Source organism: Chiloscyllium punctatum, chromosome 13, assembly GCF_047496795.1.
Source record: "Chiloscyllium punctatum isolate Juve2018m chromosome 13, sChiPun1.3, whole genome shotgun sequence".
NCBI lineage: Eukaryota > Metazoa > Chordata > Chondrichthyes > Orectolobiformes > Hemiscylliidae > Chiloscyllium > Chiloscyllium punctatum.
In genome coordinates, this window is record NC_092751.1 from 77,855,196 (window position 1) to 78,431,911 (window position 576,716).

General features: G+C 42.8%; 1 protein-coding gene and 1 pseudogene across 1 annotated transcript; one reads left to right on the forward strand and one right to left on the reverse strand.

The window, feature by feature from the left end:
• Nucleotides 1–384,097: 384,097 nt before the first annotated feature.
• LOC140484472 (uncharacterized) lies at nt 384,098–385,692 on the forward strand (the record flags this gene model as incomplete). Its single annotated transcript, XM_072582881.1, has 1 exon — nt 384,098–385,692. A coding segment is annotated over one exon (876 nt), but the record flags the coding sequence as incomplete, so codon positions are not given.
• A 37,435-nt stretch (nt 385,693–423,127) lies between these two features.
• Nucleotides 423,128–427,893, reverse strand: LOC140484551 (uncharacterized; annotated as a pseudogene).
• Nucleotides 427,894–576,716: the final 148,823 nt, after the last annotated feature.

The window sequence follows — 576,716 nt, forward strand, 5'->3', positions numbered from 1 at the left end:
AACAGATTGACCCCACGCTGTCAATGAAACCCACCCAGGAAAGAGCAGACTGACCTCAGTCTGCAAGACTAACTCAGTCAAGAGCAGATTGACCCCACTCTGTCAATCTAACCCACCCAGGGGAGAGCAGATTGACCCCACTCTGTCACTCTAACCTACCCAGGGGAGAGCAGACTGACCCCACTCTGTCAATGTAACTCACACAGTCTAGATCAGGTTGACCCCACGCTGTCAATGAAAGCAACCCAGAGAAGAGCAGACTTACCTCACTCTGTCAAACTAACTCACACAGGGAGCGCAGATTGACCCCACTCTGTCAATGTAACCCACCCAGGGAAAAAACAGACGGACACCATTCTGTCAATGTGACACACCGAGGGAATAGCAGACTGACCCAACACTGTCAATCTAACCCACCCAGGGGAGAGCAGACTGACCTCAATCTGTCAATGTTTACCTACACAGAGAAGAGCAGACTGACCCCACTCTGTCAAATTAACTCACACAGTGAAGAGCAGACTGACCCCACTCTGTCAAACTAACTCACACGGGAAATAGCAGACTGTCAATGTAACCCAACCAGAAAAGAGCAGAATGACACCACTCAGTCAATGTAACTCACCAAGGGAAGAGCAGACTGACCTCACTTTTTCCATGTAACCCACCCAGGGAAGAGCTCAATCTGACCCCACTCTGTCATTGTATCACATCCAGTGAAGAGTAGACTGACCCCACTCTGTCAAACTAACTCACACAGGGAAGAGCAGACTGACCCCAGTCTGTCAATGTAACACACCCAGGGAAGAGCAGACTGACTCCACTCTGTCAATGTAACACTCCCAGGGAAGAGCAGACTGACACCACTCGGTCAATGTAACACACCCAGGGAAGAGCAGACTGACCCCACTCTGTCAATGTAACACACCCAGGGAAGAGCAGATTGACCCCACTCTGTCAACGTAACCCACCCAGGGAAGAGCAGACTGACCTTAATCTGTCAATGTTTACCCACACAGGGAAGAGCAGAGTGAACCCACTCTCTTGAACTAACAAACACAGTCAAGCGCAGATTGACTCCACTCTGTCAAACCCACTCATACAGATAAGAGCACACCGACCCCACTCTGTCAATGTAAACCACCCAGGGAAGAGCAGACTGACCTAACTGTGTCAAACTAACTCACACAGACAAGAGCAGACTGACACCACTCTGTCAATGAAACACACCCAGGGAAGAGTCGACTGACCCCATTCTGTCAATGAAACACACCCATGGAAGTGCAGACTCACCCGACCCTGTCAAACAAACTCACACAGTGAAGAGCAGACTGACATCACTCTGTCAATGTAACACACCCAGGGAAGAGCAGACTGACCCCACTCTGTCAATGTAACACACCCAGGGCAGAGCAGACTGCCCCATTCTGTCAATGTAACCCACGCACGGACGAGCAGACTGACCCTACTCTGACAAACACACTCTTACGGGAAATATTAGACTGACCCCACTCTGTCAATGTAACACTCCCAGGGAAAAGTAGACTGACCCCACTCTTTCAATGTAACACACCCAGGGAAGAGCAGACTGACACCACTCTGTCAAACTAACTGTCACAGGCAAGAGCAGACTGATCCCAGTCTGTCAATGTAACCCACGTCGGGAAGAGCAGATTGACCCCACTCTGTCAACGTAACCCACCCAGGGAAGGGCAGCCAGACCTCAATCTGTCAATGTTTACCCACACAGGGAAGAGCAGACTGAACCCACTCTCTCGACCTAACAAACACAGTCAAGCGCAGATTGACTCCACTCTGTTAAACCCACTCATACAGACAATAGCACACCGACCCCACTCTGTCAATGTAAACCACCCAGGGAAGAGCAGACTGACCTAACTGTGCCAAACTAACTCACACAGACAAGAGCAGACTGACCCCACTCTGTCAATGAAACACACCCAGGGAAGAGTAGACTGACCCCATTCTGTCAATGAAACAAACCCATGGAAGAGCAGACTTACTCGACCCTGTCAAACAAACTCGCGCAGTGAAGAGCAGACTGACATCACTCTGTCACACTCACTCAAACAGACAAGAGCAGAATGAAACCACTCTGTCAAACTAACTAACACAGGGGATAGCCGACTAAATCCACTCTGTCAAACTAACTCACACAGGCAAGAGCCGGCTAAACCCACTCTGTCAAACTAACTCACACAGGCAAGAGCCGGCTAACCCCACTCTGTCAATGTAACCCACCCAGGGAAGAGTAGACAGACCCCACTCTGTCAAACTAACTCACACGGGGAAGAGCTGACTGACCCCAATCTGTCAATGTAACCCACGTAGGGAAGAGCAGACTGACCTCAATCTGTCAATGTTTACCTACACAGGGAAGAGCAGACTGACCCCACTCTGTCAAACTAACTCACACAGTGAAGAGCAGACTGACCCCACTCTGTCAAACTAACTCACACGGGAAATAGCAGACTGTCAATGTAACCCAACCAGAAAAGAGCAGAATGACACCACTCAGTCAATGTAACTCACCAAGGGAAGAGCAGACTGACCTCACTTTTTCCATGTAACCCACCCAGGGAAGAGCTCAATCTGACCCCACTCTGTCATTGTATCACATCCAGTGAAGAGTAGACTGATCCCACTCTGTCAAACTAACTCACACAGGGAAGAGCAGACTGACCCCAGTCTGTCAATGTAACACACCCAGGGAAGAGCAGACTGACTCCACTCTGTCAATGTAACACACCCAGGGAAGAGCAGACTGACCCCACTCTGTCAATGTAACACACCCAGGGCAGAGCAGACTGCCCCATTCTGTCAATGTAACCCACGCACGGACGAGCAGACTGACCCTACTCTTACAAACACACTCTTACGGGAAATATTAGACTGACCCCACTCTGTCAATGTAACACTCCCAGGGAAAAGTAGACTGACCCCACTCTGACAATGTAACCCACCCAGGGAAGAGTAGACAGACCCCACTCTGTCAAACTAACTCACACAGGGAAGAGCTGACTGACCTCAATCTGTCAATGTAACCCACGTAGGGAAGAGCAGACTGACCTCAATCTGTCAATGTTTACCTACACAGGGAAGAGCAGACTGACCCCACTCTGTCAAACTAATTCACACAGTGAAGAGCAGACTGACCCCACTCTGTCAAACTAACTCACATGGGAAATAGCAGACTGTCAATGTAACCCAACCAGAAAAGAGCAGAATGACACCACTCAGTCAATGTAACTCACCAAGGGAAGAGCAAACTGACCTCACTTTTTCCATGTAACCCACCCAGGGAAGAGCTCAATCTGACCCCACTCTGTCATTGTATCACATCCAGTGAAGAGTAGACTGACCCCACTCTGTCAAACTAACTCACACAGGGAAGAGCAGACTGACCCCAGTCTGTCAATGTAACACACCCAGGGAAGAGCAGACTGACTCCACTCTGTCAATGTAACACACCCAGGGAAGAGCAGACTGACCCCACTCTGTCAATGTAACACACCCAGGGCAGAGCAGACTGCCCCATTCTGTCAATGTAACCCACGCACGGACGAGCAGACTGACCCTACTCTGACAAACACACTCTTACGGGAAATATTAGACTGACCCCACTCTGTCAATGTAACACTCCCAGGGAAAAGTAGACTGACCCCACTCTGTCAATGTAACACTCCCAGGGAAGAGCAGACTGACACCACTCTGTCAATGTAACACACCCAGGGAAGAGCAGACTGACCCCACTCTGTCAATGTAACACACCCAGGGAAGAGCAGATTGACCCCACTCTGTCAACGTAACCCACCCAGGGAAGAGCAGACTGACCTTAATCTGTCAATGTTTACCCACACAGGGAAGAGCAGAGTGAACCCACTCTCTTGAACTAACAAACACAGTCAAGCGCAGATTGACTCCACTCTGTCAAACCCACTCATACAGATAAGAGCACACCGACCCCACTCTGTCAATGTAAACCACCCAGGGAAGAGCAGACTGACCTAACTGTGTCAAACTAACTCACACAGACAAGAGCAGACTGACCCCACTCTGTCAATGTAACCCACCCAGGGAAAAAACAGACGGACACCATTCTGTCAATGTGACACACCGAGGGAATAGCAGACTGACCCAACACTGTCAATCTAACCCACCCAGGGGAGAGCAGACTGACCCCACTCTGTCAATGTAACTCACACAATGAAGAGCAGATTGACCCCACACTGTCAATAAAACCCACCCAGGAAAGTGCAGACTGACCCCACTCTGTCAAACTAAGTCACACAGTCAAGAGCAGACTGAACGCACTCTGTCAATGTAACCCACACAGGGAATAGCAGACTGACCCCACTCTGTCAAAGTAACCCACACAGGGAAGAGTACGCTGACCGCACTCTGTTATACTAACTCACACAGGGAAGAGCAGATTGACCATAGCGTGTCAAACTAACTCACACAGGAAGAGTAGACTGACCTCACTCTGTCAATGAAAGACACCCAGGGAAGAGCAGACTGACCCCACTCTGTCAAACTAACTGTCACAGGCAAGAGCAGACTGACCTCACTCTGTCAATGATACACACCCAGGGAAGAGCAGACTGACCCCACACTGTCAAAGTAACTCTCACACGCAAGAGCAGACTGACCCCAGTCTGTCAATGTAACATACCCAAGGAAGAGCAGACTGACCCCACTCTGTCAATATAACACACCCAGGGAAGAGCAGACTGACCCCACTCTTTCAATGTAACACACCCAGGGAAGAGCAGACTGACCCCACTCTGTCAAACTAACTGTCACAGGCAAGAGCAGACTGATCCCAGTCTGTCAATGTAACCCACGTAGGGAAGAGCAGATTGACCCCACTCTCTCGAACTAACAAACACAGTCAAGCGCAGATTGACTCCACTCTGTTAAACCCACTCATACAGACAAGAGCACACCGACCCCACTCTGTCAATGTAAACCACCCAGGGAAGAGCAGACTGACCTCAATCTGTCAATGTTTACCCACACAGGGAAGAGCAGACTGAACCCACTCTCTCGAACTAACAAACACAGTCAAGCGCAGATTGACTCCACTCTGTTAAACCCACTCATACAGACAAGAGCACACCGACCCCACTCTGTCAATGTAAACCACCCAGGGAAGAGCAGACTGACCTAACTGTGCCAAACTAACTCACACAGACAAGAGCAGACTGACCCCACTCTGTCAATGAAACACACCCAGGGAAGAGTAGACTGACCCCATTCTGTCAATGAAACAAACCCATGGAAGAGCAGACTTACTCGACCCTGTCAAACAAACTCGCGCAGTGAAGAGCAGACTGACATCACTCTGTCACACTCACTCAAACAGACAAGAGCAGAATGAAACCACTCTGTCAAACTAACAAACACAGGGGATAGCCGACTAAATCCACTCTGTCAAACTAACTCACACAGGCAAGAGCCGGCTAAACCCACTCTGTCAAACTAACTCACACAGGCAAGAGCCGGCTAACCCCACTCTGTCAATGTAACCCACCCAGGGAAGAGTAGACAGACCCCACTCTGTCAAACTAACTCACACAGGGAAGAGCTGACTGACCTCAATCTGTCAATGTAACCCACGTAGGGAAGAGCAGACTGACCTCAATCTGTCAATGTTTACCTACACAGGGAAGAGCAGACTGACCCCACTCTGTCAAACTAACTCACACAGTGAAGAGCAGACTGACCCCACTCTGTCAAACTAACTCACACGGGAAATAGCAGACTGTCAATGTAACCCAACCAGAAAAGAGCAGAATGACACCACTCAGTCAATGTAACTCACCAAGGGAAGAGCAGACTGACCTCACTTTTTCCATGTAACCCACCCAGGGAAGAGCTCAATCTGACGCCACTCTGTCATTGTATCACATCCAGTGAAGAGTAGACTGACCCCACTCTGTCAAACTAACTCACACAGGGAAGAGCAGACTGACCCCAGTCTGTCAATGTAACACACCCAGGGAAGAGCAGACTGACTCCACTCTGTCAATGTAACACACCCAGGGAAGAGCAGACTGACCCCACTCTGTCAATGTAACACACCCAGGGCAGAGCAGACTGCCCCATTCTGTCAATGTAACCCACGCACGGACGAGCAGACTGACCCTACTCTGACAAACACACTCTTACGGGAAATATTAGACTGACCCCACTCTGTCAATGTAACACTCCCAGGGAAAAGTAGACTGACCCCACTCTGACAATGTAACCCACCCAGGGAAGAGTAGACAGACCCCACTCTGTCAAACTAACTCACACAGGGAAGAGCTGACTGACCTCAATCTGTCAATGTAACCCACGTAGGGAAGAGCAGACTGACCTCAATCTGTCAATGTTTACCTACACAGGGAAGAGCAGACTGACCCCACTCTGTCAAACTAACTCACACAGTGAAGAGCAGACTGACCCCACTCTGTCAAACTAACTCACACGGGAAATAGCAGACTGTCAATGTAACCCAACCAGAAAAGAGCAGAATGACACCACTCAGTCAATGTAACTCACCAAGGGAAGAGCAAACTGACCTCACTTTTTCCATGTAACCCACCCAGGGAAGAGCTCAATCTGACCCCACTCTGTCATTGTATCACATCCAGTGAAGAGTAGACTGACCCCACTCTGTCAAACTAACTCACACAGGGAAGAGCAGACTGACCCCAGTCTGTCAATGTAACACACCCAGGGAAGAGCAGACTGACTCCACTCTGTCAATGTAACACACCCAGGGAAGAGCAGACTGACCCCACTCTGTCAATGTAACACACCCAGGGCAGAGCAGACTGCCCCATTCTGTCAATGTAACCCACGCACGGACGAGCAGACTGACCCTACTCTGACAAACACACTCTTACGGGAAATATTAGACTGACCCCACTCTGTCAATGTAACACTCCCAGGGAAAAGTAGACTGACCCCACTCTGTCAATGTAACACTCCCAGGGAAGAGCAGACTGACACCACTCTGTCAATGTAACACACCCAGGGAAGAGCAGACTGACCCCACTCTGTCAATGTAACACACCCAGGGAAGAGCAGATTGACCCCACTCTGTCAACGTAACCCACCCAGGGAAGAGCAGACTGACCTTAATCTGTCAATGTTTACCCACACAGGGAAGAGCAGAGTGAACCCACTCTCTTGAACTAACAAACACAGTCAAGCGCAGATTGACTCCACTCTGTCAAACCCACTCATACAGATAAGAGCACACCGACCCCACTCTGTCAATGTAAACCACCCAGGGAAGAGCAGACTGACCTAACTGTGTCAAACTAACTCACACAGACAAGAGCAGACTGACCCCACTCTGTCAATGTAACCCACCCAGGGAAAAAACAGACGGACACCATTCTGTCAATGTGACACACCGAGGGAATAGCAGACTGACCCAACACTGTCAATCTAACCCACCCAGGGGAGAGCAGACTGACCCCACTCTGTCAATGTAACTCACACAATGAAGAGCAGATTGACCCCACGCTGTCAATAAAACCCACCCAGGAAAGTGCAGACTGACCCCACTCTGTCAAACTAAGTCACACAGTCAAGAGCAGACTGAACGCACTCTGTCAATGTAACCCACACAGGGAATAGCAGACTGACCCCACTCTGTCAAAGTAACCCACACAGGGAAGAGTACGCTGACCGCACTCTGTTATACTAACTCACACAGGGAAGAGCAGATTGACCATAGCGTGTCAAACTAACTCACACAGGAAGAGTAGACTGACCTCACTCTGTCAATGAAAGACACCCAGGGAAGAGCAGACTGACCCCACTCTGTCAAACTAACTGTCACAGGCAAGAGCAGACTGACCTCACTCTGTCAATGATACACACCCAGGGAAGAGCAGACTGACCCCACACTGTCAAAGTAACTCTCACACGCAAGAGCAGACTGACCCCAGTCTGTCAATGTAACATACCCAAGGAAGAGCAGACTGACCCCACTCTGTCAATATAACACACCCAGGGAAGAGCAGACTGACCCCACTCTTTCAATGTAACACACCCAGGGAAGAGCAGACTGACCCCACTCTGTCAAACTAACTGTCACAGGCAAGAGCAGACTGATCCCAGTCTGTCAATGTAACCCACGTAGGGAAGAGCAGATTGACCCCACTCTCTCGAACTAACAAACACAGTCAAGCGCAGATTGACTCCACTCTGTTAAACCCACTCATACAGACAAGAGCACACCGACCCCACTCTGTCAATGTAAACCACCCAGGGAAGAGCAGACTGACCTCAATCTGTCAATGTTTACCCACACAGGGAAGAGCAGACTGAACCCACTCTCTCGAACTAACAAACACAGTCAAGCGCAGATTGACTCCACTCTGTTAAACCCACTCATACAGACAAGAGCATACCGACCCCACTCTGTCAATGTAAACCACCCAGGGAAGAGCAGACTGACCTAACTGTGCCAAACTAACTCACACAGACAAGAGCAGACTGACCCCACTCTGTCAATGAAACACACCCAGGGAAGAGTAGACTGACCCCATTCTGTCAATGAAACAAACCCATGGAAGAGCAGACTTACTCGACCCTGTCAAACAAACTCGCGCAGTGAAGAGCAGACTGACATCACTCTGTCACACTCACTCAAACAGACAAGAGCAGAATGAAACCACTCTGTCAAACTAACAAACACAGGGGATAGCCGACTAAATCCACTCTGTCAAACTAACTCACACAGGCAAGAGCCGGCTAAACCCACTCTGTCAAACTAACTCACACAGGCAAGAGCCGGCTAACCCCACTCTGTCAATGTAACCCACCCAGGGAAGAGTAGACAGACCCCACTCTGTCAAACTAACTCACACAGGGAAGAGCTGACTGACCTCAATCTGTCAATGTAACCCACGTAGGGAAGAGCAGACTGACCTCAATCTGTCAATGTTTACCTACACAGGGAAGAGCAGACTGACCCCACTCTGTCAAACTAACTCACACAGTGAAGAGCAGACTGACCCCACTCTGTCAAACTAACTCACAAGGGAAATAGCAGACTGTCAATGTAACCCAACCAGAAAAGAGCAGAATGACACCACTCAGTCAATGTAACTCACCAAGGGAAGAGCAGACTGACCTCACTTTTTCCATGTAACCCACCCAGGGAAGAGCTCAATCTGACCCCACTCTGTCATTGTATCACATCCAGTGAAGAGTAGACTGACCCCACTCTGTCAAACTAACTCACACAGGGAAGAGCAGACTGACCCCAGTCTGTCAATGTAACACACCCAGGGAAGAGCAGACTGACTCCACTCTGTCAATGTAACACACCCAGGGAAGAGCAGACTGACCCCACTCTGTCAATGTAACACACCCAGGGCAGAGCAGACTGCCCCATTCTGTCAATGTAACCCACGCACGGACGAGCAGACTGACCCTACTCTGACAAACACACTCTTACGGGAAATATTAGACTGACCCCACTCTGTCAATGTAACACTCCCAGGGAAAAGTAGACTGACCCCACTCTGTCAATGTAACACTCCCAGGGAAGAGCAGACTGACACCACTCTGTCAATGTAACACACCCAGGGAAGAGCAGATTGACCCCACTCTGTCAACGTAACCCACCCAGGGAAGAGCAGACTGACCTTAATCTGTCAATGTTTACCCACACAGGGAAGAGCAGAGTGAACCCACTCTCTTGAACTAACAAGCACAGTCAAGCGCAGATTGACTCCACTCTGTCAAACCCACTCATACAGATAAGAGCACACCGACCCCACTCTGTCAATGTAAACCACCCAGGGAAGAGCAGACTGACCTAACTGTGTCAAACTAACTCACACAGACAAGAGCAGACTGACACCACTCTGTCAATGAAACACACCCAGGGAAGAGTCGACTGACCCCATTCTGTCAATGAAACACACCCATGGAAGTGCAGACTCACCCGACCCTGTCAAACAAACTCACACAGTGAAGAGCAGACTGACATCACTCTGTCACACTCACTCAAACAGACAAGAGCAGAATGAAACCACTCTGTCAAACTAACTCACACAGGTATAGCCGACTAACTCCACTCTATCAAACTAACTCACACAGGCAAGAGCTGGCTAACCCCACTCTGTCAATGTAACCCACCCAGGGAAGAGTAGACAGACCCCACTCTGTCAAACTAACTCACACAGGCAAGTGCAGACTGACACCAGTCTGTCAATGAAACACACCCAGGGAAGAGCAGACTGAAACCACTCTGTCAATGTAACCCACCCAGGGAAGAGTAGACTGACACCACTCTGTCAATGTAACCCACGCAGGGAAGAGCAGACTGACCCCACTCTGTCAACGCAACCCACGCAGGGAAGAGCAGACTGACCTCAGTCTGCAAGACTAACTCAGTCAAGAGCAGATTGACCCCACTCTGTCAATCTAACCCACCCAGTGGAGAGCAGATTCACCCCACTCTGTCACTCTAACCTACCCAGGGGAGAGCAGACTGACCCCACTCTGTCAATGTAACTCACACAGTCTAGATCAGGTTGACCCCACGCTGTCAATGAAAGCAACCCAGAGAAGAGCAGACTTTCCTCACTCTGTCAAACTAACTCACACAGGGAGCGCAGATTGACCCCACTCTGTCAATGTAACCCACCCAGGGAAAAAACAGACGGACACCATTCTGTCAATGTGACACACCGAGGGAATAGCAGACTGACCCAACACTGTCAATCTAACCCACCCAGGGGAGAGCAGACTGACCCCACTCTGTCAATGTAACTCACACAATGAAGAGCAGATTGACCCCACGCTGTCAATAAAACCCACCCAGGAAAGTGCAGACTGACCCCACTCTGTCAAACTAAGTCACACAGTCAAGAGCAGACTGAACGCACTCTGTCAATGTAACCCACACAGGGAATAGCAGACTGACCCCACTCTGTCAAAGTAACCCACACAGGGAAGAGTACGCTGACCGCACTCTGTTATACTAACTCACACAGGGAAGAGCAGATTGACCATAGCGTGTCAAACTAACTCACACAGGAAGAGTAGACTGACCTCACTCTGTCAATGAAAGACACCCAGGGAAGAGCAGACTGACTCCACTCTGTCAAACTAACTCACACATAGAATAGCAGACTGACTGCACTCTGACAATGTAACCCACCCAGGGAAGAGCTGACTGAACCCACTCTGTCAATGTAACCCACCCAGGGAACAGCTGACTGACCCCGCTCTGTCAAACTACCTCAAACAGGAAATAGCTGAACATATGGTGCTGGAAAAGCGCAGCAGGTCAGGCAGCATCCAAGGAACAGGATAATCGACGTTTCGGGCATAAGCCCTTCTTCAGGTTTATGCCCGAAACATCGATTCTCCTGTTCCTTGGATGCTGCCTGACCTGCTGCGCTTTTCCAGCACCACATTTTCAGCTCTGATCTCCAGCATCTGCAGTCCTCACTTTCCCCTCAAACAGGAAATAGCAGACTGACCTCACTCTGTCAATGATACACACCCAGGCAAGAGCAGACTGATCCCAGTCTGTCAATGTAACACACCCAGGGAAGAGCAGACTGACTCCACTCTGTCAATGTAACACACCCAGGGAAGAGCAGACTGACCCCACTCTGTCAATGTAACACACCCAGGGCAGAGCAGACTGCCCCATTCTGTCAATGTAACCCACGCACGGACGGGCAGACTGACCCTACTCTGTCAAATTCACTCTTACGGGAAATATTAGACTGACCCCACTCTGTCAATGTAACACTCCCAGGGAAAAGTAGACTGACCTCAATCTGTCAATGTTTACCCACACAGGGAAGAGCAGACTGAACCCACTCTCTCGAACTAACAAACACAGTCAAGCGCAGATTGACTCCACTCTGTCAAACCCACTCATACAGATAAGAGCACACCGATCCCACTCTGTCAATGTAAACCACCCAGGGAAGAGCAGACTGGCCTAACTGTGCCAAACTAACTCACACAGACAAGAGCAGACTGACCCCACTCTGTCAATGAAACACACCCAGGGAAGAGTAGACTGACCCCATTCTGTCAATGAAACACACCCATGGAAGAGCAGACTCACCCGACCCTGTCAAACAAACTCACACAGTGAAGAGCAGACTGACATCACACTGTCACACTCACTCAAACAGACAAGAGCAGAATGAAACCACTCTGTCAAACTAACTCACATAGGGGATAGCTGACTAACTCCACTCTGTCAAACTAAATCACACAGGCAAGAGCCGGCTAACCCCACTCTGTCAATGTAACCCACCCAGGGAAGAGTAGATAGACCCCACTCTGTCAAACTAACTGACACAGGGAAGAACAGACTAACCCCACTCTGTCAATGTAACCCACCCAGGGAAGAGCAGACTGACTCGAGTCTGTCAATGTAACCCATCCAGGGAAGAGTAGACTGATCCCACTCTGTCAATGTAACGCACCCAGGGAAGAGCAGACTGACCTAACTGTGTCAAACCAACTCACACAGGCAAGTGCAGACTGACACCAGTCTGTCAATGAAGCACACCCAGGGAAGAGCAGACTGAAACCACTCTGTCAATGTAACCCACCCATGGAAGAGTAGACTGACACCACTCTGTCAATGTAACTCACACGGGGAAGAGCAGACTGACCCCAGTCTATCAATGAAACCCACTCAGGGAAGAACAGATTGACCCCACGCTGTCAATGAAACCCACCCAGGAAAGAGCAGACTGACCCCAGTCTGCAAAAACTAACTCAGTCAAGAGCAGATTGACCCCACTCTGTCAATCTAACCCACCCAGGGGAGAGCGGGCTGACTCAACTCTGTCAATGTAACCCACCCAGGGGAGAGCAGACTGACCCCACCTGTCAATGTAACTCACACAGTCTAGATCAGGTTAACCCCACTCTGTCAATGTAACCCACCCAGGGAAAAAAACAGACGGACACCATTCTGTCAATGTGACACACCGAGGGAATAGCAGACTGACCCAACACTGTCAATCTAACCCACCCAGGGGAGAGCAGACTGACCCCACTCTGTCAATGTAACTCACACAATGAAGAGCAGATTGACCCCACGCTATCAATAAAACACACCCAGTGAAGAGCAGACTGACCCCACTTTGTCAAACTAACGCACACTGGAAATTGCAGACTGACCCCACTCTGTCAAACTAACTCACAAGGGGAAGAGCAGACTGTCCCACTCTGCCAATGTAGCCAACCCAGGGAAGTGCAGACTGACCCCACTCTGTCATTGTAACAGACCCAGGCAAGTGCAGACTGACACCTACTCTGTCACTATAACCCACCCACAAAAAGAGCAGACTAAAACCTCTCTGACAATGTAAGGCACCCAGGGAAGAGTAGACTGACACCAATCTGTCAAACTAACTCACACAGGCAAGAGCAGACTGACACCAGACTATCAATGTAACCCACGCAGGGAAGAGCAGACTGACCCCACTCTGTCAACGTAACCCACGCAGGGAAGAGCAGACTGACCCCACTCTGTCAATGTAACCCACGCAGGGAAGAGCAGACTGACCCCACTCTGTCAACGCAACCCACGCAGGGAAGAGCAGACTGACACCAGTCTATCAATGTAACCCACGCAGGGAAGAGCAGACTGACCCCCACCCTGTCAATGTAACCCACCCAGGGAAGAGTAGACAGACCCCACTCTTTCAAACTAACTCCCACAGGGAAGAGCAGACTGACCCCACTCTGTCAATGTAACTCACTCCGTGAGGAGCAGTCTGGTCCATTTCCAACAATAAATGTAACCCGACAACAGAAGAGCAGACTGACGCCACTCAGTCAATATAACCCACCCAGGGGAGATCAGACTGACCCCACTCTGTCAAACAACCTCACCCAGGAAAGAGTAGACTAAACCCCCCCCCCGCGTTAATGAACTCACTCTGGGAAGAGCTGTCTGATCCATTTCCATCAATGAATCAACCAAAGGAAGAGCAGACAGAGCCCACTCTGTCAATGTAACACACGCAGGGAAGAGCACACGGACCACACTATTGAATTTAACTCACACAGGGAAGAGCAGTCTGATCCGATTCTGTCAAACAGTCAAGACCAGATTGACCCCACTCTGTCAATGTGACCCACCCAGGGAAGAGCAGACTGACGCGACTCTGTCAAACTAACTCACACTGGAAATATAGACTGACCCCACTCTGTCAATGCAACAACATTGAATGAATGGATTAGTGGTTCTGGAAGAGCACAGCAGTTCAGGCAGCATCCAAGTAGCTTCGAAATCGACGTTTCGGGCAAAAGCCGAAATGGGATAAGCTGCATTCCATGAATAAAGGACTAATACTTGTTTCACTGAATGATTGCGTGCAGTTTGATTCATTGAATGAGACAAGGTCTACTCTTGGATATGAAACGTATACTTTGTTTCTTTGAAGGAATGAAGGCTGTTTCTTTCATTGAATGAATGAGTGAATGTCGAAAGATTGAATGAATGGGATAAGCTGGATTCAACGAATAAATGAATACCGCTTGTTCAATTCAATGATTGAGTGGAGTTTGATTCATTCAAATGAATGAACCGACTTTGATTCTTTCAATGAATCGGTTAAGCTCGATATATTGAATGAATGACAAAAGCTCTACTCTTTGAATTGAAACGTCTACTTTGATGTTTTGAATGAATGCAGTGTTTTCCATTGAATGAAGGCATTAAGGTCGAGATATTCAATGAATGGTCTAAGCTGGATTCAATGAATGAATGAATACCGTTTGTTTCATTGAAAGATTGAGTGCAGTTTGATGCATTCAAATGAATGAACCGACTTTGATTCTTTCAATGGATCAGTTCAGCTCGATACATTGAATGAATGAGACAAGGTTTACACTTTGAATTGAAACATCTACTTTGGTAGATGGGCACATGCTGTATTCAATGAACATTGAATACCGCTTGTTCAATTGAATGAGTGCAGTTTGCTTAATGGAATGAACGAAGTCAGTTTGAGTCTTTGAATGAATCAGTTCAGCCCGAGACATTGAATGAATGAGACAAGGTCTACTCTTTGAATTGAAACGTATACTTTGTTTCTTTGAATGAATGAACGCAGTGTGTTAATTTGAATAAAGTCGTTAATGCCGAGACATTGAATGAATGGGATAAGCTGGATTCATTGAATGAATTCACTAGTTTCACTGCATTATTGAGTGTAGTTTGATTCATTGAAGGAATGAATGCAGTTTAATTCTCCTAATGAATCAGTCCAACTGGATACATTGACTGAATGAGACAAGGTCTACTCTTTGAATTGAAACCTATACTTTGTTTTATTGAATGAATGAATGCTGTTTGTTTCATTGAATGAAGGCGTTAAGGTCGAGACAGTGAATGAATGCGATAAGCTGCATTCTATGAATAAACAACTAACACTTGTTTTACTGAATGATTGAGTGTAGTTTGATTCATTGATGAGACAAGGTCTACTCTTGGATATGAAATGCATACTTTGTTTCTTTGAAGGAATGAATGCTGTTTGTTTCATTGAATGAAGGCGTGAATGTCGAAACATTGAATGAATGGGATAAGCTGGATTCACTGAATGAATGAATACCGCTTGTTTAATGGAAAGATTGAGTGTAGTTTGATTCATTGAAAGAATGAACGCAGTTTGATTCTTTGAATGAATCAGTTAAGCTCGAGACATTGAATGAATGAGACTAGGTCTACTCTTTGAATTGAAATGTCTACTTTGGTTCATTGAATGAATGAATGCAGTTTGTTTCATTGAATGCAGGCGTTAAATTCAAGACATTGAATGAAGGGGACACGCTGTATTCAAAGAATTAATGAATACCGCTTGTTCAATTGAATGATTGAGTACAGTTTGCTTCATTGAATGAATGAAGTCAGTTTGAGTCGTTGAATGAATCAGTTAAGCTCGAGACATTGAATGAATGAGACGAGCTCTACTCTTTGAATTGAACCGTCTACTTTGTGTCTTTAAATGAATGAATGCAGTTTGTATCACTGAATGAAAGCGTTAAGTTCGAGACATTGAATGAATAGGATCAGCTGGACTCAATGAATGAATGAATACCACTTGTTTCATTGAATGATTGAGTGCGGTTTGGTTCATTCAATGAATGAATGCAGTTTATTAAAGGAATTATTAAATGAATTCCTTAAATGAATCAGTTGAGTTCGAGACATTGAATAAATGAGACAAGGTCCACTCTTTGTCTTGAAACGTATACTTTGTTACTTTGAATGAATGAATGCGGTTTGTTTCATTGAATGAATGTGTTAAGGTCAAGACATTGAATGAATGGGATGACCTGGTTTCTATGAGTAAACGACGAACGCTTGTTTCACTGAATGATTGAGTGCAGTTTGATTTATGGAACGAATGAACGCAATTTGATTCTTTGAATGTATCAGTTAAGCTCAAGACATTAAATAAATGAGACAAGGTCGTCTCTGAATAAAAATGTATACTTTGTTTCTTTTAATGAATGAATGCATTTTGTTTCATTCAATGAATGAATGCAGTTTGATTCATTGAATGAAGGCTTTAAGACCGAGATATTGAATCAAAGAATTAAGCTGGATTCAATGAATGAATGAATACCACTTGTTTCAATGAACGATTGAGTGCCATTTGATTCATGGAATGAATGGACGCAGTTTGATACTTTGAATGATTGAGTTAAGCTGTTCAGGTTGTTTCGTTGAATCACTGAGTGCAGTTTGATTCATTGTTAAATCAATACAGTTTGTTTCATCGAAAAATCGAGACGTGAACAGAACGAGAAGTGCTCTTCTCATTGAATTTAGACGTGCAGTTTGTTTCATTGTACCATTGAGTGCAGTTTATTTCAGTCATCGAATGAGTGTAGTTTCATTAATTAAATGTATGAGTTAAGACACGTTCATTGAATGAATGATTTAATTGGATTCAAAGATTGAATGCCTGCAGTTGATTTGTTTAATAAATGTGTCAAGCATGAAACATTGAATGAATGAGACAAGATCTATTCTTTGAATTAAAACAAATTAATACATTGTTTCTTTGACTGAATGAATGCAGTTCGATTCGTTGAATGATTGAGTGCAGATTGGTTCATTAAATGACCGAACGCAGTCTGAGTCTTTGAATGAATCAGTTAAGCTCTATATTTTGAATTGTGCAATACATACTTAGTTTCTTTGAATGAATGAATGCAATTTGTTTCAATGAATGAAGGCGTTAAGGTTGAGAAATTGAATGAATGGGGTTAGCTGGATTCAATGAATGAATGAATTCAGCTCGGTTAATTGAATGATTGAGTTAAACTGTTCAGGTTGAATGAATTGAACACAGTTTGATTCTTTGAATGATTCAGTTAAGCTCGAGACATTAAATGAATGAGACAAGGTCTACTCTTTGAATTGAAACCTATACTTTGTTTCTTTGAATGAATGAACGCAGTTTGTTTCATTAAATAAAGTCGTTAATGTCGAGACATTGAATAAATGGGATAAGCTGGATTCATTGAATGAATAAATACCACTTGTTCAATTGAATGATTGAGAGTAGTTGGATTCATTGAATGAATGAACGCAGTTTGATTCTTTGATTGAATCAGTTAATCTCGATACATTGAATGAATGAGACGAGATCTACTCTTTGAAATGATTCGTATACTTTGTTTCTTTGAATGAATGCAGTTTGCCTCATTGAGTGAAAACGTTAAGGTCGAGACACTGAAGAAATGGGATAAGTTGGATTCAATGAATAAGCGATTAAAGCTTATTTAACTGAATGATTTAGTGCAGTTTGATTCATTGAATGAATGAACGCAGTTTGCTTCTCTGAATGAATCAATTAAGCTTGAGATATTGAATGAATGAGACAAGGTCTACTCTTTCAATGGAAACGTCTACTTTGGTTCATTGAAATGAATGAATGCAGTTCATTTCATTGAATGCAGGTGTCACATTCGAGACATTGAATGAAGGAGACATGCTGTATTCAATGAATACGGCTTGTTCAATTGAATGATTGAGTGCAGTTTGCTTCATTCAATGTTCCTTTGAATGAATGAACACAGTTTGTTTCTTTGAATGAAGGCGTTAAGGTCGAGACATTGAATGTTTGGGATAAGCATGATTGATTGAATGAACAAATACCGCTAGTTTCACTGAATGATTGAGTGTAGTTTGATTCATTGAATGAATGAACGCGGTTTGATTCTTTGAATGAATAAGTTAATCTCGATACATTGAATGAATGAAACAAGATCTACTCTTTGAATTGATACGTATACTGTGTTTCTTTGAATGAATGAATGCAGTTTGTTTCATTGAGTGAAGGCGTTAAAGTGAACACATTGAATGAATGGCATAAGCTGGACTCAATGAATGAATGAATACCGCTTGTTTCATTGAAAGATTGAGTGCAGTTTGATTCATTGAATGAATGAACACAGTTTGATTGTTTGAAGGTATCAGTTAAGCTCGATACATTGAATGAATGAGGAAAGCTCTACTCTTTAAATTAAAACGTCTACCTTGGTCCTTTAAATGAACGCAAAGTGTTTCATTGAATGAAGGCGTTAAGGTCGAGACATTGAATGAATGGATTAGTGGTGCTGGAAGAGCACAGCAGTTCAGGCAGCATCCAAGTAACTTCGAAATCGACGTTTCGGGCAAAAGCCGAAATGGGATAAGCTGCATTCTATGAATAAAGGACTAACACTTGTTTCACTGAATGATTGCGTGCAGTTTGATTCATTGAATGAGACAAGGCCTACTCTTGGATATGAAACGTATACTTTGTTTCTTTGAAGGAATGAATGCCGTTTCTTTCATTGAATGAATGAGTGAATGTCGAAAGATTGAATGAATGGGATAAGCTGGATTCAACGAATAAATGAATACCGCTTGTTCAATTCAATGATTGAGTGGAGTTTGATTCATTCAAATGAATGAACCGACTTTGATTCTTTCAATGAATCGGTTAAGCTCGATATATTGAATGAATGACAAAAGCTCTACTCTTTGAATTGAAACGTCTACTTTGATGTTTTGAATGAATGCAGTGTTTTCCATTGAATGAAGGCATTAAGGTCGAGATATTGAATGAATGGTATAAGCTGGATTCAATGAATGAATGAGTACCGTTTGTTTCATTGAAAGATTAAGTGCAGTTTGATTCATTGAATGAATGAACGAGGTTTGATTCTTTCAATCTATCAGTTAAGCTCGAGACATTGAATGAATGAGACAAGGTTTACACTTTGAATTGAAACATCTACTTTGGTTCTTTGAATGAATTAATGCAGTTTGTTTCATTGAATGAAGGCGTTAAAGTGGAGACATTGAATGAAGGGGACATGCTGTATTCAATGAACATTGAATATTGCTTGTTCAATTGAATGAGTGCAGTTTGCTTAATTGAATGAACAAAGTCAGTTTGAGTTTTTGAATGAATCAGTTCAGCTTGAGACATTGAATGAATGAGACAAGGTCAACTCTTTGAATTGAAACGTATATTCTGTTTCTTTAAATGAATGAAAGCAGTTTGCCTCATTGAGTGAAAACGTTAAGGTCGAGACATTGAAGAAATGGGATAAGCTGGATTCTATACAGAAACGACTAACGCTTGTTTCACGGAATGATGGAGTGTAGTTGGATTCATTGAATGAATGAAACACAGTTGGATTCTTTGAATGAATCAGTTAAGCTCGAGACATTGAATGAATGAGACCAGGTCTACTCTTTGAATTGAAACGTCTACTTTGTTTCTTTGAAGGAATGAATGCTGCTGGTTTCATTGAATGAAAGCGTTAAGGTCGAGACAGTGAATGAATGGGATAAGCTGGATTCATTGAATGAATAAATACCGCTTGTTTCACTGAATGATTGAGTGTAGTTTGATGCATTGAATGAATGAACGCAGTTTGATTCTTTGAATGAATCAATTAAGCTCGCGACATTGAATGAATGAAACAAGATCTACTCTTTGAATTAATTCGTATACTGTGTTTCTTTGAATGAATGAATGAAACTTGTTTCATTGAGTGAAGGCGTTAAGGTCGACACATTGAATGAATGGGATAAGCTGGATTCAATGAATGAATACCATTTGTTTCATTGACGATTGAGGGCAGTTTGATTCATTGAATGAATGAACGCAGTTTGATTCTTTCAATGTATCAGTTCAGCTCGATAGATTAAATGAATGAGACAAGGTTTACACTTTGAATTGAAACGTATACTTCATTGCTTTGAATGAAAGAACGCAGTTTGTTTCATTGAATGAAGGCGTTAAGGTCGAGACATTGAATGAATGAGACAAGGTCTATACTTTCAATGGAAACGTCTACTTTGGTTCTTTGAATGATTGCACTTTGTTTCATTGAATGAAGGTGTTCATGTCGAGACGTTAAATAAATGAGATAAGATGGATTCAATGACCGAATGAATTACCGCTTGTTAAATTTGATTGATTGAGGGCAGTTTGATTCATTGAATGAATGAACGCAGTTTGATGCTTTGAATCAATCAGCTAAGCTCGAGACATTGAATGAATGAGACATGGTCTACTGTTTGAATTGAAACGTATTCTTTGTTTCTTTGAATGAATGAACGCAGTGTGTTAATTTGAATAAAGTCGTTAATGTCGAGACATTGAATAAATGGAATAAGCTGGATTCACTGCATGAATTCACTAGTTTCACTGCATTATTGAGTGTAGTTTGATTCATTGAAGGAATGAATGCAGTTTAATTCTCCTAATGAATCAGTTCAACTGGATACATTGACTGAATGAGACAAGGTCTACTCTTTGAATTGAAACCTATACTTTGTTTTATTGAATGAATGAATGCTGTTTGTTTCATTGAATGAAGGCGTTAAGGTCGAGACAGTGAATGAATGCGATAAGCTGCATTCTATGAATAAACGACTAACACTTGTTTCACTGAATGATTGAGTGCAGTTTGATTCATTGATGAGACAAGATCTACTCTTGGATATGAAACATATACTTTGTTTCTTTGAAGGAATGAATGCTGTTTATTTAATTGAATGAAGGCGTGAATGTCGAAACATTGAATGAATGGGATAAGCTGGATTCACTGAATGAATGAATACCACTTGTTCAATGGATGATTGAGTGTAGTTTGATTCATTGAAAGAATGAACGCAGATTGATTCTTTGAATGAATCAGTTAAGCTCGAGACATTGAATGAATGAGACAAGGTCTACTCTTTGAATTGAAATGTCTACTTGGTTCATTGAATGAATGAATGCAGTTTGTTTCATTGAATGCAGGAGTTAAATTCAAGACATTGAATGAAGGACACATGCTGTATTCAAAGAATGAATGAATACCGCTTGTTCAATTGAATGAGTGAGTACAGTTTGCTTCATTTAATGAATGAAGTCAGTTTGAGTCTTTGAATGAATCAGTTAAGCTCGAGACATTGAATGAATGAGACGAGCTCTACTCTTTGAATTGAACCGTCTACTTTGTTTCTTTAAATGAATGAATGCAGTTTGTTTCACTGAATGAAGGCGTTAAGTTCGAGATATTGAAAGAATAGGATCAGCTGGATTCAATGAATGAATGAATACCACTTGTTTCATTGAATGATTGAGTGCGGTTTGATTCATTAAATGAATGAATGCAGTTTGATTCCTTGAATGAATCAGTTAAGGTCGAGACATTGAATAAATGAGACAAGGTCCACTCTTTGTATTGAAACGTATACTTTGTTACTTTGAATGAATGAATGTTATTTGTTTCATTGAATGAATGCGTTAAGGTCGGGATATTGAATGAATGGGATGACCTGGTTTCTATGAGAAAACGACTAACGCTTATTTTACTGAATGATTGAGTGCAGTTTGATTTATGGAACGAATGAACGTAGTTTGACTCTTTGAATGTATGAGTTAAGCTCAAGACATTAAATAAATGAGACAAGGTCGTCTCTGAATAAAAATGTATACTTTGTTTCTTTTAATGAATGAATGCATTTTGTTTCATTCAATGAATGAATGCAGTTTGATTCATTGAATGAAGGCTTTAAGACCGAGATATTGAATCAAAGAATTAAGCTGGATTCAATGAATGAATGAATACCACTTGTTTCAATGAACGATTGAGTGCCATTTGATTCATGGAATGAATGGACGCAGTTTGATACTTTGAATGATTGAGTTAAGCTGTTCAGGTTGTTTCGTTGAATCACTGAGTGCAGTTTGATTCATTGTTAAATCAATACAGTTTGTTTCATCGAAAAATCGAGACGTGAACAGAACGAGAAGTGCTCTTCTCATTGAATTTAGACGTGCAGTTTGTTTCATTGTACCATTGAGTGCAGTTTATTTCAGTCATCGAATGAGTGTAGTTTCATTAATTAAATGTATGAGTTAAGACACGTTCATTGAATGAATGATTTAATTGGATTCAAAGATTGAATGCCTGCAGTTGATTTGTTTAATAAATGTGTCAAGCATGAAACATTGAATGAATGAGACAAGATCTATTCTTTGAATTAAAACAAATTAATACATTGTTTCTTTGACTGAATGAATGCAGTTCGATTCGTTGAATGATTGAGTGCAGATTGGTTCATTAAATGACTGAACGCAGTCTGAGTCTTTGAATGAATCAGTTAAGCTCGATATTTTGAATTGTGCAATACATATTAGTTTCTTTGAATGAATGAATGCAATTTGTTTCAATGAATGAAGGCGTTAAGGTTGAGAAATTGAATGAATGGGGTTAGCTGGATTCAATGAATGAATGAATACAGCTTGTTTCATTGAATGATTGAGTTAAGCTGTTCAGGTTGAATGAATTGAATTTAAGAATTCTTTGAATGAACCATTTAAGATCGATACATTGAATGAATGAGACAAGGTCTACCCTTTGAATTCAAACGTATACTTTGTTTCTTTGAATGAATGAAGGTTTGCCTCATTGAGTGAAAACGTTAAGGTCGAGACATTGAAGCAATGGGATAAGCTGGATTCGATGAATCAATGACAAACGTTTGTTTCACTGAATGATAGAGTGGAGTTGGTTTCATTGAATGAATGAACGCAGTTTGATTCTTTGAATGAATCAGTTAAGCTCGAGTCATTAAATGAATGAGACAAGGTCTACTCTTTGAATTGAAATGTATACTTTGTTTCTTTGAATGAATGAACGCAGTTTGTTTCATTAAATAAAGTCGTTAATGTCGAGACATTGAATAAATGGGATAAGCTGGATTCATTGAATGAATAAATGCCACTTGTTCAATTGAATGATTGAGAGTAGTTGGATTCTTTGAATGAATGAACGCAGTTTGATTCTTCGAATGAATCAGTTAATCTCGATACATTGAACGAATGAGACGAGATCTACTCTTTGATATGATTCGTATACTTTGTTTCTTTGAATGAATGCAGTTTGCCTCATTGAGTGAAAACGTTAAGGTCGAGACACTGAAGAAATGGGATAAGTTGGATTCAATGAATAAACGATTAAAGCTTATTTAACTGAATGATTTAGTGCAGTTTGATTCATTGAATGAATGAACGCAGTTTGCTTCTCTGAATGAATCAATTAAGCTTGAGATATTGAATGAATGAGACAAGGTCTACTCTTTCAATGGAAACGTCTACTTTGGTTCATTGAAATGAATGAATGCAGTTCGTTTCATTGATTGCAGGTGTTAAACTCGAGACATTGAATGAAGGAGACATGCTGTATTCAATGAATACGGCTTGTTCAATTGAATGATTGAGTGCAGTTTGCTTCATTCAATGTTTCTTTGAATGAATGAACACAGTTTGTTTCTTTGAATGAAGGCGTTAAGGTCGAGACATTGAATGTTTGGGATAAGCATGATTGATTGAATGAACAAATACCACTAGTTTCACTGAATGATTGAGTGTAGTTTGATTCATTGAATGAATGAACGCGGTTTGATTCTTTGAATGAATAAGTTAATCTCGATACATTGAATGAATGAAACAAGATCAACTCTTTGAATTGATACGTATACTGTGTTTCTTTGAATGAATGAATGCAGTTTGTTTCATTGAGTGAAGGCGTTAAAGTCGACACATTGAATGAATGGAATAAGCTGGACTCAATGAATGAATGAATACCGCTTGTTTCATTGAAAGATTGAGTGCAGTTTGATTCATTGAATGAATGAACACAGTTTGATTGTTTGAAGGTATCAGTTAAGCTCGATACATTGAATGAATGAGGAAAGCTCTACTCTTTAAATTAAAACGTCTACCTTGGTACTTTAAATGAACACAGAGTGTTTCATTGAATGAAGGCGTTAAGGTCGAGACATTGAATGGATTAGTGGTGCTGGAAGAGCACAGCAGTTCAGGCAGCATCCAAGTAACTTCGAAATCGACGTTTCGGGCAAAAGCCGAAATGGGATAAGCTGCATTCTATGAACAAAGGACTTGTTTCACTGAATGATTGCGTGCAGTTTGATTCATTGAATGAGACAAGGCCTACTCTTGGATATGAAACGTATACTTTGTTTCTTTGAAGGAATGAATGCTGTTTCTTTCATTGAATGAATGAGTGAATGTCGAAAGATTGAATGAATGGGATAAGCTGGATTCAATGAATAAATGAATACCGCTTGTTCAATTGAATGATTGAGTGGAGTTTGATTCATTCAAATGAATGAACCGACTTTGATTCTTTCAATGAATCGGTTAAGCTCGATATATTGAATGAATGACAAAAGCTCTACTCTTTGAATTGAAACGTCTACTTTGATGTTTTGAATGAATGCAGTGTTTTCAATTGAATGAAGGCGTTAAGATCGAGATATTGAATGAATGGTATAAGCTGGATTCAATGAATGAATGAGTACCGTTTGTTTCATTGAAAGATTAAGTGCAGTTTGATTCATTGAATGAATGAACGAGGTTTGATTCTTTCAATGTATCAGTTAAGCTCGAGACATTGAATGAATGAGACAAGGTTTACACTTTGAATTGAAACGTCTACTTTGGTTCTTTGAATGAATTAATGCAGTTTGTTTCATTGAATGAAGGCGTTAAAGTGGAGACATTGAATGAAGGGGACATGCTGTATTCAATGAACATTGAATACTGCTTGTTCAATTGGATGAGTGCAGTTTGCTTAATTGAATGAACAAAGTCAGTTTGAGTCTTTGAATGAATCAGTTCAGCTCGAGACATTGAATGAATGAGACAAGGTCAACTCTTTGAATTGAAACATATATTCTGTTTCTTTAAATGAATGAAAGCAGTTTGCCTCATTGAGTGAAAACGTTAAGGTCGAGACATTGAAGAAATGGGATAAGCTGGATTCTATACAGAAACGACTAACGCTTGTTTCACGGAATGATGGAGTGTAGTTGGATTCATTGAATGAATGAACACAGTTGGATTTTTTGAATGAATCAGTTAAGCTCAAGACATTGAATGAATAAGACCAGGTCTACTCTTTGAATTGAAATGTCTACTTTGTTTCTTTGAAGGAATGAATGCTGCTGGTTTCATTGAATGAAAGCGTTAAGGTCGAGACAGTGAATGAATGGGATAAGCTGGATTCACTGAATGAATGAATACCACTACTTCCACTGAATGATTGCGTGTAATTTGATTCATTGAAAGAATGAACGCAGTTTGATTCTTTGATTGAATCAGTTAAGGTTGAGTCATTGAATGAATGAGACAAGACCTACTCTTTGAATTGATTCGTATACTGTGTTTCTTTGAATGAATGAATGAAATTTATTTCATTGAGTGAAGGCGTTAAGGTCGACACATTGAATGAATGGGATAAGCGGGATTCAATGAATGAATGAATACCGTTTGTTTCATTGACGATTGAGGGCAGTTTGCTTCATTGAATGAATGAACGCAGTTTGATTCTTTCAATGTATAAGTTCAGCTCGATACATTGAATGAATGAGACAAGGTTTACACTTTGAATTGAAACGTATACTTCATTGCTTTGAATGAATGAACACAGTTCGTTTCATTGAATGAAGGTGTTAAGGTCTAGAAATTGAATGAATGAGACAAGGTCTATACTTTCAATGGAAACGTCTACTTTGGTTCTTTGAATGATTGCACTTTGTTTCATTGAATGAAGGTGTTCATTTCGAGACGTTAAATGAATGAGATAAGATGGATTCAATGACCAAATGAATACGGCTTGTTCAATTTGATTGTTGAGCGCAGTTTGATTCATTGAATGAATGAACGCAGTTTGATTCTTTGATTCAATCAGCTAAGCTCGAGACATTAAATGAATGAGACAAGGTCTACTCTTTGAATTGAAACATATACTTTGTTTCTTTGAATGAATGAACACAGTTTGTTTCTTTGAATAAAGTCGTTAATGTCGAGACATTGAATGAATAGGATAAGCTGGATTCACTGAATGAATTCACTAGTTTCACTGCATTTTTGAGTGCAGTTTGATTCATTGAAGGAATGAATGCATTTTGTTTCATTGAATGAAGGTGTTAAGGTCGAGACAGTGAATGAATGCGATAAGCTGCATTCTATGAATAAACGACTAACACTTGTTTTACTGAATGATTGAGTGCAGTTTGATTCATTGATGAGACAAGGTCTACTCTTGGATATGAAACGTATACTTTGTTTCTTTGAAGGAATGAAATATGTTTGTTTCATTGAATGAAGGCGTGAATGTCGAAACATTGAATGAATGGGATAAGCTGGATTCAAAGAATGAATGAATACCACTTGTTCAATGGAATGATTGTGTGGAGTTTGATTCATTGAATGAGTGAGCGCAATTTGATTCTTTCAATGAATCAGTTATTCACGATATATTGAATGAATGAGACAAGGTCTCCTCTTTGAATGGAAACGTCTACTTTGATTTTTTTAAACGAATGCAGTGTTTTTCATTTGATGAAGGCATTAAGGTCAGGACATTGAATGAATAGGATAAGCTGGATTCAATGAATGAATGAATACTGCTTGTTTCACTGAATGATGGAGTGTAGTTGGATTCATTGAATGAATGAACGCAGTTTGATTCTTTCAATTTATCAGTTAAGGTCGATACATTGTATGGATGAGATAAGGTTTAGTCTTTGAATTGAAACGTATACTTCGTTGCTTTGAATGAATGATCGCAGTTTTTTTCATTGAATGAATGAGACAAGATCTACTCTTTGAATTGAAACGTATACTTTGTGCTGCAGAACAGAGAGAGCGAGAGAGAGAGCGTGAGAGAGAGAGAGCTGGAATCGATCAGCTTCAATAGCCAGATCCAAACCATGACTGTAATTGCAGATGAGTTGACATGACTTTGATGAAGGAAGACGGAGGTGTTCGGTGGAGGAAGAAACAGGTTGAGATGGATGGTAGTTTTGATAGTTTGTATGCTTAGGTTGAATGTAATGTGTAAATATAACGTAGAGTAATAGTGTGAGACTAAAATCTTTGGAAATTAATTCATCTTTGTGTATTGATGGTTCATTTTCTTTTACGAGAAAAGATACAGTGCCTTTAAGAAAAATTTGTACTGAATGCAGACTGGTGGATATGATCTATGTGGACTTCAGTAAGGTGTTAGCAAGGTTAGATAACATGGAATACAAGGAGAACTAGCCATTTGGATGCAGAATGTGTTTGAAGGGAAAAGACAGAGAATGGTGGTGGAGGATTGTTTTTCATATTGCAGGCCTGTAACAGCAGTGTACCACAAGGATCGTTGCTGGGTTCACTGTTTTTTGTCATTTATATAAATGACTTGGATGTGAACACAGGAGTTAGTAAGTTTGCAGATGACACTAAAATTGGAGGTGTAGTGGACAGTGAAGAAGGTTACCTCAGAGTACAATGGGATCTTGATCACATGGGCGAATGATCTGAGGCATGGCAAATGGAGTTTAATTTAAATAGATGTGAGGTGCTGGATTTTGGAAAGATAAATCAGGTCAGGATTTATACACTTAACGGTAAGATCCTGTGGAATGTTACTGAACAAAGACACCTTGGAGTACAGATTCATCGTTCCTTGACAGTGGAGTCATAGGTAGATAGGTTAGTGAAGAAGGTGTTTCATTTGCTTTCCTTCAGAGCATCAAGTACAGGAGTTGGGAGGTCATGTTGGAGCTGGACAGGACATTGGTTAGACCACTTTTGGAATATAATGTGCAATTCTGGTCTCCCTCCGTTAGGAAGGATGTTGTGAAACTTGAAAGGGTTAAGAAAAGATTTGCAAGGACCGTTTGAGCCATAGGAAGGCTGAATAGATTGGGGCTATTTTCCCTGGAGTGTCAGAGGCTGAGGAGTGACCTTATAGAGGTTTATAAAATCATGAGGGGCATGGATTGGGTAAATAGACAAGGATTTGGGGATCACAGAATGAGAAGGCATAGGTTTAGGGTGACTGGGGAAAGATTTAAAAGGGACACAAGGGACAACTTCTTCATGTGTATGGAATGAGCTGCCAGAGGAAGTGGGGGAGGCTGGTACAATCACTACATTTAAAAACCATTTGAATAGGGACATGAATAGGGCAGTTTTGAGGGATATGGGCCAAGTGCTGGCAAATGGGATTAGATTAATTTAGTATATCCAGCCAGCACGAACGAGTTCGACCAAATGCCTGTTTCCGTGCTGTACATCTCTATGGCTCTATGAATGTCTATACTACTGTACAACACCAAACTGCTTCAATGACTTTGTATGTGTATCCATAAATTTTTATGAATCAAGTGTATTTTTGAAATGAGAAAAGTATAATTATAATCCCAAGATATCACCTATTCAAATAACACACTTTTTGCCAGATACAGCAAAATATAATGTAGATCAGAAAATGGGATATGTTTGGGAGTTGGAATGATGAGAGACAATATAAACTAAGTGGGGCATATTTAAATTCCTTATCACTGGAAATACATGGAGATAAGATTGTTCAAATGCAAAGAGGATTTTTAGACTTATAAATGGAAACAAAGATGACAAACTGTAGATATAATATTCAAAATTTTTAATCATTTATTTTATTCTGTCATCCTCCTTTGGATCCTGTGTTACATTGGGATGTGTCCCATGTTTTTATCCTCTCTGTCTCAGTTGCAACCTTTGAACATTTATTCTCTCTGATGCTTTTTCTTGTTCTATTTCAACTTTCTGCTCATTCCTCAGCTTTACGATGAATAAAAGCAAGGAAGTTCAGTAAGACTTGTAAAGAATAGTGATTCAGCCCCATCAACTATTATAACCTTTCTCGGTACCACACTTTGGGAAAGATGTGAAGGCTGTAAGAGACTCTGCAGAAAAGATTCACAAGGATAATTTCAGGAATGTGTATCATTTGCTATATGGATAAATTGGAGAAATTGGGATGTAGGGAAAGGAAATTTGAGAGAAAATATGATCAAGTTGTCAAAATCATAATAGATCTGGACAGAGTAGACAGAGAATAAAACTTGAACAAAAGTGAGGACTACAGATGATGGAAATCAAAAGTCGAGATTAGAGTGGTGCTGAAAAAGCAGAGAAGGTCAGGCAGCATCCGAAGAGCAGGAAAATCAATGTTTCGGGCAGAATCCCTTCATCAGGAATGTATAAAACTTGCTCCAATCCATGCAAGGGGAAGGAAATGGCCCAGTGATATTAGCACAAGACAATTAATCCAGAACTACAGCCAATGTTCTGGGGATCTGGACCAAGAATCTGGAATTAAGAGTCGAATGAATTTGGAAATCATTGTTGATTGTCGGAAAAACCCTTCTGGTTCACTGTTGCCCTTCAGAGAAGGAAATCTGCATTCCTTGCTTGGACTGGCCGACATGTGACTCCAGACCCACAATAATGTTAAATAAATATTTGCCTAACCAGAGGCACCCACATCTCACGCATGATTAAAACAAAACAGCTGAGGAACCAGTAGACACAGAATAAACTGAAATGGTAAAGCGAACAAAAGAAACCAGAGCAAATCCTTCTTCATACAAGTACTGAAATTTAAATGAGGAAAGTACAATACAGGATCAAGACTTTGGTGTTGCCATCCACATTACTCGTATTTCCACATTATCTGTTTATGTTCCTTTCTTTGAACCCTCTTTCAATTTGATTCTTGGTTTTCGACATGGGCTAATAGGCTTATTACTGGTGAAGTGGCAACCTTGAGGAAGATAGCCTTGGATTTGAATAGGAGGATCGAGACAAGCTAGTCAGATGGGCTGCAGACTTCAAAGGCAAGTAGATGTCAATCCAGATAAATTTGAGTCGATGCACTTGGGCAGGGCAAAGAAGGTCAGGGAAGACATGATGAACGGTAGCACCCTGAGAAGCAGCAAGGATCAGAGGAAACTTGGTGTATATGCTGACTGACTCCATAAGGTACAAGGGTTGGTGGATATCATGGTTAAGCAACATAGGGAATACGTGCCTTTACTAGTTGAAGAGTAGTGTTCAAGAGTGGAGGAGGGGTCAAGAGTGGTGGTGGTAATGCTGGAACTATATAAAACATGGGTTAGACCACAGTATTGTATGTGTTCTGGAATCTACGTACAGGAGAGATAGACTGGAAAGAGTGCACAGGAGATTTACCAGGATGTTGCCTTGGGCTGGAGAGTTTCAGTTATGAAGTGTCAATGAAACAGACCAAAACTGCTCAAACTATCTCAAAGAAATAACCTACACCCTGACTTTTAATCTTATTCATTTGGTAAAATGGTGTGTCTTAAATGTCATTCATTTGCTTAAGCAAATTTGTTTAAGCAAAACAAACTTTTTTCTTACAGCACAATTGAAATATTTAGTAAAATAATGTTATTTAACTACTAATCATCAACTATTCTAATATAGCAGCATCCATAAACATACCCTTGGTAAGGTTAAATTCAGTAAAACAGATTTTCCTCCTTTCCAGTCCAGGAGAAATTAACACCAAAAGAAACAAATCTAGCAGCAGAGTGCAAACTCAAGTTTTTTGCTGCAGAACAGAGAGAGCGAGAGAGAGAGCGTGAGAGAGAGAGGGAGAGAGCTGGAATCGATCAGCTTCAATAGCCACATCCAAACCATGACTGACAGAAAACTAAAATCTTGGATCTGTATGAGCCTGATTCCAACCACTCATGCTTACTTTGTTTGAAAAAAAATCTCAAGGAACTTGAAGCTTTTTATCCACTGGTTCTGAAGCACTCTGATCCCACTGCAGCAACACCTCTCTACAAGAGAAACAGTATAGTACAAATCTTTCTTAAAGGCACTGTATCTTTTCTCGTAAAAGAAAATGAACCATCAATACATAAAGATGAATTAATTTCCAAAGATTTTAGTCTCACACTATTATGCTCTACGTTATATTTACACATTACATTCAACCTAAGCATACAAACTATCAAAACTACCATCCATCTCAACCTGTTTCTTCCTCCACCGAACACCTCCGTCTTCCTTCATCAAAGTCATGTCAACTCATCTGCAATTACATTCACTCATCCTGCCATTTAAATAATTTTCAAATTGAAACGTTGTAACAATAAACTCCATCTAAAGAATTTGGCTTTTTTTTTCTTTACTCTTTTTTTTTCTAAAAATGTTAAGGGCTTATGATCAGTATACAATATTGTCTCAGAAACAATATTGGCAACAAAAATGTCAAAATGTTGCAACACCAACACCAAACTCAAGGCTTCTTTTTCAATGGTAGAATATTTCAGATGATGAATATTAACTTTTGGGGAAGATACCCAATAGGTGTCTCTATACTCCTGTTGTTTTCTTGCAAAATGTGTAGCACCGGCCCCCACATCACTCACACCAACAGCCACGTTGAACAGTTTTACATAATTGGGTGTAGCTAACATGGGAAAAGTAGTCAAAAAAACTTTCAGACTGTCAAATGCCTTCTGACACTCCTCTATTCACTGAAACGTTCTAAACTTCTTCAACAGGTCAAACAGTGGAACAACCACACAGCTAAAATCCAGTGTAATTTTTCAGTAAAATCCATTCAACCCCAGGAATTTCCTCTTTGTCAACAGTATGGGAAGCCCCACGATAACCTTTGTTTTCACATCCTGTGGGGCCATCTATCCATGTCTTATGTTATTCCGAGAAATGTGACTTGGCTTTTGCGATCTCACTCGCAGCCAGGTTTATCACCAAGCCTGCCTCCTGAAGTTAATCACACAATCCTGCTAGATGCTCCAACTGTTCCTTCCATGTGTGATTCAAAATCAGCAGGTCGTCTATGTACACCACACAACTGGAAAATCCCGCCATGACCTTATCGGTTAGAGTCACAGAGTCTTATAGAACGGAGGCAGGCCTTTGGCCCAAACTGGTCCATGCAGACCAAAATATCGATCCACACTAACCACATTTCCCTACACTTGGCCCATATCCTTCTAAACCTTTCCTATCCATGAATTTGTCCGGATTTGATTCAGAGTAGTCAACATGGCTCTGCTTCCTACCATCAAGAAAGTGTTGTATCCAATTTGCCAGCTTCCCCTGGATTCCACACAATCTAATCTTCCAGAGCAGTCTACTATGTGGAACCTTATCAAAGGCCTTACTGAAATCCATATAGATGATGTCTACCACCTTGCTCTCGTCAACCTTCTGGTTGACTTCATCAAAGTACTTGAACAAATTTGTGAGGCATGATCTCCCACTCACAAAGCCATGCTGACTATTCCTAATCAAATCGGGACTTTCAGAATGCATGTATGTCTTATCTCTCAGAGCCTCCTCAAGTAACTTACCTCCCACAGATGTTAAGCATACTGCCCTATAGTTCTCAGGTTTTTCTTTTCAGCCCTTCTTAAATAATGGTGCAACATTCGCAATACTCCAGTCTTCCAGGACCTCACCTGTGGCTAACAACAATGCAAAAATATCAGCTAAAGCTCATGCAATTTCTTCTCTAGCCTCCTCTACTGTGATATGGACTACAACCAAAGTATCAACCACTAAATCCCCAAGTTCCCAAGTCTTCACGCCTTTCTCCACGATAAACACAGAGAACAAATATTCATTGAGAACCTCATCCATCTCCTGTGGTCTGCGTAGACATGCCTCTCCAACCTTCTATTTCTGACTACTGCATCTCCTTCCACTTGCCTCCCTGCTGTTGAGGATCCCAACCCCTGCCAATCTAGTTTAAACCCTCCCTTGCAGATCTAGCAAAGCTGGCCACCAAGATTTTGGTTTCTCTCCTGTTCAGGTGCGACTAGTCCCTCTTGAACAGGTCACCTCTGCCCCAGAAAAGATCCCAATGATCTAAAAATCTGCATCCCTGACCTCTGCACCAATTCTTTAGGCATGCATTCATCTGCCATATCCTCCTGTTCTACCTTCACTAGTACGTGGCACCGGAGGTAATCTGGATTGAAAGCATCTCTAAGATTGCTTTCAATCTCTTTCTGAATCTCCGCCAGTTTTGGGAGGATTAAGCCAATAAGGATGTTGCACAATTGAAACAACATTTCATATATATTTGATTTAATTTGATTTGATTTATTAATATCACATGTACTGAGATACAATGAAAAATATTGTTTTGCATGCTATTCAGGCAGGTCAGACCTTACATCAATACACCAGGTTAATAGAACAGAATGCAGACTACATGTCATGCATTATCGATTTAGTACTTCCCAGTTTATTCCCATATATGTCTCCATGTGACATTATACAATGAACGGAAGAGCCTTGGGAAAAGTTGATGAGCAGAGAGATCTGGGAGTGCAAATCCATTGTACTCTGAAGGTTGCTGCACATGTGGATAGAGTGGTCAAGAAGGCATATGGTATGCTTGCCTTCATCGGATGGGATATTGAGTATAACAGCTGACAGGTCATGTTAAAATTGTACACGACATTGGTCCGGCCGCATTTGGAATACTGTGTACAGTTCTGGTCGCCACATTACCAAAAGGATGTGGACGCTTTGAAGAGGGTGCAGAGAAGGTTTACAAAGATGGAGGACCTGATCTAGGTTTACAAAATCATGAAGGGTATGGACAGGGTAGATAGAGATGAGCTTTTTCCCAGTGTGAGGGATTCAGTAACAAGAACTCACGCTTTCAGCTGGAGCCCAGTTACAAGTGGAGTTCCGCAGGGATCAGTTCTGGGTCCTCTGCTGTTTGTAATTTTTATTAATAACTTGGAAGAGGGAGTCGAAGGGTGGGTCAGTAAATTTGCAGATGATACAAAGATTGGTGGAGTTGTGGATAGTGAGGAGGGCTGTTGTCAGCTGCAAAGGGACTTAGATATGATGCAAAGCTGGGCTGAGGAGTGGCAGATGGAGTTCAACCCTGTCAAGTGTGAGGTTGGAAGGACAAATAAGAATGCGGAATACAGGGTTAACGGTAGGGTTCTTAGTAAGGTGGAGGAGCAGAGGGATCTTGGGGTCTATGTTCATAGATCTTTGAAAGTTGCCACTCAGGTGGATAGAGCTTGTAAGAAGGTCTATGGTGTATTAGCGTTCATTAGCAGAGGAATTGAATTCAAGAGTCGTGAGGTGATGTTGCAGCTGTATAGGACCACATTTGGAGTACTGTGTGCAGTTCTGGTCGCCTCATTTTAGGAAAGATGTGGAAGCTTTGGAGAGGGTGCAGAGGAGATTTACCAGGATGTTGCCTGGAATGGAGAATAGGTCGTACGAGGATAGGTTGAGAGTGCTAGGCCTTTTCTCATTGGAACTGCGAAGGATGAGGGGTGACTTGATAGAGGTTTATAAGATAATCAGAGGAATACATAGAGTAGACAGTCAGAGACTTTTTCCCTGGGTCCAACAGAGTGTTACAAGGGGACATAAATTTAAGGTGAAGGGTGGAAGGTATGGGGGGATGTCAGGGGTAGGTTCTCTACCCTGTGAGTGGTGGGGGCATTGAATGTGCTGCCTGTGGGAGTGGCAGAGTCAGAATCATTGGTGACCTTTAAGCGGCAATTGGATAGGTACATGGATAGGTGCTTAAGCTAGGACAAATGTTCGGCACAACATCGTGGGCCGAAGGGCCTGTTCTGTGCTGTATTGTTCTATGTTCTATGTTCCTCATGAACCACAATCCCACCTAGTCTAGTAGCCTGTTTCTCAATATTCTCCCTGACAGCATTGCCTTTTCCCAGTGTGAGTAATGATGAAAAATATTCATTTAGCCCTTCTCCTACCTCCGGATACAACACACAACTTCCCACTACTCTACTTTATTGGCACTAATCTTACTCCAGTCATTCTTTTATTCCTGATATGCCTATAGAAAACTTCAAGGTTTTCCTTGATCCTATCTGTCAATGACTTCTCATGCTCCCCTCCTGGCTCTTCTTAGCTCTCTTGTTCTCTCACTTTCCTGGCTTACTTGTAACCCTCAAGCACTTTAACTGAGCCTTCACGTCTCATCCTGAAATAAGTCCTCTTCTTCTTCTTGACAAGAGATTCAATTTCTTTGGCAAACCACGGCTCCCTCGCTCAACCACTTCCTCCCTGCCTGACATACTTATCAAGGATATGCAGCAACTGCTCCTTGCATAAGCTCCACATTTCAATTGTGCCCATCCCCTGCAGTTTTCTTTCCCATTCTAGGCATCCTAAATCGTGTCTAATCGCATTGTAATTGCTTTTCCCCCAGTTATAACTCTTGCCCTACGGTATACAGTTATCGCTTTCCATTGCTAAAGTAAACATAACCAAATTGTGGTCACTGTCACAAAAATGCTCACCTACCTCCAAATCTAACACCTGGCCTGAATCATTACCCAGTACCAAATCCAATGTGGCCTCGCCCCTTGTTGCCCTTTCTACATACTGTCCGGAAACCCTTCGGCACACATTGGACAAAAACTGACTCTTCTAAAGTAGTTGAACTATAGTAATTCCATTCAATATTTGGAAAGTTAAAGTGCCCAATAACAACTATCCTGTTGCTCTCGCTCCTATCCAGAATCATCTTTGATATCCTTTCCTCAACATCTCTGGAACTAGGAGAAAGTGAGGACTGCAGATGCTGTAGATCAGAGCTTAAAAATGTGTTGCTGGAAAAGTGCAGCAGGTCAGGCAGTATCTCTGGAACCATTTGGAGACCTGTAGAAAATTCCCAGCAGCGTGACCTCTCCTTTCCTGTTTCTAACCTCAGCCTATACTGCCTCAGTAGACGAGTCCTCAAATATCCTTTCTGCCACCTTAATACTGTCCTTGAGTAACAATGCCACACCTTCTCCTCTTTACCATCTTCTCTTGTCTTACTGAAACATCTAAATCCTGGAACCTGCAACAATCATTCCTGTCCCTTCTCTATCTATGTCTCCAAAAAAGTCACAACATCCAAGTCCCTGGTGCCACCCATGCTGCAAATTCACACAGCTTATTTTGGAGGCTCCTGGCATTCAAGTCGATACACTTCACACCACCATCCTGCTTGCCAGTGAACTCTTGCTACCTTGAAACCTTACTTCTAACCTCAGTACTGTCAACCTCCTGGACACTGGAAGTTAGGAATTTAGGTTCCCATCCCTCTAAATGGTAGTTCCAGCATCTGGGAGGTTAGGGCAATGAGGTTTTGATCCAGGTAAGCGCCCCCAATTTGTTATAGACCTGACCAAACTCCCTCAAAATATACCATGATGCCTTTTAATAAGATAAAAATATGGGATCTAGGCTAAGTGTACCAGATATAATTCATTTGATCCATGACAAGACTTTATGCAAAACACATTTTATTCTTAAAACACAAATTTGCCCCATACTGTTAATACAGTTTGCTCTATCTACATGTAGATTAAAGTCACGTCTCATTATTGTAGTACCCTTGTTACTTGAATCTCAAATTTCCTGGTTAATATAGCCTCCTACTTTACCACAACTGTTTAAAGGCATAAAAAGCAACTTACACTAAGCTTTCAAACCCTTTTCATTTCTTAGCTCTATCCAAACTGATTCTACTTAAACATTCTGGGCCAATATCCCCTTTCACTACTGCACTGATTATTAACCTTGCTCCCCAACCTCCTTTTTCATATTTATTTGTGCTTCGTAAATATTGAATATTCTGCAGTGTTCAGTTTCCAGCCTTGGTCACCCTGCTGCTAACATGTCCATTATCACAATTACATTATATATGTTTACAATGAATGTCATGTTTATTTATTTGCCTTATTGTGAATAAGATGAGGATGATCTGTCTTTTTAACATTGCTTTATATCTTTTTTCACTATGACACTATCTTCTAACAGCCATGTTTGCTGTCTACTTCTCGATCTTTCACTGCTGTTTGTTTCCCTTTCTTTGATGGCCTGCCTAGTTCCCAACTCTGCCAATATAATGTGAACCTTTCAAAGAGTCATAGAGTCATAGAGACAGACCCTTTGGTCCAACCCGTCCATGCGACCAGATATCCTAACTCAATCTCAACCAACCTGCCAGCACCTGCCCATATCCATCCAAACCTTTCCTATTCATGTATGTTTACTATTCATTCATGTAATATTTTGTAAATTCCACTTTTGAAATAGAACCTCACACTTTTAATGCATTGTCTGAACTGAGATGTCACTTTTTGCTATAAAACTTTAAGTTATCTCAAGAAGGTGACTTAAGAGAAGTTCTGGAACTTACATATTAATGAACCAACCCCTGTATCCCATTCTAAAAGATGAAAGATTGAACAACAATTCAGGTTTGTTCAATGTATCATGTTCAGGTTCTGGAAAGAATTCTGAGGGATAGGATTTATGACTATTTGGAAAAGCATAGAGTGGTTAAAGGCAGTCGGCATGGCTTTGTGAGGGGCAGGTCATGCCTAACTAATCTTATTGAGTTCTTTGAGGAGGTTACAAGACAGGTAGACGAAGGTTGAGCAGTATATGTGGTGTATATGGACTTCAGCGAGGCATTTGAAAAGGTTCCCCATGATAGGCTCATTCATAAAGTCAGGAGGTATGGGATACAGGGAGATTTGGCTATCTGGATTCAAAATTGGTTGGCTGACAGAAAACAGCGAGTGGTTGTAGATGGAAAGTATTCTGGCTGGAGGTCAGTGTTGATTGGTGTCCCGCAGGGCTCTGTTCTTGGGCCTAGTTGAAGTTGAGGGGCAGGTTAATAAATTTGCAGATGACACAAAGCTTGAAGGTGCCGTTGATAGTATTGAGGGCTCTTGCAGGCTGCAGTGCAACATGGACAAAATGCAGAGCGGGGCTGAGAAATGGCAGGTGGAGTTTAGCCTGGATAAATGTGAAGTGATACATTTTGCTGAATATAGGATTAAAGACAGGCAGATTCTTGGCAGTGTGGAGGAACAGAGGGATTTTGATGTTCAAGTACATAGATCCCTCAATGTTGCCATCCAAGTAGAAATGGTTGTGAAGAAAACCTATGGTTTTTTGGCTTTCATTAACAGGTGGATCCAGTTTAAGAGTTGTAAGTTTTTTTTACAGCTCTACAAGTCCCTGGTGAGACAACCTTTGGAATATTATGTCCAGTTCTGGTCGCCCTACTATAGGAAAGATACAGAGGCTTTGGAGAGGGTGCAAAGAAGGTTTATCATGATGCTGCCTGGACTGAAGGGCTTGTCTTATGAACAAAAGGTTGACTAAGCTCGGACTTTTCTCTCTGGAAAGAAGGAGGAATAGAGGTGACCTGATTGAGATATTCAAGGTAATGAGAGGCATGGACAAAGTCAATAGCCTGAGACATTTCCCCTGGGCAGGAATGACTGGCACAAGGGGTCACAGTTTTAATATATTAGGAGGAAGGTATAGAGGAGACATCAGAGGCAGGTTCTTTAAACAGAGAGTTGTGAATGCACGGAAAGCATTCCCAGTGGTGGTGATGGAAACAGAGTCATCAGGGACATTTGAGTGACTGTTGGACATGTACATGGACAGCAGTGAATTGAGGGGTGTGTAGGTTAGGTTATTTTATTTAACATTAGGATTAATCCTCAGCACAACATCATTGGTCGAAGGGCCTGTTCTATGCTGAATTTTCTATGTACTATGTATCAATTCAGTGGCATGACACTGTAACCTTTTGTTATAAATTCTGTGTCTTATGATCCTGCTCCACAGCCACCTGATGAAGAAGCAGCACTTCGAAAGATACTGCTTCTCAATAAATCTGTTGGACTATAACCTGGTATTGTGTGATTTTTAACTTTTTACACAAAAATGCAAGACTGGCTCATCACATCATGATATTTTTACATCATCCTTAGCCACAGGTGAGGTCCTGGAAGATTGGAGAGCAGCCAATGTTGTGCCCTGATTCAAGAAGGGTTTCAAAGAATAACCTGGAAAAAGCATATTGTAGATCAATGAGCCTAACATCTGTGGTGGTAAGTTACTTGAGAAGATTCTGATGGATAAGATATACATGCATTTGGGAAGACAGGCATAGCTTTATGAGTGGGAGATCATGCCTAACAAATTTGTTTGAGTTCCTTAATGAAGTGACCAGGAAGATTGAAGAGGGCAAGGTGGTAGATGTAGTCTTTATTAATTTCAGTAAAGCCTTTGATAAGGTTCCACATGGCAGATTGCTCTGAAAGATTAGCTTGCATAAAATCCCAAACGAGCTGGCAAACTGGATACACAATTGGCTTGATGGTAGGAAGCAGAGGGTAATAGTGGAAGGATGCTTGTTGGACTGGAAGCCTGTGACTAGTGGTGTGCATCAGGGGTCAGTGTTGGGCCCATAACTGTTTGTTATCTACATCAATGATTTAGATGAGAATATACAAGGTACAATTAAGTTTGCAGATGACACTAAAATAAAGTTAAAAATCACACAACACCAAGTTATCGTCCAACAGGTTTAATTGGAAGCACACTAGCTTTTGGAGCGTCACTCCTTCATCAGGTGGTAGTTAGTGGCTCCTAAAGCTAGTGTGCTTCCAATTAAACCTGTTGGACTATAACCTGGTGCTATGTGATTTTTAACTTTGTACACCCCAGTCCAACACCGGCATCTCCAAATCATGACACGAAAATAGACAGTATTGTGAACAGCAAAGAAGGTTATCAGAAATTGCAGCAGGATGTTAATCAGCTGGGGAAGTGGGGCTAGGAATTGCACTTGGCGTTTAATACAGACAAATGTGAGGTCCTGTATTTTGGAAAGTCAAATCAAGGTAGGAGTTTCATGGTAAAGGACAGCTTGGGGGTCAGTGGTTAGCACTGCTGCCTCACAGCACCATGTCCCAGATTCGATTCCAGCCTTGGGAGATTATTTTGTGTGGAGTTTGCACATTCACCCTGTGTCTGTGTGGGTTACCTCTCACAGTCCAAAGATGTGCAGGTCAGGTGAATTGGCTTTGCTAAATTGCCCATCGTGTTAGGTGCATTAGTCAGAGGGAAATGGGTCTGGGTGGGTTATTCTTTGGAGGGTCGGTGTGGACTGGTTGGGCTGAAGGGCCTGTTTCCACACTGTAGGGAATCTAATCTAACCTAAATGGTAGGGTCTTAATGAGTGGAATAGAGGGATCTTGGAGTTCAGGTGCACAGTTCTCTGAAAGTGAAGTCACAGGTAGACAGAGCATTGCAGAAGGCTTTTGGCATACTGGCCTTCATCAGTCAGAGCACTAAAGTTGGGAAATTATGTTGCAGTTGTACAGGACATTGGTAAGGTCATACTTGGAGTATTATGTTCAGCTTTAGTCACCTTGCTATAGGAAGTATGTTACTAAACTGGAAAGGGTGAATCGAAACTGACAAGGATGTTGTCCAGACTCAATGGTCTGGAATTATAGGAAGGCAAGACAGGAGACTGCTGAGGCCCTGGCAAAGATATTTAATATTTAATATTTCACTGGCCACAGGTGAAGTGTTAGATATCTAGAGTATCGCTAATGTGGTTCTTTCTTTCAAGAAGGACAGTAGGGTTAGGCCAGGTAATTATAAACCAATTAGTCTAATGTCAGTAGTAAGGAAATTATTGCAAAACTTCTGAGAGGCAGGATTATTCAACACTTGGAAAGGCAAAGACTGATCAGGGCTGGTGAGCACAGATTTGTTGGAGAGTGATCCTGCCTGACTAATTTCTTTGAATTTTTTGAAACATTGATGAAATGCATTGATGAGGGTAATACAGTTGATGTGGTTTAAATAGACTTCAGTAAGGTCTTTGACAAGGTCCCATGAGGAAGGCTGGTCCACATTCCTAATGAAGAGCTTATGCCCGAAATGTCAATTCTTCTGCTGCTCGGATGCTGCCTGACCTGCTGTGCTTTTCCAGCGCCACACATTTTGAGTCTGATCCGAGCATGGGAAGGGCCCATGGGACCCAAGGCAAGGACAAATTGGAAACAAAACTAGCTAGCAAATAGGACGCAAAGTGTAATGGTGGGGGGATGCTTTTTGTAATTAGAAGCTTGTGACCAGTGGCATACCATACGGATCAGTGCCAGTATTGCTGCTGTTTGTTATGTGCATTAAAAACTTGGAAGTGAATTTATAAGTTTGCAGGTGACACAAAGATTGTTTATGTTGTTGTTAGTAAGAAGGATGGTCTCAGGCTGCAGTGTAAAATTGATCAGCTGGTATATTGGGTATAGCAATGGCAGATGGAACTTAATCCTGCTACATGCCAGGTTGTCATTTTGGAAGGTGTAAAGGTTACCATTTTTGGAAGGATATTTACGATAAATGGTGGGTTCCTAGGGAGCACTGAGGAACAAAGGGACCTTCGTGTACAAATCCATAGATCTCTGAACGTGTCAGCAGAGGCAGATAGGGTGGTGAAAAAGGCATACATGAAGCTTGCCTTCATTACCTGTGGTATGGAATATTAGAGCAAGGCAGTCTTGTTACAAGTTTATAAACATTAATTAGGTCATAAATGGAATACTGTATGCAGTTCTGGTTGCCACACATCAGAAGAACAACATTGCACTGGAGAAGGTGCAGAAGTGATTCACCAGGATGTTGAAAAGATGAAAAGTTACAGTTATGAGAAGAGACTGCACAGGCTGTGTTCATTTTCCTTGGTGCAGAGGAGCCTGAGGGGGGGTCAGACTGAAGTATACAAAATTATGACAGAGCAGAGAGCAGATTGTGAAAATCTTTTCCCCAAGAAAATGCGTCTAAGACCAGACAGCATAAATTTAAGGCCAGGGATAAGTCATTCAGAGGTGACCTGAGGAAAAATGTTTTCACCCAGAAGATGGTAGAAAAACCAAATGTGTTGCCTGGAGGATGTTACTCTTAGACATCTAAGAAGTATCTGGATGAGCATTTGAAAAGTTGGGAATAGTAGGCTATGGGCCAAGTGCAGGATGGTTTGGCATTTGTTGGTCCACAAAGACATGTTGGGCTATGCTTACATGAGTTTGAGATGAGAACTAATCAAGGGCAACATGGATTATCAGACTGAAACATATGGCTGCAAATTAGCAGTGAAAAACATTTCAAGGAAGACATTCAACAAGAACTCATTCCACTGAATAAAAAAATGAAAGGCCAATTTATGGCTTATTCACAAAGTAAAGGATAACAGATTTGAAGAAGAGGCTGAGAAGATCACAAAAAACTGTAACAAATCTACACATTGAGAGAGTTTAAGAAACCAAAGGGTTTTTGAAAGGTTAATGAAAAAAGGAAAAGTACAATGAGAGTAAACTCATCAGAAATATAAAAGCTCTCACAACCTGCTTTAATAATTGGAAAGAAGACAGATAAACTGAACTCAAATTGGAGGCGTGAGAAACAGAGATGTCAGAAATCATCACAGGACTAAGGAAACAGCAAAGGAATTGAACAAATACTGTGTGTCTTTTCAGCCAAGTACACCAGTTTCACTCCAGAGTAGACAGTAATCGAGGGGCTAAAAAGAGAGAGGAAATTAATATCTTTCAAAACATCTTGGAGAAACTTAAGGCACTAAAACCTGGCAAATTCCTGGTACCTGGTAGCCGACAAGCATAGTTGGAGAGATAGTGGATACGTCAGTCATGATTTTCCAAAATTCCACAGATTTGGAAATAGACCCATTAGATTGGAAGTTAATAATGTTATCCCAAGGAGCAATAAAACAGGGAATCAAAAGCATATTAATTTAACAGCAATTAGAGTCATAGAGATGTACAGCAGGGAAACAGACCCTTCAGTCCAACTCATCCATGCTAACCAGATATCCTAAATTAATCTCATCCCATTTCCAGCACATGGCCCATATCCCACTAATCCTACAGTTCATGTACCCATCCAGGCGTCTTTTAAATGTTGTAATTGTACCAGCCTTCACCACTTCCTCCGGCAGCTCATTTCATACATGTACCACGTTCTGCATTAAAACATTGCCCCTTAGCTCCCTTTTAAATCTTTCCCCTCTCAACCTAAACCTGTTCAGTATTTCCCATCCCAGGGAAAAGACCTTGTCTGTTTATCCTATCCATGCCCCTTATGATTTTATAAACCTTGATAAGGTTTCAGCCTTCGATGCTCCAGGGAAAATAGCCCCAGTCTATTCAGCCTCTCCCTATAGCTCAAATCCTCCAATGATGACAACATGCTTCTAAATCTTTTCTGAACCTTTTCAAGTTTCACAACATTCTTTCTTTAGGAGGAAAGCCAAACTTGCACACAATATTCCAAAAGTGGCCTAACCAATGTCCCGTACAGCCACAACATGACCTCTCAACTCCTGTACTCAATACTCTGACCAATAAAGGAAAGCATACCAACCACCTTCTTCACTATCCTATCTACCTTGAACTCCATTTTCAAGGAGCTATGAAACTGCACTCCAAGGTCTCCTTGTTCAGCAACACTCCCCCGGATCTTATCATTAAGTGCATAAATCCTACACTGATTTGCATTTCCAAAATGCAGCACCTCACATTTATCTAAATTAAACTCCATCTGCCACTCCACAGCCCTTTGGCCAATCTGGTATTTACTATTAAGGAGGTTTTCAGATTGTACTTCCAAAAGCATAATACAGAACTGAGCACTCATGGCCCAGAGGATAAACACCAGCTGCCCACAGAGAACTAACAGTTTGCAATTCACAGGAGAAAAATACAATACAATTCACCATTCGCACACCACATGATAAATTCCAGCACCTCAGACAGAACTGACCATTCACAATCCACAGGATAAGAACCGGTTCCCCAAAAGGTATAGACAATTCATAGTCCACAAGGTAAAAACCATGTTGTATCCTTAGTGTTTGCAGGGCACAACAAGCTCCACTCAAGAAATTAACCATTTCCAGTCCACAAGATAAAAACAAGTTCCCCACACAGAACTTTGTGGGTGGCACAGTGGCACATGTGGTTAGCACTGTTGCCTCACAGCGCCAGAGACCCGAGTTCAATTCCCGCCTCAGGCGACTGACTGTGTGGAGTTTGCACATTCTCCCCGTGTCTGTGTGGGTTTCCTCCGGGTGCTCCGGTTTCCTCCCACAATCCAAAGATGTGCAGGTCAGGTGAATTGGCCATGCTAAACTGCCCGCAGTGTTAGGTATAGGGGTATGGATGGGTTGCGCTTCAGCGGGTCGGTGTGGACTTGTTGGGCCGAAGGGCCTGTTTCCACACTGTAATCTAATCTAATCTGCAATCTAAACTGATAGTTCAGTCCACAATGGAAAAAAAATAGTTCCCTACAAAATGTATGTTCACCACTGACAAGGCACATGTCTTGAACATGATGGCAGCTCCAAGAACACTCAGGAAGCTCAACTTCATCCAGCACAAAGCAGCCACTGACTGGCAGTCAATGAATCAACTTCAACCTTCACTTCCTTAGAATGATATAATCACATTGAACAGAACAGGCCTTTCATTCCATCGTGTCTGTACCTCCAAAAATATACAACCACCTACACTCATACCACTTTTCCACATTACGCCCATGATCTTTAATGATAAGACTCTTTAAGATTTTTTTTCATTCATGGGATGAAGGCTTCACTAGCTCGGCCATTATTTTTTGGCCAATCCTAATTTAAGTGTTGCCCACATTGCTATGGGACTTATGTCACATGTCGAGCCAGATGGGTTTTTCCCGACAATCGTCATCATTGGACTCTTAATTCTAGATTTTTCTTCATTGAATTCAAATTCCCCCATCTACTATGGAGAGATTCAAACTCACATCCCTATGACAATATCGAGGTCTCTGGATTAATAGTTCAGTGATAATATCAGTAGGCCAATGCCTTCGTAGGTGCACACTTTTTTAAAATTATGATTTTTCCTGCCTCAACTATTCTCCTTGGCACTGCACTCCAATGCCCCACCACCCTCTGGGTGAGAAAGATTTTCCTCAGAGATCTCGTCTAAATTATGTCCCCTTATATTGACCCTTTGATTAAGGGGAACAGCTGCTTTCTATTCACCTTGTTCATGTCCTTCATAATCTATCTACATCTCTATCAGGATGCCCTGTCAACATAACAGACAGAAACAAGAATAGGCCATTCAACCCTTCAGCCGTGCTCTTCCATTCATTATGATCATTGCACTCAATACTTCATTGAAATCAAACCTACTCAGCCTCCCCTTTACCTCAAACTCTCAACCCTGGCAAGGTCTTGGTAAATCTTTTCTTAATCTTTTCAAGTGTAAAACATCTTTCCTATAACAAGGAGATCAGAAATGAATGCAGTATTCCAAAAGTGACCTCACCAATGTCCTGCACCACCACTTCATGCTCTCCCAACTGGTATACTCAATGTACTAACCAATAAAGTTAAGTGTGGAATTGTGGGGAACAGTTAAAAATGCCTGATGGGAAAATTGGCCAACGCCCAGGTTATAAACCAATAAGTTAAAAAGGACTGTGGTAAAAGGTCAGAAACAGTAAACATAACACACGCTGAATGTACACAAATTGTCTAACCTTGGCAAACTTGCTCTAACCTTCTCTAACGGTTCCTTGTTCATTCTGAAATGCAGATTTTAGCCTAACAAAATGTTCACATACAAAAACAAGATTATGAAATGACTAGTGTAAATCAATGTTTAGGAAAGTCAATAAGGTAAAGTTCAAGATCAAAGTTCAAGTTTACTAGTATAATAAATGATGAACATCTAATGATAAATTATTTGACAATTGACAGAAATTAAGTATAAAATTCTGTCCTTTTCTCTGTAATGGCGCAAACCTAAGAGAGATTAGAGAATGACTTGTACCTCTCTCTCTCTCTCTCTCTCTCAAGTTTTTAGCCAAACTGCTGCAGTACTATTGTCAATAAAAGTCTGATTGTTGTCAGAATTAGAATTCCAACGGCATGGAAACAGGCGCTTCCATCCAACAAGTCCACACAACCCTCAACTGTGCAGCCCACCCAGACTCATTCCCCTACCAATTCCCCTACCAGACTCATTCACCCCTGACCAATGCACCCAACCTACACATTCCTGAACAATACCAATTTAGCATGGCCAATTCACCTGACTTGCATATCTTCAAATTGAGGGAGGAAACACACACAGAGACAGGAGAATGTGCAAACTCCACACAGACAATCACCCAAGGCTGGAACTGAACCCAGGTCCCTGGCACTGTGATTTAGCAGTGTGAACCACTGAGCCACCATACCACCCTGTTGCAATTTTTTGTCAAGTTTTGTGTTTTCAACTCTCACAGAATCTTGCTCATCCTAATCCAATTTGACATAAGCATTTCTAACACCTTCTTCACTATCTTGCCTACCTGCAGTTCCACTTTCAAGGAACTATGAGCCTGCACTCCAAGGTCTCTTTGTTCAGCAGTAATTTATCATTAAGTGCATAAGTCCTGACCTGATTTGCCCTATCAAATGTCGCACTTCACATTTATCAAGATTAAATTCCATCTGCCATAACTCGGCCCTTCTGATCAAGGTCCCGTTGTAGTCTGAGGTAACCTTCTTTGCACTGCACTACACCATTAATTTTGGTGTCATCGGCAAATTTCCTAATCATGCCTCCTATATTCAATGTTCCTCAGACACCTGCTCTTGCTGCATCCTGAGATCTATACTTTGTGCCAAGCATCACTATATGCATACTCCTCGCCCCTCTTTCCATTAGCACCACCTCATGCTGGCTCAGTCTTGCATAACCCCCAGCTCAACTTCATTCTCATTCTCAGTCGATATTCTAACAAGAAACATTTTTATTTTCCTTTCATTTCCCAGTGGTTCTGTTGCTCTCTGTTGTACTAACATCTAATTTGTGTACACTGAATGTCAACTCTCAGTGATATCCCCCAATCTTTCCCTGGACCATGACCCCATCATGGAACATCAGACTACACACAGCAGTCAGTAACGTCATTTCATCGGGTGATCTTCCCCGCCCCCTCCCCACCACCACCCCCACCCCCCCCCCCCCCCCCCACCCCATTAGTCTTCTGACCCAGCACAAAATCAACTTCTACCACCTTCCCAAAATGCACAAACAGGACTACTCAGAAAGACCCATTGTTGCTACCTACTCTTGCCCCACAGAACACATCTCTTCCGCCCTGGACTGGAGTCTTTTCTCTCCCTTCCCGCTCCCATCTGCGATTCCTGAAACTTTACATTAGTTTGAAAATTTCTAGTTTGTGGACTACAGCTGTCTTCTTTTTACCGTGAACATGCACATCTATCTTTACACATCTATCTCCCATCATGATGGTCTCAGGACTCTCCAGTACGAAGTAGCTAGTCCATTTAAAAACTATAAAGAGCAAAGCCACTGCTTCAGTTGCCGCTACAAATAATTTGCAAAATCTATGCCTCCTTTTACTATTGCAAGCTGACTGGCACAACAGCAAGTTTACCAGGTGTGAAAAATCTCAGAAAGAGATAAACAGCCTCTCACCAGTTTCCATTTGAGTATATGTGTGTAACAGTGCCATGAGTTGAATAGTCACTCCATTGTTTGAAGTATTTTACCCACATACAGAACAAACATTTCTGTATTCAAAAGCCAATGGTATTCAGTAATTGTGAATCCAGTGACTCTGTCAGGTTTTGATCTGATTTTCTTATCTATAAATTCTCCCCAATGCCCTGTAATGAAGGATTTTAAAAAAATGTCCTGGCTATAAGTACAGGATAGAGGTTCAGAACAAACAATTTCAGTTTCACTGGAACTTTATTTCCCCAAAGTCACAAATTCCAGTATATGGACTAACTCTTATATTTGGCTAAGTTTGAGTTAAAATCGAGTGTTTTTGAAGGGTTATTCACAGTGAAGTCTATTACATCTCACTGTATGTTACCAAACTACCTCATTAATTACTAATCACATTAATTACGACTCACACATCTGATTTCCGCATCTCCCACACCTGATTTCCACACCTTCTTACCATGTGCCACTCCGAGAACAACTCATGACTCAGTGGATATCGGCTGAAATGTCCATGCCATCTTTAAAGGCTGGTGTGCATCTTAACAAGCAGTAGCATTTTGAGGCTGCCCTGCTCATTGATGGATAGAACATGACACAAAAAGGAAAATTATACTATGATTCTTTGACAGGAACCCAGACGATCTAGTGGATTGGTATTTCAAAGGAGAGGCAAAATAATCCTGGAGCAATGGAAGAGAAGACCACACCACCAGATCCTGACAGCCAGGGCAAGGTTGTCAGTCAGTCCAGTGCCACCTTCAAGGTGTGGAGGACCGGTGAGCAGTGCTGCAAGAAGATTAATAACCATCTCCATTCTGCCAGGGTAAATTAGATTAGATTCCCTACAGAATGGAAACAGGCCATTTGGCCCAAGTCCACACCGACCCTCCAAAGAGTAACCTATCCAGACCCATTCACCAATCCTATCTTTACCCCTGACTAATGCACCTAACACTACGGGCAATTTAGCATGGCCAATTCACCTGACCTGCACATCTTTGGACTGTGGAAGGAAACTGGAGCACCTGGAGGAAACCCACGCAAACACAGGGAGAATATGCAAACTCCACACAGATAGTCACCCAAGGCGGGAATTGAACCCGGGTCCCTGATGCTGTGAGGCAGCAGTGCTAACCACTGAGTCGCATAACCACTGTGATGCCCAAAATGAGCTTCAGAGAGCCCAACATGATTTGAACATGCAACCTTCTAATTTGGAGTAGGACGCACTACCTATGCACCACAAGCCAAAATTCCACACATTTTCTTTTCTTCTTCAAACTCTATCTCTGCCACTGCACCCACCTCCTGCATGCTCTGCCACTCTGTATTGTATGTACCACCATGCCCCACTCACTCTTATTTTCCCCACAACCCCTTGCACTACTAATTAAACATGGTTTCCGCATTGCCTCCCTGCCTGTCACCAACATCTTAACACCTTTTCCCCTCATCTACCAGCACAATCAGCTGTGCCATCCATTTATTATCTTATTCATTCTCCCCTCCTTTCATTACAGCAAAGATAGGCCAAAACTGCTAAGAGACCTGCACAGATGGGACAGTGCTCTACAGAGTGCTCTGCATAGTCTATGAGGAGAGAATCCATGTCCTAGCAGCAGAAGACCATAACTGTTACTGCAAAAACACCCACACCACATCAAACATCTAAGTACCACTGCCAGTCTCCAAATTAATTGTACTGTCAGTGTCATTCCTTGTACGTCACTTTTAAACTCTTACTGCAATTGCCTTCTCTATTTTGTGTCTTTTGGCCTCCCTAAAACATCTGCAGAGAAACATTGAGCTCCCCAGAAGCACTGTCCTGGATCTCTGAGGATGAGAGTACTACAAAAGCAGCAGAGGCAGCTGATCAGATTGTCTTTATCTTCGTGGCAAGGAAGCTCCATGAGCTTAATGCATTAATTGCTCAAGGTGAAGATGGAGGAGTCAGAAGAGAGAATGAGCCCTTCAAAACTTGAGTTCAAGATATTAAAAAGACTCAACACACTAGGTTAACATGAATAAGATTAAGTTGAGTTCTCTCCAGAATACTTGCAGAGGGTACTGGAGTGATATTATCAACAAAACCAGACCCCAATGAATATGGTATGAGTCAGTTAAAAACCCAACCACTAGTAAGTTATTAACTTGCCGATGCCTCTGCAAGTGAATCCCTTCCCACACTCAGAGTAGGTGAATGGCCTCTGAACAGTATGACTTGAAGAATGGTGCTGGAAAAGCACAGCCAGTCAGGCAACATTCAAGGCGCAGGTGAATCGATTTTAGGGCATACGCCCTTCATCAGGAATGAGGCTTGTGGCCCAAGGTAGCTGAGAGATAAATGAGAGGTCAGTGGGGGTGGGGGGAAGGTAACTGGGAATGTGATAGGTAGATGAAGTTGGGGGTGAAAGTGAGAGGTTGGAGCGGAGGTTGGAGCGGATAGGTGAGAAGGAAGATAGACAGGTAGGACAAGAAGGTGGTGCTGAGTTGGAAGGCTGGAACTGCAATAAGGTGGGGGGAGGGGAAATGAGGAAACTGGTGAAATCCACAGTAATCCTGTGTGGTTGGAGAGTCCCATATCTCCAGCTCAGTCAGAAATTTAACAAAATTTCCTAAACCCACAACACTGACCACTAAGAAGAAGAAAAACATCTGATGCAATGAGTAAAGCATCACCTTCATGACACATTCCAGGGATAGACCATTCACTTCATTGTGTAGGATCAGTTTATTTACTTGAATTACGTTATTTACTGAGAAACCACTGAGTCTGTTAGTGTTTAGAGGGTTGATGTTTACCCTGAATCGCATTAGGACTGGAATTTGTTCATTCAAACTGATGTGTTTATGTCTGTGGTTGTTGAAAAGATCAGTAACTGGAATAGAATGAAAATGGTTACATTATTTTTAAGTGTTACTCTTTAAATTAAGTGTTTTTCTTCAAGTTACTTGAAGCATTTTGTGAGATGAAATCAAACAATGATCTACTATACCTGTGGAATTTAATTACTGTGTTTGCTGCTTTTGATATGGTCTGCTCTGCTTTGAGGAGATCAAACTCAGACTAGGTGATCACTTTGTGGAACAACCTCTATTCTGACTGCCAATTGGATTCTGAGCTTCTGGTCACTTGTCATTTTAGTTGTCTACCCCACTCTGATCTTCCTGTTTTCTGCCTCCTGCTGTTCCAATGAAGCTTGATGGGTCATCCAGCAACAGCAGTTCATCTTTTAGAGTTTAGCAGGTTCTGCAAGAGAACTATCAGGATCTGGAATGCTTTATCTGAAAAGTTGCTGAAACCTGATCCAATGGTTAGACTCGTCTTACACTCCCTAACGAGTGAAAATATTTCCCTGTCTAATCCATTTCATATCGTATCTTAGAAACTTTAAATAGATCACCCCTTTAACTCTAAATTCCTAGAAAATCTCCTTCAGTGAGGTGATGTGTTTTGACAAAAGAGATTTATTTCTATGGGATGAGCGCATCACTGCCAAGGCCACCACTTATTTCGCAACTCTAATAGCCCTGAAGATGGAAGTTGTTATCTACCTTATCTAATTCGTGGTGCAGTTTTGAGGAATATGCAAGAACAGAGAGCCTGGGGCTCTTCTAGAGGCAGAGTGGAAGTAGGTGAGATGTTTGGCCTGGTGAGATGTCTAGAACCAATGGGACACAATTTCAAAATAAGGAGAAAGCCATGAAAGACTGAGATGATAACTTTTCATACTCAGATGGTTATTAGTTGAGTCATAGGGTTTCCACTCTCTGAGATGGCTCTGAGATGTGGATTGTCTACAGCAGACACCTGAAGGCACTGCAGCAGTCCCACCAAAGTTGCCAGTGCAAGACACGTGAATCCACTGGGAAGAAAGTTGCACCAACACCAGCATCCTTGACCAGGCCAACATCCTCAGCACCACTCTTGATTGGTTATGATGCGCTGGCTATATCAGTTCCCTGACTATCACGAGACTCCCAAGCATGCACTCCACACCCAGTTTTGAAACAGCAGGTAAGCCCCAAGTGGAAAGAGGAAGCACTTCAGTGATACCCTCAAGGCCTTACTGTCAAAACGCAGCATTTCCACAAACATGTTGGAATCACTGGCATAAGACCGTCCAAGTTGGAGAAAGAGCATTCAGGAAGAACCTCGAGCCTCGCTGTCGGAAAAATGGGAGCAAGGTGAAAACATCCAAAGGAGTGCTCTGTCTCACCAATGCCCCATCCCCTTCCTGTAGCCACAACCTACCCCAAGTATAAAAGCATAGCTGAGTGAGTCTGTATAGCTACCATTGGACTCACCCTAAGAGGGAACAGAGTCATCCTCAACTGCAAGGGACCGCCAATGATGATGATGAGAAATCTACAGCACAGAAAATGGTCCTTTTGCCCATCAAGTTTGTGCCAGTCAAAAACAACCACCTAGCTATTCACATCCCATTTTCAGTACTTGGCCAATAGCTTTGTATGCCTTGGCATCACAGGTGTACATCTAAATACATCTTAAATGGTGTGCCAGTTTCTGACTTTACCACTTTTACAAGCAGTGAGTTCCCTATTCTCATCACCCTCTGGTGAAAAAACTTTCCCTCACAACTCCTCTGAACCTTCTACCTTCAATCCATGTCTCCTGGCCATTGATCCTTCTACCGAAGGGATAATATCCTCCAGTCTACCATATCTAGTTTTACTTCCCCCCCCCGCCTCCCCACAACCCTCCACCCCGCCTCCGGAATACAGCTTCCCCTGCTCCAGTGGGCGGCACGGTGGCACAGTAGTTAGCACTGTTGCCTCACAGCGCCAGAGACCCGAGTTCAATTCCCGCCTCAGGCGACTGACTGTGTGGAGTTTGCACTTTCTCCCTGGTTTCCTCCGGGTGCTCCAGTTTCCTCCCACAGTCCAAAGATGTGCAGGTTAGATGAATTGGCCATGCTAAATTGCCTGTAGTGTTAGGTAAGGGGTAAATGTAGGGGTGTGGGTGGGTTGCGCTTCAGCGGGTTGGTGTGGACTTGTTGGGCCGAAGGGCCTGTTTCCACACTGTAAGTAATCTAATCTAATCTAATAAAAATAATCCCAGGCTATCCAAATTCTCTTCGTAACTGAAACTCTGCAGTCCAGGCAACATTAGAACAAAGAACAAAGTTAGTTTTCTACCTTGAGAGCTCTGTGAAAGATTGTTGAAAGTAATGATTTTCATATTTCTAAATCCCAACTACATGATGGGATATGGGGATAGTGGGAAAAAGGCTCTGAAGTGGATAACTATCATACTGAATGGCACAGCAGGAGAGATGAACAGAGCAGGAGAGATGAGCAAAGAAAGTTGGATCATAGGCTTCAGAAATAATGTTAATGAATACAACAGCGGGGAAGTGATTCTTGATGTTTATAAAGAAATGGTTGCGTCACAACTTTAGTATCACATCCAATTCTGATTACCAAATATTCAGGAAAGGATGTGAAGGTCTTTGAGGAAATAGAGCATAGAACATAGAACACTGCAGCGCAGTACAGGCCCTTTGGCCCTCGATGTTGCGTTAACCTGTGGAACCAGTCTGAAGCCCATCTAACCTACATTATTCCATTTTCATTCATATGTCTATCCAATGTCTACTACTGTTGCAGGCAGTGCGTTCTACACCTGTACTACTCTCTGGATAGCGAAACTACCTCTGACATCTGTCCTATATCTACCCCCCCCTCAATTTAATGCTCTGTCCCCTCATGCTAGCCATTACTACTCAATGAAAAAGATTTTCACTGTTCACCCTATCTGTTCATCTTGTAAACTTCTATTAAGTCACCTGTTAACCGTTTTGTCTCTAATGAAGACAGCCTCAGGTCCCTCAGCCTTTCCTCATAACACCTTCCTTCCATTCCAGGCAATATTCTGGAATATCCCCTCTGCACCCTTTGCAATGCTCCACATCCTTCCTCTGAGATCCTTGAGAGAAGATCAGATGACATCATCACATGGAGCAGGGCCAAATTCTCCTATACAAAGAACAAAGAACAAAGAAAATTTACAGCCCAGGAACAGGTCCTTCGGCCCTCCAAGCCTGAACCAATAAACCTGTCAGTCAATTCCTAAGCATCTGTATCCCTCTGCTCCCCACCTACTCATGCATCAGTCCAGATGCATCTCAAATGAATCTACCTGCTGCTGCCACCTCTGCTGGCAACGCATTCCAAACGCCCACCACCCTCTATGTAAAGTACTTGCCACATGTATCTCCCTTAAATTTTCCTCACCTTGAACGTGTAACCTCTCGTTATTGAACCCTTTATCTCTGTCTACCCTGTCTATACCCTTCATGATTTTGTAAACCTCAATCAGATCCTCCTTTTATCTAATGAAAATAAACGCAACCTACTCAACCTCTCTTCATAGCTAGCACTTTCCATACCAGGCAACATTCTCTTTATAAACCTTCTCTTCACTCTCTCCAAAGCGTCCACATCCTTTCGGTAATGTGGTGACCAGAACTGTACACAGTATTCTAAATGCGGGTGAACCAATGTCTTGTACAATTTTAACATGACTTGCCAACTCTTATACTCAATACCCTGTCCAATGAAGGCAAGCATACTATATGCCTTCTTGACACTCTATTCACCTGTGCTCCTTTAGCACAGCCATGATATTGTCCTTGACCAGCAATGCAACTCCACCTCCCCTTTTACTTCCCTCCCTGTCCTGTCTGAAGCATCTATATCCCAGAACATTTAGTTGCCAATTATCATGCCCTTCCTTCAACCAAGTCTCTGTGATTGCAATACCGTCATACTCCCAGGCACCAATCCAAGCCTGAAGTTCATCTGCCTTACACATTAAAGTAGATGCATTTAAGTATTGCATTAAAGTAGATGCATTTCTGGCCACCAGCTTTTTTGCGCTCATCTGTTCTCTGCCTCCTCTTCCCTTTATTAATGCTATCTTCATAATTCTTACAGTCTCCAGTCTCCACCTCACTGCCTACTTGTTTTCTCTTCTGGTTCCCAGCCCCTCTGAACCTCTGAACCTTTTCCAAAGCTTCTAATTCCTTCTGATAATGCGCTGACCAGAACTGTGTGCAATACTACAAGTGCGGCCGCACCACAGTTCTGTACAGCTGCAACATGAACTCATGGCTCCAAAACTCAATCCACCTACCAATAAAAGCTCATACACCATATGCCTTCTTAACAACCCTATCAACCTGGATGGCAACTTTCAGGGATTTATGTACATGGACACCAAGAAGTTGCTGCTCATCTACACTACCAAGAATCTTACCGATAGCCCAGTACTCTTTATTCCTTTTGCTCTTTTCAAAGAGAATCACCTCACACTTTTTAACATTAAACTCCATTTGCCACCTCTCAGCCCAGCTCTGCAGCTTATCTATGTCCCTTTGTAACCTGCAACGTGCTTCAGCACTATCCACAACTCCACAGACCTTAGTGTCATCTGCAAATTTACTAACCCATCCTTCTAGGCCCTCATCCAGGTCATTTATAAAAATGACAAACAGCAGTGGGACCAAAACAGATCCTTGCAGTATACCATGAATAACTGCACTCCAGGATGAACACTTCCTATCAACCACCACACTCTGTCTTCTTTCAGCGAGCCAATTTCTGATCCAAACCATTAAATCACCCTCAATACTATGCCTCTGTATTTTGTGCAATAGCCTAATGTGGGGAATCTTATCAAATACCTTACTGAAATCCACATCAACTACTTTACCCTCATCCACCTGTTTGGTCACCATCTCCTCAAATGCAGAAGAGATTTACCAGATTGGCCCCACCAAAGTGGTCTGGGAGGTTTGATTCAGCTGTTTAAAAATATGACTTGTTAGTTAAAGTTCTGGAGAGACCATACCTTGATAGGTCCTCGCTGCCCCCCCCCACCCCCCATCAACCCACCCTCCACTCCCAGCACCTTCCCCTGCCATCACAAGAAAAACCTGCACCCACACCTCCCCCTTCATCTTCTTTCAAGATGCCAAAGGATCCTTCCACTTCCAACCTGTACTTCCACACATGTCATCGATTGTGTACATTGCTTTCAATGTGGTCTCCTCTGCTTTGGAAAGACAGGACGCCAACTTGTGGAATACTTCAGTGAACATCTCTGGGACAAACGCACTAAACAATCCCACCACCCCATGGCTGAACAATTTAACTCCCCCTCCCACTCCACCAAGGACATGCAAGTCCTGGGTCTCCTCCACTGCCAAACTCTAGCCACACATGGGACCCTCCAACTACATCAGATCAACGTGGATTTCACCAGTTTCCTCATTTTTCCTGCCCCCACCTTATCCAAGATCCAATCTTCCAACTCGATGCCACCCTCTTGAACTGGCATACCTATGCACTCCCAGAATTGGGAAAACATGTTGTTAGATACAGAATAATGATCCCTCTAAATTGTCCCATCAAACACTCCCAGGACAGGGACAACACAAAGAACAAAAAACTTACAGCCCAGAAACTGGCCCTTCAAGCCTGACCTGATCCAAATCCATTGTCTCGACATATCACACAATTCCGAAGTATCTGTGTCTCCCCACCTACTCATGCATCTGCCCAGACACACCTTAAATGAATCTACCATGCCTGCAAACTCCACACAGATAGTCACCTGAGGCAGGAATTGAACCCAGGTCTCTGGTGCTGTGTGACAGCAGTGCTAACCACTGTGCCAACGTGCATGGTACTTGTTATGTAGAATAACATATAATCGAGAGTGAGTCACAAAGTGGAGCATAATGAAGGTTTTGGGGTGTTTTATACACAGAGTCACGGGGTGTTTTATATATGGGATAACAGATACCGAGAGTTACGTGTTGGAATTTAATCGAGGGGGTTCAGGGTGGTTTATATACAGAATAACAGATACCTCAGAGTGAGTTACAGACTGGAATCTAATTAAAGATTTGAGATGGTCGCTACAAAGTCCCATATAAATGGAAATCAGCTACAAATTGAATTGTATCGAGGAAATTGAGTTATTGACTGGAATTGACTTGAGGAGAGTCCAATTAGAGGAGACCACATCGGGTGCAACCAATACAGTAGATTGCATTTGTGGAAGTACAGGTAAATTTCTGTCGGATGTGGAAGGATCCTTTGGGGCCTTGGACGGAGGTGAGAGCGGAGGTTTTGTGGGCGCAGGTTTTGCATTTCTTGTGGTGGCGGGGAGGGTGCCGGGAGTGCGGTGTGGGCTGGTGGGGGGCATGGATCTGACAAGGCAGTCGCGGAGGGAATGATGTCTCTGGAATGCTGATAGGGGTGGAGAGGGAAATATATCCCTAGTTGTGAGGTCTGTTTGTAGGTGGCGGAAGCGATGGAGGATGATGTGATATATCCGAAGGTTGGTGGGGTGGAAGGTGAGGTCCTGTCCCTGTTGCAATTGGAGGGTAGAGGTTCAAAGGCAGAGGTGTGGGAAGTGGATGAGATGCACTGGAGGGTATCATCAATGATATGGGAGGGGAAATTGCGGTCTCTGAAGAAAGAGGCCATCTGGGATGTTCTGTGGTGGAATTGGCTATCCTGGGAGCAGGTGCGGTGGAGGCGGAGGAATTGGGAATACAGGATAACGTTTTTACAGGAGGCAGGGTTGGAGGAGGTTGAGTCCTGGTAGCTGTGGGAGTCGGTGGGTTTGTTGTAAATGTCCGTATTTAGTCGGTTGCTGGAGATGGAGATGGTGAGGTCCAGGAAGGAGAGGGAGGTGTCTGAAATGTCCAGGTGAATTTGAGGTTAGGGATAGAAGGTGATTGGGAAGTTGATGAACTGCTCAACCTCCTCATGGGAGCATGTGAGGTAGCGCCAATACAGTCATCAATCTAGTGGAGAAATGGTGGAGAATGGTGCTGATATAGCTGTGGAAAATGGACTGTTTCAGTTACCCAACGAAGAGGCAGGCATAAGTGGAGCCCATGCAGGTACCCATGGCTACCCCTTTGGTTTGGAGGATGTGGGAGGAAAAGTTGTTGAGGGTGAGGACCAGTTCAACTGGCAGGATGAAGGTGTCATTAAAAAGGTATTGGTTATGTCAGCGGGCGAGGAAGAAATCGAGGGCATGGAGGCCTTCGTTATGGCAGATAGATGCCTACAATATAGATCAATGTCCATTTCACCCGCTTCCTCATTTCCCCTCCTCCAACCTTATCCAAGTCCCAAGCCTCCAACTTGGCACCGCCCACTTGATCAGTCATACCTGTCCATCTTCCTTACCAGCTATCGACTCCACCTTCCTCTCTGACCTATTACTTCCACCCTGACCTTCATCTATCTCTTACATACCCAGCTACGTTCCCTCCAGTCCTACACCCTCCCATTTATCTCTCAGGCCCCTGGCCCACAAGCCTCATTCCTGATGGAGGGATTTTGCCCGAAACATTGATTCTGCTGCTCCTTGGATGCTGCCTGACCTGCTGTACCTTTCCAGCAGCACTCTCTCGAATCTGATCTCCAGCATCTGCAGTCTTCACTTTCTGCTAGTATTCTGTAAGTTCCAATTAAATCTTCCCTCATCCTTCTAAACTCCATCGAGTATAGATCCAGAATCCTCAAATGCTCCTCATTTTTAAGCTTTTCTTTGCTGGGACCATTCTCATGAACCTCCACTGAACACTTTCCAGGGCCAGTGCATCCTTCCTGAGATATGGGACTCAAAACTGAACACAATACTCCAAATGTGGGCTGACCAGAATTTTATAGAGCCTCAGAAGTACATCCCTGCTTTTATGTTTGAGTGCTCTCAAAATGAATGCCATAATTGCATTTGCCTTCCAAACTACTGACTCAACATGCAAGTTTACCTTAAGAGAATCCTTGAGTGGAACTCTCAAGTCTCTTTGCCTTTGGACTTCTGAATATTCCCCCCATTTGGAAATTAGTCCATGCCTCTGTTCTTCCCACTAAAGTGCATGACCTCACATTTACACACATTGTACTCCATCTGCCACTTCTTTGCCCACTCTCCTCACTTGTCCAAATCCTTCTGCAGTCTCCCACCTCAGAATACCCTCAGTCCCTTCACCTAGATCATTAATTCAGCACAGAAACAGGCCCTTCAACCCAACTGGTCAATGATAACCAGTTTGCCTAAACTGAGCCAGTCCCATTTGAACTTTTCCAATCCTCACAACTATCCTAATGTCTTTTAAAAGTTATAATTATACTCACCTCTATCACTTCCTCTGGCTGCTTCTTCCATAGACACACCAAGCGCTGTGTTATAAAGTTGCCCCTCAGGTCCCTTTTAAATTTTTGTCTTCTCACTTTAAATGTTTGCCCCTCATGATTTTATAACTCCCTATACAGTCACCCCTCAGCTTCCTGTCTCCAGGGAAAGATGTCCCAGCCTACCCAACCTCTTCTTTTCACTTAGGCCTTCCTCAGTCTTGGTAACATGCATGTAAACCTGTTTTCCACCTTTTCCAGTTTAATAACATCCTTCTATAGCAGGGTGAACAGGGTGCTCCAAATGTGGCCTCACCAATGTCTTGTACAGCTATAACATGACGTCCCAAGCTCAATGCTCTGACCAATGAAGCCAAGCGTACCAAAAACCTTCTTCACCACCCTGCCTACCTGTGACACCACTTTCAATGAACTATGTACCTGCACTCCAAGGTCTCTCTGTTCAAAAACATTCCCCAGGGAACTACCATTAGCTGTGTAAGTCCTGTATGTGCATACTCTCACTCATGCATACACATTCTCACTCGTGTGCACAAACACATATTCTCTTGCTCGCACATGCTCAATCTCTCTCTCTCATGCCCACTCTCTCTTGCAAATTTCCAATATTTGATGCATATTTAATTGTTCCCTGATACACTTCTATGTATTGATTCCCTACTCAAATGTGTTTTTTTTAGTGATGAACTTAACCAAAACTCCAATTTACTGATGCTTGCAATATTTCCCCATTTTATTGATTCCATTGACATGTTCTCCCATGTCTACCTGCTCTGCTCCAATTCTCCAATTTATTGGCACTGCAACCAATTTTCTAATATGCACTAAACCTTCCATTTACTGATGCGCACCAATTCTCCCATTTTCTCATATACCTATACTAGTTCTTATATTTCCTGATGCCCTAGCCCAATTCTATTACTTAGAGGTGCCCTACTAAAATTCTCCCATTGTGCCATAGCCCAATTCTCTCATTTAGTTCCACTGTGTACCAGTTCTTCCATTTTGTATTTCCCTGCAACAATTCTCCCATTTACTGGTCTGCTGCCAGAATTCTCTAGGTTTGGGGTGCCCTGCATTAAATCTCCAAATGACCAATCCTGCACAAATCCTCCATTGAGTGATGAACTGCACCAATTTCTCCCACTGAATATTTTTTTGCCCCAATTCTCCCATTTAGATGTTACCTGAAATATATCTTCCACATAATGGTGTCCTACTAAAATGTGTTCACTTATTTGTACCCTGCACCAAATCTCCTCTTTACTACTCTTTTGTAACATTTCTCCTATTTACTGATTCCCTGCCCATGTTCTCCCAATTACATGTGCTCTCCTCCAATTCTCTAATTTATTGGCACCCTGCACAAATTCTCTCATTTACCAATGCCCTGCACAAATTCTCTAGTTCAGTGTTCTCCAATATGAATACTCCCATTCACTGAATGCTGTATAAGTTCTCCACTCAGTGTTACCCTTCATCAAATCTCACATTTACTGATGCCCTAGCCCAATTCTCCCATTTAGGAATGCCATTCTCTAACTCTCTGATTTAATGGTGCTATACCCCAATTCTCTGATGCAGTTCCACTGTACAATTCTTCCATTTAGTCGTTCCTGCACCAATTCTACCATTTCAGGCTCTGCTCCTCTGCACCAATTCTCCCTTTTACCCATTCTGCACAAATCGTCTTTTTGACGACAACTCTCCAATTGTCTCCACTTGTCAGATGGTCAGAACTGTGCAAATACATTATTGTGGCAGAGCCTTTGGTTTAGAACTGAGGGAATGCCACATGATTTCGAGGTGAATACCAACATATTGCAGCGCAATGAGAGGGTCAGAACTGAAGGGCTACCTCATTGTCAGAACATCAGTACTGAACAGAGTGCATCATTGTCAGACGATCAACACTGGGGCAATGCCACATAGTGATCGGGTCAGACTTGAGAGACTGCCACATGATTAGAGGGTTAGTATTGAGATATCATCGTTCTATGACTAACACAAGGGGTCATAGTTTTAAGCTGGTTGGAGGAAAGTATAAAGGGGATGTCAGAGGTGGGTTCTTTACACAGAGAGTTGAGAGAGCATGGAATGCGTTGCCAGCAGCAGTTGTGGAGGCAGGGTCATTGGGGACATTTAAGAGACTCCTGGACATGCATATGGTCACAGAAATCTGAGGGTGCATACATGAGGATCAATGGTCAGCACAACATCGTGGGCTGAAGGGCCTGTTCTGTGCTGTACTGTTCTATGTTCTATGTTCTATGTTCTATGTTCTATGAGAGGGGCAGTACTGTGGTGTTGAAGCACTGTAAGTGCTTTGACACTGAGGGTGCGCCTCACTGTCGGAAGGTCAGAATTGAAGGAGTGCACTATTGTCCACATAACAATCCTGAGGTAGTGAATTGAGGCTGTGCTGCATGATTAGTGGATCAATACTGAGATAGTGCAGATTTATCAGAGGGTCAATTTTGAGGGATTACCTCATTTTCAGAGGGTCCATTCTGAGGCAGTTACTTTTTGTCAAAGATCAATAATGAGGCGGTACCTCATTTCATGGGGATCAGAAGTGAGGTGGGTCACACATTCAGAGGGTCAGCACTGATAGTGACGCAGGTAGACTGGGAGAATCAGGATGGTATCGGGCCTCAAGAAAGAGACTTTGTGGAGTGCCTCAGAGATGGATTTTTAGAGCAGCTGGTGCTGGAGCCGACCAGGGATAAGGCGATTCTGGATCTGGTATTGTGTAACGAACCAGAATTGGTCAGTGACCTCGAAGTGAAGGAGCCATTGGGAAGTAGTGACCATAATACAATAAGCTTCAATCTGCAATTTGAGAGGGAGTGGGTACAATCTGAAGTGACAATATTTCAGTTGAATAAAGGGAAATATGGAGCTATGAGGGAGCAACTGGCCAAAGTTCAATGGTTCAATACCTTAACAGGGAAGACCGTGGAGGAACAATGGCGGATATTTCTGTGTATAATGCAGAAGATGCAGGATCAGTTTATTCCTAAAAGGAAGAAAGATCCCAGGAGGAGACATGGGCGGCCGTGGCTGACGAGGGAAGTAAAGAAACATATAAGGTTAAAAGAGAAAAAGTATAACTTAGCGAAGATAAGCGGGAAAACGGAGGACTGGGAAGCTTTTAAAGAACAACAGAGGATTAGTAAGAAGGAAATACGCAGAGAAAAAATGAGGTACGAAGGTAAACTGGCCAAGAATATAAAGGAGGATAGTAAAAGCTTTTTTAGGTATGTCCAAGGCAAAAAAATGGTTAGGACAAAAATTGGGCCCTTGAAGACAGAAGCAGGGGAATATATTACTGGGAACGAAGAAATGGCAGAGGAATTAAATGGGTACTTCAGATCTGTGTTCACTGGGGAAGACACAAGCAATCTCCCTGAGGTAACAGTGGCTGAAGGACCTGAACTTAAGGGAATTTCTATTTGCCAGGATTTGGTGTTGGAGAGACTGTTAGGTCTGAAGGTTGATAAGTCTCCGGGACCTGCATCCCAGGGTACTGAAGGAGGTGGCTCGGGAAATCGTGGATGCGCTGGTGATTATTTTCCAGAGTTCAATAGAATCGGGGTCGGTTCCTGAGGATTGGAGGGCGGCTAATGTTGTGCCACTTTTTAAGAAGGGTGGGCGGGAGAAAGCAGGAAATTATAGACCAGTTAGTCTGACCTCAGTGGTGGGAAAGATGCTGGAGTCTATTATAAAGGATGAAATTACGGCACATCTGGATAATAGTAACAGGATAGGACAGAGTCAGCATGGATTTATGAAGGGGAAATCATGCTTGACTAATCTTCTTGAATTTTTTGAGGATGTAACTCGGAAGATGGACGAGGGAGATCCAGTGGATGTAGTGTACCTGGAGTTTCAGAAAGCTTTTGATAAAGTCCCACACAAGAGGTTAGTGAATAAAATTAGGGCGCACGGGATTGGGGGCAAAGTACTAGATTGGATAGAGAATTGGTTGGCTAATAGGAAACAAAGGGTAGTGATTAACGGCTCCATTTCGGAATGGCAGGCAGTGACCAGTGGGGTACCGCAGGGATCCGTGCTGGGACCGCAGCTTTTTACAATATATGTAAATGATATAGAAGATGGTATCAGCAATAACATTAGCAAATTTGCTGATGACACAAAGCTAGGTGGTAGGGTGAAATGTGATGAGGATGTTAGGGGATTACAGGGTGACCTGGACAAGTTAGGTGAGTGGGCAGATGCATGGCAGATGCAGTTTAATGTGGATAAATGTCTGGTTATCCACTTTGGTGGCAAGAACAGGAAGGCAGATTACTACCTCAATGGTATCAAATTAGGTAAAGGGGCTGTTCAGAGAGATCTGGGTGTTCTTGTCCACCAGTCAATGAAGGCAAGCATGCAGGTACAGCAGGTCGTAAAGAAGGCTAATAGCATGCTGGCCTTCATAACAAGAGGGATTGAGTATAGAAGCAAAGAGGTGCTTCTGCAGCTGTACAGGGCCCTGGTGAGACCACACCTGGAGTACTGTGTACAGTTCTGGTCTCCAAATTTGAGGAAAGACATTCTGGCTATTGAGGGAGTGCAGCGTAGGTTCACGAGGTCAATTCCTGGAATGGCAGGATTGCCTTACACGGAAAGACTGAAGCGACTGGGCTTGTATACCCTTGAGTTTAGAAGACTGAGAGGGGATCTGATTGAAACGTATAGGATTATGAAAGGACTGGACACTCTGGCAGGAGGGTACATATTTCCGTTGATGGGGGAATGCCGAACCAGAGGACACAACTTAAAAATACGGGGTAGACCATTTAGGACAGAGATGAGGAGAAACTACTTCACCCAGAGAGTGGTGGCTGTGTGGAATGCTCTGCCCCAGAGGGCAGTGGAGGCCCAGTCTCTGGATTCATTTAAGAAAGAATTGGATAGAGCTCTTAAAGATAGTGGAGTCAAGGGGTATGGAGATAAGGCTGGAACAGGATACTGATTAGGAATGATCAGCCATGATCATATTGAATGGCGGTGCAGGCTCGAAGGGCAGAATGGCCTACTCCTGCATCTATTGTCTATTGTCTATTGTCTACTGATGGTGTCCTCATGATCAGTCGCTCAGTACTGAGGGAGTGCCTTATTGTCAGAGGTTCATTCATTAAGATTGTGCCTCATTATCAGAGAATCGTTTCTGAGGCAGTGCCTCACTGTAGTGGGATCAGAAATGAGGGAATGCTGCACGATTAAAGGAATAATATGGAGGTCATGCAGCACTGTCAGAGGGTCAATTCTGGGGCAGTAGCTGAAAGCAGAGGCTCAGTCCTGTGGCAGTGCACTGTTGTCAGAGTCCGTTTGAGGAAGGGCCTCATTGTTAGACAGTCAGTCCTTATGGAGTGCCTCACTGTAAGGGAGTCAGAGTTGAGGGTCTGCATCACAATCAGCCTCATTTCTCATTTTGCCTGAAACATCGATTTTCCTGCTCCTCGAATACTGCCTGACCTGCTGTGCTTTTCCAGCAACATACTCTTGACTCTAATCCCTAGCATCTGCAGTACTCACTTTCGCCTCACAATTTAATGCTCAGTATTGGGTATTGTACCTGTGTCAGTGGGTCAGTCCCTACAGAGTGCATCATTTGAAGAAGTTAGAGTTGGGAGTGTGCCTCACAATGACTGGTTAGAACTGGGGTATTGCAGCTCAATCAGTTCTGATGGAAAGCCTCATAACCAGAGGGTCAGGATTGTAGGCGAGCCGATTGTCAGAAATTCATTACAGTGCCACTTCATCAGATGATTCGTTCTGAGGCAGTACCTCAATGTAATGCAGCAAGAACTGAGGGAGAAGGTGAGGACAGAAGTATCTGTCAGACGAATGGTTGTTGCGAGTGATGCACAAATGTGTTCCTCTGAGACAGGTAAGAAGGGGTAAGATAAAGGAACCTTGGATGACGAGAGCGAAGGAGCTTCTCGTCAAAAGAAAGAAGGCAGCTTACGTAAGGTGGAGGAAGCAAGGGTCTTGCTCAGCTCTAGAGGATTACAGGCAGGCGAGGAAGGAGCTCAAAAATGGTCTGAGGAGAGCCAAGAGGGGCACGAAAATGGCTTGGCAGGAAGGATTAAGGAGAATCCAAAGGCATTTTACATGTATGCGAGGAATAAGAGAATGATCAAAGAAAGAGTAGGGGTGATCAGGGATAGCATTGGGAACTTGTGTATGGAGTCTGAGGAGGTAGGGGAAGCCCTCAATGAGTTTTTTGCTTCTGTCTTTACTAAAGAAAAGGACCTTGTAGTGAATGAAACCATTGAGGAGCAGGTAAGCATGCTGGAACAGATAAGATTGAGGAAGCTGGTGTGTTAAAAATTCTGACAAACATTACGATTGACAAGTCGCCAGGGCCAGACCAAATTTGTCCTCGGCTGCTTTGGGATGCGAGAAGTGTGATTGCTTTGTTGCTTGCGATGATCTTTGCATCCTCGCTCTCCACCAGAGTCGTACCTGAGGACTGGAGGGAGGCAAATGTAATTCCTCTCTTCAAGAAGGGAAATGGGGAAATCCCCGGCAATTACAGACCAGTCAGTCTCACGTCTGTCATCTGCAAGGTGTTGGAAGGGATTCTGAGGGATAGGATTTGTGACCATCTGGAAAAGAATGGCTTGATTAAAGGCTTTGTGAGGGGCAGGTCATGCCTCACAAATCTTATGGAGTCCTTTGAGGATGTTACTAGACAAGCTGATGAGGGTCGAGCGGTGGATGTGGTGTATATAGACTTCAGTAAGGCATTTGATAAGGTTCTCCATGGTAGGCTCATTCAGAAGGTCAGGAGGAATGGGATATAGGGAAATTTAGCTGTCTGGATACAGAATTGGCTGGTCGACAGAAGACAGCGAGTGGTAGTGGAATGAAAATATTCTGCCTGGAAGTCAGTGGTGAATGGTGTTCCACAGGGCTGTGTTCTTGGGCCTCTATTCTTTGTAATTTTTATTAATGACTTGGATGAGGAGATTGAAGGATGGGTTAACAAGTTTGCAGAAGACACAAAGGTTGGAAGTGTCATTGACTGTATAGAGGACTGTTGTAGGCTGCAGCGTGACATTGACAGGATGCAGAGATGGGCTGAGAGGTGGCAGATGGAGTTCAACATGGATAAATGTGAAGTGATGTATTTTGGAAGGTCGAACTTGAAAGTTGAGTACAGGATTAAAGACAGGATTCCTGGCAGTATGGAGGAACAGCGGGATCTTGGTGTGCAGGTACATAGATCCCTTAAAATTGCCACCCAAGTAGACAGGGTTATTAAGAAAGCATATGGTGTTTTGGCTTTCATTAACAGGGGGATTGAGTTTAAGAGGCGTGAGATCTTGTTGCAGCTCTATAAAACTTCGGTTAGACCTTATCCTGCCACCTTATCCTGCCACCTCTCAACCTCCTTCTCTCTAACATGTAACATGGATACCACCATTACACGTGGGGACATCTCCCACCATGTACGTGGCAGGTACTCATGTGACTCAGCCAACGTTATCTATCTTATACGTTGCAGGCAAGGGTACCCTGAGTCATGGTACATTGGGGAAACCGAGCAAAGGCTATAGCAACAGACGAATGGGCACCGCACAACAATACACAGACAGAAATGTTCCCTCCCAGTTGGGGAATACTTCAGTGCGTATACATATACGCACAAATGTATATGTACATACGTATACATTTGTGCGGTGAATTTGCACTTACAGAGCTGCATTGAACTTTGCTCAAAAACTGCATGAATACCTGTAAGACTCTGTTGACTCACTTTTTAGATTAGAATCAGTCGAAACATTATGACACAGACAGAGAACACAGGGGGCTAACACCTTCAACATTATCTGGCTAACACCAATTGTTACAGTTAATCTGAGAATGTAACTTTTTAAAAAAGCGTTCCGAAAGCTAGTGCTTCTAATTAAACCTGTTGGACTATAACAGGACTTTAGTTAGGCCACATTTGGAGTACTGTGTGCAGTTCTGGTCGCCTCACTTTAGGAAAGATGTGGAAGCTTTGGAAAGGGTGCAGAGAAGATTTACCAGGAGGTTGCCTGGAATGGAGAGTAGGTCGTACGAGGATAGGTTGAGAGTTCTCGGCCTTTTCTCGTTGGAACGGCGAAGGATGAGGGGTGACTTGATAGAGGTTTATAAGATGATCAGAGGAATAGATAGAGTAGACAGTCAGAAACTTTTTCCCCGGGTACAACAGAGTGTTACAAGGGGACATAAATTTAAGGTGAAGGATGGAAGGTATAGGGGAGATGTTAGGGGTGGGTTCTTTACCCAGAGAGTGGTGGGGGCATGGAATGCGCTGCCCGTGAGAGTGGTGGAGTCAGAATCATTGGCGACCTTTAAGCGGCATTTGGATAGGTACATGGATGGGTGCTTAATCTAGGTTAGAAGTTCGGCACAACATCGTGGGCCGAAGGGCCTGTTCTGTGCTGTATTGTTCTATGTTCTATGTTCTATGTTCTATATATAACCTGGTGTCTTGTGTGATTTTTAACTCTCTAACAAAAACAGCCTCAAGTCCCTCAGACCGTCCTTCCATACTAGGCAACACCCTGGTAAGTCTCCTCTGCACCCTTTCCAATGTTTCCGTGTCCTTCCTATCATGCAGCAACCAGAACTGCATGCAGTACTGCAAGTGCAGCCACACCAGAAGTTTGTACAGCTGCAAAATGACCTCATAGCTCCGCAACTCAATCCTACTACCAATAAAATGTAACACTCTGTAGGTCTTCTTAACAACCTTACCAACCTGTGTGGCAACTTTCACTGATCTATGTACATGGACACCGAGATCTCGCTGCTCATCCACACTACGAAGAATCTTACCATTAGCCCTGTACTCTGTATTCCTGTTGCTCCTTCCAAAGTGAATCAGATCTCACTTTTCCTCATTAAACTCAATTTGCCACTCCTCAGCCCATCTCTGCAGCTTATCTATGTCCCTCTATAACCTGCAACATCCTTCGACAATATCCACAACTTGACCCACATTAGCGTCATCTGCAAATTTGCTAACCCAAATTTTCTAACATACTTCTGTTCAGTTGAAAGTGCCACACTTCCACATGTTAATCTTGACCTTGCCTACCCCCTCACTTCACTTTTAGCTTCTCGCTGTAGATGCTGCCTGACCTCATAAATTTTCTCAGCGTGGTCTATGTTTATTTCAGAGGGAATGACATCTGCCTGTTCTGCTTTCTGTGGGAGATTAGATTAGATTCCCTACAGCGTGGATCAGGCACCTCAGCACAACAAGTCCACACCAAACCACTGAAGAGTAACCCACCCAGACCCATTTCCCCCGATTAGTGCACTTAACACGATGGGAAATTTAGAATAGCTAATTCACCTGATGTGCACATCTTTGGACTGTGGGAGGAAACCGGATCACCAGGAGGAAACCCACACAGACACGGGGAGAATGTGCAAACTCCACACAGACAGTCGCCTGAGGCTGTAATCGAAACCAGTCCCTGGTGCTGTGAAGCAGCAGTGCTAACCACTGAGCCACCGTGCCACCCCACTAACCACTGAAGCAGAGGATACGTTCTCCATTGCAACTCCTTGCTATTCCGTTTCTTATCGTTTCCAGGAAAAGCACTCTATCCAAATTCATAACTTGATAAGAAGAGCATCAATGTATTGTGATGATATTAAAATTCAAATATCTTAAACCAATTGAAATTCACGACGATCTGTAAGGGTTGTGAATTCAATCTGCCCTCTCCTGTTTTTGCGATGTATGATGCTTCTGAACCACTAAAATACAGATGTGACTGAATGCACAGACAACCACTCTCTAGGTATTTCATTCAGAATAAAGTCAATAACACGTCAAATTTAAACAAAATGCAAACTGTGATGAATGCTGCATGTAGGGAGTCATGTTACTGTAGAGTCTTTACGGCTTTGAAATCAGGCTGTTCGACCCATCATTCAAATTCCAGTCTGAACATCTGGACTAAACCTCACAAATTACTCAGATCCCTGTCTGACTGAAGACTGTCTGTATGGAGTTTGCATAGTCTTTCTATCAATGGGTGGGTTTCCTCCAGGTGCTCTTATTTCCTCCCACATTTAAAGGATTGCAGTTTAGGTGGGTTGGCCATGCTAAATTGCCCATAGCGTCCAGCAATGTGCAGGTTAGGTGGGTTAGCCATGGAAAATGTGGGCTTACAGGGATAGGGTGGGGGTGTCTCTTGGTGGGCATGATGGGCCAAATGGCCCATTTCCACACTGGACCCATTCTTTGATTCTATGCCCCTACACATCTGCCTCAGTGAATGAGGTAGACTGTCACCTGACCCAATATCCCAGATAGTGGGTCAATGTTTGCTTTGTTTACAACAAACAACTGCAGATCCTGCAGATCTGAAAGACAGCACAGAAATTGCTGGGGAAACTCAGCAGGTCCGGCAGCATTTGTGAACCTTTCGGATCCAGTGATTGTTCTTCAGAACTCAAGGGTTCGGAATCTCGTGTTATCAGACCTACTGAGCTTAACCAGCATTGTTTTTTTTCCTTTAAGCCCCAATCTAATTGATCAAGGTCTTGTTAAGTGTATCAGGAGATGGCAAGCAAGCAGCAAGCAAGGTAATGATGGTATGGTGGTGAGCACAGCTACCTTCAAAGCAGTTGACCCAGGTTTGATTCCTAGCCATCGCAGTGCTGTGGTTTCTAAACTGACTTTTCAGGGTAACCCGTCATGGTAGACCGTGTGTTTCTTTCTGTTTTAAAACAGACCTATCAGATTGTTCCTTGTTTTTGATGGCGATGGTTTCTGTGAATTGCAGTGTGGTATCAGGCAGCATTCCTCAGCATCAAGCTGTCCCTTCTGCTGCTTCCCATTTCTTATTTAAGTATTGGTTGCAGCACAAGGATGGCTTTGTTTTGCTCAAAAGGTGAGAGATTGCTACTATTAAGAACCTGAAATAATCACTGAAAATACTGGAAACACTGAACATTTCCAACAGCTTCTGTAATGGTGGTCAGGGGGATTAATGATCAAATCTACACAAGGACAAAATAAATTGTGTCTCAAGACAATCAAAATCCTCAGTTTTGCAGACATCTTTGCAAATATTTTCTGAATGCTTTCAAGTTTCACAACATCCTTCCAATCAGGGAGAACAGATTACATGTGTTATGGAATGTTACTAGATTGGAACAGTTGCTGTTTATCAAATATATAATCTTTCATTCAGTTCATGTTTTCCAATTGTCAGTTAAGTCCAATTTTTTTCCTTTGTTTGTATTGCAACAATAGTGTGGAGTAAACTGTGTTTTGACTCCATCCTTGCAATTTGACCAATGGAATTGCAATGCCTTACACTTGCCTTTTAGAAATTAAGATAAAGGGATCGAGACCATCTTCTTAACACAGGGGTTTTGGATTGGTTCATAATATCCTCAATTTTGGTCAATACATGTTCCCCCAGTCCTGATCAATGATGTTTACAGAATAAAGGACAATACACAGACACACTAATCTTATTATCTTTGACAGGAGTCATTTGGGAATAATATTCCTCAGACCATCAACCATCAATTCACCCTGTGATAAAGCCCAGGAATTTGGCAAAATTGGGATCAGCATATTTCCAGAGAGCCTGAGTTTCACGAACAGAGTGGGAGCTAGAGAATCAGAAAGAGAACCACAGGGATCGTCTGCTCTGTTCACTGACTCTTCACTCCTCAGTGAATTCAATGTGAGGAATGACTGCTTTTAGCTAAACTGACAGAATGTCATCAGATGCACACACTGTACTTGTACATCATAAGTATCTCCCAGCTCCCACCCTGTCTCACCTCATCTGCTTCTCTGCAGTCTTCAGTATTTTAATCAGGGCAGCACCAAGTATCATGTTTTTTGCTGAGCTGTATTAAGAACAAAGAACAAAGAATAAAGAAAATTACAGCACAGGAACAGGCCTTTCATCCCACCAAGCCTATGCCAATCCAGATCCTCTATCCTCCAGATCCTACTGACTATTTTCTGAGGACTTGTATCCCTCTGCTCAATCGTGTATCTGTCTAAATACAATTTAAATGATGCTAACATGTCTGCCTCTATCACCTTCGCTGGCAACACATTCCAAACACCCACCACCCTCACATGAACAGCTTTCCACGATATCTCCCCTAAACTTATCTCCACTCACTTTGAAATCATGACCCATAATAATTGAGTCCCCCACTCTGGGAAAAAGCTTCTTGCGATCCACCCAGTCTATACCTCTCAAGATTTTGTAGACCTCAATCAGGTCCGCCCTCAACGCCATCTTTCTAATAAAAATAATGCTAATCTACTCAACATCTCTTCACAGCTAGTGCCCTCCATAACATGCAACATCCTGATGAACCTCCTCTGCAGCCTCTCTAAAGCATCCACATCCTTTTGGTAATGTGGTGAACAGAACTGTACAGTGTTCCAAATCTGACCGAACTGTCAGATCAACTGTAACATGAACTGCCAACTCTTGTACTCAATTCCCCAGTCGATGAAGGAAACCATGTGGTATATCTTCTGGACCAATCTACTGACCTGTGTTGCTTCAGGGAACAATAGACATGAACACCCAGATCACTCTGTACATCAATTTTCCCGATGGCTTTTCCACTTAATATATAGTCACAGAGTCATAGAGATGTACAGCACAGAAACAGATCCTTCATTCCAACTTGTCCATGCCGACCAGATATCCCTACCTAATCTAGTCCCATTTGCCAGCACTTGGCCCATATTGGTCTAAAGCCTTCTTATTCATATACCCATCTAGATACCTTTTAAATGCAGTAATTGTACCAGCCTCCACCATTTCCTCTGGCAGCTCATTCCATACAAGCATCACCCTCTCTGTGAAAAGGTTGCCATTTAGGTCTTTTTCATATCCTTCCCTTCTCACACTAAATGTACGCCCTCTAGTTCTGGACTCCCCCACCCCAGGAAAAATATTTTGTCAATTTATGCTATCCATGTCCCTCATGATTTTATAAACCTCTATAACGTCACCCTTCACCCTCTGACACTCCAGAGAAAACAGCCCCAGCCTACTCAATCTGTCCTTATAGCTTAAATCTTCTAAATCTGGCAACATCCTTGTCAATCTTTTCTGAACCTTTACAAGTTTCACAACATCCTTCTGATAGGACGGAGACTAGGTTTGCATGCAATATTCCAAAAGTGGCCTAACCAATATCCTGTACAGCTGCAACAACATCCCAACTCCTATACTCAATAAGGTAAAAATAAGGATTGCAGATGCTGGAAACCAGAGTTTAGAGTGGTGCTAGAAAAGCACAGCAGGTCAGGCAGAATCTGAGGAGCAGAAAAATCGACGTTTCAGGCAAAAGCCCTTCATCAGGAACTTATACTCAATACTCTGATCAATACAGGAAAGCATACCAAATGCCTTCTTCACGATCCTATCGAACACCGATTCTACTTTCAAGGAGCTTTGAGCCTGCATTCCAAGGTCTCTTTGTTCCTTCCTAGGACCTTACCATTAAGCGTATAAGTCCTGTTAAGATTTGCTTTCCCCAACTGCAACACCTCACACTTATGTAAATTAAACTCAATCTGCCATTCCTCAGCCCATTGGCCCATATGATCAAGATCCCATTTTACTCTGAGATTACCTTGTTCGCTGTCCATTACACCTCCAATTTTGGTGTCACCTGCAAACTTGCTAACTTTGCCTCCCATGTTCACATCCAAATCATTTATATAAATGATGAAAAGTAGTAGACCCAGCACTGATTCTTGTGGCACCCCACTGGTCACAGGCCTCCAGTCTGAAAAGCAACCCTCCACCACCACCTCTGTTTTCTACCTATGAGCCAGTTCAGTATTCCATGTGATCTAAAATTGCTAACCAGTGTCCTATGGAGAACCTTGTCAAACACCTTACTGACATCCATATAGATCATGTTCACCACTCTGCCCTCATCAATCCTCTTTTTTACTTCTTTTACTGCCTAGTTCATAAGACATGATTTTCCATGTACAAAACCATTTGGACTATCCCTAATCAGTTCTTGCCTTTCCAAATACATGTAAATCTTTTCCCTTAGGAATCCCTCCAACAACTTCCCCACCACCAATGTCAAGCTCAACAGTATATAGCTTCCTGACTTGTCCTTCCCACCCTTCTTAAATAGTGGTACCACATTAGCCAACGTCCAGTCTTCTGGCACCTCACCTGTGACTATGAATGATACAAATATTTCAGCAAAGGGCCCAGCAATCTCTTCCCTAGCTTTCCACAGAGTTCTGAAGTACACCTGATCAGGTCCTGGGGATTTATCCACCTTTATGTGTTTCAAGACATCCATTATTTCCTTCTCTGTAATATGGACATTTTGCAAGGTGTCACCATCTATTTCCCTACCCTCTATATAGGGTGGCACAGTGGCTTAATGGTTAGCACTGCTGCCTCATGGTGCTAGGGACCCGAGTTTGATTCCAGCCTCAGGTGACTGCCCGTGTGGAGTTTGCACATTCTCCTCGTGTCTGTGCGTATTTCCTCCGGGTGCTCTGGTTTCCTCCCACAGTCCAAAGATGTGAAGGTTAGGTGAATTAGTCAAGCTAAATTGTCCGTAGAGTTAGGTGCATTCGTTGGGGGGGCTAGGATACACTTCAGAGGGTCAGTGTAGACTAGTTGGGCTGAAGGGCCTGTTTCCACATTGTAGAGAAGCTAATCTTCCATATCCTTTTCCACAGTAAATACTGATGCAAAATACTTGTTTAGTATCTCCCCCATTTTCTGCAGCTCCACACAAATGCCGCCTTGCAGATCTTTGAGAGGCCCTATTCTCCCCCTAGTTAGCCTTTGGTCCTTAAAGTATTTGTAAAAACCTTCAAATTCAAGTTCGCTCTTGAATTGGATCTTTCAAAATGCATTACCTCACATTTGCCTGGATTGTACTCCATTTGCCAATTCTCGTCCCAAATCTCGAAATGATCTATATTCTGCTGTATTCTCTGACAGTACCTCTTACTATCTTCTACTCCACCAATCTTAGTGTCATCTGCAAACTTGCTAATCAGATCACCTCTACCTTCCTTCAGATCACTTATGTATATCACAAACAACAGTGGTCCCAGCACACCACTGTCGAACACCACTGGTCACTGGGCTCCATTTTGAGAAATCTTCTTCCATTATTACTCTCTGTCTCCTGTTTTATCCATTTATCCATTTAGCTTGTACATTCTGGACCCCATGCGACATCACTTTCTCCATCAGCCTGTCATGGGGAACTTTATCAAACGCTTTACGAAAGTCCATGTATATGACATCCACAGCCTTCCCTCACCTATTAACTTTGTCACTTCCTCAAATAATTCTAATAGGTTTGTAAGACGTGACCTTCCCTGCACAGAACTATGTTGGCCATCACTGATAAGCCCATTTTCTTCCAAATGGGAATAGACCCTTTTCCTCAGTATCTTTTCCAGTAGCTTCCCGACCACTGATGTCAAGCTCACTGGTCGAGAATTACCTGGATTATCCCTGATACCCTTCTTAAACAAGGGGACCTCACCCGTGCTCAAGGATGCTGCAAAGATATTTGCTAATGCCCCATCTATTTCCTGTCTCATTTCCCTCAGTAGCCTGGGAGAGATCCCATTCGGACCTGGGGACTTATCCACCTTAATGCTTTTTAGAATACCCAGTACTTCCTCCGTCCTTATGCTGACTTGACCTAGAGTAATCAAACAGCCCTAATCTTAACACCTATCATGTCCCTCTCCTCAGTGAATACCGATTAAGAATCGCAGCCATTTTCTCTGACTCCATGCATAATTTTCCTCCATTGTCCTTGAGTGGGCCAACCCTTTCTCTAATTACCCTCTTGCTCCTTATTTATGACTAAAAGGTTTTGGGATTTTTCTTAAACCTGTTTACTAAAGATATCTCATGACTCCTTTTAGCCCTCTTAATTCTTCATTTCAAATTGGTCCTATATTCCTGATATTCTTCCAAAGCTCCTTCATCTGTCTTCAGTCGTCTCGACTTTATGTACACTTCTTTTTCCTCTTAGCTAGTCTCTCACTTTCCCCTATCATCCATGGTTCCCTCGTCTTCATATTTCTATCCCTCATTTTCACAGGAACTCTAATCAACCTCTCTTTAAAAGCCTCCTACATATCAAATGTGGATTTACCTTCAAACAGCTGCTCACAATTTACATTCCCCAGCTTCTGCCACATTTTGCTGGAATTGGCCTTCCCCTAATTTAACAGTCCCCCTCAAGGACCACTCTCATCTTTGTCCATGAGTATTCTAAAACTTATGGAATTGTGATCACTATTCTCAAAGCAATCCCTTACTGAAACTTCAACCACCTGGCCAAGCACAATTCCTATCATCAGGTCCCATATGGCCTCTTCCTGAGTTCGACTATTCACATACTGCCCCAGAAAACTCTCCTGGAGGCTCCTTACAAATTCTGCTCCATTTAAACTTCTAACACTAAGTGAATCCAGTCAATGGGAAAATTGAAATCTCCTCTCACCACTGCTCTGTTGCTCCTAAATCTTTCCATAATCTGTTCACATAATTACACCTCTATCTCACACTCGCTGTTGGGAGGCCTGTACTACAGCTCCAACATTGTTACCGTACACTTCCTATTTCTGACCTCTGCTTATATTGCCTCACTGCTTGAGCCCTCCATAATGTCCTCCTTCAACAGAGCTGTGAGATCCTCTCTGACCAGTAATGCAGCTCCTCTACCCCTTTTACTGCCTGAAGCATCGATGTTGTGCGATATTCCATTGCCAATCATGCCCTTCTGTCAGCCAAGTGTCAGTAATAACAATAACATCATACTCCCAGATACTAATCCAAGCCATAAATTCATCTGCCTTACCTACTACACTTCTTGCACTAAACAAATGTACCTCAGACAACTGGTCACATTGTATTTATCATCTGCTCCCTGCCTACTACTCCCCTTAGTCACGCTGATTTAATTATCTAGTTCCATACAGGCTTTAGTTACTACCTCCTTACTGTCCAGTAGCCTCCTTATTTGGTTCCCTACCCGCTGACACATTAGTTTAAACCCCTCCCCCCCCAATAGTGTTAACAAAAGCACCCCCAAGGACATTAACTTCTGTACTCTCCCTCTTCAAACAGCTCCAATCTCAGGTTCCTCTCTGGTTTTAGATACTTCTTGACATCTAATTCCGGTAAACCATCACCTGACCCAATATCCCCTTCGGTTTGTGAACATCTACGGTATTTAAAACAATGAACTGCAGATACTGCACAGCTGAAAGATATCACAGAAATTACACGCAAAATTTAATAGGTCTGGCAGCATTTGTGGGGAGAAATCAGAGTGAACCTCTAGAGTCCAGTGATTGTTCTTCAGAACTGAAGGGCTCTGATGCTGATGTCACCAGAACTGTTGAGCTTCGCCGGCAATTTGTTTTTATTTCAGCCCATTCAATTGGTCATGAACACGGTCTTTGGAATAGTTTGGCAGTTACTGGTAAAGGGTTGAACATATGTCCTGCCCAGCAGTTGACCCAGGTTGGAATCCCTGCCATCACATGGTTACACTTTTAAAACAATCTTCAATGGGGATTTATGCCAAGATAAAATCCATGAGCTTCATCTTTGAATGTTTTCCATACATGTCCAAATTATATGGGAGATCCAAGTGCTATCACAATCTCAAGAGCTGGGAAATCAATTGTACAAATTCTGAGAGACAATACAAATAATCATACTAAGATTGATTGATTAACTCAGGACATTTAGCAAGAATTTATTAAGGAAAGACGTGTACGCTAATCTTGACAGATGTTCTTCAAAGGAAGAGGATGTCCTGTGGGAGGAGTGTTAGTGATGTAGATCAACTGGATTATGGGATTATTCCACATGTACCTGGCTGCAATAGTGAGGTTGAGATTCCTTTAGTCTGAAAATCTAACCTGTTTCAAAGCATGTTCTCACAAAGCGTTTATTTGGTTTCACAAAGGAAGTGAGGACTGCTGATGCTGGAGATTAGAGTCAAGAGTATGATGCTGGAAAAGCACAGCCAGTCAGGCAGCATCCGAGGAGCAGGAGATTCAACATTTTGGGCATAAGCCTTCATCAGGAATGAGGCTTGTGGGCCAGGGGGCTGAGAGATAAATGGGAGGGCGTGGGTATGGGGTGGGGGGGAGGGTAGTTGGGAATGCAATACGTAGATGAAGGTAGGGAAGAAGGTGACAAGTCAGAGAGGAAGGTGGAATGGATAGATGGGAAAGATGATAAACAGGTCAAGAGGGTGGTGCCAAGTTGGAGGTTCCAGACTGGGATAAGGTGGGGATAAGTGAAATGGGGAAACTGGTGAAATCCACGTTAATCACGTGTGGTTATAGGGTCCCAAGGCAGAAGATGAGTTGTTCTGCTTCCAGGCACGGGTAGTTAGGGTTTGGTGATGGAGGAGACCCAGGACCCGCATGTCCTTGGTGCAGTGGGAGGGGGAGTGGAAGTGTTCAGCCACGGGACGATGGGCTTGTTTGGTGCAGGTGTCCCAGAGATGTTCTCTGGGATCCGTAAGTTGGTGTCCTGCCTCCCAATGCAGAGGACACCACATCAGGTGCAACAGATACAGTATATTAATTTGTGGAGGTACAGGTAAATTTCTGTTGGATGAGGAAGGATCCTTTGGGCCTTGGACAGAGGTGAGGGGGAACGAGTTGGCGCAGGTTTAGCACTTCCTGCAGTTGGGGTGAGGTGGGAGCTGATGGGTGCGCGTGGATCTGACAAGGGAGTCACAGAGGGCGTGGTCTGTCTGGAACGCTGATAGGGGTGGGGAGGGAAATATACCTCTAGCGGTGGGGTCTGCTTCTAGGTGGCAGAAGTGGCAGAGGATGATGCGATGTATGCTGAGATTGGTGGGATGGAAGGTGAGGATCAGGGAGGTTATGGCCTTGTTGCGTTGGGAGGCATGGGGTTCAAAGATAGAGGTGTTGGAAGTGGATGAGCTGTGCTGGAGGGCATTGTCGACCACGTGGGAAGGAAAATTATGGTCTTGAAAGAAGGAGTCCATCTGGGATATTCTATAATGGAATTGGTCATCCTGGGAGCAGATGCAATGGAAGCAGAGGAAATGGGAGTAAAGGATGGTGTTTTGGCAGGAGACAAAGTGAGAAGAGGTATAGTCCAGGAAGCTGTGGGAGTCAGTGGGTTTGAAGTAAATGTCCATATTTATTCGGTCACAGGAGATAGCGTTGGAAAGGTCTAGGAAGGGGAGGGAGGTTTCCAAAGTGGTCAGGTTAATTTGAGGTTAGGGTGGAAGGGGATTGTGAAGTTGATGAACTGTTTAACCTCCTCATGAGAGCAGTCATCGATGTAGCGGAGGAAGAGGTAGGGGATGGTGCCAGGGTAGCGATAGAAGATGGACTGTTCTACGTACCTGATGAAGAAGTAGGCATAGCTGGGGCCCATGTGGGTGCCCATGGCTACCCTTTTGGTTTGGAGGAAGTGGGAGGATTCAAAGGAGAAATTGTTAAGGATGAGAGGAAGAAATGGAGGTCTTTGAAGCCTTCGTTGGGGTGGATTTATGTGTTTTGGGACAGGATGTCCATGTGAAGATAAGGCATAGGTGGTCAGGGAAACAAAAGTCTTGGAGGTAGTGTAGGGCATGGGTTGTGTCCTGAACATAGGTGGGGAGTTCCTGGACAAGGGGGACAGGGCAGTGTCAAGGTATGCACAGATGAATTCAGTGGGACAGGAGCATGGTGAGACAATGGGTCGACTGGGGTAGTCAGGTTTGTGAATCTTCAGTAGGAGGTAGAATCAGGTGGTGCAGGATTCACGGACAATGAGGTTGGAAGCTGTGGATGGGAGATCTCCAGAGGTGATGAGGATGTGTATGGTCTGGGTGATGGTAGTTTGGTGATGGGAGGTGAGGTTGTGGTCGAGGGGGCAGTAGTAGGAGGTGTCTGTGAGTTTGCACCTGGCTTTAATGGTGTAAGAGGTCACTTCTGCCAAACTACCACTGTGCCCCCTTGTCTGCTGATGTGATAGTGAGGTTGGGGTGAAGAGCAGAGGGAGTGGAGGGCTGCGCATTGCGAGGGAAGGAGGTTAGAGTGGGTGAGAACGGTGGACAGGTTGAGGCGGTCTTTGTCACTAACCCAAATAAGTGACGCTAGTCTGTGCTGTAATCTGTCTCCAATTTCCTGGCCACAAATAAGAGTCTGATCAACAAAGAGATACAAGAGAAAGTGACAGGTTAGATTGATAATGAGGCTAAAATGAAAGGTAATGATAGACTTGTGTTTGTGTGTTTGGAAAGTTGGCTTCAAAAAGCTTCCACAGGATTCAGAGGAAAAACTGAAAATTCTGGAGAAATTCAGCAGTGTGACAGCACTTGTGGGAAGAAAGCAGTGTTAGCATTTCAAGTTCAGTGATGGAATTCAACATAGAACATAGAACATAGAACATAGAACATTACAGCGCAGTACAGGCCCTTCGGCCCTTGATGTTGCGCCGATCAAAGCACCCCTAACCTACACTAAGCCACTATCCTGCATATACCTATCCAATGCCCGCTTAAATACCCATAAAGAGGGAGAGTCCACTACTGCTACTGGCAGGGCATTCCATGAACTTACAACTCGCTGAGTGAAGAACCTACCCCTAACATCAGTCCTATATCTACCCCCCCTTAATTTAAAGCTATGCCCCCTTGTAATAGCTGACTCCATACGTGGAAAAAGGTTCTCACTGTCAACCCGATCTAACCCCCTAATCATCTTGTACACCTCTATCAAATCACCCCTAAACCTTCTTTTCTCCAATGAAAACAACCCCAAGTGCCTCAGCCTTTCCTCATAGGATTTTCCTACCATACCAGGCAACATCCTGGTAAACTTCCTCTGCACCCGTTCCAGTGCCTCCACATCCTTCCTATAGTATGGTGACCAAAACTGCACACAATATTCCAGATGTGGCCGCACCAGAGTCTTATACAACTGCAGCATGACCTCAGGACTCCGGAACTCAATTCCTCTACCAATAAAAGCCAGTACGCCATATGCCTTCTTCACTGCACTATTTACCTGGGTGGCAACTTTCAGAGATCTGTGTACATGGACACCAAGATCCCTCTGCTCTTCCACACTACCAAGTAGTCTACCATTAGCCCAGTAATCCATCTTTTTATTACTCTTACCAAAGTGAATCACTTCACACTTAGCTACATTGAACTCCATTTGCCACCTTTCTGCCCAGCTCTGCAGCTTCTCTATATCCCGCTGTAACCTGCCATATCCTTCCTCACTGTCTACAACTCCTCCGACTTTCGTATCATCCGCAAACTTGCTCACCCAACCTTCTAACCCTTCCTCCAGGTCATTTATAAAAATGACAAACAGCAATGGTCCCAAAACAGATCCTTGCGGAACACCGCTAGTGACGGCACTCCAAGATGAACCTTTGCCATCAACTACTACCCTCTGTCTTCTTCCAGAGAGCCAATTCCTAATCCAAACCTCCAACTCACCTTCAATGCCATATCTCTGTATTTTCTGCAGTAGCCTACCAAGGGGGACCTTATCAAACGCCTTACTAAAATCCATATATACCACATCTACCGCTTTCCCCTCATCTACCTCCTTAGTCACCTTCTCAAAGAATTCAATAAGGTTTGTGAGGCACGACCTGCCCTTCACAAAACCATGCTGACTATCCTTGATCACATCACTCTTATCCAGATGTGCATAAATCCTATCCCTTACAATTCTCTCTAAGACTTTGCCCACAACAGAAGTGAGACTCACTGGCCTATAGTTACTAGGATTATCCCTACTCCCCTTCTTGAACAAGGGAACCACGTTTGCTAGCCTCCAGTCCTCTGGCACTACTCCTGTCGACAAAGAGGACACAAAAATCAAGGCCAATGGCTCTGCAATCTCCTCCCTTGCTTCCCAGAGAATCCTAGGATAAATACCATCAGGCCCAGGGGACTTATCTATTTTCACCCTTGCCAGAATTTCCAACACCTCTTCTCTACATATCTCAAAGCCATCCATTCTACTTATTCGTGCCTCAGTATTTATATCGACAACAATGTCCTGTTCCTGAGTGAATACTGACGAAAAGTATTCATTCAGCGCCTCCCCAATCTCTTCAGCCTCCACACGCAACTTCCCATTACTATCCTTGATTGGACCTATTCCTTCCCTAGTCATTCTTTTATTCCTAACATACCTATAGAAAGCCTTAGGGTTTTCCCTAATCCTACCAACTAAGGACCTTTCATGTCCCCTCCTTGCTGCTCTTAGCTCTCTCTTCAGGTCCTTCCGGGCTACCTTATAACTCTCAATTGCCCCTATTGAACCTTCACGCCTCATCTTTACAAAGGCCGCCCTCTTCCGTTTAACAAGGGATTCCAACTCCTTATTAAACCACGGCTCCCTCACACGACCCTTTCCTCCCTGCCTGATAGGTACGTACTTATCAAGGACACTCAATAGTTGCTCCTTGAACAAGTTCCACATATCAATTACGCTCTTGCCTTGGAATCTACTTTTCCAATCCACACATCCTAAGTCATGCCTCAACGCATCATAATTTCCCTGCCCCCAGCTATAACTCTTGCCCTGTAGTACACACTTATCCCTCTCCATCACAAGAGTAAAAATCACCGAATTGTGGTCACTGTCCCCAAAGTGCTCACCTACCTCTAGTTCTAATACCTGGCCTGGTTCGTTACCCAGAACCAAATCCAGTATGGCCTCACCTCTTGTAGGCTTATCTACATATTGTGTCAGGAAACTCTCCTGCACACATTGCACAAACACTGACCCATCTAACGAACTTGAGCTATAGCTTTCCCAATCAATATCAGGAAAGTTAAAGTCTCCCATAACAATCACCCTATTACTGTCGCTCTTCTCCTGAATCATCTTCACAATCCTTTCTTCAACGATTCTAGGACTATTAGGAGGCCTGTAAAAGACTCCTAACAGGGTGACCTCACCTCTCCTATTCCTAACCTCCACCCAAACTACCTCAGATGGCAAATCTTCGTCCATCTTCCTTTCCACCGCTGTAATACTATCTTTGACAAGCAATCCTTGATTTCTCCTCAGGCTTCAGTATTGTTCACCTGATTTCCTGGTATATATCACTGATCTAGAATTAGATATATGGTATCCAATTTTCAGCTGACAAAACATTAGTCATTGCTAGTGGGAGAGTTAACTGCAGACTAAGTGGAAATGTTCATCATCTGGTTAGGTGGGTAAAAAGGCTGTGAAATAGGATTCCATCTTGAGAATGGTGAGATTCAGGAACAGATCACTGATTACAGATCTGTCACTCTTTCTACAGACATGTCAACATGAAACTTCAGAGATCTGAACTGTCCCCTGAAATAACATATTGTCCTGTTTCAGAACACTGAAAGTAGATGTAATTTTGATCAAATCTGTTACAGTCTTTGTCAAGAATTGCATATGAGACCATCTATTTGCCTTTGCCAAGCATGTGTTTGATGGAATGTTACTGCACTCGAACAGTTGCTTTTTCTCAGTGAAATAAGGAGATTATGAGGACTGGGGTCCTGATTAAGGATTAAGACCGAAACATTGACTCTGTTGCTCCTCAGGTGCTGCCTGAACTGCCATGCTTTATAATCTTTCACTCCGTTCAGCTTTCCAACAGAGTTAGGCTTTTCCAATATTTCTTTATTTTGCTTGTATTTTAATGATAGTGTCAGAATTGAGTATATTTTGATTCAAGCCTGGCAGTTGAATAATTGAACAATTGAATTGCAATGCCCTTCGAAAATAAGAAATAAAGAAGTCTGGGCAATATTGTTCATATATTTTGAGGGGATGTTTTTTTTAGAATCCCTACAGTGTGGAAATAGCCCCTTCTGGCCCAACAAGTCCACACCAACAGTCAGAAGAGGAACACGCTCAGACCCATTTCCCCTACCCCATATTTACCCCTTACCAATATACTTAGCCTACACATCCCTGAACATTATGGGCAATTCAGCATGGCCAATTCATCTAACCTGCACATCTTTGTGATTGTGGGAGGAAACCAGAGCAGCTCCTCTCCACCCCCGAGGAAACCCACATAGACATGGGGAGAACACGCACACTCTACACAGACAGTCACCCAAAGAATCAAACCTGGGTCCCTAGTCCTGTGAGACAGCAGTGCTAAATTTGGTTCATAACATCCTTAATTTTATAAATACATGTCCCGACAGCCTTGAACAATTACGGATTAGAGGAGGATGCACAGACATTATTATCTTGGACAGGAGTCATGTGGGAATAATATTCCTCAGACCATCTACTGTCAGCTCAGCCAAGGATAAAGGCCAGGAATCCAGCAAAATTGGCAACAGCCCATACTCCGGGAGGCTGAGAGGTCACTAACAGAGCTGCAGCTGGAGAATCAGGAACAGAACAACAGGGTCAGTCCGCTCTGTTCACTGACCCTTTGCCCCTTAGTGAATCCAGTGCCAGGAATAACTGCTGTTAGTCAGACTGACAGAATGTTATCAGATGTTATTGGCTCAGTCTTGGAGGGCTGAAGGGCCTGTTCTTGGGCTGTAAATTTTCTTTGTTCTTTGTCCTAGATGCCCTATACTTCCACATCATCAATATTGCTCAGCTCCCACCCGGTCTCAGCTCATCTGCTCCTCTAGGCAAAAGTGAGGACTCCTGATAAAGGGATTTTGCCCAAAACATCAACTCTCTTGCTCCTCGGATGCTGCCTGACCTGCTGTGCTTTTCCAACACCACACTCTCATCTCATCTGCTCCTCTGCCATCTTCAACAATTTAATCCAGCCAGCCCTAAGCGTCAAACTTTGAGCTGAGCTGTATTAACTTCTGTACTTCCTTTCTAAATGGCTCTAATTCCCCAGACCTCTCGCCAGTTTAAGATGCTCCTTGAGGTACACCTCAATGAATGAGATAGCCTAACAACTGACCAACTGTTTTTTTCAGTGAGTCAACCTCCATAGCAAAAAAAACACTGCAGATACTGGAGGACAATATAAAAATTGTTGGGGAAACATAGCAGGACTGGCAGTGTCAGTGGGGAGTTCAGTGATTCTTCTTCAGAACTAAGGAGTTCTGAAGCTGATGCTGTCAGGCTTGCTGAGCTTCACCAGCTGTTCCTGTTTTTATTCTTTTTTTATGCAGTGCACAAACACTTAAAAGTGTCAAAACCTTAAGATTTTATTACCTTCTGCACAGATGGTTTGGATCTTCTATAGTGAAACAATTTAGATCCAATTTAGTTAACATGTTTAAGCTACATCAACAGTTAAGCAACTTCCCTCAAGCGATCTGCTACATGTGTTCATTAATATGCATCATAATTAAGCATTGAGGTTTTATTATTTTTTTTCTTTTTCTTTTTTTTGGAAGGAAACACTCAAGTGGCCAGTCACAACTCCAGGGTGTTGGTGGACACCCGCATGCTCCTTCTCCAAGGACACCCGGGTTCCTGTTTTTATTTCGGCCCCACTCAATTGGTCATGATCACGACCTTGTTAAGCATCATTGAGAATAGTGAGCACATAGTTGAAAAGGCGATGGTGGTGTAGTGGTGAGTATATCTGTTGCCCAAGTGATGGTTCTGGGTTCAATTCCCAGCCATCAAAATGTGCCACTTTTAAAGTGGTTTTCAATGGGAACCTCAAGGTAATCAATTCTTTTTGTTCACTGGTGGTGGTGGAACTGACATACATTGGGTATGATTGATCAAGGATTCAAGGCAAGACACCACGTGCTGCAGTATTCCAACACCTTTGTAACTCGCTGGCAGCCTTGTTTTTCTCTTTACTTTACTCTGTCTTTCTACCTCCTCTCCTGTTATTTCTGTTCTTGCTGTATCTCCTCTTTCTTCAGTCACTTCCTTTTCATTTCTATTTGTCTCTTTCTCTTCTCTTTCTCTTCTCTTTCTCTCGCTCTTCCCTTTCTTCCGATTTTTCTCTATCCTTTGTCTCTTTGACCCCTGACTTCCTCTCCTGACATTTTCTCTCTGATGTTTGACCCCTTGACATTTGCCCTCCCTGACTTTTGCCCCCTTGACTTTTGCACCCCCTCACCTCCCCCCAACTATTGCCCTCTGAGACAAAGAACAAAGGACAAAGAAAATTTACAGCCCAGGAACAGGCCCTTCGGCCCTCCAAGCCTGAGCCAATCCAAATCCACTGTCTAAACCTGTTGCCCAATTCCTAAGCATCTGTATCCCTCTGCTCCCCACCTACTCATGCATCTGTCCAGACATACCTTAAATGAATCTATTGTGCCTGCCTCTACCACCTCTGCTGACAACGTGTTCCAGGCACCAACCACCCAAGACTTTTGCCACCCTGAATTTTATCCCAACATCTCTTTCTAGCCCTGTGTAAACATCCCCCATATAGTGTCCTTTCTGCCCCTGAACCTTCCCCTGCATTACACCCTCAGACAATAAACGTCCTTTTTATCCTCTGGACTTCAGCAAGGCATTTGATAAGGTTCGTCACAGAAGGCTCATTCATAAAGTCAGGAGGTATGGGATACAGGGAGATTTGTCTATCTGGATTCAGAATTGGCTGGTTGACAGAAGGCAGGGAGTGGTTGTCGATGGAAAGTATTCTGCCTGGAGGTCAGTGTTGAGTGGGGTCCCACAGGGCTCTATTCTTGGGCCTCTGCTCTTTGTAGTTTTTATAAATGACTTGGATGAGGAGGTTGAGGGATGGGTTAGTAGATTTGCAGATGACACAAAGGTTGGAGGTGTTGTCGATAGTATAGAGGGCTACTGCAGGCTGTAGAGTGACATAGACAGGATGCAGAGCTTGGCTGAAAAATGGCAGATGGCGTTCAACCTGGATAAATGCGAAGTGATGCATTTTGGAAGGGTTAGCCCGAATGCTGAATATAGGATTAGAGACAGGACACTTGGCAGTGTGGAGGAACAGAGGGATCTGGGTGTGCAAGTACATAGATCCCTCAAAGTTGCCAACCGAGTGGATAGGTTTGTTAAGAAAGCATATGGTGTTTTAGCTTTCATTAACAGGGGGATTTTTCTGCAGTTCTACAAGTTCCTGGTGAGACCACACTTGGAATATTGTGTCCAGTTCTGGTCGTCCTACTATAGGAAAGATACAGAGGCTTTGGAGAGGATGCAAAGAAAGTTTACCAGGACGCTGCCTGGACTGGAGGGCTTGCCTTATGAAGAAAAGTTGAATAAGTGTGGACTTTTCTCTCTGGAGAGAAGGAGGAAGGGAGAAGACCTGATTGAGGTATATAAAATAATGAATGGAATAGACAGAGACAATAACCAGAGACTTATCCCCAGGGCAGGATTGACTGGTACGAGGAGTCATAGTTTGAAGATATTAGGAGGAAAGTATAAAGGAGACATCAGAGGTAGTTTTTTTACGCAGAGAGTTGTGAATGCATGAAATGCATTGCCAGCTGTTGTGGTGGAAGCAGAGTCATTGGGGACATTTACACGACTGCTGGACATGCACATGGATAGCAGTGAGTTGAAGGGTGTGTAGGTTAAGTTACTATATTTTACATTTGGACTTAACCTCAGCACAACATTGTGGGCCAAAGGGCCTGTTCTGTGCTGTACTTTTCTATGTTCTATATTCTAAAGCTATGTTAAAAAGATTTGCCTTTTTAACTTTTCTGTTCATTTTGGCTTTATTTTGCACTATTTGCTTCCATTGGTTTTTCACCATGGTTTTTCTGCCATCTACTTTTCCTTTGTCTGTTTCTGTCATTTGTTTCTATACTTTTTTTCTGTCTGACTGCTCATACTCCATCTCTCTGCTATTCTAATTTAAATCCTCCTCGAATGCACTAGCAAACATCATCTTGATGATATTGGTAAGCCTGTCTGGAAGCAACAAAGGTGTACCAATTCCACCTTCCCCAGTCTGAATATTTCACTCCTCTGCCACTTAACCAACCTTTTGCCAATGAATCATTCAAAGATGGCATATAGGTGCACCAAACAGTTAGAAAGAAAAACAGTATGTTGGTATTGACTTCACACAGTTGAATTCAGAATTCAGCATGTGTTATTGTAGTGAGATCATTTGACTTACTGTGTAAAGTTTTGGCTCCTTAATCTAATGAAGGACATACTTCTCAAAGAGAGAAAACAAGTTGCTTGCTGTCATCGCATAATTGTCAAACAAAGACAGTTTGAGGAAACTGTTTGCTTTCTTGAGAGATATGAAAAAGGAGACGGAAATGCAGAATGACAAAACGTAATTTCAATGGTTACAGCTTGAGATGTTTGTGGACAAAGAAACCTGGATATCATTGAGAACCAGTCACTGAAAGCAAGCAGGCAAATTTGACAAGTGAAGAACAATATAGCACAAGTATGGGCCCTTCGGCTCTCCAAGCCCACACCGACATATTTTTCCCTTCCATACTAAACATGTTTTCACTTATAGGATATGGATCCCTCTATTCCCTTCCTAAACATATGTTTGTCCAGATGCTTCTTGAATGTTGCTATTGTGTCTGCTTCCACCACCTCCTCTGGTAGTGTGTTCCAGGCACTCATCACTTTGTGCGAAAACCTTGCCTCGTACATCTCTTTTCAACATCCCTCCCTTGCACCTTGAACCGATGTCCTCCAGTAATTGACCCCTCCACCCTGGGAAAACCTTCACACTCTCCACTCTATCCATGCCATTCACTGTCTTTTAAACTTTTATCAGGCCACCTCTCAGCTTCCTGTGTTCCAGTGAAAACAAACCTCGTCGATCCAATCTTTCTTCAGAGCTGAAATCCTCCATACCAGGCAACATCCCAGTAAACCTTCTCTTTCCAAAGCATCCACATCCTTTTGGCTTAGCTAAAGTTCAATAATGCTGCAAGTTAATTTGCCTATCCTTATACTCACTGCCCCTTCTAAAGAAGGCAAACATGCCATCGGCCCTTTATCAGCCTGCATTGACAGTGCTTTGTGGACCTGCACACCCTCTGCATGTCAATACTCCAAAGGGTTCTGCTATTCATTGTATAATTTCCACCTGTATTTGAGCTTCCAAAACATATCACATCACATTTCTTTTGATGAAACTCCATCTGTCATTTCTCTGCCCATGCCTCCAACTGATCTAGCCATGATGTGGAGGAGCCACTGTTGGACTGGAGTGGACAAAGTTAAAAATCACACAGTACCTGGTTATAGCCCAACAGGTTTATTTGAAAGCACTAGCTTTTGGAGCGCTGCTCCTTCATCAGGTAGTTGTAAAGTATAAGATCATAAGACACAGAATTTATAGCAAAAGTTTATAGTGTCATGCAGTGATATCTTGAACAAACCTGAATTGTTGCATCTTTCACCTTTTAATGAACCAAACTCTAGGTTTTGGTTCATTAATATGTTCCGGGTTTACATATTTTTGTACCAGTCTGCCATGAGGGACCTTGTCAAAGGATTTACTCTTGTCCATGGAGACAACGTCAACTCCTTTCCCCCATCAATCATTTTTATCAACTCTGAAAAACTCAAGTTAGTGAGGCATGACCTCCCCTACACAAAACCATGCTACCTATCACTAATAAGTCTATTTACTTGTAAATGCGCATAGATCTTGTCCCTAAGAATCTTTTCCAAAAATTTCCCTACCACTGACATGAGGCTCACAGGCTTGTAATTTCTTGGATTATCCCTGCTACCTTTCTTAAATAATGAGACAATATTGGCTATTCCCCAGTCCGTTGGGACTTCACCTGTGGCCAAAGAGGATATTATATTCCTTTTTAATAGCAACTTGGCTTAGAAATTTGACACTCCCTTCCCTGAGATCATCCTCTACCAATTCCTTCTCTTTGGAGAACACTGACATGAAGTATTCATTTAGGTCTCACCTACCTCTTCTGGCTCATGCATAGATTTTTTTTGTCCTTGAGTGGGTTATCCCTTTCCCCGGCTACCCTCTTCCTTTACATATATGCCTTGGGATTCTCCTTAATCCTGTTTGCCAACAACTTTTCATGACCCCCTTTAGCCTTTCTAATTCCTTGTTTAAGTTCTTTCCTACTTTGCTTATATACTTCAAGGGCTTTATTAGTTCCCATCCTCCTCAACCTTATATGTGCTTCTCTTTTCTTTTTGACCAAGGTAACAACATTCCTGGTCATCTAAGGTTCTCATAACATGCCATACCTATCCTTCATTCTTGCAGAAATGTGCCCCTCTGGAACTCTTATAAACTGCTGTTTGGAATGCCCCCACATGTCCAATGTAGATTTACCCTCAAACAGCTGCCTCCAGTCAACATTCTCCAGTTCCTGCCTAACTGTAGTTGTAGTTCACCGTCCCCTAATTTAATACCTTCACCCGAGGACTGAGGTTAACCCTATATGTGAGTGTCTTAAAATTTATAGTCTATTCCCAAAATGCTCCCCCACTGAAACCTCACGCACCTAGCTGGGCTTATTTCCCAAAACCAAGTCCAATATTACTCCTTCCCTGGTTGGGCTGTTTACATACTGTGACAAGACACCCTCCTTAATGGTCTTTACAAATTCTACCACATCCAAGTCCCTAGCACAAAGTGAGTCCCAGTCAATAGTGGGGGGCAATTAAGAACAAAAATATTGTGTTGATCTTTATTGCAAAAAGATTTGAGTACAAGCAGAAAGATATAGACAGCTGCACAATGCCTTGAACAGAGCATGTCTCAAGAATTGTGTGTAATGTTAACTTCCTTACCTAATAAAGGGTAAAATTGCCAAAGAAGGAGGACAGTAAAGATTGGTCAGGCTAATTCCTAGGATGGCAGGAATATCATTGGGTCAACTAAGCCTCTACTTAATTAGAATACAAGCATATTAAATTTTAACAGGGGTTGACAGATGTGATCCATTAATAATGCTTCCTCTGGATAGGGTATTTAGGACAAGGATTAAGGATACTATCTTTCAGGATAACAGTAGGTTATTTCAGACTAAGATCAGGAGAAATTTTTCACTCTGGAGTGGTGAGCCCGTGGAATTGCCTACCACTTGAGAGTGTCAAGGTCAGGTCACTGCATTTATTTAAGAAGTAAATAGATTTCTTGACATGAAGGGAGTCCAGGGCTGTAGAGAGAGTACAGAATTAAGCATTGAAACAGACAATAAGTTATGATTATACCCAAAGGAAGAGTAAGCTTGATAGGCGAAATAGCATACTACTGTTCTTTGTTTCCATGTTTCTCTGACTCATCATCCTATGTAGAACATAGGACATAGAAAAGTATAGCACAGAACAGGCCCTTAGGCCCACAATGTTGTGCCGAGACTTAATACAAATGTAAAATATAGTAACTTAACCTACAAACCCCTCAATTCACTGCTGTCAATGTGCATGTTCAGCACTTAAATGTCCCTAATGACTCTGCTTCCACCACCACCGCTGGCAATACACTCCATACATTCACTCCAGAGAGAAAAGTCCAAGCTTATTCAACCTTTCTTCATAAGGCAAGCCTTCCAGTGCAGGCAGCATCCTGGTAAACCTTCTTTGCACCCTCTCCAAAGCCTCTGTATCTTTGGATACAGAACTGGACACAATATTCCAAGTGTGGTCTTACCAGGGACTTGTAGAGCTGCAGCAAAACCTTGCGGCTCTTAAACTCGATCCCCCCGTTAATGAAAGCCAAAACACCATATGTTTTCTTCACAACCCTATCCACTCGGTTGGCAACTTTGAGGGACCTATGTACTTGCACACCCAGATCCCTCTGTTCCTCCACACTGCCAAGTATCCTGTTTTTAATCCTATATTTAGCATTCTAGTTCGACCCTCCAAAATGCATCACTTTTCATTTATCCAGGTTGAACTCCATCTGCCATTTCTCAGCCCAGCTCTGCATCATGTCTATGTCATGCTGCAGCCTGCAGTAGCCCTCTATTCTATCAACGACAAGTCCAACCTCTGTGTCATCTGCAAATTTACTAACCCACCCCTAAACCTCCTCAGCCAAGTCATTTATAAAAACTACAAAGAGCAGAAGCCCAAGAACAGAGCCCTGCGGGATGCCACTCAACACTGTCTTCCAGGCAGAATACTTTCCATCTAGAACCACTCTCTGCCTTCTGTCAACCAACCAATTCTGAATCCAGATAGCTAAATCTCCCTGTATCCCATACTTCCTAACTTTATGAATGAGCCTACCATGGGGAACCTTTTCAAATGTATTCTGCAAAGACATGGGAAATCTCAATACCAGTTATTAATGTATATGGGCTGCCAGTTTTAAAGGACTGAACAACTATGTCCTTTTGCTATGTTGTTGTGTAGTTTGTGCGACAACTCTCTTCATGCTAATGCATTGACTTTATCAGTTTGGAGGGAGGACTTTGTAGGTTGACAGGATGGTTTGCTACTCAATTCATTGTTGCCTAATTTTGTGTTCAGTTCTAATCCGAACTGGGTGGCATGGTAGCTCAGTGGTTAGCACTGCTGCCTCACATTGTCAGGGACCCAGGTTTGATTCCAGCCTTGGGTGACTATCTGTGTGGAGTTTGCACATTCTCCCCGTGTATGTGTAGGTTTCCTCTGGGTACTCTGGTTTCCTCCCACAATCCAAAGATGTACTTGTTAGGTGAATAGGCCATCCTAAATTGTCCATAGTGTTCAGAGATGTATTGCGGTTAGGCGCATTAATCAGAGGTAAATGTAGAGTAATAGGGTAGGGGAATGTGTCTAGGTGGGTTGTTCTTTAGAGGGTCGGTGTGGCTTGTTGGGTTGAAGGGCCTGTTTCCACACTATAGGAATTCTATATTTCATTCCTTTTAAACTTCTCATCAGTTTCATACAACTAAGAGAGTTGTGCAACTACTTCAGAGTACAATCACATACCTGAGTGTCTGAAGTCACATGTGGGTGAGGCCAAGGAAGGACAGGAGATTCCAATTGTTAAAAGGACATCAGTGAACCAATTCAGAGTTTAGAAGAATTGACGTTCATGGTTATTATTAGTGAGACCAACTTCTAAATATTGATATTTTTATCATTGTTTAACCTCCATCAACTGCTGGAGCATTAGAAATATCTTTCTCTAAAGGGTATTAGTGAACCAGTTGGGTTTTTAAATTATCACCAACAGTATTATGATTATCATTAGATCCTTAATTCCCGTTCTATTGAATCAAGTTCCAAAAACTGCCATGGACAGATTTGAACCTTAATTTTTTTCCAGTGACTGATGTAAGGCATGCCACTTGGGAGACAGACTTGCTGCACACCTTGAAAAAATGAGGATAAATAAGTTCAAGTGAACTGCCAAGTAGATTAACTGGGGAAACAGTAAGAAAGCAATAGCAGCTATTGAAGAAGGTACCTTATGACTCAGCATAAAATATATCCAATGAAAGAGGAATAATTGTAAGGGACATCAAACATCACATTAAGTACAAAAGAAAATGAAATAGGAAGTTGATACCATTAATATTATTAGATAAATAGTCTTAAACAAATTAATATTCTGTTCTTTAGTTCTTCCTTCTAAAATTAACAACGTTATGTTTTCACACATTATACCTCATATGCCCACTTAGTTTTATCAATATCGTTCTACAAACTGTTTGTATTCACCTTACAACTTGCCTTTCCACCTATTCTTGTGTTGTCTGCAGAATGGACTGCAGTACATTTGCTTCCTTCACCCAAGTCATTAATAAATGTTATAAATTGTTGCAGTCCGAGTGCTCGGGCTCAAGGCAGTACCATCTGGTACTGATGACATGCATCCTAGCACCTAAAAAGAAGTAGCAACAAAGATAATGATTACATTGATTGTAAGTTTCCAAAAGTCATTGGTTTCTGAAGATTTACTAGAAGATTGGAAATCTGCCAAAATGAGACCCCTATTTAAAAATTAAGGATGACAAAAACATAGGCTTATTAGTCGAATATGCTTTGTTGTAATCAATTATTGAGGAAGTAATAGCAGCATTTTGTAAAATCACAATCTAATCAAGGAGAGTCAGCATGGCTTCAACTGAGTAATTAATTCAAATTTTTGGAGAAATTGTCAACAAGAGTGGATAGAGGGAACCAGTCAATGTTTTGAATCTGGACTTCCAGAAATCATTCAACAAGGTACCTCACAAAACGTTAAGTCATAACAGCCAATGAAGTTGGAAGTATTATCTTGGCATAGATAGAAAATCAGTTAACAGTCAGAAAACAACATTTTTTTTCATATTGACAATGTGCAACCAAGAGGGTTCCACAGGGACCAGCACTAGGACTGCAACAGTTTATAACATTTACTAATGACTTGAGTGAAGGAAGCAAATGTACTGCAGTCCATTCTGCAAACAACACAAGAATAGGTGGAGAGGCAAATTGTAAGGTGAATACTAACAGTTTGTAGAACGATATTGATAAATTAAGTAAGTGGGTATATGAGGTATAATATGTGAAAATATAAAGTTGTTAATTTTAGAAGGAAGAACTAAAGAACATAATATTATTTAAATGGAGAAAAACTACAGAAGGCTGCAACACAGGATCTTTAGAGGTACTTGTGCACGTTGGAGTGTAACAGTAGGTAAGTTTGACTCCAACTGTACAAGATGCTAATGAGACCACATCTGGAGCACTGTGAACAGTTTTGGTCACCTTATTTACAGAACAGAGAATATCATTTCATTGAAGGTCATTCAGAAAAGTTTGACTAGGATGTTCCCTCATGTGAAGGGATGAAAGCAGAAATGGCTGGAAAATCTCAGTAGTTGTGACAGCATCTGAACAGAGAAAACAAAGGTAACTTTTGGATCATTTTTCAGAACTGATGGTAGCTAGGAAATGGCTCATATTTATTTTAGGTAGGGTCAGAGAGGGGTCAAGGAGTAAATGATAGATGGACATAGAGGCCAAAGAGAGAGAAAAAAAGAGTTGGACAGACAAAGGAATAGGTTCATTCTGGAAGAAGGAATTACTACTATAGAGGACTATTGGTAGCTAACAATGGATTCTGTATGGCAGCAGCCCATGTGATATCAAGACCTGGTTTGCGGAAGGCGCATCAAGTCCAAAAATTGTTGAACTTGAAATTCAGTTTAGAAGGATGCAGAATTCCAAGTGGAAAATGAGGCACTATTCTTCCACCTCACTTTGAGCTTCTTTCGAGTACTGCATCTAAGACAGAGATATTGCCTGGGGAACATGAAAGTGTGCTAAAGTGTTAAATAAACTTAACTTTAAAGGAGATGTGAGAGAAACTCTTTTTTTACAGAGAGGGTGGTATATGCCTGGAATGCACTGTCAGAGGAGGTAGTGAAGGCAGATACAATGGCAACGCTTAAGAGGCATCTTGACATACGACTGGGCAGGGAATAGAGAAATATGCACCGCATAGAGGCAAAAGGTTTTAGTTTAGAAAGGCATTATGTGTTGGAGCAGTCATGGTGGGCTGAAGGGCCTGTTCCTGTGCTTTGATCTAAATCGCACTGAATGCAGTGACAAGTTTTAAAATCTCTACAGGTCCTGAAATGAAACTGAAAACTTGCAGACAGGTTTCCTTTAACTTTCCAGTCTGTTTGTCTTCTCACAGTTAGTGTAGAAATGGCATCCATTTTTCTGATAATTAGTGAACTGGCAGTTGATAATTTTGTCCTCAACTACTTATGTAATATGTATATAAATTGAAATATTATTTGTTTAATCTGCTTACAGTTAACATCATAGTGATAATCATCTTGCTTTATTAAAATTATGGATTATCTACATGTGTCAGTCGTTACCTGGTGGCCATGGCCATGGCGGATCTACCAGTCATTGTCCTGGACTTGATATTGAGACACATTCCAATTGTTTATCAGGAACAGTTTTATTTCCTGATGGCTATCCCTGTGTGTAATACGCATGGCATCCTACTTTATGCAGCCACTGACTGTTCAGTCTGGTTCACTGTCACACTCACCTTTGACTGACTTGTGGCCATTTCTTGGCAGAAGCTGAAAAGTAACTATTGCAGTGAGAAAACAGTGACTGTGGGTTCTGGAAACAGTGACTGTACTGAGATGCTTAAAGAATATTTTCTGGTACTTTGCTCTCACAGACCAATATTGGCTGAGGAACGACCCCAGTTTTGCGATATATCAAGTACTGTTTATTACTCACAGGTCTGGGTCTCAATTGAGATTATCTACCACATTCTAACTCTATGTCTCGCATTTGTCCTGGTTCTTCTGCTCAATGTTTTCACCATATTTTAATGACAAGTAAAGCTCACATGAAACTTCGTGCTCACACCTATGGAAAAAATCCCAAAGATCCAGAGATGGTGTTGCGAAGGAAGTCCATCATATTACTGTTTGCTATCTCAGCCAATTTTATCCTGTTATGGTCAACATTATTGGGTTTTTTTCTACATGGAGATGTCTCTTCACTTTTGGGTATTGATCTGTGATTCTACAATGGTATGTTCAGGAATTGGGCTTCATACTGCAATCTAAATTCAGACAGCAATTTAAGAATGTGCTGAAGTATCCCTTTACTCAAATCAAATCAATTGCTCAAATTCATTAATTAAACAGTCCAGATCTCTCATTTTATTTATTATTGTACTAAGAATAAAATACTCTTTCAATCTTCTGGAAGGAGTGCACACAGTTCATTTCTTTTTCTCTCACTCTTGGAGACAAAAGAAAGATGAGGTTTTGGGCATCAGTAAAGATTAATTGTTTTTGAAAATAATCAACTTCCTGAGGAAATGGTGGATGTGGGTACAATTGCAACATTTAAAAGGTGTTTGGAAAGCGACATGAATAGGAAGGGTTTGGAGGAGAATGGTCAGGAGCAGGCAGGTAGGACTAATTTAGTTTGGGATTACATTATGTCCATATGGACTGGTTGGACCAAAGGGTCTATTTCCATGCTATATAACTCAATAACTCTGTGTCCAGTCAATAAATAATAAATTAACAGTTGTGATTGATAAAAATTCTAATTGAAAAATGCTAAGCAGCAGAGCTAATTGAGTGTCTTATCTTTTTGGTTAAGAAACACAAAAATACATTTAAAAAATGAATGTCAGTAGATTGCCCTTCAGTCTGGGTTGTTGTCATCTCTCAGCCTGCTTTGTGACAACTGAATGGGGTGTGAGATATAGAATCATAGAATCATAGAATTCTGTAGCACAAAAAGAGGCCTTTGAGCCATTGTGCTTGTACTGGCTCCTGTAAGAACTATCAAGCTAGGCCCATTCCCCAGACAGTTCCATAGCCCTTAATCACTTTCAAATATATATTCAGCTCTCTTTTGAAATTGTTCATAGAAACTGCCTCCATTATTCTTCCAGGCAATGCATTCCAAATCCTAATAACTCTAAGTAGTAACTCCTTATTTCACTCCTGGCTGTCTTGCTGACAATCTTGAAATTGTGACCCCCCTCCTCATCCCAAATTACTGATATATCAACTTGCAGAAATTGTTCATAACTACAAACACATCAATGATCTCACCTTTCTGTGCTCAAACATAAGATGACTTTCTCGATTCTTTCCATATCTTTAAAATCCTTCATTCCTGGTATAATTCTGGTAAATCTCATTTGCACTCTGTCTGGGGCTTAGTTAGGCAGACAGACAGGGGATTCTGTGGCTACAAACTGGAATTCGGAATGGTGCTTAGCCTCCAAGATACCAGGGTCTAGGTCGTCTCAGAGCTGCCTGCAAAATGTTCTCAAAGGGGAGTATGAGCAGCCAGAAGGCATTGTGTGTGTTGACACAAATGACATGTGTAGAAATAGGGATGAAGTACTGCAGAGTGATTATATAGAGCCAGGAAAACAGTTAAAAACCAGGACTTCATCAGTGGTACTATCTGGATTACTTCCAGTGCCATGTGCAAGTGAGGGTAAGACCACAAGGATATGGTAGATGAATGTGTGGCTAAAGAATTGGTGCAGGGGTCAGGGATTCAGAATTTTAGATTTACATAGAAGAATACAGCACAGTACAGGCCCTTTGGCCCTCTATGTTGCGCCGATCCAAGCCCACCTAACCGACACTAGCCCACTATCCTCCATATGACTATCCAATGCCCGTTTAAATGCCCATAAAGAGGGAGAGTCCACCACTGCTACTGGCAGGGCATTCCATGAACTCACGACTCGCTGAGTAAAGAACCTACCCTGAACATCTGTCCTATACCTACCACCCCTTAATTTAAAGCTATGCCCCCTCATAATAGCTGACTCTATACGTGGAAAAAGGTTCTCACGGTCAACCCTATCTAAACCCCTAATCATCTTGTACACCTCTATCAAGTCACCCCTAAACCTTCTTTTCTCCAATGAAAACAACCCCAAGTGCCTCAGCCTTTCCTCATACGATCTTCCTACCATACCAGGCAACATCCTGGTAAACCTCCTCTGCACCCATTCCAGTGCCTCCACATCCTTCCTATAGTATGGCGACCAAAACTGCACACAATACTCCAGATGCGGCCGCACCAGAGTCTTATTCAACTGCAACATGACCTCAGGACTGCGGAACTCAATTCCTCTACCAATAAAAGCCAGTACGCCATATGCCTTTTTCAGCACACTATTTACCTGGGTGGCAACTTTCAGAGATCTGTGTACATGGACACCAAGATCCGTCTGCTCATCCACACTACCAAGTATCCGACCATTAGCCCAGTACCCCATCTTTTTGTTACTCTTACCAAAGTGAATCACCTCACACTTAGCTACATTGAACTCCATTTGCCACCTTTCTGCCCAGCTCTGCAGTTTATCTATATCCCGTTGTAACCTGCCACATCCTTCCTCACTGTCTACAACTCCTCCAACTTTTGTATCATCCGCAAACTTGCTCACCCAAACTTCTAACCCCTCCTCCAGGTCATTTATAAAAATGACAAACAGCAATGGTCCCAAAACAGATCCTTGCGGAACACCGCTAGTAACGGCACTCCAAGATGAACCTTTACCATCAACTACTACCCTCTGTCTTCTTTCCAGCCAGCCAATTCCTTATCCAAACCTCCAACTCACCCTCAATGCCATACCTCCGAATTTTTTGCAGTAGCCTACCATGGGGAACCTTATCAAATGCCTTACTAATATCCATATACACCACATCTACTGCTTTCCCCTCGTCCACCTCCTTAGTCACCTTCTCAAAGAATTCAATAAGGTTTGTGAGGCACGACCTGCCCTTCACAAAACCATGCTGACTATCCTTGATCACATTATTCCTATCCAGATGTTCATAAATCCTATCCCTTACAATTCTCTCTAAGACTTTGCCTACAACAGAAGTGAGACTATAGTTACTAGGGTTATCCCTACTCCCCTTCTTGAACAAGGGAATCACATTTGCTATCCTCCAGTCTTCTGGCACTATTCCTGTAGACAACGAGGACATAAAAATCAAGGCCAGTGACTCTGCAATCTCCTCCCTTGCTTCCCAGAGAATCCTAGGATAAATGCCATCAGGCTCAGGGGACTTATCTATTTTCACCCTTTCCAGAATTTCCAACACCTCTTCCCTACATACCTCAAAGCTGTCCATTCTACTTAATTGTGACTCAATATTCACATTGGCAACAATGTCCTGTTCCTGAGTGAATACTGATGAAAAGTATTCATTCTGTGTCTCCCCAATCTCTTCAGCCTCCACACGCAACCTCCCACTACTACCCTTGACTGGACCTATTCCTACCCTAGTCATTCTTTTATTCCTGACATACCTATAGAAAGCCTTAGGATTTTCCCTAATCCTACCAACTAAGGACCTTTCATGTCCCCTCCTTGCTGCTCTTAGCTCTCTCTTTCTGGGCTCTTTTCTTGGGGAGAGGTGACCTGTTCAAGAGGGGTGATTTGCATCTGAACTGGAGGGCAACACATATCATGGCAGCCAAGTTTCCTTGTGCTGCAAGGGAGGGGTTAAACTAAATTGGCAGGGGGTGGGATCCTCAACAGTAAGGAGGCAACTGCGAGATTCTAAAGAGCTACAGTAATCAGCAATAGTAAAGTGAGGAGACAGGACAGGCTGGAAAATGACAGGGAGCAAGGAATGCCTGTTGGATTAAATTGCATCTGATTCAACGCAAGAGTGCTGACAGGTAAGGCCAATGAACTCAGGGCATGGATAGGTATGTGGGACTGGGTATTATTGCCATTACAGAAACATGGCTAAGGGAGGGTCAGGACTGGTAGCCTCATGTGCCAGGATACTAGTGCTTTAGCAGAATAGAGGTGGCAGAAGGGGGGAAAGGGAGTTGCATTTTTGATTCAGACAATTTACATAAATGATTTGGATGTGAGCATAAGAGGTTCAGTTAGTACTTTTGCAGATGACACCAAAATTGGAGGTGTAGGAGACAGCAAAGAGGGTTACCACAGATTACAACAGGATCTGGACCAGATGGGACAATGGGCTTAGAAGTGGCAGGTGGAGTTTAATTCAGATGAATGCGAGGTGCTGCATTTTGGGAAAGCAAATCTTTGCAGGATTTATACACTTAATGATAAGGTCCTAGGGAGTGTTGCTGAACAAAGAGACCTTGGAGTGCACGTTCATAGCTCCTTGAAAGTGGAGTCGCAGGTAGATAGGATAGTGAAGAAGGCATTTTGTATGCTTTCCTTTATTGGTCAGAGTATTGAGTACAGGAGTTGGGTGGCCATATTGCAGCTGGACAGGACACTTTTGGAATACTGCATGCAATTCTGGTCTCCTTCCTATCAGAAAGATATTGTGAAACCTGAAATGGTTCAGAAAAGATTTACGAGGATGTTGCCAGGTTTGGAGAATTTGAGCTATAGGGAGAGGCTGAACAGGCTGCGGCTGTTTTCCCTGGAGTGTCGGAGGCTGAGGGGTGACCTTATAGAGGTTTACAAAATTATGAGGGGCATGGATAGGATAAATAGACAAAGTCTTTTCCCTGGGATTGGGGAGTCCAGAACTAGAGGGCATAGGTTTAGGTTGAGAGGGGAAAGATATAAAAGAGACCTAAGGGGCAACTTTTTCACACAGAGGGTGGTACGTGTATGGAATGAGTTGCCAGAGGATGTGGTGGAGGCTGGTACAATTGCAACATTTAAGAGGCATTTGGATGGGGATATGAATAGGAAGGGTTTGGAGGGTTATGGGGTGAGTGCTGGCAGGTGAGACTAGATTGGGTTGGGACATCTGGTTGGCGTGGACAGGTTGGACCGAAGGGTCTGTTTCTATGCTGTACATCTCTATGACTCTAAGTAACAAAACAATGATCAAAGATAAAATAACTAAAGGATTGTCCTTTAAAGGAGTCTCTGTGGGTGGAGCTAAGAAATAAAAAAGGGATGATGACATTATTGGGGTTGTACTATAGTGCATTCAAGAAAGTTTCCTCAAGCAATATACACCGAGTCCTACTCAGGAAGGGGCAAAACTTGACCTGCTCTTAGGAAATTGGGCAGAACAGGTGACTGAAGTGACAGTGGGGAAGCACTTTGGAACCAGTGACCAGAGTTCTATTGACGGAGAAATTAGCCCAATAAAGCAGAGATCACAAAACACAGATCGAAGTGAAATTAACAAACAGTTTATTGGTACGGCGATATCATGGAAGAGAAATTGACTAAGCTGAAATAACAGAGACAGTCTGTCCAGGTCGCCGAAAACTCTCTTCACCGAGCTGAAAATCAAGCCAGGTTTTATAGGAATCTTGTACAATGAGGTTAATTAAAATGGGGAACAATGCAATGTATTTGAAAATTAAGTAATCCAGTTATAACGGCGATAAGTGCACAACAGTTATCAGAATAAGGTCCTGATTGTCGATTCAATATAATATCCCGGCAGCATCAATTAGTTCTTAATGGGATCAGGAGATTCCAGCTCTCTTTAAAGGTAGGTGAGATTGTCTCTTTTGAAGCAGTAAACTGTTTCATTGTTTCTCTCATGTGAGTGAGATATTCTAGCGCCTCTCCATCTGACCTGTCCTTTGTGAGGCTTTGGTATCACTGGCTTACGAGACTGCCCTTAGGGGACAGTTGTGTTAATCGGGTCCAGGAAGCTTATTGTTAGTTTGTGTTGGGAAGTGTATTTCCTGGTCTGCGGGTTACTATGGTCATGTCTGTTTTCTCCTGTCAGCTTATTTGGTCAATGCTGAGGGATTGCATGATTTGGACAGGCTTGATTTTCTGTGTTCTCTGTGGGTAGGCAGTGTGGCAGATCTTTTCCCACATCTATTAATTTTAAAATAGATATGGAGAGGGAGAAAACTGGGCCACAGGTTCAAGTTCTAAATTGGGGCAAGGAATTGGACAGGAGCTTGCAGGGGTTGATTGGAGGAGTTTGTTTACAGGCAAAGGACCTACGGTAAGTGAAAAGCTTTTAAAAGTAAGGTAGCTAGAGTTCAAGGTCCATTTGTTCCTGTGAGGGTAAAGGGCACAGTTGGCAAGAATAGGGAACACTGTATGACAAGAGATATTAAGACTTTGATCAAAAAAAGAGGTATGACTCACTGAAAAGGCAGCTGGGATCATGGAATCCCTGGAGGTATTTTGGGGATACAGGAGTTTACTGAAGAAGGAAATCAGGAGGGCAAAAAGGGGCATGAGGTAGCTTTGGTTCAAAAGATTAGGATGAATCCAAAGAGGATCTTTAAATAAATTAAAGGAAAAAAAATATTTCGAGAGAGAAGAGGACCCCTCAAGAACCAAAGTGGACATGAATGTGTAGAATTTCAGGACATGGGCGAGGTCCTCGATGAATATTTCTCCTCTGTGTATTCTTGGAGAAAGTCATGAAGACTTGGAAACTTGGGTAAATAAGTGGCCCTATCTTGTGGACAGTTCACATGACAGTGGAGGAGGTATTGAATGTATTAAAATACATAAACGTGGATAAATCTACTTGTCCTGTCCAGATATATCCAAGAACACTGGAAGGGGCTAGTGAAGAAATTGTGAGGGCCCTGGCTGATATTTTTGCATCATTGTAAGCCACTAGTAAGATTCCAGAAGACTGGAGGGAAGCGAATGTTGTGCCCTTATTCAAGAAAGCCTGCAAAAAAAAACCTGCAAACTACAGACCAATAACGCTAATATCTGTGGAAGGTAGGTTACTTGAGATGATTCTGAGAGATATAATATACATGCATTTGGATAGACATGGTTTGATTAGGAATAGTCAACATGGCATTGTGCGCGGGAGATCATGCCTCACAAATTTGTTAGAGTTCTTTGTTGAAGTGACCAGGAAGGTTGATGAGGGCAGGGTGGTCGATGTAATTCATATGGATTTCAGTAAGGCCTTTGAGAAGGTCCCTCATGATAGGCTGCCCTGGAAGCAGAAAGTGAGGACTGAAGATGCTGGGGATCAGAGTCTAAACGTGTGGTGCTAGAAAATCACAGCCGGTCAGAGAACATCCGAGCAGCAGGAGAATTGACATTTTAAGCATAAGCTTTTCATCAGAAATGTAGGGGTCGGGGAGGGGGCAGAGGGCCGAGAGATAAATGGGAGGAAATGGGGCTGGGGGTAAGGTAGCTAGGAATGAAGTAGGTAGGGGATGATAGTGATAGGTCGGACTGGGAGTGGAGGGTGGAACAGTTAGGTGGGAAGGAAGATGGATCAGTAGGACAGTTCAAGAGGGTGGTTTGAGTTGGAGGGTTGGATCTGGGATAAAGTGGAGTGAGAGGAGATCAGGAAACTTGTGAAATCACCATTGATTCCATGTGGTTGGAGGGTCCCAAGGTTGAAGATGAGGTGTCCTTCCGAGGTGGGCGGCACAGTGGCACAGTGGTTAGCACTGCTGCCTCACAGCGCCTGAGACCCGGGTTCAATTCCTGCCTCAGGCAACTAACTGTGTGGAGTTTGCACGTTCTCCCCGTGTCCGCGTGGGTTTCCTCCGGGTGCTCCGGTTTCCTCCCACAGTCCAAAGATGTGCAGGTCAGGTGAATTGGCCATGCTAAATTGCCTGTAGTGTTAGGTAAGGGGTAAATGTAGGGGTATGGGTGGGTTGCGCTTCGGCGGGTCGGTGTGGACTTGTTGGGCCGAAGGGCCTGTTTCCACACTGTAATGTAATCTAATCTAATCCTCCAGGCAACATGTGGCTCGAACTTAGCAGTGAAGGAGGCCCATGATTTGCATCTGTTTGGCAGGGAGAGGGGTGTTGAAGTGTTCAGCCACAGGGTGGTGGGGTGGATTGGTGAGTGTCTCCCAGAGATGTTCTCTCTAACATTCTGAAGTTGGTGTCCTGTCTCCCCAGTGTAAAGGAGACCACATTGCCAGCAACAGACACAATAGATGAGGTGTTCGTAGGTACATCTATGCCGGATGCGGAAGGTTCCTTTGGGGCCTGAGAAGAAGGTGAGTGGGAAGTAGGTGCGCAGGTTTTACCTCTCCTGCAGTGGCAAGGGAAGATGCTGAGAATGGAGGGTAGGTTAGTGGGGAATGTGGACCTTATGAGGGAGTTATGGAGGGAATGGTCTCTGCGGAACACAGATTGGGGTGGAGAAGGATTATATCTCTGGTGGTGGAAATAGCGGAGGATGAAATGTTGTATCCGGAGGTTGGTGGGGTGGAAAGTGAGGGCCAGGGAGGTTCTGTCCTAGTAACAATTGGAGAGGTGGGGTTCAAGTACGGAAGTGTGGAAAGTGGAAGAGATGCACTGGAGGGCATTCTTGAGCACATGGAAAATAAAATCCTGAAGTAGGAGGCCATCTGGGATGTTTTGGAGTCGAATTGGTCTGACTGGGAGCAGGTGCGGCGGAGTCAAATGAATTGGGAATAAGGGACAGTATTTTTACAGGGAGGGGGGTTTGGGGTGGGAGAAGGTGTTGTCCGGGTAACTGGTGGGTTTGAAGTAGATGTCTGTGTCGAGTTGGTCGCTGGAAATGGAGATGGAGAGGTCTTGAGAATGGAGGGTGGTGTTCAAGATGGTCCTGGTGAACTTGAGGTCAGGGTGGAAGGTGTTCGTGAACTCGATGAACTGTTCAACTTCCTCACAGAACACGAGGGGACTTTGATGCAGTCATGAATGCAGCAGAGGAAAAGGTGAGGAATGGTGCTGGTGTGGCCTTGGAAGATGGAGTGTTCCACATATCCAACAGGCATCGTGAGGAAGGTTATCAGAAATTGCAGCAGGCCCTTGATCAGTTGGTCTAGAAATGGCAAATGGAGTTTAATATAGATAAATGTGAGGTTTTCCATATTGCAAAGTCAAATCAAGTTAGGGATTTCATGCTGAATGGAAGGACCTTAAGGAATATGATGAAAGGGACCTTAGAGTTCAGGTGCACTGTTCTTTGAAAGTGGAGTCATAGGTAGACAGGGCAATGAAGAAGGCTGTTGGCACACTGGCCTTCATCAGTCAGGGCATTGAGTATAGACATTAGGAAGTTATGTTGCAGTAGTACGGATGTTGATAAACCCACACTTTGAGTATTGTGTTCAGTTTTGGTCACCCTGCTATCGGATGGATGTTATAAAACTGGAAAGAGTGCAGAAGAAATTTACAAGGATGTTGCCAGGACTCCAGAATCTGATTTATAGGCAGAGGTTGGTCAAGCTGAGGCATTTTTCTTTAGAACAAAGGAGACTGACGGTGGACCTTACAGCAGTGTATAAGATCATGACAGACATGGATAAGGTGAATGCACTAATTCTTTTTTCCCAGGGTTGGGAAATCACAGACTAGAGTTTGAGATTAGAGGAGAAAGAGTAGTGTTGCGGAAGAGATAGTGTTGGATAAGTTAATGGAGCTAAGGATAGATAAATCTCCTGGCCCTGATGGAATGCATCCTAGGGTACAAAAAGGCGGGAGAATTAGCAGCTGGACTGGCAGGAATTTTGCAAAATTCGCTGGACTATGGGCCAGTCCCAGTAAATTGGAAAATAGCAAATGTGACACCACTGTTTAAAAAGGGAAGTAGACAAAAGATGGGGAATTATAGGCCAGTGGAATTAACCTTTGTAGTGGGGGAGGTGTTTGACTCTATTATCAAGGAAGAACTAGCAGGGCATCTCAAAGAAAATTGTCCCATTGTACAGATGCAGCATGGGTTCATGAAGGGCAGATCATGCTTCACAAGTGCAAATGTTGGTCCTCTTTTAAAGGATGGTAATCGAGAAATCCATGGCAATTACAGACCAGTCAATCTTACATCTGTGGTCAGCAAGGTTTTGGAACAAATTCTGACGGATAGGATTTATGACTATTTGGAAAAGCACAGCGTGATTCAAGGCAGTCAGTGTGGCTTTGTGAGGGGTAGTTCATGCCTTGAGTTCTTTGAGAAGGTGACAAGACAGGTCGACGAAGGTCGGGCAGTGGATGTGGTGTATGTGGACTTCAGTGAGGCATTTGATAAGGTTCTCCATAGTAGTCTCATTCATAAAGACAGGAGGTATAGGATACAAGGAGATTTGGATATCTGGATTCAGAATTGGCTGGCTGTCAGAAGGCTGACAGGGAGTGGTTGTAGATGGAAAGTATTCTGCCTGGAGGTCAGTTTTGATTGGTGTCCTGCAGGGCTCTGTTCTTGGGCCTCTGCTCTTTGTAGTTTTCATAAATGACTTGGATGAGGAGGTTGAGGGGTGAGTTAGTAAATTTGCAGATGACACAAAGCTTGGAGATTCCACTGATAGTATCAAGGGCTATTGCAGGCTGCAGCCCGACGTCGACAAAATGCAGAGCTGGGCTGAGAAATGGTAGGTGGAGTTCAACCTGAATAAATGCAAAGTGATGCATTTTGGAAGTTTGAACTTGAATACTGAATATAGGATTAAAGACAGGATTCTTGGCAGTGTGGAGGAACAAAGGGATCTTGGTGTTCAAGTTACATAGATCCCTCAAAGTTGCCACCCAAGGGTTTTTAAGAAAGCATGTAGTGTTTTGGCTTTCATTAACAGGGGGATCGAGTTTAAGAGATGTGAGGTTCTTCTACAACTCTACAAGTCCCTTGTGAGACCACACTTGGAATATTGTGTCCCATTCTGGTCGCTCTACTATAACAAAGATACAGAGGCTTTGGAGAGGGTGCAAAGAAGGTTTACCTAGATGCTGCCTGGACCGGAGGGCTTGTCTTATGAAGAGAGGTTGACTAAGCTCGTAGAGAAGGAGGACGAAAGGTGACCTGATCGAGGTATACAAGGTAATGAGAGGCATGGGTAGAGTCAATAGACAGAGATATTTCCCCAAGGCAGGAATGACTGGCACGAGGGGTCACAGTTTTCAGATATTAGGAGGAATGTATAGAGGAGATGTCAGATGTAGGTTCTTTACACAGAGAGTTGTGAATGCATGGAATGCGTTGCCAGCGGTGGTGTTAGAAGTAGAGTCATTAGGGACATTTAAGCGACTGCTGGACATGCACATGGACAGCAGTGAATTGAAGGGTGTGTAGGTTAGGTTATATTGTTTTACATTAGGATTAATCCTCAGCACAACATCGTGGGTCGAAGGGCCTGTTCTGTGCTGTACTTCTATGCCACCTGCCACCTCTCAGCCCATTGGCCCGTCAGATCAAGATCCTGTTGTAATTTGAGGTAACCTTCTTCTCCATCCACTACACCTCCAATTTTGGTGTCATTTGCAAACTTACTAACTATGCCTCTTATGCTCTCATCCAAATCATTTATATAAATGACGAAAAGTAGTGGACCCAGTACCAACCCTTGTAGCACTCCAATGGCCACAGGTCTCCAGTCTGAAAAAACAACCCTCCACCACCACCTCTTCTACCTTTTAGATTAGATTCCCTATAGTATAGAAAGATGCCCTTCAGCCCAACCAGTTCACACCGACTATCCGAAGAGTAACCCACCAAGACCCATTTCCCTCTGACTAACGCAAACCGGAGCACCCCAGAGAAAACCCACGCAGACACAAGGAGAATGTGCAAATTCCACACAGACAGTCGCCTGAGGCTGGAATTGAACCCGCGTCCCCGGCGCGGTGAGGCTGCAGTGCTAACCACCGTGCCACCGTGCCACCCTCCTTTGATCCAGTTCTGTATCCAAATGGCTGGTATCCAGGTATCCAGGTTATTGCAAGTGTATAAAAGTTAATGCAGTTCCACATAGATCACATTTGGAGACTGTGTGTGAAGTTTTCATTCCCTTACCTGAGAAAAAGTATAATTGCACTCGAAGCATTTAAGAGATGGTTTGCTCGTCTAATCTGTAGGATGAAAATGTTATTCTATGAGAAAAGATTGAGCAGGTTGGACATCTCCCTACTGAAGTTTACAATGAGAGATGACTGGTTAGGTGGTCAGATCAGTGACAATCCAGAAAAGTGCTGGGAAATGTACTATGGAAGGTGTAACAAAGCAAGGAATTACAATTTAGGGGTGGCACAGTGGCTCAGTGGTTAGCACTGCTGCTTCATAGTGCCAGGGACCTAGGTTTGACTCCAGCCTCGGGTGAATGTTTGTGTGGAGTTTGCACATTCTCCCCGTGTCTGCGTAAGTTTCTTCTGGGTGCTCCAATTTCCTCCCACAATCCAAAGGTGTACAGGTTAGGTGAATTGGCCATGCTAAATTGCCCATAATGTCCAGAGATGTGTAGGTTAGGTGCATTAGTCAGTGGTAAATATAGGATAATAGGTGGAGGAATGCATCTGGGTGGATTACTGTTTGGAGAGTCAGTGTGGCCTTGTTGGGCTGAAGGGCGTGTTTCCATACTTTAGGGATTCTATGATTCTATAAATATGAATCATAGGGCCCTGGATATGCATATCCTCAGATCATTGAAGACAAGAGTGCAGATAGATAAGATGAATAAGAAGGCATCGGGGATGCATACCTTTCTTATTAAATGGTTAGTTAGGCCTCTTTTGGAATATTGCATGCAATTCTGGTCTCCTTCCTACCTGAAGGATGTTGTGAAACTTGAAAGGGTTCAGAAAAGATTGTGCCAGGGTTGATGCCAGGGTTGGAGGATTTGAGCTATAGGGAGAGGCTGAATAGGCTGGGGCTGTTTTCCTTGGAGCATCGGAGGCTGAGGGGTTACCTTATAGAGGTTTATACAATCATGAGGGGCATGGATCAGATAAATAGACAAGGTCTTTTCACTGTGGTGGGGGAGTCCAGAACTAGAGAGCATAGGTTTAAGGTGAGAGGGGAAAGATAATAAAAGAGACCTAAGGGGCAACTTTTTCAAGCAGAGGGTGATGCATGTATGGAATGAGCTGTCAGAGGAAGTGGTGGAGGCTGGTACAATTGCAACATTTAAAAGGCATCTGGATGGACACATGAATAGGAAGGGTTTAGAGGGATCTGAGCCAAGTGCTGGTAGGTGGGATTAGACTAGGCTGGGATATCTTGTCGGCATGGACAAGTTGGAGCGAAAGTACTGTTTCCGTTCTGTATATCTCTCTGACTCTAATCACATACAAAAGCAGGGAGGAAATGCTGGACTTATATAAAATGCTGGTTTAGTTCCAAACACCATGTTACAGGAAGGATGTTATTGTACTCGAGAAGATGCACAGGAGACTTTATCAGGATGCCATTTGGGCTGAAGTATCTGAGCTATGAGGAAAGATTAGATTAGTTGTATTTGTTTTCCATGGAGCAGCAAAGGTTGAGAGGGAAACAGATAGAAAGGTATAAGATTATGAAGGGCCTAGATAGAGTGATAGGAAAGCAGTTTTTCCATGATTACAAGGGTCAATAACAAGGGGGTCATAGATTCAAGCTTAAAGATAGGAAAGCCAAGAAGAGAGTTTAAGAAAAACTTTCTAACCCAGATCCTGCTGGGAGTCTGGAACTAATTGCCTTTAGGGTGGTGGAGCCAGAAATTCTTGTAATATTTGGATTGTCACTTTGTCTTCGGAACAAAAGCTGAGAAAATGAATGAATGTAAACAGGTCTTTGTTGACCAGAGTGAAAATGATACGCCGACTGTCTTGGTACCTCTCTTATAAGCTGTTTTATAGGAGCAGGGGGAGCATTTGCTTCTGGGGAGCAAAGGCTGGTGATAATATTTAAATTTTGGTTTGGAGTGCTCCAGGGACTAGTGTGGGGTTATCAACTATTTATAACCTTTGTGGGGATCAGTTAGCTGGAGAGCTGGTTTGCAAAGCAGAGAGAGTCAAGAACAATTGCTGTACCAGTTGAGGTTGCCATGAAGGACTTTATTTCTCAATGTCACTCCTCGCTTGAGGCATGGTGACCTTCAGGTTAAAACACCACCAATCATCTTTCTCTAATGAAAGAGCAGAACTTTGGCTCAGTGGGACTATTGCTATTTTACCTCAGAGATCAGTTAACTCAGTTGCTGGAAGGCTGATTTGCAATGCAGAATGATGCTAACAGCATGGCTTCACTTCACATACTGGCTGAGGTTACTGTGAAGGACCGCCCCTCTGAACCTCTCTCTAATGAGAGAGCAGCCCGATAATGTGATAAGGCTATGGTAACTTTACCTTTGTAATTTATGCCAATGATTTGGATGATGCACTGAATGTGTTAGAATTAAATTTCATAATTGCATCAAGATAAGTGGGAGAGTAATTGTCAGGAAGTATGGACTCAACAATGGGAGGTACAGAGGAAATATTCAGCAAATTAACTATATTCTGGGCATATGTGAAATTGGCCAGTTTGACAAGAAGAAGAGGAAAGCTGTAAACTATTTAAATGTGTTAATGAGACCATGTGCGATATACTGTGTGCAGTTTTTGCCTTCTTATCTGAAAAGTAAAGGTACAATTTCTGAAGAAGCACTTCAGAGAAATTTCATTTTCTTCATTCCTAGGATAAAGGGCTTACCTGATGAAGTAAAGTTAAACAGGTCAGGCCTGAGAAATGAGAGAACATCTTATTGCAACAAGAAACGCCATGTTGGAATTTGTAACCACGGAATGTTTCCTCTTGTAATGGCAACTAAAACCAGCACTGTGGCAAAGTGGTGAGTACTGCTGTCTCACAGCACCAATGACCTGGGTTCAATTCTAGTCTTGGGTACGTGTCATTGTGAAATATGCATGTTCTTCCTATGGGTTTCCTCCGGGTTCTTCAGTTTCCTTCCAAAGATGTGCAGGTGAGATGGATTAACCATAGTAAATGCAGGGTTACAGGGAGAGGGGGGAGGCTGCAGCTGGGGTTGAGTCTGATAGGATGTTCTGCAGAGAGTCAGTGGAAACTGCATCGGCCAAATGGCCTCTTTCCTCTTTGTAAGGATTCTGTGACATGGTTTAAGAATAAGACATGTTGTGATGAAATGATGCAAGTACCTTTTTTTTGTGAAAGGTTAATGTAGACCCATTTCAATATATATGGTCATATGGTTGTTCAGCATAGAACAGATACTTCAAACTTGTCTATGACGACCATATAACCTAAATTAATCGAATCTGATTTGCCAGCATTTGGCCAACACCCCTCTGAACTTTTCACGTACCCATCCAGATACCTCTTAAAAGTTGTAATTGTATCAGCCTCCACCACTTCCTCTGGCAGCTCATTCCATATATGGAATGGGTGATTTAGCTCTCAAACCTATGACACAGGGACGTGAATTTCACCACTTGGCATTTTGACAAAGGAAAACTGGTGGCATAGCAACAGGAAGTGATGGAGGCTATTCATATCCCCTGAAGATCTGCTAAGCAGAAGCAAAGGAGTTTATTAAATATCGCAAGCCCACTATATGAGAAGCATAGCGTAGGGTGGGATTGGGGGCGGGGGGTGGGGGAATTCAGCAAGAGATACCAGGTTCATATTACTGTTGTTTATAGTCCAGAGACAGAGCCAGGAAACTCGTCAGAGCTATTAGAATGTATCAGCCAAGTCAAGGGGCTTAGCCTTTGCTTTGGGGTTCAGAGTGCAATAGGTCAAGAGCAACTTCCCATCCAAGCCTAGACTCTGATAAGGGTACTCAGAGTCAGGGTCCTCTCCTCATAAGCTGAGTGATAGGCAACACAATGCCCATCTTGATTCTCTTTGCTTGACTGTGTGCTGATTTGCTCCTGAAATGAGAAAGAAGCACATATTAGGGGAGATGAAAGTGGATGACACAGCTGTTAGGATAGGTGCAGGTAGGGAGGTCTCCTGAGTGAGTAAGTGGACAATGCAGATGACATGCAAGTTTAGGGCTGCTGAGCATTGGAATGGGTAAGATCATGTGGGGAAGATTGTGCAATAGTGCAACAGTGTGAGTGGTGGAGCATGAGTCTTGGTGGGAGTTGAGTACAATACCAGAGAGAAATTGACTGAGAGGTATCAGAGAGAAGCTAGTAGCACTTATCTAGTGGAGTGAAGAACACTGGCTTTCTTCGCACAGTTCTGGTCATTCTTCCAGATGTCTGAGATGATTTAACCTGGGTGCCAACCTTGGACATGGCTGACACAGTCTGATGTCATGGTCTCCAATGCTGGACATAGTGGGAAGAGGTAAAGTATGGAAACATACCCAGCCTGTCCAACCCATCCATGCCAACCAGATATCCCAACCCAATCTAGTCCCACCTGCAAGCACCCGACCCATATCCCTCCAAACTCTTCCTATTCATATACCCATCCAAATGCCTCTTAATTGTTGCAACTTTACCAGCCTCCACCAATTCCTCTGGTAGCTCATTCCATACATGTGCCACCTCTGTGTGAAAAAGTTGCCCCTTAGGTCTCTTTTATATCTTTCCCCTCTCATCCTAAACCTACGCCCTCTAGTTCTGGACTGTCCAACCCCAGGGAAAAGACTTTGCCTAATTAGCCTATCCATGCCCCTCATAATTTTGTAAACCTCTATAAGGTCAGCCCTCAGCCTCCAATACTCTAGGGAAAACAACTCCAGCCTGTTCAGCCTCTCCCTATAACTCAAATCCTCCAGCCTTGGCCACATCCTTGTAAATCTTTTCTGAACACTTTCAAGTTTCACAACATCTTTCCGATAGGAAGGAGACCAGATTTGCACACAATATTCCAACAGTGGCCTAACCAATGTCCTGTACAACTGCAACTCCTGTACTCAATACTCTGACCAATAAAGGAAAGCATACCAAACACCTTCTTCACTATCCTATCTACCTGCGACTCCACTTTCAAGGAGCTATGAACGTGCACTCCAAGGTCTCTTTGTTCAGCAACACTTCCCTAGGACCCTATCATTAAGTGTATAAGTCTTGCAAAGATTTGCTTTCCCAAAATGCAGCACCTCGCATTCATCTGAATTAAACTCCATCTGCCACTTCTCAGCCCTTTGGCCCATCTGGTCAAGATCCTCTTGTAATCTGAGGTAACCCTCTTCACTGTCCCACTACACCTCCAATTTTGGTGTCATCTGCAAACTTACTAACTATACCTCTTATGCTCGCATCCAAATCATTTATGTAAATGACAAAAAGTAGAAGATCCAGCACTGATCCTTGTGGCACTCCACTGGTCACAGGCCTCCAGTCTGAAAAACAACCCTTGACCACCACTCTCTGTCTTTTCCCTTTGAGCTAGTTCTGTATCCAAATGGCTAGTTCTCCCTGTATACCATGAGATCTAACCTTGCTAATCAGTCTCCCATGGGGAACCTTGTCGAATGCCTTACTTATATTCATATAGATCACATCTACTGCTCTGCCCTCATCAATCCTCTTTGTTATTTGCTCAAAAAACTCAATCTAGTTTGTGAGACATGATTTCCCACACACAAAGCCATGTTGACTATCCCTAATCAGTCCTTACCTTTCCCTCCTGTCCCTCAGGATTCCCTCCAACAAGCCTCTTGCTGAGATATTTGTATCATTGATAGTCACAGGTAAGGTGCCAGAAGACTGGAGGTTGGCAAACGTGGTGCCACTGTTTAAGAAGGGTGGTAAGGACATGCTAGGGAACTATAAACCGGTGAGCCTGACCTCGGTTTGGGCAAGTTGTTGGAGGGATATCCTGATATTCAGTTCCCAATTTCTCTCTAGCAGTAATTAAATCATATTCATTTACATCAATCTGAATCCTCAACTTTTTTGAGAATACTATGCACATTCAGACAGAGCGCCTTTAATTCAATTTTTAAAGATTTTTAAAAAACATTATAAAGGGAATGACTCACTGTATCATTATTCCAGACATCCAGTCAAGATTCTCTCAAGGTAATGGACAGTTGCCTATTCAGGGGGATTATTCTTTGTTAACAACTTTATAATTGCAGATCTTGCTGAATAAAATACAGTATTCTACTGTGCAGTTCTCTCTAAACTGGATGACAAGAATTTGTGATGTGGAACTCAGAACAGGTACCTGGTGACTTCTCCTTGCTCGAAAGGAACTCCTCTGTTAGACACTAAGCACATTGCATCATTAAAAAAATTCCAAAAGACAGACTCACCATTCATGGTCAACTCGAAATGTTTAAGATAGGATTGGAACCATTCCGTTTCCTGACCTAAATAAATGAATCGCTCTTGGCATGCTGGGGACAAATTTCAAAGTTTGCAGATAACACAAAGTTTGGGAGAAATGTAAATGGAGGCAGACAGTATAGAACTTCAAAAGGATGTTTTCTCATTGTTGAAGTAATTAGACAGTTGTGAGATGAAATTGAATGTGGAGGAAACGTGAAAAGATGTGCAAAGATATTAATGAGACTATGAAATTAAAGGATACTACTTTAAATGGTGTACAGAACCAGATATACGTAGGCACCATGACAGTTATGGAGAGCTGTATTCTAGACTTAACAGGGGCAGAGAGTTCAAGAGCATGGAGGTTATAATGAACTTGTACAAGACAGTGATTAGACCTCACGTGGAGTGTTGTGTGCAGTTCTGAGCACCACATTATAATAAGGATGTGAATGTATTTCAGAGAATGCAGAAGAAATGTACAAAAATAGTTCCAGGGATAAATGTTCCAGTTATGAGGAAAGATGGAAGAACTTGGGACTGTGACAGAGAAGGTAAAATGAGGATTTGAAACAAGATTTCAAAATTATGAGGGTTCTGTACAGAGCAGACAGGAAAAAAACTGCTCCCACTTGTAATGGATCAAGAACCAAAGATTTAAAGTGTTTTGCAAAAGAAGCAAAAGTTTTACACAGCAAGTAGTTAGGTTCCGGAATGCACTGACTGGAAGTGTGGTGGAGACAGGTTAAATTAAGGCATTCAAGAGTGCACTGGATGAATATTTAAAGAGAAACAATATGCAGGGTTATTGGGAACAGGCAGAAGGTTGGAAGGTCGGAATAATGGACAATATAAAAGCCTTCCAGGGACTTACCTTGGAGTCGAGAGCAATTGGAGGTTGGAGACTCAAGAACCAGGAAGGAAGGAGATTCAGAGTTTGGAAAGCCATAAGAAAGTGATAGACAAGCAGGAGGCTGAAAGAGCACAGCAAGCCAGGCAGCATCAGGAGGTGGAGAAGTCATCATGTTGGGTGTAACCCTTCTTTCAGACTGATTTGGAGATGCCAGTGTTGGACTGGGCTGTACAAAGTTAAAAATCACACAACAGCAGGTTGATAGTGATGAAGGAGCGGCGCTCCGAAAACTAGTGTGTTTCCAATTAAACCTATTGGACTATAACCTGGTGTTGTGTGATTTTTAACTTCTCGGCTGAAGAAGGGTTCCACCTAAAATGATGACTTCTCCACCTCCTGATGCTGCCTGGCTTGCTGTGTTTTTTCAGCCTCCTACTTGTCTATTTTAGGCTCGAGCATCTACCTTGGATTCTCAATACGAAAGTGGTAAGCTGTTTGGTTAGTGAATAATTGACACTGGGGACTATGTTTAAACAGCTGAAGCTATTGTGAAGCTTTGTTTTAATCTGTGAGATTAATTGCAAATTTAAAAGATGTCAGGAGAGGACAGCAGAGTGGAATGTATAGCTTGTCATATGTGAGTAGTCCTGAACTCTGCCAGTGTTCCAGATGACCACATATGCAGGAAGTGCTCCCAGCTGCAAAAGATAGAGCTCTGGGTCTCAGAGCTTCAGCAGTGGTTCGAGATACTGTGGCACATCGCGAGGCTGGGTTACATGGATAGAACATCTAGAGAGAGGTGGTCACGCCATAGCTCAAGGGACTAGAGGAAGGAGGTGAATGGGTGACCACCAGACAGACCAGAAAGAACAGGCAGGTAATGCTGGAGTCCCACTCACTAACTGATATTCCAGTTTTCAAGCTGATGAGGGTGCTGTTGCCTTGGAGGAGTGCAGTCAGAGCTAAGCTTCTGGAACAAGGTGGCTTGACTGTGCAGCTGGAGAGGAACAGCAAAGGAAGTGCAAAGGGGTAGGGGATTCTTCAGTCAGAGGAGCAGACAGGCCCTTCTGCAGTTGAAGATGTGATTCCAGTATGGTGTGTTGCCTCTCTGGTGCAAGGGTCGGGGATGTCACTGAACTGTTGCAGGGCATCCTGAAAGGTGAGGGTGATGTGTTACAGGTCAAAGTACATGTTGGTATCAATGACATCAGTAAAGTGAGGAATGAGGTCTTGCATCAAGACTTTAGGGAGCTAGGCAGTAGATTAAATTACAAGATCTCAAATGTTGCAATCTCTACATTACTCCCAGACCCACATGCTAGCGAGTATACATGCAGGAAAATAGGTTAAATAAATACATAGCTAAGGAGCTGGTGCAGGGAACAAGGTTTCAGCTTCTTGGATAATTGTGACCTTTTCTTGAGCAAGGATGGCCTGTACAGCGGGGGACTGATAGCACCTAAACTGGAGGGGAACCAATATCCTTGCAGGGCCATTCACTAGTGTTACTGGAGAGGGGACCAGGAATCAGAATAACAAGTCAGCAAGGAGGGATTGAGGGGAAGGGAGATGTTGGGACAAGTTAGTCAAAAAGAAAGGACAGGCAGAGATATGTAAATGAACACAATAATACTAATGGGCTGGTGTATGTTTATTTCAACACAGAGTATTACATATAAGGTAGATGAGCTGAGACCCTGGATCAGTACTTGGAGCTAGGATGTTGCAGCCATTATCGAGACCTGATTGAGAGAGGGACAGGCCTGGCTGCTCAATATTCTAGGGGTTTCAATGTTTTAGATATGACAGAGAGGAAGGTAAAAGAGGTGGAGTTGTTGCATTACATATCAGGGAGAATGTCACAGCTGCACTGAGAGAGGACATACCAGAGCGCTCATCCACTGAGGCAATATGCATACAGCTCAAAAATGTGAAAGGTGCAATCAGTCTGATGGGATTATACTATAGGCCCCCAACTGCCACCAGGACCTGGAGGAACAGATATGTAGGCAGATTATGGAAAGATGCAAAAATAGGTGACTTTAACTTCCCCAATATTGACTGGGACTTCCTGAGAGCAAAAGGTTAAGATGAACAAATTTTGTTAGGTGCATCCAAGAGAGTTTCTTGAAACAGTATGTGGATAATCAATGAGCGGAGGGGCCATATGGACCTTCTATTGGTAAATTAACCTGGCCAGGTGACTGCCCTTACAATGGGGGATTGTTTTAGGAACAGCGATCAAGACGTCTTTGGTTTTAAGATCTTTGTAAATAAGGATAAATCTGAACTTTGCAGGAAGGTACCAAAATTGGGGCAGGGCAAAATATGACAGCATTAAGCAGGAGCTAGAGAGAGTTACTTGGGAGTAGTTGTTTTCAGGCAAGTCCACATTTGACATGTGGAGTTTTTGAAAACATACTGACCAGAATTCAGGACCAGCATGTTCCAGTAAGGAGGAAGGACAAGGATGGCAATATAATGATAACAAAGGAGATCTTTGAATTTAGTCAAAATGAATGAAAAAGCAAATATAATGTTGTGGAAGTTAAAACTGGACAGGGCCCATGAGGAATATAAATAAAGCGGGAATGAATTTAAGTAGGGAATTAGGAGAGTGAGGAGGGGCCATGAAATGATCTTGGCAAGCAGGGTTAAAGAGAATGCCAAGGCATTCAATACATACATTAAAAACAAGAGGATAACTAACGAGAAAGTAGGACCACTTGAGGACAAAGGAGAGAACTTGTGCTTGGAGGCAGAGGATGTGGGGCGAGATCCTAAATGAGTACTTTGCATCGGTATTCACCATGGTATCGACGAGAGTGAGATTTGCGTGTAGCACGTTAGAATGCTAGGATAATTTGACATTAAGAAATAAGTTATATTGGGCCTTTTGAAGTGCATTGAGGTGGATAAGTCCCAGGGCCTGATGCTATTTACCCCAGGTTATTAAGACAGGCAAGACATGCAGCCTTGATCAAGATCGTTGTATCCTCGCTACCACACTTAAGGTCCCAGAGTACTGATGAATTGCTAATATTGTTCAAAAAGGGAAGTAGGGATAATCTAGGAAAGTACAGACCAGTGAATCTCATATTGGTGGTTGGGAAACTATTGGGGAGAGTTCTCGGGGATAGGGTTTATGTGCATTTAAAAAAGCATGGCCTGATTAGGGATAGTCAGCATGGCGTTGTGCAGGATAAGTCATGCCTTACTAATTTGATTGAATTTATCAAGCAAGTGACAAAGGTGATCAATGAGGGTAGAACAGTGGATGTTGTCCACATGGGTTTTAGTAAGGCTTTTGCAAGGTTCCTCACTGGTAGTCTCATCCAGAAAATTAAGATGCGTATAGATCCATGGTGGCTTGATGACTTTGATTCATCATTGGCTTGCTCATAGAAGTCAGAGGGTTGGAGTGGAAGGGTGTTTTAATGACGGGAGAGAGAGAGGGCGAGAGAGAGAAGGCGGGAGAAGAGGACGAGAGTGAGAGGGCGAGAGAGTGAGAGGGCGAGAGAGTGAGAGGGCGAGAGAGTGAGAGGGCGAGAGAGTGAGGGCGAGAGAGTGAGGGCGAGAGAGAGAGGGCGAGAGAGAGAGGGCGAGAGAGAGAGGGCGAGAGAGAGAGAGGGCGGGAGAGAGAGGGCGGGAGAGAGAGATGGTGAGAGAGAGAGAGGGCGAGAGAGAGAGGGCGAGAGACAGAGCGCGAGAGAAAGAGAGGGCGAGAGAGAGAGAGGGCGAGAGAGAGAGAGCGAGAGAGAGAGGGCGGGAGAAGACTGTCCACCCTATCTAATCCTCTGATCATCTTACATGTCTCAACTAAGTCACCTCTTAACCTTCTCTCGAACAAAACCAGCCTCAAGTCCCTTAGCCTTTCCTCATAAGACCTCCATACCAAGAAACATCATTGTAAATCTCCTCTGAACCCTTTCTAAAGTTTCCACATCCTTCCTATAATGCTGTGACCAGAGCTGTATGCAATACTCCAAGTACAGCCGCACCAGAGTTTTGTGGTGCTGCAACACGACCTCATGGCTTCAAAACTCAATCCCTCTACCGATAAAAGCCAACATACCATATGCCTTCTGAACAACCCTATCAACCTGGGCGGCAAATTTCAGGGATCTATGTACTAAGATCTCTCTGCTCATTTACACTATCGAGAATCTTACCATTTGCCCAGTAATCTGTATTCTTGTTGCTCCTTTCAAAGTGAATCACCTCACACGTTTCAACATTAAACTCCATTTGCCAACTCGTAGCCCAGCCCTGCAGCTTATCTATGTCCCTCTGTTACCTGCAACATCCTTCGGCACTATCCACAACTCCACCGACCTTAGTATCATCTGCAAAATTACGAACCCATCCTACTACATCTAGGTCGTTTATACAAATGTCAAACAGCAGTGGCCCCAAAACAGATCCCCAAACACGAATAGTGACTGAAATCCAGGATGAACGTTTCCCATCAATCACCACCCTCTGTCTTCTTTCAGCGAGCCAATTTCTGATCCAAACTGTTAAATCACCCTCAATCCCATGCCTCCGTATTTTTGGCAATAGCCTGCTGTGGGTAACCTTATCAAATGCCTTACTGAAATCCACGACAACCCCTTTCCCCTCATCCACCTGTTTGGTCATCTTCTAAAAGAACTCAGGAAAGTTTGTGAGGTACAACCTACCCTTCACAAATCTGTGTTGGCTATCCCTAATCAAATTATTCCTTTTTAAATGATTATAAATCCTATCCTACCCCTAAGGGTGGCTCAGCCGTGAGCGCTGCTGCCTCACAGCACCAGGGACCCAGGTGCAATTCCAGCCTCGGGCACCCGTCTGTGTGGAGTTTGCTCATTCTCCCCGTGTCTGCGTGGCTTTTCTCTGGGCGCTACGGTTTCCTCGCTCACTGCAAAGATGTGCGGGTTAGGTAAATTGGCTATAGTGTTCAAGGGTAAATGTAGGATAATAGTGTAGAGAAGTGAGTCTGTCTGGGTTACTCTTTGCAGGGTTGGTCTGGACTTGCTGGGAAAAAGGGCCTGTTTCCACTCTGCAGGGATTCTATGATTCCCTTATAACACTTTACCCACAACCGGAGTAAGCTTCATTGGTCTACCAGGGTTGGCTCTACTCATCTTCTTGAACAAAGAGACAACATTTATTGTCCTCCAGTCCTCAGGCACTATTCCTGTTGACAATGATGACAATAAGATCAAAGCCAAAAGCTCTGCAATCTCCTCCCTGGCTTCCCAAATAAAGTGGGAAAAGTTCAAGAGTAAGAGATAAATATAAAAACAGATCGCAAGACTCATACTAACTGAAGAAGAAAAGACTCCACAAACGAGGTGTTGGTCCTGTTTAAAATGAGACTGGTGAGTTAACAATGGAAAAGCAGGAATGACAGATGAATTGATTTAAGTGTTTTGCATGTCTTCACTGTATGGAATATAAGTAATATTTCAGAAGCAATGAGAAATGAAAATCAAAAGGGAAGCTCAGGAAATCACACTTACCAAATTATTGGAGTTGTGGGCTAACAAGTGCCTGGATCCTAATAAACATCATCTTCAGATCTTAAAAGAAGTGACTGGTGAGATAGGTGAAGAATTGGTTTTAAATTTGTAAAACTACCTTAATTCAGGGCAGACACATATGATAAAGGAAACAGTTAGATTAACATCTAAATTAAATCTAAAATGTCAGATGCTGTTATTTAACAAAAAGTTGTTTCAGCATATTTGGATACATTCAAAGTAATCAGGCATAGGGAGCCTGAAAGGGAAACAAGCTGTTGTCTTTGAAAACATAATATGTGATACGGACAAAAAGAACCAGTGAGTTACTGTACTTAGATTTTTGGAAGGTATTTGATAATGAGCAGCTTCAAAGAATAAAACTAAACACTTAAAAACTCAGAACATGGTATGCTGGGTTTTGAAGTGAGCATGGTTTATCCCTCCTTAAGTATTATGCACTATGGGGAAGTGTATTGAATTCTGGTATGCTGTGCATTTGTAAAGAAAAATGTGGAGCTCAGTACTAATGGAATTAATAGTTGTCATGTGTCAATCCTCAATTTCCTTGATAATTCCAACAAAGTCAGCCGTGTCTAGAATTTAGCAGAATCCCTGCAGAATGCCCATTTATGTTGCAGAAGTTACTGTATGGCCATCAGAACATCCAGGGAATAAATGTGAATTGTATTCCTAGCACCTAGGCAAGCTGGGCATTGTTATTAGTAGCAACAACATATATATTAATGGAGGCTCTAAATGTCTATAAACAAAGTGTGATCAAGTATTATTGAATAGAAGTATGTATATAAATGATTTGGATGATGAACATAGGAGGTATAGTTAGTAAGTTTTCAGGTGACACCAAAATTGGAGGTGTAGTGGACAATGAAGAAGGTCACCTCAGAGTACAACAGGATTTTGATCAGATGGGCCAAGAACTGAGGAGTGGCAGATGGAATTTAATTTAGATAAATGCAAGGTACTGCATTTTTGAAAAGCAAATCAAAGCAGTACTTAAACACATTAATGGTAACGTCCTCAGGAGTGTTGCTGAACAAAGAGACCTTGGCATGCAGGTTCACAGTTCCTTGAAAACATTTGGTATGCTTTCCATCATTGGTCAGAACAATGAGTATAGGAGTTGGGAGATCATGTTGCAGCTGTACAGAACATTGAATGAGCCACTTTTGGAGTATTGTGTGCAATTCTAGTCTCCCTCCTAAAGGAAGGATGTTGTGAAACTTGAAAGTGTTCAGAAAAGTTTGACAAAGGTGTTGCCAGGGCTATAGGGAGAGGCTGAATAGGCTGGGGCTGTTTTCCCTGGAGCATTGGAGGCTGAGGGGTGATGTTATAGAGGTTTATAAAATCATGAGGAGCATAGGATAAAATAAATAGACAAGGTCATTTCCCTGGGTTGGGGCAGTCCAGAACTAGAGGGCATAGGTTTAGGGTGAAAGATATAAAAGGGTCCTAAGGGGCAACCTTTTCAAGCAAAGGGTGGTGTGTGTATGGAATGAGCTGTCAAAGGAAGTGGTGGAGGCTGGTAATGAAATTATAACATTTTAAAGGCATCTGGATGGGTATATGAATAGGAAGGGTTTAGAGGGATATGGGTCACACGCTGGCAAATGGGACTAGATTAGGTTAGGATATCATGTCGGCATGGACGATTTGGACTGAACAGTCTGTTTCCCTGCTGCACATCTCTATAAATTAGATTAGATTACATTACAGTGTGGAAACAGGCCCTTCAGCCCAACAAGTCCACACCAACCCGCCGAAGCGCAACCCACCCATTCCCCTACATTTACCCAACACTACAGAAAATTTAGCATGGCCAACTCACTTGGCCTGCACATCGTTGGGCTGTGGGAGGAAACTGGAGCACCTGGAGGAAACCCACGCAGACACAAGGAGAACGGGCAAACTCCACACAGTCAGTTGCCTGAGGTGGGAATTGAACCCAGGTCTCTGGCGCTGTGAGGCAGCAATGCTAACCACTGTGCCACCGTGCCGCCCACCAGAGCATTGTTCATAATACTGAAACCCATGGATTTAAGGGAGAGTGGCTATGTGGTTATGATATTTATTAAAAGACACGAAAGTAAACAGAAGAGGTGCGCTTCTTATTCAGACTGGACAGAAGTGAACAGTGACAGTTTCATTCAGTCACAACATCACACCCTTTGATGTATCTGAATGAAACTTAACACAGAGAAGAGTAAAGGATACATTTGGGAAGAAGACTGAAGGGAGGCAAAAACAACTGAATTGGACAAATTTATACAGGGTGCAGGAACACAGTGACTTCGTGTACACACTTTGTGGAGGGATAGATAAAGTTTTGAAACAGGATATAGTGACTTAATAAGTAGAGACACAGATTATAAAACTGTGGAAATGATGCTCAGACTTTATAAATCATTGGTTCAGGCTTACTGAAGTACTGTGTTCCCATCTCTCAGTGCTCCTCCTCCTGGGATTCTCTGATGTCAGCTGTAGAATTCATTCCATACCTGCTGTTGCAACCATCACTTGCAAAGACTCATGCTCTTCCACTCTCACTTTGATATGCAACATTTCCATCACTTGTTCTTGCCTCCCCTACCCCAACTCTCTCAATCTGCTCCATGCATTTCTCATGTTGAAGACTTAGGTGTTCTGTGACTACAGTTCCCAGCCCCTCATACAGAGTTGAGTCACCAATCTCCCTGAGTGTCTTTAGCAGCTCACAACAAAACCTCCAAGTAACCATTCCCTGCATCCCCAGTAACTTTCCAATGAAAGACGTTCCCTACATGCACAGTTACCAACTCAGTTTTGATGATTTTCTCCTCCCCTGACTTTACTCTCAGTTTCTTTTCCTGGGTTAAAAGCAACACATCTTTACTTATTTCCACTGACCTGAAAAGTGAACTGTAGCTGATGCTGTCTCCATTTTTTCTACCTCAGCATCTATAATGCCAGCAGTGTACCACTTGTCGAGTGAGTATTATGTTCAGGGAAGAGCAACAGACAGAAAGAAATTCACCTTAAAAGAGGAAATGGATAAATATTGAAATGGAAATTATTTTCCGAAATGTAGGAAATGGACAGAGGACTGCGTCTAACATTTCTTTTTGTTATTCTTTCCATGAGATATGGGCATCATTGGCAAATCCAACATTTGTTGCCCATCTGTATTTGCACTTAAACAAAGTTCCTTGCAGGATCATTCTGGAAGGTAAAATTAAGTGTCAAACACATTGCTGTGGGTCTAAAGATACAAGGAGACATAAGAGCAAGGGTGGCAGATTTCTTTTCCTGAACCAGCAATAATGAACCAGGCATTTTTTTTTTGCAACTGATGATGGCTCTTCATCCACAATTATAAAGATTAACTTTTGAAGAGAAAAAACAGTAATCATTTCAGGTCAAGGATAGCCACAGGAGAATTAGAACAGTCGAGTCTGGATTTAACAGAAACACAGATGATGATTTATTCAGGAGCTGGATTGAGGCAGAGGTGGACAATGAGTATAAAATGCAAATGATAGTGGATAAGACTGCTGCTGAAGAGGAAATTATGACTTAAATCAGCTCAGGCTAAAAATGATCCTGGTGGTTGTGAACAGTCTGGGTTCTCCATGAATACTAAAAAGGGAGGAGGATTTGATAGTGAGACAAATAATGGAGTTTATGATTGAATCAAAGTCAATAGTTCCCTTCTTTCCAAAAATATACAGAATACAAAGCAGTAATTCAAGTCAACATTTTGTTTATAAAGTCAATAGCCAGATAGAAAGCCTTACCAGGAATACCAACAATAGCAAGAATGGGATAGTAGCCTGCTTGAATAATCCAAAGTACAGCTATTATCCACCATAATAGGGTTGCCCAATCTGCAGAAAGATAATAAAGGCTAAAGCTTAAACTTCTGTCCATTACTGTAACATTCCAAACTACAGCTCTTAGATTTGGATCTATTGTTGGAACATGCCATTCAAACATTCTCAAATTCTGTTCCATTGTTGTAACATTCCAATCTAATGTTTTCAGATTCTGATTCATTGTTGGAACATTCCAGTCTATTTTTAGAGGCTGATCTCTCCTGTTCTTGTCTCTCGAGCTACTGAACGCTATTAGTGCTGAAGTTGATGCTCCCACTGACACATTGAAAGAAGTCTCATATTAATAAAAGAGTGAAACCCTCTAGTGATACAATAAGTATCCTTAGAGAGTGATGTTAATTAAAGTCACTGAACAAATAGGTTCAGTTAACCAATTTAAATACAACATTTTTTAAAACCACAACTATGTAGAACATTTACCTGGTCTGGGCAAGATGTATGAGGGTCACTGAGGAAAGGAATGGTGGAGATTATGGAGGACATTTTTAAAATTTGTTCACAGGGTATGGACATCATGGATAAGCTAACATTTATTGCCCATCCCTCAATGCCCTGGAGAAGTTGGTGGTAACCTGCCTTCTTGAACCCCTGCCATCCTTGGAATGTAGTGACACTCACTTTGCTTTTGTGAGGGACGTTCCAGAACTTTGAACTTGAGGCAGTGAGGAAACCATGATATAATTCCAATATCATTGGAGGGAAGCTTCCAGTTGGTGGTATTCCTATGTAGTGTCAATCTTCCTTGGATTTGGGAGTGATGCTTGATGATTGGAGAGTGAAAAATGTCCCACAGCATTTATAAAATAAGATAGAGATGAACCCTTGATCTACAGGACAGTCAGCCTAATGGCAGTAGACAGTGGGGATAATACACTGGTTAAGAAACATTAACAATAATGTTCTGGGGATCTTGGTTTGAATCCAACCATGGTAGATGGTGGAATTTGAATTCAATTTAAAAAAACTAGAACTGATAAACATGAAACCATTGTCAATTGTCAGAATTGGCAGTGGTCCCCAGGATCACAAATACCAGTCTCCAGCCAATTTGATTCACTCCATGTGATATCAAGAAATGGCTGGAGGCACTGGATACTGCAAAGGCAATGGGCCCTGATAACATTCAGGCAATTGTACTGAAGATGTGTATTCCAGAACTTGTCACTCCCCAGCCAAGCTCTTCCAGTGCATTTTCAGCAGACATTTACAGACCTTGAACGTCCTTCACAGGCAATGTGGAAAATTGCCCAGGTATGTCCTGTACACAAAAAGCAGGCCAAATCCAAAATGGCCAATTACCGCCTAATCAGTCTACTCTCAATCATTAGTAAAGTGATAGAAGGGGTCGTCAACTGTGCTATCAGGCAGCACCTGCTCAACAACAACCTGCTCAGTGATGCCCAATTTGGATTTCTCCAGGGTCACAAAGCTCCTGATTTCATTACAGCTTTTGTTCAAATATGAACAGAAGAGTTGAATTCCAGAGGTGAGTTGAGAGTGACAGCCCTTGACATCAAGGCCGCATTGGACTAAGCATGGCATCAAGGAGGAGAAAGTGAGGTCTGCAGATGCTGGAGATCAGAGTCGAGAGTGTGTTGTTAGAAAAGCACAACAGGTCAGGCATCATCTGAGGAGCAGGAGAATCGACGTTTTGGCCAGAGCCCTTCATTAGGAATCCTGATGAAGGATTCTGGCCTGAAATTTCGATTCTCCTGTTCCTTGGATGCTGCCTGACCTGCTGTGCTTTTCCAGCAACACACTCTTGACTCCGGTATCAAGGAGCCCTGGCAAAACTAGAATCAATGGGTATCGGGGGCAAACACTATGCAGGTTACAGTCATACCTGGAACACAGGAAGCTGGTTGTGGTTGTGGAGGGTCAGTCATCTCAGCTCCAAGACATCTCTGCAGGAGTCCCTCAGGGTAGTATCCATGGCCCAACAATCTTCAGCTGTTTAATCAATGACTTTCCCTCTGTCATATGGTCCAAAGTGGGGATATTCGCTGATGATTGCACAATTTTCAGCACCATTCAAGACTCCTCAAATATTGAATAAGTCATTGAGGATGCTCAAATGAAACAAGATCTGGCCAATATCCAGCCTTGGACTGACAAGTGACAAGTAACATTTACACCACACAAATGCCAGACAATGATCATCACCAATAAGAGAGACTCTAACCACCGCCCCTTGACATTTAATGGTATAACTATCATTGAATCCCCCACTGTCAAGATCCTTGGCATTACCATTGACCAGAAACTCAACTGGACTCACCACTTAAATACAGTGGCTACAAGAGCAGGTCAGAGACGAGGGTTACTGCGGTGAGTAACTCACTTCCTGACACCCCAAAGTATATCCACCATCTACAAGGCACAAGTCAGGAGTATGATGGAATAATCCCCACTTACCTGGATGGGGACTCAAGAAGCTTGACATCATCTAGGACAAAGCAACCTGGTTGATTGGCACCATATCTACAAACATTCAATCCCTCCACCTCCAGTGCTCAGTAGCAGCAACGTGTACTATCTACAAGTTGCAGTAGTTCACCAAGATCCTTAGACAACACTTTCGAAACCAACAACCACTTCCATCTCGAAGGACAAGGGCTGCAAGTACTTGGGAACACCACCATTTGCAAGTTCCCTTCCAAGCCACTCATCACCCTGACTTAGAAATATACCGCAGTTTCTTCACAGTCATTGGGTCAAAATTATGGAATTCCCTCCCTACCAGCATTTTGGGTCAACCTACAGCAAGTGGACTGCAGCGATTCAAGAAGGCAGCTCACCACCACCTTCTCAAAGGCAAATAGGGATGTCTGAACAGCCAGAGATGTCCAAGTCCTACAAATGGCTAAAAGAATCAGAGAGTAGTGGGGAGTCATCACTGCTCAGACTGGAGGGAGGTAAATTTACTGTCTGAGAAAAGATCACAGTCTGAGGGCTTTCTGCTGAAGTTAAATGGGTGTCTGTTCAGTTAACAAACCAATCCGATGCTTCAGTTATGTGTAAAACCTCATCGTACATAAGTAAAAGCTGCCTCTGGTTTGTTTGTTGGATAGAGTTAAACTCTAATGTTTGTTTGTTTTCTTCAGATTCTGTTTAATCCAAGATGGTGGACGGATAAAAATTGTGGCTGTAAAAGTTGTTCCTTTTCTGAGGTATTTTAGGCATTGGAGGTGATTTTGTGAGTTCTGTTGGGGATAAAAAGGACCAACACAATGACAATTCAAAAGGAGAAAGAGAACAAAGGCAAAGACCACATGGTCAGTGAGAGAGACAGAGACAGAGAGACATAGAGAGAGAGAGAGAGAGAGAGAGTGACCTACACTGTATCTGACACAGCAGTCAAGCTGCACAGCTACTGCCTTTGCTGTCTGAGGTCAAGTATTTCTGGACACCTGAGTGCATCGAAGAAATATTAGCAAACAACAAAATTCACAGCTGACCTTAGAGGAATTTGTGTGGAAGAGCTCACAGCATGAGAGCAGATAAATGGATAATTTTTAAGTGTAACCTTGTTTTTTTTTAAATAATGAGTAGCTAGGTTCATTTTGGTTATACGTTTTATTGAGATCTGTCTCTTGGTTAAAATTTAAAAATATATAATGTAGGTTCTAAATTAGCCTGGAGCAGTGATTTTTAGACCTGGAAGACTGTGTTATTTTCTGTAGATTAAGATGCAAAGATGGCCTTTAATGGAGTGATGTGTTCTTCCTGTCGGATGTGGGAGTTTAGGGCGAGTTTCCAAGTTACTGAGGATTATGTCTGCAGAAGTATGTTTGTTTGCAAATCCTATCCTGATCGGTTGGAGCGACAGTTAGAGGCAATGAGGAATTTACAAGAGCTCGGATGTGTGATGGGTGGCAGTTATGGGAAGGGAGAAAAACCGCAGATATAGTCAGGTAGATGGGTTACTGCCAGGAAAGGTAGGGGAGGGACGCATATACTGCAGGAGTCTCCTGTGGTTATTCCCATCTCAAACAAGAATGCTGTTTTGGAAAATGTAGGGGGTGATGGCCTCTCATAGGTATGTAGCATGTACAGTCAAGATTCTAGTACTGAAACTGACTAAAAATGTAACGAGGAGTATTTCAGGTTCCAAACGATCGATTGTGACAGGGGACTCTCTAGTCAGCGGCACAGACAGACATTTCTTCATCTGACAGTGAGAAAACAGAATGGTGTGCTGCCTTCCTGGTGCCAGGATCGAGGATATCTCAGAGAATGCAGAATATGTTAAAGGGGAAATGGACCAGCAGGAGGTCATTGTACACATTGGAACCAATGACATAGGAAGGGAAAAGGATAAGATTCTGAAGGGACAATATTGGAAGTTAGGCAGGAATTTAAAGAGGAGGTCCTTGAGGATAGTAATATCTGGTTTACTCCTGGTGCTATGAACTAGTGAGTGTAGGAATAGGAGGATACATCAGATGAATGCATGACTGAGGTGCTGGTGCAAGGGAGAAAGGTTCACATTTTTGGATCACTGGAAATTCCTCTGGGCTAGAAGTGACTTGTGGTAGAGGACAGATTGTATTTTAATTGGAGGGGACTAACATACTGGCAGGGAGATTTGCTAGAGCTTTTTGGGAGGATTTAAACTAGTAAGGTGTGGGGGTGGGACCCAGGGAGATAGTGAGGAAAGACATCAGTCTGAGACTGTACAATTGGGAAAAGGAGCAAATCAGTCAAGGTGGGCAGAAACAAAGCAGAGAACAAAATAAATCAAACTGCATTTATTTCAATGCAAGAGGCCTAACAGAGAAGGCAGATGAACAGAGGACATGGTAAGGAACATGAGACTAGGATACAATAGCAATTACAGAGACACATGGGTCAGGGATGGACAGGATTGGCAGCTTAATGTTCCAGGATACAAATGCGATAGGAAGGATAGAAAGGGGAAGGCAAGAGAGGAGGAGGAGTGGCATTTTTAATAAGGGATAACATGACAGCTGTGTTTAGGACATTCTTGGGAAAACATCTTGAGAAGGTATTTGGGTGGAACTGGGAAATAAGAATGGGATGATCACCTTATTGGGATTGTGCTATACACCCCCAATAATCAGCAGGAAATTGAGAAACAAATTTGTAACAAGATCTCAGTTATCTGTAAGAATAATGTAGTGGTAATGGTAGGGGATTTTAACTTTTCAAACACAGACTGGGACTGTGTTAAAGGTATTAGTATTAAAGGTTTAGATGGAGAGGAATTTGTTAAGTGTGTACGAGAAAATTTTCTGATTCAGTATGTGGATCTACCTTTTAGAGAGGGTGCAAAACTTGACCTACTCTTGGGAATAAGGCAGGGCAAGTGACTGAGGGTCAGTGGGGGAGCACTTTTGGGGCCAGCGACCATAATTCTATCAGTTTTAAAATAGTAATGGAAAAGGATAGGATTTAAAAGTCAAAGTTCCACATTGGAGGAAGATCAATTAGGCAAGAACTTTCAAAAGTTTATTGGAGGCAGGTAAAGGTACAATTGGAAAATGGGAAGCTTCCAAAATTGAGATAATGACAGTCCAGAGACAGTGAAAGTGAAGGCAGTAGGTGCAGGGAATGTTGGATGACTAGAGAAATTGAGGATTTGGTCAAGAAAGAGAAGGGAGCATATAGACAGAAGGGAACAGAAGGGGTATAGAATGAAGAGATCAAGCAAATCCTTAGAAAAGTATAAAGGCAATATGAGTATACTTAAGAGGGAAATCAAGTGAGCAAAATGGGGACATGAGATTGCTTTGGCAAATAGGTTTCAGGAGAATCTAAAGGGATTTTATAATTACCTTAAAAACAAAAGGAAGTGAGAATAGGAGCGAATAGGAGAGAATAGGACCCCTCAAAAATCCAGTTACCTGGACTACAACACTTCCCACACCCTCTCCTTTAAGAACAATATTGCTTTCTACTAATTCCACCGCTTCCATCGTATCTGCTCCCAGGAGGAGCGATTACATGCCAGGATATTCCAGATGGGTTCTTATTTCAAGGACAGTTCTCCCCCTCAAAGATCAGCAAAGCACTTCTGTATGGAGTCGCAGGAGATGGGGAAGATACTAAACAAGTATTTTGTGTCAGTGTTTACTGTGGCGAAGGACATAGAAGATACAGAATATGGGGAAATAGATAGTGACATCTTGAAAAATGTCTGTATTACAGGGGAGGTGGTGCTGAATGATTTAAAATGCATAAAGGTGAATAAATCCTCAGGGCCTATTCAGGTGTACCCTCAAACTCTGTGGGAAGCTAGGAAAGTGATTGCTGGGACCCCTGCTGAGAAATTTGGATGATCGATAGTTACAGGTGAGATGCCTGAAGACTGGAGATTGGCTAATATGGTGTCACTATTTAAGAAAAGTGGTAAGGGAAAGCCAGCTACCTATAGCTCAGAGAGCCTGACATTGGTGGTGGGCAAGTTGTTGGAGGGAATTCTGAGGAATAGGAATTACAGATATTTAGATAGGAAAGGACTGATTAGGGATATTCAACATAGCTTTTGCATGGGAAATCATGTCTCACGAACATGTGATTTTTGAACAAGTAACAAAGTGGATTGATGAATGCAGAGTGGTGGATATGATCTATGTGGACTTCAGTAAGGTGTTTGACAAGGTAGACTGGTTAGCAAGGTTAGATCACATGGAATACAAGGAGAACTAGCCATTTGGATACAGAACTGGTTTGAAGGTAAAAGACAGAGAATGGTGGTGGAGGATTGTTTTTCATATTGGAGGCCTGTGACCAGCAGTGTGCCACAAGGATCGTTGCTGGATCCACTGCTTTTTGTCATTTATATAAATAACTTGGATGTGAACATAGGAGGTTTAGTTAGTAAGTTTGCAGATGACACGAAAATTGGAGATGAGGTGTTCAGTGAAGAAGGTTACCTCACAGTATAATGGGATCTCGATCACATGGGCGAATGATCTGAGGAGTGGCAAATGGAGTTTAATTTAGATAAATGCGACGTGCTGGATTTGGAAAGACAAATCAGGGCAGAACTTATACACTTAACGGTAAGATCCTGAGGAATGTTACTGAACAAAGACACCTTGGAGTACAGATTCATCGTTCCTTGACAGTGGAGTCAAAGGTAGATAGGTTAGTGAAGAAGGTGTTTCATATCTTTCCTTCAGAGCATCGAGTACAGGAGTTGGGAGGTCATGTTGCAGCTGCACAGGACATTGGTTAGACCACTTTTGTAATATAGTGTGCAATTCTGGTCTCCCTCAGATAAGAAGGGCGTTGTGAAACTTGAAAGGGTTCAGAAAAGATTTGCAAGGAGCGTTTGAGCTATAGGGAGGCTGAATAAATTGGGGCTATTTTCCTTGGAGTGTCAGAGGTTGAGGGGTGACCTTACAGAGGTTTATAAAATCATGAGGGGCATGGATTGGGTAAATAGACAAGGTCTTTTCCCTGGAATGGGGGATCCCAGAATGAGAAGGCATAGGTTTAGGGTGACTGGGGAAACATTTAAAAGGGACACAAGGGATAACTTCTTCATGTGTATGGAATGAGCTGCCAGAGGAAGTGGTGGAGGCTGGGACAATCACTACATTTAAAAACTATTTGCATAGGGACATGAATAGGGCAGTTTTGAGGGATATGGACTAAGTGCTGGCAAATGGGTTTAGATTAATTTAGGATATCTGGCGAGCATGAATGAGTTGGACTGAAGGACCTGTTTCCGTGCTCTACATCTCTATGGCTCTATGAATATATGTATATACTACTATACAAAACCAAACTGCTTTAGTGACTTTGTATGTGAATACATACACTTTTATGAATCAAGTATATTTTTGAAATGAGAAAAGTATAATTATAATCCCAGGCTATCAGTATTCAAATAACACTCTTTTTTTCCAGATACAGCAAAATATAATGCAGATCAGAAAACAGGATACATTTGGGAGGTGGAATGATGAGAGACAATATAAACAAAGTAGGGCACATTTAAATTGGGTATAGGAAAATAATTTCTTGATGTACTTTATGCTTCCTTACCACTGTAAATATGATCACCATGGAGATAAGATTGTTCAAATGCAAATAGGATTTTCAGACTTATAAAGGGAAACAAAGGTAACAAACTGTAGATATAATATTCAAAATTATTAATCATTTATTTTATTCTGTCAGTGATCATCCTCCTTTGGATTCTCTGTTACAGTCTCTCATTGTGATCAGTGTACTGCGTCCCATGCTTTTATCCTCTCTTTCTCAGTTACTACCTTTTGAACACTTATTCTCTCCCATGCTTCTTTTTTGCTCTGTTTCAACTTTCTGCTCGTTCCTCAGCTTTACTATGAATGAAAAAGAACACAAAAGCAAGGAAGTTCAGTAAGACTTGTAAAGAATAATGATTCATCCCCATCAACTATTATAACCTTTCTCGGTACCACACTTTAGGAAAGATTTGAAGGCTATAAGAGACTGTTGCAGAAAGGATTCACAAGGATAATTTCAGGGATGGGTATCATTTGCTACGTGGATGATTTGGAGAAATTGGGATGTAGAGCAAGGAAATTTGAAAGAAGATATGATCGAGCTGTTCAAAATCATAATATATCAGGACAGAGTTAGACAGAAAATAAAACTTGTTCCAATCCATGCAAGGGGGAGGAAATGGCCCAGTGATATTAGCACAAGACTATAAATCCAGAACCTCAATTAATGTTCTGGGGACCTGGACCAAGGATCTGGAATTAAGGGTCCAGCGAATTTGAAATTATTGTTGATTGTCGGAAAAACCCTTCTGGTTCACCAATGCCCTTCAGGGAAGGAAATCTGCTTTCCTTACTTGGACTGGCCTATATGTGACTCTAGGCCCACAGTAATGTGGTTGACTCTTAACTACCCTCTTGTTAACTAGGGGTGGGTAATAAATACTTGCCGAACCAGAGACACCCACATCTCATGCATGATTAAAACAAAACAGCTGAGGAACCAGTTGACACAGAATAAACTGAAATGGTAAAGAGAGCAAATTCTTCTTCATACAAGTACTGAAATTTTAATGAGGAAAGTGCAATACAGGATCAAGACTTTGGTGTCATCATCCACATTACTCCTATTTCCACATTATCTGCTTAAGTTCCTTTCTTTGAATCATCTATCAATTTGATTCTTGGTTTTTGACATGGGCTAAGAAGTAGATAATGCTTATTATTGGTGAAGTGGCAACTTTGAGGAAGATAGCCTTGGATTAGAGTAGGAGGATCAAGACAAGCTTGTCAGATGGGCTGCAGACTTCAAAGGCAAGTAGATGTCAATCCAGATAGATTTGAGTTGATGCACTTGTGCAGGGGAAAGAAGATCAGGGAAGAAATGATAAATGGTAGGACCCTGAGAAGCAGCAAGAATCAGAGGGAGCTTGGTGTATATGCTCACCGACTCCATAAGGTATCAGGGTTGGTGGACATAATGGTTAAGACATAGGTGATATTTGTCTTTACTAGTTGAAGAGTGGTGTTCAAGAGTGGAGGGGGCAGGGGTGGTGGTGGTGATGCAGGAACTATATAAAACATGGGTGAGGCCACAGTATTGTGTGTATTCTGGAATCCACATTATAAGAGAGATGTGATAGCACTGGAGAGAGTGCACAGAAGATTTACCAGGATGTTGCCTTGGGCTGGAGAGTTTCAGTTATGAAGAGTTAATGAACCAGATCAAAACACCTCAAACTGTCTCAATGAAATAACCTCGACCCTGACTTTTAATCCTACTTTTTTGGTTAAGTCGTGTGTACTAAATGTGTACTAAATACACTACCAGGGTTTAAGCAAAACACACTTTTTTTCTTACAACACAATTAAAATACATAACTTTAACTCTATTGAAATATTTAGTAAAATATTAAAATGACTAAATATTTAGTCATTTAACTACTAATCATCAACTATTCTAATATAGCAGCATCCATAAACATACCCTTGGCAAGGTTAAATTCAGCAAATCAGATTTTCCTCCTTTCCAGTCCAGGAGAAATGAACACCAAAAGAAACAAATCTAGCATCAGAGTGCGAACTCAAGCTTTTTGCTGCAGCACAGAGAGAGAGAGAGAGAGCTGGATCTATCAGCTTCAAAAGCGAGATCCAAACCATGACTGACAGAAAACTAAAATCTTGGATCTGTATGAGCCTGATTCCACCCACTCATGCTTAATTTGTTTGAAAATAATACTCAAGGAACTTGAAGCTTTTTATCCACTAGTTCTGAAGCAGACATTCTGAGCCCACTGTGGCAACACCTCTCTACAAGAGAAACAGGGCAGAACAAATCTTTCTTAAAGGCACAGTACTTCTTCCTGTAAAAGAAAATGAACATCAATACACAAAAGATGGATTCATTTCCAAACATGTTCATCTCACACTATTATACTCTACATTATATTTACACATTACATTCAATCTAAGCATACAAACTATCAAAACTACCATCCATCTCAATCTGTTTCTTCCACTGCCAAACACTTCCGTCTTCATTCATCAAAGTCATGACAACACATCTGCAATTACATTCACTCATCCTGCCACGTAAATAATTTTCAAATTGAAAAGCTGTAACAATAAACTCCATCTAAACAATTAGACTGTCAAATGCCTTCTGACACTTCTCCATCCACTGAAACTTTCTGAACTTCTTCAACATGTCAAACAGTGGAACAACCACACTGCTAAAATCCAGTACAAATTTTCAGTAAAATCCACTCTGCCCCAGGGAAGCCCCACAATAACCTTTGTTTTCACATCCTGTGTGGCCATCTATTCATGTCCTATGTTATTCCGAGAAATGTGACTTGGCTTTTGCAATCTCACTCGCAACCAGGTTTAATCACCAAGCCTGCCTCGTGAAGTTAATCACACAATCCTGCTAGATGCTCCAACTGTTCCTTCCATGTGTGACTCAAAATCAGCAGGTCGTCTATGTACACCACACAACTGGAAAATCCCGCCATGACCTTATCGGTTAGAGTTACAGAGTCCTATAGAACGGAGACAAGCCTTTGGCCCAAACTGGTCCATGCAGACCAAAATGTCCATCCACACTAACCACATTTCCCTCCACTTGGCCTGTATCCTTCTAAACCTTTCCTATCCATGAATTTGTCCAGATTTGATTCAGAGTAGTCAACATGACTCTGCTTCCTACCATCAAGCCAATTTTGCATCCAATTTGCCAGCTTCCCCTGGATTCCATACAAACTAATCTTCCAGAGCAGCCTATGATGTGGAACCTTATCAAAATCCTTACTGAAATCCATATAGATGATGTCTACCACCCTGCCCTCATCAACCTTACTGGTCACTTCATCAAAGTACTTGAACAAATTTGTGAGGCATGATTGCCCACTCACAAAGCCGTGCTGACTACTCCTAATCAAATGCAGACTTTCCGAATGCATATATGTCTTATCTCTCAGAACCTTCTTAAGTAACTTACCTCCCACAGATGTTAAGCCTACTGCCCTATAGTTCTCAGGTTTTTTTCTTTTCAGCCCTTCTTGAATAATAGCACAACATTCGCAACTCCCGCAGTCTTCCAGGACCTCACTCGTGGATAACAACAATGTAAAAATATCAGTCAGGGCTCATGCAATTTCTTCTCTAGCCTCCTCTACTGTGATATGGACCAAAATATCACCACTAGATCCCCAAGTTACCAAGTCTTCATGTGCTCTATAAACAGGATGGTCTGCACCTGAACCTGAGGGGCACCAGTATCCTTGGGGGGAGGTTTGCTAGTGCTCTTGGGGGGGGTTTAAACTAACTCTGCAGGGGCATGGGAACCCAGACTGTAGCTTTAGGGTGCAGGACCTGGAGTGTAGGGAGGTTAGGAATATGGCATCAATCTTAAAGGAGGGTGCCTGTAAACAGAAGAGTGGCTTGAAGTGTGTGTACTTTAATGCCAGAAGTATACGAAATAAGGTAGGTGAACCCGCAGCGTGGGTTGGTACCTGGGACTTCGATGTTGTGGCTATTACGGAGACGTGGCTAGATCAGGGACAGGATTGGCTGTTGCAGGTTCCAGGGTTTAAATGTTTTAGTAGGGTCAGAGGTGGGGGCAAAAGAGGGGGGGTGTGGCTTTGCTTGTCAAAGATAGTATTACAGCGGTGGAAAGGAAGATGGACGAAGATTTGCCATCTGAGGTAGTTTGGGTGGAGGTTAGGAATAGGAGAGGTGAGGTCACCCTGTTAGGAGTCTTTTACAGGCCTCCTAATAGTCCTAGAATCGTTGAAGAAAGGATTGTGAAGATGATTCAGGAGAAGAGCGACAGTAATAGGGTGATTGTTATGGGAGACTTTAACTTTCCTGATATTGATTGGGAAAGCTATAGCTCAAGTTCGTTAGATGGGTCAGTGTTTGTGCAATGTGTGCAGGAGAGTTACCTGACACAATATGTAGATAAGCCTACAAGAGGTGAGGCCATACTGGATTTGGTTCTGGGTAACGAACCAGGCCAGGTATTAGAACTAGAGGTAGGTGAGCACTTTGGGGACAGTGACCACAATTCGGTGATTTTTACTCTCGTGATGGAGAGGGATAAGTGTGTACTACAGGGCAAGAGTTATAGCTGGGGGCAGGGAAATTATGATGCGTTGAGGCATGACTTAGGATGTGTGGATTGGAAAAGTAGATATGTGGAACTTGTTCAAGGAGCAACTATTGAGTGTCCTTGATAAGTACGTACCTATCAGGCAGGTCGTGTGAGGGAGCCGTGGTTTAATAAGGAGTTGGAATCCCTTGTTAAACGGAAGAGGGCGGCCTTTGTAAAGATGAGGCGTGAAGGTTCAATAGGGGCAATTGAGAGTTATAAGGTAGCCCGGAAGGACCTGAAGAGAGAGCTAAGAGCAGCAAGGAGGGGACATGAAAGGTCCTTAGTTGGTAGGATTAGGGAAAACCCTAAGGCTTTCTATAGGTATGTTAGGAATAAAAGAATGACTAGGGAAGGAATAGGTCCAATCAAGGATAGTAATGGGAAGTTGCGTGTGGAGGCTGAAGAGATTGGGGAGGCGCTGAATGAATACTTTTCGTCAGTATTCACTCAGGAACAGGACATTGTTGTCGATATAAATACTGAGGCACGAATAAGTAGAATGGATGGCTTTGAGATATGTAGAGAAGAGGTGTTGGAAATTCTGGCAAGGGTGAAAATAGATAAGTCCCCTGGGCCTGATGGTATTTATCCTAGGATTCTCTGGGAAGCAAGGGAGGAGATTGCAGAGCCATTGGCCTTGATTTTTGTGTCCTCTTTGTCGACAGGAGTAGTGCCAGAGGACTGGAGGCTAGCAAACGTGGTTCCCTTGTTCAAGAAGGGGAGTAGGGATAATCCTGGTAACTATAGGCCAGTGAGTCTCACTTCTGTTGTGGGCAAAGTCTTAGAGAGAATTGTAAGGGATAGGATTTATGCACATCTGGATAAGAGTGATGTGATCAAGGATAGTCAGCATGGTTTTGTGAAGGGCAGGTCGTGCCTCACAAACCTTATTGAATTCTTTGAGAAAGTGACTAAGGAGGTAGATGAGGGGAAAGCGGTAGATGTGGTATATATGGATTTTAGTAAGGCGTTTGATAAGGTCCCCCATGGTAGGCTACTGCAGAAAATACAGAGATATGGCATTGAAGGTGAGTTGGAGGTTTGGATTAGGAATTGGCTCTCTGGAAGAAGACAGAGGGTAGTAGTTGATGGCAAAGGTTCATCTTGGAGTGCCGTCACTAGCGGTGTTCCGCAAGGATCTGTTTTGGGACCATTGCTGTTTGTCATTTTTATAAATGACCTGGAGGAAGGGTTAGAAGGTTGGGTGAGCAAGTTTGCGGATGATACGAAAGTCGGAGGAGTTGTAGACAGTGAGGAAGGATATTGCAGGTTACAGCGGGATATAGAGAAGCTGCAGAGCTGGGCAGAAAGGTGGCAAATGGAATTCAATGTAGCTAAGTGTGAAGTGATTCACTTTGGTAAGAGTAATAAAAAGATGGATTACTGGGCTAATGGTAGACTACTTGGTAGTGTGGAAGAGCAGAGGGATCTTGGTGTCCATGTACACAGATCTCTGAAAATTGCCACCCAGGTAAATAGTGCAGTGAAGAAGGCATATGGCGTACTGGCTTTTATTGGTAGAGGAATTGAGTTCCGGAGTCCTGAGGTCATGCTGCAGTTGTATAAGACTCTGGTGCGGCCGCATCTGGAATATTGTGTGCAGTTTTGGTCGCCATACTATAGGAAGGATGTGGAGGCACTGGAACGGGTGCAGACGAAGTTTACCAGGATGTTGCCTGGTATGGTAGGAAAATCCTATGAGGAAAGGCTGAGGCACTTGGGGTTGTTTTCATTGGAGAAAAGAAGGTTTAGGGGTGATTTGATAGAGGTGTACAAGATGATTAGGGGGTTAGATCGGGTTGACAGTGAGAACCTTTTTCCACGTATGGAGTCAGCTATTACAAGGGGGCATAGCTTTAAATTAAGGGGGGGTAGATATAGGACTGATGTTAGGGGTAGGTTCTTCACTCAGCGAGTCGTAAGTTCATGGAATGCCCTGCCAGTAGCAGTAGTGGACTCTCCCTCTTTATGGGTATTTAAGCGGGCATTGGATAGGTATATGCAGGATAGTGGCTTAGTGTAGGTTAGGGGTGCTTTGATCGGCGCAACATCGAGGGCCGAAGGGCCTGTACTGCGCTGTAATGTTCTATGTTCTATGTTCTATGCTTCTCCACGATAAACACAGAGAACAAACATCCATCTCCTGTTGTCTTCGTAGACATGCCTCCCCAACCTTCTATTTCTGACTACTGCCTCTCCTTCCACTTGCCTCCCAGCTGTTGAGGATCCCAACCCCTGCCAATCTAGTTTAAACCCTCCCTTGCAGAACTAGCAAAGCTGGCCACCAATATTTTGGTATCCCTCCATTCTCTTCTTACCCTCACTAGCACGTGGCACAGGAGGGAATCTGGAGATTAGCATCTTTAAACTTGATTTCAACCTTTTTCTGAATTTCTGCCAGTTTTGGATGATTAACCCATAAGGATGTTCTATAATTGAAAAAGCATTTCCTATATCTTTGATTTGATTTATTAATGTCGCATGTACTGAGGTAAAGTGAAAAGTATTGTTTAGCATGCTATTCAGGCAGATCAGACCTTACATAAGTACATCAGGGTAATAGAACAGAATGCAGACTACATTATTGATTTAGTTCTTCCCAGTTTATTCCCATATATGTCTCTGTGTGATTGTAATAACTCATTACATTGTAAAAACTTCATTTGAAAATCATCTGGATTTGGTTCAAATCATTCTTATGCTTTAACCTAACTTTGTATGATCGTATACCAGCACATGACAACTTGGCCATGTGGTGATGTCATCTGGTCTTCTCTTGAGGGTCTCAGGGGTGTGTCCTCTTTTGGTGATTATTCTTGAGTTACCATCCTGAGCAGGATTTTGTGGTAATTCTCATCCTTCAAAATCCTTGTGCCCTTTTGGGAGGTTCTTGAGGATATGTCAATGGATTGATCAGTCTCGCTTACTTTGATTGATCAGGTCCAACCAGGGATTAGCACATTGATTGCAGGATAGCCCTTAGGTGTCCATTACAGTAGGTGCTGGGTGCACATAACCTCCTCCAAATAAGGGTGCTAGGCGCTTCTGTGTCTGGCAAATGAATCGGTGCTCCTGGTTGTCCCGAGGGTGACATTGCATTCAAATTCAACTTCATGTGTGCATTGCAGCTGTCATAGAACATAGAACATAGAACATAGAACAATACAGCACAGAACAGGCCCTTCGGCCCACGATGTTGTGCCGAACTTCTATCCTAGATTAAGCACCCATCCATGTACCTATCCAAATGCCGCTTAAAGGTCGCCAATGAATCTGACTCTACCACTCCCACGGGCAGCGCATTCCATGCCCCCACCACTCTCTGGGTGAAGAACCCACCCCTGACATCTCCCCTATACCTTCCACCCTTCACCTTAAATTTATGTCCCCTTGTAACACTCTGTTGTACCCGGGTACAACAATCTGTGGGCACTGCATCCTGTCTGTATTCAGAAGCATGTGGATTGACACAGTCCCTTTAGTTAGAACGATTTCCAAGTAAACCTTGCCGGTAAAGGGTCACCTAGTTAATAATACTAACACTGTCTCCTCCAGCAAAAGCATGATTTTTTTTATTTCTTGACTGCTTCCTGTTTCATCACATGATATGCTACTTTTAAATGGTCTGCCAATGCATCCATGCTATTTAATCTCTCCCTAACATTTGACAAACAGTGCAGTAACGGTTCATCTGAACTCTGCTTCACCAATTTCTCCTTAATTAATTGCAGTGCTCTTCTGACCTCCTGCCCAAAAACTAATTCAAATGGACTGAATTAGAACGTAGAACACAGAACAGTACAGCACAGTACAGGCCCTTTGGCCCTCAATGTTGTGCCGACCTTTTATCCTACTCTAAGATCAAACCAACCAACATACCCTTCAATTTACTGTCATCCAAGTGCCCATCCAAGTGCTGCTTAAATGTCTCTAATGTATCTGACTCTACTACCACTGCTGGCAGTGCAATCCACACACTCACCTCTCTGTGTAAAGAACCTACCTCTGAATTGAATTGATTCATTAGATGAATCCTTAATTGTAAGAAGTACAGATGAAATCCATTTATCCCAATCCTCTGGATACTCCTAACTACTGGCCTTCAAGATGGTCTTTAAAGTTTGATGTCACCATTCTAATGTTCCTGGATATACACAGTTGATTTCAATAATTTTACTTCTAAGCTATCTATAACTTCCTTGAATACATTTAATGTAAAATGTGTTCCTTGATCAAATTATATTTGTGAGGGTAGCCATGGTATTTTGGTTTGCTTGCTGAGCTGGCAAGTTCATTTTCAGACATTTTGTCACCATACTAGGTGACATCATCAGTGAGTCTCCAGATGAAGCACTGGTGGCATGGCCTGCTTTGTATTTATATGTTTAAGTTTATTTGCGTTGGTGATGTCATTTCCTGGACGTCAATTCTGGTGGTAATGTCATTTCCTGTTCTTTTTCTCAGGGGGTGATAAATGGGATCCAAGACAATGTGTTTGTTGATGGAGTTCCAGTTAGAATGCCATGCTTTGAGAAATTCTCGTGTGTGTCTCTATTTGGCTTGTCCTAGGATGGATGTGTTGCGCCAGTCGAAGTGGTGTCCTTCCTCATCTGTATGTGAGGATACTAGTGCGAGTAGGTCATGTCTTTTTGTGGCTAGTTGATGTTCATGTATCCTGGTAACTAGTTTTCTGCCTGTTTGTCCAATGTAGTGTTTGTTACAGGTTTTACAAAGTACTTTGTAAATGACATTAGTTTTGTGTGTTGTCTGCATAGGGTCTTTCAAGTTCATTAGCTGCTGTTTTAGTGTGTTGGTAGGTTTGTGGGCTACCATGATGCCAAGAGGTCTGAGTAGTCTGGCATTCAATTCCGAGATGTCTTTGATGTCCGGGAACACCCATGGAATCTCCGGTTTCAGGGTTCTTGGCAGGGCAGTAATGCAGAGACTCAATTAAACAGCTTTGCCAACCATCCAACTCAAACTTTGGGTCCGCTACATGGATGATACCGTTGTCATCACTAAAGGAAACAAATTAGAGGAAACCTTCAAGACCACCAATAATAAACCCTTACTGGCATAAAGTTCACTAAAGAGGAGGAAAACAACAACAAACTGCCAATCCTAAATGTTGAAGTAGAGCGAAAAGGCAATGGAGAACTTCAAACCAGTGTCTGCAGGCAAACAACACATACTAACCAAATACTGAAATACAGAAGCAATCATCCCAACATCCACAAATGAAGCTGCATTAGAGCATTATTTCAATGAGCCACCACACACTGCAGCACAGAGGAACTAAGCAGAGCAGTGGAAAATCACCTATACAGTGTATTCAAAAAGGACGCGTACCCAATTAACACAGTCTGCCGATTTCTCATCAATAAATCCCAACAAGCAAACAAAACACATCCAGAAACTCTAGCCACTCTCTCCTACATTAAAGACATCTAAGAAATGACTGCCAGACTACTCAGACCTCTTGGCATCATGGTAGCCCACAAGCCCACGAATGCACTAAAACAGCAACTAATGAACTTGAAAGACCCTATATTGACAACAAGCAAAACTAATGTCATTTACAACTTGCAAGAACTGTAACAAACACTACATTGCACAATCAGGCAGAAAACTAACCACCAGGATACATGAACATCAACTGGCCACAAAAAGACATGACCCACTTGCACTAGTGCCATTATATACAGGTGAGGAAGGACACCACTTCGACTGGGACAACACATCCATCCTAGACAAGCCAAACAGAGACATGCACGAGAATTCCTAGAAGTGTGGCATTCCAACTGGAACTCTATCAACAAACACATTAACTTGGATCCCAATTACCACCCCCTGAAAAAAAGAACAGGAAATGACATAATCATAGGAAATGACATCACCAACCCAGGGAGTCCTAAACACATAAATAGGAAGTGGACCATGCCACCAGTGCTTCATCCGGAGACGTACTGATGATGTTACCAAGTATAGTGGTGAAACATCTGAAAACGAACCTTCCAGCTCAGCAAGCAAATCTACATCCAAAACCTCAACTGAGCTACAAATCTTCTCAAAACTTGCCATGATATTTATATAATGAAATGGCCTCTGGAAATCTAGTAGGCGCATCCATTATGGTCAACAAATAGAGATTCCCACTTTTCGGAAAGGGTCCTATGCAAACATTTAAGACTCTCATTAAAGATTCCTCAAATGCTGGAATGGGTATAAATGGTGCTGGTTTTATCACTGCCTGAGATTTTCCTATTACCTGATACGTGTGACATGTTTAGCAAAATTCAACCACATCCTTACGCAGTCTAGGCCAATAAAAATGTTTCTGTATTTTGACTTGAATTTTCCTTACTTCCAAATGACCTCCTATTGGTAATTCATGTGCAATCCACATCAGCTCCTTTCTTTAACCAATTGGTAATACAACTTGATGAACTTCTACCCATTCCTCACCTGCCTGAATATGTGATAGTCTCCATTTCCTCATCAAACTGTCAGTTTTAAGAGCGTAACTGTCTGGCACACACTCACATTCTTCTTCTGTGTATGCTTTTTGATTCAACTGCTTTATTAGATTAGATTAGATTACTTACAGCGTGGAAACAGGCCCTTCGGCCCAACAAGTCCACACCGCCCCGCCGAAGCGTAACCCAACCATACCCCTACATCTACATCTACATCTACCCCTTACCTAACACTACGGGCAATTTAGCATGGCCAATTCACCTGACCTGCACATCTTTGGACTGTGGGAGGAAACCGGAGCACCCGGAGGAAACCCACGCAGACACAGGGAGAATGTGCAAACTCCACACAGTCAGTCGCCTGAGGCGGGAATTGAACCCGGGTCTCCGGCGCTGCGAGGCAGCAGTGCTAACCACCGTGCCACCGTGCCGCCCACGGTGGCATCTTACTGGCATCTTTTCATCTTACTGCTATAATTCAGCTAACATCTTTGAAGTCCTTCACCTGTTTTTTTTTAAATCAACCATTTGATCAAACATGCTTTTTCATCTGATAGGGCACTTCAAATTCCCTATCTTTATTCTTTTATTTCCCCTGTTTCAACCTGTGGCTTTATTGACCTTGTTACCACAAAGTCAGGAAAAATCTTCAGAACGGACCTTCTGTAAGACCTCAGTTTTCTGATTTTCCACTGGCCTTTCAATCAACATAGTCATTGTCGAGTCATAGAGACGTATTGCATGGAAACAAACCCTTCGATCCAACTCGTCCATGCCAACCAGATATCCTATATTAACCTAGTCCCATTTATCAGCACTTAACCCATATCCCTCTAACTTCTTCCTATTCATATGCCCATCCAGGTGCCTTTTAAATGTTGTAATTTTACCAGCCTCTACCACGTCCTCTGACAGATCATTCAATACACACTCTGTGTGTAAAGGTTGCCCGTTGGGTCTCTTTTAAATTTCTCCCCCTCAGCCTAACCCCATACCCTCTCGTTGTGAGCTCCCCTACCTCAGGGAAAAGATCATGTCTCTTTACCTTATCCATGTCCTTATGATTTTATAAACCTCTAGCACGTGTGATCCAACTATCTCAATACCAAGGATAAACTGTATTTTCACTACTGTCCGCGGACTTTCCAACCTCACATTATATAATGTAACATTGCACATCTCACTACAAATTCCTCATGTAATCACCGTTTCTGGCAATTCCTTTCCCAAGATTGCATTATTCCTGTCTGTCTTAAAATCACAATTCCTTTACGTGAGTAAACCATGCAAGTAAATCCTTGAACCAGATCTGGCATTTTCTTCTCAACCAACCCCTGACCAGGCAGCACCTTCTTTTGCAGCTTTTTATCTTCGGCTGTGATCTCCTTTACCACTTTAACAAAACCCACTGGCTTATCTTGTTTAAGCACATCCATCTTCCCAGTGCTTTATTAAAACGACCACTATGACTTCATGTGTTCGACTTACTACAATCAAAACACATGAGGTTTCTCTTCCTTGCTCATGTGTTTCCCTTTTGAGCTGTGGTAAACTCACTTCACTATCTTCAATGAGATCTCCTTTTCCATTACCACCTGAGGATGTCTCTTTTCCCCAATCTCTAAACCTAACAGATTGAAATTCATGTTGGAAGCCAAACTTTGATTTGTGAACTAACTCATAACTCAGAGGGGTGCTATTTCTGATGCTGATCTTGCAGTTTTACCTCTCTGCCTTTCCACACAGGTTTTCATGACTTCAGGAGATGAATTTTTGAATTCCTTCAAAATAACAGTCTCTAAGGGCTTGAGATATTTGGTCTGTTTTCAATGTCCTTATTCAACTATCAAAGTTACTTTGCTTGATCCTTTCAAATTCGATGTACATTTCACCAGATTCCTTAGATTCCTAAAATTTTGCCTGTAGGCTCCTGGCACTGGTTCATATACACTTAAGAAGACTCTTTTTTACCTCATCACCTTCTCCAGATACTTCCACTGGTAGTGGCACATACACCTCCTAGCTTAACCTACCAACCTTGTTTGAATCCAAATTACCAGTGGCCATTTCATTTGTTTAGCCACTTTCTCAAATGAAATGAAAAAGGCATCTACATCCTTTTTATTGAACCTAGGCAATGCTTAGAGGTTTTTAATCAGATCCCCACCAGGCCTTTGACTATGATGGTCTGCACTATTGTTTGCATCACTACTGATGAGAACAGTAATGAAGACCAGAGTAGTCAAAAACCATTCACTTTTTAAGTCAACTTTGACTTTTCAGTTCCAAGTTCCAAACTTTAAAAGTTTTATCTTTCTCCCCTCTGCTGTGGCTATTTTTTTTTCTTTTGTCTCTAATTTCCTATGATTCCAATTGTATTCCTGGCAATTGAAAATGCTGAAATATTGCTACAATGACACAGAAAACTTCAACCTCAGCTTGTTTGCTGATTCCTAACGCTTCGCCTTTCTGACTTTCTGTAAACCACCCCAAGTGTCTTTTTCCACACCCACCAAAAAGGCACACCCTATTTAATTCAACTAAATGTAACAGCTGAAAACAGAACACAAATACTCACCACTCACTGTCTTAGAGTCCAACAATTCTAAACTCAACATGGAATTCGAGATTTTAGAACATACAGTGTAGAACATTACAGTGCGTTACAGGCCCTTCACCCCTCAATGTTGCGTTGACCTGTTGAACCAATCTGAAGCCCATCTAACATATACTATTCCATTTTCATCCATATGCCTATCAAATGACCATTTAAATGCCCTTAAGATTGGCAAGTCTACTACTGATGCAGGCAGGGCCTTCCACGCCCCTACTGTTCTCTGAGTAAAGAATCTACCTCTGACATCTGTCCTATATCTATCACCCCTCAATTTAAAGCTATCTCCTCTTGTGCTATCCATCACCAACAGAGGGATGTCCACCCTATCTCACCCTCTCAATTATCTATCTCAATTAAGACATGTCTCGACCTTCTTCTGTCCAACGAACACAGCATCAAGTCCATCAGCCTTTCCTCATAAGACCTTCCCTTCATACCAGGCAATATCCCAGTAAATCTCCTCTGAACCCTTTCCAAAACTTCCACATCCTTCCTATAATACGGTGACCAGAACTGTACGCAATACTCCAAGTGCGCTAGCACTAGAGATTTATACAGCTGCAATATGATCTCATGGCTCAGAAACTCAAACCCTCTACCAATAAAAGCTAATACACCATATGCCTTCTTAACAACTCTATCAACTTGGTGGCAACTTTCATGGATCAATGTACTTCGATACCGAGATCTCTCTGTTCATCTACACTACCAAGAATCTTACCATTAGCCCATTACTCTTTATTCCTGCTGCTCCTTCCAAAGTGAATCATGTCATATTTTTCCGCATTAAATTCCATTTGTCACCTCTCAGCTCAGCTCTTTAGCCTTCTGTAACCTGCAATATCCTTTGGCACTATCCACATCTCCACCGATCTTAGTGTCATCCGGAAATTAGATTAGATTACCTACAGTGTGGAAACTGGCCCTTCAGCCCAACCAGTCTACACCGACCCTCTGAAGAGTAACCCATACAGACCCACTTCCCTCTGACACTATTGGCAATTTACCATGGCCAATTCACCTCACCTGCACATCTTTGGAATGTGGGAGGAAACCGGAGCACTCGGAGGAAACCCACGCAGACACGGGAAGATTGTGCAAACTCCACACAGTCTGAGGCTGGAATTGAACCTGGGACCCTGGTGCTGTGAGGCAGCAGTGCTAACTACTGAGCCACTGTGCTGCACCAAATATACTAACCCACCCTTCTAGGACCTCTTCCAGATCATTTATAAAAAAAAACAGCAGTGGCCCCAAAACGGTACACCACGAGTAACTGACCTCCAGGATGAACGTTTCCCATCAACCACAACCCTCTGTCTTCTTTCAGCTAGCCAATTTCTGATCCAAACTACTAAATCACCCTCAATCCCATGCCTCCGTATTTTGTGCAATAGCTGACCATGGGAAACCTTATCAAATGCCTTACTGAAATCCATATACCACTTTACCCTCATCCACCTGTTTGGTCACCTTTTCAAAGAACGCAAGAAGATTTGTGTGGCATGACCTACCCTTCACAAAACCATGTTGACTATCCCTAATCAACTTATTCCTTTCAAGATGATTATAACCTTTTCCAACACTTTACCCACAACCCCGAAGTAAGGCTCACTGATCTTTAATTAAAAGGTTTATCTATACTTTGTTTCTTGAACAAGGGAACAATGTTTGCTGTCCTCCAGTCTTCTGGCACTATTCCTGTAGACAATGACGATGTAAAGATCATAGCCTTAGGTTCTGACATCTGTTCCCTGGTTTCCCAGAACAATCCCATCTAGTCTAGTAGCCTGTATCTCAGTATTCTCCCTGACAAAATTGTCTTTTTTCAGTGTGAGTAATGACGAAAAATATTCATTTAACCCTTCTCTTATCTCCTCGGATTCCTCGTACAACTTCCCACTACTGTACTTTATTGGCACTAATCTTATTCCTGATGTACCTATAGAAAGTTTTAGGCTTTTCCTTGATCCTACCTGTCAGCGACTTCTCATGTTCCCCTCCTGGCTCTTCTGAGCTCTTTCATTCCTGGCTAACTTGTAACTCTCAAGCACTGTAACTGAGCCTTCACGTCTCATCCTAACATAAGCACTCTTCTTCCTCTTGACAACTTGTTCAATTTCTTTGGTAAACCATAGCTCCCTCACACAACCACTTCTTCCCTGCCTGACAGGTGCAGTAACTACTCATTGAATAAGCTCCACGTTTCAATTGTGCCCATCCCCTGCAGTTTTCTTCTCCATCCTATGCATCCTAAATCTTGCCTAATTGCATCATAATTGCCTTTCCCCCGGTTATACCTCTTGCCCTACAGTATATACCTATCCCTTTCCATTGCTAAAGTAAACATAATCGAATTGTGGTCATTATCAGCAAAGTGCTCACCTATCTCCAAATCAAACACCTGGCCTGGTCCATTACCCAGTATCAAATTCAATGTGGCCTCGCCCCTTATTGGCCTGTCTACATACTGTCAGGAAACCCTTCTGCACACATTGGACAAAAACTGACGCGTCTAAAGTAGTTGAACTACAGTATTCCCAGTCAATATTTGGTAAGTCCCCCATAACAACTACCTTGTTACTCTCGCTCCTGTCCAGAATCATCTTTGCTATCCTTTTCTCAACATCTCTGGAACTATTCAGAGACCTATAGAAAACGCCCAACAGCGTTTCTCCTTTCCTGTTTCTAACCTCAGCCTATTCTGCCTCCGCAGACAAGTTCTCAAACATCCTTTCTGCCACCAAAAGACTGTCCTGGAGGAACAACCTTCTCCTCTTTTACCATCTTCTCTTGTCTTACTGAAACATCTAAATCCCGGAACCTGCAACAACCATTCCTGTCCCTGCTCTATCTGTATCTCCGAAATGGCCACAACATCCAAGTTCCTGGTACCACCCATGCTGCAAGATCACCCAGCTTATTTTGAAGGCTGCTGGCATTCAAGTGGATAAACTTCATACCACCATCCTGCTTGCCAGTGAACTCTTGCTACCTTGAAACCTTATTTCTGACCTCACTATTGTCAACCTCCTGGACACTGAAACTTAGGAATTTAGGCTCCCACCTCTCTAAATGGTAGCTCCAATATCCAGGAGGTTGAGGGTAATGAGGTTTTGATCCAGATAAGAGCCCCCAATTTGTTATGGATCAGGCCAAATTCCGTCAAAATATAAAAATGTGGGATCTAAGCAAAGTGATTCAGTTGATCCACTACAAGACTTTAAGCAAAACACATTTTATTCTTAAAACACAAGCTTTAATAGTTTGCCCTATCTACATGTAGATTAAAGTCACATCTCATTATTGTAGTACCCTTGTTACTTGAATCTCAAATTTCCTGGTTAATATAGCCTCCTACTTTACCACAACTGTTTAAAGGCATAAAAGCAATTTACACTAAACTTTCAAACCCTCTTCATTTCTTAGCTCTATCCAAACTGATTCTACATAAACAATCTGGGCCAATATACCCTTTCACTATTTCACTGATTATTAACCTTGCTCCCCAACCTCCCTTTTCATATTTGCTTGTGCTTCCTAAATATTAAATACTCTGCATTGTTCAGTTTCCAGCCTTGGTCACCCTGCTGCTAACATGTCCATTATCACAATTACATTACATATGTTTACAATGAATGTCATGCTTATTTATCTGCCTTATTGTGAATAAGATGAGGATGATCTGTCTTTTTAACATTGCTTTATATGTTTTTTTCACTATGACACTATCTTCTGACAGCCATGCTTTCCATGTTTGCTGTCTACTTCTCGATCTTTCACTGCTGTTTGTTTTCCTTTCTTTGATGGCCTGCCTAGTTCCCAACTCTGCCAATATAATGTGAACCTTTCCAAGAGTCACTACTTTCTGGACAATGAGATTGAAAGAACTGTCCTCCAATCCCAAGCCAACAATCTAATTCTGTTTCTGTGTTCAGAATATTATTTCAAATTGAGTATATTAGTAAACTCTTCTAAATTTCAATGTCCTGTCATAATATAGTAAGATTATATCATTCCAATCTTAGTATTCATCAAAATTCTTACTTTGTCAATGTCATTGTCAATCTGTAGTAATACTCAGTGCTTTATAATTCCATCATTCAGTTCCTCAGATTGCAGTTGCAGAAAAATCTCTAATACCTGTCAACTCACTTTCTCTTCTACCTAAATGGTGTGGTGTGATTTATTATAAATGAACATCATAAGATTTGGAGATGCCAGTGTTGGACTAGAGTGTACAAAGTTAAAAATCATACAACATCAGGTTATAGTGGTTGTCACCTGATGAAGGAGCAGCGCTCTGAAAGCTAGTGCTTCCAATTAAACCTGTTGGACTATAACCTGGTGTTGTGTGATTTTTTTAAACTTTGAACATATTAAGCCCTATCTATATAGCTGAAAAATTCAGATTTGAATCATAGAATCCCTACAGTGTGGAAAGAGGCTCTTTCAGTCCACGAATCCAAAGCAACTCTGCGAACCGCATTCCACCCTAACCCTGTAAACCTGCATTTACTGTCGCTAATTCAACTAAACTGCATGTCCCTGGACACTGTGGGGCAATTTAGTGTGACCAACCAACCTCATCCGCACATATTTGGATTGTGGGAACTGGGGAAAGGTCAGTGGTCCTGAAACGTTAACTCTGATTTCTCTTGACAGATGCTGCCAGACGTGCTGAGTTTTTCCAAGAATTTCTGTTTTCGTTTCTGATTTACAGCATCTGCTGTTCTTTCAGTTTTTAACTAAATAACCTGATTATTACAAGTCATAAGTGCTCACAAAATAGATGATCATTTAATACAATAAACACATGTAAAATGCAAGCACTGAAAGAAAATAATCACAGTAATATTTAATTATTTCTTGGACGTAAATCACAGTAAAAGCGTTTTCAATGTTAAGTGCCATTGATCAAAACAGACATCTAGTTATAATCACAAATTTGTCTTTTTATTTGAATCCAAAAATAAATATACCTTTATTGTCACTCTAATGATCACATGAAATGTCTCAATAGTCTTGATCCTAAAACCTTGAGTTTTAAAAATAATTTAGCACAAAAAAGTTAGTATTAGATTATGACTTAGTTTCAAATTCAAAGTAAATGTTGAATCGTGTTAGTTTTAAACTTTAGGACAAGACCTTGGCATTGTTCATTTGAGTAATTCCAGAAATAATTCATTAATTATCAATTCCTGAGAGACTGAAATCTATTTTATATTTTAGTCTACTAATCAGGAAGTTGATGTGGCCAGAACCTATTCAATTGAATATATATTTAATACAATCACATAATACTTTAATTATTCAGTCCAGCATATACACCAAAGTTCTTGTTTTGTCCACAAAGTGTTCACACTGATAGGTGAATGAAAGCATAGGATCATACAGTATGGAAGAGGCCCCTCAACCAATCAACTTGACAGGGAAGGTTAAACTAGAATGGTAGTGGAGTGGGACCCTCAACATCAGGGAGGCAAGTGTGAAGTCAAAGCCGATACAGTAATCAGACACAGTAAAGTGAAGAGGTGCGTCAGGCTGGTACATGACAGGGAGCAAGGAATGCCTGTTGGATTAAATCACATCTATTTCAATGCAAGAGGGCTGACAGGTAAGGCCAATGAACTCAGGACGTGGATAGGTATGTGGGACTTATCCATTACAGAATCATGACTAAAGGAGGGACAGGACAGAGTGTTTCTCCTGTTGTTTACCATGGAGAAAGACATGAAGACTTGGGAACTTGGAGAAGTGGCACAACAAGTTAGGTCAAAGGGCCTGTTCTGTGCTGTACTTTTCTATGTTCTATGTTTCATAAGTTAGTGGTACAGGTGCTTTAGATTGGATAAAGGGGGAAGGTGGAAGGGGGAAGAAGAAATAAGCAAGGGATGGTGGCATTATTGGGCCTGTATTATAGGCCCCAAACAGTCAATGGGTATGAAAGGAACAAATATGCAGGGAGACTGTGGAGACTTGCAGGAACAAAAGGGCTGTCATCGCAGGGGATTTTAAAGTTCCCAACACGGTTGGGACTGACAGAGCATTAAGGGCTTAGGTGGGGTAGAATTTGTTAAGTGCATTCAGGAAAGTTTCCTCAAGTTGTATGTGGAAGGTTCTACTTGGGAAGGGACGAAACTTGATCTACTGTTGGGAAATAGGACAGGTCAGGTGACAGAGGTGACATTGGGGGAGCACTTTGGGACTTGTGACCATAGTTCTATTAATTTTAAAATAGCTATGGAGAGGGACAAAACTGGTTCACAGGTTGAAGTTCTAAATTGGAGCAAGGTGAATTTGATGGAATTAGACAGGAGCTTGCAGGGGTTGATTGGAGGAGTTTGTTTACAGGCAAAGGGACATCTGGCAAGTGGGAAATCTTTAAAATTGTGATAGCTAGAGTTCAAGATCCATATGTTACTGTGAGGGTGAAGGGCAAAGTTGGCAGGAATAGGGAACCCTCGATAATGAAGATATTGAGGTTTTGATCAGGAAAAAAAGGAGGAGGCAGTTGGGATCAAGGGAATCCCTAGAAGTGTAAAGGGGATACAGGAGTTTACTGAAAAAGGAAAACAGGAGAGTGAGATAGTCTTGGCTGAGAGCACTCTGGTGAATCCATAGATTATTTTAGTAAATTAAAGGAAAAAGAATAAGTTGAGTGAGAAGAGGGCCCCTCAAGGACCAAAGTGGACATGTAATGTAGAATCACAGGAGATGGGCAAGGTCCTCAATGAATATTTCTCCTCCGTGTTTACCATGGAGAAAGACATGAAGACTTGGTAACTTGGGAAATTTAGTGTGACATGAACCCACAGTCCCAGTTGAGGCCACACAACAATCACCAGACCACCTAGTCGGGGAACACTTCAACGGTCTGGGATAATTGGGGTCAGATCTTCGGGTGACCATCCTCCAAGGCAAACTTCAGGACAGACGACAATACAAGCTGACGAGGATGGCCTCAACCAGGTCCTTGGGTTCATGTCATAGTATAGGTGATCCCACTGTACCTATACACTCTCCCTGTCCCTCTCTCTCACACACAGTCTTACATACTCACACGCACGCACAGACCCTTTCTCATACACACGATTGCTCTCATACACACACATACACCACCCCATACTCACACCCTCGCGCACACCCTCTCACAGGCTTATACTCTATCACACCTAGACAGACACTTTACCAAGCTTTCACACATGCAAACATACACTCTCTCATGTGCACTCACCTTCACACAGTCATGTTCACACACATGTAAGTTGAATTTTTATTTACAGAATGATATTTGTTAATACATTCTGTTTGCTCAAAAAATGCACAATCTGCAGGCAGTCAATGCAGGCAATCAATACATGTAATATTTTGTAAATTCCACTTTGGAAATAGAACCAGTCTGAGTCAGGATTGGGATACAGACAGACCATAACATCACACTTTTAATTCATTGTCTGAACTGAGATGTCACTTTTTGCTATAAAATCTTAAGTTATCACAAGAAGGTGACTTAAGAGAAGTTCTGGAATTTACATATTACTGAACCAACCCCTGTATCCCATTCTAAAAGATGAAAGACTTAACAACAATTCAGGTTTGTTCAATGTATCATGTTCAGGTTCTGGAAAGAATTCTGAGGGATAGGATTTATGACTATTTGGAAAAGCATAGGGTAGTTAAAGGCAGTCACCATGGCTTTGTAAGGGGCTTTGTAATCTTATTGAGTTCTTTGAGGAGGTAACAAGACAGGTCGATGAAGTTCGAACAGTGGATGTGGTGTATATGGACTTCAGTAAGGCATTTGATAAAGGTTCACCATGGTAGGCTCATTCATAAAGTCAGGAGGTTTGGGATACAGGGAGATTTGGCTATCTGGATCCAGAATTGGTTGGCTGACAGAAGGCAGAGAGTGTTGTAGATGGAAAGTATTCTGCCTAGAGGTCAGTATTGAGTGGTATCCCGCAGGGCTCTGTTCTTGGGCCTCTGCTCTTTGTAGTTTTTATAAATAACTTGATTGAGGAGGTTGAGGGGAGGGTTAGTAAATTTGCAAATGACACAAAGCTTGCAGGTGCCATTGATAGTATTGAGGGCTATTGCAGGCTGCAGCGCGACATAGACAGGATGCAGAGCTGGGCTAAGAAATGGCAGCTGGATAAATGTGAAGTGATGTATTTTGGAAGGTTGAATTTGAATGCTGAATATAGGATTAAAGACAGGATTCTTGGCAGTGTGGAGGCACAGTGGAATCTTGGTGTTCAAGTACATAGATCCCTCAAAGTTGCCACCCAATGGATAGGGTTGTTAAGAAAGCATATGATGCTTTCATTAATAGAGGGATCGAGTTTAAGAGCTGTAAGGTTTTTCTACAGATCTACAAGTCCCTGGTGCAACTAGATTTGGAATATTGTATCCAGTTCTCGTCGCCCTACTGTAGGAAAGATACAGAGGCTCTGGAGAGGGTGAAAAGAAGGTTTACTGCCTGGACTGGAGGGCTTGTCTTATGAAGAGTGGTTGACTAAGCTCAGTCTTTTATCTCTAGACAGAATGAGGAAGAGAGGTGACCTGATCGAGTTATAGAAGATAATGAGAGGCATGGATAAAGACAATAGCCAGAGACATTTCCCCAGGGTAGGAATGATTGGCACTTGGGGTCACAGTTTTAAAATATTAGGAGGAAGGTACAGAGGAGATGTCAGAGGTCGGTTATTTACACAGAGAGTTGTGAATGTATTGAATGCATTGCCAGCGGTGGTGGTGGAAGCAGAGTCATTAGGGACATTGAAGCGCTGGACATACATATTGACAACAGTGAATTGACAGGTGTGTAGGTTAAGTTACTATATTTTACACTTACATTAAGATTAATCTTGGCACAACATCGGGCCTCAGGGCCTGTTCTGTGCTGTACATTTCTATGTTCTATGTTATATGTTCTAGGTATCATTTCAGTGGCATGACACTGTAATCTTTTGCTCTAAATTCTGTGTCTTATGATCCTCTTCCACAGCTACCTGATGAAGAAGCAGCACTTTGAATGCTAGTGCTTCCAAATAAATCTGTTGGACTATAACCTGGCGTTGTGTGATTTTTAACTTTGTCCACCAAAATGCAAGACTGGCTCCTCCACATCATGATATTTTTACATCATCCTTAGCCACAGGTGAGGTCCTGGAAGATTGGAGAGCAGCCAATGTTGTGCCCTGATTCAAGAAGGGCTTCAAAGAATAACCTGGACAAACATATTATAGACCAATGAGCCTAACATCTGTGGTGGTAAGTTACTTCAGAAGGTTCTGATGGATAAGATATACATGCATTTGGGAAGACAGGCTCTGATTAAGAGCAGTTAGCATAGGTGTGAGTGGGAGATCATGCCTGACAAATTTGTTTGAATTCCTTCATGAAGTGACCAGGAAGATTGAAAAGAGCAAGGTGGTAGATGCAATCTTTATTAATTTCAGTAAAGCCTTTGATAAGGTTCCACATGGTAGGCTGCTCTGGAAGATTAACTTGCATGGAATCCCAGGCGAGCTGGCAAACTGGATACACAATTGGCTCAATGTAGGAAGCAGAGGGTAATAGTGGAAGGATGCTTGTTGGGCTGGAGGCCAGTGACTAATGGTGTGCCTCAGGGGTCAGTGCTGGGCCTGTAACTGTTTGTTATCGACATCAATGATTTGGATGAAAATATACAAGGCACAATTAAGTTTGCACACAACACTAAAATAGACAATATCATGAACAGCAAGGAAGGTTATCAGAAATTGCAGCAGGATATTAATCAGCTGGGGATGTGGCCAAGAAATGGCACATGGAGTTTAAAACAGAGAAGTGTGAGGTCCTGTATTTTGGAAAGTCAAATCAAGGTAGGAGTTTCATAGCAAATGGTAGGGCCTTAAGGAGTGTAGTGGAATAGAGGGATCTTGGAGTTCAGGTGCACAGTTCTCTGAAAGTGGAGTCACAGGTAGACAGAACATTGCAGAAGGCTTTTGGCACACTGGCCTTCATCAGTCAGAGCATTGAGTATCAAAGTTGGAAAATTATGCTGCAGTTGTACAGGACGTTGGTGAGGTCGCACTTGGAGTATTGTGTTCATTTTTGGTCACCTTGCGAAAGGAAGAATGTTACTAAACTCGAAAGGGTGCAAAAAAAAACTTATAAGAATGTGTCCAGATTCAATGGTCTGGAGTTATAGGGAAAGACTGGACAAGCTTGGACCTTTTTCTTTCAAGCATCGGAGACGAAGGAGGGATCTGAGAAGTGTATAAGATCATGAGAGGCATAAGTAGGGTGAATGCTCTCAGTCTTTTTCCCAGGGTTGAGGAAATTATGGACTAGAGGGCATCAGAGGGGAAAGCATAAAAGGGAACCTGAGGGGCAAATTTTTTACACAGAGGGTGATACGTATATGAAATGAGCTGCCAGCGGAAGTGGTTGAGGTGGGTACATTAACAACACTTAAAAGGCATTTGGACACATACATGAGAAGGAAAGGTTTAGAGGGATATGGGCTAAGTGCAGGCCTGTGAGCCAAGGAAAGGGACATGGGGTTAGCATAGGTGAACATTTTGATTGACATGGACCAGTTTGGGTCAAAGGTCCTGTCTCCGTTCTGTCAGACTCTATGACTCTGTTAAAATACATTAGTCCCAGTTCCCTGCACTAGGACATTAGCCTTGAATGTTTTGAAACTTCATCAAAGTATTTTTTTAAAGGTTGGGAGGTAACCCACTTCAACTATTCTCTCAGGCAATGCATTCCAGCCTCTAGACTCCCATAGAGATCTGGAAAATTCCAGTCTCCATCCCTTGCCTGTATTGTCTTATCACTTGGCTCTCCTCCCTGTCGTGGCAAGGTCTGTTGAATGGCTATGAGAGAGAGCGACACAAGCAGGAAGATCAACACAGAGATATATATAGAGAGAGAGAGAGAGAGCGAAAGATGGGGCTGCTTAGCAAACAGCGGTAGGAAGTAGAGAGAGAGGAAGCAACTAGACCCATAAAATCAGGGATGCTAAAAGATATCAGCGATAAAAGGTATAATAGTGAGCCTCACATGCAGAGCATTGGAAGATTTCAAGCTCAAAGCATTGCATGGGAAGAAGTGGTTTTCATTAACAGAGTACTACCTTCACGGTGTATTACGGTGAGCTATTCCATTCGGATGGGCTCTGCCAGACCCATGCTGTAACTGGTGTACTGGCCAATTGTAGGGTTATGGACAGATCTTTGAACTAAAATGGAGACAGGATTCAGATGAAGGAAGATTTCAAAATCCAAAAAGATAGAACGAATCGTTGGAACAGTGTGGTGATATTGTAAAAACAAGGAAACAGATGAGGAAAGGACAGGAAGTTCAATTAAAATTGTAAATCAGCAAGTAAGTTCATGACATGAAATGGTGTTAAAAAGTATATTAAATATTGATTATTCGAATGAACAAATCAACTGCTATGAATTTGTGGCTCTAAGCAAGGCAAAGGATTTTGACCTAATCATCATTAAGGAGATATGAATACTGAATGACCAAGGGTGGCAAAAAAATCATTCCAGGGTACACAACATTGCAAAAAAGCAGGTACAAGGGATAATCCTGATAGTGAAGGGTAACAATGACATGTGAGAAAGGATTTAGCCTCAGAAATCATGCAGTAGAATTAGTATAAATGGAAATTACAAATAAGAAGAGTTGGAAAACATTGGTGGGAGCAATTTATTCGTCCCCTAACACCATTTTGATGTAAGACAGAGCATTGAATTGGAAATTCCTGTAATTTGCAATAAAGACAATGTGATATTTGTGGGGGATTTAGTATTAATGTAGACTGGAAAACTTGCATTGACAAGAGTGCTGTCAAAGTTGAATTTATCAAATGTTTTTGTCAGTGTATCTTGAACAATACATTGTGCAACTAACTAGGGATAATCCTCCTTAGATCTTGTATTGCATAATGAAGTTGGGGTTAATGAGTAATGCCATCATAAAAGATCATCTGATAAATAGTGATAACATGGAATTCAAAACAATTTCTGACAATGATCACTTCAAACTCAAACAGCAAAATTAAACTTGACCATAGCAAATAACGCATGGCTAACGGAATGGTGTAGATGGGAGGGTATTAGGTATTTGATCAATGGAACAATGTCTGGAGTAGGTGGGACCTATACAAGTTGCACCTTGACTGGAATCCTTGTCTAATATCCTTGTTGGGAGGTTTTAAATTTGTTTGGTAGGGGGATGGGTCGCAGAATTGATGTAAAATCAGGTGTGAGGTTCAATTAGACACAAAAGGAATACAAGGACAGTCCATCAGGCAGACAGGATATGGGCATGATAAGGCACATGGGAGAGCAGGAAAATTAAATGTTATTTATTTTATTGCAAGGAGCCTAATGGGTAAGGCACTGATCAGCACACAATATTGTTGCAATCACTGAGTCATGGTTGAAGAAGGGCAGAACTGGTTGCTCAACATCCCAGAAATTAGAAATTTCACGTGTGACTGAGGGATGCAAGAGATATTTGATAATTTCATTACTGATAAAGGAGATTATCATTGCAGTAATGAGAAACAAAAACAGAGATTGCTGCAAAAACTCAGCAGGTGGAGCATCATCTGTGGAGAGAAGAATCAGAGTTAACAATTTCTATTTTTGTTTCTGATCTCTAGTATCCACTGTTCTTTCGGTTCTTACTGCAGCAATGAGGGCAGATGTCTTAGAAGGCTCTTCAAATGAAGCCATCTGGTTACATAAAATGGACGGCCACTTTGTTGGGATTATGCTGTAGGCCTCCCAACAGAGAAAAATAGAGGCTAGATATGTAGGCAAATCACAGATGTGTGAGAGGAAATGGGTCATAGTGGTTGGCGATTTCAACTTTGTTGAAATTAACCCGGGTTGCCTTGGTGTTAAAGAATTAGACAGTGTGCAATTTTTAAAGTGCATCCAGAAGAGGTTTTTGTGCAAGTACGTTGATAGTCCAACTAGAGATGGACCTAATCCTAGGGAATGAAGCCACAATCAAGTGGTTGAAATCTCAGTGGGTGAGCATTTTGAAATTAGTGACCATAACTCTGTAAGTTTCAAGGTCACTGTGGAAAGAGATAAGGATAGTACAGACGTTAAGTATCCAAACTGAGGGAAGGCCACAGGGCGGTGGGGTTGATTGGTGCGGGTGTCCCAGAGATATTCCCTAAAGCGCTCTGCTAGGAGGCGCCAGCATCCCCAATATACAGCAACGGAAACAATAAATGATATTGGTGGATGTGCAGGTAAAACTTTGATGTATGTGGAAGGCTTCTTTGGGGCCTTGGTTGGAGGTAAGGGAGGAGGTGTGGGCGCAGGCTTAATAATTCCTGTGGTGGCAGGGGAAGGTGCCAGGAAGGAGGGTGGGTTGTTGGGGGTCGTGAACCTGACCAGGTAGTCACAGAGGGAGCGGTCTTTGTGGAAGGCAGAAAAGGGTGGGGAGGGAAATATATCCCTGGTGGTGGGGTCCATTAGGTGGTGATGGAAATGTCTTCAGATGATGTGGTTTATGTGAAGGTTGGTGGGTGGAAGGTGAGCACGGGGGGTTCTGTCCTTCTTACGGTTGGAGTGGTGGAGTTTGTGGACGGAGGGGCGGGATGTGGATGAGATGCTATGGAGGGCATCTTAAACCATGGGGGAAGGGAAATTGCGGTCTCTAAAGAAGGAGGCCATCTGGTGTGTTCTGTAGTGGAACCAGAAGGGCACCAATATCCTGGGGGGTAGGTTTGCTAGCACTATTCGGGGGGGTTTAAACTAATTTGGCAGGGGGATGGGATCCAGACTTGTAGTCCAGCAAGTAAGGTAGCTGTGTGTCAGGATGTCCAAGACTGTAGGGAGGCTGTGGAGAAGGTAGCACTGACAGGGAATACTTGCGGACACAGAGATGGGCTCAAGTGCGTATACTTCAACGCAAGGAGTATCAGAAATAAGGTGGGTGAACTGAAGGCGTGGATCAGTACCTGGGACTACGATGTTGTGGCCATCACGGAAACGTGGATAGATGACGGACAGGAATGGCTGTTGGAGGTTCCTGGTGACAGATCTTTCAGTAAGATTAGGGAGAGTGGTAAAAAAGGAGGGGGGGTGGCATTGTTAATTAGAAATGGTATAACGGCTGCAGAAAGGAAGTTTGAGGGGGATCTGCCTCTGGAGGTAGTATGGGCTGAAGTCAGAAATAAGAAAGGTGCAGTCACATTGTTGGGTGTTTACTATAGGCCCCCCAATAGCAGCAGAGATGTGGAGAAACAGATTGGGAAACAGATTTTGGAAAGGTGCAGAAGCCAAAGGGTCGTAGTCATGGGCGACTTCAACTTCCCAAACATTGATTGGAAGCTCTTTAGATCAAGTAGATTGGATGGGGCAGTGTTTGTGCAGTGTGTCCAGGAAGCTTTTCGAACTCAGTATGTAGATTGTCCAACCAGAGGGGAGGCCATATTGGATTTGGTACTCGGTAATGAACCGGGACAAGTGATGGGCTTGTTAGTGGGTGAACATTTTGGTGATGGTGACCACAATTCTGTGACTTTCACCTTGGTTATGGAGAGAGATAGGTGCGCACAACAAGGTAGATTTTACAATTGGGGGAAGGGAAATTACGATGCTGTAAGACAGGATTTGAGGAGTATAAGTTGGGAGCATAGGCTGTCAGGGAAGGATGTGATGGAAATGTGAAACTTTTTCAAGGAGCAGATACGACGTGTCCTTGATATGTATGTACCGATCAGGCAGGAAAGAAATGGTCGTGTGAGGGAGCCTTGGTTGACGAGGGAGGTTGAATGTCGAGTAAAGAGGAAGAAGGAGGCTTACATAAGGTTGAGGAAACAGGGTTCAGACAGAGCAGTGGAGGGATACAGGAGAGCCAGAAGGGACCTGAAGAAAGGGATTAGGAGAGCTAAGAGAGGGCATGAAAAATCCTTGGCGGATAGGATCAAGGATAACCCCAAGGCATTTTATGCGTATGTGAGAAACCTGAGAATGACGAGAACGAGGGTAGGTCCGATCAAGGACAGTAGTGGGAGATTGTGTATTGAGTCGGAAGAGATAGGATAGCTCTTGAACAAGTACTTCTCTTCAGTATTTACGAATGAGAGGGACCGTATTGTTGAAGAGGAGAGTGTGAAACGGACTGGTAAGCCAGAAGAGATACTTGTTAGGAAGGAAGATGTGTTGGACATTTTGAACAACTTGAGGATAGACAAGTCCCCCGGGCCTGACGGGATATATCCTAGGATTATGTGGGAAGCAAGAGAGGAAATTGCAGTACCGTTGGCAATGATCTTCTCGTCTTCCTTGTCAACAGGGGTGGTACCAGGGGACTGGAGAGTAGCGAATGTTGTGCCCCTGTTCAAAAAAGGGAATAGGGATAACCCCGGGAATTACAGGCCAGTTAGCCTTACTTCTGTGGTAGGTAAAGTAATGGAAAGGGTACTGAGGGATAGGATTTACGAGTATCTGGAAAGACACTGCTTGATTAGGGACAGCCAGCACGGATTTGTGAAGGGTAGGTCTTGCCTTACAAGTCTTATTGAATTCTTCGAGGAGGTGACCAAGCATGTGGATGAGGGTAGAGCAGTGGATGTAGTGTACATGGATTTTAGTAAGGCATTTGATAAGGTTCCCCATGGTAGGCTTATGCGGAAAGTCAGGAGGCATGGGATAGAGGGAAATTTGGCCAATTGGATAGAAAACTGGCTAACCGGTCGAAGGCAGAGAGTGGTGGTAGATGGTAAATATTCAGCCTGGAGCCCAGTTACAAGTGGAGTTCCGCAGGGATCAGTTCTGGGTCCTCTGCTGTTTGTAATTTTTATTAATGACTTGGATGAGGGAGTCGAAGGGTGGGTCAGTAAATTCGCAGATGATACGAAGATTGGTGGAGTTGTGGATAGTGAGGAGGGCTGTTGTCGTTTGCAAAGGGACTTAGATATGATGCAGAGCTGGGCTGAGGAGTGGCAGATGGAGTTCAACCCTGCCAAGTGTGAGGTTGTCCATTTTGGAAGAGCAAATAAGAATGCGGAATACAGGGTTAATGGTAGGGTTCTTAGTCAGGTGGAGGAACAGAGGGATCTTGGGGTCTATGTTCATAGATCTTTGAAAGTTGCCACTCAGGTGGATAGAGTTTGTAAGAAGGCCTATGGTGTATTATCGTTCATTAGCAGAGGGATTGAATTCAAGAGTCGTGAAGTGATGTTGCAGCTGTACAGGACTTTGGTTAGGCCACATTTGGAGTACTGTGTGCAGTTCTGGTCGCCTCACTTTAGGAAAGATGTGGAAGCTTTGGAGAGGGTGCAGAGAAGATTTACCAGGATGTTGCCTGGAATGGAGAATAGGTCATACGAGGATAGGTTGAGAGTTCTCGGCCTTTTCTCGTTGAAACGGCGAAGGATGAGGGTGACTTGATAGGGGTTTATAAGATGATCAGAGGAATAGATAGAGTAGACAGTCAGAAACTTTTCCCCCGGGTACAACAGAGTGTTACAAGGGGACATAAATTTAAGGTGAAGGGTGGAAGGTATAGGGGAGATGTCAGGGGTGGGTTCTTTACCCAGAGAGTGGTGGGGGCATGGAATGCGCTGCCCGTGGGAGTGGTAGAGTCAGAATCATTGGCGACCTTTAAGCGGCATTTGGATAGTTACATGGATGGGTGCTTAATCTAGGATAGAAGTTCGGCACAACATCGTGGGCCGAAGGGCCTGTTCTGTGCTGTATTGTTCTATGTTCTATGTTCTATGTTCTAACTGGTCCTCCTGGGAACAGATAAGGTGGAGGTGGAGGAATTGGGAATACGGAATGGCATTTTTGCAGGGGGAAGGGTGGGAAGAGGCATAATCCAGGTTTGTAAAAAATGTCAGTGTCAAACCGGTCGTCATTAATGGAGATGAAGAGGTCCAGGAAGGGGAAGGAGGTGTCAGAGATGGTCCAGGTGAATTTAAGTTCGGGGTGGAATGTGTCGGTGAAGTTGATGAATTGCTCAACCTCCTTGCAGGAGCACAAGGTGGCGCCGATGCAGTCGTCAATGTAGCGGAGGAAGAGGTGGGGAGTGGTGCCGGTGTAACTACAGAAGATGGACTGTTCTACGTAGCCGACAAAGAGACAGGCATAGCTGGGGCCCATATAGGTGCCCATGGCTACCTATTTGGTCTGGAGGAAGTGGGAGGATTCGAAGGAGAAATTGTTACGGGTGAGGACCAGTTCAGCCAAACGAATGAGAGTGTCGGTGGAAGGGTACTGTTGGGGACGTCGTGAGAGGAAGAAAAGGAGGGCTTGGAGGCTCTGGTCATGGTGGATGGAGGTGTAAAGGGATTGGATATCCATGGTGAAGATGAGGCATTGGGAGCCAGGGAAACGGAAGTCTTGGAGGAAGTGGAGGGTGTGGGTTGTGTCTGGAACATCTGTGGGGAGTTCCTGGACTAGGTGGGATAGGACAGTGTCAAGGTAGGTGGAGATGAGTTTGGTGGGACAGGAGCATGCTGAGACAATGGGTCGGCCAGGGTGGTCCAACTTGGGATCTTGGGAAGGAGGTAGAATCAGGCTGTGCGGGGTTCCCGAACTATGAGGTTGGAAGCTGTGGGTAGGAGATCTCCTGAGGTGATGAGATTCTGTATGGTCTGGGAGATGATGGTTTGGTCCTCCCAATGCCTAGAGGAAGAAAGCCTCATCTTCCACCTCGGAACACTTCAACCCCATGGCATCAATGTGGATTTCACCAGTTTTCTCATTTCCCCTTCCTCCACCTCACCCCAGCTCCAACCTTCCACCTCAGCACTGCCCTCATGACCTGTCCTACCTGTATATCTTCCTTTCCACCTATCCACTCCACCCTCCTCACCTTCATCCCCGCCCCCATTCACCCTTTGTATTCTTTGCTACTTCCCCCCCATGACCTATCACCTCCATCCCTACCCCCATTCACCTATTGTACTCTATGCTACTTTCTCCCCACCCCCACACCCCTTTCATATATTTCTCACTCTGCAGGCACCCTGCCTCTATTCCTGACGAACGGCTTTTGCCCGAAACGTCGGATTTTCCTGCTCCTCAGATGCTGCCTGAGCTGCTGTGCTTTTCTAGCACCACTCTAATCTAGACTCTGGTTTCCAGCATCTGCAGTCCTTGTTTTTACCCGCATGGAATATTAGAGCAAAGCAGTCTGTTACAAGTTTATAAACATTAATTAGGTCATAAATGGAATACCTTTACAGTTCTAATTGCCACACATTGGAAGAACAACATTGCACTGGAGAAGGTGCAGAAGAGATTCACCAGGATGTTGTCTAAGATCAAAAGTCCTAGTTATGAGGAGAGACTGCACAGGCTGTGTTCGTTTTCCTTGGTGCAATGGAGCCTGAGGGGGATCAGACTGAAGTGTACAAAATTATAAGAGACATAGACAGAGCAGATTGTGAGAATCTTTTCCTCATACATATGTGTCTAAGACTAGACAGCATAATTAAAGGCCAGGCTTAAGTCATTTAGAGGTGACCTAAGGAAAAATGTTTTCACCCAGAGGATGGTAGAATGGTGCCTGGTGAATGTTACTCTTGCATCTATATCTGGATGAGCATTTGAAAAGTAAGGAATAGTAGGCCATGGGCCAAGTGCAGGATGGTTTGGTATTTGTTGGTTCACAGGGACTAAAGGGACTGTTTCTATGCTTACATGGGTTTGAGATGAGAACGAACCAAGGGGACTGAAACATATGGCTGTAAATTAACAGTGAAAAGCATTTCAAGGAAGACATTTAACAAGAACTCATTCCACTGAATAAAAGAAGGGCCAATTTATGGCTTATTCAGAAAGTAAAGGATAACATTAGATTTGAAGAAGAGGCTGAGAAGATTGCAAAAAACTGTAACAATTCAGCACATTGAGAGAGTTTAAGAAACTAAAGGGTTTTTGAAAGGTTAATGAAAAAAGGAAAAGTACAATGACAGTAAACTAGTCAGAAATATAAAAGCTCTCACAATCTGCTTTAATAATTGGAAAGAAGACAGATAAACTGAACTCAAATTGGAGGTGTGAGAAACAGAGATGTCAGAAATCATCACAGGACTAAGGAAACAGCAAAGGAATTGAACAAATACTGCGTGTCTTTACAGCCAAGTACACCAGTTTCATTCTAGACTAGATAGTAATCGAGGGGTTAAAAAGAGAGAGGAAGTTAAGGGAATTAATATTTTTCAAAACATCTTGGAGAAACTTAAGGTACTAAAACCTGGCAAATTCCTGGTACCTGGTAGCTGACAAGCATAGTTGGAGAGATAGTGGATATGTTAGCCATGATTTTCCAAAATTCCACAGATTCGGATATAGACCCATTAGATTGGAAGTTGACAATGTTATCCCAAGGAGCAATAAAATAGGGAATCAAAAGCATATTAGTTTAACAGCAATTAGAGTCATAGAGATGTACAGCAGGGAAACAGACCCTTCAGTCCAACTCATCCATGCCAACCAGATATCCGAAATTAATCTAATCCCATTTCCAGCACATGGCCCATATCCCGCTAATCCTACAGTTCATGTACCCATCCAGACGTCTTTTAAATGTTGTAATTGTACCAGCCTCCGCCACTTCCTCCAGCAGCTCATTCCATACGTGTACCACCTTCTGCATGAAAACATTGCCCCTTAGGTGCCTTTTAAATCTTTCCCCTCTCAACCTAAACGTCTGCCCTCTAGTTCAGTATTTCCCCATCCCAAGGAAAAGACCTTGTCTATTTATCCTCTCCATGCCATTCATGATTTTATAAACTTCTATATGGTCACCATTCAGCCTCCGATACTCCAGGGAAGATAGCCCCAGTCTATTCAGCCTCTCCCTATAGCTCAAATTCTCCAACCATGACAACCTGCTTCTAAATCTTTTCTGAACCCTTTCAAGTTTCAGAACATTCTTTCTATAGGAGGGAAGCCAGAATTGCACGCAATATTCCAAAAGTGGCCTAACCAATGTCCTGTACAGCCACAACATGACCTCTTAACTCCTGTACTCAATACTCTGACCAATAAAGGAATGCATGCCAAATGCTTTCTTCACTATGCTATCTACCTGTGTCTCCACTTTCAAGGAGCTATGAACCTATACTCCAAGGTCTCCTTGTTCAACAACACTCCCCTGGATTTTACCACTAAGTGTATAAATCCTATCCTAAATTGCATTTCCAAAATGCAGCACCTCACATTTATCTAAATTAAACTCCATCTGCCACTCCACAGCCCTTTGGCCCATCTGGTATTTAGTAAAGGAAGTTTTCAGATTGTACTTCCAAAAGCATAATACAGAATTGAGCACACACGGCCCAGAGGATAAACACCACCTCCCCACAGAGAACTAACAATATGCAGTGACAGGAGAAAAACTAGATCGCCACATACAATTAACCATTCACACACCACAAGATAAATTCTAGCACCTCAGACAGAACTGACCATTCGCAATCCACAGGTTAAGAACCAGTTCCCCAAAAGGTAGAGGCAATTCATAGTTCACAAGGAAAAAAACATGTTTTATACTTAGTGTTTGCAGGGCACAACAAGCTCCCCTCAAGAAATTGACCATTTCCAGTCCACAAGATAAAAAACATGTTCCCCACACGGAACTGATAGTTCAGTCCACAATGGAAAAAAAGTAGTTCCCCACAAAATGTATGTTCACCACTGACAAGGCACAAGTCTTGAACATGATGGCATTGTCTGTACCTGCCAAGATGAATGCAGCTCCAAGAACACTCAGGAAGCTTGTCACCATCCAGAACAAACCAGCCACTGACTGGCAGTCAATGAATCAACTTCACCCTTCACTTCCTTAGACTGATATAATCACATTGAACAGAACAGGCCTTTCATTCCATCGTGTCTGTACCTCCAAGCATATACAACCACCTACACTTATTCTACTTTTCCACATGGTCTTGAATGATAAGACTCTTCAAGATACTTTTTCATTCATGGGATGAAGGCTTCACTGGCTAGGCCATCATTTTTTGGCCAATCCTAATTACCAAGAATGCAATTTAAGTGTTGCCCACATTGCTATAGGTCTGAAGTCACATGTGGAGCCAGATGAGTTTTCCCCGACAATCGGCAATGGATTCACTGTCATCACTGGACTCTTAATTCTAGATTTTTCTTCATTGAATTCAAGTTCCCCCATCTACTATGGAGAGATTCAAACTCACATCCCTATGACAACACCAAGTTCTCTGGATTAATAGTCCAGTGATAATATCAGTAGCCCAATGCCTTCCCAAGTGCATGCCCAAACACTTTTTCAAAATTGTGATTTTTCCTGCCTCAACTATTCTCCTTAGGCACTGCACTCCAAAGCCTCACCACCCTCTGGGTGAGAAAGACTTTCCTCAGAAATCCCATCTAAACTCCTGCATCTCACTTTAAAATTATGTCCCCTTATATTGACCCTTTGATTAAGGGGAACAGCTGCTTTCTAGTCACCTTGTGCATGTCTCTCATAACCTATCTACATTTCTATCAGGATGCCCTGTCAACAAAACAGAGAGAAGCAAGAATAGGCCATTCAACCCCTCAGTCCTGCTCTTCCATTCATTCTGATCAATGAACTCAATACTTCACTGAAATCAAACCTATTCAGCCTCCCCTTGACCTCAAACTCCCAACACTGGCATGATCTTGGTAAATCTTTTCTTAATCTTTTCAGGTGTAAGAAAAGTGGGTGGCACGGTGGCACAGTGGTTAGCACTGCTGCCTCACAGCGCCAGAGACCTGGGTTCAATTCCCACCTCAGGCAACTGTCTGTGTAGAGTTTGCACATTCTCCCCGTGGGTCTGCGTGGGTTTCCTCTGGGTGCTCTGGTTTCCTCCCACAGTCCTAAGATGTGCATGTCAGGTAAATTGGCCGTAGTGTTAGGTAAGAGGTAATACGTAGGGGTATGGGTGGGTTGTGCTTCGGTGGGTCGGTGTGGACTTGTTGGGCCGAAGGGCCTGTTTCCACACTGTAATGTAATCTAATCTAAAAAGAGGATTGATGAGGGTAGAGCGGTAGATGTGATTTATATGTACTTCAGTAAGGCGTTCAACAATGTTCCCCGTGGGAGACTGGTTGGATCTCACGGAATACAGGGAGAACTAGCTATTTGGATACAGAACTGGATCAATGGGAGAAGACAGCAGGTCGTGGTGGTGGGTTGCTTTTCAGACTGGAGGCCTGTGACAGTGGAGTGCCACAAGGATCGGTGCTGGGTTCACTATTTTTTGTCATTTATATAAATGATTTGGATGTGAACATAAGAGGTATAGTTAGTAAGTTTGCAGATGACACCAAAATTGGAGGTCGAGTGGACAATGAAGAAGATTAGAGTTGAAAAATGTGGTGTTGGAGAAACACAGCAGGCTAGGCAGCATCCGAGGAACAGGAGAATCAATGTTTCGGGTATAAGCCCTTCTTCAGTGAAGAAGATTACCTCAGATTACAACAGGATCATGACCAGACGGGCCAATGGGTTGAGAAGTGGCAAATGAAGTTTAATTCAGATGAATGCGAGGTGCTGCATTTTGGGAAAGTAAATCTTAGCAGGACTTATACACTTAATGGTAAGGTCCTCGGGAGTGTTGATGAACAAAGAAACCTCGGTTGTTCTGGGTTTTGAAGTTAGTTGGTTTAAACTGTGCTTGGGAACTCTTTCAGTCACCAAGAGTTATCTCAGGGTGGAGGAAATGACCTTGGGGGTTTTACAAAAGGTGATTGAGCTGCTGGAATTAGCAGACAATGTGGAATTAGAGCTGCCTTCTTCCAAGAGGAAAGGAGAGATAATTGCAGCAATAGTTCAGCATTTAAATTTGCTGGAAACACTATCAGAATCTTTAAGGATGGCTAAAATTCAATTGAAAATGAACAGCTTGAGTTCAAGGTAAAAGACGAGGAATTATGATTAAAAGCAGAGGAAACAGAGAGAGAGAGAAGAGTGAGAATAGACAGGAAAGGAAGAAAGGAAGGCAGTTTGAACTTCAGAAATTCACGCTTCGACAGGACTTCAACAATTCAGTTTCTGAAGTCCTGAGAAGAACCTCCGTGTGGAAGAGCAGAGAGTTAAAACAGCAAGATTAGCAGCTGAAATGGCAGATGATTATGAGTGGATCCAGAAATCAAAGTTTGGCTTCCAAAATCAATTTCAATCCACGAGGGATAGAAACTGGGGGAAAGAGAAATACTCACGTAAAAAGGGAAAGACAGATCTTGGTGAAGATCATAAGGATAACATACCACAGGCTAAAAAGGAAACCCTTGAAGGGGAAAGAGAAGTTAAAAAGCTTCAGTATTTTCATGCAATAAAATAGGTCACATGAAATCACGATGTTGGTGGGTTAGGAAAAGCACTCGGAAACTAAATGTAGGAAAACAGGTTAAGACAATGATTTTGTTGGAGAGGTAACAGTGGAGGCTAGAAAGTTGCTACCAGAATGTACAACCTAGTCAGAGGTTGATTAAGGAGGAAATGCTAGAACTTTTTAAACCATATACCTGTGAGGGTGAAGTTTACTGGCGTAACAGGAGGTAAGCCGGTTATAATACTAAGAAACACAAGGTCCTCTGAAACTGTGATGTTGAAAGATGAGTAGATATGTATCTTTGAAGACTATTGCCAGAAAAGGAACATGTAACGGGAATTCACAGTGAGACAAAAAGCACTCAATTATGTAAAGTGAAGTTAGAATGTCCAGTGAAGAGTGGGAAATTCGTGGCAGGAGTACTGGACAAACCCTCAGCTCCAGGAATACAATTTGCCCTTGCTAATGATATGGGTGGTTCACAGGTAGGATTGCTGCCTACTGCGGTTTAAAAAGGCAATGGAAACTCAAGCAACTGAACTAATTGCAGGACCCAAATTGTTGGATTTTCCCTGGCGTATGGTAATGAAGTCACAAAGTCACCAGTTTGACAGGGCAAATCAAAGAGTACAGATAAGAAAGTTGAAGTGGAATTAGCAGAGATCCTGTTTGATCAGTTGGTTGACACAAACCAGGAGCAGATAGATGTTGCAGTCGACATCTTTACTCAGAGAAATTAACTGAGTTACAGTAGAAAAATGAAAATTTAAAGCAATTATATCAATATCACAGCTAAAACGATAAACCTGTTATTTAAATTCTTCACAAGATACAGACTACCCACAGAGACACAATCAGATCAAGGGTCAAACTTCACATCAAAATAATTCAAGGAAGATGTGGACAGTTTAGGATTAAGACAATTTAAATTTATTGCATACCCATCCAGAGTCACAGGGAGCACTAGAAAGGTGACGTCAGACATTAAAAACCACGTTGAGGGTTTATACAAAGAACAAAGAACAAAGAAAATTTACAGCCTAGGAACAGGCCCTTCGGCCCTCCAAGCCTGAGGCTGATCCAAATGTACTGTCTAAACCTGTCAGTCAATTCCTAAGCATCTGTATCCCTCTGCTCTCCACCTACTTTATGCTTTGTCCAGATGCATCTTAAATGAATCTACCATGCCTGCCTCTACCACTTCCACTGGCAACGCGTTCCAAGTGCCCACCACCCTCTGTGTGAAGTACTTGCCGTGTATATCCCCCTTAAACTTTCCACCTCACACCTTGAAAGCGTGACCTCTCGTCATTGAATCCTTCACCCTGGGAAAAAGCTTGTCTATACCCTGTCTATACCCTTCATGATTTTGTAAACCTCAATCAGGTCCCTCCCAACCTCCTTTTTTCTAATGAAAATAAACCTAACCTACTCAACCTTTCTTCATAACTAGCACCTTCCATACCAGGCAACATCCTCGTAAACCTTCTCTGCACCCTCTCCAAAGTGTCCACATCCTTTTGGTAATGTGGCGACCAGAACTGTACACAGTGTTCTAAATGTGGCCGAAACAATGTCTTGTACAATTTTAACATGACTTGCCAGCACTTATACTCAATACCCCGTCCAATGAAGGCAAGCATACTATATGCCTTCTTGACCACTCTATCCACCTGTGCAGCAACCTTCAGGGTACAATGGACCTGCACTCCCTGATCTCTCTGCCCATCAACATTTCCCAAGGCTCTTCCTTTCATTGTATGATTCACTCTAGAATAAATCTTGCCTATTTAAATGCATCACCTCACATTTGTCTGGATTGAAAACTATCTGCCACTTTTCCACCCAACTCTCAGTCTATCTATATCCTCCTGTATTCTCTGACAGTCCCTTATGCTTTCTGCTACTCCACCAATCTTTGTGTCATCTGCAAACTTGCTGATCATACCAACAGTCCCTCTTCCAGATCATTTATATATTGCAAAGAACAGTGGCCCCAACACTGACCCCTGTGGAACACCACTGGTCACCTTTCTCCATTTCGAGAAACTCCCTTCAACTACTATTCTCTGTCTCCTGTTGCTCAACCAGTTCTTTATCCACCTAGCTAGAACAGCCTGCACACCATGTGACTTCACTTTCTCCATTAGTTTACCATAGGGAACCTTATCAAATGCCTTACCAAAGTCGATGTATATGACATCAACAACCATTCCTTCATCTATCAACTTGGTCACTTCCTTAAAGAACTCCATTAAGTTGGTAAGGCACGATCTCCCCCAAACAAAACCATGTTTCCTATCACTGATAAGGCCATTCTTTTCTAAACATAAATAGATCCTATCCCTCAGTACCTTCTCCAGCAACTTCCCCACTTCTGATGTCAGGCTCACTGGCCTGTAGTTACCTGGAATATTCGTACTACCCTTCTTATACAGGGGGATAACATGAGCAACCCTCCAGTCCTCTGGCACCTCACCTGTATTTAAGGATGCCACAAAGATATCTGTGAGAGACCCAGCTATTTCCTCTCTCGCCTCCTTCAGCAACCTGAGATAGATCCCATCCGGTCCTGGGGATTTGTCCACCTTAACAACCTCTACCAAACATATCTTCCCTACTTATGTCAACGCGATCCAGACTTCTATCTCTAATCTCAACATTCATCATGTTCCTGTCCTCAGTGAATGCTGATGCAAAGTAATCATTCAGAATCTCACCCATTTTCTCAGGTTCGACACACAGCCTTCCTTCGTTATCCTTTAGTGGACTAACCCTTTCTCTAGTTACCTGCTTGCTTCTTATATAAGAATAAAATGCTTTGGGATTCTCCTTAAATCTGCTCGCTTAAGCTGCCCACTTGATTCCTTATGTAAGACTTGTCCTACTCTTCCGATATTCTTCCAGGGCCCGTTCTGTTCTTAACTGCCTCGACCTTATGTACGCTTCCCTTTTCCTCTTGCCTCATTGTACAATTTCGCCTGTCATCCATGGTTCATGAATCTTGCCCGTCCTATCCTTTGCCTTCAATGGGACATGCCTATCTTGCACTATCTTTAACCTATCTTTGAAAGCCTCCCACATCTCAAATGTGGACTTCCCTTCAAATAGTTGTGTCCAATCCACATTTCCAAGCTCCTGCCTAATTTTGATATAATTGGCCTTGGCCCAGTACTCTTCCCTTAGGACTACTCTCTTCTTTATCTACGAGTATTCTAAAACTTACAGAATTGTGTTCACTGTTCCCAAAGAAACCCTCCCCCACCGCAACTTCTACCACCTGTCCTGGCTTGTTCCCTGGTACCAGGTCCAATATGGCCCCTTCCCTCATTGGATTATTGACATACTGCTCTAGAAAATTCTCCTAGATGCTTCTTACAAATTCTACCCCATCCAGACCTCTGACGCTAAGTGTATCCCAGTCAATGCTGGGAAAATTAATACCTCCCATCACCACCACCCTATTGCCTCTACATCGTTCCATAATCTGTTTACCTATTTGTTCTCCTACCTCAGGCTCACTGTTGGGAGGCCTGTAATACAGCCCCAACAGTGTGACTGCACCCTTCTTATTTCTCAGCTCCACCCATAATATCTCACTACCCAAGACTTCCATAGTGTGCTCCTTTAGCACAGCCGTGATATCGTCCTTGACCAGCAATGCAACTCCACCCGCCCTTTTAACTACCCTCCCTGTCTTATCTGTAGCATCTATATCCTGGAACATTTAATTGCCTTGAACATCATGCCCTTCCTTCAACCAAGTCTCTGTGATTGCAATAACATCATACTCCCAGGCACCAATCCAAGCCCTAAGTTCATCTGCCTTACACACTATACCCCTTGCATTAAAGTGGATGCATTTCATGCCACTAGGTTTTTTGCACTCATCTGCTCTCTGCTTGCTCTTCCCTTTATTAATGCTATCTTCATAATTCTTACAGTCTCCAGTCTCCACCTCACTGCCTACTTGTTTTTTCTTCTGGCTCCCAGTCCCCTGCCACATTAGTTTAAAACCTCCCCAACAATTGTAGCAAAAACTCTCCCAAGGACATTGGTTCCGGTCTGTTTCAGATGTTGACTGTCCATTTTGTAATAGCCCTACCTTCCCCAGAACCGGTCCCAATGTCCAACAAACCTGACCCCTCCCTCCTACACCATCTCCCAAGCCACGGGTTCATCCTACCTATTTTTTTCATTTCTACGCTGGCTAGCACGTGGCACTGGTAGTAATCCCGAGATGTCCAACTTTGAGGTCCTCCTCTTTAACTTCTCTCCTAGCTCCCTGAATTCTTCTTTCAGAACCTCATCTCATTTTCAACTTATATAATTTGTGCCTATACGCACCACAACAACTGGCTGTTCACCCTCCCTCTGCAGCTGATCGGTGACATTCCTGACCCAAGCACCTGGGAGGCAACATACCATCCGGGAGTCCCATTTTCGGCCACAGAACCGCCTATCCATTCCCGTCACAATAGAATCCCCTATGACTATTGCTCTACGAGTCTTTTTCCTGCCCTTCTGAACAGCAGTGCACGCCATGGTGCCATGATCCTGGCAACTGCTGCCCTCCCCTGGTGAGCCATCTCCCCCAATAGTATCCAAAAGGGTACACCTGTTTTGGAGGGAGATGGCCACGGGGATACCTGAACTGCCTTCCTACTCTTTTTCTGTTTTTTGGTCACCCATTCACTGTCTCCCTCAGCAACTCTAACCTGCGGTGTGACCAGTTCACTAAACATGCTATCCATGACCTCCTCAGCATCGCGGATGCTCCACAGTGAGTTCATCTGCAGCTCCAGAGCCATCATGCGGTCAAACAAGAGCTGCAGCTGGACACACCTCTTGCAAGTGTAAGAGTCAGGAACATCAGACATGTTCCGAAGCTCCCACATCAAGCAAGAGACACATGCCACGGGTCTGAGGTCCCCTGCCATTGTAAGCCATTGAAATAACTAAAACCAAACAATGCACTTACATGTATGAAAAAGGAAGATAAAGAAAGCGTTACCTTACAGTGTCTTTTTCTTCTGGTTAGAAGAGGGTGTGTGTGGGATACTACACGGGTAACCACTGCCCAAATATAATTAAGCCCTTACCTTCCTGGCAGCCCTCGTTTCACTCCACTTTCTCTCCTTGCCGCTCTGTCAAAATGGAGGTTGGTTGGGATAAGGAAATTCTGTTTGTACTTCTTGCGATCAGAGATACACCAAATGAATCAACCAAATTCAGTCCATTTGAATTAGTTTTTGGGCATGATGTTAAGAGGTTTGCTAAAATTGATTAAGGAGAAATTGGTAAGTCAGAGTTCAGAGACCACATGTTTGGACGATGCGTCAAATTTTAGGGAATGATTAAGTAGGGTGGAGGAGTTGGTTAGAAAACATTTAAAAGTATCACAGCATACAATGAACCAGGAAGTAGATGAAGAATCAAAAACATACAATTTTGTGATCGGAGATAAGGTGTTACTGTTACTTCCAGTGATAGATGAATCTTTAAAAGCAAGGTTTATTGGACCTTATCAAGTTGAAAGGAAATTGATTGAGGTGAACTATTTGACAGACAGAAAGAAATCTCACAGAATGTGTCATGTGAATACGCTCAAAAGGTATTTTGATAGGAAAGGAAACCAAGGGGGCAATGTGTGATAAGACAGAGGGAAGAACCAAGTTCAGAAGTTTCTGAATTGGACATTCCTCAAATTAAATTGAACAATGAGGATGCTGTCAAAAATTGGGATAAATTATCGAGTTGCCTTCCAGAGAAAAATCAAAATGACCTGAAAGAGTTGTTACTATCAAATGGGGAGAAATGTGGAAATGAGTTGGGAAGTACTAACCTAACTTCGCATGATGTAGAGATAAGAGATACTGTTCTAATCAAGCAACGTCATTATAGCATAACCCTCTAAAGTTGGCACAGGCTTAAAAGAAGATTGAATGCATGCTCCAAGACAAAGAACAAAGAACAAAGAAAATTACAGTACAGGAAGAGGCCCTTGAGCCCTTCAAGCCTGTGCCAATCCAGATCCTATATCTAAACTTGTCACCTATTTTCTAAGGGTTTGTATCCCTCTGCTCCCTTCCCATTCATATATCTGTCCAGATACATCTTAACTGATGTTATTGTTCCAAGCCCTACAACCTCGGCTGGCAATGTGTGCCAAGCACCCACCATCCTCTGCGTGAAGAACTTTCCACACATACCTCCCTTAAACTTCTCCCGTCTCACTTTGAACTTGTGATCTCTAGCAATCGAGTTCCCCACGCTGGGAAAAAGTTCCTTGTTATCCACCCTGTCTAATGATTTTGCAGACCTCAATCAGGTCTCCCCTCAGCTTCTGCCTTTCTAATGAAAATAATCCTAATCTACTCAACCTCTCTTCAGTGCCTTCCATACCAGGTAACATCTTAGTGAACCTCCTCTGCACCCTCTCCAAAGCCTCCACATCATTTTGGTAATGTGGTGACCAGAACTGCATGCAGTATTCCAAATGTGGCTGAACCAAAGTCTTATACAACTGTAACATGACCTGTCAACTCTTGTACTCAGTACTCCATCCAATGAAGGAAAGCATGCCATATACCTTCTTGACCACTCTGCTGACCTGTGTTGCCACCTTCAAGGAACAATGGATCTGAACACCCAGATCTCTCTATACATCAATTTTCCCCATTTACTGTATAGGGCTTTTCCATTTACTCTTGAACTGGATCTTCCAAAATGCATTACCTCACATTTGTCAAGATTGAACTCCAGTTCCAGTTCTCTGTCCATCTTTCAAATCTATCTGCATTCTGCTGTATTCTCTGACAATCCCCTTCACTATCTGCTACTCCGCCAATCTTAGTGTCACCTGCAAACTTGCTAATCAGACCACCTATACTTTCCTCCATATCACAAACAAAGTGGTCCCAGCACGGATCCCTGTGGAACACCACTGGTCACAGGTCTCCATTTTAAGAAACTCACTTCCATTACTACTCTCTATCTCCTGTTGTCCAGCTAGTTCTCTATCCATCTAGTTCGAACACCCTGGAACCCATGCAATTTTACCTTCTTCATCAGTCTACCATGGGGAACCTTATCAAACGCCTTACTAAAGTCCATGTATATGACATCTACATCCCTTCCCTCATCAATCAACTTTGTCATAAATAATTCCTCAATGAATTCGATTAGGTTTGTAAGACAACATAATCAAAGTGAGTTAAATTTAGAAATTAGAAAATAGACAACAGGTTTAGATAGAGGATCTGGATCGGTGTGGGCTTGAAGGGCCGAACGGTCTGTTTCTGTGCTGTAATTGTCATTGTTCTTTGTTCTTCAAAATCACCCATTGTAATGGTGCCAAATAAATGGTACCAAACAGTTATGTGTGGACTATCGCAAAGCAAAGACTGATGCATATCCGATTCTGCATTTAGAAGGCTGTTTTGAGAAGATGATACAAATAACTTACATTTCTAGGTTGGACTTGCTCAGAGGATACTGGCAGGTACCTTTGCCAGGAAGAGCTAAGCCACATGCTTATGATCCCTCAAATAGCAATCTTGTATATTGTTACCAACCCTGATGGCTATTAATTGTTGCATACTCAACTAACTGCAATAGCAGGTAGGCATGGGTCATGTCCACTTCCTGAAAGACAGCTTCCCACTAGACCACCCCCACCCCCACCCCACCTACCTCCCCCACCAATGTTGAGCATAAGTTGTGTACAAGAAAATTTTCTGATTCAGTATATGGATGTACCTACGAGAGAAAGTGCAAAACATGACCTACTATTGGGAAATAATGCAGGGCAATTGACTGAGCTGACAATGGGAGAGCACTTTGGGGCCAGCAATCATAATTCTATTAGTTTTTAAGTAGTGATGGAAAAGGATATACCAGATCTAAAAGTTGAAGTTCTAAATTGGAGAAAGGCCAATTTTGATGCATTAAGCAAAAACTTTCAAAAGCTGCTTGGGCACAGATGTTCTCAGGTAAAGGGACGGCTGGAAAGTGGGAAGCCTTCAGAAATGAGATAATGAGAGCCCAGAGAAAGTATATTCCTGTCAGGGTGAAAGGGAAGGCTGGTAGGGATAGGGAATGCTGGATGACTACAGAAAAAGAAGGAAGCATATGTCAGGTATAGACACGATACATCAAATGAATCCTTAGAAGAGTATAAAGGCAGTAGGAGTATACTTAAGAGGGAAATCAGGAGGGTGAAGGGGGACATGTGATAGCTTTGGCAAATAGGATTATTTCCCAAGAGTAGGTACATCCACATATTGAATCAGAAAATTTTACAAATACATTAAGGCCAAAAGGTTAACTAGGGAGAGAATAGGGCCAAAGGAGTAGCCATGGGCACCCGCATGGGCCCCAGCTATGCCTGCCTCTTCATAAGATATGTGGAACAGTCCATCTTCCGCAGCTACACTGGCACCACCCCCCACTTTTTCCTCCGCTACATCGAAGACTGTATCAGCGCTGCCTCGTGCTCCCATGAGGAGGTTGAACAGTTCATCTACAAATTATTTTCTAACTGCGAATCCCCTTAAAGATCAGCAAGATGGCCTTTGTGTGGAGCCACAGGAGATGTGGTAGATACGAAATGAGATATTTTGCATCAGAGTTTACTGTGGAAAAGGATATGGAAGATTAGAATATAGGGAAATAGATGGTGACATCTTGAAAAATGTCCATATTACAGAGGAGGAAGTACTAGATGTCTTGAAAAACATAAAAGTTGATAAATCCCTAGGGCATGATCAGGTGTACCTAAGAACTCCGTGGGAAGTTATGGAAGTGATTGCTGGGTCTCTTGCTGAGATATTTTATCATTGATTGTCACAGGGGAGGTGTCGGAAGACTGGAGGTTGGCTCACGTGGTGCCATTGTTTAAGAAGGGTGGTAATGACAAGCCAGGAAAATATAGACCAGTGAGCCTGACATCAGTGGTGGGCAAGTTGTTGGTGGGAATCCTGAGGGACAAGATGTATATATATTTGGAAAGTATTAGGGATAGTCAAGAGTGTGGTACTGGAAATGCACAGCTGGTCGTGCAGCGTCTGAGAGCAGGAAAATCAATGTTTTTGGCAAAAGCCCTTCATCAGGAATGAGGCTGGAAGCCTCGGGGTTGGGGAGATAAATGGGAGGGCGTGGGCTTGGGGGAAGGTAGCTGTGAGTGCAATAGGTGGATGGAGGTAGGGGTAAAGGTGATAGGTTGGAGGGGAGGGTGGAGCAGATAGGTTGGAAGGAAGATGGGCAGATAAGATGGGTCATGAAGATGGCGCTGAGCTGGAAGGTTGGAACTGGGTAAGGTGGGGGAGGGGAAATGAGGAAACTGGTGATATCCACATTGATGCCATGGGGTTGGAGGATCCCGAGGCAGAAGATGAGGCGTTCTTTCTCCAAACATCGGGTGGTAAGGGAGTGCCAATAGCCAACATGGCTTTGTACATGGGAAATCATTTCTCACAAACTTGACTGAATTTTTTGAAGAAGTAACAAAGAGGATTGATGAGGACAGAGTGGTAGATGTGATCTATATGGACTTCAGTAAGGTGTTCAACAAGGTTCCCCAAGAGAGACTGGTTAACAAAGTTAGATCTCATGGAATACAGGGAGAACTAGCTAATTGGATACAGGACTGGCTCAAAGATAGAAGATGGTGGAGGTGGAGGGTAGTTTTTCATTGACATAAATGATTTGGATGTGAGCATAAGAAGTATAGTTAACAAGTTTCCAGATGACACCAAAATTGGAGGTGTAGTGGATAACAAAAATGTTACCTCAGATTACAACGGAATCTTGATCAGATGGGCTAATGGGCTGAGGAGTGCAGATAGAGTTTAATTTTAATAAATGTGAGTTGCTGCATTTTGGGAAAGTAAATCTTAGCAGAACTTATACACTTAATGGTAAGGTCCCAGGGAGTCTTGCTGAACAGAGATCTTGGACTGCAGGTTCATAGCTCCTTGAAAGTGGAGTTGCATGTAGATAGGATAGTGAAGAAGGTTTTGGTATGTTTTTGTTTATTGGTCAGAGTATTGAGTACAGGAGTTAGGAGGTCATGTTGCGACTGTACATTGACATTGGTTAGGCCACTTTTAGAATATTGTGTGCAATTCTGGTCTCCTTCCTATCAGAAGAATGTTGTGAAACTTGAAAAGGTTCAGAAAAGATTTACAAGGACGTTGCCAGGGTTGGAGAATTTGAGCCATAGGGAGAGGCTGAACAGATTGTTTTCCCTGGAGTGTCGGAGGCTGAGGGGTGACCTTATAGAGGTTTCCAAAATTATGAGGGGCATTGATAGGATAAATAGACAAAGTCTTTTCCTGGGGCAGGGGAGTCCAAAACTAGATGGCACAATTTTAGGGTGAGACGGGAAAGATATAAAAGAGAACTAAGGAGCAATTTTTTCACACAGAGGGTAGTATGTGTATGAAATGAGCTGTCAGAGGAAGTGGTGGACATTGGTACAATTGCAACATTTAAGAGGCACTTGGATGGATATATGAATAAGAAGGGTTTGGAGGGATATGGACTGGGTGCTGGTAGGTGGGACTACATTGAGTTGGGATATCTGGTTGGCATGGACGGATTGAAGCAAAAGGTCTGGCTCCCTGCTGTTCATCTCTATGACTCTATGACTTCTCTGTGCAAAGGACTGGGTATTTCTTCACTTGTGAAAAGTGGTTTACTGTGTTTTAAAATCCCCACAAAGGCAAACTGACCCATCGAGCTTCATAGAATCCTACAGTGTTAAAAACAGGCCATTTGGCCTAACAAGTCCACACTGACCCTCCAAAGAGTAACCCACCCAGACCCAACCCCCTCCCACTGTACATTTACTCCTGACTAATGCACCTAACCCATGCATCCCTGAATGCCATGGGCAATTTAGCATGACCAATTCACTGAACCTGCACATCTTTGGATTGTGGGAGGAAACTGGAGCACCCAAAAGAAACTCATGCAGAGAATGAGCAAACTCCACACAGACAGTCAACCAATGCTGGAATCGAACCCAGGTCCCTGTGAAGCAGCTGTGCTAGCCATAAAGCCATCATACCACCGCACCTGTCATGACTGGTGCTGCCCATTCCACAAACTGGACTGGTTTGATGATTCCTTCCCTTTCCAGACACCTGAATTCTGCCCTACTTATGGACAGAAGGCAAATGGCACTGGACAGACCATGGAATAGTGGAATTGCTTCCTCATCAAGGTGGCCTTTGCTCCTTTTGTCGTCCCTCAACTGCCTTGAAAACCTACTGAGTATTTAATTAGCACTTCATTCAGACAGCCATTTTCTAATCGCAAAATGTTGAACCAATCAAGGTGAACCTTTCTCGACCAATTTCACCCTATCAGGTTTGGGCCCGAGCTTTTTACTGCAATCAATGGTAATTTAACAAGCTGCATGTTATAATAGACCAGAATTGTTGTTGTCTCCTTGATCCATAGAGTTTCTCTATCTAGCCAAGGTCTTCCACAAGCCAAGTGTCCAGGGAAAATTTTGTTAAAGACTAGTTCTGTGATCTCTGATACAGTCGTACCAATATCAACCTCTATTATAACCAGGTGACCATTTAAGTAGAGGTTTATTTTGATTAGTTCTGATTTGGTGGTTGCTTAGCAATTTAACTGTTCCAAGCCAGGGCTTTCCAGGGTGCGCACTTTCCTGGATACCGGAGTTCTCTTACATAATATCAGGTCTAGTGGGCCTCTTTTGCTGTCTCAAGTCCATGTACTGGCAGAAACTACAATGGGCTTTCAGGCCCAGACCCTGAAGAAAATGTTAACCATTTGTCTGAGGCTTAGCCTTTTTTTTGTGAGCTGACCTAGAATCCCTCTGTTCAGGATATATCTTGAATGATGCTACACAATTGCATTCACTCAAGTGGTGTCCCCTAAGATTGTGAGGGTGCCCACTCCCATCAGCATACCCTTTAACTCCTATGCTCTTCTTGTCACATTTTCTAATGACAAAGACAGTGTAGTGCCTGACTGAAGTCCAATTGGGCTTGAGCTAAAAGGAACTTTTGGATGATTACCTTATAGATCCCACACCCCAAATAGTCTCTCCGCATTTTTTTTATTCATTCAGGAGATGAGGGTGTCACTGGCTGGGCCATCTCTAATTGCCCAGAGTCAACTACATTACTGTGGGTCTGGAGTCACATGTAGTCACATTTCATTAAAGGATAAACCAAAGTAACCTGCCTCTGCCAGTCATCTTAACCTCATCAAAAACCCCAACATAGATTCCTGTTGTTTTCAATCTGTTGAGTAAAACTGATAGTGTCTCAGAATTAGAAGAGGTTTGGGGTTATAATATTCCTTAACTAAATCCATGAAGTCTTGATAGGTTTTATTCTTGGTTCCTCAGGAAACATTAGGCTCCTAGTAACCAAAAAAAATGCAGTTCCACAAGGTGTCAGGTAAATTGTTCCTTGTTTTTCATCTGCCCTAATCTCATTTGCCGGGAAAAAATAATGCAGACTGAAAACAATCTTTGACTCCAGGATTGAACATTTCAAGCTTCCCAAATGACAGCATGATTCCGGAAATGCTTCCCCAACTCAAAGAAAACTGCTGCCAGAGAATTTCTTCAGGACTATATGTTTTTAACTCCATAGAGGCCGGTATCCTGTCTCCAAGTTACCCTTTAGTTACATGTACAAAATACTTGACACTAGTCTGGCTTCCCCAGAGCCAACTCTCAGAGTGAATAGGATGATTGAGATGACCAGGTGAACAACACCAATCAGGGAATGCACATTCTAACCTTGTTGCAATCTCATCGATGATAGTAAAGATAGTTTACTTCAGCTTAAAAAGGAAACCCATGAGGCAGAAAGAGAAGTAAAGAAGCTCAGGTATATTAAAGTGGGCCACATGAAATAACCGCTTTGGTCGTTTCAGAAAAGTCCTGAGAAAATAAATGTGGTAGAACATGCAAGTACAGCACTGGAACAGGCTCTTTGGCCAATGATGTTGTGCCAAACATGATGCCAAATTAAACTAATCCATTCTGCCTGCCGTTGGTCCATACCCTTCCATTCTTTGCATATCCATGTGTTTAACTAAAAATCCCTTAAACATCTCTATCATATCTGCTTCCAACATCACCCCTAGCAGCATGTTCCAGACTTCTACCAGTCTCTGTGTAAAAAACTTATTCCCACACCTCCTTTGAAATTTCCCCTTTCACCTTAAATCCATGTCCCCTCATATTAGACATTTCAACTCTGGGTAAAAAAAAACATTCTTACAGTCAACCCTATCTATTCATCTCATAATTTTATAGACTTCTAGCTAGTCTCCCCTCAGTTTCTGCCGCTCCAGAGAAAACAACCCAAGTTGTTCTAGCCTCTGCTTATAGCTCACGCTCTGCAATCCATGCAGCATCCTGGTAAACCTCTTTTGCACCCTCTCTTAATCCTCCATAAACTTCCCTGTAATGTGGCAACCAGGACTGAATGCAAAACTGTAAGTGTGACCTTACCAGAGTCTTATAAAGCTGCAGCATGACATTCTGACTCTTGTACTCAGTTCCCAATAAAAGCAAGCACGCTTTCTTTACCATCTTATCTACTTGCATGACCATTTTCAAGGAGCTATCGACTCAAACCCCAAGATCCCTGTGTACCTCAATGCTGTTCAGGATTCTGCCATTAATTTTACATTTCCTTCACATTTGATCTCCCAAATCGCAGAGCGTCACACTTATTTGGATTAAACTCCATCTGCTATTTCTCCACCCATATCTTAAGTGATCTATATTCCACTGTATCCTTTGAAAACCTTTTACACTATCCATAACTCCATCGATCTTAATGCCATCTGCAAACTTACTAACTGTCTAAATTTATTTATATACATGTATGTATATAAATGCAAACAGCAGAAGCCCCAGTACAGTTGAACACCACTAGTCACAGATCTTCAGCTAGAAAAACACACCTCTACTACTACCTGCCTCACAGCGCCAGAGACCCGGGTTCAATTCCCGCCTCAGGCGACTGACTGTGTGGAGTTTGCACGTTTTCCCCGTGTCTGCGTGGGTTTCCTCCGGGTGCTCCGGTTTCCTCCCACAGTCCAAAAATGTGCAGGTCAGGTAAATTGGCCACGCTAAATTGCCCGTAGTGTTAGGTAAGGAGTAAATGTAGGGGTATGGGTGGGTTGCGCTTCGGCGGGGCGGTGTGGACTTGTTGGGCCGAAGGGCCTGTTTCCACACTGTAATGTAATCTAATCTACCCTGTGCTTTCTATGGGCAGGCCAATTCTGAATTCATGCAACCGAGTCACCAATGGATCCCATGCATCTTAATCTTATGGACAAGCCTATCATGAGGGACCTTGTTCAATGCCTTACTAAAGTTCATGCAGACAACACCCACAGCTCTACTCTCATCGATCACCTTCATGACCTCCTCAAAACATTCAATCAAGTTAATATGACATGACCACACAAAGCCTTGCTGACTATCCCTAATTAGGTCATGCTTTATCCTATCCTGAAGAATTCTCTCCAATAGCTTCCCAACCACCGATGTGAGGCTCACCGGTCTATAGTTTCCTGGATTATCCCTATTTCTCTTCATGAATAGAGGAACAACAGTAGCTACTTGCCAGTCCTCTAGGAGCTCTCCAGTGGCTAGCGAGGATGCAAAGATCTTGGTCAAGGTCCCACAACCTCCTCTCATGCCTTCTCAAAACCTGGGCTAGACACCATCGGGACCTGAGGACTTATCCACCCAAATGCTCCTCAAGAGACACAACACCACTTCTTTCTGGATCTCAAAATGCTATGACACATTGGCATGCTACACACAAATCTCACTATCCTCCATATCCTTCTCTTAGGTGAATACCGATGCCAAGTACTCATTTAGGGTCTCACCCACACCCTCTGCCTCCCTTCTTTATCTTTGAGTTGTCTTACCTTCTCCCTTTTAAAGTATGTAAAGAATGCCTTGGGATTCTCTTTAATGCTATTGTCAAGATCATTTCATGGCCTTTTCTGCTCTCCTACTTCCCTGCTTGAGTTCTTTCCTTCTTTCTTTATATTTCTTACAGTGCCTCCTAAATCTTATAGATGCTCATTTTTTACCTTTTCACTAAATTCACAACGTCCCCTACTTTGGCTTCCTTGTCCTTCATCCTTACTGGAACATGCCAGTCCTACTTACAGTACAGTATCCAAATTAGTACCATGCCACAAAGTCCTGACTTATACAGAATAAGCCATATAGGTTTCTTGAAGTAGTCAAGGAGATCCCAGAGGGAGCTAAAGAGCTACTAAAGAAGATGTAGCTTTGTCAGGATTTGGTTAATAAGGAAGTACTAGATGTCTCTAAGGAATGTACCTGGGTGTGTAAGGCTTACTCATGTGTACCAGGAGAAGTAGGTAAATAAATTAAAAATTTGGGAGCTACAGGATCAAGTCAGTCTTTGATGGTGAGAAATTAGAAGGTACATACTTTGGAAAGAGTTTGCGAGAAAAGGTGGAATTCATGATAAGAACATTAGTGTTCCACCGAATAAGGTGAGATTGGAGAGGCTGATGAAAAATGGTGTAGTGGTGATGGAAGTAATAGAGAAATTCTCTGTTCCAGAGATACAGTTTATCCTAGGGAATGGTTTAGGTCCATCATGAAAAACCAGCGGAAAATCAGAAAACTGAGATGTTACAGGAAGCATATCCTGGGATTTTTCTTGATTGTGTGGTAACAAGATCAAAAAGCCACAGTTGAAACAGGAGGAGAAATCAATGAAGAAAGGTAAGAAAGTTGAAGTTCAATTGTCAGAAACTATGTTTGGTCAAATGGTTGAGAAAAACAAGAACAGGTAGAGGACAAAGTAGATATTTTTAATTCATAGAACTACAATAAAAAATGAAACATTACTCCAGTTATATCAAAAAGCAGACACAGAAGAAGAATCTGAGTGTATCCCAGAATATTATAATCTTAAAAATGATGTCTTGATGAGGGAATGGAGACCATTGCATATTCAGGCATATGAAAAATGGGCAGATATTCATCAAGTTGTATTACTACTACTAGAAAAGCAGTGCTCTGGGTAGCACATAGGGTCCCAATAGGAGGTCATTTGGGAGTAAGAAAAACTCAATCCTCATATAAAAGCCTGGACTACATAGAGATGTGATTGAATGTTGATAAACCTGTCTCACATGTAAGATAATAGCAAAATCTCAAGAAGTGACAAAACCAGCATGGTTAATACTGACAGAGGAACCTTTTTGAGGTGGCACAGTGGCTCAGTCATCAGCACAGGGTCCTGGGTTCGATTCCACCCTTGGGTGACTGTCTGTGTGGGGTTTGCACATTCTCCGTGAGTTTGTATTATCTCCCAAGTATCCAAGGGATGTGCAGGCTAGGTGGATTAGCAATGTGAAATGCACAGTTATAAGGATAGGGTTGGGGTGGGTGGTGGTGAGTCTGTTTGGGCTGCTTTTTGGGGATTAATGTGGATTCAATGGGCTGAATGGCCTGCTTCCAGATTGTAGCCACTCTATGCTTTTGCAAAAGTTTTAATTGATTGCATAGGACACTTTCCAAAATCAAAAAGTGGGAATCAATTCATGGTTCAAGTTGTGGATGAGTTGTTGACCTGCTCGCTGAGCCAGTAAGTTCACTTGCAGACATTTTGTCACCATGCTTGGTAACATCATCAGTGCGCTTTCAGTGAAGTGTTGGTGTTCTGTCCTAGTCACTATTTATGTGTCTGGTGGTGTCATTTCCATTATGATTGTTGAAGAAAAAGAACCAACACCAAAACCCAGAAAGGACGTCAGCAACCCCAGCAAAACCAGACACATCAATAGCAAATGGGACAGAACACCATTGCTTCACTGGAGTGGCACTGATGATGTTAACTAGTATGGTGAGGAAACAACTGTGAACAAACTTACCAACTCAGCGAACAAGTCAACAACCTCAGTGGGAATCAATATTTGCTGACCATAATCGATGTGTCTGTTAGATTAATGGAGGGCATTCCAAAATGCAACATCACAGCAAATAGGATTGGAGAAAAAATACCCAACTTTTCCAAAAGAATCAACAAAACCCAAAGGATTATGATCAGATCATAGGTCAAATTTTACATCAAAATTATTCAAGAAATTTATGATAGATCCGGAATAAAATAAAATTCAACTGTGTACTATCCAGAATTGTAAGGAGAAATAGAATGATAACACCAAACTATTTCTAAGCTGGAGCAAGTCAGATGACACTGGCCGGTTCCTTTATGTGAGAGAGCAAAGCAAATTTTAGCTATCATGACATAAATAGACTATATTGATTTAAAGTTATGCCATTTGATATGAAAAGTACACTAGCAACATTTTAAAGGTGAACCAATAAAGTCATTTTGGGATTATCAAATTCTGTGGTGTACACAGATGATCTGGTGATTTTTAGTCACACATAGAAAAAACAGTTGGACCATCTATTAGAATTGTTCAGTCGACTTCAGAAGGAAGCTTGGTGATAAACTTGGCTAAGGGTGAGTTTGCAAAAGTCCAAGTCATGTTCTATAGCATTGGATATGGACATATGGCCCCAGAGAATGTGAAAACAAAGGTGACTGGGGATGAAACTATTGATCAACTATTGATGAATTGGGAAGTACTGTGATTCCTGGTACTCAGTGGCTTTTATCAAAACATTGAACCATATTTTATCAATGCGTTGCTCCATTGACTGACTTGTTGAAGTGCTGATTTGGAGATGCCAGTGTTGGACTAGGGTGTACAAAGTTAAAAATCACACAACACCAGGTTATAGTCCAACAGGTTTAATTGGAAGCACACTAGCTTTCGGAGTGATGCTCCTTCATCACGTCCCTCTATACTGCAAAGAATCCTGTCGTTAACCCTGTATTCAGCATTCAAATTCAACCTTCCAAAATGAATCACTTCAAATTTATCCAGGTTGAACGCCATGTGCCACTTCTCAGCCCAGTCCTGCATCCTGACAGTGTACCCTGCAACAGCCCTTGACACTATCTACAACACCACTAACCTTTGTGTCATCGACAAACGTACTAATCCACCTAACCACTTTTCCATCCAAGTCATTTATAAAAAATACAAAGAGCAGAGACCCAAGAACAGATCCCTGTGGAACATTACTGGTCATCAATCTCCAGGCAGAATACTTCCCATTTACTACCACTCATTGTCTTCGTTTGGCCAGCCAATTCTGTATCCAGACAGCCAAATTTGCCTGTATCCCATACCTCCTAATTTCCTGAATGATCCTACCATAGGGAACCTTATCAAATACCTTACGGAAATCCATATACACCACATCCACTGCTCAACCTTTGTCAACTTGTCTCACCATGTCGTCAAAGAACTCAATAAGGCTTGTGAGGCATGACCTGCCCCTCACAAATCCACACTATCTTTAATGAAACTATGTTTTTCCAAATAGTTATAAATCCTATCTCTCAGAATCGTTTCCAGTACCTTGTTTTCCAGATGTAAGACTCACTAGTGTGTAATTCCCAGGGATTTCCCTATTCCCTTTCTTGAACAGAGGAACAACATTTGCCTCCCTCCAATCATCCGGTACTTACTCCCGTGGAGAGTGTAATGCAAAGAGGTTCTGCAATCTCATTCCTCACTTCCCGTAGTAACCTTGGATATATCCGACCCTGGGGACTTATCTATCTTGATGATTCCCAGAATTTCCAGCACAACCCCTTTCTGGTCAAGCCTATTAACATGGACCATGGTGTTATCACTATCAACAAGCTCCCTCTCTATAGTGAATACTGAAGCAAAAAGCTCATTTAGGGCCTTCTCTAGATCTTCAGACTCCAGGCACAAGTTCACTCCATTATCCCTGTTCAGCCTTACCTTCTGTCTGATTGCTCTCTTATTCCTCACGTAAGTGTAGAACACCTTGGGTGATTCCTAATCCTTCCCAACAAAGCTTTCTCATGCCCCCTCCTAGCTGCCCTCAGTCCACTATTGAGTTCTTTCCTATTTTCCCTTTGCTCTGCTAAACCTGTGCTAGTTCCGTGTTTCCTCAACCTTAAATAAGCTTCCTTCTTCCTCTTGATGAAAAACCCCTCTTTACTTATCACCCAAGACTCCTTCATCTTAACATTCCTTGCCTGTCTCAGTTATCCAACACAGGGACAAAGTTATCCAACACTCGCAAGTCTCTTTAAACAGCCTCCAAATTTCTGTTTTGCATTTCCCATAGAACAATTGTTCCCAATTTATGCTCCACAGCTCCTGTCAATGGTAGTATAATTTCTCCTATTAAATACCTTCCCATAATATCTGTTCCTACCCCTTTCCATGGCTATGGTAAAGGTGAAGCAGTTGTGGTCACTGTCACTGAAATACTCTCCCACTGAGAGATCTGAAAACTGGCCTGGCTCATTGCAAAACACAAAATCCAGTAGGCCTTTCCCCTAGTCAACCTATCTTCATATTAAGTCAGGAATCCTTCCTGGACACACCTGAAAAAATCAGCTCCAAATAGACCATCTGCACTAAAGACATTCCAATCAATATTGGGCAAGTTGAAGTTATCATAGCAACAACTCTGTTACATCTGCACCTTTCCAAGATCTGCTGTCCAATCCGTTCTTCCAACTTTCTGCTGTTATTGGGAGGTCTATAGAAAACACTCAATAAAGTGACTGCTTCTTTCCTGTTACTGACTTCCACCCATACTGATGCAATAGACAAACCTTCTTCAACAACCTCCTTTTCAATAGCTGTGATGCACTCTCTAGTTAACAAGGCTATTTCCCCTCCTCTTTTACCTTGCTCTTTTTAAAAGATTTAAATCCTGGAATATCCAGCAACCATTCCTGTCCCTGTGATATCCATGTCTCCGTTATGGCCAAAATATCATAGTTTCAAGTACTGATCCATGGCATTGCCATGATTTTGCTAGTAATGTGCCGGAGCAAATTGTATATATTGATCACAACTCCTTAACATTTTTGGAAAAAAAATTAAAGATAAAAATATCAGATTATTCAGATGAAGTGTATTGTCACAGCCATTTAATTTGAAATTATACACATGGCAGGATGAAAGAATGTAATTGTTGATGTATTGTCACTCCATTGATGAAGGAAGATGAAGGTGACCAATAGCAGAAGAAACATACTGAATTGAATGTTTGCCTGCTTAGAGTTAATGTAATGTGTTTGTATTGTAGTATAGTAATAGTGTAAGACTAAATGTTTTAAAAATGGAGCCTCTTTGTACATAGAAGGTTCAATTTTTAAGGAGGGAGTTGTGACAATTTTATGGCTTTATGAGATGTATTTGTCCTTTTATTTGAAGAGGGGTTTTGAAACTGTGGTGCTGAGTTGTCTCTTCCAAGTCAATAAAGTGAACCACTTGTGAAGCCATTGGTTTTTACAAAGTTACAACAATAGAAGCAGCATGAAATGGTTGGGTTCAAGCTTCTGCAGTTTAGCTTTTATTTGTTGGGGTTTTGAAGTTGTTCTTCGAAGCTGCTGGACATCCCTTGCCACAACAAAAACTTGGTTTCTGTCTCTCTGCCAAAAATTTCTCCTTTCTCCTCAACTGGAGAAATATCATGTGAGGCAATCTATTTTACTGATTGTGCTTTTTCCAGGTATTTATAGGATGTTACTACGTTGTAACAGTTGCATTTCAATAGTTAAATAATCTATTACTCTGTTAAGTTTCCAACAGAGTTAATGTTATACCAAATCCTCTTTCTTGTATTTGCATTTGGGTGTGAGAAGAAAGGTGTTTTGTGTTACAACACGGGGTAAACCCTCCTGCTTAATTTGAAAGCAGAAACACAGAAAAGACTTATCCTGTGCAGTAATCTGTAAAAACAATCGAGTGGCCAAGAACTATTTAAAGTAAAAATTAACAACTTTATTTCTTAAAGTATAACCAAAAATAATTAACTAACAACAATTTAAAATTCCTTCCTATAAAGTATCTTTTATCTTCCCTTCTATAGTACTAGTCTGATAAAACTCCCAATTAAGAGTTACAGAAAAATTCAAATTTTGCAACCAACCAGTGGTCAAATATTCTCTTTATCTTCGTTGGTAGATTGGCTCTCCAGGTCAGTGTTGATGTTTTTCTCTGTACATCTCAGAGAGTTCTGACTAGCAGTCTACATCCGTTGGTTTTGTGGCAGCTCACATCCCAACTGTTCAATTTTCCCCGATCTTATACCCATAAGCATAGGATTGTGTTATTGGCTTTAAAGATTGTTAATATACTCAATTCAAACTGAATTGGAGTTTAGTATTTTTTGGGATATAATTTAAACCGATTAGCCAAATTTGAATCTGTTTTGTCATTTCCAGGCAACCAACTACCCCAGTAGCTGGAGCACATGTTTCATTGTGTCTTTTTAGAACACTTCGTGCTGTCACTGCTAGCTTTTACTCTCTTAAAGGTACAATACACTCACATCTTCATAACATTTGCTAAAGCCAAGTGGCATGTCTAATTGAATTACATCTGGAACAAAACAGCTTTCGCACACCTTTAAATAAAAACCAGGATCGAAGCGATCTCCTTGATGATAAATTTGAAGGAGCTTTCTTCTGGTCCACAGCACAATCAAATGAACAACTTTAGGTTTTCCAACATCACCTTTGATTTGCTAGATTTTGCATTTAACCCTTCCATATTGATGTGTTTCCTTGATATGTCATATTCACAGCATACATCTTGAACTACCTTTGTGTGATCTGCAGGTTTACTCAACTTGTCAATTCTCTCATCCAAATGGGTTCAAGTTTAAAAGAAAATTAAGGCCAACATAGGCACCTGAAAAACTAAAATTTTGAAAGATGTTTCAAATCATGTCATGCTTCAATAGGCTCAGTTCTGAATTGAGGCATTGGTCACATAAGGGAAAAACATGAAGGATCCCAAGGTATTCCTTGCTATTGAAGTACTGAAAATTCTACAAGCAAGAGTACCAAGTAAACTTCAGTCAAGGAAGGAGTCAGGGAGGGTTGTGGTTGTATAGTCAAAAACTGCATTTTTGTAAATGCCACTGTCTTAAAGTTGTTACTCTTTTTTTCTTGTGATAAACTTTAGCTAAACTAACTATGTGGGCTATCCTATCTTTGCCTTAATTAGGGAGTCTGGAATACTGTTCACAGTATTTGTCTACTTATTTATAGAAGGATATAAGTGCAATGGAGACTGTTCAGAGACGGCTTGCTTTCTTAAATGGACAAAAGACTTTGAGAAAATATTGGCCTATTCTAGCGTGTATCCTGGAAAGTTTAGAAGAGTAAGAGGGAGCACAATTGAAAAATGTATATCTGAGGCATCTTGAAAGATGACTCTGCAAAAAATGCTTTTTTCTTCTGGGACAATTTAGAAATAGATTCAAAATGTGGGGCTATCAATTGAATAACAAAGATCAGGAGTTTTTTTTACACAGAATGTTTGGAAATCACTTCTTCAACAATGATTTAATTAGAGTAATTAACAGGTATACAGGGTAGTGAAGAAAGTGTTTGGTACACTTGCCTTTATTGGTCAATGTATTAAGTACAGGAGTTAGGAGGTCATGTTCTGGCTTTACAGGCATTGGCTGGGCTACTTTTGGAATACTGCATTCAATTCTGGTCCCCTAGTTATAGGAAAGAAGTTGTTAAACTTTAAAATGTTCAGAAATGATTTACAAGTATGTTGTTATGTTGGAGGGTTTGAGCAGAGCGAGAGGCTGAATAGGTTGGGGATATTTTGTCTGAAGCATTGAAAATGTGAGGGGTGATCTTGCAGAACTTGGTAAACTGATAAGGGGCATGAATAGGGAATAGTCAAGGTCTTCTCTCCAAGGCAGAGGAGTCCAAAACTAGAGGATCTAGGTTTAAGGAGAGAGGGGCAAGGTTTAAAAGGGATCTAAGGGGCAACTTTTTTCACACAGAGGGTGGTGCATATGTGAAATAAACTGCCACAGGAAGTGGGAGGCTGGTACAATTACAACATCTAACAGGCATCTGGATGGGTATATGAATTGGAAGGGTTTGGAGGGATATGGGCAAAATGCTGACCATTTAAGTTGCACTGAAGGGTCTGTTTCTGTGATTACATCTCTCTGACTCTATGACTTAGAATCGATGTCAATAGATTCTCAACAAGAAGGAAGGTGCAAGATTTTCAGGAATAGGCAGGAATGTAGAATAGTCAGGTTAACCACAGTCTTATTTAATGGCAGGTCTAGCTTGTGGGGCTAAGTGATCTAATCCCACTCCTTCTTTTAATAATCACACATTATTGGTATCTCCATTGGACACATCTTCAATATCTCAAAATGGTTGCAGGTTATTTCAAGACTATTTTCTCAGAACGTTCAAAAAAGCATCAAATCATGCACACAGAAGAGGCACTTTACCTAGAGCAAATACACTGCTATCTACATTAATCCCACTTCCCCTTACTGATTATGATAACAAAATGTGGTGCAATTTCATGAATTGAAGATTTTAGTACTCTCTATAATTTAGCCAGATTAATAATTACATTGATTGGATATTTCACTCCATCAATCACCTCCTCCCTAAATTTCTTTTGCGTTAGAACATAAATGCACGTATTTGTGCAGGAGCTGAGAACCTGTAGCATGTTTGATATAGACGCAACAATATAATTTGGGTCAGAATAGGAGGAGTAATGGCGAATATTTACAATTCGCTGATATATGTAGAATATAACAGCAACAATCCACAAAAATATAAAACTGCCTGATACACTGAAGAGTAAAACAATGGACTTCTTTCGGCTATCCATCTCCGTATCACTTTCAAACTTGCCACTGCAGTGGCCACGTAGTCTTTTGCGGACTTTATTCGCAGCTAGGATGTGCCTGGTCGTGAGAGTATTCAGTAATAAAATCAGAAAGAAAGGAACACAAGGTGTTAAAATAAGCTGAAACATGTCAAATGCTGCCCATACTGGTGATGTAAGGAAGCTTGGTTTAGAATTACAGCCCCAGGGAACATTGTCACTTATGTAGTTTGGTTGGTAGGTAAAGTACCAGGGTAGACATCTTAAAATGCTCAACACAGTTACTGTTGTTGTCATCACAACAGCTGTTTTATCAGTACAATACCTTGATTTTAGTTTCACACAACAAATGGCTACAAAACGATCAAAAGTAAAAGCAACTGTAAGCCAGACAGAGATATCTGTCACAACATAAATCAGAACAAAGATGATGCTACATATGGGAGTAATGTGCAAGAACGAATTTTGCAAATAAATCAAACTAATCCATCCCAATATGACTTCAAAAATCAATACCAGAAGATCAGCCACAGCCATTCCTATCAGATAGCAAATGATGCATTTAGAGAGACCACACTTACATCGTGAGAGGATCACAATTGGCATTAGATTCACTGTGAGAAAGTAGAAAAAATAAAAAAATTATTGTTGAGGCATTGAGAAGAATCATTTTGGAAAACAATTTGAAGTACAATAACAAATGAAAAGCCTGCTTAATTATCCTATCTACCTGAGACTCCACCATCAAGGAATTATCAACCCGCCCTCTTTGCTCAGCAACACTCCCCAGGACCTTACCAGTAAGTAATTAAGTCCTGCCCTGATTTGCCTTCCCAACTGTAGCACTCATATTTACTTAATTATCTTATTGATTTTAAAAAATCAGAGTTTACAATTGTACAGTTGCTGACACTTATTCCAGATGTGCCTGTTTGGGATAGTTAGTTTGTACACTATTTCACAAATGCATGACTTGATAGAGTAGATTCTGAGAGAATTTTGAGACACATCGTTGAGACACAGGAACTAAGGGAAAGCATTTAAGTATAAGCGCTCTTCCATTTCTGACAAAAATGAGGAAGATTTCTTTCTCAGAAAGGCTCATGCATCCATACAATTCTTTTCTTGAATCAGTTATTTAATATCATGAAAAAAGAGTTTAACACTAATTTAAGAGTCAGTGTGTCATGACATTCTTAGTTGTCCTTGAGAAGATTGTGGTGAGCTGCCTTTTTGAACCACTGCTGCCATATCCTATAGATATGCCCACAATGACATTTTGATTCTGTGGTTCTGTGGTCTCAAGCAATGAGGCAGGATTAATCTGTAATATTGTAATAAAAGATTCATTGTGGAAGACTGATGATGATAACACTGAATTGCACATTAACTTTGACAACATCAAATAAGGTTACCTTTTAAAGATATAGTAAATTAGTGACCATTTAGAAAAGCTATTGAGTTGAACTAAAGTAGGCTATTACTGTGGAAGCATGTTGACTTGTTATTTGTATCTGTAACATGGAGAGCTTCCACAGTCAATTGCTGCAAATGCATTTTGTGGAAAGCTCCCAAACAGTTGAGGTCACATCAAGAAATCCTGATGATCTGATGCCAACTATCAGAAAGGATACTTCATTCCAATACATTTTGTAACAATACCAGGCTTGACTGGGACTCTTGTGGTGTATGGCTGTGTCCCTACCTTTGAGTCAGGTTGCCTGGATTCAAATCCTACCAGCTTCAAATGCACATATTAACATCTCTGAACAGGCTGGTTGTGAAAATATTTATCAATTGCCTTGATATTTATTACGACAAAATCCCATTAAGGTACCAGGCTAGACTGGGACTCTTGTGTCACTATTGTGTCACTATTTCAATGCCAGTCGACCTGCATTCAAATCTTCTCTGCTTCTGAGACATGCAATAATACCTGAACTAGTTGATCAGAAAGTATCAGCCAGACTTGATCAGACAAGTATCAATCCACATATTAATATAGTTGTTGCAGGACTGAATATTAAATCTACAAATATTCAATGAATATACAATTACAAGTGTGTCTGTGTAAAACATGCAAAGAGTTTCCAAATCAGTAACTCAAATCTATGTATGTCTATCAGGTAAGCATACAGCTCACCTGGAATTCCAATAGCTGCAAGCACAGGGTAGAAAATACGCTCCAAGCAGGGGACGAGCAGATCTCCCATTTCTGTGAGAAACAGTGATTTCAGTTGGCCTTGAACACACTCGTCAGACAGGCGGACTGAGTTGGAATACGCCAGTGTTTCCTAATTTATTCTCCGCACTGACACAGCTATACTCTTATCATTTATATTACTTATCCTTGCTTGAACAAACACCATGAGTATTTATTCCCTTAGAGATAATGCAGCAGATCCATCATGACTATCTCAGACACTGACAATTAGTCTACTCAGTCACATTTCAGGCATAAAACTTGAAATGCCTGAAGGCTGATCCAACATAGGCTTCAGTTGAAAGATTTCAAATAAATTAATTGAAAGTCTTTATACCTGCCAACTTATTTACATGCTATCGACTTATTGATGGTATACATTGCATTCAGGTACATGCACAGATTATTTTCTGTCCCTGCAGTGCCCCTGATTAAATCTGCAATTTGATTCTCTTTCATAAAGTCGAGAATGCGGTGCTGGAAAAGCAAAGCCAATCAGGTAGCATCCGAGGAGCAGGACAATCGTCAGGAAGGCCTTCTCTCATGAAGCCAGTTTTAAAACATAGAACATAGAACAGTACAGCACAGAACAGGCCCTTCAGCCCACGATGTTGTGCCGACCACTGATCCTCATGTATGTACCCTCAAATTTCTGTGACCATATGCATGTCCAGTAGTCTCTTAATTATCCCCAATGACCTTGCTTCCACAACTGCTGCGGGCAAAGCATTCCATGCTCTCACAACTCTCTGTGTAAAGAACCCGTCTTTGACATCCCCTCTATACTTTCCTCCAACCAGCTTAAAGCTATGAACCCTCGTGTTAGTCATTTCTGCCCTGGGAAATAGTCTCTGGCTATCGACTCTATCTATGCCTCTCATTATCTTGTATACCTCAATTAGGTCCCCTCTCCTCCTCCTTTTCTCCAATGAAAAAAGTCTAAGCTCAGTCAACCTCTCTTCATAAGATAAGCCCTCCAGTCCAGGCAGCATCCTGGTAAACCTTCTCTGAACCCTCTCCAAAGCATCCACATCTTTCCTATAATAGGCCGACCAGAACTGGATGCAGTATTCCAAGTGCGGTCTAACCAAAGTTTTATAGAGCTGCAACAAGATCTCACGACTCTTAAACTCAATCCCCCTGTTAATGAAAGCCAAAAAACCATATGCTTTCTTAACAACCCTGTCCACTTGGGTGGCCATGTTAAGGGATCTATGTACCTGCACACCAAGATCCCTCTGTTCCTCCACACTGCCAAGAATCCTATCCTTAATCCTGTATCCAGCTTTCAAATTCGACCTTCCAAAATGCATCACCTCGCATTTATCCAGTTTGAACTCCATCTGCCACCTCTCAGCCCATCTCTGCATCCTGTCAATGTCCCACTGCAGCCTACAACAGCCCTCTATACTGTCAACAACACCTCCAACCTTTGTGTTGCCTGCAAACTTGCTGACCCATCCTTCAATCCCCTCATCCAAGTCATTAATAAAAATTACAAACAGTAGAGGCCCAAGGACAGAGCCCTGTGGAACACCACTCACCACAGACTTCCAGGCAGAATATTTTCCTTCTACTACTACTCGCTGTCTTCTGTTGGCCAGCCAATTCTGTATCCAGACAGCTAAGTTCCCCTGTATCCCATTCCTCCTGACCTTCTGAATGAGCTTACCATGGGGAACCTTATCAAATGCCTTGCTGAAGTCCATATACACCACATCCACAGCTCAACCCTCATCAACTTTCGAGTCACATCCTCAAAGAACTCAATAAGGTTTGTGAGGCATGACCTGCCCCTGCATTTAATCAAGCCATGCTCTTCCATATGGTCATAAATCCTATCCCTCGGAATCCTTTCTAACACCTTGCAGACGATACCTTGAGACTTACTGGTCTGTAATTCCCGGGGATTTCCCTATTTCCTGTCTTGAAGAGAGGAATTACATTTGCCTCTCTCCAGTCCTCAGGTACGACTCCAGTGGCGAGCAAGGATACAAAGATCTTCGCAAGTGGCGAAGCAATTGCATTTCTCATTTCCCAAAGCAGCCAAGGACAAATCTGGTCCGGGCCTGGCGACTTGTCAATCTTAAATGTTTGACAAAATTTTCAGCACATCAGCTTCCTCTATCTCTATCCATTCCAGCATGCACACCTGCTCTTCAAAGATTTCATTCACTACAAAGTTTGTTTCTTTTGTAAAGACAGAAGCAAAAAACTCATTTAGGGCTTCCCCTACCTTCTCAGACTCCACACACAAATTCCCTATGCTATCCCTGATCGGCCCTACTCTTTTTTGACTATTCTCTTATTCCTCGCATAAGTGTAAAATGCCTTTGTGTTCTCCCTAATCCGTTCTGCCAAGCCTTTCTCGTGCCCCCTCCTGGCTCTCCTCAGACCATTTTTGAGCTCCTTCCTCGTCTGCCTGTAACTCTCTAGAGCTGAGCTTGACCCTAGCTTCCTTATGTAAGCTACCTTTTTCCTTTGGACAAGAAGCTCCACTGCTCTCACCATCCAAGGTTCCTTTATCTTGCCACTTCTTGCCTGTCTCAGAGGGACATATTTATTCATCACTCGCAAGAACTGTTCCAAAAACAGTCTCCACATGTCTATAGTGCCTTTACCATGGAATGATTCATTCTAATTATGTTTTCAATACATCGGACTATATTTAAAGTTCTAGGCAAATTAACTTGCAGTTCTTTCTGTCTCTGTAATAAAACATTTGGTTTGTATCAGCTTTTCCTATACTTTATGGCAGAATGGATCACCTATGATGCCACTTATTGCTTATTCTGTCAGCATATCTACGTTCTGTTGCAATGGATTGATGCAATGCTCATGTGTAATTGCATACTGCATGCAATTTAACATCCCAAGGAGCTGCAAAGAAGTCTTAAGCAGCAGAATTTTCCACCAAACAACATAAGATATTACAGCAGTGATGAAATCTTAACCAAACAGATGGGTTTGCAGTGAAAAACAGGTGGGAAATGAGGCAAATTGCAGACCATAAGAACTGGGTAGATGAATACCCCATCAAATATCCAGGATTGGATAAAATTAGTGATGTTTGAGAAATCATGGTGTGAGAAGAGCAGATGTGTTACAGGAATTCTGAATATCATAGGACTCCAAAGGTGGGAATTCATGAGGCAAGTGGGAACCAAGAAGGTGTATTTTAGTAAGAGAGCCAAACAATGTATTATTTTTAATTGTTCATGGGACATGGGCATCAATGGCTTGGCCAGCACCTTTTGCCTATCCTTAATAACGCAATGGAAGATGCAAGTGAGCTGCTCCAATCCTTGGGATGTAGAGATACTCATTGTGCAATTCGTGGGCGATCTCAAAGATTTTTAACCTGTGACATTCTAAGTCAGGATGGAGAGTGATTTGGATCGGAACTTACAGGTGGGGTAGTGTTCCCATATATCTGCTGCATTTGACCCTCAAAAGGATGGAGGTGACAGACTTTGAAGGTGCTGTCTGAGAAGCATTGGTGAGTTGCTGTACTATTCCAGCTGATGGTTGACACTGATGCCACAGTGCATGGGTAGTGAAGGGGGTGAATATTGAAGCTGCTAAATGTGGTCCCATCCAAGCATGCTGTGTACTCCTGGATGGCATCAAAGTGTTGTGGGAGCTGAACTCATCCAGGAAGTGGACAGCATTCCATCACACAACTGCAGTTGCTGCAATTTCAAATAGACAAACCGGAGGCTGGAAGAACACAGCAAGCCAACAGGGAGCTGAGTTGAAAAGTGTGGTGTTGGAAAAGCACAGCTGGTCAGGCAGCATCTGAAGAACAAGGGAATCAATGGTTCAAAAAGGAGGTGAAGGCTTCAGCTATAACCACTTTTCAGGGCTGTAGAAGAATTATATCCAAAATGTTGAATTCTCCACCTCCTGATACTGCCTAGTTTGCTGTGTTCTACAGAACAAAGAACAATGAAAATTACAGTACAGGAACAGGCCCTTCAGCCCTCCAAGCCCATGCCAATTCAGATCCTCTATCTAAACCTACTGATTATTTTCTAAGTAACTGTAGCCCTTTGCTCCCTGCCCATTCATGTATCTGTCCAGATACATCATAAATGACACTATTGTTCTCACCTCTACCACCTCTGCTGACAACACATTCCAGGCACCCACTACCATCTGCGCAAAGTACTTTACACGCATATCTCCCCTAAACTTCTCCCCTCTCACTTTGAACTCAGAACCCCTAGTAATTCAGTCCCCCACTCTGGGAAAAAGCTTCTTGCTATCCACCCTGTCAATACCTCTTATGATTTTGTAGACATCAATCAAGTCCCCCCCTCAACCTCCATCTTTCTAATGAAAATAATCCAAACCTACTCAACCTCTCCTCATAGCTAACACCCTCCATACCAGGCAATATCCTGGTCAACCTCCACTGCACCCTCTCCACAGCATCCACATCCTTTTGGTAATGTGGTGACCAGAACTGTATGCAGTATTCCAAACATGACCAAACCAAAGTCCTATAAAACTGTAACATGACCTGTCAACTCTTGTACTCGGTACCCCGTTTGATGAAGGAAAGCATGCCATATGCCTTCTTGACTACTCTACTGACCTACGTTGCCACCTTCAGGGAGCAATGGACCAGAACAACCAGATATCTCTGTACCTCAATTTTCCCCAGGACTTTTCCATTTACTGTATAGTTTGCTCTTGAATTGGATCTTCCAAAATACACCACCTTGCATTTGTCTAGATTGAACTCTATCTGCCCTTTTTCTGCCCAACTCTCCAAATCTATCTATATTTTGCTGTACTCTCTGACTGTCCCCTTCACTATCTGCTAATCCACCAATCTTAGATGGTGAATAGCTGTGGAGATACTGGAGGTGAGTTTCTCACTGAAGAATTCTCAAGAGTCCTAGTTAGTATGAGAATGGCTGAACCTATTTGGTGGCAGGTCGGACATGAACATATGAGGTTTAGGTATGAACTTCATACCTAAAGAGGTTCAAAATGAATATCACTTCAGATTTGAAAAAAAGGTCATAAAGTAATAAAGGTATGACTGAGGGTTTTAACTGCAGTTGTGCTAAGGCTGAAGTATAATGAAGGAATGATCCAGATGTGGAATAAATGATCTTAATTACATTGTTGTTATATGATCTGAAGACTATGTTGTGGTTAAATGCAGTGTTAAGATTGCACTTAATCTTGTTCAAATGTTCAAAGTTCTTGTAGATAGAGATGTATCAATGGCAAGGCAGAAAACTTCAAAGAATGAAGTGTCTTGTCTAAGTTGTTTGAGGCACGAAATTGTCACTCTTCAGTACTGAGCATTAAGTGAGACATCCAAGGACTAAATGTTAAGCTAGACATCAAAGTATTTGTCACTAAGGTGGAGCTGTGAATCATTAGCACAATGCTGAAACTGAATTTTGACTTCCATGCAATGAGAACAATGTGACATGTAGAGAAACCAAAGGGACCAACAGCAATATTGACCTCGAGGTTATGCAGTAGAATGAGTTATAACCAATAGCTAATGTAGAGAAAGTGAGGACTGCAGATGCTGGGGATCTGAGTCGAAGAGTGTGGTGCTAGGAAAGCACAGCCAATCAGGTAACACCCGAGGAGCAGGAAGCATAATGAAGAGCTCAAAACATCGATTCTCCTGCTCCTTGGATGCTGTGGGACTGGCTGTGCTTTTCCAGCACCACATTCTTTGACCATAGCTAACATGTTAAGGCAAACTAACATTGTTAAATACTTGGTTTCCAGATTGGTATCCTATTGTTACATGATGTTATGATTATGAGTTACCTTGATGGATTTCGGTATTTTATATTCGTGACACTCCACACCAAAGGTACTTTTGCACAAAGAGGATGAAAGAATTATGTAAAGACATCACCATCCCTTAAGAATATTTTATTTCATATTTACAAATGTTCTTTTGGTGCTGGTTCATCCATTCGGTTTTGACAATGCTTTTTGTCCAATTCTACGAAAATGTTTTGATCAATACTAAATGTTTCTTTAACAAAGTATTCAGTCAAGTTATGCAAATATATTTTCTCCATTATAAGTCGAATGGTTTTCCCAACTAACCATTCACCTTCACATTCCTGAAGAAGGGCTTATGCCCGAAACGTAGATTCTCCTGTTCCTTTGATGGTGACCACAATTCTGTGACTTTCACCTTGGTTATGGAGAGAGATAGGTGCGCACAACAAGGAAGATTTTACAATTGGGGGAAGGGAAATTACGATGCTGTAAGACAGGATTTGAGGAGCATACGTTGGGAGCATAGGCTGTCAGGGAAGGATGTGGTGGAAATGTGGAACTTTTTCAAGGAGCAGATACGACGTGTCCTTGATATGTATGTACCGATCAGGCAGGAAAGAAATGGTCGTGTGAGGGAGCCTTGGTTGACGAGCGAGGTTGAATGTCTAGTAAAGAGGAAGAAGGAGGCTTACATAAGGTTGAGGAAACAGGGTTCAGACAGAGCAGTGGAGGGATACAGGATAGCCAGAAGGGACCTGAAGAAAGGGATTAGGAGAGCTAAGAGAGGGCATGAAAAATCCTTGGCGGATAGGATCAAGGATAACCCCAAGGCATTTTATGCGTATGTGAGAAACCTGAGAATGACGAGAACGAGGGTAGGTCCGATCAAGGACAGTGGTGGGAGACTGTGTATTGAGTCGGAAGAGATAGGAGAGGTCTTGAACAAGTACTTCTCTTCAGTATTTACGAACGAGAGGGACCGTATTGTTGAAGAGGAGAGTGTGAAACGGACTGATAAGCTAGAAGAGATACCTGTTAGGAAGGAAGATGTGTTGGACATTTTGAACAACTTGAGGATAGACAAGTCCCCCGGGCCTGACGGGATATATCCTAGGATTATGTGGGAAGCAAGAGAGGAAATTGCAGTACTGTTGGCAATGATCTTCTCGTCTTCACTGGCAACGGGGGTGGTACCAGGGGACTGGAGAGTAGCGAATGTTGTGCCCCTGTTCAAAAAAGGGAATAGGGATAACCCTGGGAATTACAGGCCAGTTAGCCTTACTTCTGTGGTAGGTAAAGTAATGGAAAGGGTACTGAGGGATAGGATTTACGAGTATCTGGAAAGACACTGCTTGATTAGGGACAGCCAGCACGGATTTGTGAAGGGTAGGTCTTGCCTTACAAGTCTTATTGAATTCTTCGAGGAGGTGACCAAGCATGTGGATGAGGGTAGAGCAGTGGATGTAGTGTACATGGATTTTAGTAAGGCATTTGATAAGGTTCCCCATGGTAGGCTTATGCGGAAAGTCAGGAGGCATGGGATAGAGGGAAATTTGGCCAATTGGATAGAAAACTGGCTAACCGGTCGAAGGCAGAGAGTGGTGGTAGATGGTAAATATTCAGCCTGGAGCCCAGTTACAAGTGGAGTTCCGCAGGGATCAGTTCTGGGTCCTCTGCTGTTTGTAATTTTTATTAATGACTTGGATGAGGGAGTCGAAGGGTGGGTCAGTAAATTCGCAGATGATACGAAGATTGGTGGAGTTGTGGATAGTGAGGAGGGCTGTTGTCGTTTGCAAAGGGACTTAGATATGATGCAGAGCTGGGCTGAGGAGTGGCAGATGGAGTTCAACCCTGCCAAGTGTGAGGTTGTCCATTTTGGAAGAGCAAATAAGAATGCGGAATACAGGGTTAATGGTAGGGTTCTTAGTCAGGTGGAGGAACAGAGGGATCTTGGGGTCTATGTTCATAGATCTTTGAAAGTTGCCACTCAGGTGGATAGAGTTTGTAAGAACGCCTATGGAGTATTATCGTTCATTAGCAGAGGGATTGAATTCAAGAGTCGTGAAGTGATGTTGCAGCTGTACAGGACTTTGGTTAGGCCACAGTTGGAGTACTGTGTGCAGTTCTGGTCGCCTCACTTTAGGAAAGATGTGGAAGCTTTGGAGAGGGTGCAGAGAAGATTTACCAGGATGTTGCCTGGAATGGAGAGTAGGTCGTACGAGGATAGGTTGAGAGTTCTCGGCCTTTTCTCGTTGGAACGGCAAAGGATGAGGGGTGACTTGATAGAGGTTTATAAGATGATCAGAGGAATAGATAGAGTAGACAGTCAGAAACTTTTTCCCCGGGTACAACAGAGTGTTACAAGGGGGCATAAATTTAAGGTGAAGGGTGGAAGGTATAGGGGAGATGTCAGGGGTGGGTTCTTTACCCAGAGAGTGGTGGGGGCATGGAATGCGCTGCCCGTGGGAGTGGTAGAGTCAGAATCATTGGCGACCTTTAAGCGGCATTTGGATAGGTACATGGATGGGTGCTTAATCTAGGATAGAAGTTCGGCACAACATCGTGGGCCAAAGGGCCTGTTCTGTGCTGTATTGTTCTATGTTCTATGTTCTATGTTTGATGCTGCCTGACCTGCTGCGCTTTTCCAGAAACACATCTTTCAGCTCTGATCTCCAGCATCTGCAGTCCTCACATTCACCTTCAATTGGCAATTAAGGTGAATTGGATGAGAGCCTAATCTGCTGTAATTTTCCAATTCTCATCATTGTTTATTTGTGTTTTCAGGTTTTACTGGTCGCAATGCATAGGAATGCTTAAGTTTAGTATTTAGCGTAATTTAGCATAGGAATGAAGTCAGAATGAGTTCAACTACGTTGACTGTCAAGACAGTAAGGCAAGGCTGGTTGGTCTTTAAGGTTGGTATGTAATAGGTAAGACTGAAGAATTAAATGTACGGATTGACACATGGAATATGATAATAGTGCCATCCAGAAACATGGTTGAGGGCAGCGCAGAACTGGCCATTCAACATTCCGGAGTATAAGATCTTCAGGTAATACAGAGAAGGATGTAAAAAGGGTGGTGGAGTAGTACTAGTAATTAACTTAGGAATGTTAATGGGATGGTCACATTACTGAGAGAGTATTATCACCCCCCAAAGAGTCAGTGCCAAATAGAGGAGCAAATATGTAGACAGTTCACAGAAGTAATCATACTAGGGGATTTCAATTTTCCCAACATAAATTGGCTAATGTGGTTCTGCTTTTCAAGAAGGATGCAGAGAAAAACCAGTAAGATTAAGTCTGGTGGGTCTCATGTCAGTAGTAGGAAAATTATTGTAGAAAAATCTGAAGGAGACAATATTCACATGGAAGAATATGATTTAATTAGAGTAGTCAGCATGGCTTTGTCAGACAGAAGTCATACCCAACAAATTTGTTGACATTTTTGGAAAATGTGGTCAAAGGTGTGGATGACAGAAGAAAGGTTGATGTACTTTATGTGGAGTTAAGCTAAACTTTTGACAAGGTTATAATATGGGAGTCTGATTAAGAAGGTTAAAGCACATGGAATTCAAGGAAACTTGGTGAGATGGATCAGAAACTGGTTTTGTCATAATACACAAAGTCGAGTGACTGGAGGCCAGTCTCCAGTGATGTACCATAAGAATCATTACTGGCACCCTTATTATTTGTTATGAAGTTGCATGATATCGATGAAAATGTTGGGTGTGTGTTAAACAAGTTTGCAGATGACACCAAGTTTGGAAGAGCAGTTAATAATGAAGATGTTTGTAGATTACAGGAAGACATAGATGGATTGGTCAGATGAACAAAACAGTGGTACATGATATTTAACCCTGAAAAGTGTGAGGTGATACATTTTGGAAAAAGAAACAAGATGAGGGAATATTTAATGAAATAGCTGTATCCCACCACCAAGTCACCTTTTACTTAAACATGCACTGCACACAGACTCTGACGAACTGGTTCTGAGCCAGTCGCGAAAGTGAGGAGCCTCTCTCTGACGCTCCTGTTTTTTTTATTTTATGCAACAGTACAAAATACAAACAGTTAGCAATACACAGTAAGCAGCAGCTTACAACAAACAGCAATTTACAGGAGAAGGGGCAGCAAGGTCTAACCCCAGTTTACAGGGAAATAAGGACCAACCTCAAATCCCACCCTAAGTTATCAAAAAGGAATGAGTAACACCCATATAACACAGCCCAATCAAACAGTGCATAGAATATAGGTACCCCTGGCAACCCAGTAAACCACCCACCCCTCCCACCTTCCGGCCACAAGGCTGCCCGTCCCATGCCCTTTCCAGCTCTCAATCTGCCCTGATACTTCTATTTATATTTCCCCAGCATCCATGTCATGTGTGTACAGTTGTAAGACACAGTGAATGAACAGCCAGTGTATAAAACTTTATTCATATTCCACCAGCAGGAAGAAAAGAGACATTCGAGTGGCCAGTGACAAGCAGTGACCTCCTCAACAAAGGGCAATGCTGCGTGATCAAAAAGTGAAGGGGAGGTCAGGAATTAAATCAAAATAGAGTCAGAGGGGGAAATAAAGTACTCCACACCCTGCGGTGCCCACCTCTCCCTGAAATCAGGGATACCTCGGCCCTGTTTATAAACTTCTGTTTATACTTTTTTTACATCCTGACTGTGACCCAGCCAGCACAGAGTCAGCCCCTAAACTGAGGAAATTCTAAATCTCTTGGCAAATTATGAGGGGCATGGATAGGGTAAATAGGCAAAGTCTTTTCCCTGAGGTCGGGGAGTCCAGAATTAGAGGGTATAGGTTTCGGATGAGAGGGACCTAAAAGAGACCTAAGGCATAACTTTTTCACACAGAGGGTACATGTATGGAATGAGCTGCCAGAGGAAGTGGTGGAGGCTGGTACAGTTGCAACAATTAAGAGGCATTTGGATGGGTATATGAATAGGAAGGGTTTGGAGGGATATGGGCTGGGTGCTGGCAGATGGACTAGATTGGGTTGGGATATCTGGTCAGCATGGACGAGTTGGACCGAAGGGTCTGTTTCCATGCTGTACATCTCTATGACTCTTTTTTTTTCTTTCCCCTACACTACTGCCTAACTGCAATAGTGCTTATATTTTCCCCAGCACCCATCTCACGTGTGTGCAGTTGTCAGACAGAGTGAAAGACAATGGGTGTTCAAATCTTTATTCAATTCCCACCACCAGGAAGAAAGGAAACACCCGGCTGGCCAGTGACAAGTACTGCTCTTCTCATCAAAGGGCAATGCTTCGTGATCAAAAAAGTGAAGGAGCAGACAGGGATTAAATCAAAATAGAGTTGGAGGGGGAAATAAAACACTCTACTCCCTGTAATGCCCACCTCTCCCTGAACAGCTCAAGGGTGTTGGTAGATACCATGTGCTCCTTCTCCAGAGACACCCAGGCAAAAGTCACTTGGGATGGTTTACAGTAAGTCAGTAAGGCAAAGCGTTAGGAATCAGCAGATAAGCTGTAGTGATGTCATTTCCTGTGGTGATGTAATTTTCTGTTCTCTTTCTCAGGGTTGTAATTGGGATCCAAGTCAATGTGTTTGTGGATAGAGTTCCAGTTGGAATACCACGCTTCTAGGAATTCTTGTCCGTGTCTCTGTTTGGTTTATCCTAGGATGGATGTGCTGTCCCAGTAAAAGTGGTTTCCTTCGTCATCTATATATAAGGATACTAGTGAGAGTGGGTTATGGCTTTTTGTGGCTAGTTGATGTTCATGTATCCTGCGGCTAGTTTCCTGCTGGTTTGTCCAATGTAGTATTTGTTGCAGTTCTTGCAAGTTATGTTGTAAATGACATTAGTTTTGCATGTTGTCTGTATAGGGTCTTTCAAGTTTTAGTGTGTTGGTGGGTTTGTGGGCTACCATGATACCAAGAGGTCTAAGTAGTCTGGCAGTCATTTCTGAGATGTTATGTCCCAAGAATGTCACCACTGTTTTCATGAGTTCAGTTTTATTTAAGTTTATTACCAGTTTTGCTTCTCATAGTCATTCAAAGAGCTCCATCAACTGTATCATGTGATCTTTCCAGGACTTACTGAAGATCACTGCATCATCCAAATAAAATGCATAGTTTGTTAAGCAAACCACAACTCTGTTCATGATTCTTTGGAAAATGGCAGGTGAGTTCTTCCTTTCAAAGGATATAGCCCCATTAGGGGTTACAAACACGGAAATTTCTTTCGCTGACTCCAATAAAGATATCTGGCAGCAACCACACATTAAGTCCAACAAAGTGATTTAACTGGCTTGTCCAACTTTCTCGATACATTCCTCCAATCTAAGAATTAGACCAGAATCTGATTTTGTTGACCTTCCAATAATCCATGCAGAATCATTGAGACCCGTTTGAGTTGGGAACCAAGGTGATCTGCAAACTATACTTGCTCTGGCTTGGTTCAATGATGTCCTCATCAAGCATGGACTCCACCTTCATCTGGACCTGTTTGGCTTCAAAAGGATTAAGCCGATAGGGGTGTTATTTTATCAGAGCAATGTTCCCTACATCTACTTCATATACAATAGCATTAGTCCTCCCCACCTAATTCTTACAAATTTCCTTGTACTGCAGGAACAAATCTTTCAAGTACTTTCTGTGATCCTGAGACAGATAGCTTACTAACCTCTCCCACTCCTCAAGGACTTCTTTTTTAAATCTATTTCGAGGCAGATCAAAATCCATATCATCTGGATTTAATTCTTCACTCTGCAGGACAGTAACTAGCACCTGTTTCTCCAGTTCTTTCTCTCCAGTATAATATGATTTCAACATGTTCACATGACATACTCGATACTTTTTTTTCTACCTGGCATCTTTACTAGATAGTTCACCTGACTTAACCTTTTCGCAATTTTGCAGGGACCTCTAAACCTAGCTTTGAAGGGATCTCCTATCAGTGGTAACAGTACTAACATGTTATCCCCTAGGGAAAATGTCCAAGTCTCAGAGCTTGTATCTGCCACCTGTTTCATTCTATACTGTGCCCTTTTTGGTGCTTTAGCTAACTCACCTATTCTATTTAATCTTTCACTCACCTCCAATACATAATCTAAGTGTGACATTTCTGACTTTGGTCCTATCAATTTTTTAAAAATTAATTTCAAAGAGCCTCTTACTTCATGACAGAATATTAACTCAAAGGGAATGAACTGAGTAGATTCACTTGGGGCATCCCTAATGGCAAGCAATATGAATGGAATATCTTTATCCCAATCATTCGGGTAGTCCTGACAGTATGCTCTCCACATAGTCTTCAAGGTTTGATGCCACCTTTCTAAAGCTTCCTGGCATTCAGGATGATATACACTGGATTTAAAGTGTTGTACACATAACCTCCTTAAAAAGCCTAGCAGTAACATTTGACCCTTGTTCTGACTGAATCCTTCAGTGTAGCCAATACCATGTGAAGAAAGTTAATACATACCTCTGCTACCCTTTTTGCTTTGATATGCCGTAATGGAATTACCTCTAGAAATCTGGTAGACACAACTATTATGGTTAGCAAGTACTGTTTCCCAATTTAGATTCTCGGGGGAGGACCTACACAGTCAGTTATAATCCACATGAAAATGTCTTCAAATGTGGAAATTGGCAACAAAGGTGCTGGTTTTATTACAGCCTGTGGCTCACCTCCCATCTGGCATGTGTGACACATATGGCAAAAGTTAACCACATTCCATGCCAATAAAAACCTTTTTGTACCTTACCTTAGTCTTTCATACTCCTAGTTGACCTTCTACAGGTAGTTCATGTGCTACCCATAACACCTACTGTCTGTATGCTACCGGCAACACAATCTGGTGCACTTCAGTCCATTTCTCCTCTGTACTAACTTGCTGTGGTCTCCATCTCCATTTTTCCATTAGGATTTCATTTGTCAGATAATAACCCTCTGGAATATTCTCTGTCTCCTTTTCAGAGTACGCATCCACATAAATATCTTTTATCGTCTTGTTTTGCTATTGCAAGTCCCTTAGCCTTTCAGGACTAAAAACTTCTGTCTGACCCTCTGCCTGTTCAGGCTTTTCCTGCAGCACTACATCAAACAAGGAACGTCAACTCCTTCATCTTTCGCTTTTCGCTTCGTGCTGTGACTTATGATAGTGGGATCTGGTTACCACACAAGTCTGGGAAAATACCAGGATATTTCTATTTTAACTCTTCAGTTTCTTGGTCTTCCTTGGGCTTCTCCACAACAAGGGATGTCACTCCCATCTTGGATCCTGCCAAATCGTTCCCAAAAACAAAATTCCTGGAACCGACATTCTGTCAATCACTCCCACTGTAACTTTCTTAGTCTTATAGGTTGGCACTCCAACCTGATCTTACAATGGGGAATGCTAAATTTCTATCCATCTATCCTACAAGTTACCACAATCTCAAATAACAAATCAGAAAGAGTGCATATTCGCTCATCTCTTACTGGTTAGATCCTGTATCTCTCAAAATTATAACTTCTTGTCCTTCTCCCCTTTTCTTTCTGAGTAAACTTTATCCAGAGAGGCAAATTCTTTGTCGAGACCAAGTATTAACTCCATACCCAGCCCTTGCCTAGTTTGTGCACTCTCCTGCAGCTCCTCAGCTATTCTTGGGGTCTCCTCTACTACCTTCATTAATGCCACATCTTTCCCCACAGTGCCTTTCTCTACCAACCAGCATTGTCTTTACATGTCCCACCTTCTGGCAGTGAAAACACCTTTTCCCAGTGCCCTTCTGAAACCACTGGCACTGTGGTTTCTGTGTACCACTACATTACAGTGAAAACACATGAAGCCTTTCACCTCCTGTCCAACCTTTTGGGCTTCTTTCGCCTGTGGTAAAATCTTACCAGTGCGCTCGACTCTTGGTTTAGTAGATCCCACAGGATCATCTGATCAGAAGCTTGTCTTATGCACCAACGTGTACTGATCTGCTAATTTTGCTGCCCTTCTCACCTCCTGAACTTTCTGTTCCTCCATGGGAATTCTCACCATCTCTGGAAGTGAGGTTTTAAACTCCTCCAGCAGAATAATCTCTCTTCAAGCCTCAAAGGTCCTATTTATTTTCAAAGCACACACCCATCGATCAAAATGACTATGTTTAATTCTTTCGAACTCAACATCAGTCTGACCTGGTTCTTTCTTTGTGTTTATGAACCACTTCTGGTATGCTTCTGGTACCACTTCATAAGCACTTAAAATAGCCTCATTAACCTCTTCATAATCTCTTCACACCTCATCTGACAGTGCGGCAAATACCTCACTAGCTCTGTCACCAGTTTAGTCATTAGTCATAAATCCTCAGACCACTCCATCTGCCGAGCCAATTTTTCAAATGAAATAAGGAAAGTTTCAACAACTTTCTCATCAAAATATGGCAGAGTTTTGACATATTTGTATATATAAATTTTAATCTTCACTGACTTTGCTGACTAAGTCACAACTTCTCAAGTTCAAATTCTCTCTTTTTGCTCAGCTAAGAACTTACTATTTCTTTCTTTTTCTCTCCCCCGCTCTCTCTCCTCTCTCTTTCTTTCTCCCTTTCTTCTCTTTCTCTTTGCTCAGCCAAGAACCTTCTCTCTCTCTTTTTTCCTATCTCTCCCTCTCTTCTCTCTCTACTTCTCTTTTACTCTCCCTCTCTCTTCCCTTATTCTGTCTTCATTTATCTTCTAACTTCATTTTCCTTAACTGTAATTTATGTGTTTCTACCTCTACTGCACTTGTCTGTTTCTCTGACACATCTAAGTGTTTGAGTAACTCCCTTTGCAATTTCAGCTTTAAATTTGTCCCTGGTTAAACCCAAATCTAACGTGTTTTCTAATTCTAAAAGTATGGCTTTTTTTCTTTCCTTCTAAACATTCTTGGAAAATTTGAGAATCATCTTAAAATCCAGAACTTCTTCAGCAATTATTAAAAGCCATTTGTCTCACTTTTAATTTAATCAACCACAAGTCACCAAAAGTTAACAAGTTGCCTCACCTACGTTTTACTTCAAGATCTAGGACACAAACCTGCAAGTGTTTAAACCTGCTGGGATTTTTCGTAAACTCCAAATCTGTCTAAATCAGTTCAGTTCATGGACTGGAGACCCCACACCTGCTACAACATGTGGTAAACCCTTCTGTTTAATTTAAAACCAGCAACACAGACGAGACTTATCCCGTGCAATAATCTGTAAAAGTTTGAGTGGCCAAGAACTATTTAAATTAAAAATTAACTTTATTTCTTAAAGTATAACAGGGAACAATTAACTAACAACTATTTAAAATTCCTTTCTATAACCTATCTTTTACATTCCCTTCTACAATACAAGTCTGATAAAACTCTCAGTTAAGACTTACAGAAAAATTCAAATTTTAAAACCAGCCAACGGTCGAATCTTCTCTTTATCTTCGTCGGTTGATTGGCTCTGCAGGTCAGTGTTGATGTTTTCCCTGTGTAAACTCCTTCTCCAGTCAAGTAACTCACAGAGAGTTCTGACTAGAAGTCTACGTCCATTGGCCTTGTGGCAGTTCTCCTCCCAACTGTTCAAGTATCCCTGGTCTTATACCCAAAGCATCAGATTGTGCCATTGGCTTAAGATTGTCAATATACTCAATTGAAACTTGATTGGCATTTGGTATTTTTGGTGGTATAATTTAAACTGATTGGCCTAATTTGAATCTGTTTTGTTATTTCCAGGCAACCAGCTACCCTATTAACTGAAGCACATGTTACATTGTGTCTTATTGAGAACACTTGATGATGTCATTGTTAACTTTTATTCTCTTAAAGGTACAGTACACTCACATCTTCGTAATATTTGCTGAAAGCCAAGCAACAAGCCCAATCAAATTACATCTGGAACATAACAGCTTACACTTGCCTTTAAATAAGCAAAATTTAGGATCTAGGCTGGCTCCTTGATGATAAATTTGTAGAGACTTTGGTCTGGCCCATAGCACAATCAAACTTTAGATTTCCTACATCATCTTCCATTTGCCAGATTTTGCATTAAACCCTTCATTATTGATGTGTTTCCTTGATATGTCATATTCACAGCATACATCCAGAACTACTTTTCTGTGATCTTCGGGTTTAGCCAACTTGTCAATTCTCTCATCCACGAGGGTTTAATTTTAAAAGAAATTTAAGGCCCCTAAAAGACTAAAATTTTGAAAGATGTTTCAAATCATGTCATGCTTCAATAAGCTCAATTCTGAATTGAGGCATGGATCACAATAGGAATAAACATGAAGGATCCCAAGGTATTCCTTGCTATCCAAGTAGTGAAAATTCTACAAGAAAGAGTAGCAAATAATGTGCTGTCGAGGAAGGAGTCAGGGAGGGTGGTGGTTGTATAGTCATAAACTGCACATTTGTAAACCCCATTGTCTTATAGCTGTTACTCTATCTTTTTCTTGGAATAAATGTCAACTAAACTAAACTATGTGGACTATCCTATCTTTGCCTTAATTAGGGAGTCTGGAATACTGATCACAGTATTCGGCTCCTTATTTAAGGAAACATGCAAATGCAATGGAGACTGTTCAGAGAAGGCTTGCTTTACTGATGTCTTAAATGGGCAAATGATTTTGAGAAAACATTGGCCTGGTCTGGCATGTATCCTGGAGAGTTTAGAAAACTAAGAGGGAGCATAATTGAAAAATATATATCTGAGGCATCTTGAGAATTTAGAAGTATGGGTCACTGATTTAAAAATGTGAGGATGTAAATTGAATAACAAAGATCAGTTCTTTTTTCCACAGTGTTTGAATGATTGAATTAGAGTTATTAACAGGTAGGCAGGGTAGTGAAGAAAGTTTGGTACTCTTGTCTTTCTTGGTCAATGCATTAAGTACAGGAGTTAGGAGATCATGTTCTGGCTTTACAGGCATTGGTTAGATTACCTTTGGAATACTGCATTTAATTCTGGTCCCCTAGTTTTCGGCAAGATGTTGTTAAACTTTAAAATGTTCAGAAAAGAATTACAAGTATATTGCTGGTGTTGGAGGGTTTGAGCTGAGGGAGAGGCTAAATAGGTTGTGGATATTTTGTCTGAAGCATTGAAAATGTGAGGCACAAGTTGATAAAATGATGAGGGTCATGAATAGGGAATAGTCAAAGTCTTCTCTCCAAGCCAGAGGAGACCAAAACTAGAGGATATAGGTTTGAGGTGAGAGGGACAAGGTTTAAAAGGGATCTAAGGGGCAACTTTTTTCACACAGAGGGTGGTATATATATGGAATAAACTGCCACAGGAAGTGGGAGGCTGGTACAATTACAACATCTAACAGGCATCTGGATGGGTATATGATTTTGAAGGGTTTGGAAGGATATGGGCCAAGTGCTGGTCAGCATGGATAAGCTATACTGAAGGGTCTGATTCCGTGTTGCAAATCTCTCTGACTCTGTGACTCTAAATGCTAAGACAGAGGTCAATAGATTCTCAACAAGAAGGAAGGTGCAAGATTTTCAGGAATAGGCAGGAATGTAGAATAGTCAGATTAACCACAGTCTTATTTAATGGCAGGTCTAGCTTGTGGGGTTAAGTGATCTAATCCCACTCCTTCTTTGAATAATCACATATTATTGGTGTCTCTATTGGATACATCTTCAATAAAGTGTTATATCTCAAAATGGTTGCAGGTTATTTCAAGACTATTTTCTCAGAACGTTCAAAAAAGCATCAAATTATGCACACAGAAGAGACACTTTACCTATAGCAAATACACTGCTACCTACATTAATCCCACTTTCCCAAACTGATTATGATAACAAAATGTGGTGCAATTTCATGAATTGAAGATTTTAGTACTCTCTATAATTTAGCCAGATTAATAATTACATTGTTTGGATATTTCACTCCATTAATCACCTCCTCCCTAAATTGTTTCTGCTTCAGAACATAAATGCATGTATTTGTGCAGGAGCTGAGAACCTGTAGCATGTTTGATATAGACCCAACAATATAATTTGGGTCAGAATAGGAGGAGTAATGGCGAATATTTACAATTCGCTAATAAATGTAGAATATAACAGTGGCAATCCACAAAAATATAAAACTGCCTGATACACTGAAGAGTAAAACAATGGACTTCTTTCAGCTATCCATCTCCGTATCACTTTCAAACTTGCCACTGCAGTGGCCACGTAGTCTTTTGCGGACTTTATTCACAGCTAGGATGTGCCTGGTCGTGAGAGTATTCAGTAATAAAATCAGAAAGAAAGGAACACAAGGTGTTAAAATAAGCTGAAACATGTCAAATGCTGCCCATACTGGTGATGTAAGGAAGCTTGGTTTAGAATTACAGCCCCAGGGAACATTGTCACTTATGTAGTTTGGTTGGTAGCTAAAATGTGTTGCTGGAAAAGCACAGCAGGTCAGACAGCATCCAAGGAACAGGAGAATCGACGTTTCGGGCATAAGCCCTTCTTCAGGAATGAGGAAAGTGAGTTCAGCAGGCTAAGATAAAAGGTAGGGAGAAGGGACTTGGGGGAGGGGCGTTGGAAATGCGATAGATGGAAGGAGGTCAAGGTGAGGGTGATAGGCCGGAGTGGGGTGGCGGCGGATATTGCAGGTTAGGAAGGCGGTGCTGAGTTCGAGGGATTTGACTGAGACAAGGTGGGGGGAGGGGAAATGAGGAAACTGGAGAAATCTCAGTTCATCCCTTGTGGTTGGAGGGTTCCTAGGTGGAAGATGAGGCACTCTTCCTCCAACCGTCGTGTTGCTGTGGTCTGGCGATGGAGGATTCCAAGGACCTGCATGTCCTTGGTGGAGTGGGAGGGGGAGTTGAAGTGTTGAGCCACGGGGTGGTTGGGTTGGTTGGTCCGGGTGCCCCAGAGGTTTCTCTGAAACGTTCCGCCTGTCTCCCCAATATAGAGGAGGCCACATCAGGTGCAGCGGATGCAATAGATGATGTGTGTGGAGGTGCAGGTGAATTTGTGGTGGATATGGAAGTATCCCTTGGGGCCTTGGAGGGAAGTAAGGTGGGAGGTGTGGGCGCAGGTTTTGCATTTCTTGCGGTTGCAGGGGAAGGTACCAGGAGTGAAGGTTGGGTTGGTGGGGGGGTGTGGACCTGACGAGGGTGTCACGGAGGGAGTGGTCTTATCGGAACGCTCATAGGGGAGGGAAGGGAAATATATCCCTGGTGGTGGGGTCCCTTTGGAGGTGGCGGAAATGACGGCGGATGATATGCCGTCCACCACGAGGAGGTTGAACAGTTCATCCACTTTACCAACACCTTCTACCCCGACCTCAAATTCACCTGGACCATCTCAGACTCCTCCCTCCCCTTCCTAGACCTTTCCATTTCTATCTCGGGCGGCCGAATCATCACGGACATTTACTATAAACCGACTGACTCCCACAGCTACCTAGACTACACCTCCTCCCACCCTGCCCCCTGTAAAAACGCCATCCCATATTCCCAATTCCCTCGTCTCCGACGCATCTGCTCCCAGGAGGGCCAGATCCAAAACCGTACAACCCAGATGGCCTCCTTCTTCAAAGACTGCAATTTCCCCCCAGACGTGGTCGATGATGCCCTCCACCGCATCTCTTCCACTTCCCGCTCTTCCGCCCTTGAGCCCCGCCCCTCCAACCGCCACCAGGACAGAACCCCACTGGTCCTCACCTACCACCCCACCAACCTCCATGTACAGCATATCATCCGCCGTCATTTCCGCCACCTCCAAACGGACCCTACCACCAGGGATATATTTCCCTTCCCTCCCCTATCAGCGTTCCAAAAAGACCACTCCCTCCGTGACTCCCTCATCAGGTCCACACTCCCCACCAACCCAACCTCCACTCCTGGCACCTTCCCCTGCAACCGCAAGAAATGCAAAGTTGCGCCCACACCTCCCCCCTCACCTCTCTCCAAGGACCCAAGGGATACTTCCATATCCACCACAAATTCACCTGCACCTCCACACACATCATTTATTGCATCTGCTGCACCCAATGTGGCCTCCTCTCTATTGGGGAGACAGGCTGCCTACTTGCGGAACGTTTCAGAGAACACCTCTGGGACATCCGGACCAACCAACCCAACCACCCCGTAGCTCAACACTTCAACTCCCCCTCCCACTCCACCAAGGACATGCAGGTCCTTGGACTCCTCCATCGCCAGATCTTGGCAACACGATGGTTGGAAGAAGAGCACCTCATCTTCCGCCTAGGAACCCTCCAACCACAAGGGATGAACTGAGATTTCTCCAGTTTCCTCATTTCCCCTCCCCCCACCTTGTCTCAGTCAAATCCCTCGAACTCAGCACCGCCTTCCAAACCTGCAATCTTCTTCCTGCCCTCTCCGCCCCCACCCCACTCCGGCCTATCACCCTCACCTTGACCTCCTTCCATCTATCGCATTTCCAACGCCCCTCCCCCAAGTCCGTCCTCCCTACCTTTTATCTTAGCCTGCTGGACACACTTTCCTCATTCCTGAAGAAGGGCTTATGCCCGAAACGTTGATTCTCCTGCTCCTTGGATGCTGCCTGATCTGCTGCGCTTTTCCAGCAACACATTTTCAGCTCTGATCGCCAGCATCTGCAGCCCTCACTTTCTCCTAGTTTGGTTGGTAGGTAAGGTACCAGGGTAGACACCTTAAAATGATCAGCACAGTTACTGTTGTTGTCATCACACCTGCTGTTTTATCAGTACAACATCTTGTTTTTAGTTTCACACGACAAATTGCTACAAATCAATCAAAGGTAAACACAACTGTAAGCCAGACAGAAATATCTGTGACAAGCTTATCTCTCCACCCTTCAGGCTCTCTGCCTGTATTCCTGATGAAGGGCTTTTGCCCGAAACACCGATTTTACTGCTCCTCAGATGCTGCCTGAACTGCTGTGCTTTTCCAGCATACTCTAATCTAGACTCTAGTTTCCAGCATCTGCAGTCATTGTTTTTACCTAGTTGATATTCATTGTGACAAAAGCGCATTAACGTGCCAGGCTTGACTGGGACTCTTGTGGTGCAGTGTGGCTCCATTCTATGCCAGTCGACCTGCATTCATATTCTCTCTGCTTCTGAGACATGCAATACTATCTGAACTGGTTGATCAGAACATATCTGCCAGACTTGACAAATATCGCTCTATATATAGAAGTAGTTGTTGCAGGACTGAACATAAAATGTGCAAATATTCAATGAATATACAAGTGTGTCTGTAAAACATGCAAAGAGTAAGACTTATGTTTCCAAACCAGTAACTCAAATCTATGCATGTCTGTCAGGTAAGCGTACAGCTCACCTGGAATTCCAATAGCTGCAAGCACAGGGTAGAAAATACGCTCCAAGCAGGGGACGAGCAGATCTCCCATTTCTGTGAGAAACAGTGATTTCAGTTTGTCAGACTGGTGAACTGAGTTGGAATATGCCAGTGTTCCATAATTTATTCTCCTCACTGACACAGCCATGTTCTTGTTCATTTATATTACTTATCCTTGCTTGAACAAACACATTACACCATGAGTGTTTATTTCCTTAGGGATAATGCTAGCAGATCCATCGTGACTATCTAAAACACTGACAATTAGCCTACTCAGTCCCATTTCAGGGATAAAATTAAATGAGTAGATTACCTACAGTGTGGAAACAGGCCCTCCAAAGAGCAACCTACCCAGACCCATTTCCCTCTGACTAATGTACCTAACACTACAGGCAATTTAGCATAGCCAATTCACCTCACTGCACATTTTTGGACTGTGGGAGGAAACCAGAGCACCTGGAGGAAACCCATGCAGACACAGTGAGAAAGTGCAAAGTCCAGACAGACAGTCACCCAAGTTTGGGATTGAACCTGGGGCCCTTGTGCTGTGAGGCAGCAGTGCTAACCACTGAGCTACTGTGCTGCCTCCTTGTATGCTTTTCTATACAATAGGGGCTTCCATTCAAAGATTTCAAATGAATTTGCTGAAAGTCTTCATACCTGCCAACTTATTTATGTGTTGACAAGTTATTGATGGTACACATTACAACCAGGTACACGCACAGATTATTTTTGTTCTGTTCCTAGTGCGCCACTGATTAAATCTGCAACTTGATTCTCTCTCATAAAGCCAGTTTTGAAGTGTTATAAACTACATCCAGGTTTGAAGAGTGAAACAAAAGCATCTTGGTTACATTAGAGGATTTAATGCAATTAAATGTTCTCATCAGTGTATTAAAATCAGCGCAATGTGGGGGCTTTATGGCACAGTTAATGTCCCTACATCTGAGTCAGGACCCTGTATTGACGTCCCAACTGCTCCAGTGGTGTGTGATAACATCACTGAACAGGTTGATTATAAAACCTAAAAATGACAAAGTTGTTAGCAATGGGGGTCTCGTGGTATAGTTCTATCACTGAGCCAGAAGGATCAGGTTTAAGTCCTGTCTGCTCCAGAGTTGTGGAATAACATCACTGAGCAATTTGAATGAAGTTATTCCATAAATTCACATGCTCTGTATTTCCCTTTCTCTCAGGTTTAATTTGGCTTCAATGAAAATTGTATGTTCCCAACAGATTGTAGTAATACACTTCCATTGATTACAAGGCATGGCCCCGTATTTTCTACAACTGTAGGACATGATTTGCTCTAACAGGTAAACTCACGCCAAGTCCTAACTTAGTCACTGAAATTCTCACTTGATGGAATTGACTTTCTGTCTCAAAACCAATTGGTCAACTTTTATAAACTTGTATGTATAAGTTTTTAATGCATAATGATTCAAATGTCAACTGTGTGTGATCAAGCGTTGCTTTCTTTTGAATTTTACAAGCCTGCCATTATCTTTATTCAGGATAAGGCTTTAAAGTGCACACACTTCCATCACAAATCCTCCATCATAATTAAAAAGCCTCCCTCTTTCCCTGCCTCATCTCCTTATATTCATGAGTGAAATCTCCAAGATCTCAAAATGTCACAAATGTTACTGTTTAGCAGTTATGACCTCTAAAAAGAGGCCAATCAGTCCATGTAGCATGTGTCATCTGTCTTGAAAGATACAACATGTTCCACTTCACATTCTATGATTCAGATGTACAAACGCAACTTAACCCTGTAACTAAAATTTTCCATCCCAAAGTCCTTTGGGAAATATTCTCTGCACGTACTGAGGATCTTTACATTCATCTTCAAATGTGATGGCCATACTGATATCATATTCTAATTGTCACCCAACTGGATTTTATACAAGCGCAACATAACTTTCCTACTTCTGTAATTAATACTAGTAATAATGAAGCTAATGATCCATTCTAACTATGTTTTCAATACACCAGATCATGTTCAAAGTTCTAGACAAATTAACTCTTTCTGACTGTATTATACCATTTGGTTTATATCAGCTGTTCCTATAATTTATGACAGAATGAGTCACCTCAATGATCTCTATGATGCCACTTATTGCTTATTCTGTCAACATATCTAAGTCCTGTTATAATGGATTGATGTAATGCTCATGTGTAATTGCATACTGCATGTAATTTAACATCCCAAGGAGCTGCAAAGAAGTCTTAAGCAGCAGAAGTTTCCACCAAACAACATAAGATATTACAGCAGTGATGAAAACTTAACCAAACAGATGGGTTTGCAGTGAAAAACAGGTGGGAAATGAGGCAAATTGCAGACCATAAGAACTGGGTAGATGAATACCCCATCAAATATCCAGGATTGGATAAAATTAGTGATGTTTGAGAAATCATGGTGTGAGAAGAGCAGATGTGTTACAGGAATTCTGAATATCATAGGACTCCAAAGGTGGGAATTCATGAGGCAAGTGGGAAGCAAGAATGTGTATTTTAGCAATATGGGACCTGACTAAAGAGAGCCAAACAATGTATTATTTTTATTTGTTCCTGGGACATGAGCATCAATAGCTTGGCCAGCATTTTTTTGCCTATCCCTAATAACTCTGGAGAAGATGCATGCGAGCTGCTGTAACCCTTAGAATGTAAAGGCACTCATAGTGCAGTTTGTGGGAGATTAGATTCCATACAGTATGGAAACAGGCCCTTTGGCCCAACAAGTCCACACCCAACCCCAGACGCATCCCCCTACCCTGTATGTACCCTGAATAATGCAACTAACACCATGAGCAATTTAGCACGGCCAATTCACCTGACCTGCACATCTTTGGATTGTGGGAGGAAACCAACACAGAGACAGGGAGGATGTACAAATTCCACACAGAATCGAACCCGGGTCCCTGGCGCTGTGAGGCAGCAGTGCTAACCACTGAGCTACTGTGCTGCCCTGATTTGCCTCAAAAAGTTTTATCCTGTAACAATCTAAGTCAACATGGAGAGTGATTTGGATGTTAACTTACAGGTAATAGTGTTCCCATATATCTGCTGCGTTTGTCCCTCTAGACGATGGAAGTAACAGCTATCTGAGTAGCACTGGTGAGTTGCTGTACTACAACAGCAGATGATAGACACTGTCGCTACAGTGCTTTGGTAGTGAAGGGAGTGAATATTGAAGCTGTTGAATGTGGTCCCATTCAAGCAGGTTGTGTACTCCTGGATGGCATCAAACCTCTTAAATGTTGTAGGAGCTGAACTCATCCAGGAAGTGGACAGCATTCCATCATACAACAGCAGATGTCAATTAGACAAACAGAACGCTGGGAGAACACAGCAAGGCAGACAGCATTAGAAGGTGAGTTGAAGAGTGTAGTCTGGAAAAGCACAGCTGGTCAGGCAGCTTCCAAAGAGCAGGGAAATCGATGTTTCGAAAAGGAGGTGGATGCTTCAGGTATGACCATTTTTCAGGACTGAAGATGGGTTATACCCAAAATGCCAAATTCTCCATCTCCTGATACTGCCTATAGAACAAAGAACAAAGAAAATTACATCATAGGAACAGGCCCTTCAGCCCTCCAAGCCTGCGCCAATTCAAATCCCCTATCTAAACCTGCCAACTATTTTCTAAGGATCTGTATCCCTTCACTCCCTGCTCATTCATGTATATGTCCAGATACATCTTCAATGACACTATTGTTCCCACCCCTACCACCTCTGCTGGCAACGTGTTCCAGGCACCCACTACCCTCTGCATGAAGAACCTTTCAAGTATATCTCCACAAAACGTTTCCCTTCTCACTTTGAACTCGTGACCCCTAGTAATTGAGTCCTCCACTCTGGGAAAAAGCTTCTTGCTATCCACCTTGTCGATACCTCTCATGATTTTGTAGACCTCAATCAGGTCCCCCCCACAACCTTTGTGTTTCTAATGAAAATATTCCTAATCTACTCAATCTCTCCTCATAACTAGTACCCTCCATACCAGGCAATATCCTGGTGAACCTCCTCTAAACCCTCTCCAAAGTACCCACATTATTTTGATCATGTTGTGACCAGAACTGTATGCAGTATTCCAAACATGACCAAACCAAAGTCTTATGTAACGGTAACATGTCCTGTCAACTGTCATACTCAATAGGCGAAGGTGGGTACTGCAGATGCTGGAGATTAGAGTCAAGATTAGAGTAGTGCTGCAAAAGCATAGCAGGTCAGGCAGCATCTGAACAGCAGGAAAATCCTGCTCCTCGGATGCTACCTGACCTGCTGCGCTTTTCCAGCACTACTCTAATCTTGATTCTTTTACTCAATACCCCATCTGATGAAGGAAAGTATGCCATATGTCTTCTTGACCACTCTACTGACCTATGTTGCCACATTCAGGGAACAATGGACCTGGACACCCAAATATCTCTGTACGTCAATATTTCTCCCAGGACTTCTCCATTTACTGTATAGTTCGCTCTTGAATTGGATCTTCCAAAATGCAGCACCTCATATTTGTCCAGATTGAACTCCATCTGCCATTTCTCTGTAAAACTCTCTAATCTATCTATAGTCTACTGGATTCTCTGACAGTCCCCTTCACTATCTGCTACTCCACCAATTTTAGATGGTGGACAGCATTGGAGAGACTGGAGGTGAGTTGCTCACTGCAGAATTCCCAACAGTCCTAGTTGGTATGAGACTGGCTGAACCTATTTGGTGGCTGATAGGACATGGACAGATGAGGTTTAGGTATGAACTTCACATAGATTCAGATTTTGAATAAAAAAGGCCAATAAAGTTTGAACAGCAGTTATACTAAGGCAGAGGTATAATGAAGAAATGATTCAGACGTGGAATAGATTATCTTAATTACATTGTTGTTATGTGATCTGAAGATTATGTTGTAGTTAAAAGCAGTGTTAACATTGCACTTAATCTTGTTCAAATGCCCAAAGTTCTTGAAGATAGAGATGTATCAATGGCAAGGCAGAAAACTTCATAGTGGGACAAATGAATGAAGTGTTTTGTCTAAGTTATTTTGAGGCAGGAAATTGTTGCTCTTCAGTACTGAGCATTAAGTGAGATATCCGAGAACTAAATGCTCGCTAGACATCAAAGTATGTGTTGCTAATGTGGAGCTGTGAAACATTAGCACAATACTGAAACTGAATCTTGACTTTCACACAATGAGAACAATGGTGAAATGTAGAGAAACCAAAGGGACTAACAGTAATATTGACCTCTAGGTTATGCAGTAATATGAGTTGTAACCAATAGCTAATATAGAGAAAGTGAGGACTGCAGACGCTGGGGATCAGAATCGAAAAATATGGTGCTGGAAAAGCACAGCCCACCAGGCAACACCCAAGGAGCAGGAGAATCAACATTTTGAGCATAAAGAAGAGCTCAAAACATCGATTCTCCTGCTCCTTGGATGCTGTCTGACTGGCTGTGCTTTTCCAGCACCACATTCTTCGACAAATAGCTAATGTGTCAAGGCAAACTAACATTGTTAAATACTTGGTTTCCAGATTGGTAACATGATGTTATGATTAAGAAGTACCTTGATGGATATCTGTATTTCATATTCGTGACACTCCACCAAAGGTTCTTTTATACAAAGAGAATGAAAGAATTACGTAAAGATATCACCATCACTTTAAGAATATTTTATTTCACATTTACAAAAGTTCTTTTTGTGCTGGTCCATCCATTCAGTTTTGACAATGCTTTTGTCCAATTCTACAAAAATGTTTCAATCAATACTAAATGCTTCATTAACAAAGTACCCGGTCAAGTTGTGCAAATATATTTTATCCTTTATAAGTCTACTGGTGTTCCCAAATATCCATTCACCTTCAATTGGCAATTAAGGTGAATTGGATGAGAGCCTAATCTGCGGCAGTTTTCCCATTCTCATCATTGTTTATATGTAGTTTCAGGTTTCATTGGTCACAATGCATAGCAATTTTTAGATTTAGTATTTAGCGTAATTATGATCAGCATATTGAATATTAATTGGTCAAGCAAGTATTCTGTTTTGCTGCTGAACTGAAGTCAATGCAGGAAACTAGGTGCTAAGTCACTTATTGTTTGTAATTGTGCCCCTATTTGGCAAATTACATCACCACCTGGTCCTAGCATACAATGACAATTTTATGCCATAAATTACAGAACAAATACTTTGAGATTATTTAATGCTGAATGAGTTCCAGTGCCATTACCTTCCCCAAAATTTAAAACATTTATCAGCAGATGCCAGCCATCTACAGAATGAAACAGTGTCTGAACATAGAACATAGAACAATACAGCACAGAACAGGCCCTTCGGCCCACGATGTTGTGCCGAACTTCTATCCTAGATTAAGCACCCATCCATGTACCTATCCAAATGCCGCTTAAAGGTCGCCAATGAATCTGACTCTACCACTCCCTCGGGCAGCGCATTCCATGCCCCCACCACTCTCTGGGTAAAGAACCCACCCCTGACATCTCCCCTATACCTTCCACCCTTCACCTTAAATTTATGTCCCCTTGTAACACTCTGTTGTACCCGGGGAAAAAGTTTCTGACTGTCTACTCTATGTATTCCGCTGATCATCTTATAAACCTCTATCAAGTCACCCCTCATCCTTCGCCGTTCCAACGAGAAAAGGCCGAGAAATCTCAACCTATCCTCGTACGACCTACTCTCCATTCCAGGCAACATCCTGGTAAATCTTCTCTGCACCCTCTCCAAAGCTTCCACATCTTTCCTAAAGTGAGGCGACCAGAACTGCACACAGTACTCCAAATGTGGCCTAACCAAAGTCCTGTACAGCTGCAACATCACCTCACGACTCTTGAATTCAATCCCTCTGCTAATGAACGATAATACTCCATAGGCCTTCTTACAAACTCTATCCACCTGAGTGGCAACCTTCAAAGATCTATGTACATAGACCCCAAGATCCCTCTGTTCCTCCACCTGACCAAGAACCCTACCATTAACCCTGTATTCCGCATTCTTATTTGTTCTTCCAAAATGGACAACCTCACACTTGGCAGGGTTGAACTCCATCTGCCACTCCTCAGCCCAGCTCTGCATCATATCTAAGTCCCTCTGCAGCCGACAACAGCCCTCCTCACTGTCCACAACTCCACCTATCTTTGTATCATCTGCAAATTTACTGACCCACCCTTCGACTCCCTCCTCTAAGTCATTAATAAAAATTACAAACAGCAGAGGACCCAGAACTGATCCCTGCGGAACTCCACTTGTAACTGGACTCCATGCTGAATATTTACCATCTACCACCACTCTCTGACTTCTACCGGTTAGCCAGTTTTCTATCCAATTGGCCAAATTTCCCTCTATCCCATGCCTCCTGACTTTCCGCATAAGCCTACCATGGGGAACCTTATCAAATGCCTTACTAAAATCCATGTACACTACATCCACTGCTCTACCCTCATCCACATGCTTGGTCACCTCCTCGAAGAATTCAATAAGACTTGTAAGGCAAGACCTACCCTTCACAAATCCGTGCTGGCTGTCCCTAATCAAGCAGTGTCTTTCCAGATACTCGTAAATCCTATCCCTCAGTACCCTTTCCATTACTTTGCCTGCCACAGAAGTAAGACTAACTGGCCTGTAATTCCCGGGGTTATCCCTATTCCCTTTTTTGAACAGGGGCACAACATTCGCTACTCTCCAGTCCCCTGGTACCACCCCAGTTGCCAGTGAAGACGAGAAGATCATTGCCAACGGTACTGCAATTTCCTCTCTTGCTTCCCACATAATCCTAGGATATATCCCGTCAGGCCCGGGGGACTTGTCTATCCTCAAGTTGTTCAAAATGTCCAACACATCTTCCTTCCTAACAAGTATCTCTTCTAGCTTATCAGTCCGTTTCACACTCTCCTCTTCAACAATACGGTCCCTCTCGTTCGTAAATACTGAAGAGAAGTACTTGTTCAAGACCTCTCCTATCTCTTCCGACTCAATACACAGTCTCCCACCACTGTCCTTGATCGGACCTACCCTCGTTCTCGTCATTCTCAGGTTTCTCACATATGCATAGAATGCCTTGGGGTTATCCTTGATCCTATCCGCCAGGGATTTTTCATGCCCTCTCTTAGCTCTCCTAATCCCTTTCTTCAGGTCCCTTCTGGCTATCCTGTATCCCTCCACTGCTCTGTCTGAACCTTGTTTCCTCAACCTTATGTAAGCCTCCTTCTTCCTCTTTACTAGACATTCAACCTCCCTCGTCAACCAAGGCTCCCTCACACGACCATTTCTTTCCTGCCTGATCGGTACATACATATCAAGGACACGTCGTATCTGCTCCTTGAAAAAGTCCCACATTTCCACCACATCCTTCCCTAACAGCCTATGCTCCCAACGTATGCTCCTCAAATCCTGTCTTACAGCATCGTAATTTCCCTTCCCCCAATTGTAAAATCTACCTTGTTGTGCGCACCTATCTCTCTCCATAACCAAGGTGAAAGTCACAGAATTGTGGTCGCCATCACCAAAATGTTCACCCACCAACAAGCCCACCACTTGTCCCGGCTCGTTACCGAGTACCAAATCCAATATGGCCTCCCCTCTGGTTGGACAATCTACATACTGCGTTAGAAAAGCTTCCTGGACACACTGCACAAACACCGCCCCATCCAATCTACTTGATCTAAAGAGCTTCCAATCAATATTTGGGAAGTTGAAGTCGCCCATGACTACGACCCTGTGGCTTCTGCACCTTTCCAAAATCTGTTTCCCAATCTGTTTCTCCACATCTCTGCTGCTATTGGGGGGCCTATAATAAACACCCAACAAGGTGACTGCACTTTTCCTATTTCTGACTTCAGCCCATACTACCTCCAGAGGCAGATCCCCCTCAAACTTCCTTTCTGCAGCCGTTATACCATTTCTAATTAGCAATGCCACCCCCCCTCCTTTTTTACCACCCTCCCTAATCTTACTGAAACATCTGTAACCAGGAACCTCCAACAGCCATTCCTGTCCCTCATCTATCCATGTTTCCGTGATGGCCACAACATCGTAGTCCCAGGTACCGATCCACGCCTTAAGTTCACCCACCTTATTTCTGATACTCCTTGCATTGAAGTATACGCACTTGAGCCCATCTCTGCTTGGTATATTGTATGCAGTAGTAACTGTGAAAGGCTGTCTTTAGTCAATTTTCTACATTTGTTGAGTCTTTTAACTTGTAGAGTTTTAAAGAGAGGCCATCACTTCAATTTGAATTATATGATCCATAAAATAATTGCTTATCATGATATTTTTTAACAAATGGCAATAATGAAATATTACTTGCTAACTTACTACTAACCTAGACTGACCAGGGGAGTGAGATACAGAATATTGATGAAACAGAGACACATTATGCTACAGCAAAGAAAGCGAGTCAGAGTGAGTTCAACTATGTTGACTGTCATGACAGTAAGGCAAGGCTGGATGGTCTTTAATGTTGGCATGTAATGTGAAGAGTTAAAGGTGTGGATTGACACATGGAATGTTGCCATCCAGAAACATGGTTGAGGGCAGCGCAGAACTGGCCATTCAACATTTTGGAGTATAGGATCTTCAGGCAAGACAGAGGAGGATGTAAAAAGGGTGGTGGAGTAGCACTATTAATTAACTTAGGAATGTTAATGGGATGGTCACATTACTAAGAGAGTATTCTCATCTCCAAAAGAGTCAGTGCCAAATAGAGGAGCAAATATGTAGACAGTTCACAGAAGTGTGTAAGAGTAATAATCAGGTAATCATACGAGGGCATTTCAATTTTCCCAACATAAATTGGCTAATATGGTTCTGCTTTTCAAGAAGAATGTAAAGAAAAACCAGTAAGATTATAGTCTGGTGGGTCTCATGTCAGTGGTCAGAAAATTATTGGAGAAAAAGACAAAGAACAAAGAACAGGCCCTTCAGCCCTCTAAGCCTGAGCCGATCCAAATCTACTGTCTAAACCTATCACCCAATTCCTAAGCATCTGTATCCCTCTGCTGCCCACTTACTCATGCATCTGTCCAGGTGCATCTTAAATGAATCTACTGTGCCTGCCTCTACCACCTCTGCTGGCAACGTATTCCAGGCACCCACCATCCTCTGTGTAAAGTACTTGCTGCATGTATCCCCCTTAACGTTTCACCTCTCACCGTGATCTCTTGTTATTGAATCCTTCACCCTGGGAAAAAGGTTATCTCTACCTACCCTGTCTATACCCTTCATGATTTTGTAGACCTCAATCAGGTCCCCCCTCAATCTTCTTTTTTCTAATGAAAACAAACCTAACCTACTCAACATCTCTTCATAGCTAGCACCTTCCATACCAGGCAACATCCTTGTAAACCTTCTCTGCACCCTCTCCAAAGCGTCCACATCCTTTTGGTAATGTGGCGTCCAGAACTGTACACAGTATTCTAAATGCGGCCGAACCAACATACTGTACAATTTTAACATGACCTGCCAGCTCTTATACTCAATATCCTGTCCGATGAAGACAAGAAGATATGCCTTCTTGACCACTCTATCCACCTGTGCAGCAACCTTCAGGGTACAGTGGACCTGCACTTCCAGATCTCTGCTCATCAACTTTTCCCAAAGCTCTTCCATTCACTGTATAATTCACGCCAGAATTAGACTTCCCTCACATTTGCCTGGATTGAACTCCATGTGCCATGACTCTGCCCAACTCTCCAGTCTATCTATATTCTCCTGTATTCTTTGACAGCCCCTTACGCTTTCTGCTACTCCACCAATCCGTGTCATCTGCAAACTTGCTGATCATACCAACAGTGCCCTCTTCCAGATTATTTATGTATATCACAAACAACAACAGTGGCCCCAGCACTGACCCCTGTGAAACACCTTTCTCCATTTCGAGAATCTCCCTTCAACTCTTACTCTCTGTCTCCTGTTGCTCAACCAGTTCTTTATCCACCTAGCTAGAACACACTGCACACCATGTGACTTCACTTTCTCTATTAGTTTGCCATGGGAACCTTATCAAATGCCTTACTAAAGTCCATGTATATAACAAAAAACAGCCCTTCCTTCATCTATCAACTTGGTCACTTCCTCAAAGAACTCTATTAAGTTGGTAAGGCACAATCTCCCCACACGAAACCATGTTGTCTATCACTGATAAGCCCATTCTTTACAACATATGAATAGATATTATCTCTCAGTATCTGCTCCAGTAACTTTCCCACCACTGACGTCAGGCTCACTGGTCTGTAGTTACCCAGAATATCCCTACTGCCCTTCTTGTACAGGGGGACAACATGAGCAACCCTCCAGTTCTCTGGCATCTCACGTGCATTTAAGGATGCCACAATGATATCTGTTAGGGCCCCAGCTATTTCCTCTCTTGCCTCCCTCAGTAACCTGGGATAGATCCTATCCGGTCCTGGGATTTGTGCACCTTAATAACCTCTTGCCAACCCAACACATCTTCTCTACTTATGTCAACGTGATACAGACTAATCAAACTTCTATCCCTAATTTCAACATTCATCATGTCCCTCTCCTCAGTGAACACTGATGCAAAGTAATCATTCAGAATCTCACCCATTCCCTCAGGTTCGACACACAACCTTCCTTCATTTAGTGGACCAGCTCTTTGTCTAGTTACCAGCTTGCTTCTTATATAAGAATAAAAGGCTTTGGGATTCTCCTTAATTCTGCTCGCTAAAGCTATTTCATGACCCCTTTTAGCCCACTTGATTCCTCATTTAAGACTGGTCCTACTCTTCCGATATGCCTCCAGGGCCCGACCTGTTCTTAGCTGCCTGGACCTTATGCACACTTCCCTTTTCCTCTTGGCTAGTCGTACGATTTCTCCTGTCATCCACGGTACATGGATCTGGCCTTTCCTTGCCTTTGCCTTCAATGGGACATGCCTATCCTGCACTATCTTTAACCTACCTTTGAAAGCCTCCCATGTATCAAATGTGGACTTGCCTTCAAATAGCTGTGTTCAATCTACATTTCTGAGCTTCTGCCTAATTTTGATATAATTGGGCTTGACCCAGTTTAGTACACTTCCCTTCAGACCACTCTCGTCTTTGTCTACGAGTATTCTAAAACTTACTGAACTGTGGTCACTGTTCCCAACGAAATCCCACACTGGAACTTCTACCACCTGGCCTGGCTCAATCCCCAACACCAGGTCCAATATGGCCCCTTCCCTCGTCTGGATTGTTGCTCTAGAAAACTCTCCTGGATGTTTCTTATAAATTCTATCGCATCCAGACCTCTGACGCGAAGTGTATCCCAGTCAGTGTTGGGAAAATTAAAATCTACTGTCACCACACCCTATTGCCTCTACTGCATCCTTCTTATTTCTCAGTTCCGCGCAGAATGCCTCACTGCTCAAGCCCTCCATTGTGTCCTCCTTTAGCACAGCCGTGATAGCATCCATGACCAACAATACAACTCCACCTCCCCCTCCTCTTACTTCCCTCCCTGTCCTATCTAAAGCATCGATATCCTGGAACATTTCGTTGCCAATCATGCTCTTCCTTCAACCAAGTCTCTGTGATTGCAATAACATCATACTCCCAGGCAACAAACCAAGCCTGGGAGTATGGAAATATGGGAGACTGATTAAGAAGATTAAAACACATGGAATTCCGGGAATCTTGGCGAGATGGATCAAAAACTGGTTTAGTCATACGACACAAAGGGTGGTAGTAGAAAGCTGTTCGAGTGACTGGAGGCCAGTGCCCAGTGAATCATTACTGGCACCCTTATTATTTGTTATAAAGATGAATGATATCAAAGAAAATATTGGGGACTGTTCAACAAGTTTGCAGATGACACCAAGAGTGGAACAGCAGTTAATAGTGAAAATGATGTTTGTAGATTACAGGAAGATAGCGATGGATTGGTCAGATGAGCAAAACAGTGGTACATGATATTTAACTTTGAAAAGTGTGAGGTGATATACTTTGGAAAAAGAAACAAGATGAGGGAGTATTTAATGAAAGTCCAGATGCTGGGAATCTCAGCTGAAATAATTGCACAGAGGCCGGTATCCAATCACCAAGTCACCTTTTATTTACACATGCACAGCAGATGGCTCTGACCAACTGGCTCTGAGCCAGACCCTAAAGTGAGGAGCCTCTTTCTGACACACCTGTTTATATATTTTTTTAATTTTATGCAACAGTACAAAATGCAAACAAGCAGTTAACAATAAACAATAAACAGTGTAAGGGGCAGCAAGGCCAAACCCCAGTTCACAGGGAAATGAGGACCAAACTCAAATGTTATCCTAAGTTATCAAGAAGGAAAGAGTAACACAACCTCATATAACGCAGTCCAATCAAACAATGCATAGAACATAGGCACCCCTGGCAACCCAGCAAACCACCCACCCCTCCCAGCTTCAGGCCACAGGGCTGACTATCCCATGCCCCCTTCCAGGTCTCAAACTGCCCTGACACTCCTGTTTATATTTCCCCAGCATCCATGTCTTTCCTCCGAATGCTTCGGTTTCCATCCACAGTCCAAAAATGTGCAGGTTAGGTGAATTGGCCATGCTAAGTTTCCCATAGTGTTAGGTGAAGGGGCAGAGTGTGGGGGAATGGGTTTGGGTGAGTTGCGCTTCGGTGAAAAACAACGAGTGCAGAAATCTTTAGTCATTTTCCACCATAGGAAGAAAGGAAACACCCGAGTTGCCAGTGACAAGCAGTGCCCTTCACAACAAGGAGCAACACTGAGTGATCAAAAAGTGTAAGGGGGCGCAGGGACTAAATCAACAGAGTTGGAGGGGGAAATAAAGCACTCCACACCCTGTAGTGCCCACTTCTCCCTGAAAACCTCAACGGTGTTAGTAGACACAGGGTATTCCTTCTCCAGGGACACCTCGACCCAAATGTAACTCCTGTTTTATACATCCTTTTACATCCTGACTGTGGCCCAGCCAGCACAGAGTCAGCACCTAAACTGAGGAGATTCTAAATCCCCTGGCTATATTTATTTCCTCCCCCCCCCACACTACTGTTTAACTGTGGTAGTGCTTATATTTTCCCCAGCACCCATGTCGTATGTGTGCAGGTGTGAGACACAGTGAAAGACAACGGGTGTACAAATCTTTATTCAATTCCCACCATCAGGAAGAAAGGAAACACCCAACTGACCAGTGACCCCTTCTCATCAAAGGGCAAGGCTGTGTGATCAAAAGGTGAAGGGGCAAGCAGGGATTAAATCAAAACAGAGTTGGAAGGGGAAATAAGAGACTCCACTCTCTGCGGGGCCAACCTCTCCCTGAAAGGGTGTTGGTAGACACTGGGTGCTCCTTCTCCAGGGACACCCAGGCTTGAACATAACCACAGAAGAGGGGCAGGCAATAGGCCATAACAACCCCCTCCATGGCCTTGCTGCCTTAATCTGTTTATGGCCAGTAAGTCTTGTCTATATTGGTCACCCAGGGCTCCCTGGTTGGGCCAGGTCAACAGCCAAAATCAGAGACCTAAATTCAACACGATCCACTTGACCAACCTTATTCCAATCAGGTCATCCCTCTCCTCTAAGACCAAGATGACGGCTGTTCTATTCCTTCTGATTTCTCCTGACACATTTTTGCCCCAGGTCTAGTTCCTCTGATCTGACTTGGACACAAGCAGTGTGTATTGGACGATACCCTGCCTCTTGTGCCTGGGGCACCTTGGTTGAAATTACAACTCTTTTTCAGGTGGTAACAGTATCAATGCTATGACATCAGCTCCTCCATCTCAGAGTACACGTTCTTCAATGGGAGACAGAGGAGAAGATCCTACAGTGTCTGACAGCCTTTCTGGCTGTGCTGATAAGCCAAGTATGTTTTCCTCCTGCCCCATTTGTGAGGTTACAATTTTCATGTGATCCATGTTTATTCAGGAGTGCCTCTTCAACCTGAACTTTGTACATCACATAAAACGTAGAACACAGAACATTACAGTGCAGTACTGGTCCTTTTACCTTGATGCTGAGCTGAACTGTTGGACCAATCTGAAACCCATCTAACTTACACTATTCCATTGTCTTCTTTCTGTCTATTCAATGACCATTTAAATCCTGTAAAGTTGGCGAGTCTACTACTGTTGCAGACAGGGTGTTCCATGCGCCTACTCTCTAAGTAAAGAAACTACTTCTGACATTTGTCCGACATCTATCTATCACCCCTCAATTTAAAGCTTTGTCCCCTCGTGCGAGCCATCACCATCTGAGGAAAAAGGCTCTCACTGTCCACCTGACCTAACCCTCTGATTATCTGATATGTCTCATTAAGTCACCTCTCAACCTTATTCTCTCTCATGAAAACAATCCCTTGAAGATCTATGACTCCTCAAGAGGCACCTCTTGGTTCGAGATCAGTCAAAGAATCAACAAATGTGGTCTGTTCAAAAGCAAGGGTCATTAGTTTATTGAATTAACGCAATTCTATCCAGCAATACAGAGATTGAAGCTTCTGTGTTCCATGGTGAAGTTGCGCAATTACATTCAAAAATTACATGTTATTTATATGTTTTTATAAGATGCAGTAGAGCCTTAATTCCAAGAAAAGACCAATCACATATAATAAGGTGATATGATTTATAGCAAGTTAATCCAATGATATTTCCTGGGAAAGGATTCTTATTTACGTAAATCATCATGCCACGGTAGCAGTTCAAGGTTAGTTTGAATGGTTAATTGATGTGTCAGTGTTCATTTTATGAAAACTCTATTGTCCTCTTATCTTTGGATTTCAGCTTAATTCTGCAAAACAGCAGTACAAGTTCACAGGGTTCAATCACTACTCTGAACCATTTTCTTGTATTCTTTTAAATTGAACAGCCAATTTGTGGTTAGTAAGAATCTACATATACTTGTTGCTACTAATAGTAACCTAAGTTCAAATTTTAGATTCCACATTCCCCCCTTTGGTCATTCCATGACCAAACCGTAAAGACATGGATCAAAATATTCCAATTCGATGGCAGCGAAAGATTGCCATACTTCTTCCTGCGAAGAGGAACCAAGGGCAGGCAATGGTGTTTCCTCATCATAATTTAAGTGTAGAAGAAGCATTTTCTAGGTGGAACCAATGTTGTCAATAGAAGCTAATATTTTAGCAATAATACACTTAACTATAGCAATACCAGCAAAAAGACCAACTAAAAATAGCTGCATAGATAGCCATATTAAATTACTTACAGTATGGAAACAGACCCTTCGGCCCAACAAGTCCACACCGACCTGCCGAAGTGCAACCCACCCATACATTTGCCCCTTCACCTAACAGTACGGGCAATTTAGCATGGCCAATTCACCTGTCCTGCACATCTTTGGACTGTGGGAGGAACCGGAGCACCTGGAGGAAACCCACTCAGACACGGGGAGAATGTGCAAACTCCACACAGTCAGTCACCTGAGGCAGGAATTGAACCCGGGTCTCTGACGCTGTGAGGCAGCAGTGCTAACCACTGTGCCACCATGCTGCCAGTTGTGCCATGAACCAAGACTCCAATCTCCCCATCCTGCACCTTCATTCATTTGGTTGACAAAAGTGTGGATGATATCTATATGTCTAGTAATGTTTTCAATAAGATTAGTGACCCCCATGATGCACTTTCCTTTGACTATGGCGCAAACTTCACCTTCCTTCGCAAGTATGTAATTGAGAGCATAGCAGTTTTGTTGGGTAAATAGGTGCAATTCTGAAAGCATGTCCCTAATTTCTATTAAGGCAGCAGTTGACTCATTTCCCAAAATCGTGAGTCCGCAAATGAGATAATTAACATTTTGATCACTAATATTTCCTGAAGACCCCCCAGTGAAATAAAGCTAAGAGTTGCATGTGCCAATGAGTGTGTTTTACTTCTTGATTCTTTGGATTCTTCCATTCTGCACAGAAGTTAGGAGAAACTGAATGTTTAAAAGGTGAATTACAATCTCGTTGCCAGGTAATTGGACAGGGAACAATAGTTGGAAAGAGTTACAGCACGAGGAGTACTTGCTCTATTTAGGACAAGGTGCCTTATTATAACTGAAAAAAATGATATCCAGGTTTAGTATAGATAATCCCAGTAAGAAGTGGGCCTATCTTTGTGACTTCCTGGAGTATGTGGATAGCCCATGATTACATAATTTGCCCTGGGTGCTGAGGGTGAAAATATCTAATCGAATGAGGTGAGGATCTTGATAAGAAACTTGGTCAACATCCCAAAATGGTTCTACCCATCCAATAACTGGGAAAATATTAGTGCCATTACAGGTATCAATAATAAAGGTTAGTGTTGTTACCCAACTCATATAGGGTTTGAATACCAGTGGTAATAGGGATACATTTCTCATTCAGGCGTACGCATGAGATGCGAGTCCTTCAGTAGAGCAGTGACGACTAATACATTTAATCACAGCACAGGGAATAATTTTAGGCACTCTTACATAAGTGCACCCCCATCTCTTACTACTGTAGCAATTTGGATAGGATATTGCTGATTTATTGGAGGAAGTCCATAAACAAGTAGCAGGTGGAGAGAGGTGATAACTAAAAGCGATATTACGTCCTGTAAATACTTTAATACTATTCCATATGCTCATGTTAGGATTTGGAAGGATAAAAGGGCTCAGGGAGTCTCTTACAGAAATAAGGGCATAACAAACTATTTCATCCTCTCCAACTATTTTTTTATGGGTTGTTAGTGAAGGATAATATCCCCCCTTTGTCTCCTTTACTATGTGATCTATCTGAAAGGGGACAAAACTTTTCTGCCCAAAATCACCATCTGGTTTCTGCACTTAAGTCTAAATACTGTTAATTACAGCTGTAGGTCAGACCATTTAATTGGGCACAAAGTTAATGAATGTTTTTGTTCAAAGAAAATACAATATTATTAGTAGATTTTCCTTTTGATAGGATGAAAGCATGTCGATTCCCAAAGTCAGCTCCGAGGTAACATTAAAGAGATATTACTCCCCATTGGCCACATTTCAACACTTAAAGCCAGGGCCAGGCGTTTGTTCCTGCGGGGTTTTGCTGTCTTGTTACCAGTCTCAAAGGTGAAATGCTGAGGCCTGCCTGTCCACACTTTCAGGATCCCCTCGGGAAAAGGTTGTCCAGCAGGTTCTGCCCCCAATGAGTATCCTGGTTCCAATCAACCCTATGAGGGCTGGCATACAGCATTTGGGATCGCGAGGACGGTGGATATAATTTGTTTTACCTGTAACTTGCATCATGGTTCAGTCCGGTTCTGGCCATCCCAATAGAAAACTCACCTCATTTGCGACTGGAAATTCCTGGACTGGTTTGTCCTGTTGGTCTGGATCCTCTCAGTGACTCCAGGCAGAAAACATTGCAAAAACATATGGTTAAATAAAGGTAATTGAGCTTCTTGATTATTGTTCAATTGTTTGTCACTTCCATCAGATAGAGAGGCACATCTTTCAGTCATTCGTAGTCAGGCTATTCCCTGAATTTTACTGCATTTACATCTGTATCACCTTTGGACATATTGAGCAAATTTGGCCGGTTTGTTCTTGCAGTTAGAGGCATGTTTCATTAACATAAATCTAGTTACCGGGATAGGACCCGATTTAGGAAGACGCAGCTCACTCATCCCCATGATATCGGCTATGAAGACTGGATGCTTCATTTTCAAAAGAAGGAAAGGTTTGCAACAAGTGGATGGTTTAAATAAATGCTGGGGACAATCAGGAGATGATTGGATTCCCTACAGTGTGGAAACAGGTTCTTCGGCCCAACAAGCCCACACCAACCCTCCGAAGATCTTCCCTCCAAACCATGCAATATCCTAGTAAATCTCCTCTGAACCCCTTCTAAAGATTCCACTTCCTTCCGATAAGATTAGATTATCTACAATATGGGAACAGGCCCTTCAGCCCAACAAGTCCAGACCAACCTTCTGAAGTATAACCCACCCAGACGCATTCCCCAACCCTACATTTACCCCTGACTATGGGCAATTTAGCACGGCCAATCCATCTAACCTGCACATCTTTGGACTGCGGGAGGAAACTGGAGTGCCCAGAGGAAACCCACACAGACACAGGGAGAATGTGCAAACTCCACACGGACAGTCGCCCAATCAAACCCAGGTCCCTGGAATTGTGAGGCTGCAGTGCTAACCACTGAGCCACCGAACCACCCTTCTGGTAATGCAGTGACCAGAACTGAACACAATACTCCAAGTGTGGCCTCACCGGAGTTTTGAACAGCTGCAGCATGACCTCATGGCTCAGAAACTCAATCCCCCTACCATTTGCCACCTCTCAGCTCAGCTGTTCTATGTCCCGCTGTAAACTGCAAACGTCCTTCTGCAATATCCAGAGCTATACCAACCTTAGTGTTATCCATAAATTTAATAATCCATCTACACCCTCATCCAGGTCGTTTCTAAAAACGACAAACAACAGTAGACAAAAACAGATCCTTGTGTTACACCACTAGTAACTAAAATCCAGGATGAACATTTCCCATCAACCACCACCCTCTGTCTTCTTTCAGCTAGCCAGTTTCTGATCCAAAGTGCTAAATCACCATCAATCACATGCCTTTGTATTTTGTGCAATAGTCTGCCATGGGGAACATTATCAAACTCCTTACTGAAATCCATATATACCACATCAACAGTTTTACCCTCCTCCACCTGTTTGGTCATCTTTTCAAAGAACTCAATAAAGGCACGACCTATCCTTCACCAAACCGTGTTGACTATCCCTAATCAATGGCAATTATAGACCAGTCAGTCTTACGTCTGTAGTCAGCAAGGATTTGGAAAGAATTCTGAGGGATAGGATTCATGACTATTTGGAAAAGCATAGCATGATTAAAAACAGTCAACATGGCTTTATGAGGGGCAGGTCATGCTTCACAAATCTTATTGAGTTCTTTGAGGAGGTGACGAGACAGGTCCATGAAGGTCGAGCAGTGGATGTGGTGTATATGGACTTCAGGAAGGCATTTGATTAGGTTCCCATGGTAGGCCCATTCATAAAGTCAGGAGATATGAGATACAGGGAGATTTGCCTGTCTGAATTCAGAATTGGTTGGCTGACAGAAGACAGAGAGTGGTTATAGATGGAAAGTATTCTGCCTGGAGGTCAGTGTGAGTGGTGTCCCACAGAGGTCTGTTCTTGGACATCTACTCTTTGTAGTATTTATAAATGACTTGGATGGTGAGGTTGAGGGGTGGGTTAGTAAATTTGCTGATGACACAAAGTTGATGATAGCATCGAGGGATGTTGCAGCTGCAGCGCAACATTGACAGGATGCAGAGCTAGGCTGAGAAATGGCAGATTGAGCTCAACCTGGATAAATGCGAAGTGATGCATTTTGGAAGGTCAAACTTGAATGCTGAATATAGGACTAACGACAGGATTCTTGGCAGTTTTGAGGAATAGAGGGATCTTGGTGTTTAAGTGCATAGATCCCTCAAAGTTGCCACCCAAGTGGATAGGGTTGTTAAGAAAGCATATGATGCTTTGGCTTTCATTAACAGAGGGATCGAGTTTAAAAGCTGAGAGGTTTTGCTGCAGCTCTACAACACTTGGAATATTGTGTCCAATTCTGGTCACCCTATTATAGGAAAGATACGGAGGTTTTGAAGAGAATGCAAAGAAGGTTTACCAGGATGCTGCCTAGACTGGAGGACTTTCTTATGAAGAGAGGTTGACTAAGCTCGGACTTTTCTCTCTGGATGGAAGGAGGAAGAGAGGTGACCTGATTGAGGTATACAAGGTAATGTGATAGCCAGAGACTTTTCCCCAGGGCAGGATTGACTGGCACGAGGGGTCATAGATTTAAGATATTAGGAGGAAGATATAGAGCAGACGTCAGAGGTAGGTTCTTTACGCAGAGAATTGTGAATGCATGGAATGCATCGCCAATGGTGGTGGTGGAATCAGAGTCACTGGGGACATTTAAGCAACTGCTGGACATGGACATGGGCAACAATGAATTTTGAGGGGTGTGTAGGTTAGGTTATTTTATTTACATTAGGATTAATCCTCGGCACAAGATCATGGGCCGAAGGGCCTGTTCTATGCTGTACTTTTCTATGTTCTGTGTTCTATCCTTCATTGACCCTAATCTTACTCGAGTCATTATTTAGTTCCTGATAGACCAACAGAAAGCTTTAGAATTCTCCTTGATTGTACCTCACAATAACTTCCCATCTGCCTTCCTGGCTCTTCTTATCTCTTCTTTAGGTTTTTCCTGGCTAACTTGTAACTAGCAAGCGCTCTAACTGAACCTTCACATCTTATCCTTATATACACCTTCTTTTTCCTCTTTACAAGAGATTCAACGTCTTTAATAAACCATGCTCCCTCGCTCGACCACTTCCTCCCTCCCTGCCATATTGATCTAGGACACGTAGAAGCTGTTCCTTGAATAAGCTCCACATTTCAATTGTGACTATCCCCTGCAGTTTTCTTTCCCATCCTATGCATCCTAAATCTTGCCTCATCACAGCATAATTGTCTTTCCCCCAGCTATAACTCTTCCCCTGCGGTATATACCTATCCTTATCCAGCACAAAAGTAAACATAGCCAAATTGTGATCACTATCACCAAAATGCTCACCTACCTCCAAATCTAACACCTGGCCAGGTTCATTACCCAGTCCCAAATCCAATGTGGCCTTGCCTCATGTTGGCCTGTCTATATACTGTGTCAGAAAACCCTCCTGCACACATGGAACAAAAACAAACCCATCTAAACTACTTGAACTGTAGTATTTCCAGTCAATATTTAGAAAGTTGAAGACCCCATAACAACTACCCTGTTACTCTCACTCCTATCCAGAATTATCTTTGCTATCATTTCCTCTACATCTCTGAAACTATTCAGAGGCCTATAGAAAACTCCCTACAGGGTGACCTCTCCTTTCCTGTTTCTAACCTCAGCCCACACTACCTTGGTCGGTATCCTTTCTGCAACCGTAATACTGTCCTTGACTAGCAATGCCACACCTCCCCCTCTTTTACACAATCTTTTCCACAATCTGTTCTTACTAAAACATCTAAATCCCAGAACCTGCAATAACCATTCCCGTCCCTGCTCTGTCCATGTCTCTGAAATGGTCACAACATTGAAGTCCTAGGTACCAACCCATGCTGCAAGTTCACCCACCTTATTCTGGATGCTCCTGGCATTAAAGTGGACACACTTCAAACCACCTTCCTGCTTGCATGTGAACTCTTGCGTCCTTGAAACCTCATTTATGACCTCACTACTCTCAACCTCCTGGACACTGAAACTACAATTTAGATTCCCATCCCCCTACTGAATTAGTTTAAACCCTCTCAAAGAGTATTAGCAAATTTTGCCCCCCCCCCCCCCCCAGCCCCAGAATATTGGTATACCTCTGGTACAGGTGTAGACCATCCTATTTGTAGAGGTCCCACCTACCCCAGAATGAGCACCAGTTATCCCTCTTGCACAATCCCTGTAGCCACATATTCAACTCCTCTCTCTCCCTATTTTTCACCTCTAGCATGTGGCATGGGCAACAAACCAGAGATAATAACTCTGTTTGTTATAGCATTAAGCTTCCAACCTCACTCCCTGAATTTCTGCTTTAGATTCCCACCTTTCTTCCTACCTTTGTGGGGCGGCACGGTGGCACAGTGGTTAGCACTGCTGCCTCACAGCGCCAGAGACCTGGGTTCAATTCCTGCCTCAGGCGACTGACTGTGTGGAGTTTGCACATTCTCCCCGTGTCTGCGTGGGTTTCCTCCAGGTGCTCCGGTTTCCTCCCACACTCCAAAGATGTGCAGGTCAGGTGAATTGGCCATGTTAAATTGCCCGTAGTGTTAGGTAAGGGGTAGATGTAGGGGTGGGTTGCGCTTCGGCGGGGCGGTGTGGACTTGTTGGGCCGAAGGGCCTGTTTCCACACTGTAAGTAATCTAATCTAATCTAATGATTTGGGGCTGCTCCCCCTCCCTCTCAAAGCTTCCGAAAACATGATCCCAGACATCCCGAACCCTGGCTCCTGGAAGGCAAAACACCAACTGTGAGTCTCTCTCATTCCCACAGAACCTCCTATCTGTTCCCCCAATCAATGGTGTCCCCAATGATTAATGCTCTGCTCCTCTCCCCCTTCCTTCTGAGCAACAGGGACAAACAAATTCTGTGCCAGAAACATATACCTCAGGGCTTACCGTGGTAAGTCACCACCACCACCCACACCTCCCCCCCCACCACCCCACGTCCAACCAACAATTTCCAAAACAATATACTTTTTATTGAGGGGAACCACCACAAAGGATGCCTGCACTGCCTGCCGGCTCCCTTACTGTAACCCATTTGTCTTTTTCTTGTACCTGAGGGTGTCACTACCTCCCTGTAACTCCTCTCAATAAAACCCTCCACCTCCTGAATGATCTGAAGTTCATCCAGCTCCAGCTCCAGTTCCAGTTCCCTAACATGGTTTTCAAGGAGTTGCAGTTGGGTGTACTCCCCGCAGATGAAGTCAGCAGGGAAACTAGTGGTGACCCTTACCTCCCACATTCTACAGGAGGAAAATTCAACTGCCCTAACCTCCATCCCCACTATTCTAAATTCCCAAATGTGATGTGACCTCGCAGTGATCGTGCCTCGTACACATGCAAAGCAATTTCCCTGTTTTCAATACCAAACTTCATCCACTGAAGTAAGCTGTCTGTTGCTTAGGGGTGGCATGTGGCTGTCATTGGTGTTCCTGATGACATTTCACCATTCTCCCCCAGGGCCAGGAATATCACGTACAACCTGATGCAAAGCCTTCTCCCAAAGAGCAACTCTGCTCCCCTTAATAATATGCTATACGCTATGGTTTCAAATGGCATACCCCAAATGGCAGTCTTTTATAGTGCTACGATCTGTTATGGTATTAATTGTGGCATACGTCTGTCACAATTGTGAGTATGCATGGCTCATCTCCAGATTCATGAAGGACAGTTGCCCCCATCAGTTTTGCATACAAATCCTCTTTACATGAGATTGTATTTATCCAGCTGTGAGGAGCCATTTATCATTTGTTTAAAACCTCCACAAAGGTGAACCGACCTATCTGGTTTCAGAATCGGTACAACCAGTGCTGCCCATTCCGCAAACTGTTTTGAGGATTCCTTCACTTTCCAGCCTCCAAATTTCTGCCTCTACTTTTGCACAGAAAGCAAATGGAGCGGGCCTTGCAAAATCGTGGAATTTCTTCCTGGTCAACATGTAAGGTGGCCTTGCCTCCTTTGATACTCCCTAGATCTTCCTGAAAAACTTCTGGATATTTAATTAGGAATTCATTCAGGCAGCCATTTTCTAATTGAAAAATGTCGAGCCAATGAAGGTGTATCGTTCTCAAACAATTCTACCTCATCAAGCTTGGGCCCTTAGCTTTTACTACAATCAGTGGTAACTGCACCAACTGCTTCTCATAAGAGACCAAAAGTGAAGTTGTACCCTTCATCTTTAATGGTTCCCCCCAGCATACATTCTCTGCAAATTTAAGGGTTGGAGTCCAGAGCAAATCTTGTTTAAAACTGCAACCATTGATACAGCTCTGCCGGTAACAATCTCCATGAGAACTAGGTGACTGTTTAACCAGACATTTATTTTGATTGTTTCTGATTTGGATGTTGCTCAGCAATTTAACCGTTCCAAACCACATGTTCACTCTCCCGGATACAGGTCTATGAGTTATCTTATTCAAGGCCTTATTGGACTCCTTTGCTGAATCAAAAATGTACCAACAGCAACTACAATGACTTGCCAGCCCAGCTCCTGAAGAACATTTTCACCATTTTGCTGAGGCTCAGCTTCTTTTTAGGTTTTTCTTGTTGATATGTCTTATGTAAGGCTCTGCAATTGACTACACTCAAGTGGTGTTTCCCAGGCTCAATCAGACAGGTGAGAGTGTTCACTTCCATGAGGGATAACTTGGTGTGGGGTGTCACGGTGGCTCAGTGGTTAGCACTGCTGCCTCACAGAGTCCCAGGTTCAATTCCAGCCTCAGGCGACTGTGTGGAGTTTGTACATTCTCCCCGTGTCTGCATGGGTTTCATCCAGGTGTTCTGGTTTCCTTCCACAGTCCAAAGATGTGTAGTTCAGGCGAATTGGCTATGCTAAATTGCCCAATAGTGTTAGGTGCATAAGTCAGAGGGAAATGAGATTGGGTGGGTTACTCTTTGGAGGGTCAGTGTGGACTTGTTGGGCTGAAGGGCCTGTTTCTACACTGTAGGGAATCTAATCTAATCTAATAACTCATATGTTCCACTTGCCGCATTTTCTAATGATAAAGTCAGTTATCGTTCCTGTTTGAAGACCAGTTTGGCTTCAGCTTTTGCATCTCAGCATCTCATTCAGGATTATCTCAAAATCCTTTCCCTCTGCAATATCTTAACTTCACCAAAAATCCCAATATGGATTCCCTTCATTCTTGAACTCAAAATGGCTTCTCAGAATTAGAGGAGGTTTGGGGTTTTAATTTCCCTTAACTGAATCTGTCAAGTCTTGAAAAGTTTTATTATCTGTTGCTTCAGGGAAAGTTAGGCTCCTAATACTGAAGATACTGTCAGGAGAAGTACATGTTGCTTTTCATCTGCCCCAATGTCATTCACCCAGAAAGAATTCTTTCCACATAACAAGCCCAGTCTTAAATGGCAGGATCAAATGAATCAAACTTCCCAGATAAAGGCATGGTGCCAGAAAAAGAACATAGAACAGTTCAGCACAGGAATGGGCCCTTTGACACACAATGTTTTGCTGTACTTGACCCCAAAAACAACTAATCATTTCCGCTTGCTTGGTCCATATATTGCATATTCATGTGCTTAACTAAAAGTCCTTTAAACCCAGTATCATATCTGCCTCCATCACTGCTCCTGGCAGCATGTTCTAGACTCCTGTCACTTGCTGTGTAAAAAATTTGCCCCTCACAACTCCTTAGTCCAACTCAAAAGATAACTGTTATGAATGAGTGTTCTTCAGAAGCGTATACTCGTGACTGAAATAACTGCGCAGCAGCCAGTATCTGAAATGTCAGCTCTCCTGCTCTTTGGATGCTTCCTGACATGCTGTGCTTTTCCAGCATCACACTCTTGACTGTGTATTTTGTACTGTGTATTTTGAACTATCTTCTTAGTTGAGGAGTGACTCCAAGCTGGCTCGACATACAGCCAGTTTGTGGCCATAATTCAGTTACGTTTAGTTTAGCAATGGAAAGGGATAGGTACATGCCACAGGACAAGAGTGGGGCAAGTGCAATTATAATTATAATTCTTAGGCAAGAATTAAGATGCATAGAATGGGGTAGCAAAATGCGGGGGATGCAGACAATGGAAATGTGGAGATGGTCTAAGGGACAGATATTGCGTGTTCCCTGTCAGGCAGGGAGGAAGTAATAAGGTAAGGAAACCGTGGTTTACTAAAGAAATTGCATTTCTCATTAAGCAGAAGAAGGAGGCTTATGTGTTGATGAGGCAAAATGGTTCAGATGAGGTGATGGAGAATTACAGATCAGCTAGACAGGATTTAAAGAGAGAGTTAAGAAGAGCAATGAGAGGACACTAACAGTCTTTAGCAAATAGAATAAAGGAGAACCCTAAAGCTTTCTATAGGTATGTGAGGAACAAAAGGATGATTACGGTAGGAATAGGGCCAATCAAAGACAGGAGTGGGAAGTTGAATGTGGACCCTGTGGAGATCGGAGAGGTGCTAAACGAACATTTCTCCTTCAGGAAAAGGAGAATATTGTAGAGGAGAAGAATGAGGTACAAGGTATTAGACTAGAAAGGATCAAGGTTAGTTACGAACGGATGTGATCAATTCTAGAACGAGTGAAAGAAGAGAAGCCCCCTGGGTTGGATGGGATTTATCCGAGGATTCTCTGGGAAGCTAGGGAGGAGATGGCAGAGCCTTTGGCTTTGATATTTGAGTCATCATTGTCTACAGGTTTAGTATCAGAGGACTAGAGGATTGCAAATGCTGTGCCCTTGTTCGAGAAGGGCAGTAGAGATGACTCAGGTAATTATAGACCAGTGAGCCTTACTTCTGTTGTAGGAAAGGCTTTGGAAAAGATTATAAGAGATGAGATTTATACTCATCTAGCAAACAAAAATTTGATTTCAGATAGTCAACATGGTTTCTTCAAGGGCAGGTCGTGTCTCACAAACCTCATTGAGTTTTTTGAGAAGGTGACCAAGCATGTAGATGAGGGTAGGGCAATTGATGTGGTATACATAGACTTCAGGAAAGCCTTTGATAAGGTAGGCTATTGGAGAAAATGCAGAGGCATGGAATTGAGGGTGATTTAGCAGTTTGAATTAGAAACTGGCTTTCTGAAAGAAGTCAGCGAGTGGTGGTTGATGGAAAATATGCAGCCTGGAGTCTGGTTACTAATGGTGTGCCGCAAGGATCTGTTTTGGGTCAACTTTGTCATTTTTATAAATGACTTAGATGCAGGCATAGATGGGTGGATTAGTAAATTTGCAGACAACACTAAAGTCGGTGGAGAAGTGGACAATTTGGAAGAATGTTACAGTTTCCCAGGGGGACTTGGATAAACTGCAGAAATGGGCTGAGAAGTGGCAAATGGAGTTCAATGCAGCTAAATGTGAGGTGATGCACTTTGGGAAGAATAACAGGAAGGCAGATGGGTCAATGGAAAGATTCTTGGTCGTGTGGATGTGCAGAGGGATTTTGGAGTCCATGTACATAGATCCCTGAAAGTTGCAATCCAGGTTGATAGTGCTGTTAAAAAGGCATACGGTGTGTTAGGTTTCATTGGTAGAGGGATTGAGTTCTGGAGCCGCAATATCATGCTGCAACTAGTGCGGCCACACTTGGAATATTGTGTACAGTTCTGGTCGCCATATTTCGGAAAGGATGTGGAAGCATTGGAAAAAGGTGCAGAGGAGATTTACTAGGATGTTGTCTGGTATGGAGGGAAGGTCTTATGAGGAAAGGCTGAGAGACTTGGGTCTGTTCTCATTGGAAAGAAGACGGCTAAGAGGGGATTTGATACAGACACACAAGATGATCAGATGATTAGATAGGGTAGACAGTGAAAGTCTTTTCCCTCGGATGATGACATCTGCTTGTACAAGGGGGCATAACTACAAATTGAGGGGTGATAGATTTAAGAAGGTGTCAGAGGCAGGTTCTTTACTCAGAGAGTGGTAAGGGCGTGGAATGCCTGACCTGCCAATGTCGTTAACTCAGTCTAATTAGCGAGATTTAAACAATCCTTGGATAAGCACAGGGATAATGTAGGGGGATAAGCTGAGAATAGTTCACAGGTGCGCGCAACTTTGAGGGCCGAAGGGCCTGTTCTGTGCTGTATTGTTCTGTGTTCTATGTTCTACTGTTGGTTTCTGATTTTTTGGTAGATCTAGATTCCTGAACTGGCTGATTTACACATCCAGTTTGTTACTGAGATCTCTTTATTGAGGACTGGTTTCCAAACTAGCTGATCCACACAGTCAATGTGTTCTTGGTGCATTTCAGTTCTCATTAGGGAACTGTTGTTTCACTGGATGGTTACAGCTTGTGTGTTACTCTTCTCTTGTACTGTGAGAAAAAGACAATGCTGATTTTGTGGCAGGGCTTAGCTCTTGCACTCTGGGTTTCTTTCCTTTTTGTATGTGTTTTCACTTTTTGGTGTTTGAACTGATTCCCTGTGAGTTAACTATATCTTTCCAGATGAACTGTTCCTCTGTAGGTAGGCCTGGCCCTCTGTGGGTGGATTAGGGCTCTGTAAAGACTCAACAGATGTGTGTGTGTGTGTGTGTGTACTGGAAGGTGAGCATTTGCTACATGCTGGAGTGGACTCTACTTTTGGGAGTAGATCAAGCACCTGTGAGTTAACTGCACCTTTACAATAAACTGTATTCCTGTGAGTAGGCCTAATACCCTGTGAATGGTCTAGGCCACTATGGAGACTGAATATCTGTGTGTGTGCTGTGGGATGTGCATTTGCAGCCTTCAAACATGGACTCTGCAAACTGGATTGGATTCTGCCTTCAGTTGTGGACTCTGTTTCTGACATGGACTCTGCATACTTGAGTGGACTCTGTTCCTGGTAACAGACTGTGCATATTCAAAAAAACTCTGTTTTTGATAATGGACTATGTGTACCAGAGGGGGCTCTGTTTTTGGTAATTGACTCTGCTATTTTGCTTGTTGAATTTATCAACTGCACTGTTTTCTGTGTCCCTGGGTCTGGGAGGCCTCACTGTGAGCCAGGATTCTCAAAGGTCATCCCAAAAGCTGTCACCCTGAGAGCCGATGGATGGATAGGCCATCATGTAAACCAGAAGGTGTGTAGGCTGCCCCAAGAAAGAGAGTCGGCCATTCAGATGCCGGTCCCCCCCGAGAACCAGAAAGTGGGTAGGCCATCCCGATGCCAGTCCCCCTGAGAACCAAAAGGTGGGTAGGCCATCCCAAAGCCAGTCCCCCCGAGAAGCAGGAGGTGGGTAGGCTGTCCTGAACGCTGTTGCCCCAAAGAAAGGGTAGGATGGGCCGTCCTAGAGGTGGCCTGAATGTGCGTAGGGGCACGCCGTGTTGCCAGAAGGCTTCCCTGTGCACCCTCTTCCCAGGGAGGGGGAACAGGCTGTCCTAGAGGTGGTCAGAAGGTATGTTGGGGTGGTTCACAGGCCGCTTGGTGCATCAGGTTAGGTGAGAGCCAAATGGTGCGTAGGGGTGGACGGAGAAGCCAGAAGGTGCATGGGCTGGACCGAGAACTGGAAGCAGCGTAGGGGCAGGCTGCCTTTGATTGGTCAGAAGGTGGGAGGCACAGGTGGTTTACTGGGTTGCTGAGGGGATTTGACTTCTATGCATTGTTTCTTATTTGATTGAATTGTCTTGTATGTGTTACTGTTACTGTTGTGATGACTGAAGGTGGGATTTGAGGTTTGTCCTTCCATCCCTGTTAACTGATTGAGGTTTAGCCTTTCTGCCTTTTCCCCTTAATTTTTTTTTGTGAAATGCTGCTTTTTGTTTATTGTTCACTGTTTGTAATTGTAGTGGTTTATAAAATAAAATATATATATATATATATCACCTGGAAAAGAATATATAACCAGGAGATTAAGATCTTCTCAGTTGAGGACTGACTCCAAGCTGGTTGGCCACACAGCCAGTGTGTACTGCTGCTGCTGGTTTCTGTTTTTCTGGGGGTAACCTGATTCCTGAACTGGCTGATTTGCACATCCAGTTTGTTATTGACATCTCTTTATTGTGGACTGGTTTCTAAACTAGCTGGTGCACACAGTCAATGTCTTCCATGTGTATTTCAGTTCTCATTAGGGAACTGTTGTCTCACTGGCTAGTTACAGTGTGTCTGTTACTCTTTTTTGTGCTTTACTTTGAGAAAGGACCAAACTGATTTTGTCTCGACTCAGCCCTTTCACTCTGAATTTTAGTGTCTACACTTCCATTTTTGCATGTGTTTTCACTTCTTTGGCATTTGTCTGAGCCCTTGTGAGTCAACTGCACCTTTCTGTGGGTAGGCTGTTGGGTGGATTAGGCCTCTATAAAGACTGAGCACCTGTGTGTGTGCTGGGAGATGAGTGCTGTCATCCTGAAGAAAGGCTGGGATGGGATGCCCATGAGGTGGCTAGAAGGTCTGTCAAGGCGCCCAAGAGCCAGACGGTGTGTAGAGGCAGGCCCTGGGTCCAGAAGGTGCATAGGCTGCCCTGTGAGCCCTCTTCCCAGGGAGGGGGAATGGGCTGTCCTAGAGGTGGCTGGAAAGTGTGTCAGGGCAGTCCACAGGCCAAATGGTGTGCCAGGTTGAGTGAGAGCCAGATGGGTGCGTAGGGGCAGACCGAGAAGCCATAATGAGCCTGATGTGGACTGAGAACCTGAAGGGGCATAGGGACGGGCTGTCTTTGAGTGGCCATAAGATTGAAGGGATGGTGGCTTGCTAGGTTGATGGGGGGGAGGGAGGGGGGTCTATATTCCATGCAATTTCTCTCATTTGATTGGTCTGTCTTGTCTGTTTGTTACTGTTACCTTTTTAACTGAAAATTGGATTTGAGGTTCATCCACTTTCTGTTAACTGATTGAATGGTAGGGTTTGGGGTTTAGCTTTGCTGCCCTTCCCCTGTAAATAGTGTTTTTTTTTGTGAACTGCTGCTTTTTGTTTGTTGTCAACTGTCACTGTTTCATAAAATATAACCAGGAAATTTGAATCTTCTCAGCTGAGGACTGACGACAAGCTGGCTGGCCACAGCCAGGTTACTGTGCATTAGTAAATAAAGGGGAACAGGAACTGGCCTCCCCTGTGCAGTTATTTCCTATAGAGTGTGTTGTGGACCCAACAAGACCCCTTCAATATTTTTAAGAGGTGGCTTAGACCCTAAATTTTTCTTATTTTAAAGGTAGATGTGAAGTCCATAATGCAACTGGTCAAATGACTTGATTTATTTAAATACTGTGGTTAAAATACAAACAAAAGGAAGAGGAATTTAGAATAACTAAACTGGAAAACTTAATTGAATGATAGTTACAGTACATGTCAATAATTAACTTTTCTGTATGGTAACATCCTATGAACACATCCTTGGCAGAAAGGTAAATTCAGACCGATTCTTACAGGTAATTTTCCAATTCAGAGGAAATAACATCAAGAAACATCTCAGGGAATGTAGCAGCTCAGAATCATTTTACTGAAGCTCTTTTGGGATCCAAAAGATCTTTTGACTACTACAACTAAAGAACACGAGAAAGCCTGCTCTGTGAGACCTGGCCACGCGGTTGTTGCAATTGTTTCTTAAAACAGCAGCTGAAAGGCTTCTCTGACTGTTGACTCAGGCCATCTCCTGTAGCCACTTTGGTACCTCAACCTTTGCACCCTCTCTTCAAAAAAGCCCAAGACAAAATAACCTTTCTGAAGTGACAGCATTGTCACAATTATAAGTAGGAACTAAACTCTGTGGCACCACTTAAAGAATAGAATCCCTACAGTGTGGAAACAGGCCCTTAGGCCCTGACATGCTGTGCTTTTCTGGCACCACACTCTTGAATCCGATCTCCAGCATCTGCAGTCATCATTTTCCCCTACGGCCCAACAAGTCCACACCAACCCTCTGAACAGTAACCCATGCAGACCTATTTCTCTCCCTAATTATACTACATTTACTCTGACTAATGAACCTAACCTACACATCTCTGACCACTATAAGCAATTTATACTGGCCAATTCACCTAACCTGCACATCTTTGGATTGTGGGAAGAAACCAGAGCACCTGGAGAAAACCCACACAAGTTAAATCTTGCCAACCAGATAAACATTCAATGTATCTGATTCTCTGCATTCTTTTGGTTAGCCAATTCTCTATTCAAGCTTATAAATTACCACTAATCCCATATAATCAAACCACGCACATTACCTTTCAAGTGGTACTTTATCAAATACACATGCACACATACACGCGCACATGCAGACTATGCACACGCATGCAAAGTTTGATGTGAACACTTTCAAAACTACATACAAGTTCTTCTTGTCCTCCCTCTCTCTCTCTCTCTCTCCAAAAACATATCCAAGCTCTAACAGCAGGAAAACATTGACTGAAAGTCAACGCAGTTCCGATCAAAGATTTTCTATGAATTTCACCAAGGTTAGTTCAGTGTTTCACTAAAGGCAAATGCAAGGTCATTGTTGGTTAGACACAATTCCTCAGCATGATCCCAATTCCCTCTCCTTCCATTGCAATTTAGGACTTAGCCTGTTTTTCCCTACCTCTGCTCCTTAAATGAAAGACGGAAAAAAAAAGCAGCTGCTTGGTACTGTATAATACCCATGTTAATTAGTTGCTTATTTTGTAAGATAGAAGTCAATTTATTGCCATCAGGTTTTGTTTATTACTGAGCAAGTTATCCACATTTTCTTCATGTTCCTTTCTGGCCCTGACCTAATGTCCTAAATCCCAGCCAAGGCAGGTAAAGCAGTCTTCTGGACTCAGGCCTTTTGCTTCACAGAATAGCATCAATCCCCCTCACTTTACTATCACCTACTACCAATATTTTTATTGTTCCCAATACTGGATTGGCATCCAGTACCATGGTACTATCATTAGTTTGTATACTCACCCTGCAGATGAGTATGCAGGTTAACCAAACAGATTGAGAGAGCCTCAAAACTATTGGATAGCTGCTAAGATTGACTTTCCTTTACCCCTATCCTGTGGATCTCCTCATTAGCATCACTCACAGTCACACTCTCCTGTCTCTGACTACTGACCAAATCAGAATACCCTAACATGGGTGTGGATGCCTCCTGTTATTAAAAAAGGTAACTTTCCCCTTCCCTTATATGTCACAATGCCTGTACTTCAACTTCAGGCTCATAACTTCTAAGCTAAAGATGCTCAAATTTCAAACACTTGCTGGTTCACTTTGGTACTTAGGGGTCCAACATGCTGCAGCCTTAACAAACCAAACAAACTGCCATCCTTAATGTGTTTGAATTATTTTATTACATTATTCATTGACTTACATTTGCTTTAATATATTTTATATATTTCATTAACCTTACCATGAGTCGTTACTAGTCAGGGGTCCTGATTTATGAATGTCTGACTTACAAACACTTATACTTACGAATGTGATCTCTTACATGGTTTTAATTTTTTGTTCAATCTTGTTCAATTTTAGTTTTTTTTTGTGCTTTTCTGCCTTGTGTTCTGACTTGCAAACACTCACGGTAAACAGACTCCTAAACCCACTGATTCTGACCTCCTTTCTCTCTGGCTCATGCTCACCCACTCTGTCTCTTCATCCCTCTGTTTATTTATCTCTGTCTCTCTATATCATCTTTTTTTTCTACCTTTGTCTCTCTCCATCTCTGTCTTTCTGTGTCAGTTTCTGTGTCTGTCTCCTTCTCTTTCTATCTCTTTCTGTGCTTTGCTGTGTCTCTCACTATTGTTCTGTAACTCTCTCTACTTGCCTCTCGCTCTCTTTGTTTTCCTCTCTGAGCCTCCAAATCTCTTTCTATCTCAGCTTCTCTGTTTATCACCTTCTCTGTTTCTGTCTCCCTCTCCATCCATCATTCTGCTACTCTTTCTGTCTCTTTCTTATTTCATAGAAGTCATAGAATCCTTACATAGAATCCTGTAAGCAGGTCATTTGGCCCAACAAGTCCACACCGACCCATCAAAGAGTAACCCACCCAGACCCATTCCCCTATATTCTACATTTCCCCTGACTCACACACCAACCCTACACATCCTTGAACACTATGGGCAATTTAGCATGGCCAATTCACCTAATCTGTACATCTTTAGACTGTTGGAGGAAACCGTAGCACCTGGAGGAAATCCACGCAGACACGGGGGAGAATGTGCAAACTCCACACAGACAGTCTCCCAAGGGTGGGATCGAACCCAGGTCCCTGGTGCACAGTCACTGCGTCACCTCTTTTTCTTTGTTTCTGTTGCATTTTCTCTCATTCTTTGTGTTTCTCTCTCTCTATGTCTCTCTTTCTCTGACAATAAGCCCCTGTCTTTATCTATTTTTCTCTGGCTCTCACTCTCTTTTCCTGCCTCTTGTTTTCCATCTCTCACTGCCTTCTCCTTTGCTATCCCCATTTGTATCTGTCCTCTTTTGTTTTTGTCTTTCTGTGTCTCTGATTTCTTCACTGTTTCTGTCTCTTTCTCATCTCGTCATCTCTCTTCCTCCTCCCCGCCCCCTTCTTCTTGACCGTCCCTCTGTATGTATTTCTCTCTCAGTCTCACACATGTGTGCTGGCTTTCCTCTGCCTTTCTCCCTGTCACTCCCCCTCTAATTGTATTTCTTTTATTTTATTCTCTCCGTATGTATGTCTCTGTTCCTCTGTCTTCATGATCTCCCTACTTCTGTCTATTTGCATCATTCCCTCTTGCTCCCTCTCTCGTTCTCTCTATCTCTCTCACTAATTTTGTCCTCTTGGTCCTATTGTCAAGTGTCTCACTTTGTCAGTCTACCTGCCAAAGTCTTTCACACTAACCAACTTATTGTTGCTGTTACTATCTCACTTTTTCTGTGCGAATGTGTGTTTGTGTGTGTGTGTGAGTCTATATCGGTTTCTATCATTATCATTCTCTCCCTTGCTTCTTGCTCTGTTGCAGAGATCAAGTCCTGTTCACCAATAAATTACCCTTTGACATGGATATAGGGGCCAATACATAGAGGAACAGAGTGAGGTTGGGGAAAGGGAGTGCACTCTGTCAACTTGGGCAAAGGAGTGGATGATGAACTTGGGAACTGACCAGTGGGAAATGAGTAACAATGGATTTCAGGGAGTTTTCAATTCAATGCTTTAAAAAAAGTCCAAAACAAAAGGCCCCACCACTTCTCTGTTCTCCTCAATGCAGGCTTCATCTGCACTAAAACTTTAATGAAATGCTCAGGCCCTGTATTTTATCCTAGCAACAAGGTACATCCATAGTCTGTTATCATAGTGATAGATTACTCACTTGCTAGAATTATGGAATAAAGTAAGAAAATGCTGAAGCATTAATTAGCTAATTTGATTAAATGATAAATTTGAGCAAAAGGAAATTTCAGCATATTCTTCAATTGTTCTCTAAACTTAGCCTGGGTTACAACATAAATTGCACTGTTTGTGCAGCAACTCAGGAGTTGCAACATAAAGCCCAATTCCCGCACAAAGTTGTGCATCAGTACAGATCGATACCCCAACCAAAACATACGGATCCATATAGAATAAATCATAAATGTTGACCATAATACAATGAAATTAACAGAGATAACAAAGAGTAAAATGATGGATTTTCTTCGACTCTGCATCTCTGGGTCTCTGGAACTCTCCCCATTGCTGTGAGTCCGGAGTCTCCTGCGGGCTCTACTGGCCACTAAAATGTGTCTGATGGTGAAACCATTAAACAGCAGAATCAGGACAAATGGCATCCCTGGAGTTAGAATGTTGTAGAGGAACTCAATTGATACCATTACTGGAGACTCCAGAGCTTTGACTGTTACAGAACAAAACCAGGGAATGTTCCCCAGGATAAATCGCTTTTTGAACATAAAAAACCAGAAAATGTCCTTTAAACAGCTCAGCCCAGTTATTGTTCCCAGAACCACAGCTGCCATTTTCTCACTGCAAAATGTACTTTTCAGCTTCTGGCAACAAATGGCCACATAACGATCAAAGGTGAAAGTGACAGTAAACCAGACAGTACAGTCAGTGGCTGCATAAAGTAGGACGGCATGGATATTACACATGGGGAAAAAATGAAGAAAATTAAACTTATCTCTATAAACAATCGGAATGTGTCGCAGTATTAAGTCGAGGATAGTCACCAGTAGATCTGCCATTGCCATAGCCACTAAGTAACGAGTGACACAGTTAGATAGTCCGCACTTTCCATTAAACAGAATTGCAAGTGTCACTAAGTTAACTGTGAGGAAGACAAACAAATAATGTTATTATAATCAATTTATCTGCAAAGTTATCACATTGATTGTGGATGTGGTAAGATTTTCATTTGTGTCAATGATTGAGATAATTGCACCAAAAATAACAAGAAGAAAGGTTTTATTTATTTGAAACTATGAAATACCAAGCATAAGAAGTACCTTATCCCTGAGCACCCATGCACACATAAGAATAGATGATTTCTAATAAAGTAATGTAAACTGTATTACTAGAGATCAGGTTGAGGTCTCTACAGATTTTGAAATGGTAACTGAAAACATTGGTAGCCTGAAATATTATCTCCAAGTACCTTGAGGGAAAATGGAGGATGGAATTTTTTGGAGTTTTGCTTATGCTGTAGCCTACATTCTGTCATGGGAAAATGTAAAAGCAGGGAAAATATATTCACCCAGTTAACTGCCTCAAGTGTCTTATAAATGGTGTCACCTTTTCACTTCACTGCCAAGGAGCTGTTTGTTCTGTTCAATTAACTGATCATACAAAAATAATGTAAGTCATAGAATATCCAAACTGATGTCAGTTCTAGAATGTCAATTTTATTCATTATAAACTGTTGCCCTCACATATAACCATCATATCAGCTATCCATTGTCTACTCCATAAGAACATATGACCATAAGAAATAGGAACAGGAGTAGGCTGTTCTGCCACTGGGGCTTGCTTCACTGTTCAAACAGAATGATGGCTGATCCATCATTACTCACATCCACTTTCCTGCATTTTCCCCATAACCCTTGATTCCCTGACAGATGAAAAAACTATCTATCTCAGCTTTAAATGTACACAAGTCTCTCACCACCACAGCTGTCTGTGGCAAGGTTTTCCAAAACCTTACAACTCTCTGAGGGAAGAACTTCCTCCCATCTCAGCCTTAAATTGATGCTCCTTTATTCTGAGACTATGCCTTCTGATCCTAGGGGGAAAACATCCACTCTGTATTTACACTGTCAAACCCTTTAAGAATCTTATTTTCCATGAGATCACCTCTTATCCTTCAAAACTCCAGTGAGTACAATCCCAACCTATTTAGCCTTTGCTCATAAGATAATCTATCTATATCAGGGCTCATCCTTCTCTGAACTGCCTCCACTGAATTGATTGATTTCCTCAAATAAGGGAACCAAAACTGCTCCAGTAATTCAAATGCAGTCTCACTACCACCTTGTACAGTTGCAGCAAATCATCCCTAATGTTATACTCCAACCTTCTTGAAATAAGAGCCCAACATTCCTAATTACCAGCTTTCCTCACTACCTGCTGCATCTACATGCTAGCTTTTTGTGTTTTATGTATATACCATAAACCTCCCTCACCTTGAGAAGTTTCATAGCAATATGATAATGCTTGAGAATAGAAATGATTAGTTCTGATAGGAGCAATAGGATGAAGGAAACAACAGGTAATAGAGGGAGTCAGAAGTGATGAAAGGACTGATGCCTGTACTCATACACACATGCAGATGCATACAATCCACAAACAAAACCAATAAAACAACAAGGTCACCCTGCCCCTTAATCTTGTTACAGAACTGTGAGTGAATCCATAAAGTGAGATAGCTTGGATCTTACACAAACAGTCATAGAGTAAAACAGCTGGGAATCAAGCCCTTCGGTCTAAACAGATCCACACTGACCCTGGTGCCCACTCAGCTGGTCCATACTGCCCACGTTTGGTCCATATCCCTCTAAACGCTTTCCATCCATCTACCTGTCCAGATTTTTTTTTAATGTTGCTATTGTATCTGCCTCAACCACTTTCTCCAGCAGCCATTCCATATACACACTACTCTCTGTGTAAAGAGGGTGCCCCCCAGGTCCTTCTTAAATATTTCTCCTTTCACCTTAAACCTATGCCCTCAAGTTTTCAATTCCCCATCCTGGGAAAGAAGACTATATGCATTTATCCTGTCTATGGGGATGGAATAAAGCAAAATGAAACTACTACCTTAAAATAAATCAGAAAGTGTGTCAATATCACATGGAGGATAACGATCAGTAAATCTGCCACTGCTCTATCATTTACTCAAGAATGTGGGAGCCTATTCAGCACCTCAAGTGTGTTAGACAGCAAAAGAAGATTCAGTCCCACATTCCTGCTGTTCAGGAACAGGGTGAAAGTTGGAGTTGTCAGTCACACAGAAAATGGATTTTGCCTAAGGGCAGGCTATTCATCCTCCTTATCCTTACATTCAATAAAAAAGAGAGAACCTTGTACAGCTTGTGACACAGGAGGGTTGGAAACATTTGCTGTCACAAGCCTATTGCAAAGGGTGAAGAAGAATTATTTCTCACAAGCCTGTTACACAGTAATGAGAATTCAGCCTTTTGGGATTGTTGCAGAGGAACAGACAATGCCCTCTATCCCCGGGAACCTGTTACAGAGAAAGGGGAAGAATCTATTCAGCCCATTGAGCAAGTTACACATCATTTGAAAGGGGCCATTTTGTTCTTCAAGCATCACACATAGAAATGGGCAGAAAGCAATTGGATTATCGAAACCAATTACAAAGGTATAGCAGAAAGCCATTTAGCTTCTTGAGCCTTTTACACATTGAATGAACACTTTCATTCAGGCTCTAGATCATTTTAAACAAGAACACAAGCCAGTAGTTCTTACCTTATGACACATCTACCAGAACAACAGGTGGATACAAAGCCTTCACATGCTGTTACACTTGAACAAGCGAAGCTTTCAAATGTTGATCTCTATTGATCAAGGGGAATGCACTGATGTCTGAACAGCATTTGCCTAAGATTGCATCTGTGTACTGTGTTTGGAATTTTGGTCTTCTTACTTGAGAAAGTATATAATTGCATTGGAGCAATTCAGAGAAGTTTCCCTTGACTGATGACTGTGATGAAGACTTATCTTATGACAAATTATTGAGCAGCTTGGGTTAATAGCAACTAGAGTTTACAAGAATGAGAGGCAAACTTATTCTAATTTCTAAGATCTGAAAGGACCTCTCAGGGTGAGAGATAGTTCCCCATTAGATATGTTGAGAACCAGGAAACACAGTTTAATAATGTGGGGTATTCCATTTAAGAAAGGTGTAAGGAGGAATTTCTTCTTTTTGATGGTCATTGGCATCCCCACCTTTCAGTTGTCTTCCCCAGAGAGCAGAGGAGGCTGGCTTTGACAGGCAATTCATTGACCTGTGAGCAAATGGTTGTGTTGGATAGTTTTGATTGAATGGTCTCTTCCCGCTCCTTTTTGTTCTTTTCTCAAATCAAAAGGAGGAAATGAGTTTGGAATTCAAGACACAGTTTTAATAAATTGTGATTCTACCTTGAAGGTTAAGGATATCTTTTTTCCTTTGTGTATGTGATCTGTGGATTACTCTTCCCCAGACAGCCACGGAGATTAAGTTCTTAAATATATTCTAGGATTTGATTAATGGATTTTTGCTTAAAAAGAGAATCACTTGTTGCAGGCATTAGACAACAAAGTGGACTTCACGCACAGTCAGATATTTTCTAATCGTAAAGAAGCACAAAAGATAAATGTTCCCAAGGCATTCGATACTTATGTGAGGAAGAGGAGGATGGCCAGAGTTAGGATAAGGCCAATCAGGGATAGTGGAAGGAACTTGTGCCTGGAGTTGGAGGAGGTATGGGATGGTCCTTCATGAATACTTTACTTCAGTATTCACTAGTGAGAAGGACCTTGTCATTTGTGAGAACAGCATGAAACAGGCTGATATGCTCAAACAGGTTGATTTTATTGGCAATTTATTGGAGAGGATTCTGGTAGACAGGATTAAGGATTATTTGGAAAAGCATAGCTTGATTAGACATGGTCAACATAGCTTTTTGAGGGGCAGGTCACACCTCACAAGCCTTGTTGAATTCTTTGAAGATATGACAAAACACAGAGCAGTGGATGTGGTGTATATTGGTTTAAGCAAGGCGTTTAAGAAGGTTCCCCATTGTAGGCTTATTTAGAATGTATGGTGGCATGGGACACAGAGAAATCTGGCTGTCTGGACACAGAATTGACTGGCCTATAGAAGACAGAGGGTGGTAGTAGGAAAGCATTCAGCCTGGAGCTCAATGACCAGTGGTATTCTGGGATCAGAAGGATCCGTTTTGGGATTCTGCTCTTTGTGATTTTTTATAAATGACCTGGATAAAAAAGTGGAAGGGTGGGTTAGTACGTTTGCTGATGACACAAAAATTGGTCGAGTTGTGGATAGTATGGAGGGCTGTTGTAGGTTGCAATGGGCCATTGACAGGATGCAGAACTGGGCTGAGGAGAAGCAGACGGAGTTCAACCTGGAACAGAGTGAAGTGATTCACTTTGCAAGGTCAAATTTAAATGCAAATTACAGGATGAAAGCAGGATTCTTGTCAGTATGGAGGAACAGAGGGATATTGAGGTCCATATCCACAGATCGCTCAAAGTTGCCACCCAATTTGATAGGGTTGTTAAGAAGGCATATGGTATGTCGGCTTTCTTTAGCAGGGGGATTGAGCTTAAGAGTAGCAAGGTTATGCTGCAGCTCTATAAAGCCCTGAATAAACCACACTTGGAATATTGTCTTCTCATTATAGGAAGGATATGGATGATTTAGAGAAGATTCAGAGGAGATTTCCCAGGATGCTGCCTGGAGGGAAGGGCATTTCTTATGAAAAAATGTTGAGTGAGCTAGGGCTTTTATCATTGGAGTGAAGAAGGATGAGCGGTGACTTGGTAAATATGTACAAGATGATGAGAGACATCGATAGAGTGGATAGCCAGAGACATTTTTTTTCCCAGGGCAGAAATGGCAATCATAAGGTGATTGAAGGAAGGTTTAGGGAACATATCAGAGATAGGTTCTTTACACAGAGAGTGGTGGGTGTGAGGAATGCACTGCCAGCAGTGACAGTAGAGTCAGATACATTCGGGACATTTAAGCGATTCTTGGACAAGCACATGGATGATAGTAAAATGTAAGGTATGTAGATTAGCTTGAGGTTAGAGTAGGATAAAAGGTCAGCACAACATTGGTTGCCAGCCAAGAGGATAGGGTTGTTAAGAAGGTATATGGTGCTTTGGCTTTCTTTAGCAGCTCTAGAAAACCGCGGTTAGACCACACTAGGAAGATTGTGTCTAGTTCTGGTTGCCTTATTATAGGAAGGATGCTTTAGTGACGGTGCAGAGGAGATTTACCAGGATTCTGCCTGGATTGAAGGGCATGTCTTATGAAGAGAGGTTGAGTGAGCCAGACCTTTTCACACTAGAGAGAAGAAGAAAGAGGGGTGACTTATTAGATGTGTACAATGCAATGAGATGCATAGATACAGTAGATAGCCAGAGACTTTTCCCCAGGCAGAAATGGCTGTCATGATGGATCATAATTTTAAGGTAATTAAGGTGATGTCAGAGGTTGGTTCTTTACACAGAGAGTGGTGGGTGTGTGGAATGCACTGCCAATGGCGGTAGTAGAATCGGAGACGTTAGAGACATTTAAGCGACTGCTGGACAAGCACATGGACGGCAGTAAATTGAGGAGTGTGTAGGTTAGGTTGATCTTAGATTAAGACAAACGCTCGACACAATATTGTGGTCTGAAGGGTCTGTACTGTGCTAAACTGTTCTATGTTCTATGTTTTAATTTTGTATCGCTTGATCATTAAGCTTTGATCGTGTGTTCTTTAAAAACAGGAGGTGACCATACAATCTCCAAGAACTGTCACCTAAGAACAGAAGGGTTTTAAGATTCATTATGGTTATGATATTATGTTTGAACACATTTCACAGGAACACTAGGAGGATCAACAGACCCTCAAGTCCATTATATAGGAATGGGAGGCTGTCACTGAACCTTGTGAGATTGTGAGATTGGGTAAAAAAGGAGGTCCCCACCCACATCAAATATTTTATGCATAATGATGAGGAAATCATTCATCTGCTGACACTATAATAAAGGAATAGAAATAAACCCTTTGCTCTGTGAGTCCATTATGAAGTATTTAATAGTGTTTATTCCATGTCCTTTCACTATTACATGAAATCACAAGGTGATCCTACAGCCCTCTTGAGCTTGTTACATATGAACAGGAGGTAATTGGAATGTTCGGGTTAACTACTGGGAAATGACATATCAAAGCACACAACACCAGGTTATAGTCCAATAGATTTATTTGAAATCACAAGCTTTCAGAGCAATACTCTTTTGTCAGGTGCAGAAAAAGTCCTGTCAGGGTGAAAGGAAAGGCTGGTAGGTATAGGGAATGCTGGATGACTCAAGAAATTGAGGGTTTGGTTAAGAAAAAGGAGGAAGCATATGTAAGGTATAGACAGGATAGATCGAGTGAATCCTTAGAAGAGTATAAAGGAAGTAGCAGTATACTTAAGAGGGAAATCAGGAGGGCAAAAAGGGGACATGAGATAGCTTTGGCAAATAGAATTGCCCGTAGTGTTAGTGTAGGGGAATGGGTCTGGGTGGGTTGCGGGGCGGTGTGGACCTGTTGGGGCTGAGGGTCTGTTTCCACACTGCAAGTAATCTAATCTTGATCAGATGGGCTGAGGATTGGCAGCTGGAGTTTAATTTCGATAAATGCAAGGTACTGCATTTTGGAAAAGAAAATCAGAGCAACACTTATACACTTGATGCTAAGGTCCTGGGGAGTGTTGCTGAACAAAGACCTTGCAGTGCAGATTCATAGTTCCTTGAAAGTAGAGTTGGAGGTAGCTAGGATCGTGAAGAAGGCATTTGGTATTCTTTCCTTTATTGTTTAAAATATTGAGTATAGAAATTGGGAAGTCATGTTGTGGCTGTACAGGATGTTGGTTTGGCCACTTTTGGAATATTGCATGCATTTCTGGTCTCCTTCATGTCGGAAGGATGTTGTGAAACTTGAAAGGGTTCAGAAAAGAGTTACAATGATATTGCCAGGTTGGAGGATTTGAGCTATAGGCTGAGGCTGAATATGCTGGGACTGTTTTCCCTGGAGCATCAGAGGCTGAGGGGTGGCCTTACTGAGGTTTACAAAATCATGAGGGTCTTCTATAGGGTAAATAGTCAAAGTCTTTTCCCTGGGGTTGGGGAGTCCAGAACTTGAGGGCATAGGTTTAAGGTGAGAGGAGAAAGATATAAAAGGGACCTAAGGGGCAACATTTTCACGCAGAGGGTGGTGCGTGCATGGAATGAGCTGCCAGGGGAAATAGTAGCGGCTAGGAGAATTGCAGCATTTAAAAGGCATTTGGATGGGTATATAAAGAGGAAGGGTTATAGAGGAATGTGGGTTAAATGCTGGCAAATGGGACTAGATTAGATTAGGATATCTGGTCAACATGGATGAGTTAGACTGAAAGGTCTGTTTCCATGCTGTACATTTCTATGACTCTATGACTGTCTGAGATCAGAACAATTTATCATGATGATGCTATCAAAATGGAACAACAAGGAGAATTTTACAGATACACAACAGTGTTTGGGTGGGGGGGGATGGTCACCCAAGATCACAGTTGAGGTCATCTTCATGCATATAGAACTTGTCTATCATTCTCTGCTTGGCAATTCTGCATTTTTGTGATCTCAAAGTCCACCTTGGAGGATGCTTGTTGCTTAACCGCTGAAGTGTTCCCTGTCTGGAAGGGAACACTCCCGTCTGATGATTGTTGCACAATGTCCATTCACATACCCACACATTCTCTCTCTCACACACCCACACACACATACTCTCTCACACACACATTCTCTCTCACACACTTAGACTCTCTCACACTCAGTTACATTTTCTCTCTCGTTCTCAAGTGCACACACACATGCATACATACACTCACGTTTTCTCTCATGCACACCTGCATGCACACTCTCTCTCTCTCACACACATACTCTCTCACACACACACACTCTCTCACATTCACATGCATTCTCTCTGTGGCATTTTCGAAATTCCTGCTTTCGGAACAAAACTCGGAGACAGGTTCTGAACAAGGGCTCACTCATATAACTCAGTGTCTGACCTGAGATGTCACCTTTTATATCTGTGCCTGATTGAAGTTTGGAACATTAGGCAGACCCTGATAAAGTCTCTAATTATCTTGAGGCAGTGACATGAAACAGATTCTGAATTTGTATCTTAATCAAAACTTGCATCTCCTTTCTAATAGAGTACTCCATCAGCCATTTTAGATTTGTTCACGACAATTCCACCAATTGTATGATTCTTTGATCTCTGTGCTAATAAACTTTGTGTCAGTGTGCCCTCTGTCACTGTATCTGGCAAAGAAGCATCGTTTTGAAAGCTTGTGATTCCAAATAAACCTGCTGGACTATAAACTAGCATTGCGTGATTTTTGACTTTGTCCACCTCAATCCAACACCAGCGCCTCCACAACATACCAAGGCAGTGAAAAGCTGTTTGCAAGATCACATCTTGAAGAATGTTTGTGAAGAACTTTTGTCTTCTGACACAGAAATTACTTGAAAACAATTCCAAAATGTTTCAATCAATAAATTATAGAATTAGAAGGGTTAGCAGCATGGACCTACACACAGTTTAGAAGAGTGAGAGCTTATTTTATTTAAACAAATGAAAGAAAGTGACAGGATGGAGAGGGCTTAGTCATACAGAAGGGCTTCGAACCAGGGAACCCATTTTAAAAATTAGTCTATTCAGGAGTGACTGAATGTGTGAACCACTTTACCAATGGCACCAGGAGAAGTAGGAATGTAAGTTGTCGAGAGGAGATAGGGAGTCAGCAAAGAATATTGATAGGTTAAATGAATGGCAAAATTGCCACAAATATAAACGTGGGGAAGTGTCGCAAAATATGGCGCGGAAAAAGCACAGCAGGTCAGGCAGTATAAATGTTCACAATGAGGACAATTACAAACAAGTAAAGGGTCATTATATGTTTCATGACCACAGGCAATAAAGAGAAATCCCATGAGAGATAATGTTCACTTATATATTTTAAATTCTGTTTCTTTGGAAAATGGACAATCTTTCTGGACTCATAAAATAACTGGAGGTGACCACATGATTCTATTTCTGGAAGCTTCTGATACCCCTGCAATGTGTAAACATTCCAGCTGAAGCTGACAAAAAAAGATTGGATATGAACCATCTGCTTTCAGCCAGTTCTGACAAACGGAAACCTGAAAACCCATTATGTTAAAACAAGCTGTGATGCTTTCACAGTTACCTTGTCCCCATACAAGGTAATCTCCAATAGGAAGGTAAAGCTACACTGCTAAATTAATGACCTTAAAATTAGCTCACCAAGGTGGTCTATCAACACCTGAAATGCTTTTATTTGTCACATGACTGAAATCAGAACTGGTTGAAATGCATAAATATACTTTTTGGGGATTCTAAGTCAGCGCTATTTGCCAGAGGGAAATTATAATTAGGTAAAAACAACGACTACAGATGCTGGAAACCAGATTCTGGATTAATGGTGCTGGAAGAGCATAGCAGTTCAGGCAGCATCCAATTCCAGACTGAGTTGGCAACCTACCTCAGACCCTCCATCACTGTCACTAATTTTGTTGGCTGAAAGGAAGCCTAAATTTTATCTGGACCTATTTCATAGTGGATGGTAATCTTGAGCACTGATCTCCAGGAAGAACTTTTTAACACATCTGGATTTAATTAAACTGATAATTTATAACCTGTCTTGGCTTGTTTAACTGTGTGTGTGTGTGTGTGCGTGTGTGATTCTTCTTGCTTGTGCATGCAGTGGTGATTCTGTGTTATATGACTCTGCTCCATAACCACCTGATGAAGAAGCAGCACTTTGAAAGCTAGTGCCTCCAAATAAACCTGTTGCACTATAACCTAGTGTTGTGTGATTTTTCACTTTGTCCACCACAGTCCCAACACCAGCACTTCCAAAACCTTGTGTTTTGAATGTCCTGAATGAGATGAGGAAAACCTATTTCAGTGAGAGAGTGGCATGTTTCTGGAATTTCTCACCCTGTTTGGTGGCTAAGGTTGAAACCATCAACTTGTTTAAAAAGACCCTAGGTCTGAGCTGAAGGGTTGTGGATTAGGTCCTGCAAAATGGGATTAGGACAGGAAGCTACTTTACTCAATACAGATGCAATGGGCTGAAAGGTCTATTTTCAGTGCTCTAACTTTTATGTGGTTCGATGGACAGCACTGCAGTAGTTCATCTGGGTAGCATCCCACGTACAACCACCCTCAATTGTTTCAACAATGTCCTTCCCTTCATAATAAGGTCAGAATTTGTTTTTAAAAAAGCAGGCCGAATGTTTGGAATTCTGCAGTGAAGAACTCATCACTTGTCTCCCAAGGACTTTTTGCCACCTAAAAGGATAAACCAGGAATGAGATGAAATATTCTACTTTTGCCAGAATTGGTGTACCTGCAAAAAATATTTAAGATGCTGAACACTATCTAAGACAGCAGCACATTGATTATCACCTCATACTCCTTCACATTTCAAACCTATCATTACTGACACACAAAGGCAGTAGTGTGCACCATGCACAAGATGCGCTACAGCAGAGTAGTAACGATCCTGTAAAAGCACCTTCCAAACCCACGACATCTATAGTTTGGAAGGGCAAGGGCAGCAGGTCTTATTGAACATTAGCATCTACAGATGGAAAGAAAGACACTTTAAATGGAATGGTTGAAACAGTTGCCAACCAGTACTTGAGACCAGTTGAAAATGATTGCTACTAATTAACATATTTCTAACTAGAAATGGTCAACATTGGCTGTGACCAGTGCTACTATAACTAGTTGGAAATGGCTGGCACTGGTTATCTTTAGCCAGCTTTTGGCAATTGGAAGTGGTTGACACTTGTATCTGGGCAGCTATGAAATGTTGGAAATGGTCATCAGCTATTGGCTTTTCCATGCCAAAAATGCTCTTGTCACATTTTTATCTTTTTTTATTATCCAAGTTGAACACAACTTATACAAAAGGGAAAAAATAAAAAAAAAATCCCTAACAAATGAAGGCCTTGTGCATCAGCATAATGTGTGCACATTTGAAACTCAGTTAAGAAACTGAAAGAAACATTGACTGTTGCTGTAAGTTTCAAACCTTTCTTGGGAGAAGATTAACTAAACAAACATCATTAAGTTAAGCATCCTACAAATTAATACTTTCTGCATAAAGTTTATATGTAGGTGCATTCATCTTGGAAAATGTTCCTTTCAATTTTTAATGCAAAGCAAAACAAAAGATGTCCAAAAGAAGAATCACAGAACGGTCTCAGGAGAGCACAAATAAATCATTAAAGCTGTTGCAAACCTGTCTCCTAAATTAAGTACTCCCAAGAGCCTCAGACTGTATTTCTCTACAAATGTCTGTAAAGAAAATTAAAAATTTAAGTCCCTCAACATGCTAGGTGACTACGTACCTGCAGAACTTTAAAGATTATTGCTTGTAGTTTGAATTCTTTCTCTCCCTTTTTGTCTCCAGGAGCAACAACGTTGCATGTTTGCCACTCTACATTTCTCTATAAATTTCTGCAAAGAAAGTGTAAGAAAATCAACATAACTTCCATAACATGCCAGGTGACCACATACCTGCAGCACGTTATGGATTATTGATGGTGGACTGAAATCTCCTTCTCCACCTCTCTTTCTGCCTCTCTGTATCAAGCCCCCACAATTCACGTGGCTGGTTTCATTCAGGCTTGAGTTAAAGTCAGCTGTCTCTGTTAAGTGCTACTCTCAAGGTCAATCAGCTCTCAGGTTGTCTCAGCGCTAGGACTATCCAATATGCAAAGGGCAAGGACAGGACATCAGGTTTCAAACAGTGGGAGCCAGGTCAGCAACCGGAACCAAACATACAACCAAACAAATGGACTTCCCAAATTAGGAGTGGGACAATGCTGCTCTTTTAACAAGGTTATTTTCCAGAGCAGTTGTAAAACACAAAGATTCCAAAAAGTCTAAGTTGAAGGGTTTTAGGTCCAGTTCGATTATAGCTAATAGATCCTGCCTCAGGCAAGCTTTTAAGTAAAATAAAACTGCATGTACAATGGAAGGAGAGTGGCCAGTTCTCCCAGCTCAGCTTTAACTCTAGTTTGGTTTGGTTTGGTTTTAGCACAGCAGTATTTGGAAGCTGCTGGACCCAAAGAAGCAGGTCCAGGCTGGTACACACACTCTATCTGACATCTCTCCTGTAAGACCTTGGGTTTGATGTTACCTTTTGTGCCAAGGGGTGTTGATGGGGATTGTTGTAAGCATTTGGAACAGCATCATTAAGTTGGATAATCTGCTGGGTATTTGGATAGGTTAAGTTATTCATATTCTGTTCTATTTTGGTTGTGTTTCATTCAGTAATCTTGCAAATAAATTCTATTTAGTTTAAAACTACATGGTTTGAACAACTGCATCCCTCCTGCAATATCTGTGTTATACCTGCTTAAAACAACTAGCAAACAGAGGGTCTGGGCTACTTTGTTGAAATGTTTTGAGGGGGTCTGACCTGGTCCATAACAGGAGCCAAGCTTTCAGCAGCAGGAGTCCTGCTTGTTTTACCAGCTGCAACAAATCTGAAATAACCTTATCAAAAAGCAGTTTGCTTACTGCTACCCAAAAACAGTCTTCCCCTTTCTTTCACTGGCCACTACTTCACTAGGTTTTTCTCCAGCACTGTTCTCAAGACTTCTCCTACTTCTCCAGATGTCCTCATACTTCTTCAGTTACAGATGCATTCCAAGTGCAGTCTACTTTCTCAGTAATTCTCCACTAGCAGGAGGCCATTGATATTCTTCACTGCAGGCCACAGTCCACTCAACCTGATTCTGGAGCTCCTTTTTGCTCCTGCAAACCGCATGAAACTGAGTGACTAATGGAGTGAAGTCTGACCAGGAGGTAGCAGTGTTCAAAGCAATGCCGTAGTGGTATTTTCACTAAACTAGCAATTCAGAGACCTAGGGACCCAGTTTTGGCAGATCACTGCAGTTGGTAGAATTTGAATTCAATAAAATAAATCTGGAATTAAGAGACAAATGATGACTATGAAACAATTATTTATTATTGTGCAAATCCATTGAGCCTTTTAGGGATAGAAATTTTCTGTCTTTTCCTGGTCTGGCCCACATTTGACTCCATACCCATAGCAATGTAATTGGTTCTCAGCTGTATTCTGAAATGGCTGAGTAAGCCACTCACTTCAGGAAATTTAAGATGGGCAATAGATGCTGGTCCAACCAGTGCCACCCACATTCTACAAACTGGTAAAAAAGCAACAAGTGTTCAGGGAATTTTATGCGGGTTGTTGTCCACAGTCAAATCTGGGCTCTCCTCCCTTCAGCTATGCCACTTCTATCCTCCTTTACCTCTCCACCAGTCTTGTCCCGATTCTCCAAGTTAATCAACTTTCAGTCACACCAGCACAGGCAGCACAGCAGGTGTCTGTTCAGCTGTATTCATCCAAATACTTGACCACATCTTGCAAAATCTACATTTAAATATGAGGTGGTCATGGTCTAAGAGCATCCCTCCACATTTCTTATATCTTTGGGAACAATTCAATATCTGAACATATTGATTATATAATTTTGGATTTTTTTGCAAAAAATACAATGGAAATGAGAAAATGATTGTGCATGCACCTCAAATGCATCTTCATTTTGGGAGTGTGCAATGTGCAACCTAGAACATATGCATTTGAAATATAAACAGTCGAGCCAGAATTTTAAGTAGTCTGCTTTGCAATTTGCGGTGGCAAAAAAAAATAATATTACAAAAATAAAGCAGAGCAACCAGAACAACATGACTGCAATGCCAGGAGTTTGCAGTGGACAACTTTAGACAGTCATTCCCCAGTTCACAAGTTAACATTTCCCAATAAATCAAAACTGGTCACATTGAACTTGGCTGTCAAAATCAAGTTTCTGGTTACATTAACCAGTTGTTCTCGTTGTTACTGGTACATACCTATTATTTCGGAAAGAGTTAGAGGAAATTTTCAACCAGTTTCTCTGTTGCTGTTTAGCAAAGATTTTTGCTGTCTTTATCTGATCTTGGCTTTGTGTGACTCCAGATACACAGCAATATAGTTCATTCTTAACTGACATCTTAAATGACTTACCAAGCCATTCAGTTCAATAAATCTAACCAGTATCACCAATATTTCATGAAAAAAGGTGACAAGTATCCACGCAAATTTCTGCTCATTGTTGTCCTCAGACAAATCTGGGGTCTCCTCCATTCAGTTCTGCTCCTTCCACTCCTTTACCTCAGCTAGTCTTGTCCTTATTTTCTATATTAACCAACTTTCACACACACACTATCTTGAGTTCTTTTAGTGTCCTTTCCTGGCCTAACTAGGGTCCTATGAACTGATTGAAAAGTAAAGGGAAGAGGTGGCTGCTTGATTGCAACCTCTTTCCTGTGATGACGAAGCATAAACCTTTGTCTGTCTTTAGTGAATATATTGTATTCAAAGTGGGAAAGGTTAACTCTGATTGCTCATGGTCTATTGAGGTGTATCAATGAAAGACAGTTTCTATACCCCTTTACTTTGTGAAAAGGTTGAAATGTTTGGACATATTATTTTTGCCTACAAATGACAGGGACTGTGAATGAACGATTTCAGCTTCTAGTATGCGAATGAATCAGATTGATAACTTTAAATTGGCTTCAGTGTAATACTTCTGTTAGGTTATTCAGTAAGTGCCCAATAGCAAAATCACACTAATAGAGTCATAGTTTTATTCAGTGTAGAAACAAGCCCTTCAGCTCGCAGTATCCATTCTGACCAACAAACATCAAAACTACGCTAACCCCATTTACCTGAACTTGGTCCATGGTCTACTATGCCCTGACATTCATCACCCTCTCTGGCAAAATGTTCCACATTTCTCCCATCCTTTCAGTGAAAGCAACTTTTCCTCACATCCCCTCTGAATTACTTACACTTCAACTTGAACTTTTGTTCTCTGGTCTTGGACATGTCTGCTATGGAGAAAAAAATTCTCCTGATCTGCCCTATGTATGCCTCTCATAATTTTGTATACCTCAGACAGAGACCGCACCTCAGCCTCTTCTGCACCAAGGGAAATGAACCCAGTCTATTCAGTCTCCGTAAATGAGATTTTCCATCTCAGGCAACATCCTAGTGAATCTCCATTGCACCCTCTCCAGTTCAATAACATCCTTCCAATAATGCAACTGGAACTGCACTAAATATTTTATCTCTGTTCTAGCCAATACTCTATAAAATTTCAGCAAGACTTCTCTGCTCCTATATTCTACACTCTGGTTAAAGAAGGCAAGCATCCTGTATGCCTTCTCCACCATTCTGACTACTTGTGCTGGGACATTAAGGAATCTATGGTCAAGGTCATCGGTGGCACGGTGGCACAGTGGTTAGCACTGCTGCCTTACAGCACCAGAGGGTTCAATTCCCGACTCAGGCCATTGACTATGTGGAGTTTGCACATTCTCCCCGTGTCTGTGTGGGTTTCCTCCCACAGTCCAAAGATGTGCAGGTCTGGTGAATTGACTATGCTAAATTGCCTGTAATGTTGGGTAAAGGGTAAATGTAGGGGAATGGGTGGGTTGCGGGTCGGTGTGGACTTGTTGGGCTGAAGGGCCTGTTTCCACACTGTAAGTAACCTAATCTAATGGTCCCTTTTGTTCCTCAGTACTCCCTAGGAATTTATCATTTTCTATTAGACCTCCCAAAGTGCATCAGTTCTTATATAGAATCCCAACAATGTGGAAGCAGCTATTGAGCCCATTGAGTGCACACTGACTCGCCAAAGAGAATCCCACCAGACCCACCCTATCCCTATCACCTCACATTTCCCATGGCTAATCCACATAGCCTGTACATCCCTGGACATTTCGGCAATTTAGAATTAGAATCCCTACAGTATAGCCCAACATTTGGCCCAACAAGTCCACACTGACCCTCCAAAGAGTATCCCATCCAGACCAATTCCCCTACCCTATTGCTCTACATTTCCCCTGACTAATGTACCTAACCTATACATCCCTGAACACTATGAAAATTTAGGCCATGCTAAATACTGGAATACATACCATAATGCTCAATTATGTGGTCTTTTCTGGCTTGGTGACAGCATCCTATATTGAAAAAAACCATTCTGTCTTTACTGTAAAGTTGCATTGAAAGATACTGGCCTCAACTGTTGGTCAGATTGTTGAGACACCTTTGCCTTCCTTGGAGTCAAGGTAGAATGGACACATTTCAAGATCAAAACTGGCAGCCTGAAATTTTCCTTGTGTTTATCTCATTTACACTAAGTGATTATCTGACCAAAGTGGCTATTATCACGCAAGATTGAGTTGATATGCCAAATCTCAGAATCAAACCTAAATGGAAACAAATGGTTGGAGCCACATATGAGGGGCAACTTTTTCATGCAGAAGGTAGTACATATATGGAACGAGTTGCCAGAGGAGGTGGTGCAGTTGGGTGCAATTGCAGCATTTAAAAGGCACATGGATGGGTACATAAAAGGAAGGGTTTAAAGGATATGGCCCAATGGAAAGGGAGTGTTGCTGAACAAAGAAACCTTGGAGTACAGGTTCATAGTTCCTTGAAAGTGGAGTTTCTGGTAAATAGGAAAGTGAAGAAAGCATTTAGCATGCTTTCCTTTATTGATCAGAGCATTGAGTACGGAGCTGGGAGGTCATATCATGTACAATTCTGGTCTCTGTCCTAAAGGAAGGATGAAAGAATTCAGAAAAGATTTACGAGGATATTGCCAGGGTTGGAAGGTTTGAGCTAAAGGGAGAGGCTAAATAGGCTGCCGCTGTTTTCCCTGGAGCATCAGAGTCTGAGAGGTGACTTTACAGAGGTTTATAAAATCATGAGGAGGATGAATAGGGTAACAGACAAGGTCTTTTCCCTGGCAAAAGGAAGTCCAGGACTGGAGGGCATAAGTTTAGGGTAAGAGGAGAAAGATTTAAAAGGAATTTCAGGGGCAACTTTTTCATGCAAAGGAGGTGGGTGTTTGGAATGAGCTGCTAGTTGGAGGCTAGTACAATTGCAACATTTAAAATGAATCTGGATGAGTATATAAATAGGAAGGGTTTAGAGGGATATGGGCCAAGTGCTTGCAAATGGGCCAAGATTAGTTTAGAATATCTGGTCAGCAGGCCACGAGTTGCACTGAAGGGTTTGTTTCCATGCTGTACAGCTCTATGACTCTATGATTCTAAATGGAACTAGATTAATTTAGGTTATCTGGTCAGTATGGATGAGTTGCACCAAAGTGTCTGTTTCTGTGCTGTACATCTCTATGACTCTATGAGTCTATATATTTGTGGATAAGGCTTATTACCTTGACCATTAAACCCATAGAACATAGAAAAATACAGCGCAGTACAGGCCCTTCGGCCCTCGATGTTGCACCGACCGAAGCCTACCTAACCTACACTAGCCCAATAACCTCCATATGCTTGTCCAATGCCCGCTTAAATGACCATAAAGAGGGAGAGTCCACCACTGCTACTGGCAGGGCATTCCATGAACTCACAACCCGCTGAGTAAAAAATCTACCCCTAACATCTGTCCTATACCTACCACCCCTTAATTTAAAGCTGTGTCCCCTGGTAACAGCTGACTCCATACGCGGAAAAAGGTTCTCACTGTCAACCTTATCTAAACCCCTAATCATCTTGTACACCTCTATCAAATCTCCCCTAAACCTTCTTTTCTCCAATGAGAAAAGCCCCAAGTGCCTCAGCCTTTCCTCATACGATCTTCCTACCATGCCAGGCAACATCCTGGTAAACCTCCTCTGCACTCGTTCCAATGCCTCCACATCCTTCCTATAATATGGCGACCAAAACTGCACTCAATACTCCAGATGAGGCCGCACCAGAGTCTTATACAATGAGTATTTTGGCCAGAAACTGGTGTCTTGTGGTTGAAATTAACTGGGCACATACTGGAAGATTCCTCGACTTGCATGTTGAGCAAAGGGATCTTGTTTGCTTCATTTCAAAGGTAATGGATGTAGGTTTGCTCGCTGAGCTGGAAGGTTCATTTCCAGATGTTTCATCACCCTACTAGGTAACATCTTCAGTGGGCCTCTGGGTGAAGCACTGCTGATATTTCATACTTTCTATCTATATATTTGGGTTTCTTTGGGTTGATGATGACATTTCCTGTGGGGATGTCATTTCTTGTGGTGATGTCATTTCTTGTGGTGATGTCATTTCCTGTTCTTTTTATCGGGGGTGGTAGATGGGGTCTAACTCAATGTCTTTATTGATAGAGTTCCAGTTGGAATGCCATGCTTCTCGGAATTCTCGTGCGTGTCTTTGTTTGGCCTGTCCTAGGATGGATGTGTTGTCCCAGTCGAAGTGATGCCCATCCTTATCTGTATGTAAGGATACTAGTGAGAGAGAGTCATGTTATTTTGTGGCTAGTTGATGTCCAGAACCTCAACCTGAGCTACAAATGTTCTCAAAACTTGGTAATTTCAAAGGTAACTTTAAGCCCAGGCTAGAATCTTTTAGGGTGAACAAGGAAGTTGCTGAATGCATTTGTAGTTTGAAATGTAACTAATGTGTGATCCACAGGATCTTATATAAATGTATAAAATTTTGAAAGAGCTAGATAAGATAGAGACAGGCAAGGTGTTTCCGCTGGTGGGTGAGATTGGACTAGGGGACACGGCCTCAAGGTTGGTGAAGTAGATTTAGTAGAGATGTGGAGGAACTGCTTTTCCAAGAGAGTAGTGGAAAGCGGTAAAGGCAGTTTCATTAAATATATTCAAGGCACAGTCGGATAGGTTTTTGCATGGTAGGGGAATTAAGGGCTATGGGAATAATCCAGGTAGGAGGCGCTGAGACGACGGACAGATCAGCCATGGCAGAGCATTCTCGACAGGACAAATGCTTCTATTACTATGATACTATGATACTATGATATTGGAACTGAGCAATGAGTTACAGTTTAATGGCTCCTAATGGTAACCAACAAAGGTGTTGCTTAGAACTCAACAGAGAGGGGACCCTGTGGTGGTACCATGTATTTGTACATGGGTGGTATGAATAAAACTGAACTCAACCACAGATGTCACATTCATAAGCTTGGTGAATACAATTCAGACAATGATAGCACAATTTTATTACCACAAGATAATAATATAATGTTAATGTCAATGGATCCTTGAAAGCTAAGCTGTTCAGTAGGTTAAGCAGTGTGAAAAGAGTTTGTTGTAATGAACATCCCTGCACTGCATGATTTTTGTGAAAGAGAAGGAATCCTTCAAAGCTGACTAGAAAATTCACTTTTAACTCATTGCAATAACTCACTGAACCATTTGATCAGTTCACGTTTTGCAGAATTAATCATAGACAAAGTAGAGTCGAAAGCGACATTATTTTTATGTCTGGGACAACCCTATACCTGTGAGTATAGTGAGTGATGAGGATGATATTTTTCAGCAGGTTGCTCACCACCACTAGATAGGTCAACCAACTTTGATCGTGCCTCTTTTATTTTTAGCAATGTTTAACTTAGGTACTACCTAGAAAATATGAGAATATTAAAGTGAAGTAAACTGCACTGATGCAGTTCAGTGAGTACAGGGACCATGAACAATTTTGTGTGAGTTTGGATATTGTCAGCAAACGTTTGAATGATTTATAAAGAAGTGTAACTAGGAGGATGACCAGAAAAGATTTTTAATGTTTGAGTGTCATTTCAGAAAGGCAGAGTTGAGGATTGAAACAATGGATTATCAGAGTTGTAGAGTCATAGAGATCTACAGCACAGGAAAAGGCCCTGGTCACACTGCAGTGGTTAAAAACAATCACCTCACTATTGTAATCTCATTGTCCAGCACTTGGCCATGACCTTAGATGCCTTGGCATTACAAACACACATCTAAATACGTATAGAACATAAAACATTACAGAGCAGTACAGGCCCTTCAGCCCTCAATGTTGTGCCGACCTGTGGAACCAATCTGAAGCCCATCTAACCTACACTATTCCATTCTTGTCCATATGCCTATCGAGTGACCATTTAAATGCCCTTAAGGTTGGCAAGTCTACTACTGTTGCTGGTAGTGGAACTCCCTGACTAAAAAAACTACCTCTGAAATCTGTCCTATATCTATCACCCCCCCCCAATTGAAAACTATGTCCTCTCATGCAAGCCATTGCCATCATAGGAAAAAGACTCTCACTGCCCAACCTATCTAACCCTCTGATTATCTTCTATGTCTCAATTAAGTCACCTCTCAACTTTCTTCTCTCGAATGAAAATAGCCTTAAGTCCCTCAGCCTTTCCTCATAAGACCTTCCCTCCATTCCAGGCAACATCCTAGTAAATCTTTTCTTTGTTAGAAACAAAATTCAATAAAATTTAGACGAGACCACAAAGCTAGAAACAAGACAATTTATTCTACGATCTTGCAAGAAAGGACCCCAATTTCAGAGAGCAATTGAAGTGATGATTATTCAAATTACTACACAGTTATACTTTTGAGCTGCGTGAGGTCACCTCTCCCAACTCCTGCATTACCCAATCTCTCTTAGCATTTTGCCTCTACCCATCTATGCTCCACGCCCATTGCCCCCTTCCCCAGGTTGGCAACCTTCCTCTCTATAAGTGCTGACACACACATTTTTTGTCGACAGTACATCAAGATCTGGTTTAACATTTTGCATCAATTTTGCTGGTACATTCCATCCTCGGACATTTCATTAACTTGTATCATTTTGTACAGCCCAAGCATTTCGGTTATCTCAGCTTTTTGCTGAAAGCATAATTTTTAAAAAGAACTTATTTGCTATAATAATTACACACCAAAGTTAGTATTTAATTAACCACAATTATACACTGAAAAGTAGAGGTACTCTTCCCTAAACACCTGCAGAGTTAATTGTTCTCTTGCTGTACCCCTTTTCTGTATGCTTTTTCTATATCTGCAAAAACAACACTTTTCCCCATTTCTAACCCTTCCCAAAGCTTCTACATCCTTCCTGTAATGCAGTGACCAGAACTGTACGCAATATTCCAAATGTGGCCGCACCAGAGTTTAGTGCAGCTGCAACATGACCTCATGGTTCTGAAACTCAACCCCTCGACCAATAAAAGCTAATACACCATATGCCTTCTTAACAACCCTATCAACCTGGGTGACAACTTTCAAGAATCTACGTACCTGGATACCGAGATCTCTCTGCTCATCTATAGTACCAAGAAGCTTACCCAGTACTCTGCATTCCTGTTACTCCTTCCAAAGTGAATCACCTCACAGTTTTCCAAATAACTTATTAAATGTTATGAGAGTTCTATCACCCTTAAAGGTAATTCTAGGAGTTCAAGATTTTCACTGGATGAAAAAGTTTTTCCTTTTCTCCTCCAAACCGAAGTTCCTTATCTTAAATTTATCTCCCTTGGTCATTTATCTCTCCACCAAGATGGAAAGATTCTTCTCATCTACCCTATCTCTGCCCCTTCATAGTTTTATACATCTCAGTCATGTCCCTTGTCAATCTCCTCTGCTCTAAGAAAAACAGCTCAGTTGTCCAATCTCTCCTCATAAATGGAACTCTACAGCCCAGGCAACATTCTGGTAAAATACCTCTGTACTCTCTCCTATCACATTCATCTTATAATGTGGACTCCAGAACGGCACAAAATACTCCAGCTATGGCCTAACCAACATTTTATACAGTTCCAACATAACCCCTCTGCTGTTTACCCACATGCTCTGATTAATATAGCAAGTATACCATATGCCTTCTCAAGCTGTTTATCTGTCTATCCTGATATTTTAAGGGACCAGTGTACATGCACATCAAGATCTCTCTGATGGTCAGTACTTCCTAGGGTCTTACTGTTCATCATGTATACCCTTGCCTTGTTTGTCCTGCCCAAATGCATCACCTCATATTTATCTGGATTAAGTGCCATGGAGAAAGAGTTCAATGATCTTGATGCGCTAGTAGCACTGACGATAGAGATCACCCTGATTCAGTCTTAGTTTGAGGCCAGGGAATGGAGTTGAGTTGATGGATGGGGAATAGAGTTTGCGTTTCCAACTGAGGTAGAGGGACATAGTCCTCCCGCATTTAGCAGACCATAACAGGAAAACATTGAACCATCGTTCAGAAATCCAAATGCTGAGTACAGAAACTCACCATGGAAGAGAGTGAATGACTGAACAATATCACTCAAACAGTTAACACTAGTTTGTAGAATTATGTGATCAAGGATAGTCAGCATGGTTTTGTGAAGGGCAGGTCGTGCCTCACAAACCTTATTGAATTCTTTGAGAAGGTGACTAAGGAGGTAGATGAGGGGATAGCGGTAGATGTGGTATATATGGATTTTAGTAAGGCGTTTGATAAGGTCCCCCATGGTAGGCTACTGCAGAAAATACAGAGATATGGCATTGAGGGTGAGTTGGAGGTTTGGATTAGGAATTGGCTGGCTGGAAGAAGACAGAGGGTAGTAGTTGATGGCAAAGGTTCATCTTGGAGTGCCGTCACTAGCGGTGTTCCGCAAGGATCTGTTTTGGGACCATTGCTGTTTGTCATTTTTATAAATGACCTGGAGGAAGGGTTAGAAGGGTGGGTGAGCAAGTTTGCGGATGATACGAAAGTCGGAGGAGTTGTCGACAGTGAGGAAGGATGTGGCAGGTTACAGCGGGATATAGAGAAGCTGCAGAGCTGGGCAGAAAGGTGGCAAATGGAGTTCAATGTAGCTAAGTATGAGGTGATTCACTTTGGTAAGAGTAATAAAAAGATGGGGTACTGGGCTAATGGTCGGATACTTGGTAGTGTGGAAGAACAGAGGGATCTTGGTGTCCATGTACACAGATCTCTGAAAGTTGTCACCCAGGTAAATAGTGCAGTGAAGAAGGCATATGGCGTACTGGCTTTTATTGGTAGAGGAATTGCGTTCCGGAGTCCTGAGGTCATGCTGCAGTTGTATAAGACTCTGGTGCGGCCGCATCTGGAATATTGTGTGCAGTTTTGGTCGCCATACTATAGGAAGGATGTGGAGGCATTGGAACGGGTGCAGAGGAAGTTTACCAGGATGTTGCCTGGTATGGTAGGAAGATCCTATGAGGAAAGGCTGAGGCACTTGGGGTTGTTTTCATTGGAGAAAAGAAGGTTTAGGGGTGACTTGATAGAGGTGTACAAGATGATTAGGGGGTTAGATAGGGTTGACAGTGAGAACCTTTTTCCACGTATGGAGTCAGCTATTACAAGGGGGCATAGCTTTAAATTAAGGGGGGGTAGATATAGGACTGATGTTAGGGGTAGGTTCTTCACTCAGCGAGTCGTAAGTTCATGGAATGCCCTGCCAGTAGCAGTGGTGGACTCTCCCTCTTTATGGGTATTTAAGCGGGCATTGGATAGGTATATGGAGGATAGTGGGTTAGTGTAGGTTAGGTGGGCTTTGATCGGCGCAACATCGAGGGCCGAAGGGCCTGTACTGCGCTGTATTCTTCTATGTTCTATGTTCTATGTTCTATTTACTGGCTACTCAGACACAGTAGCAACAGAAGCAAGGAAGGCAACTTAATTAATAAGAACAATAAAGTAGTCAAACAATGATTAGAGAAGTAATAACTGGATAGACAGAGACTTACCAGGGACACCAACAATTGCCAGGATGGGATAGTAGAAGTGTTGAATAATGTAAAGTGCCCATTCAATCCGATCAGCTAATGTTATCCAAAAGTAATCTGAAGACATGTAATGTAACCAAAAGGATAAACTTCTCTCCATTTTTGTAGCATTCCAATCTAATGTTCTCAGATTCTGATCCATTGCTAGATCATTCCAATCTGTAGTTCTCAGATTCTAGTCTCTCCTCACCTTCTGGAACCCTGTCAGTTATGGAGATGATGCTCCCCCTGATGTTATGGGTAGAACACTGAAAGGAGTCCCTATTAATAGAAGAGGGCTACCCTCTTGTGACACAGATTGTTATCCATGGAAACTGACATTAATTGTAGTCACTGAACAAATAGATTTAATTAACACTTTTTAATCCAACTTAGTCTGGATGGGATAGCGAAGGAAGGATTGGTGGACACAGTGTAGGATTTAACCTTAATTATTCAGCCTTCCTTGAATATAAGAGTGCTGTCAGAGGACCTGAGGATTTTCACTGCTCCACACTATTTATTAAAGGGAAGGGATAATTCTTAGATCTAGAGACATGTCAACTTCATATCCGTACAACATTAGGGAAATCTTTGGAGTCCATAACCTGAGAAAAAATAAATTGTGCTTGGAATAATTATGCAATTATATGTAGCAGCAACAAAGATAAGTTCATGGAAAATCATATTTAAGAATTATTGAATAAATTGATGCAGAATCAGAGAGAGGGTTAATGATGATAGTAGAGTCAATGTTAAGTTTTTCTTAATCTTTCACGAAAGATCCTTACTTCGGTTGTAGGTAAAGTGTTGGAAAAGGTTACAAGAGATAGCATTTATAATAATCTAGAAAGGAGTAAATTGATTAGGGATAGTCAACACGGTTTTGTGAAGGGTAGGTCATACCTCACAAATCTTATTGAGTTCTTTGAGAAGGTGACCAAACAGGTGGATGAGGGTAAAGCAGTTGATGTGGTGTATATGGATTTCAGTAAGGTGTTTGATAAGGTTCCCCACGGTAGGACCCTGCACAAAATAGAGGGGCATGGGATTGTCGGTGATTTAGCGGATTGGCTGGCTGAAAGAAGACAGAGAGTGGTGGTTGATGGGTAATATTCATCCTGGAGTTCAGTTACCAGTGGTGTACCACAAGGATCTGTTTTGGGCCCATTGTTGTTTGTTATTTTTATAAATGACCTGGATGAGAACATAGAAGGATGGGCTAGTAAATCTGCTGATGACACTCAGGTCAGTAGAGTTGTGGATAGTGACGAAGAATGTTATAGGTTACAAAGAGACATAGATAAGCTGCAGAGCTGGGCTGAGAGGGTGGCAAATAGAGTTTAGTGCAAAAAAGTGTGAGGTGATTCAATTTGGAAGGAGTACCAGGAATACAGAGTACTGGGCTATTGGTAAGATTCTTGGTGGTGTAGATGAGCAGAGGGATCTCGGTGTCCAGGCACATAGATTCTTGAAAGTTGCCACCAAGATTGATAGGGTTGTTAAGAAAAAATACAATGTGTTAGCTTATATTGGTAGTGGGATTACCGGAATGTTGCTTGGGCTAGAGAGTTTCGGTTAGGAAGAGAGAATGGACAGACAGAGTTGTTTTCCTTAGAGCAGAGGAGATTGAGAAGTGGCATGACTGAGATGTATGAAATTATGAAGTGCATAGACATGGTTGACAGGAAGAAACTTTTCCTCTCAATCAAGAGGGGTCAATGACTGGGCTGTTGTAGTGATTGTAAAAAGGTCAGCCAGATGGACCTGATCAAAAATGAGTTCCCAGTTTGGGGCTATTCATCTGGTCCAATCAGGGTGTCAAGCTGACAGAGAAAAATCTGTTTCTGACCCTCTGGAAGCTGTCTCTGACAAGCTTGTGCCAGAATCAAAAACTTTACACTTGTAAAGAAAGGGTGACTTGGTAATGGGATACTGCCCTTTGTGGAGTTATTTCAGTGGCAATGGGAGAAAAGCATGTTCCTGAAGAAACTCACTCACATTTGTGTCTTTGAAATGGGATAATAATTTCTTGCATGATGCCATTATTTGGAAAGTTTGGCCTGCTGCACCCAGTATTTGGAAAGAATGTTATTTTTCCAGGGCAGACAACACTTAGGACATTTGAAAGCAATTAATAATTCTCCTGACAGTCTATGGAGCTGCAGCCTTTTCTGAATTAGAAACCTAACGTTCCTTGAGGCACCAGATACTAAAGACTTTCAAGAGTTGAATGATTTAGTTAAGGAATATTTTGACCCCAATCCTCCTTTAATTCTGAGGTGTTATAATTTTTACTCAGCAATTCAAGAACCAGGTTAAGACAACAGGCAAAAGAATGTGACTTTGGTTTATCCTTTAATGAGATGCTGTTATGTGGGATTAATCATGTAATCATGCAAAGGTGCTTGCCAGCTAAAGTTCAATTGGACGTCAAACAAGAGCTACAACGCCTTTATCATTAGAAATTGAGACAAGTGGAGCATATGAATTTCAGGGTATCCTGATGGAAGTGGACACCCTCGCCAGGCTGACTGAGCTTAGGGAACACCACTTGAATGCAGGCAATTGTGTCGCCTCCCTCAGGACAGATCCTGAACAGAGGGACTCCGGAATATTGCGTGCAATTCTGGTCTCCTTCCTATCGGAAAGATGTTGTGAAACTTGAAAGGGTTCAGAAAAGATTTACAAGAATGTTGCCAGGATTGGAGGATTTGAGCTATAGGGAGAGGCTGAACAGGCTGGGGCTGTTTTCCCTGGAGCATCGGAGGCTGAGGGGTGACCTTATAAATAATAAGGTTAATAAAATCATGAGGGGCATGGAAAGGATAAATAGACAAAGTCATTTCTCTGGGGTCAGGGACTCCAGAACTATAGGGCATAGATTTAGGGTGAGAGGGGAAAGATATAAAAGAGACCTAAGTGGATTTTTTTCACTCAGAGGCTGGTACGTGTATGGAATGAGCTGCCAGAGGAAGTCATGGAGGCTGGTACAATTGCAACATTTAAAAGGCATTTGGATGGGTATATGAATAGGAAGGATTTGGAGGGATATGGGCCAGGTGCTGACAAGTGGGACTAGATTGGGTTGGGATATCTGGTTGGCATGGACGAGTTGGACCCAATGGTCTGTTTCCATGCTGTACAACTCTATGACTCTATGACTTGAGGTGGGCCCACAGCAAAACCCCAATACAAAGCTAAGCTTTGGCCAAACTGTTAATATTTTCTTCAGGATCTGGGCTGGTAAGTTATTATAGTTGCACTTGTGTGCAGATTCTTGACAGCAAAAGAGAGACTAGACATAAACATAAAAGGAATAAGGTAACTCATTGGCCAGCATCCAGGAGAGTGCTCACTGTGGAACGTTCACCTGCATCTGGTTTGGAACAGTTAAATTGCTTTACAAGATCCAAATCAGAACCAATCAAAATAAATGCTTGGTTAACTGGTCACCCAGCTGTAATGGAGGTCAATACTGGTGCAGCCATTTCAGTGATCCCAGAACCAGTCTTTCACGAAATTTGCACTGGATTCCAACCCTCAAGTTTCCACAAGAGCTCAGCTGGACCGTGAACCTGTGCCAGGAAATGTTCACAAATTAAGTGTGAAACTTCTGTTCCCATCTCATATGAGAAGCAGCTGTTTCAGTTACCACTGAATATCGTAAAAGGGTCAGCCCCAAGCTTTATGGGATGCAATTGTTTGAGAGAAATTCACCTGGTTTGGCTAAACATTTTCAGTTAGAAAATGGCTACCTGAGTGAAATGTTAATGAAATACCTGGAAGTCTTCTACAAATGTCTAGAAATTGATTAGCAAGGTTAGATCACATGGAACCTAGGGGGAGCCAGCCATCTCGATGCAAAATTGGTTTGAAGGTAAGAGACGGGGGTGGTGGTTTCACGGAGTGTTGTTTTTCCAGACTGGAGACCTGTGACCAGTATTTTGCCACAAAGATCGTAGCAGGATCCATTATTTTTTGTCATTTATACAAACAATTTGGATGTGAGTATAGGAGGAATGGTTAGTAAGTTTGCAGATGACACCAAAATTGGTAGTATCATACACAGTGAAGAGAGTTATGTCAGATGGACTGATGGACTGAGGAATTGCAGATTGAGTTTAATTTAGATAAGTGTGAGGTGTTGCATTTTGTTAGGAAAATTAGGGCAGGAGTTTTCCACTTAATATCTCCTAATGGCCTAATGGTATTATTATTGGGCTGTTAATACAGAGACCTCGGTTAAGTGGGCGGTACGGTGGCACAGTGGTTAGCACTGCTGCCTCACAGCGCCAGAGACCCGCGTTCAATTCCCACCTCAGGCGACTTTCTGTGTGGAGTTTGCACATTCTCCCCGTGTCTGCATAGGTTTGCTCCGGCTTCCTCCCACAATCCAAAAATGTGCAGTTAGGTGAATTGGCCGTAGTGTTAGGTGAAGGGATAAATGTAGGGCAATGGGCCTGGGTGGGTGGTAGGTCGGTGTGGACTTGTTGGGCCGAAGGGCCTGTTTTCACACTGTAAGTAATCTAATCTTAATGGTAGAGTCATGGGGAATGTTGCCAAACAAAGAGATCTTGAGGTGTATGTTCACTGTTTCTTGAAAGTGGAGTCCCAGATATCTAAGATCATGAAGAAGGCATTTTGTATGCTTGTCTTTATTGCCCTGTGCATTGAGTTGGAATACGGCTGTACAGAACATTTGAAATATTGCATTCAGTTCTGGTATTGCTATAGGAAAGATGGTGTTGAACTTGAAAGGGCGCAGAAAAGATTTACAAGGGTTGGCAGGTTTGAGCTATTGGGAGAGGCTGAATAGGTTGGGGCTATTTTCCCTGGAATGCATGACTCTATGATTATGGCTATCAGAGAAATCAAGGCCATCTTGAATTGGACCAGGTGGCAATTCCACAATTCTGCAAGGCCTGCCCAGAGCCCTCCAAACAAAAGTAGAGGCAGAAATCCGAAGGCTAGAAAGTGAAGGAATCAAGAAACCAGTTCAATTTGTGAAATGGACAGCACCTGTCATACCGATTTTTGAAGCCTGACTGGTCGGTTCGCCTTTGTGAGGATTTCTTTTTAAAAAATGGTAAACTGCTTTTCTCAGCTGGATAAATATCCAGCCGTCGGATAGAGGATTTCTATACAAAGCTGGCTGGGGGTCTGTCCATCGTAAAGCTGGACAATGAGCCAGGCTTATGTGAAATTACGTTTAAACAAGGATTCCCAGAGGTATACTATAATTAACACCCCTAAGGGTTTGTACCAATAATATAAGACTGTTGAGTGTTTTGTACCAATATATAAGACTGTAGGGGTGTGTACCAATGTACGAGACTGTAAGGGTTTGTACCAATATGCAAGACTTGAAGGGCTTGTACCATATACAAGATTGTGATTTGGGGAATTGTCAGCCTGTTCAACTTTTCAGCTGATGATGGAAAACATTTTGCAAGGTCTACCTCAGGTCGCCATTTATTTAGATGATGTGCTAATAACAGGGAAGACTAAGAAGGAACAATTACTGGATGAGAACAGGGTTCTTAGATGTTTTTCTGAGGTCAGTATATGCCTGATAAGGGAAAACTGTATGTTCCAGACCCCCCCCCCCCCAACTCCCCAAAGTGATCTATTTGGGTTACAGAGTCAACAAGACTGGGTTACTCCCATTGGAAGATAAAATGAAGATGATCAAAGGTGTCCCAGCTCCCACATCTGTCCAGGAGCTTAGTTCATTTCTTAAGAAGTACATTATTATCAAATATTCATCAATAATCTGGCCTCCGTTCTAGCACCTTTGCATGAACTCCTAAAAAGGGGTCAGCCTTGGAGGTGGTCTTGCAGTTAAGTCATGGTTTTCAGGGAAGTGAAGAAACAGCAACCAACGTTTTAAGGTGTTGGCACAGTATGATCCCAAGTGAGATCTGGTATTGACATGTGATGTACGGTATCAGATCAGTATTAGCTTTAAGGTGTCCCAATGGAGAGGAACGCGCATTTGCATCTTGGACTTTGGCTGTTGCAGAGCCAAAGTATGCCCATAAAGAGAAAGAAGGATTCGCAGTCAGAAATTATGTTTGATGGCCAGTCTTGGATGCAGACATAGCTGCAGCAGTGGGGCCGTGCCCAGAGTGCTAACAATGACAAACGTTACAACCAGCAGCTCTCCACATCTGTGGGAATGGCTGGGTAAACCTTTGACTCTGCTGAACATCGATTAGGCAGGTCCTTTCAAGCATTCAATGCTTTTAATAATTATTAGTCATCCATTTGAGAGATTGGACGTGCATAAAGTTGGATTGTCAAACACTGGGAAGACCATAGAAAAACTGTATGCATCTTTGTCAATACGCAGACTCCCAGAAGTGTGGGTCACAGATAACAAACCAGTCGGTATTTCCAAATGTCAAATGGGATTCAACATAGAAGGACAGCTCTATACCATCAATCATTCAATAGTTTGGGAGAAAGAACAGCCCAAACTTTAAAGGCAAGCTTGAAAAAACAGCCTACAACCTCATGAAATACCAAGAATTCATAGTTTTTATTTGGTTATAAGGCCACACACATGGAACGTCGAAGACAGCACTGGTTGAGTTGCTTAAAGGAGATAAGACTTGGCACTAAGTTAAATCTGATCTTCCTCGACCTGGTGGGAGGGTGAAGTGGCATCAAGAATGCCAGTTTCAGACCCAAGATTCCACCAAGTGAAAGAGGCAATTTACTTAAGGAGATGAAGCTTGGTGTAAGAACCACATAAATGACCCTTCATGGGTAAGAGGCACAGTCACTGCAACAGTCCTAAATAAGCATGTGGTCCATATGAAAGCCACCAACTCACAGACAGTGTGGGAGCAAAATGTGTCCTGCTCCTTCGGACAGTCAGAAGGGCTGCTGGAGCCTGTGGGTTCACCCTTTCTGTCAAGTGTTGAAAAGCCTTTGCCAGCGGAAGAAGAAACTGAAAGTATACCTTACCTCATGTGATCAGAGGCCTCCATTTTTGCAGCAACAGTGGGAGTGGTGAGAGGGAGGACCAGGGGGCTGCTGGTAAGATAAATTAATTCTTTAATAATTTATCTCATGAATAGGTGGAGTGCATGCTGAGCAGGGGCGGTCACAAGATTGCTGAGTCAGTGAAATAATATATATGGCCACTTGCTTTACCGAAACACTACTTAAGTAGTGACTCCCACCCATTCTCCACTTCTAACTGACAAAAGAGATTCTGTGCGCCAATTTGTTAAGATTACTAGTTTTGTTTCAATAGTCTCCTTGGAAATTCAGAACAGTGGGAATAAATATTAGGGTAGTTGCATGTGCTTCCTGTAAAATGTGGGAGGTTAGGGTCACCACTAGAGTCCCCACTGACTTCATCTGCAGGAAGTGCACCCAACTCCAGTTCTTGGAAACTACGTTAGGGAATTAGAGTTGAAGTCGGATCATTTGAGAAGCTGAGGGGGTAATAGAGAAGAGTTACGGGGAAGTAGTCTCACCTCCGGTACAGGAAAAAGGTAGATGGGTTACAGTCAAGAGACAGAATGGGAACAGGTAGACAGTGCAGGGATCCCCTGTGGCCGTTCCCTCAATAATAAGTATACCATTTTGGATACTATTGGTGGTGGGATGACCTAGTGAGGAAAGCCACAGTGGCCAGGTCTCCGGCACTGAGCCTGGCTCTGTGGCTCAGAAGGGAGGGGGGGCAGAATAGAAAAGCGCTAGTGGTCGGAGACTTAATAGTTAGAGGAACGGACGAGAGATTCTGTAGTCGCAAACGGGACTCTCAGTAAGTATGCTGCCTCCCAGGTGCTAGGGTCCAGGATGTCTCTGATCGAATCTACAAGATTCTAAAGAGGGAAGGTGAGCAGCCAGAAGTCGTGGTGCACATTGGCACCAATGACATAGCCAGGAAAAAGGATGAGGATCTAAAAAGTGATTTCAGGGAGTCAGGTTGGAAGCTATAAAGCAGGACAAGCAGAGCACTAATCTCAAGATTACTACTGATCCCACATGCTAATGAGGCAAAGAACATGGAGATTTGCGAGTGCACTTTGGGAGGGTTTAAACTAATTTGGCAGCGAGATGGGAACCAGAGCTACAGATCAGAGGAGAACAGGCAGAAATAGAATGGAAAGTGCCTCTCAGGGAGGATGTACAGTTGATCGGGCAAAGGGATGGGTTAAAATATGTCTGTTTGAATGCAAGGAGTGTCAGGAATAAGAGTGATGAACTTTGAGCATGAATCAGTACTTGGAACTACAATGTTGTGGCAATAACGGAGACATGGATTTCTCAGGGGTAACAATGGTTGCTGGATATTCCAGGGTTTAGATCTTTTAAAAAGGTCAGGGAGGAGTGTAAAAAAGAAGAGGGAGTAGCATTATTAATTAGAGAGTGCTACACAGCTGCAGAGAAGGAGTTCATGTGGAGGGTTTGTTGACTGAGTCAGTATGGGAGGAAGTCAGTAACAGGAAAGGAGCAGTCACTTTATTGGTGTTTTCTATCGACCCCCCCAATAGCAGCAGAGAGATGGAAGAACAGATTGGAAAGATGCAGATGTAACAGAGCTGTTGTTATGGGTAAATTCAACTTCCCCAATATTGTTTGGAACCTCTGTATTGAGGATGGTCTGGATGGTGCTGATTTTGTCAGTTGTGTCCTGGAGGGATTCCTGGATCAATATGTAGATAGGCCAACAAGAGTGAGGCCATATTAGATTTGGTGCTAGCCAACGGGCCGGGCCAGGTGCCAGATCTCTCAGTGGGACAGCATTTCAGGGACAGTGACAACAACTGCCTCACTTTTACCATCGTCATGGTGAGGGATAGGAACAGACAGTATGGGAAGTTATTTAACTGGGGGCAAGGGACATTATACTATATTAAGACAGGAGCTGTGGAGTATAAATTGGGAGCAATTGTTCAACAGGAAATGCAAAACAGAAATGTAGAGGCTGTTTAAGGAGCACTTGCTGTGAGTGTTGGATACCTTTTTCCCACTGAGACAGGCAATGAATGATAAGATGAAGGATCCTTGGATGACCAGAGAAGAAGGAAGCTTATTTAAGGTTGAGGAAGCAAGGCTCTGGCACAGCGATTGACATGTGCAGATCATTGGGACAGATTAGACAAAGTGTTGTAGGGACATGTTAAAATAGAAAACTTGGTAAAAGAGATATGTGGGTGCACCAAAGAGTCGGTAAGGCAGATGGCTTATTAGCTTTGATTTCAAGGACACTAGCGTACAGGACTGAAGTAGCCTTGCTGCAGTTGTACAGACACCTCTCCTGCTGTATTATAGACAGATGCACTTTCTAACCTTCCTGCCCCCCTACTCCCAGCTGACCTTGGAGGTGAGCATTAAATCTCACTCTTTGACTCTAAAAGCACAAACTTTTGGGACAAAAGAAACGTCAACCATTTTTGTAAGTCTCATGTGCTCCATTAATTTATTTTTGTTGTGGTTTTATTTTCCTTATCCATCATGCTTTCTTTTACTGTATTTTAACAGTGCGTTTCTGGGGAGATATTGCCTTGGATGAAGAGGATTTGAAATATTTCCATTTTATTGGGAGCGCAGAATTAACGGTTCAACAAGTTAGAAGAAGGGGCCATGGATCGGGTAAGTGCCGCTAAACCAAAGGACTGTGAAGGGTGAGAAAAGAATAAAAGGAAATAATTTACTCAGCAAAACATATTCTATTGGGAAAGCAAACCTGGCTTTTATTTGAAGAGGCTTTGGTTAAATAAAAAAGCTAGAAGCCAATTGACAATTAAGAAGAGACATAATGAGAACTGCAGTAGTGAGGAAAATATTTAATTAAACAAAACAGTAGCTCACAGTAGAAAATATTTAATTAAACCTCACAGCGCCAGGCTGGTTTGATTCCAGCCTCAGGTGTCTGTTTGTGTGGAGTTTGCACATTCTCCCTGTGTCTGTGTGGGTTTCCTCCAGGTGCTCAATTTTCCTCCCACAGTCCAAAGATGTGCAGGTTAAGTGAATTGACTATGCTACATTGCCCTGTAGTGTCCAGGGATATATGGATTAGGTGGGTTAGCCATGGAAAATGCAAGGTTACATGGATAGGGTTGAGGGGAGAGGAGCGGGGGGGCCTTTGGTGGAATGCTCTTCAGAGGGTTAGTGCAGACTACATGGGCTGAATGGTCTTTTTTCACACTGTAGAGATTCTATGAAAAGTATTTTACTAACATATCAGTAAACCGTAGTTATTAGAGATGAGGCAGATGGGAGAAGAGAAAAATTACCTTGTAAAGCCAAGCTGTTTAATAAATATTTCACCCCAATCACTAATAACAGGACTACAGTAACCCCTGGTCAGGTTTCAAGGAGGAGGAGAATACTAATGTAATGTAATACTAATGGCTGAGAGTGAAATGTGTGATTATTATGAAAGCTTTGGCAAAGATCATTAAGTTAAATGAGGATAAAATGAAACAGGGCTAACAAGATGCAGCCTTATGTTCTAAGGGAGGAGAATGCAATTTCTGGGACTCCTCTATTTCAGATTGGTCTGTGAGTGTGAGATCTGGAGACTGGAGACCAGTCACTGAGAGACCTGTTTACAGATAGAGACACAGTGATAATCTGAACAGTGACAAACCTACAGCTCAATATCTGTGATTGAGTGGAAAATGTCAAGTCTGAAAGGACCACATATTCAGATAAAGGTATAATAATTTTGGAAGGGGTAATCACTCAGTAGTAAGGAGGTAACAGACATAGTCATTGGGGAAATGTGGTAGATGTGGTGGACTTTCAAAAAAAATGCCTCACCAACTTGAAAAGATTTGGGTTATGGAATTAATGAAAAGGACAGCAAATTGGATTGAAAGTTTGATTGGAAAGAAATAGTTTGAGGTGAGGAATTCCAGGCAGTTTACCAGCATGGAGTAAAGTGGCTAATGCTGTTCCATAGGGTTCAGTCTGAGGTCTCTTTGGTTCACTGGGATGATTAATTGAGAGGGAGTGGGGTCAAACTTGTAAATTTGTCTGCAAATGTGGATTCAAGAAAGAAAGACATGCGTTATTATATCACCTTGCTGTAAATCGGAACACTTTGAAGTGCAGTCCAGCCAATGAGATACTTTGTGAAGCTTAGTCATTGCTATGGTGCAATGAAACAGGCTGACTAACATGCACAGTAAGCTCCCACAGATACATGAGGGAAGATAGTGGTGTCATGGTAATGTCACTGGTTAGTAACCCCAACACTTTGGTTTCTGAGGCTCTGAGTTCAAATCCCTCGTCACCTGTTGGAAAGTCACCCAGTTAAATTGGCGAATGTTGTAAAAATCCATCTGGCTCACCCCTGTCCCTTCAGGAAGGAAATTTGTCATCCTTACCTGGTCTGGTCTACATGTGACTCCAGACTCACAGCTGTGTGATTTCTTAACTATCCTCTGAAATAGGCAAAAATGCTGGCCCAGCTAATAATGTGCAACTTCTGAAAGAATTTTTAAGAAGTGATAAGATTAGATTACTTACAGTGTGGAAACAGGCCCTTCGGCCCAACAAGTCCACACCGCCCCGCCGAAGCGCAACCCACCCATACCCCTACATTTACCACTTATCTAACACTACGGGCAATTTAGCACAACCAATTCACCTGACCTGCACATCTTTGGAATGTGGGAGGAAACCAGAGCACCCGGAGGAAACCCACGCAGACACGGGGAGAATGTGCAAACTCCACACAGACAGTCGCCTGAGGTGGGAATTGAACCCGGGTCTCTGGCGCTGGGAGGCAGCAGTGCTAACCACTGTGCCACCGTGCCGCTTTTAATGTTTCGAGAGCGGGGAGTGGGGTGGGGAAATCTCTCTGCTTTTCTTTGAATTGCAGGATGGGATCGTTTTACATCCAGGCAAGAGGGCAGACATAGACTTGATTTATCATTAATTCTGAGAATGTTGAAGCTTTTAAAAGGGGGCAGAACAGGTTTGCTGGGGCACTGTGTCATGTGGGAAAATAAAAATACCAAGAAAAGCTTGGAGAATGGACCTTTTAAAATTGCAACATTGCAGATTATAGAGCAACATGGGCAAGTCAGGTACACAAACAGACTCTTTGCAATAGTGGAGAAACTAGAGAGTTATTAGTATATGCACAGTTCAGTAAATTTAGTCGAGACCTGTTGCACTCTAGACCCTGACTGACAGGAAAAGGAGTTTCACCAGAACAAGAGGTTACTTCCCTGAGCTCTGCTGTTGGGCTGAGGGGCTGTAATAGCTCCAGATCCACATGTGGATGTGAGATTACCTGACCCTCCGGCAGCACAGTGCTCCCTCGGCACCGGCCCTCTGAGAGCTCAATGTCAAGTAAACAGATATATTGAATTTCAGTCAGGGGAGCTGACCGCACATGTACAACAATCCACACCTGAATCTTCCTGGCCACAACACACCTTCCCCACCCACTCCTAGCAGGTCATGTGTCAGGCTTTAATAGGCCTGTGTAATAAGATCAGTGAGAGGACACTAACAGTCTTTAGCAAATAGAATAAAGGAGAACCCTAAAGCTTTCTATAGGTATGTGAGGAATAAAAGAATGTCTAGGGTAGGAATAGGGCCAGTCAAAGACAGGAGTGGGAAGTTGAATGTGGACCCTGTGGAGATCGGAGAGGTGCTAAACGAACATTTCTCCTTCAGGAAAAGGAGAATATTGTAGAGGAGAAGAATGAGGTACAAGGTATTAGACTAGAAAGGATCGAGGTTAGTTACGAACGGATGTGATCAATTCTAGAACGAGTGAAAGAAGAGAAGCCCCCTGGGTTGGATGGGATTTATCCGAGGATTCTCTGGGAAGCTAGGGAGGAGATGGCAGAGCCTTTGGCTTTGATATTTGAGTCATCATTGTCTACAGGTTTAGTACCAGAGGACTGGAGGATTGCAAATGCTGTGCCCTTGTTCGAGAAGGGCAGTAGAGATGACCCAGGTAATTATAGACCAGTGAGCCTTACTTTTGTTGTAGGAAAGGTTTTGGAAAAGATTATAAGAGATGAGATTTATACTGAGCTAGCAAACAACAATTTGATTTCTGATAGTCAACATGGTTTCTTCAAGGGCAGGTCGTGTCTCACAAACTTCATTCAGTTTTTTGAGAAGGTGACCAAGAATGTAGATGAGGGTAGGGCAATTGATGTGGTATACATAGACTTCAGTAAAGCCTTTGATAAGGTAGGCTGTTGGAGAAAATGCAGAGGCATGGAATTGAGGGTGATTTAGCAGTTTGAATTAGAAACTGGCTTTCTGAAAGAAGGTTGATGGAAATTATGCAGCCTGGAGTCTGGTTACTAGTGGTGTGCCGCAAGGATGTGTTTTGGGTCAACTTTGTCATTTTTATAAATGACTTAGATGCAGGCATAGATGGGTGGATTAGTAAATTTGCAGACAACACTAAAGTCGGTGGAGAAGTGGACAGTTTGGAAGAATGTTACAGTTTCCCAGGGGGACTTGGATAAACTGCAGAAATGGGCTGAGAAGTGGCAAATGGAGTTCAACGCAGCTAAATGTGATGTGATGCACTTTGGGAAGAATAACAGGAAGGCAGATGGGTCGATGGAAAGATTCTTGGTCGTGTGGATGTGCAGAGGGATTTTGGAGTCCATGTGCATAGATCCCTGAAAGTTGCAATCCAGGTGGATAGTGCTGTTTAAGAAGGCATACGGTGTGTTAGGTTTCATTGGTAGAGGGATTGAGTTCTGGAGCCGCAATATCATGCTGCAACTATACAAAACACTAGCGCGGCCACACTTGGAATATTGTGTGCAGTTTTGGTCGCCATATTTCGGAAAGGATGTGGAAGCATTGGAAAAAGGTGCAGAGGAGATTTACCAGGATGTTGTCTGGTATGGAGGGAAGGTGTTATGAGGAAAGGCTGAGAGACTTGGGTCTGTTCTCATTGGAAAGAAGACGGCTAAGAGGGGATTTGATACAGACACACAAGATGATCAGATGATTAGATAGGGTAGACAGTGAAAGTCTTTTCCCTCAGATGATGACGTCAGTTTGCACGAGGGGGCATAACTACAAATTGAGGGGTGATAGATTTAAGAAGATGTCAGAGGCAGGTTCTTTACTCTGAGAGTGGTAAGGGCGTGGAATGCCTGACCTGCCAATGTCGTTAACTCAGTCTAATTAGCGAGATTTAAACAATCCTTGGATAAGCACAGGGATAGTGTAGGGGGATAAGCAGAGAATAGTTCACAGGTCCGTGCAACTATGAGGGCCGAAGGGCCTGTTCTGTGCTGTATTGTTCTGTGTTCTATGTTCTACTGTTGGATTCTGATTTTTTGGTAGATCTAGATTCCTGAACTGGCTGATTTACACATCCAGTTTGTTACGGAGATCTCTTTATTGAAGACTGGTTTCCAAACTAGCTGATCCACACAGTCAATGTGTTCTTGGTGCATTTCAGTTCTCATTAGGGAACTGTTGTTTCACTGGATGGTTACAGCCTGTATGTTACTCTTCTCTTGTACTGTGAGAAAAAGACAATGCTGATTTTGTGGCAGGGCTTAGCTCTTGCACTCTGGGTTTCTTTCCTTTTTGTATGTGTTTTCACTTTTTGGTGTTTGAACTGACTCCCTGTGAGTTAACTGTATCTTTCCAGATGAACTGTTCCTCTGTAGGTAGGCCTGGCCCTTTGTGGGTGGATTAGGGCTCTGTAAAGACTCAACAGATGTGTATGTGTGTGTGTGTGTGTGTGTGTGTGTACTGGAAGGTGAGCATTTGCTACATGCTGGAGTGGACTCTACTTTCGGGAGTGGATCAAGCACCTGTGAGTTAACTGCACCTTTACAATAAACTGTATTCCTGTGAGTAGGCCTAATACCCTGTGAATGGTCGAGGCCACTATGGAGACTGAATATCTGTGTGTGTGCTGTGGGATGTGCATTTGCAGCCTTCAAACATGGATTCTGCAAACTGGATTGGATTCTGCCTTCAGTTGTGGACTCTGTTTCTGACATGGACTCTGCATACTTGAGTGGACTCTGTTCCTGGTGCATATTCAAAAAAACTCTGTTTTTCATAATGGACTATGTGTACCAGAGGGGGCTCTGTTTTTAGTAATTGACTCTGCTATTTTGCTTGTTGAATTTATCATCTGCACTGTTTTCTGTGTCCCTGGGTCTGGGAGGCCTCACTGTGAGCCGGGATTCTCAAAGGTCATCCCAAAAGCTGTCACCCTGAGAGCCGATGGATGGATAGGCCATCATGTAAACCAGAAGGTGTGTAGGCTGCCCCAAGAAAGAGAGTCGGCCATCCAGATGCCGGCACCCCCAGAGAACCAGAAAGTGGGTAGGCCATCCCAATGGCAGTCCCCCTGAGAAGCAGGAGGTGGGTAGGCTGTCCTGAACGCTGTTGCCCCAAAGAAAGGATAGGATGGGCTGTCCTAGAGGTGGCCTGAATGTGCGTAGGGGCATGCCGTGGTGCCAGAAGGCTACCCTGTGCACCCTCTTCCCAGGGAGGGGGAACAGGCTGTCCTAGAGGTGGTCAGAAGGTATGTTGGGGCGGTTCACAGGCCGCTTGGTGCATCAGGTTAGGTGAGAGCCAAATGGTGCGTAAGGGTGGACGGAGAAGCCGGAAGGGGCATGGGCTCGACCGAGAACTGGAAACGGCGTAGAGGCAGGCTGCCTTTGAGTGGTCAGAAGGTGGGAGGCACAGGTGGTTTACTGGGTTGCTGAGGGGGTTTGACTTCTATGCATTGTTTCTTATTTGATTGAATTGTCTTGTATGTGTTACTGTTACTGTTGTGATGACTGAAGGTGGGATTTGGGGTTCGTCCTTCCATCCCTGTTAACTGATTGAGGTTTAGCCTTTCTGCCTTTTCCCTTAATTTTTGGTTTTTTTTGTGAAATGCTGCTTTTTGTTTATTGTTCACTGTTTGTAATTGTAGTGGTTTATAAAATAAAATATACCTGGAAAAGAATATATAACCAGGAGATTAAGATCTTCTCAGTTGAGGACTGACTCCAAGCTGGCTGGCCACACAGCCAGTGTGTACTGCTGCTGCTGGTTTCTGTTTTTCTGGGGATAACCAGAACTGGCTGATTTACACATCCAGTTTGTTATTGACATCTCTTTATTGTGGACTGGTTTCTAAACTAGCTGGTGCACACAGTCAATGTCTTCCATGTGTATTTCAGTTCTCATTAGGGAACTGTTGTCTCACTGGCTAGTTACAGTGTGTCTGTTACTCTTTTTTGTGCTTTACTTTGAGAAAGGACCATACTGATTTTGTCTTGACTCAGCCCTTGCACTCTGAATTTTAGTGTCTACACTTTCATTTTTGCATGTGTTTTCACTTCTTTGGCATTTGTCTGAGCCCTTGTGAGTCAACTGCACCTTTCTGTGGGTAGGCTGTTGGGTGGATTAGGCCTCTATAAAGACTGAACACCTGTGTGTGTGCTGGGAGATGAGTGCTGTCGTCCTGAAGAAAGGCTGGGATGGGATGCCCATGAGGTGGCTAGAAGGTCTGTCAAGGCGCCTGAGAGCCAGACGGTGTGTAGAGGCAGGCCCTGGGTCCAGAAGGTGCATAGGCTGCCCTGTGAGCCCTCTTCCCAGGGAGGGGGAATGGGCTGTCCTAGAGGCGGCTGGAAAGTGTGTCAGGGCAGTCCACAGGCCAAATGGTGTGCCAGGTTGAGTGAGAGCCAGATGGGTGCGTAGTGGCAGACCGAGAAGCCATAATGAGCCTGATGTGGACTGAGAACCTGAAGAGGCATAGGGACGGGCTGTCTTTGAGTGGCCGTAAGGTTGAAGGGATGGTGGCTTGCTAGGTTGATGGGGGGGAGGGAGGGGGGTCTATATTCCATGCAATTTCTCTCATTTGATTGGTCTGTCTTGTCTGTTTGTTACTGTTACTTTTTTAACTGAAAATTGGATTTGAGGTTCATCCACTTTCTGTTAACTGATTGAATGGTAGGGTTTGGGGTTTAGCTTTGCTGCCCTTCCCCTGTAAATAGTGTTTTTTTGTGAACTGCTGCTTTTTGTTTGTTGTTAACTGTCACTGTTTCATAAAATATAACCAGGAGATTTGAATCTTCTCAGCTGAGGACTGACGACAAGCTGGCTGGCCACAGCCAGGTTACTGTGCACTAGTAAATAAAGGGGAACAGGAACTGGCCTCCCCTGTGCAATTATTTCCTATAGAGTGTGTTGTGGACCAAACAAGACCCCTTCAATATTTTTAAGAGGTGGCTTAGACCCTAAATTTTTCTTATTTTAAAGGTAGATGTGAAGGCCATGATGCAACTGGTCAAATGACTTGATTTATTTAAATACTGTGGTTAAAATACAAACAAAAGGAAGAGGAATTTAGAATAACTAAACTGGAAAACTTAATTGAATGATAGTTACAGTACATGTCAAAAATTAACTTTTCTGTATGGTAACATCCTATGAACACATCCTTGGCAGAAAGGTAAATTCAGACCGATTCTTACAGGTAATTTTCCAATTCAGGAGGAAATAACATCAAGAAACATCTCAGGGAATGTAGCAGCTCAGAATCATTTTACTGAAGCTCTTTTGGGATCCAAAAGATCTTTTGACTACTACAACTAAAGAACACGAGAAAGCCTGCTCTGTGAGACCTGGCCACGCGGTCGTTGCAATTGTTTCTTAAAACAGAAGCTGAAAGGCTTCTCTGATTGTTGACTCAGGCCATCTCCTGTAGCCACTTTGGTACCTCAACCTTTGCACCCTCTCTTCAAAAAAGCCCAAGACAAAATAACCTTTCTGAAGTGACAGCATTGTCACAATTATAAGTAGGAACTAAACTCTGTGGCACCACTTAAAGAATAGAATCCCTACAGTGTGGAAACAGGCCCTTAGGCCCTGACATGCTGTGCTTTTCTGGCACCACACTCTTGAATCCGATCTCCAACATCTGCAGTCATCATTTTCCCCTTCGGCCCAACAAGTCCACACCAACCCTCTGAACAGTAACCCATGCAGACCTATTTCTCTCCCTAATTATACTACATTTACTCTGACTAATGAACCTAACCAACACATCTCTGACCACTATAAGCAATTTATACTGGCCAATTCACCTAACCTGCATATCTTTGGATTGTGGGAAGAAACCAGAGCACCTGGAGAAAACCCACACAAGTTAAATCTTGCCAACCAGATAAACATTCAATGTATCTGATTCTCTGCATTCTTTTGGTTAGCCAATTCTCTATTCAAACTTATAAATTACCACTAATCCCATATAATCAAACCACGCACATTACCTTTCAAGTGGTACTTTATCAAATACACATGCACACACACACGCGCACATGCAGACTATGCACATGCATGCAAAGTTTGATGTGAACACTTTCAAAACTACATACAAGTTCTTCTTGTCCTCCCTCTCTCTCTCTCTCTCTCTCTCTCTCCAAAAACATATCCAAGCTCTAACAGCAGGAAAACATTGACTGAAAGTCAACGCAGTTCCGATCAAAGATTTTCTATGAATTTCACCAAGGTTAGTTCAGTGTTTCACTAAAGGCAAATGCAAGGTCATTGTTGGTTAGACACAATTCCTCAGCATGATCCCAATTCCCTCTCCTTCCATTGCAATTTAGGACTTAGCCTGTTTTTCCCTACCTCTGCTCCTTAAATGAAAGACGGAAAAAAAAGCAGCTGCTTGGTACTATATAATACCCATGTTAATTAGTTGCTTATTTTGTAAGATAGAAGTCAATTTATTGCCATCAGGTTTTGTTTATTACTGAGCAAGTTATCCACATTTTCTTCATGTTCCTTTCTGGCCCTGACCTAATGTCCTAAATCCCAGCCAAGGCAGGTTATGCAGTCTTCTGGACTCAGGCCTTTTGCTACACAGAATAGCATCAATCCCCCTCACTTTACTATCACCTACTACCAATATTTTTATTGTTCCCAATACTTGATTGGTATCCAGTACCATGGTACTATCATTAGTTTGTATACTCACCCTGCAGGTGAGTATGCAGGTTAACCAAACAGATTGAGAGAGCCTCAAAACTATTGGATAGCTGCTAAGATTGACTTTCCTTTACCCCTATCCTGTGGATCTCCTCATTAGCATCACTCACAGTCACACTCTCCTGTCTCTGACTACTGACCAAATCAGAATACCCTAACATGGGTGTGAATGCCTCCTGTTATTAAAAAAGGGAACTTTCCCCTTCCCTTATATGCCACAATGCCTGTACTTCAACTTCAGGCTCATAACTTCTAAGCTAAAGATGCTCAAATTTCAAACACTTGCTGGTTCACTTTGGTACTTAGGGGTCCAACATGCTGCAGCCTTAACAAACCAAACAAACTACCATCCTTAATGTGTTTGAATTATTTTATTACATTATTCATTGACTTACATTGGCTTTAATATATTTTATATATTTCATTAACCTTACCATGAGTCGTTACTAGTCAGGGGTCCTGATTTATGAATGTCTGACTTACAAACACTTATACTTACGAATGTGATCTCTTACATGGTTTTAATTTTTTGTTCAATCTTGTTCAATTTCAGTTTTTTTTGTGCTTTTCTGCCTTGTGTTCTGACTTGCAAACACTCACGGTAAACAGACTCCTAAACCCACTGATTCTGACCCCCTTTCTCTCTGGCTCATGCTCACCCACTCTCTGTCTCTTCATCCCTCTGTTTATTTATCTCTGTCTCTCTATATCATTTTTTTTTCTCCCTTTGTCTCTCTCCATCTCTGTCTTTCTGTGTCAGTTTCTGTGTCTGTCTCCTTCTCTTTCTATCTCTTTCTGTGCTTTGCTGTGTCTCTCACTATTGTTCTGTAACTCTCTCTACTTGCCTCTCGCTCTCTTTGTTTTCCTCTCTGAGCCTCCAAATCTCTTTCTCTCTCAGTTTCTCTGTTTATCACCTTCTCTGTTTCTGTCTCCCTCTCCAACCATCACTCTGCTACTCTTTCTGTCTCTTTCTTATTTCATAGAAGTCATAGAATCCTTACATAGAATCCTGTAAGCAGGTCATTTGGCCCAACAAGTCCACACCGACCCATCAAAGAGTAACCCACCCAGACCCATTCCCCTATATTCTACATTTCCCCTGACTCACACACCAACCCTACACATCCTTGAACACTATGGGCAATTTAGCATGGCCAATTCACCTAACCTGTACATCTTTAGACTGTTGGAGGAAACCGTAGCACCTGGAGGAAATCCACGCAGACACGGGGGAGAATGTGCAAACTCCACACAGACAGTCTCCCAAGGGTGGGATCGAACCCAGGTCCCTGGTGCACAGCCACTGCGTCACCTCTTTTTCTTTGTTTCTGTTGCATTTTCTCTCAATCTTTGTGTTTCTCTCTCTATATGTCTCTCTTTCTCTGACAATAAGCCCCTGTCTTTATCTATTTTTCTCTGGCTCTCACTCTCTTTTCTGCCTCTTGTTTTCCATCTCTCACTGCCTTCTCCTTTGCTATCCCCATTTGTATCTGTCCTCTTTTGTTTTTGTCTTTCTGTGTCTCTGATTTCTTCACTGTTTCTGTCTCTTTCTCATCTCGTCATCTCTCTTCCTCCTCCCCGCCCCCTTCTTCTTGACCGTCCCTCTGTATGTATTTCTCTCTCAGTCTCACACATGTGTGCTGGCTTTCCTCTGCCTTTCTCCCTGTCACTCCCCCTCTAATTGTATTTCTTTTATTTTATTCTCTCCGTATGTATGTCTCTCTTCCTCTGTCTTCATGATCTCCCTACTTCTGTCTATTTGCATCGTTCCCTCTTGCTCCCTCTCTCGTTCTCTCTATCTCTCTCACTAATTTTGTCCTCTTGGTCCCATTGTCAAGTGTCTCACTTTGTCAGTCTACCTGCCAAAGTCTTTCACACTAACCAACTTATTGTTGCTGTTACTATCTCACTTTTTCTGTGTGTTTGTGTGTGTGTGTGAGTCTATATCGGTTTCTATCATTATCATTCTCTCCCTTGCTTCTTGCTCTGTTGCAGAGATCAAGTCCTGTTCACCAATAAATTACCCTTTGACATGGATATAGGGGCCAATCCATAGAGGAACAGAGTGAGGTTGGGGAAAGGGAGTGCACTCTGTCAACTTGGGTAAAGGAGTGGATGATGAACTTGGGAACTGACCAGTGGGAAATGAGTAACAATGGATTTCAGGGAGTTTTCAATTCAATGCTTTAAAAAAACAAAAGGCCCCACCACTTCTCTGTTCTCCTCAATGCAGGCTTCATCTGCACTAAAACTTTAATGAAATGCTCAGGCCCTGTATTTTATCCTAGCAACAAGGTACATCCATAGTCTGTTACCATAGTGATAGATTACTCACTTGCTAGAATTATGGAATAAAGTAAGAAAATGCTGAAGCATTAATTAACTAATTTGATTAAATGATAAATTTGAGCAAAAGGAAATTTCAGCATATTCTTCAATTGTTCTCTGAACTTAGCCTGGGTTACAACATAAATTGCACTGTTTGTGCAGCAACTCAGGAGTTGCAACATAAAGCCCAATTCCCGCACAAAGTTGTGCATCAGTACAGATCGATACCCCAACCAAAACATACGGATCCATATAGAATAAATCATAAATGTTGACCATAATACAATGAAATTAACAGAGATAACAAAGAGTAAAATGATGGATTTTCTTCGACTCTGCATCTCTGGGTCTCTGGAACTCTCCCCATTGCTGTGAGTCCGGAGTCTCCTGCGGGCTCTACTGGCCACTAAAATGTGTCTGATGGTGAAACCATTAAACAGCAGAATCAGGACAAATGGCATCCCTGGAGTTAGAATGTTGTAGAGGAACTCAATTGATACCATTACTGGAGACTCCAGAGCTTTGACTGTTACAGAACAAAACCAGGGAATGTTCCCCAGGATAAATCGCTTTTTGAACATAAAAAACCAGAAAATGTCCTTTAAACAGCTCAGCCCAGTTATTGTTCCCAGAACCACAGCTGCCATTTTCTCACTGCAAAATGTACTTTTCAGCTTCTGGCAACAAATGGCCACATAACGATCAAAGGTGAAAGTGACAGTAAACCAGACAGTACAGTCAGTGGCTGCATAAAGTAGGACGGCATGGATATTACACATGGGGAAAAAATGAAGAAAATTAAACTTATCCCTATAAACAATCGGAATGTGTCGCAGTATTAAGTCGAGGATAGTCACCAGTAGATCTGCCATTGCCATAGCCACTAAGTAACGAGTGACACAGTTAGATAGTCCGCACTTTCCATTAAACAGAATTGCAAGTGTCACTAAGTTAACTGTGAGGAAGACAAACAAATAATGTTATTATAATCAATTTATCTGCAAAGTTATCACATTGATTGTGGACGTGGTAAGATTTTCATTTGTGTCAATGATTAATTGAGATAATTGCACCAAAAATAACAAGAAGAAAGGTTTTATTTATTTGAAACTATGAAATACCAAGCATAAGAAGTACCTTATCCCTGAGCACCCATGCACACATAAGAATAGATGAGTTCTAATAAAGTAACGTAAACTGTATTACTAGAGATCAGGTTGAGGTCTCGACAGATTTTGAAATGGTAACTGAAAACATTGGTAGCCTGAAATATTATCTCCAAGTACCTTGAGGGAAAATGGAGGATGGAATTTTTTGGAGTTTTGCTTATGCTGTAGCCTACATTCTGTCATGGGAAAATGTAAAAGCGGGGAAAATATATTCACCCAGTTAACTGCCTGAAGTGTCTTATAAATGGTGTCACCTTTTCACTTCACTGCCAAGGAGCTGTTTGTTCTGTTCAATTAACTGATCATACAAAAATAATGTAAGTCATAGAATATCCAAACTGATGTCAGTTCTAGAATGTCAATTTTATTCATTATAAACTGTTGCCCTCACATATAACCATCATATCAGCTATCCGTTGTCTACTCCATAAGAACATATGACCATAAGAAATTGGAACAGGAGTAGGCTGTTCTGCCACTGGAGCTTGCTTCACTGTTCAAACAGGATGATGGCTGATCCATCATTACTCACATCCACTTTCCTGCATTTTCCCCATAACCCTTGATTCCCTGACAGATGAAAAAACTATCTATCTCAGCTTTAAATGTACACAAGTCTCTCACCACCACAGCTGTCTGTGGCAAGGTTTTCCAAAACCTTACAACTCTCTGAGGGAAGAACTTCCTCCCATCTCAGCCTTAAACTGATGCTCCTTTATTCTGAGACTATGCCTTCTGATCCTAGGGGGAAAACATCCACTCTGTATTTACACTGTCAAACCCTTTAAGAATCTTATTTTCCATGAGATCACCTCTTATCCTTCAAAACTCCAGTGAGTACAGTCCCAACCTATTTAGCCTTTGCTCATAAGATAATCTATCTGTATCAGGGCTCATCCTTCTCTGAACTGCCTCCACTGAATTGATTGATTTCCTCAAATAAGGGAACCAAAACTGCTCCAGTAATTCAAATGTAGTCTCACTACCACCTTGTACAGTTGCAGCAAATCATCCCTAATGTTATACTCCAACCTTCTTCTTGAAATAAGAGCCCAACATTCCTAATTACCAGCTTTCCTCACTACCTGCTGCGTCTATATGCTAGCTTTTTGTGTTTTATGTATATACCATAAACCTCCCTCACCTTGAGAAGTTTCATAGCAATATGATAATGCTGTAATGGCTTGAGAATAGAAATGATTAGTTCTGATAGGAGCAATAGGATGAAGGAAACAACAGGTAATAGAGGGAGTCAGAAGTGATGAAAGGACTGATGCCTGTACTCATACACACACATGCAGATGTATACAAACCACAAACAAAACCAATAAAACAACAAGGTCACCCTGCCCCTTAATCTTGTTGCAGAACTGTGAGTGAATCCATAAAGTGAGATAGCTTGGATCTTACACAAACAGTCATAGAGTAAAACAGCATGGAATCAAGCCCTTCGGTCCAAACAGATCCACACTGACCCTGGTGCCCACTCAGCTAGTCCATACTGCCCACGTTTGGTCCATATCCCTCTAAACACATTCCATCCATCTACCTGTCCAGATTTTTTTTTAATGTTGCTATTGTATCTGCCTCAACCACTTTCTCCAGCAGCCATTCCATATACACACTACTCTCTGTATAAAGAGGTTGCCCCCCAGGTCCTTCTTAAATATTTCTCCTTTCACCTTAAACCTATGCCCTCAAGTTTTCAATTCCCCATCCTGGGAAAGAAGACTATATGCATTTATCCTGTCTATGGGGATGGAATAAAGCAAAATGAAACTTCTCCCTTAAAATAAATCAGAAAGTGTGTCAATATCACATGGAGGATAACGATCAGTAAATCTGCCACTGCTCTATCATTTACTCAAGAATGTGGGAGCCTATTCAGCACCTCAAGTGTGTTCGACAGCAAAGGAAGATTCAGTCCCACATTCCTGCTGTTCAGGAACAGGGTGAAGGTTGGAGTTGTCAGTCACACAGAAAATGGATTTTACCTAAGGGCAGGCTATTCATCCTCCTTATCCTTACATTCAATAAAAAAGAGAGAACCTTGTACAGCTTGTGACACAGGAGGGTTGGAAACATTTGCTGTCACAAGCCTATTGCAAAGGGTGAAGAAGAATTATTTATCCTCACAAGCCTGTTACACAGTAATGAGAATTCAGCCTTTTGGGATTGTTGCAGAGGAACACACCATGCCCTCTATCCCCGGAAACCTGTTACAGAGAAAGGGGAAGAATCTATTCAGCCCATTGAGCAAGTTACACATCATTTGAAAGGGGCCATTTTGTTCTTCAAGCCTCACCCATAGAAATGGGCAGAAAGCAATTAGATTATCGAAACCAATTACAAAGGTATAGCAGAAAGCCATTTAGCTTCTTGAGCCTTTTACACATTGAATGAACACTTTCATTCAGGCTCTAGATCATATTAAACAAGAACACAAGGCAGTAGTTCTTACCTTATGACACATCTACCAGAACAACAGGTGGATACAAAGCCTTCACATGCTGTTACACTTGAACAAGAGAAGCTTTCAAATGTTGATCTCTATTGATCAAGGGGAATGCACTGATGTCTGAACAGCATTTGCCTAAGATTGCATCTGTGTACTGTGTTTGGAATTTTGGTCTTCTTACTTGAGAAAGTATATAATTGCATTGGAGCAATTCAGAGAAGTTTCCCTTGACTGATGACTGTGATGAAGACTTATCTTATGACAAATTATTGAGCAGCTTGGGTTAATAGCAACTAGAGTTTACAAGAATGAGAGGCAAACTTATTCTAACTTCTAAGATCTGAAAGGACCTCTCAGGGTGAGAGATAGTTCCCCATTAGATATGTTGAGAACCAGGAAACACAGTTTAATAATGTGGGGTATTCCATTTAAGAAAGATGTAAGGAGGAATTTCTTCTTTTTGATGGTCATTGGCATCCCCACCTTTCAGTTGTCTTCCCCAGAGAGCAGAGGAGGCTGGCTTTGATAGACAATTCATTGACCTGTGAGCAAATGGTTGTGTTGGATAGTTTTGATTGAATGGTCTCTTCCCGCTCCTTTTTGTTCTTTTCTCAAATCAAAAGGAAGAAATGAGTTTGGAATTCAAGACACAGTTTTAATAAATTGTGATTCTACCTTGAAGGTTAAGGATATCTTTTTTCCTTTGTGTATGTGATCTGTGGATTACTCTTCCCCAGACAGCCACAGAGATTAAGTTCTTAAATATATTCTAGGATTTGATTAATGGATTTTTGCTTAAAAAGAGAATCACTTGTTGCAGGCATTAGACAACAAAGTGGACTTCACGCACAGTCAGATATTTTCTAATCGTAAAGAAGCACAAAAGATAAATGTTCCCAAGGCATTCAATACTTATGTGAGGAAGAGGAGGATGGCCAGAGTTAGGATAAGGCCAATCAGGGATAGTGGAAGGAACTTGTGCCTGGAGTTGGAGGAGGTATGGGATGGTCCTTTATGAATACTTTACTTCAGTATTCACTAGTGAGAAGGACCTTGTCATTTGTGACAACAGCATGAAACAGGCTGATATGCTCAAACAGGTTGATTTTAAGAAGAAGCATTTGTTGGAAATTTTGAAAAACATGAAAACAGATGAGTCCCCTGGACCACACGGCATGTACCCAAAGTTTATACAAGAAGCGAGAGAAGGGATTGCTACACCTTGGCAATGATCTTTTGTGTCTTTGCTGAACACTGAAGTAGTACCAAATGATTGGAGGAGAGCAAATGTTATTCCCTTTGTTCAAGAAAGAGAAAAGGGATAATCCTAGTAATTACACAACAGAGAGTCTTACATCAGTGGTGCGCAATTTATTGGAGAGGATTCTGGTAGACAGGATTAAGGATTATTTGGAAAAGCATAGCTTGATTAGACATGGTCAACATAGCTTTTTGAGGGGCAGGTCACACCTCACAAGCCTTGTTGAATTCTTTGAAGATATGACAAAACACAGAGCAGTGGATGTGGTGTATATTGGTTTAAGCAAGGCGTTTAAGAAGGTTCCCCATTGTAGGCTTATTTAGAATGTATGGTGGCATGGGACACAGAGAAATCTGGCTGTCTGGACACAGAATTGACTGGCCTATAGAAGACAGAGGGTGGTAGTAGGAAAGCATTCAGCCTGGAGCTCAATGACCAGTGGTATTCTGGGATCAGAAGGATCCGTTTTGGGATTCTGCTCTTTGTGATTTTTTATAAATGACCTGGATAAAAAAGTGGAAGGGTGGGTTAGTACGTTTGCTGATGACACAAAAATTGGTCGAGTTGTGGATAGTATGGAGGGCTGTTGTAGGTTGCAATGGGCCATTGACAGGATGCAGAACTGGGCTGAGGAGAAGCAGACGGAGTTCAACCTGGAACAGAGTGAAGTGATTCACTTTGCAAGGTCAAATTTAAATGCAAATTACAGGATGAAAGCAGGATTCTTGTCAGTATGGAGGAACAGAGGGATATTGAGGTCCATATCCACAGATCGCTCAAAGTTGCCACCCAATTTGATAGGGTTGTTAAGAAGGCATATGGTATGTCGGCTTTCTTTAGCAGGGGGATTGAGCTTAAGAGTAGCAAGGTTATGCTGCAGCTCTATAAAGCCCTGAATAAACCACACTTGGAATATTGTCTTCTCATTATAGGAAGGATATGGATGATTTAGAGAAGATTCAGAGGAGATTTCCCAGGATGCTGCCTGGAGGGAAGGGCATTTCTTATGAAAAAATGTTGAGTGAGCTAGGGCTTTTATCATTGGAGTGAAGAAGGATGAGCGGTGACTTGGTAAATATGTACAAGATGATGAGAGACATCGATAGAGTGGATAGCCAGAGACATTTTTTTTCCCAGGGCAGAAATGGCAATCATAAGGTGATTGAAGGAAGGTTTAGGGAACATGTCAGAGATAGGTTCTTTACACAGAGAGTGGTGGGTGTGAGGAATGCACTGCCAGCAGTGACAGTAGAGTCAGATATATTCGGGACATTTAAGCGATTCTTGGACAAGCACATGGATGATAGTAAAATGTAAGGTATGTAGGTTAGCTTGAGCTGAGAGTAGGATAAAAGGTCAGCACAACATTGGTTGCCACCCAAGAGGATAGGGTTGTTAAGAAGGTATATGGTGCTTTGGCTTTCTTTAGCAGCTCTAGAAAACCGTGGTTAGACCACACTAGGAAGATTGTGTCCAGTTCTGGTTGCCTTATTATAGGAAGGATGCTTTAGTGACGGTGCAGAGGAGATTTACCAGGATTCTGCCTGGATTGAAGGGCATGTCTTATGAAGAGAGGTTGAGTGAGCCAGACCTTTTCACACTAGAGAGAAGAAGAAAGAGGGGTGACTTATTAGATGTGTACAATGCAATGAGATGCATAGATACAGTAGATAGCCAGAGACTTTTCCCCAGGCAGAAATGGCTGTCATGATGGATCATAATTTTAAGGTAATTAAGGTGATGTCAGAGATTGGTTCTTTACACAGAGAGTGGTGGGTGTGTGGAATGCACTGCCAATGGCGGTAGTAGAATCGGAGACGTTAGAGACATTTAAGCGACTGCTGGACAAGCACATGGACGGCAGTAAATTGAGGAGTGTGTAGGTTAGGTTGATCTTAGATTAAGACAAACGCTTGACACAATATTGTGGTCTGAAGGGTCTGTACTGTGCTAAACTGTTCTATGTTCTATGTTTTAATTTTGTATCGCTTGATCATTAAGCTTTGATCGTGTGTTCTTTAAAAACAGGAGGTGACCATACAATCTCCAAGAACTGTCACCTAAGAACAGAAGGGTTTTAAGATTCATTATGGTTATGATATTATGTTTGAACACATTTCACAGGAACACTAGGAGGATCAACAGACCCTCAAGTCCATTATATTGGAATGGGAGGCTGTCACTGAACCTTGTGAGATTGTGAGATTGGGTAAAAAAGGAGGTCCCCACCCACATCAAATATTTTATGCATAATGATGAGGAAATCATTCATCTGCTGACACTATAATAAAGGAATAGAAATAAACCCTTTGCTCTGTGAGTCCATTATGAAGTATTTAATAGTGTTTATTCCATGTCCTTTCACTATTACATGAAATCACAAGGTGATCCTACAGCCCTCTTGAGCTTGTTACATATGAACAGGAGGTAATTGGAATGTTCGGGTTAACTACTGGGAAATGACATATCAAAGCACACAACACCAGGTTATAGTCCAATAGATTTATTTGAAATCACAAGCTTTCAGAGCAATACTCTTTTGTCAGGTGCAGAAAAAGTCCTGTCAGGGTGAAAGGAAAGGCTGGTAGGTATAGGGAATGCTGGATGACTCAAGAAATTGAGGGTTTGGTTAAGAAAAAGGAGGAAGCATATGTAAGGTATAGACAGGATAGATCGAGTGAATCCTTAGAAGAGTATAAAGGAAGTAGCAGTATACTTAAGAGGGAAATCAGGAGGGCAAAAAGGGGACATGAGATAGCTTTGGCAAATAGAATTGCCCGTAGTGTTAGTGTAGGGGAATGGGTCTGGGTGGGTTGCGGGGCGGTGTGGACCTGTTGGGGCTGAGGGTCTGTTTCCACACTGCAAGTAATCTAATCTTGATCAGATGGGCTGAGGATTGGCAGCTGGAGTTTAATTTCGATAAATGCAAGGTACTGCATTTTGGAAAAGAAAATCAGAGCAACACTTATACACTTGATGCTAAGGTCCTGGGGAGTGTTGCTGAACAAAGACCTTGCAGTGCAGATTCATAGTTCCTTGAAAGTAGAGTTGGAGGTAGCTAGGATCGTGAAGAAGGCATTTGGTATTCTTTCCTTTATTGTTTAAAATATTGAGTATAGAAATTGGGAAGTCATGTTGTGGCTGTACAGGATGTTGGTTTGGCCACTTTTGGAATATTGCATGCATTTCTGGTCTCCTTCATGTCGGAAGGATGTTGTGAAACTTGAAAGGGTTCAGAAAAGAGTTACAATGATATTGCCAGGTTGGAGGATTTGAGCTATAGGCTGAGGCTGAATATGCTGGGACTGTTTTCCCTGGAGCATCAGAGGCTGAGGGGTGGCCTTACTGAGGTTTACAAAATCATGAGGGTCTTCTATAGGGTAAATAGTCAAAGTCTTTTCCCTGGGGTTGGGGAGTCCAGAACTTGAGGGCATAGGTTTAAGGTGAGAGGAGAAAGATATAAAAGGGACCTAAGGGGCAACATTTTCACGCAGAGGGTGGTGCGTGCATGGAATGAGCTGCCAGGGGAAATAGTAGCGGCTAGGAGAATTGCAGCATTTAAAAGGCATTTGGATGGGTATATAAAGAGGAAGGGTTATAGAGGAATGTGGGTTAAATGCTGGCAAATGGGACTAGATTAGATTAGGATATCTGGTCAACATGGATGAGTTAGACTGAAAGGTCTGTTTCCATGCTGTACATTTCTATGACTCTATGACTGTCTGAGATCAGAACAATTTATCATGATGATGCTATCAAAATGGAACAACAAGGAGAATTTTACAGATACACAACAGTGTTTGGGTGGGGGGGGATGGTCACCCAAGATCACAGTTGAGGTCATCTTCATGCATATAGAACTTGTCTATCATTCTCTGCTTGGCAATTCTGCATTTTTGTGATCTCAAAGTCCACCTTGGAGGATGCTTGTTGCTTAACCGCTGAAGTGTTCCCTGTCTGGAAGGGAACACTCCCGTCTGATGATTGTTGCACAATGTCCATTCACATACACACACATTCTCTCTCTCACACACATACTCTCTCACACACACATTCTCTCTCACACACTTAGACTCTCTCACACTCAGTTACATTTTCTCTCTCGTTCTCAAGTGCACACACACATGCATACATACACTCACGTTTTCTCTCATGCACACCTGCACGCACACTCTCTCTCTCTCTCACACATACTCTCTCACACACACACACACTCTCTCACATTCACATGCATTCTCTCTGTGGCATTTTCGAAATTCCTGCTTTCGGAACAAAACTCGGAGACAGGTTCTGAACAAGGGCTCACTCATATAACTCAGTGTCTGACCTGAGATGTCACCTTTTATATCTGTGCCTGATTGAAGTTTGGAACATTAGGCAGACCCTGATAAAGTCTCTAATTATCTTGAGGCAGTGACATGAAACAGATTCTGAATTTGTATCTTAATCAAAACTTGCATCTCCTTTCTAATAGAGTACTCCATCAGCCATTTTAGATTTGTTCACGACAATTCCACCAATTGTATGATTCTTTGATCTCTATGCTAATAAACTTTGTGTCAGTGTGCCCTCTGTCACTGTATCTGGCAAAGAAGCATCGTTTTGAAAGCTTGTGATTCCAAATAAACCTGCTGGACTATAAACTAGCATTGCGTGATTTTTGACTTTGTCCACCTCAATCCAACACCAGCGCCTCCACAACATACCAAGGCAGTGAAAAGCTGTTTGCAAGATCACATCTTGAAGAATGTTTGTGAAGAACTTTTGTCTTCTGACACAGAAATTACTTGAAAACAATTCCAAAATGTTTCAATCAATAAATTATAGAATTAGAAGGGTTAGCAGCATGGACCTACACACAGTTTAGAAGAGTGAGAGCTTATTTTATTTAAACAAATGAAAGAAAGTGACAGGATGGAGAGGGCTTAGTCATACAGAAGGGCTTCGAACCAGGGAACCCATTTTAAAAATTAGTCTATTCAGGAGTGACTGAATGTGTGAACCACTTTACCAATGGCACCAGGAGAAGTAGGAATGTAAGTTGTCGAGAGGAGATAGGGAGTCAGCAAAGAATATTGATAGGTTAAATGAATGGCAAAATTGCCACAAATATAAACGTGGGGAAGTGTCGCAAAATATGGCGCGGAAAAAGCACAGCAGGTCAGGCAGTATAAATGTTCACAATGAGGACAATTACAAACAAGTAAAGGGTCATTATATGTTTCATGACCACAGGCAATAAAGAGAAATCCCATGAGAGATAATGTTCACTTATATATTTTAAATTCTGTTTCTTTGGAAAATGGACAATCTTTCTGGACTCATAAAATAACTGGAGGTGACCACATGATTCTATTTCTGGAAGCTTCTGATACCCCTGCAATGTGTAAACATTCCAGCTGAAGCTGACAAAAAAGATTGGATATGAACCATCTGCTTTCAGCCAGTTCTGACAAACGGAAACCTGAAAACCCATTATGTTAAAACAAGCTGTGATGCTTTCACAGTTACCTTGTCCCCATACAAGGTAATCTCCAATAGGAAGGTAAAGCTACACTGCTAAATTAATGACCTTAAAATTAGCTCACCAAGGTGGTCTATCAACACCTGAAATGCTTTTATTTGTCACATGACTGAAATCAGAACTGGTTGAAATGCATAAATATACTTTTTGGGGATTCTAAGTCAGCGCTATTTGCCAGAGGGAAATTATAATTAGGTAAAAACAACGACTACAGATGCTGGAAACCAGATTCTGGATTAATGGTGCTGGAAGAGCATAGCAGTTCAGGCAGCATCCAATTCCAGACTGAGTTGGCAACCTACCTCAGACCCTCCATCACTGTCACTAATTTTGTTGGCTGAAAGGAAGCCTAAATTTTATCTGGACCTATTTCATAGTGGATGGTAATCTTGAGCACTGATCTCCAGGAAGAACTTTTTAACACATCTGGATTTAATTAAACTGATAATTTATAACCTGTCTTGGCTTGTTTAACTGTGTGTGTGTGTGTGTGCGTGTGTGATTCTTCTTGCTTGTGCATGCAGTGGTGATTCTGTGTTATATGACTCTGCTCCATAACCACCTGATGGAGAAGCAGCACTTTGAAAGCTAGTGCCTCCAAATAAACCTGTTGCACTATAACCTAGTGTTGTGTGATTTTTCACTTTGTCCACCACAGTCCCAACACCAGCACTTCCAAAACCTTGTGTTTTGAATGTCCTGAATGAGATGAGGAAAACCTATTTCAGTGAGAGAGTGGCGTGTTTCTGGAATTTCTCACCCTGTTTGGTGGCTAAGGTTGAAACCATCAACTTGTTTAAAAAGACCCTAGGTCTGAGCTGAAGGGTTGTGGATTAGGTCCTGCAAAATGGGATTAGGACAGGAAGCTACTTTACTCAATACAGATGCAATGGGCTGAAAGGTCTATTTTCAGTGCTCTAACTTTTATGTGGTTCGATGGACAGCACTGCAGTAGTTCATCTGGGTAGCATCCCACGTACAACCACCCTCAATTGTTTCAACAATGTCCTTCCCTTCATAATAAGGTCAGAATTTGTTTTTAAAAAAGCAGGCCGAATGTTTGGAATTCTGCAGTGAAGAACTCATCACTTGTCTCCCAAGGACTTTTTGCCACCTAAAAGGATAAACCAGGAATGAGATGAAATATTCTACTTTTGCCAGAATTGGTGTACCTGCAAAAAATATTTAAGATGCTGAACACTATCTAAGACAGCAGCACATTGATTATCACCTCATACTCCTTCACATTTCAAACCTATCATTACTGACACACAAAGGCAGTAGTGTGCACCATGCACAAGATGCGCTACAGCAGAGTAGTAACGATCCTGTAAAAGCACCTTCCAAACCCACGACATCTATAGTTTGGAAGGGCAAGGGCAGCAGGTCTTATTGAACATTAGCATCTACAGATGGAAAGAAAGACACTTTAAATGGAATGGTTGAAACAGTTGCCAACCAGTACTTGAGACCAGTTGAAAATGATTGCTACTAATTAACATATTTCTAACTAGAAATGGTCAACATTGGCTGTGACCAGTGCTACTATAACTAGTTGGAAATGGCTGGCACTGGTTATCTTTAGCCAGCTTTTGGCAATTGGAAGTGGTTGACACTTGTATCTGGGCAGCTATGAAATGTTGGAAATGGTCATCAGCTATTGGCTTTTCCATGCCAAAAATGCTCTTGTCACATTTTTATCTTTTTTTATTATCCAAGTTGAACACAACTTATACAAAAGGGAAAAAATAAAAAAAAAATCCCTAACAAATGAAGGCCTTGTGCATCAGCATAATGTGTGCACATTTGAAACTCAGTTAAGAAACTGAAAGAAACATTGACTGTTGCTGTAAGTTTCAAACCTTTCTTGGGAGAAGATTAACTAAACAAACATCATTAAGTTAAGCATCCTACAAATTAATACTTTCTGCATAAAGTTTATATGTAGGTGCATTCATCTTGGAAAATGTTCCTTTCAATTTTTAATGCAAAGCAAAACAAAAGATGTCCAAAAGAAGAATCACAGAACGGTCTCAGGAGAGCACAAATAAATCATTAAAGCTGTTGCAAACCTGTCTCCTAAATTAAGTACTCCCAAGAGCCTCAGACTGTATTTCTCTACAAATGTCTGTAAAGAAAATTAAAAATTTAAGTCCCTCAACATGCTAGGTGACTACGTACCTGCAGAACTTTAAAGATTATTGCTTGTAGTTTGAATTCTTTCTCTCCCTTTTTGTCTCCAGGAGCAACAACGTTGCATGTTTGCCACTCTACATTTCTCTATAAATTTCTGCAAAGAAAGTGTAAGAAAATCAACATAACTTCCATAACATGCCAGGTGACCACATACCTGCAGCACGTTATGGATTATTGATGGTGGACTGAAATCTCCTTCTCCACCTCTCTTTCTGCCTCTCTGTATCAAGCCCCCACAATTCACGTGGCTGGTTTCATTCAGGCTTGAGTTAAAGTCAGCTGTCTCTGTTAAGTGCTACTCTCAAGGTCAATCAGCTCTCAGGTTGTCTCAGCGCTAGGACTATCCAATATGCAAAGGGCAAGGACAGGACATCAGGTTTCAAACAGTGGGAGCCAGGTCAGCAACCGGAACCAAACATACAACCAAACAAATGGACTTCCCAAATTAGGAGTGGGACAATGCTGCTCTTTTAACAAGGTTATTTTCCAGAGCAGTTGTAAAACACAAAGATTCCAAAAAGTCTAAGTTGAAGGGTTTTAGGTCCAGTTCGATTATAGCTAATAGATCCTGCCTCAGGCAAGCTTTTAAGTAAAATAAAACTGCATGTACAATGGAAGGAGAGTGGCCAGTTCTCCCAGCTCAGCTTTAACTCTAGTTTGGTTTGGTTTGGTTTTAGCACAGCAGTATTTGGAAGCTGCTGGACCCAAAGAAGCAGGTCCAGGCTGGTACACACACTCTATCTGACATCTCTCCTGTAAGACCTTGGGTTTGATGTTACCTTTTGTGCCAAGGGGTGTTGATGGGGATTGTTGTAAGCATTTGGAACAGCATCATTAAGTTGGATAATCTGCTGGGTATTTGGATAGGTTAAGTTATTCATATTCTGTTCTATTTTGGTTGTGTTTCATTCAGTAATCTTGCAAATAAATTCTATTTAGTTTAAAACTACATGGTTTGAACAACTGCATCCCTCCTGCAATATCTGTGTTATACCTGCTTAAAACAACTAGCAAACAGAGGGTCTGGGCTACTTTGTTGAAATGTTTTGAGGGGGTCTGACCTGGTCCATAACAGGAGCCAAGCTTTCAGCAGCAGGAGTCCTGCTTGTTTTACCAGCTGCAACAAATCTGAAATAACCTTATCAAAAAGCAGTTTGCTTACTGCTACCCAAAAACAGTCTTCCCCTTTCTTTCACTGGCCACTACTTCACTAGGTTTTTCTCCAGCACTGTTCTCAAGACTTCTCCTACTTCTCCAGATGTCCTCATACTTCTTCAGTTACAGATGCATTCCAAGTGCAGTCTACTTTCTCAGTAATTCTCCACTAGCAGGAGGCCATTGATATTCTTCACTGCAGGCCACAGTCCACTCAACCTGATTCTGGAGCTCCTTTTTGCTCCTGCAAACCGCATGAAACTGAGTGACTAATGGAGTGAAGTCTGACCAGGAGGTAGCAGTGTTCAAAGCAATGCCGTAGTGGTATTTTCACTAAACTAGCAATTCAGAGACCTAGGGACCCAGTTTTGGCAGATCACTGCAGTTGGTAGAATTTGAATTCAATAAAATAAATCTGGAATTAAGAGACAAATGATGACTATGAAACAATTATTTATTATTGTGCAAATCCATTGAGCCTTTTAGGGATAGAAATTTTCTGTCTTTTCCTGGTCTGGCCCACATTTGACTCCATACCCATAGCAATGTAATTGGTTCTCAGCTGTATTCTGAAATGGCTGAGTAAGCCACTCACTTCAGGAAATTTAAGATGGGCAATAGATGCTGGTCCAACCAGTGCCACCCACATTCTACAAACTGGTAAAAAAGCAACAAGTGTTCAGGGAATTTTATGCGGGTTGTTGTCCACAGTCAAATCTGGGCTCTCCTCCCTTCAGCTATGCCACTTCTATCCTCCTTTACCTCTCCACCAGTCTTGTCCCGATTCTCCAAGTTAATCAACTTTCAGTCACACCAGCACAGGCAGCACAGCAGGTGTCTGTTCAGCTGTATTCATCCAAATACTTGACCACATCTTGCAAAATCTACATTTAAATATGAGGTGGTCATGGTCTAAGAGCATCCCTCCACATTTCTTATATCTTTGGGAACAATTCAATATCTGAACATATTGATTATATAATTTTGGATTTTTTTGCAAAAAATACAATGGAAATGAGAAAATGATTGTGCATGCACCTCAAATGCATCTTCATTTTGGGAGTGTGCAATGTGCAACCTAGAACATATGCATTTGAAATATAAACAGTCGAGCCAGAATTTTAAGTAGTCTGCTTTGCAATTTGCGGTGGCAAAAAAAAATAATATTACAAAAATAAAGCAGAGCAACCAGAACAACATGACTGCAATGCCAGGAGTTTGCAGTGGACAACTTTAGACAGTCATTCCCCAGTTCACAAGTTAACATTTCCCAATAAATCAAAACTGGTCACATTGAACTTGGCTGTCAAAATCAAGTTTCTGGTTACATTAACCAGTTGTTCTCGTTGTTACTGGTACATACCTATTATTTCGGAAAGAGTTAGAGGAAATTTTCAACCAGTTTCTCTGTTGCTGTTTAGCAAAGATTTTTGCTGTCTTTATCTGATCTTGGCTTTGTGTGACTCCAGATACACAGCAATATAGTTCATTCTTAACTGACATCTTAAATGACTTACCAAGCCATTCAGTTCAATAAATCTAACCAGTATCACCAATATTTCATGAAAAAAGGTGACAAGTATCCACGCAAATTTCTGCTCATTGTTGTCCTCAGACAAATCTGGGGTCTCCTCCATTCAGTTCTGCTCCTTCCACTCCTTTACCTCAGCTAGTCTTGTCCTTATTTTCTATATTAACCAACTTTCACACACACACTATCTTGAGTTCTTTTAGTGTCCTTTCCTGGCCTAACTAGGGTCCTATGAACTGATTGAAAAGTAAAGGGAAGAGGTGGCTGCTTGATTGCAACCTCTTTCCTGTGATGACGAAGCATAAACCTTTGTCTGTCTTTAGTGAATATATTGTATTCAAAGTGGGAAAGGTTAACTCTGATTGCTCATGGTCTATTGAGGTGCATCAATGAAAGACAGTTTCTATACCCCTTTACTTTGTGAAAAGGTTGAAATGTTTGGACATATTATTTTTGCCTACAAATGACAGGGACTGTGAATGAACGATTTCAGCTTCTAGTATGCGAATGAATCAGATTGATAACTTTAAATTGGCTTCAGTGTAATACTTCTGTTAGGTTATTCAGTAAGTGCCCAATAGCAAAATCACACTAATAGAGTCATAGTTTTATTCAGTGTAGAAACAAGCCCTTCAGCTCGCAGTGTCCATTCTGACCAACAAACATCAAAACTACGCTAACCCCATTTACCTGAACTTGGTCCATGGTCTACTATGCCCTGACATTCATCACCCTCTCTGGCAAAATGTTCCATATTTCTCCCATCCTTTCAGTGAAAGCAACTTTTCCTCACATCCCCTCTGAATTACTTACACTTCAACTTAAACTTTTGTTCTCTGGTCTTGGACATGTCTGCTATGGAGAAAATAATTCTCCTGATCTGCCCTATGTATGCCTCTCATAATTTTGTATACCTCAGACAGAGACCGCACCTCAGCCTCTTCTGCACCAAGGGAAATGAACCCAGTCTATTCAGTCTCCGTAAATGAGATTTTCCATCTCAGGCAACATCCTAGTGAATCTCCATTGCACCCTCTCCAGTTCAATAACATCCTTCCAATAATGCAACAGGAACTGCACTAAATATTTTATCTCTGTTCTAGCCAATACTCTATAAAATTTCAGCAAGACTTCTCTGCTCCTATATTCTACACTCTGGTTAAAGAAGGCAAGCATCCTGTATGCCTTCTCCACCATTCTGACTACTTGTGCTGGGACATTAAGGAATCTATGGTCAAGGTCATCGGTGGCATGGTGGCACAGTGGTTAGCACTGCTGCCTCACAGCACCAGAGGGTTCAATTCCCGACTCAGGCGATTGACTATGTGGAGTTTGCACATTCTCCCCGTGTCTGTGTGGGTTTCCTCCCACAGTCCAAAGATGTGCAGGTCTGGTGAATTGGCTATGCTAAATTGCCTGTAATGTTGGGTAAAGGGTAAATGTAGGGGAATGGGTGGGTTGCGGGTCGGTGTGGACTTGTTGGGCTGAAGGGCCTGTTTCCACACTGTAAGTAACCTAATCTAATGGTCCCTTTTGTTCCTCAGTACTCCCTAGGAATTTATCATTTTCTATTAGACCTCCCAAAGTGCATCAGTTCTTATATAGAATCCCAACAATGTGGAAGCAGCTATTGAGCCCATTGAGTGCACACTGACTCGCCAAAGAGAATCCCACCAGACCCACCCTATCCCTATCACCTCACATTTCCCATGGCTAATCCACATAGCCTGTACATCCCTGGACATTTCGGCAATTTAGAATTAGAATCCCTACAGTATAGCCCAACATTTGGCCCAACAAGTCCACACTGACCCTCCAAAGAGTATCCCATCCAGACCAATTCCCCTACCCTATTGCTCTACATTTCCCCTGACTAATGTACCTAACCTATACATCTCTGAACACTATGAAAATTTAGGCCATGCTAAATACTGGAATACATACCATAATGCTCAATTATGTGGTCTTTTCTGGCTTGGTGACAGCATCCTATATTGAAAAAAACCATTCTGTCTTTACTGTAAAGTTGCATTGAAAGATATTGGCTTCAACTGTTGGTCAGATTGTTGAGACACCTTTGCCTTCCTTGGAGTCAAGGTAGAATGGACACATTTCAAGATCAAAACTGGCAGCCTGAAATTTTCCTTGTGTTTATCTCATTTACACTAAGTGATTATCTGACCAAAGTGGCTATTATCACGCAAGATTGAGTTGATATGCCAAATCTCAGAATCAAACCTAAATGGAAACAAATGGTTGGAGCCACATATGAGGGGCAACTTTTTCATGCAGAAGGTAGTACATATATGGAACGAGTTGCCAGGGGAGGTGGTGCAGTTGGGTGCAATTACAGCATTTAAAAGGCACATGGATGGGTACATAAAAGGAAGGGTTTAAAGGATATGGCCCAATGGAAAGGGAGTGTTGCTGAACAAAGAAACCTTGGAGTACAGGTTCATAGTTCCTTGAAAGTGGAGTTTCTGGTAAATAGGAAAGTGAAGAAAGCATTTAGCATGCTTTCCTTTATTGATCAGAGCATTGAGTACGGAGCTGGGAGGTCATATCATGTACAATTCTGGTCTCTGTCCTAAAGGAAGGATGAAAGAATTCAGAAAAGATTTACAAGGATATTGCCAGGGTTGGAAGGTTTGAGCTAAAGGGAGAGGCTAAATAGGCTGCCGCTGTTTTCCCTGGAGCATCAGAGTCTGAGAGGTGACTTTACAGAGGTTTACAAAATCATGAGGAGGATGAATAGGGTAACAGACAAGGTCTTTTCCCTGGCAAAAGGAAGTCCAGGACTGGAGGGCATAAGTTTAGGGTGAGAGGAGAAAGATTTAAAAGGAATTTCAGGGGCAACTTTTTCATGCAAAGGAGGTGGATGTTTGGAATGAGCTGCCAGAGGAAGTTGGAGGCTAGTACAATTGCAACATTTAAAATGAATCTGGATGAGTATATAAATAGGAAGGGTTTAGAGGGATATGGGCCAAGTGCTTGCAAATGGGCCAAGATTAGTTTAGAATATCTGGTCAGCACGCCACAAGTTGCGCTGAAGGGTTTGTTTCCATGCTGTACAGCTCTATGACTCTGTGATTCTAAATGGAACTAGATTAATTTAGGTTATCTGGTCAGTATGGATGAGTTGCACCAAAGTGTCTGTGCTGTACATCTCTATGACTGTATGAGTCTATATATTTGTGGATAAGGCTTATTACCTTGACCATTAAACCCAATGAGTATTTTGGCCAGAAACTGGTGGCTTGTGGTTGAAATTAACTGGGCACATACTGGAAGATTCCTCGACTTGCATATTGAGCAAAGGGATCTTGTTTGTTTCATTTCAAAGGTAATGGATGTAGGTTTGCTCGCTGAGCTGGAAGGTTCATTTCCAGATGTTTCATCACCCTACTAGGTAACATCTTCAGTGGGCCTCTGGGTGAAGCACTGCTGATATTTCATACTTTCTTTCTATATATTTGGGTTTCTTTGGGTTGATGATGACATTTCCTGTGGGGATGTCATTTCTTGTGGTGATGTCATTTCTTGTGGTGATATCATTTCCTGTTCTTTTTATCGAGGGTGGTAGATGGGGTCTAACTCGATGTCTTTATTGATAGAGTTCCAGTTGGAATGCCATGCTTCTCGGAATTCTCATGCGTGTCTTTGTTTGGCCTGTCCTAGGATGAATGTGTTGTCCCAGTCGAAGTGATGCCCATCCTTATCTGTATGTAAGGATACTAGTGAGAGAGAGTCATGTTGTTTTGTGGCTAGTTGATGTCCAGAACCTCAACCTGAGCTACAAATCTTCTCAAAACTTGGTAATTTCAAAGGTAACTTTAAGCCCAGGCTGGAATCTTTTAGGGTGAACAAGGAAGTTGCTGAATGCATTTGTAGTTTGAAATGTAACTAATGTGTGATCTACAGGATCTTATATAAATGTATAAAATTTTGAAAGAGCTAGATAAGATAGAGACAGGCAAGGTGTTTCCGCTGGTGGGTGAGATTGGACTAGGGGACACGGCCTCAAGGTTGGTGAAGTAGATTTAGTTGAGATGTGGAGGAACTGCTTTTCCAAGAGAGTAGTGGAAAGCGGTAAAGGCAGTTCATTAAATATATTCAAGGCACAGTCAGATAGGTTTTTGCATGGTAGGGGAATTAAGGGCTATGGGAATAATCCAGGTAGGAGGCGCTGAGATGACGGATAGATCAGCCATGGCAGAGCATTCTCGACAGGACAAATGCTTCTATTACTATGATACTACAATATTGGAACTGAGCAATGAGTTACAGTTTAATGGCTCCTCATGGTAACCAACAAAGGTGTTGCTTAGAACTCGACAGAGAGGGGACCCTGTGGTGGTACATGGGTGGTATGAATAAAACTGAACTCAACCACAGATGTCACATTCATAAGCTTGGTGAATACAATTCAGACAATGATAGCACAATTTTATTACCACAAGATAATAATATAGTGTTAATGTCAATGGATCCTTGAAAGCTAAGCTGTTCAGTAGGTTAAGCAGTGTGAAAAGAGTTTGTTGTAATGAACATCCCTACACTGCATGATTTTTGTGAAAGAGAAGGAATCCTTCAAAGCTGACTAGAAAACTCACTTTTAACTCATTGCAATAACTCACTGAACCATTTGATCAGTTCACGTTTTGCAGAATTAATCATAGACAAAGTAGAGTGGAAAGCGACATTATTTTTATGTCTGGGACAACCCTATACCTGTGAGTATAGTGAGTGATGAGGATGATATTTTTCAGCAGGTTGCTCACCACCACTAGATAGGTCAACCAACTTTGATCGTGCCTCGTTTATTTTTAGCAATGTTTAACTTATGCACTACCTAGAAAACATGAGGATATTAAAGTGAAGTAAACTGCACTGATGCAGTTCGGTGAGTACAGGGACCATGAACAATTTTGTGTGAGTTTGGATATTTTCAGCAAACGTCTGAATGATTTATAAAGAATTGTAACTAGGAGGATGACCAGAAAAGATTTTTAATGTTTGAGTCTCATTTCAGAAAGGCAGAGATGAGGATTGAAACAATGGATTATCAGAGTTGTAGAGTCATAGAGATCTACAGCACAGGAAAAGGCCCTGGTCACATTGCAGTGGTTAAAAACAATCACCTCACTATTGTAATCTCATTGTCCAGCACTTGGCCATGACCTTAGATGCCTTGGCATTACAAACACACATCTAAATACGTATAGAACATAAAACATTACAGAGCAGTACAGGCCCTTCAGCCCTCAATGTTGTGCCAACCTGTGGAACCAATCTGAAGCCCATCTAACCTACACTATTCCATTTTTGTCCATATGCCTATCGAGTTACCATTTAAATGCCCTTAAGGTTGGCGTGTCTACTACTGTTGCTGGTAATGGAACTCCCTGACTAAAGAAACTACCTCTGAAATCTGTCCTATATCTATCACCCCCCCAATTGAAAGCTATGTCCTCTCATGCAAGCCATTGCCATCATAGGAAAAAGACTCTCACTGTCCAACCTATCAACCCTCTGATTATCTTCTATGTCTCAATTAAGTCACCTCTCAACTTTCTTCTCTCGAATGAAAATAGCCTTAAGTCCCTCAGCCTTTCCTCATAAGACCTTCCCTCCATTCCAGGCAACATCCTAGTAAATCTTCTCTTTGTTAGAAACAAAATTCAATAAAATTTAGACAAGACCACCAAAGCTAGAAACAAGACAATTTATTCTACGATCTTGCAAGAAAGGACCCCAATTCCAGAGAGCAATTGAAGTGATGATTATTCAAATTACTACACAGTTATACTTTTGAGCTGCGTGAGGTCACCTCTCCCGACTCCTGCATTACCCAATCTCTCTTAGCATTTTGCCTCTGCCCATCTATGCTCCACGCCCATTGCCCCCTTCCCCAGGATGGCAACCTTCCTCTCTGTAAGTGCTGACACACACATTTTTTGTCGACAGTACATCAAGATCTGGTTTAACATTTTGCATCAATTTTGCTGGTACATTCCAGCCTTGGACATTTCATTAATTTGTATCATTTTGTACAGCCCAAGCACTTCGGTTATCTCAGCTTTTTGCTGAAAACATAATTTTTAAAAAGAACTTATTTGCTATAATAAGTAATTACACATCAAAGTTAGTATTTAATTAACCACAACTATACACTGAAAAGTAGAGATACTCTTCCCTAAATACCTGCAGAGTTAATAGTTCTCTTGCTGTACCCCTTTTCTGTATGCTTTTTCTATATCTGTAAAAACAACACTTTTCCCCATTTCTAACCCTTCCCAAAGCTTCTACATCCTTCAAGTAATGCAGTGACCAGAACTGTATGCAATATTCCAAATGTGGCCGCACCAGAGTTTAGTACAGCTGCAACATGACCTCATGGTTCTGAAACTCAACCCCTCAACCAATAAAAGCTAATACACCATATGCCTTCTTAACAACCCTATCAACCTGGATGACAACTTTCAAGAATCTATGTACCTGGATACCGAGATCTCTCTGCTCATCTATAGTACCAAGAAGCTTACCCAGTACTCTGCATTCCTGTTACTCCTTCCAAAACCTCACAGTTTTCCAAATAACTTATTAAATGTTATGAGAGTTCTAGCACCCTTAAAGGTAATTCTAGGAGTTCAAGATTTTCACTGGATGAAAAAGTTTTTCCTTTTCTCCTCCAAACCGAAGTTCCTTATCTTAAATTTATCTCCCTTGGTCATTTATCTCTCCACCAAGGGGGAAAGATTCTTCTCATTTACCCTATCTCTGCCCCTTCATAGTTTTATACATCTCAGTCATGTCCCTTGTCAATCTCCTCTGCTCTAAGAAAAACAGCTCAGTTGTCCAATCTCTCCTCATAAATGAAACTCTACAGCCCAGGTAACATTCTGGTAAAATACCTCTGCACTCTCTCCTGTCACATTCATCTTATAATGTGGACTCCAGAACAGCACTCAATACTCCAGCTATGGCCTAACCAACATTTTATACAGTTCCACCATATCCCCTCTGCTGTTTACCCACATGCTCTGATTAATATAGCAAGTATACCATATGCCTTCTCAAGCTGTTTATCTGTCTATCCTGATATTTTAAGGGACCAGTGTACATGCACATCAAGATCTCTCTGATGGTCAGTACTTCCTAGGGTCTTACTGTTCATCATGTATACCCTTGCCTTGTTTGTCCTGCCCAAATGCATCACCTCACATTTATCTGGATTAAGTTCCATGGAGAAAGAGTTCAATGATCTTGATGTGCTCGTAGAACTGACGATAGAGATCACCCTGATTCAGTCTTAGGTTGAGGCCAGGGAATGGAGTTGAGTTGATGGATGGGGAATAGAGTTTGCATTTCCAACTGAGGTAGATGGACATAGTCCTCCCGCATTTAGCAGACCATAACAGGAAAACATTGAACCATCGTTCAGAAATCCAAATGCTGAGTACAGAAACTCACCATGGAAGAGAGTGAATGACTGAACAATATCACTCAAATAGTTAACACTAGTTTGTAGAATTATTAACTGGTTACTCAGACACAGTAGCAACAGAAGCAAGGAGGGCAACTTAATTAATAAGAACAATAAAGTAGTCAAACATTGATTAGAGAAGTAATAACTGGATAGACAGAGACTTACCAGGGACACCAACAATTGCCAGGATGGGATAGTAGAAGTGTTGAATAATGTAAAGTGCCCATTCAATCCGATCAGCTAATGTTATCCAAAAGTAATCTGAAGACATGTAATGTAGCCAAAAGGATAAACTTCTCTCCATTTTTGTAGCATTCCAATCTAATGTTCTCAGATTCTGATCCATTGCTAGATCATTCCAATCTGTAGTTCTCAGATTCTAGTCTCTCCTCACCTTCTGGAACCCTGTCAGTTATGGAGATGATGCTCCCCCTGATGTTATGGGTAGAACACTGAAAGGAGTCCCTATTAATAGAAGAGGGCTACCCTCTTGTGACACAGATTGATATTCATGGAAACTGACATTAATTGTAGTCACTGAACAAATAGATTTAATTAACGCTTTTTAATCCAACTTAGTCTGGATGGGATAGCGAAGGAAGGATTGGTGGACACAGTGTAGGATTTAACCTCAATTATTCAGCCTTCCTTGGATATAAGAGTGCTGTCAGAGGACCTGAGGATTTTGACTGCTCCACACTATTTATTAAAGGGAAGGGATAATTCTTAGATCTAGAGACATGTCAACTTCATATCCATACAACATTAGGGAAATGTTTGGAGTCCATAACCTGAGAAAAAATAAATTGTGCTTGGAATAATTATGCATTTATATGTAGCAGCAACAAAGATACGTTCATGGAAAATCAAATCTAAGAATTATTGAATAAATTGATGCAGAATCAGAGAGAGGGTCAATGATGATAGTAGAGTCGATGTTAAGTTTTTCTTAATCTTTCACAAAAGATCCTTACTTCGGTTGTAGGTAAAGTGTTGGAAAAGAGATAGAATTTATAATAATCTAGAAAGGAGTAAATTGATTAGGGATAGTCAACAAGGTTTTGTGAAGGGTAGGTCGTACCTCACAAATCTTATTGAGTTCTTTGAGAAGGTGACCAAACAGGTGGATGAGGGTAAAGCAGTTGATGTGGTGTATATGGATTTCAGCAAGGTGTTTGATAAGGTTCCCCACGGTAGGCTAATGCACAAAATAGAGGGACATGGGATTGTCGGTGATTTAGTGGATTGGATCGGAAATTGGCTGGCTGAAAGAAGACAGAGGGTGGTGGTTGATGGGTAATATTCATCCTGGAGTTCAGTTACCAGTGGTGTACCACAAGGATCTGTTTTGGGCCCATTGTTGTTTGTTATTTTTATAAATGACCTGGATGAGAACATAGAAGGATGGGCTAGTAAATTTGCTGATGACACTCAGGTCAGTAGAGTTGTGGATAGTGATGAAGAATGTTATAGGTTACAAAGAGACATAGATAAGCTGCAGAGCTGGGCTGAGAGGGTGGAAAATAGAGTTTAGTGCGAAAAAGTGTGAGGTGATTCAATTTGGAAGGAGTACCAGGAATACAGAGTACTGGGCTATTGGTAAGATTCTTGGTGGTGTAGATGAGCAGAGGGATCTCGGTGTCCAGGCAGATAGATTCTTGAAAGTTGCCACCAAGATAGGGTTGTTAAGAAAAGATACAATGTGTTAGTTTATATTGGTAGTGGGATTACCGGAATGTTGCTTGGGCTAGAGAGTTTCGGTTAGGAAGAGAGAATGGACAGACAGAGTTGTTTTCCTTAGAGCAGAGGAGATTGAGAAGTGGCATGACTGAGATGTATGAAATTATGAAGTGCATAGACATGGTTGACAGGAAGAAACTTTTCCTCTCAATCAAGAGGGGTCAATGACTGGGCTGCTGTAGTGATTGTAAAACGGTCAGCCAGATGGACCTGATCAAAAATGAGTTCCCAGTTTGGGGCTATTCATCTGGTCCAATCAGGGTGTCAAGCTGACAAAGAACAATCTGTTTCTGACCCTCTGGAAGCTGTCTCTGACAAGCTTGTGCCAGAATCAAAAACTTTACACTTGTAAAGAAAGGGTGACTTGGTGATGGGATACCGCCCTTTGTGGAGTTATTTCAGGGGCAATGGGAGAAAAGCATGTTCCTGAAGAAACTCACTCACATTTGTGTCTTTGAAATGGGATAATAATTTCTTGCATGATGCCATTATTTGGAAAGTTTGGCCTGCTGCACCCAGTATTTGGAAAGAATGTTATTTTTCCAGGGCAGACAACACTTAGGACATTTGAAAGCAATTAATAATTCTCCTGACAGTCTATGGAGCTGCAGCCTTTTCTGTTATTAGAAACCTAATGTTCCTTGAGGCACCAGATACTAAAGACTTTCAAGAGTTGAATGATTTAGTTAAGAAATATTTTGACCCCAATCCTCCTTTAATTCTGATGTGTTATCATTTTTACTCAGCAATTCAAGAACCAGGTTAAGACAACTGGCAAAAGAATGTGACTTTGGTTTATCCTTTAATGAGATGCTGTTATGTGGGATTAATGATGTAATCATGCAAAGGTGCTTGCCAGCTAAAGTCCAATTGGACTTCAAACGCCTTTATCATTAGAAATTGAGACAAGTGGAGCATATGAATTTCAGGGTATCCTGATGGAAGTAGACACCCTCGCCAGGCTGACTGAGCTTAGGGAACACCACTTGAATGCAGGCAATTGTGTCGCCTCCCTCAGGACAGATCCTGAACAGAGGGACCCGGAATATTGCGTGCAATTCTGGTCTCCTTCCTATCGGAAAGATGTTGTGAAACTTGAAAGGGTTCAGAAAAGATTTACAAGAATGTTGCCAGGATTGGAGGATTTGAGCTATAGGGAGAGGCTGAACAGGCTGGGGCTGTTTTCCCTGGAGCATCGGAGGCTGAGGGGTGACCTTATAGAGGTTAATAAAATGATGAGGGGCATGGAAAGGATAAATAGACAAAGTCATTTCCCTGGGGTCAGGGACTCCAGAACTACAGGGCATAGATTTAGGGTGAGAGGGGAAAGATATAAAAGAGACCTAAGTGGAATTTTTTCACTCAGAGGCTGGTACGTGTATGGAATGAGCTGCCAGAGGAAGCCGTGGAGGCTGGTACAATTGCAACATTTAAAAGGCATTTGGATGGGTATATGAATAGGAAGGATTTGGAGGGATATGGGCCAGGTGCTGACAAGTGGGACTAGATTGGGTTGGGATATCTGGTCGGCATGGACGAGTTGGACCGAATGGTCTGTTTCCATGCTGTATAACTTTATGACTCTATGACTTGAGGTGGACCCACAGCAAAACCCCAATACAAAGCTAAGCTTTGGCCAAACTGTTAATATTTTCTTCAGGATCTGGGCTGGTAAGTCATTATAGTTGCACTTGTGTGCAGATTCTTGACAGCAAAAGAGAGACCAGACATAAACATAAAAGGAATAAGATAACTCATTGGCCAGCATCCAGGAGAGTGCTCACTGTGGAACGTTCACCTGCATCTGGTTTGGAACAGTTAAATTGCTTTACAAGATCCAAATCAGATCCAATCAAAATAAATGCTTGGTTAACTGGTCAATACTGGTGCAACCATTTCAGTGATCCCAGAACCAGTCTTTAACTAAATTTGCACTGGATTCCAACCCTCAAGTTTCCACAAGAGCTCAGCTGGACTGTGAACCTGTGCCAGGAAATGTTCACAAATTAAGTGTGAAACTTCTGTTCCCATCTCATATGAGAAGCAGCTGTTTCAGTTACCACTGAATATCGTAAAAGGGTCAGCCCCAAGATTTATGGGATGCAATTGTTTGAGAGAAATTCACCTGGTTTGGCTAAACATTTTCAGTTAGAAAATGGCTACCTGAGTGAAATGTTAATGAAATACCTGGAAGTCTTCTACAAATGTCTAGAAATTGATTAGCAAGGTTAGATCACATGGAACCTAGGGGGAGCCAGCCATCTCGATGCAAAATTGGTTTGAAGGTAAGAGACGGGGGTGGTGGTTCCACGGAGTGTTGTTTTTCAGACTGGAGACCTGTGATCAGTATTTTGCCACAAAGATCGTAGCAGGATCCATTATTTTTTGTCATTTATACAAACAATTTGGATGTGAGTATAGGAGGAATGGTTAGTAAGTTTGCAGATGACACCAAAATTGGTAGTATCATACACAGTGAAGAGAGTTATGTCAGATGGACTGATGGACTGAGGAATTGCAGATTGAGTTTAATTTAGATAAGTGTGAGGTGTTGCATTTTGTTAGGAAAATTAGGGCAGGAGTTATACATTTAATATCTCCTAATGGCCTAATGGTATTATTATTGGGCTGTTAATACAGGGACCTAGGTTAAGTGGGCGGTACGGTGGCACAGTGGTTAGCACTGCTGCCTCACAGCGCCAGAGACCCGCGTTCAATTCCCACCTCAGGCAACTTTCTGTGTGGAGTTTGCACATTCTCCCCGTGTCTGCATAGGTTTGCTCCGGCTTCCTCCCACAATCCAAAAATGTGCAGTTAGGTGAATTGGCCGTAGTGTTAGGTGAAGGGGTAAATGTAGGGCAATGGGCCTGGGTGGGTGGTGGGTCGGTGTGGACCTGTTGGGCCGAAGGGCCTGTTTTCACACTGTAAGTAATCTAATCTTAATGGTAGAGTCATGGGGAATGTTGCCAAACAAAGAGATCTTGAGGTGTATGTTCACTGTTTCTTGAAAGTGGAGTCCCAGATATCTAAGATCATGAAGAAGGCATTTTGTATGCTTGTCTTTATTGCCCTGTGCATTGAGTATCGGAGTTGGAATACGGCTGTACAGAACATTTGAAATATTGCATTCAGTTCTGGTATTGCTATAGGAAAGATGGTGTTGAACTTGAAAGGGCGCAGAAAAGATTTACAAGGGTTGGCAGGTTTGAGCTATTGGGAGAGGCTGAATAGGTTGGGGCTATTTTCCCTGGAATGCATGACTCTATGATTATGGCTATCAGAGAAATCAAGGCCATCTTGAATTGGACCAGGTGGCAATTCCACAATTCTGCAAGGCCTGCCCAGAGCCCTCCAGGCAAAAGTAGAGGCAGAAATCAGAAGGCTAGAAAGTGAAGGAATCAAGAAACCAGTTCAATTTGTGAAATGGACAGCACCTGTCATACCAATTTTTGAAGCCTGACTGGTCGGTTCACCTTTGTGAGGATTTCTTTTTAAAAAATGGTAAACTGCTTTTCTCAGCTGGATAAATATCCAGCCCTCGGATAGAGGATTTCTACACAAAGCTGGCTGGGGGTCTGTCCATCATAAAGCTGGACAATGAGCCAGGCTTATGTGAAATTACGTTTAAACAAGGATTCCCAAGGTATACTACAATTAACACCCCTAAGGGTTTGTACCAATAATATAAGACTGTTGAGTGTTTGTACCAATATATAAGACTGTAGGGGTGTGTACCAATGTACGAGACTGTAAGGGTTTGTACCAATATGCAAGACTTTAAGGGTTTGTACCGTATACAAGATTGTGATTTGGGGAATTGTAAGCCTGTTCAACTTTTCAGCTGATGATGGAAAACATTTTGCAAGGTCTACCTCAGGTCGCCATTTATTTAGATGATGTGCTAATAACAGGGAAGACTAAGAAGGAACAATTAAAGGATGAGAACAGGGTTCTTAGATGTTTTTCTGAGGTCAGTATATGCCTGATAAGGGAAAACTGTGTTCCAGACCCCCCCCCCCCCCCCCCCTCACTCCCCAAAGTGATCTACTTGGTTTACAGAGTCAACAAGACTGGGTTACTCCCATTGGAAGATAAAATGAAGATGATCAAAGGTGTCCCAGCTCCCACATCTGTCCAGGAGCTTAGTTCATTTCTTAAGAAGTACATTATTATCAAATATTCATCAATAATCTGGCCTCCGTTCTAGCACCTTTGCATGAACTCTTAAAAAGGGGTCAGCCTTGGAGGTGGTCTTGCAGTTAAGTCATGGTTTTCAGGGAAGTGAAGAAACAGCAACCAACCTTTAAGGTGTTGGCACAGTATGATCCCAAGTGAGATCTGGTATTGACATGTGATGTACGGTATCAGATCAGTATTAGCTTTAAGGTGTCCCAATGGAGATGAACACGCATTTGCATCTTGGACTTTGGCTGTTGCAGAGCCTAAGTATGCCCAGATAGAGAAAGAAGGATTCGCAGTGAGAAATTATGTTTGATGGCCAGTCTTGGATGCAGACAAAACTGCAGCAGTGGGGCCGTGCCCAGAGTGCTAACAATGACAAACGTTACAACCAGCAGCTCTCCACATCTGTGGGAATGGCTGGGTAAACCTTTGACTCTGCTGAACATCGATTAGGCAGGTCCTTTAAAGCATTCAATGCTTTTAATAATTATTAGTCATCCATTTGAGAGATTGGACATGCATAAAGTTGGATTGTCAAACACTGGGAAGACCATAGAAAAACTGCATGCATCTTTGTCAATACGCAGACTCCCAGAAGTGTGGGTCACAGATAACAAACCAGTAGGTATTTCCAAATGTCAAATGGGATTCAACATAGAAGGACAGCTCTATACCATCAATCATTCAATAGTTTGGGAGAAAGAACAGCCCAAACTTTAAAGGCAAGCTTGAAAAGAACAGCCTACAACCTCATGAAATACCAAGCATTCATAGTTTTTATTTGGTTATAAGGCCACACACATGGAACTTCGAAGACAGCACTGGTTGAGTTGCTTAAAGGAGAGAAGACTTGGCAGTAAGTTAAATCTGATCTTCCTCGAACTGGTGGGAGGGTGAAGTGGCATCAAGAATGCCAGTTTCAGACCCAAGATTCCACCAAGTGAAAGAGGCAATTTACTTAAGGGGATGAAGCTTGGTGTAAGAACCACATAAATGACCCTTCATGGGTAAGAGGCACAGTCACTGCAACAGTCCTAAATAAGCATGTGTTCCATATGAAAGCCACCAACTCACAGACAGTGTGGGAGCAAAATGTGTCCTGCTCCTTCGGACAGTCAGAAGGGCTACTGGAGCCTGTGGGTTCACCCTTTCTGTCAAGTGTTGAAAAGCCTTTGCCAGCGGAAGAAGAAACTGAAAGTATACCTTACCTCATGTGATCAGAGGCCTCCATTTTTGCAGCAACAGTGGGAGTGGTGAGAGGGAGGACCAGGGGGCTGCTGGTAAGATAAATTAATTCTTTAATAATTTATCTCATGAATAGGTGGAGTGCATGCTGAGCAGGGGCGGTCACAAGACTGCTGAGTCAGTGAAATTATATATATGGCCACTTGCTTTACCCGAAACGCTACTTAAGTAGTGACTCCCACCCATTCTCCACTTCTAACTGACAAAAGAGATTCTGTGCACCAATTTGTTAAGATTACTAGTTTTTTTTCAATAGTCTCCTTGGAAATTCAGAACAGTGGAAATAAATATTAGGGTAGTTGCATGTGCTTCCTGTAAGATGTGGGAAGTTAGGGTCACCACTAGAGTCCCCACTGACTTCATCTGCAGGAAGTGCACCCAACTCCAGTTCTTGGAAACTACGTTAGGGAATTAGAGTTGAAGTCGGATCATTTGAGAAGCTGAGGGGGTAATAGAGAAGAGTTACGGGGAAGTAGTCTCACCTCCGGCACAGGAAAAAGGTAGATGGGTTACAGTCAAGAGACAGAATGGGAACAGGTAGACAGTGCAGGGATCCCCTGTGGCCGTTCCCTCAATAATAAGTATACCATTTTGGATACTATTGGTGGTGGGATGACCTAGTGAGGAAAGCCACAGTGGCCAGGTCTCCGGCACTGAGCCTGGCTCTGTGGCTCAGAAGGGAAGGGGGGCAGAATAGAAAAGCGCTAGTGGTCGGAGACTTAATAGTTAGAGGAATGGACAAGAGATTCTGTAGTCGCAAACGGGACTCTCAGTAAGTATGCTGCCTCCCAGGTGCTAGGGTCCAGGATGTCTCTGATCGAATCTACAAGATTCTAAAGGGGGAAGGTGAGCAGCCAGAAGTCGTGGTGCACATTGGCACCAATGACATAGCCAGGAAAAAGGATGAGGATCTAAAAAGTGATTTCAGGGAGTCAGGTTGGAAGCTATAAAGCAGGACAAGCAGAGCACTAATCTCAAGATTACTACTGGTCCCACATGCTAATGAGGCAAAGAACATGGAGATTTGCGAGTGCACTTTGGGAGGGTTTAAACTAATTTGGCAGTGAGATGGGAACCAGAGCTACAGATCAGAGGAGAACAGGCAGAAATAGAATGGAGAGTGCCTGTCAGGGAGGATGCACAGTTGATCGGGCAAAGGGATGGGTTAAAATATGTCTGTTTGAATGCAAGGAGTGTCAGGAATAAGAGTGATGAACTTTGAGCATGAATCAGTACTTGGAACTACAATGTTGTGGCAATAACGGAGACATGGATTTCTCAGGGGCAGCAATGGTTGCTGGATATTCCAGGGTTTAGATCTTTTAAAAAGGTCAGGGAGGAGTGTAAAAAAGGAGAGGGAGTAGCATTATTAATTAGAGAGTGCTACACAGCTGCAGAGAAGGAGTTCATGAGGAGGGTTTGTTGACTGAGTCAGTATGGGCGGAAGTCAGTAACAGGAAAGGAGCAGTCACTTTATTGGTGTTTTCTATCGACCCCCCAATAGCAGCAGAGAGATGGAAGAACAGATTGGAAAGATGCAGATGTAACAGAGTTGTTGTTATGGGTGAATTCAACTTCCCCAATATTGTTTGGAACCTCTGTATTGAGGATGGTCTGGATGGTGCTGATTTTGTCAGTTGTGTCCTGGAGGGATTCCTGGATCAATATGTAGATAGGCCAACAAGAGTGAGGCCATATTAGATTTGGTGCTAGCCAACGGGCCAGGCCAGGTGTCAGATCTCTCAGTGGGACAGCATTTCAGGGACAGTGACAACAACTGCCTCACTTTTACCACCGTCATGGTGAGGGATAGGAACAGACAGTATGGGAAGTTATTTAACTGGGGGCAAGGGACATTATCCTATATTAAGACAGGAGCTGTGGAGTATAAATTGGGAGCAATTGTTCAACAGGAAATGCAAAACAGAAATGTAGAGGCTGTTTAAGGAGCACTTGCTGTGAGTGTTGGATACCTTTTTCCCACTGAGACAAGCAATGAATGATAAGATGAAGGATCCTTGGATGACCAGAGAAGAAGGAAGCTTATTCAAGGTTGAGGAAGCAAGGCTCTGGCACAGCGATTGGCATGTGCAGATCATTGGGACAGATTAGACAAAGTGTTGTAGGGACATGTTAAAATAGAAAACTTGGTAAAAGAGATATGTGGGTGCACCAAAGAGTCGGTAAGGCAGATGGCTTATTAGCTTTGATTTCAAGGACACTAGCGTACAGGACTGAAGTAGCCTTGCTGCAGTTGTACAGACACCTCACCTGCTGTGTTCTGTACTGTTTTGGTTTATAGACAGATGCACTTTCCAACCTTACTGCCCCCCTACTCCCAGCTGACCTCGGAGGTGAGCATTAAATCTCACTCTTTGACTCTAAAAGCACAAACTTTTGGGACAAAAGAAACGTCAACCATTTTTGTAAGTCTCATGTGCTCCATTAATTTATTTTTGTTGTGATTTTATTTTCCTTATCCATCAAACTTACTCATGCTTTCTTTTACTGTATTTTAACAGTGCGTTTCTGGGGAGATATTGCCTTGGATGAAGAGGATTTGAAATATTTCCATTTTATTGGGAGCACAGAATTAACGGTTCAACAAGTTAGAAGAAGGGGCCATGGATCGGGTAAGTGCCGCTAAACCAAAGGACTGTGGAGGGTGAGAAAAGAATAAAAGGAAATAATTTACTCAGCAAAACATATTCTGTTGGGAAAGCAAACCTGGCTTTTATTTGAAGATGCTTTGGTTAAATAAAAAAGCTAGAAGCCAATTGACAATTAAGAAGAGACATAATGAGAACTGCAGTAGTGAGGAAAATATTTAATTAAACAAAACAGTAGCTCACGGTAGAAAATATTTAATTAAACCTCACAGCGCCAGGCTGGTTTGATTCCAGCCTCCGGTGTCTGTTTGTGTGGAGTTTACACATTCTCCCTGTGTCTGTGTGGGTTTCCTCCAGGTGCTCAATTTTCCTCCCACAGTCCAAACATGTGCAGGTTAAGTGAATTGACTATGCTACGTTGCCCTGTAGTGTCCAGGGATATATGGATTAGGTGGGTTAGCCATGGAAAATGCAAGGTTACATGGATAGGGTTGAGGGGAGAGGAGCGGGGGGGCCTTTGGTGGAATTCTCTTCAGAGGGTTAGTGCAGACTACATGGGCTGAATGGCCTTTTTTCACATTGTAGAGATTCTATGAAAAGTATTTTACTAACATATCAGTAATCCGTAGTTATTAGAGATGAGGCAGATGGGAGAAGAGAAAAATTACCTTGTAAAGCCAAACTGTTTAATAAATATTTCACCCCAAGCACTACAGTAACCCCTGGTCAGGTTTCAAGGAGGAGAATACTAATGTATTATAATACTAATGGCTGAGAGTGAAATGTGTGATTATTATGAAAGCTTTGGCAAAGATCATTAAGTTAAATGAGGATAAAATGAAACAGGGCTAACAAGATACAACCTTATATTCTAAGGGAGGAGAATGCAATTTCTGGGACTCCTCTATTTCAGATTGGTCTGTGTGTGTGAGATCTGGAGACCAGTCACTGAGAGACCTGTTTACAGATAGAGACACAGTGATAATCTGAACAGTGACAAACCTGTCAGCTCAATATCTGTGATTGAGTGGAAAATGTCAAGTCTGAAGGGACCACATATTCAGATAAAGGTATAATAATTTTGGAAGGGGTAATCACTCAGTAATAAGGAGGTAACAGACATAGTCATTGGGGAAATGTGGTAGATGTGGTTGACTTTCAAAAAAAAAAATGCCTCACCAACTTGAAAAGATTTGGGTTATGAAATTAATGAAAAGGACAGCAAATTAGATCGAAAGTTTGCCTGGAAAGAAATAGTTTGAGGTGAGGAATTCCAGGCAGTTTACCAGCATGGAGTAAAGTGGCTAATGCTGTTCCATAGGGTTCAGTCTGAGGTCTCTTTGGTTCACTGGGATGATTAATTGAGAGGGAATGGGGTCAAACTTGTAAATTTGTCTGCAAATTTGGATTCAAGAAAGAATCACCTTGCTCTAAATCAGAACACTTTGAGATACTTTGTGAAGCTTAGTCATTGCAATGGTGCAATGAAACAGGCTGACTAACATGTACAGTAAGCTCCCACAGATACATGAGGGAAGATAGTGGTGTCATGGTAATGTCACTGGTTAGTAACCCCAACACTTTGGTTTCTGAGGCTCTGCGTTCAAATCCCTCGTCACCTGTTGGAAAGTCACTCAATTAAATTGGCGAATGTTGTAAAAATCCATCTGGCTCACTCCTGTCCTTTCGGGAAGGAAATTTGTCATCCTTACCTGGTCTGGTCTACATGTGACTCCAGACCCACAGCAGTGTGATTTCTTAACTATCCTCTGAAATAGGCAAAAATGCTGGCCCAGCTAATAATGTGCGCAACTTCTGAAAGAATTTTTAAGAAGTGATAGTGATAAGATAATCCGCTTTTAATATTTCGAGAGCGGGGAATGGGGTGGGGAAATCTCTCTGCTTTTCTTTGAATTGCAGGATGGGATCGTTTTACATCCAGGCAAGAGGGCAGACATAGACTTGATTTATCATTAATTCTGAGAATGTTGAAGATTTTAAAAGGGGGCAGAACAGGTTTGCTGGGGCACTGTGTCATGTGGGAAAATAAAAATACCAAGAAAAGCTTGGAGAATGGACCTTTTAAAATTGCAACATTGCAGATTATAGAGGACCATGGGCAAGTCAGGTACACAAACAGACTCTTTGCAATAGTGGAGAAACTAGAGAGTTATTAGTATATGCACAGTTCAGTAAATTTAGTCGAGACCTGTTGCACTCTAGACCCTGACTGACAGGAAAAGGAGTTTCACCAAAACAAGAGGTTGCTTCCCTGAGCTCTGCTGTTGGGCTGAGGGGCTGTAATAGCTCCAGATCCACATGTGGATGTGAGATTACCTGACCCTCCGGCAGCACAGTGCTCCCGCGGCACCGGCCCTCTGACGGCTCAATCAGGGGGAGCTGACCGCACATGTACAACAATCCACATCTGAATCTTCCTGGCCACAACACACCTTCCCCACCCACTCCTAGCAGGTCACATGTCAGGCTTTAATAGGCCTGTGTAATAAGATCAGTCACTCAGTGGCTGATGATGATTACACTGTACAGCACCGACACAATCTTTGTCTGCAATGTGATGAGATTGCCACAAGTCAATCCTTTTGAAATGTAGCTTCCTAGTATTATGTCCCCATTGAGTTTGTGCGATCTGCTTTGAAGAACATTCCAGATTGGCCAATTATCTCGTGTCCATGTAACTGCACATTTTTCTCTTGGAAATATTTGCCTCGTTTGTTTGAAAGGCAGTGAGTTCTGCCTTTTTATAGCCTCCATCACGACTGCCAGGTGTCTTGCTGTGCTTCCTAGCCAATGAAGTACTTTTTGAAATGTCATCTCTGATGCAGTGTGGGGAAAAGACAGCCATTTAATTTGTACACAGCAAGATTCCACATAAAGCAGTGCCATAATGAGCTGTTAGTCAGCTTTGTGCAATGTTGTTTGAGGGATATGATATAGAGGAGCCAGTGTTGGACAAAGTTAAAAATCACACAACACCAGATAATAGTCCAACAGGTTTATTTGGAAGCACTAGCTTTCAGAGCACTGCTCCTTCATCAAGTAACTAGTGGTGTAAGATCATAAGACACAGAATTTACAGCAAAAACTTGCAGTGTCATGCAATTGAAACAATATATTGAACAAATCTAGATTGCTGTTAAGCTTTTAATCTTTTAGGATGGTTGCAGGTTTCAGTTCATTCATATATAAATCCCAAAACTTTTTTTAAGTCACATTCTCGAGATAACTTAAGGTTTTATAAAAAAGGCAACATCTCAGCTCAGACAATGTATTAAAGATGTAAGGTTCCAGTCTGTCTGTATCCCAAGCTTAAGTCAGACTGACATTATTTCCAAAGTAGGAATTTATAAAATGTTATATGGATTGACTACCTGCAGGTTGTGTTTTTGAGCAAAAATAGAACGTTTCTGCAAGTACAATTCTGCAAATGCAAATTCACCCCATAGACTTTTGTGTGTGTGTGTGTGTGTGTGTGTGTGTGTGTGTGTGTGTGTGTGTGTGTGTGTGTGTGTGTGTGTGTGTGTGTGACAGAAAGGGAGAGGGAACATGGAATGTGTATACGTGTGTGTGTATTTGTGTGTGTGCATGCTTGGTAGAGTGTGTGTGAGTGTGTAATGCAGTATAAGCCTGTGAGAGGGTCTGTGCGTGGGTGAGTGTGGGTGGTGTATGTGTGTGTCTGAGAGAGTGTGTGTATGAGAGGATCTGTGTGAGTGTGTAAGTCTGTGTGCTTGAGTGTGTGCATGTATGAGTGTATAGTGCAGTGGGGGTCACCTGGAGTGTGACATGAACCCAAGGTCCCAGTTGAGGCCATCTGCACGGGTACTGAACTTGACTATCCGCCTCTGCTCAGCTGTTGTGCGTTGTTACCTGTCCTGAAGTCCCCACCTTGAAGGATGGTCACCTTGAAGTCCCGAAGCTGCATGTCCCAGACCGCTGAAGTGTTCCCTAACTGGGAGGGAATATCCCTGTCTGGAGATTGTTGTGTAGTGTCCATTCATCCGTTGTCGGAGTGTCTGCTTGGTCTCGCTAATGTACCATGCCTTGGGGCATCCTTGCCTTCAGCGTATGAGATAGACAATGTTTGCTAGGTCACATGAGTACCTGCCATGTACATATTGGACAGGACTCCAGGGAGCATGCCCTTATTCCTCATCCAAATGGCACCATGAGCTCTTTCATGTCCATGCGACAGGGTTGAGGGGGGCCTTGTTAGGTAGACAATGCCTCTGACAGAGTGTGGCTGCCTTGATGCTGGGGTGAAGTAGCAGCTTTGATGTCGTCCAGCTGGGATGAGATTACTCCCTGACACTCGGAGCTGGTTTTCAGTCTGTATGTCAAGGAACCCTGACAGAACTGGGATCAATGGGTATCGGGGGAAAACTCTCCAGTGGTTAGAATCATACCTGACACATAAGAAGATGGTCATGGTTGTTGGAGGTCAGTCATCTCAGCTCCAGGACATCTCTGCAGGGTAGTGTCCTAGGTCCAACCATCTTCAGCTGCTTTATCAATGACCATCCCTCCGTTATAAGGTCTGAGTGGGGATGTTCACCGATGATTGCACAACATTCAGCACCATTCATGATTCCTCAGCCACTGAAGCAATCCGTGTCCAAATGCAAGAAGATCTGGACAGTATCCAGACCTGTGCTGGCAAGTGACAATAACATTGGTGCCACACAAACACCAGGCAATGACCATCACCAACAAGAAACAATCTAACTGCTGGCCCTTGACATTTAATTCTGTTACCATCACCGAATTCCCCCTATCAATATCCTGGAAGTTATCACTGATCAGAAACCTAACTGCACTCACCACATAAACACAATGGCTACAAGAGCAGGTCAGAGGCTAGGAATACTGCGGCAAGTAACTCACCTCCTGACTCCCGGAAGCCCGTCCACCATCTACAAGGCACAAGTCAGAAGTCTGATGGAATACTCTCCCCTTGCCTGGAAGAGCCCCAACAACACTCAAGAAACTTGACACCATCCAGGACAAAGCAGCCCATTTGATTGGCACCACATCCACAAGCATCCACTCCCTCCACCACCGACGCTCAGTAGCAGCAGTGTGTACAGTCTATAAGATACACTGCAGAAATTCATGAAAGATCCTCAGACAGCACCTTCCAAACCCACAATCACTTCCACTAGAACGACAAGGGCAGCAGGTATATGGAAATGGCACCATCTTCAAGTTCCCCTCCAAGCCACTTGCCATCCCGACTTGGAAAAACAACACCATTCCCTTACTGTCGCTGGGTCAAAATCCTGGAATTCCCTCCCTAATGGCATTGTGTGTCAACCCACAGAGGTGAACTCCAGCAGTTTAAGGAAGGTAGTTCATCATCACCTCCTCAAGGCTGACTCAGGACGGGCAATAAATGCAGCCAGTGACATCCACATCCCACGAAAGGATGAATTAAAAAAAGCACTCTCTCAAGCAGTGCTGGATTATCAAATAAGAACATTCTTTGCCCTGGGTTGCCACTGGCAATCCCGTTAACTCTGTGCTCCCTGCCTTGATAGCAGTTGCTGTTCCTTAACAAGTACAGCAAGATCCCACAACCAGCCATTTGTGTCCTGCTCTATCTCACAGAGGTTTCCATGATCTGGGAGCTGGATTGGAATTTTGGCACTCGATAGGGAGAGGCACCAATGTTTGTTGTTTCTAATCTAATGCATGTCTCAGAGGCTGATCTGCCCCCTCAAGCAGATAGTGTTTAGCCCTCTCTCCCTGCTATTTACCTGCAAGGAGTGAGCTTTTTGTGTCTCTACTCTTCAGAAAGTTATTACTTTGGGTTAGTTATTAGGAAAAGTGGGTACTTTGCACTGCAGGAATGTGGAATGATAATTATCGGGGTGGTGGGGAACCTTACAGAACAGCATTCCAAAGATGTATTCCTAAATTAGCGAACATGATTTCACAGCATCTCAAAATCCTCACAGTTGCTGCTGCTATACTTACTGTTTTGCTGAGTGTTATCACCACTGGCTCTCACTAAAGCTGCCCCCCTCTACACTGGCTCAGAGGGGGCTGCTCTCCCTCTGCACTGGCCCCAGAGGGGGCTGCTCTCCCTCTGCACTGGCCCCAGAGGGGGCTGCTCTCCCTCTGCACTGGCCCCAGAGGGGGCTGCTCTCCCTCTGCACTGGCCCCAGAGGGGGCTGCTCTCCCTCTGCACTGGCCCCAGAGGGGGCTGCTCTCCCTCTGCACTGGCCCCAGAGGGGGCTGCTCTCCCTCTGCACTGGCCCCAGAGGGGGCTGCTCTCCCTCTGCACTGGCCCCAGAGGGGGCTGCTCTCCCTCTGCACTGGCCCCAGAGGGGGCTGCTCTCCCTCTGCACTGGCCCCAGAGGGGGCTGCTCTCCCTCTGCACTGGCCCCAGAGGGGGCTGCTCTCCCTCTGCACTGGCCCCAGAGGGGGCGGCTCTCCCTCTGCACTGGCCCCAGAGGGGGCGGCTCTCCCTCTGCACTGGCCCCAGAGGGAGCTGCTCTCCCTCTGCACTGGCCCCCTGGGGTTTTATGAATTTGCAGCAGCACCTTCTTGCTCTTATGTTCTCTACCCAGTTATTGAAGGCTGTCGTCACCATCCTGTCTATCTGTGCTGACACCTTCAGGGAGCTCTGGACTTGAACACCAAGGTCCCATCTTACCTCAGTGCTCCCTAGGCACCTACCATCATTGTGTAAATCCTTACCTTATTGGACCTCCCAAAATACATTGTCTCCTAGTTATCAGGATTAAATCCCACCTGTCATTGCTCTGTCCAATTTAGCAGCTGATCAGTATCAGACTTTAGCCTGAGCCCATCCTCTTCACTATCGACAACACCACCAATTTTCATGTCAACTGTAAACTTAGTTTTAATACCTTATACATTCACATCCAATTTGTTTATGAACATATGAAACAGCAAAGGTTCCAGCATCAATCCTGCTGTACTCTGTTGGTCACTGATTTACAATCATACAAATATCCCTCCACCATCACCCTTTGCCTCCTATTGGCCCACTAATTTGGATTCAGTTTGCCAACTTGCCTTGCATCCCATGGGCTTTTACCTTTGGATCAGCCCTCCATGTGGGTCCTTTTCAAACACCTTACTGAAGTCCACATAAAACACACCAGCCACACTACCCTCATCAATATATTTTGTCACTTTTTCAAAAAAAACTTGATTAAATAGTCAGACATGATCTCCTTTCGACATACGGTGCTTACTACTCTTGACCAATCCCTGCCTTTCCAAATGTTGATTAATCCTATCCCTTAGAACTTTTTCCAGTAACTCCCTTGCCACTGACAGCAAACAAACTGTTCTGTAATTATCGAGACTTTCTTTGCTGCCTCTCTTGAACAAAGAAACCACATTAGCTATCCTGGGCTCAGCGAAATATTAAATGTCTCAGCAAGTGCCTCAGCAATCTCCTCCGTTGCCTCCCATAGCAACCTGGAATACATCTCATCAGGCTCTGGGGATTTATGCATCTTTATTCCACTGAAACATCTATTACCTCATTGTTATTATTCTTAACATGTTCTAGAAACTCACCATGACAAGTGAAATCTTGAGCTAAATGTCCTTCTCCTTTGTGAATACAGATGAGAAATATTCATTAAAGGCTTTACCTATATCCTATGCCTCTAGGTTGCCTCTTTCGTCTCACAGACCTCACCCTTTCCCTGGTAAAACACTTACTCTTAGTATGCTATAAAAAGCTTTAATCCTATCTGCCAAAGCTATTTTGTGGCTCCTCTATACTTTCCTAATTTCTTTTTAAGCAATCTCCTATGCTCTCTGTATTTTTGGAGAGTCTCCCCTGTTTTAACATACTATACTTAACATATGCTTCCTCCTTTTTATTTATCAAACGCTCAATATCCCTTGACATCTAGGGTTGCCTGGACACACTGCCCTTGTTCCTCACTCTTACTGGCCTTGAATTCTGACCATACTACTTTCAAAAGACTCCTACTTTCCAAATGTAGACTTACCTGCAAGTAGCTGGTCCAGTCTATTTGCCAGATCCTGTCCCATGATATTGAAATTGGCCTCGCCCAAGTTTAGATACTTCTGCATTATCCTTATCCCATTCCAGAATGAGTTTCAAACTTAAGAGTTATGGTCACTATTCCCAAAATGTTCACCCACCGAAACGTCAATCACTGAGCAGCTTCATTTCCTCGGATTCAGTCTAGCACTGCCTCATCTCTAGTAAGACTATCTATGTACTGACATAAAAAGCTTTCCAGGATGTATTTTAAAATTCCACCATATCTAATTATAGAGTCAGACAGTTGTACAGCAAAGAAACTACCGTTTAGTCCAACTCAACCATGCCGACCAGATATCCTAAATTAATCTAAACCTATTTGCTAGCATTTGGCCCATATCCTTCTAAACTCTTCCAATTCATGTTACCCATCCAAATGCCTTTTGAAATTGTACAGCCTCTACCACTTCTTCTGGGAGCACCATTCTCTGCAAGAAAAAGTTGTGCTCAGGACCATTTTAATTTTTCCCCTCTCCCCTTAACCTGTGCCCTCTAGTTTTGGACTCCCCTACCTTGAGAAAAAGATCTTGGTTATTCAACCTCTCCATGCCCTTCATGATTTTATAAAGCTCTATAAGGTAACTCCTCAGCCTCCGACACTCTAGGGAAAACAGCCCCAGCCTATTCAAGCTCTCCCAATAGCTCAAACCCTCCAATCCTGGCAACATCCTTGTAAATCTTTATTGAATCCCTTCAAGTTTAACAAAATCTTTTCTATCACAAAGCGACTAGAATTGAATGCAGCATTCCAAAAGTGGTGTCACCAGTGTCCTGTAAAGTTGCAGCATGACATCTCAACTCCTATAGTCAGAGCACTGACCAATGAAGGCAAGCATGCAAAAAGCCTTCTTTACCACCCTGTCTACCTGTGACTCCACCTTTAAGGAACTATGCACCTGCGTCCCTAGATCTCTTTATTCGGCAACACTCCCTACAGCCTACCATTAACTGCCCTTGGTTGCCTTGTCAAAATACAACACCTCCCATTTATCTCCATTTAAACTCCATTTGCCACTCCTCAGTCCAATTTGATCAAGATCCTATTGTGCTCTGAGATAACAGCCTTCACTTTCCACTACATCACCAATTTTGGTATAATCTGCAAACTTACTAACCAGGACCTGGCTAGGGTGATGCTTTTCCAATATTCACAGCCAAATCATTTATATAAATGTCAAAAAGCAGTGGACCCAGCTCTGATCCTTGCAGCACACTGCTGGTCACAGGCCTCCAGTCTGTAAAACAACCCTCCACCATCACCTTCTGTTTCCTATCTTCAAGCCAATTTTGTAACCAGTTGGCTAATTCTCCCTAGATTCCATGTGATTAGATTAGATTACTTACAGTGTGGAAACAGGCCCTTCGGCCCAACAAGTCCACACCGACCAGCCGAAGCGTAACCCACCCATTCCCCTACATTTACCCCTTTACCTAACACTATGGGGAATTTAGCATGGCCAATTCACCTGATCTGCACATCTTTGGACTGTGGGAGGAAACCCACGCAGACACGGGGAGAATGTGCAAACTCCACACAGTCAGTCGCCTGAGTCGGGAATTGAACCCGGGTCTCTGGCGCTGTGAGGCAGCAGTGCTAACCACTGTGTCACCATGCCACCCTGATCTAATCTTCCTAACCAGTCCACCATGAGGAACCTGTTGAATGCCTTAATCAATCTTCTTTGTCACTTCTTCAGAAAACTCAAACAAGTTTGTGAGATACAATTTCCCACACGCACAGCCAGATTGACTGCCCCCAATCCGTCCTTGCTGTTCCAAGTGCATGTAAATCCTATCCCTCAATCTCCTTCAACAACTTACCCACCACTGATATCAGTTCACTGGTCTATAATTCCCTGGCTTTTCCTTACCACCTTTCTTAAATAATCCTTTCACACTAAGGTGATCCCAGTTAATGTTAACAAAGTTGAAATCCCCTGTTGCTATAACTCTATTGCTCTCACATCTCTCTGATTTGCTGATGTATCTGCTCCTCTACCTCCCTCTGTCTGTTGGGAGACCTACCACCAAGGTAATCGCTCCTTTTCTAAGGTCTCCCTGGATGGCCTCATTTGAAGATCATTCTCAGACATTACTGTGGTAATGGTTTCCTATCATCAATAATACAATGCCCCACCCATCTTACTACCATCCTCCCATCTCTCCTGAAACTTCTATACCCTGGATTGATGAGCTGTCAGTCCTGTTCTTCCTTCAACAATATCTCACAGATTGCAACAATACCATATTCTCACATGCTCATTAATGCTCTAAGTTTATCCACTTTACCAGACAAGCTCCTTGCAACAAAACAGACACAACGTAGCCTCTCCAGACATCACATGTGCCTTAGCCTGACCAGGTTTTCTCTGCCTACTTGCCTGTCCTAGCATTCCTTCTATATCTGATTGGACCTTGCTCCCAACTTTACATCTACTCTGTGCCCTATCCCCACCCCTTCCTTACTTGATGTCACGTAATTCCATGCAACACTGCACGTGTCTCATGGTCGGTGTATGGAAATTTTAGCAAACATCTTTGTATCACTCTATTAATACAGTGCCAAGGTTTTGATAGTTTCTAATTGACCTGGACAGAGATGTTATTTCAGACAGCTGAAGCAGGTGGGATGTGGACCAATGCCTCCTGACTCAGAGATAGGGACACTGCCACTATGCTACAAGACCACTACTGCCCAGATTTAAGTTGGACAAGAAACATAAATCATTTTGTGCCAACATTGACCATTCTGAATTACTATCACCACCAACAGCTCTTTCAGATGCAGGAATAATCTCACTTCATAAAGATGCAGTCGTAATTAATTTACAATTTGAATTGAAATACATTACAGCCACAAATCACAAGTAGATAATAAGCCGATCACTGGCTGTACCATGATATGAGAATGATGTACACTCTGGGTCACAGGTTCCTGCTGTAGTCCTTCATGTGCCTGAACACAGGTTGATTTTCTATGTCTCAGATATTTGGGAACTAGGGGAAGGACTGTCCTATGAGTTGGTAGCATCTGGAGAGTAGGCTGCAACATGTCCCTCAAGTTGTTGCTATTCTGAGCATTTGGTGTGAAGCTTCTTTCAGTCAATAAGGTCAATACTGCTGCTCTTCAGGAGGAGAGAGTCTTTGTAGTGGTTGCTTTGTCTTCCCAAGAATACTGGCTGTTTGAGTTTTGAGGAAACTGACCGTTTGAGTTTTGGGGAATCAGAGCCTGGCTGGGGAGATCTCTTTTCAGCTAGCTGGGACACAGTGTGCAGGAGTTGGGTTTTCAAGAGCTTCCACAGCTGAGTGCAGAAGGATGCCCATGTAAGTTTGACAGTCTTCCGGTTGAATCCAGGGAATGCAGGAGGCACTATTTGTGGAATTACTCCAATATTGTTGCATGTCACTGCTGCACAGTCCAGACCTCAGTGCAGCACTGCAGTGTGTTAATAACTACTTTGTACACAAAGACTTGTGTTGGCTTGAGGAAGTTTAACAATAGTTATTAACATATATCCATGATAATGTATCACAGTTCAGCATTAACACCACATTTATTTGATTCTGGCATTTTGTTTCAGTAAATGGTTTCAGTGTGTTTAAACATCAATTAAAGGTTTATCTCGTCACAGCAATATCCATTTCTGTGGATCAGTGATTGCGCCAGATGATTTAACTGTTAAACCAATCATTCTGGATGTGAGGAGAATCAGTTTTGAGAGTAACCAGTAACACTGTTATCTTACACAAGCTATTCAGAGGATTGGTGGGTGGCACAGTGGCACAGTGGTTAGCACTACTGCCTCACAGCACCAGAGACCTGGGTTCAATTCCCGCCTCAGGTGACTGACTGTGGAGTTTGCACATTCTCCCCGTGTCTGCGTGGGTTTCCTCCAGGTGCTCCGGTTTCCTTCCAAAATCACAAAGATGTGCAGATCAGGTGAATTGGTCATGCTAAATTGTCCGTAGTGTTAGGTGAAGGGGTAAATGTAAGGGAATGGGTCTGGGTGGGTTGTGCTTCGGCTGGTCGGTGCGGACTTGTTGGGCCGAAGGGCCTGTTTCCACATTGTAAGTAATCTAATCCTCCCTAATTGTGCAACCAGCAGATTGTGTTAATGCCAAACTGTAGCAAACTCCTTACTGTGCAGCATCAAATTTATTTTTTCATTCACTGGTGGGATGTTGGACATCGCTGGCTGGACCAGCTTTTATTGCCTGTCCCTAGTTACCCTCAAGAAGGTGGTGATGAGCTGCCAATTGAACAGTGGCAGTTAACATGCTGTAGATAGACCTACAATAATTTTAGGGAGGGGATTCCCAGAATGACCCAGAGACACAGTACCTCCCTCTCTCCATTCTGCTATGCACCCCCAATGATCTCCTCTGTCTACTAGATTAGCTTAGATTCCCTACAGAGTGGAAACAGACCCTTCGGCCAACCAGTCCACACTGACCCTCTGAAGAGTAACCCACTCAGACCCATTTCTCTTTGATTAATGCACCTAACACTATGGGTACTTTAGCATGGCCAATTCACCTAACCTGCACATCTTTGGACTGTGGGAGGAATCCCACACAGACGGGGAAAATGTGCTAACTCCATACAGACAATTGCCTGAGGCTGGAGTCAAACCTGGGACCCTGGTGCTGTGAGGCAGCAGTGCTAACCACTGAGCCACCGTGCCACCCTATGTCACTCGGTGTCTCCCTCCCAGTTCAGTGCCCCACTCGCCAGCCCACTTCCGACTTGCCTGCTTATCCTGTTCCTAATCCCTTTCAGCCACTCACTCCTGAGCAGAGAGAGCACTAGTGAGGTGGAGGGGGAGGGGGAGTCAAGAAGGGTGGAAGGAAAGGTAGGTAAAAGGATGGAGTACAGGGTCAGGAGAGGGAGAGAGTGAAGCAGTAAGGGGTCAGGAGACAAAGGGAATAAGTGAGGAATTAGGAGAGGGAGGGAGGTAGTGAAGGAGTGAGATCTGTCGAGGAAGGGAAGGTGTCAGGAGAGGGAAGGGGAAGTCAGTGATGGGCCGGGGGAAGGAGGAAGGTAGTGATAGATCGAGGGAGGGTGTCAGTGAGAAGTCTGTAGCAGGAGGTGGTGAGGGGTCAGTAGTAGGAGGGAGGTAGCATTCACAAGACGAAGAGAGAAGCACTTGAAGATGTGCTGAAGAAGATCCATATTGGATCTGAAACATTAAATCTGTTTCTCTCTCCACAGCTGCTGCCAAACCTGTTGAGTTTCTCCAACACTTTCTGTTTTGGTTCCAGATTTCCAGTATCTGCAGTTTTTTGCTTTTTATTTAACAAATGTTGGGTGTGGAACATTGAGCGTAGAATCCTACAGTGCAGATACAGGCCATTCAGCCCAGCAGGTCTGCACTGACTATCCAAAGAGCATCCATCCAATTCACTCCTGCACCCTCTCCCGTAACCCCGCATTTAGCAGGGCCAATCCACCTTACCTGCACATCTTTGTGACTGTAAGAGGAAGCCAAAGCACCCAGAGGAAACCCACACAGACACGGGGAGAATGTGCAAACTCTACACAGTCGCCTGAGTCTGGAATTGAACCCAGGATCCCTGGCACTGTGAGGCAGCAGTGCTAACTACTGAGCCATTGTGTCACCCACTGAGCAAATTGTGATCCTAAGATTTGAATGAATTAAAGCATTTGTAAAGCACTCGGTTTTTTTGCTCCCATCCTTTGATGCAGTTGCCTCAATCTCAGGCACTGTAATCACATGGGAGGCGGGAGGGGAGAGGCGTCTTGTAGTTGTGGTGCCGACAAATGCAGTCCCAGAGTCAATGTCTGCCCCTCTCCATGAGAGACGGGTGCTCGGAGCCAAGCTCGTTTCCATTAATGGATTCTAGCCAGTAGGATCCTGACTCTTCAATCACTGCTCTCAGTGTAAAAGCCCTTTAATTCACAGCTAAGCTTCCTCAATTCGATCTGCTGGGACCATTAAAAAACTAACAGGCTATAAACAAACAGCAGACAAAATACAAGTGAAAGGCAGCTGCTGGATTGATTGTGATGGGGCAGTGAGAGGGTGGGGACTGATTAGTAGTTTGCTCTGTGCACTGTGTGATCTATATGCTCCCTCAGGTTGGGGGCCGTGTCCTCACAACGCAGCCATTAGTGATGAGCTCTAATGCACGTCTATGAGCAGTATCACAGCTTCTGTCACTGTGTTGATTCATCCTTGATTAGTTCAGGGTCTATCATGCAGGCCACTCTCGGTGCAGTTCCACAATCATGTATCATCCTTTATAACTGGGGGGAAGGTATTTTGGAGGCTGACTTTGCATCATTCACCCTGGTTTCCCTCACCGACTGGGGACGGAGTGTTTGCAAAATAAGCAGCAATATACAGGCCATCCCAAGGATGCTCTGCCTCTCCTGCCTGTCACAGGCTGTCTGAATATCCAAATAAGGGTGGCATGGTGACTCAGTGGTTAGCACTGCTGCCTCACAGAGCCCAGGATCCAGGTTCATATTCCATCCTCGGGCAACTGTCTGTGTGGAGTTTGTACATTCTCCCCATGTCTGTGTGGGTTTCTATTGGGTACTCCAGTTTCCTTCTGCAGTTCAGAGATGAAAGCAGTGGATGTGGGTACAATTATAGCATTTAAAAAGCATTTGGATTGGTACACGAATAGGAAAGACTTGGAGGGATGTGGGCCAGGGGCAGAGAGGTGGGACTAGGATTATGTTCGGCATGGACTGGTTGGACTGAAGGGTCTGTTTCCGTGCTGTATAACTCTGATTCTGGGTGCAAGGCCAGGTGGATTAGCCAGCGGCAACTGGGTAAAGCTTTTTCTGAGCTACTATCAGTTCTGAAGAAGGGTCACTGGACCCAAAACTTAACTCTGTTTTCTCTCCACAGATGCTGCAAGAGTTTTTCCAGCAACTTTTGTTTCCGTTTCAGATTTGCAGCATCTGCAGGTGTTTATATTTTTTTAACTCATTTTCCTTCGCCTCTCCTTTCTACCCTCCCCCAACCTGCATCCCACCCCCTCCCATCGTTTTCAAACAAAGACTTTGTGGTTTATGTTTGAAGATGATAACTTCCTCTCTCTCTCTCTCTGGTACATGCATGTGCACACACTGATTTGCCATGACGTTATTCTATGAATTTCCCACTCATTGTGTTAAAATGTTTATCTCCATGTGCATCCTTTGCCAATGACATTACATTTGTGTGCCCCCAACACACCGTTCAGTTCCAGTGACTGTCCTAATGGCAGCTTCTCTGCTCCCTTCTCCATTCCTCCCAGGCCTGCTTGCTCTTCTTCAGTTGCTTGTCCAAGGCTCCCGTTTATGACAGCAATGAGCAATAAGCTACCAGAAAGGAATATCTTCCGTGTATCCCTTGTTCGCCTCACCTGTGCTTAAAGGAAACACAAGCTCTCCTTCTGGTTCGATCCTCTGCCTCTAAGCAGCTGTCCTCCCTCTTCCATCATCATTTCCAAAACCTGCTGGCTCTGCCTTAGCCCATGGCTTGTTACCTTGACAACCGGTTCCTTAAGCCTGGGCTGTCCCTCAATAAGGGCAGACTTACCATTCCCTGAGGTCTCAGATGACCTTCCTCTGCCAGACCGTTCAGAATTTTGAAACGTCTCTCAAATCTCCCCTTGATCTTCTCTTTGTCAACGAGATCAGTTCCAGCTTCTCTGATCATGCAACTCTGGAACGGCACAGCAGGTCAGGCAGCATCCAAGGATCGGTGCTGGGTCCACTACTTTTCGTTATTTATATAAATGATTTGGATTTGTACATAGGAGGCATGGTTAGCAAGTTTGCTGATGACACCAAAATTGGAGGTGTAATGGACAGCAAAGAAGGTTACCTCAGATTACAACAGGATCTTGATCAGATGAACCAAGGAGTGGCAGATGGAGTTTAATTCAGATAAATGCGAGGTGCTGCATTTTGGGAAAAGAAGTCTTAGCAGGATCTATACACTTCATGGAGTGTTGCTGAACAAAGAGACCTTGGAGTGCAGATTCATAGCTCCTTGAAAGTAGAGTCACGGGTTGATAAGATAGTGAAGAAGGTGTTTGGTATGCTTTCCTTTATTGGTCAGAGTACTGAGTATAGGTTCCTGATGAAGGGTTTTTGCCCGAAACGTCGATTTTCCTGCTCCTCGGATGCTGCCTGGCCTGCTGTGCTTTTCCAGCATCACTCTAATCTAGATTCTGGTTTCCAGCACCTGCAGTCCTTGTTTTTACCTTATTGAGTACAGGAGTTGGGACATTATGTTGCAGCTGTACAGGACATTGGTTAGGCCACTTTTGGAATATTGCATGCAAACCTGGTCTCCTTCCTATCAGAAGGATGTTGTGAAACTTGAAAAGGTTCAGAAAAGATTTACAAGGATATTGCCAGATTTGGAGGATTTGAGCTATAGGGAGAGGCTGAACAGGCTGGGCTGTTTTCCTTGGAGCATTGGAGGCTGAGGGATGACATTATAGAGGTTTATAATATCATGAAGGGCAAGTTTATGATATCATAATATCATAAGGTAAATAGACAAGGTCTTTTCTCTGGAGTGGGGTAGTCCAGAACTCGAGGGCATAGGTTTAAGGTGAGAGGGAAAAGAGATAAAAGAGACCTAAGAGGCAACTTTTCATGCAGAGGATGGTGCATGTATGGAATGAACTACCATAGGAGGTTGTGGAGGCTGGTATAATTGCAACATTTAAAGGCATCTGGATGGGTATATGAATAGGAAGGGTTTGGAGGGATATGGGCCAGATGTTGGCAAGTGGGACTAGATTCGGTTGGGATATTCGAGTTGGACCAAAGGGTCTGTTTCTGTGCTGTACATCTCTATGACTCTATGTTCTAAAAGCAGAGGTTCTGATATGTCTCGAAATATCTACTTGAGAAAGCATTTTAGTCTTTCTTTTAAAACATTTGTACAATGATAGGGGTGTGGCCAATTCTTCTCTTTCAGGGTTTGGTTTGGTTTGGTTTTAGCAAGCAGTCAGTTTGAAGCTGCTGGTCAACTTTTAGTTGGGAAGAAACCTCCTATATCCCTCCTATAAGAACCATGCATTTGGTTTCACCTTTTTTTTTGGCCAAGGGTGTGTTTATGGGAATGTTGTGAGTATTTGGAACAGCATCATTAAGTTGTGATAGAGTCAACTGGGTTTTCAGATAGATTAAGATAATATCTTAATAATATCTTTTTTGTTTGTATTTCATTCAGTAGTTTGTAAATAAATTGTGTTTTGTTTGAAACTGAGTAGTTGGGTCAGCTCCATCCCTCCTGGATTACCCACATTACACCTGCTTTAAACAACTAGAAAAGTCCGGTCTGGGAAACTTCCTTGAAATGTTTTGAGGAGGTCTTGCCTGGTCCATCGTGGTTACAATGTTGAAAGTCTGCGGAAAGGTTCAGAACACCATAGTCATTGGCGAAAGCCTTCAGCATCATCAATTATCTGAAAAACAAAACAGTATTGATCCATTCTACTTCAAGCAGGGTGCGTTAATTAGTTGTGACTTACTGCTGGTTTAAAGGGGGTGGAACAAAACTCCTGGATGTAATTATATTGACAGCCTCGCTTCCTCCTGTACAGAAATAAGAGCTTTGTACTGCAATTCATTTCTGAACAAAGGAAAAGCTGACCTCCATTGTTAGACTCTACCCTATTTTGTATGAGCTATCCCAGATTTTAGAAGATATCATCAGCAGTTTTATTCAAAGCATTTCCAAAACTCCAATTTCCCTCTTAGTTGTATCAAAAACAAACAGTACTAGAGATCATAGTGGTTCAGGCAGTATCCAAGGAGAGACAGCATGCTGTTGTTTCCAATCTAGATGACTCTTCAAAGGTCTCGGGATTACTACCAGTGCTAGCCAGGTAGAAATGAAAAAATAGGCAGGATGAACACGTGACTTGAGAGATGGTGTAGCTGGGAGGGGTTCAGATTTGTTGGACATTTATACCAGTTCTGGGGAAGGTGAGACTATTACAAAATGGATGGTCTACATCTGAACCAGTTCAGAACCAATGTCCTTGGGGGAGTTTTTGCTACTGCTGTTGGTGAGGTTTTAAACTAATGTGGCAGGGGGCTGGGAACCAGAAGAGAAAACAAGTAGGCAGTGAGGTGGAAACTGGAGACAGTAAGAATTATGAAGATAGCATTAATAAAGGGAAGAATAGGCAGAGAGCAGATGACTGCAAAAAAAACTGGTGGCCTGAAATACATCTACTTTAATGCAAGGAGTATAGTGTGTAAGGCAGATGAACTTAGGGCTTGGATTGGTGCTGGAAGTATGACATTATTGCAAACACAGAGACTTGGTGGAAGGAAGGGCATATGATTGGCAACTAAATGTTCCAGGATATAGGTGTTTCAAACAGGACAGGGAGGGAACTAAAAGGGGGGGTGGAGTTGCATTGCTGGTCAAGGACGATATCACGGCTGTGCTAAAGGAGCACACTATGGAGGTCTTGGGGCATTATGGGCACAGCTGAGAAATAAGAAGGGTGCAGTTACACTTTTGGGCTGTATTACAGGCCTCCCAACAGTGGGCGGGACGTAGAAGAACAAATAGGTAAACAGATTATGGAAAGATATAGAGGCAATAGGGTAGTGGTGATGGGAGATATTAATTTTCCCAACATTGACTGAGATACACTTAACATCAGAGGTCTGGATGGGGTAGAATTTGTAAGAAGCGTCCAGGAGAGTTTTCGAGAGCAGTATGTTAATAGTCCGACAAGGAAAGGGGCCATATTGGACCTGGTACTGGGGAATGAGCCAGGCCAGGTGGTAGAAGTTGCAGGGGGGAGGGATTTCTTTGGGAACAGTGACCACAATTCTGTAAGTTTTAGAATACTCGTAGATAAAGAAAAGAGTGGTACTAAGGGAAGAGTACTAAACTGGGCCAAGGCCAATTATATCAAAATTAGGCAGGAGCTCAGAAATGTGGATTGGACACAGCTATTTGGAGGGAAGTCCACATTTGAGATGTGGGAGACTTTCAAAGACAGGATAAAGATAGTCCAAGATAGGCATGTCCAGTTGAAGGCAAAGAATAGGAAGGGTAAGATTCGTGAACCGTGGATGACAGGAGAAATTGTACGACTAGCCAAGAGGAAAAGAGAAGCATACATAAGGTCTGGGCAACTAAGAAGAGAATATCAGAAGGGTAGGACAAGTCTTAAACGAGGAATCAAGCGGGCTACAAGGGTTCATGAAATAGCTTTAGCGAGCAGAATTAAGGAGAATCCCAAAGCATTTTATTCTTATATAAGAAGCAAGCTGGCAACTAGAGAAAGGATTGGTCCACTAAAGGATCACGAAGGAAGGCTTCGAACCTGAGAGAATGGATGAGATTCTGAATGATTACTTTGCATCAGTGTTCAGGGAGGAAAGGGACATGATGAATGTTGAGATTAGAGATAGACGTTTGATTAGTCTGGATCATGTTAACATAAGTAGGGAAGATGTGTTGGGTAGGCGAGAGGTTATTAAGGTGGACAAATCCCCAGGACCGGATGGGATCTATCCCATGTTGCTGAGGGAGGCGAGAAAGGAAATAGCTGGGGCCCACACATATCTTTGTGGCATCCTTAAATACAGGTGGGGTGCCGGAGGACTGGAGGGTCGCTCATGTTGTCCCCCTGTACAAGAAAGGTAGTAGGGACATTCCGGGTAACTACAGACCAGTGAGCCTGACGTCAGTGATGGGAAAATTGCTGGAGAAGGTATTGAGGGATAGGATCTATTTATGTTTAGAGAAGAATAGGCTTATCAGTGATAGGCAACACGGTTTTGTGCAGGGGAGATCGTGCCTTGCCAACTTAATAGAGTTCTTCGAGGAAGTGACCAACTTGAGAGATGAAGGAAGGGCTGTTGATGTTATATGCATGGGCATTAGTAAGGCATTTGATAAGGTTCCCCGTGGTAGACTAATGGAGAAAGTGAAGTCACATGGTGTGCAGGCTGTTCTAGCTAGGTGGATAAAGACTGGTTGAGCAACAGGAGACAGAGAATAGTAGTTGAAGGGAGTTTCTCGAAATGGAGAAAGGTGACCAGTGGTGTTCCACAGGGGTCAGTGTTGGGGCCACTGTTGTTTGTAATATATATAAATGATCTGGAAGAGGGCACTGTTGGTATGATCAGCAAGCTTGAAGATGGCACAAAGATTGGTGGAGTAGCAGAAAGCTCAGGGACTGTCAGAAGATATAGATAGACTGGAAAGTTGGGTGGAAAAGTGGCAGATGGTTTTCAATCCAGACAAATGCGAGGTGATGCATTTAGGCAAGACTAATTCTGGAGCGAATTATACAATGAACAGAAGAGCCTTGGGAAAAGTTGATGGGCAGAGAGATCTGGGAGTGCAGGTCCATTGTACCCTGAAGGTTGCTACACAGGTGGACAGAGTGGTCAAGAAGGCATATAGTATGCTTGCCTTCATTGGACGGGGTATTGAGTATAAGAGCAGGCAAGTCATGTTAAAATTGTACAAGGCATTGGTTCGGCCGCATTTACAATACTGTGTACAATTCTGGTGGCCACATTACCAAAAGGATGGAGAGGGTGCAGAGAAGGTTTACGAGGATGTTGCCTGGTATGGAAGGTGCTAGCTATGAAGAGAGGTTGAGTAGGTTAAGTTTATTTTCATTAGTAAAAAGGAGATTGAGGGGAGACCTGATTGAGGTTTACAAAATCATGAAGGGTATAGACAGGGTGGATAGAGACAAGCTTTTTCCCAGGGTGAAGGATTCAATAACGAGAGGTCGCACTTTCAAGGTGAGAGGTGGACAGTTTAAGGGGGAATACACGTGGCAAGTACTTCACACAGAGGGTGCTGGGTGTTTGGAACACGTTGCCATCAGAAGTTGTAGAGGCAGGCACGTTAGATTCATTTAAGATGCATCTGGACAAATGCATGAGCAGAGGGATACAGATGCTTAGGAATTGACTGACAGGTTTAGACAGTACATTTGGATTGGCTCAGTCTTGGAGGGCTGAAGGGCCTGTTCCTGGGCTGTAACCTTTCTTTGTTCTTTGTTCATCAGAGGTGATGTGAAGTGTAGCAGGGACAGTATTTATGAAATAGGCAACTCCAGCAGAGCACCACCACAAAATACATCTTCCCCTCCCTCTGTCTCCATTTTGTAAGAATCGTTCCCTTTGAGCTACCCTAGTCCTCAACTATAAACACCACTCCCCTCTTCCCCTTTTCCTTGTAAATGCAGAACCATGCCTTTTCACTTCCTCCCTGTTCACCATCCAAGAGCCCAAACTATCTTTCCAGGTGAAGCAGCATTTCACCTGTACCTCATCCAAAGTTGTATATTGTATTCAATTAGATTAGATTCCTGACAGTGTGGAAACAAGCCCTATGGCCCAACAAGTCTGCACCGACCTTCCAAAGAGTAACCCACCCAGACCCATTTCCCCTCTGACTAATGAACCTAACACTATGGGCAATTTAGCGTAGACAATTCACCTGACCTGCACATCTTTAGACTGTGGGACGAAACTGGAGCACCCAGAGGTAACCCACACTGACACAGGGAGAATGTGCAAACTCTACACAGATAGTCTTCCAAGGCGGGAATCAAACCCAGGTCCCTGGCACTATGAGGCAGCAGTGCTAACCACTGTGCCAAACCACTGTGCTGCATCCAATGCAGCCTACACTACATTGGAGAAACCAAACGAAGACTGTGTGACCGCTTTGCAGAACACCTCTGGTCTGTGTGCAAATATGATCCTGACCTTTCCATAGCCAGTCATCCTGCTCTGTTCTTTCCAGCCTGGCAGTTACATACAACATTGTTCTAGGTAAAAACAAGGACTGCAGATGCTGGAAACCAGAGTCTAGATTAGAGTGGTCAGCTCGCATCCGAGGAGCAGGAAAATCAACGTTTCGGGCAAAAGCCCTTCATTATGAATAGAGGCAGGGTGCCTGCAGAGTGGAGAGATAAATGAGAGGGGAGTGGGGGTGGGGAGAAAGTAGCATAGAGTATAATAGGTGAATGGGGGTGGGGATGGAGGTGATAGGTCAGAGAGGAGGGTGGGGGAAGTTAGCAAAGAGTACAATGGGTGGATGGGGATGGGATGAAGGTGATAGGTCAGAGAGGAGGGTGGAGTGGATAGGAAGATAGGCAGGTAGGACAGGTCATGGCGACATTGCTGAGCTGGAAGATTGGAAGGAGAAATGAGGAAACTGGTGAAGTCCACATTGATGCCCTGGGGTTGAAGTGGAGAAGGCTTAGGACCTGCATGTACTCGGCAGAGTGGGAGGGGGAGTTGAAATGTTGGGCCACAGGGCAGTGAGGTTGATTGGTGCAGGTGTCCCGGAGATGTTCGCTAAAGTGCTCTGCTAGGTGGCGTCCAGTCTCCCCAATGTAGAGAAGACTGTATCAAGAACAACGGATACAATAAATGATATTGTTGGATGTGCAGGTAAATTTTTCGTGGATGTGGAAGGCTCCTTTGGGACCTTGGATAGAGGTGAGGGAGGAGGTGTGGGTGTAGGTTTTGCAATTCTTGTGGTGGCAGGGGTGGGTGCCAGGAAGGGAGAGTGGGATGTTGGGGGCGTGGACCTGACCAGGTAGTCACAGAGCGAACGGTCTTTGCGGAAAGCGGAAATGGGTGGGGAGGGAAATATATCCCTGGTGGTGGGGTCCGTTTGGTGAGGCCATACTGGATTTGGTTCTAGGTAACGAACCAGGCCAGGTGTTAGAATTGGAGGTAGGTGAGCACTTTGGGGACAGTGACCACAATTCAGTGACTTTTAATCGAGTGATGGAGAGGGATAAGTGTGCACTGCAGGGCAAGAGTTATAGCTGGGGGCAGGGAAATTATGATGTGGTAAGGCATGACTTAGGATGCATGGCTTGGAAAAGTAGGCTTCAAGGGAAGGGCACAATCGATATGTGGAGCTTGTTCAAGGAGCAACTATTGAGTGTCCTTGATAAGTATGTACCTGTCAGGCAGGGCGGAAAGGGTCGTGTGAGGGAGCCGTGGTTTAATAAGGAATTGGAATCCCTTATTAAAGGGAAGAGGGCGGCCTATGTAAAGATGAGGCGTGAAGGTTCAATTGGGGCAATTGAGAGTTATAAGGTAGCCAGGAAGAATCTGAAGAGAGAGCTAAGAGCAGCAAGGAGGGGACATGAAAATTCCTTAGTTGGTAGGATTAGGGAAAACCCAAAGGCTTTCTATAGGTATGTCAGGAATAAAAGAATGACTAGGGTAGGAATAGGTCCAGTCAAGAATAGTAGTGGGAAGTTGCGTGTGGAGGCTGAAGAGATTGGGGAGACACTGAATGAATACTTTTTGTCAGTATTCACTCAGGAACAGGACATTGTTGCCGATGTGAATATTGAGTCACAATTAATTAGATTGGATGGCTTTGAGGCATGTAGGGAAGAGGTGTTGGAAATTCTGGAAAGGGTGAAAATAGATAAGTCCCCTGGGCCTGATGGCATTTATCCTAGGATTCTCTGGGAAGCAAGGGAGGAGATTGCAGAGTCATTGGCCTTGATTTTTATGTCCTCATTGTCTCAGGAATAGTGCCAGAAAACTGGAGGATAGCAAATGTGGTTCCCTTGTTCAAGAAGGGGAGTAGGGATAACCCTAGTAACTATAGGCCAGTGAGTCTCACTTCTGTTGTGGGCAAAGTCTTAGAGAGAATTTTAAGGGATAGGATTTATGAACATCTGGATAGGAATAATGTGATCAAGGATAGTCAGCATGGTTTTGTGAAGGGCAGGTCGTGCCTCACAAACCTTATTGAATTCTTTGAGAAGGTGACTAAGGATAAAGCGGGAGAGGGTAAAGCGGTAGATGTGGTGTATATGGATTTTAGTAAGGCATTTGATAAGGTTCCCCATAGTAGGCTACTGCAAAAAATACGGAGGTATGGCATTGATGGTTAGTTGGAGGTTTGGATAAGGAATTGGCTGGCTGGAAGAAGACAGAGGGTAGTAGTTGATGGTAAAGGTTCATCTTGGAGTGCAGTTACTAGTGGTGTTCCGCAAGGATCTGTCTTGGGACCATTGCTGTTTGTCATTTTTATAAGTGACCTGGAGGAGGGACTAGAAGGTTGGGTGAGCAAGTTTGCGGATGATACGAAAGTCGGTGGAGTTGTTGACAGTGAGGAAGAATGTGTCAGGTTACAGCGGGCTATAGATAAGCTGCAGAGCTGGGCAGAAAGGTGGCAAATGGAGTTCAATGTAGGTAAGTGTGAAGTGATTCACTTTGGTAAGAGTAACAAGAAGATGGGGTACTAGGCTAATGGTCGGATACTTGGTAGTGTGGATGAGCAGAGGGATGATGGTGTCCATGTACACAAATCTCTAAAAGTTGCCACCCAGGTAAATAGTGCTATGAAGAAGGCATATGGCGTACTGGCTTTTATTGGTAGAGGAATTGAGTTCCGGAGTCCTGAGGTCATGTTGCAGTTGTATAAGACTCTGGTGCGGCCGCATCTGGAGTATTGTGTGCGGTTTTGGTTGCCATACTATAGGAAGGCACTGGAATGGGTGCAGAGGAGGTTTACCAGGATGTTACCTGGTACGGTAGGAAGATCGTATGAGGAAAGGCTGAGGCACTTGGGGCTGTTTTCATTGGAGAAAAGAAGGTTTAGGGGTGACTTGATAGAGGTGTACAAGATGATTAGGGGTTTAGATAGGGTTGACCATGAGAACCTTTTTCCACAAATGGAGTCAGCTATTACGAGGGGGTATAGCTTTAAATTAAGGGGTGGTAGGTATAGGACAGATGTTAGGGGTAGATTCTTTACTCAGCGAGTCGTGAGTTCATGGAATGCCCTGCCAGTAGCAGTGGTGGACTCGCCTCTTTATGGGCATTTAAACGGGCATTGAATAGGCATATGGAGGATAGTGGGCTAGTGTAGGTTAGGTGGGCTTGGATCGGCGCAACATCGAGGGCCAAAGGGCCTGTACTGCGCTGTATTTTTCTATGTTCTAGTTCTATGAAGGTGGCAGAAATGTCGTCGGATGATGTGGTTTCTAGATTAGAGTAGTGGGTCTATGGAATGAGCTGCCAGAGGAAGTGGTGGAGGCTGGTACAATTACAAAATTTAAAAGCCATTTGGATTGGTGTATGAATAGGAAGGGTTCAGAGGGATATGGGCCAAGTACTGGCAAATGGGACTAGATTAATCTAGGATATCTGGTCGCCATGGATGAGTTGGACCGAAGGGTCTGTTTCCATGCGGTACGTCTGTATGACTCTTCTACTATGTACTAAGGACTCTTTCCTCAAACTAAACACAGTAGAAATACTACATTATGCTGACGAAAAGCAGAATTAACTTCTATCCTTTGACTTAATTTTTCTTCTTCAATTATGAGGTAAATTTTTATCAAGCTTTAAGAGCCAGATTCTAAACTAATATCTTGCAGTAGTTTTCTTCTTTTACACGACCGTTGATAGTTATTTAAAGAGACAACTTTTTCACGCAGAAGGTGGTACGTGTATGGAATGAACTGCCAGAGGATGTGGTGGAGGCTGGTACAATTACAACATTTAAGAGGCATTTGGATGGGTTTATGAATAGGAAGGGTTTGGAGGGATATGGGCCGGGTACTGGCAGGTGGGACTAGATTGGGTTGGGATATCTGGTCGGCGTGGACAGGTTGGACCAAAGGGTCTGTTTCCATGCTGTACATCTCTGTGACTCTATGACTCTATGTGTGGAAGTACAGTTAAATCTCTGTTGGATGTGAAAGGATCTTTTAGGGCCTTGGATTGAGGTGAGGGGGGGAGGTGTGCGTGCAGCTTTTGCACGACTTGCAGTGGTAAGGGAAGGTGCCGGAAGTGGAGGGTGGGTTAGTCGGGGGCATGGACCTGACAAGGGAGTCACAGAGGGAACTGTCTCTCCCAAATGCAGATAAGGGTGGGGAGGGAAATATATCCCTAGTGGTGGGGTCAGTTTGTAGGTGGCGGAAATGGCAGATGATGATGCATTGTATTGGAGGTTCGAGGAAGATGAGGACCAGGGGAGATCTGTCCTTGTTGTGATTGGAGGGGTGGGTTTCAAGGGCGGAGGTGTGGAAAATGGAGGAGATGTTCTGGAGGGCATCATTGATCACATGGGAGGTGAAATTGATGTCCCCGAAGAAGGAGGCCATCTAGGATGTTCTATGGTGGAATTGGACCTCCTGAGTGCAATTGCAGCTGAGGCAGAGGAATTGGGAGTAAGGGATAGCATTTTTGCAGGAGGCAGGGTGGGCAGAGGTATAGTCCAGGTAGCTGTGGGAGCACGGGCTGGCACCAATACAGTCATTAATGTAGTGGAGGAAGATGAACTGTTCCACGTACCTGACGAAGAGCAGGCATAGCTGGGGCCCATGCAGGTGCCCATAGCTACCCCTGGTCTGGAGAAAATGAGAGTATTGGAAGAAGAAATTGTTGAAACTGAGGACCAGTTCAGCCAATCAAATGAGTGTGTCTGTGGAAGGGTACCTGGTTGGGTACGCGGGAGAGGCTGTTTTGGGACCTTCCAACTACATGGGATCAATGTTGATATTACCAGTTTCCACATGTCCCCTCACCTTATCCTAGATTCAATCCTCTAACTCAGCATCGCCCTCTTGAACTGTCTTTCCTGTCCATCTCCTTTCCACCCACCTGCTCCACCATCATCGCCAACCTATCACCATCACCCCCCCACCTTCATCTAGCTATCGCATTCCCAGCTGGCTTTCCCGGAGCCCCACACCCCCCTCCCATTTATCTCTTAGCCTCCTTGGGCTCCCCCTTCATTTCTGATGAAGAGCTCATGCTCCTTGGATGCTACCTAACAGGCTATGCTTTTCCAACACCACACTTCTCGACTTCATGGATAACCGTGGGTGTTCTTGTTCTCATTTTTGCCAGACATCCTTATCACAATCTTTGAGCTCCCACAATACATCATACACAGCCACACTTCAATACTGAGATTTACATCCATTATTCATTCTTCTTGCTAGCAAGTTTCCCTGATCTTAGGCGTCACTATTATTAAGAACATTCCAGCACTGACATGATTCAGCCCCTGCCACTAACAGATGGCGGTTTCATTGGAAAGTAGTTAAATCCTCTGATTTTAATTTGGCAACTGTATCCACAATCCTAACATGAGTTTGTTCGTTATCCATTTACGTTACACATTTATAACAACACTCTCCTAAAAAAGCCTCAGTTATTGTGGGATTAGAATTTTCCTTCTGATCTTATTAAATAACAACTTTAAGTAGGCTTGCTAAAAGATTTCCATCAGAAATGTCCGATGTCTACATTCCTTCATTCTTGGCAATATGGCTGCAACTCAAAAATAAGATGGGTGCAATCACTCTGATAGGATTATATATATTATATATATCATGCCCGAAACGTCGATTCTCCTGCTCCTTGGCTGCTGCCTGACCTGCTGCGCTTTTCCAGCGACACATTTTCAGCTCTGATCTCCAGCATCTGCAGTCCTCACTTTCTCCTTATATAATAGACGGTCCCCTTCCCCCGTCAAATAGCCACCAAGACATCGAGGAACAAATATGTCAGCAGATTACAGAAAGATGCAATAAAAACAGGGTTGTCATAGTGGGAGTCTCTAAATTCCCCAAAATTGACTGGGACTCCCTTAGATGTGCAAAATTTGTTAGGTGGTTCTAAGAGGGTTTCTGGAAACAGTGTGTGGATAGTCCAACAAGAGGACTTTGTATTGGCTGAGGAGCCTGACCAGGTGACTGACCTTAAAGTAGGAGAGCATTGTGGAAACTCCTTAAGTTTTCAATAGCAATGAATAAGAATAAGTTAGGACCTTGTGGGAAGGTACTAAATTAGGCTGGGAAATTATGTCTGTATTAGGCCAGAACTAGGAAGTGTTAATTGGGAGGTAGTATTATTGGCGAGTCCATATTTGACATGTGGAAGTTATTTAAAGACCTGCTGATGAGAATTCATGTCTGGCATATTCGAGTAAGGAGGAAGGACAAGGAGGGATAATATGCAAGGTCATTTTGAGATCAAGAAAGAAGTGTTGTTGAATCTCTTGAAGAGCATTAACGTGGATAATTCCCCTGTGTCAAATAATATCTACCCCAGGTTATTCAAAGAGGCAAGAAAGGAGATTGCTGGGGCCTTGACCAAGATTATTGTATCCTCGCTAGCTACTGGACAGGTTCTGTAGGACTGGTGAATAGTTAACGTTATTCCTCTGTTCAAGAAGAAAAATATGGGTAATCTAAGAAACTATGGACCAGTGAGTCTCACATTGGCAGTTGGGAAGCTAATGAAGAGAATTCCTCGGGATAGGATTTATGTACATTTGGAATAGAATGGCTTAATTAGGGAGAATCAGCATGGCTTTGTGTGGAGCAGGTCATGTCTGACTAATTTGATTGAATTTTTCAAGGAGGTGACAAAAATGATCGATGAGGATGGAGGCTTTCAAAAAGGCCCCTCATGGTAGGCACATCCAGAAGATTAAGATACATGGGGTTCACCATGACTTGGCTGTGTAGATTCATAATTGGCTTGCCCATAGAAGGCAGAGTGTAGTTGCTGAAGGGATTATTTTCTTGCTTGAGGTCCATGACTCATGGTGTTCTGCAGGGACCTCTGCTGTTTATGATATATAAATTAGTTGGATGAAGTTTGTGGATGATAGAAAGATCAATGGAGTTGGGGGTAGTGTTGAAGTTTGTCAAGGGATACAGCAGGATATAGATCAGTTGCAGATATATTTGGAGAAATGGCAGATGGAGCTTTATCTGGGTAACTGTGGGGTGCTGCACTTTGGGAGATCAAATGTTTTTAAAAAGTACACAGATTAATGGCAAGACCCTGAACGACATTGATGTACAGAGAGATCTTGGGGTTCAAGTCCATGGCTCCCTGAAAGTGACCACACAAGTAGATAGGGTGGTAAAGAAGGCATATGGCATGCTCACCTTTATTGATTAGAGAAATGAGTACAAGAGTTGGGATGTCATGTTTGGTTAGACCACACTTGGAATATTGCATTCAGTTCTGATTGCCACATTACAGGAAGAATGTGGAAGCTTGGACAGTGTGCAGAAGAGGTTGACCAGGCTGCTGTCTGGATTAGAAGGTATGAACTATAGGAGAGGCTAGAAAAAACTCAGGTTGTTTTCTCTGACGTGGCAGAGGCTGAGGGAAGATTTGATAGGAGTCTATAAAATTATTAGATGTAAAAATATGATTGACAATCAGTATATTTTTCCCAGATTTGAAATGTCTAAAACTAGGAGGCATGCATTTAAGGTGATTGGGAGACGTTCAAAGGAGAGTGAGGGGCAAATTATTTTTACAGAGTGGTAGAAGTCTGCAATGCACTGCCAGCGGTGGTGGTAGAGGCAAATATTTTAGACATAATTTAGAGAGGCAGTTAAGGGACTTTGAGATAATCACATAAAAATGCAAGGAATGGATGGATATGGACCAAGGGCAGGCAGAATGGATATATTTAATTTGGCGTCATGTTCGGCACTATATGGTGTGCCCATTCCTGTGTTGTACTGTTCTATGTTCTATGATGAACACTGGCCTCAACAGAATTTGTATGCAAGTGGGGTTGGAAGCAGGTGGCACTTAAGCCTAGGTTGTTCTCCTCTTCCACCCACCTTTGTGGATAGCATTTAGGGGCATGAGGGAAGCGTGGAGTATTCCATTACAATTCTGGCTTATCCTTGTAAATTGTAGGCAGGCTTTGAGGGCTCAGGAAATGAACTACTTCCCATAGAATTCCTAGCCTCTCATCTGCTCTTGCAACACAATATTTTTATCACTAGTCCAGTTAGATTTCAGGTCAATGGTGAACCCCAAGATGTTGCTGGTGGGGATTCAGTGAAGGAAATGTCATTGAAAGTCAAGGATTGATGGTTACATTCTCCTCTGTTTAGATTAGATTAGATTACTTACAGTGTGGAAACAGGCCCTTCAGCCCAACAAGTCCACACCACCCTGCCGAAGCGCAACCCACCCATACCCCTACATCTACCCCTTACCTAACACTACGGGCAATTTAGCATGGCCAATTCACCTGACCTGCACATCTTTGGACTGTGGGAGGAAACCAGAGCACCCGGAGGAAACCCACGCAGACACGGGGAGAATGTGCAAACTCCACACAGTCAGTCGCCTGAGGCGGGATTTGAACCCAGGTCTCTGGCACTGTGAGGCAGCAGTGCTAACCACTGTGCCACCGTGCTGTTGTAGGCAGTTATTGTCTGGCACTTGCGTGGTGCAAATGAAATTTGTTAATTATCAGCTCAAGCCAAGATGTTGCCCAGGTCTTACTACAATTGGCCATGGACTGCTTCAGTATCTGAGGAGTTGCAGATGATGCCAAAACTTGTATAATTATCTGTAACATCACCATTACTGAAAATACAATGGAGGGACATTCCCAGAAAACCTCTCTAAATAAGTGTCCATAAAATATTAGCACAGTTCACATGGTCTTGTAAATACTGGTACAGCCCACTATTGTAAGTATTGATACATGCCCAGAGATCCTCTGCAATTACTCATACATGTCCGGCAAAGCCCAGAGTAGAATATGTAAATATTCTGTAAATATTGACACCCTCACCAAGGACAGATGTTTTCTGCAGAGACACATTTTAAATTTTGACACACTCCCTAAGAATCCCCAATAAATTATCTACGAGTCATAGAAAAACTGACACACTTTCAGTTTAAATAATGGAACACTCCGTGTGCCCACTGAAAATACTATACATTATAGGGGACAGCTGGTAAATGCTTATAAACTTCACAAGAATCTGTTCTAATTTCTGATACACTCCAGGGAGGCCATTAAATAAAGACATACTGCCCAAATACTGATTGTGAATACTGACATGCTCCCTTCGGCCTCCCTTTAAATACCTATCAAGATGTCACGGCATGTAGTGTTAAGGCTCCTGAGACCATTTTCTCCAGGCTTTTAACAGACTGTAGTGACAAAACAGATTCCACTGTATCTTCCTGCATATATGTAACAATTGTTTAAAGTTGGGTAGAGTAATTGTAGGTTGGGAGGCAGGAAGTTAGAATTTGGTGTTTGTAAAATTGTAAAAGGTGGGGGAGACAGCATTCCATGGTCCCTTTAAAAGACGCTTTTTTCTCAGTGCTTAGAGTTAAAATGGATGTTTTTAATGGATGTGAGCAGTTTTAAAGTTTGCAGAAAAAGAGAGCAGCTAAACAGAAACATTTGCATCGAAAGGCCATACAGTTAGTAGGCCAAGCAGCAGTTTTTTATAATCAAGACAACAGTTTTTTTAAATTTAGCCAATCAATTTAAACAAGGTACTTTGATGCCAAAAACCTATTGTATTTAAATCAACATAGGTTTTCACAACGTAGGACCAATCCAATGTAAGAAATATTGTTATGTCATCAAGGGTAGAGAAGAAAGAGGCAGTTGGACAAAGACTCCAGAGCTAACTGCCATTCGCCAAATCTAAGAGCCCTCAGCTCTCTTGAGAGAGGAACTGACTATCACAGTCATCCGTATACTTAAAAAACATCTAAAAAAAATTGTATCAATGACAGAAAAATGTGTTTCTTACAGAAGTATCAAAGGAAGTATTCCTACAGAAGAATCGGAGGAAGCGTTTCTGCCAGAAGACTCAACAGAGGAGGCACTGAACATTCCAGAAGACATGTGAACTGGCCATAACTTCAAGAGACTAAATTGTATTTTTTTTTTGTAAATGAGTTGAATTTGTATTTATTGGACCAGCATACCATTAGAAACTTGTTTTATTCAGGAATAGTTAGTAGTCAGAAGGGATTTATTCAGTCTGTTAATAGTTTAGTTAATTTAGTCACAGTTAGGGTTAGATAAATAAATTCTTGATTTTAAAGTGAGTGTCAGGGATTTAATTTTAGTTTATTTTTAGAAGTTGCTGAAGAGCAGGTTACACCACTTTTCACACTCCTTTTACAGATTATAGGGACAGGCAATCTTCTTTGGGTGATTTGGTTTTAGTTCTCAGAAGGGGGTCAACTTCTGCTTCATCTAAAATCATTCACACACTCTGGGTTCCATTCCAACAGAGGAATTTAAGAACCATTCAACCCCATGAACCTAACCCGCAGTTTTGAAACATTGATGTTTACTTTCTCATCTCTTGTCCAGCTTCTGCATCATCCATCCCTTAGTATCCACTATATTTTTCTATAATATATTCACTCATTCAATCTTTGCAATGGAAAAGTTCACAGATTTCTAACAATTTGAATGAAGACATTTCTCCTCATCCTTGTCAGAAATGATTGCCCTTTAATTCTGAAACTGTGATCCGTTTTTTAGCCTCCTATCCCCAAAGAGTACTTGCCAACATCCACACTTCAATCTCCATAATAATGATATACAGAGTACAAGATGAACACATCTTATTTGTCTTAACCATATTAATCTAGTCTATTTAGACCCCTTCCTTAAACAGGGAAAAAGTGAGGACTGCAGATGCTGGAGATCAGAGTCGAGAATATGGTGCTGGAAAAGCACAGCCAATCAGGCAGCATTCAAGGTGCAGGAGAATCAACATTCGGGCACAAGCCTTTCATCAGCTGTTTTGTCTTTTGTGTGACTCCAGAACTAGCGGATGTCCTTTCAAATTAGATTAATTTTGTTTTCTCTGAAAACGTTGTGTGGCCATTGAACTCTTTGCCTAAAAAAATAGGAAATTGAGAATTTTTAATACAGAGATAGATCCGGCTAAGCAGAGGCTTCAAGAGCTATGATGGAAGGAATTGGGTGGTGGTAGTGTTGGTCCGGGGGCGAGGGGGTTGTTATCGATGGGAATGTGCAATTCAAGGAGACATACTGTAGATCAGCCATAATCTGAAACTACAGTCACAAATGGTAAAGAGATTAAAATAAGAAATATTCAAGTGGCTAGACTTTGGTAAGTGCAGATAGCACAACAGGTTGTGGAACTGCAAAACAGCCACTTGGATACAGAACTGACTCGAAGGTAGAAGACAGAGGTCGTGGTGAAGGGTTGCTTTACAGACTGTAAGGATTGATGCTAGGTCCATTGTTTTTTGTCATTGGATGTGAACATAGGGGATATGGTTAGAACGTTTGCATGAAAATTGGTGGAGTAGTGGGCAGTGAAGAAGGTTACCTCAGAGTACAATGAGACCTTGATCAGATGGGCAAGGTGTGGCAGATGGAGTTTAATTTAAATAAATGTGAGGTGCTGCGTTTTAGAAATGAATCAAGGCAGGATTTAGAAACTTAATGGAGTGCAGGTTCATATTTCCTTGAAAGTGGATTTCCAAGTAGACAGGATAGTGAAGAAGATGTTTGGTATGCTTGCCTTTATTGGTCAGTGCATTCTGTATCGGAGTTGAGAGGTCATGTTGTGACTATACAGGATATTGGGGTGAGGCTACTTTGGAATTTGCATTCAATTCTGATCTCATTGCAAAGGAAAAATGTTGTGAACTTGGAAAGGGTGCAGAAAAGATTTACAAGAATGTTGCCAGGGATGAAGGATTTGTGCTACAAGGAAAGGCTGAACAGGTTAGGACTGCTTTGTTTGGAATATGAGACGCTAAGGGATGACCTTATATCAGTTTATAAAACCAAGGGAGTCAAGGATAGGATGAATAGCCAAGGACATTTCACTGGGCATCGGTTTAAAGTGAGAAGGGAAGGATTTAAAAGGGACATAATAGGCAACTTTTTCACAGTGAGGGTAGTGTGTGTATGAAATGAGCTGCTAAAGAATGTGGTGGAGGCTGGTACAATTACAACAGTTAAAAGGCATCAGGATAGGAAGGGTTTAGCGGGATATGGGTCAAATGCTGGCAAATTGAACAAGATTAATTTAAGATTAATCTGTAAGGGCACAGACAGCAGAGTTTGCAATGACCATGGGGACATGAAGGTAGAATGTGGGAAACAAGCCTAAACTGTTTTGGAGGAGTCACAGTGGGTGAGTAGTCATTGAGATGTGCAGCACAGAAACAGACCTTTTGGTCCAACTCATCCATCCCAACCCAATCTAGTCCCACCTGCCAGCACTTGGTCCATATCCTTCCAAACCCTTCCTATTCATATACCCATCCAGATGCCTTTTAAATGTTGCAACTGTACTAGCCTCCACCACTTCCTCTAGCAGCTCATTCCAAACACGTACCACCCTCTGCGTGAAAAGGTGCCCCTTAGGTCTCTTTTATATCTTTTCCCCTCTTACCCTAAACCTATGCCCTCGAGTTCTGGATTCCCCAACCCAGTGAAAAAACTTTGTCTATTTATTCTATCCATGTCCCTCATGATTTTATGAAGCTTTATGAGGTCACCCCTCAGCCTCTGATGCTCCAGGTAACACGCCCCCCACAGATCCCACTGTCACCATCCCCACCTCCCAGAACCCCGAGGGGAACATTACCCCTGCTCATGCCTCCACCCCCATTCCCCCCACCATCACACCCACTCCAGTTACCGGTTCCGACCCCAATCCCAGCTCCACACCTACACCAGATCCCAGATCCCAGCTCCCAGCCCTGCCGAGTTTTCACCATCCCTCCAGACCTCCCACTCACTGAGGACGAATAATCAGTCCTCAGCAAAGGACTCACCTTCATCCCACTCCGCCCACGCATCAATGAATTTAATACACGCCGTGACGTCGAACACTTCTTTCGCCTTCTCCGCCTCCGAGCTTACTTTCATAATCAGGAGTCCCGCCCACCTTCCAAGGACCCCTTTGCCCACCTCCAACACACTGCATCCACCTGGACACCCCGCGCTGGCCTATTACCCACCCTCAACCTCTTCATTTCCAACTGCCGCCTGGACATTAACCGCCTCAACCTGTCGTCCCCCCTCCCCCACTCCAACCTCTCACCTTCACAACGCGCAGCCCTCCAATCCCTCTGCTCCAATCCCGACCTCACCATCAAGCCAGCAGATAAAGGAGGCGCAGTGGTAGTCTGGCGCACTGACCTCTACACCGCTGAAGCCAGACGCCAACTTGAGGACACCTCTTCCTACTGCTCCCTCGACCATGACCCCACCCCCATCACCAAACCATCATCCCCCAGACCATACAGAACCTCATCACCTCAGGAGATCTCCCATCCACAGCTTCCAACCTCATAGTCCGGGAACCCCGCACTGCCCAGTTCTACCTCCTTCCCAAGATCCACAAGCCTGACCACCCTGGACGACCCATTATCTCAGCATGCTCCTGCCCCACTGAACTCATTTCTACCTACCTCAATACTGTCCTATCCCCCCTAGTCCAGGAACTCCCCACATATGTTCAAAACACCATCCGCGCCCTCCACCTCATCCAAGACTTCCGTTTCTCCGGCTCCCAACGCCTCATCTTCACCATGGATATCCAGTCCCTCTACACCTCCATCCAACATGACCAGGGCCTCCAAGCCCTCCGTTTCTTCCTCTCCTGACATCCCCAACAGTACCCTTCCACCGACACTCTCATTTGTTTGCTGAACTGGTCCTCACCCTTAACAATTTCTCCTTCGAATCCTCCCACTTCCTCCAGAACAAAGGGGTAGCCATGAGCACCCATATGGGCCCCAGCTATGCCTGTCTCTTTGTTGGCTATGTAGAACAGTCCATCTTCTGTAATTACACCAGCACCACTCCCCATATCTTCCTCCGCTACATTGATGACTGCATTGGCGCCACCTCGTGCTCCCGCAAGGAGGTTGAGCAATTCATTAACTTCACCAACACATTTCACCCTGACCTTAAATTTACCTGGACCATCTCTGACACCTCCCTTCCCTTCCTGGACCTCTCCATCTCCATTAATGACGACTGACTTGACACCAACATTTTTTATAAACCCACCAACTCCCACAGCTACCTGGATTACACCTCTTCCCACCCTACCTCCTGCAAAAATGCCATCCCGTATTCCCAATTTCTCCGCAGTATCTGCTCCCAGGAGGACCAGTTCCACCACAGAACACACCAGATGGCCTCCTTCTTTAGATACCACAATTTCCTTTCCCACGTGGTTAAAGATGCCCTCCAACGCATCTCATCCACATCCCACACCTCCGCCCTCAGACCCCACCCCCCAACCGTAACAAGGACAGAACACCCCTGGTGCTCACCTTCCACCCTACCAACCTTTGCATAAACCAAATCATCCACCGACATTTCCACCACCTCCAAACAGACCCCACCAGCAGGGATATATTTCCCTCCCCATCCCTTTCCACCTTCCGCAAACCATTCACTCCATGACTACCTGGTCAAGTCCACGTCCCACTACAACCTACCCGCTCGTCCTGCCACCTTCCTCTGCCACCGCAGGAATTGCAAAACCTGTGCCCACACCTCCTCCCTCACCTCCATCCGAGGCCCTAAAGAGCCTTCCACATCCATGAAAGTTTTACCTGCACATCCACCAATATCATTTATTGTATCCGTTGCCCCTGATGTGGTCTCCTCTACATTGGGGAGACTGGATGTCTCCTAGCAGAGCGCTTTAGGGAACATCTCTGGGACACCCGCACCAATCAACCACACCGCCCTGTGGCCCAACATTTCAACTCCCCCTCCCACTCTGCCGAGGACATGGAGGTCCTGGGCCTCCTTCACCGCCGCTCCCTCACCACCTGACGCCTGGAAGAAGAACGCCTCATCTTCTGCCTCGGAACACTTCAACCCCAGGGCATCAATGTGGACTTCAACAGCTTCCTCATTTCCCCTTCCCCCACCTCACCCCAGTTCCAAACTTCCAGCTCAGCACTGTCCCCATGACTTGTCCTACCTGCCTATCTCCCTTTCCACCTATCCACTCCACCCTCCTCTCTGACTTATCACCTTCATCCCCTCCCCCACTCACATATTGTACTCCATGCTACTTTCTCCCCACTCCCACCATCCTCTCATTTATCTCTCCACCCTTCAGGCACTCTGCCTGTATTCCTGATGAAGGGCTTTTGCCCGAAAGATCGATTTTACTGCTCCTCGGATGCTGCCTGATCTGCTGTGCTTTTCCAGCACCACTAATCCAGAAAACAGTACCAGCCTATTCAACCTCTCGCTATAGCTCAAATCCTCCAACCCTGACAAAATCTTTTAAATCTTTTCTGAACCCTTTCAAGTTTCACAACATCTTTCCAATAGGAAGGTGATCAGAATGGCATGCAATATTCCAACCAATGTCCTGTACAGCCGCAACATGACCTCTCAACTCCTGTACTCCTGTACTCAATACTCTGACCAATAAAGGAAAGCAAACCAAATACCTTCTTCACTATCCTAAATCCCTGAGATTCCACTTCCAAGGAGCTATGAACCTGCACTCCAAGGTCTCTTTGTTTAGCAACACTCCCTCTGACCTTACCGTTAAGTGTATAAGTCCTGCCAAGATTTACTTTCCCAAAATGCAGCACCTAACATTTTTCTAAATTTAAGTCAATCTGCCACTTCTCAGCCCATTGGCCCATATAATCAAGATCCCGTTATAATCTGAGGTAGTCTTTTTTGCTGTGCACGACACCTCCAATTTTGGTGTCATCTGAAACTTGCTAACTATGCCTCCTACGTTCACATCCAAAACATTTATATAAATGACGAAAAGTAATGGACCCAGCACTGATCCTTGTGGCACTTTACTGGTCACAGGCCTCCAGTCTGAAAAACAACCCTCCACCACCACCACTACCTTCTGTCTTCTACCTTTGAGCCAGTTCTGCATCCAAATGGCGAGTTCTCTTTGTATTCCATGAGATCTAACTTTGCTCACCAGTCTCCCGTGGGGAACCTTATCGAACACCGTACTGAAGTCCATATAGATCACATCTACCACTCTGCCCTCATCAATCCTCTTTGTGACTTCTTCAAAAAACTCAATCAAGTTTGTGAGATGTGATTTCCCATGCACAAAGCCATGTTGACGATCCCTAATCAGTCCTTGCCTTTCCAAATACAAGTACATCCTGTCCCTCAGGATTCCCTCCAACAACTTGCCCACCACCAACGTCAGGCTCACTGGTCTATAGTTCCCTGGCTTTTCCTTACCACCTTTCTTAAAGAGTGGAACCACATTAGCCAACCTCCAGTCTTCCGGCACCTCACCTGTGACTATCAATTATACAAATATCTCAGCAAGAGGTCCAGCAATCACTTCCCTAGCTTCCCATAGGGTACACCTGGTCAGGACCTGGGGATTGATCCACTTTTATGCGTTTCAAGATATCCAGCGCTTCTTCCTCTATAAAATGGACATTTTTCAAGATGTCACCATCTATTTCCCTACATTCTATATCTTCCATTCCTTTTCCACTGTAAATACTGATGCAAAATAATAGTTTAGTACCTTCCCCATCTCCTGCAGCTCCACACAAAGGCCACCTTGCTGATCTGTGAGGGGCCCTATTGTTGTCCTAGTTAACCATTTGTCCTTAATATATTTGTAAAAGCCCTTTGGATTCTCCTTAATTCTATTTGCCAAAGCTTTCTCATGTCCCCTTTTTGCCCTTATGATTTCCCTCTTAAAGATACTGCCTTTATACTCTGCTAAGGATTCATTCGATCAATCCTTATATATAATATATGCTTCCATCTTTTTCTTAACCAAACCCTCGATTTCTTTAGTCATCCAACATTCCCTATACCTACCCTTTAACCCGAATAGGAATATACTGTCTCTAGATGCTCGTTATCTCATTTCTGAAGGCTTCCCATTTTCCAGTCATCCCTTTACCTGTGAACATCTGCCCCCAATCAGCTTTTGAAAGTTCTTGCCTAATATCATCAAAATTGGCCTTCCTCCAATTTAGAACTTCAACTTTTAGATCTGGTCTATCCTTTACATCACTATTTCAAAACAAATAGAATTATGGTCAATGGCCCAAAGTGCTCCCTCACTGACACCTCAATCAACTGCCCTGCCTTATTTCCCAAGAGTAGGTCAAGTTTTGCACTTTAGTGGGCAGCACGGTGGCACAGTGGTTAGCACTGCTGCCTCAGAGACCCGGGTTCAATTCCTGCCTCAGGCGACTCTCTGTGTGGAGTTTGCACATTCTCTCAGTGTCTGCATGAGTTTCCTCCGGGTGCTCCGGTTTCCTCCCACAATCCAAAAATGTGCAGGTTAGGTGAATTGGCCATCCTAAATTGTCCGTGTGTTAGGTGAAGGGGTAAATACAGGGGAATGGGTCTGGGTGGGTGGTGGGTCAATGTGGACTTGTTGGGCCGAAGGGCCTGTTTCCACACTGTAAGTAATCTAATCTAATCTTCTCTAGTGGGTACACCCACATACTGAATCAGAAAATTTTCTTGTACACTCTTAACAAATTCCTCTCCATCTTAACACTATGGCAGTCCCAGTCTATGTTTGGAAAGTTAAAATCTCCTACCATAACTGCCCTATTATTCTTACAGATAACTGAGATCTTACAAATTTGTTTCTCAATTTCCCTCTGACTATTAGGAGGTCTATAATAGATTCCCAAAAAGGTGATCATCACTTTCTTATTTCTCAGTTACACCCAAATAACTTCCCTGGATGTATTTCTGGGAATATCCTCCCTCAGTATAGCTGTAATGCTATCCCTTATCAAAAATGCCACTCCCCCTCCTCTCTTGCTTCCCTTTCTGTCCTTCCTGTAGCATTTGTATCCTGGAACATTAAGCTGCCAGCCCTGTCCATCCCTGAGCCACGTTTCTGTAATTGCTCTGATATCTCAATCCCATGTTCCTAACCATGCCCTGAGTTCATCTGCCTTCCCTGTTAGGCCTCTTGCATTGAAATAAATGCAGTCCTACCTTGTTCTCTGCTTTGTCCTTGCCTGCCCTGACTGCTTGACTTGCCTTTGTTCTCAACTGTACTCAGACTGAAATCTTTCCTCACTATCTCCCTGGGCCCCACCTTACTAGTCTAAATCCTCCCTAGCAGCTCTAGCAAATCCCCCTGCCAGTATATTAGTCCCCTTCCAATTTAGGTGCAATCTGTCCTTCTTATGCAGGTCACATCTACCCCAAAACAGTTTCCAAAACAGTAGTACAACTGCTGGATGGAGGGTTTCAGCTGAAGGTAGATTAAGGGCTGCGCAAACCACAAGAAACTATGCAAGTGACCATTACCTAATCAGACAGGTAGACTTTTTCATCAGCAAGAATCTGACCATGTGTTGTCAGTCAATTTTAAAGAATTTAATAGAAATTTTACTCTAAACCTGTTTCTGCAACATTTAACATGAAACAAGAAATGAATAATCAACTGAAAATGAGGCCACTGCATAAAAAGTTAAAGGGAAAAGCACACAACCTTCTTCGCAGTGCTATAAATAAGCAGCCATGTGTATAATAAGGAGCTAAGAACAAAGAGACTAAATTCTCAGCACATGGAAAAGCAATGCAAATAGCATGCAATTAAATATAGAGTTGGGTATTCTTTAGATAAATGTACCATGCACTGATTCTCTGCTTTGCCTAAGAACAAACAGTTTTTCAGTTCGCTGGCCATGCAAATTGCAAACAAAGGAAGACTGATTCAATATGCTCAAACAAATTACCCTATTCGTGCCAGCCCACTGCACACAACAGCAAAACCCTCTTATAACAGTACACATTCCAGTTAAATAAAGGCATACAGTGAAGCATAGAAGACACTCCAATCATGAAAATCTGGACATTTGACTGAAGAAAATGCATCTTTGAATAATCCCCAAAAAGAAATCTGAAACAGCGATAGCAGTAAACTAGCCCAGGCGAGTATAAAGTCTTTCTCATTCTAATAATCACAGACAATTTCTGATTTTTTTTTTCAAACCACTAAGAGTAATACATGTAAAATGCTGTCCTAAATTCATGGAAAAAAATTATTCTTGGTTATTCTGACCAATAAACATATTGTTTAATGCAATTATCACAATAAAATGTAATTGCATTGCAGCAAATGCATTGCAGCAAATACCTTCTAATTGATAAGATCATAAACTTCTAATGATGCTGAGTCCAAAACACCTCAAAAATATCAAACTATTTTTCACTTCAATATGAATATAACATATCTAATAGTTTTCAGTGCAATATCTCAATTGTATGCTCAAATATTTTTCAGGTCAGTTTTCAGAGTCAATTCAACATTAATATTCAATAAGCTATTCCGACATCTTTGTATTACTTAATTATAGTAAGTAGTTCCTTATTTCTCAATCAGCAAATAAAAAATAATGTTCAGTGTAGAGGTAGCTGTGAAGTATCATTAGCTTTTCATGGTGAGAGATCGCAGAGAAGGAGATTATCATGAAGGTGTAGCAGTAGATAGGATTTTGTATTTGATCTTGTGTTGGAGCTCCATCCTTGTTGGGAACCATTCTACTTACTTATCAATGACCTTTCTGAGCTTGAAGGATGAGGTTTATTTATCCAATGCAATCCTCACATGAAGCTGTAGGATAATGTCAAATCCATGTCATTATTTGAACTTGCAGTATTTCCACTCAAGAGTTTTTTCCAGAATGGTAGTTGTTGTTAATTAGAAAAGGGTAACTGATATGACACGTTAAGCTTCACCAATTCTCCATATCCTCCTGGAAGGATTTAACCAGTTGCATCCTGTGAGTTCTGCATGTGTTCACCAGAGGATGTAGAGTACATCAGTAATCGTTTTCAGTACTAACAAGTATGTAACTTATGCAATGATGCATATGTAATCTTAAGTAAAGCCTGATAGTCTCAAAATGATCTAACACATATCTCAGATGTAGTGTAGCTAGCTATTAAGTAATATGCAATAAACTTATCTCCTGTTCATAAACATTGAGCCTATCTTGTGACAAAGAGTTTGTGTGGGTATCCGTCTCCACCATGCATCAGTAACTTAGATTTATATTAGAAAGAAGGATTCATGGCAATGAATCTATCGAAGGTACCCCAAATGGTTCCAGCAAAAAACAACATTTTCAAGAACAGCCATAAACCAGAGTCCAATCCCAAGAAATAGCTCCAGAGTTGCAATGCGGAAATGGTCAGTTTTTAATTCTGCAATTGTGAACTCTATTGGCTTTTTGAAGTCTCTCAACCATCCTCCTAGAGTTCCCATTCTTGCCAGGGATCATGGCTGATCTGTTTGAGTTTTGAATTTCTCATTCCCTTCTATCAAAAGCCTATCAAATATTCAACAATCTTACTGTCAACACCTTCTGACACACAGAGTTCCAAAGTAACAAAACCCTCTGCAAGAAAAATATTCTGCTTATCTCAGTCAAACTTTAAAACATTGGCCACTAGTTCTGTCCTTACCAAAATCAGCAACCATCCTTTCCACATCAATCTTGTTAGATGCCTTCAGGACCTGTGCACTTCATCCGTCACTCTTTTGAACTCCATTCAAAACAAACCCAGACGTAGAAATTTTCTTCTTTAACACGAACATGGCATCACAGGAGCAGAATTGAGTCAATTGCCCCCTTGAGCCTACTTCAATAGGATCACAAATTATCTATTTGTGGTCTCAGCTCCATTTTCTGGTCTGGACTCCATGATGTTGGACTACTTTGATACTGTTAAAAAAAATCACACAACACTAGGTCTTAGTTCAATGGGTTTATTTGAAAGTACAGGCTTTCAGAACGCTGCTCCTTCCTCAGGTAGCTAATGGGGCAGGATCATAGGACACAGAATTTATACTAAAAGATCAAAGTGTCAGACAATTGATGTGATGTGTTGAACAAGCTAGATTACTGTTAAGTCTTTAATCCCTTATAACGGGCATACAGGTTTCAATTCATTAATATATAAATTAAGAATTTCTTTCAAGTTACAGCCATGCGACAATGTAAGGTTTTATCAGAATTTTTTAAAAGTTACATCTGAGCTCAGACAATGCATTAAAGGTGTGAAATTAGAGTCTGTTTGCATTCCATCCTTGAGTCAGACTGGTTCTATCTCCAAAGTAGGAATTTATAAAGCATCATATGGACTGACTGCCTACAGATTGTGTGTTTTTTGGACAAAATAGAATGTATCTGCAAATACAAATTCATCCAATAGACTTATATGTGCGTGTGAGTGAGTGAGAGTGAGTGAGTGTGAGGGAGAGAGACTGTGTGTATGTGTGAGTGAGAGAGAGTATATGCTTGATAGAGTGTTTGCACGGGTGTGACAGAGTATATGCCAGTGAGAAGGTGTGTGCAGGAGTGAGAGTGTTTTTGTGTGTGAGTGACAGAACGTGTGGATGAGAGAGGGTCTGTGTGAGAGTGTGAGTGTGATCATGGGTAAGAGGATATGTGTATCTGTGCTTGTGTGAGTGTGTGTGTGAGATTGTATAGTGTAGTGGAGTCATCTTAGTGTGACATGAACCCAAGGTCCCAGTTGAGGCCGTCCTCGTGGGTACCGAACCTGGCTATCAGCCTCTGCTCAGCAACTCTGCATTGTTGCATATCCTGAAGTCTGCCTTGGAGGATGGTCACCTGAATGACTTAGATGAGGGAGTCGAAGGGTGGGTCAGTAAATTTGCAGATGATACAAAGATCGGTGGAGTTGTGGACAGTGAGAAGGGCTGTTGTCGGCTGCAGAGGGACTTAGATATGATGCAGAGCTGGGCTGAGGAGTGGCAGATGGAGTTCAACCCTGCCAAGTGTGAGGTTGTCCATTTTGGAAGAACAAATAAGAATGCGGAATACAGGGTTAATGGTAGGGTTCTTGGTCAGGTGGAGGAACAGAGGGATCTTGAGGTCTATGTACATAGATCTTTGAAGGTTGCCACTCAGGTGGATAGAGTTTGTAAGAAGGCCTATGGAGTATTATCGTTCATTAGCAGAGGGATTGAATTCAAGAGTCGTGAAGTGATGTTGCAGCTGTACAGGACTTTGGTTAGGCCACAGTTGGAGTACTGTGTGCAGTTCTGGTCGCCTCACTTTAGGAAAGATGTGGAAGCTTTGGAGAGGGTGCAGAGAAGATTTACCAGGATGTTGCCTGGAATGGAGAGTAGGTCGTACGAGGATAGGTTGAGAGTTCTCGGCCTTTTCTCGTTGGAACGGCGAAGGATGAGGGGTGACTTGATAGAGGTTTATAAGATGATCAGAGGAATAGATAGAGTAGACAGTCGGAAACTTTTTCCCCGGGTACAACAGAGTGTTACAAGGGGACATAAATTTAAGGTGAAGGGTGGAAGGTATAGGGGAGATGTCAGGGGTGGGTTCTTTACCCAGAGAGTGGTGGGGGCATGGAATGCGCTGCCCGTGGGAGTGGTAGAGTCAGAATCATTGGCGACCTTTAAGCGGCATTTGGATAGGTACATGGATGGGTGCTTAATCTAGGATAGAAGTTTGGCACAACATCGTGGGCCGAAGGGCCTGTTCTGTGCTGTATTGTTCTATGTTCTATGTTCTATGAAGATCTGAGGCAAAAATATCCTTGACAGCTGCAGTGTTCTCCCACTGAGAGGAAAAATCCCTGTCTGGGGATTGTTGCACAGTGTCCATTCATCCGTTGTTGTTACATCTGCTTGGTTTTGCCAATATACCATGTCTTGGGCATCCTTGCCTGCAGAGTTTGGGATAGACAATGCTGGCTGAGTCATATGAGTACCTGCTGTCCTCTTATGGCAAGGAGGGTTTGAAACAATTACACAGTGATATCAACAAATTTCATCCCACCATCAGACATACCATGGACTACTCTTTAGAATCAGTCTCATTCTGAGACACACTTATCTCCATCAAAGATGGGCACCTCAGTACCTCACTATCCCGCAAACCCATGCTTAATCTCACGATTTGCACTTCTACAGCTTCCACCTGTTATGGGTCAGGTCAGACCCCCTCAAAACATTTCAAGAAAGTAGACCGGACCCTAAATTTGCTTGTTGTTTTAGTAGGTGAGAGTGGATATTCCAGGAGTAATGCAGCTGGTCAAAAGCCCTTGGTTTCAAACAAAACAGAATTTATTTACAAGGTTACCAAATGAAACACAAACAAAAGAGAACAGAATACAGAATAAGTTAACCTACCCAAAAACCCAACAAACTATCCCAAATTAATGATGCTTTTCCAAATTCCTGCAAAATTCCTCATAAACACCTCTTAGTAAAAAACGTAAAATCAAACCCATGGTCTTATAGGAGAGAAAGAGTTAGCAGAGAGATTCAGCATGGAACACCTTCTTCCATGTAGCTGTTTCTTTTACCAGCTAACAACTGACCAGCAGCCTCTTCAAACTGCTTACTGAAACCAAGCCAGCAAAACCAGAGAAAAGCTGAGCTGGGTCAGCTGGTCACTCCCCTTTCATTGTACAAATGTTTTTTTAAACTGAAAAGCTTCTTCAAGTAGATTAACCCAGACATTTCAGCAACTCTGCCTCTTACACCACTTTTGAAAAAAAACAAACACAACACAACCTTGTGAAAGGAGCAGCATCGCCACACACCCGAAACATATTAAAATCGCCATCCTCTACAGACAAGCCCTACACATACACAGGATCTATCCAGGTGAGGAGGAAGGTGACGGACACCTGAAGGTGATGAAGGACGCTTTCATAAGGACAGGGTATGATACTCAACTCACCGACCGCTAGTTCCGATGTGCCACAGCGAGAAACTGTAACTACCTCCTCAGGAGACTGACATGGGATACAACCTAGAGGGCACCATTCATCGTCCAGTACTTCCCAGGAGCAGAGAAACTACGCCATGTTCTTCTCAGCCTGCAACACATTATCGATGAGGATAAGCACATCACCAAGATCTTCCCTATGCCTCCACTTCCTGCCTTTAAAAAAGACCATCAAACCATAAACAGAGCAATGTTTGCAGCAGAATGCCCAGCCTTCAGGATAACATTGACCATAACACCATACAACCCTGTCACGGCAATCACTGCAATACGTGTCTTAATGTCAACATGGATACTACCGTTACATGTGGGAACACCACCCATCACATAGACGGCAGGTATGACTCCGCCAACATTGTCTATCTCATACACTGCAGACAAGGATGCCCCAAGGCATGGTATATTGGTGAGACCAAACAGATGCTACAACAACGGATGAATGGACACCACGCAACAATCGCCAAAGATGTTCCCTCCCAGTCGGGGAACACCTCAGCGTTCAAGGACATTCAGCCTTGGAGCTTTGGGTATTGTTCGGAAATGCAAGAATGCATAGTTGCCGACCAGAGGCTGATAGCCAAGCTGGTATCCATGAGGACATCCTCAACGAGGATCTTCGATTCATGTCACACCACAGGTCACCCCACTGCACTATACACTCACATGCAAGCGCGCGCGTGCGCGCGCGTGCACACACACACACACACACACACACACACATCCTTTCAGGCCATACTCTGCCATACCCTGCCCATATGATGCACACACTGCATCAACCATGACACATATTCACATAAACACACTCTCACACTATCCCTCCTCTCCCACACAGGAGAAAGTGAGGACTGCAGATGTTGGAGATCAGAGTCAAGAGTGTGGTGCTGGAAAAGGACAGCAGGTCAGGCAACATCCAAGGAGCAGGAGAATCGATGTTTCAAGCATAAGCTTGCAATGTCGTTTCTCCTGCTCCTCGGATGCTGCCTGACCTGCTGTGCTTTTCCAGCACCATACTCCCCACTTCTCTACCACACACACACACACATAAATCTACAGAAGTGAATTTGCATTTCCAGATTTGTATTTGCAGATACATTCTATTTTGTTCAAAAAGCACACAATCTGTAGGCAGTTAGCCCATATGACATTTTATAAATTCCTACTTTGGAGATAGAACCAGTCTGACCCAAGTTTGGGATACAGACATGTTTTAGAGGGTGTGTGTGATTTTTAACGGTATACAGACAGATTCTAACCTCACCTTTAATGCATTATCTGAGCTCAGATGTCATTCTATATATACATACATACACGTCTACTGATAAAACCTTAAGTTGTCTCAGGACTGTGACTTAAAAGAAGTTACATATTAACATAGATTTACATATTAATGAATTGAAACCTGTATTGCCAATCTAAATGATTAAAGATTTAACAGCAATTTAGGTTTGTTCAATCCATCACATTAGTTGGCTCATACTTTGATCTTTTACTATAAATTCCATGTCTTATGATCCTTTCCCACTAGCTACCTGATGAAGGAACAACGATCCGAAAGTTTCCACTTTCAAATAAACCTATTGGACTTTAACCTGGTGTTGTGTGATTTTTAACTTCATGCACCCCGGTCCAACACCAGCACTTCCACATCATACTTTGACAATGTTAGACAAATGGCTGAGTTTGGTATCTTTGACAAGTTTTGATATTCAATTACTTGTTCTGGAATCTAATTCATTAACATAAATTACAAAGAAAAACTAGCAGGTTATCAATCATTTGTTCGTTTTTTTTCTAATCTGAGAAGATGGAGAGTGGAGGAGTAGGTGGAATGCTTATGGTTTGCATCAAGGAGAGGGTCTAGGCATAAGTATTTATTTTGTATTCCATCTTTCGTTTGAATCATAACCAAGATGTTGAAACACTGAGTTTCTGTCTCTAACTGTAGATGTCAATGGTGAATTAGCTATCCTAAATACCTAGCACCATAAAATCCCTCATCTCAGTGACCGGAGAGCCAGTGCGCAGATGCAGGAGCGGGGTGTGTTGTGAGCATGCTCAGTTTCAGTTAGGTGGACAGAGTGAGGAAGAGCGGATGGTTGTTTCGGCGGCCAAGATTGTCAGACAGGGTAGGCACGGAAATCGCGGGAATGAGTTGGGGACGTCATAAACTTCTGGGGGTAAGCCTAAGGCTCCGAATAAATGCCCTCAGATGGGGACAGGTCGGAGGCATCGGCTTAGTATGCGCTACCTTGCGAGTGGGAGGGCGGGGCTTCTTTCCCGATTGAAGGACCGGAACTCCCCAGGCAACTGTCGCCATTTTGGTGAAGGAATAGCCCAGCCATCTTTGTACGGGAATGACCCAGGTAACCGGCCGCTTCCGGGTGGGAACATTGTCATAAAATGACAAAGTTATACAGTGAGGTCACAGATCGCAGGAGCATTCAGACTGACGAGCCTGCTCGGTCATTAGACGGTATCGTGGCTGATGTAATGCCTCCCAAACATCCCTGTAACCCTTTACCGGAATGAAAGCTTACCAATCTCCACTTTATATATACTCAAAAGACTCAGCTCCTTAAATAAAGTTAAAAATCACACAACACCAGGTTATAGTCCAACAGGTTTAATTGGAAGAACACTAGCTTTCGGAGCGACGCTCCTTCATCAGGTGATAGTGGAGGGCTCAATCCTAACACACAGAATTTATAGCAAAAATTTGCAGTGTGATGTAACTGAAATTATACATTGAAAAATTGATTGTTAAGCCTTTCATCTGTTAGAATACAGTGATAGTTTCACTTCTTTCATGTGTAAATCAATCACTGTATTCTAACAGATGAAAGGCTTAACAAAATTTTTCAATGTATAATTTCAGTTACATCACACTGCAAATTTTTGCTATAAATTCTGTGTTACGATCGAGCCCTCCACTATCACCTGATGAAGGAGCGTCGCTCCGAAAGCTAGTGTGCTTCCAATTAAACCTGTTGGACTATAACCTGGTGTTGTGTGATTTTTAACTTTGTACACCCCAGTACAACACCGGCATCTCCAAATCATGACGCCTTAAATAAAGAATTATAAAGATTCACAATTGTCTGAGTAAAAGAAAACTCCCTTGCCTCTGTCCAAAATGATGCCACCCTTATTTTTAAATTGCTCCCTGGCTCCAGGTTTGCAACGAGGGCACACATTTAGTCTGAGGTTACACTGTCTATCCTTTTAAGTATTTTGCTGTTAAGCCTTTAATCACTTAACTTAACCTGGAGCAGAGTTTTGTAGAGGAATAAGATGGTGGGTCTATTTTCTGGGTCTGTGGATTCTGGAGGAGCAAAACTGGCCTTTCATACAGTGATATGCTCTTCTTATCGGATGTGGGAGTTTAGGGAGAGTTTATGGGTTACTGTGGATTATATCTATTCCCATTTCAAACAAGCATGTTGTTTTGGAAAATGTAGGGGGTGATGGATTCTCAGGGGAAAGTAGCACAAACAGCCAAGTTTCCGGTATTGAGATTGACTCTAATGTAATGAGGGCTACATTACATTGAGAGATCAATTGTGTTAGGGGACTCTCAAGTCCGAAGTATAGACAGATGTTTCTGTGGCTACAGGCAAAAAATCAGAATGGTGTGTTGCTTCCCTAGTGCCAGGATCAAGGATGTCTCAGAGAAGGTGCAGAATGTTCTCGCGGGGGAGAGGGGCCAGCAGAAGGTCATTGTCCACATTGGAACCAGTGACATAGGAAGGGAGAAGGTTGAAATTCTGAAGCGAGATTACAGAGAGTAAGGCAGGAATCTAAAAAGGAGGTCCTCAAGAGTAGTAAGACCTGGATTACTCCCGGTGCTATGAGCTAGTGAGGGCAGGAGCAGGAGGACAGAGTAGATGAGGAGCTGGTGTATGGGAGAAGGATTCACGTTTTTGGATTATTGGAAGCTCTTTTGGGGTAGACGTGACCTCTACAAGAAGGATGGATTGCACCTAAATTGGAAGGGGACTAATATACTGGCAGGGAGATTTGCTAAAGCTGCTCAGGAGGATTTAAGCTAGTTAGTTGGGGGCGCGGGGAGTGGGACGCAGGGAGATAGTCTCATATTCTACCATTTTCCTTATTACTGGTATCAGGCTAACAAGTCTGTCATACTCTGCTTTCTGTCTTGCTCCTTTCTTAAATAGTGCAGTGACATTTGTTAGTTTCTACTCTATGAGAATCATTTCAGAATCTATGAAATTTTGAAAGATAATTAACAATGCATCAACTATCTCTAGAGTCACCATCTTCAACACTCTTGGGTGTAGACTATCAGGTCCCAGAGACTTAGCGACATCCAGTCTCATAATCCTAATTTCTCCACTACAACACTAATTTTCTTCAACATCTCATTGTCTCTTGCCAGTCAGGTCTCTAATTCTGGGACATTCCTGAAAACAGACAAAACTAACCATTTAGCTTCTCTGCTATTTTTCTATTCCCCAATACAAATTCTCCTTTTATGAACACACATTCATGTTAGCCATGCATTTTCTTTTTACATACATAGAGAAACTTTTGCAGTTTTTATGTTTTTTAATTCATCCATGGGACGAGGGTGTCACTAGCTAGACCAGCAGTTATTGCCCAGCCCTAGTTGATCAGTAGGCAATTCAGAGTCACCACATTGCTGTGGAGTCACATGTAGGTCAGACTAGATAAGGATAGCAGTGAACTAGATGGAGTTTTCCAACAATAGATTCATGGTCATCATTACACCCCAATCCCAGATATTTAACGAATTCAAATTTCAGTATCTGCCATAGCTGGATTGGAACCTGGGTCCTCCAGAACTTTGCCTAGGTCTCTCGATTAATAGTCCAACTATAACACCACAAGGTGGTCTTAGATTACATTCGTATTCTTTTTCAGCCGTGAGCTTACTGCAGCATCAAGACTGAGGGGCTAAATGGCTGCCTCCTGAAAAATATTCAGCACAAAAAAAATTCAATCCTCTGTGCATTCCATACACTTGTTTTCTGTACTTTAATTTTGACATTTTCCTAATTTACCCTGATCCTCATCACTGATGCTGTTTCTCATCATTTCTCACACCATAGGCTTATTTTCACCGAAATCTCTCTGCGCTCTCCTGACTTCTCAAAATTTATTGCCCAAGATGCCCAACGGCTTTCACCTGCTCCTCGGTTGCAGGTGATGTTTACAACCTAGTGCATCCCTGAGTCATATATATATTTGGTGTGAGAAGTGGCAATTTTTGTCCAATAATCTGAGAGCCTATGCTTAGTGGCACTTCATCCACACCTTTGACACACCCTTGATCCATGGCTATCCAGTCTGAAGGGGTCTGTATAAATTAGAGAATCCTCTCCTGGGCCTGGACTTGGGCCTGATTCAATGAGCAAGTTGTAGATGCAAGCTGAGAGGTTTATCCAATATCCTCCATTGTCTTTCTGCCCAAATGGCCCAGCAGCAAGACCATATAATGTTCACCAGTATGCATGATACATTCCATAGCCAGTGGAAAAACCCCATGAAGTGTGTTATGGACCAGGCCCAACCCCCTCAGAATATGTTAAGAGAATAGCCTAGAGTCTAATTTTTTTTTATTTTAAAGGCAAGTGCCAGGCATGCATCTCTAAGAGTATCATATGTTTCATCTATTTTCAGTGCCCTTATCAACCTATCAAAATTACTTTGAGCCTTTCAAACTCTGTACATTAGACCAGGTTCCTTCTTTAGATTCATAAAATGTCTATAAGCTTCTGGTACTGGCTCATATGCACTTAAGATCACTTTTTTCACCTCATTATACTCACTACATACCATCTCTGATAGCAACATAAATACCTCACTAGCTAACTCACTACCTACAAGCTTTGCTTGGATCAACAATACCTACATGGTCACCGACCATTTCATTTGTTCGGCTACTTTCTGAATTGAAATTAGAAAGGCTTCTATGTCCTTCTCGTTAAACTGAGGCAACACCTGGACATATTTAAACAGCTGGAGAAAGTGAGGACTGTAGATACTGGAGATCAGATCTGAAAATTTGTTGCTGGAAAAGCGCAGCAGGTCAGGCAGCATCCAAGGAGCAGGAGAATCGACGTTTCGGGCATGAGCCCTTCTTCAGGCATATTTAAACAGATGCCAATCAGGCCTTTGGTTATGATGGGATTGCTCTCCGTGACTGTCCTCATATCTACTCCTACTTTTCCCCACTACCTCTGCCATTTTAAGTCAACTTTGAGTTTTTAGTTCCAAACTCTAAAGTTCAAAAAACTCTCTTCCTCCTATCTTCTGCTAGGGCCAACCTTTCCTCTGTTTTTAATTGTAATTCAAACTCTTTCATTTCCCTTTCTGTTTCTTTTTATTCTGTCAGGACTATTCTTTCCTTTTCTTGTTCCACAAGGTCTATTTTTTCTTTTTATTTTCTCTTGCCGTAGTCTCTAATTCAAATTGCTTCATTTGCAATTGAATTTTAACAATCTCCGATGATTCTGATTACATTTACATTTGCCAGGAACGCAGAACTATTACTGCAATTATTTCCCCTTTCTTCACAGACACATGCAACTCCAACTTCAACTTGTTTGGCAATACTGAAAGCTTTGCTTTGCTCACTTAATGTAAAACTCCCGAAGTGACCTCTTCCACCCCAAGGAAACATTTGGAGAACCGAAGCAGCCATTATAACACAAGGCACACCCTGTTTAAATTAACCAAATAGAACATCCAAAACAGAAAAAACACCAACACCTCCTCAAAATATATTAACAGGATAGCCTAGATTCTAATATTTTCTTATTTTAAAGGCAAGTGCTAATCATTGCATTCTAGATGCAATTTGATTGTTCAAACTACCAGTCTTAGAGCACAGCACACTTTATTCATACACTATATTTAAAATACAATAAAAGAAAGAAGAAATTGGAATGACTTAACAGAATAATGAAGTATTTAATTACAAAACAGTATCTGTTCCAATATAGTAACATGCCATAAACACACCCTTGGCAAAGGTAAGTTCAGTAAAATAGATTATCACACATGCAACTCTCCAGTCAGAAGGAAAAATATCAAGAGAAAGTGAGTAGCAGGGAGAGATGTACTGTAGCTTCCAAAACCAGCTTCAAGGCCCCAGCAACTGTTAATGATAATCTAAAACTAAAAATTCTGGTTCTGCGGGAACTAGACCCACCCATTCAGGCTGCTTTCATTGTTCTGAATTTAGAAAAAAAATTCCAAGGCCTCACAAGCTGATTATTAGATTGAAATAGACCTCCGTCTTTAAACCGCTCCAAAAAAAGGGCAAACTATATCTCTTAAAGCCATAGCATTGTTACAAGAATGTCTCGAGGAGACTGGTAATAATGTCCTGATTTCATTGGAAAGGCTTATTTTGTTGTGATTGGGAAGTTGTTGATTTTTGCTTCTTTTTTACTTCGAATGGATGACATGTTTGAAGAAATTCCAGAGAAACTCAAATTTTATATTCTAGATTTATGGCCTGTACCGATAGTAAAGACCTTTTACATGTCTTTTACAGGCTATTATAAAGAGAGGATTTGTAGTTTGGGAAATTGAAACAAAAATCATGTGGTGATCTGACAGCTACTCAATTATCAACATCTGAATGTGGAAGGACAAATGTTTGCCTGTTCTGTCTGTGGCTAAATATTTTTAAAAAACCAATGTGACTCAAAAGGCACTGACATACACACCCAAGTGAGAGTATTCCAGGACACAGATGAAAGAGCCTTCAGCATCCCAGTGAGCTTTAACCAGTTACAGCTTGAAAGAAAAATCACACCATTCACACAGTGTACGTGAGTAAATATGTGCCGTTCTATGTTTGGACAGGGTTTCGACTGATCATTCAACCTGGGGAGACACAAAGGCACCCGCACCACAGAGAAACCATGGAAATGTGGAGACTGTGGGAAAGAATACAATTACCCATCTGAACTGGAAACTCATCAACGCAGTCACACTGGAGACAAACCATGGAAATGTGGAGATTGTGGAAAGGGATTTAATTACCCATCTCAGCTGGAAATTCATCGACGCAGTCACACCGGAGAGAGGCCATTCACCTGCTCCATGTGTAGAAAGGGATTCACAGAGCTATCGAAGCTCCATATGCACATGCATGTTCACACTGGGGAGAGACCATTCCCCTGCTCATTGTGTGGGAAGGAATTCACACAGTTATCCACCCTGCTGACGCACAGACGTGTTCACACTGATAAGAGACCTTTTCAATGTTCAGCATGTAAGAAGAGTTTTAAAAGTAGAACTGAGGTACTGACGCACCAGCGCACTCATACTGGAGAGAGGCCATTCACCTGCTCTGTGTGTGGGAAGGCATTCACTCAGTCTTCTACCCTGCAGAAACACCAGCGAGTTCACACAGGGGAGAGGCCGTACACCTGCTCCATGTGTGGAAAGGGATTCACTCAGTCATCCAGTCTTGTGGAGCACCAGAGAGTTCATACTGGGGAGAGGCCATTCACTTGCTCCCTGTGTGGGAAGGGATTTACCCATTCATCCCATCTGCAGACACACCAGCGAATTCATACTGGGGAGAGGCCGTTCACCTGCTCTGTATGTAGAAGGGGATTTACACAAAAATCCAGCCTTCTTGGGCACGAGCGCCTACATACTGGGGAGAGACCCTTTACCTGCTCTGTATGTGGGAAGGGATTCACTCGATCATCCAATCTGGTGACTCACCAACGAATACACAAGTAACTGTGCAATAGTCGTAGGATAGATCCTGTTGTTAATTACGCACAGAATAGACAATGTTTATTCAGGTGATTGAAGTTCCTTTCTGATATTGTTAACCCCTATATTCAAATTTTATATTAAAATTGTGGATAAAATTGACATTGGTTAGTTTTGTTTTAAACATTCGGTGTGATCTTTCCCCCTTGACGACTTGACAACATCTGGCTGTAGCTCTGAAAGGACACTGTCAGGAGAGGATCGAACAGTAGGAATAAAACTTCAGCATGAATTTGGTCTTTCATCGTCACGCAGAGGGGGATAAACAGCACTTTGGTGTTTCTCATCTCTCTTCACTGGTAGCAAACATCTCATGTGGGGTTAATTCTGAGATGTAAGCAATGTGTTCCAGCCAGCTATTTCATAGTCCAGACTTTTAGACATGCACAGAAGCTCCTTTACAACTGTTTAGAGTCAGGACGAATAACGGTGAATGCTGAAATCATACTGTCAAATTGTAATCTGTTCCTGATTAAATCTCAACCAGTAGAGCTACATTTTGATTTGAAAAAGATTGTGGTAATTGTTTTGCAAAGGTTAAATGTATTTCTGTGATAGTTGGATTCTACCATTTTAAGGTAGATATTATTTTATTTAAAAGTAGCCTTTTGAAGGTAAGTTGGTTAACATGTTTGATTAAAATAGGAGGTTTCAGGAACCTGTTCACTTTAACCTGTGTTCATGTCCAGCTATCATTCAGGTAAGCCTGTGTTGGTCCTTCCCCTCAGGATAGTCTGTCATTCCTCTGATGTGTGATTCTGGAATGCACTGCCTGGGGGTGTAATAGAGGCAGGAAACCTCACAACTTCAATGTATTCTCCAGTCGTGTTCTTGGCATGATTTATAATCTCTTGGTGCTTTTTCAGTTATGCTGATCGCTAAATTATTTTCCCATGGACAGAACAAACAGACCTTTATCCTTCCAATGTCAAAGTCTGATATTCAGATATTGCTGAATTTTTAGAATCCCTACAGTGTGGAAACAAGCTATTTGCCCAACAAGTCCACATCAACCCTCTGAAGAGTAATCCACAGAGACCCATTCCCCTACCCTATTACTCTACATTTCCCCTGACTAATACATCTAACCAACACATCCTTGGACACTGTGAGAAATTTAGTTTGGCCAATTCACCTAACCTGCATATCTTTGGACTGTGGGAATAAACTGGAGCACGAGGAGGAAATCCACGCAGACACTGGGAGAATATGCACATTCTACACAGACAGTCACCTGAGGCTGGAATCGAACCTGGATACCTGGTCCTGAGAGGTACCGGTGCTAACCACTGAGCCACCTTACCATAAGTGGAGTACAAGAAATATACAGCATGGGAATGGGTTTTTGGCCCACAATGTTGTGTCGTACGTGATACCAAATTAAACTAATCCCTTCTGGCTGCCCTTGGTCTGTATCTCTCTATTCCTTGCTTATTCGTGTGCTTATCTAAAAGTCCCTATCGTATCTGCCCCTGGCAGCACATTCCAGACTCCTACCACTCTGTGTTTAAAAAAAAAACTTGCCCCTCACGTCTTCTTTGAACTTTTCCCCTCTCACCTTAAATGCATTAGACATTTCAACTCTGGGAAAAAGATTCCGAATGTCAATCCAATCTGTGCATCTCATAATTTTATAAGCTTCTATCACGTGTTCCCTCAGCCTCCACCACTCTAGAGAAAACATCCTGAGGTTTTCTAGCCTCTCCTTATTGCTCATAGCCTCTAATCCAGGTAGCATCCTGGCAAACCTCTTCAAAGCCTTCACATCCTTCCTGTAATGTGATGACCAGAGTTGAACACAATACTCTTAAGTTTGGCCTAATCAAAGTCTTGCTGGAAAAGCGCAAGACTTTGATTAGGCCAGCATCCAAGGAACAGGAGAATCGACGTTTCGGGCATGAGCCCTTCTTCAGAAAATGAATAAAATTCTCCTCCTTGGATGCTGCCTGACCTGCTGCGCTTTTCCAGCAACACATTTTCAGCTCTGATCTCCAGCATCTGCAGTCCTCACTTTCTCCTCATACAAAGATCTTGGTCAAGGCCCCAACAATCTGTCTTGCCCCTCTCAATATCCTGGTGTAGATATTATTGGGCCCTGGGGACGTATCTACCTTGATGCTCTTCAAGAGACCCAGTACCACTTCTATCTTGATCTCAAAATGACCTAACATATTAGCACGCTCCACACAAATCTCACTATCCTCCATATTCTTCTCCTGGGTGAATACTGAAGTACTCATTTTGGTCTGTGACTGTGAGTGACTGTGTCAAATCTTGATTTGGTGTTTGGTTTGAATTTCCTGTCTGCAAATATTTCCCATTAACTCTCCTGGTAAGGGAGTTGACAGAAACTCTGTCCCTTTCAGGCAGGAAAGAAACCGTCACCAGCTTCCTGGCCAAGGAGGGCTGCAGATGTGCAATGTTACAGATTGCCCTGATCAAAATGACGGATAATAGTGTCTGCTTGGTGGCAAGGGAAAGCAATGGCCTAACAGTGGTGTAAATCAAGATGTTCTTGGGATCCAGGGTCAAATCCAAAGTTTTACCAGGATGTTGCCTGTTATGGGGATTTTAGCTCTGAAGAAAGTTTGGATAGGCTAAGTTTGTTTTCACTGGAACGCAGGAGGTTGAGGGATGACCTGATAAAAGTTTATAAGATTGAGACTGACATGGACAAAATATGAGGCTTTCTCCCAGAGTGGAAGGGTCAATTACTAGGGGACACAGCTTCATGGTGTTGTTAAATTCTTTTCCCGAGTTTCGCATACAAGATGCAAATTGCACACACCAACTTCTGCAAACTGTTAAAGTTCATTAAAGCTTGTACAAGCTAGGTAACCCCTCTGATACTCTTTGTGGGCGCTCGAAGTCAAGTCAGAAAGAGAGACCCTGAACAAAGAAAAACATCCCCTTTATACAAGCAATGCTGCAGATGCTCTAGCCACTTCCCCATAGCCACATGCCTCTCAGGACAACCCCCTGTCACTCACAATCACATATTACCCCAGGTACAATGGCAGGATGAGATAATCGTCTGAGATAATGCAAATGCTAATGCCCTAATCCTGGAGAATCGTTATGCAAATAATTTCCTGGCTCAGTGATTCCCCAAGACAATGTAGATGTGATATACCTCTGGCCAGAAAGCATTTCTGGATGGAAGAGATTGAATTATAGTTTAACTTGACAATAGCAGGGGAGCAATAGCAAAATGACTGTCTAAATGAAGTATGAATTACAATGGATAGTTATCTGCATTCTGCATGCTTTTTGTGAGACAGAATGTCACCACAACCCCCACCTCCAGAATGTTCAGTTTTGCAGTTGAACTCTTTAATATTACATTAATGTCCAGAAAGATATTTCCATTTAATCTTTGAAAATTACATTCCTCCCTTTTATCATTCCATGATAATGACTCCCCTAAATGGGGGCTGAGAAGGGTCTTAGTAGCTTATTCATAATGATCCTGCAGCCAGTATTAAATAATGAGATGGCACGGTGGGTGGCACTGCTGTCTCTCTGCGCCAGGGACCTGGGTTCGATTCCAGCCTTGGGCAACTATCTATGTGGAGTTTGCACGTTCTCTCCATGTCTGCGTGGGTTTCCTCCCACAGTCCAAATGTGCACATTAGGTGCATTGGCCATGCTAAGTTGCCCATAGTGTTTAGGGATGTGTAGGTTTGGTGTGTTAGTCAGAGATAAATGTAGAGTAATGAGGTTTGGGTGGGACACTCTTCAGAGGGTCAGTGTGGACTTGGTGGGCCGAAGGGCCTGTTTTCACTCTGTGGGGACTCTATTTTAAAAAGTCAGTGAGATGCAGCATACAATGAGTAGGACAGCAAATAGGATCTCCAGGTTCCCCCAAACCTTGGACCTTCTGAGATTGTCTAACTGGTGTTGAATGGAGTGTGTTATGTTGTATGTTTCATCCATAATTTGGGTAATACATTTATTTCCCACAGTTGTACAGATGCCTCGTTGTTGGGCAAGTAAATTGTCAACGGCATATCTTTAGTTCTGCCAATTCGCATTTAATCCCCTAATGGTACTTTTTCCGAGAATGGTCAACCCACAAATGAGGTAATTCCTGTTCTTTGCTGTGATCATTCCCGTTGCCTCCCCGAGGGACAGCGCCCCTAGGAACCCTTAGCCCAGGGAGGATCCCAGAGTTACTGGGTCCTTCCAGTACGCACAGAATTTCTCACTAACAAATTAGATTACTATCCTCAATAGGTAGGGGCATTTTCTGGGTAAAGGACAATGAGTAGTTCTACTGTCCCTACAGGGAATAGGACGGGGAGAATCGGGGCGGATGTTGTGAAGATTCCATTGAGAAGGAACACAAACCCTGTGTTGGTCCGGTAGCACTTTGCTTTGTGGCTGTCAGCTGCGAACTGAATGTACCACCAGCACCTGTTGTGGCTGGAGTTTCCACCTGGTCCGATCAGCTGGTAATCAGAAAAAGGGTATGATTAAAAGGCTGAGCTGACATGGGTACTGTTGCAATGCCCGCAAATGAACTGCCATCCTGCAGTAACATATAAGCTCCTTTGCTTATCACAGATGCAGGTGAACATTTCATGGCTGACCTGGCATTGCCTGCGGGTACATTGTTTCTGGGCACAAGGCATTCGTGGGAACCAAGGCATAGGCACAACCCCATCTCCATCCCGAGAAGCTTGTGGGGTTGTGGGACGCAGTATCTTCTTTTCACCGGGCTCCCATGTAGTTGGGGAACTGAGTGTTATCTGAATTTATCAGCTCTACGCACTGACCCAAAGCCATCCTTCTAAGCCTCCCGCTCTGGCCTACACAGGGGGCATCTGAGGTATCTACCACACGGGTCCCACATGGTTAAGAGGGTCCCACCCAGGAATGGCAATAACAGCACATCTACTGACTGGGGGAGTGGGTAACATACAGTCCAATTACCGTGCAAACGCATGTGAGTCTTAGAAAACAAACAACCATAGGCTGCGAGTGAAGTTTTCAGGCTGTTTGAGGGGACCATCGTTAACAGTCAATTAAATGGGCCAGCTGCTTTGTCCTTGGACTTTGACTGCAGTTTGCTTTCGTAGGAGCACCTGGTACGATCCTTTCCACCAGTGTCCAAGCTTGGGGCAATCCAAGTTTTTGGTCAGCACAAGGTCTCCTGTCTGCAGTTTGGGAAGTTCATTCAGGTCACTTAAATCCTGGTTTACTGTTTGTGGTGGTGATCTGAAGGCGCTCCTGACCTGTGAGTGAAGGAACTTTAGAGACAAGGTTAGCTGCTGAAAGTATGCTTGCATTTCCTCTCCCATAATATTTGAGTCTATGCGGGTGGGTGGGTTTGTATCTGTATCCCAAACAGTCCTACTGGGTCTGCCATAGATTATCTCAGCTGCCGACAGCCCAGTAGTTGACTGTGGGGTAAACCTCATGTGGTACAGGGCCAAAGGCAAAACATTCAACCAATTCAGGCCCATTTCACATGTTAGCTTAGTCAGTTTGGTCTTATGAGTCCTGTTTGCTCTCTCCACTATGCCTGATGCCTGGGGGGTAGTAGGCATAATAGAATTGCTGCTGAATATATTGTGCTTCACTCAGCTCTGTGTTAACTTTCCCTACAAATTGGGGGCCATTGTCCGAACTAAGTTATCAAGGCACTCCAAACCTCGGTATGATCTCTGTTAGGAGTAATTGTACCACCTTTGAGGCTGTGTTATTAGTAGTGGGAAAAGCCTGAAGACATCAATAAAAACAAGGCAATATTTACAGCGGAATTCAATAAAATCAAGCTGAATACATTCAAATGGATGTGTTGGCAAGGGAGTTTTTCCGGTTACACTCTGCATTATTTTGCTGACTTATATCAAAAAGGATCTGACTCGCTTTTGAATTGCCTTGGCCAGTCGGGGTGCCACCAGGTTATTTTAGATTAGATTAGATTCCCTACAGTATGAAAACAGGTGCTTTGGCCCAACCAGTTCACACTGACCCTCAGAAGAGTAACCCACCCATTTCCCTCTGACTAACGCACCTAACACTATGGACAATTTAGCATGGCCAATTCATCTGACCTGCACATCTTTGGACTGTGGGAGGAAACTGGAGCACCCGGAGGGAATCCACGCAGACACGGGGAGAATGTGCAAACTCCACACAGACTGTTGCCCGAACCTAGGACCCTGGTGCTGTGAAGCAGCAGTGCTAACCACTGAGCCACCGTGCCGCCCTCATGTTTGCAACATGATACTACTCATTCTCCTCTTGCCAAGGTGTGTATTGGTATGAAGGAAATCAATGAGCTGTTGGGGAGGACAACCTACTGGGGAAAGCCTCAAGTGGCTAGATCTTTGGCACTGAGCCTGGCTTTGTGGCTCAGAAGGGAAGGGAGGAGAATAGGACAGTAATAGTGAGAGGATTCAGCGGTTAGAGGAACAGACAGGAGATTCTGTGATCTCAAACGAAACTCCCAGATGGTATGTTGCCTCCCAGGTGCCAGGGTCAACGATGTCTCGGATCAAATCTACAGGATTCTTAAGGGGGAGGGGAGAGCAGCCAGAAGTTGTGCTACACATCGGTACCAATGACATAGCTAGGAAACGGACTGAGGACTTGAAAAGAGAACATAGGGAGTTAGGTTGGAAGCTAAAAGGCAGCACGAGCAGAGTAGTAATCTCAGGATTGTTTCCGGTGCCACAGCCTAATTTGGCTAGGAACAGAGAGCGAGTGCAGCTGAACACATGGCTGCAGGGCTGGTGTAGGAGGGAGGGCTTCAGATATGTGGATCAGTGGTATATCTTCTGGGGAAGGTGTGAGCTGCACAAGAAGGACTGGTTGCATCTGAACTGGAGGGGCACCAATAACCTGGGCAGGAGATTTGCTCAAACTCTTCACGAGGGTTTAAATTAGTTTCACAGGGAGGTGGGAACCGGAGCTATGAATCTGAGGATGAAGTAGTTCGTCAACAGCCAGATACAGCATGCAGAGAATCTGTGAGGAGGGATAGACAGTTGATAGGGCAAAGTTCCAGTCAATGTGATGGGTTGAAGTGTGTCTATTTTAAAGCAAGAAGGACCTTCGAGTCTGGATCAGTACTTGGAACTATGATGTGGCCATTATGGAGATTTAGAGGGGAGGTAAAAGAGGTGTGGGAGTAGCATAGCAATCAGGGAGAGCATCACAGTTGCAGAAAGGGAGGTCGTTGAGGAGGGTTTGTCTATGGCATCAATATTGGTGTAAGTCAGAAACAGGAAAGGAGCAGACACTTTATTTGGAGCTTTCTCCAGGCCCCCTAATAGCAACAGAGACAAGGAGCAAATTGGGAGGCAGATTTTGGAAAGATGCACAAGTAACATGGTTGTTGTCATGGGTGACTTTAACTTCCCTAATATTGATTGGAACCTCCTTAGTTCAAATAGTTTGGATGGAGCAGTTTTAGTCAGGTGTGCTCAAAAAGGATTCCTGACTAAATACATAGATAGGCCAACTAGAGGGGGAGGCCATATTGGATTCAGTGCTTGGCAACGAACCATGCCAGTTATCAGAAGTCTTGGTGGAAGAGCATTTCAGTGATAGTGATCACAACTCTCTGACCTTTACTATAGTCATGGAGATGGTTAGAAGCAGACAGTATGGCAAAGTATTTAATTGGGGTAGGGGGGATTACAATACTATTTAGGCAGGAACTGGGACACCTAAATTGGGAACAAATGTTCTCAGGGAAATGAATGTCGGAAATGTGGAGGTTATTTTGGGAGCACTTAGTGATAGTGCTGGATAGGCTTCTCCCACTGAGGCAAGAAAGGGATGGTAGGGTGAAGGATCGTTGGGTAACAAGAAATGTAGAACATCTGGTCAAGAGGAAGAAGGAAGCTTACTTAAGTTTGCGGAGGCAAGGATCAGACAGGGCTTTTGAGGGTTAAAAGATAGCCAGGAAGGAACTGAATGAACTTCAGTAAGCTAGAAGGGGGCATGAAAAAGCTTTAGCGGGTAGGATTAAGGAAAATCTTAAGGCATTCTACAGTATGAGAGGAACAAGAGGATGGCCAGAGTGAGGGTAGAGCCAATAAGGGATAGTGGAGGGAACTTGTGCCTGCGGTCGAAGGAGGTAGGGGAAGTCCTTAATCAGTATTCACTAGCGAGAGGGACTTTAATATTTGTGAGGAAAGCGTGAAACAGGATTTTATGCTCAAACATGTTGGTGTCAAGAAGGAGAATGTGCTGAAAATTTTGAAAAACTTAAGAATAGAAAAGTCCCCTGAGCCAGATAGGATATACCCAAGGTTTCTGCAGGAAGCAATGGAAGAGATTGCTGCACATTTGGCGATATCTTTGTGTCCTTTCCACTGGAATAATGCCAGATGACTGCAGGGTGGCAAATGTCATTCAAGAAAGGGCATAGGGACAAAGACTAGTCAGTATTATGTCTGTGGTGGCCAAATCATTAGAGAGGATTCTGAGAGATAGGGTTTATGATTACTTGGAAAACCATAGTTTGATTAAGGATAGTCACCATGGCTTTGTGAGGGGCAGGTCATGCCTCACAAACCTTGCTGAATTCTTTGAGGACATGACAAAACAGATTGATGAAGGTAGAGCAATGGATGTTAGCAAGGCGTTTTAGAAGGTTCCCCATGCTAGGCTCATTCAGAAAGTAAGGAAGCATGGGAAGCAAGTCCCAGCACAACATGACTTACCTTGTTGCTGCTGAGTGCCGGTGAAGAGCGAACAGAAGATGGAGCAATGTGGGGAATCCAATGGCCCAGAGCGACACAATGTGAAACCAGAGTCCTGAAGCAAAGCAAGGTAAAGCCAATCCTGGTAAGCATGACTTACGTTGATGCAGCTGAGTGCCAAAGAGGAGCGGGTTGGACGCTAAAGCAGCTGAGGAGTGGCAGATGGAGTTTATTTGGATAAATGTAAGGTTTTGTGCTTTGGTAATACAAACAAGGATATTACTTATACAGTTAATAGTAAGGCCCTGTGGAGTGTTGTAGAACAGACAGCTAGGGGTTCAGGTACATAATTCTTTGAAATTTGCATCACCAGTACACAGGGGGTTAAGAGGGCATTTAGCACACATACCTTCATTACGCAGATGTTTAAATATAGGAGTTGGGAAGTCATATTGAGTTTTACAGGATATTGGTGAGGCTACTTCTGGACTAATGTACTATTCCTGATGAAGGGCTTTTGCCCGAAACGTCGATTTTCCTGCTCCTCGGATGCTGCCTGACCTGCTGTGCTTTTCCAGGACCACTCTAATCCAGACTTTGTTATGTACCAGGCCACACCCCCTCAAAATATTTTAAGAAGGTAGCCTCTTTTTCTTATTTTAAAAGTAGATGTGAGTGGGTGTTCCAGGTGTGATGCAATTGGTCAACCCACTCAGCTTTAAATAAAACAAAATTTATTTACAGTTGAAACACGAACAAAAGAAAGTAGAATTTCAAATTAACTATTGAAAAACATAACCGACCTGATACAGTAACAATTACAGGTAAACCCCGCTATCCGAAAATACAGCATTCCTATGAAACCTTTCGTAACCCAAAATGGCATGAAGCAAAGAAGTAATTACCATTAATTTACATGGAAAATTTTTTTGAGTATTCCCAGACCCAAAACAAAACATGACAAATCATACCAAATAACAGACAAAACTTAAAGTAACATGAGTGTACATTAAAAGCAGGAATATGACAAATATATAAAGTAGAAATAACACATGTACAGTTTTGTTTCACTGACTAGAACAAGGAAGGCAGAAAGCACACTGGATGACTGAGAGGTGGTGGTGGTGGTGATGATGGTATGTTAGAGAGGTAAAAACAATGACTGCAGATGCTGGAAACCAAATACTGGACCAGTGGTGCTGGAAGAGCACAGCAGTTCAGGCAGCATCCAACGAGTAGCGAAATCGACGTTTCGGGCAAAAGCCCTTCTGATGAAGGGCTTTTGCCCGAAACTTCGATTTCGCTGCTCGTTGGATGCTGCCTGAACTGCTGTGCTCTTCCAGCACCACTAATCCAGATGATGGTATGTTAGGCTGAGTCATTGGAAGTTGGGGTGGTGGGAGGTATAGAAGAATGGGGTGTAGGAGAGAGAGGAAGCGGGTCACCTATTAACACTTCCGGGGAAGGAGCCACTCTCGCTGCACACGCTTTTTCATAAAAGTGAAAATTTTCTTTTGGTTAGCAAAAACATGCATGAACATAGGTCTTTTGTAAAAGCGAGTTGGCATAAAGCAAACATTCAAAAAGCAGGGATACCTGTTCTAATTAACTGTTTCAGTACTGTAACATCCCATAAGCACACCCCTTGGCAAAAAGTTAAATTCAAACACAGATTCTTACAAGCAGGAGGGAACAACATCCAAAGAGAGATTTCAGTGAAAGCCAGAGGAATCCTTTACTGAAGCTTTCAACTCTTCTGGACTCTTGTGACTGCTACAGCTAAATAAAACTTGAAAAAAAACCTGAACTGTAAGAACTGCCTATTCCTCTTCCTATAGTAAAACTGTTTAACTCCTTCGGCTCCTTGGTACCTCTGCATTTACAACCTCTCTTCAAAAAAACCTTTTAAAGTGACAGCATCATCAGCCTCCCCCATCAATATACAAAGATGGCTTCATTTTCAAACCTGTAATCTTACTCCATTAGTAAACCAGAACTCTATATATTACATTGACACCAAGCATGCAAGCATTCACTATTACCAAATTTTGAGAAGATTTGTAGCTCAGGTTGAGGTTCTGGATGGAAGCTTGCGTGCTGAACCGCAAGGTTCACTTTTTTCAGACATTTCATCACCATACAGTAAGCCTCTAAAGCACTGATGTTATGACCCGCTTTCTATTTGTGTTCAGGTTTCCTTAGGTTGGTGATGTCATTTCCTGTTCTTTTCCTCAGGGGGTGGTAGATAGGCGTCCAAATCAATGTGTCTGTTGATAGAGTTCCAGTTGGAATGCCATGCTTCTTGCACGTGTCTCTGTTTGGCTTGTCGTAGGTTGGATGTGTTGTCCCAGTCAAAGTGGTGTCCTTCGTCATCTGTATGTAATTTTACTAGTGAGAGTGGGTCATGTCTTTTTGTGGCTAGTTAATGTTCATGTATCCTGGTGGCTAGTTTTCTGCCTGTTTGTCCAATGTAGTGTTTGCTTCAGTTCTTGCAAGGTTTGTAAATGATGTTTGTTTTGCTTATTGTCTGTAGAGGATCTTTCAAGTTCATTAGCTGCTGTTTTAGTGTGTTGGTGGGTTTATGGGCTACCATGATGCCAAGGGTCTGAGTAGTATGGCACTCATTTCTTAGATGTCTTTGAAGTAGGGAAGAGTGGCTACGGTTTCTGGATGCATTTTGTCTGCCTGTTTGGGTTCGTTGGATATTCATTGGGTGCCCGTTCTTTTTGAATACACTGTTTCGGTGATTTTCCTCTGCTCTTCGTAGTTCTTCTTTGCTGCAGTGTGTGGTGGCTTGTTGAAATAATATTCCAATGCAGCTTTGTTTCTGGGTGTTGGGATGATTGCTTCTGTAGTTCAGTATTTGTATTCACTATTAATTCAGTATTCACTATTTCATTCTATTTCAGTCCCTTCGCTCCTGCCACCACATCTTTCTCCATCCAAGTCGTGACAAACCATCGGCAATTATGTTTTCTTATCCTGCCATGCATATAATTTTCAAATTAAATGGTTGCAGTAATAAGCTCCATCTAAATAGTCTGGAATTTTTGTCCTTAAATTTCTCCAAAATGTTTAGTAGGTTATGATCAGAATATACAATTGTCTCAGACACAATACTAGCAACATTCATGTTGCTTTTTTTTTGTTGAAACACTAACTCCAAGTTCAAGGTCTCCTTGTTAATTGTGGAATATTTCTGTTGATAAATATTCAATTTCCTCGAGAAATATCCAATAGTTCTTTTTATCTTCTTGTCGTCGTCTTGTAAGAGTACAACACCAAAAGCCACATCACTCGTATTGATAGCCACCATGATAGACTTTGTGTAACACTGGGACAATGTTTAACACAGCTTTCAGGCTGTCAAATGCCTTCTGACAGTCTGCTGACTAATGAAATTTTCTGCGCTTCTTCAATAGGTCTTTCAGTGGAGTAATTGCACTGCTAAAATTCGATATGAAATTCCAATAAAACCCACTCAATCCCAGGAATAGTAGTACTGCTCTCTTCTTTGATGGTATGGGGAACTCCTCAATAACCTTTGTTTTCACAGTCCGTGAATCCATTTGTCCACGTCCAATAACATGGTCCAGGAAGGTGACTTAGACTTTGGTGATTTCGCTCGTTGCCAGGTTTATCATGAAGCCTGCCTTCCAAAGTCAATCAAATAATTCCAATAAATGCTGCAAACGTTCCTTCCATGTGTACCTAAAATATCACCAGGTCATTGATGTATACCATACAATTGAGTAATCTAGAAATGACTTTTTGGGTTAGTTTTGAAATGTGGCTGGTGCATTTTTCAAACCAAGTGGCATGAATTTAAATTGGTATAACCAATTTGGTATGATGAAAGCTGAAATTGTCTTCATTCTTTCAGATTGAAATGTCTACCAGTATCATCTGAGTAAGTCCAACTTACAAATATACGTTGCTAGTCCCACCATCTCAATATAGTCTTCCAAACATGGAACTGGATATGAATCAGACTATGCATTGACTTTACGATAGTCTACACATAACAATTGGGTTTTGGTACCGTTACTATGGGTGAGCTCCAGTCAATGCAACTCACTTCAATTATGTTGTTTTGGAACATGGGTTCAATCTCTTTTTGAACCTGTGCCAACTTTAGAGGTTTAAACCCATAAAGATGTAGTTAATTGAAACACCATTTCCTGTATCTACATCATGCATAATTAGATTAGTACTTCCCAGCTTATTCCCACATTTCTCCCCATGTGATTGTAATAACTCCTTCTGGTCATTTTGATTTTCCTCTGGAAGGTAACTCAGTAATTTATCCCAATTTTTGACAACCTCTGCATTGTCCAATTTAATTTGAAGAATGTCCAATTCAGCATCCTCTGAATTTGGTTCCTCACTTTGTGTTCTAACCAGTAACATGTTGTCCCTTTGCTTTCTTTCCCTATCAAAATACTGTTTGTGCATATTCACATGACATACTCTGAGAATTCTTTTTATCTGGAGTCCTTATCAAATAGTTCACCTCACTCAATCTCCTTTCTATTAGATAAGGTCCACAAAACCTTGAAAGGTTCACCTATCACTGGAAGTAACACTAACAATTTATCTCCATTAGCAAAATTGAGAGTTTTTGACTTGTTATCTACTTCCTGCTTCATCATATACTGCAATTCTTTAAACATAGTCTAGCCAACTTTCCCGCTCGATATAATTGTTCCCTAAAATTTGACACATACTCTGAAAATGTGGTCACTGAATTTTGACTCACCAATTTTTCCTTAATTTCTGTGGTCTTCTCATCTTATGCCCAAAAGCTAATTCAAACAGATTGAATTTGATCAATTCATTTGGTGCATCCCTCATGACAAAAAGTACGAATGAAATTCCTTTATCCCGATCATCTGGATAGTCTTGACTATAAGCTCTCAGCCTGGTCTTTAAAGTTTGATACCACCTTTCTGGAACTCCCTGCGATTCTGGATATCACACAGTGGATTTTATCTGTGTTATTCCAAAGGTATCCATAACTTCCCTGATTAATTTTGATATAAAAATTAACTCTTTATTTGATTGTATCTCTTTGGGTAGTCCGTATCTAGTGAAAAATTTGAGTAACTCTTCTACAGTCCTTTTATCTGTGATATGCCTCTGATATGTCTCTGGAAATCCAGTGGGCACATCCATTATTGTTAACAAATATTGATTCTCACTTTTTGTTTTAGGTAGGGGTCCTATGCAATCAGTTGAGACTCTTGTGAAAGGTTTCTCAAACACATAAATGGGTATTAAAGGTGCTAGTTTTATTACTACCTGAGGTTTTCCAATTACCTGACATGAATTTTGCCAGACATGTCATACAACTACATCCTTATATCGTCCGGTCCAGTAAAAAAGTAGTTTTGTATTTTGGCTTGATTTTTTTCTTACCCCTAAATGACCTCCTACTGCTAATTCATGTGCTACCCGCAACACCTCCTTTCGATAATCTATTGCTAATACATCATGATGAACTTCTGTCCATTTCTCATCTACCTGAATATACAACGGTCTCCATTTCCTCATCAAGACATCATTTTAAGATGGTAACATTCAGGAATACACTCAGATTCTCTTCTCCTTACGTCTTTTGATACAATTGCTTCAGTTTTTCATCTTTCTGTTGTAACTCAAGTTAATTTCTCTGAACTAAAGATATCCACTTTGTCCTCTTACCTGTTCCTGTTTGGTCTCAACCATTCAATTAAATGTGGTCTCTGATAATTCTACTTCAACTTTCTTATCTGAATTCGTTGATGTTTCAACTGGTGGCTTTGTGATGCAGTCAGGAAAGATCCCAAGATATATTTCCTGTAATACCTAAGTTGCCTGATTTTCCACTAACTTTCCAACCACAGTAAACAGCATTCTTACTTATGATCCAATTATATTGTTACCAAGGACAAATTGTATTCCTGGAACCAAGAGTTTCTCCAGTGCTCCTACCACCACTTCTCTACTTTTCACTGGACACTCCAACGTCATTCTACATAATGGAGCACCTCTTGTCTCACCATGAACTCCACGCACTAGCAGTTTTCCTGACAAAATCCTCTGAGTTCCATATCTCCTCATCTCTCAACATCAAAGACTGAAATGATCTCATATTTCTTAATACTGTAACTTCTTTACCTCCAGCTTCTGGCCTATGCAGGTAAACCTTACCTTTACAAGTAAATGGTTAAAAGATCTGGCACTTCCTTCTCAACCAACCTCCAACATTCTTGTGTAGCTTTTTAGCCTCTACTATGCAGTTTTTTACCGGTTTAACAAAATTTAATTTTTTTCCCAAATCCAATTTCCCAGTGCTTTATCTAACCCACCAACATGTAACTTAAGACCATAAGACATAGGAGCAAAAATTAGGCCATTCAGCCATCAAGTCTGCACTGCCATTCAATCATGGCTGGTAAGCCTCTAACCCCATTCTCCCACTTTCTCCCTGTAAACCTTGGTCCCATTGACAATCAAGAACCTATCTATCTCCATCTTAACTATATGCAATGACATAGCTTCCATCACCTTCTGTGGCAATGAATTCCATAGATTCACCACTGTCTCCTTATCTCCGTTCCAAATGGTCTTTCCTTCACTCTAAGGCTGTGCCCTCAGGTCCTAGTCTCTCCTGCCAATGGACATATCTTCCCAACATCCACTGTGTCCAGGCCATTCAGTATTCTGCAAGTATAAATTAGATCCCCACTCCCCCCAATCTTTTGAAACTCCACTGAGAACAGACATACAATCCTCAAACATTCCTCATACGTTATGCCTTTCATTCCAGGGATCATTCTCGTGAACCTCCACTCAACCCACTCCAGGGCTATTATGTCCTTCTTGGGGAACAGAGCCCAAAATCACTTGGACCAGATGGACTACACCCGAGCGTTCTAAAGGAGATAACTGAAGAGACAGTGGAGGTATTAGTGGTGATCTTTCAGGAATTATTAGAGTCAGGGAGGGTTGCAGGGACCAGCAAATTGCTAACATGACACCCTGTTCAAATGGGGAGGAAGGCAAAAGATGGAAAATTACAGGCCGATTAGCCTAATCTTGGTTATGGACAAAATTTTGGAGTCCATTGTGAAGGATGTGATTTCTGAATACTTGGAAGTATATGGTAAAATAGGACAAACTCAGCATGGTTTCATCAAAGGGAGGTCATTCTTGACAAGTCTGCTAGAATTCTTTGAGGAGGTAACAAGCAGGTTACACCAAGGAGAGCCATTGGAGGTTATCTACCATAACTTCAAGAAGGCCTTTGATAATAGCTTCACATAGGAGACTGCTGATTAAGATAAGGGCCTATGATGTTAGAGACAAGGTGCTAGCATGGCAGAAACCAGAGAGTGGGGATGTAAAGGTCTTTCCCAGGATGGCAGCTGGTGACAATTGGTGTTCTGCACGGCTCAATGTTGGGACCACAACTTTTCACTTTATACATTTCTGATCTAGATGGAGGAACTGAGGGCATTCTGGCTAAGTTTGCAGATGATGCAAAGATAGTCGAGGGATGGGTAGCATTGAGGAGGCATAGAGTCATAGATGTACAGGAGAGAAACAGACCCTTCAGTCTAATCCGTCCATGCCGACCAGATATCCCAACCCAATCTGGTCCCATCTGCCAACACCCGGCCCATATCCCTCCAAACCCTTCCTATTCATGTACCCATCCAAATGCCTTTTAATTGTTGCAATTGTACCAGCCTCCACCACTTCCTCTGGTAGCTCATTCATTACACATACCACCCTCTGTGTGAAAAAGTTGCCCCTTAGGTCTCTTTTATATCGTTCCCCTCTCACCCTAAACCTATGCCCTCTAGTTCTGGACTCCCTGACCCCAGGAAAAAGAGTTTGTCTATGTATCCTATCCATGCCCCTCATAATTTTGTAAACCTCTATAAGGTCACCCCTCAGCCTCCGACGCTCCAGAGAAAACAGCCCCAGCCTGTTCAACCTCTCTCTATAGCTCAAATCCTCCAACCCTGGCAACATCCTTGTAAATGTTTTCTGAACCCTTTCACGTTTCACAACATCTTTCCAATAGGAAGGATACCAGAATTGCACATAATATTCCAACAGTGTCCTAACCAATGTCTGTACTCAGTACTCTGACCAATAAAAGAAAGCATACCAAACGCCTTCTTCAGTATCCTATCTACCTGCGAGTCCACTTTCAAGGAGCTACGAACCTGCACTCCAAGGTCTCTTTGTTCAGCAACACTCCCCAACCTTACCGTTAAGTTTATAAGTTCTGCTAAGATTTGCTTTCCCAAAATGCAGCACCTTGCATTTATCCGAATTAAACTCCATCTGCCATTTCTCAGCCCATTGGCCTATCTGTCAAGATCCTATTGTAATCTGAAGTAACCTTCCTTGCTGTCCACTACACCACCAATTTTGGTGTCATCTGCAAACTTACTAACTGTACCTCTTAGGCTCGCATCCAAATCATTTATGTAAGTGACTAAAAGTAGAAGACCCACCGCTGATCCTTGTGGCATTCCACTGGTCACAGGCCTCCAGTCTGAAAAACAACCCTCCACCACCACCACCCTCTCTTCTACCTTTGAGCCAGTTCTGTATCCAAATGGTTAGTTCTCCCTGTATTCCATGAGATCTAACCTTACTAATCAGTCTCCCATGGGGAACCTTGTTGAACACCTTACTGAAGTCCATATAGATCACGTCTACTGCTCTGCCCTCATCAATCATCTTTGTTACTACTTCAAAAAACTCAATCAAGTTTGTGAGACATGATTTCCCAAGCACAAAGCCATATTGACTGTCCCTAATCAGTCCTTGCCTTTCCAAATGCATTTACATCCTGTCCCTCAGGATTCCATCCAACAACTTGCCCACCACCAACGTTAGGCTCACTGTTCTATAGTTCCCTGGCTTGTCCTTACCACCCTTCTTAAACAGTGGCACCACGAAAGTCAACTTCCAGTCTTCCAGTACCTCACTTGTGACTATCGATGATACAAATATCTCAGCAATCATTTCTCTAGCTTCCCACAGATGGAGGCTGTAGAAAGATTTAGACAAGTTAGGAGAGTGGGGTCGAAGAGTGTGGTGCTGGAAAAGCACAGCCGGTCAGGCAGCAGCCAAGGATCAGGAGAATCGACGTTTTGATGAAGGACATATGCCCGAAATGTCGATTCTCCTGCTCCTTGGATTGTGCCTAAACGGCTGTGCTTTTCCAGCACCACATTCTTTGACTCTGATCTCCAGCATCTTCAGTCCTCACATTCTCCTAGGTTAGGAGAGTGGGCAAACAAGTGGCACATGGAGTACTCGGGAAAGTGTGAGGTCATGCACTTTGGTAGGAAGAATAGAAGCACGGACTATTTTCTAAATGTGGAGAAAATTCAGAAGTCTGAAGAAGGGCCTGTTTCCACACTGTAGGGAATCTAATCTAATCTAATCTAATCTCCAAAGAGACTTGGGAATTCTAGTCCAGAATTCTCTCAAGGTAAACTTGCAAGTTGAGTCAGTAGTTAGGAAACCAAATGCAATGTTGGCATTTATTTTGAGTGGGCTTGACTACAAAACTGGGAATGTACTTCTGAGCCTCTATAAAGCTCTGGTCAGACCACATTTAGAATATTGTGCGCAGTGTTAGGCCTCATATCGTAGGAAGGATGTACTGGCCCTGGAGCAACTTCAGAGGAGGTTCACAAGAATGGTCCCAGGAATGTAAAACTTAACATATGAGGAACGTTTGAGCACTCTGGGTCCATAGTGGATGAAGTTTGGAACGATATGGGGAAATCCAATTGAAACGTACAGAATACCGAGTGGCTTGGACAAAGTGGATGTTGGGAAGTGTGTTATTGTTGATCAGGGAGACGAGGACCCAAGGACACAGCCTTAGAGTGAAGGGGAGACCTTTTAGAATGGAGATAAGAAGAAACATTTTCAGCCAGACAATGGTGAACAGTGGAATTCATTGCCACAAAAGGCTGTGGAGGCCAGGTCATTAAGTATATTTAAGATGGAGGTTCTTGATTGCCAAGGCGATCAAAGGTCAAGGAGAAAAAGCAGGAGAATAGGGTTGAAAAAAACTATTTTTGATTGAATGGCAGAGCAGACTTGACTGGCTGAATGGCCTAATTACTGCTCCTATATTTAAAATGTGCATACAAGCACACATTGTAACAGTCGGCTCCCCAAATATACTTGCAGGCTTTACAATCACGCTCTTACCCTCACTGCATACACACACATTGTAATCAGCTGCTCTCCTCAAACAGAAATGTAAATTGTAATCAGTACCTCTCAGCCGCTAAAGACATACTGTGAACAGTCCATCTCCCTCCTTGCATTCACTGTAGTGAAGGGAGTGGAGCAGACTTCAAACACATAAATTGAAATCAGTCACTCAAATCTGTCCCACCAATATTTATCAGAATTGCATGAAATCATTTTCTGGCTCATCGCTTGCTGAGAGATTCTGTTGAACTTGCTCTTAGATGGTTCATTTACTTTTAGTTCATGAGAATTCCCCACCTTATTAAAATTCAGAGTTCGTGAAAGAAGCATGTCCTTGGCAACAATAACAGGCCTATGCTGTCCTGTACTTGTCAACGCAAGATGCTTTCTTCATAAGTGAAAGACGGGAGCTAATCCTATAATATGCCATACATCTCTCCAGAGTTTTTGACATCATTAACTAATTTCTTACAGATCTCCCAACCTGGAGAAAGGAATGTCCTTATTGACTTAATTTATGATTCTAGCTGATGGTTCTACTGGACAAGTCAGATCCCAGAATGAAACCAGATTTGATGGATCTTTACTTAAATTAACCGACCTTGTGTCATTCAGTGATGAAGCTGTAGAGTTTATCAAAAGAAGAAACGTTTATTACAGAAAAGGCAAAAACAAAAAAGTCACAAACCAAGATGTCTAGAGATTCAAAACAGTCATAAAGATCTTAAAACATTCAGGAAAACAAAGCTTAAACATATTCTTCAACAGCATCACTCCAAAGTGAAGGACAGAAAAAAATTGTGGCTGTAAGAGCTGCTCCTTTTTTGAAGTATTTTAGGTGTCGGAGGCGATTTCCTCAAATTCCAGGAGCAGTAATTAGTGTTTTATATGTTTTGAAACTTCGGGGGGAAAAAGACCAAAACAGCGACACTTTTAAAAGGACAAAGTCAGACAAAAGGTAGTGGCCACATGATCAGTGAAGGAGAGAGAAAGAAACTTACATTGCTAACTGAATAGCAGTTAATCTGCATAGTTACTGCCTTTGCTGTTTGAGTTCATCAGAGTATGTCCAGGAAAAATTAACAAACAGAGAAACTCACAGCTGACCTTGGAGGAATCTGTGTGGGAGAGCTCACAGCAGAGGAACAGGTAATGTGTAACCTTGCTGTAAGTCTACTGTAGTGAATAGATTAGATTAGATTAGATTAGATTACTTACAGTGTGGAAACAGGCCCTTCGGCCCAACAAGTCCACACCGACCCGCCGAAGCATAACCCACCCATTCCCCTACATTTACCCCTTTACCTAACACTACAGGCAATTTAGCATGGCCAATTCACCTGACGTGCACATCTTTGGACTGTGGGAGGAAACCGGAGCACCCGGAGGAAACCCACACAGACACGGGGAGAATGTGCAAACTCCACACAGTCAGTCACCTGAGTCAGGAATTGAACCCAGGTCTCTGGCGCTGTGAGGCAGCAGTGCTAACCACTGTGCCACCGTGCCGCCCCAATAGAGTGAGTTCTTTCTTGATTATATGTTTAATTGGGATCTGTCTCTCGATTAAATTTTAAAAATATAAGCCATAAGTACCAAGTTAGCCTGGAGCACGTTTTTTTGCAGCAATAAGATAGTGCTATTTTCTGGGTCTGTAAATTGTGAAGGAGCAAAGATGGCTTTTAGTAGAGTGATGTGTTCTTCCTGTCAGATGTGGGAGTTTGGGGTGAGTTTCCATTTTACTGATGATTATGTCTGCAGGAAGTGTGCTTGGTTGTAAATCCTGTCAGATCACATGGATCGGTTGCAGCAGCAGTTAGAGGCAATGAGGAACTTACAAGAGTGAGGGGATATGATGGATGGCATTTATAGGAAGGAGGAAAAGCTGGAGAGACAGTCACATAGATGGGTTAACTCCAGGTGAGGTAGGCAGGTAGTGCAGGAGTTTCCTGTGGCTATCCCCACCTCAAACAAGTGTGCTGTTTTGGAAAATGTAGGGAGTGATGGATTCTCAGGGGAATATAGCATGAACAGCCAAGTTTCTGGTATTGAAACTGGCTCAAATGTAATGAGGAATACATGGGTTCCAAGCAACCAATTGTGTTAGGGACTCTCTGGTCAGAGGCACAGTCAGAATTTTCTGTGGCCAGCAGCAAAACATCAGAATGCTGGTCGCCTCCCTGGTGCCAGCATCAAGGATATCTCGGAGAGTGTGCAGAATGTTCTCAAAGGGGAGAGGAACCAGCAGGAGGTCACTGTACACATTGAACTAATGACATGGGAAGGGAAACAAATGAGACTTTGAAGGGAGGATATAGAAAGTTAGGCAGGAATTTAAAAGGAAGGTCCTCAAGAGTATTAATATCTGGATTACTCCCAGTTCTCCAAGCTAGTGAGGGTAGAAATAGGAGAATAGAGCAGATGAATGCATGTCTGAGGAGCTGGTCCAGAGGAGAAGGGTTCACATTTCTAGATCATTGGAATCTCTTCTGGGGTAGAAGTGACCTGTACAAGAATGACAAGTTCCACCGGAATTGGAAGGGGACTAGTGTACTGGGAGGGAGACTGTCTCGCACTGCTCGGAAGGATTTAAAGAACAAAGAAAATTTACTGCACAGGAACAGGCCTTTCGGCCCTCTAAGCCTGAGCCGATCCAAATCCTCTGTCTAAACCTGTTGCCCAATTCCTAAGCATCTGTATCCCTCTGCTCCCCACCTACTCATGCATCTCTCCAGACACATCTTAAATGAATCTACCGTGCCTGCTTCTGCTGGCAATGCATTCCAGGCACCTACCACCCTAGTAAACTAGTAGGTTTGGGGTGGAACGCAGGGAAATAGTGAGGAAAGAGATCAATATGAGACTGGTACAGTTGGGAAAAAGAGTGAATCAAACAGTCAGGGCAGGAAGGAACAAAGCAGAGAACAAGGGAGGACTGATAACTTAAAACTGCATTTATTTCAATGCAAGAGGCTGAACAGGGAAGGCGCATGAACTCAGGGCATGGTTCGGAACATGGGACTGCATATCATAGCAATTACAGAGACATGGCTCAGAGATGGACAGGACTGGCAACTTAATGTTCCACGATACAAATGCTATAGGAAGGATGATGTTATGAAGTTGCAGGTGTGTACTGTACCTTTAAGAGAGAGTGAAAGCAGGCATGGACTTAACAATCACAGAGTGTGCTGAAAAATTGTAAAATGTAACATTTGGATGTGAACCAAATAGCAGAGCTGTGTTGCTATGTTACGCAACAATTTGAATTCGGCCACTCAGTTAAAATATGCCCCCAAGATACCAAAATCCAATCAAATTGAATTTTACTGTTTCAATGACATCAAACCAATGAGATGATCTGATGTTTTGGGGTATAGAAAAACAGGCAATTTGAACAGTTACCCAGAGCAGCAAAGAGCACCACAAAACACCACAGAAACCCTCTCTGAAAGGTACCTTTTCATGTGAAATCTATGCAGCAGAAGACCGAAGAAAAGATGACCGAGGAAAATACAGAGGAGAATCAACACAGCTGACTAGTTTTGAAATGTGATTTTTTTATAAAACTTACATGGGGATGGTTATATCGGATCAGTATATTGTTGTAGAGTGGGAGCCAGATAAACTGATCAGACAAAGGATGATTACAGTGTAGATAGTTGTTGTTTTTTTCTTGGAAATAAATTGTTAATTTTTTCTTTAAATAGTGGGATTTGGTAGTTCATTATCACTCATTTTTACAGATGATGAGGTGCAGTGAGCTTTTCTGTGTGTCTGGTTTAAATTAGCAGAAGGGTTTACCCCATGTCCTAACAGATTTGGACAGGTTTACACAGATCCAGTGAGATTTGGATAGATTTGAATAGATTTTGGGTATGAAAAAAGACCAGTAGATTTAAACATTTTCCAGTTAGTGTCTGAGATCTTTAAAGAAAATGTAGGTGAGACAATTAGTTTAATTTTGGTTACTTGTGTTTGGTTAAAGTAAAACTGAGAGAAATGGCTCTTATAATTACTAAAGAGGTTTAGAGGTTTGAAGATGATTCCCAAATTTGCCAAGAAAGTTGAGAATGAAAAGAAAGCATCATACTCTTAGAATTAGCAAAGGTGTTAGAGTTAGGTTTGACCAAGGACAAAAATAAAGCGGAAATTGTAAGGGAATTACTCAAACACCAAAGTGTTTCGGAGAAACAGACAAATGTAGTAGAGTTAGAAAAACTTTAATTATATTTTCCTCAATTGTAATTTGAAGATAAAGAGAGAGAAAAGAGAGAGAGGAAAAAGAAAGAGAAAGAGAGAGAAGAAAGGGAGAGGGAAAAAGAGAATTAGAACTTGAGAAGTTGTGACTGAGTCAACACAGTCAAGTTAACAGGATGGAGATTAAAAGAGAAGGTAGTGATATACACAAATATGTCAAAACTCTACCACATTTTGATGAGAAAGCTATTGAAGTCTTCTTTATTTCATTTCAAAAAATGGCTAGGCAGACGGAGTGGTCCGAGGATTTATGGGTAATGCTAGTTCAAACTAAGCTAGTAGGTGGACCTAGTGAGATATTTGCCGCACTGTCAGATGAGGGGTCAAGAGGTTATGAAGAGGTCAGACAGGTTATTTTAAGTGCTTATGAATTGTTATCAGAAGCATATGGACAGTGGTTCAGAAACAAAGAAGGAACCAGGTCAAACTTATGTTGAGTTCAAAAGAATTAAACATGGTCATTCTGAGAGATGGGTGCGGGCCTTAACAATACATAAGACCCATGAGGCTTGAACAGAGATTATTCTGCTGGCGGAGTTTTTAAAAAATCACTTCCAAAAGTGATAAGAAATCATGTGGAGCAACAGAAAGTTCAGGGAGTGAGAAGAGCAGCAGAGTTAGCAGATGAATACATGTTGATGCATAAGACAAGCTTCCGGCCAGAATTTCATTCTGTGAGCGATAGAAGTTGGAGAAGGGGAGATCCTATACTATGAAACAAAGAGTAAAGGACACTGGACTATTACAAAATAGACAGTCTACATCTGAACCAGACTGGAAACAATGTCCCTGGTGGAGTTTTTGCTACTGCTGTTGGGGAGGTTTTAAACTAATGTGGCAGGAGGCTGGGAACCAGAAGAGAAGATAAGTAGACAGCGAGGTGGAAACTATAGACTGTAAGAACCATGAAGACAGTATTAATAAGGGGAAGAGTAGGTGGAGAGCAGATGAACACAAAAGAACTGGTGGCCTGAAGTGCATCTACTTTAATGCAAGGAGTATAGTGGGTAAGGCAGATGAACTTAGGGTTTGGATTGGTGCCTGGGAGTATTATGATATTGCAATCACAGAAACTTGGTTGAAGGAAGGCCATGATTGGCAACTAAATATTCCAGGATATAGATGCTTCAGACAGGACAGGGAGGGAAGTAAAGGGGGTAGGGAGGGGGTGGAGTTGCATTGCTGGTCAGGGATGATATCACGGCTGTGCTAAAGGAGAACACTATGGTGGGCTTGAGTAGTGAGACATTGTGGGTGGAGCTGAGAAATAAGAAGGGTGCAGTTACATTGTTGGGGCTGTATGGGTCTAGATTAGAATAGTGCTGGAAAAGCACAGCAGGTCAGGAGCAGGAACATTGACGTTTCAGGCAAAAACCCTTCATCAGGAATAGGGGCTGTATTGCAGGGCCTCCCAAAAGCGAGTGTGAGGTAAATGAACAAATAGGTAGACAGATTTTGAAAAGATGTAGAGGCAATAGGATAGTGTTGATGGGAGATTTTAATTTTCCCTACATTAACTGGGATACACTTCGCGTCAGAGGTCTGGATGGGGTAGAATTTCTAAGTAGCATCTAGGAAAGTTTTCTAAAGCAGTACCTCAATAGTCCAACGAGGGACGGGGCCATATTGGACCTGATGTTGGGGAATGATCCAGGCCAGTTGGTAGAAGTTGCAGTGGGGGATTTCTTTGGGAATATTGATCACAACACAAGTTTTAGAATACCCACAGACAAAAGATTGAGAGTGGTCCTAAGGGAAGAGTAGTAAACTGGGCCAAGGGCAATAATATCAAAATTAGGCAGGAGCTGGGAAATGTAGATTGGACACAGCTATTTGTAGGGAAGTCCACATTTGATATGTGGGTTGCTTTCAAAGATTGGTTAAAGATAGTGCAGGATAGGTATGTCCCGTTGAAGGTAAAGGATAGGAAAGGCAAGATTTGTGAACCATGGACGACATGAGAAATTGTAGGATGAGCCAAGATGAAAAGGGAAGTGTACATAAGGTCCAGGCAGCTAAGAACAATGGGCTCTGGAGGAATATCTTAAACGAGGAATCAAGCGGGCTAAAAGGGGTCATGAAATAGCTTTAGCGAGCAGAATTAAGGAGAATCCCAAAGCATTTTATTCCTATATAAGAAGCACGCAGGTAACTAGGGAAAGGATTGGTCCACTAAAGGATAATGGAGGAAGGCTGTGTGTTGAACCTGAGAGAATGGATGAGTTTCTGAATGATTACTTTGCATCATTGTTCACTGAGGAGAGGGATGTGATGAATGTTGAGATTAGAGATAGAAATTTGATTAGTCTGAATCACATTGACATAAGTAGGGAAGATCTGTTGGGTAAGCTAGAGGTTATTAAGGTGGACAGATTCCCAGGACTGGATGAGATCTATCCCAGGTTGCTGAGGGAGGCGAGAGAGGAAATAGCCGGGGCCCTGACAGATAACTTTATGGCATCCTTAAACACAGGTGAGGTGCCAGAGGACTGGTGGGTTGCTCATGTTGTCCCCATTTACAAGAGTAGTAGTAAGGATATTCTGGGTAATTATACAGACCAGTGAGCCTGACGTCAGTGGTGGGAAAGTTGCTGGAGAAGGTACTGAGGGATAGGATCTATTTATATTTCGAAAAGAATGGGCTTATCAGTGATAGGCAACATGGTTTTGTGTGGGGGAGATCGTGCCTTACCAACTTAATAGAGTTCTCTGAGGAAGTGACCAAGTTGATAGATGAAGGAAGGGCTGTAGATGTCATATACATGGACTATAGTAAGGAGTTTGATAAGGTTCCCCATGGTAAACTAATAGAGAAAGTGAAGTCACGTGGTGTGCAGTGTGTTCTAGCTAGGTGGATAAAGAACTGGTTGAGCAACAGGAGAGCAGTTGAAGGGAGCTCTTGAAAAGGAGAAAGGTAACCAGCGGTATTCCACAGGGATCAGAGCTGGGGCCACTGTTGTTTGTGATGTACATAAATGATATGGAAGAGGGCACTGTTGGTATGATCAGCAAGTTTGCAGATGACATGAAGCTTGGTGGAGTAGCAGAAAGCATAAGGGACTGTCAAAGAATACAGGAGAATATAGATAGACTGGAGAGTTGGGCAGAGAAGTGGCAGATGGAGTTCAATCCAGGCAAATGTGAGGTTATGCATTTTGGCAAAACTAATTCTAGAGCAAACTATACAGTGAACTGAAGAGCCTTGGAAAATGTTGATGAGCAAAGAGATCTGGGAGTGCAGGTCCATTGTCCCCTGAAGGTTGCTACACAGGTGGATCGAGTGGTCAAGAAGGCATGTAGTATGCTTGCCTTCATTGGATGGGGTATTGAGTATAAGAGCTGGCAGGTCATGTTAAAATTGTACAAGACATTGGTTCGGCCGCATTTAGAATACTGTGTACAGTTCTGGTCGCCACATTACCAAAAGGATGTGGACACTTTGGAGAGGATGCAGAGAAGGTTTACGAGGATGTTGCCTGGTATGGAAGGTGCTAGCTATGAAGAGAGGTTGAGTAGGTTAGGTTTGTTTTCATTAGAAAAAAGGAGATTGACGGGGAACCGGGTTGAGGTCTACAAAATCATGAAGGGTATAGACAAGGTAGGTAGAGATAACCTTTTTCCCAGAATGAAGGATTCAATAACGAGAGGTGACGTTTTCAAGGGGAGAGGTGGAAAGTTTATGGGGGATATACGCGGCTAGTACTTTACACAGAGGATGGTAAGCGTTGGCAGCAGGGGCAGGTACGGTAGATTCATTTAAGATGCATCTGCACAGATGCACGAGTAGGTGGGGAGCAGAGGGATACAGATGCTTAGGAATTGGGTGACAAGTTTAGACAGTAGATCTGGATTGACTAAGGCTTGGAGGGCCGAAGGGCCTGTTCCTGGGCTGTAAATTTCCTTTGTTCTTGGCAAGTGTTTACCACAGGATAAAAAAGAAGCCCAAGAAGATGGAAAGGAGGTAAAAAGCCTCAGATGTTTCCACTGTGGTAAAGTGGAACATGTAAAGTCATAGTGCTGGTTGTTAAAGAAAGGCATTGTGGGAAAAGATATGGCAAAAGAAGCTAAGTCAGTGGCATTAGTGAAAGTAGTAAAAGAAACCCCAAGAAAATTTGAAGAGCTGCAGGAGAGTGCACAGCCTAGGCACGGGCTTGATATGGAGTTAATTCCTGATCTGTATAAAGAATTTGCCTCTGTGGGTAAAGTCTACTCAGAACGAACAGGGGGAGAAGGGCAAGAAGTTATAATTTTGAGAGATTTAGGATCTAACTGGTCTTGAATAGTAAGAGATGAACAAATTTGCACTCTTTCTGACCTGTTACCCAAGACAGAGGCAATTTGTGGGATAGATGGACAGAAATTTAGTGTTCCCCTATGTAAGATCAGGTTGGCGTGCCAACTCAAGACAATGAAAGATATACATGTTGATGCATACTCAGAAAAGGATGCAGAGAATATTCCAGAGGTTTATTATCTGAAAGACAGAGTTCTAAGATAAAAATGGAGATAACAACAGGTTAGTGCAGAGGAGAAATGGGCTGAAGTGCACCAGATTGTGTTGCCGGTAGCATATAGCCAGGAAGTGTTATGGGTAGCACATGAACTACCTGTTGGAGGTTACCTCAGGGCAGGGAAGACTCAGATTAATTTCTATTGGCCTGGAATGCGCAAGGATGTGGTTAACTTTTGATGAACGTGTCATACATTCCAAATGGTAGGTAAGCCACAGGCAGCAGTAAATTTGTTGCTATTTCCCCATTCGAAGAACCTTTTACATAGGTTATAATTGTAGGTCTCCATCCAAGAACTAAAAGTGGGAACCAGAACTTGTTCAACATAATGGATGTGTCTACCTGATTTCCAGAGGTAATTCCGTTACACAGTATTAAGGCAAAAAGGTGGTAGAGGAGTTAATAGCTTTCTTCATGGGGTATAGGCTACCCAGAGAGATTCAGTCAGACCATGGTCTAATTTTACCGCTAGACTGTTTAAGGAAGTCATGCATGGCGAAGGTACACAGCACTTTAAATCATCCTGAATCCCAGGGAGCTTTATAAAGGTGGCATCAGACCCTGAATACCCTGTTTAAAGGTATTCCATTCATATTGTTTGCCATTAGAAATGCCCCAAATGAATCTCCCTTCCAGTTAATATTCGGACGTGAAGTGAGAGGGCCGTTGAAATTAATTAAAATCAACAAGACCAAAGTCGGAGGTCCTACACTTGGATTATGTATCAGAGCTGAGGGAGAGATTAAATTGAGTTAGTGAGTTAGCTAAACAGCACCTGAAGTAAACACAGCATACACAGAATGAATGATAAAATCTCTGAGGTTCCGAGATCAATATGGGTAAGCGTGAGGTGATTCACTTTGGTATGAGGAACAAAAAGATGGGGTACTGGGCTAATGGTCGGATACTTGGTAGTGTGGATGAGCAGAGGGATCTTGGTGTCCATGTACACAGATCTCTGAAAGTTGCCACCCAGGTAAATAGTGCAGTGAAGGAAGCATATGGCGTACTGGCTTTTATTGGTAGAGGAATTGAGTTCCGGAGTCCTGAGGTCATGCTGCAGTTGTATAAGACTCTGGTGTGGCCGCATCTGGAGTATTGTGTGCAGTTTTGGTCGCCATACTATAGGAAGGATGTGGAGGCACTGGAACGGGTGCAGAAGAGGTTTACCAGGATGTTGCCTGGTATGATAGGAAGATCGTATGAGGAAAAGCTGAGGCACTTGGGGCTGTTTTCATTGGAGAAAAGAAGGTTTAGAGGTGACTTGATAGAGGTGTACAAGATGATTAGGCGTTTAGATAAGGGTTGACCATGAGCACTTTTTTCCACGTATGGAGTCAGCTATTACGAGGGGGCATAGCTTTAAATTAAGGGGTGGTAGGTATAGGACAGATGTTAGGGGTAGATTCTTTACTCAGCGAGTCGTGAGTTCATGGAATGCCCTGCCAGTAGCAGTGGGGGACTCTCCCTCTTTATGAGCATTTAAACAGGCATTGGATAGGTATATGGAGGATAGTGGGCTAGTGTAGGTTAGGTGGGCTTGGATCGGCACAACATTGAGGGCCAAAGGGCCTGTACTGCACTGTATTTTTCTATGTTTTCCCGTGGGGATGACGTATTAGTATTTTTACCAGTGATAGGCGATCCCTTCAAAGCCAGGTTCAGCGATCCCTATCAAATTGAGAAAACATTGAATCAGGTGTACTATCTGGTCAAGAAACCAGATAAGAAAAAATTGTATTGGATATGTCACATGAATATGTGACCTTATTATAACAACAGGGAGAATGAACGAGAGAAACAGGTATTAGTTACTGCCCCACAGAGTGAGGAATCAAATACAGATGTTGTGGCATTTAATGTGCCTCAAAATACACTAAACAATGAAGAAGCAATATTCTTGGAGGAACTGTTGGGCGAAGTTCACAGCACAGAATCAGATAACTTAATTGTTGTTTTAAGTCTCTCCAACAGAAAGGCTGCAGTAGTGAGTATTGTGGATTCTTTCTTGATTATATGTTTTTGGAGATAAGTCTCTTGATTAAACTTAAGATATAAGCCATAGCTATTAATTTAACCTGGGGCAGTGTTTGTAGAGGAATAAAACGGTGTTATTTTCCGGGTCTGTAGATTATGAAGGAGCAAAAATGGCCTTTGCAGTGATATGTACTTCTTGTCAGATGTGGGAGTTTAAAGAGAGTTTCAGGGTTACTGCGGATTATATCTGCCATAAATGCTGTTGGACACAAATCTTATCATATCAAGTGGATCAGTTGGAGAGACAGATAGAAGCGATGAGGAATTTGCAACAGCAACAGTATGTGATGGATGGCAGTTATAGGAAGGGGGGAAAGTCTCAGATACAGTCACATAGATGGGTAAACTCCAGGAAGGTTAAGAGAGGTAGGCAGCTAGTGCAGGAGTCATTTGTGGATATACCCATTTCAAACAGGTATGCTGTTTTGGAAAATGTAGGGGATGATGGATTCTCAGGGGAATGTAGCAAGAATAGCCAAGTTTCTGGTTTCGAGACTGGCTCTAATGCAACGAGGGGTACATCAGCTTCCAAGAGATCAATTGCGTTGGGGATTCTATAGTCAGAGGTACAGACAGACGTTTCTGTGGCTAGCAGAGAAAAAGCAGAATGGTGTGTTGTTTCCCTGGTGCCAGGATCAAGGATGTCTCAGAGAGGGTGCAGAATGTTCTCACGGGGAAGAGGAGCCAGCAGGGGGTCATTGTCCACATTGGAACCAACAACATTGGAAGGGAAAAGATTGCGATTCTGAAGGGAGATTACAGAGAATTAGGCAGAAATTTAAAAAGGAGGTCGTCAAGGGTAGTAATATCTGGATTACTCCCGGTGCTACGAGCTAGTGAGGGCAGGAATAGGAGGATAGAGCAGATGAATGCATGGCTGAGGAGCTGGTGTATGGGAGAAGGATTCACATTTTTGGATCATTGGAATCTCTCTCTGGGTAGAAGTGACCTATATAAGAAGGATGGATTGCACCTAAATTGGAAGGGGACTCCCAAGCAGTTCTAGCAGGGAGAACCCAGGGAGATAGTGAGGAAAGAGATCGATCTGAGACGGGTACAGCTGAGAAGAGAAGTGACTCAAACAGGCAGGGCAGGCAGGGACAAGGTAGGACTAATAAATTAACCTGCATTTATTTCAATGCAAGTGGCCTAGCAGGGAAGCAGATGAACTCAGGTCATGGTTAGGAACATGGGACTGGGATATCATAGCAATTACGGAAACATGGCTTAGGGATGGGCAGGACTGGCAGCTTAATGTTCCAGGATACAAATGCTACAAGGATAGAAAGGGAGGCAAGAGAGATGGGGGAGCGGCATTTTTGATAAGGGTTAGCATTACAGCTGTGCTGAGGGAGGATATTCCTGGAAATACATCCAGGGAAGTTATTTGGGTGGAACTGAGAAATAAGAAAGGGATGATCACCTTATTGGGATTGTATTATAGACTCCCCAATAGTCAGAGGGAAATTGAGAAACAAACTTGTAAGGAGATCTCAGCTATCTGTAAGAATAATAGGGTGGTTAAGTTAGGGGATTTTAACTTTTCAAACATCGACTGGGACTGCCATAGCGTTAAAGGTTTAGATAAAGAGGAATTTCTTAAGTGTGTACAAGACAATTTTCTGATTCAGTATGTGGATGTACCTACTAGAGAAGGTGCAAAACTTGACCTACTCTTGGGAAATAAGGTAGGGCAGGTGACTGAGGTGTCAGTGGGGGAGCACTTTGGGACCAGCGACCATAATTCTATTCGTTTTAAAATAGTGATGGAAAAGGATAGACCAGATCTAAAAGTTGAAGTTCTAAATTGGAGAAAGGCCAATTTTAACGGTATTAGGCAAGAACTTTCAAAAGCTGATTGGAGGCAGATGTTCGCAGGTAAAGGGACAGCTGGAAAATGGGAAGCCTTCAGAAATGAGATAACAAGAATCCAGAGAAAGTATATTCCTGTCAGGGTGAAAGGAAGGCTGGTAGCTAGAGGGAATGCTGGATGACTAAAGAAATTGAGGGTTTGGTTAAGAAAAAGAAGGAAGCATATGTCAGGTATAGACAGGATAAATCGAGTGAATAGTATGAAGAGTATAAAAAAAGTAGGAGTATACTTAAGAGGGAAATCAGGAGGGCAAAACCGGGACATGAGCTGGCTTTGGCAAATAGAATTAAGGAAAATCCAAAGGGTTTTTACAAATATATTAAGGACAAAAGGGTAACTAGGGAGAGAATAGGGCCCCTCAAAGATCAGCAAGGCGGCCTTTGTGTGGAGCCACAGAAAATGGGGGAGATACTAAATGAATATTTTGCATCAGTATTTACAGTGGAAAAGGATATGGACAATATAAACTGTAGGGAAATAGATGGTGACATCTTGAAAAATGTCCAGATTACAGAGGAGGAAGTGCTGATGTCTTGAAATGGTTAAAGGTGGATAAATCCCCAGGACCTGATCAGGTGTACCCAAGAACTCTGTGGGAAGCTAGAGAAGTGATTGTTGGGCCTCTTGCTGAGATATTTGTATCATCAATAGTCACAGGTGAGGTGCCAGAAGACTGGAGGTTGGCAAATGTGATGCCACTGTTTAAGAGGGCGGTAAAGACAAGCCAGGGAATTATAGACCAGTGAGCCCGACATCGGTGGTGGGCAAGTTGTTGGAGGGAATCCTGAGGGAGAGGGTGTACATGTATTTGGAAAGGCAAGGACTGATTTGGGATAGTCAACATGGCTTTGTGCATGCGAAATCATGTCTCACAAACGTGATTGAGTTTTTTGAAGAAGTAACAAAGAAGATTGATGAGGGTAGAGCAGTAGATGTAAGGCATTCGACAAGGTTCCCCTGGGAGACTGATTAACAAGGTTAGATCTCATGGAATACAGGGAGAACTAGCCATTTGGATACAGAACTGGCTCAAAGGTAGAAGACAGAGGGTGGTGGTGGAGGGTTGTTTTTCAGACTGGAGGCCTGTGACCAGTGGAGTGCCACAAGGATTGGTGCTGGGCCCTCTACATTTACAAAAATGATTTGGATGAGAGCATAAGAGGTACAGTTAGTAAGTTTGCAGATGACACCAAAATTGGAGGTGTAGTGGACAGCGAAGAGGGTTACCTTAGATTACAACAGGATATTGACCAAATGGGCCAATGGGCTGGGAAGTGGCAGATGGAGTTTAATTCAGATAAATGCAAAGTGCTGCTTTTTTGGGAAAGCAAATCTTAGCAGGACTTACACACTTAATGGTAAGGTCCTAGGGAGTGTTGCTAAACAAAGAGACCTTGGAGTGCAGGTTCATAGCTCCTTGAAAGTGGAGTCGCAGGTAGATAGATAGTGAAGAAGGCGTTTTGTATGATTTCCTTTATTGGTCAGAGTATTGAGTACAGGAGTCGGGAGGTCATGTTGAGGCTGTACAGGACATTGGTTAGGCCACTGTTGGAATATTGCGTGCAATTCTGGTCTCCTTCCTATCGGAAAGATGTTGTGAAATTTGAAAGGGTTCAGAAAAGATTTACAAGGATGTTGCTAGCATTGGAGGATCTGAGCTACAGGGAGAGGCTGAACAGGCTGGGGCTCTTTTCCCTGGAGCGTCGCAGAGGTTTACAAAATAGACATAGGATAAATAGACAAAGTCTTTTCCCTGAGGTCAGGGAGTCCAGAACTAGAGGGCGTAGGTTTAGGGTGAGAGGGGAAAGATTTAAAACAGACCTAAGGGGCAACTTTTTCACATGTATGGAATGAGCTGCCAGAGGATGTGGTGGAGGCTGGTACAATGAGGGAGCATTTTGGGGCCAGCGACCATAATTCTATTTGTTTTAAAATACTGATGAGAAAGGGTAGATCTGAAAGTTGATGTTCTAAATTGGAGGAACACCAATTTTGACAGTATTAGGCAAGAACTTTCAAAAGCTTATTGGAAGCAGGTAAGGGATGGCTGGAAAATGGGAAGCCTTCAGAAATGAGATAATGAGAGTCCAGAGAGAGTATATTCCTGTTAGGGTAAAAGGAAAGGCCAAGGTGTAGGGAATGCTGGATGACTAGAGAAATTGAGGTTATGGTTAAGAAAAAGAAGGAAACATATGTCAGCAGAGATCAAATGAATCCTTAGAACCGTATAAAGGCAGTAGAAGTATATTCAAGAAGGAAATCAGGAGGGCATAAAGGGGACATAAAATAGCTTTAGCAAATAGGGTTAAGGAGAATCCAAAGGGATTTATAAATACATTAAGGACAAAAGGGTAACAAGGGAGAGAATAGCACTCTCAAAGATCAGCAAGGCAGCCTATGTGTGGAACCACAGGAGATGGGGGAGATTCCAAATGAGTATTTTGCATTAGTGTTTACTGTGAGGAAATAGATGGTGACATCTTGAAAAATATCCATATTACAGAGAAAGAGTTGCTGGATGTCTTGAAATGCATAAAGGTGGATAAATCCCCAGGACCTGATCAGGTATCCCCTAGAACTCTGTGGCAAGCTTGGGAAGTGATTGCTGGGTCCCTTTCAGAGTTACATTAGATTAGATTCACTACAGTGCAGAAAACAGGCCCTTTGGCCCAACCAGTCCACACTGATCCTCCGAACAGTAACCCACCCAGACCCATTCCCCCCTGACTAATGCACCTAACACTATGGGCAATTTAGCATGGTCAGTTCACCTAACCTGCACATTTTTGTATTGGGGGAGGAAACCAGAGCACCTGGAGGAAAACCCACACAGACAGTCAGCCAAGCTGGAATCGAACCTGGGACCCCTGTGCTGTGAGGCAGCAGCGCTAACCACTGAGCCACCGTGCCACCCCTACATGTATCATTGATAGTCACAGGTGAGGTGCTGGAAGACTTAAGGTTGGCTAACATCATGCCACTATTCAAAAAGATGGTAAGGAAAACCCAGGGAATTATAGAATGGTGAGCCTGACATCAGGTGGTGGGCAAATTGTTGGAGGGAACCCTGAGGGACAGAATTTGCACATATTTGGAAAGGCAAGGACTGATTAAGATTAGTCACCATGGCTTTGTGCATGGGAAATCATGTCTCACGAACTTGGTTGAATCTTTGAACTAGTAACAAAGAGGATTGATGAGGGCAGAACAGTGGATGTGATCTATGTGATTTTGGAAATGCAAATACTTACATACTTAATGGTAATGGAATTGCTGAACAAAAGAGACCTTCGAGTGCAGGTTCATAGTTCCTTGGAAGTGGAGTCGTAGGTAAATAGGATAGTGAAGATGTTTGGTATGCTTTCCTTTATTGATCAGAGCATTGAGTACAGGAGTTAGGAGGTCATGTTGCGGCTGTACAGGACATTGGTTAGGCCAGTTTTGGAATATTGCATGCAATTCTCATCTCCTGGGATGTTGTGAAACTTGAAAGGATTCAGAAAAGTTTTGCAAGGATGTTGCCAGGGTTGGAGGATTTAAGCAATAGGCTGAGGCTGAACAGGCTGGGGCAGTTCTCCCTGGAGCATCGGAGGCTGAGAGGTGACCTTATGGAGATTTATAAAATCATGAGGGGCATGGATAGGATAAATAAACAAAGTCTTTACACAGAGGATGGTAGGTGCCTGGGAGCACATTTCCAGCAGAGGTAGTAGAGGCAGGCACAGTAGATTCATTTAAGATACGTCTGGAGAGATGCATGAGTAGGTGGGGAGCAGAGGGATACAAATTAGATTAGATTCCCTACAGCATGGAAACAGGCCCTTTGGCCCAACCAGTCCACACCGACCCTCCGAAGAATAACCCACCCAGACCCATTTCCCTCTGACTAACGCACCTAACACTATGGGCAATTTAGCATAGTCAATTCACCTGACCTGCACATCTTTGGACTGTGGGAGGAAACCGGAGCACCCGGAGGAAACCCACACAGACACGGAGAGAATGTGCAAACTCCACACAGACAGTCGCCCAAGGCTGGAATTGAACCTGGGACCCTAGTGCTGTGAGGCAGCAGTGCTAACCACTGAGCCACCATGCAACCCTAAGGATGCTTAGGAATTGGGCAACAGGCTTAGACAGTGGATTTGGATCAGCTCAGGCTTACAGGGTCAAAGGGCCTGTTCCTGGGCTGTAAATTTTCATTGATTTTTGTTATTTGTTCTTTTCCCTGGGGTGGGGGAGTCCAGAATTAGAGGGCATAGGTTTAGGGTTAGAGGGGAAAGATATAAAAGGGACCCTTTTTCACACAGATGGTGTTTTCTGTATCAAATGAACTGCCAGAGGAAGTAGTGGATGCTGGTACAATTACAACATTTAAAAGGCATCTGGACGAGTATATGAATAGGAAGGGTTAGAGGAATATGGGCCAAGTGCTGGCAAATGGGATTAAATTCAGTTAGCATATCTGGTCGGAATGGATGAGTTGGACCAAAGGGTCTGTTTCCGTGCTGTATTTCTCTATTTCAAATTTCACCTATCAGATCTTCAAATTTAAATTTAACAGATTCTCTCCATATTCTGTCTTGCAAACTGTGGAGTCTTCATACCTAAATCCTCTCATACTGAGATCTTAGACTTTCTTAGCTACTAATAACTTGTAGACACCTAATCAAACACCATCTGGAAATCGTACAAATTAAGCTTTTCTATTGAGATAACTCAGTGGCTTAACTGCTTTCTTCGTCCGATTGTAACCAACATGAATTACTACTTTGAAATTCATATTCCAAAAATGATAAATTACACACCTTCTGTCACACTTTGCAAATCTGATTTCTGACTCACCTGTCTAGTTCTAAGCCATGAGCTTGTTTTCTTAATGTCTTGATTACACCCTGTGGATAACACACTAAAACAATTATATCAACCAGAATCAATAGAACAAACCATTGAACCTTCTCCAAGACTATGTGTCAAAACCTTTCTGGTAAAATGTGATATTGGCAGATTCATCCTTTCAGCTGCAGATCATCTTATAGAATTATAAATACAGATGTAAATACAGATGTTGTAAATACAGATGATTCAAATAGAAGTTCATATATGGACTTTGAAGGTTCTCCAGCTCTCTGTTCCTTTGCATCCACCTTGGGATTGTTTCCTAGCTGATTCTGGGCCTACTCCTGCTTAAGTTTGCTTTCTTCAATCCCTCCAAATACCTACTAAAGATATACTCCTATTCCTGGTTTCAATAAAATCCAAAAGAACTGCAGAAGCTGTACATCAGAAATGAAAACAGAAGTTGCTGGAAAAGTTCAACAGATCTGGCAGCATCTGTGAAGAGAAAGCAGGGTTAATGTTTCAGGTCTGGTAACCTTTCCTCAGAACAGTTCAGACCCTCAGACCTGAAAAGTTAACTATGATTTTTCTGCACATATGCTTTCAGATCTGCTGAGCTTTTCTGGCAACTTCTATTTTTATTTTTAACCCTGGTCTCACTCTTCTAAATCTTCAAATGTTCTCTCATTCCCACTGTAGCTATTTTCTTTCTCTGACTTGCTTCTGTACTACACTTATCCATTTACTATGATCTTAATGAATGTTAATATTGATCCCATAATGAATTCTGACTTAATGAATCATATTTGTTTTTATTTAACAAGGTGGTCTTGCACTGAAACACTTGCATTGAAAATACTGCAGATTTGGTTTTAACAACAAAGCAGTTCATTATGCAAAGGACATGAAGATAAAATAGAATAAACCAAGATATTTACATACAATTTGAAAAATTTCAAAACACGGTACAACAAAATGTTGTCAACATCATTGCTTTATCATACTCAAATACCAGAGGTCAGTTCTCTTCTCCATCATACCTATAGATTTAACTTAGGTGTTTCTTTCAATTTCTGGTCAAGAGTTTGATTAATTTTTCTTTAATTAATCACATAACTGAGCTTAGATTTTCTCAGCTTCAAGTACTCTCAGGGTTCAAACCAAACTATTCTGATCTGGAACATTCAAACTTATTCTGAGGTAATGTATTCCAATTGTTCTGAATTTGCACTTTTTCCAGGAAAACTTTAAAATACATTTAAAGTTAAACAGGTCTTCTGCAAACTGAAACCAAACATTTCCCAATTTATGAAACCTTCACGTAAGCAAAAACAAAATAAATTTTCAGTTCTTTAAACCAAGAGCAGGCTAATGCTTTTGAAAGTCGAAAGGTGTGGCGCTGGAAAGGTTAGGAAGCAGGAGAGTCGACATTTCGGGCATAAGCCCTTGATCAGGAATGTGGGGGGTCGGAAGGGGACTGAGAGACAAATAGGAGGGTGGAGTTGGGAGAAGGTAGCTGGGAGTGTGATAGGTAGTGCAGATGGGGGGGGGGGGGGGGGGGGGGGTGGGGGGGGGAAATGATAGTGGTAGTTCATGGGGGAGGATAGAGCGGACAGGTGGGAGGGAAGATGGACAGGTAGGACAGTTCAAGAGGGCTTTGGAGGGTTGGATCTGGGATGAGGTGGGGGGGGTGTGGGGGGGGGGGGGGAAGGGAGATAGGGAAACTGGTGAAGTTGACTTCGACGCCATGTGTTTGGAGAGTCCCAAGGCAGAAGGTGAGGAAGGTTTCTTCCAATCGTCCAGTGGCTTGGATGCAGTGGTGGAGGAGGCCCAGGACTTGCATGTTCTTGGCAGAGTGGGAGAGGGAGTTGAAGTGGTCATCTGCAGGACAGTGGGTTTGTTTGGTGCATGTATCCCAGAGATGTTCCCTGAAACATTCTGCGAGTTGGCATTCTGTCTCCCCTTTGTTGAGGAGACCACGTCAAAACCAACTGACACAGTACATTAGGTGTTTCAATGTGCAGGAAAATCTCTCCCGGATGGAAAAGGATCCTTTGGCACCTTGGACGGAGGTGAGGGGGAAGGTGCGCTTTTCAATTTTTGCTCAGTGCAGTCATAAAACTCTCACAATGCAAACAAATTCCTGTTACAATTTGACAAACAGCTTGGTCTCACATAATAATTTAAGAATCATGTATCCAGAAACAGTAACAAATTAATTATGAAACCCTATCATACTAGCTGCCACTAGTTCAAACTCCAATGAGTGAATCTCTTCCCATACTTGGAGCAGATGAATGGCCTCTGTTAGTGTGAATTCGCTGGTGTACAATGAGGGTGCATGAATGCCTGAACCCCTTCCCACAGTAAGTGCAGCGGAATGGTTTTTCCTCAGTGTGAACCCGGTGGTGTGTCAATAGGGAAGATGAATCTGCAAATCCCTTCCCACATTCTGAGCAGGTGAATGGCCTCTCCCCAGTATGAACACGCTGGTGTTTCACCAAGGCAGATGAATCAGTGAATCCTTTCCTACACACACAACAGGTGAAGGGTTTCTCCCCAGTGTGAACACGCTGGTGTCTCCGCAGGTCAGAAGCATGAGTGAATCCCTTCCCGCAAACAGAACAGATAAACGGCCTTTCTCCAGTGTGAACCCTCCGGTGTCCAGTGAGGGTGCCTGAATGCCTGAACCCCTTCCCACAGTAAGTACAGTGGAACGGTTTCTCCTCAGTGTGAACTCGCTGGTGTGTCAGTAGGTGTGATAACTGAGTGAATTCTTTCTCACATTTGGAGCAGGCAAATGGCTTCCTCCCAGTGTGAACGCGTTGATGAACAGTGAGGGAGCTTGACTGTCTAAAGCCCTTTCCACAGTAAGTGCAGCTAAATGGCCTCTCCCCTGTGTGAACCCGCTGGTGTACTGTGAGGGTGCCTGAATGCCTAAACCTCTTTCCACAGTCAGTACAGCTGAAGGGCCTCTCCTCAGTATGAACTCGCTGGTGAGTGAGTAGCTGAGATGAATCAGTGAATCCTTTCCCACAGTCAGAGCAGGTTAAGGGCCTCTCCCCCGTGTGGCTGTGTCGATGGGTTTCCAATAGGGATTGGTAATTGAATCCCTTCCCACAATCCCCACATTTCCAAGGTTTCTCCCCAGTGTGACTGCGTCGATGAATTTCTAGCAAGGATGGAAAATTGAAGCCCTTCCCACAGTCCCCACATTTCCAAGGTTTCTCCCCAGTGTGATTGCGTCGATGAATTTCGAGCCGAGACCGGTAATCGAATCCCTTCCCACAGTCCCCACATTTCCATGGTTTCTCCATGGAATGCTCATCCTGATGTCGCTCCAGGTTGGACGATCAACTGAAGCCTTGTCCACACAGATATAGTTTCTTCCAATGTGAATGATGCAATGTTTTTTAAAGCTGTGTAACTGGGTAAAGCTCCTTCCACAGTCAGCACACTGGAACACAATCACTCTGGGGTATGTATGAATCTGAATTTCCAGTCAAACTGATGTGTAAAATCATTTCTCACAGAACAGATAAATATTTCCGATTCTAAATTCAAATGTCATGACATTCAGATTGTCAGAAATTGAATGATTGTCAGCTCTTGGCATGTTGTTTGGTTTGAGTTTTCTGTCTGCAAATTCTCACTTTGAAAACCCTGTAAAAGGAGTTTACAAATCATCACAGCAGAACAGAAAGTCAGAAGACAGTTACAATTTCAATGGAAAATTGTTTCCTTTCTTGTTCCCTAAAATCTTAACCTGATGTCTTACACACTTTTCCTCCTTCCTATCCAGAAACTCAAACCCATTGCACCATCTCCACCTATTTTGTTTTGGTCAACTTTTTGCCTAGACTCTGGCTGGGTTCAGTTCCACACTTCCAGTCCCTCTTTCTCTCTCCTGAAGTTGCTGAGTCAAGTTATGTTCAGTTTTTTCACCATTTCCTCTGTCTCTCTGTCTTTCTCTCTCTCTTTCTCCCTCCCTCCCTCTCCTTACAGTGCGGAAACAGGCCTTTGGTCCAACAAGTCCACACCGACCCTCCGAAGAGCAATCCACCCAGACCCATTTCCCCACATTTACCCCTACACCTAACACTACGGGCAATTTAGCATGGCCAATTCACCTAACCTACACATTTTTGGACTGTGGGAGGAAACTGGAGCACCCGGAGGAAACCCACGTAGACACGGGGAGAATGTGCAAACTCCACACAGACAGTTGCCTGAGGTGGGAATTGAACCCGGATCTCTAGCACTGTGAGGCAGCAGTGCTAACCACTGTGCCACCGTGCCACCCATACCACTGTGCTACCGTGCCGCCCACGGCACATTGGGTTGGGTTAAGTTCTGCACTCACTAAGTAGAATATTACGAATGCAGGAAATCAGAAACAAAACAGAATTTTTACAAAAATCTCAGCAATTCTGTATCATGTTGTTAAATGTCTCAATAGCATTGCTAGCCTAGCTCTACTTTACTGATATGTAATATCTCTGGCAGAGGATCTACCCACAGTACAATGTATAAATTTGATCAGTCTGATGAGAAGTTTGATTACAGGAGTTGAGACATTATATTCAGGTTGTACAGGATTTTGGTGAGGCCTCTTCCAGTGTACTGTGTCCAGTTTTGGTCATGCTGTTTCAGGAAGGATATTATTAAACTGGAGAGGATTCAGAAGAGATTTATCAGGAAATTGATGGGAATGGAGGGTTTGAATTATAAGGGGAGGCTGGATAGGCTTGGGACATTTTTCACTGGAGTGTAGGAGGTTGAGGGGTGACCTTATAGAGATTTATAAAATCATGAGTATAGATAAGGTGAATGGCAGGTGTCTTTTTCCTAGGGTTTCAAGACTAAAGGGCAGATTTTTGAGGCGAGAGGAGAAAGACTTAAAAAAGATATGAGAGGCAATTTTTGTTTTCTTCTTTACTCATTTATGGATGAGGGCATTGCTAGTTAGGCAGCATTTAATGCCCATCCCCAATTGCCGAGAGGGCAGTTAAGAGTCAACTGTATTACAGTGAGTTGGGAGTCATATGTAGGCCAGACCAGGTAAGGATGGCAGTTTCCACCCCTAAGGACATTAGTGAACCAGATGGTTTTCTTTGATAATCGACAATGGATTCATGGGCATCATTAGATTCTTAATTCCAGATATTTTACTGAATTCAGGATTCGAACAATAACTGGGTCTCTGAATTAACAGTCCAGCGATAATACCACCTCCCCAAAACTCTCGTTTTACACAGAGATTTGTTTGTGTGTAGAATGAACTTCTGGAGGAGGTGGGGATGCAGCTACAGTTACAACCTTTAAAAGATATTTAGATAAGTACGTAACTAGGAAAGGATTAGAGCAATACAGGCCAAATACAGGTGGAACTAGTTTAGTTTGGGATTATGGTCAGCATGGTGAGGCTGAAGGCTCTGTTTCTGTGCTGTATGACTCTATAAGCGCTGGCAGCATTTGCGCAGACAGCAAAACACAGACACAGTGGTGAAGGCGGCATATGGGATGCCTTCATTAGACACGGCATAGAATTTATGAGCAAGGGAGTCTTGTACAACTTTATAAAACATTGGTTAGGCCACAGATTGAAAACTGCGGACAGTTCTAGTTGTCACACTATCAGACGGATGTGACTGCACTAGAAAGACTGCACAGGATTTTCACCAGAATGTTACCGAGGATGAAAATCTCAGTTACAGCTGAGAATAGATAGGCCTGGTTTGCGTCTCAGGGATCTGTTAGAGTTAAACAAAATTATGACAGGCATAGACATCGTAGGTTGTGAGAATCTTTTTTCCCCATGAAAGACATATCTAAGACGAAAAGGCATAAGTTTAAGGTGAGGAGTAAGTCATTTTGACAGGTTCTGTGGAAAAAAATGTATTCACTCAGAGGGTGGTAGAAATATGTTAAGCACTGCATGGGAGGCAGGTACTTTTGCAGCACTTCAAATACCAGGGCTTAGTAAGTTACAGACTATGATTAAATGGAATTAATGCAGCTTAGTGTTTGCTGATCAGTGTAGACATAGTGGGCCGAAGAGCCTGTAAACAGGGTTAGCAGTTCAGCCCAGCGAGCTATCATCAGACCAGGAAATGTTACTGATATAATAGGATTTGAGCAAAGGTTCGGTAGGATAAGAAAGGTCATTTGTGAGATGGAAGGAAGGGAAAATTGAGTGTTCGAAAAGTTAGCCATCCAGAGCCAAACAAAAAAAACCCTATGCCTGAAGTAGCTGCTGCTGAGAGAGAAACGAAACAGAGAAAAGCAAACAAACTGGAGAACAGGATTACCAGTTAGAAACTGTTTAACTCACTGACCTTCAGGCTGCGGTTACCATCAGCTGCATGGTGCAGCTCCTACCCCTGAGGCTCTAGACGATAGTTCTCTGGTACCAGCAGCTCCGAGTGAGGCTCTGCATCTTTGATTGTGCGCTCAGGTTCCTGGAGCAAACAGCGCGCATGCTCCGCGCAGACCGGCTGTCCCTGGGAAAGGAAGCGATTGACATCTGCGCAGTATTGCGATCCAAGTGAAGGTACTGCAGATGGGATTGATGCAAGAGGAGCAGTCTGAGTTCTTCCATTCATTTTCCAGTCAGTGATCATACCGTATGTAATAGGAGGTCTTTAACCCAAAAGATTTGTGGAAATTCTTTCGCAAAAGTGTACAAACAACCTAAATGTAACCACATGATAATGGAGAAATAATAGGAGTTGATCAAAAAACGATAGAAATAGTCAACGTGGAGACTGAAAAATAAGACGAGTGAAGGTAGCACAGATGAGTCCACAGATTGTTATCAAGAGAGTTTCTTAGAACAGCACCTTCCAGCGCCAACCAGAGAACAGACTATGTGGGGCCTGGCGTTATGCAATAACAATGGATGAATTAAAAATCTCAGGAATGTTATGACAACATGAAAGCAGAGGAAGTGTAAATAATGTTAAGAGACGGGTCAGTAGATTTACAGTTGTAGGTATTTAAGGGGATACTTCAGAATACATGGAATAGACACATTCCAACAAGAAACAAATTCTAAGCAGTGGACACAAGACGTAGTTAACTAAAAAGAGTTGCAGTTAGTGTGAAACATAAATAAAGTGCGATTGTTGAGAAGATGCCAGGCCTCTAGCAGTTCCTGTAAATGTCTCTGTTTGGCCTGTCCCAGGATGGGTGTGTTATCCCAGTCGAAGTAGTTTCCTCCTTCGTCTGTATGTAAGGGTGTCAATGAGAATGGGTCATGTCTTTTGGTGGCTAGTTGGTGTTCATGTATCCTGCCTCCTAGAGGTATGGCATTCAAACTGGAACTCCATCAATAAACACATTGATTTGGACCCCATTTACCAACCTTTGAAAAAAAGAACCTTAAGAGACCCAGACACATAAATAGAAAGCGGGCATAACACCAGGAGGCTAACTGATTATGTTACCCAGCATGGTGACCAAATGCCTAAAAACAAACCTTCCAGCTCAGCGAGTAAACTTACAACCTAAATAAAATGTTTACGATTGCATAATGATGAATGGCAGGTCAGATGATAGGACTGTAAGACTCCTTGAGCCTGCTCCGACATTCTCATTTTTCTGCACTTTCCCCATACCCTTGATTCCCCTACTGATCAATAATCTGTCGTTCAGCCTTTAATATGCAGAAGGACTCTGCCCCTTGGCTCTCTGCAGGAAAGAGTTCCAAGGACTGACAACTCACTGAGAGAAGAAATTCCTCCTCATCTTAGTCTTAAATCAGTGCCCCGCTATAGTGAGACTATGCTGTCTGATTGTAGACTGTCCTATGAGGAAAAGCCCCTCTCAGCAGTTTCCCATGAAGCCCCTTAAGAATCCTATAATTTTCAATTAACTCATCTTGCATTTTTCTAAACTCCAATGAGCAGAGAACCGACTTGTTTAGCCTTTGCTCATAAGATAATCCCTCCATATGGGTTATAGCTAGACAATATGTTGAAGGTGTTAGGCCCCTGTGTCCTCTGTCTATGCCATGATGTTTAGATTGATTCTAATCTAAAAAGTGATTACGGATCACCGATCACGAACCCAGTTAAGTCGACCTTCAAAACAGACTACGCAGAGAGACTTTGCCACCGCACCTCTCGCAAACTCCTCAATCATCTCATACACCAACTCTACAGCAGGCGCCACAACCTTGAAATTCAGATGGAGTCCACACTCTCAGCCTGTACTCAGGATACATCAGTACAATTACGTGACATTGCCAAACAGACAAGGCGACAAAACTACACCACGTACATGCACACCAAGAACAAAAAAACTGGAGAAACTTGGCATTCTCACCAGTAACAGCAAAGCCCACCCTGGCACCATAGTAGACAACATTATCACTGTGGGAAGTCTTATTATTAATTTATCAACCGGAAGAGATTGAAGTCCTGAGTAGGGGTCTCAACTTCTGCCCCACCACCAAAATGGACCTGTTGGTTCTTGCAGCAGACGTGGAGGAGTTGATCAGACGAATGAGGCGCCGGGAATTCTTTCAAGGTGCCAGCAGTGATCCCAATGAGCCCACTGATGAACTAGAACAGGGATCTGTAGAGGATTGACCAAAGAAGGTGTCAACTTGGACCCCACGGGAGGGCCGCTGCCCTCAGCTTGACATGTTTGCTCAAACCATCAGGAAATATATAAACGCCAGATTCATCAGCCGTACCCACAAGGTGAAGCAATGCCATCCAGGCTCTCAAAACCAAATCACAAGATTGTCATCAAACCAGCAGATAAAGGAGGAGTCATACACTGCAAGGAAGTGTACCGACAACTGAACAACCAGGAACACTACAGGCAACTACCAGCTGATCCGACCAAAGAACACACCCATCAATTAAACACATTGATCAGGACTTTGGATCCAGTCCTTCAGAGTTCCCTACGTGCTCTTATCCCAGGTAGTTCTCATGTAGGTAACTTTTACTGCCTTCCAAAGTTACACAAAGCCAACACACCAGGACATCCCATCGTGTTGGGCAATGGGACCCTATGTGAGAATCTCTCTGGCTATGTTGAAGGCATCTTGAAACCTATTGTTCAGGGGATCCCAGCTTCTGTCGCGACACTAAGGATTTATTACAGAAACCCAGCACCCACGGACCAGTCGAACCGGGAACATTCCTCATCACAATGGACATTTCCGCACTCTACACCAGCATCCCCCACAATGATGGCATTGCGGCAACAGCCTCAGTACTTAAAATCAACAACTGCCAGTCTCCAAACACCATCCTACAACTCATCCACTTTATCCTTGATCACTAGTTCTTCATCCAGACATGTAGAACAGCCAAATGTGCACCCCAATATGCCAACATTTTTGTGCACAGGTTCGAACAAGACTTCTTCTCTATGCAGGATCTCCAACCAACATTATACACCAGGTACATTGACGACATTTTCTTCCTCTGGACCCATGACTAGGAGTCACTGATAAAACTCCACAGTGGCATCAATAAGTTTCATCACACCATCAAACTCACCATGGACTACTCTCGACTATCTGTCTCATTCTTGGACACATGCATCTCCATCAAGGGTGGACACCTCAGCACCACACTCTACCACAAACCCACAGACAACCTCACAACGCTACACTTCTCCAGCTTCCACCCAAAACATGTTAAAACAGCCATCCCCTATGGACAAGCCCTACCCGTACACCGGATCTGCTCAGATGAGGAGGAACGTGACGGACACCTGGAAGTACTCAAGGGTGCCCTCACAAGAACGAGGTACGATGTCCAACTGACGTGCCACAGCAAGGAGACAGACACGTGCTGCAACTGACAGGGTATCCTTTGTTGTTCAGTATTTCCCAGGAGCTGAAAAACTATGCAAAGTTCTTCGTGACCTGCAACACATTATCAATGAGGATGAGCACCTCATCAAGACCTTCCCCACACCTCCACTACTTGCCTTTAAACAACCACCAAACCTCAAACAGATCAAGCTGCTCGGCTCTCAGGACAACTCCATACAACCCTGTCACGTTAGGCGCTGCAAGACATGTCAGAGTGTGGACATGGATACCACCGTTACATGTGGAGACACCTCTCCCCAGGTATGTGGCAGGTGCTCATGTGACTCAGCCAACGTTGTCTATCTTATATGTTGCAGGCAAGGATGCCCTGAGGCATGGTACATTGGGGAAACCGAGCAAAGGCAATGGGACGGATGAATGGGCACCGCACAACAATCAACAGACAGGAGTGTTCCCTCCCAGTTGGGGAACACTTCAGTGGTCCAGGACATTCGACCTCGGACCTTTGGGTGACCATCCTCCAAGGCGGACTTCAGGACAGACAGAGGCTGATAGCTAAGTTCGGTACCCATAGGGAGGGCCTCAACCGGAAATCTTGGGTTCATGTCACATTACAGGTGATCACCATTGCACTATACACACACACAGACATGCCTACACACACACACACACACACACACACGGACACACATATACACAGACGCGCACACAGACACCCACACACACCCTTACAAACACACACTCACACATGCACCCCCTCACAGACTTAAGACACTCTGCACTCACTGCACACACACATACACTTTCTCACACTCACAAACCCCAACCTAGACAGACAGACAGACACACAGACAGACAAAGACCCACATGCACACATATATTTTGTGGGGCAAATTTGTACTTGCAGGGTTACATTTTACTTTGCTCAAAAACTGCATGAATTCATGTAAAACTCAGTTATCTCACTTTTTAGATTAGAAACAATCTAAACATCATGGCATAGACAGAGAACACAGGGGGCTAACACCTTCAACGTATCACCATTGGTCTCGCTATCACCATTGTTAACAGCTAACCTGAGAATGCAACTTTTAAAAAAAGGGTTTGGTGATTTACACATGAAAGAAGTGAAACTATCATGGTATTCTAACAGATGAAAGACTCAACAGACAATCAATTTTTCAATGTATAATTTCAGTTACATCACACTGTAAATTTTTGCTATAAATTCTGTGTGTCAGGATTGAGCCCTCCACTATCACCTGATGAAGGAGCGTCACTCTGAAAGCTAGTGTACTTCCAATTAAACCTTTTGGACTATAACCTGGTGAAGTTTGATTTTTAACTTTGTACACCCCAGTCCAACACTGGCATCTCCAAATCATGACTGCTATTGATGTAGTCTACTTGAACTTAGGCAAGGCTTTTTATAAGATCCTACATGGGGGATTGATAGCAAAGGTAAAAGCCCATGGCATCCAAGGAAGTTTCACAATTTGGATCCAAAACTGGCTGAGAAGCAAAAAGCATAAAAGTGATGGCTGAGGGGTGTTTTTCAGACTGCAAGTCTGGGGACTCAGAGGGGTCAGTACTGGGGCTATGCTGTTTATGAATTGTATAAATAATTTAGATTTGAATGTAAGAATGTTGATCAGTAAGTGTGAAGTGATATACCTGGGCAGCATTAAACAGGTAAAGGAACACATAATGAAATCTGGGAAGGTCCAAAGACCTGACAGACCTTGGACTGCATGTACACTGGTCCCTAAGACATCAGGAACACATGGATAAATTGGTTAAGGAGGCACACTCACATTTATTAGTTGTGGCAATGAATTTAAGAGTAGGGAGGTTATGCTCAAACTGATTGATTAAGCCACAGCTGGAGTATTGTGTGTCACATTATAGGAGGGATGTGATAGCACTGGAAGGATGCAGAAGAGCTTTACCAGAATGTTACCTGAGCTGGAGAATTTCAATTGTGAAGGGATATTAGACAGACTGGGATTGTTTTCATAAGAACATAGGAATGGGAGTAAGCCATTCAGCCGCTTGAGGCTCTTCTGCCATTCAAATATATCATGAATATATATCTCTGTGGCGTAATTCCATGTATTTGCCTTGGGTTCATACACCTTGATACTCTGGCTTAACAAAAAATGTATATCCAAGATTTAAATTTAATCATTGAATTAGCCTCCACAACTCTTTGCGTTTAGTAGTGCTTTCTAACATCTCGAATGGGCCAGGCCATTCTTAGCCTCTGCTCCTGCTTTTAGAATCTTCAACTTGTGGAAAAGTTTATCCTAATCTATGCTTTCTTTCCTTGTTAGTATGCTGAAGACCTCAATTAGACTATCCATTAACCTCATAAATTCAGGAGAATAAAGTCCTAATTTGTCTAATCTCTACTCATAACTTAACCACCGAAGTAAACCTGTGTTGAATTCCCTCCAGAACCAAAACAGCCTTCTGAGATGTGCTACCTACATCGGCTCACAGTGCTCGAAGTGGGAGCTAACTAGAGTTTTGTCTAACAGCATCAAGTAGTTTGAGTCTCTATACTCAAGTCCTTTGGATTTTTAAAAATTAATTTTTGTGGGATGGAGCCCTTGAGAAGGTGGCGGTGAGCTGCCTTTTTGAATTGCTGCAGTCCGCATGTTGTGAGTTGATCCACAATGCCATTAGGAAGGAAATTCCAAGACTTTAACCCAACAACAGTAAAGGATCAGCAATATATTTCCAAGTCAGAATGTCTTGGAGGGGAACTTGAAGGTGGATTCCTGTGTATTCACTGCCCTTGTGTTTCCAGATGGATGTCGTCATAGGATTGGAGGGTGCTGTCTGAAGACTTCTGATAAATTTCTGCACTGCATCTTATAGAGGGTACACACTGCTGCTGCTGAGGATTGGGGTGGAGCATTGCATTATCCACAGTGACTATCTTCTGCAATTGTTTGCAGCATTTTAAAGAGCTGTGCATCTGACCCCTAAATCTCACTGGACATCCTTTGTATTTAGCTTTGTCTCTTTGAAAAAATACCCTGCTCTATTGGTTGTTTTACCTATTAGCAGAGCTTCACAATCACTATGGACAATCTCTGCCTCATCCCAGTAAAGTCTGCCTTACTTAAATCCAAAATTCTAGTGCTCAATCTTTGCTCATAAAAGCACTGAATGAAATTTAATAATTTGACAAATGGGTAGCATGGTGGTTAGCACTGCTGCCTCACAACGCCAGGGACCCGGGTTCAATTCCAATCTCAGGCAATTGTCTCCGTGGAATTTGTACATTCTCCCAGTGTCTGCGTGGGTTTCCTCTGGGTACTCCGGTTTCCTCCCACAGTCCAAAAATGTAAAGTTTAGGTGGATTGGCCGTGGTAAATTGGTCATACTGTCTAAGGATGTACAAGGTAGGTGGGTTAGCTATGGGAAATGCAGGGTCACAAGGGTAGGAGGGTTGGGTCTGGGTGGGATGCAGTCTGAAGAGTCGGTATGCACTTGATGGGCCAAATGGCTTGTTCCCCTCTTCCTGCACCACCACCACTGAAGGGATTCTATGATTTTGTGAAAATGCTCACAAACAACGAGCTGACTAATTAAATCAGGCTTATTGATCATTTCTGGATCCAGTTTGCTTGTCCCCTTGTTACATCAAAGATATATTACCGTAGGAACTTATCCTGAACACATTCTTGAAATTCACAACCATTCTAGCAGGTGGTTTCTGTCCCTTCCAGTCTGTATTAAAGATTCAGATTTCCTTAGAGCAGAGGTGAGATGTATAAAATTGTGAGGGGCATAGACACAAGAAAAACCTTCACCCTTGATGACATAGTTTTAAGGTGAGGGGCAGAAAATTTAGAGGTGATGTGAGAAAAAGCGTTTCACTGAAAGAATGATAGGAATCTGTCATGCACTGCCTGTAGGCAGAACGAGGCAATAATAGTTAATAGACAATAGGTGCAGGAATAGACCATTCTGCCCTTCGAGCCTGCACCACCATTCAATATGATCTTGGCTGATCATCCTTAATCAGTATCCTGTTCCTGCCTTATCTCCATAACCCTTGATTCCACTATCTTTGAGAGCTATATCCAACTCTTTCTTAAATGAATCCAGAGACTGGGCCTCCACTGCTCTCTGGGGCAGAGCATTCCACACAGCCACCACTCTCTGGGTGAAGAAGTTTCTCCTCATCTCTGTCCTAAATGATCTACCCCGTATTTTTAAGCTGTGTCCTTTGGTTCGGCACTCACCCATCAGCGGAAACATGTTTCCTGTCTCCAGAGTGTCCAATCCTTTAATAATCTTATATGTCTCAATCAGATCCCCTCTCAGAGTTCTAAACTCAAGGGTATACAAGCCCAGTCACTCCAGTCTTTCAACGTAAGGTAGTCCCGCCATTCCAGGATTTGACCTCGTGAACCTACGCTGCACTCCCTCAATAGCCAGAATGTCTTTCCTCAAATTTGGAGACCAGAAATGCACACAGTACTCCAGGTGTGGTCTCACCAGGGCCCTGTACAGCTGCAGGAGAATGTATTTGCTTCTATACTCAATCCCTCTTGTTATGAAGGCCAGCATGCTATTAGCCTTTTTCACTACCTGCTGTACCTGCATGCTCACCTTCATTGACTGGTGTACAAGAACACTCTTTGTACTGCCCCTTTACCAAAATTGATTCCATTTAGGTAGTAATCTGCTTTCCTGTTCTTGCCACCAAAGTGCATTAAACTGCATCTGCCATGCATCTGACCACTCACCTAACCTGTCCAGGTCACCCTGTAATCTCCTAACATCCTCCTCACATTTCACCCTGCCACCCAGCTTAGTATCATCAGCAAATTTGCTAACATTATTACTAATACCATCTTCTATATCATGAATATATATTGTAAAAAGCTGTGGTCCCAGCACTGATCCCTGCGGTACCCCACTGGTCACTGCCTGCCATTCCGAAATGGAGCCGTTTATCACTACTCTTTGTTTCCTGTCAGCCAACCAACTTTCAGTCTAAGTTAGTACTTTGCCCCCAATACCACACACCCTAATTTTGCTCACTAACCTCATATGTGGGACTTTATCAAAAGCTTTCTGAGAGTCCAGGTACACTACATCTCCTGGATCTCCCTCATCCATCTTCAGAGTTACATCCTCAAAAAATTCCAGAAGATTAGTCAAGCATGATTTCCCCTTCATAAATCTATGCTGACTCTGACCTATCCTGTTCCTACTGTCCAGATGTGTCATAACCTCCTTAACATTAAAGAAGTATTTAATGTGCACTTACGATGCCAAGTCATACAAAATTATAGTTCGGGCAAAAACCCTTCATCAGGAAATTTTCCTGCTCCTCGGATGCTGCCTAACCTGCTGTGCTTTTCCAGCACCACTCTAATCTTGATTCTAATCTCCAGCATCTGCAGTGCCTACGTCTGCCACACAAAATTATGGCCCAAGTACTTGAAAATGGAATTGGAATTGGTGGTTGTTTTTGACTTGTATAAATGCAATGGCTGTGGTTTTCTGTGTTATAGGTGTCTATGACTCCATGACACTAAATAACAATCTAGAAGCCATGAAAGTAAGGAAATGAAAAGGTAGGGAGGAACTGAAGAAAATTACTGTCATGAGAGAAATGATATTCATTGAATCGCTGGAACTGCAGGCTAAGTCGTCTGATGGATAATATTCCTAGGATCTTAAATGAAGCAACCAATAAGATAACATAATGTCAATTTTTGAGGTTATTTTTAATTCCCGAATCTTAGGGATGGTTCCATTAGATTGGAAAATAGTAAACATAATTCCTTACTTCAAAATAGCATGGATACAGAAAACAGGAAACTGCAGACTTAAAAACATCTGTCATAGAGAAAGTATGAGAGGATATTATCCAACATGTTATGGAAGCCACTGAGTAAAGTCAAGGTAATCATGTAGAGTCAATATGGTTTTGTGAAAAAGAAATCATTTTTAATCAAGTTATTGTAATTCCTTGAGAAAGTAACATGTTGCAGATAAAAGTGAACCAGTAGATGTATTGTACTTAGATTTCCAGAAGGCATTTAATAACATACTACACCAAGGTTATTATAGAAAGTATACGTTTATGGTGGAGTACACAACATATTGACCATAGACTGAACATTGCCTGGCTAACAGGGAACAGAGGTTAGATATATATGGGTCATTTTATGAGTGGCATGCCGCATGGATTAATTTTTTTTACAATTTATATGGATGAAAACCAATGACATGGTTGCTAAATATGCTGATGAAATGAAAATAGGTTGAAATGTATGGAAGGATAAAGGTGGACAAAGGGCTAAAGAGAGTTAAAGTTTATGGGCAAGGATCTGGCAAGTGAAATATGTTTGGGAAAATGAGAAATTGTTCATTAGGGTAGGAAGAATAAAAATGTATGTCACAAAAATAGTGAGAGTTGCACAGCTCAGATGCAGAGGAATCTGGGTGCCCTAGGGCATCAGTTGCAAAAGTTTAATATGTAGGTACAAGTAGCAAGGAAAGCTAATAAAATTATATGCAAAAATAGGAAGTTTAAGCTTCGGTTAGAAAATAATTGGTGAGACCACATCTGGAGTATAGTGTATAGTATCAGCTATCTTATTTAAGGAAGGATCCAAATACATTGGAGACAGTTGAGAGAGGATTACTGGACTGTTACCTGAAATTGGTGGGTTCTCTTTTGAGGAAAAATGATAGGGTTAGGGTTAGGGTTCCACTTGTATCTGCTGAACTATAGATGAGGGAGAATTAGCTTGACTGGAACATAAGACCCTGAGGTGTTGTGATACGGTAGACATGAGAAACACATTTCTGTGTGAAAAAAATCAAGAATAGGGGGTCAGTATTTTAAAATAAGGGCTCATCCTTAAATCAGAGATTAGAATTTTTCTCCCAGGTTAACTGTTCAATGTTTATTCACCATCAAGCATTACCCACAGGTAATCTGGTCAGAATTACACTTCTTTTTGTTTAATCTGGCTGTGGATGTTCTTGCTACTGGACTTCCTACCTTACAATGGCAACTGTACTTCAAAAGATTGGCTGTAAAGTATTCTAGGATATTTTGAAATTGTAGCAAGGTATTTAAATGCAAGCCTTTCATTATCAAAGAAAGAAGAAGTAATTATACAATAGTAACAGGATATCAATCAATCTCTTAATTTACAGAAGCTAACAACATACATTTGACACAAAACTGATTTATTTAAACTATAATCTAGAATTTTAAACTCCAGCCTAGTTGCAGAATTATTAACATCAACTGAAAGAAAACTTCAGCTGTAGGCATGGTGGCACTGCTGCCTCACAGTGCCAAGGACCCTGATTCAATTCCAGCCTCATGCAGCTGTTATGTGGAGCTTGCACATTCTCCCCGTGTCTACATGGATTTCCTCCGGATTCTCCAGTTTCCTCCCACAATCCAATGATGTGAAGGTTAGGTGTGTTAGCCATACTAAATAATTACAGTATTTACGGATGTGCAGGCTAGGTGAATTAATTTTGGAAAATACACGATCACAGTGATAGGGTAGGCAAGTGGGTAGCTCTTTGGAGCGTCAGTTTGACTCAATGGGCCAAATCGCCTGCTTCCACACTGTAGGGATTCTTGCCTATGTATGTGATTAATAGCATCAATAACAGTCAAATCCAAAGCTTGCAATCACTTCGGAACTCACTGGTGTCACTGAAGAGTGGATAGGTGAGTGAATTGAAGCAGGTTAACAGTTTCTCCCCAGAGTATACTCAGTAGTGTTTCAGTCAGAGCAAGTGAATGGCCTCTCTGCAGGAACACTGAAAAAGATATCATATCAAACTGAATATAGTGTGAATAGAGGTGGATGAGCTGAGTTACTCCTTACTGCAGTTGGACAAGTGAACCATTTATCCCCAGCCTGAACCTGTTGGTGTTTCATGCAAAGGGATAGGTGATTAAATCTCTTCCTGCACTCAGGGCAAATGAATAGTCTCTCTCCAGTGTGAGTGCGCTGGAGAGTCAGAAAATCTCTTATCAGTGTGAACACATTTTGAAGTGAGGCTGGTTAAGTAAGCGAATCCCTTCCCACACGAAGCAGATGAACGGTTTCTCCCCCATGTGAATGCACTAGTGTGTCACCCAAATCCATTTGCTTTTAGAGCTGTTCTCATATTCAGAACATTTTAAAGGTCTCTTGCAGAATGAACAATTTAATGTGATGTGAAGGCTGGTGAATGGTTTGTGTGAATCTGCTGGTATATCAGCAGGTGAATTTTGTCTTTGAAGCTCTTTGCACAATTAAAACATTTAAAAGGCCTTATGTCTGTGTGAAAAAAACTGATGTGAGGTGGGAGGGTTGACTGAATCTCTTACCATACTTGGAGCAGATGAATGGTTTCAACCTATTATGAATTAATTGGTATATCAGCAAATTCTGTTTGCTTTTAAAGCTCTTCTCAGTCAGTACATTAAAAGATCTTCTGTCAGAATGTACAAGCTGATATGAAGTGAGATTGGTTAGTTGAGTGAGTCCTTTCCCACACGCCAAGCAGATGTGTAGTCTCTCCCCAAAAAAAGTATATAAATGTGTTCCCAGCCAGGATTAGGTGGGCGGCATGGTGGCACAGTGGTTAGCACTGCTGCCTCACAGCGCCTGAGACCCGGGTTCAATTCCCGCCTCAGGCGACTGACTGTGTGGAGTTTGCACGTTCTCCCCGTGTCTGCGTGGGTTTCCTCCGGGTGCTCCGGTTTCCTCCCACAGTCACAAAGATGTGCAGGTCAGGTGAATTGGCCATGCTAAATTGCCCATAGTGTTAGGTAAGGGGTAAATGTAGATGTAGGGGTATGGGTGGGTTACGCTTCGGCGGGGCAGTGTGGACTTGTTGGGCCGAAGGGCCTGTTTCCACACTGTAAGTAATCTAATCTAATCTAATCTAATCTCTTCCCATAGTCCCACATTTTTATGCTTATCCATGGTGCCTGTGTCCTCGTCTCTGTCCAGGTTGGGTGACTCGTTGTGTGGCTGTCTGTGTGACTCGTTGAAGTAAGTTCGCTGGAACAATTTCAAGGGCAGCAATTCAAGGGTAGTATGGTGGCTCAGTGGTTAGCACTGCTGCCTCACAGCGCCAGGGACCCAGGTTTGATTCCAGCCTCAGGCAACTGTCTGTGTGGAGTTTGCACATTCTCCCCATGTCTGCGTGGGTTTCCTCCGGGTGCTCCAGTTTCCTCCCACAATCCAAAGATGTGCAGGTTAGGTGAATTGGCCATGCTTTATTGTGTTCAGGAATGTGTCTGTTAGGTACATTAATCAGAGGTAAATGTAGAATAATAGGATAGGTGAATGGGTCTGGGTGGGTTACTCTTTGGAGGGTTGGTGTGGACTAGTTGGGCTGAATAGCCTGTTTCCTCACTGTAGGGATTCCATAATTTCACTCAATGATTAAAGCTGTTCCCATTCAGGGCTCAGGAACCTGTGAGTGTGTTTTGGCACTTTTTCAGTCTCACAGATATTTCTCTTCTCACAGACAAATGTTTCTCCTTCCGCCTTCAAAGGCCCATAGTATCCAGGTCCTGATGAAGTGAGTGTCTCTGAGGCGTCTGGCTTGAGTTCATCATCTGTAAATGATCCTTACAACGTGTAAAATTAGTTGATCAAATTGGTACCACCATCAGTCCAAGATTGAAATTCAGAACAAAAAGTTTTAGTTTCAGTTTCAATGGAATCTTCTATCCTCCTTTGATACACTAAATGTAATCCAATCTAACTAAATAACTATTCCATCAACATTCAGAAAAGATTTACAAGGATGTTGCCAGGACTACAGGGTTTGGAATATTAAGGAGAGACTTGGACTTTTTCACTGGAGCATAGGAGGTTGAGGGATGACCATACAGAGGTTTGTAGAATCATGAACGTCATAGATGAGATGAGTAGCAAAAGGTCTTTTCTCGAGAGTGCGGGAGTTCAAAACTAGGGACATATTTTTATTTTGAGAGGAGAAAGATTTAAAAGGGACCTCGGGCAACTGTTTCCACACAGAAGGTGTTAGATAGTGGACTGAACCGCCAGAAGAAGAAGATGCTGGAGATAAGAGGCTGGATAAGCACAGCCAGTCAGACAGCGTCCGAGAAGCAGGAGAGTCGATGTTTTGAGCATTAACTCTTCATTATGAATCAGAAGGGGTAGATGCAAGTACAGTTACAACATTCAAAAGACATTTGGACAGTATATGAATAGAAAAGGTTTAGAGAGATATGGGCTAAATGCAGGCAAGTCGGACTAGTTTAATTTGGGAAACTTTGTCGGCATGGACATATTGCGCCAAAGGGTCTGTTCACATTCTATACGACTCTGAAAGTAACTAACCAAACCAGAATATTGTTATCGACATCTCTGAGATGCTTTGTTCTGATGTACCCATTGCTCGTGGAGGTTATCCAGCGTAACTTAATATGCTCCCTCTCCAGGGCCATCACAGCATAGACAAGTGGGAGCAGGAAAGATAAGTTGAGGCTACAATTTGATGAACCATGATTATAAAAATAGCAGAGGAGGATGCAGTCAAAGTAACCCCTCATGCTCTTGTAAGACCTGCTCATCCAGGTCTTACAAACTGCTATTTTAAATCAGAACCAAGAGCAAGGTCGGGAGAAGATCCTCCAACTTATTGAGATCCTTTGTATCCTGACAGAGTGGTGGAGGCTTGAAGGGTCACCAAATGTGTAGAAGCAGCCCATTCAAGTAACTGGATAGGGCTATGGTTCCTCAAGAGAATGCCATCAAAGCCAAGGTGTTGGCAGCTCAGTTGGACTGAGGGAGGGAAAAGAATGGAACATCTATACTTATAAGAGATTCAGTAGAAAATCAAAGTGAATGTAAGACTGTATGTTGCCTCCCTGGTGCTCGGGTGAGGGATGTTGTGGAGCAGCTGTAGGAAATTCCACTGGAAGAACATGGTCAGCCATGGTTGTGGTCCATGTTAGTACCAAATACTTACTTAAAAATGGAGCTAAGGTCCTAAAAGCCGATTTCAATGAACTAGGTAGGAGTTGAAATCAGGAACCTCAGGATTGCACCCAGTCCCATGTGCTAGTCAAAATAGAAATAGAAGAATTGAGAGATTGAACACATTACTGGAAAGCTGGAATAAGAAGGTGGGCATCAGATATTTGGAACACTGGGACTGGTTCTGGGGAAGGAGAAACTTGTACTCGCTTAAATGGGACTAGGATAAATATCTTTCCAAGGAGATCTGTTAATGCTGTTGGGAGGGTTTATAACATCGAAATTGGCAGAGGAATTGGAACATGAGGGCAGATTCAGAGCAGGGAACATGAAGCAGAAACTTGGCAAGTGATTCTTCATGACGGAAGAAATAGTTTAAAAATATACAGCACAAAAATTGGCAATATTAAAACGTACACTTATAAACTCAAGGAGCATAGCAAATAAACTCAAAGAGGTGAGGACATCAATTATCAGAGTTGACTGCTGGATGGTGTATTGTGTCCCTAGGGCCAGGGTTGGAGATGCCATTGGATGGCTGTAGGGCAGCATGAAAGCAGAGGGTGATAAGTCAGGAGGTTTAGTACATGTTGGAACGACATAGGAAAGATGAAGGATGAGGTGTTGCATTAAGAATTCAGGGAGCTAGGCAATCAGACCTCAAAGGCTGTAATCTCTAGGTTGCTACCAGTGACTACAGAAGTAGGGGAATAGAGCAGATGAGTGTGTGGCTGAGGAGTTGGCGAAGGAGGGAGGTTTTCAGGGAAGATTCTACCTGTTGAATCAGGATGGAACCAACATCTGATGCTTGGAGTGTTAGAGGTAAGATAGATAAGTTAAGGACATGGTTTGACATGTGGAAGTGTGACAATGTTGCCATCATCGATGTGGTAGAGGGACGGGCAGAACAGACAACTCAACATTCTAGAGTATAGAATCTTCAAGCGAGACAGACTATATGTAATAGAGTAGCTACTGTAACATTATCAGTTACTGCAGTAAAAAGAGTTGACATTTTTGAAGAGTCTTCAAATGAGGCCTTGTGGGTACAGTTTAGGTCTGGGACAGTCAAATTGCTGGGAGTGTACTATACGGCCTCAGTCAACTGGCAATAAAGGAGTAGATATGGAGACAATTCACCAAGTAATGTAAAAATAATAATATTAGAGTAATTTATATTGGGGGATTTCAATTCCCCCATATGAATCAGAATACTTATAGTGTAAAGGGTTTAGAGGGAGGCAGATTTCTTGAAATGTGAGCTATGAGAGCTTTCTTTGTTAACACATGGAAGATCCAACAAGGATCAGTGCAGTGCAGGACCTAATTTCGGGGAACAAAGCAGAACTGATAGAACAGAGAACAGTACACTACCCTATAGGAACTGATCCCTCAGCCCACTTTGTTGTGCTGAACATGATGCCAAAAGAAACTAATCCCTTCTGTCTGCCCTTGGTCCATATCACTCCTTGCAGGTTCATATGCTTGTCTAAAAGTCCTGTAAATGCCCTCATCATATCTGCTTCCACCAACACTCCAGCAGTACATTCTAGACTCTGACCACTAAAAAAATACTTGCCCCTCACCTTTGAATAAGAGACATTTCAATTCTGGGAAAAATATTCTAACCATCTACCTGTCTATGCATCTCAATTTTATAGACTTCTACCAAGCTTCCCCTCAGCCTTCACTGCTCGAGAGAAAACAACCTGAGTTTTTCTAGCCTCTCCTTACAGTTCATCCCCTCTAATTCAGGCAGCATCCTGACAAACCTCTTCTGCACCCTCTCCAAAGCATCCATATCCTTCCTGCAATGTGGTGACCAGAATTGAACACAATACTCTTAAGTGCAGCCTAACCAAAATCTTATAAAGCCGCAACATGACATCCTGACTTTTGTACTCCATTCCCCGACCAATAAAGGCAAGTACGCCATACACCTTCTTTACTTGCATGGCCATTTTCATGGAGCTATGGACTTGAACCCCAAGATCCTGTGCATCAATGCTCTTCAGAGGCCTGCCATTAACTGGAAACTTTTCCTTAGCATTTGACCTCCCAAAGTGCGGTACCTCACATTTAGCCGGATTAAACTCCATCTGCTATTTCTCTACCTATATCTGCAACTGATCTACATCCTGCTGTGTCCTTGAACAAACTTCTCCATGATCCACAACTCCACATATATTTGTACTATCTGCAAACCTTCTAAACCACCCATCTACATTTTCATCTGAGGTAACTTATATATATCACAAACAGCATAGGTCCCAATATGGATCCCTGTGGGATCTCACTCGTCACGGACCTCCAGCCTGACAAACACCCTTCCATCACTCCCCTCTGACTTCGATGTGCAAGTCAATTCTGAATCTGTGCGGCTGAGTCACTGTGGATCCAATGCTACTTAATCTTCTGGATAAGCCTACCATGGGGAACCTTATTGAAAGCCTCACTAAATTCGATGCAAGCAATATACATAGCTCTACCCTCAACGATCACCTTCATTACCTCCTCAAAAACGTCAATCAAGTTAGTAAGGTATGACCTGCCCTGCATAAAGCCATGCTGACTGTGCCTAATTAGGCCATACTTTTCCAAATGTGCTTAAATCCTATCACAAAGGATTCTCGCCAATAGCTTCCTAACCACCGATGTGAAACTTACCGGTCTGTAATTTCCTGGATTATCTTGATTTCCCTTCTTGAACAGAGGAACATCATTAGCTACTCGTCAGTCCTCCAGAACCTCTCTAGTGTTGGCGAGGATGCAAAGATCTTGGCCAAGGCCTCCGAAATCTCCTCTCTTGCCTCTCAGTAACATGGAGAAAGTGAGGACTGCAGATGCTGGAGATCAGAGTTGAAATGTGTTTTACTGGAAAAGCATAGCAGGTCAGGCGGCATCCGAAGAGCAGGAGAGTCCATGTTTTGGGCATAAGCTCTTCATCAGGAATTTGGGGAGGTGGTTGGGGAGAAGGCGGCTGAGAAATAAACAGGGTGGTAGATGCAGGTGGGGGGCGTTGGTCATAGGTCGGAGGGAAGGGTGGAGTGGAGAGGCGGGAAGGAATATGGATGGGTAGGACAGTTCAAGAGGGCAGTGCCAAGTTGGAGTGTTGGATCTGGGATGAGCTAGGATAGGGGAGATGAGGAAAAAGATTGGAGGGTCCCAAAGCGGAAGATGTTGGGTGCCTTGAATTTGGTGGTGGAGGAGACCCAAGACTTGCATGTCCTTAGTGGAGTGGGAAGGGTGGTGGGGTTGTTTGGTGCGTACGTCCAAAATGTTCCTGAAACGTTCCACGAGTTGGCGTCCCGTCTTCCCAAAGTAGAAGAGACCATATCGAGGGCAACAGGCACACTAGATAAGGTGTTTGGAGCCTCCTCTGGGGTCTTAGGCGGAGGTGAGGGGGGGGAGGTGTGGGTGCAGGTTTTACACCACTTGCGGTGTCAAGGGAAGATGCCGGGAGCAGAGGGTGAGTTGGTGGGGGGGCTGGACCTAATGTTGGGAGTCTAATGTGGAGGACATAGTCTCTGCAGAATACTGATAGGGGTAGGGAGGAAAAGATATCTCTGGTGGTAGGGATTGACTGTAGGTGGCCGAAATGGCAGAGGATAATATGCTGTATCCGAAGATTGGTGGGGTGGAAGATGAGGAGAGGCTTCTATCCTTGTTGCAGTTGGAGGGGTAGGATTTAAGGGTGGAGGTGCAGGAGGTGGAGGAGATGTGCTGGAGGAAGTTGTTGATCACATGGGAGGGGAAATTGCGATCCTTGAAGTAGGTGGCTATTTGGGATATTCTGGAGTGGAATTGCTCCTCCTGGGAGCAGATGCAGCGAAGATGGAGGAATTGGGAGTAAGAGATCGTGTTTTTAACGGTGGGGGTGGGGGGGGAGGTGGGAGGAGGTGTTGTTCAGGTACCTGTGGGAGTTGGAGTTGGTGGGTTTGACGTAGATGCCTGTATTGAGTTTGCCTGAGATGGATATAGAGAAATCCAGAAGGGGAAGGTGGTGTCAGAGATGGTCCAGGTGAACTGGGGATCAGGGTGGAAGGACCCCCTTCTACACACCCTGAGCTGGTCTGTTACCTGCCCTTGACCTCTATTTCCAACTGCCACTGTGACAATGACTGCCTCAACCTGTCCACCCCTCTCACTCACCCCAACCTCTCACCCTCACAAAGCAAAACCCTCCGCTCCAACCCAAACCAGCAGATGTAGGGGGGCACAGTGGTATTGTGGTGCATAGACCTCTACACCACTGAAGCTAGACACCAACTCACAGACACCTCCTCCGACTACCTTCCTCGATCACAACTTCACTTCCCATCACCAGACCATCCACAACCTCATTACCTCAGAGGATCTCCTATCCAGAGACTCCAACTGCAGTTCCGGAAGCCCACACCGCCCAGTTCTACCTCTTAGCCAAAATTCACAAACCTGACTGTGCCTGCCAACCCATTATCTCCGCCTGCTCCACCAAACTTATCTCCTCACATCTTGACACAGCCCTGTCCCCCTTGGTCTAGGAACTCCCCCACATACATTTGGGACACCACCCATGCACTCCAGGGCTTTCATTTCCTCAGCCCGTAATGTCCTATCTTCACCATGGACATCCAGTCGCTCTACACATCCATTCACCTTGGCAAAGACCTTCAAGCCCTCTGTTTCTCCCCCTCCTGCTGACCCGACCAGTACTCTTCCACTGACACACTCTTTCAACATACTCGTTCGATTGATGGAACTGGCCTTCACCCTCAACAACTTCTCCTTTGAATCCTTCCACTTCTTACGCACCAAGGGGGTAGCCATGGCCACCTGCACGGGCCCCAGCTATGTCTGTCTCTTCATCAGATACGTAGAACAGATCCAAACTTTCTGTTTTGAAAATAAACTTTGACAGTGATGCTCTTCAACATCATTGAAATGTGGCTAAGTTTTCTTAAATCCAAATGGCATAACTCCAAATTACTATAATCCATTAGTCTCCTTGGCTCTCATTTCAGCATTACTTTCCATTGTCCCTTTAACAAATCAATTTTAGGTAAGAATACCATACAATTGATTCCATTAGTGGAATTCTAGGCAGGGAATTGGGTATGTATCTGTATTTGTGACAGCATTCATTTTCCTATCATGTACACGTAATCTGATTGAACTGTCTGGTTTAGTAGCCAATAATAAAGGAGAACTCCAATACTCTGACTTGATTCAATCAGTTAGTTCTCCAACATGTCCTGAATTTCCTGTTACCTTGGCTGGTTCCTCTGGGTTTAACTCATAATAGGTTTTGTTTTATTTCTAGATTACCTATATCCACATCATGCTTGAATGCCAGGTTGAATTCCAGCCTTGGATGACTATGTGTTGAGTTTGCGCCTTCTCCCAGTGTCTGTATGGGTTTCTGTCAGGTGCTGCAGTTTCCTCCCACAGTCCCAAAAAGTGCTGGTTAGGTTGATTGGCAATGCTAAGTTGTCCCATAGTGTCTAGGGATGTGCAGGTTAGGTGGATTAACCATGGTTAATGCTGGGTAACGGGGTTGGGATAGGTCTGGAACGATGGTCTTCAGAGGGTCAGTGCAGACTAGATGTGTCAAATGGCCTCTTGCTGCACTGTGCAGATTCTGAGATTCTATGTTTGGTTAATGTGCTACATCCAAGTGTATGTTTGCAAACTTTTTTGTATTTTCTAAACAATATATTTCTCTTTAGATAGAAAATAGTGTCTAAATTCTCTAATTTCTCTGAAACTGTTAATCTAACAGCAGGAAACTCACTTTTGGAATTGTCCAATTCTCTTTGCTTTTCATCTTTCTTAGGTCCTCTTCTCTGCATTTACTACCTGACACACCTGTACATTCTCATTGTCTTCTCTATAAAGTATTGTTTTAACTTAGTCACATGACACAGTCAATTCTTTTTCGTACTTGCAAACATCAATTAAATATGTGACCTGATTAACACTTGCAATTACTTTACAGGGTCCACTGAATTTTGCTTCTTAATGCATCACCTTGTAAAGGCAACAATACCAAAACTTCATCTTCTGCTTTAAAATTCTGATTGTCACATGTTTATCTGTCCACTTTTTCAACTTGTTTAGGGAAGATTTTCAATCTTCATGTAGAACTCTACATGGTCCAGTTAACCTTTTCAGAAATATGGATACATGCTCTAACATTAAAAATGTATTTTCCTGATTTAGCAATCACTTTTAATGGTCTTCTTATTAATGGCCATAAGCTAATTTGAATAGGCTGATTCATTTGTTTAATCCCTGGTTGCAAAAAAAAAGAGAAGTTCTAATTCTTTGTCCCAATCTTTTGATACTCATAATAACAGGCTTGCTTATAGTTTTGAGGGTTTGGCGATACATCTCCAAAGCAGCTGGCATCTCAAGATAGTATGTAGTCAATTTCAGTTATTTAAATTCCCAAACTATGATGATGTCTTGAAAAAGTTTTGACATAATGTTTGACAGATAATCAGAACTTCACTACCATTGGTAGACCATAATGAGTGAAAACTGTAAATTTTTTGCTACACTTTAGGTTTGATTGTTCTTAAGGGGAAAGCCTCTGGAAGTCGAATTATCATATCCATAATGGTAAGGGTAGATTCATTTCTGGCTTTCTTTACAGTGTCAAATGACCTGCTTCCTCACCTATCATTTTGGATAATCATACTACACAATTCACAAATTTAGTTCAATACCTTTTCAAGAACTAGTTTGGAATTGAGATGCTGAAATTAATCACACTGAGGTTCATCGACAACTTAGAAACATGAAACACAGTGCAGGTGCAGGAGCAGGAGTTGGCCATTCAGCCCTTCAAGCCTTCACCACCATTTCATTTCAGTATCCCATTCCTGCTTTCTCTCCATACACCTTGATCCCTTTAGCTGCAAGAGCCAGAACCTGCTCCTTTGTAAAAATAGAGACAAAAACTGTAGGTGCTGGAATCTAAAGTAGACAAGCAGGAGGCTGGAAGAGCACAGCAAGCCAGGCAGCATCAGAAGGTGGAGATGTCGACATTTCATGTATAACCTTTCTTCAGGAATGGAAGTGTGGAGAGGGGGAAATGCAGGTAAAGGGGAGTGGGGAGTTTCATATGGTGAATGGTGAGATAGTGATAGGTGAATACAGGTGGTGGGTATGACCTGGGTTGGTCGATAGGAGGAATGAATCTAGTTGATAGCTGAAGGAAAGGGTCAGTTGGATGGATGGAAGGGAGGAGGAGGGCCATGTGAATATATCTAATGAACTGGCACCAACAGCTTTCTGTGGTGGAGAATTCCACAGATTTACAACACAGAGTGACAAAATTTTTCCTCATCTCAGTCTTGAGTGGCTTACTCCTTATTTTTAGACCCTTGGTTCTAGACTTGCCCAACATTGGGAACATTCTTCCTATACCTAGTCTGTCCAGTCCCATCAGCATTTTATGTTTCTAGGAGATCACCCCCACATTCTACTAAATTCCAGTGAGTACAGGTCCAGTTGTTCCAGTCTTTGATATGTCAGTCCTGTCATCCTGGGAATCTGACTGTTGAACCTTTGCTAGACTCCCTCAATAGCAAGATAATGTCCTTCCTCAAACTAGAAGACCAAAACGGCATACAGTACTCAAGATGTGGCCTCACTAAGGCCTTGTTAACCTGCAGCAAAATATTCTTATTCCTTCACTATCAAGGCCAGCATGCCATTAACTTTCTTCATCACCTGCTGCACCTGTATTCCAACCTTCAGCGACTGTTTCACCATGTCACCCAGGTCTCGTTGCACCTCATATTTTCCAAAACTGCCACAATTCAGATAATAATCTGCCTTCCTGTTTTTACCACTAAAATGGAAAACTTCACATTTTTCCACATTAATTGCAGTTGTCAAACATTTGCTCACTTACCCTTGCAGTCTGTTAGCATCCTTCCCACAGCACACACTGCCAACTAGCTTAGTGTCATCTGCAGATTTGGAGAGATTACATTCAATTCTTTGATACAAATTGTTAGTTTATATTGTGAATAGCTGGGGTTCCAGCATTGAGCCCTGCTATACCTCACTTATCACTGCCTGCCACTCTGAAAAAGAATGTTTATTCCAACTGTTTGTTTCTTGTCTGCCAACCAGTTCTCTATCTATATCAATATATCACTGAACTTTAATTTTGCTCAATAATCTCTTGTAGGGGACCTTGTTAAAAGCCTTTTGAAAGTCCAGATATACTACATCCACTGATTCACCCTAGTCCACTCTACTGGTCACATCCTCAAAAAACTTTCGGAAGATTGTCAAGTACAATTTCCTTCCAGTGAATCCATACTGACTTGGACAGATCGGGTTACTGCTTTCCAAATGCTTTGTTATTACATCCTTAGTAATTAACTCCAGTATTTTCGCCATCACTAATGTCAGGCTAACTGGGCTATAGTTCCCCATTTTCTCTCTTCCCTCCTTTTTCAAAAAGTGGTTAAATTAGCTACTCTCCAGTCCACTGGAACTCTTCCAGACTCTATAGAATGCTGGAGCTTGATTACCAATGTATCTACTATTTATAGGGCTACTTCCTTAAGTACTCTGGGATGCAGAGCATCAGGCCCTAGGGACAAATTGGGGTTTAATCCCTTCAATTTCCCCAATACCATTTCCTGACTAATATGATTTCCTTTCCTCCCTTCTTCATGCTTACATCTGATCCTTGGTGTTTCTGGACAGTTATTTGTGGCCTCCTTGGTGAAGCCAAATCCAAAGTCTTTGTTCAACTGTTCTGCCATCTCTTGGTTATCCATTATGGATTCACTGGATTCTAACTGCAAGGGACCAACATTTATCTCCAGTCTTTCTCTCTTCACGTATCTATAGAAGTTTTCACAGTCAGTTTTTATGCTTTCAGCAAGCTTACTCACGTATACTACTTTCCCCTTCCAAATTAAACTCTTTGTTCTCCTCCATTGAATTTTAAATTCTTCCCAGTCCTCAGGTTTGCTGCTTTTTCTGGTCAATTTATAAGCCTCCTCTTTGGCTTTAAACAATATCCTTGATTTCCCTCAACACCAGGTTATAGTCCAACAGGTTCATTTGGAAGCAATAGCTTTCGGAGCGCTGCTCCTTCATCAGGTGGTTGTGGAGGTTAAGATCGTGCTCAGAATTTATAGCCAAAAGAGTCCAGTGTCATGGAGATGTGATGCAGTACATAATTTTAGATTAAAACTTTCATCTTTTATAATGGGATATGCTGGTTTCTGTTCTTTGATATGTCAACACAGGCATCTCCAGTCTTGATTTCCCTTGTTAGTTATTGCTGAGTCACTTTCCCTGTTTTACTCTTACACCAAACAGAGATGTACAATTGAAGTTCATGCAGGTATCCTTTTAAGTATCTCCCATTGCCTGTCCACCATCAACAACTTAAGTATCCTTAGCCAGCTTATTCTAGCCAGTGCATGCCTCATACCATCAAAGTTAGCTTTCTTTAAACTTCAAACTAGAATCCTGAACTTAACGGTATCATTCTCCATTGTTATGACATGGCAATGAACCCTTGTGTTAATTAAACCAAATCCCAGAAAAGCCCACCTCACCTGTAATCTGTTAAAGTATAAGTAACAGAGAACTCCCAAATTCCACTATTTAAAGAAAAAAAAATCAATTTATTCTCTAAAAGTGAACATTAAACAACAACTATTTGCAATTCTAAGCCTCCTTTCTCTTAAATAGAATATAGAACATTACAGCACAGAATAGGCCCTTCGGCCCTCGATGCTGCACTGACCATCTATCTTACACTATTCCATTTTTATTCATATGTTTACCCAATGCCCATTGTCATTTTGCCAGTAACAGTAGCAGTAGGAGGAGTGACAGCAAGGAGCAGGGCTCTGCTGGGAAGGTGATTATAAAATTATATAAACTTACATTGTGAATAAGCAGAGTGTATGCTGAACAGGAGTAGACACAGGATGATTGAATAAGTGAAGTAATATATTTGAGTGGTTGCGTTAGCCGAAACACTACTTAGATAGTGTCTCCCACCCATCCACCTCCTCAAACCCAAGAAAAGATTCTGTGCACCAGATTTTTAAAAAATTATTTTTCTTTCTACAGTCTCTTTGGGAATTTCAAACATTGGGAATATTCCTCCTGCAGAATCTGGGAGGTAAGGATTACCACTAGTATCCCTGCTGACTTTATCTGCAGGAAGTGCATCCAACTCCAGCTCCTTGGAAACCGCATTAGGGAACTGGAATTGGAGCTGAAGGTGGATGATCTTCGGATCATTTGGGACATTGAGAGGAGTTACAGGGAGGTAGTGACACCTCAGGTGCAAGAAAGAGGCAGATGGGTTACAGTCAGGAGACCGAAAGGGATCCAGCAGGCAGTACAGGGAACCCCTGTGCTCATTCCCCTCGATAACAAGTATGCCGTTTTGGATAATATTGGGGGTACAGGTCTCTGGCACAGAGTTTGTCCCTGTTGCTCAGAAGGGAAGGGGCAAAATGAGCAGAGCATTAGTCATCGGGGATTCCATCGTTAGGGAAACAGTTAGGAGGTTCTGCTGTAATGAGAGAGACTCACGATTAGTGTGTTGCCTCTCAAATGCCAAGGTTCGTGATGTCTCAGATTTTGTTTTTGGGATCCTTGAGAGGGAGGGGAGCAGCCCCAAGTCGTGGTCCACATAGGTACGAATGACATAGGATGGGGATGGGGATTTAAAGGCAGAAATTCAGGGAGCTAGGGTGGAAGCTTAGTGCTAGGACAAACAGAGTTGTTATTTCTGCTTTGTTGCCCAGGCCACGTGCTAGTGAGGTGAGGAATAGGGACAGAGAGGAGTTGAACACATGGCTACAGGGACAGTGCAGGAGGGAGGGTTTCAGATACCTGGATAACTGGGGTTCATTCTGGGGTAGGTGGGACCTCTACAAACAGGATGGTCTACACCTGAACCAGAAGGGTATCGATAACCTAGGGGGGTGGAATTTGCTAATGCTGTTTGAGAGGGTTTAAACTAATTCAGCAGTGGGATGGGAACTTAAACTATAGTTACAGTGTCCAGGAGATTGAGAATAATTAGGTCAGCAATATGGTTTCAAGGTTGCAAGAGTTCACTAGCAAACAGAAAGGTGGTTTGAAGTGTGTCTACTTCAATGCCAGGAGCATCCGGAATAAGGTGGGTGAACTTGCAGCATGGGTTGGTACCTGGGACTTCGATGTTGTGCCATTTCAGAGACATGGATAGAGCAGGGACAGGAATGATTGTTGCAGGTTCTCGGATTTAGATGTTTCAGTAAGAACAGAGACATCAGAGTGCATCTGGGAAAATTAACAAACAGTGAAATTCACAACTAATCTTGGAGGAACTGTTTGGGCGACGTTCACAGCACAGAAGCAGATAAGTTAATCATTGTTTTAAGTGTGTCCAACAGAGAGGCTGCAGTAGTGAGTAGAGTGGATTCTTTCTTGATTATATGTTTTTTTTATTAAATTTAAAATATAAGCCATAACTATTAATTTAACCTGGGGCAGTGTTTGTAGAGGAATAAGACAGTGTTATTTTCTGGGTCTGTAGATTGTGAAGGAGCAAAAATGGCCTTTAGTACAGTGATATGTGCTTCTTGTCAAATGTGGGAGTTTAAAGAGAGTTTAGGGGTTACTGCGGATTATATCTGCAATAAATGCTGTTGGTTGCAAATCTTATCATATCGAATGGATCGGTTGGAGAGACAGTTAGAAGCAATCAGGTATTTGCAACAGCAACAGGATGTGATGGATGGCAGTTATAGGAAGGGGGGAAAGTCTCAGATACAGTCACATAGATGGGTTAACTCCAGGAAGGGTGAGAGAGGTAGGCAGCTAGTGCAGGAGCCTTCTGTGGCTATACCCTTTTCAAACAAGTATGCTAATTTGGAAAATATAGGGGGTGATGGATTCTCAGGGGAACGTAGCAAGAACAGCCAAGTTTCTGGTATTGAGACTGGCTCAAATGTAATGAGGGGCATGTCAGGTTCCAAGTGATCAATTGTGTTAGGGGACCTTCTAGTCCGAGGTACAGACAGATGTTTCTGTGGCCAGCAGTGAAAAATCAGAATGGTGTGTTGTTTCTCTGGTGCCAGGATCAAGGATGTCTAGTCATCCAGCATTCCCTACACCTTGACCTTTCCTTTTACCCTAACAGGAATATACTCTCTCTGGACTCTCATTATCTCATTTCTGAAGGCTTCCCATTTTCCAGCCATCCCTTACCTGCTCCCAATCAGCTTTTGAAAGTTCTTGCCTAATTGGTGTTCCTCCAATTTAGAACTTCAACTTTTAGATCTGGTCTACCCTTTTTCATCAGTATTTTAAAACAAATAGAATTATGGTCGCTGGCCCCAAATTGAAATTGAAGTTTTGGTTAAGAAAAAGAAGGAAGCATATGTCAGGTATGGTCAGCAGAGATCAAATGAATCCTTAGAACAGTATAGACAAGGTATTTTCCCTGGTATGGGGGAGTCCAGACTAGAGGGTATAGGTTTAGGGTGTGAGAGATATAAAAGAGACCTAAGGAGCAACTTTTTCACACAGAGGATGGTGCATGTGTGGAATGGGCTACCAGAGGAAGTGGTGGAGCTAGTACAATTGCAGCATTTAAAAGGTATGAATGGTACATGAATAGGAAGGCTTTGGAGGGATATGGGTGGGCGCTGGCAGGTGGGTCTAGGTTGGGTTGGGATATCTGGTCGATTTGGACCGAAGGGTCTGTTTCTGTGTTGTACATCTCTCTGACTTTATGGCTTTATCCCATTTGGGGTTACAAAAGCAGGAATTACTTTTGCCTGCTCGAATTAAGGTACCTGCCAATAACCATGCAGTAAGTTCAAGTTTGTGATGTAACTGGCTTGTCCAACTTTCTCTATACAGGTGTTGGATATGAGTCTAATTTTGTTACGCCATTGACCTTTCGATAATCCATGCAAAATCATTGAGTCTTGTCAGGATTGGGAACTAGCACAATCAGCGAACCCTACTCACTCTGACTCGGTTTGATGATATCTTCAGTGAGCATGGCCTCCACTTCCTTCTGGACCTGTCTGGCTTTGAAAGGATTAACCCAGTCGGGGTGTTATTTTATCAGAACAGCATTCCCTATGTCAACCTCATGCACAATAGCATTCATCCTCCCCAACTTATTCCTGCATATGTCCTCATACTGCTGAAATAGACCTTTCAAATGCATCCTATGCTCCTGAGACAGATAGTTTACTAACCTATCCCACTCCTCAAGGACTTCCTCATTATTTAACATATTTTGAGGCACATTAAACTCCACGACATCTGGATTTGATTCCTCACTCTGCAAAGCAGTAACTAATACCTGTTTCTTCTGTTCTTTCTCTCTATGATAATAAGGTTTCAACATATTCACATGGCATACCCAATATAGTTTTACCTATCCGACATCTTTACCAGATAGTTTACCTGACTCAACATTTTCTCAGTTTGATAGAGACCTGGCTTTGAAGGGATTTCCAATCACTGATAACAATACTAATACATCATCCCCAGGGGAAAATGTCTGAATCTCAGAGTTTTTATCTGCCACCTGCTTCATCCTATTCTGTGCCCTCTTTGGGTGCTGTTTAGCTAACTCACCTACTTGGATTAATCTCGCCCTCATCTCCGATACATAATCCAAGTGTGAGTTCTCTGATTTTAATCCAGTCAATTTCTCTTTCATTAATTACAAGGACCTCTCACTTCATGTCCAAATATTAACTCAAAGGGAGCAAACTGAGTAGGTTAGTTTGGGGCAGCTCTAATGGCAAACATACGAATGGGATACCTTTATCCCAATCATTCAGGTAATCCTGACAGTATGCTCTCAACATAGTCCTCAGGGTCTGATGTCACCTTTCTAAAGCTCCCTGGGATTCTGGATGATACACATTTGATTTAAAGCTATCCATGACTTACTTTAACAGTCGAGCAGTAAAATTAGACCCTTGGTCTGACTGATTCTCTCTTGGTAGCCCATTCCACATGAAGAAAACAGCTAACTTCTGTACCACTCTTTTGCCTTGATGCTCTGTAACAGAACTGCCTCCGGAAATCTGGTAGACATATCCATTATGGTTAACAAGAACTGGTTCCAACTTTTAGTTCTCAGGAGGGGACCTACATAATCAATTATAACCTGCGTGAAAGGTTCTTCGAATGCGGGAATTGGCAGCAAAGGTGCTGGTTTTATGACTGACTGTGTCTTAACGTACATTTGGCATGTATGACGTGTATGGCAAAAGTTAACCATATTCTTGAGCATTCCACACCAATACAAATGTTTTTGTACCTTAGCCTGAGTTTTCTGTACACCTAGGTGACCTCCTACAGGTAGTTCATGTGCTACCCGTAACGCTTCTGTTTATATGCTACCGGCAACACAATCTGGTGCACTTCAGCCCATTTCTTCTCTGCACTAACTTGCTGTGGTCGCCATTTTAGTCTTAGGCTTCTATCTTTCAGACAATAACCCTCATGAATATTCTCTGCCATCTTTTCAAAGTACGCATCTTAATTTTTTCTTTTATTGTCTCTTCTTTTTGTTGCATGTCCATTTGCCTTTCAGAAGTAAACACTTCTGTCTGAGCCTCTGCCTGTTCAGGTTTTTCCTTCACCATGACATCAAACAGGTGTCTGCTAACTGAAGCTCAACTCCCTCACCTTTCTCTTTAGTTTTTGCTTCGTGCTGTGACTTATGATAATGGGATCTTGTTACTACACAGGCTGGGAAAATACCAGGATTTTTTTTTAATTCCTCAGTTTCCTGGTCTTCCTTGGGCTTTTCCACAACAAGAGGTGACACTCCTAGCTTGAATCCTGCCAAATCATTCCCAAGAACAAACTGGATTCTTGGAACTGACACTCTGTCAATCACTCCCACTATTACTTCCCCAGTCCTGAGTTGGCACTCCAACCTAATAGAACATAGAACTTTACAGCGCAGTACAGCTCCTTCGGCCCTCCATGTTGCACCAACCTGTGAAACCAATCCAAAGCCCATCTAATCTACACTATTCCATTTTTGTCCATATGACTATCCAATGACCATTTAAATTCCCTTAAAGTTGGTGAGTCTACTACTGTTGTAGGCAGTGCGTTCCACGCCCCTACTACTCTCTGAGTAAAGGAGTTACCTCTGACATCAGTCTTATATCTATTACCCCTCAATTTAAAGCTATCTCCCCTCATGCTAGCCATCACCATCTGAAGAAAAAGGCTCTCACTGTCCACCCAATTTAACCCTCTGATTATCTTATATGTCTCAATTAAGTTGCCTCTCAACTTTCTCTCTAATGAAAACAGCCTTAAGTTCCTCAGTCTTTCCTCATAAAACCTTCCCTCCACACCAGGCAACAGCTTAGTTCTCCTTTGAAACCTCTCCAAATCTTTCATATAATGTGGTGACCAGAACTGTATGCAATACCCCAAGTGCGGCTGCATCAGAGTTTTGTACAGTGGCAATATGACCTCTTGGTTCCAAAACTCAATCCCTCTACTAATAAAAGCCATATGGAAAGTATTCTGCCTGGAGGTCAGTGTTGAGTGGGGTCCCGCAGGGCTCTGCTCTTGGGCCTCTGCTCTTTGTAGTTTTTATAAATGACTTGGATGAGGATATAGAGGGGTGGGTTAGTAAATTTGCAGCTGACACAAAGGTTGGAGGTGTTGTCGATAATATAGAGGGCTACTGCAGGCTGCAGTGGGACATTGACAGGATGCAGAGCTGGGCTGAGAAATGGCAGATGGAGTTCAACCTGGATAAATGCGAAGTGATGCATTTTGGAAGGTCGAACTTGAATGCTGAATATAGGATTAAAGACAGGATTCTTGGCAGTGTGGAGAACAGAGGGATCTGTGTGTACAAGTACATAGATCCCTCAAAGTTGCCACCCAAGTGGATAGTGTTGTTAAGAAAGCATATAGTGTTTTGACTTTCATTAACAGGGGGATCAGGTTTAAGAGCCGTGAGGTTTTGCTGCAGCTCTACAAGTCCCTGGTGAGACCACACTTGGAATATTGTGTCCAGTTCTGGTCGCTCTACTATAGGAACAATATAGAGGCTTTGGAGAAGGTGCAAAGAAGGTTTACCAGGATGCTGCCTGGACTGGAGGGCTTGCCTTATAAAGAAAGGTTGAATAAGCTCAGACTTTTGTCTCTGGAGAGAAAGAGGAAGAAAGGAGACCTGATTGAGGTGCATAAAATAATGAGAGGAATAGATAGAGTCAATAGCCAAAGACTTTTCCCCAGGACAGGATTGACTGGTACAAGAAGTCATAGTTTGAAGATGTCAGGAGGAAGGTATAAAGGAGACGTCAGAGGTAGGTTCTTTATGCAGAGAGTTGTGAATGCATGGAATGCGTTGCTAGCTGTCGTGATGGCAGCAGAGTCATTGGGGACATTTAAGCGACTGCTGGACTGCACATGGATAGCAGTGAGTTGAGGGGTGTGTAGATTAAGTTACTATATTTTACATTAGGATTAAATCTCGGCACAACATCGTGGGCCAAAGAGCCTGTTCTGTGCTGTACTTTTCTATGTTCTATGTTCTATATGCCTTCTGAACAGCCCTATCAAACCTATGTGGCAACTTTCAGGATCTATATATGTGGACAACGAGATCTCACTGCTCATCTACATTAGCAAGAATCTAACCATTAGCCCAGTATTCTGCATTCCTGTTGTTCCTTCCAAAGTGAATCACCTCACACTTTTCCATATTAAACTCCACTTGCCACCTCTCAGCCCAGCTCTGCAGCTTATCTACGACCCTCTGTAACCTACAACGTCCTTTGGCACTATCCACAACTCTAGCAACCTTAGTGTTATCTACATATTTATCAACCCATCCTTCAACGCCCTCATCCAGGTCATTAATAAAAATGACAAACAGCAGTGAATCCAAAACAGATCCTTGCGGTACACCACTAGTAACTAACATCCAAGATGAATGTTTCCCATCAACCACTATCTCTGACTTCCTTTAGCTAGCCATTCCATTCCTCCGAATTTTGTTCTGATCTTGCATAAGGGAATGCTTAAGTCCTGTCCATCTGTCCCATAAAATACCATTCTCTTGGGTAACAGGTCAGAAAGAGTGCGAATATGTTCATCCCTTACTATTAGAGACTGGTTAGGTCTTGTATCTCTCAGAACTAGAACTTCTTTTCCTGTTCTTTCTGATGCAATTTTACCCACAGAGGCGAATTATTTATAGAGATTAGGCATTAATTCCATACCCAGTCCCTGCCTAAGCAGTGCACTCTCCTGCAGCTCCTCAACTTTTCTTGGGGTTTCCTTTACTACTTTCACTAATGCCATTGGCAGAGCTTTTTTTACCATATTTTTCCCACAGTCTTTCTTTAACAACCAACACTGTGACTTTATGTGTTCTACTTTACCACAGTGGAAACAGCTGGGGCCTTTCACTTTCTTTTCACCCTCTTGGGCTTCTTTACCAACCTATGGTAAATACTTACCACTGTTATCTACTCTTTGTTTCATAGTGTAGGATCTCCCTTCTCCCAATTTCTATCCCTCACAGGATGAAATTCTTGCTGGAAGCTTGTCTTCTGAGCCAACTTGCTAACTGTGCTGCTCTTTTCACTTCCTGAATTTCCTGTTCATCCACATGAATTCTCATCATCTCTGGAAGTGAGTTTTAATCTCCTCCAACAGAATAATCTCTCTTCGAGCCTCATAGGCCGTTTTTTAAAATTATTTTTATTGAAAAGAAAAAAATGTTGGGTGTTGCTTTACAAAATTACAAAACTAATACAAAATAGTGTAACCACTTTACAATATAATAGCAACATCAATATAAATAAAGAAAACAACCTCATCTTCTCTACAAGCTACCAAAACACAAAGTAAGATATAAAAAAAACTATATAAAAAAATTACAATACAGTACATAACTAACAAAAAAGAAGATAAATAAATAAGTACGCATTAAAATTAAAATTAAATCAAGTCATAAAAAGACCGTATTTCTACAGGATTCTCCCTCCCAGGGGCCCCCGAACCAACAGACATCACCCTCACAGCTAAACAAAGGTCCCTAGACAGTATGGCCAATACATCTGCATCCGTGTAGCTCAAGAAGGGCCGCCATGTTCTATTGAACAATTCCATTTTTGGTGCACTATATTTGTAAGCAAGTCCAAAGGAATATGATCCATAACTATCCTATGGTCCATACCTATCCTATGGTCCATAACTATCCTATGGTCCATACCTATCCTATGGTCCATAACTATCCTATGGTCCATACCTATCCTATGCCAATTCGAAAGTCATGGGGGTCTTTCCAACACCCAGCTTGCTCCAATGTTTTTCCTCACACAAGAGGAGAGGATAGTAATGCATCTAGAGAAGGAAGATTTGGAAAGTCCAAAAGGAGAGACACCAGGACCAACCCAATCTCCGTTCCCAAAATCTTTGCCATGACATTTGCTACACTGTCCCAATATCTACGAATCTTATGGCATGTCCACAAACAATGAGTGAAAGCACCAACTTCTCTTTTACATTTAGGGCACATTGGGGATACTCCTGCCTTAAACTTTGCAAGCCACTCTGGTGCTATATGGGCCCTATGAAGTATCTTCAATTGAATAGCTTGAGTCCTATTACAAATGGAGATCTTCCTGGCATTTCCCCAGATGTCCTCCCACATCTCTGAAGAGATTTCCACCCCTAATTCTTGAGTCCAGGTTTTATAGAGCTGTTCCATGTCCTTCGATACATTATTACCTAGCAAGTGGTAAAGAGTACTGACCAGGGGGGCACCCATCGGCCGAAGCATTCTCCTTTCCATATCTGGTTTGTAAGGATTAGCCATCAATGTAGTCTTTTTTTGTATGAAGTCTCATACTTGAAAATATCAAAAGAGATCCTTGCTAGGTAACTCGAACTTCTGACGCAACTGTTGGAAGGACATCATGACGTCACCATCGAACAGATCTCCCAAGCAGGTGATTCCTCTGGACTCCCAAAATGTAAATTCAGTGTCTATCAAACCTGGCTGAAATCCTAACATTCTCACTATCGGAGTAAACGGGGAGGTTTATCGTAGATTACCTTACAAAAGGGTAATTTTTAAGACCTGCACCCATCGATCAAAATGACTTTGTTTAATTCTTTCAAATTCAACACAAGTCCGACCTGGTTCTTTCTTTATGTTTCTGAACCACTGTCTATACACTTCTGGTACCAACTCATAAGCACTTAAGATAGCTTTTTGACTTTTTCATCATTTCTTGACCCCTCATCTGACAGCACTGCAAATACCTCACTAGCTCTGCCTACCAGTTTAGTCTGAACTAGCATTACCCACAAGTCCTTGGACCATTATCTGCCTAACCAATTTTTCAGATGAAATAGAGGAGGTTTGGACACTTTTCTCATCAAAATGTGGTAGAATTTCAACATATTTGTATATATCACTACTTTCTCTTTTAATTTCCATCCTGTTAACTTGACTTTATTGACTATGTCACAACTTCTTAAGTTCAAATTCTCTCTATTTTTCTATCTCCCTTTCTTTCTCTCTTTGATCAGCTAAGAACCTTCGCTCTCTTCCTTTTTCCTTTCCTTTTCTTCTCTCTCTCTCTCTTTGCTCATCTAAGAACCTTCTCTTTTTCTTCTCTCTCTCTCTTCACTCTCTCTTTCTCTTTCCCTTGCTCTTTCCTCTCTCTCTTTGTTTATCTTTTTCCTTAATTCCTTCATTTTCCTTAATTGTAATTTCAGTTTTTTTCTAACTCTACTGCACTTGTCTGTTTCTCTGACACACCTATTTGAGTAATTCCCTGACAATTTCTGCTTTACTTTTGTCCTTGGTTAAACCCAATTCTAACCTCTTTGCTACTTCCAAAAGTAAGGTCTTTTTCTTACCTTCTAACCTTTCTTGGCAAAACTGGGAATCATCTTCAAATCCCAGAACCTCTTTAGCAACTTTAAGAGCCATTTCTCTCACTTTAAATTTAACCAACCGCAAGTCACCAAAATTAAACAAATTGTCTCACCTATATTTTAATTAACGATCTCGGACACTAACCGGCAAATGTTTAAAACTAATGGGCTTTGTTCATACCATAAATCTATTCAAATCTGTCCAAAGTTCAGAATGGATCTGTCTAAACCTGTCCAAATCCTGGACGAGCCCCCAAACTGTTACAATATGGGATAAATCCCACTCCTAGTTGAAACTAGACACACAGAAAAGCTCACCTCACCTCATAATCTGTAAAAATATGAGTGACAAAGAACTACCAAACCCCACTATTTAAAGAAAACATTAACAGTTTAATCTTTAAATCCAAGAAAAAAAAGAGAGCATTAAACAACAACTATCTACACTGTAATCCTCCTTTGTCTGATCAATTTATCTTCCTCCCACTCTACAACTATATACCGATCAAATAAAAACCCCAATTAAGTTTTGCAAAAAATTCAAATTTCAAAACCAGTCAACTGTGTTGCTTCTCCTCTCTATCTTCCTCTGTAGATTTTCTTTAGTCTTCTGCTTCACAGATTTCATATGAAAAGGTACCTTTCAGAGAGGGTCTCTAAGGGCCGTCTGTTTGTTGTTGCTCTTTGCCGCTCTGGCTAACTGTTCAAATTGCCCAATCTTCATACCCCAAAACATCAAATCGTCTCATTGGTTTGATGTCATCAAATCAGTAAAATTCAAATTTAATTGGATTTTGATATTTTGGGGCATAATTTAAACCAGCAGAAAGTGATGACTGCAGATGCTGGAGATTAGAGTCAAGAGTGTGGTGCTGGAAAAGTACAGCAGATCAATAGACAATAGACAATAGGTGCAGGAGTAGGCCATTCTGCCCTTCAAGCCTACACCACCATTCAATATGATCATGGCTGATCAACCTTAATTAGTATCCTGTTCCTGCCTTATCTCCATAACCTTTGATTCCACTATCCTTGAGAGCTCTATCCAACTCTTCCTTAAATGAATCCAGAGACTGGGCCTCCACTGCCCTCTGGGGCAGAGCATTCCACACAGCCACCACTCTCTGGGTGAAGAAGTTTCTTCTCATCTCTGTCCTAAATGGTCTACCCCGTATTTTTAAGCTGTGTCCTCTGGTTCGACACTCACCCATCAGCGGAAACATGTTTCCTGCCTCCAGAGAGTCCAATCCTTTAATAATCTTATATGTCTCAATCAGATCCCCTCTCAGTCTTCTAAACTCAAGGGTATACAAGCCCAGTTGCTCCAGTCTTTTTGTGTAAGGTAGTCCCACCATTCCAGGAATTGACCTCGTGAACCTACGCTACACTCCCTCAATAGCCAGAATGTCTTTCCTCAAATTTGGAGACCAAAACTGCACACAATACTCCAGGTGTGGTCTCACCAGGGCCCTGTACAGCTGCAGAAGAATGTCTTTGCTTCTATACTCAATCCCTCTTGTTATGAAGGCCAGCATGCTATTAGCCTTCTTCACTACCTGCTGTACCTGCATGCTTACCTTCATTGACTGGTGTACAAGAACACCCAGATCTCTTTGTACTGCTCCTTTATCTAAATTGATTCCATTTAGGTAGTAATCTGCCTTCCTGATCTTGCCACCAAAGTGGATAACCATACATTTATCCACATTAAACTGCATCTGCCATGCATCTGACCACTCACCTAACCTGTCCCAGTCACCCTGTAAACTCCTAACATCCTCCTCACATTTCACCCTGCCACCCAGCTTAGTATCATCAGCAAATTTGCTAATGTTATTACAAAACCATTTTCTATATCATTAACATATATTGTAAAAAGCTGTGGTCCCTGCACTGATCCCTGCGGTACCCCCCGGTCACTGCCTGCCATTCCGAAATGGAGCCGTTTATCACTACTCTTTGTTTCCTATCAGCCAACCAACTTTCAATCCAAGTTAATACTTCACCCCCAATACCATGCACCCTAATTTTGCTCACTAACCTCGTATGTGGGACTTTATCAAAAGCTTTCTGAAAGTCCAGGTACACTACATCTACTGGATCTCTGTCATCCATCTTCAGAGTTACATCCTCAAAAAATTCCAGAAGAGTAGTCAAGCATGATTTCCCCTTCATAAATCCATGCTGACTCTGACCTATCCTGTTACTGCTATCCAGATGTGTCCTAATTTCATCCTTTATAATAGACTCCAGTATCTTTCCCACCACTGAGGTCAGACTAACTGGTCTATAATTTCCTGCTTTCTCTCTCTCTCACCTTTCTTAAAAAGTGGTACAACATTAGCCACCCTCCAATCCACATGAACTGATCCTGAATCTATCGAACTCTGGAAAATAATCACCAACGCATCCACGATTTCCCGAGCCACCTCCTTCAGTACCCTGGGATGTAGACCATCAGGCCCCGGAGACTTATCAACCTTCAGATCTAACAGTCTCTCCAACACCAATTCCCAGCAAATATAAATTCGCTTAAGTTCAGGTCCTTCAGCCACTGTACCTCAGGGAGATTACTTGTGTCTTCCCCAGTGAACATAGATCTGAAGTACCAATTCAATTCTTCTGCCATTTCTTTGTTCCCTGTAATATATTCCCCTGTTTCTGTCTTCAAGGGCCCAATTTTAGTCTTAACCATTTTTTTTGCCTTTCACATACCTAAAAAAGCTTTTACTGTCCTCCTTTATATTTTTGGCCAGTTTACCTTCGTACCTCATTTTTTCTCTGCGTATTTCCTTCTTATTAATCCTCTGTTGTTCTTAAAGCTTCCCAGTCCTCCGTTTTCCCACTTATCTTTGTTATGTTATACTTTTTCTCTTTTAATTTATATGTTTCTTAACTTCCCTCAGGCAGCATCTGAGGAGCAGGAGAGACGTTTCAGGCAAAAGCCCTTCATCAGGAATAGGGCATAATTTAAACTGTATATTCCAGTTGGACAATCTGACCATCACATCAAAGTAAACAGAGCAAAGAGTGCATGAAACCAGGGTGAGAAGCAACAAACTGTTGCCAATGTGATTTTATTACTAATGTGCACCAATTCAAATTCGAATCTATCATAAATAAGCATAACCATTAGAAATAACACATATGTAAACATCCACTCACTCTCCATAAGAATTCAAAACTTAGAAATATTGAATAATATTTGTACACAAATTATGCAAACTTCATGGGTTTGAAAATGCCCATCTTAAGGAATGACGAGTGCCTGTTATCAATTTGTCTGTATTTAGATAAATGAATTTATTTGCCTTAGAGTGATTGAAGTTTAAATAACTCAACAGCAAAACCTCTGAATTTAAAAAGGAAAAGGTTAGTTTATTTTGTTTCTGCCTTGCCATGAGGCTGCTAAAACAAATTATGTTTCTGTCACTCTTTCTCTCACACTCTTTCAATCTTAGGACACAGATTGCCTGAGATTATGGCCAGAGGAGATTTACCTAGATTATCTGGGCTGGACAGTTTTCGTGATGAAAAGAAATTGGGTAGATTGGGATAATCCAAAGAACTGCAGATGCTAGAAATCTGAATCAAAACCAGAAATTGCTGCATAAACTCAGCAAATCTGGCAACATCTGGAGACAAAGCAGAATTAACATTTCAAGTCCAGTGACCTCTTCAGAACGATTCTGAAGAAGAGTCACTGAACCAGAAATGTTAACTCTGCTTTCTCTCCACTGATGCTGCTGGGCTGGCTGATATTCTCCAGCAATTTCTGCCTCTGTTTTGAATAAACTAAGGTCATTTTCCTTGACGCAAAGGAGACTGAGTGGGGAGATGGAAAGCTGTTTCCTCAATAGCAAGAACAACACCCCCAGTATCCAGGTCAGGTCTCACAGCATCCAGGTCAGGTCTCATGGGCTCCTCAAGGACTGGGTGTCCTACTTCCATTCCCCTGGGCCTAGGCTTCCTCTCTCACTCACCCCAGGCCAAGGTCTCACACACTCCCGAGACATTATTCCCCACGCCCTCTGGACCTAGGTTTTCACTTCTACTCAATCAGGTCTCCCTCTCTCACTCTTCCACAACTTGCACCACCATTTACCAAAGGCCCAGATTTTAAATTCCACTCCCTCTGGGCCAGGCATTTTAGCATCACTTGTCACAGTCCTAGTGATAGTAGTGTGCTGGAAGTACATCCCCATTGTCCCATGAAACATCATAATTGTCAAATATATAACTAACGTAATCACTAAGGTTGGTTATTGTCTGGTTTAAGCACCCTCTGAGAAAAAAGGAACTAACTGATATCGTCAATGAACAAGCAAACAAAAATAACTTATTGGAACAAATGTATCCACCTTATTGATTACTAATGTGCCAACTTAAACTATAGCTCCTTTAAATCCAAACACACAAACACATTCATTCTGGGCAAGGTCTTCACTTGAACCTGAGGGGTACTAATATCCTGGGTGGGAAATTTGCTGGTGCTATTCAGGTGGGTTTAAACTAGCCCAGCAGGGGGATGGGAACCGGAGGTATAGTTATACTGCACAGGAGAATGAGAGTAGGAAGGACAGGGACAGGATTTCAGGGTCACAGGAATATGATGGCAAAGTGGTTTGGAGTGTGTTTACTTCAAAGCTAGAAGTATCTGAAATAAGGTAGGTGAGCTCGCAGCATGGATAGGTACCTGGGACTTCGATGTTGTGGCCATTTTGGAGACATTGATAGAGCAGGGTGAGGAATGGATGTTGCAGGTTCAGGGTTTAGATCTTTCATTAAGAACAGGCAAGGCAGTAAAAGAGGGGGAAGCATGGCCTTATTAGTCAAGGATAGTACAACGGTGGCTGAGAGAACTTTTGATAAGGACTTTCCTACTGAGGTAGTATAGGCTGAGGTTAGAAACAGGAGAGGAGAGGTCACACTGCTTGGAGTATTTTAGAGGCCTCCGCAAAGTTCCAGGGAGAAGAAAGAGAGGATTAGCAAAATTAATCTGGGTAGGAGTGAAAGGAACAGGATGGTCAATATGGGGGACTTTAACGTACCCAACATTGACTGGAAATGCTATAACTCCACTACGTCGGATGGATCAGTTTTTGTCCAATGTGTACAGGAGGGTTTCCTGACACAGTATGTCAACAAGAGGGGAGGCCACACTGGATCTGGTGCTTGGCAATGAACCAGGCCAGGTGTTTGATTTAGTTGTAGGTGAGCACTTTGGAGAGAGTGACCATAATTCAGTTACGTTTAAGTTTAGTGATGGAAAGGGCATGCCACAGTCAAAAGTTATCGATGGGGCAAGGGCAATTATAATGCGATTAGGCAAGAATTAGGATGCATAGAATGGGACAGCAAAATGCAGGGGATGCAGACAATGGAAATGTGGAGCCGGTTTAAGGAACAGAAATTGCGTGTCCTTGATAGGTATGTTCCTGTCAGACAGGAAGGAAGTGATAAGGTAAGGGAACCGTGGTTTACTACAGAAATTGCATCTCTTGTTAAGAAGAAGAAGGAGCCTTATGTGTTGATAAGGCAAGATGGTTCAGATGAGACGATGGAAAGTTACAGATCAGTTAGGCAGGATTTAAAGAGAGAGTTAAGAAGAGCAAAGAGAGGACATGAGCAGTCTTTAGCAAATAGAATAAAGGAGAACCCTAAAGCTTTCTATAGGTATGTGAGGAATAAAAGGATGATTAGGGTAGGAATAGGGCCAATTAAAAACAGAAGTGGGAAGTTGAGTGTGGACTCTTTGGAGATCGGAGAGGTGCTAAATGAACATTTCTCATCAGTGTTCACTCAGGAGAAGGAGAATATTGTAGAGGAGAAGAATGAGGTACGAGATATTAGACGAGAAAAGATCGAGGTTAGTTACGAACAGGTGTTGTCAATTCTAGAAGGAGTGAAAGTAGACAAGTCCCCTGGGCAGGATGGGATTTATCAGAGGATTCTCTGGGAAGCTAGGGAGGAGATAGCACACCCTTTGGCTTTGATATTTGAGTCATCATTGTCTACACGTTTGGTACCAGAGGACTGGAGGATTGCAACTGTTGTGCCCTTGTTCAAGAAGGGCAGTAGAGATGATCCAGGTAATTGTAGACTAGTGAGACTTACTTCTGTGTAGGATAGGTTTTGGAAAGGATTATAAGAGATAAGATTTATAATCATCTAGCAAGCAATAATTTGATTTCAGATAGTCAACATAGTTTCGTCAAGGGCAGGTCATGTCTCACAAACCTCTTGAGTTTTTTGAGAAGGTGACCAAGCATGTAGATGAGGGTAGGGCAGTTGACGTGGTATACATGGACTTCAGTAAAGCCTTTGATAAGGTTCCAATTGGTAGGCTGTTGGAGAAAGTGCAGAGGCATGGATTGAGGGTGATTTAGCAGTTTGGATTAGAAACTGGTTTTCTGAAAGAAGGCAGCGAGTGGTGGTTGATGGAAAATATTCAGCCTGGAGTCTGGTTACTAGTGGTGTGCCGCAAGGATCTGTTTTGGGACCACTGCTGTTTGTCATTTTTGTAAATGACTTAGACGCAGATATAGGTGGATGGATTAGTAAATTTGCAGATGTCACTAAAGTCAGAGGACAGTTTGGAAGAATGTTACAGGTTGCAGGGGAACTTGGAAAAATTGCAGAATTGGGCTGAGAGGTGGCAAATGGAATTCAATGCAGCTAAATGTGAGGTGATGCACTTTGGGAAGAATAACAAGAAGGCAGAGTACTGGGTCAATGGAAAGATTCTTGGTGGTGTTGATGTGCAGAGGGATCTTGGATCTATCCATGTGCATAGATCCCTAAAAGTTGCCACCCAGGTGGATAGTGCTGTTAAGAAGGCGTACGGTGTGTTAGGTTTCATTCGTAATGGGGTTGAGTTCCGGAGCCGCAATATCATGCTGCAACTATACAAAATGCTGGTGCGGCCACACTTGGAATATTGTGTACAGTTCTGGTCCCCATATTTCAGGAAGGATGTGGAAGCATTGGAAAATGTGCAGAGGAGATTTACCAGGATGTTGCCTGGTCTGGAGGGCAGGTCTTATGAGGAAAGGCTGAGAGACTTGGATCTGTTCTCACTGGAAAGAAGAAGGCTAAGAGAGGATTTGATAGAGACATACGAGATGATCAGAGGATTAGAGAGGGTAGACAGTGAAAGTCTTTTTCCTTGGATGATCACATCAACGTGTACGAGGAGGCATAACTACAAATTGAGGGGTGATAGATTTATGATTAGATTAGATCAGAGGTGGGGAACCTGTGGCCTTCAGGCTGCATGTGGCCTTTTAGGCCTTTTGAATGAATCCAAATTTTGCAGAACAAATCTTTTATTTTTTAATATGTTATTTTCATCCTTTATTATTTTAATCTTAAAATGAATGTATTTAAAATACCAGAGAGTAAAAGAAAATTCAACGAAATAATCCTCACAGACTGACCACCACAAATAAAAAATTGGTAAGTCTTAAGGGCTATTTTGACACCTACTGCACTCATGATTTAGTTATAATGCGACTCTAGAATGTATGTTATCTTCCCCGCCTGACTGGTTCCATTACCACCCGAGGCTGGTTGGCGAGAGCCTGTGAGTATCCAATACGCCAGTGTTTATCAACTTATGACAACAGACAAAACAAAGCACTCACAACAAAGTCATTAAAAGGTTAGTTAACTTTAGAGTTAACATTTTTTTTCATTTTTTTTAGTTAGTTAGTAAATAGTAGTTAGATTTTTACAAAATAATGTGAATTTTGAAGAATATATAATTGAAGTTTCTTGGATGCAGCCTTATTAGATTACAACTAACATAATGCGGCCTTCCAACATGAATAGATTCCCCACCTCTGGATTAGGTTATTAGATTAGATCCCCTGCAGTATGGAAACAGGCCCTTTGACCCAACCAGTCCACACCAACCCTCCGAAGAGTAACCCACCCAGACCCATTTCCCTCTGACTAATGCACCTAACACTATGGGCAGTTTAGCATGGCCAATTCACCTGGCCTGCATATCTTTGGACGGTGGGAGGAAACCGGAGCACCTGTAGGAAACCCACGCAGACACAGGGAGAATGTGCAAACTCTACACAGACAGTCACCCGAGACTGGAATTGAACCTGGGACCCTGGTGCACTGAGCCACCGTGCTGCACTGACAGTTAACAGATGTCAGAGGCAGGTTCTTTACGCAGACAGTGGTAAGGGTGTGGAATGCCTACCTGCTAATGTAGTCAACTCAGCCTCATTAGGGAGATTTAAACAATCCTTAGATAAGCACATGGATGATTTTGGGATAGTGTAGGGGGACAAGCTGAGAATAGTTCACAGGTCGGCGCAGCATCGAGGGCTGAAGGGCCTGTTCTGCGCTGTATTGTTCTATGTTCTATGTTCTATTAACAGGTAGGGCAGACAGATAAGGTAAACAGATATTTTAGGAATAAGGTGGGTGAAAAATATAGACAAAAAAGGTACAATAAAAATGAAATGTCCAATCGGAAATTTAGACGATTTTCTCTGAATTTGTTTTTAGTTTTGGTATTTGGGTGGCACAGTGGTTCTGTGGATAGTGGGTTCTGCGTTCAATTCCACCCTCGGGGGACTGTCTGTGTGGAACTTGCACATTCTCTTTGTGTCTGTGTGAATTTCCTTTGGGTGCTCCAGATTCCTCCCACAGTCCAAAGATGTGCAAAGGTTAGGTAGATTGGCCATGCTAAATTGCCCATAGTGTCCAGGGATTTGGAGATAGCCATGGAACTGCAGAGCTACAGGGAAAAGGTCGGGGGGTGAGGCTGGGTGGGATGCTCTTCAGAGTCAGTATGGACTTGTTGGCTGGTTGACCTGGTTCCTTACTGTCGGGATTCTCTGACTGCGGTGATTGTTGATTCAATAGCCAGTTAGTTGATGTTAGGTTTTGGCTTGAGTTAAAAGGTTTTTTTTGCAAACTCTTTTAGTGTCTTTTCTTTTCCAATTACAAAGAGAGTGAGGTTGTCAGCTTTTTGCAGGCCTGTGTTCCAGCTGCTCCTCATGTCTACTTAAGCCATTCCAAACCCTGTTGCTCAGTAGTTACTTTGTTTTTCCAAAACATCTGATGTCACTACAAAAGTATCAACATCCAGCTTCTTTAAATAAAACATGTATTTGTTTAATCAATATATCAATAAAACTATTCCACCACCACCACCTTCTCAAGGGCAACTAGGGACAGGCAATAAAATGCTGGCCTGCCGACAATGTCGATGTCCAATGAGTGGTTTTAAAACAAAAGCAATAATTATGCACCACCTAACCAATCAGACTGAACAAGCCTTGCTCAAAGTAATCGAAACTCAGGAACACCATTGATCATACACAGAGGTAGTGACTGGCAAGTGTTGATAACCAGCAACTTCTATCAGTGAGACATATAGCAAGAAGAAAGAATCTGGTCAAAAGACCATTGCCACAGTCAGCCAGAACGATGCAAGCTAATAATCCAGAATGAACAGATTTTGTTAAGTAATACATTTTATGTATTTATTATGGTGAATGTAATAAATTTTGTGAATCTGTACAGTTCATTGGTGGTCAGTATCAGACATCCCATTTTTAACATCAGCTCTCTCAAAACTGTCTCTCATTGTAATTGACTTAAATTGAAGTGTACTCTAGATAATACATAGACATTTATTACCACAATTTGAGTTCAGAAAGCAAAGTGATGCAGGGACAGCTCAAGGATCTCATTGAGCAGAGATAGCTGGAATGTATCTGACAAGAGTTAAATAAGAGTTACCCTGAGTACATGAGTGAAACCGAGCAGAGGCTACAGCAACGGATGAATGGGCACCGCACAACAATCAACAGACAGGAGGGTTCCCTCCCAGTTGGAGGACACTTCAGTGGTCCAGGACATTCGACCTCAGACCTTCGGGTGACAATCCTCCAAGGTGGATTTCAGGACAGGCAGCAGCAAAAGGTAGCCAAACAGAGACTAATAGCCAAGTTCGATACCCATAGGGAGGGCCTCAACTAGGACCTTGGGTTCATGTCACACTACAGGTGACCACCATTGCACTATGCACACACACAGACAAACACACACACACACTCCCACACTCACACATGCACCCTCTCACAGACTTAGACCCTTTTACACACACACACACTCTCTCTCACAGACACTCACAACCCCCCATCTCAGACTCACAACACACACAAACCCACATACATATATACGTTTGTGGGGTGAATTTGTACTTGGAGAGTTACATTGTTCTTTGCTCAAAAACTGCATGAATCCATGTAAGACTGTTAACTCATTTTTTTAGATTAGAATCAGTCCAAACATTATGGCACAGACAACAGCACACATAATCTTCAACACATTATCTGGGCTGACACCAATTGTTAAAGCTAACCTGAGAATGTGACTTTTTAAAAAAGTTCTATGATTTACATGTGAAAGAAGTGAAACTAACATGGTAATTCTAACAGATGAGAGACTTAACAAACAATCCAGGTCTTTTTCAATGTATAATTTCAGTTGCATGACACTGTATATTTTTGCGATAAATTCTGTGTCTTACGATCTTTTACTCCACAATCACTTGATGAAGGAGTAGTGCTCTGAAAGCTAATGCTTCCAATTAAACCTGTTGGACTATAATTTGGTGTTGTGTGTTTCTTAACTTTGTACACCCCAGTCCAACACCGGCGTCTCCAAATCAAGAGTTAACCAAATTACCTTTTTGCGATCATCACAATGGGGACCTATTGATGTAAAACTCTGCTGCCCATACCCCGTCTTGTGTGAATGCACAGGTACCCAACATTCCTGCAGTTTCCGACCTGCACATACATCACCCTGTTGATTTTCCAAATTCTATGCTGGTGCTGAATTTCTTTCATAGAGCAATTTCCCTCTGTAACTATCCCATCTCAGTCAACTCTATGTCCCTTGATCTAACAAAATTGAACAGACTTAAAGCCCCTCATATTTGGGGCGCCTTCCCCAAACCTTTCAGACTGTACGCCTCCAAAAATATCCTACATACTAAAATTGAGAGAGAGAGAGAGATTGTGTGTGTGTGTATGTGTGTGTGTGTGTGTGTTATTTGCTGTTGGTTACATGATAGTTTTCATTGGAATTTCTGCAAGAATAGTAATGAATTATTTCAGAGACATAAAGTACAATTTTCCGGGCTTGTTCCAAATAACCCATTGGTTCTAGTAAGACATTTCAAATATTTGTGAAATAAATCTGCGATAATTTCACAAATAATTCAATGCATGTTTTGTTGTTCTATATTAGCAGCATAGTCATCATAGGCATCTGCAGTGAAAATATGTTACATTTGTTACAACTGTTTAACATTTCAGCAATAGGAGACATTACTGAACCAAACTAGTCACAAAAACTGAAAATTGAATGTAATAAATAAATACCATTCCTAACTTCCAACGGAAACATTTGTCTGTTCTATGGTCACAATTGACATATTTCATATGATCGTTTGCTCCAATGATCTCCAGTTTGTGAGGATGCTGAGACATTACCAGACCTTTTTATGATGGTGACTGAACTACCTGAAATGATATGGTAGAAGTAACTAAATCAGGGCAGTGAATGGAAACTACAACATCAGCAGAATATGCAGCATGACTGAAAGATGACCGTGGATCAGATGTGTGGATACATTTGTCACTCTGTATCTGAAATGTAAGATTATACTACAAGATCTCCTAATGAAGCAGGCAGTGCAAGAATACTTTGTATTTATGTAGCATTGCGACAACAAATGTCTGGAAATATTTTGCACAAATGTAATTAGTCAAAAATCAGTTCTGGAAGGGGCATTAAGGGGGGGATGTTTAAATACTTGGTCAAAAATGTAGCTTTTAACGAGGGCCACTAAGCGACAGATTGAGAAACTGACATGTTTTTGGTGAAGTGCAGAAATTGGATGTATGTCCATTTAATATATGATCGCAATTAGCAAAGGAAGATGAAGAAAGACAACAGGGAACAATTGTAAGAAAGCAGATGTGCTGGAGGGTTTTGTGGTTGTGACAAATTGCAGAAGATTGCAAAACGTTTGAGGGTCTTGATGACAAGGATGAGAATTTTATATTAGTGAAAAATCACACAACCCCAGGTTATTGTCCAACGGGTTTTAATAAACCTGTTGGATTATAACCTGATTTTATAATTAGGTATGCAGAGAATGGTCATATAAGATCAGAGACAGCACAGGGGTTAAATTATTAATTTTACCCACCTCCCCACTTTCTCTGACATATAAAGCACCATGTATGAAAACGTTGCCCCTCAGGCCATTTTTAAAGCTTTCCCCTCTCACCTTAAGTCTATGCCCAGTAGTGAAGACCTCCCCTACTCTAATGTAAAGAGCTATTTATCTTGTCAGTGCCATCATGATTTTATAGCTTCCCTACAGTGTGGAAGCATGACTTTTGGCCCAACAAGTCCACACCAATCGTCCATATTTCCCCGACTAATGCACCTAACCTACACTGTGGGCAATTTAGTATGGCCAAATCACCTAACCTACACATCTTTGGATTGTGGGAGGAAACCCACACAGACACGGGGAGAACTTGCAAACTCCACATAGGCAGTCACCCAAGGCTGGAATCGAACCCAGGTCCCTGGCGCTGTAAGCCACTGTGCTACCCTGATTATAAGCCTCTATAATGTCCTACACTTTAGGGAAAATAGTCCCAGCCTATCCTGCCTCTCTTTACAATTCAAAGTATGCATCTCAGAATGCTTGTAAATCTTTTTTCATCCTTTCTAGTTTAATAACATCCTTCCTATAGCAGGGTGACCAGAATTGTATGCAGTCTCCAAATGTGGTCTTATGAATAACTTGTACAGCTATAAGATGATGTCCCAACTCCTGTACTCTATGCTCGGACTGATGAAGAGAAGCATGCCAAACACCTCCTTGACTATGCTGTCAACCTGTGATGTCACTTTCAACAAACTATGTACCTGAATCCCTCCATTTGTCTGTTTGATTATGCTCCCCAGGGCCCTGCCAAAAACTGTGTAAGTCCTGCCATGCTTTTTCTTACCAAAATGCAACACCCTATAATTATCTGAATGACATTCTGTCTGCCATTCTTCAGCTCACTGGCACATTTAATTGAGATCCTGCTGCACTCTTAGATAACATGGAACATAAAACATAGAAAAATACAGCGTAGTACAGGCTCTTTGGCCCTCGATGTTGCGCCGATCCAAGCCCACCTAATTTACACTAGCCCACTATCCTCCATATGCCTATCCAATGCCCGCTTAAATGCCCATAAAGAGGGAGAGTCCACCACTGCTACTGGCAGGGCATTCCATGAACTCACGACTCGCTGAGTAAAGAATCTACCCCTAACATCTGTCCTATACCTACCACCCCTTAATTTAAAGCTATGCCCCCTCGTAATAGCTGACTCTAGACGTGGAAAAAGGTTCTCATGGTCTACCCTATCTAAACCCCTAATCATCTTGTACACCTCTATCAAGTCACCCCTAAACCTTCTTTTCTCCAATGAAAACAGCCCCAAGTGCCTCAGCCTTTCCTCATACGATCTTCCTACCATATCAGGCAACATCCTGGTAAACCTCTTCTGTACCCGTTCCAGTGCCTCCACATCCTTCCTATAGTATGGCGACCAAAACTGCACACAATACTCCAGATGCAGCCACACCAGAGTCTTATACAACATGACCTCAGGACTCCGGAACTCAATTCCTCTACCAATAAAAGCAAGTACGCCATATGCCTTCTTCACCACACTATTTACCTGGGTGACAACTTTCAGAGATCTGTGTACATGGACACCAAGATCCCTCTGCTCATCCACACTACCAGGTATCCAACCATTAGCCCAGTACCCCATCATTTTGTTACTCATACCAAAGTGAATCACCTCACACTTACCCACATTGAACTCCATTTGCCACCTTTTTGCCCAGCTCTGCAGCTTATCTATATCCCGCTGTAACTTGACACATCCTTCCTCACTGTCAACAACTCCACCGACTTTCGTATCATCTGCAAACTTGCTCACCCAACCTTCTAGCCCCTCCTCCAGGTCATTTATAAAAATGACAAACAGCAATGGTCCCAAAACAGATCCTTGCGGAACACCGCGAGTAACTGCACTCCAACTGCACTCCTTTACCATCAACTACTACCCTCTGTCTTCTTCCAGCCAGCCAATTCCTAATCCAAACCTCCAACTCACCCTCAATGCCATACCTCGAATTGTTTGCAGTAGCCTACCATGGGGAACCTTATCAAACGCCTGACGAAAATCCATATACACCACATCTACCGCTTTACCCTCGTCCACCTCCTTAGTCACCTTCTCAAAGAATTCAATAAGGTTTGTGAGGCACGACCTGCTCTTCACAAAACCATGCTGACTATCCTTGATCACATTATTCCTATCCAGATGTTCATAAATCCTATCCCTTACAATTCCCTCTAAGACTTTGCCCACAACAGAAGTGAGACTCACCGGCCTATAGTTACTAGGGTTATCCCTACTTCCCTTCTTGAACAAGGGAACCACATTTGCTATCCTCCAGTCTTCTGGCACTATTGTTGTAGACAACGAGGACATAAAAATCAAGGCCAATGGCTCTGCAATCTCCTCCCTTGCTTCCCAGAGAATCCTAGGATAAATGCCATCAGGCCCAGGGGACCTATCTATTTTCACCCTTTCCAGAATTTCCAACACCTCTTCCCTACATACCTCAAAGCCATCCATTCTAATTAATTGTGACTCAGTATTCACATCGGCAACAATGTCCTGTTCCTGAGTGAATACTGACGAAAACTTTTCATTCAGTGTCTCCCCAATCTCTTCAGCCTCCACACGCAACTTCCCACTTTGGATTTACTTTCTTTACTTTCCACTGTACCACCAATTTTGGTGTCATCCGCAAAATTACAAACCATGCCTCCTATATTCTCATCCAAATCATTTATATAAATGATGAACGTCCAATCCTAGCAGAACAATGCTGGTCACAGGCTTTCATTCTGATAAATGACCCACTACCACTATCCTCTGGTTCCAACCATCAAGCTATTTTGTATCCAATTGGCTAAGTCTCCTTGGATGCCATGTGATCTAACTTTACTAACCAGGTAAAAACAATGATTGCAGATGCTGGAAACCAGATTTTGGATTCGTGGTGCTGGAAGAGCACAACAGTTCAGGCAGCATCCAAGGAGCTTTTAAATCGATGTTTCGGGCAAAAGACCTTCATCAGGAATAAAGGCAGTGAGCCTGAAGCGTGGAGAGATAAGCTAGATGAGGGTGGGGGTGGGGAGAAAGTAGCATAGAGTACAATGGGTGAGTGGGGGAGGGGATGAAGGTGATAGGTCAGGGAGGAGAAGGTGGAGTGGATAGGTGGAAAAGGAGATAGGCAGGTAGGACAAGTCTGGACAAGTCATGGGGACAGTGCTGAGCTGGAAGTTTGGAATTAGGGTGAGGTGGGGGAAGGGGAAATGAGGAAACACTAACCAGTCTACCATACAGAACCTTGTTGAAGGCCTTGCTAAAGTCCATCTGGACAGCACCTACCGCTCTACCTTCATCTATCTTCTTGGTCAGCTCTTCAAAAATCCAATCAAATTTTTCAGACATGATACCCCTTGCACAGAGATACACTGACTATCCATAACCAGTCTTTGTCTTTTGAAAAGGTCTCCCAGAATCACTTCCAAGAACTTACTCACCACTGACATTAGACTTACTTGTCGGTAGTTCCCTTCCTTTCCTTGCAGCTTTTTGTAAATAATGGCACAATATTAGCCACCTTCCAGTCACCTGATACACTAGCAGTGGCTGTTGATGCAAAGATCTTTGCTCAGAGCCGTGCAATTTCTTCCATAACTTCCCACAATGTCCTGGGATGCACTCGATCAAGTCCCGGAGATTTACCTAACTTTATGTGTTTTCAGGCCTCCAGCACATCCTCCTCTGAAATGTGGTCTCCTTTCAAGTCATCACTATTTATTTTCCTGTGGCTCCACATATAGACTTTATTGAATATTTAAGGGGCCCTTAGTTACTCTTTTGCCTTTAATATACTTGTAAAATCATTCTGAATTCTCCTTTATCTTATCTGACAAAGCTCTCTCATGTCCCTTTTTTGCCCTGCTGATTTCCCTCTTAGGTGTACTCTGAATGAAGATTTGCCATCTGAGGTAGTTTGGGTTGAGGTTAGGAATAGGAGAGGTGAGGTCACCCTGTTAGGAGTCTTTTACAGGCCTCCGAATAGTCCTAGAATCGTTGAAGAAAGGATTGCGAAGATGATTCAGGAGAAGAGTGACAGTAATAGGGTGATTGTTATGGGAGACTTTAACTTTCCTGATATTGATTGGGAAAGCTATAGCTCAAGTTCGTTAGATGGGTCAGTGTTTGTGCAATGTGTGCAGGAGAGTTTCCTGACACAATATGTAGATAAGCCAACAAGAGGTGAGGCCATACTGGATTTGGTTCTGGGTAACGAACCAGGCCAGGTATTAGAACTAGAGGTAGGTGAGCACTTTGGGGACAGTGACCACAATTCGGTGATTTTTAGTCTAGTGATGGAGAGGGATGAGTGTGTACTACAGGGCAAGAGTTATAGCTGGGGGCAGGGAAATTATGATGCGTTGAGGCATGACTTAGGATGTGTGGATTGGAAAAGTAGATTCCAAGGCAAGAGCGTAATTGATATGTGGAACTTGTTCAAGGAGCAACTATTGAGTGTCCTTGATAAGTACGTACCTATCAGGCAGGGAGGAAAGGGTCGTGTGAGGGAGCCGTGGTTTAATAAGGAGTTGGAATCCCTTGTTAAATGGAAGAGGGCGGCCTTTGTAAAGATGAGGCGTGAAGGTTCAATAGGGGCGGTTGAGAGTTATAAGGTAGCCTGGAAGGACCTGAAGAGAGAGCTAAGAGCAGCAAGGAGGGGACATGAAAGGTCCTTAGTTGGTAGGATTAGGGAAAACCCTAAGGCTTTCTATAGGTATGTTAGGAAAAAAAAAATGACTAGGGAAGGAATAGGTCCAATCAAGGATAGTAATGGGAAGTTGCGTGTGGAGGCTGAAGAGATTGGGGAGGCGCTGAATGAATACTTTTCGTCAGTATTCACTCAGGAACAGGACATTGTTGTCGATATGAATACTGAGGCACGAATAAGTAGAATGGATGGCTTTGAGATATGTAGAGAAGAGGTGTTGGAAATTCTGGCAAGGGTGAAAATAGATAAGTCCCCTGGGCCTGATTGCATTTATCCTAGGATTCTCTGGGAAGCAAGGGAGGAGATTGCAGAGCCATTGGCCTTGATTTTTGTGTCCTCTTTGTCTACAGGAGTAGTGCCAGAGGACTGGAGGCTAGCAAACGTGGTTCCCTTGTTCAAGAAGGGGAGTAGGGATAATCCTGGTAACTATAGGCCAGTGAGTCTCACTTCTGTTGTGGGCAAAGTCTTAGAGAGAATTGTAAGGGATAGGATTTATGCACATCTGGATAAGAATGATGTGATCAAGGATAGTCAGCATGGTTTTGTGAAGGGCAGGTCGTGCCTCACAAACCTTATTGAATTCTTTGAGAAGGTGACGAAGGAGGTAGATGAGGGGAAAGCGGTAGATGTGGTATATATGGATTTTAGTAAGGCGTTTGATAAGGTCCCCCATGGTAGGCTACTGCAGAAAATACAGAGATATGGCATAGAGGGTGAGTTGGAGGTTTGGATTAGGAATTGGCTCTCTGGAAGAAGACAGAGGGTAGTAGTTGATGGCAAAGGTTCATCTTGGAGTGCCGTCACTAGCGGTGTTCCGCAAGGATCTGTTTTGGGACCATTGCTGTTTGTCATTTTTATAAATGACCTGGAGGAAGGGTTAGAAGGTTGGGTGAGCAAGTTTGCGGATGATACGAAAGTCGGAGGAGTTGTAGACAGTGAGGAAGGATATGGCAGGTTACAGCGGGATATAGAGAAGCTGCAGAGCTGGGCAGAAAGGTGGCAAATGGAGTTCAATGTAGCTAAGTGTGAAGTGATTCACTTTGGTAAGAGTAATAAAAAGATGGATTACTGGGCTAATGGTAGACTACTTGGTAGTGTGGAAGAGCAGAGGGATCTTGGTGTCCATGTACACAGATCTCTGAAAGTTGCCACCCAGGTAAATAGTGCAGTGAAGGAAGCATATGGCGTACTGGCTTTTATTGGTAGAGGAATTGAGTTCCGGAGTCCTGAGGTCATGCTGCAGTTGTATAAGACTCTGGTGCGGCCGCATCTGGAATATTGTGTGCAGTTTTGGTCGCCATACTATAGGAAGGATGTGGAGGCACTGGAACGGGTGCAGAGGAAGTTTACCAGGATGTTGCCTGGTATGGTAGGAAAATCCTATGAGGAAAGGCTGAGGCACTTGGGGTTGTTTTCATTGGAGAAAAGAAGGTTTAGGGGTGATTTGATAGAGGTGTACAAGATGATTAGGGGGTTAGATAGGGTTGTCAGTGAGAACCTTTTTCCACGTATGGAGTCAGCTATTACAAGGGGGCATAGCTTTAAATTAAGGGGGGGTAGATATAGGACTGATGTTAGGGGTAGGTTCTTCACTCAGCGAGTCGTAAGTTCATGGAATGCCCTGCCAGTAGCAGTAGTGGACTCTCCCTCTTTATGGGTATTTAAGCGGGCATTGGATAGGTATATGGAGGATAGTGGGTTAGTGTAGGTTAGGTGGGCTTTGATCGGCGCAACATCGAGGGCTGAAGGGCCTGTACTGCGCTGTATTCTTCTATGTTCTATGTTCTAAAATTGAAGAGTGTTAGTTCACTCAGTAGTTCTCAGGTTCCTGACAGACTTCATAGCATTTGCTCTGCAATCAAACCATAGACCATATGATATATCTCACTTGCCAACTGAGGAGTCAGTCTCATAGTGTACTAGTGTCCTGCTCTGATTACAGTTATACAGAATATTGATATTTTTAATCAACCTGTTCAATGATATTTATCAGACTGATTGCTGGGTTGGCAGGACTAATATATGAAGACAGTCTCAATTGCTTCGGAATATATTCACTAGATTTCAGAAGAATGAGGGGGAATTGCATAGAAAACTGTAAAATTCTACCAGGACTACACAGGATAAACACCGGAATAATATTCTGATGACTGGGGAGTCCAGAATCACGAGTCACAGTCTAAGGATATGAGATGGGTCCTTTAGGATGAGGAAATGTTTCTTCACCTAGAAATTGGTAAGCTGTGGAATTCTCTGCCACATAATGTGGTTAAGGCAAAACATTGAATGTTTACATGAAGGAGTTAGGTATAATTCTTAAATGAATAGAGAAAAAGTGGGAACTGAGTTATATAATCATCCATGATCATATTAAACAGTGGAGCAGCTGAAGGACCAAATGGCTTATTCCTGCTCTATTTTGTATGCATGACATGCCTCTGGAGTACACCAGACTTGAACCCAAGCTTCTTGCTTCAGAATTAGAGACACTACCTCAGCACCATAAGCACTCTGCATTATGCAGAATATAGTATTGAGTTAATTGATTTGATTCCTTGAGCATCACTTACAACTAACTGTGGAAAATAAACTCAAACCTCAATTATTCATAGTAATGTTACTGATGTGAGTCATTCATCAGGTCAACTGATATTCTGGAGACTTGAATTCACGTTCCTGGCACAACAGTGGGTCGAATTTAAAAATACTAATTATATAAATCTGGAATAAAGCAGTAGTCTTAGTAATGAAGCTGTAAGGTTCTAATCTGAACAATAAACAACCTTCAGTAAAATAATCATGTCCCACCCGTTTTACAGCTTCACTGAAAGAGGCCCTGTGATTCATCATGTCTGCACCCATCATTAAGTCCTTTCTATTAATTTCCCAGCCTTTGGCATATTGTCTTGTATACCATGGTGTTTCAAGTGTACACCTAAATACTTCTTAAGTGTTGCATTGGTTCACTCCTCTACCATGCTCTACGGTTTACTGTAGTTGAAAACAGTTTTCCTTTAATCCCCTCTCATCGTCCTGTCTCCTACCATAATTCTATGCCCCGGTAACTGAACCCTCTCCTGAGGGAAAAGTTTATTCCTATTGACTGTATCTATACCCATCATTATTCTGTACACTTCAATCAGATTCCCCCTCAACTTTCTCTGCTCCAAGGAAACAACCTCCTCATTCAGAGCTGAATCTCTCTAGCCAGGCAACATGCTGGTGAATTTCCTCTGCACCCTTTTGAGGGTAATCAGATCTTTCTCATAGTGTGGTGACTGGGCCTGCACATAGTATTTCAGTTGTGTCCTAACTAAAGTCCTATACAGCTCCAGAACTACACTGGAATGTTGACAGGGCCTGTAGCCTTTGAAGCATCCAGTGTCTTCAGCATTTCTCAATGTCACATGGAGTGAATTAAGTTGATGGAACACTGACATCTGTGAAACAGGAGACTTCTGGAGGAGGTTGAGATGGATCATCCACTCATCACTTCTGGCTGAAGATTGAAGCAAATATATTTTAGCCTTGTATTTGCATTGCTGGGCTCCTCCATCATTGAGGATGGGGCTATTTGTCTAACCTCCTCCTCCAGTGATCAGTTTAACTGTTCACCACCATTCACGAGTGGATGTAGTAGGACTGCAGAACTTAGATCTGATCCATTGGTTGTGGGATCACTTAGCTCTGTCTATCTCTTACTGCTTCCTGTTTGGCACATAAGTAGTCCTGTTTTGTAGCATTACTAGTTGGCATCTCATTTTTAGGAATGGCTGGTGCTATGCCTGGCATGCCCTCCAGTACACTTCATTGAACCAGAGTTGATCATTCTATTTGATTTGATGGTCCCAGTGTTGGGCTGGAGTGGACAAAGTTAAAAATCACACAAGACTAGGTTATAGACCAACAGGTTTATTTGAAAGCATTAGCTTTCAGAGCGCTGCTCCTTCATTAGGTGGTTATGGAGTATATTCTGAAAGGTAGTGCTTCCAAATAAATCTGCTGGACTATAACCTGGTGTTGTGTGATTTTTAACATTCTATTTGATGGTAACGGTAGAGCGGAAATATGCCAAGCCATGAGATTGCAGATTGTGTCAGAGTACGATTTTGCTGGTAAGTGCCTCATGGATGCTGCGCTGAGGTTATTCAAACAAAATTATTAACAAAGGCAGTTTGGGAAGTTGGGCATAATTTGAGAAACTTTGGTGTTGTGTTTATCTCTGCTGTTCCTGACGTTTGCATTCTTGATGCTGACACTGAATTCTTGGTGAAACAAGGTCACTGTTGAAACTGTGTTTCTGACAGAGACGAAAGAAAAGTTCCAATTAGGCACCAAAAAATTGTTGCTCAAATGTAATTGCAGCAACTTTGACTTGTGATCATTGTATAATCTTCAAACTTTGACACAGCGGAATGCTGCAAAGTTCCATTTGATGTCATTGAAAAACTCTGTGTTGCTGCATAAATTGTGAAAGCTTCTGCAGCCACTATTGTACTTTCAACTAGCCCAAGCTCCTCCTGCTGAGAGACTGAATGGTTGTGCAGAAAACCTCTTACATCCTGATGGATGCAGTTGCTGTTTTACTACTGTTTGGTGAGTCTTTAAACCATTTTGTTCTAAAACGTACTGTGATGTAGTTGGGTGTGGAAATGTGAGGGGCAGAAGAAATGAACTGAACAAAGTTTGGTGTTCGGTGAGCTCCAGATTGGAAAGCTATCAGACTCTGTCTTTAATTGTGACTGAATAGCAGAGTACAAACCTGTTCAGTTCACAATAAAGTGAACAATTTGGGTTGGAGAGAAACAGAGTGGTTTCACTGTACAGTGCTATTAGTAAGTCATCTGCTGAGAACAAAAATTTAACTCCTTTAAAACGTACCGACTACCTACATAGAATTCAAGTCACACCTGTGTGTGCAGGGATTCTATTTGTAGATGAACTGGAGAAAGTCTTCCTGATACAGGATAGAAGTCAGCCTCATCCCATGTCCAAAATCTTCCCACCCCGAGCCTTCTGACCTGACCTAACCTGTCCATCTTCCTATTCATCTATCCACTCCAGCCCTCCTCATTGACCAATCACCCCTACCTGCATCCATCTATCACCATCTCACCTATCCTTCTCCCTCCCCAGTCCTGTTGAAGGGTCCCAGCCTGAAAGGCCGACTTGCCTACTCCTCTGATATTGTCTGACTTGCTGTGCTTCTCCAGCTCTACATCTATTGACAGAAGCATGGATCAAGTTGATTGGACCCCAGTTGCTTCTCCTTGCCTGTAGGATGTGGCTAAGGAAGAAGGGTGGGTGGGGTAGGTGGGTTCCTGACATAGGAGGCACTATACCGAAGATCTGTAGATTTACCTGCACTTCCTCATCTAAAGCATTAATGTGTTGGATCCAAGCACTGGGCCTTGCAGCACCCCACTACTCACTGCTTGTCACTCTTTATTTTCTGTCTGCCATAATAGATGGTTAGAGTTAGGGTTAGGATCAAGAGATGATAATTAGAATCTCTCTTGTTCAGAGATGCCCATTACCTGGCCTTTACGTGTTGGATATCTTATTTGCCACTTTTCAGCCCAAGCCTTGTCTGTGCAGATTTTATGGAAATTGTACATGGATTCTTTCAGTATCTAAGGAGTTATGAATGGTCCTAGAGTCATAGTCATAATCATATCGCACAAAAGACACCCTTCAGCCCATTAAGTCTGTGCCGACTTATCTACAATAATCTCACATTCCAGCATTTGGACCAAAGCTTTGAATGTTATGACATTTCAAGTGCTTTTCCGCAAACATTAAAGATTGCCTGGGGAGAAGTAATACTTTTAAAGATTACTTCCTCCCAGGCAATGTATTCCAGACCCTCACCACCTTCTGGGTGCAAAAAGCGTTTCCCCAAATCCCCTTTAAATCTCCTGCCCTTCACCTTAAAATTATGCCCACCTTATTATTGACCTTTCAACATGGGGGAACAGGTTCTTCCTGTCTATCCTATCCATGATCTCATAGTCTTTTACACCTACAATTGGTGTACCCTCTCAGACTTGACAGGAGGTCAGGAGCTGAGTAGCCCTAGCAGAACCCAATCTAGGTATTGCTGAGCAGGTTATTGCTGACCAGCAGCTGCTTGGTAGCACTGTTAATGACCCCTTCCGTTACCTTACTGGTAATCAAGAGTAGATTGATGGAACAACAATTGGCCAGGTTGCGAACATACTGCTTTTTGTATATATCATGTACATGGGCAGTTTTCCACATTGTCAGAAGATGCCTGTGTTGTAACTGTACTGGAACTTGGCTATGTGTTTAGCATGTTTTGGAGCACAAGTCTTCAGTACTATTGCCAAAATATCAGCACCCATAGTATTTGCAGCATCCAATGCCTTCAGCCATTTCCTGACATCAAATGGAGTGAATCAAATTGATCAAGGACCATATCCATGTTGCCTGAGACTGTTGCAGATGCTTCAGCTGTACCTTTATACTGATGTCTTGGACTCCCCCATCATAGAGGTTGTGAATATTAGTGGAACCTCCCCATCCAATGATTTCTTTAATTTACCAATGACATTCACCACTAAATTTTGCAGGACTGGAATTGCTTAGTCCTGTCTATAACTTATTGCTTGCTGATTAGCATGTAGTTTGTCCTGTTTGGTAGCTTCACAAGGGTGACACCTCATTTTTAGTCATACCTGGTCCTGCTCCTGACAAGTCCTCCTGCACTCTTCATTGAACCAATGTTGATCCCTTGGCTTGATGGTAATGGCAGAGTTGGGGGAGAATCAACAGGAGCTTTCCTGCCTTTTCTTGACCCTGAAAGCTTTTAATGGCATGAAGCTTTATGGGATTCACAATGAGTGCTGAGAAGTCACAGAAAAACTCCTGACTGTATACCACTGTTCTGCCACCTCTGCTGGTGGGATAGGACATACCAGGGATGATGATAGTGATGTCTGGGATATTGTCTATTAGGTATAATTCTGTGACTATGACTATATCATGGCTGTTGCTCGGTGAGACAGCTGTCAGAATTTCCACACTGTAGTAAGGAATGCTGAGCAGGGTCAACAGGGTGGAGTTTACCGTTATCTTTTCCAGTGCTTTAGTCGATGCCACATAGTCCATTCATTTTCATTTTTTTTAAGCCTTTCAAGTGGTTGCTACAACTGATTCTCTTCCTTGGCCATTTCCAGGAGCAATTAGGAGTCAGGTCACAATACGGTCTGGAGTCACATGTAGGCCAGACCTGGTAAGGACATTACATTTCCTGTAATGCAAGAAAGTCAGGGAGAAAGTGAGGAGAAAGACATAATGGGAGATAGACATAATGACCTGGAATGCACTGCCCATGAGTTGGTTGGTAGCTAAAAGAATCAATGATTTGAAAATTTGAAATCAATGATTTCTGGAGAGAAATTAAGCTGAAGAATCATCAGAAAGGGTAGGGTGGGTCGGTGGCGGGAGTTGGTGGGGGGGAGGGGGTGGGTTGCCCTAGTAGCAGAGGTTATTGGTCTGAAGAGATTGCAGAAAACTGAAATGGATTCAACAGATTGAATGGCTTTCTCCTATGTTGTTAATGCCCAATGCCTCTGAAAATCTTTTTCACAGAAGATTTTTGCAACTGTGACTCGGGTCATTGTGTTTTTCATGATCAACTGTATTAACAGCATTAAATGCAGATGATGAAATCCCACAGGTTGTAAAATTTATTCCAGTATGAACCTTCCCAAATTGTGGGCCTGTGGGTGGGTTTATGTGGGTGTTGTATATGGTGTGTGTGTGTGTGATGTGACTGGGTGTGTGGTGGATGTATTTGTAGTTGTATGTGGTATCTCTTTGAGATGATGGTAGCCACAGGTTTGCTGATTTCTTTCCTTTCCCCCACAGCTTTTCCCAATCTTTCTTTTTATTTACTCGTGAGATGTGTGTGTCACTGGCTGGACCAGCATGTATTGCCCGTCCTTAACTGCCTCAACTGCAGTTAAGAGTCATTCACATTGCTATGAGTCTGGAGTCACATGTCGGCCAGACCAGATAAGGATGGTTGTTTTCTTCTCTAAAGGACATCAGTGAACCAGATTGATTTTTACAACAACTAACAGATTGTTGCCATTAGACAAGCTTTTTATTCCGATTTTTGTGGAGTTAAAATTTCACCATTTGCCATGGTGAGATTCAAAATGTATTATGTTAGAACGCAACATTGTTGTTCCGGATTACTAGTCCAGTGACATTACCCCTACATCACTGACTCCAAGAGCAGGAGGTTTGGAACTGGATGGTGCCTAGAGGAGTGTTCATGGTTCCCGACAGAAAGCTTGCTCCCTTACAGTGTTCCAGGCCAGTCATCAAGTGAGGATGCCAAAATTCTAATCATCATAGGCTGTTCATTTTAATGTGGGCTTCATGCTCAGCTGTAAATCTCACAGCCCAATTCTCAGGATACTGCAGCCTACCTCTGGGGCTTCTGCAGGCCAATCCCATGAACCTGAATCCTAGACCCCACAGCCCAACCCTTAGGCCGTCAGGCTCCTGCAGACCAATGCCCAAAGCTTGAACTAGGCACTACGGCCCAGCCCTCAGGAGTCTGGGTTTCCTGCTCAAGCTGCTGACCTCTCCTGTAGTGGAGCTGTGCTGAATCCCACTTCTACCTCTGAGAAGTGGACCCTGCTTCTGTAAAAGTTAGATGGATGTCCCATTACCAAATTGCATGAGAGATTATGACCCAAAAATGTTCCTGCTTCCCAATGCAACTGGAGATGAAACTCGGGTGTTTTAAAATTGAAATTGGTTAGAGGTAACATTACAAGACACATGAGATCATGTTAGCAACCTGTTAACTCTGCTGACTATTAAATTCTGTGAGGGTTTGGATATAATGCATCTTAGAATTGACATAACATTGATCTTTTGTCATTTTAGCAGTTTATGGGACGCAGTGGACACTTTCACAAGGTTAGTATCAATGCTTATCACTAATATAGTGAACCTGAGCAGCTGACATTTTAACACAAAGCAATGTGTCAGATGTCAGAGTCTGAAATGAACATTTAAACTTTGATGAAACTCAGCAGATTTGTCAGCATCAATGGAGACTGAAACTGAGTTGACATTTCAAATTTGACATGACTCTTCTTCACAAAAACTGAGAATTGTTTCAGTCCAGAAGGAACCCATTCAGTCCAAGCTCTTCAAATGATCATTATTACCTCATGCCAATCTCCTGGCTTTGCCCCATATCCTTGACATAATCTTCCAATGCCCTCTTTAATACCTCAAATGAGCCTACACTCACCAAATTTCTATGCATTGTGCTCCGTATCATAACTAGATAAAAGTACATCTTGTGGATGACAACACTGCTGTGACTATGCATTGGTGGTATTGGTAATGAATATTTATGTTGGTCCATTTGAAGCCAAGTCTGCTATGTCATGGATGGTATCGCGCTTCCTAAGTGTTGTTAGAGCTGCACTCATCCCAGACAAGTGGAGATTTTATTTTAACATCCCATACTCCAGAAGCTTTTCTTATCTCATGCTGCCTCTTTTGTATATCACTTTAAATTTATGTTCTCTTTTTCCTGTTCCTTTTATGAGCAGGAATAACTTATCCCTATGCACTTTATCCAGCCTGCTCACAATTTTGAAAACACCGATCAAGTCTCCTCTCAGCCTTTGTTTCTTCAAGGAAAACAGTCACAACTTCTTCAATCAATCATCATAACTGAAGTTTCTCATTCCTGGAACTATTCTTATATATCACGTCTGCACTCTCTCTAAAGCATTCATAGTTTTCCCATAATGTGGCACCCAAAACTGTACACAATACTCCAGTTGACCTCTAATAAATATCTTATACAGTTTCAGCATCACTTCCTTGCTCTTTACCCTATACACTTATTAATAAAGCTGAGGATGCGATGTGCTTTATTAACTGCTCTCCACTTGTGTTGCTATCATCAGTGATCTGTGCACATATTGACTCAGGTCCCTCTGCTCCTGTGCTCCTTTTAGAAATGTACCCTTTATTTTATACTGTCTTTCAATGTTCTTCTGACCAAAGCACGTAATCTCATACTTCTCTACACTGAAGCTCATTTGCTACTTATCCACCAAATGGCCACAACATCGAAGTCCCCGGTACCAACCCATGCTGCAAGTTCACCCACCTTATTCTGGATGGTCCTGGCATTGAAGTGGACACCTTCCTGCTTGCAGTGCATCCTTTTAACCTTGAAACCTTATTTCTAACCTCACTACTCTCATCCTCCTGGACACTGGAACTACCATTTAGGTTCCCATCCACCTGCTGAATTAGTTTAAACCATTAGCATTAGCAAATATTCCCCCGCAGGATTTTGGTACCCCTCAGGTTCAGGTGTAGACCATCCTGTTTGTAGAGGTCACACCTACCCCAGAATGAGCCCCAATTATCCAGGTATCCGACACCTTCCATCTTGCACCATCCCTTGTAACCACATGTTCAACTCCACTCTCTCCCTATTCCTCACCTCACTAGCACGTGGCACAGATAACAAACCAGAGATAATAACTCTGTTTGTTCTAGTTCTAAGTTTCCACCCTAGCTCCCTGAATTTCTGCCTTAAATCCCCATCCTTTTTCCTACCTATGTCATTAGTGCCTACTTAGACCACGACTTGGGGTTACTCCCCCTCCCCCTCAAGGATCCCGAAAACACAATAACCGAGGCATCAGGTGAGTCTCTCTCGTTACCACAGAACCTCCTATCTATTCCCCTAACCATGAAGTCCCCATGACTAATGCTTTGCTCCTTTCACCCATTCCCTTCTGAACAACAGGGACAGATTCTGTGCCAGAGACCTGTACTCATGGCTTACCCCTGGTAAGTGTCTCCCCCATAACACTATCCGAAATGGTATACTTGTTACTGAGGGGGACAGCCACAGGGGATTCCTGCACTACCTGCCAGTTCCCTTTCCGTTTCCTGACAGTAACGCGACTGCCTTTTTCTTGTACCTGGAAGTCATCTCAATAACCCCCTCCACCTCCCGAATGACCCAAAGGTCATTATTACCTCATGCCAATCACCTGGCTTTGCCACATATCCTTCACATAATCATCCAATGCCCTCTTGAATGCCTCAAATGAACCTGCACTCAGCAAATTTCTATGCATTGTGCTCCATACCATAAGTAGATAAAATAAAAGTACATCTTGTGGATGACAAACACTGCTGTGACTATGCATTGGTGGTACTAGTAATGAATATTTATGTTGGTCCATTTGAAGACAAGTCTGCTACGTCATGGATGGTATTGAACTTCCTAAGTGTTGTTAGAGCTGCACTCATTCCGGAGATTTCATATTAAAATCCCATACTCCAAAAGCTTTCGTTATCTCCTGCTACTTCTTTTGTATATCACTTTAAGTCTGTGCTCTCTTTTTCCTGTTCCTTTTATGAGCAGGAATAATTCTCCCTATATACTTCTCTGTGAGAAAGAGGAAGAATGGCGTTGACAAAACCTATCAGCCATTATGACTGACGGAGCAGACTCATCAGGCCGAATGGCCTAATTTCTTCTTCTATGTATTCTGTACTTATGGTTTTGTTCGCTCATTAAGTCTGTCCAAACCTTCTTGAAGCATCTTTGCATCTGTCATCAACGAACTTGGTATTTACATTTGTCCCTAAAATCCAAGCCATTGAGACATGTCATGAACAGTTGAGATCCTTACCATACCCCACTAATATTGGAGAATGGCCCATTTTCTCCTATTTTCTGTTTTCTGCCTGGGACAAGACCTGCATGTCCACCAAGAATGTATGTGATCACTCCAAGTAAATACTAAAGGACTGATGTATTAATGACGGATAGTTTAATGGTGATGTAGGTTTTTCCCTCTTGTCTTTTTCTCTAGCCACCTGCTACAGCCCTAGTGTGACAGATAATTCTTATTCAGTCACTGGTTGTTTGATGATTCAAATTTGTCTCCCACACAAACTATGTTCTCCACCCTTGTTTGTATCTCAGATGTAGCTGATTTTGTTCCATATGACAGTTATTTCTGTCCCTGGCTATTGTTTCTGAATTTGCCTTGTCATCACCTCTGAATAAACTAGCCTATCAGGTTTATCATCTCTCCTGTTTTGAACAGGAATATGCCTTTGGCAGTATCTGAGGATGTCTGGAGGATCACAGCCAGTGCCTCTGCTATCTTGGTTGGTATGCTATGCACCTGGGCCAGACTAGGTCCCTGTCAAACACCTAATCTTCGTTTGTTATTATTTCAAATTCTTTTAGGCTGCGTTGGCAGCATGTCCTTTCCTGAAGTCAGGTATGGAAATGACTTGATGATTGAAGAGATTGAAGTCCTGAGCAGGAGTCTCAACTTCTGCCCCACCACCAAAATTGACCCGTTGGTTCTTGCCGCAGACACAGAGGAGTTGATCAGATGAATGAGACTCCGGGAATTCTTTCAAGGTGCCACCATCCCAATGAGCCCGCTGATGAACTTGAACAGTCATCACAGAGATCTGTAGAGGAGCGACCAAAGAAGGTGTCAACTTGGACCCCACCGGAAGGCCGCTGCCCTGGGTTTGACATGTATGCTCAAACCATCAGGAAATACATAAATGCCAGATTCATTAGCTACACCCACAAGGTAGAGCAAAACATCACCCGTTCACAACACAATACCATTCAGGCTCTCAAAACCAATCACAACATTGTCATCAAACCAGCAGATAAAGGAGGAGCCATTGTCATTCAGAATCGAACAGATTACTGCGAGGAAGTGTACCGGCAACTGAACAACCAGGAACACTACAGGCAACTACCAGCTGATCCGACCAAAGAACACACCCGTGAATTAAATACACTGATCAGAACTTTGGATCCAGTCCTTCAGAGCTCCCTATGCGCCCTCATCCCACGTACTTCTCGTGTAGGCGACTTCTACTGCCTTCCAAAGTTACACAAAGCCAACACACCGGGACGTCCCATCGTGTCGGGAAATGGGACCCTATGTGAGAATCTCTCTGGTTATGTGGAAGGCATCTTGAAACCTATTGTACAGGGGATCACCAGCTTCTGTTGCGACAATACAGATTTCTTACAGAAACCCAGCACCCACAGACCAGTCGAACCGGGAACATTCCTCGTCACAATGGATGTTTCAGCACTCCACACCAGCATTCCCCACAATGATGGCATCGTGGCAACAGCCTCAGTACTCAACACCAACAACTGCCAATCTCCAAACACCATCCTGCAACTCGTCTACTTTATCCTCGATCACAACGTCTTCACCTTTGACAACCAGTTCTTCATCCAGACACACGGAACAGCCATGGGGACCAAATTTACACCCCAATATGCCAACATCTTCATGCACAGGTTTGAACAAGACTTCTTCTCTAAGCAGATCTCCAACCAGGTACATTGACGACATTTTCTCCCTCTGGATCCATGGCGAGGAGTCACTGATAAAACTACACAGTGATATCAACAGGTTTCATCCCACCATCAAACTCGCCTACTCTCGACTATCTGTCTCATTCTTGGACACATGCGTCTCCATCAAGGATGGACACCTCAGCACCACACTCTACCACAAACCCACAGACAACCTCACAATGCTACACTTCTCCAGCTTCCACCCAAAACAGCCATCCCCTATGGACAAGCCCTATGCGTACACCGGATCTGCTCAGATGAGGAGGAATGTGATGGGCACCTGGAAGTACTCAGGGATTCCCTCATCAACCGCCAGTTCCAACGTGCCACAGCAAGGAACCGTAATGATCTCCTCAGGAGACAGACACGTGCTGCAACCTACAGGGTACCCTTCGTCATTCAGTACTTCACTGGAGCTGAAAAACTACGCCATGTTCTTCGTGACCTGCAACACATTATCAATGAAGATGAGCATCTCGCCAAGATCTTCCCCACACCTCCATTGCTTGCCTTTAAACAACCGCCAAACCTCAAACAGATCATTGTTCATGGCAAGCTGCCCGACTCTCAGGACAACTCCATACAACCCTGTCACAGTAGGCGCTGCAAGACGTGTCAGAGTGTGGACATGGGGACACCTCCCACCATGTACGTGGCAGGTGCTCATGTGACTCAGCCAACGTTGTCTATCTTATATGTTGCAGGCAAGGATGCCCTAAGGCATGGTACATTGGGGAAACTGAGCAAGGCTACGGCAACGAATGAATGGACACCGCACAGCAATCAACAGACAGGAGGGTTCCCTCTCATTTGGGGAACACTTCAGCGGTCCAGAATATTCGACCTCGGACCTTCGGGTCACCATCCTCCAAGGCTGACTTTGGGATAGGCAGCAGCGAAATGTGGTCAAGCAGAGGCTGATAGCTAAGTACCATACCCCTAGGGAGGGCCTCAACTGGGACCTTGGGTTCATGTCACACTACAGGTGACCACCACTGCACTATACACACATACAGACACGCCTACACAGACACATACACACACACACACACACACACACACACACACAGGTACACCTATACACATACATGCACACCTATACACATACATACACACGGATACACATATGCACACACACCCTTACAGACACACACACTCCCACACTCACACATGCACCCCCTCACAGACTTAAGACATTCTGCACTCACATACACACACATATACACACTCTCTCACACTCACAACCCTCCAACCCAGACAGACACGCACACACACACACAAAGACCCATATGCCCACATATACATATAGGTTTGTGGGGTGAATTTGTACTTGCAGAGTTACATTGTACTTTACACAGAAACTGCATGAATTCATGTAAAACTCTGTTATCTCACTTTTTAGATTAGAATCAATCTAAACATCATGACACAAACAGAGAACACAGGGGGCTAACACCTTCAACATATTGTCTAGCTATCACCAATTGTTACAGTTAACCTGAGAATGCAACTTTTAAAAATAGGTTTTGTGATTTACACATGAAAGAAGTGAAACTATCATGGTATTCAAACTGATGAAAGACTTAACAAACAGTCAAGGTATTTTTCAGTGTATAATTTCAGTTACATCGCACTGTAAACTTTTGCTATAAATTCTGTGCCTTACAATTGTGTCTTCCACAACCACCTGACAAAGGAGCGGTGCTCCGAACGCTAGTGTGCTTCCAAATAAACCTGTTGGACTATAACCTGGTGTGGTGTGATTTTTAACCAGATATGGAAAGGTCTTGAATTCTCTGTAAAGTTACTGCAATCTATTCCAATAACAGTCTTTGCACTTTATCTTTCCTCTCCTTCTTCTGTGTTCTAATTGTTAATTCCTGAGTTAGTAACATCACTGGCAAAGCCAGATCATCCCTAATTGTTCTTGAGAAGTCAATGTTGTGTTGCCCTCTTGAAGGTCTGCAGTCCCTGTGGAAAAGGTGTTGTAGGAAAAAGGCTTCAGGATTTCAACCAGTCACTTTAAGGGAATAGTAACTTTAAAGGAATAGTGATGTAGTTCCACATCAAGATGGTGTGTAGCTTAGGGAGGAGGGTACAAGTGGCAGTGTTCCCCTTTATCTGCATTTATCTTCACAGTCATGGATTTTGAAGATGTTGTTGAAAGACGTCTTAGTGATTTCTTGGAGTGTATCTTGCAGATGGTACACATTGCTCCATATGGACCATTGTGGAAGGAGTTCATGTTTAAGGTCATGTGAAAATATTTCACAGTGATTGACTGCATTTACATTTCCTAGCATTGCTGCCACACACCAAGATGTCCCTTTGGCAAGAAACAAATTTAAATTGCAATTGATAAATGGAGAAAGATTCACCTCAGAGATTGCCAAATGCTCCTGAACAGCTTTCATTCAGGTCAACGTGAATTTTACCACCAATTACAAACTCTATCCCAATAACTAATGCCATGTAGTAACCTGTGCCTGGAACCTTGACTGCTATACCTCTGGTCTTGTTCTTCCATGTCGTTAATTGCAACATTGATTCTCTGGCTGATATGTGTCCCCTATTCCCATCCAAATTTCATGATGCCCATCAAGTGAGACTCAATTTGGAAGTTGTCTTCCTCATGATCTCAACTCCATCACTGTTTCATTTCTACATTTTACTTTGAGCTGAGTTTCTTCAAGTGCTTCACTCTCAGTAGTATTATCTATTGGTAGCTCATTTCTGAACATCCCAGCTACTGAGGATTCCTGCATTGCCTATCTCTTTTCCTGTCTTCCTGATGTCCATTAACCTATTACCCTCCTCAACTATCTGCACCTCCCCTCCTGCAATGTGTGGTCAAAATTCTTAGCCACTGTTTGCCTTACACTGAAAATGATAATTTCTCAAATGAATAGAGCCTGAGCCTGACCTCACAAGGTTAATGTTTGTTCAAGATACGCAGAACACCTGGAGTTCCCACATGGCACAGGAATTGTAGACAATGAATTTCAATCATTGATGAAGTTTATCATTTTGTGTTCCCTTAAATACTTTAACTCATTAATGTATAAGATTTCTACTTAAAAAGTTAGTGCCATTTAATTTTCTCTCCATGCATTTAATTAATGATGATAATAGATTATTTATATCATATTTTTAGATACTGGTTTTACATTATTTAGTGCATTTTCCTGCTTTGCTCTTTCCTGTAAATCAATTACAGCTCCACCTATTGTTCATGTTCAAATGATGCTTTCGTTTCAAACAAACAAGCACAGAAGGATGCCACTCAGCCTGCATATATGTTTAAATTACTTATAGTGTGGAAACAGGCTCTTCGGCCCAACAAGTCCACACCAACCCGCCGAAGCGCAACCCTCCCAGACCCATTCCCCTACATTTACCCCTTCACCTAACACTACGGACAATTTAGCATGGCCAATTCACCTGACCTGCACATTTTTTGGACTGTGGGAGGAAACCGGAGCACCCGGAGGGAGAATGTGCAAACTCCACACAGAGAGTCGCCTGAGGCAGGAATTGAGCCCGGGTCTCTGGCACTGTGAGGCAGCAGTGCTAACCATTGTGTCCACTTGGAAGGTCTGTGTCATTCCACTGCGTATGCAACCATCAAATCACATTCCCTTGCCCTTTTCCTAGAATCCTGCAAATTGCTTTTCCTTTGATAATTATCCAATGCCCTTTTCAAAGTAACAATTGAAACAGCCTCCATGATTACATGACAGTGCTTCAGAATCATGGCAGCAGACACACATCTCCTGTACTAACAGTGATCACAGATCACCCGAACATTAATCAAATGACACCCCTTTCTACTGATGAATTCCACAATGTTTTCATATGACTGTCTCAGTGCTATATGTGCACAGTTAGTGGCACCTTGCACCTATACAGTCATAGAGACATACAGCATGGGAACGGCTATATATTAGACTGGAATTTGGAGAACCAGTCTAAAGTTGACTAGTCCTGATTCATTCCAAGATCCATTTCAGGTTCAAATATTTTCAAAATGGTGGCACGGTGGCTTAATGGTTAGCACTGCTGCCTCATGGTACCAGGGACTCAGGTTCAATTCCAACATAGAACATAGATAGAACATAGAACAATACAGTGCAGAACAGGCCCTTCGGCCCTTGATGTTGCGCCGACCCGTGAACTATTCTCAGCTCGTCCCCCTACACTATCCCAAAATCATCCATGTGCTTATCTATGGATTGTTTAAATCTCCCTAATGTGGCTGAGTTGACTACATTAGCAGGTAGAGCATTCCATGCCCTTACCACTCTCTGCGTAAAGAACTTGCCTCTGGCATCTGTCTTAAATCTATCACTCCTCGATTTGTAGTGATACTGTCTCGTACAAGCTGATGTCATCATCCAGCTGACGTCATCATCCTAGGAAAAAGATTTTCACTGTCTAATCCTCTGATCATCTCAGATATCTCTATCAAATCGCCTCTTAGCCGTCTTCTTTCCAATGAGAACAGACCCAAGTCTCTCAGCCTTTCCTCATAAGACCTTCCCTCCAGACCAGGCAACATCCTGGTAAATCTCCTGTGCACTTTTTCCAATGCTTCCACATCCTTTCTGTAATTGGGCGACCAGAACGGTACACAACATTCCAAGTGTGGCTGCACCAGCGTTTTGTATAGTTGCAGCATGATATTGCAGTTCCGGAGCTCAATCCCTCTACGAATGAAACCTAACACACCATATGCCTTCTTAACAGCACTGTCCACCTGGGTGGAACTTTCAGGGATCTATGCACATGGACTCCAAGATCCCTCTGCACATCCACACTACCAAGAATCTTTCCATTGACCAAGTACTCTGCCTTCTTGTTATTCTTCCCAAAGTGCATCACCTCACATTTAGCTGCATTGAACTCCATTTGCCACCTCTCAGTCCAATTCTGCAATTTTTCCTAGTCCCCCTGCAACCTGTAACATTCTTCCAAACTGTCCACTACTCCATCGACTTTAGTGACATCTGCAAATTTACTATTCCATCCACCTATATCTGCGTCTAAGTTATTTATAAAAATGACAATCAGCAGTGGTCCCAAAACAGATCCTTGTGGTACACCACAAGTAACTGGATTCCAGACTGAATATTTTCCATCAATCTCCACTTGCTGCCTTCTTCCAGAAAGCCAGTTTCTAATCCAAATTGAGGCTAAATCACCCTCAATTCCATGCCTCTGCATTTTCTCCAACAGCCTACCATGTCAAAGGCTTTACTGAAGTCCATGTATACCACGTCAACTGCCCTATCCTCATCGACATGCTTGGTCATCTTCTCAGAAAACTCAAGAGGTTTGTGAGACACAACCTGCCCTTGACGAAACCATGTTGACTATCTGAAATCAAATTGTTGCTTGCTAGATGATTATAAATCTTATCTCTTATAATCCTTTCCAAAACCTTTCCGACAACAGAAGTATGATTCACTGGTCTACAATTACCTGGATCATCTCTACTGCCCTTCTTGAACAAGGGCACAACATTTGCAATCCTCCAGTCCTCTGGTACCAAACCTGTAGACAATGATGACTCAAATATCAAAGCCAAAGGGTGTGCTATCTCGTCCCTAGCTTCCCAGAGAATCCTCTGATAAATCCCATCCATCCCAGGGGACTTGTCGACTTTCACTCCTTCTAGAATTGACAACACCTGTTTGTAACTAACCTCGATCCTTTCTCGTCTAATATCTCGTACCTCATTCTTCTCCTCTACAATATTCTCCTTTTCCTGAGTGAACACCGATGAGAAATGTTCATTTAGCACCTCTCCAATCTCCACAGGGACCACACTCAACTTCCCACTTCTGTCTTTGATTGGCCCTATTCCTACCCTAACCATCCTTTTATTCCTCACATACCTATAGAAAGCTTTAGGGTTCTCCTTTATTCTATTTGCTAAAGACTGCTTGTGTCCTGTCTTTGCTCTTCTTAACTCCCTCTTTAAATCCTGCCTAGCTGATCTGTAACTCTCCATCACCTCATCTGAACCATCTTGCCTCATCAACACATAAGGCTCCTTCTTCTTCATAACAAGAGATGCAATTTCTGTAGTAAACCACGGTTCCCTTACCTTATCACTTCCTCCCTGCCTGACAGGAACATACCTATCGAGGACACGCAATATCTGTTCCATAAAACAGCTCCACATTTCCATTGTCTGCATCCCCTGCATTTTGCTATCCCATTCTATGCATCCTAATTCTTGCCTAATCGCATTATAATTTCCCTTGCCCCATCGATAACTCTTCTGGATTAGTGGTGCTGGAAGAGCACAGCAGTTCAGGCATCATCCAAGTAGCTTCAAAATCGACGATTCGGGCAAAAGCCCTTCATTTCGAAGCTACTTGGATGCTGCCTGAACTGCTGTGCTCTTCCAGCACCACTAATCCAGAATCTGGTTTCCAGCATCTGCAGTCATTGTGTTTACCCCATTGATAACTCTTGACCTGTGGCATGTACCTATCCCTTTCCATCGCTAAACTAAATTATAGTCACTCTCTCCAAAGTGCTCACCTACAACTAAATTAAACACCTGGCCTGGTTCATTACCAATCACCAGATCCAGTGTGGCCTCCCCTCTTGTCAGCCCTTCCTACCCAGAATAATTTTGCTAATCCTCTCTTCCACCTCCCTGGATCTCTGCAGATGCCTATAAAAAACTCCAAGAAGTGTGACCTCTCCTCTCCTGTTTCTAACCTCAGCCCACACTACCTCAGTAGACGAGTCCTCATCAAACATTCTCTCAGCCACCGTTCTACTATCTTGGGCTAACAAGGCCACGGCTCCCCCTCTTTTACCGCTTTGCCTGTTTTTAATGAAATATCTAAACTCTGGAACCTGCAACATCCATTCCTCACCCTGCTCTATCCATGTCTCTGAAATGGCCACAACATCGAAGTCCCAGGTACCTATCCATGCTGCAAGCTCACCTACCTTATTTCGGATACTTCAAACCACTTCGCTGTCTGCCATCACATTCCTGTGACCCTGAAATCCTGTCCCAGTCCTTCCTACTCTCATCCTCCTGTGCACTGCAACTACACGTCCAGTTCTCATCCCCCTGCTGAGCTAGTGTAAACCCACCCAACTAGCACAGCAAATTTCCCACCCAGGATATTAGTATCCCTCTGGTTCAAGTGAAGACCGTCCTGTTTGTACAAGTCCCACCTTCCCCAGAATGAGCCCCAATTATCCAAGAACCTGAAACCCTCCCTCCTGCACCATCCTTGCAGCCACGTGTTCAGCTGATATCTCTCCCTATTCCTTGCCTTGCTCTCATGTGGCATGGGTAACAATCCAGAGATAACAACTCTGCTTGTTCTAGCTCTGAGCTTCCACCCTAGCTCCCTGAAATCCTGCCTCACTGCTTGCCCCTGGTAAGTTGTCCTCAACAGTTTCCAAAATGGTATACATGTTTTTCAAGGGAATGACCACAGGGGATCCCTCCACTGACTGTTTTTTCCCCCTTCGAACAGTCACCCAGCTTTCTTCTTGCCTAGGAGTAACTACTTCCCTGTAACTCCTATCTATCACAGCCTCTGCCTCCCGAATGATCCGAAGTTCATCCAGCTCCCACTCCAGTTCCCTAACACGGTCTTGGAGGAGCAAGAGTTGGGTGCACTTCCTGCAGATATACTTGGATGGGACACTATTGATGTCTGAGACCTCAAACATCATGCAGGAGGAACAAAGTAAAAAAGAAACACTTAACTGATATGCCCCTGGTCTTTAAGGTTAGAGGAGGTGTTTGGGTGAGAGGCCCTACAAAAATAGGGTCTCGGGTTGAGAAGACACTGACTTATATAGCAGGACGGAAATATAAATAAGAAATCCCTCCTTTCCCAAAAACCTCTGCTCTCTGACTTCAAATTTAAAAGCACAAATCAGTGACTCACCGCTCCCAACAAGCCCCTGGTGCAAGCTCCCACCCTTCAAGTTGCTGCTGCCACTGAAAAACAGAAATGGAGGACTCCCGCGCTTGTGGTAAGTTTTTAAAGGCACAAATCAGTGACTCACCGCTCCCAGCAGGCCCCTGGTGCAAGCTCCTGCCCTCGGGCAACTGTCTGTGTGAAGTTTGCACATTCTCCCAGTGTCTGCATGGGTTTCCCTGGGTGTTCTGGTTTCCTCCCACAGTCCATAGATGTGCAGGTTAGGTGAATTGGCCATGCTAAATTGCCCATAGTGTTCAGGGTAGTGTATTAGTCAGAGGTAAATGTAGAGTAATGGGGAATGGGTTTTGGTGGGATACTCTTTGGAGGGTCGGTGTGGACTTGTTGGGCCGAAGGCCCTGTTTCCATACTGCAGAGATTCTATGATTACTTCATCTCGCAGTGCATTCCATGTATGAACCGTCCTTTGAAAAAGCTGCCCCTCAGTTCCCTTTAAATCTTTCTCTTCTCACCTTAAAAATATGCAGTTAATTTTTGAATTCTTCCACCTCGAGAAAAAGCCTTTGCTATTCATCTTAACTATGACCGTCCTGATTTTCTAAACCTCGATAAAGTCACCCCTCTCCTTTGTTCCAATGATAAAAAGTCCCAGCTGATCCAGCCTATCCTTATATGTCAAATCCTGACAGTTTCCTGAAAAATCTTTTCTGAACCCTCTCCAAAAATGATCTCACCAATATCCTGTACAACCTTAACATGACATCCTAAATCATATATTCAGTAGTCTGAACAATGAAGACAAGTGTGCTAAACAACCTCCTAATCACTGTGATGCAACTTTCAAAGAACTGCACACCTGAATTCCTAGGTCTCTGTTTGGTTAATTATATAAGTCTTGTCCTGGTTTTTATTAGCATTTAAACTCTATTTGTCACTCCTCAGCCCCTTGGCCCAGTTGAACAAGATCCCTTTGTAATCTGAAATAACCTTCTTCACTGTTGACCATAACACCAATTTTACACTACATGAGTGCCAGACAATGATGATTTCCAAAAACAATGGGAATCTAACCAACTCCCCCTGACACCGAGTCACCAAAACCCAATTCTCAACACCACGGGGTGACCATTGACCTGAGACTGAACTGGTCTAGCTGCATAAATATATTGGCTATAAGAGCAAATGGGAAGCGAGGAATTCCACAGCAAGTTACTGACTTCCTGATTCCCCAAAGTGAGACTGTCATCTACAAGGCACAAATCAGGTGGTTAGGACTGTGATAAGATACACCCCACTTGCCTGGATAAGTGAAAATCCAAAAACATTCAAGAAGTTTAACACCTGGCCAAAGTACCCCTCTTGATTAGTACCTTATCACCGCCTTTAATATTCACTATTTCCACCAATGATGCAGTATTATAATAGTGTCTACCTTCTTTAAAGTAAAGTTTGACAGAATGGTTAGACTAACCTGGGATTTAATAATAGCATAGAGTACAAAAACAAGGAGGTTGTGATAATTCTGCATAAAATATAACACAAACTGGCCATTGTACCTTATGAGGTGTTGAAAAGAATACAGAAAAGATTCCAGAAATGGAGGAGATTTGATGAGATAGATTGGAGAAGTTGAGATTGTTCTCATTGGAGAAGAAAAAGTTTGGGTAGTGGAGATTTGATGGAGGTAATCCAAATCATGAGGAGGCTGGACAGAGTGGATGAGACACTGATGAAGAATAAGGGGGGGCAGAGACTCACAATAATTGCAAAAGGGTAGAATCGAAGAAACCCTGAGAATGTACTGCCTGAAGGCTTGTTCAAACAAGGCTTTCAAGAGGGAAGTTGCCTAATATCTGAAAAGGAATAATGCTCAGGGTTATGAAGAGAGGTCATGTGAATGGCACAAAGTAGATTTCTCATTCAGAAAGCCCAGTTCAGAACAGCATGCCAAATTATCATTACAGAAGGAGTTTGTCAGTGAAGATGAGCAAAGAAGCTAATTTAATTTTTTTTGTGGGATTTGGGCATCAGCATTTATTGCCCATCCCTAGTTGCCTTTGAGAAAGTAGTGGTGAGCTGCCTTCTTGAACTGCTGCAGTTCATATGCTGTGTGTTGATCCACAAATGCTACTAAGGAGGGAATTCCAGGATTTTGACGAAGCAACAGTGAAGGAACAGCAATATATTTCCACGTCAAGATGTTGAGTGGTTTGGAGGAGAACTTGAAGGTATGGTGTTCCAATGTATCTGAAACCAATGTCCTTTTAGATGGAAGCAGTTGTGTTTGAAAGCTGCTGTCTGAGGATCTTTTTGTGAATTTCTGCAGTGCATCTTGTAGATAATACACATTGCTGCTGCTGAGCATCAGTGGTAGAGGGAGTAGACGCTTGTGAATGTAGTGCCAAATGGGCTGCTTTGTCCTGGATGATGTCAAGCTTCTTGAGTGCTCTTGGAGCTTCACCCATCCAGGCATCCACATTTGCCTCCTGGATGGTGTTCCAAATTGTAATTATACACACTCAGAAAAAGAGCCCACTGCTGAATTCAAACCAAGGTTATGGGTGGCACGGCCCTGTTCTCTTTAAGTAGCCTGAGCAGCAATGGCCCATCATTATTATAAATTTCTGTCCACAAAGTATTGGTGGAACATTCTCACACAGCCAAACCTTCCTTCTCTATCCAGGCCAATCTTCATTCAGCATCAGCCAAAGTCCAGCAAGCATATGCTATCGGGTGTTCCTCTTCACTGGGCCATCATGAGCCAAGACTACCCAATACAATATGAGGAGGCATCACGTGTAAACACCACATCTTGCTTGGGATCATAGTGTGCAAACTCCTTAGATGGGTTTGCATAGCTGCTTCTTCACTTCTCTGAAGGCTACATCTTGGCTATGAGACCATTTCAAATGCTGACCCTTTTTGTAGTTGCAAATGTAAGTGTCAGGATGGAGGCCAGGTTACAGATGAATATTTCATACTAATTCATCAACTCAAGGAAAGACCTAAACTCCGTTACAGGTGTGGGAGCTGGGGCAGCTTTGATCACCGTCACTTTATTTTCCAACGGGTGTAACCTGGTCTTGTTGACTCTGTAGCCCAAGTTGGTCGCTTTGGAAGCCTGGAACACATTTTGCTAAAGCAGGCATACCCTGCTTTAGCAAAATACTTAAGCACTATGTCCAAGTTCCTGAAATGCTTTTTACTGGTCTTCCTGGTTATTAGCACATCATCCAGATAAATGGTGAGCTGGAGTGGACTTTGTAAAGTATTCTCCATCATCCACTGGAAAATTGCACAGGTCGATGATATCCCAAAAGGCTGTCTCACATATTGATATAAACCCCTGACAGGTTTTGAATGCAACATACTTCTGGGAATCCTCATCTAATTGCAACTGCAGGTTGCATGGCTGCATGCAGGTTCCAGCTTTTTGAAGGACAGCCCCCCTCTGCCTGTTTTATTTTAGAATTAGAATCCCTAGAGTGTGGGAACAGGTCCTTAGGCCCAATAGGTCCATACTAACCCTCCAAAGAGTAACCCACCCCGACCCATTCCCCTACATTTAACTCCTGACTAATGCACCCAACCCACATATCCTTGAATACTTTGGACAATTTAGCACAGCCAATTCATCTAACGTGCAAATCTTTGGATTGTGGAAGGAAACCAGAGCACCCAGAAGAACCCATGCTGACACAGAGAGAATGTGCAAACTCCACATAGACAGTCACCCAAGGCTGGAATCGAACCCAGGTCCCTGGTGCTGTGACCGAGCAGTGCTAACCACTGAGCTACCATGCTCTCTCTGTGAGGGTTTGGACATTTATCCAGCTGTAAAAAGCAGTTAATAGTTTGTTTGAAAACCCCACAAAAGCAAACTTATCCATTGAACTTCATAATTGGTACAAATGGTGATGCCCATTCTGCAAACTGGACTGGTTTGACGATTCCTTCACTTTCTCATCTCCTGATTTTGCCTCTACTTTTGCACGTAAGGCAAATTGCACTGGGTGGGCATTGCAGAATCATGGAATTGTTTCTTCGTCAACATGTACGGTAGCCTTGGCCCCTTTTGTAGTCCCTAGATTTCCCTGAAAAACCTCCAGGTACTTAATTAGGATTTCACTCAGGCAACCATTTTCTAATCGAAAGATGTTGAGCCAAGCAAGCTGAATCTTTCCCAACCTGAATCAGCTGTTTCTCAAGAGAGCAGACTGAAGTTGTACCCTTAATCTGTGGGGGTTACCTGGTATAAGTTCTCAGCTTGGCCGAGGTCTTACACAAACTTAAGGGTTGGAATCCTGAGTGAATTTTGGTAGAGACTGGTTCCACAATAAGTGATAACAGCCATGCTGTTATGATAGTGAACTCGATGGGTTTTACTGACAATCAACAATTTTTTTATAATTGTAATCAAATTCCTCCATCTGCAATGACAGGATTAGAACGTAGGTCCCCAGAACATTAACTGTGTTTCTGTATTAATAATTTCGCAATAAAACCATAGGCCATCACCTCCCCTTTCAGGTACTTGGTTCAAATCAGCATCAGGAAAGTGAAACCCATACCATTGGAAACGGCTGGATCTTTTTGTGATGTGGAAGTTGACTGAGGTGAACAAAGTCAGAAGTCATATGACACCAGGTTATCGTCCAATAGGTCTATTTGAAATCACAAGCTTTCGAAGCTCTACTCCATCAGGTGAACTGGGTCTGCTGTAGATGTTCTTTGGAGGGGTGATGCAGACTTGATGGCCAAATGGCTTTTTGCCACACTGCAAGGATTCTATGCTTTTAATAAAATCAATTTATTGATGTTTAATCGAGTTTATTGATTTCTCTTTCAGATCATCTCATGATTCCAAGAATTGGTCTGGACCAGTATTCTGGTGTGTATGTAAAAGGAGAGGTGGCCACTCTAACCTGTACAAGTCTGGGGCAATATAATGGTAGCCCCTTCTCTTTCTACAAGAACAACAAGTTGCTAACGCGCACACGTGAAGCTCGAAAATTGAATTGGCTCCGTATTGAACAAATTTCTGACCGAGACAGAGGATCATATACCTGCCAGGACACAGGATTTGTTGCAGGGACAGCAGTGCAGTCACAACCCAGCAACCCAGTTGACATAACCGTGATAGGTAATGGAATATTTGACTGCCATTCTATTACCTTTTCAAACGAATGACCCAATGCCCGTCTAATGCTATGCAGTTCAGGACACGTGTTTTACAAATATACTAACTTTATCTTGATTTTAGAATTGAAACACTGCATTTGGAACAATTTTATTAATCAAAAACAGAACAGACAGTTGCATGTCCCTGTAAAGTGTGGACAGTGAATTTGCCAGCATGACAGGTTGTATAGTGTTAATTCACCATGACAAAGGGTTTTGGACCAGAGGAGGGCAAGTGGAGTTGCTTTTCCTACCTCCCCCAGTAGTTGGTGACTCATCTTCTGTTGGCTTGAAGTTAGGAGAATGTAACTATCTTTTTTTTGTAGTTATATACCTAATACCTAATTGATTAATTGGATCAATAAGATTGGATATGCATGGCAGGGCTGGTGCTATACTGTGACTGCAATATGTGAGAGTCCGTGGAGTGGTCTGCAACCCCAGACAACTATTTCTGCAATTAGTGACTGCGGCCAACTCAATGTTTGGCCTGGGGCGACTGAGCTGGAGATAGATTTGCAGACACCACATCAGGGAGGGGAAGAAACACATGGACATGGAATCACAGGAGCCAGTCGCACCCTTTAGGTGAGTCAGAACTTTACAATTGATCATTGGTCATAAGAAGAGGATGTGCTGAGAGTAAGACAGATCCATAAAGGAGCTATAGACTCTGAAATTGTCTTGACATTTACAAGGTGCATTGGCACCACCTACCCGGCAGGACTTTGCCCACAGTGCAGGACACCGATTTCACTCAACTGCCATGTCCAGGGAAATTGTCAGGAACTGTGCACAGCAACTCTGGACTGATAGTGCTTGTCCAGATATTTACTAGGTTTGTAACAATGGCATGGGTGTAAGGAATGCTGGTGAATTCTGGGATTCCTGCTGAGTAGTGATTTGTTCTGGGAAGGACACATGGTAAGCTGAGACAGAAATCAGACATGAGAGAGAGGCTGTAGGAGTGTGAGTGGTAATTAATGAAATGAGTTTACTAACATATGACAACAAAGTCTCCAAAAATCTCAACATAACTCAGACTTAACAAAAAAACAGATTCAGCCCATTGAATCCAGTGTGACCCTCTTTACTTTTGCTCTAGAACAGATTCCAATTCCACAAGAACCTGTCACCTGTCCTTCTTCCTCCTGCATCATGCTTCAAGTCACAGGTGTGCTGGCATGACCTGGCAACTCCGGGCCTAGTGCAGCAGCCTCCACCTGTAGGACCCTCCTGATATGGCATGACGACTTCCTGGCCTAATGCAGCAGCCTCCCACAGCAGCTTCCCAACATGGCATAGTGACCTTCCGACCTCCTGCAGCGAACTGCCGGTATGGTGTGTTGCTGGTGTGGTGTGGAGCAAGGGCCAGGTGTTACGATGCAGAGGTCGACCCCCCACCCCGCTAATTAAAACTAAAGCATTCGGAAAAGCAAGCCTCACCTCATAATCTGCTAAAAATGTGAGTGAGTGAGAAAACCCCTGAATTCCACTGTATGAAGAAAAAGTAACAATGTATTTTCCTAACTCTAATAGTGAACACTAAAAAAAAACTATTAACAAACCTGAGTCCCTTTTTCTTATCTGACCCCAACTCTATAAAATTGCTGCTCCAATAACATAACTATTAAACATTAAATTAATGTAATCTCTCAAAGTACATACAGTCTTTTATGCTGTCTTCCGTCCATCCTGCCAATTCTGTTGTCTTCTCACTGGGTCATCTTCCATGTTTTTTTTTAACTGTCTTTGTGTGAAATTCCTTGGTACTTTTAAAAGATGCTGCCTTCTGAGAGATTTATTTGAGAGCATTGAGAGGTTTATTTCTTTGGACAGCAGTTGGATCTCATGTTCGATGGGCAGTTAGCTCTGACTAATTTTCAAAATGCCCTTCCTTTTTCAATACCCAAGGTTGTGTCCTCTCATTCGTCCGATATCAGCAATATAATCGAATTCAAATTCAATTGGTTTTTGGTATCTTGCGCATAATTTAAATTAATTGGTTAAATTCAAGTCTAGATGCATAACATCAAAATACAATCCCAAGCTGGTTGTTAAATATTAACAATTCTCAGTGTTCTCTGCATCTGTTAGCAAGTCACAGACAAACGAGCTGCCACAATCTCTCAGCTCAGAAAAGGCTCTCTTAAATACACTCTTTTAACTTTGTAACTCAGGTGTAGACTGGAAGTTAGGTGCTAACATGGTCTGCTGTACTGACCTGTCCTTTCTGTAATGCTGGACATTTTATTTCTGTACTGCCTTAGTCTTGTAATTAAAGAAGCTGTCCTTCGGTACATTTGTATTAAGTTGGTGCTGTAATTGGCGATGTAGAAACTTTTCACTGTAACTCATTGAGTACATGTGATAATAAAGGCTACTCTATTCTATTCTACATATTGAACTCCCTGTCTTCCTATTTCTGCTTTCAATAGCATGACACTATCTTTGAAATACTACTTTAAACCTTCTTCCCTAGCTCCTGAAAGTCCAAATGTAGTATCTTGATGTTAGCCCTATGTCATTGATACCCATGTGTATCACAACTCCTGGTTCACTCCCTTCCCCCTGGAGAATATTTAGCTCCCTCTCTGTGATATCCTTTACCCCGATACCCGAGTAGCAATGGTTTATTGTTGATTTACATCAACGGTTACAGAATTGCCTGTTCTTCTTGATATCATGGTCTTAATCTACACATTACGAAGCGTTGTGACACCCAACACAGTGTTGGTCAGAGTGGTGCTGGAAAAGCACAGCAGGTCAGGCAGCATTCGAGGAGTGGGAAAATTGACATTTCGGGCAAAAGCCCTTCATCAGTAATAGAGGCAGGAAGCCTCCAGGGTGGAGAGATGCCTTCCTGCTCCTCGGATGCTGCCTGACCTGCTGTGTTTTTTCAGTACCACTCTGATCTAAACTCTAGTTTCCAGCATCTGCAGTCCTCCCTTTTGCCTACCCAACACAGAGTGTATGGGAGTGACAGACAGAACAAAGATTTCAGATCCACTCTTCTTCTACTCTGTCTGACAGCCCTCCAATTATTATCCTGACTTGTCAATGCCAATGTCTACTGGGACATAACTTCTAGGGAGCATATATCCTCTCTGATTGTCTGCAGTGACTCTGGCTGCCTGTCAGATTCAGAAACCCTGAGCTTAAGCTGAAGCAGCTGGAGACATATCTTACACCCATGTCATCAAAGCATATGTATGCCTTGTATCTTTCATATCGCACAAGAATCATGAGCATCAGATGTCAGATACAAATATTCCTGATCCTGAAACATCAATTCTCCTGTTCCTTGGATGCTGCCTGACCTGTTGTGCTTTTCCAGCACCACATTCTCAACTTTGATCTCCAGCACCTGCAGTCCTCACTTTCTCCTCCCTGTCAGATACTCAATCAAGGTGCAGAATAAAAACCTTCTCTATTCGCTCTTCAACAATCTAGCTCGTGATCCTGTTCAAAATACTCAGTTATGTAAAAACTTATTAGTCAATATCTAAGATCATGGCTAATGTGATTGTGGTCTTTACTTTCCTGTCTACTCTCTACAAACATTAACTCCTTTGCCAGTTAGAAATTGAAGAAACTTAGCTTTAAAAATATTCAATGATGAGCCTCAGTGGTTCTTTGAGATGATGACCTTCTGAGAACATTTCTCCTTATTCCAATCTTAAGTATGCTCCTTGTTTTTGAACCATGTCCTCTAATTCTAAACTCTGTCAGGAAAAAAAAACACCCTTTCAGCACCTATCCTGACAATCCCCTCAAGATCACCTCTCATTCTTCTAAACTCCACTGGATACAGGACCAACTTGCTCAATCTTTCCTCATAAGACAAGCTATTCATCTCAAGAATCAGTTGAGTGTCCATCTCTGAATTGCTTTCTTAAAATACCCTTTCTTAAAATAAGGAGACTAAATCTACTTGCAGTTCATAGGTGGTCTTATCAGCATCCAGTACACCTGCAGTAAAACTTCCTTACTTTTATATCCTATTCCCCTTGCTATGAACCGTGGGGTGGCACTGTTACTCAGTGGTTAGCACTGCTGCCTCACAGCATGAGGGACCTGGGTTCAATTCCACTGTAGGGTTACGATGTGGAGTTTGCACATACTCCCCATGTCTACGTAGGTTTCCTCTGGATTCTTCGGTTTCCTCACAATCCAAAGGTGTGCAGATGAGGTGGATTGGCCATATTAAATTGCTTGTGGTATCCCAGGTGGTTAGGTTAGGTGGATTAGCCATTAGAAATTGGATTATAGGGATGGAGTGGGATGTTCTTTGGAGAGTCAGTGTGGACTGGGTGGGCCAAATGGCCTGTTTCCACACTGAAGGGATTCTATGAGACAAACAACAACATTCCACTTACTGTGCAGAACACTTGCTGTACCTGCATGCAAACATTGTGTACCACGAGACTAGATCCCTCTGCACTACAGCATTCTGCCATATCTCACCAGTTAAGATTAGATTAGATTAGATTAGATTACTAATTAGATTAGATACTACTAATAGTTAAGTAGTATCCTGCTTTTTATTCTTCCTGCCAAAGTGAACAAATTCACATTTTTCCACAACTTATTTCATCTGTGAAGTTTTTACCCATTCCTTTACCCACTTACATGCCTTTGGAGGCTCCTTATGTCGTCTTTGCAACTTGTTCTCCTACACTGCTCTTTATATCATCAAGTTTGGCAACTATACAGTGGTCTCTTCGTCTAACTTGTTGGCTTTGTATATTGAGGCCTGCCTACAACAGTACTACTCACTGATGTTAAGGGCATTTAGATTTGATTAGATTAGATTTTGGATTAGATTACTTACAGTGTGGAAACAGGCCCAACAAGTCCACACTGACCTGCTGAAGCGCAACCCACCCAGACTCATTCCCCTACATTTACCCCTTCACCTAACACTACGGGCAATTTAGCATGGCTAATTCACCTAACCTGCACATTTTTGGACTGTGGGAGGAAACCGGAGCACCCGGAGGAAACCCACGCAGACACGGGGAGAATGTGCAAACACAGTCAGTTGCCTGAGGCGGGAATTGAACCTGGGTCTCTGGCACTGTAAGGCAGCAGTGCTAACCATTTAATTGGGCATTGGACATCCATATGGATAACAATGGAACAGTGTAGGTTTGATGGACATCAGATTAATTTTGCAGGTCAGCGCAACATCGAGGGCCGAAAGGCCTGTACTGCACTGTAACGTTCTATGTACTATGTTCTGTAAAAGCAGAGGCTAGGAATATTGCAGCGAATGATCCACTTCTTGACTCACTTAAGTCTGTCCACCATCTACAATGGCACAAGTGAGTATGATTGAATAATCCTCACTTGCAGCTCCAACAACACTCATGACACCCAGCACCTTCCAGGACCAAACAATCCTGAATGCATTTGCACCATATTCACAATCATCCCATACACTACCAATACTCAGTATCAGCAATGTGTGCCATCTGCAAGATGCTGAAGATCTTCACCAAAGATCTTCAGACAACACCTTCCAACCCATGCCTGCTTTTATTTAGAAAGAAAAGAGCAGCAGATCCATAGGAACACCATCACCTGCAGGCAACTCACTGTCCTGAATTGGAAATAAGGCAAAAGTGAGGACTGCAGATGCTGGAAACCAGAGTCTAGATTAGAGTGGTGTTGGAAAAGCACAGCAGGTCAGGCAGCATCCAAGGAGCAGGAAAATCAACATTTCAGGCAAAAGCCCTTCATCAGGCATGGAGGCAGGGAGCCTCCAGGGTGGAGAGATAAATCGGGGGGTGGAGGTGGGGCTGGGGAGAAGATAGCAAAGAGTACAATGGGTGGATAGAGGTGGGGATGAAGGTGATAGGTCAGAGGGGAGGGTGGAGTGGGTAAGTGGGAAGGGAGATTGGCAGGTAGGACAGGTCATGAGGACAGTGCTAAGTTGTAAGTTCGGAACTGGGCTAAGGTGGGGAGAGGGGAAATGAGGAAACTGGTGAAGTCCACATTGATGCCTTGGGGTTGAAGTGTTCCAAGGCAGAAGATGAAGCGTTCTTCCTCCAGGCGTCGGATGGTGAGGGAGCAACGGTGGAGGAGGCCCAGGACCTGCATGTCCTCGGCAGAGTGGGAGGGGGAGATGAAATATTGGGCCATGGGGTGGTGGGATTGATTGGTGCGGGTGTCCTGGAGATGTTCCCTAAAGCGCTCTGCGAGAACAGATACAATAAATAACATTGGTGGGTGTGCAGGTGAAACTTTGATGAATGTGGAAGGCTCCTTTGGGGCCTTGGATGGAGGTGAGGGTAGAGGTGTGGGCGCAGGTTTTGCGATTCTTGTGGTGGCAGGGGAAGGTGCCAGGACAGGACGGTGGTTTGTTGGGGGCGTGGACCTGACCAGGTAGTCATGGAGGGAACGGTCTTTGCAGAAAATGGAAAGGGATGGAGAGATGGGGAGGGAAATATATCCCTGGTGGTGGGGTCCGTTTGGAGGTGGCGGAAATGTCGGCGGATGATGAGGTTTATGCAAAGGTTGGTAGGATGGAAGGTGAGCACACACTCAGTGACTTCCGCTCCCCCCCACCCACCACTGCCGTGTTCACCACAACTTCTGCCCCCTCCAACGCCACTCACCTGCATTCTGCCAACATGCCCCCCCACAAATCCAACTGTCACCATCCCCACTCCCCAGAACCCTGAGGGGAACATCACCCCGGCTCATGACTCCACCCCCATTCCCCCCACCACCACACCCACTCCAGTTACAGGCTCCGCCCCCACTCCCAACTCTACACCTACACCAAATCCTAACTCCCAGCCCTGCTGAGTTTTCACCATCTCCCCAGATGTCCCCCTCACTGAGGGCCAACAATCAGTCCCCATCAAAGGCCTCACCATCATCCCCTCCACTCACGCATCAATTAATTTAATACACGCCGTGACGTCAAACACTTCTTCCGCCATCTCCGCCTCCGAGTTTATTTTTACAGTCAGGACTCCCACCCACCTTCCGAGGACCTCTTCGCCCGCCTCCAACACATTCCATCCACCTAGACACCCCGCGCTGGCCTATTACCCACCCTCGATTTCTTCATTTCCAACCGCCACTGGGACATCAACTGCCTCAAACTGTCTACCCCCCTCCCCCACTCCAACCTCTCACCCTCACAAAACACAGCCCTTCACTCTCTCTGTTCCAATCCCAACCTCACCATCGATCCAGCGGCTAAAAGGTAGTTTGGTGCACTGACCTCTACACCGCTGAAGCCAGATGCCAACTCGAAGACACCTCCTCCTACCGTCCCCTTGACCATGACCCCAACCCCTATCACCAAACCATCATCTCCCAGACCATACAGAACCTCATCACCTCAGGAGATCTCCCACCCACAGCTTCCAACCTTGTAGTCTGGGAACACCGCATTGCCCAATTTTTCCTCCTTCCCAAGGTCCACAAGCCTGGCCACCCCTGTTGACCCATTGTTTCAGTATGCTCCTGCCCCACCGAACTCATCTCCACCTACCTCAATACTGTCCTATCTCCTCTAGTCCAGGAACTCTCCACATATGTTCGAGACACCACCCACGCCCTCCACCAACTCCAAGACTTCCATTTCCCCGGCCCCCAATGCCTCATCTTCACCATGGATATCCAATCCCTCTACACTTCCATCCACCACGACCAGGGCCTCCAAGCCCTCCATTTCTTCCTCTCCCGATGTCCCCAACAGTACCCTTCCACTAACATTCTCATTCATTTAGCTGAATTGGTCCTCACCCTTAACAATTTCTCTTTCGAATCCTCCACTTCCTTCAAACCAAAGGGATAGCCATGGACACCCATATGGGCTCCAGTTATGCCTGCGTCTTTGTCGGCTATGTAGAACAGTCTATCGTCCGTACTTACACCGGCACAACCCCCCACCTCGTCCTCCGCTACATTGATGACTGCATCGGCGCCACCTCGTGCTCCTGCGAGGAGGTTGAACAATTCATCAACTTCACCAACACGTTCCACCCTGACCTTAAATTCACCTGGACCATCTCTGACGCCTCCCTCCCCTTCCTGGACCTCTCCATCTCCATTAATGATGACCGACTTGACACTGACATTATTTACAAACCCACCGACTCCCACAGCTCCCTGGATTACACCTTCTCCCACTCTACCTCCTGGAAAAATGTCATCCCGTATTCCCAATTCCTCTGCCTCTGCCGCATCTGCTCCCAGGAGGACCAGTTCCACCACAGAACACACCAGATGGCCTCCTTCTTTAGAGATTGAATTTCCCTTCCCACATGGTCGAAGATGCCCTCCAATGCATCTCATCCTCATCCCGCACCTTCGCCCTCAAACCCCACCCCTCCAACCATAAAAAGACAGAAGCCCCCTGGTCAGGTCCATACCCCCTAACAACCCACCCACCCGTCCTGGCACGTTCCCCTGCCACCACAGGAATTGCAAAACCTGCACCCATACCTCCTCCCTCACCGCATCCAAGGCCCCATAGCACTGGAACCTAAGCACTGGAAGCAACAACAACAAATCCAGCTCTACTGACCCCACAAAGTCCTCCTTGATAACAGTTTAGCTTGTCTCAACATTGGGAGAGCTGTCTCACAGACTAGTCAAGTAATAGCCTGACACAATCATTCTCACAGAATCATACTTTACAGATAATATCCCAGACAGCAGCATCACCACCTCTGGGTCTGTCCTCTCCGACCAGCAGTACTAATCCAACAAGATGACAACAACACAGCGAGGAGAGAGTTGCTCTGGGAACCCGCAGCATTAACTCCAAATCCTGTGAAGTCTCACAGCATCAGGTCAAATATGTGCAAGCAATTTCTTTTCACAACTGATGAATTAGTGTTCCTCCATGGTGAACACCAATTGGAAGCAGCACTGACGTGGCAGGGCTACAGAATGTACTCTGGGTTCATATTTCAATGTCCACCATCAGGAGTGGCTCAGTAGCTAACTAACAAATTGACTGAAACCTAAAGGACACTGCGCCTCCCAGGAACATTAGCTGGGTCTCGAGATTAACACTCTAGTGATAATAACACGAGTGCATTGCCTCCCTTACTATTGTACCAAGCAGCTGCATGTTTCAGTCAGAGCTAAGTAACGCAACAATCCATAGATTAGATCTAAGTTCCAAGTTATTCCATATCCTGTCAGGAATGGTGATGAAGGACTAAATGACTAATAGAAAGTGGAAAAGAACAAGATTGAAGTATTTGCAACTTTCCTTAGCAAGAATCGATATGTGAATGATTTATCCTGAGGTCATAGAATCGAAGAATCCCTCGGTCCTCAGTATCACAGATGCTGGTCTTTAATTAATTTGATTTTTTGCACATGATATTATGAATTTGCTGAAGACAAAAAAAAGTCTTTATTCATATACAGCATTTGAACATGCATATAAACAAACTAAATAGGAGTGGTAATAGACCATTCCAAGCATTCTCAACCATTCATTAAGTTCATGGCTAATATGCATGTGATCTATATTCCCAAGTCCCAAGAATCTTTAATTCCCCTGCCAAGCAAGGATCTATCCACCTCTGCATTAAAGATGAGGTTGAGTTCCAAAATTGCACAACTTCTGTATTTTATAAAAAGGGCAAATGTATCCTCATGCCTGTCCCAAAACAGTGACCCCTCATTCTGGACTGACCCAAGATAAAACATCCAAGACCATTGAAACTAATGCAGCGGGGGGGTGGGAAACGAAATTGTAGTTTGAGTATATGGGAGGATGAGAGTAGTAAGGTCAGAACTAAGATTTTAAGATTGCAAGAAGGTGCTGGCAGGCAAGAAATTGGTTTGAAGTGTGGCAACTTCAACACCAGGAGCATATGGAATAAGTTGGGTAAACTTGCAGCATGGGTTGGTACCTGGGATATCACTGTTGTGGCCATTTCAGAGAAATGGGTAAAGCAGGGACAGGAATAGTTATTGCAGGTTCTGGAATTTAGATATTACAGTAAGAACAGAGAAAATGGTAAAACAGGGGGTGGTGTGGCACTGTTAGTTAAGGACAGTATCACGGATGCAGAAAGGATGTTTGTGGAATCCTACACTGCGGTAGTAAGGGCTGAGAATAGAAATAGGAAAGGTGAGGTTACCCTGTTGGGAGTTTTCTATAGGCCTCCAAATAGTTCCAGAGATGTAGAGGATAGGATAGCAAAGATGATCCTTTACAGGAGCGAGAGGGACAGAATAGTTGTTATAAGGGACTTTAACTTTCTAAATATTGACTGGGAATACTATAATTCACGTACTTTAGATGGGTCAGTTTTTGTCAAATGTATACAGGAGGGTTTCCTGACACAGTATACAGACAGACCAACAAGGGGCAAGGCCACATTAGATTTCGTACTGGGTAATGAATGCGGTGAGGTTTGGAGATAGGTGAGCATTTTGGTGATAGTGACCACAATTCAGTTATGTTTATTTTAGTGATGGAAAGGGATAGGTATATACTGCAGGGCAAGAGTTATAGCTGGGGGAAAATGCAATTCTGATAGGATTAGGCAAGATTTAGGATGCATAGGATGACAAAGGAAACTTGCAGGGAATGGGCATAATTGAAATGTGGAGCTTGTTCATGGAACAGCAACTGTGGGTCCTCGATAAGTATATACCTGTCAGGCAGGGACGGCGTTGTCAAGCAAGGGAGCCATGGTTCACTAAAGAAGTTGAATCTCTCTTCAAAAGATACTTATGTTAAGATGAGATGTGAAGGCTCATTTAGGGCACTTGAGAGTTACAGGTTAGCCAGGAAAGACCTAAAGGGAGAGCTAAGAAGAGCCAGGAGGGGACATGAGAAGTCATTGGTGGATAGAATCAAGGAAAACCCTGAGGGTTTCTATCACTATATCAGGAAGAAAAGAATGACTAGAGTAAGATTAGGGCCAATCAAGCATAGTAGTGGGAGATTGTGCATGGAGTCAGAGGAGATAGGGGAAGCGCTAAATGAATACTTTTCATCAGTATTCACACTAGAAAAAGACAATGTGGACGAGGAGAGTACTAGTGTGAGGCGACTAGACCAAATGGGATTGAGGTGCATAAGGAGGAGGTGTTAGCAACTCTGGGAAATATAAAAATTGGTAAGTCCCCTGGGCCAGACAGGATTTATCCTAGGATTCTCTGGGAAGCCAGGGAGGAGATTGCCAAGCCTATGGCTTTAATCTTTATGTCATCATTGTCTACAGGAATAGTGCCAGAAGACTTCAGGGTAGCAAATCTTGTTCCCTTGATCAAGAAGGGGATTAGAGACAACCCGGGTAATTATAGACCAGTGAGCATTACTTCGGTTATGGGGAAAGTGTTGGAAAGGGCTGTAAGAGATAGGATTTATAATAACCTAGAATAAGTTGATAAGGGATAGTCAACACGGTTTTGTGAAGGGTAGGTCATGCCTCACAACCTTTATTGAGTTCTTTGAGAAGGTGACTGAATAGTTGGGTGAGGGTGAAGCAGTTGATGTGGTGTATATGGATTTCAGTAAGGTGCCTGATAAGGTTCCCCACTGTAGGCTAATGTACAAAATACAGAGGCATGGGATTGAGGGTGATTTAGCGGTTTGGATCAGAAATTGGCTAGCTGAAAGAAGACAGAGGGTGGTGGGTGATGGGAAATATTCATCCTGGAGTTCAGTTACCAGTGATGTACCACAAGGATCTGTTATTTGTCATTTATATAAATGACCTGGATGAAGGCATAGAAGGATGGGTTAGTAAATTTGTGGGTGACACTAAGATAGGTAGAAATGTGGATAGTGATGAAGAACGCTGTGGGTTACAAAGAGATATAGATAAGCTACAAAGCTGGGCTTAGACGTGGCAAATATAGTTTAATGCAGAAAAGTGTGAGGTAATTCACTTTGGAAGGAGCAATAGGAATGCAGAGTACTGGACTAATGGTACAATTCTTGGAAGTGTAGATGAGCAGAGAGATCTTGGTGTCCAGGTACATAGATCCTTGAAAGATGACACCCAAGTTGATAGGTTATTAAGAAGGCATACAGTGTGTTAGCCTTTATTGGTAGAGGGATTGAGTTTCAGAACCATGAGATCATGCTGCAGCTGTTCAAAACTCTGGTACAGCCACATTTGAAGTATTGCGTACAGTTGTGGTCACCACATTGTAGGAAATATGTGCAAGCTTTGGCAAGGGTTCAGAGGAGATTTGCTAGGATGTTGCCTGGTATGGAGGGAAGGTGTTACGAGGAAAGGCTAAGGGACTTGAGGCTGTTTTCATAAGAGAGAAGAAGGTTGAGAGGTGACTTAATTAAGACATATAAGATAATCAGAGGATTAAATAGATTGGACAGTCAGAGCCTTTTTCTTCAGATGGCAATGGCTAGTATGAGGGGACAGAGCTTTAAATTGAGGGGTGGTTGATAGAGGACAGGTGCCAGAGGTAGTTTCTTTACTCATAGAGTAATGGGGCGTGGAAAGTACTGCCTGCAATAGTTGTAGACTCGCCAACTTTAAGAGCATTTAAATGGTCATTGGATAGGCATATGGATGAGAATGAAATAGCATAGGTTAAATGGGCTTCAGATTAGTTTCACAGATTGGCACAACATTGAGGGCTGAAGGGCCTGTACTGCGCTGTAATGTTCTATGTTCTATGTTCTAATCAGGATCTTATATACTTAAATCAAATCACCTCTCACTTTTCTAAGCTGCAGTAGAGACAAGCTGAGATTGTCCAACTCGGTCATCTAGTTAAACTCCTCTAAACGATCTCCAATGCATTTCCATCTTTCGAGAACTGTTTGAAAACTGTCCTAAGTGTTTCAAATGTGTGCTTACCAGTGCCTTGTACAACTAGTGTAACATCTGTATCCATAAAAGCAGATGAAAGAAATCTGAAATAACAAGAGAAAATGCTATAGAATCTCAACAGGTCTGGCAGCATCTGTGGAGAGAGAGAGAGAGAGAGAGAGAGAGAGAGAGAGAGAGAGAGAAAAAAGCAGAGTTAACATTTCAAGTCTGAGACAACTCTTCTTCAGAACTGAAGAGCTAGATAATGGTGGTTTCATACTGAAGAGAAACAGAGGAAAGTCAAAGTGAAACATATGAAGAGGATGCCCAGAGCAAAGGACAATGAAGTGCTCGTGGTGATAAAGGAGTAACAGTAATGTAAAACAGGTATAAATGTTAGGTGTGAAAAGAAGAAAATGGCTCCACTGTCCTGACAGCAAAGACAACAAGACATGGAGGGCGCTGAGATGGGGATGTAATTAAAATACAGAGGCTTCTTTCTGAAGTTATTAAACTGAACATTGTATCCTCGAGACTTTAAGGTGTTGTAAGCGGAAAATGCTCCTCCAGCTTGTGTTGAACTTTGTTAAAAGGACCAGAATAGAAATTTTAGCATGGGAACAAGATCGTGTATTGAAATAATATGCAACTGGAAGGTCAGGGCCAGTTGTATGGACAGAGTGGACATGTTCCACAAAACAGTCACCAATGTGTCTGTGTCTGGCCTCACCAATTTAAAGGGGACTGCATTATGAGCAACAACTGCAATAGAGCTAGATTGAATGAATTACAAGTGAAACGTTGCTTTACCTGGAAGGTATGTTTAGACCTTGGAGAGTGAGGAAGGAGGAGGTGAATGGGCAAGTGTTACACCTTCTGCAATTGTATTGGAAAGTACTATAAGAAGTGAGGGAATGTTAGGAGTGACAGAAGAGTGGACCAGGGCAGCAGAGAGTATGATGCCTGCGGAATGCTTACCATAGAGGGGAAGGGAAGATGTGGGCAGCAAGGTGGCTCAGTGGGTAGCACTGCTGCTTCAGAGCACCAGGGACCCAGGTTTGATTGTAGCCTTGGGTAACTTGGGTGACTCCCCGTGTCTGTCAGTTTCTGCCTGGGTGCACTGGTTTTCCCATAGAATCCAAAGATATGCAGGTTAGGTGGATTGGCCATGGTAAAATGTGGGTTTACAGAGGGTGTAGGTTTGGGTGAGATGCTCTTCAGATGGTTGCTCTAGATTCAATAGGCCATTAGCCTCCATCTGCACTGCAGAGATTCTATGATTCAATATATTTAAACCTTCCTCAAAGTAGATACCCAAATTTAAATTTTGTCAGAATCTTACCAATAATACATAAACTGTCAAATTCCTCAGTACCTACTTCGCCATAAGAATCATCAGCATGCACAGGAAGATGGCCAAAAGCTTTATTAACTGCACAGTGGCTCTGTGGTTAGCACTGCTGCCGCACAGCGCCAGGGAGCTGGGCTCAATTCCTGCCTTGGCGACTGTCTGCATGGAGTTTACACGTTCTCTCTGTATTTGTGTGCATTGCATCTGGGTGCTCCAGTTTCCTCCCACATGGAATGCGCTGCCTGTGGGAGTGGCAGAGTCAGAATCATTGGTGACCTTTAAGCGGCAATTGGATAGGTACATGGATAGTGCTTAAGCTAGGACAAATGTTCGGCACAACATCGTGGGCCGAAGGGCCTGTTCTGTGCTGTATTGTTCTATGTTCTATGTTCTATTCCAAAAGATGTGCAGGTCAGGTGAATTGGCCAAGTTAAATTGCCTGTAGTGTTAGGTGCATGGGTTACTCTTCGGAGAGTCAGTGTGGACTTGTTGGGCCAAAGAGCCTGTTCCCACACTGCAGGGAATTTGGTCTAATCTAACGTAATTCCTCTCGACTGAACACAATCTACTTGTAGCAACAAAAAAACAGACCTCAGCATAATTTCCAATTTATGGATTTTGCTCGGAATGCTCTTCAGGTTTGGAAACTAAGGACAAGGTGAACCCTGTCATTATTCTGGGAGGAAGAGGAAGGGATGGGGGCAGAACGCAGGCAGCATGGCTGAGGGCCCTGTCAACAACAGTGAGGAGGTAATCCTTGACTGAGGAACCAGGACATGTCAGAGGCAATTCAGTGGAAGGTGGCAGCTTTAGAACAGGCAGAGAAACTGGGACAAAGGAATTCCTTACAAGAATCAGTGTGTGACATAGTGTAGTCGAAGTAACTGCTGGTTGGTACTAGTGAGTTTTGGTGGACAGTCTATCCCCAGAAATAGAAACAGAGAAATCAAGGAAGAGAAAAATGACAGTTGGACCAGGTGAAGGTGAGAGAAAGATGGAAATTGGAAGCAAAATTGATTATTTTTTCAATTCCAGATGAGAATAGGAAACTGCACTGATGACAAAATCTATGTATCAGCCTCATTACAAGGGAATGTCCAATGTATCCAACAAAGAGATAGTCTTAACTGGGGCCAATGCAGGTAAACGCAGCCAGACCCCTGACTTGGAGAAAGTGAAACAAGTTAAAGGTAAAATTTTTAAATGTGAGAACAAGCTCAGCTTTGGACCTCTTTTAAAATAAGAAGCCAGGCCATCCTGATATGTAGAGGGGTTTTTTTATGTTCAATTCTTCCCATAATAATTAATGGTTTCCTATTAACCTTCCTATTATGTGCTGTAATGATTAATCTTTTGAACTCATATTTGAATGCCAAACTCCCTCTGCACATCTGATGTTGTAGAAGCAAAGAAACAGGAGCAGGCCTGTCGAGCCTGACACACTATTCAATACAGGCATGGCTGATCAAAATCTTCAATGTCTTGTATGTACCCCTTCCCCATGATCTTGTACACCAGTGATAATGAGAAGTCTATCAATCTCTACCTTAAACATTCTCAAAGACTGCGCTCTGTCTGGTGGTCAGTTCCAAAGGTTCACAACCACTGTGTAAAGTTCTGTGATTATTCTCTGTTTCAGTATTTCATCTGCTTTTTCACTCTCTGCTTTTTTATTCTTCCTGCCAAAATTTACCACTTCATATTTTCCCAGATTGTACTTCATTTGCTAGATTCTTTCCCTCTCATTCAACATATCTATGTCAATCTGCAAATTTCTCTTGTCTTCTCCAAAACATGCTAACCCACTTGTCTTGGTGTTATCTGTGAATTTATTTGTCACGCCATTCTCCCCTCAAGTGGGTAAATGGAGAGTAGTTGAGGGATCAGCACTTGCTGCCAATCAGGCAAAGACCTGCTGCTGTATACTGTACTTCCTGGACAGATATTCCTTGGAATGTAGGAGGATAAGGGTGACCTTATTGAGGTGTATAAAGTTATGAGGGGCATGGATAGGATGAATGCATATAGTCTTTTCCCCAGGGATGGGGAATTGAAAACTAGGGGGCATAAGTTTACGGTAAGAGGTGAAAGATTTTAAGAAGGACCTGAGGGGCAACTTCTTTATGCAGAGAGTTGTTCATATATGGAATACACTGCCAGAGAAAGTGGTTGAGGCAGGTACAAGAGCAATATTTAAAAAACATTTGTATAGGCACATGGATGGAAAGGGTTTTGAGGGATATGGACCAAATGCGAGCAGCATGGTCAGTATGGGCTAGTTTGGGCTGAAGGGCCTGTTTCCATGCTGTATTACTCTATGACTAGTTTGGGAGAGGTTATGATCAAATACTGGCATGCTGGTAAGGCATGTTGCCAGTAATGGCTGAGCAGAAATTTCTCCCACTCTAATTGCTTGCCATGGACATATCAGCTGAGTTAGAAGTTAACCATCCAAGCTGCTGCCTGGCCACTTCATGATCTTTCCTCTCAGGATGAGACTTGAAACCAAACTTGTAATGAGAAGGACATCTGGAATTTTGATGTTTATTGCTAAATAGAATAGCAATTTATTGTGACATGTATTTTTACAAAAGAAAATACAGTGAAACTTTTTATAAATTGCCATGCTGTGGCGCCTAAATTAGTGTCAGAGGACCTACATTATAAAAAAAGAGAAGTAAAAGTTCATCATGGTTCAGTTAATGAAACCTGGTTTCAGGATACGTTGGAAGACTGAGCCAAAACCATCCCACAAGGCTGAGCCAAGACCGCCATGACCGATCATCACTGCCCTGTCACTCTGATATGAGATCTCCACGCTGGGACGAGACCTCCAGGAAGACGGAAGATGGAATGAGAAAGTAGAGAAGTTGTGTGGCAACTATACAAGACATCAGGGAGACTGCAGCTGGAGCATTGCCTTTGAGTTATAGAGACTTACAGCATAGAAACAGACCCTTTGGTCCAACTCATCCATGCCAACCAGATATTCTAAACTAATTCAGTCCCATTTGCCACGATTTGGCTCAAATCCTTCTAAACCCTTTCTATTCATCTACCAAACCACATGCCTTATAAATGTTGTAATTGTACCAGCCGCACAGATGCTGAATGTCTGAAATATCTATCTCACATCTTTTAAAATAAGAAAATGTTAGGGTCTAAGCTACCTTCTTAAAATATTTTGAGGCTGTCTGGCCTGGTCCATAACAAACTAGAGGCTTTTGTCAGGATTTATTCAATAATTCCAATTTGGGATTAGGGTTATTGGATTCAAAGGTTGCATAGGTGTTAGTGTCTGTGTTCAGGGTGTTGAATTTGGTTGGCTTAAGCAGTGTTTGGAGAAAGTGAAGACTGCAGATGCTGGAGAGTCAGTGTTGAAAAAGGTGGCACTAGAAAAACACAGTAGGTCAGGCAGCATCCAAGGAGCAGGAAAGTCAACGTTTCGGGCTGATGCCTTGAAGCGTTGTCTCTTCTGCTCTTTGGATGCTGCCTGGTCAGTTCTCCTTTTCTAGTGCCACCTTTTTTGACTTAAATACTGTTTGGTGTACTAATGGCCTTTTCAGTCACTATGAGTTTGCTGGGGGTGGAAGAAGTGAATCTGGGGTTTTACAAAAGGTGAGCAAGGCAACGCTGCTGGGAATTGGCAGACAAGCTGGAGTTGGAGTTGCCTTCATCCGTGAGAAAATGAGAGACAATTACAACAATTAGAAACACCATCCGAATCTTTGGAAATGGGCTAGAATACAATTGCAGATGAGGCAGCTTGAACATGAAAAAGAAACAAAACAGTTTGAATTACAGTTCAAAGCAGAGGAAAGAGAAAACGAGTAAAAGGCTCTAGCCGAATGTAAAGAAAAAGAGAGGAAAGGGAAAACGAGAGAGAAGAAAGGGAGATAGGGAAAGAGCTTGAACTTCATAAATTGGCACTTACCGTATATACTCATGTGTAGGTCAGTCTCATGTATATGTCGACCCCTTATTTTTGGCCAAAACATCTTGTATTTTCCAGAAATCTCATGCATAAGTCAACCCTACTCTAATCACATTAAATCACATTCATTCATTCATACTGGTAACTCTATTCATTGCTCTTTGTTTACTATATCACATCTCTATTCATTCATTTATAACTACTCACCATACTTGATTTACTGCAGCATGTTTTGATTCATTTATCCATTCAGACCGGGACTAAGTCTCTCAGTACTTTTATCGCACTTTGTTTACTAAACATCCAAAAGTTAATATCATCAAAAAAGTGCAGCATGCATTCAGCCCCTCAAAACTTGTGCCCGTGTATTAGTTGACCCCCTAATTTCAGCTTTAAAAAACCATCTTCAAATGTTTACTATATATCCGTTTATATAGTAGACAGGAAAATCAGCTTAAAAGGATGGAGGTGAAGGTAAGCTTAGTGAGGAGGGTAGTGAGGATGAGCAAACCCATTGTAGCCAAAGGTCTGGTAGGGATCTGTTTAACTATGGATTAGTGGTGCTGGAAGAGCACAGCAGTTCAGGCAGCATCCAAGTAGCTTCGAAATCGATTTTGAAGCTACTTGGATGCTGCCTGAACTGCTGTGCTCTTCCAGCACCACTAATCCAGAATCTGGTTTCCAGCATCTGCAGTCCTTGTTTTTACCTTATCTGTTTAACTATGTTCAAGCATTGCCTAAATTTGATGAGAAGCCCTTTTCTTCTCATTTGAGAAGGCGGCTAAACAAATGCAGTGGTCAGTGACCATGTGGATGTTTTGATCCAAACAAAACTGGTAGGAAGAACTAGTGAGATATTTGCATCACAATCAGAGGAGGCATCTGGGGCATATGAGGAGGTGAAGAAAGCCGACATAATAGCGTATGAGCTTGTGCCAGAAGCTGACAGAAATCTAAGGAGACACCCTGATCAAACATATATTGAGTTTGAAAGGATCAAACAATTTTGTTAGTGGATAGGGGCATTAAAAATGGATCAAACATATGACACTGACAGAGATGATTATTTTGGAGTAGTTCAAAAATCACTTCCTGAATTAGATTAGATTACTTACAGTGTGGAAACAGGCCCTTCGGCCCAACAAGTCCACACCGACCCACCGAAGCTAAACCCACCCAGACCCATTCCCCTACATTTACCCCTTCACCTAACACTATGGGCAATTTAGCATGGCCAATTCACCTAACCTGCACATTTTTTGGATTGTGGGAGGAAACCAGAGCAAACCCACGCAGACACAGGGAGAACGTGCAAACTCCACACAGTCAGTCACCTGAGGCGGGAATTGAACCCAGGTCTCTGGTGCTGTGAGGCAACAGTGCTAACCACTGTGCCACCGTGCCGCCCAAAGAAGTACCAGAGAACGAAAACCCAAATTGCAAACTCCTCATGGGGGAATTGAACCCTGGTCGCTAGTGTCACGGGTAAAGATACTAACCACTCTACTACCGAAGAAATGATGAGAACTCATATGGAAGGTGTCAATGAGAACTCATGTGGAAGAGCAGAGAGTTAAACAGCAAGATTAGCAGCTGAAATAGCTGATGTTTATGACTTGGTTCATAAATCAAAATTTAGCTTCCAACATCAATTTCAATCTGTGAGAGACAGAGCTTGGGGAAAAGAGAAATCCTCACGTGGTCAGGAAAATGTAGATCTCAATGAAGATAATAAAGATAGCTTACCACAGGATAAAAAGGAAACCCATGAAGGGGAAAGAGAAGTTAAAAAGCTCCAGCATTTTCACAGCAATAAAATAGGCCACATGAAGTCAGAGTGTTGGTGGGTTAGAAAAAACACTGGGCCGACAGATGTAGGAAAACAGGATAAGCCAGTGAATTTTGTTGAAGTTGTAAAGGAAATCACAGCGCAGGCTAGAAAGCTACAACAGAATCTATAACCTGGTCGGAGGTTGGTTAAGGAGGAAGTGTCAGATCTTTTTAAGCCATTTGCCTGGGAAGGTAAAGTTTACGTGCATACACCAGCACCAACAGGTAAAGGTATTAGAATATTAAGAGATACAGGATCCTCTCAATCTGAGATGTTGAAATGTTTATCTAATATATAATTCAGAAGAATTACTGCCAGAAAAAGTGTCAGTTTGTGAAATTCATGGTGAGACAAGAAATGCTCAATTATGTAGACTGAGGTTAGAGTGTCCAGTGAAATGGAGAACTGGTGACAGGAATACTGAATAAACTCTCAGCTTCAGGAATACAATTTGTCCTTGTAGGAGTGCTGCCTGCTGTGGTTGAAAAGCCAAGGGAATATCGGGCAACTAAGGTGTTACAGGAAGTACATCCTGGGATTTTTCCTGACAAAGTCACAAAGTCCACCAGTTAAAACAGAGGGAGAAATTAAAGAATACAGATAAGGAAGTTGAAGTAGAATTATCAGAGACCATATTTGATTGAATAGTTAAAACAGCACAGGAACACGTGGAGGACAACATGAATAGTTTTAGCTCAGAGAAATTAACTGAGTTACAACAGAAAGATGAAAAACTGAAGCAATTATATCATAAACCATTCGTGGAAGAAGAATCTGAGTGCATCCCAGAGTGCCACTATCTAAAAAAAAATCTTAATGAGGAAATGGAGACCATCGCATATTCAGGTAGATGAGAAATGGGCAGAAGTTCATCAAGTCATATAACCAGTGGGTTACTGGAAGGAGATCTTGTGGGTAGGACATGAACTACCAGTAGGACGTCATTTAGAGGTAAGGAAAATTCAAGCTAAAATACAAAATCTTGAACTACATAAAGATATAGTTGAATTTTGCCAGACATATCGTACATGTCAGCCAAGTAGAAAACTGCAGGCAGTAATAAAACCCACATCTTCAATGCCCATTCCTGGATTTGAGGAACCTTTTACAAGAGTCTTAATTGATTGCATAGGGCCCCTACTTAAAACAAAAGTGAGAATCAGTATTTGTTAATAGTAAGGGGTGTGTCCACTAGATTTCCAGAGGCCATTCCATTAAACAACATCGCAAACTAAAAGGATTATAAACGTGACTCAAATTTTTCACTCAATACGGACTGCCCACAGAGATACAATTAGATCACATGTTAAACTTCACATCAAAATTAATCAAGAAAGGGACGGACAGCTTAGGAATAAAACAATTCAAATCCACTCTGTATCATCCAGAATCACAGGGAGCATGGCAAAGGTGGCATTAGACATTAAAGACCATGTTGAGGGCATATAGTCAAGACATTTTCAAATGACTGAGATAAAGGAATTCTGTTTGAACTTTTTGCCATTGGAGATCCACCAAATGAATTGACCAAATTCAGTCCATTTTGAATTAGTTTTTGCACATGAGGTGAGAGGACCCTAAAATTGATTAAGGAGAAATTGGTGAGTCAGATGCAGAGACCACATATCTGGACTCCATGACAAATTTTAGAGAATGGTTGAACAGATTAGGGGAGTATTTAGGGTACTAGACAGTATTTAGGGCAATATAGTAGGGGGTGGCACAGTGACTCAGTGGTTAGCAATGCTGTCTCACAGTGCCCAGGGACCCAGGTTTGATTCCAGCCTCAGGTGACTGTCTGTATGCCTGACTGAAGTCCATGTGGATCCGGTCCACCACTCTGCCCTCATCAATCCTCTTCATTACTTCTTCAAATAACCCAATCAAATTTGTAAGACGCGATTTCCTATGCACAAAACCATGTTGACTATCCTAGTCCTTGCCTTTCCAAATACATGTAAATCTTGTCCCTCAGGATTCCCTCCAACAACTTGCCCACCACTGATGTCAGGCAAACCAATTTATAGTTCCCTGGCTTTTCTGTACCATCTTTCTTAAATATGGGCTCCAGTAGCCAACCTGCAGTCTTCCAGCATCTCGCCTGTGGTTATTGTTGATACAAATATCTCAGCAAGGAGCTCTGCAATCTCTTCCCTAACTTCACATAGAGTTCTAGGTACACCTGATCAGGTTCCAGGCATTTATCCACCTTTATTCATTTTAAGATGTACAGCACCAGCTCTGCTCTCATATGGATAATTTTCAAGATGTCACCATTTATTTCCCTATGTTCTCTGTCTTCCTTATCCTCCTCTACAGCAAACATTGATGTAACATGTTCATTTAGTATCACCCGATCTCCTACGGTTCCACACAGAGGCTGCCTTGCTGATCTTTGAAGTGCCATATTCTTTCCCAGGTTACCCTTTTGTCCTTAATGTATTTATAACATCACTTTGAATTCTTCTTAACCCTATTTGCTAAAGCTATTCATGTCCTCTTTTTGCCCTCCTGATTTGCCTCTTAAGATACTCCTATTGCTTTTATACTCTTCAAGGGGATCACTCAACTTCTGCTGTCTATGGAGAAAGTGTTGACTGCAAATACTGGAGATCAGAGTCGAAGAGTGTGGTGCAGGAAAAGCACAGCCAGTCAGGCAACATCCAAGGAGCAGTAGAATTGACATTTCAAGCATAAGCTCTTCATCGGAAATGAGCTGATGGAGAACTTATGCTCAAAATATCAATTCTCCAGCTCCTCGGATGCTGCCTGACTGGCTGTGCCTTTCTGCTCTGTACGTCTGACATATGCTTCCTTCCTACTCTTGACTAAAGCATCAATTTTTCCAGGTGTCCATCATGCCCTACATCTATCAGCATTGCCCTCCAAACTAAAAGGAATATATTATCCTTGACTCTCATCTCATTTCTGAAGACTTCCCATTTTCCAGCTGTCCCTTTGCCGAAGAACATCTGCCCCAATCAACTTTTGAAAGTTCTTGCCTAGTGCCATCAAAATTGGCCTTCTTCCAATTTAGAACTTTAGCTTTTAGATCTATTGTATGCAATTTTGGCATCCTACATTAGGATGGATTTAATTGCATTGGAAGCAGTTCAGAGAAGGCTCACGAGATTAATTCCAGAGGCTCGTCTTATATGGAGAGATTGAGCAGTATAGGACTACACTCACTAGAGTTTATAAAAATGAGTGGAGATCTAATTGAGATACGTAAAATGCTAAAGAAGAAATGCTAACGAACAAGAACATTGACAACATAGATTTTTCCCTTCATGGAGCAATCTAGAACATGAGGTCATCGCTTTAGGCCAAGAGCTGACATATTTAAAGCAGCAATGAGGAGAAATTGCTTGCCTTAAAGGGAATCTGTGAAATTCAATATCTCAGTGTGTATTGGATGCTGACTCACAGAATAAATTTGAGGAGGATATAGACTGGTTTTTAATTAGTAAAGGGTTGAAGGGTTATGGGGAGTGAGCAGGAATTTAGATTTGAGGTCAAGATGAGGCAAGCTGTAATCATATTAAATAGTGAAGCAGGCTTGAGGGGCTTGGCTTCTTCCTACTCCAAGTTCTTAAGCTCTTCGGGCTCAGAGGCACGGACACCACCCACATTGAGCTATGAGATTTCTTTTCAATGATTCATTCCTCACAATGTTTCTACTTATTTTATGCAGATCCATTAACTATGCCAATGATATCGCTTGACCAATCCACCAGTGTTTATTTGGAAGGAGGGACAGTCATCCTTACCTGCATTGTAAAGGGTGACTATCTAGGCGAAACCTTCATCTTTTACAGAAATGGCCGAATGTTGTACTCGAGTCAAATCAGCATAAAGCACAACATTGGAACCTTCACAGCTACCACAGCAAATCAAGGTGATCAGTATCAATGCCAGTATGGTACTTCGATCAATGGAAGATGGTTATGGTCCCAACTCAGTGAGGTTATGTCGATCACTGTGACGGGTAAGTGACAGAAAACAGACATTATTAGTTCTAAAGCTTTCTTTATTTTCAAACATGCATAGGTTTGCCATTCTAACAAAGTAGTGTCAATATAGAGAGAAATAAAACCAGATGGTCTCAATTATTGAATCAGGACATATTACTGCACAGCAGACCATTCCTCCCGTCATATCTGTTCTAGCTATTTTAAAGAGCTATTCGATTAGTCTCACACCCCATACTTTTCACTTCCAGATGCCAGAAAATATCATTTATTGTTCAAACAGAAATTGTTCGAGACATCCATCAGGTCTGGCAGCATCTGTGGAGAGAAAACCCAGTGATCCTTCTTCAGAATGAGACTGGACTGGCCACTAGACTCTGCTTTCTCTCTCCAGAGTTACTCCAGCAATTCCTGTTTTTCTCTCAGACATGAGGACCGGGGAGCGGGGTTGCAGCTGAGGGGGTGGGGTTTGAGGGTGGAGGTGCGAGAAGGGAAGGAGATGTTGATCACGTGGGAGGTGACATTGTGGTCCTTCCCACCCCTCTGTCTTCAAACTTGAGCATCCCCAGCCACATGATTCCACCCATGAATCCCCAGATAAAGCATATTATTGTCCACCATTTCACCATCTACAGTCAGACCCCACCACCAAAAATACATTTCTCTCCCCACAGAAACCATTCCCTTAACCACTCCGTCGTTAGGTCCATGCTCGCCACCAACCCACCCTCCACTCCCGGCATCTTTCCCTGCTGCCAAATGAGGTGCAAAACCTATCCACACCTTCCCCCTTCCCTCTCACCTCAGTCCATGGCCCTAAAGGATCCAGCAGAGATTTTCCTGAATGTCCTCCTACCTCATTCACTGCATTGATTGCTCTCAATGTGGACTCCTCTAAATCGAGGAGACCGAACACCAATTCGTGGTTCTGGGTCCACACGTTCCAAACAACTCCACCTCCCCGTGGCCAACCATTTCAACTCCCCCTCACACATCCCCAAGGACATGCAAGTCCTGGCCTTCCTCCACTGCCAAATCAAAGCCACCCGCCAACTGGAAGAAGAATGCCTCATATTCCACCTTGGGCCCCTACAACCACATGGCATCAACATAGACTTCACCAGTTTCCAAATCTTGCTAACTCCTACCTCATCCCAGATCCAACTTTCCAACTCAGCGCGTCCTTTTGATCTGACCTACTGTCTATCTTCCTTCCCACCAATCCACTCCACCCTCCCCACTCACCTATCACAATCACCTCCCTCCTGCATCCACCTATTGCCATCCCATTGACCTCTGCGCTCCCCAGTCCCACCCCACTCCCCTATTTATCTCTCAATCCCCACCCCCTCCACACTCCTGATGAAGGGCTTATGCCCAATTCTCCTGCTCCTTAGATGCTGCCTGACCTGCTGTGCTTTTCCAGCACCACACTCTCGACTGATCTACAGCATCTGCAGTCCTCATTTTCTCCTAGATGCTGCTGTGTGCATTCTGGCTGACATTACAATAATGACTACAGTTTAAAATGTAAGTTATTGTATGTAGAACATATTGTTACATATAACAAGCCTTTCTTTCTTTCTGTAAATAAACAGTTTCTGACAAATCCTCTGTCAGACTTCATTTGATCTACTTTCTCCTCCGTAATATTTCTATCAATTCTTAAAGTGTGCCAGAAAGTTGATTATATTTGGTATTTAGTCATTTGACTTTGCCCTTTCCACCTGATGGCACGATAACAGGATGAGGCTGATTGACTATTTATCACGCTCATTGATTTTTTTTTTCTTCATTAAAGTAAAATTGGCAGCATGTGGATGCAGAGAAAAGTTAAACTCTTCACAGTTTAGGGTAAAATTGCCTTTGTATGTCTTAGTGTATTTCTCATCAATGTGCTCCTTGTTTTTGCCATTACAGTTTACCCTGTACAGCCTTCAATATCTGTGACCCGTTGGGATGAAGTCTTTGTGAGAGGTGAGGTGACCATGCTTACCTGTGAAGCCGGATCTCCATATTTGGGCAGCACTTTCTATTTGTACAAGAACAACAAAAATAGACCAGTCAGAGTGAAAACAGCGAAGCCATTGCAAGCTGCTGTCATTTTTAACATCTCAAATCTATTGGAATCTGGATCAGAAGTTTACTCCTGCACCTATACAAAACGAATCCTAGAACAAGAGATAGTCTCAGACAGAAGTGAAAATGTGAAGATAACAGTAGTTGGTAAGTTTCCTGTCCTCTTGTTCTCAAGAAATTGGCACCAATAACTCACCCTGTGAGCTGTGGAAAGCTTCAACAATATTACATTCCATTTCAGCAAATCTCTCTCAGAACATCGGATTTCCTGAGAAGCAGGGACTATTTAGCTCTTTTGACAAACTGACAAAAATTTACATGCTTTCTATGAAAGGGCACTATACTCCATTGTAAACAACATAAGCACAGCTTTGAAGGAAACCTAACTCAAATTAAACTGACATCCCCAAAGTAATCATGTACTCCAATCCCCATTAAACGCTCTAGTCTACTGGTTGATACGGCATGTCCCCTGTCCAAGGACATCCAGGTATGATCAGCAGAAGACAGACAAGCCGTCAAGAAGAATGGCTACCTCATTCACAATTTGCCTCTGCTTGTTAATGACAACTGCAATCAGACCCAGGACCAGTCTCAAAAGAGACGAGATCTCCTGGTCTGTCCACTCACCTCCATCGAATAGCCATATATCAAAGAGAGTACAGAATCAGAAAGTGAGGGGCAACATTTCAAATTAATATAGCATGCAGAGATACTTCAATTCTATATCCCCCCTCCAAGACAAACAAGCAACCTCAGACATACTTCATCCAGATGGGGGCCAACCATCTGTTTGAAAAGGTTTAGATCAGATTAGGCCCAACAAGTCCACACCGACCCGCCAAAGCACAACCCACCCATACCCCTACATTTACCCCTAACCTAACACTACAGGCAATTTAGCGTGGCCAATTCACCTGACCTGCACATCTTTGGACGGTGGGAGGAAACCGGAGCACCTGGAGGAAACCCACGTAGACACGGGGAGAATGTGCAAACTCCACACAGTCAGTCGCCTGAGGTGGGAATTGAAACCAGGTCTCAGGTGCTGTGAAGCAGCAGTGCTAACCACTGTGCCACCGTGCCACCCAAGGTTGACGGAACATCAGTAGTAAATGCTGGCCACAGCAGCAACACCAATTCTATGCCAGCACATTGACTTTTTTATTAGGTATTGAATCTCTAGTGCATGCATTGGTGTTGAGGTTTTAACTTATGTTTTATGCCTCAATAAAATTAATAGAAGTGCACATTTTAAAGCAACAGATTTTCTTTGTTCTGCCTATATTCCAAAGTGTAATTTCTGCACAAAAACCCAAATATGTCATGAGAACTCAATTCATTGACTAGTGTATTCTCCTCTCCAAATCAGAATCCACTTCTCTCATAGCAGATAAACGTGGTCTTCTCTATACTTTAGTTTTCTGGCCAATGGTCCTCATAAGTGCAAGATGAAAAGCTTTGAAAAAATATTTGTGTAATACTCAACAACTCAATTTGTTTTAATCATTAAATTCATGAATGGGCGATTTCCCATTTGTTGTGGAATTACAAGTCCTTCACTGTGTAAGAAATTCATCAGATTAATTATTAATGAATTAATAATAAATAAGTAAGTAATTCTTAATTACTTCTCCTCAGATCCATTAAGAACACCAAGCATATCTCTTGATCAGTTGACAGGCGTGTATTTAGAAGGAGAGAGTGTCACCATAACCTGCACCTCAAACAGAGAATATCGTCGTCAAATCTTCTTCTTTTACAGAGATAATCAGCTTTTGTCCTCAAATCAACTCTACCAAAAGGAAAACACTGGAACATTCAAAGTTACCAGAATAAACCAAGGAGGAAGGTACCAATGCAAATATGGAACGACCATCAAATCAAGATGGTTAGAATCACAATTAAGTGAGGCTGTGACAATTGCAATAGCTGGTGAGTTAAAGGAGCAGAGATTGTTAAATTTCAAAAAGTGAATTGATTTTAACACTGACCCATTGAGAAAACTTTATAACTCTTCCAGATTAAATCCAACCACTTACTATTAGATTTCTATCCCTCATCTAATTTTGGACCACTCTACCACAGTCACCCTATCCCATTGATATGCCTTTGTTGCAAACCTACAATGCAGTAATCACAGAAGGATGCCATTTAGCCAAGTATATCTGCACAAGCCTTCCAAGCATTTTGATTTAGCGCTAACCTCCTGCCTTTTTCCTGCAAACATGCACATTGTCTCTTTTTAAGTAATCATCCAATGCATTTATTTATTTTGTAAGATGTTTCATCATACATATTTTTAAAGCCTGTGCCAATGACATCAACTGCACTGGCCCTACAAAACTTGCTCCATTTGATTAGATTTTTTATTTTCATGATTTTCCAGTGGGCTTCACATCTGTTCAATTGTAATTATACTGGCAATGTGGCCAAATTAACACATATGGGAATTTTAAATTGATGTCTGATCCTCCTTTTGCTTAATTTCCAGAGAGCAGTTTCAATGTTAAAACCTGTTTTGGGAAGTAGAAGTCCGACTGGCTCCGGGACCCCTTTCTACTGATCATGCAATCCAAAACAAGACTTTATCTTTTTGCTCCATCTCATTTTATGAAACAAAACCATCCAGTCAACTTAGTTGATTCATTATTCAATAACTATTAAACATGAAGTGACGTAGACTGATATTGCACTGTTGCTTTTTTAGAGTCATTGTGTATGCGCTGGATCTCCCCTGAGCAATCCAGTCAGTCCTGCCCACATGTAGCTGTGAGGAATTTATTTCCATTAAGTCCCCAGCTGATTTCCTTATTAAATCATTAATTGTTTCTGTGGTAACATCTTCATGAATCATGAATTCTAGGTAATGACCACTTGAACGTACTAATCAGGAGCAGGAGTATGCCATTCAGCCCTTCAAACTTGCTGCTGCTCTGTCATTTATGATGATCATGACATGCTGCTATTATACTGTTTGTTCTGGTATAATATGTATTTCATCAATGCAAATTGGCTATAACATTATTGATGAATTATGGACATTGTTTATATAATGCAAATTTTCTACTGAATGGGTATAACGATTTTCTATAGTGATCTTTTAAAGCACGATTTTCTAGAACATACAGTTACAGAGGATTATAATTGTTGTGTTATATCAGAATGACCTGAAACCCATATTCCTGCCAACTCTAGTGACCTTGCACTCTTTTAGTTAATAAGAATCTATCCAGCTCTGCCTTCAAAATATTCAAGGACTCTCCTTCCCTGCTTTTTCAGGAATGAATTCCAAAGACTCAAGACCCTCTAAGAGAAAAATAATGGCCTGATTTCAGTATTAAATGTGTGACCCCAATTTTTGAACAATGACCTTCAGTTCTAAATTCTCCTGTAAGAAAAAAACATCCTCTCCACGTTTACTGTTCAGTATTTTATATGCTCCATAAAAACATTTTCTGATTAATAATTAGCTGAATTGCAAGCTTCATTGATTTATCAATGCTTAAAAAACAGTAGGACATTTGGCCATTGTGTCCATACTGATCAAGAAAGACCTGCCTACGTCAATCTCATTTTCCAGCTCTTAGCCCTTAGCCTCAGTAGCTAAGACAATGCAAATGAATATCTAAGTATTCCCTAAACGTTTCAAATAAGTTATCTCTTACTCTTTTATATTCAAATAGAGCTGAAAATGTGTTGCTGGAAAAGCGTAGCAGGTCAGGCAGCATCCAAGGAGCAGGAGAATCGATGTTTCGGGCATGAGCCCTTCTTCAGGAAGGTGGAAAGTTCCTGAAATGACTTTCCTCATTCCTGAAGAAAGGCTCATGCCCGAAACATCGATTCTCCTGCTCCTTGGATGCTGCCTGACCTGCTGCGCTTTTCCAGCAACACATTTTTAGCTCTGATCTCCAGCATCTGCAGTCCTCACTTTCTCCTATGTTCAAATAGATACAAGCCTAACTTGTCAATCCTTTCCTCATAAAATAACCTGCCCATTTCAGCTTTTAGTCTGGTGAATCTTCTCTTAATTGCCTCCAACATATTTACATCCTTCCTTAACTAGTGCACTAGTGACTAATAACTGTGCACAGTACTCCACGTTTGCTCGCACAATGTTCTGCATAACTGAAGCATAAATTGATGTCTGATCCTCCTTTTGCTTACAATAAATTGTAACATTCTATTAGCTTTCCTAATTACTTGCTGGACCTGCATATAACCTCTTGTGATTAATTTTCAGATTCTTTTACATCTCAGAACTCTTCAATCACTTCCTAAATTCCCTTCTTAATCTCCCCTCCATCCTCACCAAAAAGATTAAAACTATGCCCTTGTACTGTCCGTTAATCTTATTCTTATCTATTTTATCCAAAGCTGCCATAATTTTGTACACCTTTGACAAATCTCCTCATTTTACTCTAAGGAGAACAATCCCAGCTTCTCCAACCTAACTTTATAAATAAAACTCACCAGCCTGGAACCATCTCCTCTGTGCCCTCTCAAAGATCCTCATTTCCCGGCTGAAGTGAGATGATCAGAATAAGCCTGCAACTACAGCTTTCTAAATCTTCAGCATAACCTCCTTGCTTCTATTTATTTTCCCACAGATGCACTAACAACTCCAGGGATATCTCTCGACCAATCAACTGGAGTATATCTGGAAGGTGAAATGGTAACCATTACTTGCACAGTGAACAGAGAATACCATGGTCGAACATTTCATTTCTACAAAGATAATCAACAGCTGACATCTCAACAACTTTCCGTAAGGGAGAACATTGGGACATTTCCAGTTACCAATCTAAACCAAGCTGGGCGCTATCAATGTAACTATGGACTCTCTATCAAATCAAGATGGTTAGAATCACAACCCAGTGAAGCTATAACTGTCACTATTGCAGGTGAGTGATGGGAAACACAGACTTTTAACATGATTATGCAAAACTTGCTACTTTTTAAAATTTGAATCTCTTTCTGCTTAATGTGCACAAGGTGGATCTCTGGCATCAGTACTTGTTGGGATTGCTTTAACAAACACACATTTAAGATAATGTTAGACAAATCACACATAATAAAATTCACAAGATGTCAATGCAATTATATCTAGATGACATCAGTGTGTGAGGGATAGAGTAACACAACAGTGAGTGAGGGACGGGAACACAGCAGTGACTGACAGAGTAATATTGCAATAAGTTAGGGTAGACTAACGCAGAAGTGACTAAGATATAGAGCAGCACTGCTGTAATAAGGGACAGATTAAGACTGCAGTGAATGAGAGCACTGAAAACCTGACGTCGGTGGTAGTCAAGTTGTTGTTGGAGGGCATCCTGGGGGATAGGATGTATATGTATTTGGAAAGGCAAGGACTGATTACGGATAGTCAACATGGCTTTGTGTGTGGGAAATCGTGTCTCACAAACTTGATTGAGTTTTTTGAAGAAATAACAAAGAGGATTGATGAGGGCAGAGCAGTAGATGTGATCTATATGGACTTCAGTAAGGTGTTCAACAAGGTTCCCCATGGGAGACTGATTAGCAAGGTTAGATCTCATGGAATACAGGGAGAACTAACCATTTGGATACAGAGCTGCCTCAAAGATAGAAGACAGAGGGTGGTGATGGAGGGTTGTTTTTCAGACTGGAGGCCTGTGACCAGTGGAGTGCCACAAGGATCGGTGCTGGATCCTCTACTTCTTGTCATTTACATAAATGATTTGGATGTGAGCATGAGAGGTACAGTTAGTAAGTTTGCAGATGACACCAAAATTGGAGGTATAGTGGACAACGAGAGGGTTACCTCAGATTACAACAGGATCGTGACCAGATGGGCCAATGGGCTGAGAAGTGACAGATGGAGTTTAATTCAGATAAATGCGAGGTGCTACTTTTTTGGGAAAGCAAATCTTAGCAGGACTTATACACTTAATGATAAGGTCCTAGGGAGTGTTGCTGATCAAAGAGACCTTGGAGTGCAGGTTCATAGCTCCTTGAAAGTGGAGTCGCAGGTAAATAGGATAGTGAAGGCAGCATTTGGTATGCTTTCCTTTATTGGTCAGGGTACTGAGTACAGGAGTTGGGAGGTCATGTTGCGGCTGTACAGGACATTGGTTAGGCCACTGTTGGAATATTGTGTGCAATTCTGGTCTCCTTCCTATCGGAAAGATGTTGTGAAACTTGAAAGGGTTCAGGAAAGATGTACAAGGACGTTGCCAGGGTTGGAGGATTTGAGTTATGAGGACAGGCTGAACAGGCTGAGGCTGTTTTCCCTGGAGCGTCGGAGGCTGAGGGGTGACCTTATAGAGGTTTACAAAATTATGAGGGGCATGGATAGGGTAAATAGACAAAGTCTTTTCCCTGGGGTTGGGGTGTCCAGAACTAGAGGGCATAGTTTTAGGGTGAGAGGGGAAAGATATAAAAGAGACCTAAGGGGCAACTTTTTCACACAGAGGGTGGTACGTGTATGGAATGAGCTGCCAGAGGAAGTGGTGGAGGCTAGTACAATTGTAACATTTAAGAGGCATTTGGATGGGTACATGAATAAGAAGGGTTTGAAGGGATATGGGCCTGGTGCTGGCAGGTGGGACTAGATTGGGTTGGGATATCTGGTCGGCATGGACAGGTTGGACCGAAGGGTCTGTTTCCATGCTGTACATCTCTATGACTCTATGACTCTATACACTGCAGAAGTGATGAAATACTGAAGGTGAGATAATAAGTATTTTGTGTCAGTATTTACTGTGGAGAAGGGTATGGAAGCTAGAGAACTTGGAGAAATAGTGATATCTTGAAAAGTGTCCATATCACAGCGAAGGAGATGCTGGATTCTTAAATCACATAAAGGTGAACCTGATCAGGTGTATCCCAGAATTTGTCGGAAGCGAGGAAAGGGATTGCTAGGCAGCTAGCTGAGATATTTATATCACCATTTGAGGAGCCAGAAGACTGGAGGTTGGCTAATATGGTGCCATACTGTAAGAAAGGTTGGTAAGGAAAAACCAGGGAACTATAGACCTTTGAGCCTGACAATAGTGGTGGGTAAGTTGTTAGAGGGGATTCTGAGGGATAGGATTTACATATATTTGGAAAGGCAACAACTGATTAAGGATAGTCAATATGGCTTTATGTATGGGAAATCATCGAGGTAAAAACAATGACTGCAGATGCTGGAAACCAGATTCTGGATTCGTGGTGCTGGAAGAGCACAGCAGTTCAGGCAGCATCCAAGGAGCTTCGCAATCGACGTTTTGGGCAAAAGCCCTTCATCAGGAATAAAGGCAGTGAGCCTGAAGCGTGGAGAGATAAGCTAGAGGAGGGTGGGGGTGGGGAGAAAGTAGCATAGAGTACAGTGGGTGAGTGGGGGAGAGGATGAAGGTGATAGGTCAGGGAGGAGAGGGTGGAGTGGATAGGTGGAAAAGGAGATAGGCACGTAGGACAAGTCCGGACAAGTCATGGGGACAGTGCTGAGCTGGAAGTTTGGAATTAGGGTGAAGTGGGAAGGCGAAATGAGGAAACTGTTGAAGTCCACATTGATGCCCTGGGGGTTGAAGTGTTCCAAGGTGGAAGATAAGTTCTTCCTCCAGGCGTCTGGTGGTGAGGGAGCGGTGGTGAAGGAGGCCCAGGACCTCCATGTCCTCGGCAGAGTGGGAGGGGGAGTTGAAATGTTGGGCCACGGGGCGGTGTGGTTGATTGGTGCGGGTGTCCCGGAGATGTTCCCTAAAGCCCTCTGCTAGGAGGCGCCCAGTCTCCCCAATGTAGAGGAGACCGCAACGGGAGCAACGGATACAACAAATGATATTAGTGGATGTGCAAGTAAAACTTTGATGGATGTGGAAGGCTCCTTTAGGGCCTTGGATAGAGGTGAGGGAGGAGGTGTGGGCGCAGGTCTTACAGTTCCTGCGGTGGCAAGGGAAAGTGCCAGGGTGGGTTGTAGGGGGGGTGTGGACCTGACCAGGTAGGCATGGAGGGAACGGTCTTTGCGGAAGGCGGAAAGGGGTAGGGAGGGAAATATATTCCTGGTGGTAGGGTCTGTTTGGAGGTGACGGAAATGTCAGCGGATGATTTGGTTTATGCGAAGGTTGGTAGGGTGGAAGGTGAGCACCAGGGGCGTTCTGTCCTTGTTACGGTTGGAGGGGTGGGGTTTGAGGGCGGAGGTGCGGGATGTAGACGAGATGCGTTGGAGGGCATCTTTAACCACGCGGGGAGGGAAATTGCGGTCTCTAAAGAAGGAGGCCATCTGGGGTGTTCTGTGGTGGAACTGGTCCTCCTGGGAGCAGATCCGGCGGAACGTCCTACCTGCCTATCTCCTTTTCCACCTATCCACTCCACCCTCTCCTCCCTGACCTATCACCTTCATCCCCTCCCCCACTCACCCATTGTACTCTATGCTACTTTCTCCCCACGCCCACCCTCCTCTAGCTTATCTCTCCATGCTTCAGGCTCACTGCCTTTATTCCTGATGAAGGACTTTTGCCTGAAACGTCGATTTCGAAGCTCCTTGGATGATGCCTGAATTGCTGTGTTCTTCCAGCACCACTAATCCAGAAAGTGTGGGAAGTCATGTCTCACTAATTTGATTAAGTTGAATGAAGAAGTAACAAGGAAGATTGATGAAGGAGGAGTTATGGACATTGTCTATATGGACTTCAGCAAGGCATTCCACACGTTAGTGAGGTTAGATCATGTGGAATCCAGGAAGAACAAGCCATTTGGATACAAAAGTAATTTGAGGTAGATGACAGGTGTGGAGCTGAAAATGTGTTGTTGGAAAAGCGCAGCAGGTCAGGCAACATCCAAGGAGCAGGAGAATCGACGTTTCGGGTGTGAGCCCTTCTTCAGGAATGAGGAAAGTGTGTCCAGCAGGCTAAGATAAAAGGTAGGGAGGAGGGACTTGGGGGAGGGGTGTTGGAAATGTGATAAGTGGAAGGAGGTCAAAGTGAGGGTGATAGGCCGGAGTGGGGGTGGGGGCGGAGAGGTCAGGAAGAAGATTGCAGGTTAGGAAGGCAGTGCTGAGTTTGAGGGATTTGACTGAGACAAGGTGGAGGGAGGGGAAATGAGGAAACTGGAGAAATCTGAGTTCATCCCTTGTGGTTGGAGGATTCCCAGGCGGAAGATGAGGCATTCTTCCCCCAACCGTCGTGTTGCTATGGTCTGGCGATGGAGGATTCCAAGGACCTGCATGTCCTTGTTGGAGTGGGAGGGGGAGTTGAAGTGTTGAGCCACGGGGTGGTTGGGTGGTTGGTCCGGGTGCCCCAGAGGTGTTCTCTGAAACGTTCTGCAAGTAAGTGGCCTGTCTTCCCAAAATAGAGGAGGCCACATTGGGTGCAGCGGATGCAATAAATGATGTGTGTGGAGGTGCAGGTGAATTTGTGGTGAATATGGAAGGATCCCTTGGGGCCTTGGAGGGAAGTAAGGGGGAAGGTGTGGGCGCAAGTTTTGCATTTCTTGCGGTTGCAGTGGAGGTTGGTTTGGTGGGGGGTGTGGACCTGACGAGGGAGTCACGGAGGGAGTGGTCTTTTCGGAACGCTGATAGGGGAGGGGAGGGAAATATATCCCTAGTGGTGGGGTCCGTTTGGAGGTGGCAGAAATGACGGCGGATGATACGCTGTATATGGAGGTTGGTGGGGTGGTAGGTGAGGACCAGTGGGGCTCTGTCCTAGTGGCGATTGGAGGGGCGGGGTTCAAGGGCGGAGGAGCGGGAAGTGGAGGAGATGCAATGGAGGGCATCGTCGATCACGTCTGGGGGGAAATTGCGGTCTTTGAAGAAGGAGGCCATCTGGGTTGTACGGTATTGGAACTGGTCCTCCTGGGAGCAGATGCGGCGGAGACGAATTGGGAATATGGGATGGAGGGTTTACAGGGGGCAGGATGGGAGTCGGTCGGTTTATAGTAAATGTCCGTGTTGATTCGGTTGCCCGAGATAGAACTGGAAAGGTCTAGGAAGGGTGTGGAGGGTGGTATTTCGAACTGGAGGACTATGACCAGTGGTGAGCCACAAGGATCAGTGCTGGGACCATTGCTTTTTGTCATTTATATAAGGTACGGTCAGTAAATTTGTAGATGATAGCAAAATTGGAGGTATAATGGACAGTGAAGAAAGTTATCTCAGAGTCCAATAAATTATTGATCAGATGGGCTAAAGGGCCAAGGAGTAACAGATGGAAATTAACTTAGATAAATGTAAGCTGCTGCATTTTGGAAAGGCAAAACAGCGCAGGGTTTATACACTTAAAGGTAGGGTCCTACAGAGTGTTACTGAACAAAGAGGCCTTGGGGTGCAGGTTCATAGTTCCTTGACGGGGTAGTGAAGAATGCATTTACTAGAATGCATTGAGTATTGGAGTTACGATGTCATGTTGCAGCGATACAGGACATCGGTGAGGCCACTTTCAGAATATTACATTCAATTTTGGTCTCCCAGCTATAGGAAAGATGGTGGTAAACTTGAAAGAGTTCAGTAAAGATTTACTTGGATTTTTCTGGGTTTGGGCAATAGGGGAGACTGAATAGGTTGGGACTATTTTCTCTGGAATGCTAGAGTCTGAGGCTTCAGATTAGAAAGGTTTATAAAATCATGAGGGGCATGGATAGGGTGAATATCCGATGTCTTTTTTTTCCCAGGGTGGGGAGGTCTAAAAGTAGAGAGAATAGGTATAAGGTGAGAATGGAAAGATTTAAAAGGAACCTAAGGGGCAACCTTTTCATACAGACGATGGTACGTGTATGGAATGAGCTGCCAGAGGAAGTGGTGGAGGCTGGTACAATTGTAACATTTAAAAGGCATCTGGATGGGTTTATGCATTAGAAGGATTTAGAGGAATTTGGGCCAAATGCTGACAAACAGGACCATATTAATTTCGGATGTCAGGTCAGCATGGATGAGTTGGACCAAAGGGTCTGTTTCAATGCTGTACATCTCTGTGACTCTAACACTCTGTAAATGGAATAAAACATCAGTGAGTGTGGGGAGAGAGTAAAATTGCAACGTGTAAAGAATAATTTTTTTTTACTGTGTATTCATGGGATGTGAGAACAGGTGGCTGAACTAGCATGTATTGTTCATCTCTCATTTCCCTTGAGAAGATCGTGGTGAGCTGCCTTCTTGAATTACTGCAGTCCGTGTGCTGTATATAGACCCACATGCTGTTAGGGAGACAATTCCAGGGTTTTGACAGACTGACACTGAAGGAACAGTAATTTTATTTTATTCAGTCATTTATGGGGTGTGTGCATTGCTGGCTGACTTGAGAAGGTGGGAGTGAGCTGCCTTCTTTAACCCTCTAGAGTCCACCTGCTGTGGGTTGACCCTCAATGCCATTAGGGAGGGAATTCCAGGATTTTGACTAAGCAACTGTGAAGAAACAGTGATATGTTTCCAAGTCAAGATGGTAAGTAGCTTAGAGAGAAACTTGAAGATGGTGCTGTTCCCATATATCTACTGCCCTTGTTTTTCTCAATGGAAGTGGTTGTGGGCTTGGAAGGTGTTGCCTGAAGATCTTTGGTGAATTTCTGCAGTGCATCTTATAGATAGTACACACTGCTGCTACTGAGCCTCATTGATGGAGGGAGTGGATGCTTGTGGGAGTAGTGCCAATCCCAGTAGGCCACTTTGTTCTAGACAGTGTCAAGCTTCTTGAATGTTTTTGGAGTGCATGCAGCCAAGTGGGGTATTCCATCATAATCCTGACTTGTACCTTGTAAATGGTGGATAAACTTTGGTGATTTGGCAGGTGAGTTACTCACTGCAGTATTTCTAGCCTCTGACCTGCTCTTGGAGCTACTGTGTTTATGTGGTGAGTCCAGTTGAGTTTCTGGTCAATGATAAGATGTTGATAGTGAGGGATTCAGTGCTGATAATACCGTTGACTGTCAAGGGATGGTGGGTAGATTTTCTCATACTGGTGATGTTCATAGCCTGGCATTTGTGAGGTACAAATATTACTTTCCATATATCAGGCCAAATCTGGATATTGTCCACATTCTGTTACATTTGAGCATGGACTGCTTCAGTATTTGAGGAGTCGTGAATGGTGCTGCACATTGTGCAATCATTATTGAGCATCCCCATTTCTGACCTTATGACAGAGGGAAGGTCATTGATGAAGCAACTGAAGATGGCTGGACCTAAGGCACTATGCTGAGGAACTCATACAAAGTTGTCTTAGAGCTGAGATGACTGACCTCCAACAACCATGGCCATCTTCCTATGTGTCAGGTATGGTTCCAACAACCAGAGCATTTGCTCCTGATACCCAAAGTTTCCAGTTTTGCTACGGCTCCTTGATGCCACATTTGGTCAAATGCAGCCTTGATGTGAAAGGCTGTCACTCTCACCTTACGTCTAGAATTCAGCTAGTTTGTCTGTGTTTGAATCAAGGCTGCAATGAGGTCAGGAGCTGAAGTAGTCTTGGCAGACCCCAAACTGGGTGTCACTGAATAGGTTTTTGCTGAGCAGGTACGGCTTTATAACACTATTGATAACACCTTACATCAATTTGCTGATGATCTAAAGTAGACTGATGGGGCGGTAATTGGCCAGGTTAGATTTGTCCTACTTTTTATGTACAGGAAATACGTGGGCAATTTTCCACATACTGGTATTTCTTCTATAATGCAATGGCTGCAATTCTTGTACAACCCCACGTTATATAAAAATTGCATGCTAGAAATAGTGCTTAAAATATTGGTGATGTAATCATGTTACATCCAACACATGTTTTAAAGGTTCACACTTTAGAAACTGTATTCTCAATTCATCAATTGCATTACAGTGAATTTGTGTTAATGAAATCCATGTTATAGCAGAATGACCTGTAGTCCGGTAGATAACTGTAATGGAAGAGCTTTGGGAGCAGCAAGTTGTGGAGCATAAGTCTTCAGTACTGTTGCCTGAATGTTGTCAGGGTCCGTAGTCTTTGCAGTATGCAGTGTCTCCAACTGTTTCTTGACATCATGTGGAAAGAATCAAATTGGCTGAAGACTGGTATCTGAGTTGAAGCATGTGGTGCTGGAAAAGCACAGGGGGTCAGGCAACATATGCTGTACTTTTCCAGCATCATACTCTTCGACTCTGATCTCCAACATCTGTAGTCCTCACTTTCTCCTCCTTGAAGACTGGTACCTGTAATGCTGGGGACCATTGGAAGATATATTCCAAGCAGATTGGTGTATTTTTGTGGTTGGAGGGGCACTTAGAACTGGTGGTGTTCCCGTGTATCTGCTGCCCTTGTCACAGACTCAGAGTCATACAGCACGAAAACAGACCATTCGGTCCAAACAGTCTATGCCAACCAAAATCCCAAACTAAACTAGTTCCACCTGCGCTTGGCCCATATTTTTCCAAACATTCCTTATTCATGTAGTTATCGAAATGTCTTTAACTGTACCTGCATTCACTACTTCCTCTGGAAGTTCATTCCAACCATGAGCCATGATATAGAAAATTCAGAGCTGTAAAACATGAATTATTTCACAGCAGTGCTTTAGAGTAAGGTGGTAAACTAGGAAGCTAATTAGAAGTCACGCAACAAGGGAAAGTCGAAGTATAGTTTGTAAATTCATAGATCAATTTCTAAGTGTTCAATTACCAGCCAACAATATAATGAATCCCAGGGAGATCCATGATTCAGGCCAACATCTGTACTAATTCAGTCGATCTCATCCAAGGCAATATTCTTCCTTATAGATAAAACCAGAACTGGCTTGCCGGCTTGCAAATAAGATTATGGAATTCTAACTATATGAGCTGATTGTGTGCATTTCTCTCATTGAATATTTCTCAAGCCTTATCCCTCTGTGACCCCATTTTGAGGCTTGAAAATTACATTGACTGCACACAATGAGAACCGTGGGACATGAGAAAAGCTGTAATGGTACTTTCAAAACTTGCCTTTTCACTGCATTTTTGGAGCAGGATCAGGCCTCGAACATTCATTTAGACTTTGTAAGGTCATATGCCAAATCTTTCTAGATGGAAGTGGTTGTAAGGTTGGAAGGTGTTGTCGACGGACTCGAGGTGAACTTCTGCAGTCCATCTTGTAGGTGGCACACACTGTTGCTACTGAGCATCGGTGGTAGTGGGACTGAATGTTTGTATATGTGGAGTCAATATGGCTGCTTTTTCCTGGATGGTGTTAAGCTTCTTGAGTGTTGTTGGAATTGCACCCATCCAGGCAAGTGAGGAGTATTCCATTACACTCCTGACTTTTACTTTGTAGATGGGAGATAGAATTTGGGGTTGAGGATTGCTGTATTTCTAGCCTCTGACCTGTTCTTGTTGCCACTGTATTTATATGGCTGTTTTAGTTCAGTTTATCAACAATCTCCAGGATGTGGATAGTGAGGAAATCAGTGATGGTGATGCCATTGATTGTCAAGACAAAATGGTTAGATTCTTTCTTGTTGGAGATAGTCATTGCTTGTCACTTGTGTGGCACAGATATTACTTGCAACTTGTCAGTCCAAATCTGAATATTGTCTAGTGGTTGTTGCACTTGGACATGGACTACCTCAGTATCAGAGGATTCATGAATGGTGCAGAATATTTTGTAATTATCAGCATAGGTCTCATTTCTGATCTGATAGAGGGAGGATCTTTGATGAAGCAGTTGAAGATGTTTGGATAGAAACATAGAAACATAGAACATAGAAAAAATACAGCCCTTTGGCCCTCGATGTTGCTCCGATCCAAGCCCACCTAACCTACACTAGCCCGCTATCCTCCATATGTCTATCCAATGCCCGTTTAAATGCCCATAAAGAGGCGAGTCCACCACTGCTACTGGCAGGGCATTCCATGAACTCACGACTCGCTGAGTAAAGAATCTACCCCTAACATCTGTCCTGTACCTACCACCCCTTAATTTAAAGCTATGCCCCCACGTATGCTGACTTCATATGTGGAAACAGGTTCTCATGGTCAACCCTATCTAAACCCCTAATCACCTTGAACACCTCTATCAAGTCACCCCTAAACCTTCTTTTCTCCAATGAAAACAGCCCCAAGTGCCTCAGCCTTTCCTCATACGATCTTCCTACCATACCAGGCAACATCCTGGTAAACCTCCACTGCACCGGTTCCAATGCCTCCACATCCTTCCTATAGTATGGCGACCAAAACTGCACACAATACTCCAGATGCAGCCGCACCAGAGTCTTATACAACTGCAACATGACCTCAGGACTCCGGAACTCAATTCCTCTACCAATAAAAGCCTTCTTTACCGCACTATTTACCTGGGTGACAACTTTCAGAGATCTGTGTACATGGACACCAAGATCCCTCTGCACATCCACACTACCAAGTATCCGACCATTAGCCCAGTACCCCATCTTTTTGTTACTCATACCAAAGTGAATCACCTCACACTTACCCACATTGAACTCCATTTGCCACCTTTCTGCCCAGCTCTGCAGCTTATCTATATCCTGCTGTAACCTGCCACATCCTTCCTCACTGTCAACAACTCCACCAACTTTCGTATCATCTGCAAACTTGCTCACCCAACCTTCTAGCCCCTCCTCCAGGTCATTTATAAAAATGACAAACAGCAATGGTCCCAAAACAGATCTTGCGGAACACCACTAGTAACTGCATTCCAAGATGAACCTTTACCATCAACTACTACCCTCTGTCTTCTTCCAGCCATCCAATTCCTAATCCAAACCTCCAACTCACCCTCAGTGCCATACCTCCGTATTTTTTGCAGTAGCCTATCATGGGGAACCTTATCAAACGCCTTACTAAAATCCATATACACCACATCTACCACTTTCCCCTCATCCACCTTCTTAGTCACCTTCTCAAAGAATTCAATAAGGTTTGTGAGGCACGACCTGCCCTTCACAAAACCATGCTGACTATCCTTGATCACATTATTCCTATCCAGATGTTCATAAATCCTATCCCTTAAAATTCTCTCTAAGACTTTGCCCACAGCAGAAGTGAGACTCACCGGCCAATAGTTACTAGGGCTGTCCCTACTCCCCTTCTTGAACAAGGGAACCACATTTGTTATCCTCCAGTCTTCTGGCACTATTCCTGTAGACAACGAGGACATAAAAATCAAGGCCAATGACTCTGCAATCTCCTCCCTTGCTTCCCAGAGAATCCTAGGATAAATGCCATCAGGTCCGGGGGACTTATCTATTTTCACCCTTTCCAGAATTTCCAACACCTCTTCCCTACATACCTCAAAGCCGTCCATTCTAATTAATTGTGACTCAGTATTCACATCGACAACAATGTCCTGTTCCTGAGTGATCTAGGGTACTATCCTGAGGAACTATTGCAGAGATACCATGGAGCTGAGATGATTAACCTCCAACAATTTCTATCATTTTCCTGTATGCCAGGTATGGATCCAACCTGCAGAGATTATCCCTCAATTTCCATTGACTTCAGTTTGTGAGAGCTCTTTGATGCCACATTTGTCAAATCAATCTTGGTGTCAAGGGCAGTCACTGTCATCACAGGATTAAGAGACAAAAAAAACTGCAGATCCTGAAATCCAAAATATACGGGCAGGAGTCTGGAAGAATATAGCAAGCCAGGCAGCATCAGGAGGTGAAGAAGTCGACTGAAGAAGGGTTATACCCGAAACATCAACTTGTCCACCTCCTGATGCTACTTGGCTTGCTGTGTTCTTCCAGCCTCCTGCCTGTCTATCACAGAAATAACACAGAAATTGTGAATTTGGTTTTAGTTAGCTCATGTTAAGTTAAGGCTTACAATGGCAGGGGACCTCAGACACACGGCATTTGCCTCTTGCCTGATGTGGGAGCTCAGGGAAGTGACTGACATCCCTGACTCTTACACTTGCAAGAAGTGTGTCCAGCTGCAGCTCTTTTTTGACCACACGACGGCTCTGCATCTGCGGATGGACACACTGTGGAGCATCCGCGATGCTGAGGAGGTCATGGATAGCACATTTAGTGAATTGGTCACACCGCAGATTGGAATTACTGAGGGAGACAGTGAATAGGTGACCAAAAGGCAAAGAAAGAGTAGGAAGGCAGTGCAGGTGTCCCGAGTGGTTCATCTCCCTCCAAAACAGGTATACCGTTTTGGATACTGTGGGGGCAGATGGCTCTCCAGGGTAGGGCAGCAGTTGCCAGGATCATGGCACAGTGGTGGGCACTGCTGTTCAGAAGGGCGGGAAAAAGACTCATTGGGCCATAGTCATAGGGGATTCTATTGTAAGGGGAGTAGATAGGCAGTTCTGTGGCCAAAAACAAGACTCCCGAATGGTCTGTTCCCTCACAGGTGCTCGGGTCAGGGATGGCACCAATCAGCTGCAGAGCATTCTAAAAGGTTAGGGTGAACAGTCAGTTGTTGTGGTGCATATAGGCACCAATGATATAAGTAGAAAACGAGATGAGGTCCTGAAAGCAGAATTCAGGGAGTTAGGAGAGAAGTTAAAGTGGAGGATTGCTACCAGTGCCACATGCTAGCCTGGGTAGAAATGAAAGAATAGGCAGGATGAACACGTGGGTTGAGGGCTGGTAGGAGGGAGGGCTTCAGATTTGTGGGATATTGGGACTGATTCTGGGGAAGGTGGGAGTATTATAAACTGGATGGTCTTCACCTGAACCATACTGGAACTAATGTCCTTGGGCGAGTTTTTGCTACTGTTGTTGGGGAGGTTTTAAACTAATGTGGCAGGGGACTGGGAACCAGAAGAGAAGACTACTAGACAGGTGGAAACTGGAGACTATAAGAATCACAAAGTTAGCATTACCAAGGGGAAGAGCAGATTAACGCAAAATAACTGGTGGCCTGAAGTGTATCTACTTTAATGCAAGGAGTATAATGTGTAAGGCAGATGAACTTAGGGCTTGGATTGGTGCCTGGGAGTAAGATGTTATTGCAATCACAGAGACTTGGTTGAAGGAAGGGTAACTAAATGTTCCAGGATATAGATGCTTCAGACAGGACAGGGAGGGAAGTAAAAGGTGGGCGGAGGAGTTGCATTGCTGGTTAGGGATGATATCACAGCTGCGCTAAAGGAGAACACTATGGAGGGCTTGAGCAGTTAGGCATTATGGGTGGAGCTGAGAAATAAGAAGGGTGCAGTTATGTTGGTGGGGCTGTATTACAGGCCTCCCAACAGTGAGCATGAGATAGAAGAACAAATAGGTAAACAGACCATGGAAAGATGTAGAGGCAACAGGGTGGTGGCGAAGGGAGATTTTAATTTTCCCAACATTGACTGGGCTCCACTTAATGTCAGAGGTCTGGATGGGGCAGAATTTGTAAGGAGCATCCAGGAATGTTTTCTAGAGCAGCATGTCAATAATCCGACAAGGGAAGGGGCCATATTGGACCTGGTGTTGGGGAATGAGCCAGGCCAGGTGTAGAAGTTGCAGTGAGGAATTTCTTTGGAAATAGTGACCACAATTCTGTAAGTTTTGGAATACTCATAGACAAAATGTGGATTGGACACAGCTATTTGAAGGAAAGTCCACATCTGATATGTGGGAGGCTTCCAAAGGTAGGTTGAAGATAGTGCAGGATAGGCAAGATTTATGAACTGTGGATCATAAGAGAAATCATGCAACTAGCCAAGAGGAAAAGGGAAATGTACTAGTGGTGTACTGCAAGGGTCGGTGTTGGGTCCACTGCTGTTCATCATTTTTATAAACAACCTGGATGAGGGCGTAGAAGGGTGGGTTAGTAAATTTGCAGATGACACTAAGGTTGGTGGAGTTGTGGATAGTGACAAAGGATGTTGTAGGTTACAGAGAGACATAGATAAGCTGCAGAGCTGGGCTGAGAGGTGGCAAATGGAGTTTAATGCAGACAAGTGTGAGGTGATTCACTTTGGTCGGAGTAACCGGAATGCAAAGTACTGGGCTAATGGTGAAGATTCTTGGTAGTGTAGATGAGCAGAGGGATCTCAGTGTCCAGGTACACAGATCCTTGAAAGTTGCCACCCAGGTTGACAGGGTTGTTAAGAAGGCATACAGTGTTTTAGCTTTTATTAATAGAGGGATCAAGTTCCGGAACCATGAGGTGTACAAAACCCTGGTGCGGCTGCACGTGGAGTATTGTGTACAGTTCTTGTCACCGCATTATAAGAAGGATGTGGAAGCTTTGGAAAGGGTGCAGAGGAGATTTACTAGGATGTTGCCTGGTATGGAGGGAAGGACTTATGAGGAAAGGCTGAGGGACTTGAGGCTGTTTTTGTTAGAGAGAAGAAGGTTGAGAGGTGACTTAATAGAGACATATAAGATAATCAGAGGGTTAGATAGGGTGGACAAGGAGAGTTTTTTTCCAAGTATGGGGACGGCAAACACAAGGGGCATAGCTTTAAATTGAGGGGTGATAGATATAGGACAGGTGTCAGAGGTAGTTTCTTTACTCAGAGAGTAGTAAGGGTATGGAATACTTTGCCTGCAACGGTAGTAGATTCGCCAACTTTAAGTACATTTAAGTTGTCATTGGACAAGCATATGGAATAGTGTAGGTTAGATGGGCTTCAGATTTGTATGACAGGTGGGTGCAACATCGAGGGCCGAAGGGCCTGTACTGCGCTGTAATGTTCTATGTTCTATGTAAAAAGGGTCCAGGCAGCTAAGAACAGAATGAGCCTTGGAGGAGTACTGGGAGAGTAGGACCATTCTTAAATGAGGAATCAAGCGAGATAAAAGGGGTCATGAAATAACTTTAGTGAGGAGAATTAGGGAGAATCCCAAGGCTTTTTATTCTCATATAAGAAGCAAGCGGGTAACTAGAGAAAGGTTTGGTCCTCTAAAGGATAAGGAAGGAAGGTTGTGTGTCAAACCTGAGAAAATGAATGAGATTCTCATTGATTACTTTGCATCAGTGTTCACTAAGGAATGGGAGGTGATGAATGCTGAGATTAGAGATAGAAGTTTGTTTACTCTGGATCTTGCTGACATAAGGAGGGAAGATGTATTGGGTAGGCTAAAGGCATTAACAGGAACAAATTCCCAGGACCAGATGGGATCTATCTCAGGTTGCTGAGGGAGGCAAGAGAAGAAATAGCTGAGGCACTGACAAATATCTTTGTAGCATCCTTAAACACAGGTGAGGTGCCAGAGGACTGGAGGGTTGCTCATATTGTCCCCCTGTACAAGAAAGGTAGTAGGGATATTCCAGATAACTGCAGACCAGTGAGCCTGATGTCAGTGGTGAGGAAGTTGCTGGAGAAGGTACTGAGGGATAAAATCTATTTATATTTGGAAGAGAATGGGCTTATCAGTGATAGGCAACATGGGTTTGTGCAGGGAAGATCATGCCTTACCAACTTAATAGAGTTCTTTGAGAAAGTGACCAACTTGATAGATGAAGGAAGGGCTGTAGATGTCATACACATGGACTTTTGTAAGGCATTTGATAAGGTTCCCCATGGTAAACTAGTAGATAACATGAAGTCACATGGTGTGCAGGGCTGTCTAGCTAGGTGGATAAAGAACTAGTTGAGCAACAGGAGACAGAGAGTAGTAGTTGAAGCAAGTTTCTTGAAATGGAGAAAGGTGTTCCACAGGGATCAGTATTGGGGCCACTGTTGTTTGTAATATCCATAAATGATCTGGAGGAGGGCATTGTTGGTATGATCAGTAGGTTTGCAGATGACACGAAGATTGGTGGAGTAGCAGAAAGCATAGGGGACTGTCAAAGAATATAGGACATTATATATAGACTGGAGAGTTGGGCAGTTGGAGTTCAATCCAGGAAAATGTGAGGTGATGTATTTTGGGAAGTCAAATTATAGAGCGAACTATACTGTAAACAGAAGAGCCTTGGGAAAGGTTGATGAGCAGAGAGATCTGGGAATTCAAGCCCATTGTACCCTGAAGGTGGCTGCACAGGTGGATAGAATGGTCAAGAAGGCAGATGGTATGCTTTCCTTCATCGGACGGGGTATTGAGTATAAGAGCTGGCAGGCCATGTTAAAATTGTACAAGACTTTGGTTTGGCTGCATTTAGAATACTGTGTACAGTTTTGGTCGCTACATTACCAAAAGGATGTGGACACTTTGAAGAGGGTGTGGAGAAGGTTTACGAGGATGTTGCCTAGAATGGAAGGTGCTAGCTATGAACAGAGGTTGAATAGGTTAGGATAGTTTTCATTAGAATAAAGGAGATTGAGGGGAGACCTGATTGAGGTCTACAAAATCATGAAAGGTAGAGACAGGGTAGATCGAGTTAAGTTTTTTGGCCAGGGTGAGGGATTCAAAAGCGAGAGGTCACGTATTCAAGGTGAGAAGTGAAACTTTTAACGGGGATATGCACGGTTAATACTTTACACAGAGGGTGGTAGGTGCCTGGAACGCGTCGCCAGCAGAGGTGGTAGAGGCAGGCACGGTAGATTCATATAAAGTGGCTTGACAGATGCATGAGTAGGTAGGGAGCAGAGAAATACAGATGCTGAGGAATTGGGCTATTGGTTTAGACAATGGATTTGGATTGGCTCAGGCTTGGAGGGCCAAAGGGCCTGTTCCTGGACTGTAAATTTTCTTTGTTCTTTGTTCTATAGCATTACACGCACACCCAAACATTAGCTAGCTCAAACTTAACTCCCTTTATTTAACATTTGAGTTACTATCCCTCATTTGAGACTTTCCTTTTAATTTTGTTTGCACCATAGCTAAGTGATATAAACCCAATTTTAAATCAATGAGTTTTGCTTGTGCTGGTATCCAAAAGGAAAACTGTGAGACTAAAACCTGACTGGAAATAGAAGCCGTATCTGATTTATACATTGATTGGAATCTGTATGATTTTACTTGTGAAATCATGTATTCCTTGCAAATGGAATTTCTTGATTATAAATTTAAACACAATGACATTTTTATAGTTATAAAATAACCAATCTCTTGCTGTATATTAAATATTACAGATATCCTAACACCGCCTGGGATATCTCTTGATCAGTCATCTGGAGTGTATTTGGAAGGAGAGACTGTTACCATTACTTGCATCACAAATAAAGAATATCACGATAAGATCTATTTTTACAGAAATAATCAACTTCTGTCATCATATCAACTGTCCATAAAGGATAGCATTGGAACCTTCACAGTTAGCAGTTCAAGCCAAGGAGGGCAGTACCAGTGCCAATATGGAACCTTGGTCAAAAAAAGACGATTATTGTCCCAGCTCAGTGAGGCTAAGACTGTCATTATCACAGGTGAGTGACTGAGAACGTATCTTTTCCAAGTTTAATTATTTCTGTTAAAAAAAACTAAATTCAATGTGATGTTGTCCATCATATACAGACAATGGTTGAGTATTCCATTCTTCACAGGGTGTCTTTTCCAAAGACCCCTGAACACAAAGTGAAATCATTACAGAAGATAAATGCTCATTATGTAATTATAAAGGAATCAAATTAATCTGAAATGGTAGCAAAAGCTCAAAGTATTCCACAATGAATGGGAGAGAATGTTGGACAAGGAGTAAGACATGTCATTAATAGGTGATGCCTATTTTACCAAGCCCATGAAAGCTACTTCCACTTTAGGGATTTAAAAATTGCAGGCTCCAGGTTTTAAATGAAATAATAAGGATCCCTGGCAGCTGATTAAATTACACCTTGAAGCACAAAAAAATCTCCTTTACCTTGTTGTGCTGAGCTGTGTTTCTGCATTCAGCATTATCAGGAAATGACTGGTAGAGTGAGTTGATGTTATAAGTGGAGCAGGCAGATTGTCTTGTCCTGGATGAGGTCAAGCTCCTTGACTGTTGCTATGACACAGAGACCAGCGAACCAAAACAAAACACCTTTACCAAATGACACCAATAAGAAAACCAATACCAAAAGCAAACTACTCAAGACACTGGAGATTTGAAATAAAAACAGAAATTGAAATAGAAAGCCAGGCCTAGAAACAGCCAAATTGGACTAAAAGCTTTCACTCTGTTCCTTCCTCTGTTGATTTTCTGCTTCTTTTGCCAGAATTATTTTTAAAATGAAAAAAAAAGCTTCCTTCACTATCACTAAGTCAGACTTCTGGAACTCCCTTCCTAACGTATTGAAATTGTCACTCCACCACAGATTGCAACGGTTCACAAAGACAGCTCAAGGCAATTAGGAGTAGGCATTAAATGCTGGCCCAGCCAGTAATGCCCACATACCCTGAGTGAATGTCAAAAACGATGAGGAGGAAAATCTTCGCTTGGCAAGGAATGAACCTTTGGAATTTTCTACACTAGATGGTTGTAGAAGCTCAACCTTCCACCCATCTTTGTGTCATCTGAAGCTTTTGAGATGTTATACTTAGTTCCCTCATCTAAATCATTAACATTTATCATGAATAATTGGGGTCCTACTACTGATCCGTGCAGGACCCCAATCACCAGTGACTGTCATTCAGATACATTGAAGCATTGAAATATAGAAGGTAGCAGCAGGAGGGGGCCATTCATCCCTCAAGCCTGCTCTGCCATTATTCATGGTCATGGCTGATCCTGCATTTTTCCCATAATCTTTTATCCCATTCACTCCAAGTGCTATATCTAGCATCAACTACTTCCTGTGGTAATTAATTCCACAGGCTGATCATTCTTTAGGTGAAGAAATCTTTCCCCATTTCCATCCTAAATGGTCTACCCTGAATTGTCAGACTACGATCCCTGGTTCTGGACACATCCATCTTCGAGAACATTCTCCCTGCATCTGCCCTGTCTAGTTCTGTTAGAATTGTATAAGTCTCTATGAGATTCCCTCTCATTTGTCTGAACTCCAGCTAAAACAATTCTAGCCTAGTCAATCCCTCCTCATATATCAGTCCCGCCATCCCCAGAGCAGCCTGGTAAACCTTTGCTGCATTCCCTTGAGAGCAAGAGCATCCTTCCCCAGAAAAGGAGGCCAAAACTGCACACAATATTCAAGGTGTGACCTCACCAAGGCCCTGTATAACTGCAACAACATATCCCTGCTCCTATACTCGAAACCTCTCACAATGAAGGCCAACATACCATTTGCCTTCTTTACCACCTGCTGCACCTACACGCCCACCTTCAGCAACTGGTGCACAAGGACACACAGGTCCTGCTACATACTCCCCTGTTCCAAGTTACAGCCATTCGGGTCGTGATCTGCCTTCTTGTTTTTGCTTCCAAAGTAAATAACCTCACATTTATCCAAATTATACTGTGTCTGTCATTGCCCACTCACCCAACCTGTCCAGATCATGCTAAAGGATCTCTGCACCCTCATCACAGTTTATCTTCCCACCCAACTTGATATCATCGGCAAACTTTGAGAGGTTACATTTTGTTCCCTCATCCAAATCATTAATTCCTTCTGCTAACCAATTTTCTATCCATCTCAACGCACTACCCCAATCCCATGTGCCTAATTTTGCACATTAATCTTTGAAATGGCTCCTTGTTGAAAGGTGACATAAACCATGTTAACTGGATACTCATGATCAATTTTACTCAGTACATCCTCAAAGAATTCCAGTAGATTTGTCAATCATGATTTCCGTTTTATAAATCATGCTTACTATGTACAGAACATAGAACACTAGAGCACGTAACAGGCCCTTCAGCACTTGATGTTGTGCTGACCTTTTATACTAGTCTAAGATCAGACTAACCTACATACCCTTCATTGTACTATCGTCCATGTGCCTATCCAAGAGTCGCTTAAATGTCCCTGATGTATCTGACTCTACTACTACCACTGGCAGTGTATTCCACGCACCCACCACTCTCTGTGTAAAGTATCTCCCCTAAACTATCCTCCAATTACCTTAAAATTAAGCCCCCTTGTGATAGACATTTCTGCCATGAAAAAGTCTATCCACTCTATCTATGTCTCTCATCATCTTGTATACCTCTATCAGGACACCTACCACTCTTCTTCGCTCAAATGAGAGAAGCCCTAGCTCCCTCAACCTTTCTTCACAATACATGCCCTCCAGTCCAGACAGCATCAAGGTAAGTCTCCTCTGCAACCTCTCTAAAGCTTCCACATCTTTTCTAAAATGAGCTGACCAGAACTGAACACAATATTCCACACCTTCTTAACAACCCTGCCAACTTGCATGGCAACTTTGAGAGATCAATGGACATGGACCCTAAGATCCCTCTGTTCCTCCACAATGCCAAGAATCTTGCCTTTAACCCTGTATTCATAAATCCCATCTCTCAGAATCCTCTCCAGTGCTTTGCCTTCAGTAACATAAGACTGACTGGTCTGTAATTCCCAGGTGTATCCCTATTCCCTTTCTTGAACAAGAAAGTAATGTTTTCCACCCTCCAGCCATCTAGCACTACTCCAGTGGACAGTGAGAATGCAAAGATCATTGCCAAAGGCACAGCAACTCTTACCTCGCTTCCCAGGTAACCTTGTATATCCTATCTGGCCCAGGAGACTTATCTTTCTTTACATTTTTCAAAATTTTCAGCACATCTCCCTCCTAACATCAACCTGTTCTAGCATATCAATCTGTTTCATGTTGTCCTCAGAAACATCAAGGTCCCTCCCAGTAGTGAATACTGAAGGAAAGTAAAGTATTCATTAAGGACATCCTCTACTTCCTCTGACTCAGCTTTTTTTTCCTTCCCCATTGTAAATTCCCCTATTTCTGACTATAAGCTTCCAGCAAGTTTACTCTCATTCTAACTTTCCCCTTCTTAATCAATGCCTTGGTCTCCATTTGCTGACTTGTAAATTGTTCCCACTCCTCAGGTCTGTTATGTTTTCTTGCCATCTTTGCATGTACTACAATTTCTAGTTTCCCTCATAAACTATGGTTTGGCTTTGTTCTTTTTGCATTCTTGCCCCAGGTTAAAAAGGACAATTGTTGTAGGTCTTTCAATGTTTACCTTTGCCTATTGAATGTCAATCCTTTCAGCAAAATTTTCCAATTCATCAGACCCCACTCTCATACTTCATATCACTATACTTTCCTTTATTAAGACTCAAGACCTTAAGCTCAAAAATCAAATTCCTCACTCTCCATCTTGATGAAACAATGACATCAAAGAATCTGGGAATAATGCAGAACATAAATTCATAAGGTAAAGGAGTAGAATTTGACCATTTGGCCCAGCAAGTTTGCTCTGTCAGATGATCATGACTGATATGCTCCTCATCCCATTTTCCTGCCTTCTCCCCATAATTCTCCCCATTACCAATTAAAAGTCTGTCTAACTCTTGCTTACATTTACTCACTGTCCCAGCATCCACCACACTTTAGGGTAGCTAATTCTACAGATTCACAACCTTTTGGGAGAAATAGCTTCTGCTCAATATTGTTTTAAATTTGCTACCTAAGACCTCTCGTCCTAGAATGCCCATAAGAGGAAGCATCTCCTCCACATCTATCCATGCCTTTTATCATCTTGAATACTTCAATTTGATCACCCCTCATTTTTCCAAATTCCAGAGAGTAGAGGCCTAAAGATGATCTTGGCTCCAAAAATGTGCTGTCATTTTTATTTTGCGAGATGTTGAAGTGATTTGCAAATAATGAGACTAATTTAATCAGGCTGCATTGTTTGCAAATATCTCCCATTTGTAACTCAGGGATACTCAGCCCATAATGTTCCAAATACCGGGACTGCAGTGTCAACATTCCCAACATGTTGCTGCTGACCTGTGAGATTCCTTTTTCCCCTTCTGCTCAGGGCGTAAGTGGGGTGATGGGATTGAGAAGACTGAAATCACCCTCAATGGAAATTTAGATTAGATTAATTACAGTGTGGAAACACGTCCTTCGACCCAACAAGTCCACACCGACCCGCAACCCACCCATTCCCCTACATTTACCCCTTCACCTAACACTACGGGCAATTTAGCATGGCCAATTCACCTAACCTGCACATTTTTAGACTGTGGGAGGAAACCAGAGCACCCGGAGGAAACCCACATAGACACTGGGAGAACGTGCAAACTCCACACAGTCAGTTGCCTGAGGCGGAAATTGAACCCGGGTCTCTGGCGCTGTGAGGCAGCAGTGCTAACCACCGTGCCACCGTGCCGCCCAGCTGCAGAGATATCCAGCTTTCAAAAAGCCCAATCAATGGAACTGAACAATACAGAAAGCAAGACGCACTGAAGTAATGACACGGTTGGTCTCTAATGAGGCTAGCTGGGCACTGAGAAGTTTGATGATCCCACTGGGAAGTGGTCAATTATTGACAAACTGTCAGCCAAGTGAAGGCAACTTTACTGATGGGGTCCCTGAGAGGGCTGAGAATCATAATAATGGATCAATGCAGACACATTGTTGGGAGGAAAGGACTGCTCTCTTGCACATGAAAAAGGCTCAAAAGGGTGGCAATATCCATATGGTACTGTCAGCCCTGGCCTCAGGACACAAAGGGAGAAAGCGAGGTGTGCAGATGCTGGAGGTCAGAGTCAAAGAGTATGGTGCTGGAAAAGCACAGCCGGTCAGGCAGCATCTGAGGAGCAGGAGAATCGCTGTTTTGACATAAGCCCTTCATCAACACAAAGGGCTATGCATGCATGTTATGTTAAGAAACAATACAGGTTGCAGATTCCTGAGGAAGGGTTTTTGCCTGAAACGTCAACTCTCCTGCTCCACAGATGTTGCCTGACCTGCTGTGTGTTTCCAGCACCACACGCTTTGATCGTAGATTAGTGAAGCCTCTTCTGGAATTCTGTGTCCAGTTCTAGGAAGGATATTATTAAACTGGAGAAAGTTCAGAAGAACTTTACCAAGATGTCGCTGGGTATGGAAAGAAAGACTAGATAAGTTGGGGCTTTTTTTAATGTAAACGTAAGAGTTTGGAAGGCCATAAAATGAGAGGAGCAGAAATTCAGCCCATTGAGTCTGCTCTGCCATTCAATCATGTCTGATAGGGTTTTCAACCCTATTTTTACACTTTTTCCCCGTAACCTTTGATCCCCTTGGCAATCAAGAACTTATCTATCTCTGTTTTAAATATACTCAATGTTCTAGCCTCCACAGCCTCTGTGGCAATGAATTCCACAGGTTCACCATTCTCTGGCTGAAGAATTTTCTCCTTATCTCCATTTTCAAAGGTCTTCCCTTTACTCTAAGGTTGTGTCCTCAGGTGCTCATCGCTCCTGTCAATGGAAACACCTTCCCAATGCCCACTCTGTCCAGGTCTTTCAATTATCTGTAAATAATATGAGATCCCCTCTCATATTTCTGAACTCCATCAAGCATAGTCCCAGAGTCCTCAAATGTTCTTCATAAATTAAGCCTTTCACTCCTGATTTCATTCTCGTAAACTTCCTCTGGACCCACTCCAGGGCCAATTCATCTTTACTGAGATATGGGGCCCAAAATTGTTCACATACTCTAAATGTGGTCTGAGCAGAGCCTTATAGAGCTTCAGAAGTACTTCCCTGCTTTTATATTCAATCCTCTCCAAATGAATAACAACATTGTATTTGTCTTTTTTGAGATGATTTGTAGCTCAGGTTGAGGTTCAGGTTGTAATTTTGCTCGCTGAGCTGGCAGGTTTGTTGTATTTGCCTTCCTAACTACCAACTCAACCTATAAATTTACCTTAACAGAAACCTGGACGAGGACTACCACGACCCTTTGCACTTCTGATTTCTGATTTTTCTCCCCATTTCGAAAATAGTCCATGCTTCTTTTTTTTTATTCTATTCTTCCTCTCAATCTAATACTTTTCTACATTGTATTTCATTTGCCACTTCTTTGTCCACTTTCTTAACCTTTCTGAGTCCTTCTGCAGCCTCCCCTATCTGTCATTCAACTTATCTGCAAACGTAGCCAGAATGCCTTCAGTTCCTTCATCCAGATCATTAATCTGTAAAGTCAAAAGTTGTGGTCCTAGCACTGATCTGTGGAACATCACTGGCTACCATCCTGAGGAGGGCCCTTTTATCCCCACTCTCTGTCTTCTGTAAGACAGCCAATCTTCTACCCATGCTAGTACCTTGCTTCTAACACCATGGGCCCTTACCCTACTCAGCAGTCTCCTGTGCAGCACCTTATCAAAGGAAATCTGGAAGTTCAGGTAGAGAACATACATTGGCTCTCCTTGGTCTAACTTGCTTGTTGCCTCCTCAAAGAATTCTAAAAGAGTTGTCAGGCACGACTTCCCTTGACGAAACTGTGCTGACTTTGACCTATTTTATCATGCAATTCCAAGTATTCAGAAATCTTATCCTTCACAATGGACTCCAAAATCTTGCTAATGATTGGGGCCAGGCTAATCAGCTTACAATTTCCCATCTTTTGCCTTGCTCCCTTCTTAATCATGGGTGGTACATTAGCAATTTTCCAGTTCTCTAGAACTCTCTCTGAATCCAGTGATAGCTGAAAGATCACTACTGAAGTTTCCACCTTCTCCTTGGTGATGGCCACCATGCTCATCTCTGCCCCTAAACACTTTTGAATGTTTGTGATACTATTCATGTGTTGCACCAGGAAGACTGACACAAAGTATGTACTCAGTTCCTCAGCCATTTCTTTGTTCCCCGTTACGACTTCTCCAGTTGCTCGGCACGGCACGGCACGGCAGGGCGACATGGTGGCACAGTGGTTAGCACTGCTGCCTCACAGCGCCAGAGACCTGGGTTCAATTCCCACCTCAGGCGACTGACTGTGTGGAGTTTGCACGTTCTCCCCGTGTCTGCGTAGGTTTCCTCCGGGTGCTCCGGTTTCCTCCCACAGTCCAAAGATGTGCAGGTCAGGTGAATTGGCCATGCTAAATTGTCCGTAGTGTTAGGTAAGGGGTAAATGTAGGGGTATGGGTGGGTTGCGCTTCGGCGGGGCGGTGTGGACTTGTTGGGCCGAAGGGCCTGTTTCCACACTGTAAGTAATCTAATCTAATGCCCAAATTTGCTTCTCTTTTGCCCTTTATATATCTAAAGAAACTCTTGCAATCTTTCCTAATATTACCGGCTAACTTACCCTCATATTTAATCTTTCCCTTCCTTATTTCTTTCTTCATTGTCCTCTGTTGGCCTTTGTAAACTGTCTAATCCTCTGCCTTCCCACTACCCTTTGTCACATTATATGCTTTCTCTTTTGCTTTTATGCTGTCCCTGCCTTGGTCAGCTATGGTAGCCTTATTTCCCTTTAGTATGCTTGTTTTTCCTCAGGGTGACTTTTTGCTGTTTCTCTCATTTTACTCCCAGAAACGTCTGCCATTACTGTTCCACTATCTTTCCTGCTAGGCTTGTTTCCCAAACAATTCTGGTCAGCTCCTCTTGCATGCCTCTATAGTGGCCATTATTCAACTGTGATACCATTACATCTGATTGCACTTTCTCCCTCTCAAACTGCAGAGTAAATTCTATCATATTATGTGAAGAGATGAGATGTGAAGGCTCAGTTAGGGTGCATGAGGGTTACAAGGTAACCAGGAAAGACCTAAAGAGAGAGCTCAGAAGGGCCAGGAGGAGACGTGAGAAGTTATTGGCGGATAGGATCAGGGTAAACCCTAAGGCTTTCTATAGGTATTTAAGGAATAAAAGAATGACGAGAGTAAGATTAGGGCCAATCGGGGATAGTAGTGGGAAGTTGTGTGTGGAGTCAGAGGGGATAGGGAAGCACTAAATGAATATTTTTCGACAGTATTCACTCTAGAAGACAACAATGTTATCAAGGAGAATACTGAGATACAGGCTACTAGACTAGGTGGGATTGAGGTTCATAAGGAAGAGGTATTAGAAATCCTTCAGAGTGTGAAAATAGATAAGTCTCCTGGGCCGGATGGGATTTATCCTAGGATCCTCTGGGAAACCAGGGAGGAGATTGCCGAGTCTTTGGCATTGATCTTTAAATCATCATTGCCTACAGGAATAGTGCCAGAAGACTGGAGGATAGCAAATGTGGTTCCCCCATTCAAGAAGGGGAGTAGAGACAACCGTGGTAATTATAGACCAGTGAGCCTTACTTCAGTTATTGGTAAAGCGTTGGAAAAGGTTATAAGAGATAGGATTTATAATCATCTAGAAAAGAATAATTTGATTAGGGATAGTCAGCACGGTTTTGTGAAGGGTAGGTTGTGCCCCACAAACCTTATTGAGTACTTTGAGAAGGTGACCAAAAAGGTAGATGAGAGTAAACCGGTTGATGTGATGTACATGGATTTCAGCAAGGCATTCGATAAGGTTCCCCACAGTAGGCTATTGTACAAAATGTAGAGGAATGGGATTGTGGGAGATAAAGCAGTTTGGATCAGTAATTGGCTTGCTGAAAGAAGACAGAGAGTGGTGGTTGATGGGAAATGTTCACCCTGGAGTCCAGTTACTAGTGGTGTATCACGAGGGTCGGTGTTGGGTCCACTGCTGTTCGTCATTTTTATAAACGACCAGAATGAGGGCATAGAAGGGTGAGTTAGTAAATTTGCAGATGACACTAAGGTCTGTGGAGTTGTGGATAGTGATGAAGGATGTTATAGGTTACAGAGAGACATAGATAAGCTGCAGAGCTGGGCTGAGAGGTGGCAAATGGAACTTAATGCGGACAAGTGTGATGTGATTCACTTTGGTAGGAGCAACCGGAATGCAAAGTACTGGGCTAATGGTAAGATTCTTGGTAGTGTCGATGAGCAGAGAGATCTCGGTGTCCAGGAACAGAGATCCTTGAAAGTTGCCACCTAGGTTGACAGGGTTGTTAAAAAGGCCTATAGTGTTTTAGCTTTTATTAATAGAGGGATCGAGTTCCAGAACCATGAGGTTATGCTGCAGCTGTACAAAACTCTGGTGCGACCGCACTTGGAGTATTGTGTACACTTCTGGTCACCGCATTATAAGAAGGATGTAGAATCTTTGGAAAAGGTGCAGAGGAGATTTACTAGGATGTTGCCTGGTATGGAGGGAAGGTCTTACGAGGAAAGGCTGAGGGACTTGAGGCTGTTTTCATTGGAGAGAAGAAGGTTGAGAAGTGACTTAATAGAGACATATAAGATATTCGGAATGTTAGGGTGGACAGGAAGAGCTATTTTCCAAGTATGGTGACAGGGAGCACGAGGGGGCAAAGCTTTAAACTGATAGATATAGGACAGATGTCAGAGGTAGTTTCTTTACTCAGAGAGTAGTAATGGTATGGAATGCTTTTCCTGCAATGGCAGTAGATTCGCCAACTTTAAGTACATTTAAGTCATCATTGGACAAGTACATGGAATAGTGTAGGTTAGATGGGCTTCAGATTGGTATGAAAGGTCGGCACAATATTGAGGGCCGAAGGGCCTGTACTCTATTTCAGTGCCTCCTCAGGCTCCCTTATCAAGTCTGTCTCATTGCTCAACATTAAATCCAGTATTGCCTGTTCCCTAGTGGGTTCTACCACATGTTGCTCCAAAATGCCATCTCATAGATATTCCACAAATTCCTGTTCTTGTGATCCACTACCAACTTGATTTTCCCAATTCCACCTATATGTTGAAATCTCCCAAGATCACTGTAACCTTGCCTTTCTTACACACCTTTTCTGTTTCTTGGTGTATCTTTTTTTAATTTATTTGTGGGACTTGGATGTCTTTGGTTGGCCAGCCCATCCTTATTTGCCTTTGAGAAGGTGGTGGTGAACTGCCTTCTTGAATCGCTGCAGTCCACTAGAAAGAAATTCCAGGATTTTGACCCAACAACTGTGAAGGAATGCAGTATATTTCCAAGTCAGGGTAGTGAGTGGCTTGGAGAGGAACTTGCAGATAATGGTGTTCCCAAGTACCTGCTGCCCTTGTCCTTCTAGATGGAAGTGGTCATGGAAACCCTTTGGAAAGTGCTGTCTAAGGATCTTTGGTGAATTTCTGCAGTGCATCTTGTAGATAGTACACACTGCTGCTACTGGGCATTGGTGGTGGAGGGATTAAGTGTTTGTAGATAATGACGCCATCTCGGCTTTGTCCTAGATGGTGTCAGTCTGGTGAACCTTACTGGACTCACTCAGTCACAGGAGTGTCTTTCCTCAGACTAGGAGACTAAAAGTGCACACCATACTCAGGGTGTGGCCTCACCAAGACCCTGCATCACTGCAGCAAGACATCCATACTCTGATACTCAAATTCTCTCACTATGAAGGCCAGCATGCCATTTGCTTTCCTCACTGCCTGCTGCACCTGCAACCTTCTGCGACTGTTCCACCATGACAGCCTCACCTTTTCCTAAACTGCCACCATTCAGACAATAATTTTTACTTTCTGTTTTTGTGACTAAAGTGGAGAACCTCACATTTATCCACAATATATTGCATTTGCCAAGTATTTACTCACTCAGTCTGTCCAAATTATCCTGCAGCCTGTTAGCATTCTACTCACCGCACACACTGCCACCCAGCTTAGTGTCATCTGCAAATACAGAGATATGGCATATGGCATGGTCCCCTTGTCCTGGTCACCTCCTCAAAGAATTCTAAAAGATTTGTCAGGCATGACTTCCCTTGGTCAGGAGGCTGAAAAACAGTTGGTCAGTCTGTGACTGGTCTCCCGATGGTAACCAGTAAAAACAGTTGATTAAATGGAAATTAACATGAATGGAAATTGGTGCACTGGAAAAAAGAGGACAGAAGGTAAAAGGGCAAGAGTTACATAGGAATGTAGGAGTAGGACTAGGCCATTCAGTCTCTGAAGCCTGCTCTACTACTCCAGATCATAGCTACTCACCTACCTCTGTGCCATGTTTGTGGGTAGGGCTGAGGAACCGCAAAGATAAGAAAACTATAATGAGAGTTATCTTCAGGTCTCCAAACAGTAACCAAGGTTTGCTATCAAGCAGCTCAGCGACAACCTGCTCAGTGACGCCCAGTTTGGTTTCCGCCAGGTTACTCGGCTCCTGATCTCATTACAGCCTTGGTTCAAACATGGACAAAACAGCTGAATTCCAGAGAGGAGGTGAGAGTGACAGCCCTTGACAACAAGGCCACATTTGACCCAGTATGGCATCAAGGAGCCCTGATAAAACTGAAATCAATGGGTATCAGGGGGCAAACACTCTGCTGGTTAGAGATATACGTGGCATAAAGGAAGATGGTAATAGTTGTGGACAGTCAGTCATCTCAGCTCCAGGACATCTCTGCAGGAGTCTTTCAGGGTAGTGTCCTAGGCCCAACAATCTTCAGCTGCTTCATCAAAGATCTTCCCTCTGTCATAAGGTCAGAAGTGGGGATATTCGCCGGTGATTGCACAGTATTCAGCACCATTCGCGATTCCACAGATACCAAAGCAGTCCATGCTCAAATGCAACAAGATCTGGGCAATATCCAGGCTTAGGCTGACAAGTGACAAGTAACATTCACACCACACAAATGCCAGACAATGACTATTACCAATAAGAGACACTCTAACTACCGTCCCTTGACATTCAACCGTATTACCATCATTGAATCCCCAACTGTCAACATCCTTGGGGTTAGCATTGACCAGGAACTCAACTGGACTCACCACATAAACACAGTGGCTACAAGAGCAGGTCAGAGACTAGGGGATAGTAACTCACCTCCTGACACCCCAAAGTCTATCCACCATCTACAAGGCACAAGTCAGAAGTGTGATGGAATACTCTTCACTTGCCTGGATGGGTGCAGCTCTGACTACACTCAAGAAGACTGATTGATTCACAGGACAGCAGGACTGACTGGATCGACTGAGCTTGTACTCGCTGGAACTTAGAAGAATGAGGGGGGAGTCTCATAGAAACATATAAAATCCTGATGGGAGTGGACAGGCTAGTTGTGGGAAGAATGTTCCCAATATTGGGGAAGTCGAGAACAAGGTGTCACAGTCTCAGAATAAGCCATTCAGGACTAAGATGAGAAAGAATTTCTTCACTCAGAGAATTGTGAACCTGTGGAATTCTGTCCTCACAGAAAGCTGCTGGGGCCAGTTCTTGATATATTCAAGAGGGTGCTGGACATGGTCTTTGCATATAAAGGGAGCAAGAGGTATGAGGAGAGATTACGTGATCAGCCATAATCGTATTGAACGGTGGTGTGGGCTTGAAGGACCGAATGGCCTGCTCCGGCACTTCTATTCTATGTTTCTACATTCTCAGGATATGGGGTAGACTGTTTTAGACCAAGATGAGGTGAAATTTCTTCACTCAGAGAGTGATGAACCTGTAGAATTCTGTACACAGAAAGCTCTGAAGATACTGATGAAAAAATGAATAGAGTTTCTAGCGCGTTATGTATCAAGGGATACTGAGAGAGAGAGAGAGCTGGAATGTGGTGTGTGAGATCGAGGATCAGCCACAATCATGTTGAATGTGGTGGCAGTGAATGGACTGAATGGCTCACTCTTGCTCCAATTTTCAATATTTCTGTATTTTCTCCATTTAACATTATCTGAGTGTACTTGCTGGGATCAGGAATATGAAGCAAACCCAAGGGTAAACAACTATTTGAACTAATGAATGAATTACTCAGCCAGAGCTCTAGAAACAGCCTGCAACATTTGGTGGCATTCATCATATCTGTGTTCCAAAGTGTTGAATACCAAAATAAGGCCAAACTGCCATTCAACTAATCATCACTGCCTGTTCTTTGCATTTTACAGACTTATCCAAGCCAATGTTAACCGTGGATTCCAGTCTTCTAGTGAAAAATGGAAAGATTACTTTTAATTGTACAAGTCACCAGAAACATTCTGATTTCACATTTTATTTATACCACCATGGAGAGACAAATTACACAGAAGTTCAACACACTTCTACACAGAACAACTCAGTCACCTTCACTATGACAAATGTGGAACAAACTAATGGAAGACCATACGTTTGTCTGTATAAAGCCAACATGAGGGAAAGGTTGCTAACATCAGCTCAGAGTGACCCTGTACACTTCAATTCTGGAGGTGAGATTTACAAAACCACTGTGTTCATTTGAGAATCAGAAATGTGTTTCTTTGTTATTTTAACACCAAATGCTCCAATTCCAATTAAAAGTTTTATTTTCCAGTTTGGTTCATTGTTCCTCACAATCTCCAAACAGTCTAGGGACTCCCCCCTCATCTATTCTATGCATTAATAAAATGCAAAGTAAATTAAGTTGCAAGTCTGACTAGAGAAATGGTGCATAGGGAAGGCTTCACATTTCTGGGCCATTGAAACTAGTAGAGATGCAAGTGGAACTTAAAAATATAAATTTACTGTGACATGACTGGATGGCATATTTCCAACTGGAGGTTAATTATTGTTTTTGAGGGAGAATAAAATTAAATTAAGGGATGGTGGGGGAAGCTGAAATTAAAATTCAAAGCGTAGAAATATGGACAGAGACATCTTGAAAATGCAGGCAATATTAGCGCAGAGTGGTTCAGTTTTAGGAGGGAGACTGGGGGTGTTGAAAAGGGAATGCATTGCAACTTAAGGTTATTCAGAGTACATGTGTAAACTCCTTGAGGTAAGATTGGTGAGGAGAAAGTGAGGACTGCAGATGCTGGAGTTCAGAGCTGAAAATGTGTTGCTGGAAAAGCGCAGCAGGTCAGGCAGCATCCAAGGAGCAGGAGAATCGATGTTTCAGGCATAAGAGGTACAGGTAGACGTTCCTAAATGAGATTATGAAATTGTACTGATAGCAACTGATAAGGAGGAATCAGAGTTGTATATTCCTGGCTACAATCTAATCAAGGAGGAACTGGGGATGAGACAGTAAGATGCTGTTAATACTGAAGATGAGGACTCAGTGAGATGGCGGCAATTCTGTAGCACTGCCGTGGACGGCTCTGCCTAACAGCCAAGGCATACCGGTGTTTTTGCCATCCCAGCTAACTTATGTGGAGGAATTATTAATTTAAAACCTTACAGAACACATATTTGTTAATATTTGGGAGTGGGAAGGATGCCAAAAGAAAAAGGAGCGAGCAAACAGCAGCAGGGAGGACACTCCCCTGCAGCGCAAGGCACACCAGAGGCTGCAGCAGCAGCAGCCTCTCCCAAACCCCCAGGGAATCTGACAGACTCACAGGAATTGGCGGTGGAGTTGGCGAGACTTACCTCGAAGGTTGGTGCTGCAATTGAGCAGATCCGTGAGGAGATCCATGCCCAGATCCAACCCATCGCATCCGTGCTGCAGAAGCGTGAACAGAAGATCAATGGCCTCCAGCAGCAGTTGGAGGAGGTGGAGGGTCAAACCAAGACCTTGGAAGTGGCGATCGAGTCCACATACGTTTGGATCCAGGTACTGGAGCAGGAGGTGCGAGCCTTACGAGACCAGGTCAACGACCTTGAAAATCGAGGTCGGAGAACAAATCTTTGAATTGTTGGGCTTAAAGGAGCTGTGAAAGAGGGGATTGGTAGGGTGAGGGCCCCAATGGGCAGGGGGTAGAGTGTCCCATTCAAGGCTTTATAGTTGGTTTTCTTTGTAGTTTTTTGGTAGCAATGGTTGTTTGTAGTTATGATAGAGTAGTTTTTGTATACACAATTCTGTGATGCTATGAGTCTTTATTTATTTGTGCTCAGCGTATTGTAAGCAGGGTTCTCCCTCCCAGAGGTTCAAAGGTCTCTGAAAGGAGATATGGCTAAGTCTCTTGTTAAATGGTGTACCTGGAACATCAAGGGAAGTCAATCACCTGTTAAAAGGAAAAAAAGTGTTTTCTAGCCTTAAAAGGGAAAGGGTTATTATCACCCTACTGCAGGGAATCCATCTTGATGATTGAGAACACCTGAAGCTACAACAGGGGGTCATGACCGGGGATACGTTTCATCCTTTACTACTAAAATTAGGGAGTGGTGGTACTTATCCAGAAAAATCTTCCGTTCACATTATTAGAGCAAATAAAAGATGAGCAAGGGTGGTTTGTGATACTTAAGGCCCTGATGCATGGGGAGGAGAATGATATTTTAAATGTCTACTGTCCTCCAGCGCATCCCCTAAAATTGTTGGTTAGTGCCTTCTCTAAGTTGAATGCCTTTGGAACACGGCACATTATTATAGGGGGGGACTTTTAATTGCCTTTTGGATCCGAAAGTGGACAGGATGCCTCGTGGGCTCCTTCGCAGGCCAAGCAAGTGTCTGACTTATGCGAGGAATTGGGGCTGGTGGATATTTGGAGATGTCTTCACCCTACCGGCATCTTCACCCTACCGGCATCTTCACCCTACCAGCATCTTCACCCTACCGGTGTCTTCACCCTACCGGCATCTTCACCCTATCGGTGTCTTCAGCCTACCGCCGTCTTCACCCTATCGGTGTCTTCACCCTACCGGTGTCTTCACCCTATTGGTGTCTTCACCCTACCGGTGTCTTCACCCTACCGGCATCTTCACCCTATCGGTGTCTTCACCCTACCGGCATCTTCACCCTATCGGTGTCTACACCCTACCGGCATCTTCACCCTACCGGCGTCTTCACCCTACCGGCGTCTTCACCCTACCGGTGTCTTCATCCTACCGGTGTCTTCACCCTATCGGTGTCTTCACCCTACCAGCATCTTCACCCTATCGGTGTCTTCACCCTACCGGCATCTTCACCCTATCGGTGTCTTCACCCTGCCGGCTTTCACCCTACCGGCATCTTCACCCTACCGGCGTCTTCACCCTACCGGCGTCTTCACCCTACCGGCATCTTCACCCTACCGGCGTCTTCACCCTACCGGTCGGTGTCTTCACCCTACCGGCATCTTCACCCTACCGGCGTCTTCACCCTACCGGCGTCTTCACCCTAACGGCATCTTCACTCTACCAGCATCTTCACCCTAATGGCGTCTTCACTCTACCGGCATCTTCACCCTACCAGTGTCTTCACCCTACCGGTGTCTTCACCATACCGGAATCTTCACCCTACCGGCGTCTTCGCCCTACCAGCGTCTTCACCCTACCGACGTCTTCACCCTACCGGCGTCTTCACCCTACCGGCGTCTTCACCCTACCGGTGTCTTCGCCCTACCGGCGTCTTCACCCTACCGGCGTCTTCAGCCTACCGGCGTCTTCACCCTACCGGCGTCTTCACCCTACCGGCGTCTTCGCCCTACCGGCGTCTTCACCCTACCGGCGTCTTCACCCTACCGGCATCTTCACCCTACCTTTTTTTTAAACCCATATAAATGTCACACGAGGATTGATCTTTTTCTGGCTCCCTCGACCCTTCTGGATTCAATTATGGGTTTGTAAAATTGGGAACATCGCTATCTCTGATCACACGGCGGTATATTTGGAAGTTAAGGCCAAGAGTGAGGGGTTAGATTTGCGGCACTGGCATCTGGATCCATTTCTCCTTAAGGATTTCCAATTTGTGGAATACGTTTTGAAGGATTTCAGGAGTACTTCAATTCAGGCATGGCTATGAGAGGCTGCTAAGGCATTTGCTAGGGGATTAGCTATTTCCTATGCGGCTAACCAGAAATGATAGAAGGGGGAACAGCAGCGTCTGCTTGAGACGCGGTTGAAAGCCACTGAGGTGGCACATTTTGCGCGGCCTTTGGTGACTAAGCTACAGCAGATCAAGGCCCTCCGGGCTGCCTTTAATTCAATACTTACACAAAACACAAATAAAGAACTTACTTTTGCTAGACAAAGGCGATTTGAAAATGGGGATAGGCCAGGGAAATATTTAGCGTATCTGACTATGAAAAAGCGTGCTCCCCAATCCATTACTGCAACTGGAGACAGCACTGGGTTCCTTACATATGATGCCAAAAGGATTAATGAGGCTTTTCAGAGTTTTCACTCTGAATTGTATCGGCCTGAAGGTTGCGAGGATTGGTGGGCTAAAATGGAAGCCTTTTTTAAGAACCTGGACCTACCAGGGGTAACCTTGAACAACAGGTTAATAAGAGGGCATTTTGCCTGGGTGGTCTTGATATACAGTCATATTGAGCCCAAATCATTACCTGCCCAATCGCACTCAAAGGAGAGCAGGGAACTCAATTGAGACCTCCTGATATCTGGGAAATATTTTCACTAACACTCAACACTGGAGCCTCCCGGGGGGCATACTCAGCCCGCCCTCTGCACGTCCATGGCTGTGTCGCCAAATACCAAAGTAATGCTATTTACAAGTTCGCTAATGATACCACTATAGTTAGTCGAATCTCAGATGGCGACGAAACAGACTACAGATGGTAGGTGGAAGACCTGGAAAAATGCTGTACTGAGAACAACTGGGTAAAAGAAAGATTAACAGGGATGTTACCAAGATTGGTGAGTTTGAATTACAAGGTGAGGATGGATAGGCCGAGAGATTTTTCCAGTGAATGCAGGAGATTGAGGGGTGACCTTAGAGAGGTTTATAGAATCATTAGGGCCTAGATAAGGTGAATAGCCAAAGTTTTTTTTCCCCAGGGTAGGAGAGTCCAGTTGAGTCCAATTGAGTTTTATAAGGGGTTGATAGGGATTCTGTCAGAGCCGATGTTGGAGATTTACAATCACTCCTATATGCATGAATACTTCTCACCATCTTTGAGAGAAGCCAATATTTCCCTCATTCTTAGGAAGGAGAAGGTTCCTGAGGATTGTGCCTCATACAGGCCCATCTCTATTAAATTCAGATTTCAAGATTCTGTCTAAGATCTTGGCACTGAGTTTGGAGAAAGTGTTGTCCCATATTGTCAAAGAAGACCAGACAGGTTTTATAAGGGGCTGTGGGTCTTCTAATAATATTAAAAGGTTGCAGAATATGGTCCAAGTATGTCAGCAACGATTGATTAGGGGTTGGTGATTTCCTTAGATGCAGAGAAAGCATTTGACCGGGTGGAATGGCCTTATCTCTTTTATGTTAGATCGGTTTGGGTTGGGTGGGGTCTTTGCTAGGTGGGTGGAGGTGATGTCTGGGAACTTTAGGATTGATAGGTGTAGTTGTTAAGGCTGTCCCCTCTCACCGTCAATATGAGTTCCTTGGTTTTGCCGGTATTTGAGAGCTAGGTTGTTCTCAGTGCAGCATTTTTCCAGGTCTTCCACCTACCATCTGTAGTCTGTTTCGTCGCCATCTGAGATTCGACTGACTATAGTGGTATCATTAGCGAACTTGTAAATAGCATTACTTTGGTATTTGGCGACACAGCCATGGACATGCAGAGGGCGGGCTGAGTATGACCCCCGGGAGGCTCCAGTGTTGAGTGTTGGTGAAAATATTTCCCAGATATCAGGAGGTCTCAATTGAGTTCCCTGCTCTCCTTTGAGTGCAATTGGGCAGGTAATGATTTGGGCTCAATATGACTGTATATCAAGACCACTCAGGCAAAATGCCCTCTTATTAACCTGTTGTTCAAGGATAAGATGAGGACAGTTATGGACCACTGCCGGAACCCCATTGTTATTAGTACAGTCAAGGCATGGAGGGCAATGCGTCAGAGTAAGGGTTGCTTATCCAAAACTTTGCCACTTACGTCCATAGGTGATTTACTGGGGTTCTGACCAGAGATGATGGACTCAGGGTTCAAACTATGGGCTGTGAGAGGAGTTTCCAGTTTAGGAGACTTGATTGAGGAGGAGGTTATGATGTCTTTCAAGCAATTAAACTGCAAATATGGGCTGCCCAGCAGAGATCTTTTCCATTTTTTTGAGGCTGGGATTTCATCCAGAAGAAGCCTGCGCTTCTCACTAAGCCCTATAAGCCCGATACAGAGGTTGTTGCTACCTTCCACAAGCACCTTCTCGATTAGTGCCCTTTATGGACCTAGCAGGATATTAACCGGTTTTGTGAGGTCTGGGAGCAAGAACGAGGAGTGGAGATCTCTTCTGAAACGTGGGCGGACATATGGGAGAACGCATGCAAGATCTCAATCTCTAATAGGACATGCGCTATGCAGTTAAAAGTTCTGCACAAGAATTGTCTTGCATCGGACCATCTGGTGAAGTTTTTAAAAAGGGCATCTTCAACGTGCCCCAAATGTAAATAAGTGTAGGTACTCTTAATGCTTCTGGACATGCCACAGACGCCGTGTTTATTGGAGTGCTGTGGCAGGAGAGATAGGGAGGGCATTGAGGACCGAAGTTAAAGTAGACCCCATATCTCTCCTCCTATGTCTACCAAACTTATTATCGTTAGATGGGCATGGGAAGAAATATTTCATATTCTTATTTACTTTGCATGGAAGAATATTCTGATGATTTGGGTTTCTGAGAACCCACTGGGCTTGCTGGGATGGTGGAAATTAATTATGGAGCACATTCCCTTGGATGTTTTTACAAACACCACACAACAGACCTCTTTTATAAGACATGGCAGCCCTTTTTCAGTTATTTGAATACAGATTTGTCTGCTATCTTGACTGTGGTGTTTGTTTAATCAGGATGGTTAGGTTTGCTGAGCCCTGGGCCCCGGAGGAATACTCCTGAGTTAATACGGGTATATATACAATGCTCCCGGTTCTTTTGTTTGGGACCCTGGCGTTGAGCATTGCTATTTTGTATTTTTGTGTGTTCTTTTGCTTTTTTTTGTTTTATTAGTCACTTACTTACTTATTGGTGTTATTTTCCATAATGTTGGGTTTTGTTTTGTATTATAAGGTAAGTTAGTAGTTAGTAGACAGTAGTTATATTGTAGTTTGTGTTTTTCTTTATTATACTGGTATTTGTTATTTGTTATATTTTCAATAACTTTATATTTTTGTGAAGTCAAAATCTTTTTTTCTTGCTAATAAATATGTTTACAAACAAACACTGAAGAGGAATGTTGCAGTTGAGGTCAGAATCTAAATAGAGTTAAGGAAAAAATGAAATATTGTTATGCTGCTTATGGTATGTGGTAGACTAACAAATAAGAAGGAAATAGAGGAATAAATTTGCAGAAAAACTATAGAAGGATGTCAGAGTTAGATGAACAATGGTAATAAGATATTGCAATTATCTTAATGTCATCTGGACAGCAGTAAGGTTAAAGTCAAAGGGGTGAGGTGATGGGAGTTCCCAAACTGTCAACAGGGTAAATTAACAATCAGTGCATCCCCAGTAGTTCTGGGCAGTGAAACAGAGCAAATGGAGCACACTTCACTGGAAGAACCTTTGTAAAATGACATTGGCATCATGAGTCAATTTAGAATAGTTATGAAAGATGAGAAAGAGAAATCAGATGTGCAAATACTCAACTGTGGTGAGTTACAGTGGGACCTTCCCAACTGATTAGAATCAAAGATCAGTAGGTCAAACACAGTCTGAACAATGCAAAAGGATCAAGGAGAAGATAGTTTGGGTGCAGATTAGACATGTACCTACGAGATGGGAAAAGACAAAATTGTCCCTTCCTAACACAAGTTATAAGATGAATGGAAATCTTGCACCTCTTTCATGATTTTACAATCGCGGATCTTTGAGGATACTGATGAGTGAAGGAAGGAGACTAGAGATTCTCTGATCACTTTCAAATTCTCCTTGAGAATTCTGAGCTGATCAAAGCTAGTGAAAGGGAACTACAGCTAACTATATACTGGTGCCTAATATCAATGAAAGGAAACAAACCATGGGAATATAAACTGGATAACATTATTTGCAAACCGGAATTTAGATTAATTATCTTCAAGCAGCCCGAATTTGTTAAGACTGAGTATTTTGATGGTGTTCGTTTATGAAGCCATTGAGATGATTGTTGAGTGTAATATGTTTGTGTTCTGAAAATGGACTTTATAATCTTGAACGTTTAAGTCAAATGAAGCTCCTCTTCTTGTCATGTTATGACATCATCCCTCTCCATTACTCCACACAAGCTTCAGTGTTGAAGACCTTCACACACCCAAGATTTCATGGGCTCGAGATGCAGAGGGCATTTTAGGAAATCATTCATCATTTAGGTACTGTATCAAAGTTGACAGAATTTGTTTGAGCTCTAGTACTGCATAAAGCATTCTTGAGATGATTGAGACATAGCCAATTATAGCATGTTTCACCGACTCTTGGGAGGAGAGTTCCTTTGGTTCATCAAGTAACACTGAGGCCCCGGCAGGCTAATGAGATATCTGATTATTAAGATGGATGCCTTGAGAGTCTAGGAGTTAGTCCATGTGTAAGAAGCTGATCATTGACCTGAGTCTCTTTATTGTTGGTCAGTATTGAAAAGAAAATGATGAGGCTCACCAATATAATATACAATGATGTATTTAATGAGGGTCACTGATGTGCTTTGTCATCCTACACTCAATGTAACTCACTTCGTTTGGAAAAATGCATCTGCAGCTTATATACTATGATTGACAAAGTTGTACATCCTCTGTTGTACTTGCTTTCTGCTTAGAAATATTAGGATGGTTACTGGCCCAGAGGGGAACTTGCAGTTATTCCCTATTGTGGGAACCAACCTGTGAGAGAAGAGAAATGTGATATATGCTGAGATGCTGAAGTGGTTAATTATAGGCTGAAGAGTGTTAATGGAAGATCTGAACAGGTTTTACACTCTGTTGAGAAGCTCATGTTTTCCAAGCTCAACACAATGAAGGAAAAGAAGAATTATTCACAGAATAGGGCTAATATGTTCCTGTTAGAGTAAAAGGTAAGACTGGCAGGAGTAGAGAACTCTGGATGACTAGAGATATTGAGGCCCTGGTCAAGAAAAAAGGAGGCATATGAAATGTATAGGTAGCTGGGATCAGTTAAGTTCCTTGAGGTGTATAAAGAATGTTAGAGAACACTTCAGACAGAAATCAGGAAGGCTAAAAGAGAAGACAAGGTGGAAATGGCAAAGAAGGTGAATGAGAATGCAAAGACATGCTATAAGTACATAAAACACACTAGAATATAGAACATAGGACAGTACAGCAGAATATAGGCCATTTGGCCCATGATGTTGTGCCAAGCATTTATCTTAATCTACGATCAACCTAACCTACACCCTCCTTAATTTACTGCCGTCCATGTGCTTGTCCAGATGTCACTTAAATGTCCCTAATGTCTCTGACTCTACCACCAGCGATAGCAGTGCATTCCACATACTCACCACTTTCTGTGTAAAGAACCAACCTCTGACATCTCCCCTATACCTTCCTCCTTAAAATTATGCCCCCTCATGACAGCCATTTCTGCCCTGGGGAATAGTCTCTAGTTATCTCTCTATCTATGCCTCTCATTACCTTGTTCACCTCTATCAAGTCACCTCTCTTCCTTCACAAGGTAGATAAATCTCCAGGACATTATGAAATGTATTCCCAGGACTTTGTGGAAGTTTAGGGAAGAAATTGCAAAGCCCCCAA